The sequence below is a fragment of the Bubalus kerabau genome, chromosome 2, assembly GCF_029407905.1.
Source record: "Bubalus kerabau isolate K-KA32 ecotype Philippines breed swamp buffalo chromosome 2, PCC_UOA_SB_1v2, whole genome shotgun sequence".
In the NCBI taxonomy this organism is placed as follows: Eukaryota; Metazoa; Chordata; class Mammalia; order Artiodactyla; family Bovidae; genus Bubalus; species Bubalus kerabau.
Window position 1 is genome coordinate 116,484,188 of NC_073625.1, and position 525,420 is coordinate 117,009,607.

Here is a 525,420-nt window from a genome sequence, read left to right on the forward strand (position 1 = left end):
ATGAAGAGACGGAGCCAAGGCAAAAACAACACCCAGCTGTGGATGTGACTGGTGATGGAAGCAAGGTCCAGTGCTGTAAAGAACAATATTGCATAGGAACCTGGAATGTTAGGGCCATGAAGCAAGGCAAATTGGAATTGGTCAAACAAGACGGCAAGTGTGAACGTTGAGATTTTAGGAATCAGCTAACTAAAATGGACTGGAATGGGTGAATTTAACTCAGATGACCATCATATCTACTACTGCGGGCAAGAATCCTTTAGAGAAAAGGAGTAACCCTCATAGCCAACAAAAAAGTCCAAAATGCAGTACTTGGATGCAATCTCAAAAACGACAGAATGATCTCTGTTTGTTTCCAAGGCAAACCATTCAATATCATGGCAATCCAAGACTATGCCCCAACCAGTAATGCTGAAGAAGATGAAGTTGAACGGTTCTATGAAGACCTACAAGACCTTTTAGAACTAACACCCAAAAAAGATATCCTTTTCATTATAGGGGACTGGAATGAACAAGTAGGAAGTCAAGAAACAACAGGATTTAACAGGCAAATTTGGCCTTGGAGGACACAATGGAGCAGGGCAAAGGCTAATAGCGTTTTGCCAAGAGAACACACTGGTCATAGCAAACACCCTTTTCCAACAACACAAAAGACGATTCTACACATGGACACCACCAGATAGTCAACACCAAAATCAGACTGATTATTTTCTTTGCAGCCAAAGGTGGAGAAGCTCTATACAGTCAGCAAAAACAAGACCAGGAGCTGACTGTGGCTCAGATCATGAACTCCTTATTGCTAAATTCAAACTTAAATTGAAGTAGGGAAAACCACTAGACCATTCAGTTCAGTTCAGTTGCTCAGTCGTGTCTGACTCTTTGCAACCCCATGAACTGCAGCATGTCAGGCCTCTCTGTGCATCACCAACTCCTGGAGTTTAGTTTGAGTAAACTCATGTCCATTGAGTTGGTGATGGAATCTAAACATCTCATCCTCTGTTGTCCCCTTCTCCTCCTGCCTTCAATCTTTCCCAGCACCAGGGTCTTTTCAAATGAGTCAGCTCTTCGCATCAGGTGGCCAAAATATTGGAGTTTCAGCTTCAACATCAGTCCTTCCAATGAACACCCATGGATTGGTTGAATCTCCTTGTAGTCCAAGGGACTCTCAAGAGTCTTCTCCAACACCACAGTTCAAAAGCATCAATTCTTCTGCACTCAGCTTTCTTTATAGTCCAACTCTTACATCCATACATGACTACTGGAAAAACCATAGCCTTGACTACACGGACTTTTGTTGACAAAGTAATGTCTCTGCTTTTTATTTATTTATTTTTTTCTTAAATCATTTTATTTATTTATTTTACTTTACAATATTGTATTGGTTTTGCCATACATCAACATGTATCCACCACAGGTGTACACGTGTTCCCCAATCCTGAACCCCCCTCCCACCTCCCCCCCCCCACCCCATACCATCCCTCTGGGTCATCCCAGTGCACCAGCCCCAAGCTTCCTGTATCCTCATTTGAACCTGGACTGGCAATTCATTTTTTATATAATATTATACATGTTTTAATGCCATTCTCCCAAATCACACCCCCCCCACACACACACACAGAGTCCAAAAGATTGTTCTATACATCTGTGTCTCTTTTGCTGTCTCGCATACAGGGTTGTCGTTACCATCTTTCTAAATTCCATATATATGCGTTAGTATACTATATTGGTGTTTTTCTTTCTGGCTTACTTCACTCTGTATAATAGGCTCCAGTTTCATCCACCTCATTAGAACTGATTCAAATGTATTTTTTTAATGGCTGAGTAATACTCCATTGTGTATATGTACCACAGCTTTCTTATCCATTCATCTGCTGATGGACGTCTAGGTTGCTTCCATGTCCTGGCTATTATAAACAGTGCTGCGATGAACATTGGGGTACACGTGTCTCTTTCAATTCTGGTTTCCTCAGTGTGTATGCCCAGCAGTGGGATTGCTGGGTCATAAGGCAGTTCTATTTCCAGTTTTTTAAGGAATCTCCACACTGTTCTCCATAGTGGCTGTACTAGTTTGCATTTCCACCAACCGTGTAAGAGGGTTCCCTTTTCTCCACACCCTCTCCAGCATTTATTGCTTGTAGACTTTTGGATCGCAGCCATTCTGACTGGTGTCAAATGGTACCTCATTGTGGTTTTGATTTGCATTTCTCTGATAATGAGTGATGTTGAGCATCTTTTCATGTGTTTGTTAGCCATCTGTATGTCTTCTTTGGAGAAATGTCTGTTTAGTTCTTTGGCCCATTTTTTGAGTGCATCGTTTATTTTTCTGGAATTGAGCTGTAGGAGTTGCTTGTATATTTTTGAGATTAGTTGTTTGTCAGTTGCTTCATTTGCTATTATTTTCTCCCATTCTGAAGGCTGTCTTTTCACCTTGCTTATAGTTTATTTTGTTGTGCAGAAGCTTTTAATTTTAATTACATCCCATTTGTTTATTTTTGCTTTTATTTCCAATATTCTGGGAGGTGGGTCATAGAGGATCCTGCTGTGATGTATGTCGGAGAGTGTTTTGCCTATGTTCTCCTCTAAGAGTTTTATAGTTTCTGGTCTTATGTTTAGATCTTTAATCCATTTTGAGTTTATTTTTGTGTGGCCGGGAGGAGTAACCCCACGCCCGAGGCCAGGGGCAGTGGCTGGGAAGACCAACCCCACGTACGAGGAGCCATGGCTGCACGGGTGCAGGAGAGCCTAGAGGAGCTATCCCATGTTGAAGGTCAGGAAGGGCGGCAGTGAGGAGATACCCCTTGTCCAAGGTAAGGAGCAATGGCTGCACTTTGCTGGAGCAGCCGTGAGAGATACCCCACGCCCAAGGTAAGAGAAACCCAAGTAAGATGGTGGGTGTTGCAAGAGGGCATCAGAGTGCAAACACACTGAAACCATACTCACAGAAAACTAGTCAATCTAATCACACTAGGACCACAGCCTTGTCTAACTCAATGAAACTAAGCCATGCCCGTGGGACAACCCAAGATGGGCGGGTCATGGTGGAGAGATCTGACAGAATGTGGTCCACTGGAGAAGGGAATGGCAAACCGCTTCAGTATTCTTGCCTTGAGAACCCTATGAACACTATGAAAAGGCAAAATGATAGGATACTGAAAGAGAAACTCCCCAGGTCAGTAGGTGCCCAATATACTACTGGAGATCAGTGGAGAAATAACTCCAGAAAGAATGAAGGGATGGAGCCAAAGCAAAAAGAATACCCAGTTGTGGATGTGACTGGTGATAGAAGCAAGGTCTGATGCTGTAAAGAGCAATATTGCATAGGAACCTGGAATGTCAGGTCCATGAATCAAAGCAAATTGGAAGTGGTCAAATAAGAGATGGCACGAGTGAATGTTGACATTCTAGGAATCAGCGAACTGAAATGGACTGGAATGGGTGAATTTAACTCAGATGACCATTATATCTACTACTGCAGGCAGGAATCCCTCAGAAGAAATGGAGTGGCCATCATGGTTAACAAAAGAGTCTGAAATGCAGTACTTGGATGCAATCTCAAAAACGACAGAATGATCTCTGTTCGTTTCCAAGGCAAACCATTCAATATCACAGTAATCCAAGTCTATGCCCCAACCAGTAACGCTGAAGAAGCTGAAGTTGAACGGTTCTATGAAGACCTACAAGACCTTTTAGAGCTAACAACCAAAAAAGATGTCCTTTTCATTATAGGGGACTGGAATGCAAAAGTAGGAAGTCAAGGAACACCTGGAGTAACAGGCAAATTTGGCCTTGGAGTACAGAATGAAGCAGGGCAAAGGCTAATAGAGTTTTGCCAAGAAAATGCACTGGTCATAACAAACACCCTCTTCCAACAACACAAGAGAAGACTCTATACATGGACATCACCAGATGGTCAACACCGAAATCAGATTGATTATATTCTTTGCAGCTAAAGATGGAGAAGCTCTATACAGTCAGCAAAAACAAGACCAGGAGCTGACTGTGGCTCAGACCATGAACTCCTTATTGCCAAATTCAGACTTAAATTGAAGAAAGTGGGGAAAACCACTAGACCATTCAGGTATGACCTAAATCAAATCCCTTATGATTATACAGTGGAAGTGAAAAATAGATTTACGGGCCTAGATCTGATAGATAGAGTGCCTGATGAACTATGGAATGAGATTCGTGACATTGTACAGGAGACAGGGATCAAGACCATCCCCATAGAAAAGAAATGCAAAAAAGCAAAATGGCTGTCTGGGGAGGCCTTACAAATAGCTGTGAAAAGAAGGGAAGTGAATAGCATAGGAGAAAAGGAAAGATATAAACATCTGAATGCAGCATTCCAAAGAATAGCAAGAAGAGATAAGAAAGCCTTCTTCAGCAATCAATGCAAAGAAATAGAGGAAAACAACAGAATGGGTAAGACTAGGGATCTCTTCAAGAAAATCAGAGATACCAAAGGAACATTTCATGCAAAGATGGGCCCGATAAAGGACAGAAATGGTATGGACCTAACAGAAGCAGAAGATATTAAGAAGAGATGGCAAGAATACACAGAAGAACTAAACAAAAAAGATCTTCACGACCCAGATAATCACAATGGTGTGATCACTGACCTAGCGCCAGACATCCTGGAATGTGAAGTCAAGTGGGCCTTAGGAAGCATCACTACGAACAAAGCTAGTGGAGGTGATGGAATTCCAGTTGAGCTATTCCAAATCCTGAAAGCTGATGCTGTGAAAGTGCTGCACTCAATATGCCAGCAAATCTGGAAAACTCAGCAGTGGCCACAGGACTGGAAAAGGTCAGTTTTCATTCCAATCCCAAAGAAAGGCAATGCCAAAGAATGCTCAAACTATTGCACAATTGCACTCAACTCACACGCTAGTAAAGTAATTATCAAAATTCTCCAAGCCAGGCTTCAGCAATACGTGAACCATGAACTTCCTGATGTTCAAGCTGGTTTTAGAAAAGGCAGAGGAACCAGAGATCAAATTGCCAACATCCGCTCGATCATGGAAAAAGCAAGAGAGTTCTAGAAAAACATCTATTTCTGCTTTATTGACTATGCCAAAACCTTTGACTGTGTGGATCACAATAAACTGTGGAAAATTCTTCAAGAGATGGGAATACCAGACCACCTGATCTGCCTCTTGAGAAATTTGTATGCAGGTCAGGAAGCAACAGTTAGAACTGGACATGGAACAACAGACTGGTTCCAAATAGGAAAAGGAGTAAGTCAAGGCTGTATATTGTCACCCTGCTTATTTAACTTATATGCAGAGTACATCATGAGAAACGCTGGACTGGAAGAAACACAAGCTGGAATCAAGATTGCTGGGAGAAATATGAATCACCTCAGATATGCAGATGACACCACCCTTATGGCAGAAAGTGAAGAGGAACTAAAAAGCCTCTTGATGAAAGTGAAAGTGGAGAGTGAAAAAGTTGGCTTAAAGCTCAACATTCAGAAAACAAAGATCATGGCATCCGGTCCCATCACTTCATGGGAAATCGATGGGGAAACAGTGTCAGACTTTATTTTTCTGGGCTCCAAAATCACTGCAGATGGTGACTGCAGCCATGAAATTAAAAGGCGCTTACTCCTTGGAAGGAAAGTTATGACCAACCTAGATAGCATATTCAAAAGCAGAGACATTACTTTGCCAACAAAGTTCCGTCTAGTCAAGGCTATGGTTTTTCCTTTGGTCATGTATGGATGTGAGAGTTGGACTGTGAAGAAAGCTGAGCGCCGAAGAATTGATGCTTTAGAACTGTGGTGTTGGAGAAGACTCTTGAGAGTCCCTTGGACTGCAAGGAGATCCAACCAGTCCATTCTGAAGGAGATCAGACCTGGGTGTTCTTTGGAAGGAAAGATGCTAAAGCTGAAACTCCAGTACTTTGGCCACCTCATGCGAAGAGTTGACTCATTGGAAAAGACCCTGATGCTGGGAGGGATTGGGGGCAAGAGGAGAAGGGGAGGACAGAGGATGAGATGGCTGGATGGCATCACTGACTCGATGGACATGAGTCTGAGTGAACTCCGGGAGTTGGTGATGGACAGGGAGGCCTGGCGTGCTGCGATTCATGGGGTCGCAAAGGGTCGGACACGACTGAGCGACTGATCTGATCTGATCTGATCTGATGGTGTTAGAAAGTGTTGTAGTTTCATTCTTTTACAAGCGGTTGATCAGTTTTCCCAGCACCACTTGTTAAAGAGATTGTTTTTTCTCCATTGTATATCCTTGCCTCCTTTGTCAAAGATAAGGTGTCCATAGGTGCGTGCGTTTATCTCTGGGCTTTCTATTTTGTTCCATTGATCTATATTTCTGTCTTTGTGCCAGTACCATACTGTCTTGATGACTGTGGCTTTGTAGTGGAGCCTGAAGTTAGGCAGGTTGATTCCTCCAGTTCCATTCTTCTTAAGATTGCTTTGGCTTTTCAAGGTTTTTTGTATTTCCATACAAATTGTGAAATTATTTGTTCTAGCTCTGTGAAGAATACCGTTGGTAGCTTGATAGGGATTGCATTGAATCTATAGATTTCTTTGGGTAGTATACTCATTTTCACTCTATTGATACTTCTGATCTATGAATATGGTATATTTCTCCATCTATTAGTGTCCTCTTTGATTTCTTTCATCAGTGTTTTATAGTTTTCTATATATAGGTCTTTAGTTTCTTTATGTATATATATTCCTAAGTATTTTATTCTTTTCGTTGCAATGGTGAATGGAATTGTTTCCTTAATTTCTCTTTCTATTTTCTCATTATTAGTGTATAGGAATGCAAGGGATTTCTGTGTGTTGATTTTATATCCTGCAACTTTACTATATTCATTGATTAGCTCTAGTAATTTTCTGGTGGAGTCCTTAGGGTTTTCTATGTAGAGGATCATGTCATCTGCAAACAGTGAGAGTTTTACTTCTTCTTTTCCAATTTGGATTCCTTTTATTTCTTTTTCTGCTCTGATTGCTGTGGCCAAAACGTCCAAAACTCTGTTGAATAGTAGTGGTGAGAGTGGGCACCCTTGTCTTGTTCCTGACTTTAGGGGAAACGCTTTCAATTTTTCACCATTGAGGATAATGTTTGCTGTGGGTTTGTCATATATATCTTTTACTGTGTTGAGGTATGTTCCTTCTATTCCTGCTTTCTGGAGTGTTTTTATCATAAATGGATGTTGAATTTTATCAAAGGCTTTCTCTGCATCTATTGAGATAATCATATGGCTTTTATTTTTCAATTTGTTAATGTGGTGTATTACACTGATTTGTGGATATTGAAGAATCCTTGCATCCCTGGGATAAAGCCCACTTGGTCATGGTGTATGATCTTTTTAATGTGTTTTTTTGTTTGTTTGTTTTTAAAAAGAACTGTTTATTTACTGAACCTGGGGCAGATCAGATACACAACCAATTTTAAATTTACATCTTTTAACTCAATTTTGAAGTGTTTGCACACACACACACACAAATTGCCATGCAACAGTTGTCCTAAGGTAAAACTCAGTCACCTTAAACTGTTGCTAGTATTTTCATCCAAGGTTGAAAAATTGTTTACCCTGAACATGAAAACGTGTAACAAATTTAATTATACAAAACTCGTTACTTGTAATTTTCCCCTTGTAAAGAACCAAAAAAAAAGTACAAGTAACCAATATACTTCAGTCACAACATAATCCTGGATCATCCCCACAATAAAACCAGATGCTCCTTGATTTTTAAACCCATCATCAGAGACCAAAAGAAAATCATTTTGTTCTATACAAAACAAAATCCTCATGTGCCAAAAAAGAAAGACCCAAGAAAAACAAAAACCCTAGTACTGACAGTGATGTTCAGTACCCCAATTAAACAGTAGCCAAAATGCCACTGATCAAAAATAAAATAGTGGCTGTATATCACTGCAAAGAAATCCAAGAGGCTTTAACCCTTTGGCATCAGAAATCCAGATTTTTCCAGTTACATGAATGCATACCTCCTACATGCCAAGAGTAGAGAAGGTGTATGTGCCATCATAGAAAGAAAAAGAGCTACTGTTTGCTAAAACACCCAAGAGAATTGGCTTTAATAGACTTCTTACAAGGTTAGGCAGAAACCAAAAAATGGTTATTAGCTGCTTGTGTTGATTTTAAGTGGAGGTGATTGAGTTCTAAGGTTCAAAGTGAAACTTTGGAGGGGTGGGTAAAGGTTGTTGGTTTAAGTCGTATCATTAAAGCAAAAATAAGATAGACAAAATATAAAAGTACCAACCTGGTCACATACTCTAGTCACAGAGCTCTACCATCAAGCTGGATAGAAAATGTCAAGATTCAGATTGTTGTTTCTCAACAAAATGAATCTTTCTAGTGACCTGAACTGCAGGATAAGGGATCCCAAGAAGACAGTCATTTTAGTAAAGTACTATCCTGAACAAACTGTATTTTATAATGAAAATAAAAGGAAAGAAACCTAAGGACTCTACACCTATATTTGGCTTACAGTGTTTGAGTTTGGGGAGGGCCTGTATAATGGAGGCAGAATTCAAATATGAATTTATGCCAATCAAATGTCAAATTTTCACTATAGCTTTCCTAAAAAAGTGTTTTCCCCCAATATCTATTAATCACAAATAAACAAGCTGTGAAGATACAGTTCAGAAAATAAAAACATAGAAACTAATGACATTATTATGACCAAGATGTTTGGTAAACAGTGAATTATGAATTTGGGATTATGGGGAAAAGGCTTTTAAACAACCCTCCGGACTTTGAAGAATCTCTTCAGGTAGTAGATCTGTCCCAATGTCATGGCAACTAGAGCAAGAGCTTCAGAGAAGGCCCAAAGGACCACTCTGCTGTTTGTGTTGCCATTGACTGCTCTGTGTATTCTCTCTCGAACTTCCGTGTATTCCTCTCCATGCTTCACAGCTGTCATCGCCACTGCGAGCTCATTAATCATTTCTTCTAGCTTGTTCTGGTGAGCTTCTGTTTCCATGTCTTGTCCTCTGGGGACTTCCCCAGTATCAATGGTGAACATCACTATCTTTGGAGTCATGGTATACATCCTATTGCTAAAACAAAACTTATATGTTCCATCCATGTGAGCAGCAAATGTGTATTTCCCACTGGACTCCCGGTCTCCTTTACAAATTCCTTTATTATCAGGTCCTGTAATCTCCACGTTGATGTCCAGGAAGCCGTCCTCGGCCACCTCGAAGATGAGGCCCATCTTGGTGCCCAAGGTGACCCACTTGAAGCACTCCTCGGCATGCGCGTCAATGCTGATGAAGTAGCCCGAGGCCGTGGCCAGGAGGGCGGCCAGGAGCACCAGCAGCTCAGCGAGCGTCACCATGGTGGGGCTGGGGCCGAAGCCAGGACCGGGACTGCGGCCTCCAGAGCGGCCGTTGTCGTTGCCACCACCGCTGCCTTCTCTCTCTGCTTTTTAATATGCTGTCTAGGTTGATCATAACTTTTCTGCCAAGCAGTAAGCGTCTTTTAATTTCGTGGCTGCAATCACCATCTGCAGTGATTTTGGAGCATCAAAAAATAAAGTCAGCCACTGTTTCCACTGTTTCTTCATCTATTTGCCATGAAGTGATGGGCCTGGATGCCATGATCTCAGTTTTCTGAATGTTGAGCTTTAAGCCAACTTTTTCACTCTCCTCTTTCACTTTCATCACAAGGTTCTTTAGTTCTTCTTCACTTTCTGCCATAAGGGTGGTGTCATCTGCTTATCTGTGGTTATTGGTATTTCTCCCAGCAATCTGGATTCCAGCTTGTGCTTCATCCAGCCCAGCGTTTCTCATGATGTACTCTGCATATAAGTTAAATAAGCAGGGTGACAATACACAGCCTTGACATACTCCTTTTCCTGTTTGGAACCAGTCTGTTATTCCATGTCCAGTTCTAACTGTTGCTTCCTGACCTGCATACAGGTTTCTCAAGAGGCAGGTCAGGTGGTCTGGTATTCCCATCTCTTTCAGAATTTTCCACAGTTTATTGTGATCCACACAGTCAAAGGCTTTGGCATAGTCAAATCCCTTATGATTATACAGTGGAAGTGGGAAATAGATTTAAGGGACTAGATCTGATAGACAGAGTGTCTGAAGAACAATGGGCAGAGCTTCATGACATTGTATAGGAGACAGGGTTCAAGACCATCCGGAAGAAAAAAAAAATGCACAAAAGCAAAATGGCTGTCTGAGGAGGCCTTACAAATAGCTGTGAAAAGAAGAGAAATGAAAAACAAAGGAGAAAAGTAAAGATATACCCATTTGAATGCAGAGTTCCAAAGAATAACAAGGAGAGATAAGAAAGCCTTCCTCAGTGATCAGTGCAAAGAAATAGAGGAAAACAATAGAATGGGAAAGACTAGAGATCTCTTCAGGAAAATTAGAGATACTAAGGGAACATTTCATGCAAAGATGGGCTCAATTAAGGACAGAAATGGAATGGTGCCAGGGTCCAGCCCCGGTGGATCCAGGGAATTCGAAGCGGGGACGGCGTCGGCGAGGATCAGGAAACAACTGCTTAATTAAACTTTAATTAAGGATATAAAGAGTAATAGAATAAGGATAGCTCAGTGAGGAAATTCAGTGGAGAAAAGAGGCTGAATAATTCAGCCAGAAGGTGAGAGAAAGAACGACATGGGGAGACCAAGTTTTGGTGAACAAGGCCCGCACTTTATTTTCCAAAGTAGTTTTTATACCTTAAGTTATTCATAGAAGATAATGGGGGAAGGGGTAGAGTCATGCAGCAAGCCAGGCTTTCTTCCTGCAAACTTATCATATGCAAAAGCTTAGGTGATTTGCATCATCTTCTGGCCCGGAGGCCTGTTAACATTTTAAGACCCTTTCTTCAGAAAACTTATTTTTCTCTAAAGGTGATTGGTCAGGAACCACCCTCCAAAAGCATTAGATAAAGTTGCATTCCAACAGAGCAAAGGTGTGGTGAGCTATAACAAGAAAAAGAATTAACTCAAGGGTCCCAGGTTACAAACATTAAAGCTACTACTTACACCAATTATATTAATCAATACACTGACAGGGACGCAGCAGGTAAGGGATATGGAAACTTAGCAGCAAACATTGGCCCAACAAGTGAAAATCCCTTCACCAATACAATTTCTAATCAATCTTTTAACTGCTCAAAGGAATCTGTATTTAGACAGTTTAGAACATCTCATGCCTCTCACAGTTGGGAGGCTCTGAGCAATCACATGTGGCCAGAAAAACCTATTCAAGCAGGCTAGAGGACTTCCAAAGGAATTTGTAGGTTGAAACACTATCACACCCAGGAACTTTATTAACTGGAGCTGTAAGTTAACTCTTTTTTCAGAAAGAGGTAGTGGGGGACAGCCCCCCGTAAAGTCAGAGGTGTAGGTGAAAGCACAAAGCAGAAAGTAGGCAGACTCTGGTATTGGGGGGTAGATGCTCGAGAATTTCCAGGGGGACTCCTGAGGCTCGATCCCGCCTTTGCGTATGCCGAGCCTCCTTCCTCATGACCTTTGTCATGGGTGGAGCTCCTCACGCTGGCTCCCGGCAGTGATAGAATTCCAGTTGAGCTATTCCAGATCCTGAAAGATGATGCTGTGGAAAGTGCTGCAGTCAATATGCAATATGCACTCAATATGCAATATGCCGGCTCCCAGCAGTATGGGCTTAATAGAAGCAGAAGATATTAAGAAGAGGTGGCAAGAATACATAGAAGAACTGTACAAAAAGATCTTCACAACCCAGATGATCACGATGGTGTGATCATTCACCCGAACCAGGCATCTTGGAATGTGAAGTCAAGAGGACCTTAGGAAGCATCACTACGAACAAAGCTAGTAGAAGTGATGGAATCTGGTTGAGCTATTTCAAGTCCTAAAAGAGGACACTGTGAAAGTGCTGCACTCAATATGCCAGCAAATTTGGAAAACTCAGCAGTGGCCACAGGGCAGGAAAAGGTCAGTTTTCATTCCAATCCCAAAGAAAGGCAATGCCAAAGAATGCTCAAACTACCGCACAATTGCACTCATCTCACACACTGGTAAAGTAACGCTCAAAATTCTCCAAGCCAGGCTTCAACAGTATGTGAACCATGTTCAAGCTGGATTTACAAAAGGCAGAGGAACCAGAAATCAAATTGCCAACATCTGTTGGACCATGGAAAAAGCAAGAGAGTTCCAGAAAAACATCTATTTCTGCTTTATTGACTATGCCTAAGCCTTTGACTGTGTGGATCACAACAAACTGTGGAAAATTCTGAAAGAGATGGGAATACCAAACAATCTGACCTGCCTCTTGAGAAATCTGTATGCAGGTCAAGAAGCAACAGTTAGAACCGGACATGGAACAACAGACTGCTCCAAATAAGAAAAGGAGTTCGTCAAGGCTGTATATTGTCACCCTGCTTATTTAACTTATATGCAGAGTACATCATGAGAAACGCTGGGCTGGATGAAGCACAAGCTGGAATCCAGATTGCTGGGAGAAATACCAATAACCACAGATATGCAGATGACACCACCTTTATGGCAGAAAGTGAAGAGGAACTAAAGAACCTTGTGATGAAAGTGAAAGTGGAGAGTGAAAAAGTTGGCTTAAAGCTCAACACTCAGAAAACTAAGATCATGGCATCTGTCCCATCACTTCATGGCAAATAGATGGGGAAACAGTGGAAACAGTGGCTGACTTTATTTTTCTGGGCTCCAAAATCACTGCAGATGGTGACTGCAGCCATGAAATTAAAAGACGCTTACTCCTTGGAAGGAAAGATATGACCAACCTAGACAGCATATTAAAAAGCAGAGACATTACTTTGTCAACAAAGGTCCGTGTAGTCAAGGCTATGGTTTTTCCAGTGGTCATGTATGGATGTGAGAGTTGGACTATTAAGAAAGCTGAGTGCATAAGAATTGATGCTTTTGAACTGTGGTGTTGGAGAAGACTTTTGAGAGTCCCCTGGACTGCAAGGAGATCCAACCAGTCCATCGTAAAGGAGATCAGTCCTGGGTGTTCATTGGAAGGACTGACATTGAAGCTGAAACTCCAATACTTTGGCCACCTGATGCGAAGAACTGACTCATTTGAAACGACCCTGATGCTGGGAAAGATTGAAGGTGGGAGGAGAAGGATACGACAGAGGATGAGATGGTTGGATGGCATCACTGACTCAATGGACATGAATTTGGGCAAACTCCGGGAGCTGGCGATGGACAGGGCGGCTTGGAGTGCTGCAGTCCATGAAGTCGCAAAGAATCGGACACGACTGAGTGACTGAACTCAACTGAACTGATGTGGTAAACGAGTAATCATTTTATGGAAGGGGCATCCCAGGAGCACAGATGGCAGAACTTAACCAGCATGGGAGTCAGGAGGATCTTAGATGATGAAAAAGCAGGCACTAACCTGGTGAAGGAGGGTTAAAAAAGGGACAGACTGCATCTCAGGGCATTGGGAAGGAGAAGCACTAGCAAAGGCATGAAGATGGGAAACAGCATTGTGTGTGAGATCCACAAAGGTAGGGATTGTTGGAATAGTACTGTTGAGGAGATGGAATTGGTGTGACAGGCAAGGGCTGTGGCAAGGCTATCCTTGTGACTGTGTTTTCCCGTTGAGCTACACGGTCCTGTTTCCCTCAACATGCTGTCAGTCCTCAGAGCCATGAGAGCCTCCTCACCTGATATCCTCACCTTTGATTTGGGCTCCTCTAGGACAGGTACTTGTCATACACGAATCCTCAGTCTCTAAAACCAGGTTTATAGAGGAGAGTGAATAAGTGATGCTGAATAAACAAATTGGCACAAGTTCGATGATAAGCTCCTCTTGACTTGGATAACTTAACTGCAAATTATATATATATAAAAAAAAAGTCCTGGTCTTAGATACAGGACACACAGGGTCTCATCCATTCTACTTCTGATACTTTTGGCTATATCACCTCATAGCTCAGTTGGTAAAGAATCTGCCTGCAATTCAGGAGACCCCAGTTGGATTCCTGGCTTGGGAAAATCTGCTGGAGAAGGGATAGGCTACCCACTCCAGTATTCTTGGGCTTTCCTGATAGCTCAGTTGGTAAAGAATCTGCCTGCAATGTGGGAGACCTGGGTTTGATCCCTGGGTTGGGAAGATGCCCTGGAGAAGGGAAAAGCTACCCACTCCAGTATTCTGGCCTGGAGAATTCCATGGACTGTATAGTCCATGGGGTCACAGAGTCGGACACAACTGAGCAACTTTCACTTCACCATAAAAAAGAGATATAAGGATAGATTTAACTCTAAATTCTTCCTTTTCAAAAAGTGTCTCTTCTCTAAGTTGCAGGTAGCTTCCATTTTAAAATTGTCTGTAGTAGAAAAGGCTATTATAAAACTCAGCCCCACCCAACCCCTTTCTTCTGAAGCCCCACACTCAAGGCTATCTGCTGACAAGGCAGTTTGGAATCTTGGTCTGATCTGAAAGGCCCCTGGCTTTCCTCATGGTCACAGAATGGTTGCTAATTACAGAGTGAGACTGGCCTAATGCCTTCAGTTATCCACAGATGATGTCCAAACACCTCAGCATGTTGCGGAAGGCTATTCATACTCAGGTCCTGGCCAGATACCCCATGATACCGCTCTTCTCACTACTCAATGACCTCACTGCCCCCAAACCCATGTTGTTTCTCTCCTCTTGGCCTGTGTTCAGTTCAGTTCAGTCGCTCAGTCATGTCTGACTCTTTGCAACCCCATGGACTGTGGCACACCAGGCCTCCCTATCCATTACCAGCTCCCAGAGCTTGCTCAAACTCATGGCCATCAAGTTGGTGATGCCATCCAACAATCTCATCCTCTGTCATCCCCTTCTCCTCCTGCCTTCAATCTTTCTCAGCATCAGGGTCTTTTTCAATGAGTCAGTTCTTTGCATCAGGTGGCCAAAGTATTGGAGTTTCAGCCTCAGCATCAGTCCTTCCAATGAATATTCAGGACTGATTTCCTTTAGGATTGACTGGTTTGATCTCCTTGCAGTCCAAGGGACTCTCAAGAGTCTTCTCCAACACCACAGTTCAAAAGCATCAATTCTTTGGCACTCAGTTTTCTTTATGGCCCAACTCTCATATCCATATGTGACTACTGGAAAAACCATAGCTTTTACTAGACAGACTTTTGTTGGCAAAGTAATGTCTCTGCTTTTTAATATGCTGTCTTTTCTCTTCCTCACCCCATTCATCCATCTAGTGAATTCCTACTTGACCTTTAACACCCAGTGGAAAGGACCCCTCTGGGAAGTTGTTCAGTCACCACCCGTGTCTCCAGGCCTACCTTTCACTCTCCCTCCTCAGTACCTTGTACAGTCCCTGTCATTACATTATCACAGTGCTCACTCCTTCATGTGCTGGTTCCCCTACTAGACTGACCTCCTTGAGGGCAAGGATCTAGGACACATCTCAGAAGCACAACCATGCATGCTGAATGGAGGCTGAACAGCCCTAAATCCAATATACTGAACTGACTGTACGTCAAAGAAGAACTGACCATTAGCCCCGGTTCTGCCCATATTCCCCCTCCCCCAACACACACAGTACTGCATTTGGAGATGCAGAGCTCAGGGCTGCTTTAGAATGACAGATGATGTTTGCTATTGGCTGATTATCCTGTGTTTCAGCATCAGCGCTGCATAATGTGGCTTGTAGGGATTATGTGTAAATAATTATTTGGTGTAGCACTTAACAGTAACTGCATGGCTAGGGCAGCATTTCCTCAACTGTTATGAGGAATCCTCTAATCCTCTTTTGTAAATGTAAATAGGAAACTGTATTAAAAAGTAATCCAGTCAAAAAAGTTTGAGAAAGTCTGAAGACTTTATTAGCATATTAAAGGCTCAGATGTCTAGTGCTAAAGAACAAGGCTTAATTTTGTTTCACTCAGGGCTTCCAAAGCACAATGTTGAGGCATGGACACTGAATGAGAAGTCAGAAGACCTGAGTTCTCATTTCCTCTCTGCCAGTAATGCAAATGCATGATCTTGAATCAGACACTTCCACTTTTGGAGCCTCAAATTCCTCATTTGTTTATTGAATGATTGAAAAAACAAAAAACAAAAAAACCCTAAAATGACATGCTGGATTAGATAATTTCTAGGAGCCAGCCCTTCTAATCCCTATTTTCTGTCCTGCTTAGAAGGGATGAACAACTCTGCTGGGCCTTTGCTGGGCTAAAAGGCTTACACAGTGGGTACTTAGCTACACGGTCTCAGCCCAGCTCTGCCTCGCCCCCGGAACAGCTGGGCAGGAGCGAGCATGTTCTCCTAACGCAGCTGTTTCCTGTGGAAGGTTAGATCTGACTAGACATTATCTGGCAGTTCTGAGCTGGTTGTGCCAACTCCAGGACAATCTTTCTATTTTTATTTGTTCCAGGACAATCTTTAACATTGTAAGAATCAGCCATCCACTTTTCTTCTCTTCCCTGAAAGGAAATCCCCATTGCAGGAATCATTGCCCTGAATATCCAAAAGACAGTAAGTCTGACAGTAAAGAGAAACTCTGGGTTAAGGAAGAGCTGGTGGGTAGGAGAGATTTGGTGATAGCAATCACCAAATCAGGACCCTTAAAACACCAAGTACCTGCCAGGAAACCAGGCCCCCCAAGAATGTAGTGAAGAGAGTAAGGACCAAAGTTCCCCTGGTTTTTAGAGAAAACAGCCAGACTGTTTCTCTTTAAAGTGCATTTGTGGAAAGGAAAGTATAGCTGGCTCAAGTCAGGTTTTGTAACCATGGAGTTCATGTGGACAGGGGTCAGTCAGCCCATTGGTATTTCCTGCTGATGGGGGCCCTGTTAGCATGATACCATGTTCAAAACAGAAAGCCCACACTTGCTACTTTGAAGGGTAGCCTCCAAATGGTGACCGTTTAAGACTCACAATACATATAAGCAGAGTGGTGGTTCCCTCTGGATATCATCTCAACAAAGTCAGAAATGCCATTACTCAGAATAATCTGTAGCCAGGATTTTCTTCTTCTGTAAGGTACCACCACTCCAGGATCCTCCCTAGTTTCCTTTCCTCTGTCCTAAAAAATTAAAGCGCATTCATTCCTAGAGTCAAATGACTAAACTAAAACAATTGGGACTTCCCTGGTGGTCCAGTGGCTAAGAGTCTGAGCTCCTAATGTAGGGGGCCAGGGTTCAATCTCTGGTCAGGGAACTGGATCCCACATGCCAAAACTAAGAGTCTGCATACCACAACTAAAGAGCCTGCATGCCTCAAGGAAGATGGAAGATTCTCCACCTGCAACTAAGACCAGCACAATCAAATAAGTAAATATTTTTTTTAAAAAAGCAAAAACAAGTTAGTGTTCTTTCCCTTATTCAGGGGAAAGCAATTCATGGGCTGGGGAAGTACAGGGCCTCACCAGCAGTGGAGGGCTCTTCCCAGGGATTTTTGACAAGAGCAAATTTTGTGTTAGAAGCAGCAATGTGGAAACAAGGCATGACCGGCTCAGTTCAGTTCAGATCAGTCGCTCAGTCGTGTCCGACTCTTTGTGACCCCATGAATCACAGCACGCCAGGCCTCCCTGTCCATCACCAACTCCCAGAGTTCACTCAGAGTCATGTCCATTGAGTCAGTGATGCCATCCAGCCATCCTCTGTTGTCCCCTTCTCCTCCTGCCCCCAGTCCCTCCCAGCATCAGAGTCTTCTCCAATGAGTCAACTCTTCGCATGAGGTGGCCAAAGTACTGGAGTTTCAGCTTAAGCATCATACCCTCCAAAGAAATCCCAGGGCATGAGCGGCTAGTAGGCTCTATTTTCTAGGGTTGGATAAACCAACTAAACCTGAACTGGAGGACTGAAATTGGTATTAGGTTTCCTTGGCAGTGAGGCCTTTCCTGTAAGTGCTGCTGACTTAAGCTTAGATTTGAGGGCTGGGCCACTGGGCAGCCTGCATTTAGTGGGTCCTGATAGAGGAATTCGCTTTATTGCTGTGTTTCAGGTCTGGCACTGGCATCATGGTATGACATGGAGCCTGAAAGAGTGTATATAGTATACCTCTTATACGGATTGGATCCAAAAGTTAATGTCTAAAGCAAAAATCAAGTTTTATCAGAAATAACCTCTGAAGGACTTCCCTGGTGGTCCAGTGGTTGGCAATCCACCTGCCAATGCAGGGGACATGGGTTTGATCCCTGGTCTGGGAAGATTCCACCTGCCTCAGGGCAACTAAGCCCATGCGCCACAACTATCGAGCCCACGCACCCTAGTGTCTGTGCTCTGCAACAGAAGGAGCCCAAGCATCACGGCTGGAGACAGTAGCCCCTGCTCACCGCAACTAGAGAGAGCCCACACACAGCAACCAAGACTCTGTGCAGTCAAAAATAAACAATAACTTTTTAAAAAAGAAATACCCTTGAAAATATTTAAAATCGTCCTCAAGGGTGGTGAAATGGTCACACCAAAAGAAGCACCAGGACAGCTGAGGGATCTGGGTTTAACTGAAGGATTCTGCCATTCATCTCACACTTCTCCAGGCCATTGACTCAGTATGTGGAATGGCACTAGTTAAATTACCATTTCAGAGTCTTGTTTGTTTTGTTCTGTTTTGGCTGAAATTAAATTTGCGTAAGCTAAATATATGTATGACACTCATTTGAAATACATAGAAAAATATCTACATTCATCCTGCTAACTAAGGTTACACCCCAGGAGAAAACTAGGATTGGGGATGAAATAGGAGGGAATGAGGCAGGGCATGACCTTTGAAAGAATGGCATAGCCCAAGGACACAACATAAACTGATTAGAACCAAATGAGTCCAAGATGACAGACAGGTCTACTTCCACTAGACCTTGAGACTCAGTATACACTCATTGTAACACATCAGCAAGCTAAGTGATACCCACAGATGCCATGACAGTTCCAATGCCAACCATCAGAGATCAAAAAATGGGCCATGGCCCAATTCCTGGAACTCTCCACCCTTTCCCCAAAATAGTTGGAATAATCTTCCCACTCATTAACCTGTGAAACTACCCAGACCATAAAAGCTAACCACACCACATTTTAAGGTTGCACTCACCCCCTGCAATGACCCATGCTCCTATCTGTGGGGTGTGTTTCTCTCTAAATAAATCAACTTCTTACCTATCACTTTGTTTCTCAGTGAATTCTTTCTGTGATGAGAAAGCAAGAAGCTGAGATTCATTACGTTCTGAAACCAGGTGTGTGATCTCAGTTGAAAGGAAGACTGTGGGTTTTGGCTGGCTTTGAGTCCTGGTCTCATGGGTTCAAGTTCCAGTACAGGTTTCCTGTGAAACCTGTATGCAGGTCAAGAAGCAACTGTTAGAACTGGACATGGAACAGTGGACTGGTTGAAAGTTGGGAAAAGAGTACATCAAGGCTGTATATTGTCACCCTGCTTATTTAACTTATATGCAGAGTACATCACACAAAATGTCGAGCTGGATGAAGCACAAACTGGAATCAAGATTGCCAGGAGAAATATCAATAACCTCAGATATGCAGATGATACCACCCTTAAGGCAGAAAGCAAAGAACTAAAGAGCCTCTTGATAAAGGTGAAAGAGGAGAGTGAAAAAGTTGGCTTAAAACTCAACATTCAGTAAACTAAGATCATGGCATCTGGTCCCATCACTTCGTGGCAAATGGATGGAGAAACAATGGAAATAGTGACACACTTCATTTTCTTGGCTCCAAAATCACTGCAGATGGTGGCCAAAGCCATGAAATTAAAAGACACTTGCTCCTTGGAAGCCATGAAATTAAAAGACACTTGCTCCTATGACCAACCTAGACAGCATATTAAAAAGCAGAGACTTTGCTAACAAAGGTCTGTCTAGTCAAAGCTATAGTTTTTCCAGTAGTTATGTATGGATGTGAGAGCTGGACCATAAATAAGGCTGAGCACTGAAGAATTGACGCTAATAAACTGTGGTGTTGGAGAAGACTCTTGAGAGTCCCTTGGACTGCAAGGAGATCAAACCAGTCCATCCTAAAGGAAATCAGTCCTGAATATTCATTGGAAGGACTGATGCTGAAGTGGAAACTCTAATACTTTGGCCACCTGATGCAAAGAGTTGACTCATTAGAAAAGACCCTGATGCTGGGGAAGATTGAGGTAGGAGGAGAAGGGGATGACAGAGGACCAGATGGTTGGATGGTACTACCAACACAATGGACATAAGTTTGAGCAAGCTCCGGGAGATGGTGATAGACAGGGAAGCCTGATGTGCTACAGTCCATGGGGTCACGAAGAGTTGGATGCAACTAAGCGGCTGAACAACAACAACAATGGAATGGCATATGGGTTCAAATCAAGTCTGAGGTGAATGGTTTCAGGGATGCTAAACAAAAAGTAGGTCAAAGAGGATCTCAGCCGTCTCTGTAATTTTTTAAAATTTTTATTTAACACAGAAAACATATTCACACTTCTCTTGTGTAACGTGTAATGACCCTGACTACATGTAGTTCACTGTCAGAGGGAGACAGGCATGAAAATAAACAATAAGACAGCAACATAAGTGCTATAATAGCATTTATGGGAGGCCACAGTGTGGGGGGGAGTGCAATTGATTTCTCCATGGTAATCATGTCCCTATTCTTCTGTGCTGTGTTCAGGAAATACGATTGAAGCCTTGATTATCTTGCTTCAGTTCAGTTCAGTTCACTTCAGTCTCTCAGTTGTGTCCGACTCTTTGCAACCCCATGGACTGCAGCACACCAGGCCTCCCTGTCCATCACCAACTCCCAGACTTTACCCAAACTCATATCCATTGAGTAGGTGATGCCATTCAACCATCTCATCCTCTGTTGTCTCCTTCTCCTCCCACCTTCAATCTTTCCCAGCATCAGGGTCGTTTCAAATGAGTCTGTTCTTTGCATCAGGTGGCCAAAGTATTGGAGTTTCAGCTTCAATATCAGTTCTTCCAATGAACACTCAGGACTGATCTCCTTTAGGAAGGACTGGTTGGATCTCCTTGCAGTCCAAGGGACTCACAAAAGTCTTCTCCAACATCACAGTTCAAAAGTATCAATTCTTCTGCACTCAGCTTTCTTTATAGTCCAACTCTCACAAACATACATGACTACTGGAAAAACCATAGCCTTGACTACACGGACCTTTGTTGACAAAGTAATGTCTCTGCTTTTTAATATGCTGTCTAGGTTGGTCATAACTTTCCCGCGAAACAGTAAGTGTCTTTTAATTTCATGGCTGCAATCACCATCTGCAGTGATTTTGGAGCCCAAGAAAATAAAGTCAGCCACTGTTTCCACTGTTTCCCCATCTATTTGCCATGAAGTGATGGGACAGATGCCATGATCTTAGTTTTCTGAATGTTGAGCTTTAAGCCAACTTTTTCACTCTCCTCTTTCTTTCATCACAAGGCTTTTTAGTTCTTCTTCACTTTCTGCCATAAGGGTGGTGTCATCTGCACATCTGTGGTTATTGGTATTTCTCCCAGCAATCTGGATTCCAGCTTGTGCTTCATCCAGCCCAGCGTTTCTCATAATGTACTCTGCATATAAGTTAAATAAGCAGGGTGACAATATACAACCTCATTGACATACTCCTTTTCCTATTTGGAACCAGTCTGTTGTTCCATGTCCAGTTCTAACTGTTGCTTCTTGACCTGCATACAGATTTCTCAAGAGGCAGGTCAGATGGTTGGGTATTCCCATGTCTTTCAGAATTTTCCACAGTTTGTTGTGATCCATACAGTCAAAGGTTCTGGCATAGTCAGTAAAGCAGAAATAGATGTTTTTCTGGAACTCTCTTGCTTTTTCTATGGTCCAATGGATATTGGCCATTTGATCTCTGGTTCCTCTGCCTTTTGTAAATCCAGCCTGAACATCTGGACGTTCTTGGTTCACATACTGTTGAAGCCTGGCTTGGAGAATTTTGAGCATTACTTTACTAGCGTGTGAGATGAGTGCAATTGTGCAGTAGTTTGAGCATTCTTTGGCATTGCCTTTCTTTGGGATTGGAATAAGAACTGACCTTTTCCAGCCCTGTGGCCACTGCTGAGTTTTCCAAATTTGCTGGCATATTGAGTGCAGCACTTCCACAGCATCATCTTTTAGGACTTGAAATAGCTCAACCAGAATTCCATCACCTCCACTACCTTTGTTCATAGTGATGCTTCCTAAGGTCCACTTGACTTCACATTCCTGGATGCCTTGCTCTAGTTGAGTGATCACACCATTGTGATCATCTGGATCGTGAAGATCTTTTTTGTACAGTTCTTTTGTGTATTCTTGCCACCTCTTCTTAATATCTTCTGCTTCTGTTAGGTCCACACCATTTCTGTCCTGTATTGAGCCCATCTTTGCATGAAATATTCCCTTGGTATCTCTTTATTTTCTTGAAGAGATCTCTAGTCTTTCCTGTTCTATTGGTTTCCTCTATTTCTTTGACTGATCACTGAGGAAGGCTTTCTTATCTCTCCTTGTTATTCTTTGGAACTCTGCATTCAAATGGGTATATCTTTCCTTTTCTCCTTTGTTTTTCATTTCTCTTTTTTCCACAGCTATTTGTAAGGCCTCCTCAGACAGCCATTTTGCTTTTTTGCATTTTTTTTTTGGGAATGGTCTTGATTCCTGTTTCCTGTACAATGTTGTGAACCTCCATCCATAGTTCATCAGTTCATGAACTAGTTCATCAGATAGTTCATCATTTAAGGGACAGATCTAGTCCCTTAAATCTATTTCTCACTTCCACTGTATAATCATAAGGGATTTGATTTAGGTCATACCTGATTGGTCTAGTGGTTTTCCCCACTTTCTTCTATTTAAGTCTGAATTTATCAATAAGGAGTTCATGATCTGAGCCACAGTCAGCTCCTGGTCTTGTTTTTGCTGACTGTATAGAGCTTCTCCATCTTTGGCTGCAAAGAATATAATCAATCTGATTTCGGTGTTGACCATCTGGTGATGTTCATGTGTAGAGTCTTCTCTTGTGTTGTTGGAAGAGGGTGTTTGCTATGACCAGTATGTTCTCTTGGCAAAACTCTATTAGCCTTTGCCCTGCTTCATTCTGTACTCCAAGGCCAAATTTGCCTGTTACTCCAGGTGTTTCTTGACTTCCTACTTTTGCATTCCAGTCCCCTATAATGAAAAGGACATCTTTTTTGCGTGTTAGTTCTAAAAGGTCTTGTAGGTCTTCATAGAACCCTTCAACTTCAGCTTCTTCAGCATTACTGGTTGGGGCATAGATTTGGATTACTGTGATATTGAATGGTTTGCCTTGGAAACGAACAGAGATCATTCTGTCGTTTTTGAGATTGCATCCAAGTACTGCATTTCAGACTCTTTTGTCGACCATGATGGCTACTCCATTTCTTCTAAGGGATTCCTGCCCACAGTAGTAGATATAATGGTCATCTGAGTTAAATTCACCCATTCCAGTCCATTTTAGTTCACTGATTCCTAGAATGTTGACATTTGCTCTTGCCATCTCCTGTTTGACCAATTCCAATTTGCCTTGATTCATGGACCTAACATTCCAGGTTCCTATGCAATATTGCTCTTAACAGCATCGGAACTTGCTTCTATCACCAGTTTCATCCACAGCTGGGCATTGTTTTTGCTTTGGCTCCATCCCTTCATTCTTTCTGGAGTTATTTCTCCACTGATCTCCAGTAGCATATTGGGCACCTACCGACCTGGGGAGTTCCTCTTTCAGTATCCTATCATTTTGTCTTTTCATAGTGTTCATAGGGTTCTCAAGACAAGAATACTGAAGTAGTTTGCCATTCCTTTCTCCAGTGGGCCACATTCTGTCAGACCTCTCCACCATGAACCGCCCGTTTTGGGTGGCCCCACAGGGCATGGCTTAGTTTCATTCAGTTAGACAAGGCTGTGGTCAGTGTGATTAGACTGACTAGTATGGATGTGAGAGTTGGACTGTGAAGAAAGCTGAGCTCCGAAGAATTGATGCTTTTGAATTGTGGTGTTGGAGAAGACTCTTGAGAGTCCCTTGGACTGCAAGGAGATCCAAGCAGTTCATTCTGAAGGAGATCAGACCTGGGTGTTCTTTGGAAGGAATGATGCTAAAGCTGAAACTCCAGTACTTTGGCCACCTCATGCGAAGAGTTGACTCATTGGAAAAGACTCTGATGATGGGAGGGATTGGGGGCAGGAGGAGAAGGGGACGACAGAGGATGAGATGGCTGGATGGCATCACTGACTCGATGAACGTGAGTCTGAGTGAACTCCGGGAGCTGGTGATGGACAGGGAGGCCTGGCGTGCTGCGATTCATGGGGTCGCAAAGAGTCGGACATGACTGAGCGACTGAAGTGACTGACAGGAGGTACTGGCTGCAAAACACCTGGTAGCACTGCCTGATTTGGTGAGTTGCCTCGTGGGAACAATAAAATCCAAAAGGTATTTGGAACATTAATGTCTGCATCCATGGAGGGGATCTTTGCTTGAAGTGCCTCTTTTAAGACTAACTTGGGCTTGTAAGAATAGAGAAAGAAATAGAGAAAGAAAGAAAAAAGGAAATATGGAAGGAAGGGAAAGAAGGAATCTTTGATTGCATAATTTTTATTGCTTTTCTTTTCCACACTAAAAGAAATTGAGATGAGTTGCCAGAGCTGGGGACATCCTGAACTTTTCTTCTCTTTGGATACATTTCAAGAAGGGATATGATGCTTTTGTCAGTGTCTGATGTTGGCATGATCACATCGTGTGCTTTTCCAAAGACCTTCTCCTGGATGAAGGCATTTGATGATGTAAGACATTGGCGATTAAAGTTTTTAGGCCTCTGGTTCAGCAATAAAATGAGATGAGGATGTATGGCAGCATTTATATTACATGGTTTTCCTCTAGGAATTCTAGAGCTTGCTGTCCCCAAAGATATTTATGTTTAAATTAGCTGAAACCCTTTGGTTGCCATAACAGAATTCATTTAAAGTTGGCTGAAGGGAAAACTGAGAATTTTATGTATATGCATATTACAGATGATTAAAGGAGACAATTTAGGTGATACAAACAAACATCATTTAATGCTTCACGAAGCAGCCAGTCTCCATTGACAAGGGTCCAGAGAACTGCAAAATGGGGCTGAAGGCAGATAGCTTTCACAGGATAGAGAATAAAGAACAGAAAAAAGAAAAATGGAAGATATCTGGTTAACTGGGGCCACATGGTCAACCTTGTTTGTGGTGAGAGGAAGAAGAAAATAAGCATAGTGCTCAGAGCTGGGTTGTGCATTTGGGGGTGGCTGACTGGATATGCTACATTTCTGGTCAAATGGAGCATTTACAGGGACATGAAAGTTATCTAAATTTTCATTTGCTGACATGGGACCCTGAGCAGGAGTGACCTAGAAATTTATTTCAACATGTATTTGTGTATTTTATATACATGTTTTCATATGCATGCATATTTATGTATCGGTATATACTCTATGTATGTACACCCTGTATAATGTATAAGGATATGAGACTTCCCTGGCAGTCCAGTGGTTAAGACTTCACCTTCCAATACAGGCTGTGCAGGTTCAATCTCTGGTTGGAGAGCCAAGATCCCACATGCCCTGTGGCCAAAAAACCAAAATATAAAACAGAAATAATACTGTAGCAAATTCAATAAAGACTTTAAAAATGGTCCATATAAAGAAATCTTAGCTGTATAAGGATATGCATAGTGCTTTTTCATGGAATCTGAAGACAGAAATACAGTAAAGCTGTAGGAAGGGGCTAGAAAATGGGACTGCAGAGCCACTGAGACGTCTCCTTGCATGTCCGCTGAGCTCTTCTTTCCTCGCCTCCCCCTCCCCCTCCCCTAAGCTTATATAGCTGTTATTACTCTCCTGATTGACTGATTGATGGGTATAGTTCCAATCAGTTCTGAGTCAGGGCTGATTAGGTCACAAATCCCAGTTCCTGGCTTGGGTAAGGTGTCCATCCTGGCCAGTGAGCTATTACAGGCAGAGGAAATGAGATACCCAAAGCAGATCTGGCTGCTGGCGCCTGTTCTTTGTGAGAAGGGAGACATACATTATAATTTATGACCAAGGACTGGAAATCAATCTAGACTGGGTTATCAATGCTGCATCAAGAAAGCAAACATGACCAAATGTGAACAACTAACCAAAATCGCCTTAATCCTGACTGAGAAAGATTAACAAAACAAGGGCCTTTCTTGGGAGTGGGTTTAGATGGAGAAATGGAAGCAGGACTCGATGGCAGTAAAAAAAAAAAAAAAAAGGGATGAAGTGAATCCTTGTGTTTGATACATGGAAGCTGAGCAGCAGGACAGTGTGACTAACAGAAAGGAGAAGGGAGAGAGAAGGGCAACCAGGGCCACTGCCTTGCTCCCTAGAAGAGAATCTCCCCTAATTACTCCCATGGAAGCATTTTGTAATCCCTTCCTCTTCCAACATTCTAATTTTAAATAAGGTCCACATCTTTGATCTCTCACTTTCTTGCCTAATTAAAGGAAAGCATTTAAAAGAAAATAAACAGCGATGGCAATAATAATAGCTTCCACTTACTAAGAGCTACTAAATGCCCACTGTTTATATAATTTATCTCTACTTCTTACAACAATGTTGCAAGGCAGACATTGCTGTCCCCCATTCTACAGACATGGAAAATGAGTCTCGGTGATAAAGAAACTCTGCCCCAAGTCACATGGCTACTGGACTCTGACAGGAGTCTGACTCCGACTCAGCACTGACACTATACCTCAGTGCCCTGTATGGAAGAATGAGGAACTGTTTGAGTTTCCAATTGCTGCCATAATAAATGATCATAAAGTGAGAGTCTAGAATGAGGCTAATCAACCATCTTACAGTTCTATAAGGCAGAAGTCCTAAAGTTATGGGGTTGGCCAGACTGCATCCCTTCCAGAGACTCTGGGGAGAATGTGCTTCCTTGCCTTTTCCAGCTTTTATAAGTCATCTGCATTTCTTGGCTGATGGCCCCTTCTGTCTTCAAAGCTATTTGTTGTCTTCAAATCTCTAACTCTGCTTCCCTCTTCTCTCACTCTAATTCTTCTGTCTCTGTCTTATAAGGACATACGATTACATTGGGCCCACCAGATAATCCAGAATAATCTGTCCACCTCAAAATCCTTAACTGAATCACACCTGCCAAGTCCCTTTTCCCATGTAAGGTAACATTTCACAGGTCCCAGGATTAGGATGTGGACATCTTTGGGGACCATTATTTTGCCTCCCACATGAACCTCATCTGTGTCATTGACCACTATATCCCCAGTATCTAGCCAATGCTTGTCACCTATAAAGTGCTCAAGAAATATTTGTTAAGTTGATGAATGAGGAAAAGTAAACTAGATTAACTTCAAATTCTATCCTCTCCTTCTTTTGTTTTTAATCTTAGTTTTTGGTTCATCTGTCTTATGATATAATATGACCAGAGGGACCTCTATGGCTGAGCAATCAACACAATCAACCCCAGTTCCTCCAATCAACCCCAAATTTAAAAATGGACAGCCCTTGATACCAGAGTCTGTCTTCTAAGGTTGAGCGTAGTTCTAGTTTGTAAAGTGCAGACTGACTGCTGGTGACCTACAGTGGAGAGGGCTTCAAAACTCTGGGTTAAAAAAAAATACAAACAACCCAATTTAAAAATGGGCTAAGGACTTGACATTTCTCCAAAGAAGATAGTCAAATGATCAATAAACATGAAAAGATGCTCAACATCATTAGCCATCAAGAAATACAAAAATCAAAACTACATGATATATCACTTTATACCCATTAGAAGATCTATAATAAAATTTAAAAAATAAAATATTTCATTAAAGATGTGGGAAAATTGGAAATCTCATGCATTTCTGGGAATGTAAAATGATACAGCTGCTGTGGAAAACAATTTGGCAATTCCTTGAAAAGTTAAACATAGAATTACCATATGGCCCAGTAATTCCATTTCTAAGTATAAACCCAAAATAATTTAAATCAAGGACTCAGTGTCAACATTCATAGCAGCACTATTCACAATAGTCAAAAGGTAGAGACAATCCAAATGTTCATTAACAAATGAGTGGATAAACAAAATCTGATATATACGTACAATCAGATATTTTACCATAAAAATAAAGTTTAGACACACCGCACAACACAGATGAACCTTGAAAACATTATGCTAAGTGAAATAAGCCAGACAAAAGAACATATATTGGATGATTTCACTCCCATGAAATAACTAGAATAGGCAAATCCATAGAGACAGAGAGTAGATCAGAAGTTACTAGGGCTGGGGAAGTAGGGAAGGGAAATTATTGTTTAATAGGCACTGAATTTCTTTTTGGGGAGATGAAAAATTTTGGAAACCTTGGCTATGGTTGAACAACATTGTGAATATACTTAATGCCACTGAACTGCACATGTAAAAATAGTTAAAATGACAAAACTGAGGTTATACATATTTTACCACAATTTTTAAATAGAAGTAAAAAGAAGATAAATGAATAAACCATGAACATTTTCTACCAAGGAAAGAAGAGCTTTTAGTGAAATCACACAGTCACAGTATAAAAAACCTAAGCCCTTAGACTTAGAAAACAAACTTATGGTTACCAAAGGGGGAAAGTGGAGGAGGGATAAATTAGGAGGTTAGAATTAACATATACACACTACTATATATACAGTAGATAATCAACAAGGGCCTACTGAATAGCACAGGGAACTCTACTCAATACTCTGTAATAACCGATATAGGAAAAGAATCTGAGAAAGAATCGATCTATGTGTATGTTTGGCTGAGTCACTTTGCTGTACACCTGAAACTAACATAGTATTGTAAATCAACTATAGTCTAATATAAAATAAAAATTAATTTTAAAAAAGCGTAAATCCTATGAATCCCAAGATTCATAAAAGACAAAATGTTTAATTACAGGGGCTTGGGGCAGAAAAATACTCTGAGATCTTTGTAGTGTAACATAGGGAACAGCTAAACTAGTTTTATCAACTCTTATCAGCCTTAGGGGAAGACCTGGGACTAATATATGGTGAAGTTGTTTCACAATCTACTGATTTTAGAGTTTAACAAAACAAACCAGGAAGGATAAGCACTGGCAGGTGCTATGTCTTACGTCTGCCTGAAATTTAAGACAGTGGGAACAGAGTGTACTCTGGACATATTAGAAAGTAAAAACTGAGGAATTTTGATGAGGATGTGGCAAAAAGAATCCCAAAGGTCTTTAAAGCAAACAACAGAACCAATTATATTCAGAAAATTTTAATATATAATCATAAAAAGGGCATCTCTGGTGGCTCAGTAGTCAAGAATCTGCATGCCAATGCAGGAGATGCGGGGTTGAATCCTGGATTAGGAAGACTCCCTGGAGAAGGAAATGGCAATCTATCCCAGTATTCTTGCCTGGAGAATTCATACAAAGATGGGCAGAATAAAGGGTAGAATGGCAAGGACCTAACAGAAGCAGAAGAGATTAAGAGGTGGCAAGAATACACAGAAGAACTATACAAAAAAGGTCTTAATGATCCAGATAACCACGATGGTGTGGTCACTCACCTAGAGCCAGACATCCTGGAGTGTGAAGTCAAGTGGACCGTAGGAAAACTCAGCAGTGGCCACAGGACTGGAAAAGGCCAGTTCTCATTCCAATCCCAAAGAAAGACAATGCCAAAGAATGCTCAAACTACTGCATAATTGCACTCATCTCACACACTAGCAAAGTAATACTCAAAATTCTCCAAGCCAGGCTTCAACAGTACGTGAACCAAGAACTTACAGATGTTCAGGCTGGATTTAGAAAAGGCAGAGGAACCAGAGATCAAATTGCCAAAACCATTGGACCATCAAAAAAGCAAGAGAGTTCCAGAAAGACATCTATTTCTGCCTTATTGACTATGGCAAAACCTTTGACTGTGTGGATCACAACAAACTGTGGAAAATTCTGAAAGAGATGGGAATACCAGACCACCTTACCTGCCTCCTGAAAAATCCATATGCAGGTCAAGAAGCAACAGTTAGAACTGGACATGGAACAACAGACTGGTTCAAAATTGGGAAATGAGTATGTCAAGGCTGAATGCTGTCACTCTGCTTATTTAACTTATATGCAAAGTACATCATGTGAAATGCTAGGCTGGATGAAGCACAAGCTGGAATCAAGATTGATGACAGAAATATCAATAACCTCAGATACGCAGATGACACCACCCTTCTGGCAGAAAGAGAAGAACTAAAAAGCCTTTTGATGAAAGTGAAAGAGGAGAGCGAAAAAGTTGGCTTAAAACTCAACATTCAGAAAACTAAGATCATGGCATCTGGTCCCATCACTTCATGGCAAATAGATAGGGAAACAATGGAAACAGTGAGAGACTTTATTTTCTTGGGCTCCAAAATCACTGCAGATAGTGGCTGCAGCCATGAAATTAAAAGACGCTTGCTCCTTGGAAGAAAAGCTATAACCAACCTAGACAGTGTATTAAAAAGCAGAGCCATTACTTTGCCAACAAAGGTCTGTCTGGTCAAAGCTATGGCTTTTCCAGTAGTCATGTTGGACTATAAAGAAAGCTGAGCACCAAAGAATGATGCTTTTAAGCTGTGGTGTTGGAGGAGACTCTTTAGAGTCCCTTGGACTGCAAAGAGATCCAACCAGTCAATCCTAAAGGAAATCAGTCCTGAATATTCATTGGATGGACTGATGCTGAAGCTGAAACTCCAATACTTTGGCCACCTGATGGGAAGAACTGACTCATTGGAAAAGACCCTGATGCTGGGAAAGATTGAAGGCGGGAGGAGAAGGGGACGACAGAGGGTGAGATGGTTTGATGGCATCACTGACCTGAGGGAAATGAGTTTAAGTAAGCTCTGGGAGTTGGTGATGGACAGGGAAGCCTGGCGTGCTGCAGTCCATGGGGTTGCGAAGAGTTGAGCAACTGAACTGAACTTGCAATGCAGGGGACATGGGTTCAGTCCTTGGTTGGGGAAGTAAGATTCTACACTCCACAGAACAAGTAAGCGCGCATGCCACAGCTGGAGAGGCCATGCACTGCAATGCAAGATTCCACATGATGCAAGAAAGATCCCAAGTGCTCTGGCGCCTGCAGGTCAGCCATCAATTCTACTTTCTCTTGGGTCCAGTGCTCAAGAGCCCTGTGTACTTTTGTTCTCAAGTTGCTCCATTTGTGGACCATGGTCAACACATTCAGAGTCTGGAGGATGGAGCAATATGTTTCTTTTCTGTTGCTGCGCAGTTTCCTTTTGGATGGGTAGGCAGGCACCTCTTCTTGTCCTCTGCCTTTTTTCTCCCTTCCCCCTACGCTAAACCCTCAGAAGCCTGTCCTGCTTCCTCCTACCCACACCTTCTGTCTTCAGGCCAGTGGGATCCATCTGCAAACTATCTTTGCTGTGGTCCTCATACTCTTAAAAGCAGAAGGATCATTTAAAAGAAAAGCCTCTGTCTTGCTGATATTGACTGCCTTGAAAATGAACGTGCTAGATAATTTATTATTAACGGCAATATTATGAGTTGAGGAGTCTGGTTGACTCAGAGGGGGATTATAAACCCTTCATTGCCATGAGCAAACTTTAGCTTTCAGTTCACTGGTGCTAGGAAGCCAGGTTTCAAACAGGCTCAAAATGGGTAGCATATGATTCCAGAAAGTCTTAAATCATTCAACAAAGTATGCATATACTTGAAACTTAGCAAGCTGCTTCCTTAAGATTCTCATAGCAGATGGTGACTATGTCTTTTTAGCTTAAATCCTCCTCCTCCCCGTTGACATGAGAATGGAAGAAGCAAGCAGATGAGACAAAGACAGAGAATCCCAGATGGCTGTACCACATCTCACTGGCAGAGACTCAAGTCCTTAATGTTTGCTTATATCAAGCAGAAATCCACTTCCTATGGATCAGGTCTGTACTTTGAAGCCTACAGAGAAAGAACTTTTTCTTCCCAGTGATAAACCGTAGGTTTTTGTTCTAAAAGAGGAAAATCCCTATTTCCTTGATATACATATATGTTCACTATGCCAGTTTCCAGGCTCTCATCATCCTGATCCTTCTAATTTACTCAAATTTGACAATATACTTTCTTTTTTCCACAGTATGATTTTTCAAATGAGATATAATGGACATATAACATGATATTAGTTTCAGATGATAAAGATTTGATATTTATATATACTGTGAAATGATCACAATAAGCCTAATTAACATCTGTCATCATACATAGTTAAGAAAACATTTTTTTTCTTGTGATGAGAACTTTGAAGATCTACTCTCTTGGCAACTCTCAAACATAGTTTGCTAATATACTTTTTAAAATATGGCACTAGGAGTTGAAATATTTCTCTTGGGAAAGAGGAGTGATGTGTACATATGATATCTGACAAGCAGAAGGAGAGAGAGATGGAGATGATTTTAAGAAAGTGAGCTCAAGGACCAGATACGTACTAAATAAGCTATATTCTATGAATATACAAAAAGGGAGTGTAAACAGGTAATGTATGAGGTGTAGATGGCTTAATCTTCAGTACATTGTGCAAATAATATTGGATTTACTAAACTCTGTGAATAGTTTTTTTATATAATTTACTAAACTCCGTACATCATTTTATATATATATATATATATATACATACAGTAAATATATAATATACTAAACTCCATACATAGTTTTAGTACTTATATGAAATATTTAAAACATTTTTAAAAATCTAAATATTATCATTAAAATTTCCTGATAAGATCTACTCAGCAAGTAGGTTAAACAGGCAACATTCAGTCCATTTCATGGTGCTTAGCTCCAGCCCCCAGGGCAAGATGGCTCTGCGTACACATGAAGGCATGCCCCAGGTACGTTCTCTCAAACTAGTCAGGTTATGATGAAGAATCACATTCCACGATGACAGCCACAAATACAGCGTGGTACTTGAATGCACAGAGTGGTCCTGCAATGAGACTCCTGGCTCACAGCATGAAACTCATAGGGCAGGAATCATCCTCAGCTACAGACAACTGCCCTGAACTGTTTTAGTCCACTCTCTTTCTGCTTATATATTGTTGAAAAGCTGGGAATAATTGTTCAAGTGAAGATAATTTGGCGTTGGCTGTGCTTTCTGGTGAGAAACAAGAAACACAGATCTAGAGGAAGAATCAGAGACTAGAACTGAAGGTATAGATTAAAGGGTCTGCAGCCTAGACATAGGTAGTAGTAGCTAATTCACGGAGAAAGGGGGGGAACTCCTTCACTGAGAAAGGGGGAGATCATCCTCAGGATGATCAGGCTGTGCCAGATATTCTCCTGGTATTAGTCTCATCTACCTTTACAGTTCGTAAGGTGGGAATTACTGCCTTCACCAGGCGAGTAAGGCTGACAAACGTTCTGTAACTCGCCCAAGGCCACTCAGTTACTAAGTGAAAGGTCTCGGAATCCAACTCAGGCAACTTCTCAGGGCGAAGTGTGATGAGGAACTTGTTCCCGAGCTAGTGGTGTCACTGAGTGCTCTTGCCTAAGGGTTTTGCAGGAGGTCTATAGACTGTGTGCAGATTTAGTGCTTATGAAATAACAAAGTCCACAGTTTGTTGGGAGGCTGCATAGCATAGAATTTACTGGTTAGCAACACAGGCTTTAGAGAGACCTTATAGCTCTGCCTCATAGCTCTGCCCCGTGCTTACTGGATGTTCATGGGAATATGTCTCCAACCTTAATTTCTTCATCTATGAAATGATATTAGTAAAACCAATTTTATAGCATTGTTATGAGGACTAAAGGAGATCATGTTTGTAATGTATGTATTTATATATCTATGTAAGTAAAATGTATGTGAAGAGTTTATAGTTGAATCTAAAAAAAAAAAACACACAAATGAATATAACAAACAAAAACAGACTCACAGGTATAGACAATAAACCAGTGGTTACCAGTGGGGAGAGGAGTTGGGGAGGGGCAAAATGAACTAGGGAATTTAGAGGTACAAACTACTAGGTCTAAAATAAATAAGATATAAGGATATATTGTACACACAGGGAATATAGTCAACATGTTATAATGATTTTACAAGGTGTATAATCCATAAAAATAATGAATTACTGTTGTACAACTTTATTGAACAACTATACTTTAATAGAGTATATTATAAGTGCTTAAATAGAAAGGATTCAACAAAATGTAGCTATTTCTTTTCTTTTTTTTGATCTTCTCTTGTCCTTTATGTCTTTTTGTGATTTTTTTTTATATTTTTTTTTTACTGAAGTAACATTGGTTTATAATATTACATGTTAATGCATACAACATTGTATTTCTACTTCTGTATGCACTATATGCCTACCAATCCCAAAGAAGGACAATGCCAAAGAATGTTCAAACTAACATACAATTGTGCTCATTTCACATGCTAGCGAGGTAATGCTCAAACTCTTTCAAGCTAGGCTTCAACAGCACGTGAACCAAGAACTTCCAGAGGTACAAGCTGGATTTAGAAAAGGCAGAGAAACCAGAGATCAAATTGCCAACATCTACTGGATCACAGAAAAAGCAAGAGAATTCCAGAAAAAATCTACTTCTGCTTCATTGACTATGCAAAAGCCTTTGACTGTGTGAATCACAATAAATTGTGAAATATTCTTAAAGAGATGGGAATACCAGACCATCTTAACTGCCTTCTGAGAAACCTGACTGCAGGTCAAGAATCAACAGTTAGAACCCGACATAGAACAATGGATTAGTTCAAAATCAGGAAAGGAGTACATCAAGGCTATATATTGTCACCTTGCTCATTTAACTTATATGCAGAGTACATCATACAAGATGCCAGGCTGGATGACTCACAAGCTGGAATCAAGATTGCTGGAATAAATATCAACAACCTCAGATATGCAGATGATGCCACCCTTATGGCAGAAAGCAAAGAGGAACTAAAGAGCCTCTTGATGAAGGTGAAAGAGGAGAGAGAAAAAGCTGGCTTGAAACTCAATATTCAAAAAATTAAGATCATGGCATCTGGTTCCATCACTTCATGGCAAATAGATGCGGGGGGTGGAATAGGAAACAGTGACAGACTTCATTCTCTTGAGCTCCAAAAATCAGTGCAGATGGTGACTGCAGCTGTGAAGTTAAAAGACCCTTGCTCCTTGGAAGAAAAGCTATGACCAACCTAGACAGCATATTAAAAAGCAGAGACATTACTTTGTTGCCAAAGATCTGTCTAGTCAAAGCTATGGTTTTTCCAGTAGTCATGTATGGATGTGAGAATTGGACCATAAAGAAGGCTGAGTGCTGAAGAATTGATGCTTTTGAACTGTGGTACTGGAGAAGATTTTTGAGAGTCCCTTGGACAGCAAGGAGATCCAACCAGTCAATCCTAAAGGAAATCAGTCAATAATCACTGGAAAGATTGATGCCAAAGCTGAAGCTCCAATACTTTGGCCACCTGATGGGAAGAGCTGACTCATTAGAAAAGACCCTGATGCTGGGGATGATTGAAGGCAGGAGGAGAAGGAGGTAACAGAGGATGAGATGGTTGGATGGAATCATTGACTCAATGGACATGAGTCTGAACAAACTCTGGGATATGGTGAACGAGAGGGAAGCCTGACGTGCTGCTGTTCATGGGTTTGCAAAGAGTCACAAAAAGTTAAATGACTTAGCGACTGAACAACAAATGCACTACAGTATGCTCACCACCAAAATGGAGTTTCCTCCTGTCACTGTACAGTTGATCTCACATATCCATTTTGCCCTCCCCCTGGCCTCTTCCTCTTTAGTAACCACTACTCTGTTCTTTGCATTCTGTGTGTTTGTTTCTGTTCATGTTTTTTTTGGCTGTGGTGGGTCTTTGCTGCGCGAGGGCTTTCTCTAGCTGCGGCGAGCCGGGACTACTCTCTGTTGTGCTGCACAGGCTTCCCATTGCGGTGCCTTCTCTTATTGCAGAGCATAGGTTCTAAGCACACAGGCTTCAGTGGTTTCGGCTTATGGGCTCTAAAGCAGAGTTTCGGCAGTTGTGGTGCATGCGCTTCGTTGCTCCATAGCATGTGGGATCTTCCCGGACCAGGGACTGAACCAGCATCCCTCGTGTTGCAAGCAGACTCTTAACCACTGGACCACCAGGGAAGCCCTGTTGATTTATTTTTTAAATATTCCAAATATGAGTGAAATCATATGATACTTGTCTTTCTCTGTCTGACTTATTTCACTTAGCCTAGTGTTCTCAAGCTCCATCCATGTTGTCACAAATGGAAAGATTTCATCTTTCTTATTCCTAGGCAATATTCCATTTTATATATATCTATATATCACCTCTTCTTTATCCATTCATTCATTCATGGACACTTAGGCTGTTTCCATATTTGGCTATTGTAAATAATGCTTCAGTGAACATAAGGCTGCATGCATTAGTGTTTTCATGTTCTTTGGATAAATACATAGAAGTGCAATAGCTGGGTCATACGGTACTTCTATTCTTCATTTTTTGAGAATCCTCCACTCTGCTGTCCATAGTGGCTGTGCCAGTTTACATTCCTACCAATAGTATTTGTCCCCAGTGTCCTCGGGATATTGATAAGGACTGCATTGAATCTGTAGATTGCCGTAGGTATTATGGACATTTAAACAATGTTAATTCTTTTAATCCATGAGCATGAAATATCTTTCTATTTATATGTAAGTTCCCTTTTCTCCACATACTCAACAATACTTTCCTTTTTGATAATAAGGATTCTAACAGGCATGAGGTGATATCTCATTGTGGTTTTGACTTGCATTTACTTAATGATTAGTGATGTTAAACACCTTTTCATCTGCTTGTTGTTCATCTATATGTGTTCTTTGGGAAAATGTCTACTCAGCACCTCTGCCAACTCATTTGAAACAGGGAACACCTTTCTATTTGATTCTAAGAATTCAACTTAATTAAAAATTAGAGGCCTTTCTTCTACTTCCCAGCAGGTGGCGCTACAGCACAAACTTTTGGTTTCTCTTACCTGAGCTGCCTCAGGTGGAAGACAGCACTTCCCGCTCTCCACTGCTTCCATCAGAGGCGCGGCTCCATGGGGTCCTTATCACTGCCTGTGTCTCTGGGGTTGTTGGAGCCTTTGATGCTGCCAGTGTCACTTCCCCACCTGAAGCACCAGGATGGTGGGTGATTCCTCTGCAAATGGGATCAGGCTCTGTTGCTGTCAGCCAAGGAGGAGGGGAGGCAGAGGAGCCAGGGTCAAGGCACCTCTGCTGTGTCTGGTGTTAGGTTCCTGGGCTCTGCTGCTGCCACTGGGAGGGTCGAGGGCTGGAGTCCTGGGTGCTTTCACAGCTGGAGGGCCAGGGCCCCAGGTCCCACTGTCACTGCTGTCCAGTTCCCTGTGGCCATGAGTGCCACTGTGCCTGAGAGACTGGAGTGGTATGCACTGCCTCTCCTGCAGCTACTGAAACCGAGTGGGCCCTGTGGGGCTCCCAGACAAACAAAAGGCAGATTCAGAACAGTTGCTATGGGAGGAGCAGCCAAGAAAGATCTGAAGCAAGATGAAATGGACCAGAGATTAGATTAGGAGACCCACCTGAGAAGAGATTAAGGGAGTGAAAGCCCTGCACACCCTATCATGTAGACCTCACCTTTGAAAGGGGAGAGTTGTTATAAAACCCTCATCAAATCCTCCCAGGTGAAGACATAATAATTTTTCGAGGCAGAAACCTGATGTGTCTCTCTTTGCCCGGCAAAGCAATAAAGCTATCCTTTTCTATTTCACCCCAAACTCTGTCTCTAGGATTTGATTCAGCACTGTACAGAGAGGCCGGGGTCTCAGTACCACCACTGGATTCTCTGGGGCTGTGGGCTGCCATAGCTAGAGGGCCAGGATTGCAGGCACTGCCTGCTGGTCCCCTAATTCCACTTCCTCTGTGTGTTCCAGTCTACCCTTAGATACACAGATGTGTGGAATTCTCTGTCATCCTGGTGTTTTGGACAGAGGCACCTTGCTGTGTTGTGGATGTTTTACTGGTTGTAGATTGAAGGGGAAAGACAAAGATAGTATCTTACCCTACTATGTTGCTGACGTCATTCTCCCAAAGGGCTGCTATGTAAAGGGCAGCTGTGTGAAATTTTCATCTGTCACTGGCATTTAATATCAAGCCTCTTTTAAGTTGAAGAATGGGTGTGGTGGAGTACAATGCATCACCCTGACTAGGTTGTTACTTATCCCAAAATTCCTTTCCCTGTGTGTTTCCAGTTAGCATGGTTCAGAGACATACCTGGGGGAGATTAAGGACAGAAGTAAAGCAACAATCATTTTGCAAACACATTCTTATTTATTTGCTGGGTCACCCTGCTGGTGTGAGGCATCAGACAGGACTCCAACTGTCCCATTTTCCTTTGAATCCTCCTGGAGCATCTCTGGCATTTGGGCCAGGTGTGTGTGTGTTTAGTTCGTGCTGGAGGGTCCTAGCTTCTCCAGGACATCTGTACAATCAAGGTCAGAGGCAACAAGGACTGACATGGTTTCACTGTTGGCTTCATCCTGTGCTTGCTCGCTTCCCAACTGCCTGCATACTGATTATATATACATCTCCTAGTTAGAGTTGCTAGCTTTAGCAAATAAAAATACAAGTTGCTCAGTGAAATGTGAATTTCAGATAGATCAGATCAGTCACTCAGTCGTGTCCGACTCTTTGTGACCCCATGAATCGCAGCACGCCAGGCCTCCCTGTCATCACCAACTCCCAGAGTTCACTGAGACTCACGTCCATCGAGTCAGTGATGCCATCCAGCCATCTCATCCTCTGTCGTCCCCTTCTCCTCTTGCCCCCAATCCCTCCCAGCATCAGGGTCTTTTCCAATGAATCAACTCTTCGCATGAGGTGGCCAAAGTACTGGAGTTTCAGCTTTAGCATCATTCCTTCCAAAGAAATCCCAGGGCTGATCTCCTTCAGAATGGACTGGTTGGATCTCCTTGCAGTCCAAGGGACTCTCAAGAGTCTTCTCCAACACCACAGTTCAAAAACATCAATTCTTCAGCACTCAGCTTTCTTCACAGTCCAACTCTCACATCCATACATGACCATTGGAAAAACCATAGCCTTGACTAGATGGACCTTTGTTGGCAAATTAATGTCTCTGCTTTTGAATATGCTATCTAGGTTGGTCATAACTTTCCTTCCAAGGAGTAAGTGTTTTAATTTCATGGCTGCAGTGACCATCTGTAGTGATTTTGGAGCCCAGAAAAATAAAGTCTGACACTGTTTCCACTGTTTCCCCATCTATTTCCCATGAAGTGGTGGGACCGGATGCCATGATCTTCATTTTCTGAATGTTGAGCTTTAAGCCAACTTTTTCACTCTCCACTTTCCCTTTCATCAAGAGGCTTTTGAGTTCCTCTTCACTTTCTGCCATAAGGGTGGTGTCATCTGCATATCTGAGGTGATTCATATTTCTCCCAGCAATCTTGATTCCAGCTTGTGTTTCTTCCAGTCCAGTGTTTCTCATGATGTACTCTGCGTAGAAGTTAAATAAGCAGGGTGACAATATACAGCCTTGATGTACTCCTTTTCCTATTTGGAACCAGTCTATTGTTCCATGTCCAGTTCTAACTGTTGCTTCCTGACCTGCATACAAACTTCTCATGAGGCAGATCAGGTGGTCTGGTTTTCCCATCTCTTTCAGAATTTTCCACAGTTTATTGTGATCCACACAGTCAAAGGCTTTGGCATACTCAATAAAGCAGAAATAGAGGTTTTTCTGGAACTCTCTTGCTTTTTCCGTGATCCAGCGGATGTTGGCAATTTGATCTCTGGTTCCTCTGCCTTTTCTAAAACCATCTTGAACATCAGGAAGTTCATGGTTCACATATTGCTGAAGCCTGGCTTGGAGAATTTTGAGCATTACTTTACTAGCATGTGAGATGAGTGCAATTGTGTGGTAGTTTGAGCATTCTTTGGCATTGCCTTTCTTTGGGATTGGAATGAAAACTGACCTTTCCCAGTCCTGTGGCCACTGCTGAGTTTTCCAGATTTGCTGGCATATTGAGTGCAGCACTTTCACAGCATCATCTTTCAGGATTTGGAATAGCTCAACTGGAATTCCATCACCTCCACTAGCTTTGTTCGTAGTGATGCTTTCTAAGGCCCACTTGACTTCACATGCCAGGATGTCTGGCTCTAGGTCAGTGATCACACCATCATGATTATCTGGGTCATGAAGATCTTTTTTGTACAGTTCTTCTTGCCACCTCATCTTAATATCTTCTGCTTCTGTTAGGTCCATACCATTTCTGTCCTTTATCGAGCCCATCTTTGCATGAAATGTTCCTTTGGTATCTCTGATTTTCTTGAAGAGATCCCTAGTCTTACCCATTCTGTTGTTTTCCTCTATTTCTTTGCATTGATCGCTGAAGAAGGCTTTCTTATCTCTTCTTGCTATTCTTTGGAACTCTGCATTCAGATGCTTATATCTTTCCTTTTCTCCTTTGCTTTTCGCTTCTCTTCTTCTCACAGCTATTTGTAAGGCCTCCCCAGACAGCCATTTTGCTTTTTTGCATTTCTTTTCTATGAGGATGGTCTTGATCCCTGTCTCCTGTACAATGTCACGAACCTCATTCCATAGTTCATCAGGCACTCTATCTATCAGATCTAGGCCCTTAAATCTATTTTTCACTTCCACTGTATAATCATAAGGGATTTGATTTAGGTCATACCTGAATGGTCTAGTGGTTTTCCCTACTTTCTTCAATTTAAGTCTGAATTTGGCAATAAGGAGTTTATGGTCTGAGCCACAGTCAGCTCCTGGTCTTGTTTTTGCTGACTGTATAGAGCTTCTCCATATTTGGCTGCAAAGAATATAATCAATCTGATTTTGGTGTTGACCATCTGGTGATGTCCATGTGTACAGTCTTCTCTTGTGTTGTTGGAAGAGGGTGTTTGTTATGACCAGTACATTTTCCTGGCAAAACTCTATTAGTCTTTGCCCTGCTTCATTCCATATTCCAAGGCCAAATTTGCCTGTTACTCCAGGTGTTTCTTGACTTCCTACTTTTGCATTCCAGTCCCCTATAATGAAAAGGACATCTTTTTTGGGTGTTAGTTCTAAAAGGTCTTGTAGGTCTTCATAGAACCCTTCAACTTCATCTTCTTCAGCATTACTGGTTGGGGCATAGACTTGGATTACTGTGATATTGAATGGCTTGCCTTGGAAACAAACAGAGATCATTCTGTCGTTTTTGAGATTGCATCCAAGTATTGCATTTCAGACTCTTTTGTTAACCATGATGGCCACTCCATTTCTTCTGAGGGATTCCTGCCCGCAGTAGTAGATATAATGGTCATCTGAGTTAAATTCACCCATTCCAGTCCATTTTAGTTCGCTGATTCCTAGAATGTCGACATTCACTCATGCCATCTCTTATTTGACCACTTCCAATTTGCCTTGATTCATGGACCTGACATTCCAGGTTCCTATGCAATATTGCTCTTTACAGCATCAGACCTTGCTTCTATCACCAGTCACATCCACAACTGGGTATTCTTTTTGCTTTGGCTCCATCCCTTCATTCTTTCTGGAGTTATTTCTCCACTGATCTCCAGTAGCATATTGGGCACCTACTGACCTGGGGAGTTTCTCTTTCAGTATCCTATCATTTTGCCTTTTCATAGTGTTCATGGGGTTCTCAAGGCAAGAATACTGAAGTGGTTTGCCATTCCCTTCTCCAGTGGACCACATTCTGTCAGATAGAAGTGTCGACTAAAAAAGATGCACAACTTGAGTTGTTAGTTAAGTTTTATTTGGGGCAACACGAGGATTGCAGCCTGGAGGCAGCATCTCAGATAGTTCTGAGAGACTGCTCCAAAGCAGCTTTGGTTAACAGGCAGGGGGGTGGGTTGGCGGTGGGTAGTTCAATACCATTAAGCAGCCCTCATTTTACAAAAGGTTTTTTTGTTAGTCATGAGGATCTGATGTCACCTTGAACGGATTTAGTGCTTCTCTAGATAAGAGGAGATACAAGGATTGAGATCATAAAATCTATTCCTAAAAACATCCAACTATCTAAAGACCTGCCCCACCAGATTCCCTGGAGCACAGAGTGCCTCACTCCACCCTGAACTCAGTCAGGGGTATTTAAAGGTCAACAGCTATAGCAGCACAGGGTTCAGTCTGCATACAGGCAGATGGCAAATGCCTTGGTTGTTCAGTCATTAGCAATGCTCTTGGTAAGTGCCAATTTGTAGTTGACACCTGCAAATAATTTTTTAGTATATGATTATTTGAAATTAAATAATAATTAAATAAAGCAAAGGAGAAAAGGAAAGATATAAACAACTGAATGCAGAGTTCCAAGGAATAGCAAGAGATAAGAAAGCCTTCCTCAGCGATCAATGCAAAGAAATAGAGGAAAACAACAGAATGGGAAAGACTAGGGATCTCTTCAAGAAAATTAGAGATATCAAGGGAACATTTCATGCAAAGATGGGCTCGATAAAGCACAGAAATGGTATGGTCCTAAGAGAAGCAGAGGATATTAAGAAGAGGTGGCAAGAATACACAGAAGAACTGTACAAAAAAGATCTTCACAACCCAGATAATCATGATGGTGTGATCACTGACCTAGAGCCAGACATCCTGGAATGTGAAGTTAAGTGGGCCTTAGAAAGCATCACTACAAACAAAGCTAGTGGAGGTGATGGAATTCCAGTTGAGCTATTCCAAATCCTGAAAGATGATGCTGTGAAAGTGCTGCACTCAATATGCCAGCAAATCTGGAAAACTCAGCAGTGGCCACAGGACTGGGAAAGGTCAGTTTTCATTCCAATCCCAAAGAAAGGCAATGCCAAAGAATGCTCAAACTACCACACAATTGCACTCATCTCACATGCTAGTAAAGTAATGCTCAAAATTCTCCAAGCCAGGCTTCAGCAATATGTGAACCGTGAACTTCCTGATGTTCAAGCTGGCTTTAGAAAAGGCAGAGGAACTGGAGATCAAATTGCCAACATCTGCTGGATCACGGAAAAAGCAAGAGAGTTCCAGAAAAACCTCTATTTCTGCTTTATTGAGTATGCCAAAGCCTTTGACTGTGTGGATCACAATAAACTGTGGAAAATTCTGAAAGAGGGGAATACCAGACTACCTGACCTGCCTCTTGAGAAACCTATATGCAGGTCAGGAAGCAACAGTTAGAACTGGACATGGAATGACAGACTGGTTCAAATAGGAAAAGGAGTTCGTCAAGGCTGTATACTGTCACCCTGTTTATTTAACTTATATGCAGAGTACATCATGAGAAACACTGGGCTGGAAAAAGCACAAGCTGGAATCAAGATTGCCGGGAGATATATCAGTCACCTCAGATATGCAGATGACACCACCCTTAGGGCAGAAAGTGAAGAGGAACTCAAAAGCCTCTTGATGAAAGTGGAGAGTGAAAAAGTTGGCTTAAAACTCAACATTCAGAAAACAACGATCATGGCATCTGGTCCCATCATTTCATGGGAAATAGATGGGGAAACAGTGGAAACAGTGTCAGACTTTATTTTTCTGGGCTCCAAAATCACTGCAGATGGTGACTGCAGCCGTGAAATTAAAAGACGCTTACTCCTTGGAAGGAAAGTTATGACCAACCTAGATAGCATATTCAAAAGCAGAGACATTACTTTGCCAACAAAGGTCCATCTAGTCAAGGCTATGGTTTTTCCTGTGGTCATGTATGGATGTGAGAGTTGGACTGTGAAGAAAGCTGAGCACTGAAGAATTGATGCTTTTGAACTGTGGTGTTGAAGAAGACTCTTGAGAGTCCCTTGGTCTGCAAGGAGATCCAACCAGTCTATTCTGAAGGAGATCAGCCCTGGGATTTCTTTGGAAGGAATGATGCCAAAGCTGAAACTCCAGTACTTTGGCCACCTCATGCGAAGAGTTGACTCATTGGAAAAGACCCTGATGCTGGGAGGGATTGGGGGCAGGAGCAGAAGGGGACGACAGAGGATGAGATGGCTAGATGGCATCACTGACTCGATGGACGTGAGTCTCAGTGAACTCTGGGAGTTGGTGATGGACAGGGAGGCCTGGCATGCTGCAATTCATGGGGTCGCAAAGAGTCAGACACGACTGAGTGACTGAATTGAACTTATGAAATTAAAATTTGTGTGTCCTGGTTTGGGGTTTTTCTTCACTAATTCTGGCAACCTTGAACATGGGAGAGAAAGTGACTAGAGGAAGATAAGATTGTTGGGCATAACCCAGTTGAGTACACATACAATCAGCTTAGTGTTTTTCCCTAGTAGGGCTCCTCTAGTATAAGTAAGGTCAAGGCAGATTATAGGATTCCTCCAAAGTTGGGATTTTACCAAGTGGATTTTGGTAAGAAGCACCAGAGAGTTTAAGGGCAGTAGTTTGCAAATTTGAGTTTTCAACAGCATCAATTAGAGGATTTGTTATGACACAGATTGCAGGGCCCCAATCCTAGAGATTTTGATTCAGCAGATCTGGGATGGGGCCAAAGAATTTGCATTTTATAGGAATTCCCTGGACTGGTTCTATCCTGGTCAGGGAACTAAGATCCTGCAAGCTGCACAGTGCAGCAAAAAAAAAAAAAAAAAAAAAAAAAAAATTGCGTTCTGAGGAATACAGCTGGTCCAGGGGCCACAAAAAGATGTTCTTTTTGGTTTTTTAAAAAATAAGCATAAAAGAACATCATTGCAAAGATGGGCACAATAAAGGACAGAAATGGTATGGACCTAAAAGAAGCAAAAGATATTCAGAAGAGGTGGCAAGAATACACAGAAGAACTATACAAAAAAGATCTTCATGACCCAGATAACAATGATGGTGTGATCACTCACCTAGAGCCAGACATCCTGGAATGCGAAGTCAAGTGGGCCTTAAAAACATCACTATGAACAAAGCTAGCGGAGGTGATGGAATTCCAGCTGAGCTATTCCAAATCCTAAAAGATGAAGCCATGAAAGTACTGCATTCAATATGCCAGCAAATTTTGAAAACTCGGCTGTGGCCACGGGACTGGAAAAGGTCAGTTTTTATTACAATCCCAAAGAAAGGCAATGCCAAAGAATGTCCAAATTACCACAGAATTGCACTGTCTCACACACTAGTAAAGTAATAATCAAAATTCTCCAAGCCAGGCTTCAACGGTACGTGAACCAAGAAGTGCCAGATGTTCAAGCTGGTTTTAGAAAAGGCAGAGGAACCAGAGATCAAATTGCCAACATCCACTGGATCATAGAAAAAGCAAGAGAATTCCAGAAGAACATCTACTTCTGTTTCATTGACTATGCCAAACTGTGGAAAATTCTTAGGGATGGGAATACCAGACCACCTGACCTGCCTCTTGAGAAACCTGTATGCAAATCAAGAAGCAAAAGTTAGAACTGGACATGGAACAACAGACTGGATCAAAATTGGGAAAAGGAGTATGTCAAGGCTGTATATTGTCATCTTGATTATTTAACTTATAATCAGAGTACATCATGTGAAATGTCAGGCTGGATGAAGCACAAAGTTGGAATTGAGACTGCTGGGAGAAATATTAATAACCTCAGAAATGCAGACGACACCATCCTTATGGCAGAAAGTGAAGAAGAACTAAAGAGCCTCTTGATGAAAGTGAAAGAGGAGAGTGAAAAAGTTGGCTGAAAACCCAACATTCAGAAAACTAAGATCATGGCCTCTGGTCCAGTCACTTCATGGCAAATAGATGGAGAAACAATGGAAACAGTGACAGACTTAATTTTTTGGGGCTCCAAAATCACTGCAGATGGTGACTGCAGCCATGAAATTAAAAGATGCTTTCTCTTTGGAAGAAATGCTATAACAAACCTAGACAGTATATTAAAAAGCAGAGACATTACTTTTCCAACAAAGGTTCAGCTAGTCAAAGGTAGGGTTTTTTCTAGTAGTGATGTATGGATGTGAGAGTTGGACCATAAAGAAAGCTGAGTGCTGAAGAATTGATGCTTTTGAACTGTGGTGTTGGAGAAGACTCTTGAGAGTCCCTTGGACTGCAAGGAGATCAAATCAATCAATCCTAAAGGAAATCAGTCCTGAATATTCATTGGAAGGACTGATGCTGAGGCTGAAACTCCAATACTTTGGCCACCTGATAGAAAGAACTGATTCATTGGAAAAGACCCTGATGCTGGGAAAGATTGAAGGCAGGAGGAGAAGGGGACAACAGAGGATGAGATGGTTGGATGGCATCACCAACTTGATGGACATGAGTTTGAGCAAGTTCCAGGAGCTGGTGATGAATAAGGAAGCCTGGTGTGCTGCAGTCCATGGGGTTGCAGAGTCAGATACAACTGAGTGACTGAACTCAAATGAACCGAACTCACAGTTCACACTTTGAGAGCCACTGCAGTAGAGTGAAATGGGGGACCGTGTGATCTAATGTAGGTAAGGGGAGGCAGTAAGGATGGAGGAGGCTGAGGGGCACAGAGGGTATAAGAAAGGTTTATATTCCTTGTCTTCACAGTGAGCAGAGGTCTGCAATGGCTCCCTGCAAAGGATTAGTTGTTCTACTTCAGACTCTTCTCCCATACAGGTTATTACAGAGTATTGAGTAAACAATCATTTAATTGTCCCCCTCCTTCATCACCTCTAGGACAAAGACTATGTCTGTTGGTTTCCTGTGTTCCCAGTAGAGTGCCTGCCAGAGTTGGTGCTAAATATGCGCTGAACATTTTAAGTACCCAACAAATACTTCAATGTTCAATCACTAGATTTAGTACCTCGATAAGCATCAGAAGGTACTCTCAAGTGCGCTTACACCTTGGAGGCAAAAACACAAGGCAGCCCCTCCCCATGTAGCAGTAGTGGCCTGGTCATTCTGCATGCACCCTCTTGCTCCTGTTTCCCTCCTGAGTCATTTCTTAGTACCCAATTCTTAGGCCTTCATTCTCCCTTGAGTTTAGACTTACCTTCACCATCTGTTTCTTCCTCTGTGCTGTGCTCAGTCATTCAGTTGTGTCCGACTCTCTGAGACCCCATGGACTGCAGCCTGCCGGACTCTTCTGTCCATGGGACTCTCTGGGCAAGAATACTGGATTGGATTGCTATTTCCTTCTCCAGGGCACTAATAACTTCTGCATCTATGCTTCTGGCTTGAGTAGCTGCAAGCCACACCCAGATCAGTGCCTGCCCTCTCTGAAGCTGACCTGCTCCGATTCCTGAGCTCAGTACACACTAGTCTGCTCATTTTCACCACCATGGCTCCTGGGCCATGGTGCACGGCAGCCACACCAGGCACTTTCATTCCAGACCTGGAATTAAATGATGGTATGAAAACTATAAAACAGCAGGAGCAAACTGCAGAGGGAGGGGTTTCTGACAAATTAGTGAGAGCTGCTGGTTCCCTCTTTTCAAATCGATCCTTGAAAAAGATGGAGGGGTAAGATTCCCCTCGCCACCACCCCCAGTTAATAATACCACCACATCGGTATGTGTATGTGCCTGAGAAAACCAGGTTGTTTTGAAATGGTAACGGGGAAACAGGAGGAGGAATGATCACAGCCTAGGGTTGGAGGGAAGCTGTGAAAGGGTAAAAACCCATCTGTGGAGACCAGGCATGGGGCACACTGCTGATGTCGGGGTTCTGGGGCAAAATCCCAGAGTGGCGAAGCCACTGACTCACCTCAATTAGACTGAGGACTGATTTGCCTTAGATATTTCACTTCTTCATTTTTCTTTCCATGATGCTTATTCCTAAGGATCATGTAACACCTATAGACTTACTGGCTCTCCCTTTACTCCTTTGTCAAACCTATTGTAAGAAATGCAGATTTTACACATTGCCTTAATAACAAGCATTAAGCTTCACAACTAACGAGTATCATTTTAGAGCAGTGGCATAACCTGTTTCATCTGACTTCTATTAAAGAGTCAAGGCTCTGGCAAGCTGCTGAGGCGTGAGGCATTTGCTCTGTCCTTTGCAGCACCCCACTTACAGTAAATTTTCATCTCAGCCAAATGCGCAGAGCTGTCACTGCGTACACACTAATGAACACCCGCGTGTGCAATCACATGTCAAATTTCTTCCTATCAACCTGTAGCCTTCTTGACTGTGATTTTCAAATAAGACGACGACGTTAGAACATTGAGTCTCTAATGTTTCTGTTGAAATTGAAAAAACTGGCTGTTAGTGGCATTGGATGTGAAAATGGCATTAAATCTAAGATATACCAAGGTCTACAGGCAGAACAAAACATTTCTATACATACAAAATGAGAATGGTATTGGTCATCTACCAGAATATCAGATGGTGTATTTGAACTTCTATCTCCAAATATGTCCAGTTTATTTTAAACATTAAAGAATGAACTTCTGATGGACCACTAACAAGCTGATTTAAATAAACCTCTCCATTTCAGCGTATCTACCAGAGATGTGTGGACAAAAGACTTGTTTATGTAATGATACCTTCTGAAAGTGAAATTTGCTCAGTTGTGTCCAATTCTTTGTGACTCCAAGGACTATACAGTCCATGGAATTCTCCAGGCCAGAATACTGGAGTGCTTAGCCATTCCCTTCTACAGGAAATCTTTCCAACCCAGGGATCGAACCCAGATCTCTTGCATTGCTGGCAGATTCTTTATCAGCTGAGCCACCAGGGAAGCAATGATACGTACTAAATAAGCTATATTCTATGAATATACAAAAAGGGAGTGTAAACAGGTAATGTATGAGGTGTAGATGGCTTAATCTTCAGTACATTGTGCAAATAATATTGGATTTACTAAACTCTGTGAATAGTTTTTTTATATAATTTACTAAACTCCGTACATCGTTTTATATATATATATATATATATATATATATATATACAGTAAATATATAATATACTAAACTCCATACATAGTTTTAGTACTTATATGAAATACTTAAAACATTTTTAAAAATCTAAATATTATCATTAAAATTTCCTGATAAGATCTACTCAGCAAGTAGGTTAAACAGGCAACATTCAGTCCATTTCATGGTGCTTAGCTCCAGCCCCCAGGGCAAGATGGCTCTGTGTACACATGAAGGCATGCCCCAGGTACGTTCTCTCAAACTAGTCAGGTTATGATGAAGAATCACATTCCACGATGACAGCCACAAATACAGCGTGGTACTTGAACGCACAGAGTGGTCTTGCAATGAGACTCCTGGCTCACAGCACGAAACTCATAGGGCAGGAATCATCCTCAGCTACAGACAGCTGCCCTGAACTGTTTTAGTCCACTCTCTTTCTGCTTAACTATTTGAGGAGGGTTATTCCCTATAGGTTTACATAACATTTGTCCCCAGTCTTTAAGTAGGACAATATTACTCCAGTTAAAAGTAAAAATTGAATTATGTTTCACTATAATCACCTCATTGTCCCCATATGAAGTGTATGGATGTGTTTGTACGCCTCAAAGTGTTGGTTGCTCAGTCATGTCTGACTCTTTGCAATCCCAAGGATAGTAGTAACCCACCAGGCTTCTCTGTTCATGGGATTCTCTAGGCAAGAATACTGGAGTGAGTAGCCATTCCCTTCTCCAGGGGATCTTCCCAACCCACGGATCGAACCCAGGCATCTTGCATTGACTGCAGATTCTTTCACCATCTGAGGTTTGTACTCCTGCCACTGCTGCTGCTAAGTCGCTTCAGTCATGTCCGACTCTGTGCGACCCCACAGACGGCAGCCCACCAGGCTCCCTCGTCCCTAGGATCCTCCAGGCAAGAACACTGGAGTGGGTTGCCATTTCATTCTCCAATGCATGAAAGTGAAAAGTGAAAGTGAAATCGCTCAGTCCTGTCCGACTCTAGCGACCCCATAGACTGCAGCCTACCAGGCTTCTCTATCCATGGGATTTTCTAGGTAAAAGTACTGGAGTGGGGTGCCATTGCCTTCTCCTAACCTGGTTTAAAAAACTGACGGCTTTCGTGGCTGCAAGCTGGCTGTTCCTGTGAGTTGTTCTCTGCTGCTAAGAACTGTGGCAGGCAGGACTCCATGGTGGATTTTCATGGCTTCTGGTGGGCAGTTGTGTACCAGAAGAATGACAACTACTGCTGGGGTCTTAAAGTTCAAGCTGGATGCTGTATCTATGAGCAGACAGCTGTTAAGCAGACTTGACTGGAAGTTGAAGAGGTGAACTTGAATCCTTGACCTGTCAAAAGCAGTTGGCCTGACTTTTATGATGGGTACATATTTTTTTCTATGGATAATTTCTTTGGGGTGTGAAGAGAGGTAGTGACTACAATGCAGGGAACCAGGAGTTCTAACCAAAGATGTTTGTTGCCCTGAAGATTTCAAGGGTGTTTATGATACCAGTCAGACATAACAGGCAGCCAGATGGATGCCCATGGGATACAAGAGCAAACAACTACTCACTGGCTGCTGCTCTGCACAGCTTTTGGGATCCTAGCTTCAGCTCAGCCCTAACCATTGGACCCCCAGGAAATTCTCCAGCTTTCTATTTTAATAAATGTTTATAAATCATTCCAAAAAAAAATTGATGGTGTTAAGTAAAGACAAGATGCAAATTAGTTTCCATTTTTATTAAAGCTTTGTTTTTTCTAGGTAATATATTACACTTAAAGTTAAATACCATAAATAAAGATTAGTTCTTAAATCTACTTTATTAAAAATGTAAACAAAAAGAAAATAATTCACCACTCCCTCCCCAACCCTGACTAAATGTATCAAAAAAAGGTCATCCTTTCAGGTAAGTTCTTTCTTCAGAACAAGTAACACAGACTTTATTAAAATACATTAGTCCTCTTGGGCTGCAAGGACCTGGCACGGATGACAGGTGCCAACTATGAAAGAGGTCTGTGGGGCTGTGACTGAAGTCCACCTCATCCTGCCAAGATTACTCAAACACCCTCTTCTCTCTCCATTCAGCGTCCAAGGACAAAGACAGTGCTAAGGCACTGAGCGCGGGACACTGCAACGAACACGACGGGGATGTAAGCTGGCATACTCCAGGAAGCAGGCCAGAGCCAGCAGTGACCAAGCAATTCTGCACGAGTATCAGTCACAGAGTATTAGAGCTGGAGAGATTCTGAGACAGCATATGGTCATTTTACAGATGGTCTCAATCAGTGAGTCTTCTAATATTGAATATTGATAAAATTTTATGGAATACTCCAGAATACTTATTTATGTATCTTCTTAAAACTATTTAAACTTCATTATGTTTCACTTTCAAATATTGATAAATTCTTAGCCAATATATTAGGCTGAAACTAACTTTAAGCATAACTTATAACATTTTTAGGAAAAGATGTTTTTCAGGAGAATACAGAGAGATCTATACTAAGACTACCTAACTGCTTGTCAGTTTCTTTAAAGCTGTCAGCTCAAGTCTAACGACATGGCTTTTGCTTCCTTCCTATAAATTCTGTTCTTGAAAACCTGAGAGATAAATTCACTTGTTAATTTTGACATTGGGACCTTAATACTATCAAAATGAACTTAAGTCTGAAATGAAAACTGAGGTAGTCAGTTTTTATAAGCACTTGGCCCCTTCTGAATCAGAAAGGGACTTCAGTCTGCTATCATCAGATTAGCTACTGCCCCACCTCCCTCCACCAAGGCCGCAGTCTCTCTGTGAACTGGTTTTGCAAACATAAACGGAATCACCTGTCACAGGATACTGACATTTAGGTCATTTCAAGTTCTTCAGTTCAAAGCTGAATTACAGTCCACTAATTCTGCACTGAAATTTCAGACTTAAAAATTTTTGTTTTTAGAATATTGTTTTAGAATTTCATCATCTACTAAGTGACTAAACTATGCCTTTTAAAATTTCTTAAATGTTCAGTGGCTTTCTAAATCTTCATTGAGTATACTATGCACAATCAGTGACAAGCAACCATTTTCAAAACTTGCTGAGGAGGAAGGAAGACACCAGCACAGTTAGTTACCCTCAAAAATTCAAGATTTCTTAACATTATACTGTATCAGATTCTACATTTGTGCAGAGGAAACACTGGGCTACCAGATGCCAAGCTTAACAAATATAGATAGAAAAAATGTCATCTATAATATCTTCTTCAGAAATTCATTAGTGCAAATATAATTATATCAATAAAAATAAAGCAAAAATATATTTCAAGTATAAAAAGCACCATGCTCAGAAACAATACTACCTAAATGGGATTACTGCACAACAGTCAAAATATAACTGAACCTATCACTGTGAGTCTCAAATATATTATTAATCCATATTATTTTTGGTAAAATTATTTATATAACTTTGCAATGATTCATAATCACATTAGGTATATATGCTTAGATTTATAACTTTCTTTAAAAATATACTCTACATTTTTCTGATTTGCATGATTTAAAGTATGCAGGACAAAGGCAGAAACACCATTATTATTAGCTCTTCTTCAGTTGAGGCTGGCTATGCTAGAGACTCCCAGCATTTCACAAAGACAAAAACCTCCAATTTAAAATTGTAGGCAGATAAGTATTTTAAATATATGCACCTAAAAAAAAAAGAGGTGACTTTCCTTTATGCTGGAGTTGCTGTTTGACTCCAGTGCCAAATAGTAGGTTGGAATTATTTCTTAGTAATTATGCTGTTTGTTCACTTAGCACAATTTCTTAAACTGAATACTTGATAACTGTACGCTGAATTACAGGGCCAACCAATTAATGAATTAATGTTTGTTCAAGGGCTACGTTTATAATGCCATAGGACTTCATAGCTTTAGAGCTCATGAAGTTTCTTTTTTCAAGAAAAACTGGACATCATTCATTATTAAAGAATTTCACATTGGGATTACTAAGTAGGGTTGGGCAGCTCTGGTATCATGGCAGAATTGCTTCTGGGAACCAGAATCAATGGGTGACATAAAGAGTGTCAAATACAAGAGGTAAAGGACATTACAAAGGCAATCTTCTGATTTCTATGGACTAAGTCATACGCTGTGTGGTAAAGTGGACCCTACTGGATAGGCTCTACACCAAACCTACACTTTACTGCTGCTGCTGCTGCTAAGTCGCTTCAGCCGTGTCTGACTCTGTGCGACCCCATAGACGGCAGCCCACCAGGCTCCCCCGTCCCTGGGATTCTCCAGGCAAGAACACTGGAGTGGGTTGCCATTTCCTTCTCCAATGCATGAAAGTGAAAAGTGAAAATGAAGTCGCTCAGTAGTGTCCGACTCTTTGCGACCCCATGGACTGCAGCCTACCAGGCTCCTCCAAACCTAACAGTTTCTAAGCCAACCTAAAAATAACTGCATCCCTGTCTATACCAGAATTTCTTTTTATCTTCATTTGTCAAAAAGGAAAGTTCTATTCTTGTTGGATAGCAGTTGTCATAACTATTATCTGAAAAACATATAATTAGGTTTTATTCAATTTGCATGTCTTCAATGATTCACAGGGCAGAATATTTTTCTCCCTCTGCTTCCCAGTTTTTCAAGTCATTATTAAACTAATGGAGAATACAACTGGAAGCTGCTCTCTGAAGATCAGTGAGTATGGATATAGCTAGAAGAGGGCTACCACCACATAATGGTTCAGCAGGAAACTGCCACACAGCTGGTTTGAAAAAGGTTAAATCATAAGATTTAGCAAAACAAAAATTAAAAAAAAAACTCATTAGAACAATGATTTAGGTATACGATGTACAGTCATTAAATTTAAACTAGGTATAATAGTTGATGTAGAAATCAAATTATTTTCTGTAAGTCAAAGGACAATTTATACTTTTGAGGACAGGGTCCACAACTTATAATCTTGCAACAATTAGCTGTTCTTTAAATTATTGCAGCAGAGATGAACTCTCCCATTGTTTTAGGTTAATGGAAATGCTGAGGTATGTAATCACTGAAATCTTCATCTTTTATCCCACTTTCAAAGGAAAATTTCAAGAAGGTTATATATCCTGAAATGTAAAGAGACTTGGAGACTTGGAAATCCTTCTCCTCCAAACTTTGAGGCTGCTGGGTTGCTGATGAGGAGTGACTGCTGTGAAGCTCTGCTTCAGGATCTGATTGTGGTCCACACTTCCAAGCCAAAGTCAGGAATGCCACTTCCACCATCCACACAGGCTGGCACGCGCCAGATTTTGTGCTTTGTTCAGAGGAACATGACACAAAGGAATGTCTTTAGAATTCACTTTTCCATTCCTAATGCCATACGCACAGAAGAAATCCAGCCAGCAGAGGAAATAGATTGCCTAGCAGAAGCCAGAGGGTGACCACCAGGCTAGAGGAACAGGAACAGAGATCTAGGGTTGAAAACAAAAAATTGATTTTCCATAGACATTTTTGGAAAAAACAATATTGACAAAATATTGACAAATGAGTAAAGTTAATTATTAAAAGGTGAAGAACGACAACCTCTGAGAGTAGAATCAAGAGTGACTTCCTGAAATCGAGATAGGCAGTCTTTTATGTTTATAGAAAAAGAACAAAATATTTATGCAGGAGAAAAGATATGCCTACCCTATCAAGGTTCAAAAACAGCACCCAAGAAACAATAAAGGTGTCTCAGGGTAGTGGTATCCTGGTAAAGCTAAAGATACTACACAGGAAAAGTAAATTAAATTCTTGGCTATTTCAACATGGGATGCAGGACTCTCATCTATTCTCCCTTGTCCCTTCTAAGTAGGGTGACCACAAAATTTATCATTCCATATCAGGACATTTTGAAATAAGTGTTGAAATAAATTTTGAGTCTCAAGATGGAAACTAAACTTAGATAACTCATCAAACTAAAACTTAGATAACTTTCATGTTTGTGTAAATGCTCCACTTGACCAGAACCACAGCATATCCAGTCAGCCAATCTCCAACCACCAAGTCAACTCTGGGCTCTATACTTGTTTCCTTGATCTTTCTAAATAAGGTTAGATACTAACGTCAGCCCATCAACCTAAGCTGAGTATTTCTTCCTTATTTCCTGCTTATAGACCTTTTATTTTACAGTTCTCTGGATTCCTTAGAGACTACCTATGTGAAATAAAATTTTCTTTGATCAACTAAATTGTTCTCTTTGATTATTTTAATGCAATCATAAATAATAACAATCATAATGGACCATCCCAGGCAAAACAGGACATATGTTTCCCAATCTCTAAATATCTACCCATCTATCCATATCACCCCAGGCTTAATTTGGAAACAGCAGAAGATTTTACAGGTTTTTGGTAGCAGGAGTATATTTTAATTTATATAAGTTGCTCAGAAAAACGGATGTTTTTCTGAGAACTAAACAATGTGAAATAAGCATTTTAAAAAATTATTTCATTGTATATAATTCAGGTAAACCATGGGGAACTTATATTCTTTCCCAATGGAACAGCTGACAATTAAAAATCAATCCTTCTCAAAGTGCGGCATTTGGATCAACAACATCAGTCTCACATGGGAACTTGTTAAAAACGCAAATTCTCAAGACTCCAACCCAGATCTTCTGAATCAGAAACTCAGCGGTAATTCCTAGCAATCTGTGTTTTAACACGATTTTGATGCATGCTAAAGTTTGCATCTTATGCAAGTTTGAACTTCTGACCTAGAGCTGCTGCTGCTGCTGCTAAGTCGCTTCAGTCGTGTCTGGCTCTGTGCAACCCCATAGACAGCAGCCCACCAGGCTGCCCCGTCCCTGGGATTCTCCAGGCAAGAACACTGGAGTGGGTTGCCATTTCCTTCTCCAATGCATAAAAGTGAAAAGTGAAAGTGAAAGTGAAGTCAAAAGTGAAAGTGAAGTCGCTCAGTCGTGTCCGACTCTTTGTGACCCCATGGACTGCAGCCTACCAGGCTCCTTGTCCATGCGATTTTCCAGGCAAGAGTACTGGAGTGGGTTGCCATTGCCTTCTCCGCACTGTCCAATATGTCTGATAGCTATATGTGCTATTTAAATTTATTTAAAGTAACTTTTACTGTTCTTTCTTCTTTTTGCAATAAACACACTTTTTTTGTGGGGGGGGGGCATGGACTATCATTTGCTGATTTTTTAATATATATATAATTTTATTTATTTATATATATAATTTATTTATATATTGTGCTGAGTCTTCGTTGCTGCATGAGCTTTTCTCTAGCTGCGGTGAGTAGGGGCTACTCTCTATTATAGTTGTGGTGCATGGGCTTCTCATTGCAGTGGTTTCTCTTGTTGTGAAGCACAGGCTCTAGGGTGCAGGCTCAGGAGTTGCGGGACATGGGCTTAGTTGCTCTGCGGCATGTGGGATCTTCCTGGACCTGTGTCCCCTGCAGTTGCAGGCAGATTATTTACCAATGAGCCACTAGGGAAGCCCGCTGATTTTTTTTTTAATTGGCATATAATTGCTTTACAACATTGTGTTAGTCTCTGCTATACAACAATGTGAATTGGCTGTATGTATACATACATTCCCTCCCTCTCAAGCCTCCCTCCCCTCCCCATCCCACCCTTGTAGGCCATCCCTGAGCACCAAGCTGAGCTCCCTGTGTTATACAGCAGCTTCCAAGTAGTATATATGGAAGTATATCTATTTTACACATGGTACGGTATATATGTCAATGCTACTCTCTAAATTATTCCCACCCTCTCTTTCCCCTCCATGTGCACAAATCCATTCTCTACATCTGCATCTCTATTCCTGCCCTGCAATAGGCATTTCTTTTTTAATGACATATTTTAGGTGAAATGCAATAAAAAGTAGCCTCTAAATACCAGCAAATATTCATTAGACTACACAATACACAATAAAGACAACTTTGAGCTATGGCTACAATCGATGAATGTGTTATTTTGCCTCTTTAATGGCAAAATTAGTCAGATAAAGTCAGATTAGAAGGCACTTTGTCAAACCATGTTAAATGTAACCAGTTTGACTTTATTGTTTTAAATCCTACTGATTAAATAGCATTTTTATTTTAGTTTTTTAAATATTCAAATGTCAGGGTGAAAAAAACAGTATAAGAGGACATATAATAAAAACTTGGTCTTACATCATATTCTTCCCATCAACCCCAACCCTGTTTTAATCTTTGATGGTTACTGCAGGATGGGATGGGGAGGGAGGTGGGAGGTGGGGTTCAGGATGCAGAACACATGCACACCCATGGCTGATTCATGTCAAGGTATGGCAAAAACCACTACAATATTGTAAAGTAATTAGCCTCCAATTAAATACATAAGTTAATTTTTTTTTTAAGTGTAAGCTTAAACTACTATTTCCTAATTTAGATAAAACACTCCTGCCATTTAAGGTGATAATTTAACCTATATTATGTTTCACCTTCTTTTCTTCCCTCTCCTTACTTATTTATATAGTTTGTCTGAGGTCCTGTATAAGCAAACCTCTATTCATGTTCCATATACTTTCCACATTATCACTTGGCTTCCTGTTAAGATGGAAATAGTAGCACCCTTATGCTTTTTTATTCATTTTCTAGCTTTCATGAGATGGACCTACTCTTTTTCATTTCCAAAGCATGTGTATATTTATGTGTATGTGTTTATTTAAAATTTTTACCATGCCTATGTTTCTCTTGATCACATTTTTAGAATTTTTACTATATTACTGGTGCTTTAAAAAACTGGATTTTGGAATTGTTGATCATCTCATTGTGTCTTTGTTGGTTTTCATAGCATTCTTCACTTTGATGGTAGCAATTAGGATTTTTTTTTTTGTCTTCTATTTACTATAAAACCTCTCCTTCCTTCCTGATCAAATGTCTTTCTTTGGTTGGCTTACACAAGTGTTTCTCATTCTGCTGGTGACTTAAAAATTTTTTTAAACTAATTTTTATTGGAGTATAGTTGCTTTACAATAATGTTGTGTCACTTTCCACTGTACAACAAAGTGAACCAGTTAGATGTGTATATACACATAGCCATCAAGTATATGTGCTATCTAAATTAACCAAAATACAAATATTTAGTTCCTCAGTCACACTAGCCACATTTCACATATTTAATAGTCACATGTGACTAATGACTGTTGTATGGGGCAGTACAGATTATAGAACAACTCCATCACCCCAGAAACGTGTACCGGATTAGTTCTGGCCTAAAGCATTAGATACGAGTGGTCTTAGTTGGAATAAGGAATAGACCCTGGAGTTTCTAATAACACAGACATATCCTTTTATTTCCTCATTCTCAATTTGAGCCAAAGGAAATAGGAGGAGAGATGAACTAGCTATTGTTTATCTGCTGTTGGTACTAAAATTTAACAAGCTAAAATATTAAAACCATTAAAACATTAATGGTGGCTCTGGAACATTTGTCATCCTTCAAAAACACTGCACTTTCTGTGACAGTACTCTACAAAGGAAAGATACAAAGAGGGTGTTTCAAAATGAATGGAACTACCCGATCTGGGTTTTGATCTGCACCTTATTGGTTGTAACAGTGAATGTATCACTTAATCTCTTTATACCTTAGTTTTCTCACATGTAAAATGATAATTCCTACCTCATTAGGTTTCGTGATGATTAAATACATGGATATAGACATAGAGCACTCAGCAAAGGGTCCAGCATTTAATAAATGGAAACAAAACAACCTCTACAATCTGAAGAGATCAGGAAGAATTTAGAACTAAACTGAGGTTTGACAGAAAACAACAAAATTCTGTAAAGCAATTATCCTTCAATAAAAAATAAATTAAAAAAAAGAATTTAGAACTAAATCTTTCATATTCACTAATGGAAACTACACCTAAAAGGCATCTATTCTTATAATATTTTATACATTTTCCAAAATTGTGGTAGTGATTTATTTAGAGGTAACAATCCTTTTTTGAGCATGCTTCCTTACAGAACCAGTTAACAGGAAGAAATCACAACACAGTCCATAGAAAATACAACACAGCACCATGGGTGCAAGTAGAGTCCTAGAGAGTCACGAAATCTAGGGTGGTCTTGAGCACCCCTAACACAAGTATTCAGATCCCCAAACTCACCCTCTACTTGTAGCCATGTCTTGATAAAGCTCTCAGAATGTGGGAAAGAAAAAAATTAAATTTTAGAGATAAAGCAACTTTGAGCTATAAAGTGAACGTAGCCCTCTATTTAAAACCAAACTACAAAACCAACAAAGGACTATATAATTCCATTTAAAAAATGCCTCCAGCTGAGAAAATGAAACATGGCCTATTTCAAAATGTCAAACTGTCATCAGTTCAGTTCAGTCTCTCAGTCATGTCCGATTCTTGGCAACACCATGAACCGCAGCACGCCAGGCCTCCCTGTCCATCACCAACTCCCAGAGTCCACCCATACCCATGTCCATTGAGTTGATGATGCCATCCAACCATCTCATCCTCTGTCGTCCCCTTCTCCTGCCCTCAATCTTTCCCAGCATCAGGGTCTTTTCCAATGAGTCAGCTCTTTGCATGAGGTGGCCAAAGTATTGGAGTTTCAGCCTCAACATCAGTCCTTCCAATGAACACCCAGGACTGATCTCCTTTAGGATGGACTGGTTGGATTTCCTTGCAGTCCAAGGGACTCTTAAGAGTCTTCCCCAACACCAAAGTCATAAAATTTCATAAATAATTTAATAAAATATCACAGACCATAGGTCAAAGCTTTCGTTGAGAGTTCATGAATTTTGCTTTTATAACTCTTAGAAACAGGTCATCAGCCTCAGTTTGCACATCTTCATTAACAGGGAAGGCACTCTTCTCAAGACAGTCCCTTCTATTCCTCTCCTGGTTCTGAATGATTTTACTGAATCTATCTCCCTACAACTTCATTTTATTAGTCTCAATTCTACTCTCTGGAGTCTCACAGAATGAGTAAAATATCCTTCAATGAAAACCACTGTCTTTGCCAGCCTGTCTTTCTATCTCATTGTGTATCTGCATCTCCTTGCACCTATCTCTTCTTTGTGGACATGTCAATCCCATCTTAGAACATTTTCCAGTGTCTTTCCCATTCTTTCATCTCACCTAGTTATAATACAACTAAAATATATTTAACTGCTTTTTTGTACTCAATGAACAGAATTTTTACTCTTAATTTCAAAATGAATGGCTGAAACATTAACTTTTTATAACTGTCAGGGAATTTTTTGTGCCAGTCAGAGGTTCTCTGCATACAAAGTTTCCTCATTCTCGCTCTTACTGAAGTAACCTGTCAAGTCTGCTGCTGCTGCTAAGTCACTTCAGTCATGTCCAACTCTGTGCGACCCCATAGACGGCAGCCCACCAGGCTCCCCTGTACCTGTGATCCTCCAGGCAAGAACACTGGAGTGGGTTGCCATTTCCTTCTCCAATGCATGAGAGTGAAAAGTGAAAGTGAAGTCGCTCAGTCGTGTCCGACTCTGTGCGACCCCATGGACTGCAGCCTACCGGGCTCCTCCGTCCATGGAATTTGCCAGGCAAGAGTACTGGAGTGAGTTGCCATTGCCTTCTCCCACGTCAGGTCTACCTACCTTTGATTTCTAACAATGAAGGGAAGGAGATCTTCCCATAAAACTGCAATTAGAAGAGAAGATGCACAACCTGTTTTAGAGCTTCCTTGTGGGGAATTTTCAACATCTTCCAAGAAAAGTCCCTCTCTACTCTAACCAAAGAGACTACTCACCCAGGGGTAGTGCTCGAGTCAGGTTAACAGCTGGAGGATCTGTTTCTGGAGGACAGAGCTCGCAGAAGTCCCAACATGATGGGCAGAGCAGGTTTCCATCGTGAATCCACCCATTCATCTGAATACTCACAGGGAGGACCTGCCCGGCCCGACTACACAAATATGAAGTATCCTGAACCCAAACCTTCAGACCTTCTGGAGAACAAGAAACCTTCAAAAGGTTGGAAAAAAAAAAAATCAGATCAGCAAGATTCTAATATGTGAACCTTTTTTAATTGTAGGAAAATGCAGTAGAATTTACTAAAAATGTTGGCTATAAAAGATGGTTTGGGATGTGGGCATATTTTAATCTCGTATAAAGAGGGTTAAGTTATTCATGTCCTAAAAGGATTTCACTCTGTGGTAGCGATTCTTCAACTCTGAGTCTAGTACCTTTTAAAAAATCTAATGAAAGCTATGGACACTTTTCCTGAAAAACACAGGTAACATACAGCTTTACATACAATGCAGATTCACAGACCCTGGAAGCCAAGTCATCAATAATAACATTTCTGTAGATTCTAGTATCCTCCTATAATTCAGTTTAAATCTCTATCAAAGAGCCATGAATCACGTTACTCTTTCTACAAGTTACTAAATTTTGTCAATCAAATTTGTATTAGTTTTTATAAATAATATGCTCACTGTAAAAAAAAAAAGCATACAGTATAGAAATAACATAGTAGAAGTTTGTTATTTTTATCCCTACCCCAGATCCTCTGCTCAGAGATGAAAATGGTCATAGTTATTTAATAAAACTGGTAACATATTTAAAGGCAGGATTCATATCTCAAATACAAGGGGTAACTAACGAAATTAATTTAAAAAGGCAAACATATTAAAACTAACTTAAAAAAATTTTTAAATGACTATTTTCTTCAAAGTTGTTTTCTAAAAAGACTTCACATTATGCTGCTGCTGCTGCTAAGTTGCGTCAGTTATGTCCAACTCTGTGCGACCCCACAGACGGCAGGCCACCAGGCTCCCTCGTCCCTGGGATTCTCCAGGCAAGAACACTGGAAATGGGTTGCCATTTCCTTCTCCAATGCATCAAAGTGAAAAGTGAAAGTGAAGTCGCTCAGTTGAGTCCGACTCCTAGCAACCCCATGGACTGCAGCCTACCAGGCTCCTCCGTCCATGGGATTTTCTAGGCAAGAGTTTTGGAATGGGGTGCCATTGCCTTCTCCACACATTATGCTACTTCATCTTAAATATTTCTGAAATTTCTCTCCTGGAACTATCTTCAAAGCAAGCGCATATTCTGAATATGTTTGATGGTGGCAAATTTTTATTTTTAAGTAGATATAACTTCTGGAAATATCCAAAACTTGCCCAGTCCAAGTCTGGTAAATTGGTAAACAGTTTACTAAACTGTTTGTAAACAGCTGGTAAACAACTGACTAAACTGATTACGACTAGGACAACATAGGTATGATGCAAAATACTGAAACTGACTTCTTAGATGGCTATTAATCTATTTCTAAAAGAAATTTAAAAAGGAGCTCCAAAAGTATATTTCAATGATGGAGTCATTTTAAAATAACTCTGTTCATCAATTAAATTTAAATATAATATTCATTTGGAAATTTAAGTTATAATAAGCTATCAAGAAAATAAACAATAAAGTGTAAACTCTTCTAAGTCTGTCATTCAATGACCCACACCTAGAAAGCATCACCACAGCTACAGTGCAATGTAACCATTCCTTTAAGTGAGAATTGACTAGGCATTAAGCTTGGTGCTAAAAAGGATACCGTAGAAGGCCATGACACAGTGCCTGATCTCAAGCAGCTTTAACTGAGGAAAGAAGGGTAGGATATAAAAATTTCCCCCCAAAATTAACAGTGTCAAACTCTTATTATTAAGAATCAATAAACAATATAAACAAAGAACAACAAAGACTGCAAAGTTTCACAGAAGAAAGAGTGTTTATATTCCAAAGATGTGCACGGGGTTTGGCTCACTGTGAGGGAGATGCTGTGACCTGGCGGGCTGTGTCAGAGTCGAGTGGGTGAGGAGGTGACCGAGGGCAAGTGGAAGAAGATGGCAAGAATGTGGACAGATCAAACAACAAGCACATGAAGGACAATGAGAAACCGATTCCTCACTGTTGGAAAGAAGAGTTACACATATGACAAGGGAGAAAACGAAAATGACTATTTGGTGTTAAACTGGAATCAAAAATACTGGTGCAAACTCATGGTTATATGCACACATATGAACATATATAAAATTACATATATACATATATTTCCTAGCTGTGTTCACCAAGAAGGCCTGCTGCTGCTGCTGCTAAGTCACTTTAGTCGTGTCCGACTCTGTGTGACCCCATAGACGGCAGTCCACCAGGCTCCCCCATCCCTGGGATTCTCCAGGCAAGAACACTGGAGTGGGTTGCCATTTCCTTCTCCAATGCATGAAAGTGAAAAGTGAAAGTGAAGTCTCTCAGTCGTGTCCGACTCTTCGCGACCCCATGGACTACAGCCCACCAGGCTCCTCCATCCATGGGATTTTCCAGGCAAGAGTACTGGAGTGGGGTGCCATTGCCTTCTCCAAGAAGGCCTGAGGAGCAGCTATATCCCAATAGAAAATAACAATACAGCTACCACCCAGAGTAGTTTCTAAATACCTCACTCTACTAAAAGAAATGAGAGCTCCTTGGAGAAACGACTGATTCCAGAGCTGGGGCAAAGCAAGTGAAGATGAACATAAAATATCTTATGCTAGAAAGCAAGGAAATATTTTAAAAAGATAGGACAAGCCAAAAGGACACAGGAACCAATCCAAAGGGCTTCATTTGGCTAAATCTGGGGCAAGCTGAATATCCAAACAATGATACTAATGGTAAAAGCTACTGAATAAAATGCAATCCATGAGTCAATACAGACTTAAATGTATAAATTAATAAAATGAAAGTATAAGAAATATGTTACTGATATAGTACTTTCCCCCCAACCCAAATATTTACTAATTAAAAAGGGAATTAACTAAAAGAGAAAAACAGCTTGACAGTGGAGATGCCTGGTAGATACCAGCAAGTTAACATGACCAGCAGAGACAAATCAAGAGTGCACCACCAAAAGCACACAGCCATCACTTCTGTGATATCACTGCTCAAAACATATTACATGAATTTAAACAGGAGGAAACATCGGACAAACCCAAATTGAGACATACCCTAGATAAGAACTGGTTTGTAATCTTTAAAAGTGTCAAGGTTATGAAAGTCAAGAAGACTGAGGAACTGTTCCACATTGAAGGGAACAGAGATGTGACTACTCAATAGCAGTTAAATTAGTCCAGATCCTATTACTAAAAGGACATCACTTGGACAATAGGCAAAACTTGAATGGGTCCAAGAATTAGATATATCAATGATAATTTCCTAATTTTTTTTTTTTTTTTTTAGTACTGTAGTCACATAGGAGGATGGGATACATTTTAAAGTATTTGGAATGAAGGGGCAGACGTCAGCAATTTACATTTAAATGACTCATATTTTTGTTCCATTCTTGTAACTTCTCTGTCAGTGTAAAAAAAAAAAGAACAAAAAACAAAACAGCTAATTGTTTAGAAATCATACACATTTTCCTACATAACTGGTTAAATTAGCAAAATTAACTGACAACACGAGGTACTACGGGGAAGCCAAGTACATTTAATCTTTGTAGATGATACATAATCCCTTTGTGGTGGTGGTGGTGTAGAGAATACATTGAAATAGGCTGAAAAGGTCATCCTCCTATTAAGGTTCACACCATTCCAGCTTTATCCCCTTTAACCTAATATTCTCACTTATGTGAATTTATTTTAAAAAATTAATTTTAATAAGGTAAAGCATGTAAATATACTTATAAAAGCATTTTTACATAGTGAAAAGTGAAAATTAACTCAATATCTAAAAGGAAAATTACTTCCCTAATTATGATACTTTAAAATGATGCAATGTTCTATAGCTATGAAGAATAGTAAGTATTATTATTGGAAAAAACTTGGCAAAGGTATTTTGGCCTATATAAAAAGTACTAAGTAAAAAAAAAAAAAAAAGTACTAAGTAAAAACACTAAAACAAAACTATGTATTATGATTACAACTAGATAAAAATTATGTATTTAATCAATACATAAATATTTAGTAGAATGAATTTATCAGAAAATGGTTGCTGGATTATAGTTGTCAGATTGTAACTAGAATGTGTTTATTTTAAATTATTTTTTGTAAGGTTTCAAAGATTATTTTACATGAATTATATGTGGTGTGTGAATTATACCTCAATAAAGCAGTTACCAAAAAAGTTAATTTTAAAGAAACTTTAAAAATAAAAAGTTAAATTGCCAGATACATGAGTCCACTTAGCTCTTGTAGGTGAAATGGCACAATGAATTTTTATTTTTCAGTTTTCAGGATCACACTCTGTTCCCTGACATCCATTAGTAGAGTACAGAATATTCATTAGGTTGGATGCTCCTAAATTACAGAATGCCTGCATCTCAGTAAGTTCTATGGTGGTATAGTCATTTAATACTAGACAGGCAGATAATAAATCAAGAAAATAGTAGTTTGCCCTCTTTGGATTTCTAATTTCAAAGAAAAAAAAAATCTACTGAAAACCAGTAGTTGATTTATTAATTCTTAAATACATGCCTTCTTCAGATTTTACAAGATTATAGTCTTTTTCCACTACAAAGTAGTTTTTTAAGAGCAAAATTACATATTCCCTAATATTTCCTTAGGATATATGCCCAAAAGCAAAATTATTATAAAACATGTTGATATACAGTAACTGTGTAACTTAAACAAACAGAAAAAGGCAAATTCTCTCAAAGAAATGACAATATTTTGACAAAACAAAAACATCCAAACTAATAGTTACAATAAATAAGCTAAAGTAGTAAACAGCAGAAATAAAAGATACAAAATATATTTGAAAATATAAAAGCCATATAATGAGATACAATTATATAATATTTGGTATAATTATTAACAATCATATGGTTTACCTGATAGCATCCACTCCCCCAGTCCGGGTAACTCAGCTTCCTTTCACATTTTTCCATGACAAATGCTGATTTCTGAATTAGACAAACTGAATGAGGCCCATACTTTTCAGCACCATAGTTTTTAAAAAGGTCTGAAGCAAACCAGAGTTTTCTTTATTAAAAATTGACTTTGGACTCAAAGAATAAGAAACTGAAGCATTCTACTCTAATGATTAAAAGTTGCTTTTAAAAATCACACGTTTCGTTAGTGTTGGGGTTCCCTGGTAGCTCAATTAGTAAAGAACCCGCCTGCCAATGCAGAAGACTTGGGTTCATCCTGGGTTGGGAAGATTCCCCTGGAGAAGGAAATGGCAACCTACTCCAGCATTCTTGCCTGGAAAATCCTATGGACAGAAAAGCCTGATGGGCTACACTCTTATGATTAAAAGTTGCTTTAAAAATCAAACATGTTTCATGGAAATTGTCAATTAAAAAAATTGAAAGAGGAAATTCCAAACTCAAACTGGATTCTCAATAAAGGAATTAGTAGGAGAAAACTATTTTATCAGAAATAAGAGATAAAACCGGGCCTAGAGCACTGAAGTTAAATATACAGAGGAAATGGCACCAAGAATCACCTTCAGTGGTGGTCTAAATAGGAGTCACTTCCCAAGTGACCCATGATAAGATGAGGCCAATGATTTAAATAATGAAGGTTTTTTGGGGGAGTGCTATTACCTTTGCAATATGTTCCTGTATTTTCAACTTGTGCCATCTCCTTGAAGTCAATAAATGATAGGCTGATCTAGTCTTAGACTAAGCACAAACCCACAAAGTTATGGGGTAGACTAAATGACCTCTAAATGGCTAATGGACAAAGGGGTGGAGTCCTTAAGGCTTAGGAATTTTTAAAAAAAGAGAAAAAAAGCCTAGGAATAATTTTCTCTCTCTACACTTAAAACAAGTTTCATCTTTTGAAAATAGATGGTTCAATTAGTCCATTTTGAAATATTATAGAGATAAAACTTTATTTTATATCAGTTTTTAAAAATCTTAATTGTATAAGCTAAGAAAAAAAATATAAAATAAAACAGAATTTTATATTTATTTTATTTATGAGTATTTTAAAGTCTTCAAAGCACACAGTGACCATTTTCCAAAAAATGCCATACAGTTTACTTCCTTGATGACCTGTTCATTTATATATACTAACAGGGAATAAATAAGATGGCAACACATCTTACTAGTTATGGGACAACAGTATTATTCTGATATCTGAAGAATGACACGTTATGTCTAAGTAACATAAAATGCACACTCCTCAGGAGAGGAAAAAATAGGATACCTAATATGATATAATAAAAAGAGTTCTGCATTGGAAGATCTCGCACTGACATCAATTAGCGATATTACTTAGTATATCTCTTCCCTCATCTGTGAAATTCAATCATAGTATCTTCTCTATGTCTCTTATCAGGTTTTTAGAAGAATAAAATGAAATGATTAAAATCAAAGTGCTTTGCAAATGAAAAATGTCATGCAAATATAAGGTATCACTGCTGCTGCTGCTGCTGCTGCTGCTACTAAGTCGCTTCAGTCGTGTCTGACTCTGTGCGACCCCATAGACAGCAGCCCACCAGGCTCCCCCGTCCCTGGGATTCTCCAGGCAAGAACACTGGAGTGGTTGCCATTTCTTTCTCCAATGCATGAAAGTGAAAAGGGAAAGTGAAGTCGCTCAGTCGTGGCCGACTCTTAGCGACCCCATGGACTGCAGCCTACCAGGCTCCTCCGTCCATGGGATTTTCCAGGCAAGAGTATTGGAGTGAGGTGCCATCGCCTTCTCAAGGTATCACTAAATGGTAGCATATACAAAGATGTGCAAGTGTATCTAATAGCTAACAATTCTTCCTATGTGTCATAATTCTAAGCACTTAACTATATTAATTCATTTAATTCTCACAACTCTATGGGACAAGTATTATCTCCTTTGCACACAGGAGAAAACTAAGGCGCAGAGAATTTACTTCAAACAGGTAGATGGCAGTGGAATCACAAAATAAACTCCGACAATCTGGCTCTGGGGTCTATCTTACATTGTTAATATACACTATTTTATATTGCTTATATATACTTTCAATATGTATACAACATTTAACTTCACTAAACTACTGACCTGGTTGATTTTCCAGTACTCTACAATCTGAGCTGCGCTGATATTCACCACTTAAGTGCCAACTGAATTCCTGACTGAAAGGGCAGTAGTCAGCAATTTCTACTGAACCACCGTAATAAGGCAGATCTTCTGCAGGTACTCCAGTGAGTTCATCAAAGTACTACAAAGAAAAATATATTAGGAAGGCAGGAGAGTAAGAAACATTCTATAAAATCAATATGAAGCCCACAGGCAATTTATAGCAACCCTCTAATGCTATATAATACAAAGGAGATATTAATCTATTTTTTTCATACAGAGTAAACACAAAAAGACTAATTTTTGTGTTATTTGTGGTATTTCAAGGTTGTAGTAGTTTTAGAAATAAGCAAGGTAAGTAAATTAGTCTAAGTTAAGTTTTTATTAGATGACAAATTTGATTAATGTTTTAAAAGGATACATAGAAAGAGTTTTAAGAGCTGACAAAACATAAAACTAATTCATAAAATTAAGATGTTTTAAATACAATGTACTTCAAATGTTTTTAGGAGACTTAATTTATATGTTGTTTTGACAAATTTGAAAAACTCATGAGAAAATCAATGAGATAATATATAATATTTGGAAATACCAAAGGAACAAGGTACCAGAAAAATTTTAAAGATTTCACACTTCATACCAACTCACTGAAGTACAGTACTAAGTGCAGAAATATATATATAGTCACTGCCTTACAGTGTCTAAAGCACTCAATGGGGTTATAAGCATAGGTAGGAAACTCAAAATTTAGAGGCAATCACTTTAAACTCACATCTGAGATAATTTCTGACTTGTGGCTCCTTTGTCAATGGCAGGCAGTGTTAAAGCTTTTTTAGAAATAGCCACTTCAACAAAAAGCTTAAAGCCTACATCAGAGATTCAGACTGAACACGTGGGACCACTGTCTTCACCTTTTAGATACCATTAGGCAAACTCGTCTAGAGCAGAAATTCCAAGCCTTCTAATTAACTGGATTAGAGTACTTTAGTTACTTTTTTCTTTTTAAAAAATATTTTTATTTTATATTGGAGTGTAGTTGATCAACAATGTTGTGTTAGTTTCAGGTGTGCAGCAAAGTGATTCAGTTATACATATAAAGTATCTATTCTTTTTCAAATTCTTTTCCCATGTAGGTTATTACAGAGTACTGAGCAGAGCTCCCTGTCCTATACAGTAGGTCCTTATTGGTTGCTGTTGTTGAGTCACTAAGACGGGTGTGACCCTTTACGACCCCATGGACTGCAGCATGCCAGGCTCCTCTGTTCTCCACTACCTCCCAGAGTTGGCTCAATTCATGTCCACTGAGTCAGTGATGCTATCTAACCTTATTGTTTATCTACTTTAAATATATCAGTGTGTACATGTTAGTTCCAAACTCCCAATCTATCCTTCCTCTCACCCTTCCTCCCTGGTAATCATAAGTTCGTTCTCTAAGTCCGAGTCTGTTTCTGAAAATAAAGTTTAGTTATAAACTTTAAAATAAGTTTAGTTGTATCATTTTTTTTAAAGATCCTGCATATAAGCGATATATTTGTCTTCCCAGTCAGTTCTTTTCTTTAAAGAACCTTGTTTTTTTTAATATAAAGATGAAGACTTTTGAAACAAAAAGAAATAGTTTAAAAATACATTAAAATAAATATTCTAAATGTCTCTTACCACTACTACTAGGCACTGCTAGATATCAGTTAATTGCTATCAATTAACACAGTTTATAAAGAAATGTAAAACTTCAGTTTTTTCTAACTTAGAGAAAACAAATGGAGCCTGACAAATCGAAAACTTAAGAGCTTAATTCACTCTTCCAATTCAAAATGGAGACTTCTTTTTAAAAGGTTTATTCCTGAAACTGTGCCCCAAACAAGTGTTACCTGGTATTCCTGAGGTAAAGGTTTTGGAAACTTCTGCAAATTGCACACTGCAACTGCTCTCTGGTCCTGTCTGCAAGTTAACTGCAATGGATTACTTCTGAGTGTGTTACAGTAAGGGTTCAGTATCTGTCTCCTGCAGACAAAGATAAAAATACCATGGTATCAAACTCTAAAGAAGATATTAGAAGTCGATTTTAGAGTTTGTCTTTTCTGTTACAATTTCAATGCTTTTAACATTATTTTTTAATTAATGGATTTTTAAAAATTTTTGGTTGCACTGGGTCTTCATTACTGCATGCAGACTTTCTCTAATTGCTGTGAACAAGGGCTACCACAGAAGTCCAGCATTTTATGATTAATAGAACTTTCAAATAATATCAGCTCAGTTCAGTTCAGTTGCTCAGTCATGTCTGACTCTTTGCATCCCCATGAACCATAGCACGCCAGGCCTCCCTGTCCAACACCAACTCCCAGAGCCTACCCAAACTCATGTCCATTCAGTCAGTGATGCCATCCAACCATCTCATGCACCATCCCTTCATTCTTTCTGAAGTTATTTCTCCACTGATCTCCAGTATCATATTGGGCACCTACCGACCTGGGGAGTTCATCTTTCAGTGTCCTATCTTTTTGCCTTTTCATACTGTTCATGGGGTTCTCAAGGCAAGAATACTGAAGTGGTTTGCCATTCCCTTCTCCAGTGGACCACATTCTAGTATACAATATCATTATTCCTAAAGAAACCCTCCAAAGTAGAACTAGTATTTTCATTTCACTAATAAATAAATAGTTTGAGACATTTAGCTTGTCCAGGATCATACAGCTGACGAGGGATGGTGATGGGGCTTAAACTTCTCTCTCTAAGGTCAGTGCCTTGCCCATTAGAGAAATACCTGGTAACAAGCACTTCTTCTGTTGAAGATGTTAGTCTTACTCTTCTCATCTGGACTAGGTCTCAAAGCAGTTTTAATCACTCAGAGTTTCTACTAAGGAGTTTGAGGTCTGAGTTAAAAGCCTGCTATGAGGAAAGCTGTTCATAAGCAGTAACATGAAACACGGCAGCTACTTTTGGGACAGTTAGTTAACTCCAGTACAACAACTTGATCTGCTAGTGTTGTTGTTCCCAAATTTTGCTGCACATCAGAATCATCTAGAGAAACTTTTAAAACCTCCATGCCCACCTTGTACCCCATACCAACCTAATCAGAATGTCTGAAGTCAGGAATCAGGCATTGGTATGACTTATAAAAGGACAAACTGATCATTTTAAATTAATCAAAATTAAAAAATTTTGCTTCACAAAAGCCCTATTAGGGCTTCCCTGGTGGCTCAGTAGTAAAGAATCCACCTGCCAATGCAGGAGACATGGGTTCAATCCCTGTTCCAGGAAGATCCCACATGCTGCAGAGCAACTAAGCCCACGCACTACAGCCGTGCTCCGCAACGAGAGAAGCCATTACAATGAGAAGTCCATGCACTGGATCCAAAGAGTAGCCCCTGTCTGCCATAATTAGAGAGTAGCCCCTGCTTGCTGCAACTAGAGAAAGCCCTAGTGCAGCAACAAAGCACCAACACAGCCAAAATTTTTTTTTAAAAAGGAACCATGGATGGTTTCTACACATTTTGAAATTAAACAGTTCAGACCACATTTTGAAAACAGGGACACTGGATACAGAACAAAATCAGAAGTAAACTGTTAGCAAAGACAATAAGAGGAAATGCATCCTTACTTTTGTCTCTGCTGATCAATCCAGAATTTACAGCTCCTCCTGACAAAGTCACAGCCCATTCCTCGGCCCCAGTCTAATTTCTCAGCCATGCTGTAATTAGCTTTATACCAGCTGTGGAAATAACCCAAACAAAGCACTTTATATTACTGTCACTTAAAAAACAACTCCAGTGTATCAATCATAAATCTTAACAATGAGCAAACTAGGACCTCAAAAAGGATTTTAGTGACCATGCCCACAGATGAACATTTACAACCAAAGTCCCAGCTGCACAGGATCGCTGCAGCAGGGACTTGGAACCTTTAGTCTTGAGGGAAACATGAGTACTTGAGGGTGCTTTTATATTTGAAAAACACCAAACCACATCATGTTTCCATTGTAACTTTCAAAGATGATATAAGTCATAGAGGAGAAAATGTTTAAGGTGTGGGACAGGAGAATAAAAGGCAAAGAAACAGAGAGAATGAGAGAAAAACTGGAATTCTGTTGCATCAGAAAACAGAAGAAATGTTTTAAAATTAACCAGTGCCATGATTTCCCTAGTGATTCATACACTCCAAGATGCTTCTGCATCCTACCTGTATCTTAAAGAAACCAGCATTATTTACAGAAGGGCTAGAAAAATAGAGCAGCAGGACCACTTCTGTTGGTCATTGCTTATTAAGGGATAAATGGGAAAGAGTGATAATAGCGCTAAAAGGAATCCAGCATTTTTTTTCTTTTCAAAAATATGAATTGCCCTACTTGGTCCACTGAAAACAGTAAGAAACAAGGACAACCCAGTAGAAATTAACGGAGTCCCTAGATTGTGATTTCCAAAAGCTATTCTTGATCAAAAGGAGCATTCCTGTGCTCCTTGGAAGATTGGCTGATGCCAGATCTAGAATACAGAGCATGGGCAAATCAGTCTGGTACATCTTGCCATACCAAAGAGCAAGGAAGCTATCAAAACTGAGACTCATCAAAATAAACCCAAGAGCCCACAAAGAAAAAGATTCCCATTGGAGTCATTTTAAAACAGTATTCTGTTGCTTTATAAGAAAGTTCTACTGCCTTAAAAACAAGGAATCTCTACATAAATCAATTTCACTTGTAATTAAAAATACTGTTTATATAAGCTTTTCCTTCATATCATCATGCCCTCTATTTATTAAAAAAAAAATCTCATTTATTTATTTATGAGGGATTTAGTTTTATTCTATTACATACCTCAGGGTCTCAAACATTTACTGAATGAATGAATGGAGCTGATATAGGTAATGGATAGCTAACTGAAAAAAATTTTTTAAACAGGTATATTAAAAAAAAAACAAAAGAGGTATATTAAAAAAAAAACAAACACAGGTATATTAAAAAACAAATAAACACAGGTATATTTATCTTCAGTGTAAAATATAGTTGCTTAAGTTAATATTCTTTTCATCTTAATAGTAATCTTAATATTCATTTCATTTTAATAAACAATTCATGTAAAATTCTCACAGCTGTCTTACCCAGTGTCCTCCATTAACGCCAGAGTGATTCGAGAGAGGACTCGGTTCTGGGTATGAGAACCAGTCATTGCTTCATTCTGAAAATCACCAACAGATTTTAATTAGAAGACTGGATTCCTTGCAATTCCCAATAATTTCTGTGATTGCTTTGATGTATAGGTAAAACGTTGAAGGTGTGAGAGACTGACAAAATGTTGATTTAAAATAGTAAAATATATAAGCTTTCTTTAAGATGACAGACTGAAGCTTAAAGCAAAATCTACTCTCTCCTTCAAATATCTATATTGTGTACAATTTCCCTGTAATGGCAGATAACTAGCATTTAGAACTCTATGATGAAAATGAAGATTAAATATATGGAAACAGAAATATTATTTTTTAAAAAAGAAATATTATAAAAACATTACACTATTAAGGCAAAGTAATATTGGTGTTTGAGACAGATGCCCAGATAATGGAGTGGAGAATGGAATACTTGCTTGAATTACAATTGAAAATGCTTTTATAACCAACTTTTTATACTCTGTGATCAGAAAAATATATACTAACACGAAAAACAAGTATCACAAAATCATAGGGTCAAAGGAGTTGCCTGAGGGATACAAAATATCATCAAGGTCTACTATCCACCTAATGTCTTAATTAGTATATAATAAAATTCCTACCAGGAGGTCACCTAATGGTAAGGACTTCACTGTCACTTATGAAAGTACATTGTATCTTTGGGATGCTGATTCTTCTTCTTTTTTGGGTAGGGGGTGTGCTGCATGGCTTGAGGTATCTTAGTTCTCAGATCAGGAATGAACCCATGTTCTTGGCAGCAAAAGCATGGAGTCCTAACTACTGGACTTCCAGGGAATTCCCATATTTTGTTAATCTTTATGTTGAACGTTGGATTGCCATTTCAAGTACTTTAATTTCATCTTTTTAAAACACAGCTCAAGAACATAAAGTTGATTTCAGAGGAAAGGCAGCAGTTAATGAAACTAGTAAAATTACTACTTTCAAGTCTTCTGTTGAAAAGTAAGTGAATTTTCATTTCTGGCCCATCTGTAGCTTTCTAAAGAGAATCACTTGAGAAAAACCACTTAAGGAATATAAATAAACTGAAATTCGCACGTGAGATAAAAGTGTACATGTCTTCCATAAGTTTCTATCACTGTTACTTCATGATCACCCAGATAAGGTCAGTACAAGCACTAATTTCATTCTTTTCATAATTTTGCTAACTAGGATCATGATGTATGTAAACTGCAACCGTTTACTTTTTTAAACAGACCTCTAAAAAATATATATTATTGTCATTCAGTCGCTAAGTTGTGTCTGACTCTTTGCAACTCCATGGACTACAGCATGTCAAGCTTCCCTGTCCCTTCACTATCTCCTAGAGTTTGCTCAAACTTCCTTTGATCCAGAAATTCCATTCTTCTTTCTACATAAACAGATCTGATCTTGCATTAACTTTCTAGTTCTGCTCCCCTGAAAACCTAATAAGGGTGGAATGTCAACTGTGTTACTAGGCAACAGGACTTAAGATATACTTCTGGACTTGGGATTATTGTAGATGAACATGAATACCTGTTGGTTAGCCAGAGTTTGGGACTTCTCTGTGTGCAGTGAGTCTTATGGGTATGTCCCTTACAGGTATCTGGAAGTTAAGTCTATGAAACTGTTAAAAAAACAATGCTGGTCCTTATTTGTAACATGGTACTTCTAAACCAGGCTGGTTCTTGTACACCTGTTATGGTCTTGTGCTTATTGTGTTTGAGCCAGAGAAAGAGGGGAAGAGGCATGGATGATAGCCTAGATTACTGTGCAGAGCACAAGAGAAATGCCTGACTGCCATGCTGGCATACTGTACTTTCTCTCTTGTATCCTTCTAGTACTTTTTGAATGTGACCTGTTTAGGGTTCACAGGTTTGACTGACTGTTTTTTGAACCTAAGAACACACTGGAATGCCACTCCTGTACGGCACTGAAGATATAAATAAATCACTCATTATAACATTTTTAAGATAAAACATTTAAAACATAATTATTCACTGACATAGGATTATTGTCACATTCATATAACACTATGGTGGTTTAGTCACTAAGTCATGTCCGACTCTTGTGACCCCCAGGGACTATAGCCCTCCAGGCTCCTCTGTCCATGGGATTCTTCAGGCAAGAATACTGGAGTGGGTTGCCGTTTCCTTCTCCACATATAACACTATGTAGCTATTTAAAAATAAATAGATCCAAGTATAAAGTATATTCTACTAATGGATGTACTTCTGTAATGTGAATGAGCTCATATGAGACTAGCAAATAGGGGAATCACATCAGTATAAGACGGACTCATGTTGGTTCATAACGATTTCTCCTAGATTTTAATGTTTTATGCAGTGGAGCAACAGCAGCTAAATGAATCACTTTGCTGTGTATCTGAAACTAACACAGCACTGTTAGTCAACTCTGTTCCAATATAAGATAAAAATTAAAAAACAAACAAAAAACCAAAATACACTAAGACACCTGAACACAGCAACAGAGGAATGCTGTGCTGTGCATGAAGCTCCATGCTCTTCCAATTGGCTCAGTAGGGCCAGAGGCTGTCTTAGAAGTACTTGTTGCACTGTTTTTGTACACTTTACTCTTTTTACATTTTACTCTTGTCCCCATTATTTAGATTTATAGTCTCCCATCTATCCCCGATTGCTTTTTGCTGTTGTTTAACGTAAAAGAAATACTCAAGTAAATAAATATAGAAGCTTACTTATTGGAAATACAATGTGTTTTTAGACTGAGCTAGTACTTTTATTATGACTTATTGCTTTTGTTAATGACTTGGTATTTGTGTTTCCCACAAATTGTTATTTTTTATTTTGAAGAAAGAGATTGCTTAGGAAAGCATACACTGTTTTACAGCAGAAGCATCTGTAATTCCTTGGAAAGTATATGCTTAAATGGAAAAAGCTGCATAAATGCATGAACCTATTTTAAAAAAAAAAACAAACTACGTTAGTGTATCTATTTTCTTAAAGAAAAAATATGTCTAGTAACATTTTCAAATAAACTGACCTCTAATAACCGCTTTTCCCAATGGTTGAGCTCAGTGCCCATACCACCTTGATTTTCAAGTTCCATTCCCTCAAGAATTGGACAGTTAAAGTGTTTTCGTGCTTCATCCTAAGAATCAGAAAATAAATAAATAAATAAACCCACAAAAGTACAACATAATGGCAAATTCCTTATCACACTGGATAAGATAAAGTAGCCACTAAGGAATTACTTTGATGAGAAGACAGAATGTCTTTTAAAAATATAGCTTTTAATATAATTAAATATTTTGACACCGTCGCACTTTTCTTTGCTATTGAACTACTATTCTCTTATTATTTTTTCCTCTATTTGAAGATTTTGGCTTTAAGTCATATATTTTAAAAAGTTATAGACTGGTATGATTGCCACTTGTAACTTTTGTGTCAACAATGATTTTAACACAGGTATAAACTGCTCATATTATGGACATAGTCCTTGTTGAGAAAAATAAGTTGTTCATTAGAAAACAATTTTGTTCTTTTGGTTTCATCTGTACATCACAGTTAAGAGTATGAAGTACAGGGATGGGCGGTATTCCGAGAGCAGCGCAAAAGTTCAGAGGTCAGAAAGAGCTGTATGTAGTTAAGAGAGGGGGTAGGGAGAACAGGTTTCTGTCATTAAATAAGTGAGTGAGATGATTAATTTTATGTATCAACCAAGCTGGGGCAAAGTGCCCACATATTTGATCTAACATTATTCTGCATGTTTCTGTGAAGGTGTTTTTAGACAAGATTAACATTTCAATTAGTGGACTTTAAGTAAAGCTGATCACTTTCTGTAACATAAATGGGCCAGTCAGTTGAAGGTCTTCATAAAACAAAGACTAACTTCACCCCTGAGCAAGAAGGAATTTTGCCAGTTGACTGTCTTTGGACTCAAACTGCAACTCTTCCCTATTTCTTCAGCTTGCCAGCCTACCTCATCAGATTTTAGACTCTTAACCTCCATGACTACATCAGCCACTCCTTAAAATAAATCTCTTCATCTCTTTCTCTCTCAACAAACACATCCTGTTGGTTCTGTTCCTCTGGAGACCCTCCTGAATAAAACTGATTCCAAATGAAATGACCAGCAATTATGCAAACAGTACAAGTGATTCTAAGGGGTATCACAACAGAGCACTGGTATAACAACTTAAAGCAGTGGGTAGAATGGAGCCATTAAGTCATTGCCAAATTTTTCTTCCTCAGATATCTCTTGGCCTGCAGCTTTACTGTACTGCCTTTATGTTTCCTACTAAGTTAAGTCGCTCGCTCAGTCGTGTCTGACTCTTTGTGACCCCGTGGACTGTAGCCCACCATTTTCTTTTCTCATGGGATTCTCCAGGCAAGAATACTGGAGTGGGTTGCCATTTCCTTCTCCAGGGGATCTTCCCGATCCAGGGATCAAACCCAGGTCTCCCGCATTGCTGGCAGACCCTTTAACCTCTGAGCCACCAGGGAAGCCCCTGTTTCCTACTACAAGCTTTGAAATTTAATCATTAGTTCTTAAACAATAATGATTAGTAAAGAAAGGACCATAATGAATGAAAAGAGCAGATGGTTCATGAGACATGAAGCTCAGTAATACTCACGACAACACGAGGTGTTACTAGAAGATTAACAGTGTGAGGAACTCTCTTATTATCACGAATGTCCCATAATCTCTCCACTTTTCGAACTACTTTATCACTCCATTGATATAATCCAAGACTGCAATTAAAGAATAAAAATACAGTCCTTCTTGCAAATTTGTCACTTTAAATGTAGAAGTGTTTACGAATATCAATATGAAATTAAAATATCTGACCTTGTATCTGACACCAAGTGCAAGCAAAGACTTGATAGCATTTTTTAATTTAATCTTTTCAGTAACTTTAAGAGATTATCATCACTACTTTGCAGATAGAGAGACAGAAGCTTAGAGAGATGAAGTAACTTGCTCAAATTCAAATAGCTAATACTGGGCTAAGATGACAGTGAATTATTTCCTCTTAATAAATTTACTGGATAAAACAAAAGCATGTCTAGAGAGAGATCTAAGTACTGTATATAACAAGACTTAACAGAAGGTAACATTTTAACTTAATTTTGCTATTGTTGTTAGTTACTAAATTGTATCTGAATCTTTGCAACCCCATGGACTGTAGCCTCTGTCATGAGAGGATAGGTTCCTCTGTCCATGAGATTTCCCAGGCAAGAATACTAGAGTGGGTTGCTATTTCCTTCTCTAGGGGATTTTCCCAACCCAGGCACTGAACCTGTGTCTCCTGCATTGCAAGCAGATTCTTTACTGCTGAGTCACTGGGGAAGCCCTTTAACTTAGTGAGAAAGTATAATTTACTTAACAATTGTGTTGTAAAATAAATTATATTTTTTATAATTGGTTATCCAACAAGAAAAAATTAAATCCCTATTTTAGGGATAAAATCCCTATTTTACTCCATATACAGAAATAAATTTCAGACAAATGTCAGTAAAAATGGCAGAGTAAGGACTACTGAACTTCATGAAAGCAATGAGCAAAGTAGCCAAATGAATTTTTTTCAGAACTCTGGAAATTAACCAAAGGCTTGCAGCAATCCAGGAAGCACTTATTTAAGAAAAATGGATGAATTTCAGTAAAAACAGCAAGCTTTGTGGCGGTTTCCCATGCCCTCTCTCCAGCTCTATAGCAGCCTTGAAAACCAACAACCCATAGTCATGGTGAAAACCAGCAACCTGGCAGCCAGAGGGAGCGGAACAGGGTTAACTGGCAGAATGCATTAAAAAAAAAAAAAAAATGTTTCATCTATGCCTACAAGATACACAGTTCACACTCAAGGATACAAATAGTTGAATATAAAAGGATTAAAAACATGTATCATGCAAATAGTACTCAAAAAAAGAGCTAGAACATTTATACTAATGTCAGACAAAATTGTTACTAGAGACATTTTATAATGAAGAAAGGGTCAGTCCACCAAGAAGACATAATAAACATGTATATACCTTACAAAAGAACCCCAAAATACATGAAGCAAAAATAAATTCTAAATGGATTAAAGCTATGAACATAAAATTTCAAATAATAAATTTACCAGAAAAAACTTTAGAATATCTTTATAATCTTTTAGAGCAGAAGAAACTTTCTTAAGCAAGAAAATAGATAAATTTAATAATATAAAATTTAAAAACTTTTCTGCAAGGCAAAAATATGATAAAAAAATAAGTAAATGGGAGAAAACAATCTCATTTTGGAAAATCTATCTTCCACAAATAAAAGTACTACCACAAAAGTGTTATATTTATTATAGAAAACTATAATGGTCATCAATTTTCATTTTTGCCTATAACCTGCACTGCTATTTTCTGGCTTTTTCCTAGATTACTTCTACCACTGACCCTATGAATCTCTCATTCTCAACAATAAAACAGAGTATAAAGAAATTAGTTTTCCCACCATTATTTTATGAAGATTTTATATATTATTCAAAGAATTATATGGTAAATACTGTATACGCAATAACCGTTACTTATTAATCCTTTGTTTTATTTGCTGTATATCTGTTTGTCTACTCATGCCTTAGAAAGGTTATTCTTAATTCCTTTTCTTTTTCCACAGCAAGGCAATGTTTAAATATAAATAGTGAACAAAGCCAAAAGGAAAAGAAACAGTGTTCACTGTATTAATAATCCCAATATTCTCTTCACCAGTCACATTTCAAGATTAATGGTTTCTCCAAATAAAAAGGTGAGGGCCAAATCCAACTCTTTCTATGTCTACCATCTGAATTTCTTATTACTCTGTTATCTCCATTTATACTGTAAGATTTTCTGCTTTTAAGGAATATCCAAAATGTAAGAAAGCACTGCAATTATCAGCTTAATAATGGTTCTTATGTATGGGTATCTCTCTCCTCCTTATCACTACATAGATGGTCCCACTCTCACTACTTATGTGTTTCCCATAAAGACCACAATTCTTAGGAAAGACCAGACTTCTTCCATCAGTTCAGTTCAGTCGCTCAGTCGTGTCTGACTCTTTGTGACCCCATGAACTGCAGCACGCCAGGCCTCCCTGTCCATCACCAACTCCCGGAGTTCACTCAAACTCATGTCCATCGAGTTGGTGATGCCATCCAGACATCCAAACAAATACAATCTAGGAAGTAAAACATCTATTTCTACATTATAATTTTGTTTCTAACAATTTTGTTGTTTAACATGTAATCTAAAAAAGTACTATGATGAATAAAGTATTATCTGTTTTTAATAATTATGCACTTCCAGCTACCTAGAAGTGAGAAGAGAAGGAGATGACAGAGGAACAGATGGCTGGATGGCATCACTGACTCAATGGACACTGAGTTTGAGCAAACTTAGGAAGACAGTGAAGGACAGAAAAGCCTGGTGTGCTTTTCAGTTCATGGGGTCACAAAGCAGACACAACTGAGCAACTGAACAATAAGCTACCTAAATGGAGATCTTCATATGAGAATTAATTTTTTATTCTATATCTGTTTACCACTCACTACTCTAATTATGGAATAGTGTCAGTACCCTGAGGTTTCCTTATGTGCCTTCTCAATCTATTCAACTTGCATGGCATTTAATAGCCTACGGCTTCAAGTAAAATTACTCATTTGTCTTTTATCATGGACTGTTTTTAAACTCCATACAACTAGACTATGACTTCTTTTGTTCAACCCTATAACTACTATATTCGTTCACGTTATTACATGTAGCAATAATGTGTTCTTTTCAGTGCCTTGTAGTTTTTGATTATAGGAATAAATTACAATTTATTTATCCATTCTTCTATTGATAGACCTTTGGGTGGTTTCCATTTTTTGTTTATTAATAACAAAACTGCCGTTAACATTCATGTATATGTCTTTTTGTGGACATGTGCTCTTAAATTAGATATATAAATCCATGTAAATGGTTATAGTTCTGTGACTGATAGTCTATATAAAATTCTTTATCATTTTTTTTTTTAGTATTTCTTATTATTATTTCTTTTAGGCCCTGAACTTCTAGATCACTGCTAACATGAGAAATAAAATATAGTTTTAAAAAACTGTAAAATACAGTTTACAGTAAACATGTAAACAATATTATGTATAGACAATAATTATTAATAAACCAAAATATAACCAACCCATACTCTCCCATGGCCTGACTCTCCTGTAAAGTAATACAAGCTACTACAGAGTGGTGGAAAAGAGCTCTGCCTGACAAGAAGAGTCTTCACTCTTTGGGTAAGTCACTTAAGTTTTCTCCATCTCAGTTGTTTCATCTGTGAAATGAAAAGGTAAAGCTAAATAACCTCATATCCTATCTTGTTATAATAATATAGGATATACAATCTTAGGCTAGCCATAAAGCCACTATTATTTGTAGAAATTAACATACAAGAATTCTCAGGTTCTAGTCTTAGCATCCTTCTAAAAGAGAATAAGAATAAAAAAACCCAAATACCTATAGTTAAAAGGTGGGAGACCATCTGCAAATCTTGAAGTTAAAGGATTTCCATCTTTATCATGGTAGAATGCAAATAGCCCAGCAGAGAAACCCTGTAAGAAAAAGTTCAAAATGTCTTACAGTGAAAAATATCAAATCTGACTATAGATTATCACAACATGCTACTATCAAAAGAGAACATTGATAGAACCACATAAAAGCATCATGGCAATACTTCTGTAGGAACTTGATGTACTGGAGTAGGACTGAAATTATTTCACATTATGAATTTTAAATTCCAATTACTTGAGATAATTCTAAGTGAAAAAATCAAAAGCAATAGAAAAGACATTCTTTGGTTGGTATAGACAACACATTTATTTCTTTAAAGATGTGTTTATCACAGATGGTCCTCTTTACATGAACTTACTAATAAACTCTTCACCTACAAACCAGGGAATGCTACTATTGAGAATAATTAACAATACAGTTCAGAGCAGGGACATGTACTCGTAAGAATACTCATAAAAATTCAAAGACTTTGATCCCAAAGTCCATACTTAATATATATCTATACCTAAAAAATGACTGTAAATGTATGCATATTTAGGGGGATGTATACTCTGGAAAAAAGACTGGAAACATATATAGAAATGTTAGCTGTAGTTCTTTAGGTGGTAACATGTAAAATCATCTGTATTTCTAAAGATTTTCTTTACAATGTGAATTTGTCTATAATCACATTTTTAGACAATATTTTTAAGAAGTCTTCAATTTTAATAAGATAATAGATACTTTACATAAATGTATTCAAAGTCCCATTTGCTATTCTCCCCCCTCCCAAATAAAATGAGGAAATGGACAAAAAAAGAAAAAACAATTACTGAGATTGGACATCTGTTTCATGAGTAAGATTTCTTTTCTTACTTTCCTTCTTAACCTAAATGACTAAAAAAAAAGCACTTTTGTAACTACTAATTTAAGTATGTTTTAACATTGAAAATATGCTATAGTTTATATTCAAATAACGAAGAATCACAAATGATCATGTAATCAATTTCTTTGGCAAATTTCTTTGCTTACATAACTGTGGTCTCTGTATCATTCAAGGCTTGCCAAAATAATTAATGGAATCCATAGTATTCTTTTATTCCTACATTTCTTCTTTTTTTGCATCTCTGAAGATGCAAAGGATATTTAATGGAGTCAGCTAAGAAAATCTAAATATATAAATATAAAAGGTAATATAAAGGTAATATAAAGCTTAAAATATAAAGGTAATATAAAGCTTAAAATAGTATGATGTGCCTCATCCTTTAGAATATTCTAAATCCACATTTTTTTCTTCCCTATCAAGTTGAAAATTTTTCTAAGCACACACATTTCAGAAGGCATATCTAGTATTGAAAGTACCAGCAATGACTATATTTGATAGTTAGAGCATATATAACTTTATAGAGAATAAGTGTATTTGTTAAACATTTAATTCTTACCATCCTCCAGAATGGTTTTTGAGACAAACTAATATTTTTAATTTCTTAGGTTTTTGCAATTTTTAAAATACGAATATATAAAAAAGTTTAAAAATCTAAAATAAATTTATGTTTACTCTTTTTTTTTTTTTTTTTTTTTAATAGCCCTCATACAAAAACTTTATTGGAAAGCAGGGAAAACTACCAAGATATGAATGAAGACAAAAAATTAAAAAAGTTCAGACATAAAGTGTATGACCTTGGTTTAAGTGGAAATGGAATCGTTTGGTGGTTTGTAGTTAGTGACCTATATTTTTATATGTTTACTCTTTAAGAGGATTTAAGATATAAGTTTTGCTACGTTTTCTTTAGACTTTTTTTTAAAGAAACAAAAGCACTGCAGAATATTGTTGAAGGCCCATTACCTTAACCCTTTCTCCTCTCTCTTTTCCCAGAGGTAACTACTACCTTAAAGTCAATGTACATATTATGACAATATAGTTAGTTGATTTCCTGTCAATATAAATAACTTTCCTGTCAATATAAATAAATATCAGTCAAATTTAGAATCATTTCCATCATAATTAGACATTAGCAAAATTACTGAATTGTTTTTTTGCAGTTTCTATTCACACCATTTGAGTGATGCTGAGTTGTGCTTCATTTATTTCATCTTGTTCCTGAAATAAATTTTTATTATTTTTATTTAAAAAAAAAGTCAATGTACATAGTAACTCTCATGCATGCTTTTACATTCAATGGTGTCTGACTCTGAGACTCCCTAACTGCTAAAATAAATCTCAATATATTCTTATATACTTCTTGACCAACTGGACCTTTTCTTTTGTGACCTGCCTGTTCATAATCCAATTTACATCATGTCTGGGACTTCTGCATTCATGTTTACTTATACATTAGATTTAAAACCTGCTGTTTTTTTTTTTCTGGTTCTCTCAGCATCAACTATCTACAGTTTTTGGAGCTTAAAGCTGAAAATGTTTTTTAAAATGATGTTTGTTTTTCATCACGATAGCAGGTTCGACTTACTTTTTTAGTAAAAGGAAAACATGATTCATTTTAGAATCTCCTTACTTGAAAAACATAAGTGCTATCTGTATACACTAGAGTTTCACTGAATTATTCAGGTATTTGCTGATTTAAACAAATTATACATGATAGCTCATGAAAAAAGACTAATAAATAATAGCCACTAATTTTATTATATCTTACTATGTAGAGCATGGTGCTAAACCATTTATATGCTTTATCTTATTTAACCTTCAAGAAAAAAAATCCACTCTAATATGTACTACCATCTTCATTTTATAGATGAAACAGAGACTTATAAAGGCTAAATAATTTCTAATAGACCCCCAAGATTTTTAGCAGTAAAGCTAAGGAAATTCACACCTACATCTGTGTGATCTATTCTCTCTCTTAATCACTGCATTTTACTCCCATCTATTATATTTTCTAAACACATGAAAGACATCAGGAAGACATTTCCTAGGTCTTAGGCAACTTCATATAATTCCCCAGACATCGTGTAAAAGTTTACTACTTTGGACTGATTGGAGAAAAGCAAAGAGAAGTTCTGAATCAGTTAGTATATATAATATTTAGAAAGCCTAAATAGATGAAGAAGACTTTTAGAAATGAGATCTCTAAAAGGGAGAAGACAGATCTATAACCTGGTATCACTTTTTTTTCCTTAAAGATTTATTACTTTATTTGGCTGAACTGGGTCTTGGTTGCGGCATGTGGAGATCTAGTTCTCTGACAAGGAATTGAACCCATGCCCTCTGCATTGGGAGCGCAGAGTTTAAGCCACTGGACCACTATGGAAGGCCCTAGGTATCACTTTTAATTACTAAGTCTTTTCTTAAGAAGCTTAATCATTTTTTCAAAACTCCTATTTACCCAATGGATTTACTTTAATTATTTTAAGTAGTATAACTCAACCTAGCCACTATCCTAATCACTAAAAATTCTGTTGGCTATTGGCAGAGGTCTAATCAACTAGGTTTTATTGAACACAATCTAAAAAGCCACATAATCTTAAATTTTAATATATAATTAAAATGAGACTATAATCAAAAACTCAAGGCATGAAGGAAAGAATAATAGTTAACAGCAAAATTTACCAGCGCATGAATAATCTCATGTTTCACTGTGGACAGCATCCCAACAAACTCCTGAGGCTGGGTAGAGATCATATTTGGACACAGGTTAGCATATCCTGCTATTGGCCTGTTAAAACAGACATTGAATTTTTAATTATATTCCAGAACAGTGTGTACTATGATATCTATTAACCTATATTTTTCTATCAAAAACTGATTAAGGTCAGAAAAAATCTTTGTTAAATATCAAACGTCATTTTATAACATAATATCTAACTTTAACTATATTTTATTTCTAAGACTTATACCTGTTTTTCCCTATGATACAGCTAATCAACACTTGTTCCCATGAAAGGATAGAGTCAGTTAATTATACTTCAGTGTGAATTTGTAAAATAGGTCAATATGTACCAAAAAAGGGAATGAACTGGAAAACTTAAATTCTAACACTATTTTACTCACAAAATTCATTTCTGACTTCAGCATTTCACTTTATGTACAGGCACAGGGACAGACAAGTAGGTAGAAAGGGAAAACAGTTATATAATAAGACAGACAATAAGCAAATCATTCAGATTGCTGCAAGTTACAGAACCCTCTTATTTCCATTTCACTATCCTCCTCCTTCTGTCCCAACAATGCCTTCATTAACATAGATTTTTTTATCTTCCTATCATCATCTTTCATACAGTATTTTATATCTTCTAGAACCTACAGAATTCTATATCTCTTTATGAGCCTGGAACTTAAGAATCCAAGAGCTGACTGGGACCTAGAGTAATTCAATTTCACCATGCATCTAACTGTCTTTCAAAAACTGCCAAACAGCCATATAAAGAACCCCAAGGTTTTTTCTCCCAACACTACCTTAACATTTTACCACAGAAATATCACAAATCTCCCCAAATACTGATAGCCTATTTACAAAGTAACAGGCTTTTGTAGGTAAAAAAAAAAAAAAAAAAAAAAAAAAAAGCCTTATGTAGGTAAAAAAGAAAAAAAAAAAACCAACAACAACAAACATACAATGCACTTCTTTTTTCATACTTGAAAACAACAGATTTACACTTAGAAAATTATGACTATAAGTTACTCACCGAAATGTTGCCATGGTGACCTCTAAAATATAAAATAAATGTCTCTGTCAGGCTCAAACCCTCAGGGACTTCTTAAGCATTTAGAATAAAACAGCCCTGTCTGCTTCTGCCTACAGTGCATCTCCTGAAGCTCTCATCCTCAACACCAACAGCTTTTTCCTAACATAAGCTCTTATCCGGCTCTTTATGTGGCTGATGCTGATAACTGTCAGCTTATATCTCAAGTTTCACTTCTTCAAAGAGGTCTTCTTTGTCCAGTTCATCTACATTATGTTTGCCTCCTTTTGTTCTCTTTTATCTCGCAGCACCGTTTTCCTACAAAGTATTTATCATATTTGAAGTCACATGTCTCTTTCTAACTGTATTTAACTAGTACCTGACTCCCTCTGTAATCTGTAAATTCCACGAGGCAGGTACATGTGCCTGTTTTGTTCACCTAGTCTGCTGGCAACATATTAAGCACTCAAATATTTATGGAATGAATTAATGCAATATAGCAGTTTTGAAGGAAAGTGCCACTTCTATCATAAAAGATTCAAAAACACCAACTTAAGATATTGCTCTTTCTTTTAACGTCAACATTCTTCTAAGAAACCAGAATCTTCCCCAGGTATGAGAAGACAAACATGAGTAGCTTCAGATTCACTGACACAAGGAACGTTTATTCCTTCAGCTAGTCATTCCTACCTAAAGTGAGCCAAATGTTCAAGTGCCTTAAGGAAACATAACCGCAGGGCTTTGAAAGTGAAACAAATCTCTGGGGTATGGGATTCTCATCTATGTGATAACTCCTATGCTGGATTCTCTCCCTAAAAGACAATTAAATACTTCCAGTACTTTCAGTATTATCAGGTGCTAAAAAGAGAAGAACTAATCTAGACCCATCTCAACATGGGATTTTATATCCCTCTCCCTACTTCCACGGGGAACCCATTCTGTTCTAATACATGAAGCTCACTTTTGTTTTGTTTTTTTAAAGTTCACTTTAACATGTCTTTTGTTTAAAAAAAGTAATAAAAGCTCACTGGAAAGAGTTATATATCCAAATTATAGAAATGTATGAAGAATTAAGTGAAAATTCCTTATTTTACAACCTACCACCACTAAAGTCCACTATCACAAGTAACTGCTATTAACAATAGGGATGTTTTATTTTTAGAGTGACCTTCAATCCCAGTTTGCCCAGAACTGAAGGATTTCCTAGGTTATGGGGCTTTTAGGTCTAACACAAGGGTATTCCTGAGAAAATTAGCATAGCTGGTAATCCTAATTATTTTTGACTTTTACCTTAGCATGTTCAAATCCATAAGTAGCTTTTTTTTTTTTAATTTTATTTTATTTTTAAACTTTACATAACTACATAAGCAGCTTTTTAAAGCAAATATGAAATCATATTATGTACACTGTTCTACAATGTTTGATACTCAACAGTATATTAAAAATGAAATTGTGTATGGGTGTATGCACAATCCATATGGCTTAGGTCAAATTAAGATAAAGAACCATGATTTTGCAACATTGCTATTATGAAGGTATATTTCTCAAAGACATCTACTTTGAGATGTGTCTAATTTTATTAAGTAGCTTATTCATTTAGCACTTCAAATACCATATTTGCTTGATATTGAGACACTATTAATTATAAAATATCATAAATTTAATGATAGCTTCTCAGGAAAAAATTGAACATTCTACTAAATACATATATTCTTTTCTAAGAATACTAAACAATAACATATACATCTGCAAAACCACCTAGTACTTTCTTCTTCAGTAATATATTAAATATTTCACTTGAAGCATTCTCAGCATTCAGAAGCTAAAGAGTTTTGAGTTTAGTTCATGGATCAACAAGTATATGGTATCACGCTAACAGACTGCTTTCATAATCAATGATGTTGATTTTGACCTCAGTACTGACAGTATTACTCTGAAGCATATATTAGTGTTTCCTTTGTACTGTCTACTTGATTCTACTAATAATTTCACTTTTTTCCCTTAAATTAATTAGATATTGATAGAAGTAAAATAGCTCTTTAAAGTCAGTTAGTATTTTGACTGGTAGATGCATGTTCAGGAACTCACCAATGGTCCTTACAAACAATGAACAAGTCACATTAACTCTCTTAGATCTGAGAATGTCACACAATTGATATCGAGACATGTCAGTTTCTACTGCCTTTAATTGATTTGTCTGGTGTGTGACAGGCAATCCTCTGTACACATAACAACTTTATTTCAAGACTACTTCACTGAGAAAAAAATTTTTGAAATATTTTATAAGTAAAAAGGAGGATTCTAAATTTTTAAGAAATAACTAAGTGAAGGACATATCAAGTGATATGAAAATTAGGTGAATAGTTATTTTCAGCATCTTAAAGTTTAGCACAGAAGTGCTTAAATTAAAGTTCAAACTGTTTCCTTAGAGAGGTATTCATCACTTCCAAAGAAAATTCTATCGACAGTAGACTTTTTCTTTATTCACATTACCATATGCATAACAGTCCTAAAGCTTGATTTCCCCACTATACCCGCATCCAAGCACTATGCTGTTTCTTACTACTGGAGGTGGGTAATCTGGCAAATGCAAACTCCCTGTACTAAACACTCAGAGCATGCTTTGAGAGTTCTTTTAAATTTATTTACTTTAATTGGAGGATAATTACAATATTGTCCTGGTTTTTGCCATACCTCAATATGAATCGGTCACAGGTGCACATGTGTCTCCCCATCCTAACCACCACCCACCTCCCTCCACACCCTGGGAGTTTTTTTTTTCTTAATTGGAGGCTAATTACTTTACAATATTGTGCCCTCCCTGAGAGTTCTTATATTAGATCTTGGGAATAAGTCTCGGGGGAAAGCTTACCTGTCCATTTTTGCTTCCTGCTGACAATAGGCTGCATAAGAGATGATGTTTTCATGGCTACACCTCTCAGTGGCCAGAGCACCAACATAAAGAACAAAGTCTGCATCCCGGACTCCCTCTTGGTCTGGCACACCCACTGCTCCACAGGGCCACTTACCGCCACAACAGACTCTGCATTGCTATGCCCACAGGGGACCACAGAAAATCAGACCAGAGATAAGGTTAACTATAAGGGCTTTTACTTACAGTGAATCCAGACTTTAAATATGTATGATTTAATTTTTATTTATTAATTCTTCAATTTTTATCAAAATCCATATCTCTCTCTGGGGCTTCCCAGGTGGCACTAGTGATAAAGAACCTGCCTGCCAATGCAGGAGATACAAGAGACACAGGTTTAATCCCTGGGTTTGGAAGATCCCCTGGAGGAGGGCACGGCAACCCACTCCAGTATTCTTGCCTGGAGAATCCCATGGACAGACGAGCCTTGCAGGCTATAGTCCATAGGGTCACAGAATCAGACATGACTGAAGCGACTTGGTACACACGCACACACACATTCATACCTCTCTCTACTCAGTTCCTATCTCTAATTTTAGATTTATTAAAATTTCTACTTTATATACAATGATCATAAATGTATAATATTAATTAAAACAAACAACTGCTATTTATAAAGGGCATCCCTGCTGCTGCTGCTAAGTCGCTTCAGTCGTGTCCAACTCTGTGCGACCCCACAGACGGCAGCCCACCAGGCTCCCCCGTCCCTGGGATTCTCCAGGCAAGAACACTGGAGTGGGTTGCCATTTCCTTCTCCAATGCATGAAAGTGAAAAGTGAAAGTGAAATCGCTCAGTCATGTCCGACTCCTAGTGACCCCATGGACTGCAGCCCACCAGGCTCCTTCATCCATGGGATGTTCCAGGCAAGAGTACTGGAGTGGGGTGCCATCGCCTTCTCTGAAAGGGCATCCCACCAGGATACAAAAAAAGAAATAAAAAGGTTTTACTAAACCCTGAAACTAGGTGAAAATTACAAGGAACCTTCTTATAAATACATTTTTTAGCAATTTTCTGTGAATCTGTGGTTATTTCAAAATTAATTAATAAAAATCTTCATCCAGTGGAAATACATTCCTATTATAAAGTAATTCATGTATGTTATTAAAAATTCAGATAATAAAAAAGTATATAAGGTAAAAAGTTAAAGTCATCTTTATATTACTACCCTTATTTCTAGTTTTCTAAGCAAACTTTGCCCTTTTAACACCTGCTTTTTAGAGAATTTCTATCAAAGTTCCTAAATAACCATAATCTCCAAATTATAAATAGGAAAATCAGTAAATTTTGGGTTTTTTTCCATACATAAGTAATGTTTGTAGAGAGAGAAAAAACAGAAATTCTCACTTCTGCTTACTGTTGCTTCTCTAACACACATATTTATAATTTTAAAATTCAATTACTTTAATCTGCTAATAGTTGGTGTTATGAAAAGCTGTGATTTAACAGCATTCTTTTCCATGATCTTTCATTTCTTAAAAAAAAAAGTTTAGGAACCTCCCTCCCCCCCACAAGAAGATAAAACAGAATTTGAAACGACAAAATAATTTAAAATAAACAAAAATAGGAAAAAATAAATGTGCCTTAAAATGTCTAGGAAATGTCTCTAAATGTCTTAGGACAAAAGATAAATATGTAATTAACAAGTTGTTTTAATTTTGAAACATGTCCCTAAAACCCTTTATGCTCTTGAGGAATTTGATAAAAGAAATGGAAGCTGAGTAAGTTAGCTGAATTTGTGCCAATATAGGGTTCAAAAAGCCTTTGGTGAGCTTCAGATACCTCAAGAAAAAATTACGAAGTACACTTCAACCATATGCTTGATTTTGCTTATAAAATCAATGTTCAATAACATTTATTTTCTACAAGTAATGAGAGAACATAGTTAAATAGAGAAAGACATCTAAAGCAATAATCATATTTTTCAAAAAGTATGTATAAGTTGGTTTTCTGGTTTATGCATTTAAGTTTTTCTATTTTTTCTGATACAAATAATATATGCTTAATATGAAAAATTGGAAAGTTACAAAAACATATAACTTACCAAATAAAAGTCTCCCACAATCCAACTCAATGAAAATCATTAAAATTTTAATGTCTCCAGATTTTTAATATATGTATATTTCCAATTACTTTATAACTTTTTATATGTGTGTATATACTTATTTTTATTACTTATGCTTTTATTTCAGCTTTATTGAAAGGTGAAGGTGAAAGTGAAAAGCCAAAGTGAAAGTCACTCCGTCGTGTCTCTCTGTGACCCCATGGACTGTATAGTCCATGGAATTCTCCAGGAGTATTCCCTTCTCCAGGAGATCTTCCCAACCCAGGGACTGAACCTAGGTCTCCCACATTGCAGGTGGATTGTATACCAGCTGAGCCACAAGGGAAGCCCAAGAATACTGGAGTAGGTAGCCTATCTCTTCTCCTGCAGATCTTCCCAACCCAGGAATCAAACTGGAGTCTCCTGCATTGCAGGCGGATTCTTAACCAGCTGAGCTATCAGGGAAACCCATAAGTTAAAGTCGCTCAGTTGTGTCTGACTCTTTGCAACCCCATGGACTCTCCAGGTCAGAACACTGGAGTGGGTAGCCTTTCCCTTCTCCAGGGGATCTTCCTAACATAGGAATCAAGCCCAGGTCTCCCTCATTGAAGGTGGATTCTTTAAGAGCTGAGCCACAAGGGAAGACCAAGGGTGAAAAATTGATAACTTTTAATTTTTAAATAAAACAGGCTAACTACCCACACTGATTTACCTTTAAAAAATTTTTTTATTGAAGTATAGTTGATTTACAATGTTGTGCAAATCTGCTGTACAAAGTAACTCAGCTATACACACAATACACATTCTTTTTTTACATTCTCTTCCATTACAGTTTACCACAGGATACTGAATATAGTTCCCTGTGCTATACAGTAGGACCCTGTTGTTTATCCATTCTAAATTTAATGTTTGCTACAATTTATTTAGATCAAGATCGATTTCATTAACAGCTGTATAGTATTCCATTATGTGGTTATGCCATAACGTAACTAGTATAGGTATATTTATAGTTTTACAAAGAATACCCTTGAACATATATTATATAGTTGTAAGTATTTTTATGGAATACATTTCCATGATGGGTTGAACCTTACTTTTATTTGAAGAGATAAGGTTAAATTGCCCTTTAAAAATACTGAGGTATACAGCTGCTAAAAGATATTTTGGAGAGCAAAGATAAAGTTCTAAGCAGAAATGATTTAGCAACCCCAGAGATAAACTGAAAAAAGAAAAGAAATAACTAAATTCATTTGAAAACCAATGAAAGAATAAAATCAGCACACCCAATTGTGATTACTTTGGATAGAGAATGAAGCTTTTGAACTGTAAAACTGCAAAAACTGTAAAACTGTAAAAACTTCTGGAAACAATCACAATTGAAAATCTGTTCTAAGTTTATCCTAAAGAATAAAAATGTTGCAAAGAGCAGGGTGAACTACCTGGAGGTGCTCCTCAGGCACTATAATGGGACCGCATTTTGTATGCTCTGCACATTCCCCAGTACAGCATCTATGGTGATCATTTTCCTTCCGTAGGTATTGGTATTGGTTCGTTGCACATTGTCTTCAGTTCATTTTTACATTAAAGTTTAATTACAAAAAACAAAAAACAAGATTAGTTCACAGCAGTTAAAAACACTGTAAAAAACTAGTAGTTGCTATATTTAGTTCATTAATAGCTACTATTTTAGTTAGAAAAGTAGTCTCAGAAACAATTTTGGTTCCATGGGAAAAGCTCCTAGTGTGGGTTTTCAAACACTTCAAAAGCCTATACTGTACACATAAAGGAGGAAGGAAGGGGAGATGGGGAAAAGGGTACAACTACACCCAAAGAAAAGACGCAGTGGGTCCCGTCATAATGGAAAATCAGGGACAGAATGACTACCCAACATGCTATATCTTACGGTTTGGTCTCTAAGAACCAACATAATAAAATACTCCCAGTATAAATTTCAAAATTTGCCATACTGACAGAATGAAGAGGGCAGACGGCTAAGCAATTGAAGAAAATGACCTGTATGACATGTGACATACCTACTAAGTAATATAGTGCCCGCAGGTCTACGAACCTGGAAAGTCTTCTCTAAATAAGAAACAGCTTGTGGGAAAAGTTTGTTCTAAATAAAAGTTGAAATAAAAAAACAGTCAGAATTAACTAAGAGATAAACCATGTTTAAAACAAGCAAGCACAGGGTATTAATGACTAAAGGGGAAGAAGGAAAAAGCCTTGTAACTCAAATACAATATTTAGTCAAAGGTTGTGTGGCTAGGGGTAGGGGAGAGAGTGAGCGTAGGAGCAAAGGAATTTCTTCACCTTCTAGTTTAGTTTTGGAGGAAAAAGCACCAGAAAGCTCCTTCCATACCCTATTCTATTTAAATAGAATACTATAAAACATAAATCACAACTATTAATCTAACTTACTTTAAATTTGAGACTGCTTTGGATGACTCCAAGACTAATGTAGTTCATGTTAAGAAAATCTTGTATTTAGAAGATCTACTTTAACTTCACCAATTTCTGTTGCCCATAATGAGCTGGCTTAGTGTGTGTGCGTGTGTGTGTGTGTGCGTGTGTGAGCGCGTGCCTCTGTAATAGTTAAAAAGTGTATGAGGCCAGCACCTTTATAAACAACCTTGGCATTTCATACTATCAGGCCAATTATTCTTCAGGAGAATGAGCATTTACACCAAGAAAACTGTTTTTGATATTTTTAAAAAGTCATCTTTTCCATCCTATCCTAAGCATGCTCTGCTCCCCTAAAACCTAAGAGGACAAGTAAAAGAAATGAGAATGACTTAATATCACATTATAAAATGAGAAAACTAACTTAATATCAAATATGAACAAAGTTTTAGTGAGTACATCACAACAACATGTTTGTGAAAATGAGAAATACACTTACCATCTTTTATTTAGTCATTCACAAAATAGTCATGTATATATTTTTCATTATTGAAGTAAAATTAACATATAATAAAACGCACGATTTTAAGTGTTCAAGTCATGAGTATTTATTACATACCTTTACAAGGTGTCTTTTCTCAGGGAGCAACCTGAAAATGATGACATAAAACATAAAGATTGCCATGCTGAGGGCAAACCATCGTCTCATTTGTTCAGAATATATCTGGCAGGAGCCCCAGATCTCAGTGAGCATTTTAGAGTTGATCAAATACGGTCTTGTTCATTTGGGAAGTGAAAGACATCAACTACTCCCAATAGCTCTTCATAAACTACTACAGATTCATAATTTATCTCTTTTCTGAACCTTTCTTTAAAAATCAGGCTATATCATCTCTCTGGTTAATAATTTTGCACGTTCTTATTATTGTATACATTGGTATTTCCTCTTATTTTTCCTTGAAGTACTTATTGTGGCCAGGTCTCTTATTGACCACATCCACGAAGATATATGCTGGTTCTGTTTAAATTATTCAAGATGCATAGGTTTAAATCATATCTCATGGCCTTCATCTTTCTAAATTAAAAAGCATATTTAGTTTAATTCCATTTATGGAACTCCAGGTAACAAATGAAAGTATCTTCAATAGTTTGATTCTTAATAAAAAAGATGACAAAATAATGGTGTACTTACTCTTCAATACTTTTATCGTAGATAATCTTAATTCTTAAATGTTCATTAACATCTCTCTTTACAACATGATTTTTAAGATGGACCTTATTTATGACCTGAGATAAAGAAATAGATTTGAAAAAATATATATAGATTAGCTACTTAGGGATTCAAAATTAACAAACTAAATTTTAAATGTAATACTCAGAAAAAAAAAAATAAGAACTAAATAAATCAAGAGAGAGTTCATGCTCACGGATACAAAAACTCAGTACTACCAAGATGTCAGTTCTTTCCAGTTTCACCTATGCCAATCCCAATAAAAATTTCAGAAAGTTACATTGTGAATATCAACAAACTAATTCCAAAGTTTATATAGATGGCAAAAGACCCAGAATAGCCAACAAAATGTTGAAGAAGAAAACAAAGTTGAAGGAATGACACTACTTGACTTCAAGATTTACTATAAAGTTACAGCATCAAGAGAGTGTGGTACTGGCAAAAGGAGAAACAAAGAGGTCAGTGAAACAGAACAGAGAGCCCAGAAATAGATCCACATAAATGCATTCGCCTGATCTCTGACAAAGGAAAAAGGCAATAAAATGAAACAATGTCTTTTCAACAAATGGTGTTGGAACAACTGGATATTCATATGGAAAAAAGTGAATCTAGAGTCAGACCCCACATCTTTTATAAAAATTAACTCAAAATGGGTTATAAATCTCAATGTAAAATATAAAATACTGAACTATAAAACTCTTAGAGAAGATACTATAGGAGAAAAACTAGATATTCATGGGTATAGTGATGACTTTTTTTTGTTTACTTTTTAATACTTATTTATTATTTATTTTTGGCTGTGTCAAGTCTTAGTAGCGGCACACGGGATCTTCCGTTAAGGCACCAGCTCTGGAGTGCATGGGCTCTGTAGCTGCAGCTCGCAGGCTTAGTTGCCCTACAGCATGTGCGATCTTAGTTCCCTCACCAGGGCTCAAACCCACGTGTCCTGCATTGGAAGGTGGACTTTTAACCACTGGACCAGGGAAGTCCCTGTTTATTATTTTTTTAATCGCAGCATGCAAACTTTTAGTTGTGGCACTTGGGATCTAGTTCTCTGACCAGGGACCAACCTGAGGCCCTCTGCACTGGCCCCCACTAGACCATCAGAGAAGTGCCTAGTGATGACTTTTTAGATACAAAACTAAAGACATAATCCATGAATGAAATAATTGATAATTTCAACTTTATTAATAATAAATACTTCGCTCAATGAAAGTTAACATCAAGAAAAGAAGACAAGCCACACACTGGGAGAATATATTTGCAAAGGACACGTTGGATAAAGGACTATTATCCAAAATATACAAAGAGCTCTTAAAACTCAACAATAAGAAAATGAACAACTCAAGTAAAACACGGGCCAAAAACCTTAACACACACCTCACCAAAGAAGGTATGCAGATGGCAAATAAATATACAAAAAGATGTTTCACATTACATATCATTCAGTTCAGTTCAGTTCAGTCACTCAGTTGTGTCTGACTCTTTGTGACCCTATGAATCGCAGCACACCAGGCCTCCCTGTCCATTACCAACTCCCGGAGTTCACTCAGACTCACGTCCATCGAGTCAGTGATGCCATCCAGCCATCTCATCCTCTGTCGTCCCCTTCTCCTCCTGCCCCCAATCCCTCCCAGCATCAGGAAAACACAAATTAAAACAATGAGATATCTCTATATGGCTATTAGAATGGCCAAAATCTGGAACATATACTATACCAAATGCTGCCAAGGATGTAGAGCAATAGGAATTCTCATTAATTACTGGTGGGGATGTAACATGTACAGCTATTCTGGAAGACAGTTTTGGCAGTTTCTTACAAAACTAAACATACTTCTTGCCATAATCACTCAGCAGTCATGCTCCTTGGCATTTACACAGATGAGTTAAAAATGTAAATTCACACAAAAGCCTGTTCATGGATCTTTATAGCAGCTTTATTCATAATTGCTACAACTCAGAAGCAGCCAAGATGCTTTTCAACAGGTAAACGGATAAATAAATAGTGGTATATCCAGACAATGAAATAGTATTCAGAGTTAAAAGGATGAGCTATTAAGCCATGAGAAGACATGAAGCAAACTTAAATGCATATCACTGACTCAATGGACATGAGTTTGAGCAAGCTCTGGGAGATGACGAAGGACAAGGAAGGCTGGTGCGCTGCTGTCCACACAGTCACAAAGAGTCAGACATGACTGGGAGACGGAACATCAACAGAGTGAAAGAAGTCAATCTGAAAAGGCTACATACTACATGATTCTAACCAGATGACATTTTGGAAAAGGGAAAACTATGGACACAGTACAAAGATTGGTGTTTGCCAAGGATAGAAAGATGGCAGAGGAATAAGCAGAGCACACAGGATTCTGAAAGCAGTGGAACTACCATGTATGATACTGTAATGATGGCTATGTGTCATTATGCATTTGTCCAAACCCATGGAATGTACAACACCAATAGTAAACTCTAATATGGACTTTGGGTGCTTATGATGTGTCAGTGTAGTTTCATCAGTTACAACAAAAGTACCACTCTGATTAGGGATGTTGGTGATAGGGGAGTCTATGCATGTCAAGAGGAATACAGTACTTGGGAAATCTCTGTACCTTCTTCACAATTTTGCAGTGAGTCTAAACCTGTTTTTATTTTTTTAAATAAAGTATTTAATTAAAAAAAAATAAAGATGAGAAGACAATGAAACAAATAGTTAAAGCACTAAAAGAAAGATGTTCAATACTGAAGTTTATCTCTAGTGAGATAAAAGATAAACTTTTACATCTCATAGACAGGTGAGATATAAAATTCTAATCATAAGCAAGCTGGAATGGATATACTAATATCAGCAAAGCAGACAAAGGTAGAGAGTATTACCAGTAATAAAGAATGTTTTATAACAATAAAGGATTGAAAGTGAAAGTGAAAGTGAAGTCGCTTAGTCCTGTCTGAGTCTTTGTGACCCCATGGACTGTAGCTCCTCCCTCCATGGGATTCTCCAGTGTGAATGTACCTAGCAATAGATACAAAATCCATGAAGCAAAAACTGACAGAACTAAAGGAAGAAAAAGAAAAACATTTATAATCATAGAAAATTTTAAGATCCTATCAATTAGACAAAAAATTTTAAGAACATAGAAATCTATAGCTAATATTTTATAATAATTGTAAATGGAATACAACCCTTAAACTTGTATAAAAAATATAGAAATCTGAAGTGTACCATCAGTTACCTTACCTTATTGATGTTTACAGAAAACTATACTCAGTACCTATAGTATACTCTTTACTAGTACACAGAAAAGCTTAGTGGGATAGAGAATATGCTGAAATATATGTAAAACAATTTCAAAGAACTGAAATCTTACAGAAGATATTCTCTAAATTAGAAATTAATAACCATAAGCTATCTAGAAAAGGACCAAATATTTAGAAATTATATTTTAAACATTTTTAATAACCCATGGATCAAAGATAAAATTACTTGGGAAAATAAAAGCATCTGAACTAAGTGACAATTAAAATACAATGTGTCAAAATTTGTGAAGTGTAGCTAAATTTGTACTGAGAGAAATACAGATCTTTAAATGTTTATAGTAGGAAAGAAAAAAGAGCTCAAAAACAATGATGTAAGTCTCTGCCTAACAATATGAGCAAAGTAAATCCACGATAAGGAGAAAGGAGAAATAACAAAGAACAGAAAACAATGAAATAGAAAACAATAATTAAAGAAAATTACCAAAGCTAATGGTTGGCTATTTAAAATTATTAATAAGATTAATAAGCTCCTAGAAAGAATGGACTAAAATAAAATAAACACAAATTACCACATTGGAAATGAAAGTGCGGATATCACTCAGATTCTATAGACATCAAAAGGATAAATATATTATGAACAACTTTATGTCAGTAAGTGTAACAATTCAGATGAAATAAAGTCCTTAAAAAACACATGTTACCAAGACTGACACAAGATCAAATAGATACTATGAACAGACCTGTATCAGAGAAACTGAATTTATCTGTTCCTACCAAGTGGTTTCTTGGGGCCAGAAGTGAAAACATGAGTTTTCTGTAAATGGGCACAAGGGTTCTTTCCAGGTTGATGAAAAAATTCTAAAACTGGACTGTGGTGATAGTTCTATAACTCTGTAAATTTATTAAAAATCACTTATTTGGATACTTAAGTGGGTGAATTTTATGGTATATAAATTATAGCTCAATGAAAGTGTTAAAAAAAACAAACAAACAACTTTTCATAAAGAAAACCTGTAGGCCCTGATAGTTTCAGTTATGGATGGCATCACTGACTCAATGGACATGAGTTTGAGCAGACTCCGGGAGATAGTGAAGGGCAGGGAAGATATTAAGGAAGATATTTTCTACAAACTCTTTTAGAAAATATATAATAGAATTTTCCAACTCATTTTGTACAGTCAGCATAATTCTGATACCAAAAGCTAATAAAAATTTCACTGAAAAGGAAACTATAAACCAATATCACTTATAAACATAGATATAAAAATCCTTCATCTATGAGGAAACTGAATTCAGAAGTGTATTAAAAAGGATAATATATCATACCCAATTAAAATCTATTCCAAAAATACAAGGTTGATTTACTATTGGAAAATTCAATGTGATCTACTATATTATACATTATATAATTCCATTTATTTAAGCTGAATTCTAGAACAGGCAAAACTAATTTGCTGTAAAATCTAAATCTAATACAAAAAAAATAAAAAAAAGAAAAGAGATGGGAGAAACTGATTGGCACAGAACAGGAGAAAATTTTCTGGAGACTTGAAAATGTTCTATTCTGTATTGTGATAGGTTGTTGGTTTTACATGAATGTAAATGATTGTATTTGCTACATTTCAGTATATATAAATTTTACAGGAAAACAAAAAAAACCTGTAAAGGTAACAATAACAGTGGGTGGATAGAGAATGGACAGAAGTATATGAAACAGAATAAGAAAACAGTGGTAAGTGTTGAAGCTGGGTGAAGGGTCATGGGAGTTCATTATACTATTCTGGTTTTGTTTTAATTTACACAATAAAACATTAAACCAAAACTTAAAAGTTTTCAGTTGAGAACAAGTTATATGAGTCAAATGTTTTGTAGTTCCCCGTCATTACCAATATAAAGTTACTGTAATTTCCTGTTGCAATTATCAGAGATGCAGTCACTACTGTTACAATGACTAGCACTTGCCTATTCTTTGTGTCCAAATTAAAGCAAAGAGAATGGCTATGAGGACTTGTTACAACGTATTCTGTGAAGAAACAGGAAAATTTATTAGGAATGAGAACTCTCAAGAATTTAATAGCTTGCTTTTAATATCTGAAGCACCATCACTATTTAGTTTGTTCAGCCAAGAGCCATAAATAAGAATAGAGGGAAGTTTCAGGAAGAGTTTTCAAGCTGTGTACCTTTATTTTTATTTCCACAGCATGTGGAATCTTAGTTCTCTGCTAGGGATTGAACATGTGTCCCCTGCAGTGGAAACTCTTAGCACTCTTAGCACTGTACTGCCTGGGAGTCTGTTTTCAGCTCTACAAAAAGAACAATGATCTCTCCAAAAAGCAAAGGGACTGCCTCTGGAGACAATTTCCCTATTTGTGGAAATGTTCAAATATAAGTAAGAGATTTGTACACTGGCAACAATCACAAGAAGAAAACAGCTATTAAGGTTCCTTCAAGTACAGAGATTTTGCAGTTCTTTGAACTACTTTCTCTTGATCTAAATTCATTAAGAGAGAAATGCAGGGCTTTGTGGAAATGTATTTTAAAAAGAATTCACTAGGTAGGTGGGAGAACTGAGATGTTTAAGGGTACAAATTTGCAACTAGTAGATAAGTCAGTCCTGGAGATCTAATGTACAACACAGTGATTACAGATTACAATACTGTATTATAAACTTACAAGTTGCTAAGAGACTAAAGAATAAATAAAACAATTCAGCCAGAATGCAGTGTCATGATAAAAGCTGTAATATAGCCACAAACACCAAACTTACAATTCTGGCATATATGATTATAACAGCACACAGAGAAATTTGAAAATTATCACAAAAATGAATTTTCTTAGATTTAGATTTCTGGGCTGAACTGAAAATTTCCAAATTAATCTTTTTTGATAAAGTAATAAGACAAAATATTAATATAAAATCAATCACAACATGCAGCCCTGCCCCCAGGTACTGTGTCTCCTTTCCTCAAAGAATACTGATTACTGTGGCCCTTCTCTAAATACTGTACAGAAATCAAAGTACAAGACACAATCCTCATATACCAAGGAAAATTACAATTCAACTACAAAAGCAAGATATGTCTGAAAAATAAGCTGTCACCACATAGCGGGACTCGGTTAAGTGCCAGAAAAGAGTACAGATAAGACATATTGTAAAATGAAAAGAACATTCTGCTGGGGTGGTTTCAGCAGGCTGCCTTGCGATTAAGGAACTAAGAATGAAAGAATTTAGACAGAAAGAAAAATACAATGGGAGGGAGAAAGGTATTTCAAGGGCAGGAGTACAGGGTTAAAGCAAGCAATGTGATGAAGTAACTTGAAAATAAATCTGAATTTTGTCTCCAGAGAACCCCCAATATCTCTGCAACGATTTTGTCTAGCTCTCCAATCAATTCTTTTTCAAACCTTTAAGTCAGTGGTTTCCCAAGTAAGGTCCTTGGACAAGAAGCATCAACGATCTGGGAACTTCAACTGCAAATTCTGAGGCTCCATCCGAGATCTAATGAGTCAGAAGTGGGCAGCGGGAGGGAATGAATGGAGCGGCCAGTTGAATTTTAACAAGTCCTTAGGACACGACTGAGCGATTAAGCACAGCACAGTAGGTAATTCTGATGTACACCCAAGTTGGAAAACCACTGCTCTAGGACAACTTGCTAAGCACAACTCTCCGCACGGGAAAGTGATGATGTTCTTTTCGAGTGCCGAATTGAGCCACTTTGCTGGGTACAAGAAGGGAGCTGATGGCTGGTCCCAACCCTCTCGGAGTCCAGTCTCTGGCCCAATCTCGCTTTCTCCTCTAGTACACCCTGTTCCAACCCTATCCTCTCTACCGTTGCCTCCCATATTACTTTACCCTCACAGGGCCCCTCCGTCGCCCTACCTCAGAGTCAGAGGGGACGTGGTGCCGGCACGGAGGAGAACTGCGCAAGGAGACAGGAATAGATGTGGTGCTTGCCCGGAGCCCGCCCAAAAGAAGTAAAACGCCTCGGACCCATAAAGGACCGCTCCAGTGCCACCGGCTCGGGCCCAGGCCTGAATCCGAGGTGCCCGCTCTTCTACCCGACTCGGCCGCCATCTTCAGGCCGAGCGTCGTTACCATGGAGTACGTGACGCCTCCGCGGCCAGCGCCAGCCCCGCCCCTCGCCTCTCCAGGCAGGTGGAGGGACTTGGCGGCTGAAAGTTGCTTTTTGATTGGCTTGCGTCACCGGTAAGAAGTTCAACGCGGAAGATGAGAGTCGCATCACGATCATCGCGTCTCGTTCGCGTGAAGCCGGCCTAGCAGCCCACGTGAGTTGTGCTGTGAGATTAGTCGGTATTGATGGTAATGAGATGGTGATAAGGACGTGTCCTTACTGAAGGAGTTTTACTTTTTAATTCAGTTATCCAGTGAAAAAATATGGACCCACTAGGTGCCAGGCGGAGAAGGCAATGGCAACCCACTCCAGTACTCTTGCCTGGAAAATCCCATGGGCAGAGGAGCCTGGTAGGCTGCAGTCCATGGGGTCGCTACGAGTCGGACACGACTGAGCGACTTCACTTAAACTTTTCACTTTCACGCATTGGAGAAGGAAATGGCAACCCACTCCAGTGTTCTTGCCTGGAGAATCCCAGGGATGGCAGAGCCTGGTGGGCTGCCGTCTCTGGGGTCGCACAGAATCGGACTCGACTGAAGTGACTTAGCAGCAGCAGCAGCAGCAGGTGCCAGGAGCTTAGACATAAATAGATGAAAAGTCTTAAGATTTAGCTCTCTGTTTAAAAGGTAAGTGGAATGTACTTTTCAATTTTACTTATCCTGAGTCACCGATTTTAGGACCTACCTTTTTTTAAGTTGAAGGTAGTTGAATTATAATATCGTGTTAAATCCACTTAAAATTTTTTTGTCCTCCCCCTTGTGGCTCAGCTGGTAAAGAATCCGCCTGCAATGCGGGAGACCTAAGTTCGATCTGTGGGTTGGGAGGATCCCCTGGAGAAAGGAAAGGCTACCCACTCCAGTATTCTGGCCTGGAGAATTCCATGGACTGTATAGTCCATAGGGTCGCAGAGAGTCGCACACGACTGAGCGACTTTCACTTTCACAGTAGGTGGGATCTTAAGTTTCCTGACCAGGGATCAAACCCTGCCCCCTGCACTGGAAACGTGGCTTTTTAATCACTGGACCGCCAGAGGTCCCAAACCCACTTCTTAACTAAAGTCATTTTCTGTACAATCAATGAATGTTAAGAGTTGCAAATGCGTTAACCCCTGTAGCTTAGATGGCAAACAATCTGCATGCAATGCGGGAGACCCGGGTTTGATCCCTGAGTAGGGAAGATCCCTTGGAGAATGGCTTACCTACTCCAGTATGCTTGCCTGGAGAACTGCATGGACAGAGAGTAACAGTCCATGGAGTTGCAAACAGTTGGACATAACTGAGCAATTAACACTTTTAACCCTGGAGGAAACATGGTAGATCCTTGCTATTAAAAGCTTAAAAGCTAAGCTGTGAGGAACTATAAAAAACTAATCTCCTTGTGGCCCACAAAAGAAACCAAGAAATTGGGAACTGTTACCACTGAGCTTTTAACAGTCACTTCAAGAATTGAATATTATAAATTACTATACTAGGAACTGTAGTAGGTTAAAAAAAATTCCCAAGAATTTATACATTTGATAAGATTATGTACTAAAAAAAAAAAATGGGTGGGGAATCATACATAAGAATAGTGGCATTAGATGTGGCTATCATCCCACAACAAGAGGAAGTTGGGATTTTAAACCAAATTTATCACTTTTAGTATGTGCTCTCTACACAAAACCACAAATTCCGGATTGTGAATAAAGAAAGAATGGTACCAGTTATCAAGTTCCCAGAGATAACAGCAGGGTCACCCTTGTGGAGTGGCAGTTTTAACAGTTTAAAGGACAAGGTGCTAGCCATTTTAGTTCATTTCAGTGAAACAAGCAATTCCTCCAATGTAACTTTGTCTTGAGGAGTCTGCACTAAACCAAACCTCTCTATGGGAGCAGATGAAGCCTAATACAGGCTCTCACAAGTGCTACCATCCCATCAGTTTAAGAGTGTGCATGAATTTGTGTGCAAGGCTTACTTCCAACTGCATTTACTCTGGTTATCCTAGACACTCTCAGCTTGCTTTTTCAAGTGCCTACCACTTCTTGTTTATCCACGCATTACTCTACCATCATCCCTGGATCTATCCACTGAACTCCTACAACAGAGATGATTTCCTCTCTTCTGTACACCTAATCCAGACCCCAATAACTACCTGCCTTCCTAGACACGTTGACAGGTGGGCATTCTCCAGCTTTCTCGAACTCATGAACTCTCCCCTCCCAACCATCCCCTGGTCCCCCAAATTTGTGTAAAGTTACCTGTTCAGCAACCAAAGCTGAGAACATTACTTCTGAAGACTCCTTTCCACAATTGGTTTTAAAATTTGGTTAATGTTTAGTCTATTTCAGTGTGCAAATAGTTAAGACTGCAAAGCCTGCCTGGTTTTCCCTTCGTTTATGCTGGGTTGCACAGGGATCTTTCTAAAATATGAATTTTGTCACCTGTCGCGCAAGCTCTTCAATGACACTCTAATTCGAGAATATTGTTGGGACATCCTTGGTGGTCCGGTGGTTAAGACTGCTTCACACTCACTTTGGAAGCACACAAACTAAAACTGGGATACTACCAAGATTAGCATGGTCCCCACACAAGAATGACACACAAATAGATGAAGCATCCCATATTAAGAAAGACTCATTTCCCCTGCAGGGGGGGCGTGGGTTTGACCCCTTGTTGGAGAACTAAGATCCCATATGCTATGGGTGACACAGTCAAAAACAAAATTAAATACTAATATCCTGGCATCTGGTAGTTTTCTAGACTTTCCAATTACTCCAGATAGGTTTTAGTCACATTACATAACCCAGTTAATTGGTTCCTCAAATGCCTTCTGCTTACACATCAAATCTTTGTGCCATTTCCCTTTTGAAATTGTAGGAAGAGATGCTTGGCAAGTGATATTTCATCTGCTCTTCTTGCCTTAACCCAACTTTCCAAGTTCAATTTCCTTAAGATCCTACGCAAGAAATTTGAAATGTGGTGGCCTTGAAAGGGTGAGGAGAGCATGGTTGCTCAATGACTCCAAACTGCTGCTTCTTACAACCCACATTGTTTCCCTTATGGCCATGCCTCCCAACAGTTGCTGCTGGACAGCTGCTGGACAACAAAAGACTGGCAGTACACAATACCCAATTTCCCTGAGTCTTTTGGCTTCAGGGCCACCATTAAACTAAGTGAAATGTAGAACTGCTATGTTCTACTCATTTTTAAGAGCTCTTAGATAAGCCCACCTAGATAGCATATTCAAAAGCAGACACCACTTTGCCAACAAAGGTCCGTCTAGTCAAGGCTATGATTTTTCCTGTGGTCATGTATGGATGTGAGAGTTGGACTGTGAAGAAGGCTGAGCGCCGAAGAATTGATGCTTTTGAACTGTGGTGTTGGGAGGACTCTTGAGAGTCCCTTGACTGCAACGAGATCCAACCAGTCCATTCTGAAGGAGATCAGCCCTGGGATTTCTTTGGAAGGACTGATGCTAAAGCTAAAACTCCAGTACTTTGGCCACCTCATGTGAAGAGTTGACTCATTGGAAAAGACTCTGATGCTGGGAGGGATTGGGGGCAGGAGGAGAAGGGAACGACAGAGGATGAGATGGCTGGATGGCATCACTGACTCGATGGACATTGAGTCTGAGTGAACTCCGGGAGTTGGTGATGGACAGGGAAGCCTGGCGTGCTGCGATTCATGGGGTCACCAAGAGTGGGACACGACTGAGCGACTGAACTAAGCCCACATACAATTTTAAGTCAAAAGGGGCTCAGTTTGTCAAATTCCCATTATATCATGCCAAAATATTTTAATCCTGCACTTTACTGTATTAAAACATGGAGCCAAAGAAAGCAAGCAACACTGTCCAGGCAATCCTGACCACCCTCTACTAAGATTTTTTTTCTAAGACTTACGGCATTTTGGAGACACTTTCAAGTTACACATTATTCCCAACCAAGTGTTATATAAATACTGGAATGCTTTGTCCAGTCGCAAATCCCAAATATTTCTCACCCATGTTTGTTCAAATAAGCCACCAAATACCATCAATATATTCCGCAAATTCCTCCCATCTACCATTTTTAGTTCCCAGGTTTCCCAACCAATCTATATCAAACAAGTGCATGCTATTACAAGGTACTCTAGATCAAAACAAGGTTCTTTCAGTGTAATGAGGGAGACAGGTACCAATACCACAGTGCCAGAGTTGAAATAAAAGGAAGAATTATAGGTCCATTTGATGTGGAAATCTGGAAAAGTTTTACGTATATATCAATACTGGCTAAAGGGACTTCCCTGGCCGATTAGTGGTTAGGACTCTGCACTCTTAATGCCAAGGGCCTAGGTTTGATCACTGGTTGGGGAACAGAAAAAACCCATAAGCCACACAGTGCTGCCAAGTTAAAAAATGTTTCCATAGGCTAGGTTCCAGTGCGCCATCACTAGAAACCTTCCAAGATACTCCTTTCCACTGTTTCCAACTAAAAATCACTTGTAATCTTCCCCCTACCATTTAAGGTCTTGTATTAAGATACAAGATACATCCATCATCATCAAAACCCTCCTATAGACCTATATTCTCTAGGCTCCTGTGTATTCTGTATATGCCTGATAACCACCACCATTTTAGGACTTAGCAACTGTATTCAGGACAAAGAATTTTTTAAGCCATTTAACAAAAGCACAACAGGACAAATCCACACTTTTATTTATTTTCAAGAAGTTTAAATTCTCGAAGGGTACAGCATCTGGGGGGGAAAAGAACACAAGGTACATGTTATATACAGGAGTTACTGAATACCACAACATAAATACATCTCTCATCCCATTACCTATCTGAGAGGAACCCAGTGACTCATATCCTCATGGGAAGGGAACTAATGTTTATAGCCTTCAGTTTCTGATTATTCACTGACTAAGAATCAGTACTGGGAACACAGAGTCCATTTAATTTTGCCTCCTCTAACAATACGGGGGCTTCCCAGGTGGTGGTGTGGTAAAGAATCCGCCTGCCAGTGCAGGAGACAAGTCAGAAAGATACCCTGGAGAAGGGCACAGCAACCCACTCCAGTATCCTTGTGTGAGAAATCCCATGGACAGAGGACTCTGGAGGGCTTCAGTCCATGAGGTCACGTTTGGACATGACTGAAGCGACTTCACTCACATGCATTAACAGTAAAAACCTGCTCTGATGAAAAATTTCAACTGCTCAGCAGGGTTCAGTAGTGCCCTGTGTCCCCAAAGATGTAGCCATATCTATTAAAAATGCATCCTAACTAAAGAAAACAGGAGCCATCCTGTTAGAAAAACCACAGAATCTGGAGTTGAAGGCTTTGCCTGAAGCCTTGGGATGTGAGCATCTATTGGCCTTAATACCATTTCAAGACTGTCATGATGAAGAGATGGGAAATATTAAGAATTAAGTCCAAAAAAAAATAATTATGCCAGGAAAAGGTATACTGAATTTTCATTTTCTAGCCATTACTTCAGAGCCTAATACATATGCCAGAAAACTGTTTAAATAGCTGACCCTTGAACATTGCAGTTTGAACTGCACGTGTCCACTTATACACAGATTTTTTTTTTAGTAAATACATACTACACAATCTGCAGTTGACTGAATCCACAGATGCAGATGGCAACTGCAAAGTTATAGGTAGATTTCCCACTAGCCCCTAACCTCTGTGTTGTTCAAGGGTCAAATGCTATTCCCCACCACTTCCAGGCAGCTTTAGCAATCACCTGAATCTAGGCACAATCCATTTGAACCCTTTGCCTTCGCTTTTCACATAATGCCAAGAAAATGTTCCATAATATATTTTCACAGTAGCCGCTAATTTTACAGCCTGAACTATTGGTGACATTTTATTATCACAATAGTCCTTAGTGGTCCAAGCCGAACCCCTTGAGCTTAGTTTGATTCCACAAGGTTCCATGCTGTTAACAATGTACTTACCACACGAATTCTGTGTCCAATGGCCTTAGCAGGAAGGTTGCTTCGGAATTTGGCACGAACCATGCCACTGTTTCCATGAGCTCGAGTTATCTTTCCCCAGATTACTCTGGTTTTGTTAGGTTTTCCACCAGGAGTTACTGTGTTGCTGATTTTAAGACGATTAAAAATAATAAAGGCATGAGAACCCACAGACCCAATATAGTGTGGTGCAAAATCAAGATGACTTCTAGATCAGTGGCCCTCAACCCCAGTTAACCACTTAATTCACTTGAGAAATAAATGCTAATAGCTGTAATAGTGGAGAAGGCAGGGGGTAGATGAAAAAGGGGACAAAAAAGCTGAGTATAGGGAGAGGAACAGCCAGGGAAGACATTACTAAAAAGCTAATGCTGGAAAAAAGACTGGAAGGTAAGGGAACAGCTTGTGTTAAAATAAAAATATATAACCAAGATGAATCTTAGCTGGGTTAAGAGAAAAAACGGGGAGCCCTAAATGCATAAAGTCTTAGACACTCCTTAATGACTTCAGCTTTTAACCATATGAGGGGACCAGCTGGAGTTTCAGCACAAGTATAAATGATCTGACTTATAATTAAAAATCTCAAAGGATCTCTCTGGTTGCAGCAGGAAAAGGGGCTGAAGGAGATGAAAGCATTCCCCAAAGATCTTTTTTAAAACAATTAAAAAACAACAGTCCACCCATTTCTTCCACCTCTCCCTCAGCCTCTATCCCAAAAGTTTTAACTGAGTTGGAATGGGTTTAAGAACCAGTACTCTAGAGAGAGACTGTCTTTAAGCATCCATAAAAAATACAACAAGAGATCAAAAAAATGAATTAAGGTACATGAAAAATGCTCTACAAAACCTTAAAATCATTAAGAAGCTGACTCCTCCTTTCAAACAATTAACAGCTGTAATTTTTCTAAGTGCAGTAGACATCTACATCCAACACTACCCTAAAGTTGCTTAAAATCCCAAAGTAAAAACCACAACCGTATCAATTAGTTTACCAACTTAAAATGTGACAAATCAAGTAAAAAGTCCAGAGTATAATACTATACACTTACTTCTTTGCTTTGTACACATAAGCACATCTCTTGCCTAAATAGAATTCAGTTTCATCTCGAGCATATACACCTTCAATTTTCAGGAGAGCAGTGTGTTCCCTTTGGTTCCGCAGACCCCGTTTATAGCCAGCAAAAATGGCCTTGGACCACAGCCTAAGACAAAATACATTGTTAATTCTAAGCTGTTAAAAGATCTCATTTAACTTCAACAAGCAACAGGTATGGTTTGACTTGTGATGACCCCCACCTAAATTTACCTATACCAAACATCTATTTTTTTTTCCCCACCAGACTTAAACTTACATTTATGATCACGCCTAATAAACAAGTACACTGTAAGTACAAAGCAATGCTATTTAAAACACATACCTTCCAGACATATTTGTCGTTTTAGAAGTCCCGTTCCCAGCAGGCCTTAAAACAAAAATAATCAGTTTAAAACCCTGCAATGCCCGTTTGCCACCTACTAGCTTCCTGTGGAACAGCACCCCAAACTCAAAGAATGCTGGATAAGTAAGCAAACGCCAAAATGAAGATAAAAACTAAAGTGGCAAGATTCTACACTACAAGACATAACTCCTAGAAACACCAAAAGAAAGTCTTAAGAAAATTTATGCTACGATCACTACGAAAAAATGAAGGTCAAGAAGCCAGAGAAGAACGCAGAGAACCCTTTTACACACTGAACGGGAAAGAAAAGCTAAGGGAAGACATAGTAAACATGCAAAAAACAGGTTTGAGGTGGTAGTAAGTGGACAAAGAACCCTGCCTCAAGGTGCCGCTGCTGCCAGACAAAATGCATCTATTTTGTATTTTACTTCGCTAGGGCCCGGAAGCAACTGGGGTTACCGGAGCACCCATTCTCGGAGGCCAGGGGACCAGCACCATCAGTCCCATATCTCCTCCATCCTGTCCTCCCTGTTGCTGGAAATCACAGAAATCTTTAGCTGATAGTGCCTCGGAGTCACACCAGTGCCTCGTCCGAGAGATATAGCCGAGCCTACCCCACTTATTTGCCCCCAAAGCTCAGCTGCAGGAAATCCACACACCTTCACAGGGTCCAAGATGGCTGAAAGAGACCAGCGAGGACCCGCCGCGTGGCCTTGTGGGTAAACACATCTCCGCCCCGCCCCCGTTTAGGTAACTTCCGCGACCGCCAAAAAAACCAAGCCTCAGAAATCGCCTTCTGACTGAAATAAACCACGTTCAAAATCACCTGTACAATTCTTTCCCTAAGTCCTTTTATCTTTGTAAGCTGCAAATGTATTATTTTGGAACACAGGGAGGCAAAATGGTAGCCAGCTAAAAGAGAAGAAAAGGTCCTCCGAAGCTGTCCGTTGCCATAGAAACACCTTAGCTTGGTTCAGACGGCATCCGGGGGTGTAGTTGGCAAAGTGAAGCCGGAGGAGAGGACGACCTACTCTTCGAGTACCCTAGAACTGATTCGCCAACAAGGGGGTATTTTTCCTTCTTACTTACTACTTAGGAATAGGGCAAACGGAAGCTCTCGGATCCTAGCCTGGAAGAGAAAGACCGCGAGCAAGAAAGCAGGAGGAGAAAGCTCTTACTTCTCTATATCTTTCCTACCCCTTTGCGTGCATGTGTACTCAGTCGCGTCTATTTGTGACTCTCTGCACCGTCCTCCATCAGGCTCTCTGCCCATGGGATTCTCTAGGCAAGAGTACTGGAGTGGGTTGCCAGGCTCTCCTCCAAGGGATCTTCCCCACCCAAGGAGCTTATCCGCATCTCTTGGATTGGCCGGCGGGTTCTTTACTACCAGCGCCACCTGGGAAGCCCTCTTCTGCCTTTCTGCGTCCTTGTTCAGTCGTGTCCGACTCTTTGCGACCCTATGGACTGTAGCGCGCCAGGCTCCTCTGTCCATGGGAAGAAGAACCTCCTCTTGCCTCCTCTCTCCAGGCAAGAATACTGGAATGGGTTGCCATTCCCTCCTCCAGGGGATCTCTCCAATCCAGGGATCAAACCAGCGTCTCCTTTGGCTCCTGCATTTTAAGCGGATTCTTTACCCATTGAGCCACCTGGAACGCCCGCCCCTCCCCCCCCCTCCCTCCACCACCGCCTCCCGCCTTACCACCCGTTTAATCCTTTCCTCCTTTTACTCCTTTATCTCTTTCGAGAAATGACTTAAGTTCTTACCGCCATTCTTCGTTTTGAGTCCGAGGGTGAAGAGCACAGCCCTGACAAAGCCTTGTTGCCTTTTAAGGAGAACTCAGCTGCCAAAAGACTTTCCTGGTGGCTCACCGGTAAAAAAAAAAAAAAAAAAAAAAAATCCCCCTGCCAATGCAGGAGACGCGGGTTCCATCTCTGGGTTGAGAAGATCCCCTGGAGAAGGAAATGGCAACCCACTCTAGTATTCTTGCCTGGGAAATCCCATGGACAGTGGAGTCTGCCAGGCTAGAGTCCATGGGGTCGCAAAAAAGTTGGACACGACTTAACGACAGGAGTTGCTAAACTCCAAGTGCCCATCACCTAGCCCAAGTGCAGTTGGTCTTCAGTAAATATTTGTGCACTGGAATGGGATAGCTCAGTGGATGCCAGAGATTTACCTTTCCTAATTATTGCACGTTTATTTGTGTTGCCCTATGGATTCATTCATTTTTTCCAACAGTTTGTTGAATGACTGACTACCATGTACAAAATTTTGTTCTTGGCTTGGAGGATGCTGCAGTAAACAGAACAACAGAAATCTGTGCCCTCATGGAGCTTACATCCTAGTAGGAGAGCAAGACAACGAGCGAGTAAAATGTAAAATATATGGCACATTAGAAGGTGGTGTGAGAAAAAAATTGTTCATGGAGCTTGGCTCCAGTTGGGCAAAGTGATAGATACAGAGCAAAATGCCACTGATAGAAGCTGGTACCTGATGGACCAGTAGGACTTTACAAGGTGAAGAGGTTAGGGGAAGAGTGGTTCAAGCTGAAAGAATAGCATATGCAAAAGCCCTGAGTTAGAAGGGAGCATGATTCCTTAGAAGAAAGAAGCCCATTGAAGCTGGAGCCATGAGAGCAATAAAAGGGCAGTGCTAGATGGATCTGGAGAGGAACAGAGGAGCAGGCCCTATGGTCCAAGTTAAGAATTTTAGTTTTTTCCTCAAGTTAATGGGAAACCATTGAAAGGTTCTAAGAAATACAATGAAATTTTCAATTTTATAAGATGAGCCCTTTATTTCAAAAAGATCACTTTTAATTTGGAAGCTGTTAGAGTAGTTCAAGCAAGAAAAAACAGCTAGATTCAGCAGGGTATTGGGTGAAATAGAAATTGAAAGTAAAATCCACAGGACCTGGTGATGATTTGAATTGGGGGAATGCTGATGTCAGGATGAAGGAGGAAGCAGAAATGACTCCTGAGTTTCTAGTGTTGAGGAATGAGCAGCTAGAACTTGAAAGCACTAAGCCTAGGCCTTTATTACTTACGTGAGGCATACTTACTGATGCTGCAGGCCTGAAAAATGGAAAAATAAAGAACAACGCAGCAAAAGAACAAAATCTTAATAGCATATTAACTTGCTTCTAAGACTGCCCTTGTACTGGAAAATTTAGCTAGTTTGGAATATCTTTTTTTTTTTTTTTTTTTTTAACCCAATAAACATGTAGATTTATTTTAGATTGGTTTGGTACATGATACAGATTGGTTTTGCAGTTTTTAATGAACTGAAATAGAAATTTCTAAATACAGCAGTGTCTGCCTGTGCAACAATTATCCGTAAGGTAAGATATGGGATTTTAATAGAACTACAATCTGCATGAACAAATCAGGTGAAAAATCTGAAAATGTTTCTATATACTTTCTGGATTAAAAAAAAAAACAAACCCAAATCATTAATGGCTCAAGATACTAAACTGCTCAACAGGGGAAAAGGCTGTGAGTTCACTGTAAGAGCTCTTCTTGTAAAATCTAATTCCATATTATGATTCTGTTAGAGCAGTATTCAAAACTACAGAAGATGAGAGGCTTCATCAGCTACATTTTCACAGAAATAGCTATAGCGTTAACGTTAATGTGTGGCAAGGTATTCGTATCTAAGTAAATGACAATTACACCATTGTAGCTAATTTTTACCCCCTTGGGAGAATGGAAATTCTGTGTATTTTCAACTGAATTTTGTATCTTAAAGCAATCACTAAAAGCTAACAGCCATGGCACCATAATAAACATTTTTGTGAGGTACCTAGAATATCACTACTGAGGGAAACACAAAAATGTGAGGTAAGCCTACCTTTTCCCAAAAACCTTTGAAGCCAGAGATTTTAAACAATTAAGGCACTTGAAAACATTAGGTATATGTACAAATGTGCAAGTAAAACAAACTTTAGCTGTACCAGCAAGTAACAAAGAAACAGTAAATCTTCACTTTAAGAACCTTTAATTATCTAAATATAAGGAATTCTGGCTTATGAAATGGACCAAAGCAACTTGTCTTGTACTATAAAATATTGAAAACCAGTACTAAAATCGGCCCCTATAGGCTAAAGAAACTAAAACAAAACATCTTAATGACCTAGAAAAGCAAAAGTTGATTTTAAACTGATTTAAGCCCCTGAACTAATCCAATGTGTAAAAGGCAGGGAAGAAATATCCCTCAACCTGAAAAAAACTAGTGCTTCATGAGGAAACTAAAAAATAAAAAGTACACATGCTTTTCCTACAACAGGAATCGAAACTAAGAAGAAAGCCTGGGAGAGGAGAAACAAAAAGTTCAATCTGTTTATCCAGGGCAATTATCAATAAAAATTTAGTCATCTGATCAACTAAATTTTTTCTGAAATTATACTGCTCACATTTTCTATTTCAAAACTTAAAATGACTGTCTCATTTAAAGAGTTATAGTAAGTGATTCTAAAACAACTTATTTCTTCCTTGTCTTATAGAAGTTACTTTTCAAAAAAGCTCGGTGGAAATCTTTTTAAGGTACAACAGTGTTAGGATACTTTTTCGAAGTACAAAGGAAAACACAATTAAATCAACTTTATCTTTATACTTTTTAACAGCCATAAGAAAAATGGTAGGAGGTCCAATAGATGAAGGCTTTCGACTCTGTAGAATATCATTTAAGTTACTCAGGCTTGAAATAAAGTAGGTAAGTTTTCAATTAAATACTAATAGTATGGTATCTAAAAGCAGGTTTACTACTGCTCACATCAACAGTTGCATCCTCAAACCAACTTTTCCCTTCATTAACGTAAAAGAACAAATCACCAACATTTTTTAAGTTACAGTCTACCTTTCAGTCTGTCTTTTAAGGCACTGTTCTTTATTTCTCAATGATATAAGGTGCTTTACAAGTATGAACAATAACCTGCTATACTTTTCATGTTGTGTATCCTCTCATTTCTTTAAATCTGGAATGTAATTCCCTGTGTGGCATCTTTTTTCTAATGTAGAAAAAAATAACTGTTATCAAGCACAAAATTTTACTCTAAGGGTACTAAACTTATAAATTTATTCCACTTTTGAAACGATAGCCAAAAATCCACCTGATTGATGCTCATTTGGCACATTCTTCTCAATTCTGGTCACTAAACTACATCCTGAGTTAGGATGAAAATAATGCAGCTTTCAGGCTTAAAACGACTACATTTAAATTGCCAAAAGAGTCATGAGGTTGTCTGCGCAGGACAGTGTTTTCCATCACTTACAGTTACATTTGGCATGTCAAGCAGAGAGAACACAATCCCACAGCAGCAGCCATGTAAAATGAAAGACAGCCACAAGGACTCATGCAGCGTACTTTAAATAGGCCCGTTGAGCAAAGTGACTGAACTGATTCTTCTTCAAGGGTGATGCTCCTATATGCATCCTTTGAAAAATTAAAGATCCTAGAATAGCGTCTTCCATGTGGGACATCTTGAAAGATAATATTTTGGTTTCAGTGAGTTACACGCCAGTCCTTGTTAATTTAGTGGGTCTCTTTACAGAGTGTGGTAGTTTCGTTCTTTAGATTTGCAGAATTTATACAGAAAGAAAATTACAGCCTGCACACCCAAGACAAGGACAATTCCTCCAATGAAACTGGCTGCATCAAAGGTAGACTTCCGCATAGGTTGTACAGTTGGAGATAAAGTGGTATTAGTTGTACCTGACGTAGTAGCTGTGGTGGAAGTTGTAGTAGTGGAAGGCAGAGTTGTGGTTTTAGCTGTAGAATTGGTTGGCGTTGGTGTGGTAGTGGGCACAGAACAGAATCCTGTGGTGTTCACCACCTTGCAATCACCAGCTGTTGAATTATCTGAACAGTAGCTTTTACCTTTACATTCTATCCAAAAGCAGGTAGCATTACCATCAACACAGGAAACACAACTGTTTCGGCTTCCACAGATATCTGGTGCTGGAGTGGTGACCAGTGGCGGCGGGAGAGTCGTCGGTGACACCGGGACTGTCGTGGTGGTGGGCGGTGGAGACGAGGCTGTAGTCACGTTCGGGGCCACGGTGGTGTTCCCAGCCGCTGTGATTACGCAGAGCGCAGCCAGGCAGCCGACGGCCAAAAGCAGCGGGCGAGACAGCCCAGACATCGCGTCCTCCGCGCTGGCGCTAGAGTGAAAGCTGGGACACCCTAGGCTGCGTCCGTCCCTCTGTCCGGAATATCTTTTTTTTTCCAGTTTATGTAAAGATTCTTTCAGTTCAGTTCAGTCGCTCAGTCTTGTCTGACTCTTTGCAACCCCATGAATTGCAGCACGCCAGTCCTCCCTGTCCATCACCAACTCCCGGAGTCCACCCAAACTCATGTCCATCGAGTCGGTGATGCCATCTAACCATCTCATCCTCTGTTGTTCCCTTCTCCTGCCCTCAATCTTTCCCAGCATCAGGGTCTTTTCAAATGTGTCAGTTCTTCAAATCAGGTGGCCAAAGTATTGGAGTTTCAAGTTCAACATCAGTCCTTCCAATGAACACCCAGGACTGATCTCCTTTAGGATGGACTGGTTGGATCTCTTTGCAGTCCAAGGGACTCTCAAGAGTCTTCTCCAACACCACAGTTCAAAAGCATCAATTCTTCTGTGCTCAGCTTTCTTTATAGTCCAACTATCACATCCATACATGCTGCTACTGCTGCTAAGTCACTTCAGTCGTGTCTGACTCTATGCGACCTCATAGATAGCAGCCCACTAGGCTCCTCTGTCCCTGGGATTCTCCAGGCAAGAATACGGGTGTGGGTTGCCATTTCCTTCTCCAATGCATGAAAGTGAAAAGTGAAAGTGAAGTCGCTCAGTCATGCCCGACTCTTAGCGACCCCATGGACTGCAGCCTACCAGGCTCCTCTGTACATGAGATTTTCCAGGCAAGAGTACTGGAGTGGGTTGCCATTGCCTTCTCCATCCATACATGACCACTGGAAAAACCATAGCCTTGACTAGATGGACCTTTGTTGACAAAGTAATGTCTTGGCTTTTTAATATGCTGTCTAGGTTGGTCATAACTTTCCTTCCAAGGTAAGCGTCTTTTAATTTCATGGCTGCAGTCACCATCTGCAGTGATTTTGGAGCCTGAAAAAATAAAGTCAGCCACTGTTTCCACTGCTTCCCTATATATTTGCCATGAAGTGATGGGACCGGATGCCATGATCTTCGTTTTCTGAATGTTGAGCTTTAAGCTAACTTTTTCACTCTCCTCTTTCACTTTCATCGAGAGGCTTTTTAGTTCCTCTTCACTTTCTGCTGTAAAGGTGGTGTCATCTGCATACCTGAGGTCATTGATATTTCTCCAGGCAATCTTGATTCCAGCTTGTGCTTCCTCCAGCCCAGTGTTTCTCATGATGTACTCTGCATAGAAGTTAAATAAGCAGGGTGACAATATACAGCCTTGACTTATTCCTTTTCCTATTTGGAACCAGTCTGTTGTTCCATGTCCAGTTCTAACTTGCTTCCTGACCTGCATACAGGTTTCTCAAGAGGCAGGTCAGGTGGTCTGGTATTCCCATCTCTTTCATAATTTTCCACAGTTTATTGTGATCCACACAGTCAAAGGCTCTGGCATAGTCAATAAAGCAGAAATAGATGTTTTTCTGGAACTCTCTTGCTTTTTTGATGATCCAGCAGATGTTGGATCTCTGGTTCCTCTGCCTTTTCTAAAACCAGCTTGAACATCTATAATATTCTTTCAGTTTTGCATATAAAATGTTTGTTGCATGGGACATACTTGTACCACCCTCCTAAGGATCACTTTATTGTAGACAAGATCATACTGGAAACTTACTATTCATTGTTTGCTCTGTATATGGCAAAATTCTCCGTAGTCTGTTCTCATTGTAAAGCTTATTTAACCAGAAAGGACTTTCCTTTACTGAGGAAGGATAACATATTGATAGCAGTATTAAACTTATTTTCAGAATAAATAGTTTTTCTAGGTATAATGGCAATTGTTTTTCTGGATGCAATAAATTCTGTTAATCTAGCAGATAGGGGAATGGAACCATCAAATATTTTAGTAATCAGAATAACAGAAAAGTAAATCTGTTGTATATGGAGATTACCAGTTAATACTCAGAATATAATTTAAAAACATACAAAAGACATATTGGACATTGGTGGTGGTGGTTGAGTTGCTAAGTCATGTCCATGTGAACTGTAGCCTACCAGGCTCCTCTGTCCATGGGATATCTCAGGCAAGAATTCTGGAATGTGTTGCCATTTCTTTCTGTAGGGGATCTTTCTGACCCGGAGATCAAACACATATCTCCTGCACTGCAGTCAGATTCTTTACTGCTGAGCCACCAGGGAAGCCCTACATTGGCATTAATTTGCCTTAAGAAACACAAAGATTGCATGTATCTGCCAGTAGTTAAGCTGGATACTAAATAGACCTGTGCCATTTGATGGCAGTGATTCTTCCATCTCTGATACTGCTCTGCAAAGCTAAAGGGGATAAGCCACAGCTCTTGTACTTCTTTTTCTCTTAGTGGGAGGGTATAGAGATAAATGTCATTCAACACTCCCTTAAACTAATCTCAATGTTTTTTCCCACTTTAGGTGATTGCATTTCCGTGAGATTATAATGTACCAAGAAAATTAAAACTAACTAAAGAAGAATGGAAGAGTATGTTCCAAATTCCAGTTTATTATACATATTTATGAAATGACTTATATTAAATTTCTGTGTATTATTTACCCTAGCTGTGTAACAAATTACTCCAAAACTTAGTGACTTAAAAATATAAATGTTTATTATTTCACATAGTTTCTGAAGGTCAGGAATTTGGGAGTAGCTTGGTTATATGGGTCAAGAATTGAGGAGCAGCTTAGTGGGATGGTTCTGTTTTGGGGTTTCTTATAAGCTGAAGTTGGTTAGGGCTGCAGTCATCTGAAGACTTGACTGGGGCTAGGGTATCCACTCCAAGATGGCTCGTTTACAGAGTTGGCAAGTTGATGCTGTCTTTTGTCAAGAGGCCTTAGTTCCTCACTCTCATGAGACTTTTCATAGGGCTTCTGAAGTATCCTCATGACAAGGCATCTGGATTCCCACAGAGTGAGAGATTTGAGAAAATGATAGAGAAACTTTAATGTCTCAAAATCACCTGGCCTTGGAAGCCACTATATCCTTTTGCTTATATAGGTTAGTCCTGTTCAGTGTGGGGAAGACCACAGAAGGGCATGAGTACAAGAAGGTGAGACTCATATGGGCCACCTTGAGAATGGCTACTCCATTCCACTTTTTGCTAACTGAAACAGAGCAGGGCCCTGTAGGGCTCCCAGGCATGGAGGCCTTTCTGTCTCCCATTTCTTATAGGCAAGACTCCAGCATTATAACTTTCCTTGAGTTCCAAAGGGCAGATTTGAACAGTTGCTAATCAAGGGTGTACGTGCTAAGTTGCTTCAGTCATGTCCCATTCGTTGCAACCCCATGGACTGTAGCCCTCCAGGCTCCTCTGTCCACGGGGATTCTCCAGGCAAGAATACTGGAGTAGGGTGCCATTTCCTTTTCCAGGGGATCTTTCCTACCCAGGGATTGAACCAGCACCTCTTATGTCTCCTGCATTGGCAGGTGGGTTCTTTACCACGGGAGCCACCTGGGAAGCTAATCAAGGGAAAGTGAAAATGAAAAGTAGCCCAGTCGTGTCCGACTCTTTACAACCCCCTGGACTATACAGTCCATGGAATTCTCCAGGCCAGAATACTGGAGTGGGTAGCCTTTCCCTTCTCTAGGGGACCTTCCTAAACCAGGGATGGAACCCAGGTCTCCCGCATTGCAGGTGGATTCTTTACCAACTAAGCTATCAGGGAAGCCCAATCAAGGGAGAAGCAGCCAAAAATCACCAGAGGCAAGATGAAAGGGAACAGAGAAGCTCATCAAGATTAGAAGACCCACCACCTAAAATGAGATTAAGAAAGTGCAAATTCTGCCCACACTCTAATCTTGTTAGAGACCCCACATTTGACCCTCATCAAATTCTCTAGGGTTGGGACTCTTGGTTTTTTGAGACTGAACATGGTTTTAGGTTCCTCTTTGCCTGGCAAAGCAATAAAGCTAGCTATCCTTTTCTCCACCCCAAACTCTGTCTCCAGGATTTGATTTGGCACCCAGTGTACAGAGAGTCTCAGCTTTCAGTTAACATAACCATGAGACAATTTTGGTTAGCACCTGAAAATGTTGCTAGGAAAAAAGTTTATTTGGCTCACGTTCAAACTGGTTAAGCATAGTCAAATAGCAGGGGCTCCACATCTTTTATGAACAATAAGTTGCTTTTCTTTGGGAAGTCAGAATGTTACTGGGGGTTATTAAGCAGAATCATCTGCAAAGTACTTCTGTTCATTCTCTTGAGTATATGGCAAAATGGACTTTACAGGAACCCATCTACATGCTGCCTGTGTTTTTGGATTTAAGTCATTTTAAACATTTGATGGCTGACTTTTTTTTTCCTTCCTTCTTTCTTTAGAGGTCAACTGGAAGCCTCAAATCTTCCTCCAGGAGCTTGGCCTTCTGAAGTGACGGTGTCAGTGACAGGAGAACCACCTAATACTTCTGTAGAAGAAAAGGAAGAAACAGCCAAAGAAGCAGTCATAGAAACCAGCCCAGAAATCATGAAGCCGCTATCCATTCTAGACGTGCTGAGGATCTCTGCAGTTTTGGAGGACACCACAGACCAGCTCTCCATTCTAAATTATATCATGCCAGTTCAGTATGAAAAAAGACAAAGCATCAGCATGGTATATACATTCACCATTACTTAATTTTTGCTTTCTCTTTATCTCTCCATCATTTGCAGTACCTACGCCATTCAATTCAACTTGGGGAATAGCACCTTCTAGTCAGGTAAAGGGCTACAGTAATTAAGATATGTACTCTCAGTTAATGGAGTGAAATAGACATGGCTCACGGTACATCTCACAAAATATCATTTTCTCCTGATATATTGGTGTTATTCTAAAAAGTCCATAGATAAGTCAGTATAAATACAATATATATACTGAGGAGATAAATAATTGTGTTGTCTTATTTGTCTTGTATTGGTATTTGTCAGCTGGCAACCCACTCCAGTATTCTTGCCTGGAGAATCCCCATGGACAGAGGAGCCTGGTGGGCTACAGTCCATGGGGTTGCAGAGTTGGACTGAGCGATTAAGCACAACAGCACAAAAGCTAACTGAACACCAGGGGGAGGAAATTCAACTGGACCTTGTCAACACTGCTTTCATCTAAAATGACTTTGTCATTGCTAAATATGTTGCAATCTGCTTTTCTGAATATCCAGCCACATTATTGCATTAGCCATTACATTTTCAATGATGTTATGGATTCCTCCCTCAAAGCACCACTGAGTTACAAAAAACTCAACTTGGTAGTGAGCAAAATCTTTCATAAATTCTTAAGCCCTTAAACCAGAAACAAATTTTTAAGTACAAATTTTATTACATTTTATTTTAGGTACATATTTATTAAGTTTAACAAAATTATATAATTTGTACAGAATATATCTGATTCTGTGATAAATGCAACTTGCTATAAAAATGAGAAGGTAAATTAATTTTCATGTCTGATAGAAAAGAAGTCCATATTTACTGTGACTAGAAAATTAAATTTCCCTTTAATTGCCCCTTACAATTTTATAATTATTATTATTATTACTACTGCTATATTTATAAACTGGATTCACAAAACTTTTATTAGAGTTTTAAAAGTGGATTTGAAGTTACAGGATCATTATGGTTGAATTGTGCAATAAGCAATTCATTTCACTTTCTCAGTCTTAGTTTTCTCATTTATGAATGAATTGTGGTGGAGTTTTAACTAAATGAGCCCTTCTAATACTAACATTCTATGAGTTTTAGGGTGATTTTAAAACATTATTTTATTTTGTATTATAGGAATTTTGCAACAAATTAGTTTCCTTATTAATTTATGAAAAGCAAAGATCTGGAAATCCAAGAACTAAACTTTTCAGTACACTTAAAATTAGTCTAATTCTTAAATTGTTTGTTAACAGATAGTACAGAAGAGACACTAACCTCGCTAATTATCTTCAGTTAACAAGATAAAGTTTTCTCAATGATATTTACTGTCAGGCTTTAAAAACGGTACTTTTCCATCATAGAAACTCAAGAGAGAAAGAAAAATACAAATTTATAAACAACATTCAGTAGTGGTCACCATTCCAGTACATAAAAGAACAAAATTTCTCCAGTTTTATTCTGGTTTATGATCTTCACCCACAAAATTTTCTGACATGACAGAGAGAAGCCCTGCTTATGATTTTATAGAAATATAAATAGTAAAGGTTTGTACTCTTAATCTGATTAATAGAACTTAAAAGCCCCTTTCAGAATATGTTAGTTATATAACTTTTAAAACTGTGACTCTTAAAATAATTTTTCATTTTATAGTATTATAGTTGTTCTAACTCATACATTTTTACAGTACCATTGCCCTGCATAAGATAAATATTTAAAAACCTTAGTACTAATGTGGATGTTTTCTTTCTTTAAAAGCTTCACGTTGTTGAGCTTTACAGTAACAACACTGGGATGAAAGTTTAGTTAGCATCATCCCTCTTTCACAACCATTTTTATAACTAAAGAATCATGAAATGGAATTATGAAAAACATACTAATGCACTAAGTTCTACCAGAAGTGGGAGTAATTGATCTGAACTTTGGAAAGAGCTCCCTTGCAGGGAATACTGTTCTTATTTTTTCCCTTAGGATCTAACACCCTCCCGTACAAGGAGGTGAATGGACCAGAATATTTAGCTAGTTCCTTTAAGTTCTCTTCTAAAAACTCATATTTATTTCTAGTAATCTGTTCATCAGGCCATTTGACACATTTGCTTCCTTTTCCAGATGCCTGAGCACAAAGGTAGAGGAACGATGGTTAGGGCGATCAGAAAGAACAAACTTTCCAGGCCTTACGTTTCCCATTCCCTCCCTAGACTAGAAAATCTAGAGTAATAACCATCCACATACTTAAAGCTTTCTTTATGCATAGGGCATCTGGTCCCATCACTTCGTGGGAAATCGATGGGGAAACAGTGGAAACAGTGTCAGACTTTATTTTGGGGGGCTCAAAAATCACTGCAGATGGTGACTGCAGCCATGAAATTAAAAGACGCTTACTCCTTGGAAGGAAAGTTATGACCAACCTAGATAGCATATTGAAAAGCAGAGACATTACTTTGCCAACCAAGGTCTGTCTAGTCAAGGCTATGGTTTTTCCAGTGGTCATGTATGGATGTGAGAGTTGGACTGTGAAGAAGGCTGAGCGCCAAAGAATTGATGCTTTTGAACTGTGGTGTTGGAGAAGACTCTTAAGAGTCCCTTGGATTGCAAGAAGATCCAACCAGTCCATTCTAAAGGAGATCAGCCTTGGGATTTCTTTGGAAGGAATGATGCTAAAGCTGAAACTCCAGTACTTTGGCCACCTCATGCTAAGAATTGACTCATTGGAAAAGACTCTGATGATGGGAGGGATTGGGGGCAGGAGGAAAAGGGGACAACAGAGGATGAGATGGCTGGATGGCATTACTGACTCGATGGACGTGAGTTTGAGTGAACTCCGGGAGTTGGTGATGGACAGGGAGGCCTGGCGTGCTGCGATTCATGGGGTTGCAGAGTTGGACACGACTGAGTGACTGAACTGACTGAACTGAATTTTCAATTTAATTGTTGGAATTCTATGGTTTCTGTTCTCTTTGTAGTCAGTCATATCAATTTTAATTGAAAGGAGTATTTTAAAATTCAATTCTTATTTAATGTAGCATTTTTTTTGTACTTGCATATGTGTGTTTTCCTCAGATCTGAATCTTTGCTTGCTGTTGATAAAGGAAAAATGCTGTTGAGTGTGTGTTTATTAATCTTTATTGATAGTTTTTTTTTTTTAAAACTAATCTAATTGAAGTTTAGCTAAGGAAGACCTAGGCTTTTATGCAAATAAAACTCTTCTGTGCATAGGATCAGCTCAAGAATTTAAGTAATCATATCAAATGTTGAACTTACATGGTTCTGTGTAGTGTTCTAAATGCCCTTTTTCTTTTTTTCTCTCCTTCCTTCCTTTTTTTCTTTCATCAATAACTGCAAGATGGCAAGTACTATTATTATCCCTATTTTATCAACAGGAAAATGGAGGCATAGAGATATTAAATAGTTGTCTAAAGTCAATGTGGTTTAGTAACAGGGCCAGGATTTAAACAAGGAAGTCTGGTTTCAGAGTCCCATATGTACTGCATAACCACTATATTATATGGTTTCCCATTGGCTCAAGGTTTTAGCCACAGATTAAATAGGAATCATCAACTGAAAGGTGTATCCTGTCCCAGTTGAAAGATGGTAATGCTTAGCTCTTACTATTCAAGTTTGGGTCTGAAAAATATTTTTTTTTGGCTTTTCCCCACATGAACTTCGAAATCTATACCACACCACTAATACACTATTGGCTCCTAGGCTTTGGTATGATTCTCTTTTAATTCTTTATACAGTGGGCCCTCCATATCTGTGGGTTCCACATCTGCAGATTCAAGCAACCATGGATCAAAAATATTCAGAAAAAAATTCCAATAAGTTCCCAAAAGCATAACCTGAATTTGCTGTGTGCTGGCAGCTATATACATAGTATTTACATTGTTTTAGTATTATAGGTCATCTAGAGATTATTTAAAGTATATGAGAGGATGTAAACAGGTTATATACAAATAGTATGCCATTTTACATAAGGGACTTCAGGATCTGTGGATTCTGGTCTCCTTGAGGGCTGGGTCGGGGGGGTGGTGGTGGATCAGACCAATCCTCCACAGTTACCGAGGGATGACTGTATTTCAGATTCATGTGTTTAGCGAACATTTGAGTCTTTGCTGTACCCTGGACATTGTTCTAAACAATGGGATTATAAAGATGGCCACAGTTATTTAATATTATCTTGTTCCAAAAAGAATTTGAGGTGCACCAAGATCTGTAAGACACTGTCCCTCTCCTCATGGAATTTATAATTTAATGGAGATATTTATACAAATAATTATAAATGGTAAATGTCTGCTAATAGAGATGTTTCGCAGAGAACTGTGTCTTTGGTCATAGTCTTTAAAGTTTACCAGTTTGGGGAATGACAGAGAGTGGGAATGTTGTCTAAAGGCAGGAAGACACAAAACAGCAGAGCATACAGTTTGATGTGGCTGAAGAAGAGGATAATTTTCTGGTACTGATATTACAAGAGGTTTAAAATGGAGGAAGAGGCCCTCATATAGCATTATTTCTTTTTGTTTTAAAAATCTGTCTTTAACATGAAACATCATTTATTGTTTTTAGAAGGATAACAAAGAAATGCATTTAGAAGGAAGAAGCTCAGAAAAAGTTCCACTGGCATCAAACCCCTCAAAAATATCCAGTCCATTGGTACATAAAGAAGAACCCAAGTTGCCGGAAATCAGACAAGGAGGCCAGTTTAACAAAGTGCAAGATCTTATCTTCAAAAAACCCACAAGGCAGACCATAATGAATACAGAGACACTGAAGAAAATTCAGATTGATAGGTAAGGAAGGAGAGCACATTTGGAAATGTGATAATGTATTTCTAGATGGATGAAGAGTGAGTACAGGGATGGCTGACTGCTCTCTTCTCTTAATGGATTGGTCATTATATCCAAGTGACTGCGGATAATAGAATTAGCCAAGGGCTTTCTAGGGGAAGTGTGGTACAAGTAAAAGTGTTAATGTGGTGGCTATATGGTTGGGCAAGTTATTGAGCCTTTGTTTACAGTTTTTAAAAATGAGAATAATGATAACTTTGGAGGGAGGCATCAGCCAAGTGCTTGGCAGAGATTGGTGGCTATTGTTATGCTTTATTCTTTAGTAAGAGATAGATACTATCAAAGTAGTCAAATTTTAAACTCTTTTAATCCTGAGGATTTCTTAAGCAGTCTCAATTTCCATTCTTATTACTCAGTTTTTCATTGTCAACTGGCTTGCTGACAAAGAATCCTGTTAAGTTTAAAAGAAAGTATAATTTTATGATAGTAATTTTTGGTAAATAAGGGTTTATAGCAATTACCCAGGGCCACTAGCCAAATCCAGCCTGTAGTCTGTTTTTGAAAATAAATTTTACTGGAATACAGCATCGCCCATTTTATATATTGTCTATGACTGCTTTGATGGGATAACAACAGAGTCGAGTAGTTTCAACAGGGAGTTTATGTCCTGCAAAACCAAAAACATTTACTATTTGTCCAATTACAGAAAAACTCGCTGACCCCTGCTTTAGACCCTCACCAGAGGGTATCATCTCTTGTTAGAAATAATCTGGTTTCACATTTGCATCCCTTAAAGATGGTGTCCTGTTTATAAGCTGCTAGTTAATATCCTTTCATTCTCAGTGTGTGGGATCATAGTTTTTCAACTGACATGACTTCATCGTATTTATTTTCTCAATATAGTTATTGAATTTTTTTGTGTGAACTATTGGTAATAATTATGTAAAACGGTAAGAATACTTCTTGCTGATTCTATATCAAAACATTAAATAACAGTATTTAAAATTCTCTACCTAGGAGAGACTAGTCAATGGAGTAGGAGTCAAGAATCTGAATTAAATAGTTCTAGCTCTTTTTCAAGCTAGTTCTGTGAACTTGGGCAAGGAAGGCATTTATTCTTCCTGAGTCTGAATTCACTCATCTCTAAAATGTGTTGTATTAGCTCTTTATACAAAAATTTTTAAATGATTTAACTTTTTCAAAATTATGAAATATTTCAAGAATGCAGAAAAATATGAAGAATAAAATTATTAACCCTTATGTATATAACCACCAAATCTTAACATTTTACATGATAGCTTTAAGAGTTTTTTTTTCAAATAAAATATGTCAGGTACAATTGACAATTGTACCTCTGATTCTAGTTCCCTCACCCTTCCCCCAGATATTTCTTCTGATTTGTTATTTATTGTTCTCTTGTATATGTTGTGATACTTTTTTTAGGTATGTAAGTATTTTATTTAAATGATACATATAGGTGGCTCAGATAGTAAAGAGTCTGCCTGCAATGCGGGAGACCTGGGTTTGATCCCTGGGTCAGGAAGATCCCCTGGAGAAGGAAATGGCAGCCCACTCCAGTATTCTTGCCTGGAGAATCCCATGGCCGGAGGAACCTGCTGGGCTACAGTCTGTGGGGTCACAAAGAGTCGGACACGACTGCGTGACTAACTTTGACTTTCACGTTCATAGTTTTACATGTTCTTAAATGTTGTATACACAATATCATGCTGTACATTCCAGGACCGTTAGTCCTCAGTATGTAAACTTTTTCTGGTTAAGGAGTTTCTCTGTTTTGCCAAGAGTTGTTTGTTTTTAAATGATGTGATGATCATTTGGCTTTTTCCTCCTTTTGTCCTCATTAATGTGATGATTTCCATTAGTAGATTTTCTAAGACTAAACTATTTCTGCCTTCCAAGAATAATTCAAATTTAGTTATGATGGTCCTTCTGGGTCTTAATTTGTGTGATTTCTGTAGCCCTTTGTGAATGTGGGGAAATATATCTTACTGATTCATCTTTTTCGTTTCTCCTTACAGGCAATTTTTGAGTGATGTAATTACAGAAACTTTGGAGGAGTTGCAAGAAGAAGGCACTTTCACCAATCTCCTGAAAGTTTTGGGCAAAGAGAGGGAAAGCAAAATGCATTTCTATGATATCATTGCCAGGTGAGAGTAACTTTAGGTTTATTTGCTTTGTTGCCTTTTAAAGTGTTATAAAACTCTTACTGGAAGTCTTAGATTTCTAAAGTAAATCAAGTTTTTGCTTTTAAGGGGAGATAACTAGAAGTCAGAAAGTTGGGTTCTATTCAGAGTTCTGCTGGAACAATAGCTCAATTTCTGGGCTTCGGTTATCTGTATCTATAATATATATAGTACAATATATGTACTACACAGATGGGTAGTGCATAATCTATGGTTTGTTTTGGCAATGACAATCTCAAGATTCTAGTTAGCAGGATTTCTCTAGATGCTACTTAATCATAAGGGTTTTTTTTTTGGTTGTTATTGTTGTTGCTATAGACTGAATGTTTGTGCTCCTCTAACCTCAGTTTTTGGAATCCTAACCTCCAGAGTGATGGTTTTAGGAGACTGGACATCTTTGGTCAGTGAGTAGGTCTTAAGGATGGAGCCCTCATCAATGGATTTAGTGCCCTTATAAACAAGACCCAGGAGAGCTGCCTTCCTCTTCTGTCATGTAGATACAAATGAAAATGGGCAATTGTGAACCAGGTGACAGGTTCTCACCAGACACTGAATTGGATGGCACCCGGATCTTGGACTTAATAGCCTCCAGAACTGTGAGCAATGAATTTCTCTGTTTATAAGCCTTCCAATCTATGATATTTTTATTATAGCAGCTCAAGCTAAGATAGGTATTATTTTTTTATTGTATTGTTCGTTATTTTATTTTAAACCTAAATAAAGGGATTGCTGGAGATAAGCAGAATTCTGTTTCTGAGGACAACATAAAATAGTTAAATTCTCATTCAGACAGTACTGAGTTTGAATTCTGCTCTGCCATTTACCACTTGTGTGACTATGACAAGTGTGTGAGTCTGTATCTTCTTAGAGATAGATACCAAGATGAGATTATTAATGTAAAGATGTTTATCAGGGAAACCCTTAAGTGAGAGAAAATGGGGAGGGAGGCTTTGGACTCAATGCTAGACTCACCCTAAGTGAAGGAGAGGGAAGGTTGGGTGGATGAGACCACCCTGCAATCTAAGGATGATTTGGCAAGGTCAGCAGGGAGTCTGTGAGCCAAAGTCAAACATCAGAAAAGTCCAGAGTCTCCTAGGAAGGGATGGCCTTATCCCTGCCACCCTCAAAACTTGGCTGGGAGCAGTCTGTGGGAAGGGTGGCCCCAGAGCACACACAGTGGAGGGATTCAGCTTGGACCCTTATTTGCTCACATTGCCTGTACTTGGAGGTCTGTGGGGCACATTCTCAGATCCTCTGCAGCAAGTCACCTCAACTCTCTATGTGCGTTTTCCTCATCTGTAAAACAGGAGTGATGACAGGGATTATGTCCTTATATTTTAAGAGGTGCTCAGAATAGAAAAGATTCTTCTTTTTCCTCTTCCTGTTCGTCCTCTTCTTAGCTTGTTCTCAGCAGCAGCGATTTTAGATACAACACTGATAAGCCAGAAAATCCTCTTCCAGTTTACTAAAATCACAATCTTTTTTAAAAATTAAGTTATTTTTTTATTGAAGGATAATTGCTTTATAGAATTTTGCTGTTTTCTGTCAAACCTCAACATGAATCAGCCATACGTATACATATATACCCTCCCTTTTGAAACTCCCTCCCATCTCCCTCCCCATCCCACCCCTATAGGTTGATACAGAGCCCCTGTTTGAGTTTCCTGAGCCATACAGCAAATTCCCAGCTATCTATTTTACATATGGTTATGTAAGTTTCCATATTACTCTTTCCATACATCTCACCCTCTCCTCCCCTCTCCCCATGTCCCTAAGTCTATTCTCTATGTCTGTTTCTCCATTGTTGCCCTGTAAATAAATTATTCAGTACCATTTTTCTAGATTCTGTATATATGTGTTAGAAGATGGTATTTATCTTTCTCTTTCTGGTTCACTTCACTCTGCATATGAGTTCTAGGTTCATCCACCTCATTAGAACTGACTCAAATGTGTTCCTTTTTATGGCTGAGTAAATTCCATTGTGTATATGTACCACAACTTCTTTATCCATTCATCTGTCAATGGACATCTAGGTTGCTTTCATGTTCTAGCAATTGTAAATAGTGCTGCAATGAACAATGGGATACACATGTCTCTTTCAATTTTGGTTTCCTCAGGGTATATGCCTAGGAGTAGGATTGCTGGGTCATATGGTGGTTTTATTTGTAGTTATTTAAGGAATCTCCATGCCATCTTCCATAGTGGCTGTATTAATTTACATTCCCACCAACAGTGCCAGAGCATTTCCTTTTCTCCACACGCTCTCCAGCATTTATTGTTTGTAGACTTTTTGATGAAGGCCATTCTGACTGGTGTGAGGTGATATCTTATTGTAGCTTTGATTTGTATTTCTCTAATAATGAATGCTGGAGAAGACTCTTGCGAGTCCCTTGGACTGCAAGGAGATCCAACCAGTCCATCCTAAGGAGACCAGTCCTGGGTATTCATTGGAAGGACTGATGCTGAGGCTGAAACTCCAATACTTTGGCCACCTCATGCAAAGAGTTGACTCATTGGAAAAGACCCTGATGCTGGGAGGGATTGGGTGCAGGAGGAGAAGGGGATGACAGAGGATGAGATGGCTGGATGGCATCACCGACTTGATGCACATGAATTTGGGTGAACTCCAGGAGTTGGTGATGGACTGTGAGGCCTGGCATGCTGCGATTCATGGGGTCACAAAGAGTCAGACATGACTGAATGACTGAACTGAATAAAGAATGATGTTGAGCATCTTTTCATGTGTTAGCCATCTGTATATCTTCTTTGGAGAAATGTCTGTTTAGGTCTTTTTCCCACTTTTTGATTGGGTGGTTTGTTTTTCTGGTATTGAGTTGTATAAGCTGCTTGTATATTTTGGAAGTTAATCCTTTGTCAGTTGTTTCATTTGCTGTTATTTTCTCATATTCTGAGGGTTGTCTCTTCACCTTGCTTATAGCTTCCTTTGCTGTGCAAAAACTTTTAAGTTTAATCGGGTCCCATTTGTTTACTTTTGTTTTTATTTCCATTACTCTAGGAGGTGGGTCATAGAGGATCTTGCTTTGGTTCATGTCATCAAGTGTTCTGCCTATGTTTTCCTCTAAGAGTTTTAGGGAGAAGGCAGTGGCGACCCACTCCAATACTCTTGCCTGGAAAATCCCATGGACGGAGGAGCCTGGTGGGCTGCAGTCCATGGGGTCGCTAAGAGTCGGGTACGACTGAGCGACTTCACTTTCACTTTTCACTTTCATGCACTGGAGAAGGAAATGGCAACCCCCCCTCCCAGTGTTCTTGCCTGGAGAATCCCAGGGACAGGGGTGCCTAGCGGGCTGCCGTCTATGGGGTCGCACAGAGTCGGACACGACTGAAGTGACTTAGCAGCAGTAGCAGTAGCAAGAGTTTTATAGTTTCTGGTCTTACATTTAGGTCCTTAATCCATTTTGAGTTTATCTTTGTGTATGTTGTTAGGAAGTGTTCTAATTTCATTCTTTTACATGTAGCTGGCCAGTTTTCCCAGCACCATTTATTGAAGAGGCTGTCTTTGCCCCATGGTATATTCTTGCCTCTTTTGTCAAAAATAAGGTACCCATAGGTGCATGGGTTTATTTCTGGGCTTTCTATCTTGTTGCATTGGTCTATATTTCTGTTTTTGTGCCAGTACCATACTGTCTTGATGTCTGTAGCTTTGTAGTATTATCTGAAGTCAGGAAGGTTGATTCCTCCACCTCCATTCTTCTTTCTCAAGACTGCTTTGGCTATTCGGGTTCTTCTGTGTTCCCATATGAATTGTGAAATTTTTTGTTCTAATTACGTGAAAAATGCCATTGATAATTTGATAGGGATAGTATTGAATCTGTAGATTGTGTTTGGCAGTATAGTCATTTTTACAATATTGATTCTCCCTACCCAGAAACATGGAATATCTCTCCATCTGTTTATGTCATCTTTGATTTCTTTCATTTGTGTCATAATATTCTGTGTACAGGTCTTTTGTCTCCTTAGGTAGGTTTATTCCTAGATATTTACTTCTTTTTGTTGCAATGGTGAATGGGATTGATTCCTTAATTTCTCTTTCTGATTTTTCATTGTTAGTATATAGAACTGCAAATAATTTCTGTGTATTGATTTTGTATCTTGCAACTTTTCTAAATTCACTGATTAGCTCTAGTAATCTTCTGATACTATCTTTAGGGTTTTCTATGTACAGTATCATATCATCTGCAAACAGTGAGAGCTTTACTTCTTCTTTTCCAATCTGGATTCTTTTTTTTATTTTTCTTCTCTGATTGCTTGTAGCTAGCACTTCCAGAACTATGTTGAATAATAGTGGTGAAAGTGGACAGCTTTGTCTTGTTCCTGATCTTAGGGGGAATGCTTTTAGTTTTTCACCATTGAGGATAATGTTTGCTATAGGCTTATTATTTGTGGCCTTTACTATGTTGAGGTAGGTTCCTTCTGTGTCCATTTTTTGAAGACTTTTAATCATAAATAGGTGCTTAATTTTGTCAATGGCTTTTTCTGCATCTATTGAGATTGTCATATAATTTTTATCTTTCAATTTGTTAATATAGTGTATCACATTGATTGATTTTAGTATATTGGAGAATCCTTGCATCCCTGGAATAAACCCAGCTTGATCATGGTGTATGAGCTTTTTGATGTGTTGTTGAATTCTGTTTGCTAAAATTTTGTTGAGAATTTTTGCATTTATGTTCATCAGTGATATTGGCCTGTAGTTTTCTTTTTTTGGTTTATCTTTGTCTGGTTTTGGTATCAGGGTGATGGTGGCCTCGTAGAATGAGTTTGGAAGTGTTCCTTCCTCTGCAATTTTTTGAAAGCATTTTAGAAGGATAGGCATTATCTCTTCTCTAAGTTTGATAGATTTCACCTGAGAAGCCATCTGGTCCTGGGCTTTTGTTTTTTGGGAGATTTTTGATCACAGCTTCAATTTCAGTGCTTGTAATTGGGTTGTTCATAATTTCTATTTCTTCCTGCTTCAGTCTTGGCAGACTGAACTTTTCTAAGAATCTGTCCATTTCTTCCAGGTTACCCATTTTATTGCCATATAGTTGTTCATACTAGTCTCTTATAATCCTTTGTATTTCTGCATTGTCTGATGTAACCTCTCCTTTTTCATTTCTAATTTTGTTGATTTGAGTCTTCCTTTTTTTCTTGATGAGTCTGGCTAAAGGTTTGTCAATTTTGTTTATCTTCTCAAAGAACCAGCTTTTAGTTTTATTAATCTTTACTATTGTTTCTTTCTTTTTTATTTATTTCTGCTTGGGTGTTTATGATTTCTTTCTTTCTACTAATTTAGGTTTTTTTCTTCTTTTTCCAGTTGTTTTAGGTGTACAGTTAGGTTGTCTATTCAATGTTTTTCTTTTTTCTTGAGGTAGGATTGTATTGCTATAAACTTCCCTCTTAGAACTGCTTTTGCTGCATCCCATAGGTTTTGATTTGTCGTGTTTTAATTATCATTTGTTTCTAGAAATTTTTTGATTTTCCTTTTGATTTCTTCAGTAACCTGTTGATTATTTAGAAGTTTGTTGTTTAGTCTCCATGTTTTTGTGTGTCCTACACTTTTTTTCTTGTAATTGATATCTAGTCTCATAGCATTGTGGTTGGAAAAGATGCTTGATATGATTTCAGTTTTCTTAAATTTGCTGAGGTTTGATTTGTGACCCAAGATGTGGTCTACCCTGGAGAATGTTCCATGTGCACTTGAGAAGAAGGTGTATTCTTCTGCATTTGGATGGAATGTCCTGAAGATATCAATAAGATCCATCTCATCTAATGTATCATTTAAGGCTTGTGTTTCCTCATTCATTTTCTGTTTTGATGATCTGTCCATTGGTGTGAGTGGGGTGTTAAAATTTCCTACTTATTATTGTGTTACTGTCAATTTCTCCTTTTATGTCTGTTAGTGTTTGTCTTATGTATTGAGGTGCTCCTATGTTGGGTACATAGATAGTTAAAATTGTTATGTCTTTCTCTTGGATCGATCCCTTGATCATTATGTAGTGTCCTTTCCTATCTCTTGTAATCTTCTTTATTTTAAGGTCTATTTTGTCTGATATGAGGATTGCTACTTCAGCTTTCTTTTGCTTCCCATTTGCATGAAATACACTTTTTCCATCCTCTCACTTTCAGGGTATATGTGTCTTGAGGTCTGAAGTGGGTTTCTTGTAGACAACATATATATGGGTCTTGTTTTTGTATCCATTCAGCCAGTCTGTGTCTTTTGGTTGGAGTGTTTAACCCATTTACATTTAAGGTAATTATTGATATATATGTTCCTATTGCCATTTTCTAATTGTTTGGGGTTGATTTTGTAGATCTTTTTTCTTCTGTTGTATTTCTTGATTACATAAGTCCCTTTAACATTTGTTGTAAAGCTGGTTTGATGGTACTGAATTCTCTTAACTTTTGCTTGTCGGCAAAGCTTTTTATTTCTCCATCAGTTTTGAATGAGATCTTTGCCAGGTACAGTAATCTTGGTTGTAGATTTTTCCCTTTCAGTACTTTAAATATATCCTACAATTCCCTTCTGGCCTGCAGAGTTTCTGCTGAAAGATCAGCTGTTAAGCATATGGGGTTTCCCTTGTATGTTACGTCTTGCTTCTCCCTTGCTGCTTTTAATATTCTTTGTGTTTAGTCTTTCTTAGTTTGATTAGTATGTGTCTTGGCTTGTTTCTCCTTGGGTTTATCTGTATGGGACTCTTTGTGCCTCTTGGACTTGATTGACTATTTCCTTTTCAATGTTGGGGATATTTTCCAACTATAATGTCTTCAAAAATTTTCTCATACCTTTTCTTTTTCTTTTCTTCTTCTAGGACCCCTATAATTTGAATGTTGGTGCATTTGATATAGTCCCAGAGGTCTCTGAGACTGTCCTCAGCTGTTTCCATTCTTTTTACTTTATTCTGCTCTTCAGAAGTTATTTCCACCATTTTATCTTCCAGCTCACTGATTCATTCTTCTGCTTCAGATATTCTGCTATTGATTCATTTTAGAGTATTTTAAATTTCAGTAATTGTGTTGTTTGTCTCTGTATATTTATTCTTTAATTCTTTTAGGTCTTTGTTAATTGATTCTTGCATTTTCTCCATTTTGTTTTCAAGGTTTTTATCATCTTTACTATCATTATTCTGAATTCTTTTTCAGGTACTTTGCCTATTTCCTCTTCATTTATTTGGATTTCTGTGTTTCTAGTTTGTTCCTTCATTTGTGCAGTATTTCTCTGCCTTTTCATTTTTTTTTTTTTCCTAAGTTATTGTGTTTGAGGTCTCCTTTCCCCAGGCTTCTAGGAAAGTTGGATTCTTTCCTTGAAGAAGGTTCAATTCTTTCTTCCTTTTGGTTTCTGCCCTCCTAAGGTTGGTTCAGTGGTTTGTGTGAGCTTCTTGTAGGGTGAGAGTTGTGCTGAGGTTTTGTTTGTTTGTTTGTTTTTCCTCTGATGGGCAAGGCTGAGTGAGGTGGTAATCCTGTCTGCTGATTATTGGGTTTGTGTTTTTGTTTTGTTTGTCATTTAGATGAGGCATCCTGCACAGGGTGCTACTGGTGGTTGGGTGATGCTGGGTCTTTTATTCAAGTGGTTTCCTTTTTGTGAGTTCTCACTATTTGATACTCCCTAGGGTTAGTTCTCTGGTAGACTGGGGTCTTGGAGTCACTGCTTAGGGCTTGATCACTTGACAAATCCTCCCTCCTGAGCCCATCATGGAACGTGGGGTTCTTCCCTGCTTCAAGGTTCTGAGCCAGAACCTGGTGGGGGTATGGACAGCAGCCTCTGGACTGACCAGCCCCTCAGCCCACTCCAGCACCTTCTGGTGTTAGGAAAGGTGTCTCCGGGTCCTGTCACCCCTGTGCACTGAAGCCAATCTATTGACACTGGAAGGAGGCGAGAAACTTGCATTGGAAGCTTCAGCAATCAGCATTTGAGAAACTTCTCTCCACTTTAGCACCATCTCCAGGACGCAGAGCTGAGAGACCATGCAAACTGCAGCATGGTGAGAGAGCAAAGTGAGAGCAAAATCACAGTCTTTTTAAAAATATTACTGAAATTTTGCTCCATGGACCAGTACCATTAGCATCACCTGGGACCTTGGCACAGTTGCAAATTCCATTGAATGAATTAGAATCTGGGACAGAGCCCAGGAATCTGGTTTTTAGCCTCCAGGTGAACCTGTGTACACTGAATTTTGAGAAGCACTTCTCTAAAATACAAATTATCCTTATTTTCTCTAGGGAGGAAAATGGAAGAAAGAAGATAAAATCTCTTCAAAAACAGTTGCTTAATGTCAAAAAAGAAAGGCAAGCTGAAGTACAGGTAAGACTTATCTGGACAATGCCAAAAGTTACTGGGCTGATAACAGCTAAGTAGAAGTCATCTTTTTCAAGCAAAAAAAGAAGTTATGTATAAGAAATTGTTGTTTTCCCTGAGTTGCCTTTAATATTTATATTAAAAATAAAAGGATAGCAGATATTTGGTGGAATGCACAAACATGTCCAGAATCAAACTTTGAGAGACTCTAACACTCTGGAGCTCTTAGTCTGTTCTTACCCCTCCCAACCAATCCAACCATATCACCCACTCCTTCATTTTAGAAGACCTTGTCTCAGGCAGTCTCTTGTATGCCAAGGTTCCAGATGGGAGATTATGGTCCTAGGTAGTACCTTAAGCACATCACATACTCCTTACAAGGCTTCTCTGGTGGCCCAGATGGTAAAGAATCTGCCTGCAATGCGGGAGACCTGGTTTCAGTCCCTGGGTTGGGAAGATCCCCTGGAGGAGGGCATGGCAACCCACTCCAGTATTCTTGCCTGGAGAATCCCCATGGACAGAGAAGCCTGGTGGGCTACAGTCCATGGGGTCACAAAGGGTCAGACACAACTTAGTGACTAAGCACAACACAAATACTCCTTGCACCTAATGGTTAGTGTTAATAATGTCATTTGTATTATATTTCAACTACAGAGTGGATTTATTGAGCTTTTCTGGTCTTGCTGGAAATTCCCATGGACGGAGGAGCCTGGTAGGCTCCAGTCCATGGGGTCGCTAAGAGTCGGGCCCGACTGAGTGACTTTACTTTCACTTTTCACTTTCATGCATTGGAGAAGGAAATTGCAACCCACTCCAGTATTCTTGCCTGGAGAATCCCAGGGACAGAGGAGCCTAGTGGGCTGCCGTCTATGGGGTCGCAGAGTCGGACATGACTGAAGCAACTTAGCAGCAGCAATAATGTCATTTGTATTATATTTCAACTACAGAGTGGATTTATTGAGCTTTTCTGGTCATTAGGGCCTTACCTTATGTCTAATTTACCTGTATAAGGAAATTCATCCCAAGTTTTAAGCAAGTACTTACAAAACTGTGTTTGGGCAGTTAGAAATTAGTACCATAACTTTTAGAATTAAGAAAGTTACTAAGTATGGCCTGATATATCAGCTTTTCATTGCCTAGCTATTTGGACAAGCTTATACTTCACATATAGGAATCTTCCTTATCTCCTACAAAGAAATTAGAAGAATATTAGGAAAATGTATTTGGAAGAATTGTCTGAAGAAGGTCACTAGCCTTTCTTCTGAGATATTTATTATCTTTAGGTCTTCTGACTTGCTTAGCATCCTCTCTTACTTTCTATTATCAGTTTTAAAGTACCTTTGTTATTGATTTTTACTTCATTATCCCTATTAACCCTCTGTTTATAGCCTACGCTCTTTGAAAACCATTTTTGCACCACCATCACCTCCAAAAACTTTATAAAAACTGGTGTACACTTAGGCTTTCTCTGTAATGAATAGAATTTTTCAGAAGTTTCTTAACTTTTTTCCCCTCAAAAACTCTACCATTATTCTTAGTTCTTCTTGTAGTCCTTGAGTATTAAAAAAAAGATATTTATATTAATGTCCTTTTAAGACTTCAAACCAAATAGTATCAAAAGAGACCTCAGCTTTGGGCTCTGCCAATCAAGTCCCCTATGCTACTATCACAACCCCCTTTTTTCTCTTTTCTTTACATTATATTGTTGATAATATAATTTTTCCAACAAGTAACACTTGCTTGTGAAACTTACCTTCTTGGATTGCAGTCTCAGGTGTAATATTCAGGCTCAGTAAAACTAAAGTAGAATATCACTCAGATATTTTGATCATCAGAAAAGGAGTGAAACCAGGACTAGAAGACTGAAGGCAAACCTTGAACAAAAGACAACTGGCAAGATGAAATCAAGTAAAATCTCTAGAGTTACTAAAGAACCAGTGGTCAAGTCAAGGTTGGAAAACAAGAAAACAGGAAGTACATGCATACGGGATACCTGTGGGTCAGAAAATGATGCCAGCAATTAAGGTGGCAGGCTTGAGTGTGTGAAAGTGTGTGTGGAGATCACTGGAATGTGAGGGAATAATTGAGTTGTGAAGCTTCCTACTGCAAGTGAAGAGGAACTTAAGAGTCTCTTGATAGAGGTGAAAGAGGAGAGTGAAAAAGTTGGCTTAAAACTTAACATTCAAAAAACAAAGATCATGGCATCCAGTCCCATCACTTCATGGCAAATAGATGTGGAAAAATTGGAAACAGTATCAGATTTCATTTTCTTGGCCTCCAAAATCAATGTGGACAGTGACTGCAGCTACGAAATTAAAAGATGCTTGCTCCTTGGAGGAAAAGCTATGACAAACCTAGACAATGTATTAAAAAAAGCAGGGATATTACTTTGCCAACAAAGGTCTGTATAGTCAAAGCTATGGTTTTTCCAGTAGTCATGTATGGATATGACAGTTGGACCATAAAGAAGGCTGAAGCACTGAAGAATTGATGCTTTTGAACTGTGGTGTTGGAGAAGACTCTTGAGAGTCCCTTGGACAGCAAGGAGATCAAACCAGTCAATCCTAAAGAAGTCAATCCTGAATATTCATTGGAAAGACTGAAGCTGAAGTTTTAATACTTTGACTACCTGATGCGAAGAGCTGAATCGTTGGAAAAAAACCCTGTTGCTGAGAAAGATTCAGGGTAAGAGGTGAAAGGGGCGACAGAGGATGAGATGGTTGGATGGAATCACTGATTCAATGGACATGAGTTTGAGCAAACTCAGGAGATAGTGAAGGACAGAGAAGCCTGGTGTGCTATAGTTCATGGGGTCAGAAAGAGTTGGACACAACTTAGAATGGAATAAAAACAACAACCTCTAATGAAACCGTTGAAGACAGTTAGGTCTTTGTAATTCTCAACTTACAAGATTTTTCTAGCCAGAATCAAGACTTTAGTTTCACTTTGCTCCTTCTTAGAGTCAGTATAGTTCAGTTCAATTCAGTCACTCAGCTGTGTCTGACTGTGACACCATGGACTGCAGCATGCCAGGCCTCCCTGTCCATCACCAACTCCCAGAGTTTACTCAAACTCATGTCCATTGAGTCAGTGATGCCATTCAACCATCTCATCCTCTGTTGTCCCCTTCTTCTGCCTTCAATCTTTCCCTCAGGGTTTTTTCAAATGAGTCAGTTCTTCACATCAGGTGGCCAAAGTATTGGAGTTTCACCTTCAGCATCAGTCCTTCCAATGAATATTCAGGACTGATTTCCTTTAGGATGGATTGGTTGGATCTTCTAGCTGTCCAAGGGACTCTCAAGAGTCTCCTCCCCTACCACAGTTCAAAAACATCAGTTCTTCCACTCTCAACTTTCTTTATACTCCAACTCTCATATCCACACATGACTACTGGAAAAACCATGGCTTTGACTAGATGGACCTATCTTGGCAAAGTAATGTCTCTACTTTTTAATATGCTGTCTAGGTTGGTCATAGCTTTTCTTCCAAGGAGCAATCATCTTTTAATTTCATGGTTGCAGTCACCATCTGCAGTGATTTTGGAGCCCAGAAAAATAAAGTCTGTCACTGTTTCCATTGTTTCCCCATCTATTTACCATGAACTGATGGGACCAGATACCATGATCTTACTTTTCTGAAAGTTGAATTTTAAGCCAGCTTTTTCACTCTCCTCTTTCACTTTCATTAAGAGGCTTTTTAGTTCTTCTTCACTTTCTGCCATAAGGGTGGTATCATCTGCATATCTGAGGTTATTGATATTTCTCCTGGAAATCTTGATTCCAGCTTGTGCTTCATTCAGCCTAGTGTTTGTCATGATGTACTCTGCATATAAGTTAAATAAGCAGGGTGACAATATACAGCCTTGATGTACTCCTTTTCCTATTTGGAACCAGTCTGTTGTTCCATGTCCAGTTCTAACTGTTGCTTCCTGACCTGCATACAGGTTTCTTGAGAGGCAGGTCAGGTGGTCTGGTATTCCCCTCTCTTTCAGGATTTTCCACAGTTTGTTGTGATCCATAGAGTCAAAGGCTTTGGCATAGTCAATAAAGCAGAAATAGATATTTTTCTGGAATTTGCTTGCTTTGTTGATGATCCAACGAATGTTGGCAATTTCATCTCTGGTTCCTCTGCCTTTTCTCAATCCAGCTTGAACATCTGGAAATTGACAGTTCACTTGCTGTTAAAGCCTGGCTTGTAGAATTTTGAGCATTACTTTACTAGCATGTGAGATGAGTGCAATTGTGCAGTAGTTTGAGCATTCTTTGGCATTGCCTTTCTTTGGGATTGGAATGAAAACTGACCTTTTCCAGTCCTGTGGCCACTGCCGAGTTTTCCAAATTTGCTGGCATATTGAGTGCAGCACTTCCACAGTATCATCTTTCAGGATTTGAAATAGCTCAACTGGAATTCCATCACCTCCACTAGCTTTGTTTGTAGTGAGGCCCACTTGATTTTGCATTCCAGGTTGCCTGGTTCTAGGTGAGTGATCACACCATCATGATTATCTGGGTCGTGAAGATCTTTCTTGTATAGTTCTGTGTATTCTTGCCACCTCATCTTAATATCTTCTGCTTCTGTTAGGTCCATACAATTTCTGTCCTTTATTGAGCCCATCTTTGCATGAAATGTTCCCTTGGTATCTAATTTTCTTGAAGAGATCTCTAGTCTTTCCCATTCTATTGTTTTCCCCTATTTCTTTGTATTGATCACTGAGGAAGGCTTTCTTATCTCTCCTTGCTATTCTTTGGAACTCTGCGTTCAGATGGGTATATCTTTGCTTTCTCTTGTGCCTTTCACCTCTTCTTTTCACAGCTATTTGTAAGGCCTCCTCAGACAGACATTTTGCCTTTTTGCATTTTTTTTTCTTGGTGATGGTCTTGATCCCTGTCTCCTGTACAATGTCACGAACTTCCGTCCATAGTTCTTCAGGTACTCTGTCTTTCAGATCTAATCCCTTGAATCTATTTCTCATTTCCACTGTATAATCGTAAGGGATTTGATTTAGGTCTAGTGGTTTTTCCCTACTTTCTGCAATTTAAGTCTGAATTTGGCAATGAGGAGTTCATGATCTGAGCCACAGTCAACTCCCTGTCTTGTTTTTGCTGACTGTATAGATCTTCTCCATCTTTGGCTGCAAAGAATATAATCAATCTGATTTCGGTGTTGACCACCTGGTGATGTCCATGTGTAGAGTCTTCTCTTGTGTTGTTGGAAGAAGGTGTTTGCTATGACCAATGCGTTCTCTTGGCAAAACTTTATTAGATTTTGCCCTGCTTCATTCTGTACTCCAAGGCCAAATTTGCCTGTTCTTCCAGGTACTTCTTGACTTCCTGCTTTTGCATTCCAGTCCCTCATAATGAAAAGGACATCTTTTTTGGGTGTTAGTTCTAGAAGATCTTGTAGATCTTCATAGAAGACCGATCAACTTCTGCCTCTTCAGCATTATTGGTCAAGGCATCAACTTGGATTACTGTGATATTGAATGGTTTGCCTTGGAAATGAACAGAGATCATTCTGTTGTTTTTGAGATTGCTTCCAAGTACTGCATTTTGGACTTTTTTTTTTTTTTTAATATGATGTCTACTTCATTTCTTCTAAGGGATTGTTCCCCACAGTAGTAGATGTAATGCTCATCTGAGTTAAATTCACCCATTCCAGTCTGTTTTAGTTCTCTGATTCCTAAAATGTCAGTGTTTACTCTTGCCATCTTGTGTTTGACCACTTCCAATTTGCCTTGATTCATGGACCTAGCATTCCAGGTTCCTATGCAATATTGCTCTTTGCAGCATTGGACTTTACTTCCATCACCAGTCACAGCCACAACTGGGTATTGTTTTTGCTTTGGCTCCATCCCTTCTTTCTTTCTGGAGTTATTTCTCCACTGATCTCCAGTAGCATATTGGGCACCTACCAACCTGGGGAGTTCATCATTCATTATCCTATCTTTTTGCCTTTTCATACTGTTTTTGGGGTTCTCAAGGCAAGAATACTGTAGTGGTTTGCCATTCCCTTCTCCAGTGGACTGTGTTTTGTCAGAACTCCACCATGACCCATCCATCTTGGGTGGCCCTTCATGGCATGTCTCATAGTTTCATTGAGTTAGACAAGGCTGTGTCCATGTGATCAGATTGTTTAGTTTTCTGTGATTGTGGTTTTCAGTCTGTCTGCCCTCTGATGGAGAAGGATAAGAAGCTTATGGAAACTTCCTGATGGAAGAGACTGACTAAGGTGGAGTCAGTATAGTGTTCTAATAATCAACAGAGTTTCAAATTCTTCTAGCTTATGGAAGATATATCTCTATATCTATGTATCTATCTATATTTTCAGTTGTCCAGCATTCAAAATTTAAGGAAAATGAGAATTTCTAGGCCCAGTGGGGAATTAACTCCTCCTTGGAATCCTGTTCTGAGAGTATCTTTCTAGTGCTATATACCTTAGTGGCAGCTCCAGCATTGGAAAACAATATGGATATCCCTCAAAAAATTAAGAATAGAACTACTGTATGATTCTGCTATTCTACTTCTGGGTATTTATCCAAAGAACAGGAAAACACTAATTCAGAAAGGTGTATGTACCCTTGTGTTCATTGCAGCATTGTTCAGAACAGCCATGATAAGGAAACAACCTATATTCACATTGACAGATAAATGGATAAAGAAGGTGTGGTACATGTTTACAACAGTGTATAGACAATGGATACTTCCTAGCGTCAACTATATAGTGACGGATGGAAGCTAAATATTTGGTGGTGAGCACATTGTAATGTATACAGAAGTTGAAATATTAATATAATGTTGCACACATGAAGCTTACATAATGTTATAAACTAATGTTAATGCAATTAAAAAAAGAAAAGAAGTTGCCAAGCACTTTGTAACCTGGGAAGAATTTTCAAACACATTGTCAATTAATCCTTATAATTACTTGCTAAGATATTTCAGGCAGGGTGGATATTAATGTTTCTATTGTAAAGAAGGTGAGACTTGGAGAGTTTAACTGATGTGTCCTAATTCACACAATTGGTGGGGCTTGGGTGGGAAGTTAAGTCTTTTGATCATTTAGTCCAATGCTCTTTCCACTAAAATGAAATAGTAATGGGAAATCTGTATGGATACAGGATACCCAAATAATGTGCCTAGGGAAGAATCTCACAGTCTTAGAACTACTTTTCATTTTCATTTATACTATCCATGATTATTGGGTAAATTTCTCCTAGTGTGATAGCAGAAAAATAGATCCAGTTCCCTGTTGATATGTAAGTACAAAACCTTAAGCTGCTGACTGAGCTGAATGGAGGTAGAATGCATTTTAATTTAGAAATCTGGTCTTAACCTCTACAGAATCGGAATGAATATATTGCTCACCTCAAGGACCAGTTGCAAGAGATGAAGGCAAAAACCAACATGGAGAATCGCTATATGAAGAGAAACACAGAACTGCAGATTTCCCAGACCCAGAAAAAATGTAGCAAAACAGAAGAGCTCTTGCTGGAAGAGATTGAGGTGATCACTGTTAATTAGGAATGAATCTAGTGACTGGCTTTCAAACTGTCGCTCCCGATATTTCAGCCGACAAAGGAGGTGCAAGAGGGAGACTTCCCTGATCTTTGTTCTTGCTCTCCAGCAACCCTAACATTTGAGGTTAAAGACAAAAAAGGGATGAAGACTTGCTTTTTTACAAGCAGAGATTCTGATGGGGTATAGCCTACATCTACTGATTTTTTGTAAGGACTTTGAAATTGGTTGTACTTTCTTCTTTTGGTCACTTTATCCTTATTTTATGAAGCCATTTGCCATTTCTTCTGGTAACTACAGGGAGAGGGCAAAACAAGATACTCAGTAACTGTAGGTTTTTGCTGCTACTTTTCTTACCCAACCAGTATTTTTCATCCCGCCATTAAGAAATACAAAATTTAGAGAGCTGAACTTCATACACACATAAATTTATATTAATAGAAATGAAAAGTCACAGTGAAAAGTATCAGTAGAAAGAAACAAGGGTAGACCCTCATTTTAGAGGAAAAAGGCTATTTTCCCCCCTGCATGGAACACATTCAGTTCATTCAGAGCAGTGTTTAAGAAATTTTGCCCTTAAGTCATAGAAATAACCTACTTCAAATAACATATATTTACATTAAGAAAACGCAAAACTTATTTCCAGATTTCTTTAAATCATACCCTCTCTAAAAGACATTAGTAACATGTTGTATACTTCCTGGAAACTTTTTCTAAAAATAATCATTTGGGGAGGAGACTTAAATGGCTAAAAGAACAAGATGCTGGCAAGAAGGAGCAAACATTATTCAAGCATGTCATCTGCGTGCAGTAGGAGGACTCCTTTCTTTGAGTCCCTGCTTATCGGAAAGCTTATTTCCCAAGTGTGGCTTAGGGCTATGACAGCAAACACTTTTTTGCACTCTGGAATGTCCTTTTGTAGGCCCGAGAACCTTGTGCCCTTGAAGCACTGTTTCTCTCTTTGAATGGACAGCACTTTCCAGGCAACAGGCTTATGGCCCTCTTGCTCTGGGCTGTTGCCTGTGCCTAACACAGTGCCAGACATGACTCAGATACACATGAGTTCAGGGAAACGGCATTGCTGCTCTGGAGGAATACCGTGGAGTTCTTAGGATCCCAGCTGGTAGAGAAAACTTGTCCTGCTCTTACAGCTATACCCTTAATCTTGAGAACTCACTTGCAGCCCTGTTGGGAAGAATTCTGATGTTGGTTTGTTATTCACAGAAGCTACGGCTGAAAACTGAAGAAGAGAACCGGATTCATGCCGAGATTGAACTGTTCCTTAGAAAGGAGCAGCAGGTGGGTCCCCAAACCTTTCTTATCCTCTGAAGTGTTTGTTTCCCACTTATAAAATGCCAAGGACAGCAAAACAATGTTTTTTAAGGAAAGAAAAATTGACTGTAATCGTACCAGCCTAATAAAAGAGCTATATAGCCCATGTTTTCTGTATAAGTTATCCATCTGGATAAATGTTTTATAAAGCTGTAATTTGGGTACAGGTAAAATTCTGTCCTTTACCTTTATCATTTAGTATTATATAAGGCACTGTTTTCCTGTTCTTATATTGCTTCATAGTCATAATTTTAAATTTCTTGATTTTTTAAAATTATAAAAATAACATTCTTAGTTGTGTGAAGATTTTTTAAAAATTGCCAGTTGTTTTTTCACACATTTTTTCATTTTATTATAGTCTCCTTGTAAAATAATTTTAAATCGTTTTATAATGTTCTACAGAGTAGTTATTCTATAATTTATTTGTTACTCTTTGTTCTGGATATTTAGGTTATTTCCAAAGTTTCATTACTGTAAATAATGCAGTAATGAAAGGTTGGCCCAAATGACTGTTTTCTTCACTGCAATTATTTGCTAAAAGTAAATCTCAAGCATGAGATTATTATTTGAGAGACTGGTATTTTGTGACTTTTGATAAATATTGCTAGTAGTCTCTGTTTTACACTGACATCAGCAATGGATACAGGTACTAATTTGAAGGTATCCTCAATGGGACTAACTGCTTTAGATATTTCTTTTAAAGTCTGCTAGTTTAATGAGTTTTATTTTGCTTTTTTTTTCTTTGCTTACTAATGGAATTGACCACTTTTCCCACATATTTATTTACTCTATTTATTACTGTGTGAATTATGAAATTATTCATATAATTATATAAATTATGTGACTGAAATGGTTTGAATTAGTATTTCCAATACTAGTAACAAAACAAGCTGAATGGACGGAACCTTTCAAAATATCTCTGTTGGCTGAATAAGGAAAAAAATTTCCAACTTACTCATGATATAGCCTACCTTTGAGAAAGCTGGTGAAGTTTTAGTAAATAATTCCAAATTTGTGGTTAAAGAAGATGATTTCTAGATGCTGTCTCATAGGGCTTTACTGAAAAACATCACTAGGCTATTAGAACCTGCACCCCTGCAATTTCAGGATTATGAATCATGTTACCTACCTCAAATGTTAGATATAGAGCAAGTATTTGATAACAGTCAGATGAGTTGGTGGATAAATGGATGTTGGATGGATAAAGTTAGTGTTACCCAGTCTTCAGCCTAATAACATAAGCAATACATAGGTAATTTTTAATGAAAAATTTGAAACAGTGCAGAAATACATAGATTTTTAAAAGCGAAAGATCTCTTAATTACTCCCATTTTCAAGTATTTCTTCCAAATCTTTTTCTTTTCATGTATGTTCTTGTGTATATACCTAAATGCTTACTTGTTTTTAGTATTTATTTATTTATATTTGTTTTGACATAAATTGGATCATAGTATATATTTTTTTCCAGACCCAATTTTTTAAAAAATTTGCGTTGTCTTTAATTTTTTCTAAAGCAGTATACTTGGTGTATAATATGCCAAAGAGGGGATATACCAAGGTTTAGGTAACCATCTTTCTCTCAGTGGACATGCCTCTAAATGCAGGCTATATGGAAAGGTTTTTTGTATATTGTTTTTATATTGTTTTGTATATTGCATTTTTGTATATTGTTCTAGATTCCTTATGTCCCCTCATATTAGTTTTTAATGGTTTTCGAGTTGGTTCATTTGGATTTTCTAGGTAGAAAATCTTGCTGTTGTTGTCCAGTTGCTAAGTCGTATCTGACTCTGCAACCCCCTGGACTGCAGCACGCCAGACGTTCTTTCCTGCCCTTCACCATCTCCCTGAGTTTGCTCAAACTCATATCCTTTGAGTCAATGATGCCATCCATCCATCTCATCCTCTGTCACCCCCTTCTCCTATTGACAGTAAATAATAGCAGTTTCCTATTTCCCCTCTCATTATTTATACATCCATTTCCATTTTGTGGCTTATTGTATACATAGAATTGCAAGTGTAATGTTTAGTAGTATTACTAAAGTAATGATGTGGCACTGTTTCTCTACTGTTGGTTTTAATGGTGTTTCAGTCAGTATTACACAGGAATTCATTCATGGTCATGACGAGTTTCTCATGTGCAAGTTAGGGTTCCTTGGGAGAAAATAGGACCCTGCAACTTGGAATGGGAATTCCTGGTATGTAATTTACATTCTTGAACCCCCACGTCACCGTAAGCCTCTCTTGCTGGTGGAAGTCGCCTGCCCTCCTATGTCTGAGGAGATTAGTCTTATTTTCCCTGAAAGCCCTGTGATAATAACTGCATCTGAGGCAGATGCTTTAAAAAGGGATGCTAGTTCTCAAGACCTAGTGCAATCACCCCTTTTGTCCGTGGTTCCATCACTAGAATTAAATCTCAGAGGGTTCCAGGCTCGTAGATAACTTGGATGACTATAACTTAGAAGGACATAACTTACATTCTAAAAGAATTACAAGACTTTACTGATATATATTGGCATAAGCCCCAGAGACAGGTAAGAGAATGGATTCTAAGGTTGTTGGGCCAAGGAAGGTAGAATAGAACACTGGATTAGGTCAAGTTCATTGATGTGGACTCTTTACTAGAGAGTCTGGATTTAATGTGTTAGCTTGTGCAGCTGGAGGTGACTCTTAACAGTTTGATTGGTTAGCTAAAACCTGGACTCATTTAATGAAGTGGGGATGTCAGTGCTTCTTTGCTATAATGGAGGAGAGAATTCAAAAGTCTTAGGGAGATAGGAATACAATGTGACTTTATCATGTGTGGCCTAACACCGACTCAAACACCCACCTCTAACAAGTTTCTGTGAGACACTCCTTCCTAGAAGACAGTTCTTTACTAATGCATTTAGTTCAGTTCAGTCGCTCAGTCGTGTCTGACTCTTTGCGACCCATGGACCATAGCATGCCAGGCCTCCCTGTTTAACCAAACTCATGTCCATTTAGTCAGTGATGCCAACCAACCATCTCATCCTTTGTCATCCCCTTCTCCTCCTGCCTTCAGTCTTTCCCAGCATCAGGGTCTGTTCAAATAAGTCAGCTCTTTGCATCAGGTGGCCAAAGTATTGGAGTTTCAGCTTCAACATCAGTCCTTCCTATGAACACCCAGGACTGATCTCCTTTAGGATGGACTGGTTGGATCTCCTTGCAGTCCAAGGGACTCTCAAGAGTCTTCTCCACACCACACTTCAAAAGCATCAACTCTTCTGCGCTCAGCTTTCTTTATAGTCCAACTCTCACATCCATACATGACTACTAGAAAAACCATAGCCTTGACTAGATGGACCTTTGTTGACAAAGTAATGTCTTTGCTTTTTAATATGCTGTCTAGATTGGTCATAAAATTTCTTTCAAGGAGTAAGCGTCTTTTAATTTCAAGGCTGCAGTCACCATCTGCAGTGATTTTGGAGCCCCCCAAAATAAAGTCTGCCACTGTTTCCCCATCTATTTGCCATGAAGTGATGGGACCGGATGCCATGATCTTAGTTTTCTAAATGTTGAGCTTTAAGCCAACTTTTTTACTCTCCTCTTTCACTTTCATCACAAGGCTTTTTAGTTCTTCTCTTTCTGCCAAAAGGGTGGTGTCATCTGCGTATCTGAGGTTATTGATATTTCTCCTGGAAATCTTGATTCCAGCTTGTGTTTCATCCAGCTCAGTATTTCTCATGATGTACTCTGCATAGAAGTTAAATAAGCAGGGTGACAATATACAGCCTTGACGTACTCCTTTCCTGATTTGGAACCAGTCTGTTGTTCCATGTCCAGTTCTAACTGTTGCTTCCTGACCTGCATGCAGGTTTCTTGAGAGGCAGGTCAGGTGGTCTGGTATTCCCATCTCTCAGAATTTTCCAGTTTGTTGTCATCCGCACAGTCAAAAGCTTTAGCATAGTCAATAAAGCAGAAATAGATATTTTTTTGGAACTCTCTTGCTTTTTCAATGATCCAGTGGATGTTGGCCATTTGATCTCTTGTTCCTCTGCCTTTTCTAAAACCAGCTTGAACATCTGGAAGTTCATGGTTCACGTATTGCTGAAGCCTGACTTGGAGAGTTTTGAGCATTACTTTACAAGCGTTTGAGATGAATGTAATTGTGTGGTAGTTTGAGCATTCTTTGGCATTGCCTTTCTTTGGGATTGGAATGAAAACTGACCTTTTCCAGTCCTGTGGCCACTGCTGAGTCTTTCAAATTTGCTGGCATATTGAGTGCAGCACTTTCACAGCATCATCTTTCAGGATTTGAAATAGCTCAACTGGAATTCCATCACCTCCACTAGCTTTGTTCGCAGTGATGCTTCCTAAGGCCCACTTGACTTTGCATTCCAGGATGCCTGGCTCTAGGTGAGTGATCACACCATCGTGATTATCTGGGTTGTGAAGATCTTTTTTGTACAGTTCTTCTGTGTATTCTTGCCACCCTTCTTAATATCTTCTGCTTCTGTTAGGTCCATACCATTTCTGTCCTTTATCGAGCCCATCTTTGCATGAAATGTTCCTTTGGTATCTCTGATTTTCTTGAAGAGATCCCTAGTCTTACCCATTCTGTTGTTTTCCTCTATTTCTTTGCACTGATCACTGAGGAAGGCTTTCTTATCTCTCCTTGCTATTCTTTAGAACTCTGCATTCAAATAGGTATATCTTTCCTTTTCTCCTTTGCTTTTTGCTTCTCTTCTTTTCAAGGTATTTTTAAGGCCTCCTCAGACAGCCATTTTGCTTTTTTGCATTTCTTTTTCTTGGTGATGGTCTTGATCCCTGTCTCCTGTACAATGTCACGAACCTCCATCCATAGTTCATCAGGCACTCTATCAGATCTAGTCCCTTAAATCTATTTCTCACTTACACTGTATAATCGTAAGGGGTTTGATTTAGGTCATACCTGAATGGTCTAGTGGTTTTCTGTACTTTCTTCAATTTAAGTCTGAATTTGGCAATAAGAAGTTCATGACCTGAGCCACAGTCAGCTCCCTGTCTTGTTTTTGCTGACTGTATAGAGCTTCTCCATGTTTGGCTGCAAAGAATATAATCAGTCTGATTTCGGTGTTGACCATCTGGTGATGTCCTTATGTAGTCTTCTCTTGTGTTGTTGGAAAAGGGTGTTTGCTATGACCAGTGTTTTCTCTTGGCAAAACTCTATTAGCCTTTGTCCTGCTTCATTCTGTACTCCAAGGCCAAATTTGCCTGTTACTCCAGGTGTTTCTTGACTTCTTACTTTTGCATTCCAGTCCTCTATAATGAAAAGGACATCTTTTTTGGGTGTTAGTTCTAAAAAGTCTTGTAGGTCTTCATAGAACTGTTCAACTTCAGCTTCTTAGTTAGGGGAATACCTGCATCCTTGAAAAGCCCTCTGCTTGCTTTCTTTTGTAGGCCAGGTAAGACCATGGGTGATAGCACTCCTGATTTCAGTGGAGTTGGTAGGATCATGGAGTGCCAGAGGACATGTGGCTGCACTTAACTACAGGGAGATACTGGGATAAAGCAGTACTTGAGCTATACAGCAGAGAAAAAGTCCAAATCTAGTAGCCAAAAATTTGATTTGAATCACCACAATGAAGAGTCATGGCCTCTCACCCAGGTTCCAAACTAAGTAAATTCACAGACCCAGAGCCCCTTGATTGAGGGCAGCAGGTCCCCCTGAAGGTGAACTCACTAGCAACTGTTCACTTGTACAAGTAATGCAATTGAATCTTCCTCTAAAGCCTTACCCAAGGGACCTACTTATTAGAGCGACTATGCACTGGAAAAAAGAAAATACCCAGACCTTTTGAAGTTACTAAACATTGGCTCTGAATTGATGCTAATTCCTGGGGATTCAAGACAACACTGTGGACCCTTCTCAAAATGGGTGATTATGATGGTCAGGTGATAGATGGAGACTTAAGTCTGATTACTCTGGGCTCACTTTTCTATGGATCTACCCTGTGGTTATTTTCCCCAGTTACTGAACATATGGTTGGAGTAAGACTTACTTGGTAACAGAATTTTCATCTTGGCTCCTGATTCATGGAGTGAGGGCCATTATGATAGGAAGGGCCTAATAGAAGCCATCCCTACCAAGATAGTGAACATAAGCAGTACTGTAGTCTCAGTGTAACTGCTGAAATTAATGCCAGCATCAACGGCTTCGAAGTGGAGGTAGTGACATTGATCACATTCCCATTCAAGTAAGCAAAGTTTGGCCTGTGTGGTTGAATGATCTTGGAGAGTGACTGTGGACTAATGTAAATATAATCGAATGGTGACTCCAACTGCGGATACTGTTCCAGATGTCATATCTTTACTGGAGAAAATCTTGAACAGCAGCTATTAACTTGACTAAACTCCCTGTCTCCAAACTCATTTCGAAAAAACTGCAGAAACAGTTTACTTTTACCTGGCTGGGCTGGCAGTACACACTCACAGTTGCATCAGGGCTGTGTCTGCTCTCTCTGCCACATTACGGTCGCAGAGATCATTGCCTGCTTTGACTTTCCACAAGACCCCCTAGTAGCTTACTGCGTTATGCCGATTCTATCTGATGAACAGAAGCAAGGATTTTAGATGACTTAGTGAGACACATGAATTAGAAGGTGGGAGACAAACTAGTTTTGATGATAATTCTGTATCATTATCGTTCAGTTAGGGGACAGAAACCACATTGGTAATTTGAGCAGGGAACATATTAAGAAAAGAATCATTAACTGCTAATAAGGGATTGGCTAAAAAGGAAGGATACAAGAGAACTCTAGGGCTGGAGGACAGTATCCAAGGGAGGAATAAATATTTGCTTTGTTGCCTGGGTCAGAGCTGGTTTACAGCTAGTTGGGTAAAGCTGGCAAACAGGGAACTGTAGACTGTGTTTGGCAAGCAAGACTATGTCTGTTGTGTTAGTAAAAGTTGGTGAACAAGTCCCATTGAGTATGCCACGTCCATGACACCATCAGCTGTGCCCAGAAACGAAGGAGGAAGCACATGGGAACCAAGGAAAGAAGCTCTTCCATCATGTCCCTCTAGCACCCTCTACTGACAAAGCTGAATATTGTGCCCGTTTGCAGAAAGAAGTGTTTGCTGCAATCATCCAGTCTTACAAAGCTGGTCAGTGAAGGATGATTTGGAATTGAGAGGCAATAAATTGATAACTGACACAAATGGGGATTTTATGACATTTAGGCTGTAGGTTTATGGTAGGTAAGCCTTATCAAGTTAATAAACTTTCCTTTTAGTCAAATTTGCTAAGTTTTTTTTTTCTTCTTAATCAGGAATAAAGATTGAGTTTTATGAGATGGATTTTTTTTAAAATCCATTGAGAAGATATGATTTCTTTTAATGTGTTAATAAGTTAAAATATATTAGTAGACTTGTTGATGTTGAATCATCTTTAAATTTGGGGGATAAATCTACTCTGTTCATAATTTATGATTCTTTTACTAGACTGTTAGAATTATAGATTTTTATTTTGTATTTATGTATTCCATAAATGAGATTATTCTATAGATTCATTTTTGGTGCTTCTTTGTTGCACTGTGATCAGTTATGCTAGCTAGCTTAATAGAAATAGAATAAAATAGATTATTACCTGTTCCTTGAAACTGGTAAAATTCAGTCATAAACAGTCTGGTTGGGTAAAGGAGAGATGTTTGGCTCCCTTTTCTGTTTTTTAAATGATTATTGATGTCATTGCTTAAAAAAACTCTTTTTGAGTCATTTTTGGTAACTTACGTCTTCCTGGAAATAATCCATTTTATCAAAATATTCATTTTGAATTTATTAGTACAAAGATACGCACTGTAGTCTCTTACAATTTAAATTTTCTTTTATTTCTGAACTTTTTTCCATCCTTTATTTTAAAAAGTTTGTGTCTTCTGTGTTTCTTGCTGCTGCTGCTGCTGCTGCTGCTAAGTCGCTTCAGTCGTGTCCGACTCTGTGCGACCCCATAGACGGCAGCCCACCAGGCTTTCCTGTCCCTGGGATTCTCCAGGCAAGAACACTGGAGTGGGTTGCCATTTCCTTCTCCAATGCATGAAAGTGAAAAGTGAAAATGAAGTCGCTCAGTCATGTCCGACTCTTAGCGACCCCATGGACTGCAGCCTACCAGGCTCCTCCGCCCATGGGATTTTCCAGGCAAGAGTACTGGAGTAGGGTGCCATTGCCTTCTCTGAGGTGTTTCTTGCTAAGACTTGTCAAAGGTTTGACCACATTTTAATGTTTTTTTCTTTTCCAAATAGAAGCTTTAGCATCCCTGAAGTTTCCCTCCCACCCCATTCCCAATCAATAAACCACCATTCCCCCCCAAAGTAACCATTATTCTGAGTTCTTTCCCTATAGAACAGTCATGCTTGTTCTTGAACCTCATATACATGATTTCATACAGTCTATACTGTTTCATGTCTGGCCACATTTTAATGTTTGTTTTTTTTTCTTCCAAATAGAAGCTTGAGGAGAAGCTAGAGTTCTGGATGGAGAAATTTGATAAGGACACAGAAATGAAACAGAATGAACTAAATGCCCTCAAAGCTGCTAAGGCCAGTGACTTAGCACACCTTCAAGAACTTGCAAAGACGGTAAGGAAGGGGGAGTCTCAATAGCATTAAGGCAGAGCTCGCAGGAGTGGGTGGGAGCTAAGCTGCGTAGCTGGGGTACAATTTTTGGTCATGAAGTGGAGGTGTGCCTGTCAACCACTGGGATTCTTTTCCGATGATGATGATGTCCTCATTGATGGGACAATAACAGCAGCAGCCAACACTTGAAAGGGCTTAATCTGGCCCGGGGACTTTTCTAGTATTTTACTTTTTTTTTTTTCAGTCGTTCAAGTCGTGCCCAACTCTTTGTGACCCCATGGACTATACAGAATACCGGAGTGGGTAACCTTTCCCTTCTCCAGGGGATCTTCCCAACCCAGGGATCAAACCCAGATTTACATACATAACTTATTTTAATGCTATCCAAAACCCCTTGAGCTAGATACTATTTTAATTTCTACTTTAAGATCTCTGAAGATAATTTATAAATGATTTATAAAAACCTTCTGATTATGGTTTCATCATTGAATAAGTGTAGAACTTCTCAAACTTCTTTTAAAGGATGGTTATTTGTAGGTGTGCCTTTATTAGCTTTTTATTACATTATTTTGATGTCATTAGCCACATATCAAAGTTGGTATTTCATTTTTATTAGAAAACTTTAAAGCAAATTTATTCAAGCTGAAAAAATTCGGGGGACAATTATAAAGCTAATGTGAATACTGACAATATAGGAATCAAGTAAATCTCTTCTTTTTTGGAGGGTTTAATTTGGTATGATTCATTTTAAAGTTTTTAATTAAAAATGTAGGGCTGGGAGTTCTCTGGTGGCCTAGTAGTTAGAATTCTGGGCTTTCACTGCCTTGACCCTGGGTTCAGTCCCTGGTGGGAGAACTGAGATCCTGCAAGTGATGTGGCATGAACAAAAGAAGCGGGTCTGGGTGGGCCACAGCTTGAATGGGTCCTGTAACACATGATTAATGTCTACTTTTGCAGATAAGGGAATATGAACAAGTCATCATTGAAGATCGTATAGAAAAGGAGAAGACCCGGAAGAAGAGAGAACAGGATGACTTGGAATTGAGGAGCATCATAAAGGTACAAAACCATACTTTGCATCTTGGGGCCTTTTCAATTCTGTAACTGGCCAAACACCGAGGAATGCAAAGCACCTCTCGTTTATTATCACAGAGCAGGAGATCTGTGAGGAAGCATGACCTAATCATTGGAATTTGCCATAGTCCGTGGTGCAGGGAGACAGTTAAGAGGACATGCCCCCCAGTTTTTAATCTGGGACAGAAGAGGTGGTTAACAGTGGAAGCAAAGCCTAGACCTTGTGCCCAGAGGTCAAACTTATGAATACTATTTCTAATCAACAGAGCTCTTAAAAGAATTTTTTAATATCCCACTGCTTCTTAAGATCCTATTTATATTAGCGAGACTATCTGCTAGGTTTTGATAAGAGCTTTTCTCAAAAGGTGAAAGGGTAAGTAGTAGTTTAGAAACAAAAGTTTTATATGAACTTGTATTTATTAGTGATGATGAAACTGACAAGTCAGATTGTGGGAAATATTTTCAAGCAAATATAACCTCAGCTGCACTGAAACTGTACTGTTGAGGACTGCCCTTCTCTCTGAAAGAGCATCTGCTGAGGCCCTGTGGTGTGCAAGCTGTGGCTTGGGATGTGCATAAGGGGGTGAACTAAGGAAGTAAGCTTTAAAGTGTAATACCTTCAGGACCAGGTATTTAAACCCAAACTTGAGCTTCCCATTAGGAGAGAGTCAGATGTATAGTTAGCGTTTATTGAGCTTCTATGGTGTTTTCTATTTGTTGAATTTCCTCAATTTAGAGCAAAACTGTAAGAAGTAGCTGAAGACCATTTTTGTTTTCATTAGTGGATTTGCTCTGTCTTTGGAGTTTAGTCTGATTTTAAAGCAGCCCAGACTGTATTCAGAACAGTTGTATCTAATGACCAAGATATTCAAGGGAGCTAACTAAATCCTTTTTGAAGGTGAGTTTTGATCCTTAAACATCTATTTCTGCTTTATTGACTATGCCAAAGCCTTTGACTCTGTGAATCACAATAAACTGTGGAAAATTCTTAAAGAGATGGGAATACCAGATCACCTGACCTGCCTCTTTGGAAATCTGTATGCAAGTCAGGAAGCAACGGTTAGAACTGGACATGGAACAGACTGGCTCCACATAGGAAAAGGAGTATGTCAAGGCTGTATATTGTCACCCTGCTTATTTAACTTATATGCAGAGTACATCATGAGAAACACTGGAGTGGAAGAAGCACAAGCTGGAATCAAGATTGCCAGAAGTATCAATAACTTCAGATATGCAGATGACACCACCCTCATGGCAGAAAGTGAAGAACTAAAGAGTCTCTTGATGAAAGTGAAATAGGAGAGTGAAAAAGTTGGCTTAAAACTCAACATTCAGAAAACTAAGATCATGGCATCTGGCCCCATCACTTCATGGCAAATAGATGGGAAAACAGTGGAAACAGTGGCTGACTTTATTTTTCTGGGCTCCAAAATCACTGTAGATGGTGACTGCAGCCATGAAATTAAAAGACGCTTACTGCTTGGAAGGAAAGTTATGACCAACCTAGATAGCATATTGAAAAGCAGAGACATTACTTTGCCAACAAAGGCCCGTCTAGTTAAGGCTATGGTTTTTCCTGTGGTCGTGTATGGATGTGAGAGTTGGACTATCAAGAAAGCTGCGTGCTGAAGAATTGATGCTTTTTAACTGTGGTGTTGGAGGACTCTTGAAGAGTCCCTTGGACTGCAAGGAGATCCAACCAGTCCATCCTAAGGGAGACCAGTCCTGGGTGTTCATTGGAAGGACTGATGTTGGAGCTGAAACTCCAATACTTTGGCCACCTGATGTGAAGAGCTGACTCATTTGAAAAGACCCTGATGCTGGGAAAGATTGAGGGCAGAAGGAGAAGGGGATGGCAGAGGATGAGATGGTTGGATGGCATCACCGACTCGGTGGACATGGGTTTGGGTGGACTCTGGGAGTTGGTGATGGACAGGGAGGCCTGGCGTGCTGCAGTTCATGGGATCGTAGAGTCGGACACAACTGAGCGACTGAACTGAATCAATCATTAGAGATTGAAATGCACCAGGAAACCTATTGAATCATCTATAGTTTATCTGCACATTTTTGACTGCGTTACCTATGGTTCAGGTAACTAGCATCCCTTTTGGAGCAAATGGTTTTTAGGTTTGGGGAACTTGAATGTTCATAAAGAGCAGCAGTACAAGGTAATCAGGTTTCTACATGCAAAGGAAAGTCAGGCCTAATCAGATTCCTTTTATTTTTACTCCCTGAGAACTTTAGAGTGTAGGACTTCAAGCTGCAGAACAGACTAGCACTGCTTTAAGGCATGCTTGGCCATTTCTGTGTCTCAGAGACCATCTTCACTGAAGTTAGTTTATGAAAAAACCATCCCCGTGCATAGAAGAAAAATGCAGCTTGTCAGGCATACTACAAAGTATACTCACTTCCCTGTTCTCTTTCAGCTCCAGGCCTGGTGGCGAGGCACTGTGGTACGGAGAGAAATTGGTGGTTTCAAAATGCCTAAGGACAAAGATGACAGCAAGGATGTAAAAGGAAAAGGCAAAGAGAAGGACAAGAGGAGAGGCAAGAAGTGACCGAGTTATCTTTTCTGTTGGTGCTCTGGAGATGGGAAGGAGGACCTGAACGGAGTTAAGAAATATCTTTCACAGATTAACTCATCTATGGGTTGTTTCTTATTTGGATACGCCTAGCTGAGGCTTGGTTACACTAGGTCACTTTGCCTGCTATACTAGTTTTCAAACCCTGAATTAGGATTATACTGTGACTTAGGGCTTCTTCATAACTTGAACCACCCCCCACCCCCCCCCCAAAAAAAAACTGCTGGGAATAAGTATTTTTACAAGTCTTGTGAAGATTCCTTTTGCTCTTGCTCACCAGAAAAAAAAAAAAAAAAGCATACAATCTTAGTTATAGTGATGCACTAAAACATCAGTAATTTCCTGTAACATCTCTGATTCTATTCAATTTGCCTATTGTGAAAAATGATAGTAGTAAAAGCAAAAGTGAGGTGTTCAGTAGGAACTACAAGGTGACGTTTCAATGGCACCCACTCCAGCACTCTTGCCTGGAGAATCCCATGGACGGAGGAGCCTGGGAGGCTGCAGTCCATGGGGTCGCTGAGAGTCGGACACGACTGAACGACTTCACTTTCACTTTTCACTTTCATGCCTTGGAGAAGGAAATGGCAACTCACTCCAGTGTTCTTGCCTGGAGAATCCCAGGGACGGGGGAGCCTGTTGGGTGCCGTCTATGGGGTCACACAGAGTCGGACACGACTTAAGTGACTTAGCAGTAGCAGCATAATACATATACAGTAAAGTTTTAATAAAGGTTGGTGCTTGCCTTTTAAATTTATTATCACTTTACTGTTTTTTTTTAATGGGGAATGTCACATAAGAACATATATCTTATTATAAACTGCTTCAGCTCCTTTTCTGGGAAATAGGTAGGGATATAAATGATAAATGGAAGATAGAAATGCGATGTCAGGATATACAACCCATACATAGGAAAGACAGAAGATACAGGTCAGTGGGGAGATGAGTTTGGAGATATTTTTGATAAGTGAGATACTAGGGCCTATAGCTGCTTTGCTTATTACTCAATGACTGTCATCTTATGGGGTATTAAGACTAAAAAAGGTAACACATGTGAAAATCCTAACCTGTGCCTGGCACAACAAGCTTAGTCATGTTCTTTTAAAAGAACACGAGCCCACTCATGGGGTCACTCCTGGCTTGATTAATCAGAACAGAACTGTCTTGGAACATTAAGACAATTACAGAACAGTTGGAAATTTCTGAGAAAAGCTTTCCAGATATGTAATATTTCAAAATTAAGCCATACCTAACTCCAAATATAAGACAATACTTGTATCTACACTTCCTTTAAAAAGTACGTTTTGATCTCAAGGGGCTATTACGAGTTTCTACCAATGTTCCATCAGAGAATTTACCCTTTTATTTCCCAAGGGAACCATGCTTTAGATATGAACATTTTCACATCAGCCTTTATTTAATTTCATGCTACTGAAGTGTTGTCTTTTATTTTAATGTCAATATGTAAAGTGGCATACAGGCAATTAAAATAACATACATGATACTGACATTATTTATTCTTAGAACTTATGCATTATATTTACACACATACAAATATAGGACAGTGTTTTACAAAAAATTTTTTTTACTAATTACATGTTTATAACATTTTCAGAAATAAAATGAAATCTGCTATAAACCATCTTATTGCAATATGTATATAAAAAGTTTCTAAATATCCATGTTTTCCTTCATTTCTATAACCATTTAAGCACTTAGTTTTAAAAAATTCATCATACTCATCAGCATAGTCATCTATCATTAGTCATTGCTGGACTGTTACCAAGTAGAGAAATCAGACTCCTGATTAGCTGTGAAGCTATATTTTCAAAAGCTATTAAGGAAAGTGACCTACAGCTACTAAGTGTCCTACTCTATTCTAGTCAAGTACAGAGGCCCCTCCTCCCATGAGTTGTTTCCAGAGAAAATTGTTTGGAGTGCTAACCTAGTATGAGTTTGAAAGCCCAGAAACCTGTTGGCTTAAAATCTCCACAGTTGACAGGGGCCCTGGTGGGCGGGCACTCAGCCTTTTCTTCATTCACGCTTCAGTGCTGGGACGCTCGCTGCTTCAGTAGGAAGCTCATAAATGGTCAGGTGGATGTGTTACAAAGTCATCTTCAGCTTATGTTAGAGTCTAGCAAGGCTAAATGTTAAATTTTCTTTCCAGCTTAAAAAAAAGAAAAAAGGTACATACAAAATACTGAGTACAAAAATTTTCCAACATGACTTGTTTTGCATCTTGACATAGAAAAGACATTTAATATATTTTATATTTTTCTTTATTAACCAAAACTATACACAAATATTTTCTAACAATTCAAACATAAATTTGAATTAGTTTGGTAAAATATATGAATAAGGTTTCATGCTAAGTATAAAATTTGAAATAAATTAAAAAGGTCCAATTATTCCCATGGGAAAATTAGTCACAAATGTTCCAAATGTTGCATTGTGTATGTTGATTGGGATTATTCTTGCACAATATGTGACAAATAGTGGCCTTTGCTGAGTTTCATTTCAAATTGTTCTCTATAATCTGGAGATTATACTGAGGTTTAACATTGACTAGAAGTAAAAATACTTAATAGTTAAAATTCTAAACAAGCTGTATGATTGGTGGGTCTGTTTGGAACTGTAAATATAATGGGGTCTGGCTCTAAGCACTTAAAATACATTTTACTTTTGTAAAGACCCTGAAGGATTGGGCTTTTGAGCTCAGATGTTTTGTATTATATAAGGTGAAACCTGTGATGACAAGGAGAAAACATTACTTTGACCAGATACACAACGTGACTTTATCCAAAGTTACTTTCAGATGCTGCTACATGATAAAAGAGAGAGGACATCACGCTTAAATATGCACACTGGTAAAGAAACTCCAGAACAATTAACAACAGGAAAAAACTTAGATAACTAGTATCTTCACTTACTCTATTTACTTGGTTTACAAAGGCAGTGAATACCCGAAGATATCACTGACAACTAAAAGGGGCTCAAAATAGAGGGGGAAAAAGACCCAAGTGGCTTAGATTTGAAATAAAGGTTTCGTGTTGTCTGAGCCTTGGGTCATTTTACTGCACTCACAGTTTAGTAAATAAGGCACTGGTGGGGGAGCTAGATGAAAAGACAGCAGCTGTTTTAAAATGCTGCAAGTGCTTTAATTCAGCTATGGAAACTGGCCCTTAGCTGAAAGAAATGTAAGTAATTTAGCTTTTCCTTTATTTTCATAATCATCCGTTAGTTGGGGAGCTGGAAGTGAATCTGCTGTGTGTGACTGGAAGATGTTCGCAGATCCAGGCATCCTGGTAGCAGCTTGGGGGGAGGGGGGAAGGGGTGCGCTCAGAGAAGTCAATACACAGGATGCAGAGTGCCACGTGCTACCAGCCTGAAGATGTGGAACCTGTGTGTAGAGTGCTTGATTCGAGTAACAGTGGGATGGTATATGGGTCCAACCTCTGAGTGGTGCTAGGGGGAGACCTAGGACACTGGCCTTAAATACCACAGCTTTTGTTTCATTGGTTCACTATACAAAATCTGGAGTGTTTACATTTTTTTGGCCAGAACAGTCCAAGTATAATATATACTTGGACTTCAATGTGGCAGAGAAACAGTGGGGTCATCACTCCCCCAATTATACAAATACCTAGTTTGGAACAATGGTCTTCACCACATGGAACACCTGGAATGGTTGTTGAAATGCAGATACCCAGGCTCACTGTAGACCCACTGGATGGGAATTTGTATTTTAACAAATTCTCCAGGAGATTCTAATGAACAACCACATTTTGAAACCTGTGGATTCCAGAGGGCTTGGAAACAGGTAAAAATAAAAGCATGTCTGTGCCTTCCAGAGAGCCAAATACCCTTCCAAGAAGTCAGTCTTCAGTATTTAAAAGAGCCCACTCTAGAAAAGCACAGCCAGGCTGGGCGTCAGTGTTGGAATGACTCCATTACTTCTCAGTAATGAAGTTTCATTTGTGAAAACCAACCATGTCTTCATAAACAATTCAATGCAAGTTGATATAACCTCCCCTAAAATGGAGAAATGAAGCAAAATATTCCTGTCAGGAATCATGGAAACAGTCCCTTTTGAGAACACGTAAGCGCTTTGTTAAGCAGACGGCGGGCAGCAGCAGTCACGCTGTCCTGTTCCACTTTGGCCAGGCCAATGCCCAAGGTGCTGGGAGTCCTTACACAGCAGATAACTGGTGCTGCTGCTGCTGCTGCTTGGGTGGGGCAAGTTCCAGGAGAGCCTGGACCGTCACGGCAACCTGGCTCAAACCTTTTTCTTCTAAAATGTGGAGAGGCAAACATAATTGCTCCTGAAATGGGACAACGTGACATAAAAACAAAAGAGAAAAGAGGATGAACGTCACAGAAGTGAAAAGAAAAAATAAGCATCTCTTCTCTCCCTCATAATAACGAATTGAGATATGGAAAGTCAGTAGCTGGGAATCTGAGCTCTGTTCATATGAGTTATACAGAAATGGTACCTGACACTCACTGTCACTTTTTTATTATTATTATTAATACAACTAAAAGTACGTACAGATTATTTCGAACATCAGAAAATAAACAAGTCACATACACTTGTACAAACAGAGGATAAACATACTATGATGGAGTAAAAGCAACATCCTTCATTCCATGATGAATAAAAAAGCAATGCAGATCAGATCAGTAAAATGAGACAGGTGAAAACAGAAAAACAGTTCCAAGTTACCAGATGGCTTAAGCCTAAAGATACAATATTGTAGGAGAAGGTGCTTTGGAAATTACAAACCACAGGAATGCAAGATAGTTTCATGGCATAACTCAGACTGCATGAGACAGGAATGGACATTATCTACATTATAGTCCTGACTATGAGAATCAGGGTTCTCATACCAGACAGGCATCATAGGAAGAAACCGAAGTATATTCTTGAGATTTAGATGTATTTGAGAAAATCCCCCCCACCCCCACCACACTGGGTAATTTATGGAAGGTCCAGTTTGAATCACTTAAAAATCTGAATTATAGAATTTAAATACAGTAATCATATCTGAAAAAGTGTTTCATATCCTAGTATTTAATGGATTAAATTATGCTGGAGAATAATGATGTGAGTTTAGTCAAGAACATCTTAATGAACATATATCTGAAAAGTGTTTACATATTTGCTTAAGGAAGTTAAACTGCTTCTTTCTTATTTACCTCATTAATGTGTTTGGTTAATCCTTTCATATAAGAAAAAAAGGCGTATCATAATAACATTTATCACTGATTAGATGAAAGAATGATTACTCTCAAAGGAATGAAAGTGGAATTCTGGCTCTACTGAAGAAGTGACTATACATATTTATTAAAGATTTTCCTCAGCTTTTCACTGGCACTTAATACAGGAAGTTTTACAAAACCAGTTGCAATAAAAAATATAACAAGTATGTATTATGAGCAGTTATTGGTATTCTTGCATTACTTTCTTTTTCTTTAATACTTACCTTGATAAAACAAGATAAATGGAATCTTTTGATCTTATAAAGCTAGCAATGTTGTGTAAATCTTTTGAGAGCAACTGCAAGTACAGATTAACTATACTTAATATGAACCTGCAGAGTGTTCTGCTTTTGGGGGAGACACATATTTCCTCTGAGGCAGATTTCTTGATCTGCACTTTCAGAAGTGCCCAGTGACCTGTGAGCCCGTGGTTTAGACATTCCCTCAGGGCTTATGTGTTCCAGATGCACATTTGCCTTCTAGCTGACTTACGCACCATTACTCCCTCCAAAAAACACACCACACCATGTGTATTATCAGTGGTTTTTTAAAAGGACAAAACTTGACAAAACTGATCTCCGACTCAGAGACACCTTAAAAACGTCTCCCCAAACTCTGAAAGGCACTACTACTGTATAAAACTGAACTTTTCAACACAGTGTTTAATGTTCCAGCATTGACAGTAAACAGTTTTTAATGTATTAAACACTTTTCCCGTTTAATATGAAAGAAACCAAAGCAATCAGATCCTCAGACTGACTTCTACATGATGTTATTATGTTCCTCACAATCTCCCTTCATACCTGAGTTCAGTTGTCCAATTTTGTTAACAGAGTTCAGGAGATTCCTGAATGTTCAGAAACACTGTTTACAAGAACCAGAATCTGAATGCAATATAAAGTAGTTGCAAGCATTAAGGCTAGAGGCTAATATACTAAACATTCTGAAAGAGACAATATTCATTGCCTTGGGTACAAAACAGAGATTGCTGCCTAATACTTTACCTGCTAGTGTTCAGATATAATCTCAACAACCTATCAAATACAAGTTTACCTATTAGCACAGTTCAAATATATTAGAAAATGCATAAATTCCAATTTTAAATTCTAAATAGGATTCCAGAAATGAAGTTTAACAAAACAGTAAATATGCTGACAGGTGCCAACCCCTGAAAGGGCAGCTCCAGATACTTGGCTTGTGTGCTGTTTTCAGTGTGGGCTCAGAATAGCAATCTAGGGAACCAACATTATCTTTGGACTGATCATCCTAATCAAATTAAAATTAAGATTAAATGGCCAGTGCCTTCCAGATATCCAGACAGCAAATAATTATTAGGTGGGCCTGTGCCTACTAATAAAAAAGAGATTTCAGGATTTCAGGGCACAGTTCAATATGGAGATCTAAGTGACCAGGTGCCCTCCCAGAACAGAAAGAGTACAACTGTTTCCTTATGAACAGCTGCTGAAAAATTCAGCAAGTCATAATTAATATTTCTCACAGTTTCAGTACTTAAGTTGTGCTGAGGCATGGAAAAATGGCCAGATGGAAATTTTACTATGCCATTTGGAAACAAACTTATAGGTCATATTTTAACAATGGGCTCAGGATTCTATTAGTAGAACCTGCTCAGCATTCATGATGAGAGAAACATGGCCTCTCAGGCCAGGAGCGGAGAAGGCAATGGCACCTTACTCCTGTACTCTTGCCTGGAAGATCCCATGGACGGAGGAGCCTGGTGGGCTGCAGTCCACGGGGTCGCTAAGAGTCGGACATGACTGAACGACTTCACTTTTACTTTTCACTTTCATGCATTGGAGAAGGAAATGGCAACCCACTCCAGTATTCTTGCTTGGAGAATCCCAGGGACGGGGGAGCTTGGTGGGCTGCCGTCTATGGGGTCGCACAGAATCTGACACAACTGAAGTGACTTAGCAGCAGCAGGCCAGGAAAATGGATGAATGAGCAGAAGAAAAAATGCTGATCTTTTTACTCTGTTAGCATCGAAAATGCTTCCTAATGTCATAAACTGCTCATCTGGGGACAAGAGGACAGGATTTATCTACTTTATTGATTAGCTCTTTGATGGCCAGAAAAAAAAAAGCACGTATGTAAATACTTTTGAATGAGAAACAAACCTCCTTTACCAAGCATGGGAATGAGGTGGAAAAATCACTGGAATGCACTCTTTCAGCTAGAGGGGGAAGATCCAATAATAAAGCATACAGAGAGTTAACATTAAAGTACAATAAAATGCCACAAAACCCAAAAGCTGGATAGATAGAGAGACAAAACTGGATTCTTCTGAATGTGCCCCAAGAGAAAGTAGTGTTTCAACAGTTCTTTTTACGCTGAGGTTTAGCTGAAGGATGTCAGAAGGGGAACAAAGATTGTCCTGTCCAAAGTGTGAGCAGGAAAGGAAAACAGAAAAACAAAGTCAGTGTATCAGAAATACAGATTTGAGTATAGAATTCAATATGATCATCTCAATCATATTCAAAGAAACATGCCCTGTAACATTTTTTACTATGATGAATCAAAATAAAATGCTGAAAAACAAAACCACAAAGAATCCTCTATGTGCTGGGCTTGATTTTACTACTAAATAGCAGAATAAAATTGTTGGTGCCTAGTATGAACATTCAGGATAAAATAAACAGAGGTGGATGCTGACTTAGAGTTATATGAGGCCTGAGGGTGGTGAGTGGGTGAGGCAACCTCTTTCTTGGCTCCTTCTTCCCCATTAACAAAAAAAAGAATAGGCCAGAAAGCAAGGACAAAACCTTGGGGTGAACAGAAGAGGGGGAAGTTTTCAGAGAAAGCCAGGTGAGTCATGAAGGTTCAAAGAATGAAGAAAGTATGATAATCAAGGGAAATTTATTACCTGGAAGTCAGGTTGTACTAAATGACTTGGTGTTTCTCTAAAAATCAAATCAAGTCCAGTTTACGAATTATTAATCTAGAGTTCTAAGGGGCCTTAGAGATCATCCACACCCTCCAGTTTACAGATTAAGCAATTAAAAGCATTACTGGACTTGATAACAGTAAAATATTCTTTCACACGTAACAGATAATAACTCTAGGACATGATATACTGGACTCAGAAGTTTTTACCACTCATTATAGTTTTTTGAATGCATCATATGATAAAAGAGAATATCCATATCCCTAGCCTTATTGGAGGTTTTCAACAGTCACTGGTATTCTTCAGTGTTTCATAATTTAACTTGTAAACATATAAAAAGTTATACTGAAAAGGGAATTCGTTCATCTTTACACGTGTTTTCTGGACAGAGGATCTGACAATTTTTTCAATACTATATGTTATCCGTTTTCAAATGATCATTATTACATTCCTGATTTTATTTACAAGTCAAACATAGCAGGTGGTTGTGTTTAGGTAAAGGTCATAATGCCCAGAAGTAGGAGAGAACAAATGGAGAAGACGTATAGGTTTCTTCTCCTCTTCCATGGCAGAAGGACCTGAGAATGTGAGTTTAAAGCTATGAGTTTGTATTTATTCATTTTCTTCATTTCATTTTAGGTAAACAATTAAGTGTTTTAGCAGAAGTAGCAGCAGAACGGGAACACATCTAAAAGCGGTAGTGATGGCGGTGGTGAGGCTTGGGTGAAAGGCAGAAGTGGAGAAGGACGAGGTGGCCCGTGTGGAATGTCCACTTCCTCTTTCTGGTGGAGAGGGATGGGAGGGGGGATGTGTCAAGAACTCCAGTCTAAAACCACCTTGGAGAAACACCCAGTCTTTTAAATTGCATTTTTTTCCGTCTCCTGCCTTCAAATAAAAACTGTTAACCACTGCTTGGCCAATAGTAGATTAACATGCATGCTTTAAAATGCACACTGTTACACTGTAAAGTGATTATCAGACAATTTAAAATAAATTAAAAAAATAAAAGGCACACTGTTTTTGATTTTGTTGACTGATGGCAGTTACCTTCTGAAAGAATTTCAGTGTATGGACTTTAAATCTCAGACAGATGATGGTTCTGTCAAGTCCAGAGTGAGTGTACACTGTAAGAAGTCCTTTAACAGTCTGACACAGGCTAAGTGTGCCAGTATGTCTAGCTGTGTGGGGCCGTTCTCAGCACCCTTCTCTCTAGGTGTGCACTGCCTCTTTTTAATCACTCCTCGTCTCCCTCTGGGTCCCATTCCCTGCGCCAACCTGTGCCACATTCTCTTATTCAAAGACACTGTGCTAAGAAACTGGGGAAGCTACTGGGCATGCCTGTGATGGTCAGGTAGGAACAAATTAAGTAGGCATAAGGGAAACCCTGAGTGTTAAACTGTACAAGGGAATATTAGAACCTGTCTGTTAATATGGAGAAATGTAGGCTATTTATCTAGAAATCTTATTAATGCTCTCAATATGTTTAAATATGACTTGTTCTAAAAGAGATGATAAGCCTTTAAAAATCAGTACGATGTTCAGATGACCAATTTGCTTTGAATTTGTCCACAGGAACAAAAATGATCCTTGCTGTCACTAAATGTGCATTTCAGTTATTTTATAACTCAGCTTAATAAAACAAAAAAGAAAAAAGTGAAAAGTAAGTAGTAGAATAAAAATCTACTTAATAGAAGAAGAAAAAACACTCATGGGAGTTCACGCTGCCTAATGCAGCTGCTCTGTGTAGCTGGGCTTGCTTCCCCTTTATAAAAACGCTGAAAGGGAAAGGCGCCCATTGGACAAGTGATGCTATGACCTTCTCAATTCATGCTAGTTAAAGAATGGTGCATTGGGTAAAATGAGTCACTGTCAGTGAAAGCCCTTGGGACAAGAGCCTAGCTTCGAGAGAAACAGTGGAGTTGTTGAGTCGAGGCCAATACTGGGTTTCTGACAGCTAATTAAGGTGATAGAAAAGAGTCATGTTTTTCTCTTTGAATACTGGACAAAATATGGTGACAAGAACTGTAATGGTTGTGATGAATGAAGAAAGTATCAAATGGTACCAGTTTTTATTTCTTTAAATTTATCTATATATGTCATTATATATAGTATTTTTTAAGAATACCATACTTAATTGTTTTTTAAAGGGTAAAAGTTTAACTATTTGTACCATTAAAGGGCAATAAAGCTATAACTGAGGAATCTGGAGGCAAAAAAACCCTCAAGAGCGGGACCAGTGCCTAAAAATGGTCTCCTGTGTATTCAATTCCAAAGAGCTTTAGTAGGAAAAGCTGGTAAAATCTGTAGCTTAGTCAACAACGCTGTCTAGGTGTTTATTACTTTGGATGACACACTATGTTTATGCTTATGTTCACAGTCCAGGAACCTGTATATAGTTGAATATACAGGTGAACTGTATATAGTCATCTCTCTGTGCCATTTTTGCAGTATTTCTCAAAGTCTAAAGTTATTTCAAAATGAACATTTTTTAAAAGTATTAAAGCAAGTGTTAAAAAACTGAAGCCAACTGAAGCATTCTTAGTCTAAGAAGCACATATTCTGAAGCATAGCCTCTACTGTGTATGAAGTTGTCTACAAGTTAATGAGCAAGTGGGGATATTTAGAAAATTTCAAAATAACTATTTTTGATTACTTGGCACTAATTACTTACTATAACATTGAAATTAATTAATAATACAATCATGTTAGTAATTATCAGCTTAGCACAGAACTATCCTATAAGATATTAAATACTGGCATTTCTAAAAGATTTTAGGAATGTAATACCCAAATTTATTTATTTCTTATGTAAACATAAGAAATAAAATTTATTACCTGAGGTACACCGATTTTTCTGCAAGCTTCTAGGAAATTCTCCACATTTCGTCTACATTTTGCCATTGTTAATTTAGGCTGCAAAACAAAGAAAACAGTATTATTAGCAAAGTTTAAAAAAATTTGCTAACTAAAAACACTCCTGCCAGTGGCTTCATAAATTCAATGTTCTAGATTGGAGGGTTAGCAAACTTTTTCTTAAAGATCAGATAATAAACATGTTAGGCCTCAGGGCAATATGATCTGTTGCAACCATTCAAATCTGCTAAGAGACTGAAAGCAACCATAGGCAATATATAAACAAGTGAGTGACTGTGTCCTAATAAAACTTTATTTACAAAAATAGGTACTGGCCTATGGCCCATAGTATGCCACTCCCTACTTTATAGACACTGGGCTTTGATTTTTATAAAGCAAGTACTAAACAGAGAAATTTCAGGAGGATGGCTGTCTAATTTTTTTCCACTTTAAAATACACACCAAAGAAAATGTGGAGGAATAGCAAAATCAATTACCTACAGCTCAGTCAATCAAGTATAATCACGGTTCGCACTTTGGTTCATTTCTTTCAGTCTTTTTAAAGAAAATAATAATAATAAAATCAACAGCCTTTGCCCATAAATAAAGAACCATTTTCCAAAAGGTGAAAATTTCCAATAGGAAAATCACTACTAAACTTGTTTTTCTGAAAATATCTCTGATGACTAGAACATAGCTGCACTGCATGACCTCAAGTTGTGATAAATTTTTTTTTGCCAAGTGGGTTATCTTGTGAGAAAGAAATATGAATCCCATTTCCCAAAGTGGTTAACAAACTCAGCTGTTCAAATTCATCTGCTGGTTTAAGCATCAGGCATGGAAGCCAACATCTCACCTAGAGCCAGACATTCTGGAGTCTGAAGCCAAGTGGGCCTTAGGAAGCATCACTATGAACAAAGCTAGTGGAGGTGATGGAATTCCAGTTGAGCTATTTCAGATCCTCAAAGATGATGCTATTAAAGTGCTGCACTCATGCCAGCAAATTTGGAAAACTCAGCAGTGGCTACAGGACTGGAAAAGGTCAGTGTTCATTCCAATCCCAAAGAAGGGCAATGCCAAAGAATGTTCAAACTACCGCACAACTGCACTCATTTCACATGTTAGCAAAGTAATGCTCAAAATTCTCCAAGCCAGGCTTCACAGTACATGAACCAAGAACTTCCAGATGTATGAGCTGGATTTAGAAAAGGAAGACGAACCAGAGATCAATTTGCCAACGTCTGTTGGATCATAGAAAAAGCAGAAGAATTCTGGAAAAACATCTACTTCTGCTTCATTGACTGCACTAAAGCCTTTGACTGTGTGGATCGCAACAAACTGGAAAATTCTTCAAGATATGGAAATACCAGACCACCTTACTTGCCTCCTGCGAAACCTGTATGCAGGTCAAGAGGCAACAGTTAAAACTGTACATGAACAACAGACTCGTTCAAAATTGAGAAAGGAGTAAGGCTGTATATTGTCACCCTGTTTATTTAACTTATATGCAGAGTACATCATGTGAAATGCCAGGATGAAGTACAAGCTGGAATCAAGATTGCTGGGAAAAATATCAATAACCTCAGATAATGCAGATGACACCACCCTTATGGCATAAAGCAAAGAGGAACTAAACAGCCTCCTGATGAAGGTGAAAGAGGACAGTGAAAAAGCTGGCTTAAAACTTAACATTCAAAAAATGAAGATCATGGCAAATAAATGGGGAAACAGTGGAAACAGTGACAGACTTTATTTTCTTCAGCTCCAAAATCACTGCAGATGGTGACTGCAGCCATGAAACTAAAAGATGCTTGCTCCTTGGAAGAAAAGCTATGACCAACCTGGACAGCATATTAAAAAGCAGAGACATTACTTTGCCTACAAAGGTCCGTCTAGTCAAAGCTATGGTTTTTCCAGTAGTCATGTATGATGTGAGAATTGGATCATAAAAAAGGCTGCGTGCCAAAGAATTGATGCTTTTCAACTGTGGTGTTGGAGAAGACTCTTGAGAGTCCTTTGGACTGCAAAGAGATCAAACTAGTCAATCCTAAAGGAAATCAATCCTGAATATTCACTGGAAGGACTGATGCTGAAGCTCCAATACCTTGGCCACCTGATGTGAAGAGCAGACTCATTAGAAAAGACCCTGATGCTGGGAAAGATTGAAGATAGGAGGAGAAGGGGATGACAGAAGACAAGATGGATGGATAGCATCACTGACTCAATGGACATGAGTTTGAACAAGCTCTGGGAGATGGTGAAGGACTGGGAAGTTTGGCGTGCTATAGTCCATCAGGTCGCAAAGAGTTGGACATGACTTAGGGACTGAACAACAACAAAACTTAATGTTATATCCCTGTTTCTTTGATAAACAAGGTCCATGTGTTTAATTTCTCTAAGTGGTTTAACATTTATAAAATACTGTTATTTTTCCTATATGTATTTTACATGCTTAAATGAAAGGTACTCTGAGTGATCAAGATAAAGATCGTTAGTCACCTGTACTCTCAAATTTCACTTTCCACATGAGCTCCTTGCTACTTCCTAAGTATTTCCCTGGAATATATGAAGAATGACAGATTTATTTTATATTATTAAAAAACATTATGTTTCTTAACTCAGTTGACAGAAACTGGGAAGAATGCAAAGTATGAATAAGCCCTTCCCTTTCTGGCGCGGCCAAATAGCATGCCAATTCCTATTCTCTTAATCACCACCTCAGGACCCAAACCAAGTCTTTCAAGTCTTGGAAGCATAGTTGACTTGGCAGGACTGTTACTCCTCTTTGTCTTTTCTACACAAAGCCGAAAGCCTGTTTTCTGAGGTCACTAAATAAAAATTGGCCACCTATTTTCTTTAGAAGCAAATGCATGACTCTATTTTTGGATGTGCTAGAGGGAAAAGGGCTGTATCAGTCTCCTGGGACCTTGGTAACAAAAGCAGCTTTTATAATTAGAATAAAAGGTCCTTGGGAGGCTTAAACGATTTGCATCTGGAGAGGCAGCAAGATGAACGTCCTGAGTGGCAATCCAGAGGCCTGGATACAACTGCATTAAGACTAAAGGATTTGTATCAGGAAGCGTGTGCTAAATAACAACAAATGACCAGAAAATGAGATTCTGAAAAGGTTAGACACTGCTAAGCATGTTACAAATGCACAGTAACCATTCAGACTCATCAAAAGAGATGTCACAACATCAAATAATAATCAATGCAATGTGGAAACTTTGATTATATCCTGCTGTGTGTCTGTGTATTGGTGAGGGGACAGGAGGAAAAACAGCCATGAAAAGATATTCTTGGAATAACTGGGGATATGCAAATATCACCTGTGAATGCTACTGGTGTCTCATCCAGTGTCTCTACTCAGCCTGTGCATCTATCCTCCTTTCCTACCCCCACTCCCTGCTGGCTGCTAAGGGCTCACAGCTGTCTCTTCTCAGTTTCGGGCTGATCCCACAGGGAGCTCTGAATGAATCATATCCCACTGCCACCAACAGGGTCTAGCGCCCACATCCTACAATCCCTGGCTTCAAGCTATGGGTAAGAGCAAAGTGACCTAGGACATTCTCAGAAATATTTAGGGGTAAGGTGTTATTCCTTTAATATGCCATGATCTTCCTTAGCTTTTTCATCTCGGAATACTATGTCCAGGATGACGTTCTCCCTCTCTGTAATGCTGGCAAATTTCTACTCATACTTAAAGAATTAGTTCAAATTTTACCTCCTCCTCTGCTGGCAAGGCTTTCCTGAACTTTCCAGGCAGCACTGAAGTGGTCCCTTTTTTGTATTCCCATAGCACATGTCTGACCCAACTCTTTTATAATAGCACACAGATGTAAGTTACTGTTTACAGGCCTGTTTTTTCTCTAGCAGAAGACCCAGAAGGCAGGGGCTAGACTCTATTCATATTTGTATCCTTAGCACTCGCATAATGCCTGCCTCTTAACAAATGTCTGGTGAAGAACCAACTTTTTTTAAGCATTAAACTTACTACAGCTGGTGAGGGAACGTGAATGCTTGGGACAGATCGAGGCCGCACATGATTGGCTAAATGGCAAAGAACGACACCATCGGTTAGAGCTGCTCCAAGATCACAAGGCAGAGATACCTTCAACCGGTATTCAATATGCTAAAAATCAAGATAAAAAGCAAATAACTTAAGTACCACAATCTCTTATTTTATCTTTCTATCCTAAGACAATAATCTAAGGAGATCCAGTATTACACACACACATGTATATGTGTGTGGTCAACGTATGTATATACGTGCGGCACAGGTGACAGTGCTGCCAAGTCCCACACCAGAATTCATTTACAATTTTCTGATTAAAAACAAAAAACTAGATACAATTTTCAAATAAACCCTACATATGATTAAGTGTGGTATATATATGTGCACATATACATTAATTTTTATTAACTCTAACAAGATTTCTCTACATTGAAGCAGAAAAAAATTTTAAATAAGTAGGGCCAGGGGTTGAGCTTTATGGAGTAACCCATCTCATTTTCCTAGTAAATAGCTGAAAAAATTCATCACACAATGGACAGCTGTTGATTCTATTAAAAATGTGTAAGTTAAATGAAAAAGTAATGCCAGGATCATGGGTTACAGCAATATCACTTAAAAAAGTTTAACTCAAAGGCAATGTATATACTTTCCGTAGTTGATCTATTAATTCTAGCTCTTCTTCTCTCTGTCTTGAATTCTGTCTTGTTACCGGATCTTTCAAATCAGTGGTTGGTACAGAAGATGAAAGGAGGGGTGAAGCATGACCTAAAAAATATTGATAATGTGAGACAGAAAAGCGACTGCTAGTGTTGCAAAAATACTCAGGTCCGCCCGATCAGTTTCCTTGAAAGTACAGCACTTTCTACTTCTGTATTGCCTTTTTAAAAAAAGGATTTTATAATGGAAATTTAAAAATATGCGCAATAATAGGGAGAATAGTATGAAAAACTACCAAATGTCCATTATCCATTGGGCTCAACTATTTTGTGTTTGATCACATCCATTTAAAAGTGTTTTTATTGAATATCACACCCCCCAAAATTACACAAATCATAAGCAAAGAGCTCTCAATAAATTATCATCACAAAGTAGACACAAGCAAGTCAATAAATGGAAAATTACCAACACCCAGGAGACTCTCTCCTGTTCTCTGCCCATTGGTACCCAAGAGTTATTTCTAACACCATGGGTTCTAACTATGTAAACTTCCTCGCTTCTAATACCACAGATTAGTTTTGTCCATTTTTGAACTTTCTATAAATAAAACCATATTATATGTGTGTATGCTTTTGGGTTTGGCATCTTTTTGATCAACATTATAAGATTTATTCACATTGTTGTATGTATTACCTTGTTCATTTTCATTGCCTATTTGGTATCCTATTGTACAAACATACCATAATTATGTATCCATTGTATTGTTGTTGATGGACATTCAGTTTGGGGCTATTATGAATAACATTGCTATGAATATTTTTGTACATATCTTTTGGTATAGATATTACATGTTTCAGAAAGTAAAGTTGCTATTCATAGGATACATCGGATTGGCCAAAAGTTTGTTCAATAAAGTTCTTCATGAAAATGAAAAATTTATTTTATTTTTATCTAAAACCAAGTGAACTACCTGACCAACTCAACAAGTATTCAGCATAAGCAGATAATGTAAACAGTTTTCTATGCTAATTTACAGTCCCACCAGCAGCACACCTCTGGTTTGAGTTTAAATCTCACTATATCTATCAGTTACATTTACAGTGATTTTGGGAGTGAAATGTCTTGTTTCCACATTTAGGTAACTTCTTTGGGGATAAGCAGAGATTTGCCATATTAACTAAAAACCATGAGGCTACGTAGATCTGTTTTTAAATTACTGATTCATTTCTTTAACAATATAGACAGCTTTTACCAATGGAAAAATCTAAGAGGATGTTATAGGGAGAAGAGACATTCATTCCCTGAACCCTAAAAGAGTATTTTTTTTTTGTTCAAACACTATAACCTGCTTTTAGGTGATACTAAGAAACTTTCTGAACAAAAGGAATTTAAGCAAGATTAAGATTCTCTTCCTTTAATGTCAGTGAGATCACAGACAAATGCAGAGCTTAAAACTTTGTCTCAGTGACACCACAGGGTAGAAGTTTATTATTGTGTTTTGTTTTTGTTTGGCCACACCACACAGGTTGCAGGATCTTAGTTCCCTGACCATGGATTGAACCCGGGCCCTGGCAGCAAGAGCACCGAGTCCTAACCATTGGATTGCCAAGGAATTCCCAGGGGAGAAATTCAAAAGCATGTTAACAGTTAATGTCATTGTATAACCACCTCCACCCCTATCCCTCTTTTAGTCACTACCACCTACCTTTGTTTGTTTCTGTCCTGACAGCTCCCCGGAAAAGGAAGCTTTCAGGGCGCTGGGGCTGGTTTCTCTGGATAGCAGCAGGAAAAGAATATGCAGGGGAATGATGAGCTGAATCAGCATGGAAAAGCAAAATAAAATTAAAGGAGATGGAAAAAAATTAAATATAATAATAGACGTGACAAAAGTTCAATAAATGATAAATGAAAAAGAAATGTTAAATGTTGCAATGATATAAAATAATAATTTTATTAATAGAAAAATCTGGTACAGAAAAGTAACCCTGAAAACAGGAGGGCTGTTTGTATGTATTTTTATTTTTTAGGCCACGCCACATGGCTTGTGGAATCTCAGTTCCCCAACCAGGGATTGAACCCAGACCATGGCAGTGAAAGCCTGGAATCCTAACCCCTAGGCCACCAGGGAATTCCCTGTTTGTTTGAATCTTTCACTTTAGTTGTGGTGTGTGGGCTTAGCTGCTCCACGACATGTGGGATCTTAGTTCTCCAACCGGGGATCAAACCTACACTCCCTGCATTGAAAGGTGGATTCTTAACTACTGGACCACCAGCGAAGTTTCATGTATGTATTTTTAATTGTCATGTTATTCTTGGTGTTATCAATAAAGACAGAATGAATGTTAATATATTAAATAGTCTTGTGCCAACCTATAGCCCTGCTAGCAAATACTCATTTTTTTGTATCAAAAGGCTGAGTAGCTGAACAACCAATTGAATTAAAAAATGAAAAATGTGCAGAGTTCCCATATTTGTGCCTGATTTCTCAGAAAAGGAAGCCACTGCCATTTAAGAAGGAATTTATCAGGAAAACGCTGGTAAAGAATTATAATAAGGATGTGGTTAATTGTACTTTTGTGTCTATTACCTGTTTCTGTTGTAGGTGAATTTGATACAGCATTAGATCTGTCATCATTCTGTGGAGAAATAAATACATCAATACTTATTATTCAAGAAGAGGTACTTTCCACATTTGTGGTAACTTAGGGATTATAAAAAAAAATCATGCAACTCTATTCAAAATAAAATTCAGAAATGAGAATTTGGTATAATAAATTAATTTTGAATATTTTTTAATGCCAAATCTTTTACTTGGTTCTAGAGAATATAAGATTTAAGTAACACATTCTCTAAAGATAGTCCTATTATGTAACAGGTCTTTCCTAAGACTGTGAAAAATTAAAATCATCCTAAGGCAGAAAATTTTATTGGGAAATGTATAGGAGAGAATAAAATTTTATTTTACAATAGTGTTTTTCTGGGATACTTTCTAAAGTATTTCTCCTCTACTCCTCAAATAATGTTTTAAGAAAGAGTAATGAAGGTTTCTTCATTTCATGTAGGAAATAAGATGGTGCAAGATGATAGCTGTATTTTGAGACTAGTATTTGAATCCAAGATCTTTTAAATTTATTGACCAAAGGAACTATAAAGGAGAGAGAAGTAGCTCAACTGGTATAAGGTATACCTAAAAAAAGGGACTGAAGTGAAGTTAATTAAAAAAGAAGTATTGGTTAGCTGGGTTAAAGATATTAAAGACATGGCAGAGAAGTAAAATCAACAAAAGCTAGAATTAACCAGTTTTTTAGGACTTGATATCAAGTTATATTCAATGATTAATGAATTGTACTCAATAATTTATGCTAACTGAGACATTTTTGAACAGAATGACTTTAAAACACATACATACACATATATACACTCCCATACACATATACACACTCCCATGCTTTTTTCTCCCTTTTGGGTTTCAGTATTTTCAGAAATCTTTTATCTCAAATTGTAGTTGGGTAGGTGAAATTAATGATGAAAGGAAATTTTAACTGCTATAAATAAATAATAAACAGAAGCCATGCTGTTGAGAAAATTCCTGGACTGACCTGAAAGACAATTCTGAGGTAATGATTCCTTGATTTTATACTCTCAGGCCAAGAATTAAGACTTAAAAAGTAAGCTGCATTCTTGAGTGAAGAACTGTATCACATCTTCATTAGTGAAAAAGACAATATGTTCATCAAGTATAAAGATGCCAGTAAACAAAGTTTAGGATGCTGAGAAGAAATGGGAATTTAAATAACAAGTTTAAAGTAAGAGCAACAGGCACTAGTAAAGGGAATGAACAGGCAAGCGAGGCAAAAGCTGGATATCTTTATAAGGGAACAAAAGACTATCCTTATGTCAAAGAATATGAAACAGGAAGGAGAAAGCTAGTTAGCTAAACAAAGACCTGTTGAAGAACCAATGGTACAAACTGAAAAACATAAGAAGTAGAGATTATTCCAGATACAGAGGGGAAAAAAAAAATTAAAAAGACCTATTACTGTGAGATAGATTAGAAACTTTTAACACATTTAGGAAATAAAATGATAAAGTTAATAGGCAACTCTACTAGATAAGGATCATGGCATCTGGTCCCATCATGGCAAACAGAGGGGGAAACACTGGAAACAGTGACAGACTTTATTTTTGGGGCTCCAAAATCACTGCAGATGGTGACTGCAGTCATGAAATTAAAAGACGCTTGCTCCTAGGAAGAAAAGTTATGACCAACCTGGACAGCATATTAAAAAGCAGAGACATTACTTTGCCAACAAAGGTCCGTCTAGTCAAAGCTATGTTTTTTCCAGAAGTCATGTATGGATGTGAGAGTAGGACCATAAAGAAAGCTGAGCACTGAAGAATTGATGCTGTTGAACTGTGGTGTTGGAGAAGACTCTTGGGAGTCCCTTACACAGCAAGGAGACCCAGCCAGTCCATCCTAAAGGAAATAAGTCCTGAATATTCAGTGGAAGGACTGATGTTAAAGCTGAAACTCCAATACTTTGGCCATTTGATGCAAAGAACTGACTCATGTGAGAAGACCCTGATGCTGGGAAAGACTGAAGGCGGGAGAAGGGGACGACAGAGGATGAGATGGTTGGATGGCATCACCGACTCAATGGACATGAGTTTGAGTAAACTCCAGGAGTTGGTGATGGACAGGGAGGCCCGGTGTGCTACAGTCCATGGGGTTGCAAAGAGTCCGACACGACTGAGCAACTGAACTGAACTAGGTAAGGAAGAGCTAAAACACATTCCACTGAATGGCAGCCAATATTCTCACCTCCAGAAGTACCAAAAGATAACATGCAGTTGGGTATAATGGAAAACAAAGCCAGACTAGACGGGACTTATAAAATGGGGACTTTTTAAAATATATTTTTATTGAAACTGTAAATCTAACTGATTTGCATTCCAGTATATAAAATAATTAGCTCAAACCATGCTGATATCCTGACTGTAACAAATTAACTTTTCTCTTATATACCTTCCTTGAAAGAATTTTGAAAACAGTCCCTCAGATAATTTTCTGTGTTGTTCAAATAAGGAACGTACTGAGAAAGGCTAGCAAAAGGTTAATATAGAAGAGAATTAGAAAGTTTTTTCAGGAGTCATTCAGGTATGAATAGCTTCAATAAGAACCAGAAAGAAGGTTTATCAGGTTTACAGAAGTAAGTTGGGGTTAGCATCTGGAAGGACATGACTCTAGATTCTGAAAGTATTCTGGTAAACTGCTGCTGCTGCTGCTAAGTTGCTTCAGTCGTGTCCGACTCTGTGCGACCCCAAAGATGGCAGCCCACCAGGCTCCCCCATCCCTGGGATTCTCCAGGCAAGAACACTGGAGTGGGTTGCCATTTCCTTCTCCAATGCATGAAAGGGAAAAGTGAAAGGGAAGTCGCTTAGTCGTATCCAACCCTCAGCGACCCCATGGACTGCAGCCCACCAGGCTCCTCTGTCCATGGGATTTTCCAGGCAAGAGTACTGGAGTGGGGTGCCATTGCCTTCTGGTAAGCTAGAAAATTTTAAATGTTCACAAATAAAAATTAAGCAGGAAAACAAGATACAATACTCAGAAATTATTATCATTTAGGAGTATAATTAAAACATTTGAGAATTACAGTGGGTACTGAGTAAAACGAACATTGAAAAGGAAAACCCCAACCTAACACTCAGGTAAAGATGTGAATAACCCTGGTTTCATGCTCAGCACCACGTGGGCTCTAATGAGAGGGACCATGGAGCCAAAATGGAGGGCAGAGAACTTGTGAAAGTCCATAAGGACAAACAGGTTAGGAAAGGTACACAAAAGGGCCAAAGCTTAACTTACAGATAAGACAAGGGAGGCATCAAAATAATTTTCAATTATAAAGATTCTCCCTACATAAGAACTACTAAATAACTAGAAAATCTCTACTCTGAAAAGAAGAAACAGGTGCGGTGTAAATCACAGGAGGACAGATATAAGTTAGACAAGGAGAGGACCTGGTTGACAATGAGGATTATTAATCATTTATGTATCAAATGATAATAAGCATGGAATTATCAACCTTAGAGGGAAGCCTTCAAAAAATAAAACACCACAGGTTTTTCATTTAGACTTACAGGCCATATGATCTCCACTGTAACTTCCTACTTAAGCACAAAAGCAGCCATAGACACATGGGAGTGGCTGTGTGTCAATAAAACAGAAACAGGTGGCCTAGGGACCACAGCTTACTGACCCCTGCTATAAAAGGGTTTTGGCAGCGGACAGTCTCCCAGTTTGGGAGACTGGGACTCAAGTTATTTCGCATGCACTTAGCCAACAGAGTTAATTCAAATAAAAACTCATGATCAAAGTAAAATAGTAACAAAGTTACAAAGTAAACTCATGATCAAAAAATTCTTTGATAATAAAATTAGAATATTTCAAGCAAAATCTCAATATAAAGAATGAATGAAGGCTCTATGTTTCTGGCATAATAAAACTTGCAAAAATTCCTGGTAAATTACAATAACGAGATATACAGATACCTGAAGAGGCCTGAAGGCAGAAGCATGAGGCAGGGGAGCAGCATAACCCACTTGATTCACACCTGACAGCGACTAAATTGCAAAAGAAAATGAGAAGAAACAGAAGGCAGCATTTATGTTAGAAAATGTCAGACAGCCAGGCAGGCAGGCAGGCAGGTCTTCTCAGTAAAAGCAGAAAAGGAAAGGTCACTGACAAATTTTCAAATGGTTCACTAAGACACTGACAGGGCAGAAAGAGAATACCTGGGAGAAAAGGCCTGTAATTTAACACAGTTTCTCCACCTTTAATTCAACTATTTCAATACCCCATACTACATTAATCAAGAAGTGAAAGATAAGATTTAATATAGAAATAAAATAGAACGTAATTTTTTAATAGCAAAACAGCCTTAGAAACAAATGAGTCCTGTGCTATTCCTATAACAAGGGAAACAAATCCAGTCAAAGAGTTCATTTTAACTGACCAGAACTGACATGAATAAGGGCAATATTTTTTTCAATATTAATCCAAATTAGATTTATTATAATTCAGTTTAATGGCTCTGGAGTGAAATGCCAGGATGTAAGCGTTTTGCATCACACCTTAAGGATGAACCAGCATTTCATTTCTGCTTCTGTGAAAGTCCAAATGACCTCTAAAACATACAATTTTCCTTTTGTTTGAATCTTTTATCCTTTCACCAATCTATGAATACATACAACTAGTTAAATATATTAGAGATACTGTTATAATCTATTATACAGAATTTTATAGATAAAAGCTGTTCAAAACATGACAATTTTTTTTTACTGGTGGGGAATGGAAATCAGAGAAGACAAGACTATCACAAAGGGTGCTTTGGTGGGATTTTACCTGTTAAAAATGCCAAAGGCTTAAAGATATTAAAGTCTTTATAAGTTAAATAATTAAAAAAATTAAACTATGATCACAAATACCTGAATCATGGGATAAATGAACAGGAACACAAGTGGTATTTAGAAAAAGGTAAGATGGTCAATAAAATAAATACAACTATAATTTTAATGAATTGATAGATAGCAATGTTTTTTTATGTGTGCAAAAAAAAAAAAAAAAAAAAACATGTAATACTCACAGCAACATTATCTATCTTCAGGCAGAAAAAAGTGAAGAAAGAAATGTACCAAGAACAGACTGTGACAGCAGTCTTACATTTTATATGCTTTTACTTGTTTAGATTTCCTGGGCTTCCTTATAATCAAATGGACTTGAATTACTGTCAATATCAAGTATGTGCTGTGTGCCTAGTCATAGTCATGTCTGACTCTGAGACCCCACAGACTGTAGCCCATTAGCCTCCTCTGTCCATTGGGATTCTCCAGGCAAGACTACTGGAGTGGTTTGCCATGTTCTCCTCCAGGGGAGCTTCCCAACCCAAGAATTGAATGCCAGGGATCAAACGCAGGTCTCCCACATTGCAGGCAGTTTTTTTTTATCATGTGAGCTACCAGGGAAGCCCAATCTCAAGTATAAAAAGGCTAAATGGAACTATGTTGGCAAAGGAGGAAAAAATGAATGGAGAGAAGAGGAAGTGAAATGAGTCAAAATCTTTGCTAGTATCTAGCACTAAGTTGGCAAAGAAGGAAAAAAGGAATGGAGAGAAGAGGAAGTGAAATGAGTCTAGATGCTTGCTAGTATCTAGAAATGGGCTAGACATACATGTAATATATACGAAAGCAACAAAGCCTGAAGGGAATGTTAGTGTAACAGATATTAAACATTTCTAATACTTATACCAAATCCCATATTTCAAGGTCTTTAAATCAAATTCAACATTTACTTGCTGTATCATCAGACCTTCTCATCACAAAACTATTTTTTTTTTTTGACAACTTTTTCTTTTTTTCCTGACTGTGATTTAATTTATTTTAGCCACACCATGCAACTTGCAGGATCTCAGTTCCCTGGATTAAACCTGGGCCACTGCAGTGAAAACACCTAATCCTAACCACTTGACCACCTTAACAAATGAGCAATTATTACATGTAAAGAATACATAAAACTTCCAAATTATTCAGGAATTACTTATTAGTAATTATAAATAATATATCCCAGGAATTATCATAGGGATTGAGTATACATAGGTAAATGCAACAGAGAATATCCCCATGCCCATGAAACTTATAATCTAACAGTCTATTGTTGGGGGAGGGATATAAAAAACAATAAACTCCCACCTAAAAGTACTATGAAGACAAGTAACAGTGGAGAACTGATTTGGGGTAAGCAGTGTTGCAGAAAAGCCATTTTAAGGATGTGACATTTAAGTTGATACCAGATAGATCAGTAGGAGTCAAGGGGTATATGCAGGGAATGAACGACATTGCATGCAGAGGGAACAGCATTTGCAAAGATCCTGAGGTGGAAAAGGGTTTCTCATATCTGTAGAGCAGAAAAAAATGCTGACATAGCATGAGACCAGAGACGAGAGAGAGATAATAGCCAGAGTGCACAGGAACTTATAGGCCATGTTAAGAAGTATATGGACTTTATTCTACCATGTGAAGATGATACTTAAGCTCTTACGTCATTTAAGAGTAGTTTTGATAAGACCAGAGGAGAGGTATGATTTAAAAAATGGCTCTTTGTGTACATGTTGGACACTATTTGGCATGCAAAAATATCTGAGACATGGTTCTTGCTTTTAAAGGCCATCTAATTTAGGCCAGACATGAATACCATTAAGTAAAATATTAGTGTACATGTTTGAAAATGGCTGAAATTTCAAATTTCACGCTAAGGGGGGATTTTGTGGCTGTTTTTCCAAATTCCACTTTTTCCTTGATAAAAACGTTTGGGCATTCAGCACTTACTGTATGTGTTATTAAATCTCATCTTCAGTTCCCTAAAGTGTTTTCAATTATAGTACAGGAGGCAACATAGCACGGTGTTCATGCAGGTTTTAAGTCACCTGGATCTAGATCTGAACCAGCCTTGTACTTATTAGCTATGTGATCTTGGAGAAGTCACATCTGGACAAAACATTCTGTGCCTCAGTAATCATTTGTAAAATAGTGTTAAGTTTACCCTTAGCTCTTTAGGCTGCTGTGAAGATGAATGAAATAATGCTGGTACAGTGTCTGGATCATCACAGGCTCTCAGTATTTTCTACATTAATTTATTATTTGCTTCTCAAGCCAATTAACTTCAACTAAAACTCCAGAAGCTTATTTCTTTATAAGACTGCCCAGTTAAAATGTGCTTTATCCATCATAAAGGAAATGGTGATTGCAGAACACAGAGATTTTGACAGTGAAAGTTTATGTAACAGAAATCTCATGCTGATGTATGTAGTTCATGCAGTAGCATGCACAGAGGCAGCAGTTACCAGCTCCTAAGACAGGAATTGCTACAGACAATAGGCTTTTGAACTGCTGCTTTTCAATACTACAGTGAAAAAAGTAACATAAAACATGATGGGAAAACCAATTGTGTAAATGGTTTGGCTCTTGCAAAGCTGATAAAAATGAGGCTCTCAATGTTCTTGTGTTATACTCATTTTCAGCTAATGAAACAGACAATAAGTAAACCAATGTGTTTTACGGTATCTTCTAAATTTGCATGTGTTCAATAAAATCAAATAAAATTTAAAAAGAAAAGCAAACTAATGTTAACAAAGATCAGTAGACAGCATTCCAAGTTAATGTTTCCCTTAGTTTAAAACATAAAATGGGTATGGAGGGATAATCTTGAGATGGAAGTATTTTTTTTAAAGTTTGGGATTTTCAGTAGCTTAAAATAGATAATAAAATAGGGTGTCAAATACACAGTTGTATAATTAGCATCATGAAGTAATAAGGTAACCATTCATCATACAAGTGACTCACAAAACAAATTAATGATTAACAACGTACATCCGTAATTAGAAATTACATTTTAAAAACTAATATATTATGCCCTCTCCTCCAACACACATACAAAGCCAATATGGTTCTCAATGCAGATGTTTTACTTTTGAGAACACTAACAAAGGTATTTGAATCACATCTGCAGAATACTTGGAATACTGGGTAAATCATGAAAAGTAATGTAGGGAGACATTCTAACTACTTGTAAAGCATTCAGTAATGATGCTCATCATGTTTTATAGTATTTAGATCAATTCAGAAAGAAAAGTACAATAGCTATTCTCCAATCTTACAGCAATGTAAAACTCCATTTTGTGCAAGGTTCTTACCACTAACAAGGCACTATCATCAGTGTGTTGAGACCTTCTGGATGGGAAGGGACACTGGAGAGGTGGAGAAAAATGAAGCAGTGTCAAAACCAAGCTATGCACACACACGACGAATTTCACAAATACACATGCAGAGAGACATATTAACATATACTTGTAAAGACGCCAACATACAGGACCACGTTCACAGTCATTCAGACTTCATGTGTCATAACAGGTAGTAAGTTGTGAGTAATGATTTTCTTCTAAAGAACTTAAACAATTTCAAATATGATTTTATTGCCTAAAAACTTTCTAAAGTGAGAAGGAAATTATTCTCTGTTCTAAGAAGAGAAAGCTGAAGTACAGATGTAGCAATAACATAAAGAATTTCTGCTTATTTAGTGAGCTAGTGATAAATTAAAAACAATAAACCCAAGAGTCATGCTTCCTATTCCAAGCATCTCTTCATTACCTTTCAAGACAAAACAAGGGTACAATTGGAAATTTTAAAGTGTACATGTCATTTTCCTGAAGAGCTTTAGTTTCATATAATGAATTACTCCAGAAGGATCATTAAGAAGGAAATATTTGGGTTTAAAAAGGAAGAGTATATTAACTTATCAAATTCTGACTGTCAGAAGTTTGTACAGTTATTACCATGAGAAGAAAAGACAACTGAAGATGCTTGAGTGAATCTTTCAGGTGTTACACCAATGCCCAAGTTCTCAAATAAATGAACAAAAATAGTTATTATATGTCTAAGATTTAAAAAACTTTATAATGGATAATTTAAAATATTTCCAATTATTTTACCAATCTAGAAACACTTGTGCTATGACAACACTGTGCTGAAAACTGATGCTTATAAAGCCCCATGTGTTAGGTTTTCAAATAACTTATTTTACAAAAAACAAAGTCATCATTCACATGAAAAAACATGTTAATGCATTCTTAAGGAAGTGGTGATCATAAACTCAAAAAATAAAAAGGCAAAGACAAAGGAAAACAGCTAATGAAAAAGCCAACTACAAGAAAAATACTCATTTAGTAAGCATCAGTTTAACAGATCAAAACAGGTGCACAGATTTTTAAAAAGGTTAATAAGCAATTAATCTTACATGTCAATTTGTAATGAAAATGTACAACTTATGATAAAATTAATGTGTACAAAGTATAACCAATAACACACACACTTAGGAAATGAGCTCTGAAGTGGAAATACTATGTAGAGCTTTTGGTTTAATACTGACACCAATCACCTGTGTTAGATACAGATCTCAGGACCATCTCTCATTACACAGTAGCTTTGAAAATGGATGAGGGAGATGATATCTCTGCTGGGGATGCAAGGAGGGTGGATGGATGTGTATAAATTAAAAAAAAAATCCTGATCTATAGATGGTAATAAACTTCCTGGCCCATGTCTTTTTCTCCCTAGTAAGTAGATTTTTGTGAAGGGAAAAAAGAAAATGCCAATAATTTGATCACTAAAAACATATGATAATCACATGCAAACTATTTCATTTTCATTGCAGTAATAAAAAATTTCAAAGAAAGGTGATTATATAAACTTACCTCACCAACTAAGGGAGTGTGTTGTTTTTGTGGACTTTGCGATGCTTTTTGCTATATACCCCACAAGAAAGGGAAGTTGGTTAGAATTTGGAACACTGGAAATGAAAAATTCTGTTCATTAAATAACCACTCACATTAATTTCTGTATCTCTTATGTATGACACTTTTCTAAACTAACTGGTTACAAGATGCCACCCTTTCCTTAAGTAGCTTATATTTTAAATGCGGAAAAGCAGTAAGCGGATATACAGTACTTTTCTGTGTATACAAGCATCTATAAACAGAACATTTAAAAAACTACGCTTTTTTAAATATGTACACAGATAAAAACATATTCACAGAGTAGTGATTTCTCACTAAATTTTCTCAATGAAATCATTCTTTCTCTAATGGCTTCAAATATTACTCCAATGCTAACAGCTTTAGCTCTCTCCCATCAGCCAAATTTCAGGCTTGTATTTTCAAATGTTTGTGGAAACTCTCTACCTGGAAACCCCACTGTCATCTTATGTTCAACATAACCAAAAAAACCCTTCCATTTCCCATAATAACTGGCTCTTTCATTTAACTTGCTAATTTCTGTTATTACGCCAATTAATAATCTCACAATATCTGCACTGAGTGTTTTACAATGTGTTCCTATACACAGTATCTCAAGTGATTCTTCTTATTCTGTGAGATAAACACCATAATCATATTCTGTAAAGATGAAAAAATTGAGGATAGAGAGTTTGTATGGTCTGTGCAAGGTCACAAAGTAAGCATCAGAAGTCAGATTTGTACCAATGTCTTCTGACTCTAAATCTGACCTTCTTTCCACAAAGCTAATTCCCATTAAAACCATTCTTTTAGCCTCAAAATCTTGCTTTCGAACCTTTTTTTCCCCATTCGTTGTCAATAATTTTTCAACATTCACTACACATCTGTGTATAGGACATAATGATGCTTCTTCTAAAAACTCTTATTGTTATTTTATAAAACCCTCTGCGGTAGCAAGGGGTGTAGCACATACCATACTAACAAAAGTACTAGGTGCAGCCACAGTTATTCTGAAGTAGTTGATATTTAACTGTTAAATATTACACAAATAAGGAAAATAAAGGCATAGAACGGCTCAGTAACTTTCCAAAAGTCAAGCATATACCTTGTAGCAAAGCTAGATTCAAATTCAGGTATTTCTGATACTAGGACCTTACCATTGGACAACACGGCTTTTCCTTAGGAAACTTAAGAGATTGTCTAGTTTTATGCCTTCATCTAATTACCGCAATTACTATTTCATTTTCTTGCTTTCCTCATCTTTTAATATATTCTTACATGAGATTAGTTTTTCAGAAGTACCTTCCCTCTAATGTTTTTCTCCTGCTTAAGAACTAAAATTGCTCTTGTCTGCCTAACTGTTCAAGATCAAACTCCAATTTGACCTTTAATCAAGGCTATCTACAATGTAATTAATCTCTTACTAGTTATATGACTTCTACATAAGGCAAGCTAAATGAGTTATTTTATGTAAAATGGATAGAACACTTAGGACATAATATGTTAGCCATTATCATTAACTGAGAGTCAGTACAGCATTCTGGTCATAGACCAGGGATTTGAGCCAGCCTGTCCCCTCTTCTTTTTTCTTTCCAGTTTTATTGAGATGTAAGAATCTGCCTGCAATGCGGGAGACCTGGGTTTGATCACTGGGTTGGGAAGATCCCCTGGAGGAGGGCATGGCAACCCACTCCAATATTCTTGCCTGGAGAATGCCCAAGGACAGAGGAGGTTGGTGTGCTACAGTCCATGGGGTCGCAAAGAGTCAGACACAACTTGAGCAACTAAGCACATAATTCACACATAGCACTGTATCAGTTTAAGGCAGAGAGCACTATGATCTGACTTATAGAAGTCATGAAATGATTACTATAATAAATTTAGTGATATCTACCATCTCATACAGATTCAAAATAAAAGAAAAAAAAAAGATGAAATGATGAACTCTTAGGATTTACTTTCTTAACAACTTTCACATTTAACATATATGCTGTATTAATACATTACATCTCTAATTCTTATTTATCTTATGATTGGAAGTTTGTACCTTTTGGATACCTTCATCAAATTCCCCCTCCCCCATGCCATGCCTCTCTGGTAATCACAATTCTGATCTCTTTTTCTATGAGCTTGTCTGTTTTTGAAGTATAACTGATCAACAACACTATATTAGTTCCTGGTACACAATATAATGATTTCATATTTCTAAATCAAAGTGATCACCATGGTAAGTCTAGTTACCATCAAGATTTTTTTTTTTTAAAGAAACTTTTCCATCCGCTTCATTTCCATTTTCTATTCAGTCTATCTTGATTAGAATCTTTGCTCTGCCACTTACTAGCTGAGTATTTAACCTTAGGAAAACTCTTATCCTCTCTGGGCGTCAAATATCATCATTGCAGGCTTTATACATTTGAAAAAAATATAAGAATTTATCATGTGTATGGCAGTTAAAGAAGATACACTTTGGCTAGAGTTATGAAACAAGAGAAAGCAGTTAGAGGGTGAGTGATTCATCTGTTCAATCATTTAAAAAGTATTTACTGAACTTTACTGTTGGCTAAGGCTTCTGAAGGCTTGGTTAGACCTAGAGAAACATCAGTGAATAAACACGATAGAAAGAACATGTCCCTTTCTTCATGGAGTTTACAGATAAATGAGAGAGACAGATATATATATATGGGCCATGCCACTAGGCTTGTGGGATTTTAGTTCCCTGACCAGGAATCCAACAAGGGCCTGTGGCAGTGAGAGCGTAGAGTCCTAACCACTGGACCACCAGGGAATTCCTGGGAGAGACATATATTAAACATGTGAAAATATAAATAATTATTTAAAAAAAAAAAAAAAAAAAAAAACTAAGGTAATTGCAGAACAAAAAGATGTAAGTAACACAGGCCAAAAAAGTGAACCAGATTTAGAGACAACTATAGAGTCTGTTTAAAACAGAAGTATTAATAAGGATTATTAACTGAGTAGCTGGGGAGAAACAGAAAGGAAAGAATCTAAGATGACTAAAGTATTAAGCCCGTGAGCCTTGCAAATTTTTGAGGTAAGAAAGTGAGTGATAGGTTCGGGTAACGATAGTTTAAATCTTCATGGCACTTTACAGTTTACACAACATTTTCACTTTCATGATGCACTGGAGATTTAGGAAACAGCAGCTGGACAGTAAAGTGATATGTCTAATGACAGACAGCTAATTAAGAGTAAGAGACTACCCTCAAGCCTATCTACCTTTGAGGACAGTTAATCTAATCACAAACAGGAGACAGTTATACTATTTACTCATGAATTCTTATGATTATCAATTTTTTTCCCCCATGAAGACAATAAAACCTGACAGCCTCAATGAAACAAATATGCACTTAATTCTAAGAAACTTTAGGAGTACCATTCAATGAACCCAAAGAACTAACCTTGACAAAATCCAGGACAGCATCTCTCTGAATCTGCTTGGTCCTTATTTTCTCCTCCTCATACTGTAGGGCAGCAAGTTGTGCCTCTCTCCGAGTACGTTCTACTAATTGTTCTCTTCTCCGATTAAGTTCCAGGTCTGTCTGTGAAAACTGGAACAAGAGGATCATTTTGCATATGCAAGCAGGGATAAAGATCAACTTACTAATATTCTTTATCAATTTTGGGAAACTACTGCTGACCCAAGCCATTTTTACTTTGCATTCACTGAGCATTTCTTCGATGTGCTTATTGCTAATTTTTTCCCATTTCTGCACTGTGTTCTGATATGTAGTATAAATTCTTATTTTCTCTCTGGTATTTTCTCTCTAAAACACTGCTACTCGTATTAGGTGCACATATTATGTTAATTGTAGATTGAAGAGACAGGTAATAAAATTTAGAGATGTCTGGGAATTAACTGCAATTTAAGTATTATAAAAGAAGAAAATCATCTTAATTTAAAAAGAAACTCAAACTGGAAAATTTTCTTTTTACCTGATTGTGACTTGGTGATACTGATAAGAGAGAAGATGGCTCAGCTGGAACTCTGATCCAAAAAAGAAAAATAGAAAAGAAAAAACTCTTTGATAAGACAGATAAATAAAAGATAAGTGGAATTTTACTGTTAATGTAGTTTTCTATTAATCAGCAGGCAAACTGTCTGGTCAACATTGAAAGACCAACTGCATTTTATAAACTTGAGCCCAAGTCATTAAATTAAGCTACAGGAACACCTAATGTCTCCAACTCATATTTCACATGATGATATCACCGATCAAGCTATACATAGTGGACAACTGTCTATGTCAGCCAGTGCTGATGATAGTTATTTGAGATCACTTTTCAAACAGTATTGTTTCTTTATAGCTCACAGAACTACATCTTCTTTATTCCTAGGACTGAAACAAGATACATGTACATGGAGATGGTTTATACACAAAGCCACTTTATCAACACAGTTCTGGAATACTACAGAACCTATAACTTTACGTGTAGAGCACATCTACTCCATTTTTAATTGAAGAGCAATTTTAGTAACAAAACTGAAGCTTTTGTTGATTTTTATCTTTAAGAAAAATATGAAACCTGATTTGATGCTTAAAAAAAAACCCAGTAAAACTTGCTTTTCAGTTTTATCAGTGTTAATTCTTATATTTTGGTATTTATTTCTTATATTTCCTAAAGTTTAAAAATATAATATATAAGAAAACAAAAACTTAAGCTAGTCTATTGTTCTTTCATGCTACATTTTTGTCTTATATTGGTTCCAAATCTTTGAAGTATTCACAAAATTTTTTTTTAATTTCTAGGCATTAAAAAAACTTTGACAGAATAAATTGTTTATAATTTTTAAAAGGAACAGAATAAATTACTTAATGCCTACCAAATAAACGACTTAATAACTTCCTATACAAGATTTAAAATAATGTTAAAGGTAGAGATTTAAAACTTCCTTAACTTTCTATTAATTCTCGCCAACCTTTATCCTAGCACGCCTAACCAGAGCATATTCAGTCACAAGTCTTGCAAGAAAAGAGAGGAATGTATTGGTAGGATAAGATTTTTAACTGGGATATAACCAATAAAGAATGAGAGATGAGTGACTCCAGGACCATGTACTAGAATAACTGGCATTAAGTGCAAGTTTGTCCCAAATTATCAACTTCACTGTTAACATTTCTTATAGCTTTTATTGGCCATCTATAGATAAACCATACCAGAAAGGATCATATAAAACCATCTCAAGTGGGTGTATGTACCCTGATTTGAACATTTTTAATAATGCTTTTTAAGCAAAACTTTTTAATATACATCTTTATATCCTCATTTCTTCACCCTCTTTTTTACACCGTATCTCAAAAGTTGGTTGAATTCACCGTTTCCACTTTACCTCATCCCATTTTATTTTGAACCCACTCCAATCTGGATCTGTCCTCACAAGTTCATTGAAACTGCTCTCTTCAATTTGGGGGATTTACATGTCCAAATCCAACAGTTATTGTCAGCCCTCACCTTCCTGAACCTATTAGCAGTATGTGAGATTTGCTTCTCTCTCTCCCCACGTCTTGAGAATGTCTCTTCACTTAGCCTCTGGAACATGACGTTCTTTCTCCTATTTCCATAACCAATCCTGCTTGTCTCTACTACCATACCACTGTGCTCATTTCACACGCTACCAAGGTTATACTCAAAATCCTTTAAGACAGGCTTTAGCAGTATGTGAACTGAGAACTTCCAGATGTACAAGCTGGGTTTTGAAGAGGCAGAGGAACCAGAGATCAAATTGCCAACATCTGCTGGATCAGAGAAAGCAAGGGAATTCCAGAAAAACATTTACTTCTGCTTCACTGACTATACTAAAGCCTTTGACTGTGTGGATCAAAACAAATTGTGGGAAATTCTTAAAAGAAATGGGAGTACCAGACCATCTTACCTGTCTCCTGAGAAACGTGTATGCGGGTCAAGAAGCAACAGTTAGAACTGGACACAGAACAATGGACTGGTTCAAAACTGGGAAAAGCTATATATTGTCAGCCTGCTTACTTAACTTATACACAAAGTACATCACACAAAATGCTGGGCTGGATGAATCACAAACTAGAATCAAGACTGCCAGGAGAAATATCAACAGTCTCAGACATGCAGATGATACCACTCTAATGGCAGAAAGTGAAGAGAAGCTAAAGAGCTTCTTGACGAGCATGAAAGAGAAGAGTAAAAAAGCTGGCTTGAAACTCAACATTTAAAAAACGAAGATCATGGCAACCAGTCCCATTATTTCATTACAAAGAGAAAGGGGAAAAGTAGAAGCAGTAACAGATTTTATTTTCTTGAGCTCCAAAATCACTACAGACGGTGACTGCAGCCATGAAATTAAAAGATGCTTGCTTGTTGGAAGGAAAGCTATGACAAGCCTAGACAGCATACAAGCAGAGACATCACTTTGCCAACAAAGGTCCATATAGCCAAAGTTATGGTTTTTCCAGTAGTCACGTATAGATGTGAGAGTTGGACCATAAAGAAGACTGAGTGCTGAAGAACTGATGCTTTCGAACTGTGACGCTGGAGAACACTCTTGAGAGTCTCTTGGACTGCAAGGAGATCAAACCAATCCATCTTAAAGGAAATAAACTCTGAATATTCACTGAAAGGACAGATGCTGAAGCTGAAGCTCTGATACTTTGGCCACCTGAAGTGAGAGCTGACTCACTGGAAAAGACCCTGGGAAAGACTGAAGGCAACAGGAGAAGGGGGCAGCAGAGGATGAGATGATTAGATAGCATCACCAACTCAATGGGCATGAACTTGAGCAAACTCCAGGAGACAGTGGAGGACAGAGGGGCCTGGTGTGCTGCAGGCTATAGGGTCACAAAGAGATGGACACAACTTAGCGACTGAACAATAACAACAAACAATCCAGTTGTTTAAGCCTTAATTCTCTCCCCTTTACTCTAAATTTATATATCTAGACCTGCTTACCTGGTAACACCACTGAATTTCTAGCAGCATCTCAAGTAGAACATAACCACAACTTAATTTTCATCTTACACTTCAAAACTGTTCTGCCTTATTTACACTCCTTAGTGTTCCTTGAACACACCAAGTATGTTCCTCTGTAATGGCTTCTGCCTAGACTGTTCCTCCCCTAGATAGCCAGAATCCTTGATTCCTCTTTGGGGTTTCAATAAAAATATCATTATATCATAAAATTGCTCTCGCTTTCCCCTCAACCTGACTCAGTATTAACTCTTTCATCCTGCTTTATTTTTCTTTGTAGCACTGAGCAGTACCTGATAAGTATTTGTTACATGTATTTATCTGTTGTGGCATTGTTATCAGGAACCTAGAACATAACCAGACTATTGCAGTGCTCAAGAAATATTGTTTAAACAAATGGCAGTGGTATCTTCCTCTCAAAAATATGGGATATTGACACAAAAATACAGGTTTGTAATTATGCATTTTTAAATCTTGAACTTGCTAGAGCTGGGAAAACCAAAACTGTACCTCTGTATGACAGACTCTGAACTGCCCTTCTGCTTTTCTTTGTTCATCATATCACATTTAATATAGTAGCTTTTCTAGTTTTGTCTATGTAACATGAAACTAAAAATATCCAGGTATTTTTTTAATACTATACTGCTTCCAGTAGAAATTAACAAACTTCACAGGACCTAGCCTGACATTATCACATTATCATCTCTCCTGAACTAAAATGCCTATCAGGTTATAAGTGAGCTCTTAAAAAAAAATTTTTTTTGATATATAAAATAAATGACAGTTTTGTTATTTTAACTAAAAATTTATTTACTCCATCTTAGCAAACAGTTGGAGAAGGCAATGGCAACCCACTCCAGTACTCTTGCCTGGAAAATCCCATGGACGGAGGGGCCTGGTGGGCTGCAGTCCATGGGGTTGCTAGGAGTTGGACACGACTGAGCGACTTCACTTTCACTTTTCACTTTCATGCACTGGAGAAGGAAATGGCAACCCACTCCAGTGTTCTTGCCTGGAGAATCCCATGGACGGGGGAGCCTGGTGGTCCATGGGGTCGCACAGAGTCAGACACGACTGAAGCGACTTAGCAGCAGCAGCAGCAGCAGCAAACAGTTATAAAACACTTACCAATTTATCATAATACTCTTAACATACCTCCTTACCTTTCTTAATCCTCAGGCAGATAGTGTCTGTGTTTGTGTGGGGGAGGGGGAGGTAGGAAGAAATGTACATGGTGGGTGATGGGAGGAGAGGAGAATTGGGAGGAAAAAGCAAACAACTTTTTTTTTCAGCAGTGACTAACAAGCAAGTAGCAATCTATAAACTAACTCAATTCCTTTCGGTCTTTGTAACAGAAGGACTGATCAACACTTTGGAGGTTAACATATTCCTCAGATTGGGAAGCACCAACAGCTCAAGAGGTAAGGATTCTTCCTGCAATGCAAGAGATGCAGGAGCCATAGGTTGGATTCCTGGGTTGGAAAGATCCTCTGAAGAAGGAACTAGCAAACCATTTCAGTATTCTTGCCTGGAAAACTCCATGGACTGAGGAGCCTGGCAGGCTACAGTCCACAGGGTCATTAAGAGTTGGATATGACTGAGCACACACATGAGGCAATGCAACATTACTCAGGTTACAGGCAAGTCTTGTGAGCCTGAGAGTTGCCAGCCATTCTGAGGTGATTTTGTTTTTCTAGGTTCTAATTCATGATTCCATTTGAGGAGGATAGGAACTCTGAAATTCACAGCTATTTCTCAATACCTAAAAAAGTATTAGCACATGAGATATTTAGCAACATGAGGTATGAGGTATGTATTGATCTTAAAGCTCAACTGATGACAGGAATAAAGTACGGGGTTCTTATCCAAAGACTGTATTTATCTAAAGATTTGAAACACCTAGTTAACAGTAATCATTGATTCAGTTTCTAGCACTGTGGCAGGTTACATATTCTGAATGACTCTTCCAATGGAAACAAAAAAACTGTTCAACAAAGCAATCTTTTAAAATGCACTGCTGAAGTACCAAAACAAACAAACAAACAAACAAAAAACACCACAGATTCTAAAAAGAAGTTAAAAAACAGGAACTCTGGATTAAGGTTTGGTAAGCAGATTTTTGGCACTCATGATCTCCTCCCCTGGTATTACTCCAATAAATATGTTACGTATCAGAAAAGGACTCTGCAGATGAAATTAAGGTTACTAATTGGTTGACCTTATCCAGGTGGGCCTAGTATAATCATACAAGTTATTAAAACCAGAAGAGGAAGGCAAGAGAGTTTGAGAAATGTGGCAGAAAGGGAAATCAGATTTATGTGAAGATCTGACCCGTCACTGCTGGCTTGATATGGAGGAAACCATGAACCAAGAAATGTGGGTGGACTCTAGACACAAAAATGACTCCCAGCTAACAGCTAACAAGGTAATGGAGACCGCAATCTACAACTGCATGGAACTGAATTCTGCCAGCAACCTATATGAGCCTGGAAGTGGATTCTCCTCCAGGGTCTCTAGGTAAGACTCTAGGCTAGCCAACACTTTGACTTTGGCCTTGTGAGGCCCTAAGCAGAGAACCAAAACAAGCCTGCCCAGACTTCTATCTCTCAGAACTGTAATGTAATAGGTGTGTTTTAAGCAACTAAATTTGTGGTAATTTGTTATATAAGGGTCAGAGACATTACTTTGCCGACAAATGTCCATCTAGTCAAAGCTATGGTTTTTCCAGTAGTCACGTATGGATGTGAGAGTTGGACTATAAAGAAAGATGAGAGCCGAAGAATTGATGCTTTTGAACTGTGGTGCTGGAGAAGACTCTTGAGAGTCCCTTGGACTGCAAGGAAATCAAACCAGTCAATCCTAAAGGAAATCAGTCCTAACTATGCATTCATTGGAAGGACTGATGCTGAAGCTCCAATACTTTGGCCACCTGATGGGAAGAACTGACTCACTGGAAAAGACCCTGATGCTGGTAAAGACTGAAGGCAGGAGGAGAAGAGGATGACAGAGGATAAGGTGGTTGGATGGCATCACCAACCCGATGGACATAAGAGTTTGAGCAAGCTCCGGGAGTTGGTGATGGACAGGGGAGCCTGGCATGCTGCAGTCCATGGGGTCTCAGAGTTGGACGTGACTGAGCGAAACCTAACTGAACTGAAGTGTCAGAAAACTAAAACTTTAGTAAGGCAACTGAGCAAAAAGCTGGCTTTCACCTTGAGGGTGTATGCCATATCCTGAAAATCCTGAGCTTTACTTATGATGGACACAGAAGGTAGGAGGTGCCAAAAATAAAGCAGAGGTCTATCCAACATGGGGAAATGTAACAAGAAATGCCCGCATGATACTGGAATCTCAAATAACCACATTTTCAGTAAAGGGACACACTGGCAACTAAAAAGTCACTTTGAGATAAATTTCAAAGACATGAAATGTGTCTAAATCTTCATGAACTAATAAGATTAAAAAGACCACGTTATAAGATTTCTTTCTTTCATTATTCTCCCTACAGTTTCTTTATTCATCTATAGCTCATTCTTCTAAACAACTTTAATATCCTGTCAAGTATAAGTAAAGAATGATGTATGACACTTTCTACACAACACATTTAATGTTACTTAAGAACAGATTTATCAAGCCTACTTTTTTAAGATTTCAAAAAAAAAAAAGAAGCAAAAAAAACCAAAGGCTGAGAATCTTTCAACGATTGTGATACAGTTTATGATAAGAAGCTTTTTGGAGTTCAAGAATAAGAAGCAGTACTCTTGAGAAAACAAAAAAGCAGCAGCAGCAGCAGTACTCTAAATGGTCAAGCTAAGTTTAGAAATATCCTGTGAGGCAGTAATTATAGATAAAAGATTACTTCAACTGAGATGGGAATGAAGAATATATTGTTTTCTCTGTTGTTCTGTCATCTAATCAAAAGTTTAAGTAAAATCGCTGGACTCCTGAAATTCATGCAGCTCTATTTATGCATAAATCCAGGTACATCATTATAAACTTTATCGCGCCTGCTGCTGCTAAGTGGCTTCAGTCGTGTCCGACTCTGTGCGACCCCAGAGACGGCAGCCCACCAGGCTCCTCTGTCCCCGAGATTCTCCAGGCAAGAATAGTGGAGTGGGTTGCCATTTCCTTCTCCAATGCATGAAAGTGAAAAGTGAAAGTGAAGTCGCTCAGTCGTGCCGGACTCTTAGAGACCCCATGGACTGCAGCCCACCAGGCTCCTCCGTCCATGGGATTTTCCAGGCAAGAGTACTGGAGTGGGGTGCCACTGCCTTCTCCGATAAACTTTATTACTTATCTTCAAATAATTATACAGATAAAGGTTTAGGTAATCCGAATTTAGAATCAGTAAGTCAGTTTTACTTCTTATTCTAGAGCACAAAGGTACATTCCTCTTAGCTCTAAATACATCATATTTAAAACACGTAGTGGCAAAGGCATCCCACTCCAGTACTCTTGCCTGGAAAATCCCATGGGCGGAGGAGCCTGGGAGGCTGCAGTCCATGGGGTCGCTAAGAGTCGGACACAACTGAGCGACTTCACTTTCACTTTTCACTTTCATGCATTGGAGAAGGAAATGGCAACCCACCTCAGTGTTCTTGCCTGGAGAATCCCAGGGACGAGGGAGCCTGGTGGGCTGCCGTCTGTGGGGTCGCACAGAGTCGGACACGACTGAAGCTACTTAGCAGCAGTAGCAGCAGCAGTATCTAAACACCTTCATTACACATATATATACATAAAACCAAAATTATTTCATGCTCTTACTACCCAGTTTTAAGACAAAATGACTAGCATTGGTTTTTCAAACCTATTTTGATGTGAATATCTTCTCATGTCTTCTGTTTTTTGAAATTCCCTCATGGGTATTGGCTTTATTGGTGAACCCTAGGCCAAAAACAGAAAGACAGATCAATTTAACACATGTATCCAGAAAAGTGTAATTACACAGTTTACATTTCAATGGAATTTAGGGATCAATATATTATATTACACTAAAAATATTTTAACAAAATCTTGGAATGTGAACTTTCACGTTTAGAAGAATTATAGGCTATATTACTGCTTTGATAAACAGAAGACTGTACACAATCCAAAGACATTTATTTTTTAAAAATGTAGATTTTCTTCTCACTGTATTTTATGATTTATAATGACCATACAGTAATATTTACAAAACAATAAGATGTGAAAGTTGGAAAGAATCTTAGAGGTCATTAAGCACAAACTCTCCTCTAGAACAGGAACTCCTACCGATCCTATCCTGACTTTTGCTCAGCCTCTCTTGACTATTCCTGGTAATAGGAAGTTCACTGGGGAGACTACATTTCTTTACTTCATCATCATCATAAATTGTACTTATGTTAGACAAATAGTCCTGGGGATGATAGTAGAATATCAAGACAAAGTAAAAAGTAATTTCTTCCTTTTTCTTTAAAGATTTATTTACTTATTTTTATTATTTATTTATTTATTATCCATTTATTATGATGGGTCTTTGCTGCTGCACACAGGCTTTCTCTACTTGCGGGGAGCATGGGCTACTCTTTGTTCTAGTGTGCAGGCTTCGCACTGAGGTAGCCGCTCTTGTTGCAGAGCACAAGCTCTAGGAGTGCTGGCTTCAGTAGTTTCAGCACATGGGCTCAGCAGTTGTGATGTACCGGCTTAATTGCTCGGCAACACATGGGATCTTCCTGGACCAGGGATGGAACCAGTGTCCCTTGCACAGCATGGTGAATTCTTAATCACTGCACCACCAGGGAAGTTCAAATGTAATTTGTTTATGGCAAAATATGGTATTAATTGGGGCTTCCCTGGTAACTCAGAAGTAAAGAATCTGCCTGTGATGCAAAAGATGCAGGAGACCCAGGTTCAATCCCTGGATGGGGAAGATCCCCTGGAGAAGGGAATGGCAACCCACTCCAGTATTTAGAGTTGGACACGACTGAAGCAAATTGAACACGAGCATGATGGTATTAATTAGGGCTTTCCTGCTGGCTTGTGGTAAAGAATCTGCCTGCAATGTAGGAGACCACCTGCAATGTAGGAGATGTAGGTTTGATCTGTGGGGTGGGGGAGATCCCCTGGAGAAGGAAATGTCAACCCACTCCAGTATTCTTGTCTGGAAAATCCCATGGACAGAGGAGCCTGGCGGGCTACAGTCCATGGGATCACAAAGAGTTGAACATGACTGAACGACTAAAACACACAGGGTAAAGGTCATTTAAAAAAATTATTGATGAAAATGTAACTGCTTTAAGTTATATGGTTTATATACTGAAAAATATAAATCAAAGATAGAGACACCATGTATTTTGTCAAATGAGAATCTATAAAAACAATATAATCCTATTTGAGCACCAAAGAAAATCATCAAAATGGGTATTCTAGAAGGGACAAAAACCCAACTTATCCCCCCTAAAAATCAAAAATCAAATTTTATTTGATTTTACAGTCTATGTCCAAGAAACAGGTACATCACACATAACTAGAAAATCTTAGGTGAATTACTTCAAAGGGCTAAGGCTGATTTCTGTAAAGTCTGGGCATAAGGATCATATTAAATGAGACACAATTCTAGAATCTGGATGAGAGAATATTTATTCTAATTTTAGTTAATTTAAGTCTTTAAGTAAACAGAAATCTCTCTTAGTATGCTACCATCAGTGACTTAGCACCCAGGTTTTACAATGCTGTGATTACCTAAAATTACTGCAAGAGGTACATGAAATTTTCATGACAAAAATGAATGTAACATTAGTTTAATTAAAAAAGTAAATATGTTACAGTCTATAAGTCATACCCTATTTTGTCATAATATTTCTATGCATGTGACAGGTATTATGATAAACCTTAAATAATAGCAGAGTGTTTAAAATCCCAAATACTTTTTAACAACCCATTTTTAGGTAGTATCCAAGAATATAAAAAAATATTTATTCACTGGTTATTAAACCATTTAAAATAATACTGCTTCATTTTATTTTTATATATGGGTGGTGGTTTAGTCACTAAGTTGTGTTCGACTCTTGCGACCCCAAGGACTGTAGGCTGCCAGGCTCCTCTGTCCATGGGATTTTCCAGGCAAGAATACTGGAATGGATTGCATTTCCTTCTCCAGGGGATCTTCCTGACCCAGGAAGTGAACCTGGGTCTCCTGTATTGCAGGCAGATTTTTATATATGCCAAGCTTCAAAAGCCTTATGACATAAAAGTCCTAAAGAGCCTTACAACAGAATCATAAAGACTACTATATGTAATAGGTAGATGGAATCAAAAAACATATTACAAATTAGCCAATATAATGGATTAAAGAAATGATATTACAATTTTTCACCAGCAGTATAACGGGCATTTTCACTTTTAGTAGAAATATCTCATCTACACAGGATAATTAACCATAAAACAGTCAAAGAGAAAGACTACAAGAAAAGAAAAAGGATTCCCCAAGATTATAATGTGGGCGTTGTTAACTTAAATTTTACTGCCAAGTAGATGCCCTTTGCTCTAGCAGAAATGCTTACAGCCTGAACCACAAGTAGTTTCATTAATCAACTGTACACATTGCTATCTGTAGGCTGCAGGACTTTGATTCACAGCAATGGACATTATTGGCTGGTTTCACCTTTTGAGATGTCAGTCACCCATTGTCAACCATTGATCCAAAAATATTATATGGAAAGTTTCAGAAACAAACAATTTGTAAGTTTTATACTACATGCCATTCTAAGCAGTGTGGTAAAATCGCAAGCTGTCCCACTCCATCCCACCTGGGTTATGAATCATCCCTTTCACCAGGGTATCCTGCCTGTTAGTCAGTTAGTAGCTGGCTCAGTTAAGTTTCTCTCAATTATCAGACTGTTGCAGTACAGCAGTGCTTGTGTACAAGTAATCCTATTTTATTAATAATGGACCCAAGTACAAAAGTAGTAATGTTGGTAATTCAGATATGCCTGAGAGAAGTCGTAAAATGCTTCACTGAAGTGAAAAGGTGAAAGTTCTTGAATTAATAAGGAAAGAAAAAAACTGAATTCTAAGGTAAGATCTACAGTAAGAACAAAGCTTCCATCTGTGAAGTTGTGTAGAAGGAAAGAGACATTCATGCTAGTTTTGCTGTTGCACTTCAAACTGCAAACGTTACACACCCACAGTGTGTGTAAATGAATGCTTAGTTAAGATGGGAAAGGCATTAAATTTGTGCAGTGAGATAATAAGAGAGAGCGTGAGTGTGCACACATCCAAATTCACATAATTTTTGTTACAGTATACTGTTGCAACTATTTTTAGTTATTATTCTTAATCTCTTACTGTGCCTGATTTATAAATTAAACTTTATCATAGGTATGTATGTATGTATAGGAAAAAACATAGTACATATAGGGCTCAGTACCATCCATCCACTGGTGTTCTTGGAATGTATTCCCCTCAGATATGGGGTGGGGGGAATAACGTATTTATCAAACTTTAAATACAAGAGTGTCTTTTGAACCAACAAAAAATACTGTGTTCAAAAGTCTTCAGATAGGAAAACCAAGTTTTTTTTTTTTAAAAGAATGATAATAACACTCTATAACATATCCCACTTGAAGTGACTATTCGCTATTTCTAAAAGACTTAAATACATCATTCTTCAAAAAGGCCCCAAGTGTTTCTCAAATAATCCCTGCTCAGAGCCTGGGACCAACTCCAGACATTAATATCACACACACTGAAGTGGAGCCATTTTATTATGCTGACTAGATACACTGAAGAATGCTATTTCTACTTGAGACCCTTGGGGAACTGGCAGAGACTTCGCAGTGGGCTGAATGCTCATTTGTTTTCTAAGGCAACTCAATGCTCCACTATAACAGACACCCAGGAATTTTAATGGCAAACAATTTATATTCTGTGTGACTTAGCATAAAAGCACCAATATAATTAAGCTCATCATGAAAATTCTATGGTTGAGTTTGTATGTTGCTCCAAAAGTCTGCCGTTGGTTCAATTCTTAATTACTGACCAAACTATGATTTATCAGTTAATAAAAAAGCATTAAGAATAACAATAAAAAGCATCATATTCCTTTGCATTTTCTTAGGACTTTTCTTAATTCTGAAATCTGTCTTTTTATTTGAAAAATAAATCTCAACTTTACTTAAGACTACTGTCTGATTTTAAAAATAGTTTGAAAAAGTAATAAAATTGGAACTAAAGATAATAAAACAAATAATTGAGCCTAAACCAACAAATCACTGATATGACAGAAATTTAGACTATCATAAATTGTTTTTACTAGGGGACGGCAACAAATTTAGGTTTAAACGTATATACTACCTCATGAGAGATTCGTCGTTGTTCAATATACGCCATAAACTGTGAACTGAGGCTGTCTGAGTCCAGGCCCTTGTGTGGTCTCACCTCATCCTCATCTTCCTCTGCAGTACAGCTGTCAATATAGTCAATCTGATCCAGTTCATGTTCCACTGTCCATATGACACAAACACACACACACATCAAAAAAAAATTCAAGTTAGACAGCCAACAAAAACCATTAAATTGCATTCTTTCCTTTTCCTTAACATTTTCTATTATGAAAGTGGGAAGAATAAGTTTAAATTACGTAAGTCTTTATCATTTAGTCCATGGTCACTCACAATAACAGGCTAAAGAAAAGCCCTAGTCTTGATTCACTATAAAGAATGCAGTAATTGATGGTAATTACTGGAATTTAGACCTCTAGTATTTCTTTTTTCTTTGGCTAGCTCTTGACTATTTTAAACAAGTTTGACTCTGTGAGACAAAAAGAGGAAGAATAATTTTTTAACGTTGAAGGGTATATCTTCTTTTAGGTTTTGTTTCATTTTTTGGATGTTTTAGGTTTGGGGCTTAATTATATCTCTTTGAAGAATTAGGCAGAAAACCTACCACAATTAACTCTAAATAAAAGTGAAAAGACAGGAGGAAAGACTTGGTGATAAAGAAACAGATACTGATGACTGTTCCCCTTATTGTAACTGCTATCCATTACTAGAAAAAAAAGATTTTTCTGTTTAGAAAAATATTTTTTAGAGGTCAGTATTGCAGGTATGTTGCAGCAGTTTGTGGATGGAAGGGAATCATTTGAGGAATTTTTGCTTCTTAAAATGCTCTGGGGTGAGAAGCACATAAATAAGATTCAGATGCCCTTGAAGAGCACAATTTCAGATGAAAGACAAGGCAGACATCAAGAATACACTGAATTTCTAAAAGAGGTCACACAATGACCACAAAGAGAATCTTTAAAAAGGAGAATACTTCTAAGAAGATCATGGTTAAATCAAGATTAGCAAAGATCAGGCTTCCCCTATGGCTCAGTGGTCAAGAATCTGCCTGTCAATGCAGGAGACACCAGTCCGATCCCTGATCCAGGAATTTCCCACATGCCATGGAGCAACTAAGCCGGTGCACCAGAACTATTGAGCCTGTACTCTATAGTCCAGGAGCCACGATTACTAGCCCACTTGCTGCAACTACTGAAGTCTGAGCATCTTAGAGCCCACACTCTGCTACTGGAGAGGCCAGTGCAACAAGAAGCCCACACATGCAGCTGGTGTAAAATGCAGTCTATGATCACTGCAACTAGAGAAAAAGCCCACGCAGCAACCAAGACTCAGCACAGCCAAAAAAAAAAAAAAAGATTAGCAAAGGTCTATTCCAGATAAACTTATTAGTAAACTTAGTATTCCAGAGAACTTAGTAAAGTTCTCTCCCCAAATAAAGAGAAAAACATATTTTAATTACAAGCCTGAAAACATAGAGAAATTGAAATTTAGTCCTAATAGAAAACATTTTTTTTTTCTAATCATATGAGAAGAGGAGGGAGGTCTCTAAAAAAAGAATGGAAGAAGTTACAGATATACAAATAAAAGGAATGGATGTGAAAAGGCCGTTTAAAAAGTCAGAGATAAAAAAGATTTTGGATGTTGTCAGGAATCATGTTTACCTCCACCATTTGTTACTATTAAACTGCTGTGATTCTCCTGGTATTGATTTTCTCTTCGTAGTCTTTGTTCTTTAGTAATTTCTGCTACTCGAAGAGGCAGATCTGAAAATTCATCTGTAGGCTTAAAAAAATAGCAGAAACACTAAAATAAATCACTTCAAATTTTAGATAAGGCATTTATAGCATAAACTCAGAATTTATATTTTTTAAAAAAGAGCAAAATAATTCCAGAGATGCATCTACAAAGATGTACATATTATTCAACAATATCAATGTACTTAATGGCACTGAAATGCACACTTAAAAATGGTTAAAATGGGGCTTCCCTGGTGGTCTAATGGTTATGAATCTGCCTTGCAATGCAGGGGACACCAGTTCAATTTCTGATCCAGGAAGATCCCGCACGCTGTGAGGCAACTAAGCCTGTGTGCCACAACTACTGACCTTATGCTCTAGAGCCCAGGAGCCACAACTACAGACGCCCATGGGCCCTAAAGCCTGTGCTCCCGCAACAAGAGCAGCCACTGCAATGAGAAGCCTGCACACCACACCTAGAGAGTAGGCCCTGCTTGATACAACTAGAGAAACCCTGAGAACAGCAACACAGACCCAGTGTAGCCCCCCCAAAAAAGTATCTTTTTTGATATTGCCACAATCATGTACACACCCAACCACACACAAATAGCCAAGCAATTTCAAATGACAAATGAGCTGTATTCTAAAACTAATTTGCTTTAGACTCCAAATAAAACAATGTTAAAAATGGTATACTACCAGTCTTGCTAACAAAATCTTTTTATCATTTAACCTAATTTATAGCTAAAATATTATCCCTTAGTAATTTAAAAAGAGAGAAAACATAATACTAATAATTAAAACAAAAGAGAAAAATGATATAATTAGCTGAGAAAGTTACTTATTTATCTTGAGCATGTAGATAACTTCATCAGGTTCCTATCTTAGTACCCATCAGCCTATAGTTCTATTTTCTCACCTTCTAGCAGATCTTCTACCCTTCTCTGCTCAAGATTACCCAGGCACTCAAAATTTTAGGTTTCCCATGTAACTGGCTCAGTTCCCATTAAGATCTTCCAGGATATAAAATGATTTATACGAGACAATGAGGTAACAAACATGTAAAACACAATATGCTAAAAAGACGATGAAGAAACATAATACCATTTCTGAGTGACAGGACTATGTGGGAGTTTTACCCCTCATTTGGCTTTTCTATATTTTACATAACAAGAAATTGAGTCCAATTAAGACACTTTCCATTTTCATCATTTTACTTCCTCTTAATCAGAAGTTGCAACAAGTACAATAAACACTTACTTCATTCCCTGACCATCTCTTATCACCACTGTCCACACTGTTGAAACCTGAATCAAGCGCTCCGTAGGGACGACCTGAGTACAGTTCTTCATGGCTGCCGAAAAGAAACTTTAGTTCTTATTGTGAAGTTTGATACTTTAAAAATTAACATTTGAAATAGATGCAATTTTAGTAATAAATATTTTCATGGCATTTAGGGACTTAATTGCTTAGAATGAAGTGAGTACTCCTTTAACTTTTCAGTATGAAAAACTCCAAATTCAAAGAAAGCAGTTAGAAGAGAATAATGAACTTTCATGTCCTCATTATCCACCTTCAAAAATATCAACACTCTTACTTCATCTGTTCCTCTAGCCATTCCCGATGACCCTCTCCATTATTTTTGTTTTTAATAGCACTCTCTTTCTTAAGGTAAAATTTATATACACTGAAATACACAAACCTTTGACAAATGAATGCATCTTTGTAACATACACCCCTATCATGATACAGGACACTTCTACTTCACCAGAAAATTACCACACATCCCTTTCCAGTCAACTTTCCTCACCTCATCAACTAAGAAGCAACTACCAAATTTTTTTTTTACTTTAAATTAGTATAGAAGGCCAAATAATTGTTCTCAAAGATGTCAAGATATACTCCCTGAAACCTGTAAATATGTTACTTTACATTGGAAACGGGAATTAGGGTTGCAGATAAAAGTAAGGCTGCTAGTAAGAGTACTTTAAAATAAGGAGATTATCTTGAACTGTATGAATGGGCTCAATGTAATCACAAGGTCTCTTGAATGTTTAAGAGGGAAAAAGAAGAGGAGGATACAATGCTGATTTAAAGATGGAGGAAGGGACAAACTAAGGAAAGCACACAACCTCTAGAAGTTGAAAAAGGCAAGGAAACACAGTCTACTCAGAATCTACAGAAAAGAATGGAGCACTGCCAGCATCTTAATTTTAGCTCAGTGAGACCAAAATTTAGATTTCTGACCTATACCATAAAATGATAAATTTGTGTTGTTTAAACCTCTAAGTTTGGGGTAATTTGTTCTGCTTATTCTAGAATGCACAAAAATGGAGTATGTACTTTTTATACTTGGCATCATGTCAGTGAAATTCTTGTCATGTCAGTGAATTCATCCTGGATGAATGAATTTATATGTAAGTGCAGGTTTAACTTAAAAAACTGCCAATCTGTTTTCAAAAGTAGCTGAATCATTTTAAATTCCCAACAACAATATACTGGAGTTCCAGTTGTCAACACTGTACTGCCAGTCATTAATTTTAGTTATTATTCTGATGGGTATAAAGTGTGATGTTAATTTGTATTTCTCTGATGACTAGTGATATTTAATATTTTAATGTGCTTATTGGCTACTTATCTTATTCTGTGAAATGTATGTTCAAATCTTTGGCCCATTTAAAAATACAACATCAATAATCATGAAAACAGTTTGCTAAGTAAAAGCCACAGACAAAACGCTATATATTTTATTTCATTTCTATGAAATTCTAGAAAAGGCAAATGACAGAGAGCTGACCAGTGACTGCCTGGAGCTGAGGGTGATTTTTAAAAAAATACGTATCTTGATTGTGTTGGTAGTTTTGTGACTGTACCCATTTACCATAACTCACCAAATTGGACACTTAAAATGGGTAAATTTTATCTCAATAAAGTTGTTAAAGAAATCGGCCAAACTAACTTTCCAAAATGGATGTTCTGATTTTACTTTTTTACAACTCAAATTACATTACATAAGCAACATGAGAGCACTGGTTGCTCCACATCCTTTCATTTGCTGTTGTCAGTCTTAATTTTATTCTTGTGGATATGCATTGTGACTTAATATGCATTTCAATGATGATTAATGATGTTAAGCACTTTTCTGTGTGCTTACTGATCAATTATGTATCTTTCTTTGTAAAGTTTATTCAAGACTTTTGTCCAGTTTTCAACTGGGTTGTTTGTCTTTTTAACATCAAGTTGCAGGCTTCTATGGTGGCTTAGCTGATAAAGAATCCGCCTGCAATGCAGGAGGACCCTGGTTCGATCCCTGGGTTGGGAAGATCCCCTGGAGAAGGGCATGGCAACCCACTCCAGTATTCTTGCCTAGAGAATCCCCACGGACAGAAGAGCCTGGTGGGGTTGCAAAGAGTCAGACAGGACTGGCACATTCTTTATACACTCTGGATGCAAGTCTATTATTTTAAATGTATTTTGCAAATAATTTCCCTCAGTCTGTGGTTTGCCTATTTTCTTAACAGTTTCTTTTCATAAATAGATGGTTTTAATTTTCATTAAATTGAGTTTATCATTTCTTTTTTAATGGTTACTGCTTTCTGTGTCCTCAGAAATCCTTGCATTCCCCAAGTCACAAAGATTGTTCTACATTTTCTTCTAAAGCTATAAAAGCTTTAGTTTTTGCTTGTTCTTAAACATAGTTTTAAAGTTAGCTTAAAGTCTAAAACATGACAAAACCTATGTTAAAAATTGGTCTGTTAGCATTTTATTTAATAAGATGGCCTAGACTGAAAAATAACTTTCAATGGTACAAATTTAAAGCATGTAGTGTTCTTCTGGTATCAAATTTTGTATTCCATGTATTCTTACAGTTTGTGTACATAACTTTAAAAAAGTTGCTGTGTCACAATGAATCAGAATTTAAGGTACAGGGAAAGAGCAATGCATTTGAGGGACTTGCTTGGTGGTCCACTGGTAAAGTAATTAGCCTCCAATTAAAATAAATAAATTTATATTAAAAATAAATAAATAAATAAAAGTTACGCACAACCATAAAAAAAAAAAGAATCCACCTTGCAATGCAGGGGTTAAAGTTCAATCCCTGATCAGGGATCTAAGATCCCGCGTCTTGGAGCAACTAAGCCCAAAGACCACAACTACTGAGCCCACATGATGCAGTGAAGATCCTATGTGGTTTAGTGGTTAAGAATCTGCCTGCCAATGCAGGGGACAGGAGTTCAATCCGTGGTCTGGGAAGATTTCTCATGCCTTGAGGCAACTAGGCCTATGTACCAAACTACTGAGCTCATGCTCCAGAGCCCACAAGCCGCAACTATTGAGCCCATGCACCTGGAGCCTGTGATCCACAAAAGAAGTCACTGCAATGAGAAGCCTGCACATCACAACTAGAGAGTAGCCCTGTCCGCATGCAGCAACGAAGACCCATCACAGCCAAAAATAAATAGAAAACTGCCCAATAGTACAAAGTTTCAGAGCTAGAACAAAGGCCTTCTAACTCTATGACTGCATTCTGAATAAATGCACTGATAACTACAATGCAATCTTATTAATCTGTACCTTAATAAGAAAGGACATGAAAGTACAACGTCTCATTTGTTGGTGCAAGAGGAGCTGAAGGAAATATTTTTCTTTTATATACATATATATATACACATGCACAACATATATATTGATATATATATATATAAACTTATAGGATATTCTGAAATAATCACAAATACAGTAACATAACTCTGGAAAAATAGAATATGCAGAGGATAATCTATTTGAGCATAATTAGGGATTATATAGGGATTGGAATATATTAGATCTGTAATTATGAATTCCTTTGAGAAACATGATATGTTTATGCTATCTAGACCTCCCATTTAGGAAAACTTTCTCTATCGACTCAAGCCTTCTTATATCTTTTAGCAAACACAAATCTCTTCCCAGGAATTTTTTGTATCTGTTTTTTAAAAGGAAAGTAATAAAGACCGCAATATTCAAAGAAATAAGGCGAAGACTTCTTAGTCCTCAAAACTAAGGACAGAATCAGAGAGAAAAAGATTCTGTAACCAGCACTGCAGCCCTCAATCAAAGCTCACTGCTCAAAGAGGTAATGATGTTTCCTCCTTGGTTTCTTCAGGTGTGCCCTGTAATCATTACACATACACACACCCAGTAATCACTATTCATCTTCTCACACTCAAACCTCAAGGCAACAGCAGCAGTTTAATATTCCTACTCTGCTACTTCAGGAAAGAAAAACTTTTCCTTTGCAAGGGTTACTAACTCCTTGAGAAAATAAGTTAGTGTATATATAAAATAAAAACTACTTAAAAAAAAAAAGATTAGTGTTATTTATTTACTTTTTTGCCCGTACCTCATGGCATGTGGCATATGGGATCTCGGTTCCCAGAAGAGGGATCAAACCCAAACCCTAGCAGTGGAAGAGCTGAGTCTTAACTCCTGGACTACCATTAAAGTCCTCTAAAAGCTGCTTTTTTTGTTGCTGTACATTTTTTTTTAAACTGTACAGGAGTAGAAACTTTTAGAAATATTTAAATAGGGAAAACAAAACTTTCTTCTAGAGATAAGACGTAAGAGTTCCATATGTTAAGCAATGAAGTGAGGTAAGAGGAAAAAGAAATGAAAAGGAAATAATGGAGAAAATTTAAAAATTCTTGGTATTAGTGGTCTGGCTTTCCTCATATCTTCCCCACTGCCAAAATTCTTCCTCTAAGACAGACCTAGATCAGCACACTGTAAGACCTAATCTCCACCTCCCCCACCATCTTTTCGAAATCATTTTGTCTTCCTTAACACCACATACCTGCTTTTAGTCTTCTCAGAGTTAAAAGTGCTAGTACTGAGGATGTTCTGGTAGGAATATTTTATGCATATGCATAATTTCTCCCTGTACTTGTTTAAGTATACTAAATCAAAACAACTAGATTAAAGCTGGTGTTCCCAATGTCCTTCAGTCTATACAAATCTGCAGTCTAAAAGCCAGACCAAAAAACTCCGAATATCATTACAAAGCTGCTTCTGAAGACTTTAGGCAGAGAAAGCTAAAAATACAGTTTAAAAAATTTTAATTATATGTATTTCCCTTTACTGGGAAAATCTTAGCAGTATCTTAAATAGCATTTTAGCATTTTCTTATCTTAGCATTTTCTTAAGTAGCACCAATTACTGTACAGTGCTAAAATATAGTAATAACTTAAAATATTACTAAAATATGAAGGGTACTTTACATATATGTCTGGTGATGTCAAACTGCTACGTTTCTAGAGCTTCATTGTTTTTAAAAACCTTATTAAAATTATGAAATACCATATAAAATAAAAGAATACTTATAACTGACATAGCTTTTAAGGTATGGTGAGACACAAATACCTTTAAAGCCCCCTTATGTCTTCACTTGGAATCTTTCTTTCAGAATTTATCAGTAATTTGAATTTTGTTAATATGCATCTGCTTTTTATGGTTTTATTTTTTCCTTTGAATTATTTTTGTATTTTTAATATGTCTGCTTTTAGAAACTCTAATAAAATAGAAGTTTGTTCATCTGTTTTAAGTTAGGACACTAAGAAGGTTAGGACTGTGCTTTTACGTAAAATGTGACAAATTCTAAGAGAATGCCTAAAGGGTTCTCTTGAGTAAAGTTTATTAATATTATTACACCTTCACTGAGATACCTATTTTGCCTGTTTAAAGACTTTATGAATTTAATTCCTGTTACTTAAGACTGCTGTAATGGTTGGGAATGCCAAGAAAATGCCTTTGTAAAAGTCCGATGCTATATGCAGCTGAGGGATTCACAGACTTAAAAGATCCTAAAATGACATTCAGTCAGTCAGTCAGTCAGTTCAGTCGCTCAGTCGTGTTCGACTCTGCAACCCCATGAATCGCAGCATACCAGGCCTCCCTGTCCATCACCAACTCCCGGAGTTCACTGAAACTCATGTGCATTGAGTCGGTGATGCCATCCAGCCATCTCATCCTCAGTCGTCCCCTTTCCCTCCTGCCCCCAATCCCTCCCAGCATCAGAGTCTTTTCCAATGAGTCAACTCTTCGCACGAGGTGATCAAAGTACTGGAGTTTCAGCTTTAGCATCATTCCTTCCAAAGAAATCCCAGGGCTGATCTCCTTCAGAATGGACTGGTTGGATCTCCTTGCAGTCCAAGGGACTCTGAAGAGTCTTCTCCAACACCACAGTTCATGGCCATCAAATCCAACACCTTTACTCCCTTTGTGAAAAATGCAGCCCAGAAAGTTTGAATGAGTTGCCTTAAGTTATAGAGTTAGTTAAAAGGAGAGCCAAGGTTAGTTAATATTAAAGTCACTTAGACCAGCAGTTTTCAACTGAGGACCTCTCAGAGGATATTTGGTAATAACTGGAGACACCTTTGTTTGTTACGTTGGGAAGGTGCTACAGAAGCCAGGGAAGCTGTTGAGTATCTTCCAGTGTACGGGACAGGTCCTCACCACAAATAATTATCTATTTCGAAATATCCACAGTGCTGAGGTTAAGAAACCCTGACTTAGAACTATACTTGGTCACATCTATGTAATCAATTTTTACTTAATATAAGCATTCTGAGAAAAATAACATTAAAATAGGTTATTTTGCTTTGGTCAAACAAACCATCAGGCAAATTTAAGGGTCCCATTTATTTGATTCTCCGTGAGATGGAAAATAATAAATGAAAGAATACAATATACTCACCAGGAGCCAAAACCCATGGGTCTCCTATCATAATCTGGCAGATCTGGAGCAATCTTACAAGCCTGCATGTTCAGGTACTTAAATATGTGGATTTTGCCTTTTATACATATCTAAGTAAAGTAACATATAGAAACAAATTATTATTCATCTGAAATATATGTGTACCCAAACCTTTTTTCCTTCTGCTGCTTTTATTTTTTTTAATTTTAAATTTACTTATTTTTTTAACTGAAGGAGCCCCTGCCTTTTAAATCACAGTCAGCTTTTTATTTAATGTATATTGGAAATAGAAGGTATTTCTATTAAGTATGTATGGTAATATTAAAAATTAACTCATTATAACACATTATATCATTTGTTACCTTAGGTGTTTAAGTGACATAAATGTAGGTTTTTGTTTTCTAGTCACTAATAAGTTTTAGTAACATACATAATTCATGATTATAAACACTGTTAGAATACCAAGTAAACTTATATTGACTAGTTAGGCACAGTCAGAGATTTAAAGCATTGCTCCCCATGGATTCTACTGGCAACTTTTGTTTTTAGAAATCCAACAATCATGCACAATTATGTTTTCAATCCTACTTCCTGTAAGAAAGAAAAGCCGGAAATGATTAAATATTAAAGTCATATATAGTTCTGTTGCCACCTATTTATTTCTGTCCTACAAATCAACATATAAACTCTTTAGGGATATGAGACCTTTCTGTAGTTAATGAAGTTTACTCAAACACTTTAACAGCTGCCATACAGACACTTGTACAAGGGTGAATCAACTGCAGAGTAAGGAAAGCTACGGTGAAAAATATAAGACAAAAAGCTTTTTAAATTGTGGAATCTAAAATCTGTATGTAAAGCTACCTTATAACAACTTCATTAAGTAGTTTCATTTCAGTCCAAACTGACTCAATGAGGAACTTAAGATTTTAGAAAACAGGAAGGTACAAAGACAACAGTCATGAGAAATACGCTGATGATCTTTAATTCTGTAAACTGAGTATTTTGTCTGTAGCATTTACATTGTCTTCATTTAAGTTTTACTAGAAAGAAATAACTCAAACTTAATTGGAAAAAAAAAAAAACTTTAAGGAAGAACCCTTCAAATGTGAAAAAGTCAATTTAGTGAAAGGAAAAACATTTTTGGAATATTACCTATCTCCCATCTCATTTACTTCAAGGCTTTTAAAGAATACATATGAGTGTGAATTTATTTTAAAAGAACTTAATCTCTGACAAAAAGTAAATACATATAATTTACAACTTTTAAACTTCATCCTTTGTCCAAAAAGTTTATAACATACTTCAAATCAACTGTGGTTTACCTGTGCAGGAGGAGATTGTAGTGGATTGTTATCTAGGGTGATCATCTGCAGGTGCCTGAGATTCCGATAACAGACAGGAATTGTTGTAATTTTGTTGCAGGAAAAGTCTAACCTTATCAAAGGCAACTCTGCTAGTTCTGCAGGGAAGTAAGGTGGAAATAAACAATGATATTTCAAAGCTAGACATTTTTTTCTTCATGAGCTTCTATCTAAATATAATTGATTTAACCTAAGTATTTTACGTCCATCCTTTCTTAGTGATTAACCGATATATAGCAAAGTGTCATAAAATGAAATCTAGGTGCTTAGGGATGTTAATATTAATGAAAAGCAAACTATTTGACCCCTTATGTTGTTGCTGCTGTTCAGCTGCTCACTCGTGTCTGACTCTTTGCAACCCCATGGACTACAGCATGCCAGGCTTCCCTGTCCATCACCAACTCCCGGAGTTTGCTCAAACTCATGTCCATTGAGTTGGTGATGCCATCCCATCATCTCATCTTTTGACACCCCCTTCTCCTCCTGCCCTCAATCTTTCCTAGGATCAGGGTTTTTTCCAATGAATTGGCTCTTCGATCAGGTGGCTGAAGTATTGGTACTTCAGCATTAGTCCTTCCAGTGAATATTCTGGTTTGATTTCCACTCTGTTCAAGGGACTCTCAAGAGTCTTCTCCAGCATTACAGTTCGAAAGCATCAATTCTTTGGCGCTCACCTTTCTTTATGGTCCAACTCTCACTTCTGTACATGACTACTGGAAAAACCATAGCTTTGACTAGACCAACCTTTGTCAGCCAAGTGATGTCTCTGCTTTTGAATATGTTGTCTAGGTTTATCATAGATTTTCTTCCAAGGAACAAGTTTCTTTTAATTTCATGGCTGCATTCACTGTTTGCAGTGATTTTGGAGTCCAAGAAAATAAAGTCTGTCACTGTTTCCACTTGTTCCCCTTCTATTTGTCATGAAGTGATGGGACTGGATGCCATGATCTTCATTTTTTGAATGTTGAGTCTTAAGCCAGCTTTTTTCACTCTCCTCTTTCACCTTCATCAAGAGGCTCTTTAGTTCCTCTTCCCTTTCTGCCATTAGGGTGGTGTCATCTGCATATCTGAGGTTATTGATATTTCTCCTGGCAATCTTGATTCCAGCTTGTGATTCTCCCAGCCCAGCATTTCACATGATGGACTCTGCATATAAGTTAAATAAGCAGGGTGACAATATACAGCCTTGACGTACTCCCTTCCCAATTTTGAACCAATCCGCTGTTCCATGTCCAGTTCTAACTGTAGCTTCTTGACCTGCATACAGATTTCTCAGGAGGCAGGTAAGGTGGTCTGGTATTCCCATCTCTTTAAGAATTTTCTACAGTTTGTTATGATCCACACAAAGGCTTTAGCCTTTAGTGAAGCAGAAATAGATTTTTTAATTCCCTTGCCTTTCCTATGACCCAACAGATGTTTTCAATTTGATCTCTGGCTCCTCTGCTTTTTCTAAATCCAGTTTGAACATCTGGAAGTTCTTGGTTCACACAGTGATGAAGCCTAGCTGCAAGGATTTTGAGCATTACCTTGCTAATATTTTAAATGAGTGCAACTGTGCAGTAGTTTGAACATTCTTTGGCATTATCTTTCTTTGGAATTAGAATGAAAACTGACCTTTTCTAATCCTGTGGCCACTGCTGAGTTTTCCAAATTTGCTGGCATATTGAGTATAGCACTTTAACAGTATCATCTCTTAGGATTTGAAATAGCTCAGCTGGAATTCCACCACCTCCACTAGTTTTGTTTGTAGTAATGCTTCCTAAGGCCCATGTGACTTCACACTCCACGATATCTGTCTCTAGGTAAGTGATCACACCATCATGGTTATCCAGGTCATTAAGATCTTTTTCGTACAGTTCTTCTGTATATTCTTGCCACCTCTTCTTAATATATTCTGCTTCTGTTAGGTCCATATCGTTTCTGTCCTTTACTGTGCACAATTTTGCATGAAATGGTGACCCCTTATAGAACAACAGAAAGTCTTAGAAACTAGGTCTGATACCACAGAAAGGTGGGAATAACAAAAGGATCAGATGACAATCTGTATAAAAACAAGTTAGATGCATAGGTTTTCAATCCCAACTATACATGCTGCTTTCCATTCACAACAGGAATCAACAAGTTATCCTTTAGTGAAACTGAATTGAAAGCCTCTAAACTCAAGGACTGCACAATGGAAAGTTAGGATGAGTTGCCTGCTAAAAATGGAGGATTTAAGTGAAAGTCTACACACTTAGTGACAAGACCTCAGCACTTTGCTACCCAATCTTACCCCATTAGTTAGTTAGGAAGATACACAATGTAGAAGAAAAAAACATCTTTCTCTGGACAAACTATATAGTCCCATACAAAAGGCCTTTAGATGCTGATATAGAGTTTCCTCCAGTAAAATATCCAGCTTACTGCTTAATACAATTTCTGCCCAGTATACTTGAAATTTCTAATTAGCTTTGTATAAATGGCATATGACCCACAAACATTTAGAAGCGCTTTCAACATATAAGAGAGAAATTGAAATATGCAAAACAAAGGAAAAAAATGAGTGCAGGAAAAAACAGGTTAACATACAGGAAACAGAAGAAAACTCTGAAAACTAGAACTAATGTCTCCAATTTCAGAAAAATAAAATACTAAATTACTGAAAAAGGAAAAGATTTTGTTTTTAAATCAGCAAAAAGTAAGGGTTCTTAGAGATGAAAAATTAGATGGCAGAAATTACAAATTCAGAAGAATGGTAAGACTATAAATAGTTGAACTGTTACCACCTGGTTAAACAAAATGACAAAGAAACGAACAATAAAAAAGATAAGAAAACCATAAGATCAATTAAGAGTCCACTATCCAATTAACAAAAATTCTCGAAAGAGAAAACAGAAATCAGAAGATAGGAAATTATCAAACAGATATAAAACAATTTCTCAGAATGAATGATGTGAATCTCTGGTGCAGGAAGAATCACTGCAGATGGTGCCTGCAGCCATGAAATTAAAAGATGCTTGCTTTTTGGAAGAAAAGCTATGACAAACCTAGACAGCGTATTAAAAAACAGACATCACTTTGCCAACAAAGGTCTGTCTAGTCAAAGCTATGTTTTTCCAGTAATCATGTATATGATTTATCAAAAATATGTGAAATTTCTCTTAAGTAGTTATACCAAATGAAACTTCCAGAGACCCTACATTATCAGTTAACAGGATCTAAAATTACCATCACTACTCAATTATTGGAGCTTTTCAATGAAAAGTCTAGCTTTTAAAATCTATAACAGAACAGATAACATGTATTAAATAAATCATTACATCTCAAACACTTGCTGTAACTTTTATACATTTTTGATGTGCACATCAGTCTGAGAGATAAAATAAAAAGGCAAAAAACAAAACAACTGTTTCACAGTTTCTTACCTTCAGGCAAACGTACTAAGTGATTTCTTCTTACATTAAGGTCTCTCAAGGCCTCCAAATTACCAATTTGGGAAGGTATTGTTTGAATTTCATTGCAGCTCACATCCTATTTCAAAACGATACAAAGTAAAGAACTGTACTGATATTACAAACTTGCCAGCTTTAAACTATCTGCAAAACAAGGTTTGGACAACATAATACCCACCGGTTGTAAAAAATACTATGATTCTTTGTCCAGGAATAATTCCACAGTTTGTACTAGAATTTGATTTTTAAAATGTATAGGCTTTTGACTGACGGAAGCAGTGACAGATTTTATTTTCTTGGGCTCCAAAATTACCGCTGACAGTAACTGCAGCCATGAAATTAAAAGATGCTTGCTCCTTGGAAGGAAAGCTATTATAAACCTAGACAGCATATTAAAAACTAAAGACATCACTGTATCGACAAAGGTCCATATAGTCAAAGCTATGGTTTTTGTCGGCAAAGTGATATTTCTGCTTTTTAATATACATACATATATACATAAAACAATCAAAAAATGAAATATTCACTTACAAGTTCCGTTAAATGTCTGAGATGTCCAATTTCTTCTGGAAGTGAGACCAATTTGTTATTACTAGCAATTAAGACTTTCAATGGTAACTCACACAAGTGTACCGGCAATGTTGACAGTTGGTTCCGACTAAATGTGTAAGCAGAAAAAGAACTAAGTCAGAGCCCAACACTCAGGGAGAAAAATTGCCATCCTTCTCATTCTACACTCAGTATAATAACAAATGTAAATCTTACAAGAAAGAAACAGGATATTAGATTTGAGTTTGAAAAAACAGATTTGAGTTCAAGTTTGTCACTTGTCAGCTTTGTTTTTTAGGCAAAGCATTTATCTGCATCTTACACAGATTCCTCATCTGTAAATCACAGGGTTTACAGGACTCTTGCACCATAAAACTCCAGTCTCATAAACAAATCATATTATTGTATTACAGTTAAATTTATACAGGAAAAAATTATTTTAAAATAGGGTAGATAACTAGCATCCTCTCCTCTTCTTTCCAAAGAGTTATAAACATTAAGAGTATTTATAATTTACTTGCCTCATCATTACAGCATTATAACCAAATGTATATAAACAAACCAAATATAGTTCTATGGGAAAAAAGGGACAAATTGTGATTTTAGACATATCATACTAACTGAAGTATAGATAAGAAATCTTTAATCTAAACAAAAGTATACAAATCAGAACTGGAAGTAAAAAATACATCATAAGGATAAAAATAAGTTAAAATTTTCCTTATGCATATTTAACATCTTAATCCTTAGTAACAATTGCCCCCATTTGTAAGATCTTTTGATGATTTTATTAACAGATCATGAGCCATTAAAACTTCTAATATCTAATAATTAGACATTCACATACAAAGCTGTCTACTAGTTCTACTTTTATAGGAAAAAACTGAAATAAGTAAATATCTGAGAGCAAAAATGAGTTTTAGAAATATATAAACTATACATTAAAATGATTACATATAAAAAAATATTTCCAAAGGATATTTCTTGACAAGGGGAAAAATTTATTTAAAAATTCGACTAAAGGCCTAGAAAAAAAAGGAAAAATTCATCTATTAATTCAGACACATTTAGATGGATTTCCTTTACTTTTCTAAATTTATTTTCTCCAGTCAACATTTATAACTTTTTATAATGAAATAACAAAAGAAGTCTTGTAAGATGTGAAACAATGGAGTAGATGAGTTAAATAAATGCATTTATATGTTCAGAACTTAGTATACAAAAATACATAATCAGAAAAATCAAAATAATTTCAGATCTACCATTCTTATTTGATGAAATTTATTTGAAAATGTAATTGGAGAACCACTGCTACAAGACAATTAGCGTAACAGCTCTTATTAGAGTTTGTTAACTATTGCAAAGGCAAAGACAAAGGGAGAAACTAGAGGGACCCAGAAAATACTGTTAATTTAACCTAAAAACATGAAGAGATATTGCTAATATAAACAGATGATGTAATTTTTTAAAAAAGTATCATTTCTATTTTTTGGCTGCAAAGAATGCAAGATTTTAGTTTCCTGACCAGGCATGAAACCTGCGCCCCCTGAAATGGAAGCATGGGGTTCTAGCCACCGGATCACCACAGGGAATTCCTCAGATAACGGTAACTTAAGTGAAAGGGAAGAGGAAAATTGAAAACACCACACAAAACTAAATTTTAAAAAAAAGTTCTTACCTAATATTTAAGAAAGTTAGTGCTTGTAGGTTTAGAATTGCCTCTGGCACATATCGAATACAATTTTGGTATAAATTGAGATTCTCAAGAGAAACGAAGTGACATGCTTCTATGGGAATTTCTGAGAGGCGATTTCGTGACAGATCTGAAACAAGCAATTTTAAAATCAATCCCTGGAACTTATTTTATAAAAATTTTAAACAAAAAGTAGGTTTCATAATTGTTAGAATTTCCCAGAGTTCCTATTGTGGAGTTTGTTCCAGAGTAAACATTCAAATATTAACTGATTGAATAAACCAGCTTAACATATGCCTCTACATCTGTTGTTGGAAAATGCTGGTTCCTTTTGGGTGTCACTCAGTTGGGTCTGACTCTTTGCGACCCCATAGACATGTAGCCCACCAGGTTCCTCTGTCCATCGAATTCTCCAGGCAAGAATATTCGAGTGGGTTGTCATGCCCTTCTCCAGGGGATCTTCCCGACCACGGAATTCAATCCAGGTCTCCCATATTGCAGGCAGATTATTTATAGTCTGAGCCACCAGGGAAGCTCTGTTGGTTACTTTTGAGTCTCCTTAAATACTAAATGGGCTTCCCAGGTGGCCTGAATGGTAAAGAGCCTCCTGCCAATGCAGGAGATGTAACAGATGGGGGTTCGAATCCTGAGACAGGAAGATCCCCTGGAGGAGGGCATGGCAACCCACTTTAATATTCCTGCCTGGAGAATCCCATGGATAGAGAAGCCTGTTGGGCGACAGTCCATGGGGTCTCAAAGAGTTCAGATATGTGCCAGTCAGAAGCGACCTGGCACACACATACAAATACTAAAAAGATAAAACCATTATTCTTTGCAAGTAACATAAATTCCAAGGAATATCAGCCTACAAATCACATCACACATCATGCTAAATATCAAATATCCTAGAAAACAAATGGATCCCTAAAATCCACATTCCCAAAAGCACAGACAACATCCTGAAGTTTTCTGAAAAATGAAGAAAAACAAAACAAAATAAAATACTGTCTCTTTATCAGTCAAAAAGTATCAGGGTCATATCAAAAGGACTCAGGAAACATCTCTGCTCCCACTGGCCAAAGATGAGACAATTTGAGATTCAGTAAATAAATGCAGCAGACTGCAATCTATAACATGCTACTGAATTACAGGAGTTTAAAATAAAACACTCCCCCAAAGATGATAAAGAACCAATTCATTATCTTGTAAGCTGACAAAGGGGAAAAAACCAAACATTTACCTTATCTTCTTTTGTAAACCAGTAGTACACTTTGCACTATTTTCCATGTGTGTGTGCGCGTACGTGCGCTGTGCTGTGCTAGTGGGTCAGTCCTGCCCGACTCTTTGTGACCCCAGGCTCCGTCTATGGGGATTCTCCAGGTAAGAAGACTGGATTGGGTTGCCATGCCCTCCTCCAGGGGATCTTCCCAATCCAGGGATCAAATCCAGGTCTCCACATTGCAGGCGGATTCTTTACCATCCGAGCCACCAGGGAAGCCCATAAATATATATATATATATATATATATACACACACACACACACATACATATATACATATGTATATATACATACATACACACACACACACATGCCCATATATATATATGTAACTTGACATATATCTCCTTTTTCAGATTCTTTTCCACTAGAGTTTATTACAGGATATTGAACATACTTCCCTGTGCTGTTACAGTAAGACCTTGTTTATTTTGTATATAGTAGTCTTTATCTGCCAATTCCAAACTCCTAATTTATCCCCACCTCCTTCCTGTCCTTTGCTCTTGGTAGTCATAAATCTGTCCTCTACGTCTTAAGTCTGTTTCTGTTTTGTAAACAAGTTCATCTGTATCACTTTTTACAATTCCACAAATAAGTGATATCATATGATATTTGTCTTTCTCTGTCTGACTTCCTTTACTTAGTATGATAATCACTAGATCCATCTATGTTGCTGCAGATGGCATTATTTCCTTCTTTTTTACAGCTGAGTAATATTTCATTGTATACGTATGTACCACATCTTTATCCATTCATCTGTCAAGAGACATTTATGTTGCTTCCATGTCTTGGCTATTGTAAATAGTGCTGCTATGAACACTAAAGTGCATGTATCTTTTCAAATTAGAATATTCTCCAGATACATGCCCAGGAGTGGAATTATTGGATCATTCTGTTTTGTTCTGTTTCTTAAACTTGTCATGTATCTCTTCAAATAGCTCTATTTCATTGAAGTTGCTTTTTTCTAGATGTAATCCTTATTCCTCCTTTCTCTTGCTGCTAGAGTTCCTTTAAGTGAATTATTTTCCTTTGCCAATTCATGGTTTGCCTCATCCTTGGAGCTCAGATCAAGCTGCTGGAGGACCCTCAATGGCATTTTACACCAAAATAGTGAAACAACCTCTACGGTGCACTGGAACTAAGCTTCCCATCTGGGGCAGTTCTTTGTGACCCCATGGCTCCTCTGACTATGGAATTCTTCAGGTAAGAATACTGGAGTGGGTAGCCATTCCCTTTTCCAGGGGATCTTCCCAACCCAGGGATTGAACCCACGTCTCCTGTATTGGCAGGCAGATTCTTTACCACTGAATTATCTGGGAAGCCCATGTGAGTTTGACAAGAATGTTTATTCTACAATTGGAACAATGTTTTGGTTATATCTATTAGGTCATATTTATTTAACTGCATTGTTTAAGGTGCATCCTTACTGATTTATTTTTTGGTCAGTTTTTTGTATCAACTGCTGAGAGAAATGGGTATATTACAGTGTTTCATTTTTATTGCTATCTTGTCTATTTCTCATATAATTATTTAATCCTTTCCTTATGTATTTTGGAGTTTTGGGTTTAGGTACCCCCCAAATTTTAAATTACTATCTTCTGACTCATTGGAAAGACCCTGATGCTGGGAAAGATTGAAGGCAGGAGGAGAAGAGGACGAAAGAGGATGAGATGGTTGGATGGCATCACTGACTCGATGGACATGGGTTTGGGTGGATTCCGGGAGTTGGTGATGGACAGGGAGGCCTGGTGTGCTGTGGTTCATCGGGTTGCAGAGTCGGACATGACTGAGCGACTGAACTGAACTGAAAAACCAAACTTTTTATAACTCTTAAGTTACTACTCCTTTTATTCCTAGTACAGTTATTTGCTTTGAAATCTCTTCTTTTGGTTGGTTTGTTGGACTGACTTTAATGTGACTCCCATGATCCCTATAACACCCTGTATAATATCCCTTTTTCCACTTGAGTGTAGGTTGGCCTTCAAAAGTAACCAACTTGCTCCTAACCAATAGAATATTGCAAACATGATGTGATGCCACTCCTGTGGTTATGACTCTCTTATCCAATCTGTTCTATCTCTGTTGCCAACTTTGAAAAAGTAAGTTGCTGCAAACTCTATAGTTTCAAGGAAGTAAATTCTGCCAACAACCTGAGGGAGCGTGGAAGCAGATTCTTCCTTACTTATACCTCAAGATGAGAACTCAATCTAGATCAACACCTTGCAGTAGACCAGGCTAAGGTGTGCCTAGACTCCTGATCCAAAGAAACCATGAAGAGCTGCTAAATTTGTGATAATTTGTTATATAGCACAGAAAACTAACAATCAATATTTCTACAGAGTACTTTTTTCTGTTTTTTAGTTTCGAACTTTTTGTTTTATTACACTTTGAACATGTTTCTTATAAACAACCTACAGGTAGATTTTCTTTCTTTTTATTGTCTGACAATCTTAATATTTTAACTGAAACACTCTATATTTAACATTATCACCTAATCAATACACTTCCCTGGTATCTTAGATGGTAAAGAATCTGCCTGCAATGCGGGAGACCTGGTTCGATCCCTAGGTCAGGAAGACTCCCTGGAGAAGGAAATGGCAACCCATTCCAATATTCTTGCCTGGAAAATTCCATGGACAGAGGAGCCTGGTGGACTATGGTCCACAGGGACACAAAGAGTTGGACAAGACTGAGGAACTAACAAGGAGACCCAATCAATATATTTGAACTTTTTAAAGGGCCATGTTATTTATGAAAGATGTAGTTCATTGCCCTTTGAGTATCTATGTTCTTTCCTTCTTTCTTACTATAAGAATCTCAATTGTATTCAAAACAGCAAAGTCTACTCAGCTAGACTACTGACTAATATTTCCAATTTTATTAATCATTAAAGTTCAAAAGAAGGAAATAAAGGCTGAAATAAAAATTTAACCATATTTGACTTGGTAACTAAATTGATATAAGAAATTCTCATGTTATAGGCAGTGTCCTGAGTTTGTATGTAAACTGAATGCTCTGAAACTACCTCATGTGTTTCCACAGAGGTAAAAAAGACTTCTGAGCTCCTGAGGACTAACTTCACATACAATGCCACTGAAATGTTACATATGTGCAAATATACTCTTTTTGCAGTATTTCCTTTCTCAGTACATGATGCTTTTATCTATCCAATTGCTTAAGTCAGGATTCTGGAAGCATCTTGACACCTTTCTCTGTCCCCCTGCCCCCAAATATAATCTTATCAATAAACACTCAATTTCTTGGTTCAAATAAATTGTGAGCCCAACCATTTTTCTTCATCTCTTCTGTCACTGCCTCTTAGGATTGTTCTAAGAATCAAATCAAATAATGCATAGAAAATTATTTCATATACTTCAAAATTATTTCATTATTTTCATATAAAATGCAAAGAGGCAAACACATAAAGCTATCTTCATAAGGTTGACGGCAATACAGCGAAAATATCAGCATCTCACCAATTACAGGGTATTATAAATATAAATATAGCAGATAAATATAAATTAGGAATAAAATATATTTCATATATATTTTCAAATATATATGAAATTCAAATAAAGTATATTTCATATACTTCAAAATTATTTCATTATTTTCATATAAAATGCAAAGAGGCACACACATAAAGCTATCTTCATAAGGTTGACGGCAATACGGTGAAAATACCACCACCTCACCAATTACAAGGTATTGTAAATTATAAATATAGCAGATAAATGTAAATATAAATAGAGTAATAAAATATAGCAGAGTACAATAAAATAATTTATGATCTTTGGTCACCAAAAAGAATACTGCTTTCAGTATACTTAATTTAAAAAGCATAAAGGTAGAAAACACTTATTTGAAGATTTACATTAAAATGCTTAACAGTTTCCTTATCTTTCAGTGAGGTTAAATAAAAAGAGGTTGCTATATTTTTGTATCACTAGAGTAAATTTGATTTCACACATATAGATAAGACTAGTTATTGCCACATGAGCCCTCTAAATTTCCATCTCTGTGTCAATGTAGTCAGTTGTAGGCTGTTTTCCAGACTGCAAGCTCAACTGAGATTTGCCAAGTATTGTAAAAAGCCATAAACTGGATAATAAGCAACTCTGCAAATTAAGCTATTAAGTTACTTCTACATATCATATCCTGAATGTGGCCTTGGTCTTAATATGAGCTGACAACTATACCACCCTGGCACAGCTCTTGGATGTATTATTCAGTTGAACAAAGCAGAAAAAGCCTATTTTGGCCTGATAAAAAATATGAGAAAACTTTTAGCTAAAAAAATGTATTATGGCAGCTTCAGATAAGTAAAAGAAATATTTCAGTGGAAAAAGTTTTAAGACATTTTGCTTGCAATGAAATGCTGATTTTCCTTATTTATAAAAAAAGGTTACCCTCAAAGTTAAACTCATCTCAAATATACAAGTTTAAAAATACTATGTTAAAGAAAAAAGTCTAAAACAATGTAAAGAGAATCCTCAATATTATAGAGGGGTGCAAGAGAATGATCACTCTAGATTCACATGGTGAATGTTTAAAGAGTAGGGAAAAGGCCTGCTTTGTTCAACTCTGTATAAGTTGGCACTTAGTAGTGCCACAGTACATAGCATATAATAGCACTCAATAGTTATTCAAAAAAGACCAAATAAATGAATGAAACAAAAACTGTGGAATAAGAAGAATCCTGTCTTCCATCTATAGAGCTTCACCTATGGTAAGGCATAATTAATATACTGAAAAAGGACAAAATTACAATTTTATCTTTATTTTTTTAAGAAACACTACATAACCTGGATTGAAAATAATTTCTAAAGAAGTACGTTTTAGATAAAATGAATCAATTCCAACCCTTGAGGGAAACACTATTATGTGTATCAATCCATAAATAGGTATTTATAATTTTTAAAAAGTTAAGATAGGTTATAACCATAAAAAAGAATGGCTTAGGAAGCTGGATGGAAGGGGCACACAGAGGGAGCCTGAGACAGCCCTGGAAGCACACTGGGGCCAGGACTTAAGAAGATGTCTTGGTTCGATGCACGATACTGGATGCTTGGGGCTGGTGCACTGGGACGACCCAGAGGGATAGTACGGGGAGGGAGGAGGGAGGAGGGTTCAGGATGGGGAACACGTGTATACCTGTGGCAGGTGCATGTTGATATATGGCAAAACCAATACAATATTGTAAAGTTAAAAAATAAAATTAAATTAAAAAAAATATATATATATAAAGATGTCTTCGTTGGTCAGATTTCATAACGACAATATGGAAGACCTCCGGTAGCTAAAAAAGTAAGCCATATAAACCTTTTCCGTCAACTTCTTATTCTCCCCAAGGGGCCTACTTAAAGGAGGGTGAAGACATGCTAAGCACTGAAGAATTATAGTGGAAGATGGCTGATTATAAGGGAATGAAGGTAGGCATGCACAGTGCCAGTATTCTCAGTTAGATGATGCCAGCAGCAGGGACGCTCGGAAAGAGTGGCTTTTCCAGCACTTTTTTCAAGTGATTCAGAAAGTGTATGATTGAGAAAGCCCTTCAGATTGCATTATTGTTTCTATCAACACAGAACAGAAACTTGGGCAGATGCACACATCCCGGACCATCTGCAGCCTCTCTCTCCTGGTCAGAGATGCTGCCTCAAGATAGGAGGGTGGACTTCCCAGGTGGCATAGTGGATAGCAACATGCCTGACAATGCAGGGGACATGTGTTCAAACCATGGTCAGGAAGATTCCATATGCATGGAGCAACTAAACCTGTGTGTCACAACTACTGAGCCTGTACTCTAGAGCCCATGAGCTGCCACTACTGAAGCCCATGTGTCTAGAACCTGTGCCCCACAACAAAAGAAGCCACTGCTATGAGAACAGAGTGTACCACAACGGTGAGTAGCTCTTGTTCCCTGCAACTAGAAAAAGCCTGCATGCAGTAACAAAGACCCAGTGCAACCAAAAAAATAAATAGATTATAAAACAAACAAACAAAAGAATGGCTTAGGCATATAAAAACTGACGTTAGGACTTTTTTCCATTTTGAAGTATAAAATGTTTTTAATTTATGATACCTTCCTATTTTTTAAAAAAGATGTACATTTACTGACCTATTTGCTGCCTAAACTCATGGATTTTCATTTTATTCAATGTTATAACCCATTTTGACCCAGACCTGATATGGCCACCTGATGCGAAGAGCTGACTCATTTGAAAAGACCCTGATGCTGGGAAAGATTGAGGGCAGGAGGAGAAGGAGACGACAGAGGAAGAGATGGTTGGATGGCATCACTGACTCAATGGACATGGGTTTGGGTGGACTCCAGGAGTTGGTGATGGACAGGGAGGCCTGGTGTGCTGCGGTTCATGGGGTCGCAAAGAATTGGACACAACTGAGCGACTGAACTGAACTGATTATGAAAACTCCCCTTTAAACTAGCTTCTGTATCTTTTAGTTTGTTTGCTTATTTATTTGTTTTTGGTTGCACTGGGTCTTCGCTGCTGCCTGTGGGCTTTCTCTAGTTGTGGTGAGTGGGGGCTATCTTCATTGTGGTGCACAGACCTCTCACTGTGGTGGCTTCGCTTGATCTAGGCACATGGGCTCAGTAGTTGTGGCACACAGGTTTTAGTTGTTCCGCAGCATGTGGAATCTTCTGAGACCAGAGATGGAACCCATGCCCCCTGTATTGATAGGCGGAATTCTAAATACCATACCACCAGAGAAGTCCTCCTGTATCTTTTTGATATGTCATTTTTTTTTTTAGCATTTCCTTTTATTCTGACACAGCAAGATGTTCCAGGCTTATTTTGCAACTTCTGTGCCCCAGCTATAGAATCAGCTATTTTTCACCCTCGTTTAACAGAAACTTGTGGCAAGTTAGTTTGCAGAGCAGGGAACCAAAGGGAAAACCACCAATTCCGAGGGAAGTTTCAGGATTAATGACTGTTGCTGGGTTGTTTTTGTAAGCCACCCAGCTTTATAGTGATCTGTTATACGGCAATAGAAAAACAAAAGAGAAATTGGTACCTGAAGTGGAGTGCTGCTGTAACAAAACACTAAAACTGGCTTAAAATTAGGCAGCAGGTAGTGGCCCTAAGGGGCCTCCTAGTGCCTGTTAGTGGAAGCTTGAGGGCAGGGGAAAAAAACTACAACTGAAGGCTGGAGAAAACGGCACTCTAGTTCTGCTCTGACAGAACGATTAAAGAAACTACAAGCTACTGGTTCATGACAGGTAGAAAGGGTATCTAAAAGATTTAAATCATCATAAATACATGTGGCTATCTGGTAGTGAAACATGTTAGCTGAAGTTAAGAGATATATGACAATAAGGATTACTTAAGTATTGATCTTAAATCTTAATGATGAGAAAGGGTGTATATATAAATATACTTACATACATACTTACATGTATATACTCCTGCAATTTTCTAATTAAATTTTTCTCCCCTCATTTATTTTTAAATATCATTCAAATACATTACAAATTTTTCCTTTTCAGGTAATGCAACCAATTTAAAAGACTCTCTGCTCACACAGGAAAGAACATGAACTTCTGCCTAGAATGGATTCTGGTTTTATACAATATTGGAAAATGAACTCAACTTTAGAGTTTATAAAGATCATCCTTAAAACTGTGATTGAATTCTCATAATATTTTCATCTTGAAATATGGTTCATTACATACCTTGCCAATAAACTGTTTCCAAAGCCATAGCCCAAAACAAAGCAATTTAGAGTAAAACTATTATCTTAAATGAGGGCTTCACTGGTGGCTTAGATGGTAAAGAATCTGCCTGCAATGCAGGAGACCTGGGTTTGGTCCCTGGGTTGGGAAGATCTCCTGGAGAAGGGAATGGCTACACACTACAGTATTCTGGCCTGGAGAATTCCATGGACAGAAGAGCCTGCCAGGCTATACAGTCCATGGGGTCACAAACAGCCAGAGATGACTGAGCAACTTTCACTTTTACAAAGCCTGCCAATGAAGTTTTCAAAGCCATGCTCCAAAACAATGAAATTTAGAGTAAACTATTATCTTAAATGAGACATATGACATAGCCAGACTTCAGCCCTAGCTCTACCATTTATTACCATCTAGGAGCCTGGCAGGCTACAATCCATAGGGTCACAAAAAGAGCTGGACATGACTTAGCGACTAAACAACAGATTTCTAGAACACTTCAGAATCTTCCTAACACTTTCACTGATATTTTCCATTATTTTGCCTTTTTTTTTTTCCAGGCAAGAAACACGTTAAAAAGTACTTTTTTCCTAAGTCTATCTCTCCAATTAACTATTCAATAACTTTATGATTTTATGAGTGAAGAGTAGTTGACTCTTGCTTTCAGGGGACAAACCTGGAGTCCACAGACAATAGTAACATGGCTTCTTAAACCTAAAAAAGTTTTTGGGAAACATTTTTTTAACTGACATGGCATTTTCCTTCCAGGTAACTTTATGACTTCTTATTTCTGTTTGAGACTCTGAAGGTCACAAGGTTCAAAAAAAAAAAAAGTATAATTATTTTACTAACATGATATTGCTTCTCATAAGTTAGTTAAAAAGAAAAGGAAAAACCCTAATTCTTTATAACATAAAAACTTGTTTATAACAAATAAATCTATGAATTAAATATTTTGAAATAATTATAAATAAACTAAGCAGTTTCAATGTTTAGTTCAACAAACTCCTTCTTTGCTCTTAAAGAAGTCTGCTCAATTTTGCCCCTTCTTTCAGGACAAACTTAACAATCACTATTCTTGATTCCTCCTAGTGCTGCAAGAAGCGCTTTCCTTTTCTGCGCAGATCAGTGTCTGACTTCTATAATAAGGCGCCTGAGATCATTTCCTTTGAACCACTAGATCTGATATTGTGCTTGCCTCTGTCCATCTATTCTTCTCCCTATTCTCACGTAAGCTATTGGAAGAAATAATGTGGTGACATTGCCGTTAAAAAGGAACGATTTATCTGGATGACACTCAAAATAATTTAAATTCAGTTGAACCAATTAATATAAATATTTTAAATTTAAACTTAAATAACTTGTATTTATTCATTTCTATATAGTGTTCTTGAGAATGTTTCCAGCTCTTATACATGAGCAGTTTGTCTAAAGCACACAAGAGAAAGGGACCAAATCTCACTTAAAAAAACAGATGCTTTAAGCTATTGTGTACTGCTTATTATCATAAATGTAAATATATAGTGAGACATTTTTTAGGGTGTTTACTCAGCTCACAATGTTCTTAATTTCTCCCTTTTATTCACAAAGGTTGCCTCTCCTTCCCTCCCAGCTTTTCAGAGTCATATATACCAAGTCATATATACCAGTGATGTTTTAACCTTGGGAACCCTCCCAAAGGAAGTTAACACTGAACTCCATAGCTCACCTCATTCTTGATACCCTGGCAAACTCCTGCTCCTCCTTTAAGAGCCATCTCAAACATTATCTCATTTTACTTCCCTTTATTTGTCTAGGCACTCAAAAAACTCTCCCGCTATGTTTCCATTACTCTAGTGTAGCAATGATCACACTGTACTGTAATTCTTCATTAGATTTTAACTTCCTTGAGACCAAGAGCTTTGTGTCTTTTGCATCTAATACAATATCTGACTTATTAAAAGGTCAAGTTTATTTGCTAGAATTAAGCTAATTCAGTGTGCCAACACTGGATATTTCATGCTGATCAACTCTCTAGCTATTTTTAAATTAAAAATTAGAAAATTGTTTCTGAATACACAAAGTTTATTTGGTAGGTAATTAATTAATCTTTAAATGTGGGCATAAGAAAAGATCCTTAATAGCAGCAGTGGAAATGTAGAAGAGATACTCATAGACCAGGTCAGATTATACCCACACTACCACCATCCCTCTTCAACAAGAATTAAAAATAAAATGCGTAAAATCAATGATAGGTTAACATCTAGAATGAATACATATACCCACACACACATACATCCACTCCTAATACTCAACAACAAAACCAAACAACCCAATTAAGAAATGGTTGTTGTGTTGTTCTGTCGCTAAGTCGTGTCCAACTCTTTGCAACCCCATGGACTGCAGCATTCCAGGCTTCTCTGTCCTTCACTATCTCCCAGAGTTTGCTCAAATTAATTTCAATTGAGACAGGGATCCAGTCAATCCTAAAGGAAATCAACCTTGAATATTCACTGAAAGGACGGATGCTGAAGCTGAAGCACCAATACTTTGGCTACATGATGCAAAGAGCTGACTTTGCATCATGTAGCAATGATGTATTCAGCAGCTGATCCTGAGGCTGCGAAAGACTGAAGGCAAAAGGAGAAGGGGATGACAGAGAATGAGATGGTTAGATAGTATCACCGACTCAAAAATGGGCACGGAATTGAATACATATTTTTCCAAATGGCCAAAAAGCTCATGGAAAAACACTCAACATCACTAATGATAAAGGAAATGTAAATCAAAACCACAATGAGGTACCACTTTATATCAATAAGGATAACCATTATTAAAAACAAAAGCCAGAAAATAACAAGAGTTGGTGAGAATATGTAATAATGGAATCCTTGAGCATTGCTGGTGAGAATGTAAAATGGTATAACTGCTGTAGAAAATATTAAAGCGGTTCTTCAAAAAAATTAAACATGAAATTATGTTTATGATCCAACAATTAATTTCTGAGTACATACCCAAAAGAACTAAAAGCAGGGACTCGAACAGGTATTTGTCTACCAATATTATGGCTGCATTATTCACAACAGAAAAAAAGATGCAAACAACCCAAATGAACAATCCAAATGTCTACCAACAAATGAATGGATAAATAAAATGTGATATATGTTTACAACAAAATATTATTCAGCCTTAAAAGGTTCTGATACATGCTACAACATGAATGAACCTTGAAAACATTGTGCTAAGTGAAACAAGCCAGCTGCTGCTGCAGCTAAGTCACTTCAGTCGTGTCCAACTCTGTGTGACCCCATAGACGGCAGCCCACCAGGCTCCTCTGTCCCCGGGATTCTCCAGGAGTGGGTTGCCATTTCCTTCTCCAAAAACAAGCCACAGACAAAGGATAACTACTGTATGATTCCATACATAACTAGAATACTCAAATTCATAGAGATAGAAAATAGAATGATTACCAGGGGGTAAGGGGAAGAGGTAATGGAGAGATACTGTTTAATAAATATAATTGCAGTCTTAGATGATGAAAAAGTTATGGAGATGTCATATGTAAAATAGATAGCCAACGGGAATTTGCTGTATGGCTCAGGAAACTCAAAACAGGGGCTTTGTATCAACCTAGAGGGGTGGGGAGGGAGATTCAAAAGAGAGGGGATATATGTATATCTATGGCTGATTTATGTTGAGGTTTGACAGAAAACTACAAAATTCTGTAAAACAATTATCCTTCAATAAAAAAGTAAATTAAAAAAAAAGTTATAGAGATGGATATAGTGGTGATGGTTGTACAACAATGTGAATATACTCAGTGCCACTGAACAATACACTTAAAAATGATTTAATGGTAAATTGTGTTACATATATTTTATTACAATAAAAATGCATAGTACTTAAAGTAGATAATAAATGTAATCTGTCTCTTTTTAGTGATATGTATCTTAAAAATTTTCCTTCAAAATTACAGACTTTTCTAAAAACCCTATCTTACACCTCAGCAATAAACTAAATAATGCAGGAATTAAAGAAACAAAAATTTAAAGTATTCTGTAATGCCAAATCTCAGAAAGTTAGTTTTACAACTGTGTAACAAAAAATGTAAATTGTTTATTAGCTTTTTCCTTCCTAACACCATTTTTCTTTCCTTCCTAACTTCATTTCTCCATCCCAGGGGGAAAAAAGGATTTAATATTTCATTCTATTCAGCTTTGTAATTAGGACTTATTTCTTTAAATCTCAAAAAGTAACCCAGGAAAACCTAGCTTCATTCTGATCCAAACACAAATTAATGTTTTTAACTGTATGGTATTTATTAAGAAATGCTAATAGTCAAAAGTCTTATGTTCTTATAGTAACTCCTTCAGCCCATCCCATGCAATGACATCATCCTTACCAAATAAAGCCTATTATGCAATATTCACATAGACAGTACTATCACTTTTTGTGAGAACTGTCACTGCTGCAAATGTTAAAAGGGGCTGCTGCGGCTGCTAAATCGCTTCAGTCGTGTCCGACGCTGTGCGACCCCATAGACAGCAGCCCACCAGGCTCCCCCATCCCTGGGATTCTCCAGGCAAGAACACTGGAGTGGGTTGCCATTTCCTTCTCCAATGCACGAAAGTGAAAAGTGAAAGTGAAGTCACTCAGACGTGTCGGACTCTTAGCAACTCCATGGACTGTAGCCCACCAGGCTCCTCCATCCATGGGATTTTCCAGGCAAGAGTACTGGAGTGGGGTGCCATTGCCTTCTCTGAAAAGGGGCTGAGACTATGACAAATACTCAGTATAAGAGAATTTTAACACTAAGCTATATAAATTCCAGAAGAATAATATAGAGATAATATCCTTTAACAATAAAAGATAAAACAAATTATTACAAATTTCTAAAATATACATTCAATATGAAATTATTATTTATAAAATATAAACTAAAATTCTTAAGGAAGATCAAGACCCTAAAGAATTATGTAAAAGTGATAACTTAGAATATGATTTATTTGGTAACTATTTAACAAGCCACAATGATACTGTTTGGGGTGCTTCCCACAGGCTAACAAATACCAAGGAGAAAGAATAAACAGTTGACCATTAAATGAAGATACTGTGATGACTGACAAGTTTGTTACACTTTTAAAACATTCTCTTTAAATTTGTTCTAAAATTTTAAATCTAAAAAATACTCTATATATAGTTATTTCCTCTATGCTTTCAACTACTATGAGATTGACATGAAAATTTTGTTCAGAATGCAATAAAAATAATTTTATTTTAGGTATTAATAAAATCATACAACCGAGAGAAGTTGAAATAAGAGTATTTTCTAGTCTTTTCATTCTTAAGTCTTATTTATATATGTATGAATATTCTTTAAAAATTGTTTTTGATTTTAATTTTTTATTAAATTTATATAATTTTAAATGCCAATTAGTGACTTCTGCTTCCTGTAAGAAAGAGTAGATGCATTTTTCTCTCTTCCTAAACTACAAACTGGTCATTACATCTAAAACAAACATTAAGACTCAAAAGGGTTAAAACAAGACAACTAAGGGTTTCGAGATCCAAGGAATGAAATGGTGATCAGTTCCCCGGGTTTTCTTTTTGCCCCATATATCCTTGGAGATGACATCTCCAACTTGGCAATCCAGAAACACCAATGGACAGAGACAAAACAAAACAGCTAAAACAAAAGCCTGCTTTCTCTAGCCAAAGGAGCAGGAAAGGGGCAACTTAACAGGACAGAAAACTTTCAGACAGTAACTATTCTACTCCAGCCAAACACCTCAGAAAAAACTGGCCTCACATATCATGCAAGGAGCAAAGGTTAAACAGGGAGCCTAAACTTCCACCCTTGCAGGACTGTAACTTAGCACTTCATTGGCTCCCCCAACCAGTCCCCACTGGCATGGTATCAAAGACAGTCAAGAAAGAAGCTGAGACTTTTACGCCCACTAGAAGGTAACAGGGCTCCATTCCCCACCATGTGGGATCAGTGGAGACATTTATGGTGGAGCCTGGTGGGCTACAATCCATGGGGTCGCAAAGAGTCGGACACGACTGAGCGACTTCTGTGTGTGTGTGTGTGTGTGTGTGTGTGTGTGTGTGTGTGTGTGTGTGGACTTCCACCTGTTATCAGCAGTAATGAGGTACCCGCCACCTTCCTGCTAGTGTGATGTCAGAGGACTAGTAGAGTCAGGACTTTGACCACTGCCCAAGCGCTGCAGAGGCAGAAAGGAAAGACAAATGGTCTGTCATAAGATTACTATTCCCTTTCAGAAAGCAAGGACCTTGCAGAAATCTCTTGATTGCTTAGAGGAAGAAAATAATGGGAAGTGTATAGGGTATATAGCAACAACTTCAAGGACTGAAAAAATTTTAAAATCTCAACCTGATGCTAAGTTTAATTTCTGCATTAGAGTACTGTATAAAAATTCAGACCACCATGACTGGTGTCATAGTGAAATGGGAAAAAAATTTAGAGAGGTAGGCTTCCCTGGTGGCTCAGATGGTAAAGAACATGCCTGCAATGTGGGAGACCCGGGTTCGATCCCTGGGTTGGGAAGATCCCCTGGAGAAGGAAATGGCAACCCACTCCAGTATTCTCGCCTGGAGAATCCCATGGACAGAGGAGCCTGGCGGGTCGCAAAGAGTCGGACACAACTGAGGGATTAACACACATAACTTTAAGAGGGATTGCCATTGACTATCTCATCTCCAAGGCAAACCATTCAATATCACAGTAATCCAAGTCTATGCCTCAACCAGTAACGTCGAAGAAGCTGAAGTTGAACGGTTCTATGAAGACCTACAAGACCTTTTAGAACTAACACCCAAAAAAGATGTCCTTTTCATTATAGGGGACTGGAATGCAAAAGTAGGAAGTCAAGAAACCCCTGGAGTAACAGGCAAATTTGGCCTTGGAATACGGAATGAAGCAGGGCAAAGACTAATAGAGTTTTGCCAAGAAAATGCACTGGTCATAACAAACACCCTCTTCCAACAATACAAAAGAAGACTCTACACATGGACATCACCAGATGGTCAACACCGAAATCAGATTGATTATATTCTTTGCAGCCAAAGATGGAGAAGCTCTATACAGTCAGCAAAAACAAGACCAGGAGCTGATTGTGGCTCAGACCATGAACTCCTTATTGCCAAATTCAGACTTAAATTGAAGAAAGTAGGGAAACCCACTAGACCATTCAGGTATGACCTAAATCAAATCCCTTATGATTATACAGTGGAAGTGAGAAATAGATTTAAGGGCCTAGAACTGATAGATAGAGTGCCTGATGAACTATGGAATGAGGTTTGTGACGCTGTACAGGACACAGGGATCAAGACCATTCCCATAGAAAAGAAATGAAAAAAAGCAAAATGGCTGTCTGGGGGGCCTTACAAATAGCTGTGAAAAGAAGAGAAGCGAAAAGCAAAGGAGAAAAGGAAAGATATAAACATCTGAATGCAGAGTTCCAAAGAATAGCAAGAAGAGATAAGAAAGCCTTCTTCAGTGATCAGTGCAAAGAAATAGAGGAAAACAACAGAATGGGAAAGACTAGGGATCTCTTCAAGAAAATCAGAGATACCAAAGGAACATTTCATGCGATAAGCTCGATAAAGGACAGAAATAGTATGGACCTAACAGAAGCAGAAGATATTAAGAAGAGATGGCAAGAATACACAGAAGAACTGTACAAAAAAGATCTTCACGACCCAGATAATCACGATGGTGTGATCACTCACCTAGAGCCAGACATCCTGGAATGTGAAGTCAAGTGGGCCTTAGAAAGCATCACTACGAACAAAGCTAGTGGAGGTGATGGAATTCCAGTTGAACTATTCCAAATCCTGAAAGATGATGCTGTGAAAGTGCTGCACTCAATATGCCAGCAAATTTGGAAAACTCAGCAGTGGCCACAGGACTGGAAAAGGTCAGTTTTCATTCCAATCCCAAAGAAAGGCAATGCCAAAGAAGGCTCAAACTACCGCACAATTGCACTCATCTCACACGCTACTAAAGTAATGCTCAAAATTCTCCAAGACAGGATTCAGCAATATGTGAGCTGTGAACTTCCTGATGTTCAAGCTGGTTTTAGAAAAGGCAGAGGAACCAGAGATCAAATTGCCAACATCCGCTGGATCATGGAAAAAGCAAGAGAGTTCCAGAAAAACATCTACTTCTGCTTTATTGACTATGCCAAAGCCTTTGACTGTGTGGATCACAATAAACTGTGGAAAATTCTGAAAGAGATGGGAATACCAGACCACCTGATCTGCCTCTTGAGAAATTTGTATGCAGGTCAGGAAGCAACAGTTAGAACTGGCCATGGAACAACAGACTGGTTCCAAATAGGAAAGGGGTTCGTCAAGGCTGTATATTGTCACCCTGTTTATTTAACTTATATGCAGAGTACATCATGAGAAACGCTGGACTGGAAGAAACACAAGCTGGAATCAAGATTGCTGGGAGAAATATCAATAACCTCAGATATGCAGATGACACCACCCTTATGGCAGAAAGTGAAGAGGAACTCAAAAGCCTCTTGATGAAAGTGAAAGTGGAGAGTGAAAAAGTTGGCTTAAAGCTCAACATTCAGAAAACAACAATCACGGCATCCGGTCCCTCCACTTCATGGGAAATAGATGGGGAAACAGTGGAAACAGTGTCAGACTTTATTTCTCTGGGCTCCAAAATCACTGCAGATAGTGACTGCAGCCATGAAATTAAAAGACGCTTACTCCTTGGAAGGAAGGTTATGACCAACCTAGATAGCATATTCAAAAGCAGAGACATTACTTTGCCAACAAAGGTTCGTCTAGTCAAGGCTATGGTTTTTCCTGTGGTCATGTATGGATGTGAGAGTTGGACTGTGAAGAAGGCTGAGCGCTGAAGAATTGATGCTTTTGAACTGTGGTGTTGGAGAAGACTCTTCAGAGTCCCTTGGACTGCAAGGAGATCCAACCAGTCCATTCTGAAGGAGATCAGCCCTGGGATTTCTTTGGAAGGAATGATGCTGAAGCTGAAACTCTAGTACTTGGGCCACCTCATGCGAAGAGCTGACTCACTGGAAAAGACTCTGATGCTGGGAGGGATTGGGGGCAGGAGGAGAAGGGGAGGACAGAGGACGAGATGGCTGGATGGCATCACTGACTCGATGAACGTGAGTTTCAGTGAACTCCGGGAGTTGGTGATGGACAGGAAGGCCAGGCGTGCTGCGATCCATGGGGTTGCAAAGAGTCGGACACGACTGAGCAACTGATCTGATCTGATCTAATTTCTGAGTGAAGCAAATACTTTAATAAGATCCAGTCTCTGTAACTCACAATCCCCAAAGTCAAAAACAATGTGAACTAGAAGGGCCTAGCAATTTGACCATAGGTATGTTGATAATCAATAATGATGAAGTAGATTGTTAGAAATAAGTGGAGAAAATCCATTAACATCTTACTTTCATGTATAATGCTGGAATTCATACGGAATGATGACCACTTGATATGACTAATTCAGGAAATACATAATTTTCTTTGAAAGTTGCAAATGTGACTATCACAACTTACTTTCCCTATTTTTACTTTCACATAGCAGCATTTACAGAGATGCCTAAATGTGCTTCATTATGAGGCAGATGTTGGTTTGATCAGTTAGAAAATTAAAAGCATAGACTATGATCAAAATTTTTAGATGATACAATGACATCTTTTTATATTTCTCTTTAGTACCTTCAAAGTTAAAACTTCATGAACTTTTTGAACAAATTTATTACAATCTTGTCACAACAATTTTTAACTGTAACGTGTCTGGTCAATTTACTGTGGCCTTCCCTGAAATTAGGAAATCTGGTCATGACACTATAAAGAATTTCTTTACAATAAGGTTTAATTTGTTACTAATAGATATTTATTAAAATTAAAATCATCATTTAAATGAATGCACTGTCGAATCTTTTTAACACAGAAACATGTCATTAGAAAAGTAAATTGTTAAAAGTAACTTGTTTTCCTACCATATAGCACAAGGACTATACTCAATGTCTTGTAATAACTTATAATGGAAAAGAACTAAAAAAGAATATATGTATATGTATGTATAATGGATTCACTTTGCTCTATACTTGAAACTAATACACTACTGTAAATTATCCATACTTCACCTAAAATTTTTTTAAGTTAAAAAAAAAAGATTAATGCTTTTTTTTTTTTTGTCATTGCTGATATACAGACTGACCAAGTATCCAGGTTACAATACTGATATCAGTATCTTGTTACTAGTACAGGTGAGAAAGGGAAGAATTTCTAATAAACTAATATTTTTTAAGTGTATGGGCTTTGTTTTTTAATCTCTAATGAAATGTTTAAACCTATTTCTAGTCTCATCTTTATACTTAATTTCACATAAATGTCTTATTAGGTATATCACATCCTCAACAAATACCATAAAATGAAAATATTCAGCTGACCGTTTATGCAAAAAATTTTGACAATTTCAGTGTAAGGAAAGGATTTCAACTTTGAATTTATAATTTGTTATAGTGGGGTTAATTTCTGTCAGTATTTGAAATTATATCATCAGCCTTCTTTCATAATGGAATTCCTTTACTGGCTTGGTATTTAATTTGAACATGTATTTGACTTTTTTTTAAGTGCGTGGTCTAAATTTATATTTAAAAGCACAAATAAGGACTTGTTTAAAATTTACCATTCTTATAAAATTCTCTCTAAAATGTATGCAGAATTATGACCAAATGTATTATCATTACCCTATTTAAATTTTTAATCAGTTTTCCAGAAATGATTTCTTCATAGTATAATTGTTAAATCAAATTGAGGATTTACTGGTGAAAAAAAAAAAAGGTTATTTTATTCAGCAAAAGGACGAAGACAAAGTGACCCTCAAACAACCTTTTTATTCTACAATTCAGTCATTCTATAAAAGCAATTAACTGAGGAATCCCAATGTAGTTGTTAAATATCATATTGGTAATCTTGTATATTCTAGCTCACTAATGATGACCAAAGTTTCCTAGGCTCCTACTGGTGGCAATTTGGTTTCATTGTTTATAATAAAATGTTCAGATTTTGTTCAAAACCCAAACTCTTATTTTATAGGATGTGTAAAATTGCTAGATACTCATTTGATGTAAATGCTTTTGTTGATCATTATTCCTTCACAACTTAACACAAGATGTTTCTAGCAACTTTGAGATTTTTTTTTACTACCTCAAGAGGTTCTAAACAGTACTTTGTGACTAGTTTTTACAAGATTTGAAAATGTAAGCAATGCCATCTATCTTCCACACAGCTAAACCTAGGTAAATGGATTTTTTTCATTGCATTTCATTTCATTTAAGCTATGCTACAGCTGTCCCCTTTTTTTCCTCCAGCTTAGAATGCTGTCTCCCAACACATCTTAAAGAAGAGAACTAACTCAAAAATAATCAGTTATATGCTTTCCTTATTGATATGGAAGGCTATTTAGAGAAAAAACAAATTTTGTTTTAGAAAGGGCCAAGTTTTAAAAAAGCAGCCACTATTTTGGCATTCTCATAAAGTTTTTTAGATCAGCTTGACAATCATCAACTTTTGAAATGTGAATTCCTATTGCCAGAGTAAAGGTCTCATTTCTGTAACATCATGAAACCCCGCATTTTTTCCAGCCCTTCTTTCCACCCTCTGTCCACTGTGTGGAGGACGCGCCAGGCCCCAGAGCAATCAACGTTTGGAACTGAGTGTGTAATAAACCAAAGGAAAAAAAAAGTCTTATGGAAAAGCTATCAAGGACGCTAGAGTCTAAGAAGGCCCATATTCCATGTTTTATCACTTTACACATATTTAACCCAGGAAAAGCAATAATGTATACAGAACGATTTTGAAAAATAACTCCCCCTCCCAAATTATGTTTTCTACATATCCTAGGAGTGTAGGATGCTGAAAAATGCATGTAGGCTGACAAACTGTTGGTACATGTTTGTAAAGCTGGGCTATGATAAAAATATTAAAGAAATTTAACAAGAGGAGTGAAAAATTAAATCAAATGTAGAAGTCTTAATTTACTTTAGCTAAGAGAATTATCTTTGTAGTCTGGACACCTGGGTTCTAATCTTGTTTCGTTGGTGACATATGCAGAACTAGGATAAGTGAAATGTAAAAACTGTGTAATGAAAAAGCAGGAGAACTCTGTTCTTTGAAAAAGGTTTAAAAATGTAAGGCATTAAAAAAAAAATGTAAGGCATTATTAATGATGAAACTCTGCAGTCAAAAATATTTTTATTTGACAGCTTCTTACTCTAAGTAATATAAAATGTAAAGACAACTAAAGAATTTCTCCAAAATTTTAAAAGAAATCCTTAAAAGTGATAATCCAAAAATTCAAAGTAAAATGAAACTTTTAAAGTACAAACAGAAGGAAACTAAATCATACATTACAAAAAATGACTTCAACAAAAAACTCTGGGAAAACATACCAATTACCAGTAGTAATCAATCAACTATCTTTATCTTCTATCAGTACAATGGAGGTATGCTGTTGCTGCTGCTAAGTCGCTTCAGTCGTGTCTGACTCTGTGCGACCCCATAGAGGGCAGCCCACCAGGCTCCCCCGTCCCTGGGATTCTCCAGGCAAGAACACTGGAGTGGGTTGCCAGTTCCTTCTCCAATGCATGAAAGTGAAAAGTGAAAGTGAAGTTGCTCAGTCCTGCCCGGCTCTTAGCGACCCCATGGACTGCAGCCCACCAGGCTCCTCCGTCCATGGGATTTTCCAGCCAAGAGTACTGGAGTGGGGTGCCATTGCCTTCTCCACAATGGAGGTATATGTCCATTTAAAACCATGGCAGTACAATGTATCAATTTAATCCTGTTACATATATTTTATGACTCCATATTCTTCAGCAGCTAAGTCATGTCTGACTCTTTTGTGACCCCATGGACTGTAGCCCACCAGGCTCCTCTGTCCATGGGACTTCCCATGCAAGAATACTAGAGTGGCTAGCCATTTCTTTCTCAGGTGATCTTCCTGACCCAGGGATGGAACCCACATCTCCTGCACTGGCAGGTGGATTCTTTACCACTGAGCCACCAAGGAAGCCCTTAAATGACTCCATAATGAAATGGAAAATATGACTGAAAAATAGAAAACATTTTGTAACAAACTGGAGTTAGTTTATTTTAGATTCAAAAACCATGCTTCAAAAAGCTCTCCCAATTTATTTAAAAAAAAGAAAAAAACTATGTCTATGCCTGAACAGTGCCTGAGACACAGGCACAAAATACATTTTTACTAAATAGATATGGCACTCAATTAAGCAGGGGAAATAAAGGAAAAGAGAAAAGAAGGGAAGCTATCTTTTGCTGAGCACATATAAGCACTAGAACATTTGTTGTTTCATATAGCCACAATCTTATTTAATCCAAAAAATGTCCTTGAGGCAAATGAGGAAACCGCCATTAGGAAGGTTAAGAAACATTGCCTATAGGTCACACAAAGTTAGGAAGTGACTGAATCAAAATTCAAACCTAGATTTCTTCAAATTAAAAGCCCATGCATAAATACACTCACATCAAACCCTATTATAGTAAAAATTATTTTAAAATGCTGAAAAACAGGTATATGATTAATATAGTCAATGCCATTATTCCAGTGAAAAATCAGGATTTTTAAAGAGATATCATTTAATACAGATATCATACAGCATTATCAAATTGCTTCTTCAGAGACTCTCACTAAATATTACCTTTAAGATCCACAGGGATTATAGGTTAAATAACTACAATATACTTATACTCTCTTATGTCACTGGACTGGATTTTCTTTCACATCTTAAAACAGGAAGGCTGAAAATTATAATGGGAAGAGATAGGAGCTACTTTTCTTACTCATGCTCCCTGGCCTGCTTTTCCAGTATCTACTGGAATTTCTATTCCTTTATGTTGAGGGGAAGGGGATTATTATCATTTTAAGAAGTATTTAATAAAACTTTTAATAAAATGTTTTATACTATTATCAAACGTTTACTCTCCCTCCACTACTCAATGGTTCCTAAAAAGTAAAAGGCAGTTTTCCAGTTTTTAAAAACAAAGTATGGTGGAGGGAGGGCTTCCCCAACAGCTCAATGGGAAAGAATCCACCTGCCGATGCAGGAGATGCAGGTATGATCCCCGGGTTGGGAAGATTATCGTTGGAGGAGAAAATGGCAACCTACTCCACTATTCTTGCCAGAGTAAACCCACAGACAGAGAAGCCTGGTAGGCTAAAGTCCATGAGGTAGCAAAGGACTGGACAAGTATGAAACGACTGAGCACACACGCATGGTGGAGGGAATGATAAAGGTTTTATTAGCAGCAAGCAATGTACTAGGGCTTGCATTGCAAAGTTGTAACCATGAAGATTTTAAAGTACTGGCGCCTCAAAATTGGAGCTTTTTGTGCTATTAAAAATAACGGATGCTCTGAATTTAATGGAGAAATTATAAAAATAATTATATAATTACGTTGAGATTTTCTATATTCCATGGCAAGGACTATCAAACTTTAGCATGCATTAGATGGACCTGGAGGGCAAGACCTGGTCCCCAGAATTTCAGATACCACAGGCCTGAGGTGAGACTGAGTAATATTTATTTCTGGAGTTACCTGGTGGACCTGTGGTTGGGAATCCACCTGTCAATGAAGGGACATGGGTTTGATCCCTGGTCTGGGAAGATTCCACATGCTGCAGGTAAATAAGCCCGTACGACACAACTACTGAAGCCCATGTACCCCAGAGTCCATGCTCTGCAACAAAAGAAGGCACCACAACGGGAAGCCCACACACCCGCAACTAGAGAAAGCCTTAGGCACAGCAATGAAGAGCAAGTGCAGCCAAAAATAAAATAAATAAAAACTTAAAAAACAGTAATACATATTTCAAACAATTTCCCATGTGATGCTGTTGCTGCTAGTCTAGGTTACCACACTTTGACAATCAGTGCCCTATGGTAAACTATGCTATTTTGTGTATTGGCATATACATATACTACAGTATATTGTGTATTGGCAGAGCAGGCCTAGGATTTCTAGTCCAAGACAATAACTTCAATGTTTGCAACCAAGAGCAATATGTTTTTTTTTTTCTTACTGTTTTCTCAAACAAGCTAAATGACTGGTGTTGTGTAATTATCTCTGTGTTTCTGTTTGTCCACATTTGAAAAACAGACTAAGAAATTTGAATAGTGCATTACTATGAACAGGAAGCAACAGTTAGAACTGGACATGGAACAACAGACTGATTCCAAATAGGAAAAGGAGTACATCAAGGCTGTATATTGTCACCCTGCTTATTTAACTTATATGCAGAGTACATCATGAGAAACGCTGGACTGGAAGAAACACAAGCTGGAATCAAGATTGCTGGGAGAAATATCAATAACCTCAGATATGCAGATGACACCACCCTTATGGCAGAAAGTGAAGAGGAACTCAAAAGCCTCTTGATGAAAGTGAAAGTGGAGAGTGAAAAAGTTGGCTTAAAGCTCAACATTCAGAAAACAACAATCACGGCATCCGGTCCCACCACTTCATGGGAAATAGATGGGGAAACAGTGGAAACAGTGTCAGACTTTATTTCTCTGGGCTCCAAAATCACTGCAGATGGTGACTGCAGCCATGAAATTAAAAGACGCTTACTCCTTGGAAGGAAAGTTATGACCAACCTAGATAGCATATTCAAAAGCAGAGACATTACTTTGCCAACAAAGGTTTGTCTAGTCAAGGCTATGGTTTTTTCTGTGGTCATGTATGGATGTGAGAGCTGGACTGTGAAGAAGGCTGAGAGCCAAAGAATTGATGCTTTTGAACCGTGGTATTGGAGAGGACTCTTGAGAGTCCCTTGGACTGCAAGGAGATCCAACCAGTCCATTCTGAAGGAGATCAGCCCTGGGATTTCTTTGGAAGGAATGATGCTAAAGCTGAAACTCCAGTACTTTGGCCACCTCATGCGAAGAGTTGACTCATTGGAAAAGACTCTGATGCTGGGAGGGATTGGGGGCAGGAGGAGAAGGGGAGGACAGAGGACGAGATGGCTGGATGGCATCTCTGACTCGATGGACGTGAGTCTCAGTGAACTCCGGGAGTTGGTGATGGACAGGGAGGCCTGGCGTGCTGCGATTCATGGGGTCGCAAAGAGTCGGACATGACTGAGCGACTGATCTGATCTGATCTGATGAAGCTTCAACTGTGTATGTTGCAGTAAGGTTTCTTCCTCCAGAAAACAGATGAAAATAAAAATAACAACTTTTAATACATACTCTAATGATAATAGTAACACAACTTAAAGAAAAATATAAAGTTTTGAGTCATAACCCTGGCAAAGTAAAAAAGTACCTTTTGACAAGGCAGCATAATGTAAGACAGCAAAGAACATATTGTATTGTGCAAAAACCGTCACATGCTGAGGCAGAGAGTACATGAAATAATTCAATACTATTTATTCTTGACAATTATATTATTTTACATTGAGTTTAATAGCTGTTACATTACTTAGTATGTTAGTTTAAATACATTTTGCCAGAAAGTCATTATGCATATGAAACACTCATTTTTTAAAGAAAGAAGATAAATCTTTGGTGAAATTGGTCCTGATTAACCAACTGGATATACCTACGAAATCAGACCAACTATCAGTATACTGAGGAAACTAAGGAAGTTAAACTTAGGAACCTTCAAAAATACAGTTCAGTGGCATCATATATATAAGAGTTATTGAAAATGAACAGTCACAAGGTGGCATTTAAATGTAATATTTCTGAACCTTTTAACAGTACTTTAATTGAAAATACAGTTTGATATAATAAAATATAGTAACAGTGCATAAAATATGACTATACTGGGTATGAAGGAAAGGAAAAATTGGTAACTCAGATTAGAATATAAATGAGAATCAACTGCAGAGCTTTAACATTAGAGTGAGAAAAGAATTCAGTCAAATAGTTAAAATTGTCCACATTAATGACTTCGAAAGGCTCCTACTCCTTCACATAAATTATCTAAGTGGTCCCTGATGCCATCCTGTCTGGTATCAGTTGTCACGTGAAATACAATAAAAGGAGGCTGCAGCAGACAGACTGTAATCCTGTATCCTATCGCTCACAACAAGGAACAAAGACTGCTTAAAGATAACAGATGTTTTATTTGAGGGAAGGGGAAATAAGACGGAGTTACAAAATCTTTTTGTTCTTGGAATGCAATTTTAAGTTCCCAGCAGCAACGCCAGTATGGGGAAAGGCTTACTCAAGAGAAGGGCTCCCACATATGAAGGGTTTAGGCAGTGATATGTGAGTAATGGAACACTCTTAAATCTCTTAAGAGATCCTTAAGTCCAGAAGGATCCGAAAAAGCAAAGATAACATGAAGGATGCTGTGAGGAAATCAATACCTACCATGAAAAATTCTCTTTCTTTTGTGACAAAAGAAAAGGATAATCAAGATACAGATTCTATAGAAAGTAAGTCTAAGTTGTGTTTATCATTATAGTATGTTGGAAAATGAAGTGTTTACAAATTGCAAGTACTATGATGCATGCATGCGTGCTAAGTTGTGTCCAACTCTTCGCAACCCTATGGACTGTAGCCCACATGGCCCCTCTGTCCATGGAATTTCCTAGGCAAGAATACTGGAGTGAGTTGCCATTTCCTACTCTAGGGATCTTCCCAAGCCAGGGATTGAACCGGCATATCATGCATCTCTTGGGGTTCTTTACCACTAGTGCCATCTGAGAAGCTCTAAGTACTATGATAGGAGAGCAAAATTAATAAACCTTAGTTGGTCACTGTTGATTCGACCTCAAGAATATTTAACTTGTACTGTTACTAAACAGTGTCTTTATAAGCAAGATAAACAACTGAACCAGTAACAATTAGACTTTTTAAAGCAAATATGAGAAACAAATATACCAATGAGAAATAAAAACCTGCTTATGACATAGTAATTTTGGGTAGAAAGCTCCCATCCTCGTAAGAGAAGTGGAGATCAAAAAAACACAAGAAGACTGAGCTGTGGACATAGGTTAGGGTTTCTGTACAAGCTGGCATCCTTACTACACCTACAGGACGACACACCAAGACCTTTTTTTTTAACCTATTGAACATAACTTTGGCAGTGGCTCGGCTGAGCCAAGGCACAGTCTAAAGGACTTGATAGAGGCATATTTAACTCTAGCTTATACATATCCACGATATGCCCAGATCATGAGCATCAGTTCAGTTCAGTTGCTCAGTCATGTCCGACTCTTTGAGACTCCATGGAGTGCAGCATGCCAGGCTTCCCTGTCCATCCTCAACTCCTGGAGCTTGCTCAAATTCATGTCCATGGAGTTGGACATGGCATGGAGTGATGCCATCCAACCATCTCATCCTGTGTCCCCTTCTCTTCCCGCTTTCAACTTTTCCCAGCATCAGGGTCTTTTCAAATGAGTCAGTTCTTTGCATCAGGTGGCCCAAGTATTGGGAGTTTCAGCTTCAGCATCAGTCCTTCCAATGAATATTCAGGACTGATTTCCTTTAGGATGGACTGGTTGGATCTCCTTGCTCTCCAAGGGACTCTCAAGAGTCTTCTCCAACACCACAGTTCAAAAGCATCAATTCTTTGGCACTCAGCTTTCCTTATAGTCCAACTCTCACATCTATACATGACTACTGGGAAAAACCATAGCTTTGACTAGATGGACCTTTGTTGGAAAAGTGATGTCTCTGTTTTTTAATATGTTGTCTAGGTTGGTCATAGTTTTTCTTCCAAGGAGCAAGCGTCTTTTAATTTCATGGCTACAGTCATCATCCACAGTGATTTTGGAGCCCAAAAAATCACATGAGCATATCATATCACATGAGCAGAACAAAGTAACTGTTGGCATAACTTTCTTCTTTGCCTACTGAACCTCTCCCCATCCTTTTTAAGAGATTGGTGTTGAGAGTGCTCAATTTGGCTGACTTCTGTGGCATGGGGTTAGAATAACTGGGGTCATCTATATACTTATCTCAGAGACCCTTTCGATAAAAAGAGCAACCTCAGTTACCTGGATTAGCTATAGAGGAGCACTTCTCAAACTGCAATGTTCTCATAAGCACTTGGGGATCTTGTTAAGATGCAGATTCTAATTCTGGGATGGAGCCTGAATTTCTGCATTTCTCATAAAATCCTAAGTGATGCCATATTGCTGGTCCATAAGCCACAGTTTGACTAGCAAAACTTTAGACCTATAGATCACACTTGAAAATTTCAAAAGAAGATGTTATATAATAGTAATACCCTAGGAAAAGCAAATCAAAACAAAAAAGAAAAATTATAACTTTGAATAGTATCTGTCAACCAAGAAAATAGAAAAACTCACTGCTGAAACCAAATAACCAAGAATTTTTCAATTCATAGAATCAAGAGGCTCTGTACACCTAAGAGCAGGATGCATATAAAGAAAGCTTCATCATAATCAAGCTGCAGAAAATAAAAGACATAGGGAAAAAAGTATTAAAAGCAGAGAAGAAACATCCAAATCTTCTTACTCCCAAAGTAACACTGCTCCTACCCTACTTAACCCCATCTCTTCAAATCCATGGGAGAAGAGCAGCACACTTCACACAGACACCGGTTTGTTTTGCACATGCTATAAAAGGAATACCTCCTCATCTATAGCACTGCTTCAAGAAAGTCCTAAGTCTTTGTCTTCTAAAACCCCTTCCTTTTCAACAGGTCACAGCTCTCTATCCTTGGATTCCATACCTCAGTCTCTCACTTCCCATACTGCCTCAAAGTAGGGTCTAGAGTGCTTTCAGATACTTAACATTAAATTCCCTTTCTTCTACTTATATTTTTAAGAGGCTAATTACTGTTCTAAATCAACATTATTCAAGGGAGGAATGTGGGCCTGCTATCCACAGGATGCAAAGTAATGATCCACTGGAGTGTAGAATAATGATCCACTGGAGTATAGAACAAAAACATTGGAACTTCTATTTGTCTTTAATTTCTCCTTTAAATTTTGTATTTTATGCCTATTTTATAATACATGTAATTTAGTACATACACACAATAAACAAACACATTTGTTGTCAATAATTTCTTACTATGGGGACCACTGGCTAAAATGACAGAATACTGTCCGTAGGTACTGGGATTTGGCACATGCAAACTTGAAAGGATAGGAAGTAGGCAACACTGTTGATCCTTCTTCTCAAATTAATGCAGACTTCAGATCTTAAACAGAAATTAAGGGTATGCTCAGAGTTTAGGGGAAAAAAGAAAAAAAAAGGAAAACTGAAGGTACCCCTTGAAAAGAAAAATCTTTTCCTCCTTTCCCAACTGAACCAGGCAATGGAATGTTTAGTTGTAAAAAAGTTATACTAATTACAATAAACTGCTTACCACTGCATCATACATACTGCTTCTTGTTCATTTTGATAATTATAAAGGCCTAATTGATTACCTGGTTTTAGTATCAAATACCACTTGTAGTTAGACACATGCCATTTTTTTAGGCTGCCCAGGATCTAAACACTATTACTATTTGGAGAATCCAATGCTTTTTGAAACAGTTCTTTCCTCAACAGAAGCTGAAAAGTGCCACACCATATGTTAGCTTTCCCAGACTGTCACAGCTAGGGGCATCGGCATATGATCTGGTTCTCCCAGGCACATCCTCCCCTAACCTTGAACTAAAACCAGTGTAACGATACATTCCAATTTCCACAGGTAGTGGTTGCAAACGCTCCAGTGCTAGTAAAGAGCGTACATTATCTTTGGTGATAGTGGTGCAATTTGAGGTGTCTATCCCCAGGTGGCAATGCTAGTGGTGTCTTCACTGGATAAGTTCTGCCACATGATTTGGGCCACATTCCTGGTTACTTAATTATAAGTAAGTAACCTTTTACTAGCCTGGTTCTCCAGTCCTCCCAGAGATCATGGGGGCTACTCATAACCACAGCCAGTGTCTGCTGCTTGTAATTAAGATCCTAACTAATTATTTATGCTCAATTTCCATAGTTTATTTGGTTATCTGTTTGTATAGATAAATTGGATACCCATATCCACTGGATAATCATATTAAATTGGTTATCTATTTGTATCTAGTTAACAACACAGCTCTTCAGTGACACTACCTTTAAAACAAATAAACCAACCTTTCAAAGGTTTATTCTGTATCAAAGTGCCCAATTTTGCAAAATGAAGTCTGTATTTTATACTTAATATTTTTTTTTCAATTGAATAAAATCTTTGGCTTACCTAATCAACATAGTTTTAGGACGTGAACAGATACCACTTTCCTAAACAAATTTTAGAGTAAAGTAATAAAGTCTATGAACGATTTCCTCAAGTAGTGGTTCTTAGGCCACATACACCTAGAACTATCCGACTGCTTGTTAAAAATGGAACTTAATGGACCCCACCCAGATCTGCTGAATCAGACTCTCTAGGGTCTGGACCCAGGAATGTATGTATATTTTAAGTGCCATAGGGGATTTTATGGAGAAGGCAATGGCACCCCACTCCAGTACTCTTGCCTGGAAAATTCCATGGAAAGAGGAGCCTGGAAGGCTGCAGTCCATGGGGTCGCTGAGGGTCGGACATGACTGAGCGACTTCACTTTCACTTTTCACTTTCATGCATTGGAGAAGGAAATGGCAACCCACTCCAGTGTTCTTGCCTGGAGAATCCCAGGGACGGGGGAGCCTGGTGGGCTGCCGTCTATAGGGTTGCACAGAGTTGGACACGACTGAAGTGACTTAGCAGCAGTAGTAGCAGGGGATTTTATGCACACTAAAGTTTGAGAACCAACAGGTTATGGTCTGTCACTTGATAACAGATGATCAGATATCACAATGTTACTGAGATAGAAAAAGGATCACATATTTATCAGGCTTAGAGTCTCCTTGGATAACTGAGCCTTGCCTAATTATTAAAGTTATAAATACTGAATATACATGGAAAGCCTGCTTTACTGTAAGGAGTTTAAAATTTGTTTTACTTCTTTTATTAGCAAATCAAAGTCCTATTCTAAAATTTTTCAAACATCTAAAAATTCTCAATTGTTACTTATTATTTTGAGGTGCTGACTCCTAGCACATGTAACATGATCACTCTTATCCTCTATGACACCAATTAAAGAGGGTCTGAATGCCTGACTTTTGACATAAAAGGGAAGTATATTCACTGGAATTATACTTGAGAATATTTTGATTGAATTCTACTATATCATTGAAACCCCAAGGCTCCTCATTAAACCCAGTCACACAGAAGTCAATTGTCACTATTTTTAAAGCTAAGAAAGAGAATAGGCTTTTCATTTCCTGTTTTTGCCTTCTCATTCACCCACTTTTCCCTCCCATCCCTACCATCCATATCCCATCCATGCATCCATCCATCCAACAAACAAAGGATATTTGGTATTGTACTAAGTGATATACAAAATAAAGTTAAGACAGAACCCTCTATGTAAGGCAGAATCCTAAAATGCCTTCCACAGATCTCCACCCTAATCCCTGGGACTGTGAATATGAAATATCACTGATCATATTTCTCATGAGGCAGAAGGGATTTTGTGGATATAATTAAGTAACTGCTAATCAACTGACTCGGAGAAGGCAATGGCAACTCACTCCAGTACTCCTGCCTGGAAAATCCCATGGACGGAGGAGCCTGGTAGGCTGCAGTCCATGGGGTCGCTAAGAGTCGGACACGACTGAGCAACTTCACTTTCACTTTTCACTTTCATGCACTGGAGGAGGAAACTGCAACCCACTCCAGTGTTCTTGCTTGGAGAATCCTAGGGACGGCAGGGCCTGGTGGGCTGCCGTCTATGGGGTCGCACAGAGTCAGACAGGACTGAAGCGACTTAGCAGCAGCAGCAGCAATCAACTGACTGGAATCAAAATTGCTGGGAGAAATATCAATAACCTCAGATATGCAGATGACACCACCCTTATGGCAGAAAGTGAAGAGGAACTCAAAAGCCTCTTGATGAAAGTGAAAGTGGAGAGTGAAAAAGTTGGCCTAAAGCTCAACATTCAGAAAACGAAGATCATGGCATCTGGTCTTATCACTTCATGGGAAATAGATGAGGAAACAGTGGAAACAGTGTCAGACTTTATTTCTCTGGGCTCCAAAATCACTGCAGATGGTGACTGCAGCCATGAAATTAAAAGACACTTACTCCTTGGAAGGAAAGTTATGACCAACCTAGATAGCATATTCAAAAGCAGAGACATTACTTTGCCAACAAAGGTCCATCTAGTCAAAGCTATGTTTTTTCCAGTAGTCATGTATGGATGTGAGAGTAGGACCATAAAGAAAGCTGAGTGCTGAAGAATTGATGCTTTTGAACTGTGGTGTTGGAGAAGACTCTTCAGAGTCCCTTGGACTGCAAGGAGATCCAACCAGTCCATTCTGAAGGAGATCAGCCCTGGGATTTCTTTGGAAGGAATGATGCTGAAGCTGAAACTCCAGTACTTTGGCCACCTCATGCGAAGAGTTGACTCATTGGAAAAGACTCTGATGCTGGGAGGGATTGGGGGCAGGAGAAGAAGGGGACGACAGAGGATGAGATGGCTGGATGGCATCACTGGCTCAATGGACGTGAGTCTGGGTGAACTCAGGGAGCTGGTGATGGACAGGGAGACCTGGCATGCTGCAATTCATGGGGTCGCAAAGAGTGGGATACGACTGAGCGACTGAACTGAACTGAATATACCTTCTTTAAGTTAATATGGAAAAAAGACACCTGTTCATGGTGACAGTAAAAAAAAAAGTGTGAACAAGTATTAGGGAAGCAAGAAAAGTGACTAGTGAAGGCGGATGGTAAAGAGATAGAAAAGGCAAAGGGGAAGGCAAAAAAGAAGAGGTGATATGAGTAATAATCAAGTTAAGAATGAATAAGTAAGCCTCAACAAAGAAGCACATTAAAAAAGTAATAAATTATAAATGCAGATGTACAATTTTTAAAAAATAGTATAAAGTGAATAACCATATAGGTGAAGAATCCAGGTTAAAGAACAGAATATTTTCAGTACTTCAGAAATGCACCCACCCTTAACCCACTGCCCCTTTCCTTTAATATTTTCCCCTCTCACTTACAAGTAGAGTGAGTGAGTGAGTGAAGTCGCTCAGTCGTGTCCGACTCTTTGCGAACCCATGGACTGTAGCCTACAAGGCTCCTCTGTCCATGGAATTTTCCAGGCAAGCGTACTGGAGTGCGTTGCCATTTACTTCTCCAGGGGATCTTCCTGACCCGGGGATAGAACCCAAATCTCCTGCACTGCAGGCAGACGCTTTAGCATTTGAGCCACCAGGGAAGTCCCCACTTAACAAGTAACCATAATTCTAACTTTTACGGTAATTACTTTCTTGCCTCTTAAAAGTTTTAGCATTTATGAATGATTATGTTTGTTTTTGACCTTCATTTAAGCATATTTGTACTGCAAATACAGTGTCATATACTTCATTTGCTTAACATGCTTCCAAGGTTCATCTATGTAATTGCGTGCAGTTGTAACTTATTCATTTTCACTGCTGTGAAATCACATAAATATCCAAAATTGATTTACCCATTCTATTGATGGAGAAGGAAATGGCAACCCATTCCATTATTCTTGCTTGGGAAATCCCATGGACAGAGGAGCCTGGCAGGTACAGTCCATGGGGTCACAAAAGAGTCTGACATGACTTTGCAACTAAACAACATTATATTGATGATCGTTTCTTTTTTTGTTTTGTCAAATATGAATGTGATGAACATTCTTGGGCTTCCCTGGTGGCTCAGACAGTAAAGAATCCACCTGCAATGCAGGAGATGTGGGTTCAATCCCTGGTTTGGGAAGATTCCCTGGAAGAGGGCATGGCAACCCACTCCAGTATTCTTGCCTGGAGAATCCCCATGGACAGAGGAGCCTGGTGGGCCACAGTCCATGGGGTCGCAAAGAGTCGAACACGACTGAGCGACTAAGCACAGCACATGAACATTCTTATACATATGTCCTGGCGCACTTATACACAAGTTTCTTTGGGGTATGTACCTCAGAGCCTGGAATTTCTGGTTCATAAAATATGTGTATTTTCAACTTTACTAGGTATTTTTCAACTCCCATTGGCACTGTATAAATGTCCCAATGCTCCACAGTCAGTACCCTTGTATTTGTGGGATCTGACATCTGCATATTCCACTAACCTTGGATTGAAAATATTTGGGGAAAATATTACAGAAAGTTCCAAAAAGCAAAACTTGAATTTGCTACGCACCAGTGACTATTTATACAACATTTAGATTGTATTAAATCTTATAAGTAATCTGGAGAGGAATTAAAGTTCAGGGAAAATTGCATGGATTATATGCAAATAGTGCCATTTTTATGTAAGGGACTTAAGCAACCACAGATTTTAGTGCCTTTGTGTGTGTGTGTCTGGGGGGTGGGCATGGGGGGTGGTCCGGAACCATTTCCCTGAGGGCACTGAGGGAGAACATTACTTTCTAGTACTCCGTACTGTCTGTCAATGAGAAGTACCTCAGTTTGGTTTTCTTTTTCGTGCCCTTGATTACTAATGAGATTGAGCACCTTTTCACACATTTATCAGTTATTTGGAATTCCTCTTTAGTGAAGTACCAGTTCAAGAGTTTTCTCAGTTTTCTATTGTGCTATCTTGTTTGTAGAAATTCTTTATATATTTTGAATATCATTTGTTTGTTGTATTTATCGCCAATCTGTTACTCTGTGGCTTATCTTTTCACTCTATGATTATAGGTCATTTCTAAAAACCCGTTTTTAATGAAAAAAATCGGTTACCTAGTTCTTATAAGAAATATGTTTAATAAATTAGTTAAAGTTCTTGGTTTGAGATTTCTTTCAAATAATAAAAAATCTACAAATTTAGAGGAGCAAGGGAGAAATTGTTAAAAGCAAGGAAATTCCTTAAATTTTTAGTACTAGTTTATGATTCTATAATTAGTAGCAGCACTGCATTTGATATTGCTGGCTACTTCAGGAACTCAAAACAGTGTTCCTTTTGTGAATTACCATATTAACAATATATTTTCTTCCAAACTTCAGTGGAGTAACTGCTTCATAAATGAATTAAAAAAAAAAAAATGAACATGCATGTTCCTACTTAAAAAGTCCTATTTCATGTACTAGGACTTTTATTAATATTAATAAATTAATATTAATTTATTAATATTAAGCATCTAGACCCCAAATACAGCCACAGGAAAAGGAAATGAACCCTAGGAAATCCTTGGTCCCAACCTTGTTGCCATTCTTTTAGTCTCAACACTGATTTTTGTGATGATCTATGACTCATCTTCTCACCCCTCCTAAAGGCACCATCCTACTATTTACCCTTCCTATTTAAAAAACAATGCCAGTACAGCGGAGTCTAGATTTTTCCCCTGAAAACTAAATTTAAATCTTATTAAATAAGCCTTTATACTCAACAGCCATGATCTTCCCCATGGTCTCTGCTTCTCTTTATAAAATATGTATCTGTTGCAGGAGGGGAGCAGGGAGGAGGTGGCTAAGGACATAAGTAACAGGATATTTTTAAGTCTTTTGTATTGTGTCAATACAATATAAGAATTTGTTAGAACAATTCCACTTCTAGGAATTTATCTAGTAAGAAATAATAATAAGAGATGTGAGCAAAGAGTTATATTTATATAAGAGTTCACTTGCTATGCTCAGTCTTGTCCAACTCTTTATGGCCCCATGGCCTATAGTCCACCAGGCTCCTCTGCCCATGGAATTTTCCAGGCAATATTGGAGATGCCATTTTATACTCTAGTATTATTTATAAAAATAAAAAATTAGAAATAGTCTAAATGCTCAATAAAAGGGATTTGGTTAAGTGTAAAGATATAATGAAAGTGAAAGAGGAGAGTGAAAAAGTTGGCCTAAAGCTCAACATTCAGAAAACGAAGATCATGACATCTGGTCCCATCTCTTCATGGGAAATCGATGGGGAAACAGTGGAAACAGTGTCAGACTTTATTTTTGGGGGCTCCAAAATCACTGCAGATGGTGATTGCAGCCATGAAATTAAAAGACTCTTACTCCTTGGAAGGAAAGTTATGACCAACCTAGATAGCATATTGAAAAGCAGAGACATTACTTTGCCAACAAAGGTCCATCTAGTCAAGGCTATGGTTTTTCCTGTGGTCATATATGGATGTGAGAGTTGGACTGGGAAGAAGGCTGAGTGCCGAAGAATTGATGCTTTTGAACTGTGGTGTTGGAGAAGACTCTTGAGAGTCCCTTGGACTGCAAGGAGATCCAACCAGTCCATTCTAGAGGAGATCAGCCCTGGGTGTTCTTTGGAAGGAATGATGCTGAAGCTGAAACTCCAGTACTTTGGCCACCTCATGCGAAGAATTGACTCATTGGAAAAGACTCTGATGCTGGGAGGATTGGGGGCAAGAGGACAAGGGGACGACAGAGGATGAGATGGCCGGATGGCATCCCCAACTCGATGGACGTGAGTTTCAGTGAACTCCGGGAGATGGTGATGGACAGGGAGGCCTGGCGTGCTGCAATTCATAGGGTCACAAAGAGTCAGACATGACTGAGCGACTGAACTGAACTGAAAGATATGACACAATATTTCTAATATACTCTACAGTGGAAAAAAGCAAACTACAAAAAGCTAATACCATGTTTTTCAATATACATGTACACAGATTAAAAAAAAACACTTGGAAGAATATGTGAAAATGTTCACAGTGGTTTATTGATGCAGTAGTATTCCTTTTTTCTTTCTCTACTTTATTTTTTCCCAAATTTTCTGTAATAAACATGTGTTACTTTTATAATCATAGAAAAATTTGAATATACAGGAGTTTATATATAGGCACAAACAGTTTCTGAGTCTTTGTCATCAATTTATTCTGACAAAAGGACACAGAAAAAAACAGAAAAAATAAATATTTTCTCTTTGTATTTATATACTTTTTCTTATGGTAGTAAAAATTATACTTCTTAAGATGAACTGAATACAGAAGGAGATATAATCTCTCAGCTATCAGACTGACACAGATCACAAAGAATAAAATCAGCAAAGTGAAGACAACTCATGAGCTGCTGATACAAACCTAAGCTAAAAAACCCTTTAGGAATAACAGTTTTACAATCTGTATTTAAAAACCCCTAAAACTGTACATTCTTTTACCCAATCAATTATATTTCTAGGGATTTACCCTAAGGAAATTAAACAAGTCTGCAAAGAGATACACATGAAGTTATTTTCAGCAATATCATTTGTAACAGTGAAAGATGAAGACAATTCCAAAGTGTATCAATAGGGTAAATGAGAAGACAGTATACCTACAGCAGACTACTATTAAAAAGTATGCTACATATCTTTCTGTAGCAGATATTTTCTGATACTATATATCATATAGTGAAAAAATGATAAAACAGCCTTTACAAGATCTCATTTTAAGATGTTTTTTTAAAGTGAGAATGTATATTCATGAAGAAAATGTTTAAAGATTTCAAACCAAGGTTCACTACCAGTTTTCTGTGGTAAGTGGAATTACAAAAGATTTTTAATGTCTTATTTATAACTTTTTTGTACTACAATGAGCATGTACAACTCTTAATATCAGAAGGAATGATTTTGAAACAGTCTGATTAGTCAAATAAAATTAGCTTTGGTTTTTTCCTACTCTTTTCTCATTCCTAAGGCTCTTAGAAGGTTCCTGATTTGAGTGCATGATACTCACAGATGAAAAATGGGTCAACTATACAGTTAATAATGGATATACAAAGCTAGTGAAGGTGATAGAATTCCAGTTGAGCTCTTTCAAATCCTGAAAGATGATGCTGTGAAAGTGCTGCACTCAATATGCCAGCAAATCTGGAAAACTCAGCAGTGGCCACAGGACTGGAAAAGGTCAGTTTTCATTCCAATCCCAAAGAAAGGCAATGCCAAAGAAGGCTCAAACTACCGCACAATTGCACTCATCTCACACGCTACTAAAGTAATGCTCAAAATTCTCCAAGACAGGATCCAGCAATATGTGAACCGTGAACTTCCTGATGTTCAAGCTGGTTTTAGAAAAGGCAGAGGAACCAGAGATCAAATTGCCAACATCCGCTGGATCATGGAAAAAGCAAGAGAGTTCCAGAAAAACATCTATTTCTGCTTTATTGACTATGCCAAAACCTTTGACTGTGTGGATCACAATAAACTGTGGAAAATTCTGAAAGAGATGGGAATACCAGACCACCTGATCTGCCTCTTGAGAAATTTGTATGCAGGTCAGGAAGCAACAGTTAGAACTGGCCATGGAACAACAGACTGGTTCCAAATAGGAAAAGGAGTACATCAAGGCTGTATATTGTCACCCTGCTTATTTAACTTATATGCAGAGTACATCATGAGAAACGCTGGACTGGAAGAAACACAAGCTGGAATCAAGATTGCTGGGAGAAATATCAATAACCTCAGATATGCAGATGACACCACCCTTATGGCAGAAAGTGAAGAGGAACTCAAAAGCCTCTTGATGAAAGTGAAAGTGGAGAGTGAAAAAGTTGGCTTAAAGCTCAACATTCAGAAAACGAAGATCATGGCATCCGGTCCCATCACTTCATGGGAAATAGATGGGGAAACAGTGGAAACAGTGTCAGACTTTATTTCTCTGGGCTCCAAAATCACTACAGATGGTGACTGCAGCCATGAAATTAAAAGACGCTTACTGCTTGGAAGGAAAGTTATGACCAACCTAGATAGCATATTCAAAAGCAGAGACATTACTTTGCCAACAAAGGTTCGTCTAGTCAAGGCTATGGTTTTTCCTGTGGTCATGTATGGATGTGAGAGTTGGACTGTGAAGAAGGCTGAGCGCCAAAGAATTGATGCTTTTGAACTGTGGTGTTGGAGAAGACTCTTGAGAGTCCCTTGGACTGCAAGGAGATCCAACCAGTCCATTCTGAAGGAGATCAGCCCTGGGTGTTCTTTGGAAGGAATGATGCTGAAGCTGAAACTCCAGTACTTTGGCCACCCCATGCGAAGAGCTGACTCATTGGAAAAGACTCTGATGCTGGGAGGGATTGGGGGCAAGAGGAGAAGGGGACGACAGAGGATGAGATGGCTGGATGGCATCACTGACTCGATGGACATGAGTCTCAGTGAACTCCAGGAGTTGGTGATGGACAGGGAGGCCTGGCGTGCTGCGATTCATGGGGTCGCAAAGAGTCAGACACGACTGAGTGACTGATCTGATCTGATACAGTTAATGCCTCTATTAACAAAGATGGCATGCTTAAATGGCAGTTTTTATTAAGAAGATATATTTCTAGGACTTGCCTAATGGTCCAGCAGCTAAGACTCTGTGCTCCTAATGTAGGGGGCCCAGGTTCAATCCGTGGTCAGGGAACTAGATCCCACATGGCACAACTAAGAGTTCGCAAGCAACAACTAAAGATCCCACGTGCTGCAACAAAGATCCTGTGTGCTTCAGCGAAGACCTGTTGCAGGCAACAAAAGTAAAAAGTCAACACCCTTTAAAAAAAAAACCAAGATATTATTTCTAGAAGAAAAAATGATATATCCCCTTTCAGACCTGAGTTATTATCAAAGATCTAGTAATTATGACTGAGCCCCCATTTGCTGCTGTCTTCTAAACAATTATTTAAGTGTTCTCATCTCTAGTGATGATGGTGGCTTATTGTATTCATGGATATAGAAAGGCATTGCAGTATACCCCAACATCACTGTCAAATATAACTTTCTGTGATGGGAAGATTCTATTACCTGTGCTGTCCAATATAATGGACAGTAGGTCTATCTAATGTGCTGACCAATATGACACATGTGGCCACTGAGCATTTGAAATGTGGCTAGTACAATGAAGGAACCAAATTTAAAATTTTTAACTTATTTTAATAACCACTTATGGCTAGTAGCTACTATACTGGACAGCACTGTTGTAGAAAATTCACAGTACACACACTGCAACTGATATAAAATATACATAAATAAGTATCCAAGAGAAATATGGTTTCCACTTAAGACCTGGCATTTCAGTGCATATTTCCAAGACTAATGAAACCATGACTGTGTGAGTTACAGAATGTTTTTTGAAAAATTAAACGGTCTTTTATGCAATCCTCATTCTTCTTTATGTAGGAAATAAGCACACAATTCTTGAAAGCCTTATTCTCATGGCTTCAATAAGACTGTGTTACTTAGGCTCAACCATTACATCTCCATTTCTTTCTTTTTTTTGTATCATTAGTCTCTTCCATCTGCCATCAACCACAGGCTTGTCCCAAAAGATGAATCCTTGGTTTCCTGTTTTCGATTTTCCATTCAGAAAAGACTTCTTACACCTTCAACTATGATCCTATTTGTCTTCTGCAAAACAGCACTTCACTACACAACCTTAAACAAAGTCTTAATCTTTAAGACAGCTTCTCATTTGTAAAATAACTTAGAGGGTTACTACAGTTCCTTTGGTTTTAGGAGTCTCTAAATTCTAGTAGAAGCCTAGTTATAAAACTTTGTTTCTGGTTTTTTCTCAGACTGATTCTTCTTGCCCTTTAAGTGCTATGGTACCCCATGGTTGTCAGTGACCAACTTTTCCACTCTCTACATTATCTCTCCAAGAACTGCATAAACCCTTCATTATGACTGTCTCAAATTTATGCTGCAGTTCTAACTTCACTCTTACAAGTTCCAGATTTACACTTCTATTTGCTGCACAGTTTCTTTAGTTGGCCTGACACATTTAAGACTCCAGTAGAACATGTATCCACCCCACTCCAGTACTCTTGCCTGGAAAATCCCATGGATGAAGGAGCCTGGTGGGCTGCAGTCCATGGGGTCGCTAAGAGTCGGACACGACTGAGCGACTTCACTTTCACTTTTCCCTTTCATGCACTGGTGAAGGAAATGTCAACCCACTCCAGTGTTCTTGCCTGGAGAATCCCAGGGACAGGGGAGCCTGGTGGGCTGCCGTCTATGGGGTCGCACAGAGTCGGACACGACTGAAGTGACTTAACAGCAACAGAACATGTATCAGGCCAACTAAAGAAACTGAACCAAACTTTCTTTGTCAGTACGGCTTAGTGATCAAAAACAGAAGTTTTAGGATCAGATGTATCTGAAGTTGACTCCTAGTGCTGTCATTTATTACCTGTGTAACAATGATCAGATTAACCTCAAGTCTCCATTTTTACATGTAAAATGGGGTTAAAACTAGTACTTACAACTCAGGTGGTTGTTATATGTGCATTTTATATATATAGCTTAGTACAATATCTGAAATATGCTAACAGATCAAAAAATGTTAGCTACTATTATTATCACTATTATATTACCACCTTCCTAGTCCTACAGGTTTAATAACTCAGGCAACTTGATGCATTCTGTCTCTTTAAAAAAAAAAAAAAAAACAGTCAACATTTGTACATTTATTTTCCAGTATGATCTCAGACTGTTTTTCATTCCTTGACTGTTACTGCAGCCGGCCAAACAGATTACTAGATTTTTAATGCTTACAGGGTAGAGTCTTTTCTTATTTTTATTCTCACTATATTACCTAGCATAATGCCTTACACATAAAAGTTTTGCTATTATTAGACAATTCAAATAATCTTTATATTTATTTATTCTATTCACTAGAGTTCTTTGAAAACAGGGAGTGTCTTGGTCCTCTCTGTGTATCTACACCTGAAAATCCTTTAGTCAACAAACATCTGTTAAATGAACAATCTCCCTGTTTCCAAACCTATCATCAGTCAGCTGCCTCAAATGCAAAGGGCAGCGCTCATATTCTCTAATCCCACCGATTTATTCTGACCAAACTGACCTCCCCACAACTTCAAGAGCAGACTTACTGTCATTACTCAGGACTCTTATTTTGTATCAAAAAGTCTACTCAGATTAAGTAGGAAAGGGAATTCATTAGCTTGTATAATTAGACAGTCCAAGGATACCACTAATTTAAAGCCTGGCTATTGATCCAAAGATTACCATCGAACTTGGCCTCATTCTTTCCATCTTTTGGCTCTGCTTTCAATTTATTGGCAAGCACCAGGTTCACACTCTATTCTCTCAGCAACTCCAGGGTTCAAAGCACGCCTCTTTCTCAACAGAATTAACACTTCTGCATGCTGATAGGAAACTGTGTCCATCTCTCAACTATCATTGTTGACAGAGGGATGGACTACTTGACTAGCTAGCCCTGAGTTATGTGCACACCTTTGTGGCAGGGTGGGATCCATTCTACTGCCTGGAATGGCTTTCCTTCCCATTTCTGCCTCCCCAAATTAAAGCTACAACTTTTCAGCCCCCAAAAGTCTTTTGTGATTTAAGATTTTCCCTGTCCATTGGATCAAGTAACTCATTTCTAAACAGACACTTCTTTTTCTTCATAAAAATCTACCATTTAAAACAAACAGGAGGGGAAAAATTCCAAGAAAATGTTGCATGATGAATTCTAATTATGTCAAGTTATAAACAGTACTGGTAATATGTACTATTTCTTAAAATGTAAGGATAGCAGTTCTATGTATCTACAGATACATTCTATATATTAGGAAACAATAGATAACCTGGCAACTTTTAATATAGTGTTCAAGTAATGTTTTCTATAGGGTCTAAATAAAACATTTCAGCTAACTAAAGTTGGGTCTGAATTCAAAGGACACTGTGTAACAGTCTATGGATTTGGAGTTACCTCAAACAGGATTTGAGTTAGGCTCAAATCATGGCTAACAACACCTTCCTTGGCTTTAGCTACAGGTCTTTAAGCAAATTATTTTTCTCTCCAAACCTGGGTTTCACTACCTCTAAAAACAGGAATGATAATATCTATCTGTATGTAAAGAGGCTGTGTGGCACAGTGAAGAAAAAAAGAGTAAGATGGACCCAGGCTGAAATTCTACCGCTATTATTATTTATATGATTCTGAGTGGCTTTTTGTAAATCCTGTGTGATTCCTCATATGTAAATTTGGGATAATAATATTTTAAGCATTTATTTTTATTTATTTGGCTGTGCTGGGTCTTAGTTGTGGCATGAGGGATCTAGTTACCTGCCGGGATTAAACCCAGGTCCCCTACACTGGAAGTGCGGTGTCTTAGCTACTGGATCACCAGGGAAATCCTTGGGACAATAATATTTAATCCATTGGTTGTTAAGCATTTAACAAGGCAATGCACTTTAAACATCTACCACAATGAACAGTAAACAGTGAAAACTCAATCAATGATGTTATCCACATCAAATTATCTGTTTAAAATAATTTAGAGAATTAAGTATTTTTGTACTCACCAAGGTCTGCCAAAGACTTCTTATACTTAATAAGTGATATTTCTGACATTTTAGAAATTAATCTAGTCTAACAGGTTGTAAGGTACTTTGCAATCTTTTTCTCCTCTTTTAGACTTTTTGACTAAATAAAATGTCAATGAACAAAAAATCTGGTTTATAAATAAACTATTAAATTAATAAAAATAAGTGTGGATAATTATGAATTAAAAGTTCACAGCATAGTAAGGGAAAAATCCATTGGCATTACTTATTCTTCATAAATGCCTTTGCATTTTCTTTGTTAGCTAATATTTCTTAAAGGAAAAAGACACTGGCCCTAGAGCTATTTAAAAGACAGTAAGATAATGAGCTAGATAAACTCCTACAATCAACTTATCCCTTAACTTGAGGCTTAATGTAGTAATACTGAAATGACTCATGCCAATATGAAGTCACTATGCTATCCATCTCCTGAACAGTCAGTCATATGCCATATAGCCACCTCCTGAACAGAATCACAAAATTTGGGGTATGAACGACAAGTTTAGATGCTGTCTATCAGAACACATGCAAAAGGCAAGTGGCCACTCATTTACATAAACAAAAAAATTTAATTTTAAGGTCATTCACTAAAAAACACAAACCATATTCTATATAACTGTTTTCAAAAAGATTAAACAGACATTTGATTCCTTCCATTTTACACAAGAGGCAAAGTTTCTTTGGAAAACAGTTTCTTGAAGTAGTGTTAACAGTTTTGCTTATCTTTCCAAAATGAGTGAATCATATGTAATACTCGGCAATCTTTAATGAGTGCACAAACATAGGAAAAGTTAACAGCTTAAGAAAGGTTGTATGAAAATAATTACATCATACTATATACTATACGTAAGAGATGTTTTCCTCCTTTGTACTGACTGTTTTTAATCTACTCCTTGAGGAAGCTGTATTTTAAACACAAAGGAAACATGTTGAACACCTCAGTCACCAGATATTGTTCTCTACATCTAAGAAAATCAAAGAGTATCTAATTTATTTTATTTTCTGTTAAAAAATATGTATAAGGCAAAGTAATTTTTTTTTTAAAGAATTAAACATAGATACAGTAGGCAATCTTTTGTGCCTTTTCTAAATAGTTTTCTTCCTGCAACTGTTTTTTGAGGGGGCATGAGGAAAGAGGAAAAGTAGTGGAAGTCTTAAAGTTGCCCCTAGTTATTTTTACAAGTAAGTACATTTGGTAAGTCAACTAGACGAAGGGGAGAAAGAAAAAGCGTTCGGGCTCACTCTGAAAACAACAGTTTTTAAAAAACGCCAGTGCTGAGAGTCATGCTTTCCTGACAATGCAGGGACCAATATTATTCCGATTAAAAGCGCGCTACAAACCTAAATCTGTAAAGTCAATTTGGCATCCTAAATTCGAATTGGCCTGCAGCAATCAGGCGGAGCAAGGGTCTACCTCAGCTTCCGCAGAAGTTAATTTTCTAGGAAAGTAAAACAGTACCCATCAGTTTCCTACGGCCTTCTTCCCCGAGAGATGCTGCTGTCCGCCTCGCCCCAGGCTCGGGGTCTGACCCGCAGGCCTGGGTGGGTTGGGGCAGTCGGCTTCTCCCCGTTAACCTGGTCCCGACCAGGAGTAACAGGACCAGTTACTGTAACTACCCGCGATTCCCCCGAACGGCCACGGCGGCCTCCAACCGCGCCCGGGGCCTCCTGTCCCCTGGGATGTCCCCCACCCCACTCACCCGCCCGAGTGGTGTCCGTCAGGTCGTGGTTGGCCGCTCCCCGGGGAAACTCCCTCAGTTTCCGGCCGCTCAGGCTCAGCACCCCGGTTACCGCCGCCTCCTCCAGCGCTCGGTCGAGGGAGCGGCTCCACGAGCCCGGGCCAGGACCAGGGCCTGCCCCGGAGTTTGGGCCGCAGTTAACAGCCGAGAGGTTACCTCCCGACGCTCCTGGGCAAGAGTATTCTGCAGCCGCGGCCACAGCGACCAAGCCCGCGGCCGCCATTTCCCAGCCGACAACTCTCCGGCCCTTCAGCTCAGCGCATGCGCGACCAGATGATAGGTGGGCGGGGAAAGGGGCTTACAGACCCCGGCCGGATCCCTTGATGGACAGGGCTGCGGTGCCGCTCTGCACTTCCAGGCGCTGGCCTCCGCCCACAGGAGGTTTCCAAGAGAAATTTAAAACGGAACTCACAAATCTGGAGCAGCTCCCTACGGTAGGCTCCCAGTGGCCTTGCTAACATACCCCTACAAAAATGTCTTTCAGACACGCTCCTCACCAAAACTACCTTCCTCCCTTAGGAGGATTAGAGTAAACATTAAGTTTTAACACTGTTGCTGCCACAAAAGAGGGGTAAGGTCCCTTGTCATTCTATAAGCCAAGTGATTTACGTGGAGATTGTGAATTTATTAACCATTATTGCCTGAGGGAAAAAGAAGTGTTAACCTGGCTCCCAAACTTCATCATTTTCATTGAAAGGGTTATATAAATATTTTAGGCCCTTCCTACAAAATAGCTTCTTAAGGAAAATAAACACTTTAAATAGTACCTCTTCTTTGGGCAAGATTTTATTGTTGAACAAAACTGGGTGAACCTCACTGAAGTCTAAAATTTGGGTCTAGAAGCAAAACCGAGGAAGAGAAAATGATCTTACCGTAATCTACATGTGGGAATTAAAGACAGAACTGAAGTGAGTTAAAAATGAAACCAGTTACTGGAAAATTAGAAAATATTTCATTTTATTAAAAATATTTTGTAATTTTTTACCACACCACGGGACTTGCAGGATTTTAGCTTCCTGATCCATGGACAGAGGAGCCTGGTGGGCTGCAGTTCAGAGGTTTGGTTGCAGAGTTGGCAAGACTGGGTGACTTGCACAGCAGCATGACTTCCTGAATGAGGGATTGAACCTATGCCCTCCAGAATGAAAGCTGGGAGTTCTGACCACTGGACCACCAGGTAATTCCCACCACTTCATTTTAAACCAATTAGGCCTCACATATATTACAACCAGTCTTCAGCTTATTCTTGACATTACTGAATGACACTTAAGTCATTCCTGCTAAATGATGTAAATTTCCCCTACAATCAATCAACTAGTATTTTCTGTGGGAAATAAGACTGTCAGATACAGTCCTTTTCCTAGATTGTAATTATGGAATCCAAGTAAGCCAAATAGAGATTCAGTTCAGTTCAGTTCAGTCGCTCAGTCGTGTCCGACTCTTTGCGACCCCAATAGAGATTAAAACCACAAAAAAAGGGCTGAGTGGGGGTGGTGGGAATTAACCATCAAGAGTTCAAAGAAAAGGAATCTAGTATGTCAAATTCTGAAACAAATCTGAAGGATTCTGAAGTGCAATAGGCTGGAAGGGGAAAGTAACATCCCAAATTGAAAGGAATATCAGCATGAACACATCCAGGTACGATTTATAATGGTTCATGTGGAGAACATTGCCACAGGCCAAAAAGTTCATGTCAGAGAGCAAAAGAAAGTAAGGTTGGAGAGATGCTGTCCATCACTCAAGGTGAAAGGTCCAGCTTTACAATGAAACCTTGATTAGCATTTCCCCAACTCCTAAATAGAAGAGACTGTGAAAATGTTTAATCTCAGTGCCAAAGTTCATTAGTATCAATTGCTCAGAGTTGTTCTGTAAATTGTGTTCTAGGTTCTTCAGCGATAGGTTCCATGATTAATGTCTCTAATGAACATGGGTCACCCAAATAGCAAGTGATCTGTTATCCCTGGCAGGTATCATCTATCCAATGTATGAATTGGTTTTTGTTACTCTAGACTTCTAAAATTGTTACTTAGAAAGACTTTAAGCTATACAAAAAGCAGGTCCTCATTTTAATTTTTTTAGAGCTATTTCAACCACAAAAGCAGAACCATATATTCCATATTAATGCTACAATGCTATAGACTTTTTTAAATGCACAGATATCATCTATATTTGATTACCAATTACCTTCCACATTTGAATTCCTGACAAATTCTCCTTATATGGCCTCATTCTTCTTATCCACCTGCACGTATCATTATAATTACAACATACAACAGAGAAGGCAATGGCAACCCACTCCAGTGCTCTTGCCTGGAAAATCCTATGGATGGAAGAGCCTGGTAGGCTGCAGTCCATGGGGTCACGAAGAGTCGGACACGACCGGGAGACTTCACTTTCACTTTTCACTTTCATGCATTGGAGAAGGAAATGGCAACCCACTCCAGTGTTCTTGCCTGGAGAATACCAGGGACGGGAGAGCCTGGTGGGCTGCCATCTATGGCATCGTAGAGAGTCGGACATGACTGAAGTGACTTAGCAGTAGCAGCATGCTAATTCCGGCCTTTGAAGTTCTGACAAAGTTTATAAATTGATTATACTTTGTCTAGTCAACTAGATTTTAAGGTCCTTAATATGTTAAACTGTATAGTTATCTTCAAGATCCTGGCTGAGTATATCAATAGTTTAAAAACAGATTAAGTGGAAAGAAACAAAGATGCTGTTAAGTACTAACACAGTAGAGGTTATGAGCTAATACATCAGAGGTTAGGAGAAAAAAGAATTACAATATTTGAGAACAGGGTCTCATTAAGTCCAAAATATCTGTAGATATTAAGTCTACCACGGTCAAAACAGAAGCCTGTGGATACAGGAAAAATTAAGATGCTATATATACACTATAAGAACTAGTCCTACATAAAGAAAGGCTGGAAGAAAAGATAAATAAGAAGTTAATTTTGAGACCTCTAAGGATTTGAAGTTTTATCTATAAAGTAAAGGTAGAATGAGGGAATTCTCATCCTTCTCCCTCAGTCTTCTCCATAAAGGGACAAAATCATCTTGAGAAAATAAGGTATGGGAAATGGGAGTCATTGTAGGGAATTCACCAGAGTCTAGTGATGAACAAAAGAAGTGATGAGAAACAGTTGCAAAAGGGCTGAGTAAAAGGGCTTCAGCGATCTCTAACTTGTTCCACTACTGACTGCTCTATGGTCTGGAAGCAGGTGAAAAGTCAATGCGGGTTTACCAAATGTTAGGAATTAACACAAAGAACCTCCCTGCTTCTCCCTGTGTATTTTATAGGCTGAAAGGTTACTCACTGAACACTAGTGGCAAAAGTTTCACTCCAACCTTAGTAACTCTCTCCACCTCTGCATCTCATATCACGCAGAAATAAAGTTCTTTCCCTACTTTTACTCATTAGAAATATATTATGGCTACTCCTTTAATATTCTACTTTATAAACTCAGAGCAGTAGGATTAAAATCTTGGCCAATCCCCTTTTCTAAAAATACAAAAAACAGAAGCTGGTTTGTTGGGTATGTTCAACAAATGTTTGGTTCTACCCTTTCTGACTTCTTTAGTGGGGAAAAAAAAAAAAAGAATTGACTTTTTAAAAAATTTTACAAGAAAATTTAGACTGTGATTTTCTTCTCAGGAAAAGTGGAAATAGAAATTAAACATACAGGCTAGGGAAATAATTTCCTATTTATCTGTTTTTAATTTTTTTTGATGTGGACCTTTTAAGAGTCTTTATTGAACTTGTTAAAATATTGCTTCTATTTTATGTTTTGGGTTTTTGCCTGCAAGGCATGTGAGTTCTTAGTTCCCCAACCAGAGATAGAACTGCACCCCCTGCATTGGAAGGTGAAGTTTTAACCACTGGGCCACCAGCGAAGTCCCTCTTATTTTTCTTTAAACATTGATAAACCTCATAAGAATATATTGAGAAAAAGGAATTTCAGTTCCAGAATGGTATCACATTTCTTTGTTTTATCAAGCTTTTAGTTGAATAGATTTTAGGTAGAAAGTAAACTGTAAGGGCAGGGAAAAAAAGAGACATTCAAAGTCAACAATTTATAAACAAATCTTTAAATCCCTCTTAGAAAGTGAAATCGCTCAGTTGTGTCCAACTCTGCAACCCCATGGACTGTAGCCCAGCCTCCTCCGTCCATGGAATTTTCCAGGCACGAGTACTGGAATGGGTTGCCATTTCCTTCTCTAGGGGATCTTCTCGACCCAGGGATCAAACCCGGGTCTCCCGCATTGCGGGTAGGCACTTTACCATCTGAGCCACATGGAAAATCCCTCTTAATGGTTCACAGTAGTCCAAAATTCTTGTAAATGCCTGGTGTTTATTGGTGTCATTTTTAAACAGGGGTTAACTCCAAACTGATCTATGCAAAAATAACTTGCTTTTAACTTAAGGAAAGCTTAAATCTCATGCTTCCTTTTTTTTTTTGTGGCAAAAAACAAGTAATCATATAATTCTGATGAGACTTCAAAGAATTAGTGAACAGAAATGAAGAAATCATTTTCTGCCCTAATGTTACCTGCATTTAGAATGTATGGCATTCATTCTCTGCAGTGTATTCATTCTCTGTCCGCTATTTCTTTTCACTCTTACCTCCTTAGAGTAACAGAAATCAAAACAAAAGGTACCCCAACACTGTTTATGTTACACTGTGAATTACAAAGCTATTGACAGCAAAATATGATATATCTATCTATTATAACAAAAAATAACCACTGGGCAATAAATTCAAAGTTTCTTCATACTTATAGTATTTTATGATTTGCTTATAATTAAAATTGTGGTGAAGTTTATACCTATTAGAAAAAAATACATAATGTTTGACTAGGAACACTGGCCTTTTCTAATAGGTCTACCTAACTGGAATGAAAAGTGATGAAATCTCGTAATTATTACTGGCAGAGTGTATTTCCTTACCATGTTAACAAATGCTAGAGCATGGTATTACCATTTCTTAGATATCTGACAAGCCACACACCATTCCACTACTTTCTGTGGGTGTTCCATTCATGGAGAATTAAAGATCTAAGCTTAAAAAGTAACTGGATCACACACAGGTCTTGAAAAGCTGAGTATCACTGAACCAAGATGTAAAAAAAAAAAAACAAAAAACGGATGATCTCTAAAGGTTCATTCAGTCTAATATATTGCATTCTAAGAAAATTCTATTCTAACTCCCCCTGACTAGTTCTTGTTGGAGCTATAAATGAAGCAGTCAAAAGATAGTGGGATGTCAATATGAGTCTAAATTGATTTACCAATTTAATTGTTCGGCAGCTTTTCAAATCCTAAATGTTATAGTCACTACAAAGTTCTTTGTAACACAGAACAATCTAAAAACCACAACTCAATCTTTTTAGCTAAGAATAAATCATGAGAGACCTGTAATATTTTATTTGTTAAAAATGAACAGCTTCAGATCTAAAGGTAACTTTTCCAAAAAACACCAAAAAGTACAGTGTAAAGCATCTCCTCATTAAATACAAACGTTCATTTTGTGATGCACTGCATCAATGTTTTTTACACACCTTGATGCAAAGGGAAATTTAAGTTGCATCTTGTTTAAAAAAAAAAAAAAAACTTTTAATAACTGAAAAAGGATGACTACAACCACATTCTAAGAAAGGAAAAATTTCCTCCAAAAGAGCATATTCCTTTGTTTTTATACAACATGTTAGCACTCAAGAATTATAATTTGGCTGTAACAAAGGCAAGATTTTATATTTAAAAAGAAAATGAAATTACAGATGCATGAAGAGCAAAAGTTTAATATACCAAAGACATTTTGTTTGATGCACTTAATATCAATATTTGGAGGGATTTTTAAGATTTAAAAAGAAGGCATTAATAATAGCTCTGTACAATAATATTTAAAAGAACAAGAAAATGAAAACATCTTTATACCGTATTTTCACAAACTGCTCTAAAGACAGCAAACTCGTGCTCAGTTGTTTTTCCTTTGTTTGAAAATAAGTTATCAATAATTCTAAACCAGTCTAAAATGTATTGTTCATGAATCAAATCTAAGCATTCATACTTGCAAAAATGTTTTGCAGTGAGTCCTTGGCCTACAGAGAGACTGGAGTTTACTTTCAAATTGTATGACTGGCTTCCAATAATCCCTTATCAGTAGACTTACAAGCAAAATACCAGATATTAAGGATCAGATTTAATTCTTTGGTATAAGCATGAAACTGTTATTGATAGCTTTCCGTGGCTAGCATAAACCAAGTAACCAAAGGACCATGAGAAACAACAATGAAATCTAGTATACCCTGCAACGCAGGCAGGAGCCATAACAATGTTTTGTGTTTTAACAGGGAAAATCAACACATATAATACACTGAAGGGAAAACTAACACCTACTTGGAGGTTTTAACATTACAGCAAATCAAAAATTTAAGCTTCAAAATGACCAAACTCGTAACCTGTAGTTTGAATATTTTGCTGCATTTTGCTATTATATCATAACTTAAAATTTACAACCATCTGAGGACTTTCAGCACTAGCTTGGCACAACAACTTAACTCCTCCTAACCCTCCAGAGTATGAGGGGGGGAAATCCTTTTCTCACCACAAATGCCTGAACTTTACACAAGAAATCAGAAGCAAAGGTACAGAACAAGGTCATAATAATGTTAACTCTATTATAATTTTGCACCTTTTACCTTGTGACATATACATTTTTTTAAGAGCTGTATGTATACTGTTCAACTTAGTAAACTTAAAATTTAACATTTTCAAATAAGAAGTCCAGGACTTTATGGCTAATTTTCCTATCAAAATATCTACAGAACTCAATCCATTTTAATTATAATTATTCCAAATATCATCTGAAGAATACTTTGTGCACACTAGACTCAAAACTACACTAAATTCAAACAGTATACCTATGACCTAGCTTTTAAAGTCTTCATCTCAGTTACCATCTTCCACCTGCTACTTTCTCTCCACACAAATTACCAGATTTTTACTCTGGACTTTCCTCCAGTTAGGCTCTATCAGATAACTTTGTAAACACCCATTTACAGCCTTTAAACACCAACATTTTAAACAGAAGCTAATGCCCGGAGTCACATTTCTTATTAAAAAAAAAGTTCAGCATTAAAGATTTACAACTCTGGAGGATTAACCTAATGTTATTTGAAAAATGAACCAAGTTCCAGATATCCCCATAAATCTTAAACCCCCAAACTGAAATTCTAATAATTTTTTATATCCCTAATGCAGAAAAGTCAACTGCACTTATTACACCAACACTATTAAAGTATAAGTGACAGCAACAAAGGGACCTATTTCAAATCTTGAAGACCAAGATTTACAATGGCAAGGTGTAAAAAATGGGCAAAGGTGATGAGATCCTAAATACCACTATCATAAAATAATCAATTTCTATCTTTCCACATTCTTTCTGCTGCATGAGGAATCAAAAAAGTCAAATAGAGAATTGTTCTGTCTGGGCCAACCATGAAATCTTTAAGAACACATAGGCATATTCCCTGTTATTCTTTCAGGGCATTATTTATACATGTTTAAAAAAAACTTCAAAAATAAAAATAAGAGTTATTTAGCCTTGTGAATATTTTGAAATAAAGTTTCTTGAATTTCTGTGATGAACTCTTCAAGCAATTAAATTTTTAAGAGTCATCACTGAAAAGTTCCTGTGACATGGGATCTATCCCACGGTTACAAAGCGGCTTCCTCCTTTGTTGAAAGTGAGAGTGGCTCTTTGTTCCTTCAGGATCCCAAATCGCTCATTCAAAGTCATCCCTGTCTGGAGAAAACAAAACAAAACAAAAATTAACAACTTGACTGTAAGCTACATTTGCTTTGGAACAACAATGTGATCATAATGGTAATTCACAGTAACAATACCTAACATTCATATACATATACATATATATATATGTGTGTGTATATATATATATATATATCTCTGAGCCACCTTTCCTGGTGGCTCAGACGGTAAAGCGTCTGCCTGCAATGCAGGAGACCCGGGTTCGATTCCTGGGTCGGAAAGATCCCCTGGAGATTTGCTTTGGAATAATAATGTGATCATAATGGTAATTCACAGTAATAATACCTAACATTCATATATAAATAAATATATATGTGTATATATATATATGAGGGAAACACCCATATGAAATAGGTGAATTTAGTGAAGTTTAGGGAAGTCAGCTGTCTACTTGGAGGTCTAGAATTGAAACCTAGAGTCAGAATCCCTAAAAGGGCAATGAAAGAATGTTCAAACTACCACAGAACTAAGCTCATCTCACATGCTAGCAAAGGAATGCTCAAAATCCTTCAAGCCAGGCTTCAATAGTATATGAATTGAGAACCTCCAGATGTTCAAGCTGGATTTGAAAAGGCAGAGGAACCAGAGGTCAAACTGCCAACATCCACTGGATCATAGAAAAAAAACAGGGAATTCCAGAAAAAACATCTACTTCTGCTTCATTGACTACACTAAAGCCTTTGTGTGGATCACAACTAATTTAGAAAATTCTTAAAGAGATGGAAATACCAGGCTGAAAGGAAAGTAACAACAGACAAAAGAAGCAAAATAAATTTGGTCAAATTTCTGTCTATACAGAAGATTTTATCTTCATGCCACAGTTGACATTTTAAAATGTAACACTCATTCATGATAAAAATTCTCAGCAAATTACAAATAGAAGGGAACTTCCTCAATCTGATAAACACAGCCTACTGCTAACATCAAACTTAATGGTGAAAAACAATGCCTTCTCAAGTCTGGAGACAAAGCAAGCAAACATGCTCTCAACATAGAACTGAATGTCCTAGCCATCATAATGAAGAAAACGAAAAGATTTAAAGATTGGAAAAAAATTCAAAGAATGACATGATTGCTTACAAAGAAAATCCTAAGTAATCTATAGAATTATTAAAAGCAGAAAGTGTATTTTAGCAAGATTACAAGGTTAATACAAAAACTGCCAAAACCATGGTGAGATATACCACTTGACATGCATCAGAATGTCTAAAATCAAATGATAGATAATAACAAATGCTAGCAAGGCCATGGAAAAATTAAGAACTCTCTTACACGTTGGAAGGAATGGTACCGCAGCTACTTCTCTGGAAAACAATTTCATACTCCCCCAAAAGTTAAACCCAGAATTATAATATGATCTAGCAATTCCATTCTTAGGTATTTACCGAGGAGAAATAAAATATATGCACACAAAAACATGAACGTACAGGTTTTTGTGTGAGCATATGTACATGAATGTTCAGAGGAGCATTATTCACAATAGCCAAAGAATGGAAATAATCCAAATGTCCATCAACTGACAAATAAAATACAGTATATCCATATGGTGGAATATTATTCAGGAATAAAAAGAAATAAAATATTGATATACACAATGGATAAACCATGAAAAAATTATGCTAAGTGAAAAAAGGTTCACACATTATATGATCCCATTCACATGAAATGTCCAAAATAAGCAAATCCAGAGACAGAAAACAGGTAGACCAGTTGTTTCCTAGGGTTAAAGATAGTTAGGACATCCTATTTATTATACAACATTAGTTTTGTAAATTAAAATATTTTCAGTCAATGGCCAGAGAAATATAGGGGGGGAAATTTACCTGTTTTCCAACACTGTTTATGTCAAATTGTAGGGGGACACCTTTAGGAACTTTCTTTATATCAGATTGATCCCGTTTTGTCAAGAATGAGGGCACAGCAGTACGCGTTAATCGTGGTTTCTGAGTTCTATTAGAAAAAAGTTAAAATAAGATCAGTTAAACAATCAAAAGGAGAAATAAATCACTTGGTTCATAAGACATCTTGACTTGTACACATGTTCAACTGTATGAAGGCTACTTTATTTACATTCTCAATAACCCCGCCAACCCAGTTTTTTTTAATTTTTTGAAGAATAGTTAATTTACAATATTGTGTGTTTCAGGTATACAGCATAGTGATTCAGTATTTTTGCAGATATTTCATTATAGGTTGTTATATGATAATGGGTCTAATTCCCTATGCTATACAGTAAATCCTTGTTGCTTATCTATTTTATATATAGTAATTTGTATGTTAATTCCATACAGCTGATTTTTTCCTTCTGCCTTCTCTCCCCTCTGTGTAACCACAAGTTTGTTTTCTATGTCTGCAAGTCTGTTTCTGCTTTCTATATACATTCATTTGTATTATTTTTTTAGATTCCATATATAAGTAATATATAGTATTTGTCTTTCTCTGACTTATTTAACTAAGTATAACATTCTCTCGGTCCATCCATGTTGCTGCAAATAACAGTATTTCATTCTTTTTATAGCTGAGTAACATTCCATTGTAATATATACACATATATGCATATATATATATGCCACATCTTATTTATCCATTCATCTCTTGATGTATACTTAGGTTGCTTCCATGTCTTGACTATTGTAAACAGTGCTGTTATGAAAAACACTGGGGTGCACATATCTTTTTGATTTAGTGTTTTCATTTTTTTCTAGATATATACCCAGGAGTGGAATTGGTAGTTCTATTTTTAAGAAACCTCTATACTGTTTTCCACAGTGGATGAACCAATTTACATTCTCACCACCAGTGTACATGGGTTCCCTTTTCTCCACATCCTCTCTGACATTTATTATTTGTAGACTTTTTGATGAGAGCTATTCTGACAGGTGAAGTGATACCTCATTGGGGTTCTGATTTGCATTTCTTTAACAATTAGTGGTGCTAAGTATCTTTTCATGTGCCTGCTAGCCATCTGTATGTCTTCTTTGAAAAAAATGTCTGTTTAGGTCTTCTTCCCACCTTTTGACTGAACTGTTTTCATACTGACTTGTATAAACTGTTTGTATATTTTGGATTTTAACCCATTGTTGGTTGCATCATTTGCAAATACTTTCTTGCATTCTGTAGGCTGTCTTCTGATTTTGTTGATGGTTTCCTTGGCTGTGTAAAAGCTTTAAAGTTTAATTAAGTCCCACTTGTTTACTTTTGTTCTTATTTCTTTTGCCTTTGGAGACTGATCCAAGAAAATACTGCTATGATTTATGTCAGGGTGTGACCTCCCACCTTCGTTTTTGTTTTGTTTTCAGAATTGCTTTGGTAATTTGGGGGTCACCTGGGGTTCCATGTAAATTTTATCTGCTCTAGTTCTGTGAAAAATGTCCTGGGTATTTTGATAGGGATTGCGTTAACTCTATCGAGTACTCAGTTATATGGTCATTTTAATGATACTAATTCTCCCAATCCAAGAGCATGGGATTATCTTTCCATTTCTTTGATCATCTAAAATTTCCTTCATCAATATCTTGCAGTTTTCAACATACAGGTCCTTCACCTCCTTGGTTAAGTTTATTCATAGGCATTTTGTAAATACAATTTTAAATCAGTTTTCTTTTTTACTTTCTCTTTCTGATATTTCTTTATTAGTATATAAAACAGGTATTAATCTTGTATCCTGCAATCTTGCTGAATCAAAAAAAAAAAAAACTTGGTTCTTGACAGACTAATCTAGAGACTAAAATTTATAAATTGCTCACAGAATACCTCTGTAAGTAGAACTACAAACTTTTCAACAATTTGGAATAATTGGTCATTTCCAAGTCTTAATCTTCTACTAAAATAAAGCAACCTCTAAAACCTCGAGACTCATCTGATGTTTTCATCTCAATTATTAAAATGGATGTATAGGCAAAACAAAAACTCTGTAAACCTAGGAATTTTTTAAAAAATTTTATTATTTTAAAAATATGTTCATCACAACTCACATAATTGACTTCATAACCTACTAATGGGTCACACACATTGACACAGACATTTTCCTCTGCTGTGTTAGCTTGAGTACGTCTGCATGAAGTTCCAAGAAATTAGCCAATCTGCTAGACCACTGGCTGATACGGGACTTTCTTTCAATTCTAAGTACACAACGTAGATTTTCATTCCTGATACTTTTTGATGGGAAAAATTTAAGAGTGAGAGTTACAGTGTGGTGTAGTGAGGATCCAATGAGGCTTTTCCACAGCTAGGTCAATTATCAGGTTGAATTTGATAATATGGTTTTAGAACTTTCTTGAAATGGATCCTTTACCTCCAGCCCAGTGCTACAAGTCTCACATCTTGCCTGTGAACTCAGGGTTCAGCTCAACCCCCACCCCAGGCAATATCACTTCCAGCTTCAACCTAGAAAGTTTATAATGCAATAAATATAATGGAATGGTGAAGTTAATTAAGGTCATTTAAATTAAAGAATGGGCTTCCCTGGTGGCTCAGTGGTAAAGAATCCACCTGCCGATGCTGGAGACTTGAGTTTGATCCCTGGGTCAAGAAGATCCATGGAGAAGGAAATAGCAACCCACTCCAGTATTCCTGCCTGGGAAATTCCATGGACAGAGAAGCCTGGAGGCTATAGTTCATAGGGTCACAGACATGAATTAGCAACTAAACAACGACAAAAATAAAGGAATATACTATGAAGTCTTTAAAAAGAAGGCGGATGTGTATGTAATGAAGTCCAAAACATGTAACTTTTTTAGTTGTTTTGGCTTTTTTGTTTGTTTGCTTTGGCATGCTGTGTGGCTTGTGGAATCCTAGTGCCCTGTCCAATCAGGGATTGAATCTGGGCCATAGCACTCAAAGTACTGAGTCCTAACCACTGAAAGTGAAAGTGAAAGTGAAGTCGCAAAGTCGTGTCTGACTCTTCGCCACCCCATGGACTGCAGCCCACCAGGGTCCTCCGTCCATGGGATTTTCCAGGCTAGAGTACTGGAGTGGGGTGCCATTGCCTTCTCCACCAAACCAATGAACCACCAAGGAATTCTCTACTTTTAACTTACACTTTGTATTGTTTCCTTGTCTCAGTTTATCCTAGCTTGGACATCATACTCCTGAGCAGAGTCAAATATTTTTCTATTATCTTACATAATGAGAGGTTATAATTTTTTCCAAAAAGAAAAAAAAAGACTTACACTGGGCACTGCACTGCTCCTGGATTATCAATGGATACAGTCAAAATTCCTCCATTTGTGGTGGAAGTTCGCCATCTAGTTTCAAAAAACCAAAAATTTCATTAAAACGAAAATTTATAAATCCTACTGTGTGTTCTACATAAAACATACATTTTAAAGTAGCCATTACTTTTTCTAAGTTTTCAGAAATTCTAGATATCTGAGCCCCGACATGATATAATTAATCAGCATATTGGTTCTAAGAACTGGACACATGAATTTATAAATATTTTTCCATGTAACAGATATATGCACATAAAAAAATCAAATAATTCAGAAAAGCTTCTAATAAAAAGCAACAATCCTTTACTCCACTGTTCTCCCTTCCTGCTCCCCAGAGACAGCACTTTTAACTTCCTGATTTTCTGCTTGTTAGTTATCTCCAGTTCACTAAACAAGACACTTAGGTAATAATATCTTGCTATCATAAGGATTCAGCTCATCACACTATCCTCTAGTTTCTCTTCCTAGTTTGAAACATTTTGATGGCTGTATCACTATTTTATTTTCATTAATTTTATAAATACACTTGAATTTCTTTTTCCAGTAGTATCTCTTGACATTTTCCCCTACCTCCTTTATAAGAAAGGACAATAGTATTTCTAATTCCTTCCCTCCACCTCTTCACCCACTTTTTATCAGCTTTACTTTTATATTTATATAGGTCAAAGTCTGACATTTACATTACATTGTTACCAAATTAAGTATCTTGTGCTTTGTTCTATACATTGATCCTCAAACTCCAGTGCAAAAGAATACTATGAGCATGAAGTTCAAATAGTTGCCATTCTTATACTCCAACTGCTCAAAATCATGCCCATTCTAGAAGGTATATCTGAACCATGATCATGTGATATATGCTTTGTTTTCTAAGAAGTAGCCATAATTTTAAATGATTTAGTTTTAAACTCTGGTCATACTGATGGAATGTTACAACTCACACTTGCAGTGCAATTCTAAGAGACAAAAATATATTCTTAAAATACCTTCATAGGGTAAGGAGGAAAAAAGCAATATAAGAAGAAAACACTGTATTGTTTTTAAAAATTTATAAATATTCTAAAAGCTCTACTGGATTTTCTTCTACTTATTCCCTGAACTGGTTCATTTGTATAAAGTGATTATAAAAAAATAAAGAGCTATTTCATTAAAATGGAATAAACAGGAAAAAAAATACAGAGTAATGCATTTGCTGCTAAAACATGTAACACTGACATGTGAAAAACCAAATGTTTTGGGGGAAAATCAGCAAAAACAAAACAGGATTTACTTATTTCAGGCTCAATGGTTAATTCACTCTGGGTCTCATTTAATTTCTTTTAAACTGCAGCACAAAGTAATTTAGGTCACTACTATTCTGGGAGTTTTGAAATGACATCTTGAAAAACAAATTGAAACTTACTGACGAGTTCTCTTTGCTACTACATCGTCTAGCAGTTGTTCTGAGTTCAACTGGGCCTGAACCTGAAGGGGAAAAAAAAAGCAGTAGATGCCATAGAAAGCAGAGGATTTGAATCCAAAGAGCTATCCTGCTCTGTAACTTTATAACCCTGTGTGGTGGGTTTGAATGCAGGAGAGGAGCATGTGCCTATTCTGACAACACCTCTTTCTTGGGGTTCCTGTATCAGAATAAGTAGTAAAAACAAATTTATTCCTAAATAACATGTTGAATTCTTATAGGACACTGCCACTGATGACAACAAAAGAGAAAAGAGGGAAAAAAATTAATCTAATGTCATGTTCTCCATATCCTAAACCCAAACCCTACCTTGATCATGGGTCATGTCTATAATTGATGATTACTAAAGGTGGATGGTCAGGATCCTTTGTGTAAAAAGAAAACACTGTCAAGGGTTTTTTATACCTTCAGGCCTCTTCTGAAAAGAAAAGTTGCCTGACGAGTGTCTTTCTGATGACTTAATTTATTTCCACTCCTGGTAAAATTATTTGGAATGTTATTTCTGCAACAACAAAAAAAAACACATGTACCATGAAAAGTCTGGACCACTTAACAACTCTGAAACATCTTGAAAAAATAAGCAAAAATAGTTAAATGCAGAGGTGAAAATACTGAGGTATACTAAACACAAAGATTCAATTATGTTCTTGTTTACATGAAGCTATTGAGATCTGATTTACAGATATCATATAACAATCTGGTTAATTCTGGAGCAAATTTATCTTACAAATATTCAACTGTCTAAAAGAATTAGTACAAAGAAAATCACACCTAGGTACATCACTGTCAAACTGCTAAAAACCAACAATAAAGAGAAAATATTGAAATATAACATATTCTCCAAATCTCTCTCCTTCACTCATAATACGTATTATATTAATATAAATCACACAAAAATTCATACTGTTCCACTGTTTGCTCTCTCCTGCATAGAATATTGTAACCTTAATTATGTTTGACTTTACTTTCACCAATTTCTAATTTCTATAGAAAGTTGGTAGAAGACAAATTTTCATACTTATCTGCTTATTTCTATAAATAAATGTTTAACATGTCACCTCATCTTACCTCCAACCTTATAGAGGCTCAAATGCATAATTTCCCTAGCCATCTCAATTAACAAGGACTCATTAATGGCTCAGGTAATTGACAAATTTTTGAGAAGTTCCTCTTTTCCAAAAAAAAGTACTCCCAATTGATTCTCAAAACAAAGAGATGACAGTTGAGTAAAGTTACAATTATAGCCATTCCACATATACAAAAACTTCATTTCAGGGTTTTTTGTGGTTTTTTTTTTTGCTTTGAATTATCTTTTATAAGAGATGAATAAATGGTATTTGAAACTGAAATAATAAAACTTCACAGCTTGTCAACTTCTACTTTATCCTGACAGAGAACAGAGTACCATAATCAGTTCAGTTCAGTTCAGTCGCTCAGTCATGTCTAACTCTTTGTGACCCCATGGACTGCAGAACACCAGGCTTCCCTGTCCATCACCAACTCCCGGAGTTTACTCAAAATCATGTCCATCAAGTTGGTGATGCCATCCAACCATCTCATCCTCTGTCAATCCCTTCTCCTCCTGCCGTCAATCTTTCCCAACATCAGGGTCTTTTCAAATGAATCAGTTCTTCCCATCAGGTGGCCAAAGTATTGGAGTTTCAGCCTCAGCATCAGTCCTTCCAATGAATATTCAGGACTGATTTCCTTTAGGATGGACTGGTTGGATCTCCTTGCAGTCCAAGGGACTCTTAAGAGTCTTCTCCAACACCACACTTCAAAAGCATCAATTCTTTTGCACTCAGCTTTCTTTATAGTCCAACTCTCACATCCATACATGACTACTGGAAAAACCACAGCTTTGACTAGACGCAACTTTGTTGGCAAAGTAATGTCTCTGCTTTTGAATATGTTGTCTAGGTTGGTCATAACTTTTCTTCCAAGGAGCAAGTGTCTTTTAATTTCACAGTTACAGTCACAATCTCCAGTGATTTTGGAGCCCCCCAAAATAAAGTCTGTCACTGTTTCCATTGTTTCCTTGTCTATTTGCCATGAAGTGATGGGACCAGATGCCATGATCTTAGTTTTCTGAATGTTGAGTTTTAAGCCAACTTTTTCACTTTCCTTGCACTTTCATCAAGAGGCTCTTTAGTTCTTCGCTTTCTGCCATAAGGGTGGTGTCATCTGCATATCTGAGGTTATTGATATTTCTCCCAGCAATCTTGATTCCAGCTTGTGCTTCATCCAGCCTGGCATTTTGCATGATGTACTCGGCATATAAGTTAAACAGGGTGACAATACACAGCCTTGACATACTCCTTTCCCGATTTGGAACCAGTTTGCCGTTCCATGTCCAGTTCTAACTGTTGCTCCTTGACCTGCATGTAGACTTCTCAGGAGGCAGGTCACGTGATGTGGTATTCCCATCTATTTAAGAATTTTCCACAGTTTGTTGTGATCCACACAGTCAAAGGCTTTGGCATAGTCAATAAAGCAGAAGTACTATAATAATAGGTCACATTTTAAACAACGGTCTTTTTAACATTTTAAATATCCTTAATTGGTAAAATACATGTGAAGTTTACCACTTTGGCCAGTGCAGTGGCATTCAGTGCATTCACGTGGTCATACCACCACCACCACCATTTCCAGAAACATTCACCTTCACAGACTAAACCTGTTCCCCTTCCAACTCACTGCCCACCTCCGCCCAGCCCCCAGCCCCCACCCCTCCGCTGCCTGTCTCTCTGAATCTGATTGCTCTGGGGACCTCGCAAGAGTGGAATCACAGGACATACCCTTTTTAATTTAATATCAAAATAATTTCAGCTAGGGACTTCCCTGGTGGTCCAGTGGTTGAGAATCCACCTTTCAATGCAGGGGACACAGGTTCAATCCCTGATCAGGGAACTAAGATCCACATACTCCAGGGTAACTAAGCCTGTGCACCACAACTATTGAACCCACATGCCACAACTAGAGAGAAGCCCACGCACCACAATCAATGAATGATCCTGCATGCTACAACTAAGACTGGACATAGACAAATAAATAATTTAAGCTTAAGAAGTATTCATGAAAAATCCTTTCAGGTTTGTTTTTCCCACAAATAACATACACTATTCTGTTAAGAGCCACTGAGAGTATGTAACAAATTCAGCTTTCAGAATTTTGAATAATTCTGGCTGAGGTGTTTTTATCAAAACAATCACCTTTTGCAGTCTTTTTCTATATGTCAAGAGAAACAAAGAAAACAGAGTGATGTTTTTCTTAAGAAGTCTATAATTAAATTCATCAACAACACTGGTTCTAAGAAATAAGGAAGCTGTAACTAAATGCTTCCATACTGAGTGTTCAAACAGACATCCCAAATACCTGTCTCGAAAATGACCAGACAACTACAACATCACTGCAAATTCATTGATTTGAACTCTCAGTATAAGAAGTCCATCTTTATTTATGAAGGATAACATAATACTGTCTTATATTTGAGTACTTACTTTCTATTTAACTGGTTAGGTCTCTTGAGAGCTGCAACTGGTTTTCTCTGCACTTCATTTTGTCTCAGAAGGTTTGCCTTCCTTTTTAATGCTGGAAAATATCGTTCTATATTCTTTTAGAAAGCAAGAAACTATGTTAATTAGATTGCTTCATGCTCTATAACCTACCATATAAACATTTCTGAAGCAGAATGGACAGGGACTGACCACTACTTAGATGTACAGATTAGAGAGACAGAGAAGCTAAAACAACTTGAATATTTCCAGTCTAAGTGACCAAAAAGATAACCACATTATACTTAAAATACTTGCAACTAAAGAAGAATTCAAACAGAAGGAGGAATTTTTTCTATTTTGGTTATGTTCAGTTTGAGATACTCTGAGGGATACACAGGTGATGAGGAAACATGGCTTTGGAGCTCAAGAGAAGAATCAAGAGAGCCTGAAATGAAAATTTGGGAATCTTTCATATAAATATGATTTTGATGTCAAGTGAAGGTGTAAGAGAGCCAAATTCCTGAGGCAGGTGCAGCACCATCGTGCTAGCCAAGCAATCTCTGATGGTTTCCTTGACCTTGACTGGACTAAAAGTTGACCTTTAGGTCAGAGGAGAAGTAGAAGAGATATGTTATCTCTCCTTTGTCTCCTGTTCTCTTAGAGGGTCCTAAGCAGTGTGGCTTGTGCTTCTATGATTCTAGTGTTTTTAGTGAATTTGTGTTTTAAGCTTTGTTTGGTGTCTATTTGTTTCTATGAGATGTCTAAAGACTTTTGTGGAAACAAAGTGTATTACAGTGTGCTCACAATCACTCTTTCCCTCCAGCATATAGAGTCAGTCTTCCTTTTAATTAGCTCCTTCCCAGGACCCCTGCAAACAGTCACCTGTCAGGGCATCCACCAAGTTTGAAAAGACTGGTTAATTTCCAGACATGTCTCAGACTCAGCGGTGGCATTACTTGAGCTGTTTCACAAGAGGCTCTTAGACCCCTTGCAAATAGGCTTCTCTGAAATCTATCTTAACAACTAAAGACTGAAATCCTGAAATGGGCACAGCTTAAACTCAAGTTGAGAATTCCATTATATAAAGAATTTGACATGTTACAAAATGTTTAGAGCAGCTCTGTCTCTTGAGGGCATTCAACAAATATCTATCAGGTATCTATAATGGGACAGGTATATTATTAGTCAGATATACAAAGATATCTAAGTATAGTCCTCATCTTCAAGTAATCCAGTCTAACAGACAGATGCATATTAATGGGTAATTATAATATACTGTGGTAAGTTATGTAATAGGATATGTGAAGTACAGTAATAACATTATAACACAGAGAGAGATTTGCATATGCACAAAGAGAAAGAGATATGAAAGAAGAAACTATAACTTTAGATTCTTGGAATGTTGAGGTATGTTTATGGCGGAGAGGAGGCAGTGAAGGTAATGGTGTGGAATGTAGGTTTAAAGATGGACATAGGCCAAATACAAATACTGCATTCCATGCTAAATAAAATCAACAATTTAGAATCCTTGAAAGATTTAAAACATATTATGTGATATAAATCAGAGAAAGACAAATATATGGTATCATTTATATGTGGAATATAAAAAAATGATATATATGAACTTATTTACAAAACAGAAATGGGCTCACAGACATAGAAAACAAACTTATGATTATCAAATGGATAGCAAGTAAGGGGAAGAGAGATAAATGAAGAGTTTGGGATTAATATATATACACTATGATATATAAAAAAGATAAGAAACATGGATCTACTGTATGGCACAGGGAATTATAGTCAATATCTTGTAATAACCTATAATGAAAAATAATCTGAAAACATATATCTGAATCACTTGCTACACCTGAAATTAATACATTATAAATTAACTATACATCAATACAAATAGTTTTTAAAAAGAAGAGAGCTAATTTCCAAAACAAATGTGTGAGAAGAAAAAAAGGGAGGTTGTGATAGCAAAGAAACCTGAGTAGAAAAATAGAAATTAAAAAAATTCAATGTCATAGAATATTAGCACATGAAATGTCCACTTTTTCTCTCTCCACATAAATTCAGTCCATCATTAAAGCCTAATTCAGGTTTCCATATTTTCCATGAAGGCTTTTCCAAAGTCTTTGACAATATGAACTGTATCTTTTATTTAATGTAGATTCCCTTGTATTTTAAAAATATGAGAAGTATCCCAAAGATACAGATTAAAAAACACAAAAATTATAATAGTCTTCATTTTCATGAACATTTAGAGAAGAAGTAAATGTAAAAGCAGGAATAAAGAATATCAACCATACAGAAGAAACGCTATGAAATCAGACTAATGATAGCCCATTCTGAGCTTAATATTTTGTCTTTAATAAAAATACCAAAGACCATTTTATAGGTAAATGTAAAAGTTCCTTCTATAATGTTACTGTCACATGTCATTTTCCTTCAAAATACCAGCCATATGATAATCATTTAGTTATTTGTGTGATAAATTATTTAATATTTATTTGAGTTCTCCATGAGGACAGGGATTTTAATACAGAATCCCTTGCATCTAGGACATACTGAGTATTCAGTCAACATGAATTAAATGATGATACATGGTCAAGAACTGTCAATAGTCCAATAATGTATCGGGAAATTTGTGTTCATGAATCTAAGGTTTGTATATGTGTACAAAAGTGTTTACAAAGAATATCTAGCAGTAAGTTTTCCCTACAGAATTTTGATATCAAAAATTATTCCTTGAGGGAAAGAAATTAAGGTAGTCTATTTGAATGTTTTTCTATTAAAGTTTTTATTACTTAAGTATTAAAGTAATAAAATTTTAAGTGTACAGTTTGATGAATTTGGGTAACTACATGTAGTCATGTAACACATCATAACCAAGATATAAAACAGTACCTTTAACCTTAAATGTTTCCTTATGCCCCCTGCAATTTCCTTCCCTCCCATGACTCTAACCCCAGGCAATGACTGATCTGTCACTATAGTTAGTTCAGCCTTTTATACAATTTCAAAGAAACAGGATCATAGTACATAGTATTTTGTGTTTGAATTCTTCTGCTCGGCATGATGTTTTGAGATGTATCCACACTGTCTTGCACATTAACATTTATTCCTATTTTACTGTTGAATTCCACAGTATGAAGATAAGGTATTACTAAACTATCAAAATCACACAAATGATCAAAACTACCCATTAGCAGAAAATAACTGCTATTTATGCAGTTATTTTTTTAAGTTTACAGAAGTAGTAAATAGTTTAGTACTATTATAGTCCAGTTAAAAGTTCTACAAAACATAACATACCCTCAGTTTTAGGAAATTGTGAATCTAAAAGGAAAATGTTATAGAACTGACACTGACAAGGTAATATATTCCAGTCAAAAAATTCCTTAAGAACTTTCACTTGGCAGATACTTAAAGCTTTCTCTAAACAAAAGAAAAAAATTCATTCTTAGAGATGTTCATTCCCCTCCTAGCACAGTCATTTGCTAGTCATAGCACATCCCACTTAGTAATTCACTTCATCTGTAAGAAAATGCACATTTTTATTGAAATAAAATCTTACTATTTCATATAAACTGTGGAAAGGAAGAGATAAAGTAACAAAATGTCTAATTATGGTCAGGAATTTTTTTTAAGGTATAAAATTTCTAAGTATATTAAAGTATTTGCGTAATTCATTTAATGAATATAAAAGGATGGTATAAGTTATTTATATGTAAAAAGAAATTTCGTAAATTGCTAGAAAATGATCTGCTTCACAAGTACCATAGTCATGCCTGTTCAGATATTAATCTACATTCCGGTTGAGAGAAAGGTTCTTAAGTAACAGAAAACTTCAAACCATACCTTTTCTAAAATCATTCAGTCTTTGAATAAAAACATCTTACCATTCAGTACATTATTCTATAATTTATAGAGCTTGTAAGTACTCTATAATTTAACACTTTCAATTGTCACTATTTTTAAACAACTCAAAAGACTATACCACATGTTGTAATCTAAAATTTTTACTGGAGCAAGTTCTGTGATAAAGTTTTAGAGATAGCTGTTGGTGATAGCAGAACTGAAAAGTTAAGGTGTAAAGAGAGCTGTGGTTAACCAGAATACATTCTTAAAGATATTTTAAGAAATGATTCATGTCCTGAATTTTTCAACTAAAATATGTATTACTTTCATAATCAGAGAAACCAAACAGGTTAAAAAATAGAAGAGTAGAACGTTACATTCCTTGGTGATTCAGACTTACTAAACATAAGAAATTAAAGAAAAACCATGTGTGAAACTATTTTAAGTAGTGCTTTATTTAGCCAATTAGAAATTTACTCCATTGAGATGTAAATAAAAAGTCAATTAAGATTTGAAAAGTAGTTAATTTACAGTGGGTAAATAAATATAACTCTAATTAAAAATATAAACTAGAGGAAACAGTTATCCACCCAAGAGAAATGAAAACCTGTGTCCCTACAGACTTACAGGGATGTAAGCAACAGTATTTACAATACCCAAAAAAGTGAAAACAATGAAAATGTTGTCCATCAACTGGTGAATGGATACACAAAATATAGTATATCCATATAATGGAATATTATTCAATAATAAAAAGAGATGAAGTACTGAGACTTGCTACAACATGATAAACCTCAAAAGTATACAGCTAACTGCCAGCCCATATACTACTGTATGATTCCATTTACAGGGATACCTTGGAGTTACTGGGGATTTGGTTCCAGACCACTGCAGTAAAATAAATACCACAAAAAACTGAGTCACAAGAATTTTTGGTTTCCCAGTACATATAAAAAATTATATTTACACTATAATGTAGTCTTTAAGTGTGCCACAGTATTATGCCTAAAAAAAGAATGTACATACCTTACTTTAAAAATACTTTATTGCTAAAAAAAATGCTAACCATCATCTCAGTCTTCTGAGTTTTGATCTTTTTTCAATAGTACCATCAAAGATTATGGATCACCATAACAAATACAATGATGAAAGAGTTTAAAATATTGTGAGGATTACCAAAATGTAACACAGAGAAACTGAGCAAAGGCTGTTGAAAATAAGGCACCAACAGACATGCTCAATGCAGGGTTGCCACAAATCTTCAATTTGTAAAAAACGCAGTATCTGTGAAGCATAATAAAGTGAAGTGTAATAAAACAAGGTATGCCTGTATATGAAATGTGTGGGAAAGACAAATTTATAATATATTTACAGCAAGTAGATTAGTGGTTGCTTGGGGGCATATGATGGGGTATGACTGTGAATGGACATGAGATTTCTCTTTAGAGTGATAGAAATGTTTTTCTAAAATTAATTATTGTGATGATTGTTCAACTCTAAATTTTCTAAAATTCACTGAACTGTACACTTAAATGCATTTTATAGTATAAAATTATACATCAATAACCTATTAAAAACTGCAGACACACATCTGTTAAAAACTGTATACACACACACGGGGGCACGTGTACAAGGAAAGTTAAGAACCTATTAAAAAAAAAGTTTATATTTGATAATGTGGAAGTTTAGGTATTCTTCATGAATGACAATCATTTTTATTTAATTATTAAATTTTTTATATAAGCCCCAAAGTACTACATTAAAAAACCAAAATATTCAAATAAAATGTTCTCTCAAGCTCATTCACAAAAATATTAGTACAAATAAAATTTTATTTTTTTTCCTTAGTTGAAATATAGTTGATTTACATATTGCATTAGTTTCAGGTGTACAGCAAAGTAATTCAGTTGTAAATATATATATTTTTCAGATTATTTTTTATTATAGGTTATTATAAGATACTGAATATAGTTTCCTGTGATATACAGTAAATCCTTGTTGCTTATCCATTTTATGTATAGTAGCTTGTATCTGTTAATCCCATACTCCTAATTCATCCCTCCTCCCCTCATTCCCTTTGGTAACTGAAAGTTTGTTTTCTACGTCTGTGAGTCTTATTTCTGTTTTGAATACAGATTCATTTGTCCCAGAGTTTCTGATTCAGGATTAACTATCATCCTACCTTGTCACTTAGAGGTGGTCGATTCATAGGACTAATTCCTTTTCGAATTCCAGTTGCTTTCCTAGCTGCAAGGCCAGTGATAACTCCATAAGGACGTCTCTTCCCAGGCATCACTCTTCCTCTACGGCTCAGACTATTCTTACCAAAACCTGTAGGAGAAGAGGAAAAAACAATCTCAGAATCAATAGGATACTGTCTTTCTTAAGCAGGGTGGAGGACATGAGAGTTTTTCATTTATTATTATATAATACTTCTTTTATTATATTTTATAAGCTGCACTGAAAAGGGTTCTGCTACTGGTAATGGACCGCAAAGGACTAGAGGATTCTCACATTTCCTCCTAACTATCTTCTCTTCAGAATTACTCTCAACAAAGAGAACAGTCTCAATTTTCCCTGTGCAGCTGCTAATCACATATGCTTATTGAGTACTTGAAATATGACTAATCTGAATTGAGATGTAACAAAAGAAAATATAATATTTCATTAATAATTTCATATTAATCATACATTATAAAGATATCTCAGATGTATTGGATTAGATAAAATACATTATTAACAGGTGCCTCACACTTTATTTGTTTGGTGGCAACTGATTTAGAGTGGAATCATTATCTCCTATTTACTTACTATGCTGCAATTTGGGTTCTTTGTTTTCAGTCTTACTGTATTCCAGCTGGTTTTGCTAAAGTCTGCAGTAAACTCCAATGAATATTTTAATCTCTGTGGCACATGACATTATTTACTTCACTCTTCCATTATATGTCTTATCTATTTAAACACTCATTTTCTAATTATGGAAAAGTAAACATGTTCAACTGCAGAAATCTTAAAAATATATAAAGTATAAATAAGAATATAAAAGTCACCACCATTATTAGGTCACCACTTAGAGATAACAACTACTAACATTTTACATTTTTCTAGTATTTTACTTATACACATATATTTCAAGTTAACACTTTTAGAATCAACTGTTTTTAAGCAACACAAAAGACTGTATCGCATGAGGTAATTTACAATTTTGTAGTACTGTTGGCCCAGAAAGCAGGCCAAGTCAATCTTCCAGCAAGCATATTTCACACTCAAAATACTACTTTGTAGTCTATGTTACCACTGTATTGTGAATATTGTGAACTACACTAGGTAACAACTGTGATATTGGCCATTCTTAATTCTAATGTCTTTAATATTCACACTAAACCATTTCAGTTACTTCTAGCATTACTCTACCATAAAGATTACAATAACACTATAAATAACACATTTTTATACACAGCCATGATAATTTCTTCAATATATAAATTTCCAAAGGTCAAAATGCTGTATCAAAGAGTAAAGCAAATTCTTAAGGATTTTGATTCTTTTGGTAAAAAATCTCCTCCAGAATGACCGTATTTATGTATATTTCCAGGAACATAAGGGTGCCCATTTTTCCACATCATTCACTACTTTGACAATTATTCTTTTTAATCTTTATCACTTCATGTTTGAAATTTAAAAAAAAATCTCATCACATTTGGTAGTTTACTAGCAATAATGAACACTTTCCATGTGTGTTTTTTTTTTTTTTTTTTATCTTTCATTCCCAAACTGCCATGTTCATAATCAGTCTTTCAGGATCAAGTTCTAATTTTCTTTGATGCTCTGATATAAGAATTACTTTAAATTTATAATTAATTTTTCAAGGATTGATATCTTTACAATATCCAGGAATGTGCTGTCTTTCCACTCATTCAAGTCTTCTTTGGTCACTAAATTGGCACAGTAAAGTTTCAAGCTTTTTCCCCCATAGGTCCTGTACAGTTCTTATTAAATTTATTAAAGGTATTTCATATGTTATTATCTAAAAAAAATCCCTATTAATAATTTTCATATTGTCATTCCTGGGATTATAGAAAGCTACTGCGCTTTCAATAGCTTCTAATCAGCTATCTCACTGAATTCACTTATTAGTTCTAATAGTTTTTCAAATTATTTTCTTGGGATTTCTGAGTGACAATCATATTACTCACAAATAATACTATCTTCTTCCTTCCAATAATTACACCTCGAATTCTTTTACTTCTTAATGCAATGGCCAGAAATTCCAGAGGACTATGCTAAGTAACAATTGTGATACTGGCTATTCTTAATTTTAATTTGTGGGGGAATGTCTTTAGAATGGAATCCTGTGTAATACTATACACCTTGAATGTGGTAACAGGTCTAACAACTTGCTTCACAGTCAAACTAAATAAAATAGTTTACTGTAGGATTTCTCAGGACTAATGTGTGTGATGAATCTCTTAAGTCATAATCATGTATATGTCATTCTCAAATATATAATTCCATAATGCTTTTTTGTGGTGTACCAATTTTGAGACCAGAATTCAACAAGGCAGTTAGAAAAACCTGTTATGATGGTTGAACCATTTATGAATTCATTGCCTTTACTGCCCCACTTCTGTTACTGGAACATGTCTCTTACCAGTTGGCTTAATATTAGGCTTTGTCAGCAGAGGGAGCTGCAGGGACTCTAGAAGCTTTTCTTTCAAGTTCTAGTGTGCAACTCAAGGTTTGTTTCTGTGGCATAGGACAGTCAATGGCAATCATTATCCCTTCCCCTCAAGCTAAGACTTTGGTGAGGTAAGAGAGGCGCCTAAGGCACAAAATTTGAGAATGAATGACACCTTAAATTTTAGGCCCAAGGTATCTATCTAGATCTAGTCCTAGGTATCACTCTAATTCTGACCCTGCTCATCCTCCAGTAAATTAAAGCCCCCTCATCCCTACAGGGGGAGAAGGCAATGGCACCCCACTCCAGTACTCTTGCCTGGAAACTCCCATGGACTGAGGAGCCTGGTAGGCTGCAGTCCATGGGGTTGCTAAGAGTTGGACACGACTGAGTGACTTCACTTTCACTTTTCACTTTCATGCACTGGAGAAGGAAATGGCAAGCCACTCCAGTCTTCTTGCCTGGAGAATCCCAGGGACGGGGGAGCCTGGTGGGCTGCCGTCTATGGGGTCGTACAGAGTCGGACATGACTGAAGCGACTTAGCAGCAGCAGCAGCATCCCTACAGATCACTTCCCAGTGAATTCTATCTGCATGGCAACTCTGTATGGTAGGGAATTCATGTAGATTTGTTCCTTTTTTGGGTGTTTATAATCATCAAAAAAAACAACAGAGGTATAACTTTTTAAAATATTAGGATCAAATTGTTGCTACTCTATGTGTGATTTCCTTCTAGAATTGCAACCAAATGAAAATCAAGCATGATGGGAAAGCCTCTAGTTCAAATTAAATCTGTAACAACTTGCTATTTTTATTTGTATTAAATAATGAAGGATCTACTACTGTGCTAGGCACTGTTCTGAGTACTTTAAATGAGAACTTGATGAAGCTGATGCTAACATCTCAATTTTGCAAGTAAAATGAGGCAAAGAATAGTGACTACCCAGAGGTCATAGTTAGAAAATGGCAGAGCCATGATCTAAGTGCAAGTTTCTGTGGCTCGAAAAATTGAACACTTTTCCAAACAATTAAAGGATAATAAAAGGCAGAATATAATCTGGTACATTTCCAAAGAGAAAACAAACAGCTATGACAGAAAAGGCAGGCTCTGAGCTAGCTACAAAACACAAAGGATGTGAATAAGGAATAAGGCAAACAGTGACAAGTACAATTCAAAGACAAGCACAGTGTACTGAGAGTCTAGAGAAAAGGACAGGAAGTGAATGGATGTGGTAGGCACAAATAAGAGAGCTCCAAGTGGGGATAAAGACTATACTTGAATAGGAATTGAGGGGGTCATGGAATTCATGATTAGATTATATCAGTTTTGAAGCAGTATCTTATACTGAATGGAAGACAGAAGACAGTGAAACCATTCTAGATGCTACTGCAACACTAAAACATAACATGATAAGGACTGGGAGAGGAACAAGGAAATCTGAATGTATTCCAAAAGAATGAGTGAATTAGTAGAACAAAGAGAAAGTTTAAAGAGAGCAGGAATCCATTATTACACCAAAGTTTGAGGCTTAGATGAGAAAGACTCATGAAAAAAAATCTCATCAACAAGAATAAAAAGAGGTGGAAAGGGAAGGATTGGGAATTTGGGATTAGTAGATACAAACTAGTACATATAGGATGGATAAACAACAAGGTACACTACTATATAGCACAGGGAACTATATTCAATATCCTGGGATAAGCCATAATAGAAAAGAATATGAAAAACCATATATATATATATATATATATATATATATATATATATATATCACTGAGTCACTTTGCTGTACAGAAGAAATTAACACAATATTGTAAATCAACTATACTTCAATAAAATTTTAAAAAACACACAAATAAAAGGAAATTCTATTCCTAGGTGCTTTCTATTATAGTCACTGTTCCCATTCTCATCACCCTTTCTTTCTACAATCTCTTATTTATCAACAGCTTCTCCTTTACCTTCTAAAAAGCCTAGATCAGCCCTTTCTTCTCCTTCCTTTTCTGCCTTTGAACAAACTTCACTAGCTCTATCTCAGTTTTAGCAACAGTTCTATTTTTCACCCTTTCATTGTCACGTTTCATGCAATAGTCTTTTCTCAGTTTTCACTCATTTAGCCCCTTTAGAAAGTTCTCTTGTCTTTCCAGAGTACCTTCATTCTCATTAGTTCAACTACTACTTCTATGAAGATCCTTCCACATTTTAAGCTTCACCAGAGCAGCAGTTGAACACTAGTCATGTATTAGAGGGACATATGGAACTTTAAAAAATACCCAGATCATACTTCTGCAGATTCTGGTTCAGTAGCAATGGAGTGCAGCCAGACTATCAGTCTAATTTATAAAGCTCCACAGGTTCAACTAATATTGAGAACTAAAACTAGACATAGGAATTTTCATCTTTCTTTTGAATCTACAGCCCAATTCCTTCATGAATTTCTTTCACAGACACATCCAATTGCTTAATTTCTGCAGTCAGATCACTTACACGAAGACTTGAGGGATTTTCTAGAAAATATCATATCACAAAGTGTATGAAATTGTATTACTGGCTCCTTTTCAAATCAGCGCACAAACTTCTCCCTGCCTCTTCTGCATCTAAAAGAGACAGCATTCTCAACCTTTTTGGTCTCAGGACCTCTTCATACTCTTAAAAAATTACTGAGGACCCCAAAGAGCTTTTCTTTTCATGAGTTTATGTTTACTGATATTTAGCATACTATAAGGGTGGTATGCTGTTGGCTCAGTGGTAAAGAATCCGCCAGCCAATGCAGGAGATAAGGGCTCAATCCGTGGGTCTGGAAGATAGCCTGGAAAAGGAAATGGCAAACGGCTCTAGTATTCTCGCCTGGGAACTCCCATGGACAGAGGAGCTTGGTGGGATACAGTCCATGGAGTTGCAAAACTCTTAGGGACTAAAAATAACAACAAGCCATACTACAAATGAAAACTAAAACATTTAATAACGATGCTATTTTAAAGTTCACTAAATGTAGGGCAAAAAACATTTTTTAATGAAAAACAACTATTATTTTCCTAAACAAAAATATTTAATAAGAAGAGAAGCACTGATTTGCATTTTTGCAAATCTTTTTACTGAATGGCTTAATAGGAAATTTTCTGTTTCTGCATCCAATCTGTTTGATCACATGCTGTGTAGATTTTGGAAAAGTCCACTGTACATTCATGAGAGAATAAGACTGAAACAATTAATGTCTTACTACTATTATAGAAATAACTTTGACTGTTTACACCCCTTGAGTTCTGGGGATTCCCTAGGATCTCTGGACAACACTTTGATAATCGCTGTTGTATAGTATTCCATCCCTGAAGAACATTTAGGTTGTTTGTACAAATACGCATTGAGTGACTGAATTAAATTTCAGGAATAGAATTGGGAAAACTTTATTCTCTTATGTGTTCAGTCATCAAAAATAAATGATTATTTGCTAAGGGCTCTCTACTTATTCTGTTACCTCAAGCTAACATTCTCACTGACATTACAATGTGGAAATCTGAACTTATCCAAACCAATCAGAGCTTAAGAAAATCCCATCTCTCTCTGAACATTCAGTGACAGGAGCAGCTGTTCTATTTTAGGCCCTGTCACATGGAAGTGAAGAACATACAAGCACAAATTCAATCTTAAAAGATCCTAAGGCACTTGTAGATCTTTAGCTCAACGCTGAGATCATAATCTCTGTAAAAGGAAAGCTTTTCTGATCCTTCATGAACAAGATCCTATTTCACCTTATTGATCAAATTACCACCGATTATCTTAGCACAAAATGCCTATCTAAAATCCTATAGTACTATCAGAATTTCTCTTATGATATTTCTCAATTCAAATGTTTTTCACCTTATCTGTCACCTGAAGTTCCTTGAAGTAAAAGACTGCATCTTTACAAACCCCAACAAGCTGGTCAGTTCAGAGCATTTATCAGGTATTTAACAAATGATTAGCATAAACAAATGTATTTCTGGCTTCTATGAACTCTAAAATTATTTTAATATAAATCATATTTAAATATGGTATGTTGAGTAACATAAGAAATCTTGAAATATAAATCACTGGAATTAAATATTAATTTTCTATAGCTAAATACCTGTCACAAGATTTATTCTCTCGAGTCCAGCTATCCAAGAAAATTATTAGGGAAGAATGAATTTTTCTGTACAGTCTAATTTTAGTTATAGGTATATGTTGAGGATATGTTGGCATATCAGCTGTTAAACGTAGGATTAATTATGTTCAATCTATTGGAGATTACTTGTTATGTTTTTTAACATATAGGACAAAAATCAATTTAGGAATTAGTTTATCAAACATTTTTTCACGTGTAAAAAAGATCTTGAGTTTTAAAAATCTGAACAAATGTTTATTCTAAAATGCTGATGTAACTGCTAAAAAAGTTAATGAGTCACATATAATTAATAGTATTCCCTTACGACCTTAAGTCCATTTTGGAACAAGATGTTATAAATAAATAAGCTTCTAGATTACTAAAAATAACTGTATATGTAGAGTTCCAAAATAATAGACCACATCTAAAGCATTCAATTCTGTGTTACCTTTGGAGAATTTAACAAATCTTAAAGATCCTGCATAAGATAAGTAACGTAGAAATAATTTTCTATGCAAAACAGCAGTCTCCATGTATTTAAAAGGTTTTCATATAAGAAAGATAATTTGTTCCCTATAACTCTATAGAATTAACAGGAAGGCATGATTTAATTCAAATTAAGAGAATCTTCTAGTAAACAGTGTGTCTCCAATAATGGAATAAGTTATCTTGTGAGGTGGTATGTTCTCCCACTGAATGTATTTAAGCTAGAGTTACACAGTCATCCATCAGACAGACTAACATCTAACTGCAAAGGAGACTGAGACTTTATGATATGTAAGATCCTTTACAAATCTATATCCCTAAAAATAACAAAGACTGTATATACTGAGGTTACTTTAAAATGACTTAATGTTTTTAAGACACACGGTTAATCACCTATTTAAGGAAACCTGAATTGCTACCAGATTGTAAGATTAAACAAAACCCTGAGAGAAGGAAAAACATAAATCACTGATGTATTTAAGTATGTATCAAAGATAGTATACTATGAACCCATAAATAATTGGCATTTTATTAAAGCTTACTTGCAAAACTTACCAGAATTCTGTTGAATACCCCATCTTACTCTCATCCTGAATTGCCTGGCACTACTTTGCTGAAGTCTTCTATTTAATCTCGGGAAATTCTGCTTCTTTCCTTCCTTTCGATTCAACTTGATGATATCATCTGTGATAGACAAAATGTGATGATTATCTTCATTTTAACTTAATGACTCAATTACTCAGTCTCATTTTCTAGTTGACAGATTTCCTATGTCCCTAACTTCTTTTCTACTTTGGAAGCACTTCCTTAAAAGGATAATAATGCTAAGAACATAAAAGCTCAAATCAGCCAATATGTTTGGAGCAGTGAAGAAAAGTTTCATAGGAAAAGCTGAAGTCAAATTTCTATTATTCATAGTATTTCTTTTCCTAATGAATGTAAATAAGCAAAACCTGTTTACAAAAATTATCTGTATTTATCTTCTATAAACACAGAAGTCTTCAGTTTTAAAGATGACCAACTTTCAATAAAACCATTGGCAGTCAAATAATAAATCATTTATAAACCAAATTTCTAAGTTCATCTCAAGTTAGCAAATCTTTACTGAGTATATATTATGGTGCGATGAATATATGTGGCAGGCTGTGCCGTAATAGAAACAAACAAAAGTAAAATATGACTACTCTCAATAAATTTAAAATTAGTGAAGGAAACAGACATGTAAATAATGAACACAAAAGACACATAAGTAAACAAGTACCATAATAAAGGTACAGTACAAAAAGAAAACACTACTGGTTCTTTGCTTGTTTAGCACAGAAATTCAGGGTTACCTATTTTTCTTTCTACACAGTTCTCTCTCTTTTTTTTTTTTTGGTCATGCCAAGGGGCACATGGGATTGTGGGATCTAATTCCTGGACTAGGGATGGAAACCGTGCCCCAAGTGGAAGCTTGGAATCCTAACCACTGAACTCTAGGGAATTCCCTCTGCACTGTTCTAAGTCTCATTATCTCCAAAAACAGTTTCAAATTGTCCCAAGGTAATTCACAAACAACACACTGCTCTAATATCAAAAAGAACAATGTGAAGATCAGGAAACTAAATGTACTCCAGATCCTATTTACATATGTTAAAAGGAGATTACTAGCAGACAAAAAATACGTATTTAAAAATATTCAAACAATTTCTCTGAAGTTCCAACTCCAATTCTGAATTGAAACTACAGCAAATAAACCAAATAAACTGAACACTGTCAACACTTCTAAATAAAATTAATGAAACAAACAAACCTCAGTTATTTTTTTCCAAACTGCTCTTAATACAAATAATTTAACAACTGAATCAATATGACCATAGTCTTTTCTAAAGTCAAAGAAAGATATACAGGGATCTTTTCTCATATAGCACTACTCTATCTCACCCGTCTTTCACATTTAAGACTTTAAATCACATTCAAACAAATAGTCATATAAAATAATTCAAATCTCCTCAAGAAGAGATAAATCTTTCAGCTACAAAAAAATTCATCAAAGTTAAAGGGACTCAAAAACAGTTTTTATAAAATACAAAGATTTCACAAATCTCAGAGGCATGAACATGTTAAATTCTCAGTAAGCAGAAAGAAAATATAGTTAGAAAGCCACTACTTTCGAAGCACTACATTCCTTTAAGGTGCTACTTATTCTTCACCAAAAGTCTGAAATCTCAGAGTCATGAGAGTATTCCCCCTCCAAAATTAATTTGTTCTGGGAACCATAAAACAAGAAACAGTAGAGTATAAACCTGCCTAATTAGGTTGATTTAAAAATAGGGCATTACAGAGTATAAACTAAAAATTAAAAGTAGCAAAGCGTATCAAATATAAAATTATGTTTTATATTTAAGCATTTTATTATCTAAATCCTCAAGTTAAATGGAGCTACAATAACACAAAAGAGTCTCCCAATCTAAAGAAGAAAATGGCTTTCTCCTAATCAAGGAGAGATAGTAACTGAGTACTAATAAGATGGTTCTTAAAGCATGTATTCATTCAATTCTCACAATAATTCCATGAAGTAACTATTTTAATCCCCATTTTCAAATTAAGAAACTGAGTCACAATGAGGTCAACTACTGATAACCTTGGTAGATAATTCTATATGAATAGTCATATAAACCCGACAGAGCCACAGTTAGAAATAAAACAAAAAATTAAATTCTAAAACCTATGCAAGCCTGATAAAATGGGATATTCATTTTATCAGGGATAAAGTGGGATATTCACAAAACATAATAATTACTTAAAATATCTGTCTCTTCATCACATCTACATGAAATTCACTTAAAAAAAAAAAAAGGCACCTGACAGAATGCTGTATGTTCTTAAGGGAATAGAGAGACCAAGTTCTAATTTAGCTATCCACTGCACTTCATCTCTACCTTCCAAGAGAATTATCCCTCAGTTTTCTTCACTTGAACACCCTAATTACCAAAGGAAAATGCATACAAAAAAACTTAGAAACTTAAAAAATGTATTGGTTATGAAAACACACGTTTAACACTTTCTACATCTACAGCATGGTGCTCTGAAATACTGATTCCATCATTAACTTGCTGTACAACTTGGGCAAAGTTACTTAATTTCTCTATGCCTCAGATTTTGTAAAACAGAAATAACAATGGCTTATACAGTGTGTGTGTGTTTGTAAATATGGTGCTTACGGTGTACCAGGTACAGTTCTGAGCAGTTTATCCATGCCTATTGATTCTTTTAACACTTACAGCAACCCTCTGAGGTAGGGCCTCACCTTTTTACAGATGAGGCACTAAGAAGCAATTTGCCCAAGATCAAATGGCTAATAAGCGGCAGAGACAGGATTTGAACTGAGACAGTTTGGGATTCCAGATTCCATGCTCTTTACAAGCAGTTATATACCTTATAGGGTTATCACTGGGATAATTTAACACATATAAAAATGCTTAGTCCAGTGCCTGGCAGGTAGTAAGCACTCAATAAATATTTACTCTACTTTTTCTTGGCCTTAGTTCAAAAGATGCCTAATGTCTTTGCAAAAATATGATCTTCTGATGATCTGCTTAATTCATGTCTTGGGTTCTAACTTTTGGCAACAACAGAAAGCAAGAGAGTTCTTAATGACTAAAAATCTTGCAAAAAAAAGAAACACAACAAAAATGAAAAATATCATCCTTGGAAAAGTTACACTTCTATATGCCCTGTGCTGTGCTTATTAGTCAGCTACTAAGTCGTGTCCAACTCTTTGCAACCCCATGGACAGTATCCCACCAAGCTCCTCTGTCCATGAGGATTCTCCAGGCAAGAATACTGGAATGGGTTGCCATGCCCTCCTCCAGGGGAATCTTCCCAACCCAGGGATCAAACCCAGGAAGCCCAATGATACTGAAGTGGGTAGCCTATCCCTTCTCCAGGGGATCTTTCCGACCCAGGAATCGAACCGGGGTCTCCTGCATTGCAGGTGGATTCTTTACCAGTTCAGGTACCAGGGAAGCTCCTCTATATGTCCCCAGAACTTTTTAATATCCGAAAACTTGTAGGCCTCAGGCAGAGCTAACCATATCTAATGTCATAACCTAAATCCCGATAAAAACAGCATTACTTTTAAACCAACCAAGCCAAACAGACTAGTGCCTCCGTGGTACTGGGTCTGAATTTTTAACTGAATCGCCCATCTTCCTGCTTTTTACCTAGTTGTCACCAAACCACTCCAACTCTTCTAGGTCCTATGCTTTTACTTGTCTTCCCATCAATCCACATAAACCATCCTTCGCTTTTCGCTTCGTTTTGTTCTAATTTGCTAACTTGAAGGACTGGATGAGGAGAAAGTGCTTTTCTGGTCAGCGCCTAATACATCACCATTCCATGAAGTCCTTTCTAAGTATCTTTTCTGTCAAGCGCCCCGCGGTGGCCTTGCCGTCTGCTGCCCGTCAGAAATGGCCAACTCTAGGGGCTTCTTGACGCTTCTGCGCGACGCCGTACACAGGCCCAAACGCGCAAAACGTCCAACTAGCCCTTCCCTGGAACCACGGATTTAACCGAACCAGCCCGGCTCTCGAAGAGCTTTCCTTAGAAAGGTTGGCTCCGTCCGATCCGTGCCCTAGCTCCCTCGATAACGCCCACACCGAACACGCCTGAGGTGAAACGCGCGGAGTTTTCCTCACAAAGAGCCGGGGTCACCCGTGTGGTGGCGCCCTTCGAGGGGAAAGAGGGTCCGCACTCCTAGATCCCCCCCAAAGTCCCAACCCAAAGCGCCCTCCGCCCCCTCAGACACAGTCCGGCCGAGGGGATCCCCGAGGCCCTCCGACTTGACCCCGACACCTGCGAGCTCTCCCCCGCCCCCACGTCCCCACCGGCCCTCGCTTGGTTCCGCCCACCCGCAAGAAAACTCCAGCACCCAACCGCCCCTTCCCCCACAAACCACGGTATTTGGTTCCACCCACACCTCCTCCCACTCCAACTCGGTCCGACTCGGCTCCTCACCCAAAGACATATCAATTTTGTCCAGGTTTTCATTGCTGCGGGCTTTCGGCGGCGCAGGCGGCGGGGTTGCGGTGGCTCCCATTAACCGGGTACTAAACCGGTTCATGGCTGGAGACGTCGAGCTGAAACAGTCAGACGAGAAGGCCAGAGGCTGAGGCCTGCCACCTCCCACTCACGCACGCAGACTATCCGCACCGCGAGAGCGCGCACGCGTGCTGACGGAGTCCGCGCCCCCCCACGCGCGTCTGACGGCGGGGGAGGTGGGGACCATAGAGACGAGCGGCCTGCGAGAGTGGCCCCACCCCCTTTCAGGGACTAGGTCCTAGCGCCCCTTGCTGGACAGGAGAAAACATTTCACCCGCTGCTCTGGCTGCTAGTGAGAGCCACCGTTTTAGCAGTTCGCCTTTCTGCCGGAATCATGCTGGACCGTGAACACCTCAGAATCACATGCCTTAAGTGAGATCATGTTCCTCCGTGCCCTTCGAGTCCCCTCTGCTACAGAAAGGCCCCGTAAGCTTTGGTACACACGAACCTTTCATAGCCCACTGCAATGCAGCCGCAGAGGCAGGGCCGACCCTACGAGCGTGGATTGCAGAAATGTGCCTCAGCTCCCCTCTCCCTGGTCAGCTCCTCCACCTGCAGCATGCGGAATCGCCACGTCTGGACGCAAAGCAAAGCCTGCACTGATAATCCTTGCGTCACCATACTAATAAAAGTATATGCTAACGTTCCCCGTCTCTGTACCACTTCTCAGCCGGCACACTCAAAACATTTTTCACGGTACTAGCTACCTTAAAACCTCACCTTCCCTTGGAAGAGGGGTAAGTACCTCTGCTTATTTGGCTGCATTTTTCTCTAATTCACTTGCGTTGGAAATTGATAGGGGGATTCGATTTCTTTCTAATCATCCCTATGGGAAAACTTCTTAATATTTGATTAACTTCTGCATAAGAACTTTTTTTTTTCCTATTTACAAACCGTGATATTCCCTCTCTTCTTACCTCTTTCTCCTCCTCCAAAGTAACTGCGCTTGTGTGGAAGCATTTAAGTTATATCATCTTCATAGCAGCTTAAACTATGTAACACATTTGCATGTAAGAAAAAAATCAGGGACAGGTATTCTGTTCATTTAGAAATCTCTGCCACCTTCCCCCTCTGCACTTCCTAAAATTTCTCTTTGCATAGAAACCAACCAGTGATCTAAAGTGTCTCAAACCCACAATAGCCTGTACTTATTTTTTCCCCAAGACAAAAAATACAACCATAAGAGTAGAGTGAATCAGGTGAAGACACACCTATGAAGGGATACAAGAAACTTAAATGGTGGAGGAAGGTTTGGACTCAAAAAGATCCAAGAACAATATTAGGCACGTCAAGGAGAATAACATGTATGCTCCTAGCACAATGTGCTTGATATTACTACTCTTCCACTCTGCAGCTACCACCTCTTTCCCAACTGCTAAGAACTAGGCAACTGTATTGTAGAGAAGTACAAGAGAGCCTAGGTTTTATTGAATGTTTTCACTCACTTCAGTCATTCACCTTGTGAACTTGGGAGAGTGTCTGGGCTTCATAATCATCTTCAAAACAAGAAGTAGTTATACTTAATATATGTTAATCTTTATTATCTCTAAGATTCCTTACAGTTCTAAAATATTCTAAACACAAGACATTTTTCTACATACTATCCTTCTCTCACTAGAAATAACTTCTGCAATCACTACTTATTGGTAGGAGCAAACTACAGGGAGGAACACTGGATTGAGTTCTTAATTTTATGGAAGAAAATTAATGTATTTGGAGTATGGATACATTTTGTATTTCAGGCAATACAGGACAGAAAATAAAAGTCTCAAATGTGTAAAATTCTTCCCACACCAATTTATAAAGATTCCCTTTTATCCTGGTCTTCTCCTCCAAAGTGAAGCCCCATACCAAATCTCTTTAGTTCTAAAAGGGAACATGCTCTGGGGTTTCATGAAGCAATTCTAGCTGTTGTGTTTCTCCAAGGGCTGAGGGTTTCAGAGTCTCAGAGCAATCACCCTGATTCCAAAGGGAAAAACAAGGAAACAAGAGGCATTGTAGTTAAGGGTAGATCAGCCACACACAAAGCCATACAAAACAAAAGAGCAACCTGAGACATACACAGCAACAGTGAGGAGGAAAAAAAGCCAAGAAATCAAAACCGGTGCACATCCAAGAAGTTGACCAGCCAGTTACAGGGCTGGAGATAAAAGGTCAACCCTGCAATTTGCTGGGGCACAAGGGGCAGATGTTCATTTAATCATATATTCATTGAGCAGTGGCATTATAATAGGCCCGAGGGTAAAATGCTGAGCAAGACAGATGTTGTCCCTATCTTCATGTAGCTTGCAAAGAAAAAAACATTTTCTGAGCGTGTACTGTGAACGTTTTCTGAGCATGTGCTGGACACTGAGCAGACAGCATTTGTCTTCAGTTCAGCAGTTAAGTCTTCAGACCTGAGTCAAAATAAACAGAATTCAAGCAACTGCCCCTTTTGGAGGCTTAATTTCATACAGTGTAGATAAGACAATGTCTAGGCTTGCCAGACAAAATACAGAACCAGTGAAATCTGATTTTCAGGTAAACAATCAATAATTGTTTAGTATCAGTTTTGTCCCAGGTTTCAGATAAACAGCAATTTTTTTTTACCACAAAATATTGCAGTAATATTTAGGATATATTTATATTAAGCAATTATTTGTTGTTTATCTGAAATTAAAATTTAACAAGGAGTCTTATATTTTTATTTGCTAATCTGGCAACCTTAACAACACCATACCTATTAACATGTGCTAGCTTTCTTTTCACAATGTGCATAGAGATCTATATTCTCTTCAAAGGTAAGCACAACTCATATATTTAACTCAGTTTTATTAGTTTGATATATATTTTAAGTCCCTTCCTTTTTTCAACTTTATTGAGGTATAACTGACAGACAATAAAAGACATATTTAAAGTGTGCAGTTTGTAGACGTGTGAAATACATACCTGTGAAAATACCACCATAATCAGGATAATAAATTTATCTATCATCTCCCAAAGATTTCCTGTGCTCCTTTGTAATGCCTCGCCCAAACCTCTACCTAAGCAACCACTGATATGTTTTCTGTCACTAAAGATTAATTTGCATTTTTAGAATTTTATATAAGTGGAATCACAGTATAAAACTTTTTTATATTGAGATCATTCACTCGGCATAATTGTTTCCAATCTGTATGCTTTTTATTATCTTTCTTGCATTATTACACTGACTGGGGACTCTAGTACCATGTTAAATAACAATGGAAAAAGTGGACATCTTTGACTCGTTCCCAACACCAAGGGGAAAGCATTCATTCTTTCACCATTAAGTATGATGTTAGGTTTTGTTGTTGTTGTTGATGCCCTTTATCAGGTTGAGGAAGTTCCCTTCTACTCCTGGTTTGCTGAGAGTTTTAGTTATGAGTGAATGGTGAATTTTATCTAGTGCTTTTTCTGCATCTGAGATGACCAAATGGTTTTTCTTTCTAAGTTTATTAATATGGTAAATTATATTGGCTGCTTTTCAAATGTTAAACCATCCTTGCATTTCTAGGATAAACCTACATGGTCATGGTGTATTATCCTTTTAAAAAAAAAAAAATCTATTTTGGCTGCACTGAGTCTTCAGTGCTGCATGTGGGCTTTCTCTAGTTGCTGCAAGTGGAGGCTACTCTTAATGGTGGGGCACTGGCTTCTCATTGTGGTGGCTTCTCTTCTTGTGGAACACAGGCTCTAGGTGTGGGGCTCAATAGCTGTGGTGCTTGGGCTTAGTTGCTCCATGGCACGTGGGATCTCAGACCAGAGATTGAACCTATGTCCCCTGCCTTCGCAGGCAGCTTCTTAACCACTGGACTACCAGGAAAGTGAAAGTGAAGTCGCTCAGTTGTGTCTGACTCTTTTCGACCCCATGAATTGTAGCCTACCACGCTCCTCCATACATGGGATTTTCTAGGCAAGAATACTGGAGTGGGTTGCCATTTCCTTCTCTAGAGGATCTTCCCTACCCAGGGATCGAATCCGGGTTTCCTGCATTGCAGGCAGATGCTTTACCGTCTGAGCCACAACTTCATATCAGGGAAGTCCCTGTAACTCTGTGCAACCCTATAGACAGCAGCCCTCTAGGCGCCTCTGTCCATAAGATTCTCCAGGCAAGAATACTGGAGTGGGTTGCCATTTCCTTCTCCAATGCATGCATGCATGCTAAGTCGCTTCAGTCGTGTCCGACTCTGTGCGACCCTATGGACAGCAGCCCTCTTGGCTCCTCTGTCCACAAGATTCTCCAGGCAAGAATACTGGAGTGGGTTACCATTTCCTTCTCTTTAGAATTCATATGTTGATGTAATTTGTATTATACTGAAATAAGGGAACTGTTAATAGATATAGTTTGTATTCTGTGTAGATATAGTATGTATTAAGTATGTATCAGTTAGGTATGACTATTATTATTATACCTAACTCCTTGGGGCTTCCCAGGTGGTGCTAGTGGTAAAGAACCTACCTGCCAATGCAGGAGACACAAGAGACATGGATTCGATCCCTGGATGGGGAAGATCCCCTGGAGGAGGGCATGGCAACCATGGTATTTTGCCTAGAGAATCCCACGGACAGAGGAGCCTGACAAGTTACAGTCCACAGGGTGGCAAAGAGTCAGACATGATGAAGCAACTTAGCATGCACACAACTCCCTTAAGCTCTTGTATGTACAGTATGGTTTTCCTTCTCTTTTCCGCTGCAGTACCTTTTCTTTGCCACCTTGGCACAGCTTCCTTTTTCTCTTTTGTATTGCCCTTTTCTTTTGTTCTAAGTGTTTCTAGCTGTTCTAGTCTTCTGCCTTTTAATCTCAGATTTATTCATTCATTTATTCAGAATTTGAGTCCCTACTCTGGGCAAGACACTCTGCTACACAGTACAGGACAGGCAGGATAGCAGGGTGGCTGGAGAAATTACTAGTCTCCAGTTCCCTGGTCATCAGTTTTCTCTGACTAGGTAACCTGCTTGGATAGATAGGGGAACTTGAAGGGGAATTCTTCCTGCACTCAGGGGTTGGAGCTCTAGCCTTCTCCTTATTAGGCCTTGTCTTCTCTGGGCAGGACAGGGGTTCTTTCAACCAAAGATTCTAGGTCAGTTCACTGAATGACTAATTGTGGAACTTTCTAAAGCTACACAAATTTACATAAATCACACAATTCCCCCTTAGTTACGTAAAGATTGTTTATTTTAAAAAATATTTCTTCAGTTTCCTCAATAGATAAATTGGTAGTCTAAGACATCTCAGTAAGCTGTAGACAACACGACGCTACAGAATGTATATCTAAGGATATTCTTTTATAAAACCATGCCAAAATGATCAAATTCAGGAAACTTAACATTGATGCAATTCTATTCTCTGACTATAGTCCATATTCTAAATTTTGCCAATTATCCTAATAATTATCCTTTATAACAAGGATAATTCTATCTTCTATCTCCTTCCATCAGAAAAAGTTTGTCAGCCTTTCTTAGTCTTTTATGATATTTACGTTTTTGAAAGTTGAAGGCAATCAGTGCAAAGATTTTCCTTCAGTTTCATTTTCTTATTGCCACCGTATGATTAGATTTGGTTATTCACTTTTGTAAGAAATACTATTACTACATAAATGATGTTGGGTCCTTCTCAGTACTTAACATCAGGAGACACATGATGTTATTTTATCTTATTGGTGATCTTTGGTCACTTGGTTAAGGTGATATCTGCCACATTTCTTCATTGTGAAGATACTCTTTTCCCCCTATATACAATGAATAAGTAATCTTTGAGGAGATGGTTTGCGACTGTGTAAATAATCTGTTTCAGAACAAATTTTACTAACAGCTTTAGCATCCATTGATGATTCTTGCCTGAATCAATTATTATGATGGTGGCTACAAAACAGTAATGTTCTCACTCTGTCATTCCTCCACATTCATAAGCTGACAATAAATGGTGAGAAGAGCTTTTACATCCCTTTCTTCCTTCCTTCTTCTATTTATTCATCTATTTGCATACTTACTTATATATACATATAAGTTCCAAAGAAGTTCACAGGCTCATCTCATGTTCAGTAACTCTTTTGAAAAGGAAAGGGGTGCAGAGTGTAAGGGTTCTGCTTACCTTTGAAAAGAATGTAGATATGTACACATATCATGAATTAACTCATTTTGATGCTCAAATTGCTTTAGACTTGGCAAGTAGACAACATCCCTTAGCTTTTAAACTTTGAATATTTAAAAAAATGCTAAGAATAATTTTAGTGAATACAATAAAAATAAAACATTCATGACTTTGATATTTGTTGAATATATTCAAGAAGACTATTTCTTAAAACCAATTTTTTTGGCAAATATGTAACTGTAATAAGCTTTAAAAACCTGTTATTTGAATAAATGATTCTTGAGTGAATTTTGCTTTCTTCCAGTGGAGACGTGTTCAATCCTTGGGTCAGGAAGATCCCCTGGAGAAGGAAATGGCAACTAACTCTGGTATTTCTGCCTAGGACATCCCATGGACAGAGAAGCCTGGCAGGCTATATAGCCTATGGGAGTGCAAAAGAGTCGGACACAATTTAGTGACCAAACAACAACAAATGGTACCCTACGGCCAACTACCATTCTATAAAAATTGCATCCTCAGTTCAGTTCAGTTCAGTCCAGTTGCTCAGTCGTGTCTGACTCTTTGCGACGCCATGAATTGCAGCACGCCAGGCCTCCCTGTCCATCACTAACTGCCAGAGTTCACCCAAACCCATGTCCATTGAGTCAGTGATGCCATCCAGCCATCTCATCCTCTGTCGTCCCCTTCTCCTCCTGCCCCCAATCCCTCCCAGCATCAGGGTCTTTTCCAATGAGTCAGCTCTTCACATGAGGTGGCCAAAGTATTGAAGTTTCAGCTTCAGCATCAGTCCTTCCAAAGAAATCCCAGGGCTGATCTCCTTCAGAATGGACTGGTTGGATCTCCTTGCAGTCCAAGGGACTCTCAAGAGTCTTCTCCAACGCCACAGTTCAAAAGCATCAATTCTTCAGCGCTCAGCTTTCTTCACAGTCCAACTCTCACATCCATACATGACCACTGGAAAAACCATAGCCTTGACTAGACGGATCTTTGTTGGCAAAGTAATGTCTCTGCTTTTGAATATGCTATCTAGGTTGGTCATAACTTTCCTTCCAAGGAGTAAGCGTCTTTTAATTTCATGGCTGCAGTCACCATCTGCAGCGATTTCGGAGCCCAAATAAATAAAGTTTGACACTGTTTCCACTGTTTCCCCATCTATTTGCCATGAAGTGATGGGGCCAGATGCCATGATCTTCGTTTTCTGAATGTTGAGCCTTAAGCCAACTTTTTCACTCTCCTCTTTCACTTTCATCAAGAGGCTTTTTAGTTCCTCTTCACTTTCTGCCATAAGGGTGGTGTCATCTGCATATCTGAGGTTATTGCCTAGTAATCTTTAAAACAGATTAATCAGGATCAATATAGTTCTTCAGATTTTTTGAACTTTAAAATATTAACCCAGCAAGCAGTTGCTAAGTAAGGTGTAAGTTGCTCAGTCGTGTCCTAATCTTTGTGACTCCATGAACTGTAGCCCACCAGGCTCCTCTTTCCATGGGACTCTCCAGGCAAGAGTACTGGAGTGGGTTGCCATTCCCTTCTCCAGGAAATAAGGCCATTACATTTATGTGACAGTTACTGAACCCTAATGCTAGATATTCTTGCATATTTGACTTTTTGCATTTGGGTCTCAGATGCGATGCATAAAGTTTTGTTAATCAAAATCCTTGGTTCATGGTATACGCTCATCATTTTCCATGCATGGCCCATTTTCATTTGGTTAGTTAATTATTTTAAATAATTTATTATAATTAGTTATGGCTTCATAACTAATTAGATATTTTTGAAATTGTGTACCTACAAACCTATCACTCAAAACAAAAGCTAGTACAGACAATATCTCTATGACTTTGCAATTTCACTTCTAGGTATATACCCATGAGAAACCCTTGCTTATGTATAAGAGGTGACATGTAAAAGAATATTCATAGCAGCACTGTTTACAATAGCAAAAACTTTGAAACAATCCAAATGCCTATCAGTGGAAGAAAACATGAATAAACCAGTGCATTCACACAATGAACTCTTATATTGCAGTCAAAATCAATGAGCTATAGCGATACATGTTATAAACAAATCATCAATGTAATATTAAGCAGAAAAGGCCCTCAAAGAATAAATACAGCTTAATATCATTTTTATAAAGTTAGAACACAAAAATGTTATGGATAGATTCAAAGAAACTATTTAAAAAGAGAAGCAGTGGAATTATAAACAAGGAATTCAGAATATGGCTACCTGGGGTGAGGGAAAGCAAAAGGATGGGATTGGGCAGTGGGCACATGGCTAAAGGTTGTCACGTTTATTAACTGACTGCTTTAAAGAACATAAGTGTAGGGAATTCCCCAGCGGTCCAGTGGATGGGTCTCCCCGCTATCACCATCACTGCACTATCACCGTCACTTCACTGTCACCATCACTGCACTACACCGTCACTGCACTGTCACCGTCACTGCACTACACCATCACTGCACTGTCACCGTCACTGCACTGTCACCGTCACTGCACTACACCGTCACTGCACTACACCATCACTGCACTTTCACCGTCACTGCTCTGTCACCATCACTGCTCTGTCACCGTCACTGCACTACACCATCACTGCACTGTCACCATCACTGCACTACACCATCACTGCACTGTCACCACCACTGCACTACACCATCACTGCACTGTCACCGTCACTGCTCTGTCATCGTCACTGCTCTGTCACCGTCTCTTCACTATCACCATCACTGCACTGTCACCATTACTGCACTACACATCACTGCACTGTCACCATCACTGCACTACACCGTCACTGCACTGTCACCGTCACTGCTGTCACTGTCACTGCACTGTCACCGTCACTGCTCTGTCACCGTCACTGCACTGTCACCGTCACTGCTCTGTCACCGTCACTGCACTGTCACCGTTACTGCACTACACCATCACTGCACTGTCACCATCACTGCACTACACTGTCACTGCACTGTAACTGTCACTGCTGTCACCGTCACTGCACTGCCACCGTCACTGCACTGTCATCATCACTGCACTGTCACCATCACTGCACTACACCGTCACTGCTCTGTCACCGTCACTGCTCTGTCACCGTCACTGCACTACACCATCACTGCACTGCCACCGTCACTGCACTGCCACCGTCACTGCACTGTCATCGTCACTGCACTATCACCATCACTGCACTGTCACCGTCACTGCACTACACCGTCACTGCACTACACCGTCAACGCACTATCACCGTCACTGCACTGTCACCATCACTGCACTTGCACCATCACTATCACTGCACTATCACCATCACTGCACTATCACCATCACTGCACTACACCGTCACTGCACTGTCACCATCACTGCACTGTCACCAGCACTGCACTACACTATCACCAGCACTGCACTGCACCAGCACTGCAGTATCACTATCACTGCACTGTCACCATCACTGCACTGTCACCATCACTGCTCTATCACCGTCACTGCACTACACCGTCACTGCACTGTCACCATCACTGCACTTGCACCATCACTATCACTGCACTATCACCATCACTGCATTGTCACCATCACTGCACTTGCACCATCACTATCACTGCACTATCACCACCACTGCACTGTCACCATCACTGCACTACACCGTCACTGCACTGTCACCATCACTGCACTGTCACCAGCACTGCACTACACTATCACCAGCACTGCACTGCACCAGCACTGCAGTATCACTATCACTGCACTGTCACCATCACTGCACTGTCACCATCACTGCTCTATCACCGTCACTGCACTACACCGTCACTGCACTATCACCATCACTGCCCTATCACCGTCACTGCCCTATCACTATCACTGCACTATCACTGTGACTAGCGCTATCACTGCAAGGTGCCCAGGCTCAACCCCTGGTTCCTGCGAGTTGTTCAGTGTGGACCAAAAAAAAAGGGTAAACCCAGTTTGGGACATATGAGGAAATTCCTATTTTCTAGAACTTTTAATACAATTTTAGCTCTAGAATTTCTTGATAAAGCTGACTTTCATGTAAATATATGTTAAAATCAGGTGGCATTAATTTGGGATTATACCATATGCCAAGAAATGAAGTTCATACATTTGTAGACATAGAAGGTTCTGAAACCCCAATGACTAACACTGCCCCTTTCTTAAAAAGTATAACCCTTTATAAGGAAGATATGAGAAAGTTTGAACAAATAGTATTTTTTATATAAATGGAAGTTGGAAAGCACATTTTGCATTAAAATTCTCTTCCCCTTTTAATTCACAAAAGTTTTCTCAAGTTTGAAAATTCCTAAAAGTCATGTATGATTTTTAATAGAGCAACTAGTCTTAATGTAGTTAAATTAGATCCCTCCCTAGCAGAGTAATGCTGATTCTGTTGCCTTTCCATGGCTCTAATCCCAGCCTCCTTGTTTGCTACAGCTACTGCCCAAGTTTAGGCCTGGATTTGCAAACTAGTAACACAAAGGGTACATTTATCCTATGGGCTTTTTTTTTTTCTTGGCCTGTGTATTATTTACATTGGCTTCCTTGGTGGCATAGAGGTAAAGACTCCACCTGCAACGCTGAAGACCCAGGTTCCATCCTTGGGTTGGGAAGATCCCCTGCAGAACAAAATGGCAACCCACTCCGGTATTCTTGCCTGAGAAATCTCATGAACAGAGGACCCTTGCAGGCTATATAGTCCATGGGGTCACAAGAATAAGATATGACTTAGCCGACAAACAACTTTCACACTTAAAAAAAAAAATGTGGCCAATATTTTAAAAATCGGAAATTTTACTTAAAAGGCGGATTCCAGTTTTGCTAAAAACTCAGAATATTTTCAAACATTCAACCATAGCTGAGACTTTCCTTCTTGAAGGAAGTATGGACAGTCCATACTTCAGAGTTTCAGCCATTCTCCTACAACTGGCTCACTTCACTCACAGGCATTACCTGCTTGGCCTCTATAGGGATGTCCAACCTCTTCTCATATCCCTTCTTTTGCCCTTCCCTCCAACATAGTACTCTTGCTTGGAAAATCCCATGGACGGAAGAGCCTGTTAGGCTGCAATCCATGAGGTCGCTAAGAGTCGGACACGACTGAGCGACTTCACTTTCACTTTTCACTTTCATGCATTGGAGAAGGAAATGGCAGCCCACTCCAGTGTTCTTGCTTGGAGAATCCCAGGGACAGGGGAGCCTGGTGGGCTGCTGTCTACGGGGTCGCACAGAGTCGGACACGACTGAAGTGACTTAGCATAGCATTAGCCAACATAGTACATACCCATTACTTCTCCACATTGTCAAAAAATAGAAAGTGAAGAGGAACTAAAAAGCCTCTTGATGAAAGTGAAAGTGGAGAGTGAAAAAGTTGGCTTAAAGCTCAACATTCAGAAAACGAAGATCATGGCATCCGGTCCCACCACTTCATGGGAAATAGATGGGGAAACAGTGGAAACAGTGTCAGACTTTATTTTTGGGGGCTCCAAAATCACTGCAGATGGTGACTGCAGCCATGAAATTAAAAGACGCTTACTCCTTGGAAGGAAAGTTATGACCAACCTAGATAGCATATTCAAAAGCAGAGACATTACTTTGCCAACAAAGGTTCGTCTAGTCAAGGCTATGGTTTTTCCAGTGGTCATGTATGGATGTGAGAGTTGGACTGTGAAGAAGGCTGAGCGCTGAAGAATTCATGCTTTTGAACTGTGGTGTTGGAGAAGACTCTTGAGAGTCCCTTGGACTGCAAGGAGATCCAACCAGTCCATTCTGAAGGAGATCAGCCCTGGGATTTCTTTGGAAGGAATGATGCTGAAGCTGAAACTCCAGTACTTTGGCCACCTCATGCGAAGAGTTGACTCATTGGAAAAGACTCTGATGCTGGGAGGGATTGGGGGCAGGAGGAGAAGGGGACGACAGAGGATGAGATGGCTGGATGGCATCACTGACTCGATGGACGTGAGTCTGGGGGAACTCCGGGAGTTGGTGATGGACAGGGAGGCCTGGCGTGCTGCAATTCATGGGGTCGCAAAGAGTCGGACACGACTGAGAGACTGAACTGAACTGAACTGAACTGAAGCCGGTTTGATCGAATCACTTCTTGATTTGCTCATTGTTCTCAGGATAAAATCCAAACTCAGAATGGCTTCATGATCTTGTCTGCCTGCTCACTCACACCATTCTGTTCCTCACCTCGTCCCACCTCTGATTACTACTCAGAATCAGCTGTTCCCAAACCAACTTCCTCATGTCTGTGCTTCCTCTCACCTTTTCTTCCTTTCTCTAGGTTGTCATACTCATCATAAAAAACTGTTCTGACATCAGTGCTCCAGGAAATCTTTCCCCAAAGCCTTTCCCTCCTGCTCTTCCTTTGTGACACCAAAGCAACCTGAGATCTTCTGAGTTCTTTATTAAAATTGTTGAGGACCCCAAACACCACCAACAGATGTTAAACCTGGGTAGGCTGAAGTGGGGTTAACCGTTCTTGGATTAAGACCAGCGTTATTTTCGAGTCTAGACCTCTGACCGAGTTTGGCCCCAAGGGTGAAGTGTGACAGGCGTGTGTAAGGGTCCACTCCAGTAGGAACTCTGGAGACTACCGCAGCTTTACTTTTCAGGCCCCTAGGGCCCGTGAGGTGCACTAGGGAAAGCTAGCAGCCAGGGTCTGAAGTCCGCGGCGAGCGCAGCTTCGGATTGGATAGGGCGGTGCATGCCGGTAGCGGCTGGGCCTTCGAAGTGCTTGCTGGGAGTTGTAGTTCTCAGAGCCGGAAGTAGGGGGTGGCAGGGAAAGAATCCGCCGCTGAGGCAGCAATCAATGCTGCTGCCGTCACCCGGCCGTAGTGCATCACTCTGAGCCCACCCGCCGTGGGTGCCTCCTTGATTCCCGAGGGGCTCTGGGAGCCCTGAGGGGCGAAGCGACAGGGACGCCTCTCAAGAGGCGACGTCGCAGTCCCGGATGCGGCCAGAGGGCGCGGGAATGGAGCTTGGCGGCTGCGAGGAGGGCTTGCCGGAGGAGAGCAGGTGAGCTGGGAAAAGTCGCGCGCGGATGGATGCGCTGAAGCCGGGAGAGGCTTGGGAAGGCTCCCAGAGCACGAGGAGACGGACAGGAGGACTGCTGTTGTGGGCGACTTGTTTGGGAACAAATTCTGAAAGGAGAGACGGGGAGGTTAGATCGGGCGGACGAGGGAACGGGCTTAGGGAGAGAGAAGGAGGGAGGGTAGGCTATGCTGAGGGCGGGAGGCGGTGGAGGGCGTGCAGTAGTGGGTAAAATTCAGACCCAGGGCTGCTGCTGGAGAGGAGGTGGACATTGAGAGGCGCTGTGGTGAGATTTCATAGGCCAGAGTCTATAGATAACAGTAGGGGACAAGGTGGGTGCCCCGACTGAAACTTGCGGTGACAGCAGTTCAGGCCAGTATTAAGAAGGCTGAAGTAAGGATTTCTGGGAGCAAAGGTTAGGCATTGTGAGTGGCCTAGACAGAGGCTTAGGCAAAATGAGTGTGAGGAAGAAGGCGTGAAGGAGGGCCTGTGGGTGAAAGTGGGCGATTGTAAAGGCAGTGGAATGGGAGTGCGGGCTTGCTAATGAGACTAGCAATTGCGTGCGTGCCCTTTGTCAATGCTGGATCCCTGTCAGACAGTGACAGGAACCCCCTGTATTTAAACCCGTCACTCCTTACCCACATTGCAGCTGAGCGATTTCCCATTTATTTATATGAAACTGCTATCGAGTTCTTACCTTCTAGAAATTAGAAAAGCTGAATGTTGGCTTGGACTCCAGCTGTACTTCTGTGTAGGTGTTGCTTCATTAATAACTCTGGTCTTAACCTCTTAAGAATCTGGAATGGACAGGATAGAGCAGGAATGTGGCTTAAGGAAGTCCTTCTTGACTTTTAAAAACATTCAGATGTAGTTAGAGTCTCCGGAGCAGCTAGAATCCAAAGACTGGAATATTTACCTCTGAAAAAATATCAACAGGGGAAAATTAATGAGATTTTGTACATGAGTGAAGACCTGGCTATTTTAAAGAGTGGCTCCTCTTTTATGTGCACGGTTAGCCTGTGGCTTGCTGTACAAAACCAAGGATGACAGGACTTGGGGTTACTGCATGAGATCTGTGAATGATGTGTTCAGTGAAACTGAAGAGCCTAGTTCCCTTTTCCATGTTTCAGTTTCTGCTTATATATATTTGGCTCTTTATTCTTCCTCCAGATGTCTGTGAAATGCTTCCTGTAAAAAGTCCTATATACTTTATAAACAAATTTTAGGATTATTTTTATTTTCCACTACCAGTTCATGTGGGAGAGGCTAGGTTGGAAATTCAGATTTCCTCCCAGCTGAGTTATTTATTTATTTAATGTATTTAACAAATACTTATTTACTACATGCCAGGCATTGCTTAAGAGCCTTACGAGTGTTATTAAATCCTCATAACAGCTGGGTGAGATAGGTACTATATTATCACCATTTGACAGGTGAGGAAGCTAAGACATAGACAGGATAAATAATTTGCCAAGGTCATACAGTAAATCCTTGGTGGAACTGGGATTCAGGCAGGCTCTACTTCTAATATCTATGCTATACTACCTCTCACTGTGCTAATATGCTGGGACAAAGAAATGTATGAGGTAATAAATTTATAGCCTTCTTTGCCTGTCATTAACGTTACTAAGGCTTCTCCTTTGCAGATATCTTTTTCTATTATTCTTTCCATGCTTGCTCCTTTACCAAGGAACTTTAGTCAAAACTTAATTTCAGCAGTGGGATTATCCCCACGAAATCACTCTTAATGTTAACATAGTCTACTCTCTGTTGGTGACTAGTTAACTTAGAATAATTTATTTAATGGGACTTTGTGACGCCGATGGCCTCTTTAGTTCTGGGTAGTCAAATGGTAAATAAAATACATGACTTGTGCCTGAGAATTGAGGCATTGTGGCTGGATCACTGCAAACCTAACCTTTCTTTGGCCAATAAAACACCCAATTCAGAAGACATCTTTTTGATGAGATGGCATCATTTTTTTTTAATATATGAAAGATAAAATAAAATTATATTCTGAAAGCAGTTGATGGAGTGAAATGTGCATAAGCTTTATAGCCAGGTAGAGCTGCATTTGAATTCTAGCTCTACTACTTAACTTGACTTATCCAGCCTGAATGGGAAGAGTGATACCTTCCTGACTGGTGAGGATTCAGTAAGATAATGTGCAAAAAGCTCCTCAGAGAGTGCTGATATGTACTGAGTGCAGAAAATGTCTACTTCCTTCCCCTCCCCAGTTTTCTTGAAATAAGATGAGTGTGTGTTCTTCCACTTGCTGTTTGCAATGATATTGTTGCTTGTGCTTCCTCCTTCCGTGGTTTCTCTATCCAAATTGAACAAACTGGGGACTGGGGTGTTGGCCTAGAATTTTTTTTTTTTAATATTTATTTATTTGACTGCATCCAGTCTTAGTTGCGGCATGTGGGATCTTTCATTGTGATGCACAGACTCTCTAGTTGTGGCACCTGGGCTCAGTAGTTGCAGCGCCCAAGCTTAGTTGCTTGGTGGCATGTGGGATCTTAGTTCCCCGACCAGGAATAGAACTCAAGTCCCCTGCATTGCAAGGTGAATTCTTAACCACTGGACCACCAGGGAAGTCACTTGGCCCAGCTTTTAACTTCATCCTTGGAGTGGAATGTCATAGATTCCCCTATTGCTTTCCATCTAGCTAGTAATCACTAGAAAAATGCTCTAGTGCTTAGGGATGATACTTCACTTTTCCTAGACTTTCCTAAATACCGATTGTTTGGAGGGTGTCTGATGAAACTACTGAACCGTAATAGGAATGGTTCTTCTAGCACTGTTGTGTTACCCTCAGCTGACTTGGACTTTGCCATCTCCATCTGATCTTGGAATGCAACTACTTACAAAGTTTTCCTGGTTTAGTGATTCAGATAGTCAGAATTCAAATAGTAAGATACTTTTTAGTATCTCCAAACTGAGCTCATTTCATTGACCAAAACCTGTTCCTCCTCTGTCTTCTGTCTCTGTTAATAGGGTTTTCCATTCAGTCAGCCAAGCCAGAAACTTAAGTGAAATTTGATACTTCTTCTCCTTCATTTCCCATATCCAAGTGGTTGAGTGAGTTCTGTTTCTGATTTTTCTCCTGAAGCTTTTTCCCCCTCCATTTCCAAATATATTGGCTTATATTGTTTTAGGAATGGCCAAATGTAGGTGCTTAAACAAAAAATTTTCCCTGTCTCAGTGTGGTTTTTTTCTGATGTGTTGGCTTCATTCTCAGCAGTTTTTTCTACAGGATAACCCTTGGCAACTTCAAGTTTAACAATCCGTCCAAAAAAGGAAAAGAGCAATGCCAATAGGTATAGCAAAAGTGAAAATTTTTGAACTGACTTATGTTACTGTTTTTTTTTTTTAATGTTACTGTTCTTGTAATCAGGGTATGAAATATGTTGTTCCATCAGGCCTCAGTTATATGCCCAACCTTGGATCCTGGCATAGGGTTATCCTTTTGTGGTACTTCATGGGCTGGATCAAGTGCCAGAGGGGTAATTTCCCTGTGAAAAATCAGTATTCTGATACCAAAAGAAAGAGGCATGAATTCTGGGCAGATGTAAACAAAATAAGGCCTTTATTATTTCTCATTGTGGATTCTCCCAGTAGCCTCCTGACTAAGCTCCCAGTCTGAACCCAGTCCCTCAATTCCAGATGGCCTCCACATTGCTACCAACATAATTTTTCCAGAAGCAAAGTTACTATAGTATTTTGCTCAGAAATGTTAAGTGATTCCTCACTGAAAATAGAAAGTCAAAACTTTTTCTGGTATTCAATATGAAGTTTCCAGTTACAAAACTGTGACATTCACTCACTCTTACATCTCCTCTCTCACCATTCTGATTCCTGCTCCTCTACATTCCCTGCATTACCTCCTCTGCTTGGAGAGCTCTTAGTCGTCCTTTAAATAATGCTCCTTTAGAAGGCATCGTTGACCTGACCTTTTCCATTTCTCTTATTACAGTACTTCTCACTCTATAGCATTATTTTTTAAATGAGTGCCCATTTCCCCCATTGCACTCTGAATACCCTGAGAGCTGAGGACTGTTCTTTTTTAACTATCATAAGCCTGGTGCCTAGCACAGTGCCTGGCATATAATTGGTATTCATTGAATATTTGCACAAGGAATGAAAACAGTAACAATTCGGCCAGGCTTCTTATGGTCGGGCAGGTGTTATTGGTACTGTTGCTATTGAAAGGGCCTCTTTCTTTTCCCCCTTCTCTTTATTCATTTTTCACATTTTCACGTTAGTTTCCGTTTTCTATTTATTCCCTTTCTTTCCATTTTTCCTTTGACCATGCTCTGAAAGTTTATATAGCACCGATGGTAAAGCAAGTGGATCACATGATTCGGGGGTGATCCATACTGCTAGTCCAGTTATTTGTACATGCCTCTACCCCACAGAAACATAACTCTGAAGCTTCGGGGAGAAATTCTATTGTCAGAACCCAGGAGCAGGAGGAGTGTCAGCTGACAGCACGGACCATAAGCTGAAGCTTTTCTCAGTATCTACCATCCCCACAGCTGTTTCTGCTTTTTACAGCTACTTTATCACTTCTTCCATAAATGGAGTTTTTTTCTGTTTTTTATTTTGTTTTGTAATCTTTCCTCCATAAACAACCTACCTTGGTGTTTATAGACCAGCTCTGCCCAACATGATAGCCACTGAGGTGATTTATGTCTAAATTAGTTAAAATTAAATAAAATTTTAAAATTTTGGTTTTTTAGTTGTACTGCACAGACTTCAAGTGCTTAATGGCCACAGTGGCTAGTGGCTGCCATACTGGACAGCATAGATAGAGAACATTTTCAGCATCACAGAAAGTTCAGTTGAACAATGCTGCTGTGGATTTAAATCTGTGTTTTTTTTTCAGGAATGAACTGCAGCATGCTTACATGTTTTTAGTTCCTCTGGATCAGGCTCACTTGTAGTATAACCTACAGTTGATTAGGAGGAGAAAAATTTTTTTCATAAGATACTTTTGAGAAGAAAGCAGTAAGAGTCATAATGCCATTCCTCTTCACCACCTTCACCTCTTTAATCACTTCAAGATTATTTTATTTTTGCCTCCTAACCTCCTAGAGAGTCCTTTGAGAGTTTTAAATTTTCCGAGGGTTCTCCACCCCCCCGTTTGTTCTATTTTTGTTATTTGTTCAATGTTTTATTGTTTTCTAGTCAAATAATATATTTATACTACGTCTACTTTTGCGAATCTGTTGACTTTTTTGTGTGTGCCTTAGTACAAGGCTAGTTTCTGTGACTGTTCTGTATGTTCTTTAAAAAAGTGTTCCTAAGGATGTAGTTTTCCAGATGTAATGGAACAACTTTATTAATCGTAGATTATTCAGCTCTTCTAATCACTTTTTTACTTTTAGTTTTCATGATCTGCCATTACCGTTGTTTTTTCTTTTCTGTTTCCATTTTTCTTTTTCCTTTCTGCAGTTTTTGTGTTTTGTGTGTGTGTGTTTTGCTTGATATGCTTTGAGGCCATATTATTAGATACATAAGAACTAATGAGAGCTGTATCTTTGTTATTCCTTCTTTGTCTTTTTAAATATTCTTGCCTTGAATTCAACCTAGATATTAATATAATTTTGCTCTACTTTTTTGATTGGCTGTTTTATTTGAAATAGTTGAGTTTATTCCATTGACAGTTATTTTTATCTCATCTCAAGTCTTAATTCTGTCATTTTTTAAAACTGATTTTTATAATGTTCTCCTGCTGTTTTATTTCCTTAGCAATTTTTGAAATAGTTTAGTTTTAGTTCTCATGCTCATGCTCAGTCGTGTTTACTCTTTGCAACCCCATGAACTGTAGCCCACCAGGCTCCTCTGCCCATGGAATTTTTCAGGCAAGAATACTGGAGTAGAGTGCCATTTCCTACTCCAGGGGATCTTCCTGATCCAGGGGTCAAGAGAGACAAAAGAGAGACTCTCCAAGACTCTTGGCAGGTGGATTCTTTACCACTAATGCCACCTTGGAAGCACCAGTTTTAGTTCTAATGATGGTTATCTTTTACTTTGAGTTCATTTCAGTTCAGTTCAGTCACTCAGTCGTGTCTGACTCTTTGCGACCCCATGAATCGCAGCACGCCAGGCCTCCCTGTCCATCACCAACTCCTGGAGTTCACCCAGACTCACATCCATTGAGTCAGTGATGCCATCCAGCCATCTCATCCTCTGTCGTCCCCTTCTCCTACTGCGCCCAACCCCTCCCAGCATCAGAGTCTTTTCCAATGAGTCAACTCTTCGCATGAGGTGGCCAAAGTACTGGAGTTTCAGCTTTAGCATCATTCCTTCCAAAGAACACCCAGGGCTGATCTCCTTCAGAATGGACTGGTTGGATCTCCTTGCAGTCCAAGGGACTCTCAAGAGTCTTCTCCAACACCACAGTTCAAAAGCATCAATTCTTTGGCGCTCAGCTTTCTTCACAGTCCAACTCTCACATCCATACATGACCACTGGAAAAACCATAGCCTTGACTAGACGAACCTTTGTTGGCAAAGTAATGTCTCTGCTTTTCAATATACTTTAAAACTCCCTAAAACTGAGGTGACTGAAGCAGTATCTTTCCTCCTTTGCCTTTGCTATTGGAGTGCTGGTGTATGCACTGGTGTATCTTACTTGTAAAGCACTCTTCTACTCAGACAACCTAAGATGTAACTGTAGGGTAATGAGTTTGGCTTTCTTATGTGACTCACAAAATGAACTCTGTTGTCTTTCATTCTATTCAGTAAGCAGATTTGAGTCTCTTGTATACAAGATCATCCAATATTGAGGAAGTCTTTCTGGCTATCCTGATTCAGTGAGAGCTCCATGAACATAAACAGGGCTTTGGAATCTGTGCTAAGAAGAGATTTGGCCCTGGTTTAAATGCAGTTAAGATATTCATTGGACATTGAGCACTGTAACTGGTCCTAATTATCACAAACTGTCCAATCCCAGAATTTTCTCTGAAGCAGAATGGGTAAGAAAGCTTTGTACTAGGTACCCCTTCTGATTTAAAAAATTGGGTTTATTAGATTTATGCTAAGAAGGCTTATTGTGGCAAATAGATGAAGGAACAATGGAAACAGCAAGAGACTTTATTTTGGGGGGCTCCAAAATCACTGCATGAAATTAAAAGATGCTTGCTCCTTGGAAGAAAAGCTAAGACAAACATAGACAGCATATTAAAAAGCAGAGACATTACCTTGCCAACAAAGGTCCATCTCGTCAAAGCTATGGATTTTTCCAGTAGTCACGTATGAATGTGAGGGTTGGACCATTAAGAAAGCTGAGCACCAAAGAATTGATGCTTTTGAACTGTGGTGTTGGAGCAGACTCTTGAATCTCTTGGACTGCAAGGAGATCCAACCAGTCAATCCTAAAGGAAATCAGTCCTGAATATTTATTGGAAGGACTGATACTGAAGCTGAAACTCCAATACTTTGGCCACCTGATGCAAAGAACTGACTCATTGGAAAAGACCCTGATGCTGGGAAAGATTGAAGGCAGGAGGAGAAGGGGACAACAGAGGATGAGATGGTTGGATGGCATCACCAACTCAATGGACATGAGTTTGAGCAAACTCTGGGAGATAGTGAAGGGCAGAGAAGCCTGGCATGCTTCAGTCCATGGGGGTTGCAAAAAGTTGGACACCACTTAGCAGCTGAACATTAACATTAGATTTATGCAATGGAAGTTCAAAGGAAAAGGTAAGTAATTCTACTATTATCTGCTTGATGGTAGTACTTTCTGTAGGTTATTCTTTATTAATCAGCTATTCTATCTGTTTTACAGATAAGGGAACTGAAACTTAAGGAGTTTAGTGACTTGCACACTGAGCTGGTTTGTGCAGAGCTATGCTATGCTATGCTATGCTAAGTCACTTCAGTCGTGTCCGACTCTGTGATCCCATAAATGGCAGCCCACTAGGCTCCCCCGTCCCTGGGATTCTCCAGGCAAGAACACTGGAGTGGGTTGCCATTGCCTTCTCCAATACATCAAAGTGAAAAGTGAAAGTGAAGTCGCTCAGTCCTGTCTGACTCTTAGCAACCCCATGGACTGCAGCCCACCAGGCTCTTCCGTCCATGGGATTTTCCAGGCAAGAGTACTGGAGTGGGGTGCCATTTCCTTCTCCATCCTTAGAGCTGAGAGGTGTATAATAAAGTCAAATGTGTTTTTTCTATAAGCATATTATTTATTTAAAAAGCATCATATAAATATTTAACTACATACTCTACAAGTTAAATACTATATAATTAAAAACAGAAAATATAGAGCCAAATAAGAAAGTTAACTGCAAATTAAACATTGTAGTTTCTTGCTACCTCAGTGTTATGATACTTATTTCCCTAATTATGTTTTTCCTTGCTTTAAGAATGAATCCATTACTTCTTTCCAGGAAATGCTTTCTGGCATTAAAGGTCCTAGGTGCTTGCCTGACCACAGTCTGTCAGCATAAGATACCTTTGATACTTAAGTATTTAAAAAACCCTTTCTGGTACTTTCCAGCTTCTTGTTTGCAAACTTGGTACATATTATTGACCTTTCATTAATTGCTATCCTGACGGAAGGCAGAAATAGCTCCTCTCTTCTCTATGTTCCCTTATGAAACCAAAAGTAAACACTATTAACATATCACTATTTCTCTTAGTATATGTATGTTGAGATCACAAATATAATTTTACATTCTGCTTTTTATACTTTTACATACTTTCACTAGCTTTGGAAACTCTTCCTAATAAAACGTTTTACTGGTTTCATGATGTTCCACACATGGATGTCACATACCTCTCCTCACATTTCAGGGATCAGATCATTAACTAACTTGGGACAGCCTGACCTTCAACTCTGGTCTCAGGTAGATACCACATGCCAATCCAGACAACTGGCATGCTGTAGATGGGATATGCTGATAAGTTGAAGCTGTTTCTTTTTACCACTAAAAAGAGCACTGAATGTAGAAGATATACCAACATATATTTCTTGCATTGAATCTCATTTTACAGTTGCACAGTACTCACTATTTACTATTGATTTCACTTATTTTTAGTGATTAGTTTTATATTGGTATATGGTATAACACTTCTTTAAAAAATAGCATTTACTTACAGCTTTACTGTTTTAACCTGAGTGTCACTTTTAATTGTTATTTGGCATGCTTAAGACTGAGTTGGCATTTAGGGAAACTGTTTTTCTTGGGTATCCTTATTTGAGTTGCTTAAGTAATTCCTGTTCCTTTTCAAAGAATGTAGTCAACATCCTCTGAAAAGAAAATAGATAGAATTTTATTCTGCAATTGGCTTTGCTGTTTGTTGATAAAAATAATTCAAGTAGAGATGGATTATACTGTCCCTTGCCACTTGGGCCTAGTTCTTCCTTGACATAGGGTGAGATGCTTAGAAAGACTTGCTTTTAATTTATGGTGATTAAAGAAGAGCACTTTGTGGGACTTTCCTGGTGATCCAGTGGTTAAGAATCTCCCTTGCAATGCAGGAGACTCAGGGAACTAAGATCCCTCATGCCTTGGGGCAACTAAGCTCTGCACACTGCAACTGAGACCCGATGCAGCCAAATAAATAAATATAAAAAAAAAAAGAAGAAGAACACTCAGTATACTTGCAGAAGTGGCTCTACAAAGGACTGCTTTGAGCCTAATCTAGTCCTTGCCTGTGCCCAGATGAGGTTACATATGAATGCAGGATACCATTCAAATAATTATTACCAAACAGGTTTAGCTTAGGAAAGACTGACCTCAGTTGCTAACAATCTGGGTCAACGATGAGGAGGAATAGTTTACTTCCTATGGTGATCTATTGACATCTAAGATTCAAATATGAATGGATTAATCCAGCCACTATGTATGGGCTTCAGTTGAGTTTAATATTTTAACTCTCTGAAAATGAAAACAATATTATTAGGAAAAAGGATCATAAAAAAGGCAAAGACACTGAAGAGACTGATTATATAAATAAAAAAAATTTTTTAAGTTTACTTTTACCTCTACATGAGTATGTACCAAATATAGATGATTTGGTACATCTTAGAGTAAGAGCCACATTCTTCTGTAGCTTTGGTATCTCAGGGACAATTCATGTTGGGGAAGAAAAGTTCTTTAGTTCATCCAGAAGTTGTTAATAAATCTGAATGCTCAAGGTTTCTAGAGTTTCAGTGCTCTTTGTAAAATTTTGGGATCAAAGCCCTAGGATTTAGGGTACTTAGTGTCTACATGCAGGATTTATGATGATGTTCTTTGATGGTTAAACTAGTAAGATCAATATAGAATGAATCAGAACACAGATATGCAGAGTCACTTGAGGAACCAGACTGGCTCTCAGGACTGCACAACTTGATTGTAACCTATTGGAATTGTGTCAGTCAGAACAGGCCAGATTAACCCTGAGGAAGCATAGGAGACGGAGAATCACTGAAGCAAAAGTTGGCAGTCAGTTGGCCCCTGTGATGGCAGTTTCTTACAGTACAACAGTAAATGGCCTTTTACTGACCGCCTCAGTCCTGTGTGCATCTTGGTTACCTTGAAATATCTTTCAGGACTGGTTTAGAAATAGAACAGGGGAATGGCCAACAGGTACATGAGAAAGTGCTCCACAAGACCAGTCATGAGGGAAATGCAAATCAAAACCAGAGTGTCATCTCACACCTGTTAGAAGGGCTAGCATTTAAAATGCAAGAGACAACAAGTGTTGGTGAGGATGTGGAGAAAAAGGGACTTAGGGCATTGTTGGTGGGATTGTAGACTGGGGCAACCACTTTGAAAAACAGTATGGAGATCCCTCAGGATATTAAAGACAGAATTGGCATATGATCCAGCAGTTCTCCTTCTGAGTATATATATCCCAAGGAAACAAAATCACCATTTCTTAAAGATATCTGTACCCCCATTTTCATTGCAGTATTATTTAAAATAGCCAAGACATGGAAGCAACCTAAGTGTCCACTGATAGATGAATTGATAAAGAAAATGCCACACACACAGACACACACATGGGAATATTATTCAGAAGGAAATCTAGCCATTTTTAACAGCATGAGTGGTGGGCATTATGCTAAGTGAAATAAATCAGACAGAGAATGGCAAATAAGTATTATCTCACTTATATGTGAAATCCCCCAAACCCAAAACCCATAGAAACAGAGAACAGATTGATTACCAGAGGCAAGGGATGAGGGGGTGGGGGAAACGGGTGAAATGGTCCAAAGGTACAAAGTTATAAGTCAGTATTAGGGGCATAATATACAGCATGGTGACTATAGTTAACAGTTTTGTATTGTGGTAATATATTTGAAAGTTGCTAAAAGAGTAGATCTTGAATGTTCTCATCACAAGGAACAAAGTTATAACTGTGTGAGGCGATAGATGTTCACTGAACTTATTGTGTTAATCATTTCACAGTATATACATAAATCATTATGTTGTATGCCTTAAACTAATATAATGTTATATGTCAGTTATATCTTAGTAAAACTCGGTGGGGGGAGAAATAGAACAGGGGAGTCTGGTGACTCAAATGTTTAATGACATAAGGGTAAAAAAAACCCTGGTGTCTCCCCATTTGAATAAATTCTTGATCTCAAGGGCTCTAGAGTAGAAGATCAGAGTGGCAGCCATCTGGCTTTTCCTTTTTAGATAATACTCCTGTACCAGACCTAGCTTCATTCATTTTATTTTATTTGTCTGCCATTACTCTATTCATCCACTTTTCAAAAATGGCTTAGAAAGTGTACAAAATGTAGGAGAGGTTAGTTTTGAGCACTGATGGAGTTAGAAAGGATTTCAATTCAGAACCCTCCTACCCTTGTAGCTATTTAAATGTTGCTAAACTGGTTATGGTAAAAGTCTCTTGAAGAAATTATAACCATTCCCAGGACTGTCCTTGAAGAGGAAAGAGCAGCGTTCTAACAAGATATGAAAAAGCTAGGCAAAGTGTACAGCATAGCAGTCGGGGGCCCAAGAGGAGGAGTTTGATACTGCATCTCCTCATGTTTTCCTTATCCATTTGATTCTGTGCATCCAATTCTTTTTATTCAATTGCAGCTGGTTTTGAATTTTTATTGGGTAGGAACCTGTATTGAGAAAATGCTGGGAATTTGGGAGGAACCTTGAATATCATCTAGGGCAGCAATTTTTAGACTTTTCCACTGAAGTACTTCAGATGATCCAGGAGAATAAGCCAATAGTTGATTGACTTGGGAACGTGTCCTAAGTGGCTTAGTGCAAGCTTAGGACATTTTTGCCTCAATTTTAGCTTAGAAAATCATGGGAGAAAATCATGGGCAATTTTTATTCTTATCTATAATATTTGTGTACAGATATATATACTTAGTACTGGAAATACAGTTAATAAAAAGTTGGTTTTTGACTTTTTTGTTCAGGCAAAGGTTTCTGGTTTTCAGCAAATGTCCTTCATCTCTTTATATAGTGCTCACATAATGTCATTGCCCAGAAATGGATCTTTACCAACTGAGCCACTGGGGAAGCCCAGAAATGGATCTTAATGGCTCACAAGCCAAGAAACACAGGGTTATGGGCTACTGGTATGAGGATAAAATGATAGTAGGTGAAGATCACCTTACAAAGAACAATATGCTATGTAAATATAAGGGCTTTTTTTTTTTTTTTAAATTTTAAAAACTTAGTGTTCTTTGCAGCTTCAGCCCTCTCAGAATTGGGTCTTCAGTTCAGTTCAGTTCAGTCGCTCAGTCGTGTCCGACTCTTTGTGACCCCATAAATCACAGCACACCAGGCCTCCCTGTCCATCACCAACTCCTGGAGTTCACTCAGACTCACGTCCATCGAGTCAGTGATGCCATCCAGCCATCTCATCCTCTGTTGTCCCCTTCTCCTCCTGCCCCCAATCCCTCCCAGCATCAGAGTCTTTTCCAATGAGTCAACTCTTCACACGAGGTGGCCAAAGTACTAGAGTTTCAGCTTCAGCATCATTCCTTCCAAAGAAACCCCAGGGCTGATCTCCTTCAGAATGGACTGGTTGGATCTCCTTGCAGTCCAAGAGACTCTCAAGAGTCTTCTCCAACACCACAGTTCAAAAGCATCAATTCTTCGGCGCTCAGCCTTCTTCACAGTCCAACTCTCACATCCATACATGACCACAGGAAAAACCATAGCCTTGACTAGATGGACCTTTGTTGGCAAAGTAATGTCTCTGCTTTTCAATATGCTGTCTAGGTTGGTCATAACTTTTCTTCCAAGGAGTAAGCGTCTTTTAATTTCATGGCTGCAGTCACCATCTGCAGTGATTTTGGAGCCCCCAAAAATAAAGTCTGTCACTGTTTCCCCATCTATTTCCCATGAAGTGATGGGACCAGATGCCATGATCTTTGTTTTCTGAATGTTGAGCCTTAAGCCAACTTTTTCACTCTCCTCTTTCACTTTCATCAAGACGCTTTTTAGTTCCTCTTCACTTTCTGCCAAGTAAAAAATTAATAGGGAGAGAATGTTAGGATGTGGGACAGGAGGCTTCTTGTCTTAGACTTTCTTTGGCATGGTATGATCAAGTACAACAAAGAAACTAACCATTGGTATAATTGGTGGCCTTGCAGGAGGGAGCATTGGCAGCTGCTGGGTAATTTGAAGACTACTGTGGAGGGTTTAGTGTCAGCCAACAGCCCCAATGTCTGGTCCAAGTATGGTGGCCTGGAGCGGCTGTGCAGAGACATGCAGAGTATCCTCCATCATGGGCTCATCCATGACCAGGTATGTATACTGCTTCTTTTCTTGTTTTGCCAGATTGGCCAGATCACTTGTTGGAAAGAAACATTTGCATTAAGTTGTTGGCAGAGAGAAGATGAAGGCAACTGCATGTGTGAGCCCTTGAGAGCAGGACTGTAATATGATGATAATGAGGAGGAGAAGGACAATGTCGTGATGAATCATTAAGGTTTTCCTCTTTAGAGTATCCTAGGATATATCAGAAATATTTACAGGATATTGTCCTTTTTAGACTATCCTTTGAACATCATTTTGTAGATAACTGGTTGATGCTTATGAGTGATGGTTTTTAGTTATAGCTTACTTTTTTTCTGTATAAACTTTGTTGATGTTGAACTTCTTTTCCTTATATCCTCAAACACTAGCTTTGAGTATTAAAAATGAGTTAAATCTCAGTGGTTTCTACTTCAATTCTCAATAGCAGTTACTCCGTTTGCAGTGTTTTAAATAAGGTTTGGTTCTGGGTAGAACGGTCAAGTGGGTCATTGGATCTGATCCTCCACTTTTAAAAAATCAAACCTCATATATATATATGTGTGCATAATTTGTGTTCCCAAACACTCAAATACTTCCCTAGTCAGGGCCTAGTCTTCTTTCCTGAAAACTTTTTCTGAGCCCGGCTTGTCTTTCTTTTTTAATCAGAGTTTATTCTCAACTAGCAGTCACATTGGGAAAAAATGAATTGGTATTAATATATTCATAGTTGATAGGATTTAATGTGCTACCTTCCCTTCCAAAATAGTGTGTATTACCTCTAAACAAACTCTTTAAGCCAGTTTTCTTGTTTTTTCAGAATTCACTGGAAAAGTTGGCTTAGGTTAGATTCTCTTTATTCAGAGTAAGTTCTGAAAGTGAGGCCCTCTTTCTAAAGAATTTTGAAGATCTGAGGACAATTTTTATCCTTTAAAGAACTGAATTCTTCTCAGTGGTCATCATTATTAAACTCTCACTCAAGGAGTTTGGATGCAACATTGTATAGTAGACTGATAGACATCTTCAGAATCAGACAGAACCTGGATTGAAATTGCTCAGGTCCTTGGGGAAAAAATAACAGTAGTAATAATTATGGATCTCTGAGTCAGACTGCTCTTATTTCAATCTCAGTTTCACCACTGTGTGGTAGTGAGTAAGTTACATGACTGTTAGTACTTCTGTTTCCTCATTTGTAAAATGAGGCGGTTACACTGGTATGTATCTCATAGGATTGTTGTGAGAATTAAATGAGATAATACCTGAAAAAGCTTTAGAAAGTGTAATAAGTTGTCTGGCAGTCTTAACTATTAGGTGATGTTATCTTTTTTGAGCTTTTTCTCATCAGTCGAAATGATGATAATATTATTTATGTCATAATGTTTGATAGAAAGATTAAATGAAACAGCATACAAATTGGCCTAACACAGTTCATGGTACATAGGAAGTAATTAATAAATATTCCTTTCATTTTTTTTTTAAGTTTCAAGTTACATATTGTCCTGTGACAAAAAATATGAACATCGGAATTTATAGAACAAATAATTTAACCCACCACAATCTTGATTCTGCCCTTACCATTGTTTTTCTTGCTACTGGAGTTTAAGTAAGTAAGTGTTACCAAATCCAGTGCCCATCTTCCCTCTGAACACTGTCTTGTGTTCTTCACTGTTGAACATCATCAGACCTTGACTCATGTTGCATTATTATCTTCCAGTCTCATAGAGACCTCCTTCTACCCCTACGACCACTCTTTCTTAGTTTCTTTCCCTGGAATTTCTTCCTCTCAGATTTTCAGTTCAGTTCAGTTGCTCAGTCGTGTCCAACTTTTTGCGACCCCATGGACTGCAGCATGCCAGGCTTCCCTGTCCATCATCAACTCCCAGAGCTTAGTCAGATTCATGTCCATCGAGTCAGTGATGCCATCCAACCATCTCATTCTCTGTCCCCTTCTCCTCCTGCCTTCAATCTTTCCCAGCATCAGGGTCTTTTTCAGTGAGTCAGTTCTTTGCATCAGGTGGCCTAAATACTGGAGTTTCAGCTTCAGCATCAGTCCTACCAGTGAATATTCAGGACTGATTTCCTTTAGGATTGACTGGTTGGATCTCCTTGCAGTCCAAGAGATTCAAGAGTCTTCTCCAACACCACAGTTCAAAAGCATCAATTCTCTGGCACTCAGCTTTATTTTTAGTCTAACTCTCACATCCATACATGACTACTGGGAAAACCATAGCTTTGACTGGATGGACCTTTGTTGGCAAAGTAATGTCTCTGCTTTTGAATATGCTGTCTAGGTTTGTCACAACTTTCCTTCCAAGGAGCAAGCATCTTTTAATTTCATGGCTGCAGTCACCATCTTCAGTAATTTTGGAGCCCTCCAAAATAAAAGTGTGTCATTGTTTCCATTGTTTTCCCATCTATTTGCCGTGAACTGATGGGACTGGATGCCATAATCTTAGTTTTCTGAATGTTGAGTCTTAAGCCAACTTTTTCACTCTCCTCTTTCACTTTTATCAAGAGGCTCTTTAGTTCTTTGCTTTCTGCCATAAGGGTAGTGTTATCTGCATATCTGAGGTTATTGATATTTCTCCCAGCAATCCTGATTCCAGCTTTGCTTCATCCACCCTGGCATTTCACATGATATACTCTGCATAGAAGTTAAATAATCAGGGTGACAGTATACAGCCTTGACGTACTCCTTTCCCTATTTGGAACCAGTCTGTTGTTCCATGTCCAGTTCTAACTGTTGCTTCTTGACAACAACAGTCTCATTCAACAAACAGTCTCATTCACTTGCATTGTTTTAACCATCACCTGTACACTAACAATCCCCAGCTCAGACCTCTGTGCTGAATTTTAGATCCGTAAGACTACCTATCTGCATACAGATTTCTCAGGAGGTAGGTCAGGTGGTCTGATATTCCCATCTCTTTAAGAATTTTCACAGTTTATTGTGATCCACACAGTCAAAGGCTTTGGCATAGTTAATAAAGTGGAAGTAGATGTTTTTCTGGAACTCTCTTGCTTTTTTGATGATCCAGTGGATGTTGGCAATTTGATCTCTGGTTCCTCTGCCTTTTCTAAATCCAGCTTGAACATCTGGAAGTTCACAGTTCATGTGCTGTTGAAGCCTGGCTTGGAGAATTTTGAGCATTACTTTAGTTTTTCATAGAGTCCAGTCCTATGTCCTTATCTCCTCTTACTTTGTACATTTCCCTGAAACAGTCTCATTCACTTGCATTGTTTTAACCATCACGTATACACTAACAATCCCCAGCTCAAACCTCTGTGCTGAATTTTAGATCTGCAAGACTACCTATCTGCTATACATTATCATCTGGCTGGCTGTCCTACAGGCCAAGCACAGCATGACCCCAAACAAACTTATCTTCTCTTATAAGATTGCCCTTCCTCCTGATGTTTAAAATACTATTCTGTGGCATTGCCAGCTCCTTAGTCTCCCAAAGCCAGAGTTGGGAACTGTACCAAAAGGTTTTATAGAAACCCAATACAGATTTCCCAAACTGAGGACCTACCAGATTAGAGGCACCATTATTTAGTGGTTCACATACTTGCATCTTGATAGTAAAAAAGTTCTTTTCTTGGCTCTGTTACTAATTTTACATCATCATCTGGAGTAATCATTTTACTGTAATCACAAGACAGTTTTACCATCTGTGCCAGAAAGAGAAAATGTGTCATGATGAAACAGTGAAGTGAAATTCCTGAGTGAAAGATGCTTGGTAAATGCAACACAATATTATTGTTATGAATAAGTAATAAGATCTGTGAAGGCACTTGGTCACCAGAATGAACACTATTAACGTATATGGTCACCTACAAAATAGCATTAGTGTTAGTCGGTGGAAGCAGAGCAGACCAGACAAATCTATCATCCACATACAAATTAGCAACTACAGGCTCAAGTGAGAAGAATTAAATACAAAAGATCCATACCACCTTCACTGCTGCTCTGTTATGCCTTGTAAAGATCTAAAAATTAAAGTCTGTGTCAAGGACTTGTTTTTTCCCTCTCATTTCCTCTCTAAAGATTAAGGCTTTCAAAGGCTTCTAGCTGCTGTGTCATCAGGAAGCTATTCTGGGTGTTGTGCCCTTGGAGGGGGAAGGGATACAATGATTCATGCTGGGCATATCTCTTTTGTGCTTTTCTAGGGATGTGTTATGGAATGTGAACTATGTTTTTTTTTAATCACCCAGGGCCTTAGGAAGCTATAACATCATAACCCTGTTCTTAAAGGAATCTCATTTTCCTTGACGTCCTGCATCTGGACTACTTTTAGTCTTTCCACAAGGCACGGTGTATTTGATAATCCCTTTTCTGGTGCTTGGAAATGTGGAGATGCTTAACCCCCAAGATTTCTGAGCTGACTATAAGTACAGAGATCCCCCCTTTTCCACCACTAAGAAGAAACCTGTAGTTGACATATAGATGTTCCAATTTAAAAATAACAATAATAACAAAAAAGACCTCTTGTGTATGTGTATGTATATATTTAGCTGTACTCTGTGGCATGTGGAATCTTAGTTCTCTGACCAGGGATCAAACACATGCCCCCTCTTTGGGATCATGGAGTCTTAACCATTGAACCACCAGGGAAGTCCCTGTTTATTTCTTTTCTGAATATGTAAATAACATATGTGTTTTTATTTGCTGAAAATTTAAAAATTATCGAAGCATTTAGAAGAAAGTAGGTTATTACCCTGTAAATAAGGGCAGCCCTGATCATAAATCTGACTGCATTTGTGCAGAACAGAGGAGTAAGCCTGTCCCTTTCTGTCCTAAATCCTCATGCTCGCTTTTCTTCCTTACCAGTAAATGTCCTTTGTGTCATTTCCTCCCCTCTCCCCAGAATAGGGTACTTTCATCTTCATTAAAAACCTGTAGCAGATATCCTTTCTCCTCAATTCTTTTCTTTTTTTTCTTTCCTCCTCAATTATTTTCTTAACAGTGTCTGTGAATTTGTCTGCTGCTTCTTGGTCAGCAGAAGCCGCTTCTCCAAACCTCTTTCTAAACATTTTAAACCATCCTTCGTTGGCATTAAATTCTCCAGCTTTAGATCCTCCACCTTTTTTGCTTTCAGTTGTCACATAATGACTTTGCTTTTTCTTGAATCATATTAGAGTCTTTAGGGATGTCTTCCCTATAGCAATCCTGTACCCACATAAAAGCTGAGTTTTCAATATGTGATTAAAGTTATATCTCAAATAGTACAAGATTTTTGTGCCTGCTGGAGTAGCTACAGCAACAGCTTCACAAATTTCCTTTTCTTTTTTTTACCATAGTCCTTATACTGGATTCATTTATCTTGAAATGGTGGACCTAACTGCACCTGCAGGCCTCAATCTATGGTGTAGATTCGACTTTTTCTTATAATGCCATGACTTTTCTCTGCTTCTTGGAAGCACTCCCGACATTGCTAGCGGCACTTCGTCTGGGTCCCAGAGTGTTATTCAGAATTTTTGCTATTACATTAAACACAATGGAAAATACATGAGAACTGGGAGAGGTCACTTTTTACCACAAAGTGTATTTTACTGAAGAGCCGAACAGCTCATACAGAGATGATTAGAGTCACATGGCATTTTGAGTGGACACTTGCAACATTTGAGCTCAAACAATAACAGGAGGTGGCTGCAAAATTATTATAGTAGTACATAATTGCATAAAATTAACTGTGCAATTATGATTTGATGTTCTTCTGTATGTTTGTTTATATTTCTCGTGACTGCAAATGGCACCGTCTATGGCCCCTAAGTGTTTGTGTGTAAGTTTTCATACACTTTAACTTTTCATAATAGGTGTGTATATATTTTATGGTAGTAAATGATAAAATAGGCTAGCATCTACATCTATTTTATGCATTCATGAGATATCTAACTTTCCTAATATTTTTTCAGTATTTCCAAGCTATGCAGTTTATCTATGGGTTATTTTCAAATTGTTACAAACCTTGAAAATTTTTTTCCAATATATTTATTGAAAAAATTCCACGTAGAAGAGCACCCACACAGTTCAAACCTATGTTTTTCAAGGGTCAGCTGTATAACCTTCTATATCATATGCATATATTACCTCCTTTAAAGAACAATTAGAATAGTTTTTAACAATTGATCTTCAAAAGGGTGACTGACTGTATGTGTTCCTTTGATTGCTGTTGAGAACCTTTATTGTGGCAAGGGAAGGTTAGGCTTTTCTTTTTCCTCTCTTGGAATATGGCTATGAGAACCAGATGTGGTTCACAATGGTAATGATTTGTTTACCTTATGTGTTCCTGAAACAGGTGTGTTGCCGCCAGACTGATTACTGGCAGTTTGTGAAAGACATTCGGTGGCTCAGTCCCCACTCAGCCCTTCATGTGGAGAAGGTAAGAAGGCAACCACAAGGCTTCATTGTTTGATGTTCTGTATGCAGAGTCTCCTAGGCTAGAGGGATGGCATATGGCAAGGAGAGGAAATTATCCCTGTCAGACTGATTTGGAGAGGAGGATGCTTTAAAAAAAAAAAAGTAAGCCTTACACACTCCTTGCTCTAGGCCACTTTCCCTCCTCTAGGGAAGGGGTATAAAGTTTCGTTATTTTCAAAAGATTTGCAAATACGGAACCAGAATGAAGCTTTTCAGAATCCAGAGCAAATGGCAAGAAGTTTTCTGAATGGTTAGGGGTAAGTAGGACTGATATGTGGTAACTACTTAAGAAGAAAAGGATACACCAAATACAAAAAAATGTGAGGTTCCTGGAGGCCAGTGTCAAATGGAACCTAATACATCCCCAACAACTTTAGCTTCCGTTGTAGCCCTCTACTCTCCTGTTCTCTCAGCTCAGTATAGTAGCCCTGATTCCCAGCCAGGGACAGAGCTAGAGCTCCAGGAAATTAGGTAACTTGGCCAGAGTTACAAAACTAGTGGCCACAGCAATCACTGCCAAATATATATGTTTATTTATTTAACCCTTGGTTGTGGAAATTTTCAAGCATAGTCAAAATTAGATTAGTGAAATGAACCCAAAATATCCATCACCCATCTCCAATACTTACTGATTCATGGCCAGTCTTGTTTCATGTATATTACACTTAGGTTCATTGTTGAGGTGATGTCTGGAAAAGTAACTTATTTTTAAATGATCAGGGAACCAAATAACAGGGTGGTCACTCTGGCCATTTTTCTGAGAAAAGACCAGAGCACAGTGATTTTCTTACATGGATTTTTTTTTTTTTTTTTTTGGTCCTTATCACTTTATTTTCCCCACCAAACCCCCCTCTCTAACTTCCTTTTCTAAAATGTGTTGCTATAATCATTTCCTCTTAGAAGCTACCTGAAAGTGCCATCCATACTTTTTTTTCTTTTGCACTGATTGTGGGCTATGAAACCTTGCTTTTAGAAATAGCCAATAGAAGTACGTTTCAAATAGAGAATGCTGTGGTGAGAGCCAGAAAGAGGTGCTCAGGTGGTTTCTCTTTGGTAAAGAATCTTTGGGGGCATTTTTCCTAGATTTCTTACCCCAGGTTTTTCTTGCCTTCTTTTCTGGTTGTTGTTCAGTCACTAAGTCGTGTCTGACTCTTTGTGACCCTATGGACTACAGCACACAGGCTTCCCTGTCCTTCACCATCTCCTGGAGCTTGCTCAAACTCATGTCCATTGAGTCAGTGATGCCGTCCAACCATCTCATCCTCTGTTGTCCCCTTCTCCTCCCGCCTTCAATCTTTTCCAGCATCAGGGTCTTTTCCAATGAGTCAGTTCTTTGCATCAGGTGGCCAAAGTATTGGAGTTTCAGTTTCAGCATCAGTCCTTTCAAAGAATATTCAGGACTGATTTCCTTTAGGATTGACTGTTTGGATCTCCTTGCAGTCCAAGAGACTCTCAAGAGTCTTCTCCAACACCACAGTTCAAAAGCATCAAATCTTTGGCGCCCAGCTTTCTTTATAGTCCATCTCACATCTGTACATGACTACTGGAAAAACCATAGCTTTGACTAGATGGACCTTTGTTGCAAAGTAATGTCTCTGCTTTTTAATATGATGTCTAGGTTGGTCATAACTTTTCTTCCAAGGAGCAAGCATCTTTTAATTTCATGGCTGCAGTCACCATCTACAGTGATTTTGGAGCCCAAGAAAATAAGTCTGTTACTGTTTCCATTTTTTCCCCCATCTATTTGCCATGAAGTGATGGGACCAAATGCCATGGTATTCATTTTTTGAATGTTGAGTTTTAAGTCAGCTTTCTTCTTCTCCTCTTTCACCTTCATCAAGAGGCTCTTTAGTTCTTCTTCACTTTCTGCCATAAGGGTGATGTCATCTGCATATCTAAGGTTATTGATATTTTTCCCAGCAATCTTGATTCCAGCTTGTACTTCATCCAGCCTGGCATCATTCTGCATATAAGTTAAATAAGCAGGGTGACAGTGTGCAGCCTTGATGTCTTCCTTTCCTAATTTGGAACCAGTCCATTGTTCCATGTCCAGTTCTAAGTGTTGCTTGTTGACCTGGATACCTGAAATAGAAGACTCTATGAGAGAACCCTGGGGGTCAAGTTCGTTTTTCCTCTGAATATCCCAGAATAGATGCCTCTTTGGAGTTAGAACATAAAGAGACAGATGTAGCAGCTTTGTCCTCTCCTGGAGCTGCATATTATGTCTTAACTGCTTAGTCCCTTTCCAGTGGTCCACACCAGCAGCAGGGCCATTAATCTCTTCCCTCCTTCTCCTTCCTCTACAATATCTAGATGCTAGCTGGAGGGTAAACACCTCTGATTAACTCCTCTGACCTTGCTCAGTTTAGTTTTCATGCCGTTAGGCCTCACCTTTGCTGGATTGATCAGGATGTATATTTTGACTCATGCTTCTTTGCTCTCAGTTTATCAACTTGCACGAGAATGGCCAGAGCAGCACGGATGGTGTGAGTGAGCATGCCGTGGCTGAGCTGTGGCTGCAGCACAGCCTGCAATGCCACTGCCTCTCAGCCCAGCTCCGACCTCTGCTGGGGGACAGGCAGTACATCAGAAAATTCTACACAGGTAGGTAGAGGTCACCTCTCCAGGATTGCTGCATGGACTTCCTCATTCTCCTCCACTATACTATTCTTTATAGACCCAGTCTTACCCTGGGGTCTCATACTTTTACTTGATATCACAGAGATTCTAATCAGTAATATGTATCTAGTCTTCTCTCTAACATCTTATGTAAAACACAGTCACGCTTTATGCTAAGGTATTTCCCCACTCTTATACACACAGATCAATAAGAATAACTACTATGGCGGGTAGGAAGGGAGAATGGGGACTTAGAGTGTCTTAATGTGGACAGAGTTTCAATTTAGGAAAGTGATAGGGGAGAGAGATGATGGTGAGAGTTGCACAACAATGTAAATGTACTTAGTGCCCCTGGCCTGGATAGTTAAATATGGTTAAATAGTAAGTTTTATATTATGTGGCTTTTACCACAATAAAAAGCATTAATAAAAGAATTTATACTATTTACTGAGAGTTTTCTATGTTCTAGTCAGTGCTATCTATTTTTTTTATACATATGCACTTAACAGTAACCCTGAGAGTTGGGTATTAATACCCCTGTTTTCTAATCAGAGAAGCAGAGCTCAAAGGAGGTCAGGTGATTGGCCAGAATCACCCAAAGCCAGAGATCATATCTGGGTCTTTCTGATTTTGTAGCCTCTTGTCATGGCCCCTTTGCTATACTGCACATGACTTAGCTGCTCCTGTACTTTATTTGTCCCTGGTTCCCTCTATCCACAGTGATATGATTCTCCTTATCTTTGCCTTTTCCCTCTCCCCTTCCCTGACCCTCTCCCAGAGCCATATAGGGAGGCTGAAGTTCTCCCTAAGGGGCTCTGTCACTGCAGTAGTTTTCTCTCCCCAGATACTGCTTTCCTGCTGAGCGATGCCCACGTCACGGCCATGCTCCAGTGCCTGGAAGCAGTGGAACAGAACAACCCTCGCCTGCTGGCTCAGATCGATGCCTCTATGGTAAGGGGGGCAAGGAATTATCTGTGTCTGTCTTCTGGCCTCCTAGACCTCACCATGATATAACCCTGTGTAGCAAACTACTTCACTTAGGCAATTATGAGCTGCAAGGCTCTCATTAAAAACAAACAGAAAACTTAGAAAAGAAGAGGAGGTACCATTAAGTATATGTTGACGTGAAAAGCCTATTTGTAAGTAAGCTTAGGTCTATTTGAGGAGGGAGTTGTCTGTTGTTGTTTTTTTTTTTTTTCATCCTTAAAAAATCTTTAGTTTGAGTAAGCACCTCCTGAAGGGCAGGCTTGAGAAAACGGCAGAGGGATGATTGTGAATCAAGCTGACTGTAGATAGAGCATCAGATGCAGTGCAGCCTAATGTTACGTAGAATCATTTTTTCCAAGGAAATTTTGTTATTTTGTGTTGCTTATTTTTCACTCTCCAGGTCACTCATCCCATCACTAATATCAGTGCCTCTACTAGAATGGAGTCACAAGCCCTCTTTCTTTTGTGGAGGGATCCCCTATCTCTCCTGGTTTTAAAATTTTGATTCTTGCTTGCCACCTATTGAATATTCTCTACATGCCAGTCATGGTGCTATGCACAATACATGTGTCATCTCATTTAATCCTCACAACTCTGTAAAGTAGACATTAATCTCATTTTATAAAGGAGGCCGCTGAGGGACAGAGTAGGTAAATCATTTGCCCAAAGTTTGGACTAAATAATTTGTGATAGGGCCTGGCTTTGAGCCCAGTGTGTCTGACTTCTGACTCCTCGTTCATAGACTTAAGCCCTTTACTGTATTGCCTTCATGATAAAGCACTCCTGGTCTGATCACCTAGGATTCCAGCTGCAGAAGCCGTGATGTTTGCCAAGACTTTGAGCTTTCAAAGTTGTGTGCTATGGTAGAGGATACCTATGCTGTCTCTACAGGTCCTGGCTGCAGTTCAAACCTGCTGCCAAAGGCCAGTTTCTGCCAGTGTTTCTATAATACTGTGCTCTTCCTCTGAGGGCCACTATCCTTGATTCTGACACTTTTTTTTTTTTTTTCCCATAGTTTGCCAGAAAGCATGAGAGCCCACTCCTGGTGACAAAGAGCCAGAGCCTGACAGCTCTACCTGGTTCCGCGTATACTCCTTCAACCAACAATGCTCAGCATTCCTACTTTGGGTCCTTCTCCAGTCTCCACCAAATCCCCCACCACAGCTTAGGTATGGGGGCAGTGAGGGATTGTGAAGACATGTATCTCCAGCCTTGGAAAACAGAGGACATAGTGGTTGCTCACCCACTGGCTATAATAGAGCCTCTGGTCAGTGTAGTTTGTCACACTTCATGTCTCAGTATGGAAGTCTTAAAGAGGATATAGCAACTAGCCTAAGGTAATGCAGTAGAATCATTAAAGTAACAGAGGAAAGAGATGTTTTTAGTTTCCCCTGGGTTTCTAATCCACATCACCAAGAAGGCATTTCAATAATAATAGCTAACATTTCTTCAGTACCTGCCACATGTCAGGCTCTGTTGCCAACAGTTTGTGTATATTATCTCATTTAATCCTCAAAACAGTCCTATGAGGTAGATGTTATTATTATTGCTCATTTTATAGATGGGGAATGCATACTGGTAAGCAAAGAAGCCACTGTCTCAAGAGCTCATGCTTTTGGCTTAGCTGCTTCTCAGTAAATTTTTACTTACTTTGAATGACTTAACCTTTTTTGAGGTGACATCATATGTCCTGGGCACCCCAATTTAGGGAGTTCAGTCCTTAGCTGTGGAGAAGCCCTTCATACATACCAGCTCAAAAGCTCCCAGCTCACCTTTCCCTTCTCTTTCTTTTCATATCCTAGAAAGAAGATCTTCCTTTTCACTCTCTGGCCCGCCCCGAAAACCTCAAGAAAGCAGAGGGCATGTCTCAGCAGCGGAGGATCAAACTGTCCTAGACCGTCTCCTTCCAATCACTGCATTAGCCAAGGACTCCCCCTCGACCCCCAATGAGATGAGCTCCAGCACTCTGACCAGCCCCTTGGAAGCATCCTGGGTCAGCAGCCAAAATGACTCCCCAAGTGATGCCAGCGAGGGGCCTGAGTACCTGGCCATTGGCAACCAGGACCCCCGGGGCCGGACCGCCAGCTGTCAGAGTCACAGCAGCAATACCGAGAGCAGCAGCTCCAATTTGTTCTCCTCCAGCAGCTCTCAGAAGCCAGACTCTGCTGCTTCTTCTCTAGGGGACCAGGAGGGAGGTAGGCAGAGCCAGTTGTCCAGTGTCCTTCGCAGATCTAGCTTCTCAGAGGGGCAAACGCTCACTGTCACCGGAGGAACAAAGAAGAGCCATACTCGCTCCCATTCGGACACCAACATTGCCTCCAGAGGAGCCCCAGGTAATGAGAACCACCAACCGCATGGCAGTAAGGTGGCCTCCGGAATTTCCGGTGGAAGGGAGATTTGTTCTTAAGGGTCTTCAAATGGCAGGAAGAGAAGTTATGTTTCTGAAGATATGAAGAGTATCCTGCTTATAGTGCAAAAGAGAAGTTTGTAATATAATGTGGATATCTAAATCCAGAATCTCTCTGAGGATACTTAGGTTTGTTCGTTTATACATTGCTAAATAGTAAGTGTTTTCTTGGATTCTTTCATAATTCTTTAGCATCAGAGGATAATGTGACTAATCATAGTCTAAGTTTTAAATGTATCTCTCAGACAGAGGGGAAGTACTAATGAGCTTTAAAAATAATCCTGTTAAATTCCTTCCCTGAGAAGTTTGGTCAGAATATAATAACAATAAGAGAGAGGCAAACTGATGCTAGGGTTCCCTGATTAACACTAGAGATGTAGTGAGTGTCCGGTGACGGGACCTAGTAAACAAGTAGGTGGGCTGACCGCTGCATCAGTAATTCAGGCTGAAAGGCAGTTGGATAAGGAGGCCTTGGCTACTGGGACCACCCTCACACAAACACCAGCTGCTAGCAGAGAGCACCCCAGGCACGGCCAAGGTGGGTGTCACTGCTTTTAGTGTTTCCCTGCTATCATCTTTCCTAGGTTGTTGGTATCTGGCAGTCTTTGGTTGGGTTTCATTTGTAAGAACATCTCCATAAAAGCAAGTGGAACATGGACCTTTGTGCTGAAATCCAGTTCTGGGTGGAAAAGCTTTGGATATAAAATATCAAAATAAAGCAGAAAAAATTAAGAGCATAAAAGGAAGATATTCTTTACAACTAGAGCTGCTGTTGATTTCTGTTTATAATTTCTAAAAGGTGAGAGCTAAGGCCCTCATCTGAAACTTCTGAAATGCAAACTTTTGTCTCTGTTTTCCCCTCAAGAATGTGGGTTGGCTCATTGGAACTGGTTCAGAAACCAAGAAACCTCCAATTCAAAGTCTGTCTTCCCATGAGCCTTCTTAGATGTGAAGAGTGCATAGGTTAGACCCTTACTTCACATCTCCTGGAGCAGATGCAGTGTCTGCTGTACTGCAGGCTGCTGGCCTTTGAGCATGTAAAACTCCCCTCTCCCCATTCTTGAATCCATGTGGATTCCAGAAACCACAGTAACCTGCATTGGAAAAGGGAGCCAGAGAAAACCTAAGCAGGAGGGTCTGAGGGAGTATGGGTCCTGTGCAGCTTCTCATACGTGCCATCCCTCTGTCTGTACTAGGGTTCCCTCTCAGGAGTTACACCCCCACCTTTGCTGGATAAAAAGACACTCTTTTTCTCACTCTCTGTTCTCGTTTTCTGGACTCTCCTCTGCACCTGTCTGTCTACATACAGGAGGCCCCAGGAATATCACCATTATAGTTGAAGATCCCATTGCAGGTTTGGGAGCCAGTCCTCCTCCTCTCTGTCCACCACCCCCTGCCTCCTTTTGCTCCTCTGTGACCATCTTGCCTGGTGCAGAGCTTCCTTTTCCATTCTGGTGTCAATCAAGCCTGGCTAGTGTGGTCCTGCTGTGATGCTTGGACCTGGTCGTAAAATGATACCAATATTTTTATGTGATACGTTTTCTGCTTATGACTTCCAAATGCCTTGTTCCTTCTCTCAGCAGCTTTTGGGAGGTAGAATTCATACTTGTCAATACTGTATTGCCTAGAGGTGAAACTGAGGCCTGCTATTTGTTAAGACATCATGATGAATCAATGGCAGAATTTTTCTTATAACTGAATACTTATTATGAATTACTTTATTTTCCTTGAATTAACACCAGAATATGTTTTCTCCTCTTTCTGTGGTCTTGGATATGAGTGCATGTTTTTGCCTCGCCTGGAATCCCCTGTTTCCTTTTTCTTTTATCTGTCTTCCTTCCCCTGTAAATTCCACCTCCCCCAGCCCTACCCCTTCATTCCAGCCATTGCACAAGATTTTTCTAGTGACTTAAGTCTATGTCTTTGGTTTTCACAGTGGTATTCAAACTGCATGTGTGTTCCATTCTGGGTACATAATGCATGGAGATACTGATGCTGGAATGTGTCTTCAAGGCAGAGTGGTGAGGGTGAACTGAAAATGATGAATGGCTGAAGACACTGGCAAAGAGGGTAAAGAGAGACAAGCCTGGAAGACTTTTGTTTAGAAGAACATTGCCCTTAAGGAGATGAGAAACTGTGAGATGACAGATTTCAAGTCAGTATGAGGAAGTTCTGAGAATTAGAGCTGATCAGTTGAATGGGCAGCATCAGGAGGTAGTGAGGTCAGTGAGCAAAGCTGGACAGCCTTTTCATATGCAGCTTCTCACATACATCATCCTTCCCTCTGTACTAGGGTTTTCCTGGTAAATGAACAGGGTGCTGGTATTGGAGTGTGTGTTGTGCACTGATTTTGACTAGGGACCTCAGAGGTTGTCTCTGTCATGATTTCTCACCATGACATCACGGTGACTGCTGGTGTGTAGTGAGGAGCAGAGCCCACTGCCAGGGCCACCAGGGGAACACGGAGTTATTGCTTACCATGTAGGAGCATTTTTTGTGAGAGGAGCAGTTGACAAATTGGCACCATCTGTCAGGGAAATGGGTTGGATGCTGCTCAGTCATTCATTCTCCCAGCACGTTCCTGCTCATTTCTCAGGCACCCACCTGCTTTTCTGCCTGCTCATCCTTCTGTGGCGCTGGGAAATTCTGTGTTTCCCTTTGGAGAAGATCAGTTTCCATTTCCTGCAAACCGTGCCTGCTGCTGTTCCTCCCCTTTCAGTTCTCAACATTCCTTGAAAACTTCTACCCAGACACTTCGTACCTTGTAACCTTCTTTTGAAACCCCTCCCTTCCTTTTCCAGGAAGGCTGAGTCCACAGCCCTGGGGCTGAGCCCCTTGGTTACAGGGCCATCATCCTTGGCTTCTCTACCATTGTTTTGATGCTTCTTTTAAGGGTATTGCTGGGTGTTATTTTGTTGTTCTGCCAGTTCAAAAATAGGTTCAATTTGTAAGTATGACAAATTTATATTTCAGGCTCAAGAGAGGCCATATCCTAGTATTTTTTTTAGAGACTTTAACCCTTTGATATTGTTCTAAAGTCTAGTGTCAAGGGATCAGAAAAGCTGCACTGTGTTTGTGAGGACTGTTTTCTAAACTGGTTTATCAAGAGGGCAGAAATTGGCTGATATTCCTGAAACACTTGGTAAGAAGATGAAAGAGGAGAGAACCGATCATGAATCCATGTTGATTTCTTTTTCGCCTGTGTTGCTGCCTTCTGGGTCTCGTTTTCTCTCTTTTCTCCTTAGAATACACTGACTTCCCACCTCCCTTCCTCCATGTGTTCCTGCATTCTTGGATTGTGTCCTGTTGGTGTGCCCCCTCTCTCCTGTCCGGGAGGGCGTGGGGAATGGGAGCTGTTAGATGTTGAAACTCCAAGGTTGGGAATATATGTGTTGCTCACCTCGTATGTGTGTTTTTACTCCCTGGTGGCCACTGACACTAGAATCCTGCAGTGATAAGTCGAAGTTGAGAGGCCCCTTGTCCTACTCTGATCAAAGCAGTGAAGTCAGCACACCCAGCTGTCTGTACATGGAGTATGGTAAGTGAGCACTAGGAAGGCCAGGCTGCAGTCGTTGTCTTTGCTCTGCTCCCCCCGTGCCTGCCACACTCTGAGCTGTGTGGCTCATCTTAGCTCTGTGGAGGGTGCACACCATACAGTCTCACCCTCCCCTTCATCATTTTCAACCCCTGTGCTAGAAATCACACGGCCCCACCATTTTTTCTTGCTCCTCTCTGCTGTAGGAGTCCCACTGTCTCATGCTGTGGGTGCTACCACCGTGAATGTCTGGTGAGCCAGCTACAGTGGCTCTCTGAGTGGGTGAGAGAGACCTTGAAAAGGGGCCTTTGAGTGTCTGAGCCTAATGACCAGAAGATAAACTCCACATTGAAATTATCCATAGGAAGAAGACATGTGTTTCCTTGTCTGATTCACAGCACAGGTTTTTTTTTTTTTTTTTGTGGGTAGGAGGATGTGTAAGTCATCTTTAAATTTAGGTGGTCAAAGGGTGGTCTCCAGGCTCTCTCCATTTATTCTACCATTCTCTAACCTAGGCACTTAGTGCTTTGGGATTCTGAGATTCAGAGAAACTGCTTTAGAAGGTAGACATCTTTCTAACCTATTATTGGGAAAGACTTGTGAGCATCTTTAGCATTAAAATCATCAAATTTCTCAAAGCAGCTTGGCTGTAAAGAAGATTTGCTTTTCAGAGCCAGAGCTTCTGACATCCACATTCCATTTTCCCACAGAGGGCAGTCAGTACCTGTGTTCAGGAGAAGGCATGTTCCGAAGACCATCAGAAGGACAGTCCCTTATCAGCTACCTATCTGAGCAGGACTTCGGCAGCTGTGCAGACCTGGAAAAGGTGAGGACACTAAGGAGCCACTGAAAAGCCCATGAAGACAATGGCACCCCACTCCAGTACTCTTGCCTGGAAAATCCCATGGACGGAGGAGCCTGGTAGTCTGCAGTCCATGGGGTCGCGAAGAGTCAGACACGACTGAGCGACTTCACTTTCACTTTTCACTTACATGCATTGGAGAAGGAAATGGCAACCCATTCTAGTGTTCTTGCCTGGAAAATCCCAAGGACAGGGAAGCCTGGTGGGCTGCCATCTGTGGGGTCGCACAGAGTCAGATATGACTGAAGCGACTTAGCAGCAGCAGCAGCAGGGAGATCTGGCCAGAGGGGTATGGTGTCATTTGTCCTAAACAGGTTTTGGGCGCACAGCAATAACATGCATGTAGACTACGATACAGAGAAGTCACCATAAAGATAAGCTCAACAAGTTCTATCCTTGGATAACTCTTCAGGGAGCTTATGCTCCTCACTGAGTCCAAAAATACTACTGATCTTGCCTTAAAAACTCCCTTGGGCAAAGAAACCTTGAATTTTAGTCACATGACCTTGACCCTGGAACCTTAGATAAAGACTGTCCCTGAAATCAGCTTCTCTATTTTGTTCTAAGGCTCAGATATGTAATAAAGAAAATGTCCCTGTAGCATTTTATGGGCTTCCCAGGTGATACTATTGGTAAAGAGCCTGCCTGCCAGTTTAGGAAAAACTTGACTTCTCTGTCATGTTTTTATGCAAAAAGTGGGACAGGAAGGCTGGGCATGGCCAGATACAAGAGCAAAGAGAACCCGGAACAGATTTTCCGGCCATCAGCTTTCTTTCCGGTGGCAGTGTGCATTTCCCCTGGGTGTTTGGAATGAAAGCAGCACACATCTTGGAAGTTCCTTTCCAAGAGACCAGTTACTGAGGTGTCCCCTTGTTGGCGCTCTCCTTCCCCAGGAGAATGCGCACTTCAGTATATCAGAGTCCTTGATCGCTGCCATCGAGCTGATGAAGTGCAACATGATGAGCCAGTGCCTAGAAGAGGAGGAAGGGGAGGAAGACAGTGACAGGGAGATCCAGGAACTGAAGCAGAAGATCCGCCTTCGTCGCCAGCAGATCCGCACCAAGAACCTGCTCCCCGGGTACCAGGAGATGGAGCATGGAAGTGAGTGAGGCTGTGAATGCCTGTTCCTGCGCCTTGAGGGCTTCTGGATAAGACATGGTACCTCGTGGGCTTCCTTTTCTGTCTTTATATGTTCATATGAGATGTTATACCCAAGCCAAGGGTTCCTCTGCTGTCAGAAAGATTTTCTGTGTTGTTCTGATTTTTTTTTCTACTAGACCAGAGTCCTGGAGTTCATCTATGTTCTACCTCAGACATAGCTTCCAAAAAATAGGTTTCTGATACGAGGAGAACTGAGGCCACTGGTTGCAGATTCCCTTCCCAGAGAGCAGTACTTCCTGCTTACGTGAAACTTTTAAGGAGATGAAACAAGAAAGGGAAACGAGAGCTGGTTTCCATTTCCCCAGCATAACTGCCAGTCAAGCTTCTGTTTACTTTTCTATTGAAGTCCTACCAGTTTGCTTTTCCTGTGACCCTAGAAAGTGTCGGACACCTCTTTCTGTCCTGTTCATTACTGTTTTGTTTGTTTTTTTTTTTAACGTTAACAGGCTTTCGGCTCACTTCCAGCAGCTCCCAGTTCAGTTCACGTGATTCAGCACAGTTCTCTGACTCTGGCTCTGCTGATGATGAGGTTGATGAATTTGAAATCCAAGGTATGATTTAACACTTTTCAAGGGAGCTTTCATTAACTCTTTCTTTCAGTTTGGAATCATAGACCAAGAAGCTTTCCCTAAATAGGGAGTCTTCAGTATAGTTCATTATGGAATGTTGTCAGCTGTTGTAAGGGATAACTTCTCTTATTAAAAAAACAAAACCTATTTAACATTTAAGCAGAAAAGAACACTGAAAGGAAGTGTTCCAGTGGAGTGGGCTGGCTGTTGATGTCTCCCTGGAGTTTCTTCCTCAATTGCAGCTTTCTGTCAGACTCTTGCTCTAATTCCTCCTCCTAGCAGTCCAAAGCTGGCCCACACCTACGTGAAATTAGATTCCTATTCTCTTGTGCCCCATAATACAAATGAAATTGTTTCAAAGTGTTTAAAAGGAGCTTTATTATAATCATAAGAGAAAAGGAAAAAAAGAGTCCATGGCAGGGAAAAAGCAAAATGGAGGGAAAATGTCAAGTTTTTTTTTTCAAAGTAGAGCTTTATTTTCTGTCCTGGCCACGCTAATTTGCATAGCAGAATCACAGATTCTTATGAGCTTCTGCTTAGAGAAGAGGAGGGGCTCTTATCTGGAAAGGCAGTTGTGTTAAATCAGGTTGACCCATGATTAGTGGGTTCATCCATACCTGAAAATCATAAATTTCTTCATCTTCCTATCAGTGCAACCAACAAATGAACAAACAGAAAACCAAACAGTTCAGGGACATAAGCTCTCACCCTATGACTGGAACCAAGAGTAATTTTCTTATAGAGGTGAATTGTGTCTATAGATCTCCATTGTAACATGATGATGAATAGATCTTTTATTGCATGAGGCTCCAACTTCCTGTTTATACCAATTTTGAGAACCCATTCAGCTCCAGGTGTGGTAGCTGGGTTTCTCCCCCATTCAGAAATACAGTTTTTACGTATATTTTTCCAGGTCTTTGGAAAGTCTTCCTTCTTTGTTCTCCTTAATGCCTCTGATTTCTCTTTATAACAATAATAGATAGTCACTTAAAACTTTTTTTTTTTGGTATGTGGTTTTCCAACAATTCTCCAGTTTTCTGTACGCCAACTGAATGGCCTACATTTCAGTTCTGACACTAATTCCTGGAGTTAGCACAGAGCCCACAGATCTAGGGTTCAATCCCACGGGACGGCTCCATCTTTAGATGCTAGCTGCCAGTGGGGTCACCAGGCTGCCTGTACTTCTCTGTGACCAACTGCACCCCCCAGGGTTCCTACAACTGCAAACTCCAACTGCAAACTCCTAGGGGAGTTCCTACAACTCCCCACTCAGTTTTGATAATTCAGTAGAATGACTCATAGAACTCAGGGAAGCACTCTATGATTATAGTTTATTATAAAGGATATAAATGAGTTGTCACGTGAAGGGGAAGTTCATAGGGCAAGGTCCCAAAGTGTCCTCAGCTCCTCAGTGTCTCAGACACTGAGACACTGTCCTCAGTGTCTCCATGGAGACAGGAACCTCTGTCTCCATGGAGTCAGGGTATGCCACTCTCCCAGTACATCGACCTGTTCACCAACCAGGAAGCTCTCCCAAACCTAATCATTATCAAGGTTCATTAAGTAAGCATGGGTGATTAAATCATTGGCCATTGGTGACTGAGTTCCTGAGGTGGGGCTAAAAATTCTAATTTATAATTACTTTTTTCTTCTGGCAACCAGCCCCTTTCTGAAGTTGTCTATGTGGCCCCACGAGTCATCTGATTAACTTAAACTCAGATTTAATGGAAAGGGCTCATTATGAATAATAGACATTCCTATCACTTAGGAAATTTCAAAGTTTCTAAGAGCTCTATGCCAGAAACTGAACAGAGACCAATGTGTATATATATATATTTAAATATATATATTTATAATATATAACAATAATAACAATATAATATATAACAATTTATATATATATATAAAACTTAACTGTGGATGTAGATTTCTAAAAACAGTGTCAGCTAGCATTTGGAGCAAAAGTCAAGTCCTAATTCCAGGAACATGTGGTATAGAACTGTCATTCTCATCAATTTACTTCCTGTCTGAATACTAAAAGGCCCCCTTTTATGATCATTATTACACAGATGGTAGTGAAGGATCTAACCTGACTCACATGTCAAAGAATGGACTCTCAGTGTCAGTGGCCTCGCTGTTTTCAGGTAGCCTGTGTTAGAAGCGTGGGTATGCTCATACATGCATGTATGTGAATGTTTGCACCAGCTTTTGTACATACCTGTGACTTGTCAGTGTTATGAGAACCAAAAGGTATAGAGAACTGTCTGGGGAAAACTGAACTTAAGCCAACCAGGAATGATTCACTTCTTTTCTTTTTCTTTAATTTTTATTGGAGTATAGTTGATTTAAAAGCATTGTGTTAGTTTCTGCTGTACAGCAGAGGGAATCAGCTATACGTATACAATAGCCACTCTTTTTTAGATTGTTTTCCCATATAGGTTATTACAGAATACTGAGTTCCCTGTGCTGTACAATAGGGCCTTATTAGTTATATATTTTATATATAGTATTGTATATATGTCAGTCTCAACCTCCCAGGTAATCCCTCTACCCCTTTCCTCCCAGTTACCATAAGTTTGTTTTCTACATCTGTGACTCTGTTTCTGTTTTATAAATAAGTTCATTTGTCCCATTTTTTCAGATACTCCTTTTCTTCTTCCTCATATGACTCCAACAGTCCTCCTCTCTGAGATTGTCCTTGTTGATCCTTCTCTATAGAGATTCTTTTAGATTAATGGTCATTGTGGCTGATGGAGGTAATGGACAGTGTAGAAAGAAGTGGTCAGGTGAAGAAATTATAATTCAAACCTATAGCTAAGTTACTGACACATTTAGACAGCAAAAGTCAGATAGAATGGTATAGAAGAAGCTTCGAGTCTTCAGAGTTTTGAATTTGCAGAGCCAACTTTCAGAAAGCTACCTCTTCTCCTACTTTGTTTACAATTAGGACTTACTGCTGCAAATGTTTGGTCTTAGTAACTGCCTTATGATTCAGACAAGTAGACTTTCTGTAGATGGGGTTAACTGAAAACAAGTAGCAGTTGTCTATTCAAAGTGGCTTTAAAACACACAAACAACAAAATTCAGGCTTTTATTAACTTAATTAATAGTTAATTATTTTATTAATTTAAAATTTTAATTAGCAGTTTAATATTGTCAGCCACTTGCATTTGAAATAATTATATGTATAAGATTAAATTAAGATTTAGAGAAATAAAAGGAATTAGGTACCTTTTACTTCTAAACTGTTATAATTTATCCTAATACAGTCTTACTTGAGAAGTAACAATCCTAAGCCACATTTTTTCTTTTTTTGGCCACGCCAGTGGCTTGTGGCCTTTTAAGGTTACCTGACAGGGATGGCACTTAAGCCCCAGCAGTGAAAATTCTGAGTCCTAACCACTGGACTGCCAGGGAATTCCCCTAACTCACTTTTAAACTGGTTTCTGGGACTTCCCTGGCGGTCAAGTGGTTAAGATTTCACATGGTTTCAATCCCTGGTTGGGGACAGTTGGGGAACTAGGACCCCACATGCCGGGTGACAAAAAGAACCAAAAATCAAACAAAAAAAGTGGTTTCTGATATGTTTACAACCAAAGTCCATTGCATGTGCATTTACTGACTGTCAGCCACTTCTTAATTAGAGCATATTCAATCTGCTTTAGCCATAAAGCATGCTTTTATTTGGTCTTCCTAGCATCCTTTCTTCCCCCATTTTGGGTGCTTTAAAGTATTTTTTATAAACCAAGAATATGAACTATTTTTCAACTAAAATACTACTTTTTCTTGTGACCCACTATCCCACACATTTTGAGGGCTTGGTGGGAAAGCAAGTGTCTCCAAAGTAGTGATTTAACTTTCTACACACAGATTCCCAATTATGAAAGCGTAATTTGCAGTTCATTTTTCTCTGCTCTAGGTTTCCTTATTGCTTTCTGTTCTTTCTTATTTGTTTCTGATCTTTAAGCAAGTTTATCACTAGTACAAAAGTCTTTCTAAAAAGTGTCAGTATAGTTCTCATTAGCAGTCTTTCTGATCACGTCTAGAGGTTTCTTTTTGATCACCTTGGGTAATATATGCTATTGAAGGGTCTCTTTGGATTCTATCAAACGAAGGTTACTTAAGCATCATACTGTAGACATCATCTATGATAAATACTCTGCATAATTATAATAATAATACTTTGATTAAAATGATCACTTTCTTAGATCCTATTTCAGCAAGTAGACCTTATGGAGCCAGAAGTGTTTGTGAAGGAAATAGATTTGAAAGTTACTTCTTCCTTGCAGTAAAGTGGATATAAACTTGTAATCATAGAAAGCTTATTCATAGAAAGCTTTGTATTCATTAACATCTATTCCATTTTTAAAAAACAGTCTTACTAAGGAATAATTACATATCAAAATCCACTTACTTTAAGTGTACAATTCACTGAGTTTTAGTAAATGTACCAAGTTGTCAGCCACAACCATATTCTAGTTTTAGAACATTTCCATCATCCTCAGTAACATCCCTCTCATGCCCATTTATAGTTAATTTACCATTTATAGTTAATTTACATTCACACCCCAAGCCCCAGTCCACCACTAATCTATCTCTATAGAGTTGCCTTTTCTGGACATTTTATATAAATGCAGTCATACAGTATGTGATCTTTTGTGTCTGGCTTCTTTAACTTCATCTGTTTCTTCTGATGGTATCTGCCAAATTGATACAATATCTTTCACAGGCTCCTGATCCCAGGCAATTTTCTCAATTTCTTTGGTTTTTCAGGTTTTGTAGTTCCGTTTTTTCCTTCCTTCTTCCTTTTCCACTGCAATTTCATCAGTTCTTCTTTAATCTTCCTTTTTCTAGAATTTCAGTCTTCCACATAGATGTACCTAGTCAGGGTCCATTCAGGAGACAGACACCACATGACAATTTGAATAGGGAAAATTTAATATAAAGAATCATTAACTCTAGTGGGGGATTGAAGTAGTGGGAGACTGGCTCAAAAGGAGTAAAGAGAACTCTAAAGAATACAGGAATAGCATATATAAGCAGCAGTCACCATCTCTAGGGCCAAAGTAGAGGCCACAGGGAGGGAATGTAGAAGAGGGCCATACCCCCAAGGCTGAGGTCCAGGCCTTCTTGCTCACTGGATGGTGGAGAAGTTCTCTGAAGCTGCAGAGCTGCCCTGAGAGTGTCAGGTGATGTTGTTCATGAAAGCTGCCATGCCAACAACCCTCACCAGGAAACCATTCTCTCGGGTGCTGGGGGAGGCTGCCCCCAGGGAGTGTTGTTCCTCAGAACTCAAGGGGTGTTGGGGGAAGGGGAAGTGGTTCATGGGAGGTACCAGGCCTGCAGCACCAGCTCTGAAGCTTTCCCAGGAGGTGCAAGGGAAGCCATTTATGAAAAATACCACCAGTGGCACTCTGCTGCACAGCCTTCTGAAGCCATGCTTACCCTGGGGAGTCACTTGCACTATAGGAGTCTGCTTAGGGGAGCACACCAGAAGCAGCGGGAGAATCCCTTTCCTCCTCCAGTGTTTCTCCAGTGCCCTCTGCTGGCAAAGCTTAACAGTGTGCCAGCTGGCAAAAGATGAGTGTTTTCAAGTCCAACTCCATTATCACAGAGCAGACAAAAAGAAGGGCAGGTTTGGAGCCGAAAGGCAATAAATTGATAATTGTTACAATATATAATGAAGAAAGTTCATGAACTATATTTTTGGCAAGTTTAAAAATTATATCCAATTCAAGGTAATCAGTTGCTCCTCCCCACCCTCCCTCTTTTATAATAATTTTTTTTTCTCCTTCTAAGACAAGAGTAATTGTGGTTCTCCATTTTAAAGTGTTTCCTCTTGAATCAGCAGTTGCAGAAAATTCAGTAGAGTTGGATTTCTGAATGTTGGGTATCCCCTTATCTGCTGAAGGGAAAACAGGTTGAAACCCACCATCAGATTGGCCAGTAAATTCTGAAGTTGACTCTCTTCTTGTGCCTTGCTTGTTTTATTTAAAAATGTGCAGATTTTGCTAGGGTACAGGATTTTAACCAGTTCTTCCCTGATCATTCCAATGCCCATGTCTGGACATACAAAAATTCTTCTTATAACATGTCATTATTTTGTTGTTGTTTGTTTTTATATCGTTTAACTTACCCAGTCCATAATAATAGCTTTATCCTATCTAAAGCATCAGAAACTCTTGAAATCATTAAAGAATTGATCAATTATCCTTAAAGAATTGATAAAATATTTCATAATTATGTTAACTTCCATTTGGAAGGAGAGCTTCTCAGACTTCTTTCTAAAGTGCTCTCATTTGGTGTACGTTTAACTCATTCAGTTGAGTAGCTTTCTTCTCTCTCTTTACTCCTTAATTATCTTAGACCCTGATCTACTTTTACCCAGATCTTCAGCTAGTGTTCCAACCACACTAAGCTATCATCTGCTTGAATTGACTGGAGAGTGAGCAGGATGCAGCAGAGGCCTAGTATCCACAAGGCTTTCATGGCACTGACCAGTGACAGGTGTGATGTCCCTCTGGTATCAGGCACTGCCTCTCTCTCTCCACTCTTGGGGTAAGATCCTCACTTCCAAACTTGTATAACCTTCTGCACTCTTGGAAATATTCATGATTAGCTAGGACGTTACTGTACCTCTGGTAAAAATGAAGAAACAGGATAAAGTATGACTTCACTTTATTTTCCAAAGACTTTTTTTCTCTCAAAGAACATGGGATGAAGAACTGCTAACTAGCTTTTATGAAGACAGTGGTTTTCAGCCACCTTGGACTGTCCACCACCTCTCCTCTCTGGCATGCCATGTTTTCCTTAGTAGCCTGGCCCTCAGCAATAACTGTTAGCTCTTTACTCAAGGATATCTAAGATTTTCTCTTCTTTTTCCTTTTCTATCCTAAACAGGCTGAAATTTGCTTTTTGCTTTGAGCCAATTATTTAGGAAATATTTTTTGAAAACCTGTCATGTACAAAGCTCTTTGAGGGTTTTAAGGACAAGGCAAGACTTACGTACAATCCAAGGCAGTTTAGTGTTACTCAGATCAGCATTGCAAACCCAGTGGTCTATCGAGATCTGCTATTACCTAGAATTTTTTTCCCTCCAATAGCACTATTTAGAGGGCATCCTTGATAGCTCAATTGGTAAAGAATTTGCCTGCAATGCAGGAGACCCTGGTTCAATTCCTGGGTCAAGAAGATCTGCTGGAGAAGGGATAGGCTACCCACTCCAGTATTCTTGGGCTTTATTTAGAATGAAATACAGCACTATTTAGAATGGAATACAGACTAGCAGTATCTTGGGAACTGGATTTTGGTGGTGCAAATTCAGAGCATATGATATACATGAACTTACTTGTTAAATAGGATTTATTATTTACTAGTCAAAGATTTTGTTGCTGTCTTAAGTTTTTCTATGCTTAAAGAGCATATGAAAGCTGAGAGGTTTCAGTTTTCCTCTCTTGTACTTATAGCTTTGAAGCCTGGCCCTCAAGGCCAGGAATATTATTTGAGTATATGCTTGTATACAGAGCACTGTATTAAGTATTTGGGGGCTAAACAGAAGAATTAGACATGATCTCATTTCCTCACAAAGAGATATTATAGTCTAGTGATCCATACAAATATATATGTGTACAGAGGAAACATGAGAACAATTGAGAAACTCATGGCCAAGTGCAGAGTGATGTCATTTAAGCCTGGTGCTCTATTTAGGGGCTTAAATGCAGTAGATTGGTCACTGTGTAGGTTTAATTAGGAAAAGGTCTTTTCATGAGGCGTCAAAGGAAGTGAGGGATGAGACTTATCAGAATAGTCCTATTTCCATGACTTGAACAGGCTCTGTCTGCCTTTCTGGAACATGAATGCTATATTTCCTTCTCTCTATTAAAATTATTTGGGTAGATGAGATCTCTAGAGATTTAATCATATCATTATTAGAAACCCTCTTCAAATTCTTTATTGTAAACAGGCTTTGGAAAGTCTGCCATAGTTTCCCATGACTGTGTTTGCAAGTTCTCTAGTAAAGATCATGTTGAATAGCTCCATGAAAATGTGTTGTTTCCCAGGCATGTCCAGGGAGTTGCCAAGCCATAGGGAAGTTCTTTTCTTCCCTGTGCCACCAGACAGGAAGGGAGTCTTTCCATGAAACTTTGTTAAGGACATGGAAGACTTCTCACATTCAAGGCTGATACCACTAGCAGTCAGATATTAGAAGCAAAGTTTCAATTCCATGTATGTTTAATGAGTAACCTCTATGATCTAAATTCTGTGCTGGGTACTGATTCTGAAATTAAAAAAGAGCCCGATAGAGTTCTTACATCTGAGAGTTTATCATTTAAGAGGGCTTGAGGTTTAGACGATGAAAGAGAAATTGGAGTAGTTTGTCGCTGCTTGACACAGAGTATGTCCCTGCTTGCCTTTAGGATGCTTCGTTTTTTCATTCACTGCTTTAAACCAAATCAGAGTTTGTGTTTCCACCTGGATTTGTAGCCACTTTGACCTTCTCAATGCTGTGTGTAATGTCACTAATTCAGCCTGGTGTGACCTGAACAGAGCCAAACTATAAATCGTATATAGACCTTCACCTGGACTCTGCTCCTTATCCTGCATAGAATGTGGCACCTTGCTGCCGCCCTGAGTACATAGCTGGCAGTAGCTTGGACTGGTGTCCATTATTATCCTTACCTCCTCCCTTTGTATTTCCTGTCCCCCTTAACTGTTGTTTCCATTTAGATGCTGACATCAGAAGGAGCACGCCCTCCAACAGCAAATCCTTCATTTCCTCTCAGTCCTTGTAAGTAGTTTTTTTTTTTTTTTTTTTTAAATAGAACTTTGGGATGTGTGGAGAAATAAACCCAGTTCTTGGCATATGGATGGGGTGGCACCATCTGAATCCACAAAGAAGCAAAGTTAATGTGACCAGCCTGCCTGGTGGTGGTGAGCCAGGGAAAGAGAGAAAAGATTATGGGTTCAAACAGGGTGGACTCTGGTGGAAGTGAAGCTTTCAATGTGGATTATTCCTTCTCTGATAAGTCTGATTATATCAGAGACCCCTAGAAGATGAGGTCTCGAAAGAGAGAACAGTGATCATGATTTCTGACTATGAAATCAAATTGAACAGATTCCCCATAGTAGACTCAGCTAGAGGAGACAGAAGCTCACATGGGAGCAGCAATAGTCTTGAGAGTCCACAGAGCAGTTTGACTCGCTCAACTTTGTAAACAGGTGTTGTCATTCCCATTTTGCAGTTAAAGAAATTGAAGTTTAGGACTTCCTTGGAGGTCCAGTGGTTAAGACTCCACGCTTCCAATGCAGAGGGCATGGGTTTGATCCCTGGTCAGGAAACTAAGATCCCAAGGCCGTGTGGTGTGGCCTCCAAAAAAGAAAAGTTTAGAGAAAGGATTTGACACAGAATTCTTAACCAGCATTGTCATGAATGCTAGGAAATGGCACCTGAGCCTAAGTCTTAGAACCTGTGTGGACCACTGTGTTTTCCACTGTGCACACAAGTCTGAAAATGATGAGAAAGAAAGCTTTGGGGCCTGGGGTGGCTGTGAGTGTTCTCTCAGCCTGGAAATCACTGTGTAAGTTGTCGGGTCCTAAAGGGAGGGCTCCTGTCCCCCTGTCTTCCCTGTTCAGCCTTCCTTGACTCTCTCCACTTCAGCTCCCACTGCTTCCTGCACTCCACATCTGCTGAGGCAGTGGCCATGGGGCTCCTGAAGCAATTTGAGGGGATGCAGCTGCCTGCCGCCTCGGAGCTGGAGTGGCTCGTTCCAGAGCACGATGCCCCTCAGAAGGTAGGTTCTTCAGCTCTACTTCTGTACCCACCGCCCAGCCCCAGGAGGCTGTGAGCCTTCCTGATGTTGTTCTTCTTTGTCATACATCCACTGTTTAGCATGAATGTACGTGTTTCCTTCCTGACTTGTAGAAGCCCTTCACTGCAAATGTGTGGAATGAATAAATGAAGGCATGTGTGCATGCTTGTCTTGGGCTTCCCAGGGTGGCACTAGTGGTAAAGAAGCCACCTGCCAATACAGAAGACATAGGAGACACAGGTTTGATCCCTGGGTCAGGAAGATCCCCTGGAGGAGGGCACGGCAGCCCACTCCAGTATTCTTACCTGGAGATTTCCATGGACAGAGGAGCCTGGCGGGCTGCAGTCCCTAGGGTCTTAAAGACCCAAGACATGACTGAAGAGACTTAACTCATGTGCATGCCTGCCTACATGCCTGTGCATATAGATGGCAGCTCCTTCCCTGTCGTTACCCCACATGACTGCTCACTAGACCTGGGGGCAGCACACCTGAGCTGTGACCACCTTGAGACCCTGGAAGAGTATCTGAAAGAACTGAAAAAAGGTTCTTCTTTGCTCTACAGTTGAATAAGGTACGATGTACCCTGGCGCACCAAGAGGCCCAGGGTGGGCTCAGGGACAGTGTTAGCGAGAGGCGCCACCAACTGGGGTGCTGTTTCCATTCCTTTTGATTCTTGAAACCCAAGGCCCTCACTTCTAATAGCTTGGTCCCTTATTTATTTTGAGGCCAAGGTTCCATGAAGCCTTTGCTTAGGTGTTTCTGAGAAGTCTTTGATCAATTATGTTTCTGTTGTGGTCAGAAGGGTCAAGTGTATGTATTCCCCAGTCTGTCCATGGAATATCACCCTGTGCTTTTCTCCTGCAGCTCCTGCCCATCCCTGACTCACTGCCCATCTCCCCAGATGATGGGCAGCATGCTGACATCTACAAGCTGCGTATCCGCGTTCGCGGAAACCTGGAGTGGGCGCCACCCCGGCCACAGATAATTTTTAATGTTCATCCAGCCCCAACGTGAGTAGTCAGGGGCTGTGCCCTTTGGAAAACAGATACTTTCTCTGTGGATTGTCAGAACTGTCTCCTTACCCTCTTCTCTCTATCTGCAGCTGTACCTCCCACACAGTTCTAAAAGGCCAAGGGAGAGGATTATCCTTCTTGTCTGCAAGTTTTACTCTTAGACCTCCCATTCTTTCCCAGAGCTAACTGGAAAAGAGGTCGTTTATCACTGGTCTCCCAACCTGTTGCCTTCCTCCCAATAGTTTTATGAGCTGTTTTCTTCCCCTTCCTCTTAAGAGGGATGGATGCTTTTCTTTCCTTTTCTCTCCTCTTTATTTGTCATCTTTTATATTTGTTCAGAAACTGTGGCTCATTATTGGGGAGAGTCACTGCCTGGGCCTAAATTCTAACCTTGCCATCCTTGCTTTGAATTGGCTCTCCCAATAGGCTTGTTTTGTCCAACTCTTAAAAAAAAAATAGGTGAATTCCCCTCGCTTCCCAGCTTCCGGGAGCCCTGTGTTTGTGTCCTCACCCTGTACATCTCAGAGCCCTCATAAAGCTGGTATCTGCCAACCCCTTTCCTTCCCCTTCCTTCAGGAGGAAAATCGCCGTGGCCAAGCAGAATTACCGCTGCGCAGGTTGCGGCATCCGGACTGATCCTGGTGAGTGTCTTCTCTGACCCTCATGCCGCCTCCAGGGGCTTCCCCCTCTCATACACATGGGCAAGGGAGCTGGTCAGAGAGGCAGTAAGAGGAGCTAACAGCACAGAACTGGGGAAAGGAAAAGAAGGGGCCTGGAAGAGGGAAGGGGTAGGACCAGGCAAGAACACTGGTAATCAGAGGAAAATGGTTTCTAGAAGCCCATTACCAGAGAAAATTGTGTACAGTAAGTCCCCTACATAGAAGCCTTTGAGCTGTGAACTTTCAAAGGTGTGAACACATGTTCACATGTCCAGGCACAGAAGTTCATGTGTCTGGTGTACACTGTCACATGCGTGCATCCTGTGCAAGTGGCTGTGCTTTTGGGTGCTCTACTGCTCAGTACTGTATAGAGTGAGTTTCCCTGGTGCCTCAGCAGTAAAGAATCCGACTGCCAATGCAGGAGACGCGACCTTGATCCTTGGGTTGGGAAGATCCCTTGGAGAAGGGAATGGCAGCTCACTCCAGTATTCTTGCCTGGGAAATCCCAGGGACAGAGGAGCCTGGTGGGCTAAGTGAGTGGGGTCACAAAGAGTTGGATGTGACTGAGTGACTCAACAACAAGAACCTATAGAGTACAGCAGTACAGTGTCTTTACTTCAAGCCCAGGATGTCCAGAAGCAAGCGTAAAAGCAGCAGTATATAGCTGATTGTGTTAGTTGGATACCTTGGCTAACTTTGTTGAGCTTATGCACAAGCTGGACTTAACAAACAGGCTCTCAGAATGGAACTCATTTGTATGTAGGGGACTTACTGTACTCTCAGCCAGGTTCTTGGAGACTGGATCTTCCCAACTTGGCAGCGTTTGTTTCCTCAGTGGCCTCCAGTCTGGGACACAGAAACCACAGGCCTCACTGTATGGGTTTCTGCTGGCTTTGGGAACTCAGACAGAGGTGGTTGGAGTCCACTGACCAGCCCTCCTTCTAATTCAAAAGGAACAGCAAGGCCACCTCACCAGCTTATAGTTGGGAAAGCCGCCTCTGACCTGTTGACCTTCTGTTTTTTCAGATTACATCAAGCGGCTGCGGTACTGTGAGTACTTGGGCAAGTACTTCTGTCAGTGCTGCCACGAGAATGCCCAGATGGTTATCCCCAGCCGCATTCTGCGCAAGTGGGATTTCAGCAAGTACTACGTCAGCAATTTCTCCAAGGACCTGCTCATTAAGATCTGGAACGACCCTCTCTTCAACGTGCAGGACATCAACAGTGCCCTCTATAGGAAGGTCAAGCTGCTCAATCACGTCCGGGTGAGACCCTCGGAAGGGTTACAGCATAGATTACCCTCTGTTCTTGGCGGTTTCCCAAGAGCACCACAATCCTCTCTGTTGCCATGCAGAGCTGTAACCATCTTATCATTCTCGCTCTCTCTATGCATTTTCTCTTGCCATTTCCAAAGCGTCTAGTTAGTCTCAAACCTGGCAAGGCAGCTCTAGAGTTAAAGATAGCACTTGATGGCAAAAGCAGGATTTCTCCCCTTCACTGAAAATATTAAGTGAACAGAGAAGAGGGTATCAGGCCAAAAGTTTGGATTCTGGATTTTTTAGCGGCTCCCAGCTGTGTATGTGATTTGGGCAGACCTAGCAAAGGGCCTTCCCTGACTAGGGGTCACTTTTAAGCGTATTGTTGAGTTAAAGGTATGGAGAAAGGCCTGGCTCTGGTTACTGCATGCAAGCTTTCTAGACCTGCATGGTTTAAAGGCACTTTCTTTCTAATGGTTGTTTCCCTCTCCTTCATATCCACTCCAACCCCTCCACCCATCCCCACAATGCCCTTCTCTTCAGCTGCTGCGGATCCAGCTCTATCACATGAAGAACATGTTCAAGACCTGCCGACTGGCCAAAGAGTAAGTCTTGATGGAGGCCACAGACCTATGGCTCAGTCAGTGCCTCTGGAAGAAACATATCCCAGCAGTTGGCCCTTGCTATGTAAAGCAGGAAAGTAGGGGGATCATGCAGAAAATTCTAGAAATAGTAAACAAGAAGCCTACAGCAGTAACTATGTATCCTTCTCTCTGGTTATTCCATCCAGGGTCAGCCCACCACTCTTGGCAAGCTGACCCAAGTCACTCTGCAGAAGGGTGTAGAAGTCACTTCACTCTCCAGATGCCTGGTTGTGGGGAGGGTTGGGGTAGCCTGGGTGGGCTGGGTGTTACCCACCCTAATTATCTCTAGGACCCTTCTCATCCCTAACCAGCTTCTGGATAGAAATTCTTCTTCTCTCATGGGCCACACAAAGGATTCATTCTCTGCTTCTACCCACTTCCCCTCATTTCCTGCAGGCTTCTGGATGCCTTTGACACCGTTCCAGGCCACCTGACGGAGGATCTCCACCTGTACTCGCTGAATGACCTGACTGCCACCAGGAAGGGGGAGCTAGGGCCCCGGCTTGCTGAGCTCACCAGGGCGGGGGCTGCCCATGTAGAGCGATGTGTGGTAAGAAAGTCTCGCTCTAGCATGATGCAGGGCCCTTACTTAGGGTTGTGAAGAGGAGCGTGGGTCCAGGGTTCATGCTGTTGAGTTCCAGGAAGTTGAATTGGCCTGTTAACACTGTGAGAGAAACTGCACAGGCTTGCTCTCCCCAGGGTTGATGAACAGCTAAATCATCCAGATCTAAGGAATCTAGAATTAGAAGAAGATATGGTGTTGGCATTTCTCCTGGGAAACGGACAGGACTAAGTGGGTCTTCACTAAAGAGTTGCCATGATGTGGGAAGAGGACCCTGGATTAGATTAGACTCAGAGAAGGACAGGGTCTTGTCTTAGCATTTTCAGTCACTGTGACCACAGGAAATACCACAGGAAGATCCCCTGGAGAAGGGAATTCACTCCAGTATTCTTGCTTGGAGCATGCCATGGGCAGAGGAGCCTGGTGGGCTACAGTCCATGGGGTGGCAAGAATTGGACACAACTTAGCTACTAAACCACCACTACCACTGTGTAAACTTAAATATTCTGTAGATGCAAGTTATTATTGTTCCTGATCTATCCAACATGCCAGAAATTCCATTTTTAGAATTCCCCGTCTTAGAATATGTCCAGGCTGTGTTGCTGTAACAGTCCCAGAATTAGAGCTTAAAATGGGGCACATGTAGAGCTCCTGTGTAGCAGGGGGAATTGGAAAGATTTCACTGTAACCTGGCCTGAGGCTGGATATTATTTTGGAAAACTGTCCTTGCTTTTACATTTCATCTTAATTGGTTGTGGTTCCCATTTCAAAATAAAATCATTACCCACACTGGAATTTTTACTTTAGGAAGCCCTTTGTGGCCCCATTCCTTCCTTCTTGTCATCTCTCCTTTGAGAACCACTCTTGTGGCTGGAGTTTCTCAAACTCATGCCTTTCTTGGTCTCCATCTTAAGACTGTGTCTGACACTGCCCAGCCTGGGCCCAGTTTGGCTGTCATGCTAAGTCCAGCTCCAGTCTCTTTCCTGAAGGTTGGAGAACACTTTGGAGCTCCTCGTGCGTGTGTGCTCAGTTGCTCCAGTCGTATCCAACTCTTTGATACCCCATGGGATTTTCCCAGCAAGAAGACTGGAGTGGGTTGCCATGCCCTCCTCCAGGGGACCTTCCCGACCCAGGGATTGAACCCGTTTCTCCTGTGTCTCCTGCACTGCAGATGGATTCTCTACCACTGAGCCACCAGGGAAGCCCTTGGAGCCCCTCAAGTCTTATTTATATTTTTCTCCTTGCCCCGCTTGTATTCACCCTCTTGGCCAGTTCCTGGTGAACTTTGCCTCCCTTTTCTGCCTGTCTGTTTCCTCCCCAGCTCTGCCAAGCCAAGGGCTTCATCTGTGAGTTCTGCCAGAATGAAGATGATATCATCTTCCCCTTTGAGCTCCACAAGTGCCGGATCTGTGAAGGTGAGAGCTGGTGCCCAGCATGGGGTCGGCCATAAGGACAGAGCACAAGGGCTTATTAATTTCCCATCAGTTGCCCCTGTTAACAGAAGCTGGGTTTGGTTCAGCAGCTCCCTGTGTCTCACCACAGGTATACTAAGCCACGGCTGTAAGAAGGGTCCTGGCAGTGACTTGCTTCCAGCCTGAGATGACACAGATTGTTCTCTTCTCTCTCCCCTTCCCAACCTGAACAGAGTGTAAAGCATGCTACCATAAAACTTGTTTCAAGTCTGGGAGCTGTCCCCGCTGTGAGCGGCTGCAGGCCCGGAGGGAGCTGCTGGCCAAGCAGAGCCTGGAGTCCTACATGTCAGACTACGAGGAGGAACCCACCGAGGCCTTGGCCCTGGAGGCCACTGACCTGGAGACCACCTGAGAAAGCACGGAAAGCGCTCTTTCTAGGGGCGAGGGTCACATATAGTGCGGAACTGAGCCACCCTCCTAAGGACTTTCCCCACTTGGTTTTATCTTTTTTTTTTTAACTGTTATCATAATTATTAATTTTTATTATCTGTCTAATGTCATGTGTATTCAACCTTATATAGGTTGGTGGGGTCCAGTCTGTTGTGACAATTTGCAGGTACCAAGCATTTCCATCAGAGCTGACATATGGGTCCCTAAGTGAAGCTTCCAGTGCCTCTGTTAGGGGAGTGGACAGTGAGACCCAGTTCTTCCAATATCCATGGCCTTCTCCACTTGGACCAGATCTGGTTTCAGCTGCATCTCAAGAATCATTTCCAGTTTTATTTTGTTTTAATTCTGGAGCTTCTGAGCCAGGCCTTTCTCAGCGAACTCACTTCTCCTTTGCTGCTGAAACAGGAGTGTGGAGTTTTCTCTCTCCCAGTCCTGGAACAGGGTCAGACCCTGAGGAGAAGCATCAGAGAATGGGACTGAGTAATGGGCATTCTTATGTAGGTGCTTCTGAGGCCATAAAAACAGTGTTACTGCTACCTTGGACTCTTCAGACACCTCGAAGAGGCAGTAATAACTTTCTTGTATTTTAGGCATAGATGATACCACAGGCTGACTTTCTTTATCTACCCTGGGGGACTTGACACAAAGACCAGAATTGATACTTAGACCAGGACTATTTCAAGCATAAGTGAGGCCACAACTCTTGTTTAAGGAGCATTTGTTCAGTCAGAGGAGCTGTTGGCCTCCTCTTGGGTGATAAGGTCCCTTTTAGTCAACATAGCTCTGGTGCAGGTTTGACCTTTTAAGCTCAGACAAATCCCTGGTGCCATCTTAAACTGAGGACAGAAGCCCCATCCAGCATCTCATCCGTGAGTCTCTTGCCACTCTGTCCTCTGTTAGGAGGTCACTGCAGTTCTGAGTAGAAACCTGGCCCAACTCCATGCTCTCCCTTCCCTCCTGCAGTAGGGCTGGGACCCTCCCCAGTGGCTGAGCTCCTGGCTTAGTTTCTTTTGTCAAATTTGAGGTGAAAGCTTCCTGCTATTAGTGGTGTTAAAAGACTTGATAGTTTGTGGCTGTGAGCATGAATGTTCCTGTGTTCTTATGATAACAAGAACCTTTATGCCAATTATGCACTTAACTCTTTAGCCTGGTGACAGTAGTATATGCAGTCATCCTTATTACTAATTTTAACACACACCCGCACCCTTTGTTAATGTGTGTTTTGATGGGAAAAGTTTTTGAAGGGACTGTGTATATGTTTGTGGCATTCTTTAAGTTGCTGTAGCTCCTGACCTGTATGTAAAGCACTGGTCAGGGTCACAGCTCCAAGGGCTGGCAGCTCTGTGAACTAAAGCCCACAGCATTTTAGTTCTGGGGCTGACTTCTTCCTGGGTGCCTTCCATAGTTGGTTGCTAGTAGGGAAAAACCTGCTGTGGGCGCTGCCCCGGGAAGCTGAACAGAAAGTTGCACATGGTTGGTGGAAGCTGCTGAGTGTCTGAGTCGGAGGCAACCAGGAGTGTCACTGGAAGTAGTAGGGGCGGTAAAGTAACAGCTGAGGCTCCCCCAGGACAGGAGGGAGTGGGAAGAAGGTGATGTCTGGCATTGGTCCCTTGGCCTCAGACTTGGGATCTGAAGGCCACGTCAGGCTGGAAGACCCTGAGGCTGTTCTCCCTTCAGTTCATGGCAGGGGCAGAGGGGCTGTGAAAGCGCTCCAGCCCAGCCCAGTGTTGAAGGGCAGACTAGAAACTCCCTGGTCCATCAAGGAGCTTCGGAATGACATTGTGAAACTCTAGCCTCGCTGAGAATTAGGCCTCAGATTCAGACTGAGATATTTGTGAAAATGGTGAGCTCTACTTCCAGTCCTGGTTTAAACTGAAAATCCAGCTCCTTACTCCAGGTCACTACACTGGAGGAGAGTGTCCTCTCGTTACTGTCGTGCGTGTTTCATGTAGCACAGGATGAAAGGATGGAAGACGCTGACACTTTCTAAAGCTGAGCTCAGCAATGTGCTCCTGGGTTTTCACTTTTTTTTTTTTTTCCTCCAGCTCCCCAACCCCGTCCCTCTAGGCTGCATATCTGTTTTAGTGACTTTGACGTTGCTCTTCTCACTGTCCAGATACCATTTATTTATTTATTTGAGAGTAGGGGGAGAGTGGAAAGAGGATGGGGTGTTTTGAAAGCACTTTGCAACTTATCAGTATCTGAAAATCCCCACTGTTGTGGGGAGAAGCTTTGAATGCACTGAAGAGAGTTCCTTCTGAGAGAAATAGGAGGGAAGATGTGTTCTTTTCTATAAATAAAGGGAAAAAAGAGTTTGCTTGCAAGGTGGAGACAAGATTCAAGACATAGCAGAAGAGTGGAAGGCAGATATTTTCCACTTAAATGAGGCTGTTATTAACTCTCTCTACCAAGACTTTAGAGCTTTTGTTGAATTCACATAAAAGGAGCAAGAGTCTAAATAGAGATGTTCTCATGTGTGTACAACTCGTGTTCCAAACTGAGTTTCTACTTGCTGTAATTCATACATAGCATAACATATCATTGTCACCTTTAATAAACTAAGGAAATGAAATTCTGCTTTTTATTTGCCTATTTGACTATCAGGAAGTGGTATTGAGTATCCACTGTAAAGTGGACATGTTGGAAAATTCAGGAAATGTCTGTTATGATGCAAAGAAAATTGGACCTTACAAGTCAGGAGAAGTGGGTTGGAATGCTTTGTCACTGACTTGCCACCTGACCTTGAGCAGATCAGTTCACCATTCTAGATGTCTGTGTCTTTGTGTATAAAGTACTTTGTAGCACTTTACAATGCATGGGGTGTGCCCACTAGTGGTCCCCTTGGTGTAATGGCCCCCTGAAGCGAGGCAAATCTTCCTCTCCACAGAGTCTGAGTTGTCTTAGATGCTTCAGTCCCCACTTCTGTGCACAACCCTGTCCAAGTTTCTCTTTCATGCTTCTGGCCTGCTGGAGCTCCAGTTACACCCTGCAGCTTTCTGAACATTTCCCCTTCAGTGTCCTTGGGTCAGCTCCAGCCAGTATGTCTAAAGCCAACATAAATATCATATTTCCTCAAACCTAACCATTAGTCACCCTGGTTTGAGAATTCATTTCCTCCTCTGAGTCAGGTGGCATTTCTGACTAGGAAAGCAGTGTCTCCTCACCACCTGTTGTCACGTGGTGATTTTTCTCTTTAAATCTCATTCCTTTTCTACCACTAGCACACAAATTTAGGTTCTTATCTTAAATCTCGACCTTCTCCAGCCATGCCAGTCTCTCCCTATTTAATCATCCATCAAATATGTGGGTACCTACTGTTTGCTGGTTTCTGTACTGGGTTCAGGGGTTGTCACAGGGACTGAAACAGACATAGGCCCTCCCTCCTCAGGGAATTCGAGTCTTGTGGGGGAGACAGACATTGCTCAGAGTTACCAAAATGAATGTGTAATTATGATCTGTAATAAATAAGAGCTGTGAAGGAAAAGGGTAGATGCTGTTAAAAAATAACAAGGGTGCCCCTGAGAAGGTGATGCTTTAACCAAGACCCCCAAAATGAGACTCAAGAGTAGGGAGAAAAGGGCTCCAGACTGGGACTAGCATATACGATGGTCCTAAGATAGAAGGAGTTTGGGCAAGGAACTGCAAAAAGGACTTACTAAGAATTTCAGGTTTTATTGTATTGGGCACCAAAGATTTTAAATTTTATTCTAAGAACATTGGGAAGTTACTGAAGAGTTTTAATCAGAGGAGTGACTGATCTGGTTAAAAATATCAGCATCCATTTTTGCAGAAAATAGAGCAAAACAAGAGTAGAAGCTGTGGATATCCCAGGTAGATGGGAGAGAAAGAAATTATGTTCATCCAGACTAGAATATGATGTACCATTGTCACTGTCATCTCACCAAACCCTCTAAAAAAGAAGACAAATTCTAAATGCTTTGTTCTAACTCTGACATTTTAAAATAGGGAGTTAAAAATGGGGGTGGGTGAGGTGGGTAGGGCAAGATAATAGAAAAATGTTTGTATACATTACAGAATCCAAGGAAAATTAGCAACCAGGAATAGAAAGGGTAAAGACAGGAGCAGCTCTGGAACCTCAAATGCAGGATTTGCAGACCTCCTGAGCCTCTGTTGGGGACTCCCTCCTGAGGACTGGGGGTACACCACAAAGGGGAACTGTGAGCCAGTTGGGGACTCCCTCTCGAGGACTGGGGCCACCACAAAGGCGGCTGTGAGCCAGCTGGGGACTCCCTCCTGAGGACTGGGGCCACCACAAAGGGGACTGTGAGCCAGGCAGTCATCCTTTGGGGCACTATGTTAGTCATCATTTTCTGTGGCCCCAAATGTGTGTAGGTTTACTTTACCCTCTAATGGTATAAAGAGAGGGCTTAATTTTTATAGCACCCTGGTTAAAGCGAGGCCCAGCCCAACTTCCTTTTTCCTTGGAACGTTTGACTTAGAGGATGGGAGCAAGGGATCACCATGCCCACCATATCCTGCTGGCTCTTCTGCCAGTCAGAGTCCTCTCCCACTTCTAATCTCCAGGGTTTCTTTTTTTTTTTTTTGAGATCATTGAAGGTTATTCTTTTATTTTTTTTTTTTTTTTTTTTTTTATTTTATTTTATTTTATTTTTTTTTTTTTTAATTTTATTTTATTTTTAAACTTTACATAACTGTATTAGATTTGCCAAATATCAAAATGAATCCGCCACAGGTATACATGTGTTCCCCATCCTGAACCCTCCTCCCTCCTCCCTCCCCATTCCATCCCTCTGGGTCGTCCCAGTGCACCAGCCCCAAGCATCCAGTATCGTGCATCGAACCTGGACTTAGGTGAAGCAGCTGCCAGATGGCCCAGGCATTCCCACTGTGAGCTTGATGTTCCTGGGATCAAAGATGAATGTGATTAAAAAGGAAAGAGAATCTACTTAAAGCTACTATTCTAGGAGCGTGGAGAACACGAGGGTGTGCTTGGCATACACACTTGCCTTCCTCAGTTCTGTGAACTGCTTCTGGGGGAGGAACAGAAAGCAGAGAGCTGCGCTCTGGTTTTGGAGGTAAACAACACCAGACCAGCGAGATGAGAGTTCCTGGGTTAAAAGAAGCCTTGCGTGGTTGGGAGTTTCTTAGGATGTTGGGAGTACTAGTGACTGTCCCCTGCCAAGAAAGCGGCTACAGCAGACCTCTAAGACTCAAGTCTGAAACAGCGCAGCACAGGTGACCTGTAATCATTAGGCAACAAACCCAAGGGAAGTCCTGTCCTTTTCTCAGCCCCTGCAATTTCTCACCTGTTTTCTAGTGATGCCCGTGGTTCCTGAATGGCTTTATTTCCCCATTCCCCCTGGCCCACTGCAGGAACAGACAGACTCCTGGCCTCTCCAGCAAACTCCTGTTTCCACAGCAAGCACAAAACTGCTTCAGCACTAGCAGCGGTGAGGGAAAGAGGAAAGTAAAAGGTACCTTTCTCTTCTCTCCCCCTCACCTCCCTGCCTTTCTCTATTTAGCACTGAAAGAAAGAAATTCAGCCCAGATGCCAACCATAGATCTCTCTACACCAAGCTTTGAAAGAAAAGTTGTGTGTTTCCCTTAACCACTGGAAGCCCTTAGCCACTGAGCTCACCGAAAGAAAATTCTGGCAACGCGAAAGCAGAAATGAAGCCTGCAGAGGGGAAAGGGAATGATAGAGCCCCCCACCCCTACCTTTCTTTCCCTCTCTCACTCTCTCTTTCTTGGTTACTTAATAATATTTAAATGTACTTTTCTAATACATTCACATGATTAAAATCCACAGAAAAGAATACAGTGAAGTCTCTCCCATTTTTGTAGCCATGTGTCCAGTTTCTGCCTTATCCCCTTTGATAATCACTTGTAACTTTTCTTTTTATCCATATAGAGTTTCTTTATGCAAATACAAGCAAATTATATATATATATATATATAAAATTCTTCACAATTCTTTAAAAACTAGCATACTGTATACATATTTCTGTGCTTTGCTTTTTTTCCCCCTAACAGTGTATCTCAGAGAATTTCCTACATCACTCAATAAAAGTTTCTTTTATTCTTTTTTTAGAATCCATGGGGGTCACGACTGAGCAACTTTCACTCACTCACTCACTCATACATTTTCCATTGTATGGATGGAATATAATTGATTCAACCATTTATCTATTAAGAGACATTGAAGTTGTTTCCAATCTTTTATTAATACAAATGATGCTGCCATGAAAAACCTAGTCCTGTGTCATTCACATGGGTGCAGGCATATCTGTCAGGTAAATTCTCCAAAGAGGAATGACTGGCACAAAAGATTTTTGCGTTTGTAATTTTGATAAATATTGCCAGTTGCCCTCCATGGTGGGAATAAGGAGATTGGAGCAGTGGGGAGGAAGAAAGCATTACGGTGGGGTCTTACTCCCCTACCTAAAACTCACCAACAGTTCTCTCCCCACAAGGTAAAGTTTGGTTTCTTCTGCTGGCACATAAAGGACCTTTAATCCATGACCACACTTCAGGTTCATAGCCTGAGCTCCTGCCAGTCCCTGAACTATTGGCTGTTTCCAAACTATACTTTCATCTGTCCTCTATTGAGAGCTCGCTCAGCTACATCACAGTGTCCCCTGCCTGCATTCTACGCTACCCGCCCACTGTGAGCCCTTGGCACTGTCTCTCAACCTCCTGTTAGAGCACTTGTCACACAGTGTTGTTATTTAGTATTTTCCCAAATAGAACAAACAAACAAGTAACTGAATGAAATGAATGAATGTAAGGAATCGCCTGTTCTGTGTTGAGGCAAGCAGACATGAAGTACCGCTTCAAGGATCTTTCCTGACAAGGATCACCTTTGCTGCAGCAATGTTCTTTCCTGTCCTCTTTAATCACCCTGAGCTCAGCAGCATTTCCTCTGCAAAATCCCAGTGATATCCCCAAGACGCCACACATGGTCTTCCAAATTAAGCCAGAAGAACCTATGCTGAGGTCTTAGAGGAGACCCTAACAGGGTCAGCCCACGTTTGGGTCCTATAGTCAGATGAATGTGATCAGTTTTCCCCTTTGCCACATGGATCTCTGTAATGACTGTTCTCTGTCTACCTCTTTACTACCAGCAGGAGCAGGTCTGATTTCTTCCAACCAAAGAGCCCAAATTCGTCCAAATCTGAGATGACTATAAAGCCAGCTGACCCTGGGGTTCTCTAGTCTCTCTGCACTATTTGTCTTTAAGGTGGTTAAACACACCTTAAACCTGCTGGTTTTCCCCAGATCAGAGATCCCCAGGGGACTCTCCTACAGACAAGTTTTGTGGGTGCCCACCCGTCAGAGTCTATGTGGGTTCAACTACTCCTAATAGTTGGGTTCGCACAAATAGACACGACTCTTCCTGGAGAGTGAGCGAACCACTGGGCAAACGGTCTGTCTTTGAATGTTTTCCCTCTCTGCCTGTCAGTGGGAACAAGAACCAACAAGAAGGACATTGTAAGACAGGGGATGGGATTGTTCCGACCTTGTGTCTGATTACCTCCCCTCTCAGTTCTCTTGTCTTTTCTCATGCCAGCAAATATCTGCAGTGATTGCTTTCCCAAATCTTGAAGTGATGAAAATGTTGTCATCTCCCTTCTCCTCCCTCAACTTTGTCTGCAACTGTTTCTGTTTTGTTTTGTTCAACAGTCATTATCAGAGTGGATAACATTCCATATGTCCTTCACTCACTTTATTATTAAACTGCCAGCTTTTTCTTGCCAGGAGATGCAATGATATTTACATGCCCTAAAAATATACTAGGTATTTAAAAATTGTTATGTCTATAAGGTAAGCTGAGAGAAGACTGCTGAAGTTGATAGAATATCCAAATGTTTTCCAACCAGAGATAGAAGCTACAGTACAAAATTTTTACTTGTTCTGAGGTTCTTTGTTTATTGTTACAAACTAGATGTGATTCACAGGAAGCTAAAACATGAATTTCAGCAAGTTCTCAAGCTTCTCTTTATGTGCTTAGTTGCTCAATCGTGTTTGACTCTCTGTGACCCTATGGACTGTAGCTCTCCAGGATCCTTTGTCCGTGGAATTCTCCAGGCAAGAATACTGGAGTGGGTTGCCATGCCCTCCTCCAGGGGATCTTCCTAACCCAAGGATCAAACCCACATCTCCTGCATTGCAGGTGGATTCTTTACCACTGAGCCACTTGGGAAGCCCTAAGCTTCTCTTCCCAATATTTAACTTAGACGTGAGATCTTCATAGGCCAAGAGTGAGAAGACTATTCAACAGGGGAGGGAAAAGGGGCCACTGCAGCCCAGCAATCATTCATTTATGTATTCATTCATCTATCCATCCATTCCCTTGCTTTCTCCATGATTCAGTGAATGCTGGCACTTTGATCTCTGATTTCTCAGCCTTTTCTAAACCCAGCTTGTACATCCGGAAGTTCTCGGTTCACATACTGCTGAAGCCTAGCTTAAAGGATTTTGGAGTCACCTTACTTTTCACATTTTCCTATAGTAGACAGTCTCCTCAAATCTCTATGTCTCAACCTCCTCCTGTTCTATCAGCGTTCCTGTGGTGTAGACAACTTATACCAGCTAGGGGGTAATAGAGCTGCCCTGCTGATTTTCCAGGCTGATGGGCCCTTCCAGGGGCATTTCTGATTCCTCTACTACATTTGGTTTAAAGAACACTGGTGTGAGCCAGGAGACCAAGCTCTACACCTCAGCTCTATAACAACTGAGCTGTGTGAACTTGGGTTACCTCTTGTCTTCTCTGGGCCTTATAAAATAAGATAGAACCTTATCTATATAGAATGGGATGGTCGGACCAGATGATCTCCATAGTCCCTGGCAGCAGTCACTCTGGTTTCTCTGATTCTGCTCTTCCCAAAGGCCTGGAAACACCAGGAGATAGGAAATTTCTTCTTGCCACATTACCTCTGTTTGACCAAGCTATTCCAAGCAGCTGGAACACCTGTGCCCCTGTCTTGGTGCCACACCCCTGCCCTCTGCCAGTGACGGCCCAGGTGTCAGCGGGCTCCTCCCTGTGAGGTTACCAAATGACCTGATTGGAAAGAGTAGGTATTAAAAGTCCTGTTCTTGGTCCCTGAAACACTGTCTCTGCCTGATGCCTGCAGCCATGGGACTGATTCTCCTCCTCCTACTGTGGCTGAGCCCTGTGGCCCCAAACCAGGAGACAGGTGAGGAGCCAGGCTAGCAGGTCAAAGGGACCCAGCCTCTCGTCTCTTTCTTATTCATTCATTCATTTACTCAACCATTTTTGTCCCTGGCATGATCCTTCTATGTTTGCTAATTTATTAATGAAATAATTCATTTGTTCAGACATTTACTAAGCATCTACCAGTGCTTAAAGTGGCTTCTCTATATACCACATCCATATTTATAAGATGTCTTTGGGTGGTTCACTTGGAAAGGTCTATTTTGGTTGGAGGGTCCAGAGGAATGTCTAGAAGAAGTTCTTATGAGTGGAGGCAGCACAAAGCTCTAGAATGTGCCCTGTCAGAGGGCTAGGAGTGAAGGTGGTGTGACAAGCCCAGATCTGGATTCAGAGGCAGACTCACTGGGTACCAACCCATGTGGTTTGCTAAAATATTCCTGGAAATGCAGTGGGATGGAGAAAGCTATATCTGCTAGAATATCTTTTGGGAGAAAACTGGGTATCATTGGTAGGAATACTTTTTGCAAGGATGGGAGCCTTAAGATGTGCTTAAGCAGCAAAAGATGTCTTAATACGTTGCTTGTAAAAACTGTAAAGGGAGGAGGAGTCTGCCTCATGCCCCCTTTCCACACCTTTCCCTGGCCATGCTTACCCTCTTCTCTATAAAACTGTCAAACATATTTAAAGAATATTATTCTGAAGGGCTGCAAACTATTAGCAATGGGTTCTTCACCTCACCTTGCTTGGGGCTCTTCCTGGCCTCTCAGCTTGTCACTGCTATAAGCCTCTTCATCTGAAGCCAATGGGATGGTCACAGAGGTGTCCCTGAGCGTCGCCTCCCCACCAGAAAGCTGTTTCCTGATGGGTGCACTGCCTCTCCGCCAACCCCGCAGCGCTCTCCTCTTACCTGTGGTGCAGCACTTACCATGCAGTATGGCGATGCTCTGGTTACCTGTAGTGGGATGCCTCTCCTTTCACTAGACTGAGCTCCTGGAAGGTGTTTCTCTGGACTGTCGGGTGGGGCAGGGCAGTGGAATGTACCTCCATGGTCCACCACAGTACCCGGCTCAGAGAGTCACTGAATAGAATAAAAGGAATACATGAGTGAATGAATGAGTGCTTGCTCACCATGGGGTGGACTTCCTCTCCCTTATTGTGCTGTCATTTTTCTGATGGGACTGGTCAGCGCTGTTAGGAAATGTAAATCTGTCCTGACATTTGGATGCCCCTGGGAGCGCAAGTGTGAGCCCAAGTTCAATTCAGATCTTTTAAACTAAATATAAATTACTTGATAATGAAACTACAGAGATGCATTTTCTGCCTTTGATGAGCTGGTAGGACGACAGATACACACTTCTGGAAAGAAGATGGTAACAATGATTGAGACAGGGATTAATGCTATGTTAATGTTAACATAATGAAATCAATAGGTTTTAAGGGTAAAAGGAAAAACTTAAACCCTACATCCCAGCTAGGGGATGTAGGAAGTCCTCTCAGGATAGATCATATTTATTTAAAAAAATTTTTATTATGAAAATTTATTCATTAAATTTGATAGTTTAACGAACCCAGTGGACCTATTGGCTAGCTTGAAAATTATCAACACTTTGCCCAAATTCTTATCTACCATATTAAAATAATATAACCACAATACCTTATCAGAGCTGAAATAATGAAAATAACTACTACCACTTAATACCTATCAGTGTGCATATTTCTCCAACTATCAAAAAGGCCTTTTTGCAATTGGCTTATTTGAATCAGGATCTAAACAAGGTCTATACATTACATTTAGTTGTTATATTCTTAAGTCTCTTTAAATCTATACCAGCCCTTTTTCTTTTTTATGCTGTTTATTTGTTGAAGAAACCATGCCATTTGTCTTGTAGATAGCCCTGCATTCTGGATTTGTCTGATCTGATCTTTGTGGGTGCTCCTCTGTCCATTGCATTACCTGAAATCTGGTAGTTAAGGCTCATATCTTTTGGTAAGAATGTTCTCTAGGTGACGCTGTGTGCTTCCTACTGTTTCATGAAGGAGACAAGCAATGTCTGGTCATCTCACTTTTACTGGTGTTAAACTTCATCAGCCAGGTGCTTTCATACGTGGGTCCGTTAAAAAAAGGTCCCCTCGATCTTTCTCTAATGATTTTAACTTCCAGTGATGATTGTCACCTAGATCCATTTTTTCATTAGTGAGAGGGGCTTGGGAATTGACAAATGGTGGTTTTCTACTTCTGTCATTCCTTCTGCATTTGTTAGCTGGAGTTCTTCTATAAAGAAGACCTTTCCCTCTTCAACTATTTGGTTTGTGTGGAAAAACTGGATAAATGAGTCTTCATTTATCACTCTCAAAATAATGAGCTAGTTCCTTAGCAACCCTGGGAAGACTGAATTTAATCATGACCTTGAAGGATAAGAATGTTTTCTTCTAGTGGTTGTGAGAGGGAAGGGCCTTCCAAGCAGAGGAAGCAGCTTGAACAAAGGCTTAAAAGCAGGAGTATGCGGTGTGTTTAGAGAGTGCCAGAGGGCAGTGGCCAGTGCATCCGGAGGCTTTTTGAAGGAGAACCTTGTGCCTGGATGTTGTGGGGAAAACGGAAAAAGTCAGGATTGCTAGTTCCTCTCTCAGCTCTATCACCCACTCAAGCATGACCTTAATAACATGGCTTTTCCATTTTTAGATCAGTGTCTTTCAAACTTCTCTGGCCATAATCCACATTAAGAAATATATTTCATCCTTTGATCCAGTACTTAAATACATGTATACAAGAGCAAACAAAATTTTCAAAAAGAACCCCAAGAAACTTACACTTACATATACAATATATGTGGATGTTTCCTATTCTATTCCACTCCACTCCACTCCATTCCATTCCATCCCATCCCAAACTGTTAAAATAAATGCTGATATCACTAGGCCACTGACTTGATCTCTGACTCCCACGTGGGCTATGGTCCTCATTTGTATGGTCCCTGGGACTGCTCCTATCTTTGAAATGAGTGATTTTTTTTAAATTTTATTTTATTTTTAAACTTTACATAATTGTATTAGTTTTGCCAAATATCAAAATGAATCCGCCGCAGGTATACATGTGCTCCCCATCCTGAACCCTCCTCCCTCCTCCCTCCCCATACCATCCCTCTGGGTCGTCCCAGTGCACCAGCCCCAAGCATCCAGTATCGTGAATCGAACCTGGACTGGCAACTCGTTTCATACATGATATTTTACATGTTTCAATGCCATTCTCCCAAATCCTGCCACCCTCTCCCTCTCCCACAGAGTCCATAAGACTGTTCTATACATCAGTGTCTCTTTTGCTGTCTCGTACACAGGGTTATTGTTACCATCTTTCTAAATTCCATATATATGCGTTAGTATACTGTATTGGTGTTTTTCTTTCTGGCTTACTTCACTCTGTATAATAGGCTCCAGTTTCATCCACCTCATTAGAACTGATTCAAATGTATTCTTTTTAATGGCTGAGTAATACTCCATTGTGTATATGTACCATAGCTTTCTTATCCATTCATCTGCTGATGGACATCTAGGTTGCTTCCATGTCCTGGCTATTATAAACAGTGCTGCGATGAACATTGGGGTACACGTGTCTCTTTCCCTTCTGGTTTCCTCAGTGTGTATGCCCAGCAGTGGAAATGAGTGATTTTTTTAAAAAAATTTTGTTTAGGTGGCTCTGGGTCTTCATTGCGGCACATGGGCTTCTCTAGTTGTGGTGTATGAGCCTTATAGTGTGTGGGCTCAGTTGTTAAGGCACTTGGGCTTCGTTGTAGCATGTGAGATCTTAGTTCCCCAACCAGGGATCGAACCTGGGCCCCCTGCATGGGAGCATGGAGTTTTATCCACTGGACCACCACGGAAGTCCCTCCTGGGACAACCTTTTGATTGATTCCTGATCTTGGTGACAACCTGACCCTGAACCAGGCACTTGGGAAGGGGGCTGGTGTGAGAAGGGAAATTGATCATTAGCAGGAGGCTCCTGACCAGAACATGAGGCAGAAGCCAGACCAAATTCAGAGGTCACCACTCCAGCCCCTCCCACCATCACCTTGAGAGTGGGTTGGTCTTTGGCTCCCTTTTCACCAGACACCTATCTGCTGGCCTCTGTTTCCACAACAGGGTGGGTTAGCCACACCTGGCCCCACATCCTCTCTGTGGCTTGCTCCCTGTTGATCTTGTCAGCTCTGGAATGTCCTTCAGCTTATCCCTAAACAAAGCCCCAGGCAAGTGCGAACCTAATGAGAAGGTCAAAGTGGAAAATGGAGTTGCTCAGTCGTGTCTGACTCTTTGCGACCCCATGTAGCCTACCACGCTACTCCATGCATGGGATTTTCCAGGCAATAGTGCTGGAGTGGGCTGCCATTTCCTTCTCCAAGGATCTTCCCAACCCAGGGATCAAACCCGGGTCTCCCCCATTGTAGACAGACGCTTTACCATCTGAGCCACCAGGGAAGTCATGAGAAGGTCAAGGGAAAGGGAAAACAACATTGAGAGTTCTGGGCATGAGAGCACCTGGGGCACCTTTCGACCTGAGCCACAGACTCACCAGGTTGCTTGGGCCATGGTCCCCACCTGCCAGCGCCTTGTCTTCCTTGTCTTACAGAAGATAACCCCGTCATCTTGTAGTGGATGAGCATGTGTCCATGTGCTCAGTCACTCAGTCGTATCTGACTCTGAGATTCCAAGGACTGTAGCCCACCAGGCTCCTCTGTCCATGCAATTTTCCAGGCTAGAATATGGGAGTGAGTTGCCATTCCTTCTCCAGTGGATCTTCCCATCCCAGCAATTGAAACAGCATCTCCTGTGTGAATTCTTTACCACTGTGATAATAATTGCATTGAATGCCTTGGGGAATTAGTAGGAACTGGGGTTGGTGAAATAGATGGGGAAACAGTGGAAACAGTATCAAACTTTATTTTTGGGGGCTCAGAAATCACTACAGATGGTGACTGCAGCCATGAAATTAAAAGACGCTTACTCCTTGGAAGGAAAGTTATGACCAACCTAGATAGCATATAAAAAGCAGAGACATTACTTTGCCAACAAAGGTCTGTCTAGTCAAGGCTATGGTTTTTCCTGTGGTCATGTATGGATGTGAGAGTTGGACTGTGAAGAAAGCTGAGCGCCGAAGAATTGATGCTTTTGAACTGTGGTGTTGGGGAAGACTCTTGAGAGTCCCTTGGACTGCAAGGAGATCCAACCAGTCCATTCTGAAGGAGATCAGCCCTGGGATTACTTTGGAAGGAATGATGCTAAAGCTGAAACTCCAGTACTTTGGCCACCTCATGCGAAGAGTTGACTCATTGGAAAAGACCCTGATGCTGGGAGGGATTGGGGGTAGGAGGAAAAGGGGATGCCAGAGGATGAGATGGTTGGATGGCATCACTGAGTCGATGGACATGAGTCTGAGTGAACTCCGGGAGTTGGTGATGGACAGGGAGGCCTGCGTGCTGCGATTCATGGGGTCGCAAAGAGTCGGACACGACTGAGCAACTGAACTGAACTGAACTGGGGTTGGTGAACTGTTTTGTGAACAGGGACCTTGGAGACCACCTTCTAACTGTGCGGGTTTTCTCTCTGCCCCCTTGTCACAACTCTTCTGTTGTTCTCTCTATTGCCTCTCTTTTTTCCTTGCTGTCACTCTTGTCGCTCTTGTTTTGTCACTCTTCTCTCTGAGTCTCTTTTTAGTAACAACTTTATTGAGATATAATTCACATAATGTGAAAGACATCCTTTTAAAATATACAATTCAATGGTTTTTAGCGTATTCACAGAGTGGTGCAACCAACACTGGTACCTAAGTTTAGAACATTTCATCACCTTCCAAAGAAACGCTGTATCATTGACAATCACCCATCTATTACCTACACCTTCCCACTCCTAGCTACGATTAATCTACTTTCTGTCTCTGTGGATTTGCCTATTCCAGACATTTCACATAAACAGACTCATACATGTGACATTTCACGGCTGACTTCTTTCATTTAGTATCATATTTTCAAGGTACCTCCATCTGTAGCATGTATCAGCATTTCATTCATTTTTGTGGCTGAATAGCATTCCATTGTGTAGAAATACCATGTTTTATCTGCTCATCAGTTGAACATTTGAATTAGTTCCACTTTTTGGCCATTATGAATAATGCTTCTCTGATCATTTTTGGACAGGTTTTTATGTGAACATATATTTTCAGTTCTTTTCAGTATATACCCAGAAGTAGATTTGCTGGGTCATTTGGTAACTCTACATTTAACATTCCGAAAAACTGCCAAACAGTTTTGCAAACTAGCTGCACCCTTTTACATTTCCACTAGCAATGTAAGCGGTTCCAATTTCTCCACATCCTTACCAATACTTGTTTTCTGTCTTTTTCATTTGAACCTAATGGTGGTGAAGTGGTAACTCATTGTGACTCAAATTTTCATTTTCCTGATAATTATGTGCTTATAGGTCATTTGTGTATCCGCTTTGGATAAATCTTTTGTTCATTTAAAAAAAATTTATTTATTTTTAATTGAAGTTCAGTTTAGTTCAGTCACTCAGTTTTGTCCGACTCTTTGAGAACCCATGGACTGCAGCACACCAGGCTTTCCTGTCCATCACCAACTCCGGGAGCTTGCTCAAACTCATGTTCATCTAGTTGGTGATGCCATCTAGCCATCTCATCCTCTGTTGTCCCCTTCTCCTCCTGCCTTCACTCTTTCCCAGCATCGGGGGCTTTTCCAGTGAGTTGGCTCTTCCCATCAGGTGGCTAAAGTATTAGAGCTTCAGCTTCAGCATCAGTCCATCCAATGAATATTCAGGACTGATTTCCTTTAAGATTGACTGATTTGATCTCCTTGGAGTCCAAGGGAATCTCAAGAGCCTTCAACACCACAGCTCAAAAGCATCAATTCTTTGGTGCTCAGCTTTCTTTATGGTCCAACTCTCACATCCATACATGACTACTGGACTATAGCTTTGACTAGACAGGCCTTTGTTGGTAATGTCTCTGCTTTTTAATATGCTGTCTAGGTTTGTCATAGCTTTTCTTCCAAGGAGAAAGCATCTTTTAATTTCATGGCTTGCAGTCACCATCTGCAGTGATTTTGGAGCCCCCAAAAATAAAGAATATCATTGTTTTGATTGTTTCCCCATCTACTTGCTATGAAGTGATGGAACCAGATGCCATGATTTTTGTTTTTTGAATGTTGAGCTTTAAGCCAGCTTTTTTCACTCTCCTCTTTCACCTTCATCAAGAGGCTCTTTAGTTTCTTGTCACTTTCTGCCATAAGGATGGTATAATCTGCATATCTGAGGTTATTGATAGTTCTCCTGGAAATCTTGATTCCAGCTTGTGATTCATCAAGCCAGGCATTTCTCATGATGTAATCTGCATGTAAGTTAAATAAGCAGGATGACAATATACAGCCTTGACATACTCCTTTCCCAATTTGGAACCAGTCTGTTGTTCCATGTCTGGTTTTAACTGTTGCTTCCGGACCTGCATACAGATTTCTCAGGAGGCAGGTCAGGTGGTCTGGTATTCCCATCTCTTTAAGAATTTTCCACATTTTGTTGTCATCTACACAGTCAAAGGCTTTAGCGTAGTCAATGGAGTAGAAGTAGATGTTTTTCTGCAGTTCTCTTGCTTTTTCTATGATCCAGTGGAATTTGGCAATTTGATCTCTGGTTCCTCTTCCTTTTCTAAATCCAGCTTGGACATCTGGACGTTCTTGGCTCACATACTGTTGAAGCATAATTCAAGTACATAATTCACGTACTGTTGAAGGATAATTGCTTTATAATATTGTGTTGGTTTCTGCCATACATCAATATGAATCAGCCACAGGCATACATGTATCCCCTCCCTCTTGAGCCTCTATCCTTTTTTCATTTTTAAATTGGGTTATTTGTCTTTGTTGTTATAGAGTTTGTGAGAGTTATTACATACTCTGAATAAAATTCTCTTATCACCTATGATTTGCAGATGTTTTCTCATCCCATGGGTTGTCTTTTCACTTTTTTGATAGTATCTCTAGAAGCACAAAGCTTCTAAATTTTGATCAAGTCTACTTTATTCTTTCTTTTGTCATTGTGGTTTTGGTGGAAATCTCCAGGCAAGAATACTGGAGTGGATTGCCATTGCCTTCTCCAGGGGATCTTCCCGACCCAGGGTCAAACCTGGCTGGGTCTCTTGCATTGCAGGCACATTCTTTACCATCTGAGCCACCAGTGAAGTCCACATCTGAGAAACTACTGCTTAATCCAAGGTCATGACAACATGCAGAGTTTTATAGTTTTAACTCTTACATTTAGGTCTGTGATCCATGTTGAGTTAACATTTGTATATGGTATGAGGTAGAGGTCCAAATTCATTCTTTTGCATATGAATATCCAGTGTCCCAGCATTATGTGTTAAATCTATTTCTTTAAAATATGTTTTTATTGATTGATTTTTGGCTGGGCTGGGTCTTCATTGCTACACTGGATTTTCACTCATGGTGAGTGGTGGCTGCCCTCTAGTCTCGTGGTGCACAGGTTTCTCATTGTGGCAGCTTCTCTTGTTGTGGAGCACAGGCCCTAGGGTGCACTGGCTTCAGTAGTTGTGATTCCCCAGCTCTGGAGCACAGACTCAATAGTTGTGGCACACGGGCTTAGTTGTTCCACTGCACGTGGGATCTTCCCAGACCAGGGATCGACTTTGTGTCTCCTGCAGTGGCAGGTGGATTCTTTACCACTGAGCCACCAGGGAAGCCCAATCTGTCTCTTTTTAACATCCCTTTTTCTCCAGGCAGCTGCTTCCAATCCCAGCCCCTCTGCTGCGTTGGAATGGATCACCACTGCAGGAGAGGAAGCTGCTACTGTGATGAATTTTGCCATGTGGTACCAGACTGCTGCCCAGACCACCATGCCCTCTGCAAGCCCAGGAATGCACATGCAGGCTCCTTTCCACCCCCAGGAGAGCTAGAGGCTGTAACTGACAGAGGCAAGCCCTTGCCTATACTTCAGGCCAAGGCCAGAGTGTGGACTGGGTGATTCCTAAGGTCCCTGACATTCCCAAGATCCTGACATTTTGTCCATTTCATGTCAAAAGGGCCTATACATTCCTCCCAGCTTTCTTTGCCCACTGTTCCTCGCTACCTGCTGCTCTTCCCTGAGCTACTTTTCTGGGTCCCACAAGGAGAGGTTCAGCTGTTGGTGGTTGGGGAACAGGGTGGGGAAATAAGGGTGGCTGGGCTCCCCTTAACGGTCCCTGCTTCTCCTACAGTATAGATGCCTCTTGACCCTTCCTGGGTAGACTTCTGAGGGCAGACAGGAGGGGGTGGGAGGCAGGGATGAGGACAGGAGCTTTCACCGTGTTTTCTCAGCTCCTCAAACTACCAGCATGATGCTGCAAATGGTGCTGAGGATGGAGAACCCGTCCAAGGCTGTCAGAAGCAATGTAGACTGGATGCAGGGCATGGTGAGTGCCCTGGAGATGCCCTTAGAAGGGGTGGCCAGCAAGCTGCTCCTGCCTCCCTGGCCTCTAGAACCCAAAATTAAGGAGCAATTACCAAAGAGGGCAAAGGGCCTGAGGTGGGTGGGGCACCATGGCAACCACGGATTTATGGTAGAAGCCAGGGTTCCTGCCCATGAACACTGACACTTAATTTCATATGATTCTCATGTGTCATGAAATGCCATTCTTATTTTGACTTTTTTCAACCATTTAAAAATGTAAAAAAAAAATTCTTAACTTGTGATTTATACAAAAAAACAGGCAGAAAGACAGATTTGGTCCACAGATTGTGGTTTGCTGTTCTCTGCCTTAAATCATCCTCTGTCCTTTATTTTCCTTTTGAGTCTTGGCTTCAGCCCTGATCTGTCCAGCTGTGCCCAGCATTCGAGGGAAGCTCTTGGCCCCCACCCTGGCATGTTACAGCATTGGGCAGAAAGAAAGGCATCCAGGACAATGGAAAGAGCTCGGACAGGTCCATCTGAATCCAGATAGACCTGGGTTCAGATCCTGGCTAACTTTAAGCCTTCAGCCTTCTTAACTTTTCTGAGCCTTCCTTTCCTCATCTGTATCCTAGAGCTTGCCTTGTAGGGTTCTTGTGCAAAGGTCTGCTTCTTGGCAGATGAACAAGACAGCGCTGTTATTTGGGGAAACGTAATGGAACAGGCCTTCACTTACTGCTCACTCAGGTCCGGCAGCTTCTCCAAACCAACCTCCGGGGCTGCCCCTCTTGATCACCGTGAAGGGACTCAAGAAGAGAGCCTGATGCCTGCCTGGAACTCCTCCCCTGCCCTCTACCAGCAGGGCCCCTGGAGCAGAGCTCAGCCTCCCGCCCTGGGCCCGCCAGGATTGCAACACCGGGCCCAGCGGTGCTGCAGCTCTCCCCGCTGCCTCCCCCTGTCTGCTTCCCCGTTGGTTCAACCAGAGGAAGACAGAAACCTGCTGTTGTCCTAAACATGTTCAAATGTGCATAAAATCAGTACAACAAGTTATAAAACAGAAATTTGGCTCATGATATTTATTGTTTTGTGATGGTTACAGTAAATATAGTAAATGTGTATCTTGAAAGCAGGAAGTAAAAACCTAGCGGCGCTGTGACTGAATAATTCTTGCCTCTCTCCTCAGTATCCCTTCCCGGGCTCTGTAGTACTGCCTGTGAGTCCTGACATAGCCTGGCCTGAGGCCTGTGACCTCTTACCCACCCCCTTCTCTTCCCACAGGGCCAAAAGTGGCAGGGGACCTTCCTCTGGTGTGCTGGGAGCAGCCTCCTTGGGGTCTCCTTGAGCAGGATTTCAAAGCACTAGAAAAAATGATGCCGCTGGCTTTGGGGTCCACTGAAGCCGTCTTTTCCTCCTGGATCTGCTTTTCCTCCTGCTCTGTGCCCGGTGCCCTTCCTGCCAGCCTCCTGGACTCCAAAGCTCAGGAGCATTTTTCACATCTCTATGCCCTGGTTTTCTTCTGCAAGGTGCCAAGTATTTTGAATTCTACCTCACAACACAGTTCACATCTGCCCCCTTCATATGCCATTGCCCAAGTCCTACGTCACAGCCCCTTACTGGTCCTCTTGCCCTTACTGGTCCCAGCCCACATTGTACCACATCATACCCCGCAAAGCAGAGCTCTGGTGTTGTCAGTTCCCCTCACTCAGAAACCACCACTGGCCTCCCACTGTCTCCAGAATAAGGCTAACCGCCCGTGTGTGGCCTGCTGAGTCCTCCACTCTATGGACCCAAGGCACGCTTCTGGCCTTATCTCCTGCTGGTCCCTCTCCCACACCTTGGTTCCAGCTAGACAGAATGACTGGTCATCCCCATCCAAGGCTCGCTCTAGACCTTTGCTAATCTGAACACTGGCTTCTAGAAAATGATAATAGCATAGGATGCCCTGTCAGCACAGAGCCTAGTTATTGGGTAGTGGGTCTGTTTTAGTTTAGTTTCTCTGAAAGCAGAGCCTGAATGAGTTATTTAGGGACATGATCCAGAGGAGTGGGGAAAGGAGAAATGGCACAGAGCAGAAGGGAGAGCCAGTCAAAAGGTGTTAGCCAGTTGGCCCCTGCTATGGCTGATGGCTGCTCCATCCTTGGGACCTTCCAAGAAGCGTGTCTGAGAGCCATCTGTCCCAGCAATGAAACAGGGAGCATCTGTCTGTGGGCCCCCATTCCCCTTGGCTTGTGGGTTGCTCCCCAGGGCCCAATTCTCCCAGTTCTTCACTGCTGTGTGAGGGCTTAATAGCCCCCAGAAGCATCCCAAGCCTTAGTATCAGGGAGGTCCTGGAACAGAGGCCAGATGGCACATGGCAAGGCTCTGCCTGCTCACTGGTAGGAAGCTGGTCCCTGCAGCAGTGGCTGAAATAGGCAGCAAGGCAAAGAGGACTTGAAATGGTGCATGAAAGCTGTCCCACCTCCTGGCTCTATGGAGCACATGCTTTATGCCTCAGCTCTTCCAGCCACAGATGTCTTTTCCTGCCCAGGGATGTAGGAACCTGAGGGAGAGACAGCCCTGGACCCTGTTTGGGAGAGCCCCACCCACACCTCCAGAGCCTGAGATGTCCTTTCCTTGCCAGGAAGAGTTTTTCAGGGCAATGTGGAATGTGACCTCTCCAGTGGGGATCAGTCTGTGGGCCTCATAGACAGCTCAACAGTGCTGATTTGCAGGCCCTTTCTCCTTTCTTGAGTCAGTGCTCATTCCTTCCAAATGCCTAAAAACTCCATCCCATTCTTTCCTGTCTCTCCTTCATTATCCCCCACCCCAACCAGGGTCCCCACAGATGTTCCAGTACCAACACAGGCTCCTCGTTAGTTGAGTGTACAGATGGTGCATGTGTGCATGCAAATTTGATTTCTACCCAGCCCTCCATCATTCCTCCCTGTGTCCCTCTAGTATCTTTCCCATGAAAGTCATTTCCCTGGCAGTGGCATACAACCTGGGCAAAGCCCTGAGAAAGCAGAGGGCTCCCTGTAATGTAAGTCAAAATCACAATGAGAAATTCAGGTCCACAAAAATGTCTAAAATTAAAAGGACCAGTGATACCAGTGTTGATGAGAATATGGAGACTGGAACTCTCATATGTTGCTGGTGTAGTATAAGTGGGCACAATTAATTTAGAAAACTGTTTGATGCTGTATACTAAAGCTAGACACGTGACCCAGCAATTTCATTCCTGGGTGTATGTATACATACCTGAGATATATACAAGATTGTTGATAGTGGTATTATTCAGAATAGCGAAAGACTAGAAATAACCCAGAATCCATCAATAGGAAAATAGAAAAAATTAATTGTGGTATATTTCTACAATGGATACTACCTTAAAACAAAAAAAGAATGAACCACTGTTATATACAACAACATGGGTGAATTTCCCAGGCATAAAGTTAAGAAGTCAGATGCAAGAAATTATGTATGCATAGTCCCATTTATTTGAAGTTCAAAAATAGGCAGAAATACTTTATGGTGATAGAGGTGAGAATGGTGGTCCTTGGAGGGATATTGACTGGAAATGGACACAAGGGAGCCTACTGAGATGCTGACAACATCCTATATCCTGATCTGAGTAGTGAATGCACCCTGGGTGTTCAGTTCAGTTCAGTCACTCATGTCCAACTCTTTGCAACCCCATGGTTTGGAGCACACCAGGCTTCCCTGTCCTTCACTATCTCCCGAAGTTTGCTCAAATTCATATCCATTGAGTTGGTGATGCCATCCAACCATCTCATACTCTGTCACTCCCTTCTCCTCCTACCCTTAATCTTTCCCAACATCAAGGTCTTTTCCAATGAGTCGGCTCTTCACATTAGGTGGCCAAAGTTATTGGAGCTTCAGCATAACTCCTTGCAAAGAATATTCAGGATTGATTTCCTTTAGGATTGAGTGGTTTGATCTCCTTGCTTTTCAAGGGATTCTCAAGAGTCTTCTCCAGCACTGCAGTTTGAAAGCATCAGTTGTTTGGCACTCAGCCTTCTTTATGGTCCAACTCTTACATCTGTACTTGACTACTGGAAAAACCATAGCTTTGACTATATGGACCTTTGTTGGCAAAGGAATGTCTCTGCCTTTTAATACAATGTCTAGGTTTGTCATAGCTTTCCTTCCATGGAGAAAGTGTGTTTTAATTTCATGGCTGCAGTCACTGTCCACAGTGATTTTGGAGCCCAAGAAAATAGTCTGTCATTGTTTCCATTTTTTTCCCTCATCTATTTGCTATGAAGTGACGGGACTGAATGACATGATCTTAGTTTTTTTAATGCTGAGTTTTAAGAATTCACCAAGCTGTATACTACTTGAGATTGGCGGAGCTAACTCTATGTGGACTGTACCCTAATAAAAGAAATGAAGGAAGAGAGGGCTCCCTGGAAACAGGTTTCCGTGCTATAACCCAAGGAAATAGGGGTTAGGGTATGGAGGGATCTATTCTCAGGGCTTTGCAAACTTAGATGCTTCCTCCCACCTCTCTTTATCTACACATTTGGTACCTGCAGGGATTCACTCAGACCTGCAGAGTTGGTATAAAGATTAATATTTTAAAAATTCATTTATTTGGCTGCACTGAATCAGGATCTTAAGTTTTGGTATTGGAACTCATAGTTGCAGGGATTTACTCCCCTGACCAAGGGTCGATCCTTGGGCCCCTGCTTTGGGTACTTGGAGTGTTAGCCACTAGACCACCAGAGAAGTATAAAGATTATTTGAAAGAGGAAACATTTGACCTACAAAAGATGCAGAAAGAAATGTTATCTGAACTTCTCTTGTCTGACTAAACCAGAGCCTTCTAAAAATACAGCTGCCATTAATCCCTGTCCAAGGGACTTTCCAGCCAATTTCAGCTGCCATGGAGACAGACTGCCAATGGTACCTTCCATGTTTTCCCACAGAAGTGCTAAGTTCTGTGCCTTTGTTAAGGGCAGTGTAGAAACCTTTATCTCTGGTTATTCAGTGAGAACAGCTTCATGGTGCACGTGTAAGTAAACTTTGTCTCTTCTTCTGTTCATCTGTCTTTTCTCAGTTAGCTGGCCTCCAGTCACTGCACCCAGGTTGGAAGAGGAAAAAGGTTTGCCTCCCAACAAACACAGAACTTGTTTGCTGTGGCCTGTGGGGCTATACTATAGCTCAGTGGCCTAGCAGATCTAGAACCTTATATTTCAAGGACATTTTACTGGGTTAACTCTTTTGTCAGACCCTTTGCAGGCCAGTGCTTAGGCTTTACTGGATATCCTTGTCTTGAGTCGAATTCATCCCTAAAATGTGCACTGGCTTATTGAGGGTGAGGGAGTTCTGAATATTCTTGATGAGAAAGCCAGACCCAAATGACAGCTGCATTCTTCCATTGGTTCAGGTTGAGAAATCTGTAGTTTTCTTGACTTCTCTCTTCCTTTGATAGCCCACATCAATCTAGCAGGAAATCATGTCAGCTCTACTTTCAAAATATATCCAGAATCTGACTGACTCTCACTACCTCCTCTGATACCATCATGGTCAGAGCCACCCTCCTCTTTCACCTGGACTAGGGCAAAACCTAACTCCCAGTTTCTGTTTCAGCACAGGGCTGCCAGAGTGGTCCTTCCAAATCCCAAGTCAGATTTCATCACTCCACAGCTCAAAACTCCCCAGGGATTGCTCCCAGCTCACTCATAGAGAGCAGCCCCCAAGGCTGGCAAGGCCCTTTATCACCCATGCCTTATCACCTACTCCCCTGACCCCCAACTCTGCTCTCTCATGAGGCTCCAGTCACATGGGCTCTTTGCTGTTTCTTGATCTAGGTCCTGCCTTAGTCTCTGGATCTTTCTCTATGAGTTCTGCTGTCTGGAGTGTTCTTCCCCATGTATCCACTTGACTAACTTTCTCACCAACTTGGAGTCATGGCTCAGATCCCATAGTGTTATTTAATACTGCAACCTGCCCCTCATCTCTGCATGCCACACACACCAGGTTCTTCTTACCTATCTTTCCCCCTCTTTTTTTCATAATATTCATCCCTATACCATTCACTTACTTCTTATGTTTATTGTTTGAACTATCTTGGTTCACCAGGGAGTTAGTTCCACAAGGGCAGGGATCTGTTTTACTCAGTGATGTATCCTGGGTGCCGAGAACAGTGTCTGACATCTAGTAAGGTGTTCCACACATGTTTGCTAAACTAATAAAACTAGCCTCCTATGTTCATTCAGGGTGAGACCTGAATTGGGCTGAACAAAATGTTCAGGAGCTTTCTGGTTAAGACTATTATGGCCTCAAGGTCAACAGTCATGTGTCCAGCCTTGGAAATTCCCGCAGGTACAGTGGAAGATGGACTGACAAAATTCAGCAAAACCCAGGAAAGCATTCAGTCAGGCTTCCCTTCTAGTAGATTCCTGGTTAGATCCCATGATAGGCAACTGGGCTGGAGCTGAGCTGTTGATTACTAGATGATGAAAAGCAAAAGGAAATAGAGAAGGAAATCCCATGGTGGGGGGTGAAAAGGGTACCTGGAGTACCTCGGTCTGTAGTTTAAGCCACCAGCTGCTGGAATGAGGAAGTCTCTCTCCTCGCTGGGGTGGGGCAGACAGGTGGGTCAGGAGGAGAGGGAGGTGGCAGAAAGTAGCACATTCTTGCTGAATTTCTCCTGTTTTCTCAAGGGTGAAACTTCATACTAAATCACTCACTCATTACTGTGTGCATGCTCAGTCACTCAGTCGAGTCTGACTCTGAGACACCATGGACTGCAGACCGCTAGACTCATTACTAGATCTGATCAAATAGAATTCAGGTCTTTGCTGTGGCCCCAGGGTCTCCTAAACTCCCCCAAAGGGAAATTCATTTCTCCCATTTTATAAAGTGAAGGACTGAGGTTGAGCAGGATGGTGGAAGGGCTCAGCCTGGCAGGAAGACTCTACAGATTAGCAGTGTGGTTGGAACTGGGGTCCAGGATCCCTGATCCCAAGTGCTGGGCTGAGTCCCAGACAGACTCCCTCTCCTCTCGTTGAGTCTTCTTGCCCACCCCCCTCACCCCCACCCCGTGCCCTAGAATGACTTCCTTCTCCTTCCAGGCCACAGAGCCCTTTATCCCAACACAGGGGAGGTTCTGTTTTTAGTTTACTTTTAAAAATCTTTTGGCCATCCTTTGTGGCATGTGGGGTGTTATTCCCCAGTCACGGATCCAACCCAAACGCTCTGCATTGTAACTGCGGAGTCTTAACCACTGGACTTCGAGGGAAGTCCCCAGGGTGAAATTCTAGAAGCCAGTGTCTTACAGGAAGCAGATCCTCAGCTGTCAGGGCCAAGATGACCTCAGAGGCCATGACAGAGGCCCATAGAAACCAAATAACTTGTGCAAGATCACATAGCCTCTAGGCCATAATTAAGGAAGGAGCTGGAAACAGAGCCTAGACCTTCTGGATTCCACTTTAAAGTTCCTTCCCGCCATGAGATTTTTGTGGTTTCTTGATGCTTGTCCAACAAGCTTTCCTCTGCTGTAGAACTGCTTTCTCCACAAAACTCTGGCCCTAAGACCCCCAAGGTACCTTGTCTGGCCTCTGGCTATGGCCATAACAGCCTACGTCCTGGGCCCTTTGAGGGGATAAGATTCTTCACTGGGGCATTTGGAAATATATTCTGCAGCCTCATTCTCCTTCTTGTGGCCAAATCCCTAAACTTCCCTCAGTCATTACCCTCAGCATCCCCCTTCCCAGGCCTGGGGACTCAGACCAGCACACTTACCCTTTCCCTTCTTCGAGGAGCGCGCTCCCTGCCCTGCACCTACAGGCTGGCCCAGGACAGGATCCTGCCTCTGGCTGGCATGGAGGATCCCAGAATGTAAAGACAGAAGGATGTTAGGGATCAGAGTCCTTCCCCACACTAGAGAGTTGTCTCCTGCAAACCTCAGGGGGCTGTTCCTTATATGACTTGAGGATCCGAGTGGACATCAGGGTTCGTTTATTGAGCACTTAAAATGTATATGTTTTCAATAAGCACCAAGTATGTAGGCACTATATTAGAGCCTTTTTATTGCTCTAATCCTCAAAAAACAGCCCGGTAAGGTAAGGATTAGGCCCATTTTACAGATCAGGAGGTTGAGGTTCAGAAAGCTCTTTAGTTTGCCCTTGACCATAGTGGTAATAGAGCTTCCCTGAGGCTCAGCTGGTAAAGAATCCGCCTGCAATGTGGGAAGATCCCCTGGAGAAGGGAAAGGCTACCCACTCCAGTATTCTGGCTTGGAGAATTTCATGGACTGTCCATGGGGTCTCAAAGAGTCGGACACTATTGAGCGAGTATTGAGCGAGACTTTCACTTTCATGTTCATAGAGGTAATAAGTCCAGAATTAGGAATAAAACCCATGTCTCTCTAACTAGAAGTCAAAATCCCATGCACAGGGGGGTGGGGTGGCGGGGGAAGCTTGTGGGAAGGGGAAGCATGTATGAAACATTTTCTGCCATGGTTTCCCTGGTTGCAGGAACCAGGGGGTGAATGTCACTGTAGAAAGGATTCCATATCTTCAAACTTTAGGGAGGAGGAGTCAGTGGGCAAGGGGGGCAGGAGGGTTGGCTCCTTGTCAGTCCTGACACACAGCCTGCCAGCTCTCAGCCTGTGCACTTGTGATCACTTGGTTGCATCCTGGAAACTAGCTAGTCACACCTAAGCAGGTGGCCCGCCCATCCTCCGCGGGTTGAGGAAGCAGGAAAAGGCGGCAGTGAGAGGAGTGGGCAGAGCTGCTGGCAATGGTGGCCGGAATCCCAGCTACGATGAGCTTTCTCTGGTGCCTGGCTCTGCCCCTTTTCTTCTGCTGCTGGGAGGCTGGGGCCCACAGGAGCTCTGCAGGTAAGGAGGTGAGAGGGTGTCTGTGGGCTTCTCTCCTGACTCTGGGTGGGAGTTTCTATACTACAGCTCTTTGTGGGTGAAAGTAGCTCTCTTGGGTTAGTTACAATCAATCAAAAAGCTATACAGCCTTCCCAGGTGGTTCTAGTGGTAAAGAACCTGCCTGCCAATGCAGGAGACATAAGAGATGTGGGTTTGATCCCTGAGTCAGAAAGATCCCCTGGAGGAGGACATGGCAACCCACTCCAGTATTCTTGTCTGGAGAATCCCATGGACAGAGGAGCTTGGTGGGCTTCAATCCCTAGGGTGGCAAAGAGTTGGACATGACTGAAGCAACTGAGCACGCATAAAACTATACTTGAAGTATTGCGTGCGTGTGTTCTCAGTCATATCTGGTTTTTTGTGACCCCATGGACTCCTCTGTCCATAGGATTATCCTGGCAAGAATACCAGGGTGGGTTGCCATTTCCTTCTCCAGAGCATCTTCTCAACCTAGGGATCGAACCCACATCTCCTTCGGCTTCTACCTTGGCAGATGGATTCTTAAGACTGAGTCACCTGGGCTGCCCCACTTGAAGTATGACTATCATTGATAAAGAGTACACAGTGGCAAAGGGTCAGCTTAAGTGCGTGTGAGGCTGCAGTCCATGCACATGTGAGGTTGCTTTGGGTTTGTCTTTATGCCTGTGGGGTGTGAGTATGTGTGGAGGGAAGAATAGGGAGTCAGTGGGTGCAGGCTGGCGATAAATCTGATTAAAGCCAAAGAATGTGGCTTGACAACATTCTTTCTCCTTCAAGTTAATGTTTTAGCACTGCTGCTGCTGCTGCTGCTAAGTCGCTTCAGTCGTGTCCGACTCTGTGTGACCCCATAGACGGCAGCCCACCAGGCTCCCCCATCCCTGGGATTCTCCAGGCAAGAACACTGGAGTGGGTTGCCATTTCCTTCTCCAATGCATGAAAGTGAAAAGTGAAAGGGAAGTCGCTCAGTCGTGTCCGACTCTTCGCGACCCCATGGACTGCAGCCCACCAGGCTTCTCCGTCCATGGGATTTTCCAGGCAAGAGTGCTGGAGTGGGGTGCCATTGCCTTCTCCGAATGTTTTAGCACAGATTTCCTTTAAAAGTCCATTAAATTTTTAAAAATTGTATATTGGAGTATAGCTGATTGAGAATGTTGTGATAGCTTCAGGTGCACAGCAAAATGACTCAGCCACACACATACATGTACCCATTCTCCCCAAACTCCCCTCCCATCCAAGCTGTCACATGATGTTTGTTCATCAGAGTTCCCTGTGTTATACAGTAGGTGCTTGTTGTAAAAACGTGTTTTTGTTTGAAAAGTCTGACTGTCACAGACGGCTTGTGGAGGGTGGATTCCGAGAGAGGCAGGGCTTTTATGAAAGAAAAGAACGAACATTGACCTGTAACAGAAATGGTGCCAAGCTTGTCACATGCTTTATCTTTTGTAAAAATAGACTGTGTTTTTTAGAGAAGTTTTAGGTTCACAACAAAACTGAGCAGAAACTGCAAGGGTTCCTAAAGAAGCTTTGTCTCCCACCTTCTCACCACCCCCTCCATTATCAACATGTCTCACCAGAAGTATTCATGTGTTACAACTGAGAAATCTACAGTGACACATCATTATCACACATTGTCTTTCAAAACTTAATTTTTTTAGAGCAGTTTTAGTTTCACAGCAAAATGGAAAGGAAGGTACAGAGATTTCGCATATACCCCTGTCACTAGCTTTTTAATCCTCACAATAACCCTGTGAGAGATACATTCTTACCCTCATCTACCCCCTGCCCCCCAAGCGAGGAGACTGAGGCTTCTTACCAGCATGAAGTAACTTTGCAGAGCCAGGATTTTATTCCACACATCATGCCTAAACTGGACCACACTGCCTCCTGCACTCATTATCTCCCAGGCGTGTGCTACACATTTAATATAGTGTTCCCAACCAAGTGAATTAGGTACCTCAAGCTCCATTCTACAGATGGGACAATGCAGGCGTGGAGCCAGTAGACCTGGGCAGGTCACAAGTTTGGGAAGCGGCAAGCAAACAGAGGAGAGGGGACTCGAATTCCGGGTCCAAGGTCTACATGCTTTCCTCTCCCCAAGTTTGATTTGAGGAAATGGTTCAGGAGAGCTGCAGCACTCTAGGGCTATCAAGGGCCAGGATGGGCTTTGCTCTATTTGAGAAGACCCTGGGCAGGTAAGAGAGTTGGGTTGGGGGTCATAAGAGCCCCGAAGACGAACAGGCGATGGGTTTGGGAAGCCTGAGGAGGTTCCACAGCAGGATAACACCACGGGGCTCCCAAGAAAGGAAGAAAATGTGTCAGGGGAGGTCAGCATCAGACCCCATGGTTGGGTTTCGGGCTGTGTGGGCTGCCGCAGAGAAGCTCTGCCTCCAGCTGTGGGGACTGAGGAGCCTCAGAGAAACTGAAGTGAGGAGAAGCAAGTATATCCCTGCAAAAGTGTGATTTGTGTGTGTAGGTAGACAACACCGAATGGGCAGTGAGAACGAGGGCCATGACCGCATATGCAGCACGTGGGCACAGCCTGGAACTCTCGCTGTATGAAAGTAGGTTGTGAGCTCTCAGGTGACTCCTTGAGAGGACATGCTCGGGGAGGGATGCTTAACGACCCCCGGAAGGCTTAGCAATGGAAGCACTTCCGTATTCCCCTTCCTCTCTGGTGCTCACCCCCATGACAAGGCAGGTAGGAGACGCTCACTGGTAGGAGACAGAGTCAGGATTTGCACCAGTAAATCATCAGACTCCAGCTAGCAGGCAACACAGCTATGACTAGAACGCAGTCTCTTGCCTCTTAGCCCAGTGTTCCTTCATCATCCAGGGGGAGACACAAGAGGACAAGCCAAGGGCCTGTTCTGATATCCTGGGTAGAGATGACCAAATGGCACTGGCCATCCTGAGAGTCCTTGGGTACTTCTGGGACAGTAGGTCTCATAAAAGGCCATCTTAAACCATCAGAACCCCCCAAAAGTGTGCATATGCTTTTGTCTTTTTCCTTCTGAGAATAGGGTTACTAGATAAAACACTTGGTAAATTTGAATTTCAGGTAATGACTTTTTCAGTATGTCTTAAATATTACATGTACAGGAGGCGGTGATCAAAACCATCCCCAAGAAAAAGAAATGGAAAAAGGTAAAATGGTTCTCTGACGAGGCCTTACAAATAGCTGAGAAAAGAATAGAAGCAAAAGGCAAAGGAGAAAAGGAAAGATATACCATCTGAATGCAGAGTTCCAAAGAATAGCAAGGAGAGATAAGAAAGCCTTCCTGAGTGAACAATGCAAAGAAATAGAGGAAAACAATAGAATGGGAAAGACTAGAGATCTCTTTAAGAAAATTAGAGATACCATGGAAACATTTCATGCAAAGATGGGCACAATAAAGGACAGAAATGGTATGGACCTAACAGAAGCAGAAAATATTAAAAAGAGTTGGCAAGAATACACAGAAGAACTATACAAAAAAGATCTTAATGACCCAGATAACCACAATGGTGTGATCACAGACCTAGAGCCAGACATCTTGGAGTGCAAAATCAAGTGGCTTTAGGAAGCATCACTACAAACAAAGCTAGTGGAGATGATGGAATTTCAGCTGGGCTATTTCAAATCTTTAAAGATGATGCTGTGAAAGTGCTGCACTCACTATGCCAGCAAATTTGGAAAACTCGGCAGTGGCCACACAACTGGAAAAGGTCAGTTTTCATTCCAGTCCCAAAGAAGGGCAATACCAAAGAATGTTCAAACTACCACACAATTGCACTCATTTCACACGCTAGCAAAATAATGCTCAAAATTCTCCAAGCTAGGCTTCAACAGTAAGTGAACCATGAACTCCCAGATGTTCAAGCTGGAGTCAGAAAAGGCAAAGGAACAAGAGATCAAATTGCCAACATCCGTTGGAGCATAGAAAAAGCAACAGAATTCCAGAAAAACATCTACTTCTGCTCCATTGATTACGCTAAAGCCTTTGACTGTGTGGATCACAACAAACTGTGGAAAATTCTTAAAGAGATAGGAATACCAGACCACCTTACTGGCCTCCTGAGAAACCTGTATGCAGGTAAGGAAGCAACAGTTAGTACCAGACATGGAACAATAGACTGGTTCAAAATTAAGAAAGGAGTACATCAAGGCTGTATATTGTCATCCTGCTTATTTAACTTTTATGCAGAGTACATCATGCGACATGCCAGGCTGAATGAAGTACAAGCTGGAATCAAGATTCCCAGGAGGACTATCAATAACCTCAGATACGCAGATCACACCACCCTTATGGCAGAAAGCAAAGAGGAATTAAAGAGTCTCTTGATGAAGGTGAAAGAGGAGAGTGAAAAATCTGATTTAAAACTCAACATTCAAAAAATGAAGATCATGGCATCCAGTCCCATCGCTTTATGGCAAATAGATAGGGAAACAATGGAAACAATGACAGAATTTATTTTTAGGGGCTCCAAAATCACTGCAGATGGTGACTGCAGCCATGAAATTAAAAGGTGCTTGCTCCTTGAAAGAAAAGCTGTGACAAACCTAGACAACATATTAAAGAGCAGAGACATTGTTTTGCCTATCAAGGTCTGTATAGTCAAAGCTTTGGTTTTTCCAGTAGTCACGTATGGATGTGAGAGACCATAAAGGAGGCCGAGTGCCAAAGAACTGATGCTTTTGAACTGTGGTGTTGGAGAAGACTCTTGAGAGTCCTTTGGACAGCAAGGAGATCCAACCAGTCAATCATAAAGGAAATCAACCCTGAATATTCATTGGAAGGACTGATGCTGAAGCTGAAGCTCCAAAACTTTGGCCACCTGATGCAAAGAGCCAACTCATTAGAAAGGACCCCAATGCTGGGAAAGATTGAAGGCAGGAGGAGAAGGGGACACCAAAAGACAAGATGGTTGGATGTCATCACTGACTCAATGGATGTAAGTTTGAATGAGCTCTGGGAGATGGTTAAGGACAGGGAAGCCTGGCGTGCTGCAGTCCACGGGGTTGAAAAGAGTCAGACACAACTGAGGGACTGAACAACAACAAATATTACCTGAGAAATGCACATACTAAAAAATATTTATCATTAGCACTATTCTTTATTTATCTGACAAATTTAACTGGGCAGCCTGTATTTTTATTTGCTAAATTTGGCAACTCTCCTCAAGAGATCAGGGAAGGAAATGGCAACCCACTCCAATATTCTTGCCTAGAAAATCCTGTGGACAGAGGAGCCTGGTGGGCTGCTGTCTGTAGGGTCGCATAGAGTCGGACATGACTGAAGCAACTTAACATGCATGCAAGCTTTGGAGAAGGAAATGGCAACCCACTCCAGTATTCTTGCCTGGAGAATCCCAGGGTCGGAGGAGCCTGGTGGGCTGCCGTCTATGGGGTCGCACAGAGTCAGACATGACTGAAGCGACTTAGCAGCAGCAGCAGCAGCCTCACGAGATACCTCGGCCCCTCCCCCTCAACAGACAGGAGAGGCATCTATCAGCTCATAAATAATTCTGCTGCAGCCTCCCCTGGGGAACAAACGGCTGCTGGCCCTCCACTCACATGACCTCAGAGGGTCATTCAAGCAAGCAGAGACGTTCTGCCCTATGGAGTTGTTGTTCAGTCACTAAATCGTGTCTGACTCTTTGTGACCCCATGGACTACAACTTGCCAGGTGTCTCTGTCCTCCACTACTCCTGAAGTTTGCTAAAAAAATTCTATAGGAAGGTGACAAGGATTCTTTCAGAAAGTTCTGAGAGTTTTGGTTCCTGTTCCACAGTTCTTGGCTCACTTGGATCTTCTGCTTTTCTTTGCTCCCCCTTGAATTGGGATCCTGGCCACACATTCACTTTGATGGCTTCAGACCAATAAGCGTCTCGATTTGGGGCTGGCTTGCCTCAAGTGCTTCCCTAAAGGGCTTCCCTAGTGTCTCAGACGGTAAAGCGTCTGTCTGCAATGCAGGAGACCCGGGTTCAATCCCCTGGAGAAGGAAATGGCAGCCCACTCCAGTATTCTTCCCTGGAAAATTCCATGGATCACAGAGCCTGGTAGGCTACCCTCCATGGGGTCACAAAGAGTCTGACATGACTGAGCGACTTCACTTCATACTTTGCCTCAAGTGGGCCATCAGAGGACCTCAGCCAGGGCAATCCCAGTTCCATGGCTGCTACATGGGGCTGTCTTCCCAATATCGCTTCCTCTTCCTTGAAAATACAGTTGAAAAATAAGGTCAAATGATCCCTCCTCCCTGCTTCCTCCCAGCAGTGCCCAGGGATAAATCTAAGAGCCTGTGTCAAGTTAGTGCCTTGGGATTCACAGCTCACAGAGTTGCTCTTACCCAACACAGGCCCCAGTGGATCAGGCCACACAGAACTGCCTGCTGTGACTCCGGAGGTCTGGACAAGCTCAGAGGAAGACTTTCAGGCTACTGTCACTCCGGAGGTCTGGACAAGCTCAGAGGAAGTCTTTCAGGCTACTGACCTCATTGAGCCCTCTGCGTCAAACTACATCTCTTGGGAAACTCAAACCCTGAGCACCCAGACCTCTGATAAGACCTTCATCAGAGGCGGCACCATTTCAGAAGCAGAGACCAGGGAAGACAAGACCATGGCTCTCATGACAAGAAAGCCTTCCAAGTTCACGGCTGTGATCACTACTCCCACGGCGACATCATCCACAGGTGGCAGCCCCACAGGACGTGTAAGGACCACAGTTGACACTGTCACAGGCAGTGAGCTCTGGAAAGTTGTCTTTGAGAACCTTTGCACTTTTGACAGCTCTGAAGAAGCAAAGAGAATCTTGAAATTCACTCACATTTCTGCAGAAACCGAGGCCCTATCCTCAGAGAGCAGCGCCTCCCCTGACAGCTCAGTTCCAGCCATCACCACCTCACAAGCCCTGTCAGCAGACATCACTGCTCTGACGAAAGCCTTGGTTACCTACATCACCAACATCAAGGTGATCAACTGCAGAGTTATGGAAACAGAACCAACTGCTGCCATCCCTGGGACCTCACACATAGATCACAGCTCTGCAGGAGGACAGGCCCTGTCCCCCACTGAGAGGTCAGCCTTGCCTGACTCCACTGAAGCAAAATCACACCTTACTAGGAACACAACCTCTGCTGAGACCTGGACAATAGCCCACGCCACGGAATCAGTCACACCTGCGGTCACAGTCATCCTCAGTAGCACCCCAGAAAAGGAAACGACAGCAGCCAAGGCCAGCACCCCAAGTGGAACCTTGGTGACAGTCAGCAAGAACCTCTTGGAAGAAAGCTCAGCCCTCTCTGTTGAGACAACAAGCGACATCAGTATCTCAGGGATAATTACAGTCTTCACAGAGGATGCGACAATAGTAAGCAAAGTGACTTCCCCTGCTGGGTTCTCAGCTATGGTCTACAGCTTCTCCGAAGAAACCTCCACCACGAGTTCCACCTCCTCAGAGACTTCTGCCACACATACCACATTCAGTGGGCCCATTCCCTCTATCAGCAGGAGCTCTCTTTCTTCTTTCCATCTGCCTATGGTTGACAGCATCCCAGAAACAAGCATCACCTCAGCCAAGACCACAGCCTCAGCCAAGAGCAGCCCCACAGCCTCAGCCGACAGCACCCCAGAAACAAGTGTCTCCTCAACCGAGATCACAGCCTCAGCCAACAGCAGCCCCACAGCCTCAGCCGACAGCACCCCAGAAACAAGTGTCTCCTCAACCGAGATCACAGCCTCAGCCAACAGCAGCCCCACAGCCTCAGCCAAGAGCAGCCCAGAAACAAGTGTCTCCTCAAGCGAGATCACAGCCTCGACCAACAGTAGCTCAGAAACAAGCGTCACCTCAGCCAAGGCCACAGACTCAGCGAAGACCTTGAAAACAGCCAGCTCAGGTGGAGGGAAGCCCTCAACAACCTCGGCCAGCACTGCTCGGACAAGGTGGACAGATATTACCCCAGGTGAGTGGCTCCCCCATGTGTAATCTTTGGGAATTTGGAGTTTGGCATCTGTGTGTTTAAGGAGATGGGAAAAAGGAAAAATGAATCTGGAGGCTTCCTCTGAGCCCTGTCTCAGATGTCACCTCTTCATGATGTTCTAGTAACAAAACCAGTAAGAAGCAGAATTAAGGTAGGGTATGGAGAAAGTTCAGCGCTGGAAGTATGGAGAAATGGTTTGGGATCCTGTCTTTGCCCTGAGTGATGTAGGACAGGTCCCAGCCCGGCCCTTCCCCTCTGAGCCTCAGTTTCACTGCCAGGAGCTGGAGGGGGTTGCAGTGAGGTCCTTTCCAGTTCTGCCATTCTATGAGGTTAACTGTTGAGTAACTACTGTGCACCAGGAAGGGGCCAAATTTTATTTAAAAGACATAGCCTTCATGCTCTGAAAGCCTCTGGTTCAGCCAGAGATACTCCAAGTGGAAATAAGGCCCAAGGGGCTGCCCTCTGAGCAGCTGGGACCCCATGAGAGTTTAGCTCGCAGGATGCACTTTATGGGATTGGTAACATAAACGGTGGGGGCTTCCCAGGTGTCAAGCAGGAGAAGCAGGTTTAGCCCCTGGGTCAGGAAGATCCCCTGGAGAAGGAAATGCAACCCACTCCAGTATTCTTGCCTGGGAAATCCCACAGACAGAGGAGGCTGTCGGGCTACAGTCTATGGGGTTGCAAAGAGTCGGACCTGACAGCAATTAAATAGCACTTGCAAGTGTAAATGGTGGCTTAAAAATCAATCAATAAATTGGACAAAGATTTGGGAGTTGAAAGCTATACCTTGAAACAACTTCTTTAGGGAAGAAGTCCCTTGTCAGCAGTCAGCCCAGCTTCTGGTCAGCATGGAGACTTCACCTTCACTTCCCATCATCTTTCCTCATGCCTCATCCCAGCAGTATCTTCTGCTTGCCAGGCCTTTTGGGGAAGGTGAAATAAAAATATTAATCACAACCACTTTACTGAATATCTTTTGAATTTCAGGCAGAGGTGATATAAAAACATTTCACAGCCAGTAAGCATGGCAGCAGCTGAAGGTTGTCTCTGATGGCAGGCTTTGCATGTTATCTCCTCTAACTAAACCTTCAAAACCATTTTATGAAGTGGGTGTTCTTACTCTACCTGACAAGTGAGGAAATACATTTAAAGACGGTTAAAAAAGTAGCAGTGGAATTCCAAATGAAAGTCTGTTTGATTCCAAAACTGAGAGTCTCCTGTTGTGTTTTTATTTTTAAAGCTTAATGTATTAATATTTTTCTTTTAAAAAGATTTCATTTATTATGTGTTGATTAGATGATACATTGACATGATTTAAATTTCAATAAGTACATAGATTACATCTTAAAATGTCTTTCTTCTATTGCTGTCCCCTCATTACCCAATTTGCCTTTCACATATATCTGATGGTATCACTTTGTTGTGAATCCTCTTCTGGACATGCCATATGCACATGGAAGCATAAAAAGGAAGAGGGAAGATATCTTTTTATTATAGCAATATAATATAGATATTGATACTATATCATATAGCTATAGACAATATCTATCTTCTTCTTTTTTATGCAAATGGGACATGTGATAAACACAGATCTCTTGATACAAAGCTATCTTTTGGCATGGCTTCTCAGTATTTTGTTTTACCATAGTTTTTTAACCAATGTTTTCTGGATGGACATTTAGGTCATTTCCAGTATTTTTGTTATCATGAACAGTGTTGCAGTAAATAATACATTTTTCAGTTGTGTTATTTTCTGTAGGATAAACTTCTAGAAGTGCAATTGCTGGATTAATTCCAATTGTATTCTGATAGGAAGAATTGACTAAAAGGTGGCAGGTAAAGCTTAAGGCTCAAGGAAAGAATGAAGTTGTCTACAAAGCCTCTAAGTCAGGAAGGCTGGATTGAAAGACAGCTGCCACCTTAGAGCTGGAAGAACTGGCCAAGCACATCCCCTCAGAGACCAGCTTCTCTGCGGCCTTTCTCTGGCTGGCCCCGTTTCCAACAGCTTCATCCAAGGGCCCCAGGCCTTCAGAATATTCTAGATCCACTTTCATTTCTCCTTCCTTATACTACTCTTTTGACTTCTCCACATGTGGAGGGGGCCTTTACTGCTCATTTTCTTCCCTCTTGCTGGGAGGACATTATGATGGGTCCAGTTACCGGAGAGAAGGCATCTTTTCTCTGCAGTGAAGAGAGGGAACACTCTGTGTGAACATAGACACACTTATACATGAGCGTAGGCGCACATCTACAGAGCAGGGACAGAAGCTGGGGCCCACAGCTCACATCCTGATTCAGGAAATGACTTACCCATGCTTTTGGCTTCTCACGGTTCTCTACTTGCAGGCGCAGACGGAGGCTTCCTCCTCCTGAGGCTGAACGTGGCTTCCCCTGAAGACCTCACTGACCCCAGTGTGGCAGAGAGGCTGATGCATCAGGTGAGCAGGCACTCTTTGTGCCGGGGAGTGGAGAAGAGCGAGAGGGTCTTGGAGATGCTGGGGAAGATCTGCAGGATACAGAAGAGCTGCTGCTACATTAGGGAGGGTCTAGTTTTCTGTGGTAGAGAAGGCAATGGCACCCCACTCCAGTACTCTTGCCTGGAAAATCCCATGGGCGGAGGAGCCTGGTAGGCTGCAGTCCATGGGGTCGCTAGAGTCAGACACGACTGAGCGACTTCACTTTCCCTTTTCACTTTCATGCACTGGAGAAGGAAATGTCAACCCACTCCAGTGTTCTTGCCTGGAGAATCCCAGGGTGGGACAGCCTGGCTGCCGCCTATGGGGTCGCACAGAGTCGGACACGACTGAAGCGACTTAGCAGCAGCAGCAGCAGCAGTTTCTTGTGGAGTATTAGGAATGAAATCTAAGAATCTCTCCCTGGCTTTGTTTCTGCCTGTTTTTTTCTGAGTATTAAATTCCCCTCTCTGCTATATAAAAAAAATTCTTTCCCTCATCCCAATTTCCTTAGGCCCTAGGAAGATCAGGCTTTCTGGCCCCTGGGAGAAGGTTAAGGTTATTAATGGACAGATAGTCAGGACTTTAGTTGCACGTAGCAGCAACCCAATGCATCGGAGCTTATTTAAAAGGCAGGGAACTGGCTAAAAAACCTAGAAGTGGCTGTCCAGCTTCAGCTCTGGCTGGATCCAGAAGCTCAAACAGGATCATCAGGATTTTCCTTTTCTTTTCCCCTCTTAGCTCTTCCCCCTTCATTCCTCAGAGTCTTTCATGTGTAAGGAAAGGCAGCTGTGACAGCGCCAGATTCACAAGGCCCTTGTCTTTGCCAAGTGCCTCCTAAGGAAGGCCCGAGCTCATGGACATGGAAGGGCTACCACAACCGACAGCCTGACCTGAACCACATGGAATGGAATGAGAGACTGCAAAGGAAGTAGGGATGCTAGACAGAAGGGGAAAAAAATCAGAGATGTATGCTCTAGATGGACATCAAGATTGTATTTGTAGAAGCTGGGAAAATTCTCCTAAAACCCAGATCCCTGGACAAAGCTTCTAGTGCTGGAATTCTGGGATTGTATTTTGGGGGGATGGTGTGAGTCACTGGAAGGTTAGAATGAGTCAGCTCAGCCTAACTCTTATGTCCACATCTTGCTGCCAAGGAATGATGGGAAGAGGGAATATTTGGGCCCAATAGTTGGAGAAGGCAATGGCACCCCACTCCAGTACTCTTGCATGGAAAATCCCATGGGTGGAGGAGCCTGGTAGGCTGCAGTCCATGGGGTCGCTAAGAGTTGGACATGACTGAGTGACTTCACTTTCACTTTTCACTTTCATGCATCGGAGAAGGAAATGGACAACCCACTCCAGTGTTCTTGCCTGGAGAATCCCAGGGATGGGGAAGCCTGGTGGGCTGCCATCTGTGGGGTCGCACAGAGTCGGACATGACTGAAGTGACTTAGCAGCAGGTCTGTTAGTGGAACGGGGGCCGTAGGACTACCATAAGAAAGTCTCTGAACATAGCTTCCCTCGTGGTCTGTGGTGAAAAATCTGCCTGCCAATGCAGGAGATGCAGGTTCGAACCCTGGGTGGGGAAGATCCCCTGGAGAAGGAAACAGCAACCCACTCCAGTGTAGCCTGGCAGGCTACAGTCCATGGGGTCCATGGGGTCTCAGAAGAGTCAAACATGACTTAGCAACTAAACAACGAACACAACATGGAGTTTTGAAGAGGGACAGCCAAATAAATGACAGATTCCCAGGGCACATCCAAGTAGCAAGTGTGAATCAGCTAAAGCTATGTCAGATTTGAACCCCTCAAACTGGAAACTATTTCAGAGGTCAGAAAGAAGGTGTGGAGATAGGAGCAGATCAGTTGAGGTGTAGGAACCAGGCCATGCAGGTGTTGGGTATCAGTTCCTGTTGTGAGCTGGTTACTGGTGAAAGCTCAGAGGTCAAACAAGAAGCTTTGCAGTTAGGTAGATCTGAGTATGAGCTCCAGTTCCTAACTGTGTGAACTTCTGTAAGTTACTCCGTATTACTTTCCTCCCTTGTAAAATGAGGCTAGTATTACCTGCTTTATGGGGCTTCCCTGATGACTCAGCAGTAAAGAATCCCCCTGCAATGTAGCAGACACAAGGGACGCAAGTTCAATCCCTGGGATGGGAAAATCCCCTGGAGGAGGAAATGGCAACCCACTCCAGTATTCTTGTCTGAAATATTGTATGGAAACAGGAGCCTGGTGGGCTACAGTCCAAAGGTTTGCACAGAGCTGGACATTACTGAGCACACACACATGTGTGTGTACACACACCCACACACACACATAACTTGCTTTATAAGGTTTTTTGTTGTTCAATCTCTAAATCATGTCCAACTTTCTTGCAACCCCCTGGACTATAGCCCACCAGGCTTCTCTGTCCATAGGATTTTCCCAGGCAAGAATCCTGGAGTGGGTTGCCATTCCCTTCTCCAAGGTTTCTTCCTGAGCTAGGGATGGAACCGCGTCTCCTGCATTGACAGGCAGGAGCTCCCAGAGAAGTCCCTGCTTTATAAATGTTACTGTGGGATTTAAATGGTAGGAATGACAGAGCCTGTGTCCAGCCTGCAGGAGGCTCAGGAAGTGCTACTGGCCTCTTCATATGTCCTCTGTCCCTTCCTGTCCTTGGCCTGTGGTGAGCTCACGGGCCACAAGGGCTGGAAGTACCACCTTTTCCTTCTGCCTACCAGCTCAGCCATAAACTGGACATGCTTACGTTTCCTGTCCAAGTCTCCCTGCTGCGTGTCAGGAGTGGCTGAAGAACACCAGCCGCAACCAGGCACGGCTGCGTGCGGAAGGGAGCAGTGCTGCCTGTGACCTGGGCCCCACCACATCTGGAACCATGTGACTGTGCAGAGATGTACCTGGAAGGTTCCCATGTAGGTCAGCAGATCACGGCCTTACCCAGACCCCGTAGTGGGACTCGGGCTCACATATGCCTGGGGGTAGTGTGTAGGGAGGGGGTGGGGTCTGCCCCTTGCTGCAGAGATGACCTTGGGCTTCCGCGGGCATGTGTGTTGTACTTCAGTAAAGAGTGAGCTGATCCCCCATCTTTCACCTGTTGTGTGCTTGCATCCGGCATTAAAAGTATACTCAGTGTGGCTCAGGGATAACTTTATATGGTACAGGAATTTTGTGCACCTTCACCGCTACCTCCCTCCTTCATGCTTGCCTGGTTCTTGGGTTGAAATTTGATTAGAGCACTGGTCCTGAGGCCTGCTGAACTGTGAGCTCCTTCAGATCAGGACTCACATCTATTTATCTCAGGACTCCTTGAACCCGGAAGAACACCTGGGCTGGAGTAGGATCAGCACTGAGAGGATGCTTGGTAAATTGACTTGAATTTCAAGTTCTTGACACAAGCAGTGCTCAATCATTCCTTCCCCACAACTCACAAGTCATATTGTCTTTTAAAAATTAAATGTGGACTTTTTTTCTATTAAAGAAGTAAAACTTGCTTTTAAAGCTTAGAGAAATTCAAAAGGACCGAGGAAGGAGAAAAAAGAATTGAGAAGAGGAGGGGAGGAGAAAGACATGTCTAAAATCCTACCTCTGGTTGTCTGGAGTTGTCTAGTTGTATCTAACAAAACCATTGTTAATGTATATGTTCAGCCTCTCCTCGTGCGTGGTTCTGAGTGGATCTCCACCAAGGGGCACCTTATATTCAATATTTCCAAGATCGAAGTACTCAGCTTACCCCTAAACCTGCTCTGCCTACATCTTCCTCATCTCAGTTAATGTCAATTGCAAGGAACTCTTTTTTATTTCTCTGGGCTTTTTTTTTCTTTCACATTATAAATCCAGCTCATGAAGAAATTCTGTTGGCTCTAGTGTCATTAAAATATGCTCAGCATGTGATCCCATCTTCACTGCTCTCACCCTGGTCCAAGTTGCCATCATCTCTCACCTGGGTGACTAGTATCTTCCTAACAGGTCTCCCTGTCTCTACCTTTACCCTTCACCCCTTGTCTAGTCCTGGAACATCAGCCAGAGCTGTCCTTCTATAGTGTATGGCAGACTCTGCCACTCCTTTGCTCTAAACCCTCACGTTATTCACAGAGGAAGCCACACTCTTACAGTGGCCTGCAAAACTGTACATGAGCCGCACACCTCCTCCAGCCTCTTGAACTTGCTCACTGCACATGAGCCCCACTGACTTACCTGCTGTTTCTCAAATGTGTCAGGTCCTGAATGCATGCTCAGTCTGCTTAGAACGCTTCTCCTCCAGACATCCACGTGGTTAACGCCTCCACCTCTTCCACCTTCTCAGTGGGTCTAACTGAGCACTCTCCTCTGCTTTTTCTCTGTAACACTGATCACAACCTGACATAACACATACTTTATTTGTCTTGTTTATTATGTCTTCTTCAACTAGAATGAAGAGTTTATACATTGCAGTATCCTTGTGTCTAGGACAGTGCCTGGCACATAAAAGGGTCTCAGTAAATATTTGTTAAGTAAAAGAAGGAAATAACAACTAGGATATGACTCTGAATAAGGGGAGTATGTGTATTTAATTGACCCACTTCCTTTTGCAGAGTGGAGTTTTACAAAGTAGATTGGACAAAAATAATGTAAACTTTCATTTCAGTGTATTTGTTCAACACCAACAACAGAAGAAAGACCGTGTTGTGTGCCTTGGGGAATTCAAAGATGTCTCTTCCCACATGGATTAAAGTTAGCAGAGAGAGGAAAACTCCTATTCATGCTTAGAAGCCCAGTCCATCCAGCACCTTCTCATGGTGGCAATTCTCAAATTCCCTAAAGAGGAGTTAATTTCTTAGTCTCTTCATTTCTTCTTAACGCTTAACATACTATGTCTTGATTTATTTATTTACAGTTTTGTTAAATCAGGACAAAGCACCATATAATACCCATCTCTGTAGCCACAGAACCTAGCACAGAGACATGGAAAGCACTTAGATATTTGCTGAATGACTTAGGTGATGGGCCATGTGAGCAGATGACCTTGAAATATGAGCACTGGGCTTTAAAAGGTAAGAAAATGGCATTCAGTGCTGAAGTAATAGAATGTATATTTAATTTCTTAAATTTGATAAATTTAATGATATATTTGAAAAAAATGATATAATTAAGCTGCACTATAGTTAGGCATGAATGGAGAGCAGCTTATATAACACTGCTGTTGTATAAATCCAATTTTAAAATCGTTTTTCTTCCTTTCTTTGATACCTTTCTTTGAAACAGATGATACCTATTAAACTGGATAATTTAATCTTAGTTACATACATATAAGGACATACATGTACATACAGTGGTGATTTCTAATATCAGAAGCTAAAAAAAATCTGTAAAATATGGGCTACACCAACTATTGATAGAAGTATTTAGGAATTAAGGTGTAAGAGTTTAATTATGCTTCTGTGTGTGTGTGAAAGAGAGAGAAAGAGGGAAGGAGAGAGAATTACTGGAAATGACCAAAGTTAGCAGATGTTACCAAACCAGCAAGAGCCATCAGCGCTTGGAGAAAATTCTCCAATTATTTAAGATTCAAAGGTGTGTATATGTGAGATGAAGACACCACATATTTCATGAAGACAAAGGTGGGTGGGGACTAAACAAGACAGTCTGTCTAAAGTTGCCTGTGACTCAGTGCAGGCTCAGAAGGCAAAAATGCAAGGCCATGATGAGGACAATAGCAGGTGGAACTTTTCAGATGATAGACTTTAACTGAAGCCTCTGCCTCGGCCTGTGCTTCCTTCCTTTATCCCTTGTGAGGGGGACCAGCCACCAGTCCCATGGATGCACCCCGAATTCCAATGAGTGGGCATGTTTTTGGTATCAATAAATAAGTACATTGGTATATCCTGTCAGTGATCAATTATGCGTCACCCTGGTCATTAAAAGCTGCTTTTCTCAGGCCCACAGGGAATTTTTGGAAGGTTCCTGAGAGCAGGGAAGGCTGGGCAGGGGTATCTGTGTCCAAACCTTTCCCCAAACAGCTTCCTTTGACCCCCAGTGCCCACTGAGAGTGCCTCGCTGCCTGCCACCAACCAGAGGTGGGGATGAATGATCTGCTCCTTCTTCTCTGCCTGTAGCCCTGAAGAAGAGCCCATCAGTTCTTTATTTCAGGTGTATAAGTGACAGAATCACAGAGCCAGGGAGTTGATGGAAACTCCCTGTGCAGCTGTGTCCTTGATTTAAGCCTGTTCTTCCCAGGCGCCATCCTCCTTTGCCATGACACCCTCTCTCTACATGCACAGCATCCCAGCCGTTTTGACCAGGTTGCCAGATAAAATATAAGACAACCAGTTAAAGTAAAATTTCAGATAAACAATGAATTTTTTTTAAAATATATGGATGTCCCAAATAGGTCACAGGAATTTTATGCTGAAATTTCATTTGTAAATAATTCAAATTTAACTGGGCTTCCTGTAATTTTATTGCTAAATCTGGCAACCCTACTTTTAATGCCTCCTCTCCTACCAGTGTCCCCACTTCTTCTCTTTTCCCAGTCTGTGAGTTTCCTTCTGCTGTGGCAAACCCCCAACCTTCTCTTAGGCTTTGGACAGCACTGCTGCTTCTGATAGGATCGTCCATCATGCACATTCTGTCTTTCTGCTCCTTCTTCATCTCTCAATGGGAGAAGAAGTTTGGTATCTGAACATGAATTTTTACTGTTTTTTAGTTAATAAATTTTATTTTTTAGAGTAGTTTTATGTTCATAGTAAAAATGAGCCAAAAGTACAGAGAATTCCCATATAGCCCCTTTCCCCAACACCTTACAATCTCCCCCACCATTGACATCCCCCATCAGAGTGCATTTGTTACAATTGATGAACCTATGATGACATATTATTAGCACCCAAAGTCCATTGTTTATGTTAACGTTACTCTTGGTGTTGTATATTTTATGGGTTTTGACAAATGTATTATAACATGCATTTGCCATCACAGTGATGTACAGAGTAATTTTCCTGCCCTAAATATCCTCTGTGCTCTGCTGATTCATCCTTCCCTCCCTCTTAAGTCCCTGGACACCACTGATTTTTTTTTTTTTTTTTTTTTTTTAACCAACGCCATAGTTTTGCCTTATCCAGAACATCATATATTTGGAATCATAAGGTACGTAAACTTTCCTTCTTGTCTTCTCATGGCTTAGTAGCTTATATCTTTTTAGTGCTGAATAGTATTTCACTGTCTCAAGTATCATACCATTTTGTAGACTTCAGCCATGAAATTAAAAGATGCTTCCTCCTTGGAAGAAAAGCTATGACCAACCTAGACAGCATATTAAAAAGCAGAGACATTACTTTACCAACAAAGGTCTGTCTAGTCAAAACTATGGCTTTTTTCAGTAGTCATGTATGGATGTGAGAGTTGGACTATAAAGCAAGCTGAGTGCCAAAGAACTGATGCTTTTGAACTGTGGTGTTGGAGAGAGTCCCTTGGACTGCAAGGAGATCCAACCAGTCTATCCTAAAGGAGATCAGTCCTGGGTGTTCATTGGTAGGACTGATGTTGAAGCTGAAACTCCAAAACTTTGGCCACCTCATGCGAAGAGCTGACTCATTTGAAAAGACCCTGATGCTGGGAAAGATTGAAGGCAGGAGGAGAAGGGGACGACAGAGGATGAGATGGTTGGATGGCATCACTGACTCGATGGACATGAGTTTGAGCAAACTCCAGGAGTTGGTGATGGACAGGGAAGCATTGTGTGTTGCAGGCCATGGGGTTGCAAAGAGTCAGACACGACTGAGTGACTGAACTGAACTGAACTGATACCAAAAGACAATTTTGTGGCTTCCAAATTTTGTAATTATGAATAAAGTTACCATAAATGTATATGTATATGTTTTTGTAGTGGATGTAAGTTTTCAGTTCATTTGGGTAAATACCAAGGAGTGCAGCTGCTGGATCATATGGTGAGAGTATGTTTGGTTCTGTAAGAAACTGTCAAACTGTCTTCCACGGTGGCTGCACAATTTTGCAATTCCCCAAAGCAGTGAATGAGAATCCCTTTTGCTCCACATCCTCATGGCATTTGGTGTTGTCGGTGTTCTGGATCTTGGCCATTCTCATGGGTGTGTGTTGTTTAGTCGCTCAGCCATGTCTGACTCTTTTGTGACCTCATGGACTATAGCCTGCCAGGCTCCTCTGTCCATGGGATTTCCCAGGTGAGAATACTGGAATGGGTTGCCATTTCCTTCTCCAGGGGATCTTCCCAACCCAGGGATCAAACCCACATCTCCTGCATTGGCAGTAGGATTCTTTACCACTGAGCCACCAGGGAAGCCTCTCATGTGGAGTGGAATCTTATTGTCTTAATTTACAGTTTTCTAATGATGTGTGACGGAGAAGGCGATGGCACCCCACTCCAGGACTCTTGCCTGGAAAATCCCATGGATGGAGGAGCCTGGTAGGCTGCAGTCCATGGGGTCGCTAAGAGTCGGACACGACTGAGCGACTTCACTTTCACTTTTCCCTTTCATGCATTGGAGAAGGAAATGGCAACCCACTCCAGTGTTCTTGCCTGGAGAATCCCAGGGACGGGACAGCCTGGTGGGCTGCCGTCTATGGGGTCGCAAAGAGTCGGACACAACTGAAGCGACTTAGCTGCAGCAGCAGCAGCAGCAGCAGCAGCAGCAATGATGTGTGATGTTGAACATCTTTTCATAGCTTACTTGCCATCCATGTATTTTATTCAGTGAGGTCTATGCTCAGGTCTTTTGCCTATTTTTTAATCAGATTGTTTTCTTGTTCCTGAGTTTTAAGAGTTCTTTGTATATTTTGGATGACAGTTATTTATCAGATGTTATCTTTTGAAATATTTTGCCCAGTCTGTGGCTTGCCTTCTCATTTTTTTGATATTGTCACAGAAGTTTTTAATTTTAATGAAGTCCAGCTTATCAATTCTTTCTTTCATAGATCATGCCTTTGGTGTTGTACCTGAAAAGTCATTACCATACTCAAAGTCATCTAGGTTTTCTCCTATGTTAACGTCCAGTTTTATAGCTCTGTGTTTTACATTATATCTTAACCCATTTTGAGTTAATTTTTGTCAAGGGTGTAAAGTCTGTGTCTAGATTCATATTTTTGCATGTGAATGTTCAGTTGTTCCAGCTATCTTGTTATCTTAAAAAGCTATCTTGTTTCATTGTGTTGCCTTTGCTCCTTAGTCAAAGATCAGTTAACTATATTCATGTGAGTCTATTTGTAAGGTTCTTTATTCCGTTCCATTGACTTGTTTGTCTGTTCCTTAATAATAGCACACTGTCTTGATTACTGTAGTTTATAAAGTACTTAGCTTAAAAGTCTCAAAGTTGAGTAATATAGGTCCTCTGTTCTTGTCCTTCAGTATTGAATGGGCTATTCTAGGTCTTTTGCCTCTCCACAGAAACTTTAGAATCAGCTTGTCATTATCTACAGAAAATCTTGCTGGGGTTTTGATTGGAATTGCATTGAATCTATAGATTGAGCTGGGAAGAGCTATTAAGAACTTCTTGACAATATTGAGTCTTCCAATCCATGGACATGGAATATCTCTCCATTTATTTAGTTCTATGATATCTTTCATCAGTTTTTATAGTTTTCCATATATAGATGTTGTACTTATTTTATTGGGCTTCCCTAGTGGCTCAGGGATAAAGAATCTGCCTGTCAATGCAGGAGATGCTGGTTCCATCCCTGGGTTGGGAGGATTCACTGGAGAAGGAAATGACAACCCACTCCAGTATTCTCGCCTGGGACATCCCATGGACAGAGGAGCCTGGTGAGCTACAGACTATGGGGTCACAAAAGAGTCAGACACGACTCAATGACTAAAACAACAACAGCAACATATTTAGTTAGATTTATACCTAAGTATTTAATTCTATTGGTTGCTAATGTACATAGTAATGTGCTTTTAATTTCAAATTTTGTTTGTTCATTGTTGTTATATAGGAAAATAATTGACTTTTGTGCATCTTGTATCCTACAATCTTGTTATAGTTAATAGTTTTAGAAGATTAAAAAAAATTCTTTCAAATTTTCTACATAAACAATCATGTCATTTATGAACAACGATAGTTTCATTTCTTCCTTTCCAATCTGTATACCTTAAAATTTTTTTGTGTGTGTCTTACTGAATTAGGACTTCCAGTACAATGTTGAAAAGTAATGGTAAGAGGGGGACAGTTCAGTTCAGTCACTCAGTCATGTCCGACTCTTTGCGACCCCACGGACAGCAGCACACCAGGCTTCCCTGTCCATCACCAACTCCGGGGGCTTGCTCAAACTCATGTTTGGTGATGCCATCCAACCATCTCATCCTCTATTGTCCCCTTTACCTCCTGCCCTCAATCTTTCCCAGCATCAGGGTCTTTTCAAATGAGTCAGTTCTTCTCATTAGGTGACCAAAGTATTGGGGTTTCAGCTTCATCATCAGTCCTTCCAATGAATATTCAGGACTGATTTCTTTTAGGATGGACAGGCTGGATCTCCTTGGAATCTAGGGGACTCTCAAGAGTCTTCTCCAACACCACAGTTCAAACACATCAGTTCTTCGGCACTCAGCTTTCTTTATAGTCCAACTCTCACATCCACACATGACTAATGGAAAAATTATGGCTTTGACTAGATGGACCTTTGTTGGCAAAGTAATGTCTCTGCTTTTTAATATGCTGTCTAGGTTGGTCATAGCTTTTCTTCCAAGGAGCAAGCATCTTTTAATTTCATGGCCGCAGTCACCATCTGCAGTGATTTTGGACATTCTTGCCTTAGAGGCAAGAGAAGCTAGAGGGGGACATCTTTGTCTTATTTCAGATCTTAGCTGAAAAGTTTTGAGTTTCTCAGCATTAAGCTTGACGTTAGCTATAGGGTTTTTTGGAGAGAAAGAGAAAGAAGGTTTTATCAAGCTAAGGAAGTTCCCCTCTATTCCTAGTCTGCTGAGAGTTTTGGTCATAAAATGGTGTTATGCTGTGTGCTGCGCTGTGCTAAGTCACTTCAGTTGTGTCCGACTCTGTGAGACCCCATGGACTGTAGCCCTCTAGGTTCCTCTGTCCATGGGATTCTCCAGGCAAGAATACTGGAGTGGGTTGCCCTGCCCTTCTCCAGGTGATCTTCCCGACCCAGGGATGGATCCCACACCTCTTATGCCTGCCATGTTGGCAGGCAGGTTCTTTACCTCTTGAGCCACCTGGGAAGTCCATAAAAAGGTGATGAATTTTGTTGAATGCTTTTTATGCATCTATGGATATGATCAGAGAAGGCAATGGCAACCCACTCCAGTACTCTTGCCTGGAAAATCCCATGGACGGAGGAGCCTGGAAGGCTGCAGTCCATGGGGTCACTAGGAGTCGAACACGACTGAGCGACTTCACTTTCACTCTTCACTTTCATGCATTGGAGAAGGAAATGGCAACCCACTCCAGTATGCTGGAGAATCCCAGGGATGGGGGAGCCTAGTGGGCTGCCATCTATGGGGTCGCACAGACTCAGACACGACTGAAGCGACTTAGCAGCAGCAGCAGCATGGATATGATCATATGATTTCTTTCTCAGTCTTTTGACATGATAAATTACATTAATTTATTTAAAAATGTTGAACCAACCTTGCAGATCTGGGATAAATGCCACTCAGTTGTGGTGTATAATACTTTTATTCATAGTTGGATTTGATTTGCTACTATTTTGTTGAAAATTTTACATCTATGTTTATGAGAGATTGATGTATAGCTTTATTTTCTTCTGATGTGTTTTTCTGGTTTTATTGTTAAGAAAATGCTGATCTTACAGAATGAGTTAGGAAAACTTCCTCTGGTTCAATCTTCTGAAAGAGATTTTAGAGTTGGTAGAATTTCTTCCTGAAAAGTTAAATAGATTTCACCAGTGAACCCATTTGAGCTATGTGCTTAATTCTTTTTTTCTTTTGTTGACTGCACCATGCAACATAAAGGATCTTAGTTCCCCAATCAAGGATTGAATCCATGCCCCTTCTAGTGGAGGTAGCAGAAGTGCAGAGTCCTAACCACTGGACTACTAGGAAATTCCAGTGTGCTTAATTCTTGACACATGAATGCTGTGATTAAATGAATGTGATTCTATATGGAAATTTGATTACACTATGGGGCATTTGAAGGTAAAACAACAGCCTTGTACATATTGGCAGGAGCTTCATTTGCTGGCAGAAGTCATTCTCTAATGAAAAGCAGTTTGGAGGCTCTGCTTAGGTCAGAGATCTAGCTTCTCTGGGAACTTCCTTCAACATCACTCACACACATCTACAAGTCTGAGCTTGAACATCAAGTTTGTATCATGTGATCACCTTTTATACCCTATGGCTACACTTGCTTGGATCAGGGATGGACAATTGACATAAGCTGGACCAATCAGATTCTCTCTCTCTTTATGGGTTTGGGATAAGACCAAAAGGCAACTATCTAGTTTCTTCATAGAGTTGGAACTGAGGTGCTCTAGACACAGGAGGTGTGGACCAGTTGTTGCTGGAGTTGTTCTATCAGATATGGATAAAATTTTGCCTGCTAAGAGAGAAGGATGGGGTGGAAATTGATCAGGTTCCTGGGAACAAGCAGAATGAAGCTAAGGAACTATGGGATGGAGCAGCTCAAAAGCTCTGACTGGGGCCCAGGAAAGGAAAGAGAAATGGGTATCATGGGTTGGGGACCCTAGATCTAAGGATGGAGTGGCTTCTGGAAAGGGAGCTGTCATGATTCAATCCTTCCTCCAGGGAACACAGTCAGCAGCAGACCAGAAAGGCAGGGAGGGGTCCTTGGAGAGAGTTGGGGATACTCCTTGTTGGGGTATCTTCACCATCCTCCTCAGAGGGCCAGGCCTTGGCTTGTGTTGTGGGGAGGGGAAGAAAGTGATGTGGAAGCTGAAGAAAATATCCAAGTCTGGACTGGAGCAACCCAACTTCCCAACATGGAGTAACTGAGGGCTGAAGCAGGACTGAGTCCAGTTGACCTCTGCTCCCTCCACCGTCTGTGCCAAGGCCTTCAGCCATCAGAGGAAAATCATGAATGAAATCCATGACTTTGGAAACACAAAAAGCCAGAGGGATTTTATTTAAATAGACTTTAATTAGAAGTGAACTGGAGAGTTTTGTATGCAAATGTATTTTGGTTTTAAATTTCGAGCCATCACCTCATCAACTCTGATATGTGACTGCTGTGTTTCTGTAGGTCGGTGTCCTCTCTGTGGATAGGTCTGCGTGAGAACCCATCTATTTTTATAATAGATCTTTATGACCTCTTCCTGTCAGCCTCTGTGTCTTCTGTACTGACAAGGTGTGCTCTTGACTTTATTATTCATTCCCATTAATCATTCTTGAAGAATAATGAATCGTCATCAGTCATCATCCTTTTTCCAGTATCCCAAAAGCACGATGCCTGAAAGTGTGTGCAGGTGAAGCTGGGGTGGGTCCGGAGGTATCCTAGGCCACAGCTGCCTAGGCTGTGTTCGTGTTCGGAGCGAGGCCTCAGCTCTAGGAGTCCAGCCGGTAGGAAAAACGGGCCCAGGAGCACCAGAAACGCAGGATCACAAACACCGCGACCCCCAGCAGCAAGATGGCGCCCAGGGTCCCGAAGAGGATCCCAAAGAAGGCTCCGAGTTTCAAGCTCAGTTGCTCACAGCGCTTGCCCCAGGGTGTGTAGATGGAGGAGTGCACACAGCTGGGGATAGAGGAGGGGACGCGGTCAGCAGGGGAGGAGGCTAGCGCTGATACTCCCCATCCCTCCTCTCCTGCAAAGGTTGGCCGCAGGTGAGCATGCGCAGACACAAACCCAGCCCTGCCCCTAGCCCTCCATGGACCAGATGCGGAGCGGGCTGGGTGTATCTGCAAGTGGGGACAAGCGAAGAGGGAGGGCACTCTTGTGATAAGAGGGCCCGGGTGGCGCTGCCCTTCTCCTTAGTAGGCCTTTGGCTCAGTGCGCTCCCCTCACTACTGGTGATGAAGTAACGGGGCAAAGGGCGCCAGTTTGAGAGGACCACCCTTGAGTGGTAATCTTAAGGAGGGCCGGGTCTAGACCCAAGACAGAGGGTTCCATTTCTACCAGGAGATAGCAGGCTGTCCACCCAAGAAGTAAAATCATGTGTAAGGGTTTGGCTTTGGAGCCCAGATCCTGCTACTTAACTTACTGGGTTTCTTATCCTCCCTAAGCTGCAGTTTTCTCATCTTTAAAATGGGCATAATACCCCCCTGCCCCCAAGTAGCTGGTCTGAATTGCGGAGGTAATATACTATCTTTATTCTCAACCCAGCATGGGCACTCACACATTATTTTCCATCTCCCCTTTTCTCTGATCCCCGTTCTCTCAGTGGCAAAGGGAATCATCCTAATTTTCAGACACCATGAGGTACCTGCAGCGGGGCCCATCCGGCAGGTGCTGGCACTGGCCTCCGTGCTTACAGTAGCCCTGACTGCAGGGGGACACGCAGGTGAAGCCACCCTGGGGGCTGTAGACCAGGTGGTAGTCCTTGTAGCCATTGCATTGCAAGTAAGTTGCCAGCATGCTCACATTCACTGTCGGGTAGGACACAAGTGAACATGGAAAACAACCGATTAACAGCAAGCCCATACCTTTTCGATGAAAATTGCATGTTCAGGCCCTTATCCTGAGACATGATTAGAAACCACAGGAAAACTACATATGTTCATGAAGGTTCAGAGCAGCAAGGTTTATAAGAGCAGCAATGTTTCATGAGAGTGGTTTTGTTAAACAAAGCATATTGTGCAACGGATAAGCTCCAGATATGCATCGGTTAAGAGTGTATGCTTTGAAGTCAGCCAGACTGAACTGAAACTCTACTGCTAACTAGTTGTGTGATTTAGGAGAAATTTCTTAACTCTTTCAACCTCAGTTTCCTTATTTTTAAAAGGAAACTACCTTGCTTAGATGTTTAAATGAGATAATATATGCAGAGTACTCAGTAGGTGCCTGACACAGTAACCCTCAATAAATGGTCACTATTAGTATAACATTCTGTTTAAAATATAGCACGTATGTTATAAAATATCAAATGGAATGTGTATACAATAGACAAGGCATTCAGTTCAGTTCAGTCACTCAGTCGTGTCCAACTCTTTGCGACCCCACGAACCGCAGCACGCCAGGCCTCCCTGTCCATCACCAACTCCTGGAGTCTACCCAAACCCATGTCCATACAGTCAGTGAAGTCATCCAACCATTATGTTCACAATTATTTGAGTAACGAGGAGGTTATCAAACATTAGGCATGACTTGATCCTTTTATCGTAAAAAAAAAAATAAATTGATATGTGTGAAGGTTCCTATGCATATAAGAAAGTTCAAAAGAATATGCACAAAATGGGTTTGTCTCTGGGTTTGGGATTATAGGTGAGTTTTTTTTCTTTTTGTTAATCTGTGTTTCCTGAAGTTTCTATAATAAACATATTGTACTTGTATCGTAAAAATTGTGGGGGTTTTGTTTTTGCTACTAAAAGTCAATCAGGTCTGGAGTAGTTATTGCCTTATCCCCAACCCTACTTCTCCCTATCCCCAAACACACACACACACACACAGTAGTTTGGAGGATTTCAAATTTTTGCTGCTGGGAGGGAAGAGGCTTAGCCTGGATTTTAAAAGAAGCTCTTGTTTGATCCAAGTAACAGCAGCTTCTGTTGGGTTTGGCATAGTCCCTGCCAGTTCTCTGCCTGACTTCAAAAAATAGGGTGAGCTATTTCTTTCCTTCTCTGGCAAGTTTGCCAACCTATCTTATTCCTGTTCCAGCATAATTAGGGGCTGTCAGAGTTGAAAGGGACCTCGGAAATCCCATCTCATTTTCCAGGTGGGGGTACTGAGACCTGGATTGGGGATGGCTTTTGCAGAGGGTCACACTTTTTCAGAAAGGGAGTCTCTGCCCATGGGCCAGGTCTCCAGCTTTCAACTTACTATCTCCAGTTGGGGGGCAAAGGCAGAAGGAATGTCTTTGTTTATGTGTATGAAGTGCAATGGCCTTTTAACCAAATCATTAACAGTTTTAGAGAGAGAAAAACCTGGGCAGCGATGGAAAGCAGCAGCTGGGGATTATACACATGGGGACTCACCAAGTAGTACTTTGTGCTCCTGTTCTTGAATCTAGAAGGCTAGTGGGTAAAATGTTCACAATTTCTCTCAAAAATTACAAACAACAACAAAAAAAACTAAATTGACTTGCTTCTTATCTGTGGCCCACTGTAGAATACATTTCAGCTATGGGTTTGTGTGGGCTGCAGACCTGTGACAGGCTCTCACTGCCTATCTCCCCCCTCACGTATCCCAGGAGTCCCTATCCCCCAGATAGTGACTCACGAGCCATCAAACTGTTCACGTCCTTCCTGGAGATGGAATGGAAGGCCACGTTGTTCCTGGGCCCCCCACTTCTCTTCGCCCTCATCTGGGGAGCCGGGGGTAAGAACGCCTTCACCACTGCGTCCAGCAGCCGGTTGTTCAGGAAGTCAATGACAGGGCCCTCAGGGCGGTACTGGAACTCAGAGATGATGTTCCAGTGGTGAAGGGAGCTTCCTGAGGCTGGTGCTGTTGAGGGTTTACTGTATGGGAGGGGCACAGTGAGGGGCCAAGGGGAGAGGAGTTTGGGGGAGGACCCAGGGACCAGGCAGGGACAGTCCCGCTTACGTTTGATCCACTTGTCTGTTCCAGAGAAAGGCCCACAATTCCAGGTTCTTCAGTCTATAGGCCACCTAGAGCAGAGATGGGGGTTGGGTGGGGAGTGGAAGCAAGGGTGAGGCCCGGTCCACAGAGGAGACCCTTCCCACTTCAATGAACTTATTCATCCCTGTCTCTCTCTCTCTATCTCTTTTTTTTGCAGAGCCCCTCGGCTTGCAGGAACTCAGTTCCCTGACCAGGGATTGAACCCAGGTCACAGGTGTGAAAACTCGGAATCCTAACCACTAGGCCACCAGGGAACTTCCTATTTCCTTCTTTGAATATGAGGACACTGGACCGCCAGAATGTTTCTTATCATTTCTTCATCCCCACACTCCAGCTTAGTCGGTGACTGGCACACAATCCCTGCTTAATAGAAGTTTGTTGGTGAGTGACGGACTTTCAGTGAATAGCTCCTAACTTGCCTCTAATTCCTGACTTACCCATTCATTCTCTCCCCATGTGTATAATGAACATCAATTATATTTAGCCAGACCTAGGGGACAGTCAGGTGCAGGGGATATCAGTATGACTTAGGAACAGTCCATTCTCAAAGGCCATAGTGTGGCTCAGTATACAAATGTCAACAGATTTTACCAAACAGAGTGTAGAGAGCTGTAGTAGTAATAGCAGCAGTAATAATTATTTGGACAATCTTTTTTAACACATTGTGTTCTAGGCACTGAACCGAGCACTTTACATAATCATTTAAACCTTCATACAAACCATTGACCTAAGTACTACCATCATTTCTATTTTTACAGATGGAAGATCAAATAATTTGTCTAATCATTATACCTGCTCTAGTGAGTGGTAGTACCAGGATTTGAGCCCAGCTAGGATTCTATGTGGGCTTCCCTGGTGGCTTAGTGGTAAAGAATCCATCTGCCAATGCAGGAGACCCAGATTCGATCTCTGGGTTGGGAAGATCCTCTGGAGAAGGGAATGGCAACCCATTCCAGCACTCTTGCCTGGAGAATCCCATGGACAGAGGAGCCTGGCGGGCTGCAGTCCACGGGGTCGCACAGAGTCGGACACGACAGAAGTGACTGAGCAGCAGTAGCAGCAGGACTCGAGAGCCTCAGTAACAACTACTGTGCTACTGTGCCTGCGAGGCAATGGACTAGGGCATGGGAGCCAGGAAGAGGACGTCCCTCGGGGAAGTCAAGGAAGGTTTCCTGGATGTGAAATACCCTCTCTGTTTCTTCCATATAATATCCAAGTGCAGGTCCCAAGGGATGCTCAGGAGGAGAGGCTGTGTTGACCCAGTCACCTCGGACTCTATTTGTTGAGAGTTGGCCATTCCACCCCCACTTGGAAATCTTCATCCTGGGCCTTCCTGCCTTCCTCATCCTCAGCCTTCCCTGGAGCAAGAGGCTCCTGCCTCCTCTGGCAGTAGAATCCAGATGGATGTTGAAACTCAGAAGGCAGAAGCCAGGGCTAAAACCTTGCCTAAACCTGCCAAGGCCCGCCCCCCACCCAGAGCTGGCCTGCAGCACTGACCGAGGCATTGACATCTGCTTGGGAGGCATTTTCGTCTTCGGTGAGCGAGAGCTGGATGATCCTTAAAGGAAGCTCTGGAGATGGGAAAAGCAGATTCATAATCACCTCACAGGTTTACCCAGCTCAGAGACACCACACTATCCTACGCTGACATAAGGTCACAGAAGTGGCCAAGTCTGCTGACCCTCACCCTAGTGCACGCTGGACTACGGTCAAGGTTCCCCTGACTTGTGCTGAGCTGTGAGGTCACCTTCAATCTTTTCTCAGCAGACGGCTCAGGCCAGCAATTTCCGCTGTGACAGTTGCCGCCCACTCGCTCCCATAGCCTACAATCTACCACCACCTGATGGAAATCTGGAGCTCTGTCCTGTGGGTTTGAGGGATTTAGCCTGGCCCCTGGAGTCCCCCAACTTCACCCAAGACGAGAGAAGTGGGGATGGCAGAGGATCTGGTCTTAACCTTGATGGACAGTTGGAGTGAAATTGTTCCCAGCCAGGAAGCAGCGGGCGTCGGTGAAGGCGGAGGGGCAGGTGCAGACGGGCTGGCAGCCCAGAGTGTGGGAGACAGAGCAGAAGCCGTTGTTGTAGCAGTAGTCCTCAGGGCAGGCCTTATTCTGACAGAGGAAGGGTTTCTCCAGAGCTGCAGGGGGAGCCAAGAGGTCAGCAGCACCACACTAGGCACCAGCGGGCATGCCCCAGCCCAGGGAAAGCTGCTCCCAGGACAGGCTAGGTTTCTTTCTCGCAAAGCCCGCTTAAACTATGTACCGTTTGTGGGCCACTCTGAACCCCAAACTATCCTTCTTCTTTTTCCAGACATTTCTTTGCCAGGCGACCCTTTTTTTCTCTGCTAGGTAAGGGTTCTCTCACTTCCGCTGAGGGAATGGAGTGTTTATCAGACCCTCCCCATCAGGAAAGGACCCTCTTCCAGGAAAGCCCACCAGCCCGTTTTCTTCACTTCCGTCCCCTTTTCTGCATTTATGAGGCTGTGGTTTTACCCTCTCTGGTCTCTGCTCTGAAGATGTAGTGGTCTCTAGATTTCACTGGGGCGCTTCAGGGGCTTAGTGGACGCCTCACCGTGATGTCCCCAGTGACTCTGGTGGCTCAGAGGTCAAGGAACAGATGGTGGGAGGAGGACTCAAAGGGAAGATGAGGCACCCATGCTGCCAGATGCCCACAGCAGCCCCTGACCCCAAATGTCCTGACTGGGGAAATGCAGAGACCCTGGGCCCGGCATATCTGAAAATCCCCAGGAGCCTGAGGGCCCACCGCCACTGGCTTATGGTTCCCCAGATGCTGCTGGAAGTCTCCTCCCCTCTCCAGGCCGTCTTCAGTCTCTTGCCCTGGGTTTCTCCCAACAGCGCCTCAGGGCTGCTCTGCTCTGACCCCTCCCCCAGGCTTGTACAACCTCTTCTTCAGCTTCACACCTACGATACCCACCTCACCTCCTTATCATACCTACCTGCACTGAACATTCTAAAGACTCACTGGAAAGTGGGGAGAAATGGTTAGGCCCTCCCTGGAGACGTCACCTGTCCCCAGAACCTCCTCCTGTCAAGGCCTTGTTCCCAGCTCACATGCACAGTGACGTCCATCCCCAGTAAGGTGCGGGGGGCAGGCTTCGCAGCCCTTTCCGGAAATGCACTTCACATTCGGGAAGCACTGCTCGTCACAGGGGTCCTTGGAGTAGTTGCAGTAGCGGCCGAAGGTATTCCCATCGCACTTGCAGTCCGCTGCCTAGAATGGGTTGCTCATCACCGGGCGGCCAAGGAGCTGGACCATTAAGGGTTTCTGGGGTGTTGCTGTAACCCACCCTGTTGGTCTTAAAACCCATGGATCCCAAGTCCTTGTCTTAATTATGTTGGTATCCACTGACCACCTTCTCCAACAGGCCCTGGGCCCACCCGACCCTGTCAAGGGCAGGCTGTCCTCCAGGCCATGTGGCCTCCCTGGGCCATCCTGAGCTTTGTGCCCAGCCCCTGCCCCGGGGTCCCAGCCTCTTCCCTCTCACAGCAAATCCCCTTGCCTGAAATCCTTTCTAGGGTAAGATGGTGGCTAAAAAAATATTCTCCCATCTCTGGAATACTGGATCCCACATAAGCCCCAGTTTGCTGCTCTCCCTTCCCTTGCTGACTCCCACCCAAGAAGGAGACTTGCTGCTGAGCACGGTGAGAGCAAGCGGTAACTAGAACAAGGGCACAGGGAGGGGAACCAACCAGATTCTCAGCAAGTTCACGTCTCTCTTTCTATCTCCCCTACTAGATGATGCTCGAAAGCTCCCTGAAATGGAACTTTTCAATACTTTCTACTGTCAAGACTAGGTATCTTGGAATATCTAAAATACTGTATGGATTTCAATCTCTCCCCCTTCCCACCCCCCTCCCCCAATCTGTATTTTCTTCATTTTCTGCCTTCTGGACTCCTCTACCTCCATCCCTTCAAGTGGGGATTCTCTGCTCATGCCTCTGGAGGAGGGTGTGTATGTGTAAGACGTGAAAGAGGTGGTGGGTGGTGGAGTATTGCCAGCCAAACACTTTCCTTTCTGGCTCCCCTCAAAAGTGACAAGAAAAAACAAAAGAGATGGGGCCAAATTCGTGACTTAGGCCAGGTATCTTGGCTAGAAACTTGAATGGAGAAGGATTTTCTCCAAACTGCTAAAGAGATGCTTCTTTCAGTTGGAGGAAGAGGGGGAAAAAAAGGGTTTGGAGGGGGATTAAGATCAGAGGGGATCTGTACTTCTCCTCCCAATACCGTGAAAATGACCCACCCCCCAAAAAACAGTGGCTATGCAGTGTTTCTATGCAGATGGGACCCTAAGCCAACTTACAGGAGATTTCTTTTGTCTGAACAAAGCACAGAAGCCACGGAGCCTGAGGGGAGGGCCCTTGGAGCTGGGACCTGTGTAGACTCAGGCCCAGGGACTGCATAGGCACCTTCCTACCCCACGCTTCTCTGTCTTATTCCAGAACCATGGAGCTGGAAACAACTGGGAAACTCCAAGAAAGCCTGAGGTGGAAGTTTCCTACCAACCTGGCTGAATGGGAGCTGGGAGATAAAAATTCAGTTGAGCTACAAGCATTAAAGAAAGTTCTTTCGTATACTTCCGTACGTTTGTGACCCGAGATTGGTATCTGCTCCGCTCACTACCCCGCTCCCAACACACACCTGATGCAAAGGGGCTGAAGGACAACATCCTTTCAATTCCTACTTCCTTCCCCTCCACAGGGAAACCGCCCCTACTCCGTTGTCTAACACTCACCTCCAGGGAGGAGTTGCTCACCCAGCTGGTCTGGTTGTACAAACGCTGGCTCTCTGCCTTGCACTCACAGACCACTGTCCTTGGCTTGAGTACAGATGACAAGCTTCCCTGGTCACTGCTTGCTAGAATCTCCAGAGTAAATGGTTCCAGCAGCTTCGGTGTCCATAGCAATGTCCCATTCTCTGTCCCGAGGAAGACGAGATTGTTGAGAGTTGGGAGCCCCATCTGCTCTGCTGTCTGATACCTCAGGTGTGGATGCTGAGGTATCACCCCTCTCAGACCACCCTTCTGATCTTCTCTGGCGTTTCCTTGAGCAAGGTCAGTTTCCTGGGGTGGTCCTGATTACACTCCAAACTGGAGGTGGCACCAGCCCAACTCAGTGGTTGTGGGGCAGCACGCCACAAGCAGAAGGCAATCGCCCCGCCCCTTGAAGAGACCTCTGGGCTTGCGCCAGAATGGTTCATCAGGAGGGGGACGGAGGATAAAAGCCAGGATCCTCCCAACGCTTGCTCCCAACCTCCCAACACTTCCCCAGGCTAAACTCAGGCCAAACTGACTTCAGCTTCACAACAGCCCCACCCTCGCCCTGATTTCACTGCCCTCATCTCCTAGAATTTTGGCCAGCCAGCTTCAGACAGCAGACTACAGTGAAACACTGCTACTTATCAATAAGGACTCTTCTGATCCAGCCTGTCTTGTGTTTTTAAGAATGTCTCCTGAAAACAGCAGATTGAGAAGAGCTGATAGTAGGGAACAGACGAGTGTAACTTCCAGGCCGTCACTCTTCAGGATAGGAGCCAAGTGGACATGAAAATTTCCTGGTGCCATTAGTTTGACACCTGGGAGGATGCCATATAGAGCAACAGGGTGCAGCCAAAGCAGTCCCTTCTTATGCACAGAGAAAGAAAATGAGTCAGAGAGGTGTTCAAAGTTCAGAATAAGGTCCCTAAGGGCTTTGGTTTGGCAAAGAACAGTCACCAGCTTAACTAGTGCTGGCAACAGAAGGCAAGCTACTTGCTGTGGGCTTTGACTCTTTTTTTTTTCCTTTGGCCACGCTGCACAACTTGTGGGATCTTAGTTCCCCACCCAGGTTTGAACCCAGCCCCATGGCAGTGAAAGTGTAAGAGCTGAGTCTTAAACACTGGACTGCCAGGGAGTTCTCTGGGCTTTGACTCTTGAGCCGGATCATGGTTACCGGCCTGAACTGGAGTCTTCACACCATTCCTGCGAAAGAAAGATGAAGCTTTCCTTGGCCCAAGCACAGAAAAGCAGACAAGGAGAGACAAAGTGAGGTAAACACGGTTGACAAACAGAAAAATAGTGAGAAATGGAGCAAATAAAGGTTTTGTATTTCCTTAAATCTTGTTCCATGTGATATCCTTCTTTTAATAGATAGACAATGTTTTAAATTTAGTACCTGTTAATTGATATATTTATTCTAATAATTTGTCAATTACATGAAGATGATAACATATTTCAAGACTGAGATGAAATGAATCTTTGACTAAGTTGTATATGCCCAGAGGCAATCTAGCTAGCTGGCCAAATCTCCATAAGCCCATCACTGCTATTCACTGGCGATGGGGGGCGGGGCACCTATTTGTTTGTTCTTTTTCCCCAAACTTGAAGTCTTTTTTTTTTTTTTTTTTATTTTAATTGGAGGCTAATTACTTTACAATATTGTATTGGTTTTGCCATACATCAACATGAATCCGCCACGAGTGTACACTTGAATTATAGTGATCATTCCTAAGAAATGCTGGTCCTGGATATTCCAGTAAAGAAGTGACATGAAGTTGCACAGGATATAATAATGCAAAATTACCCAAAGTTTGACTCTGACTATCCGCTAACCCCCAGCCAAGTGTTCTTACCAAAGAGCTTGAAGTCCGTGCAGTTTTCTCTGAGGGTGAATGTGATGCCCTTAGCATCGCTGGTGTAATTAACCACTGTGGTCTGTCCCATGTAGGCTTTTATCACATCAGGACCCTTGATAGAGGGTGGGTACTGATCTGAGACACAAAGAAGGGATGTGGGGTTTAAGGCAGGATACTCCCTTTACCTTCTGGGCCATCTCTTTTCAGTCCTCTAGCTTGCGGGAGGCGTGCCTCGGGCTGGGACCTGTCTCCAGAAACAGGAGTTAGTCTGTGCACCAGCTCACAAACCCATGAAGATCAGGCTGCGGTTTTATTGCCCAACCTTCTCCCCAGACAGGATTTATTTCAAGTTCTTTCCTGATCAGAATGCTATGCTGGGTGTAATGTGAAGTGAATCAGAGGACAGCGTTGTTCAGACTACTGAGGAGTTTTACATTTGGAAGAGGACTGAAAACCACGAGGGTAACGTCATCGGCATTGTGTTTGTCAGGAATAGAGAGGGAGTGTAACCTTTTCACTGGTCTCTGTGTTTTGGAGCCCTGCTATTTCCATTTCATTGTTCATTCATTCATTCAGCCAGTCACTTAACAAATATTTATTGAGCACCTACTCTATGGTTGGCACTGTTCTACGTAGTAAGGATGCTGCAACAGACAAATAATAAAAAAAGATACCTACGAAAATTAGAAAATATGTTGTTAACTAATAGATAGTTATAGATGCTAAGGAGGAAAAACAAAACAGGGAAGGCAAATAGGAAGTGTGGGTGAATGTGAAATTTTAGACAGGTTAGCCAAGAAAGGCCCTGCTGAGAAGGTGACATTTGAATAGAAACTGGAAGGAGGTGAGGGGCACCAGGCACCTGGGGTAGCCTGCCAGGCAGCCTCGGGCAAAGCGTAGCAGGCAAAAAGAACTGCATGTGCAGTCTGAGTTGGGAGGGAGCCAGGCATGTCTGAGGAATACAAAGAAGCCAGTGGGGCTGGTGTGGAGGGAGTGGGGCTGGGAGTCCTAGGAGAAGAGTTTGGAGAGGCAATGGGGTCAGACTGGATAGGGCTTTGAAGGTCATCATTAAGAACAGAGTGAGCTGGGAAGTCATGGGAAGGTTTGAGTAGAGCAATAGCTTGAGCAAAACAATCTGTTAAATTTTACAAATGTGTAGCTCAAAGGAGTGTCATGGAAGGCCGTCCCCTTATCTGGGCCCTAACTCTGCACACGCCTCCCCAGGCCTCACACCACTTACTCAGGGTAGTGTTCATCTGCTGGTAGATTCTAAATATCGCCCTAGTGTCATTTCCGAGCTTTTCGCTTCCTGTAGCCAGGACATCAAAGATGCATTGATCATCTCCATGACAAGAAGAGGTCAAATTTTTGTTCAGGGATGTGTTTCGCAGCAGTTGTGAAAGGAAGACAGGGGTGAAGCTGGAAAGCAAATGGTCGTCCCTCTTGCCAAAAAGGCTTGTTCCGTTGATTTTCCCTAAAACACATTATGTGATGCAATGATGGTGGCACCAGGGTGGGGCTCCAGCTATATTCCGTTGTGTCTGCCCCTTGTGCGTGCTGTGTGCTAAGTCACTTCAGTCACGTCTGACTCTTTGTGGCCCTATGGACTATAGCTCACCAGGCTCCTCTGTCCATGGGATTCTCCAGGCAAGAATACTGAAATGGGTTGCCATGCCCTCCTCCAGGGGATCCTCCCAACCCAGGGATGGAACCCCTGTATCTTAAGTCTTCTGAATTGGCAGGCAGATTCTTTATCACCAGTGCCACCTGTGCCCACCCCTTACCCTCGCTTTATATAGTTTGGGATTGGGGAGACAGAGTGACTTCCAGATTCTACATCTGGAAATCCCCGCTCTAGGGAGTGAGGGCCACCCACCTCCCTCATCTTCTTTTCCAGGTTGAAGGACTGTGGGTGGGATGGGAATGGAGGGGACAAAGCTGAGGTGGCACCAGCATCCCCAGGTCTCTTCCTTTCTACTCCTCTCTCATGAAGGACAGAGGTCTTGCTCCCATAGGCCTGAGGGGGACAGTACAGCAGCTTCCTTCACCCGGGACCTGCCCCATCTGCTCAAAGACCCTGAGGCCCAGACTCACAGGTCATTCCATAGTGAAAAAGCATCTCCTCGGAGCTCTTTTTAGGTATGGTGGAGCCATTGGGCATCCTGAAGTCGTCATCTGGGTTGCCGTTCCAGAAGCCTGGGGGACAAAGCAGGACTCAGCCACCCTGGGAGGTGGCCCTCCCTTCCCCAGGGAGCATCCAACAGGGCACAGGGAGATGTGGGGAGGAGTAGGGGGCCTGGGAAGCCTCTTTCAGTGGCATCTGCTCTCTGCTCAGGAGGAGGGGAGAGGACTATAACCTCAGAGCCTACCCTCTGCTTCAGGGAAAGGAGGAAGTGGAGAAAGAAGGGAGGGAATGTGGGGGATGAAAGGAGGGTGTGAAGCCCAAGGGAGGGAGGGAGGTGGGGGAAGGGCGGCTGCTGGGCCCCATGCTCTCCAGAGCCCATCCTCAGTGGCCCCTCGGCTGCCCCAGGCCTGCAGCTTAGGGAGGCTGGGAAGTGAGCCTCAAAGGCTGCTAAAGAGGTCCCACTTCCTCCTCCGCTGAGAAAAGAAAACTCTACTCGGGATGTCCGCAGGTGCACTGGATGGGAAGCTGCCTGTGGGCTGGGGATCTGAGCTCTGCTCCAGAGGCAGAGTGCTGCCCGCTCCTTACCCATGAGGCCCTCAGTGTGGTTCTGATACCCCTTCGAAAGGCTGCAGGAGATGTGGAGGATGTTGGAGATAGCGAGCACGGAGATGGCCACAGCACCATCGAAACTGGCTGATATCGTGGAGCCGTAGTGGGTCATTATGACTCCAGAGCTGTTGAAGATTTCCTGGTCTAGAATGTTGGGAGACAAATGAGGAAAAAGCCAGCGTTGGAGCCCTGGAGGCCCAGGACTTGTCAGCAGTAAAGTTCAAAGATGCAGAGAGGAGACTGAAAGCAGCTGGGAGATGCCTGGCACGGTCCTTCTCCAGTGACCACAAAGCACACTCACAGGACATGCTCGTGGCCCATCCCACCCTCTTCTCCCTGGGGACTAAGGAGGAGGCCCCAGAGGAAGGAGAGATGTGAAGAGGGAAGTTTAAGGCCTGGCTCCAGTGAAGAAGTTGCTCCCGCACGGCTGCTGGAGGGACCATGGGGTGACGACCATGGTGCTCCGCCCCAAGACCACTGCCTCTCCACCCCAGCACCCTGCTCCCCAATGCTGGGCACCCCGCTGACCCTGACCCAGGGAGGCAGGAGAGGCCCAGCCTACCTTTTGTATCTTCACCGTTAGTCTCAAATGCTATGGTCTGGTTATTGAGCTGAACATGGATTGTGTTATTGGGCTTAAGGAGCCATTGAACCTGGAAGGGAGTTGGCAGAGACCTCAGCCCAACCTGCACAGGGCTGGAAACAGAGGAAGGAGCCTGGGGCTTGGACGATGGTGAAAGTGATGGGGAGTGTGACCATGAGGTGATGCTAGCTACCATGCATGAGGGTGCTTGGCCCAGGCTCTGAGCAAGGTACATTTCAGAGATCAGCTTTTAAATCTCACAACAGCCCTGTGAGGTAGGTAATATTATTATCCCTATTTTACTCTAAGGAATACAAGGTGCTGGATGTTGTTTCTTCAGTCTCACAGGACCTTAAGCCAGTGTCTCCAGGGTTGACTCTTTATTTATATTTAAATACAGTTGATTTACAAAATCATGTTAGTTTCAGGTGTATAGCACAGCAATTCAAACATACATACATATATAGAATATATATATATGTAATTCTTCAGATTCTCTTCTCTTATAGGTTATTACAAAATACTGAGTAGAGTTCCCTGTACTATACAGTAGGTCCTTGTTGGTTATCTATGTTGCTTCAGTTGTGTCTGACTTTTTGTAGCCCCGCCAGGCTCCTCTGTCCATGGAATTCTCCAGGCAAGAATACTGGAGTAGGTTGCCATGCCTTCCTGCAGGGGATCTTCCCAACCCTGGGATTGAACCCACGTCTCCTATGGCTCTTGCATTGCAGGCGGATTCTTTACCACTGAGCCACCTGGGGAAGGCCTATGTTATTTATAGTAGTGTGAATTTGTTAATCCCAAACTCCTGATTTGAACCACTGCTCTGGCAGGATGCTTCCTCACTGCCTCTAGCCCCTTTCCTTCCTCCTTCTCTTTTTCCACCTGGGCCTTAGTCTCCAGCTGAAGGTCCCTGAGCTAAAGGCTCCGTGTGAGGGGAGTGCCCCCACCTCCAACTCACCGTGATAGGGTGCAGGCTGCTGGAGCGGTATTCAGCAGCAAAGCCAATGAAGTTGGTGGCATTTGCTGAGTGTGTCTGTGCAGTGCGGCCCTGCAGCAGGAAGGAGGAGTTTCTGTCCTGGGTCCGGACCAGCAGGAAGTCTCCCAGCCCATTGAAGGTGTAATTGACACCATCCAAGGTGGTGATGTGAGGGTCCCCGACCATCCAGGCTGGAAAAAAGGAGGTACCACATTGGCAGGGCGATAAACAATCTGCCTGCCACTCAGGAGACCTGGGTTCGATCCCTGGGTCAGGAAGATCCCCCTGGAGAAGGGATTGGCTACCCACTCCAGTATTCTTGCCTGAAGAATCCCATGGACAGAGGAGCCTAGCAGGCTACAGTCCGTGGGGTCACAAAGAGTCAGACACGACTGAGCAACTAACACATTGGCAGGGCAGACCAGGGAAAGAAGGGCCTGGGAGACTTCAGCCTGGGGAGGTGCTCAGGGAGCATTTAACTCTCCCCAAAATTCCTCTTGCACTTGTGTGCCCCCACCCCATCCACTTCCTCATTAGCCCCTGATCCACCACACCTTCCCCTCCCCCAAGGCCATGGGTGAAGTCCCTCCTCTGCCACACTCTGCACACACCTCCATCTTCCCTGTGACTACAGTCCTGCCCCAGGAAGCTTGTGCTGTCCCCGTTCAAACCCCAAGAGTGTATCGCTCCCTTGGTCTTCCACTTGGGCTCTGGAAGTGGAAGGGCCAGGTCCCAGCAGCCTCACCAAGACTTGAGGGCTGGTACCCGGCGCAGCTGACTGGGGGCCGCCTTAGCTGGTACAGGGCGCAGAAGGAGGGCTTGCTGTTGAAATGGCAACACCAGTTTTGCAGCTCCAGTTCTTGGTCTGTGCAGAAGAGCAGCATGTTAGTGGAGATGGCGGACCTGCAGGATGCAGCTGGGAGGTTTGGGCAGGATGATAAGGGCAACAAGGATGTGGTTTGGAAGTCAGACCCACATGAGTTCAGATCCCACTCTGCTCAATGACCTTAGACCATGGACCAGTTACTGTCTCCCTTGTGGGCTTGGTGGAGACATGGGCAGCAAAGCCCCTGGTGGGCAGGCACAGGGTTCTTCCTTTCTTGAAGGCTGAGGGCTGAGACCCACCACTCTCAAAGTGCTGGGAGCAAGAGGCTGTGGCTGGTGGTCTGGGGACTAGGAGGCTGCTGCCTTTACAGGGAACAGATGTTCCCCTGGGCCCATCCCCATCCCAGCTCCATCCCCTCTAGCTCCTTTGGAGGGTCTCTGCAAGAGATGACTCTATGTCTTCCCCCAGACAGCCTGCTAATCTGGGTCCAGGTTGACGAGGTCAGACCAGGCCTCTGCCACTTCGCTAGAAAGATGCCCCTATCAGCTGGGGCTATGGGCCAAGTGGAGACGGGGCAAGAGGAGCTCAATCAGGAATCCCTAGGATGCCAGCTGAAAGGGATGCTGGAAACTTCCTGTTTTTACAAGGTCAGGAAATGGAGGGGAGGCAGCTGGGAGAAAACAGGGACGAGAGGCTTCATGCTGCTGGTCCCACTGCTGGTGTGGAGCCCAAGCTGGTCCCTGACAGAGAAGGACAGAGAGCTCCAGAAAACGCGGGCTCAAGTTGTCTGCCAACACACTTACCAAGTTGCCAAGGACTCTGCACTCTCCAGCCTTGGAGTAGCTCTCCCCAGGGTCCGTAGCGGCAGCACACACCCCCACGCCAGGAGGAGAAGCTGCACAGCTGCCTGCTGCCTGCAACAAGCCCAGACACTCTCAGGCCTGGGCTGTCAGTGGTGGCGGCAGCCATGGCACGGGGGTGTTTCTGGGGAGGGATGGAGGGAGCCCCAAAAGGGAAAGGTCAGGCACGGCCAGAGGGAGAGTGAGTGGGCTTATAGGGACGGTGGGAGTGCTGCCAGAGACCAGAAGGATCTGTTACCTCTGCTGATGGACTGGAATCTTAAATCCAATACTCCCTGGTTCCAGGAGCAAGGGCAGGAGATCTGGTTCCAGCCCCAGCTGGGCCACTGAGGCTGTCTCTTCAACCACTGCAGACACCGGAGACGGTAACTGGGCTTTTCCTCTCTGTGCAGCTTGTAGATCTGTAGCCCCCGGAGGCCTGGGGCAGCAAAGGAAGAAGGGGATATCCCAGGACGTGGGGCCACAGACTCTTATTTAGCTTTAGGGACAAGCAAAACTCAGCAGTGCATCCTCTGCGTGCCACTTCCTGCACCCTGGACAGTCTTCGAGGGATGAGCCCAATGCAGATTGGCTGTGATTCCCCGCAAAGGTCCCTCTGATGTGAGCTTCAGAACCCTAAACTTGGATCTTAGGGTGAGATCCTGGGACAAGTGCTGGGCAGGGAGACCTCATCTGTACCCAACTCAGAGCCAAACCCTGGCCCAAGCTTCAGTGTACTCCATTCTCCGCCCTCCTGCCTGCTACTCTAATCTCCAGTTCTTCCAGTCCCCCAAGACCAGCTCTTCCTTATGTACCCTGTATCTCAGTGAGGGATGCCACCAGCCACACGCTCAGACACTTGCACAGACATACCAGTGGCTAAAGCAGCCAGGACAGAGGCTGATGTTCAGAGGCCAGCTGAGGAGCCACAGGGAAGGTGGCATGTGAAACAGACACCTGCTCCAACAATATGAAACTGGGGGAGCTTCCCCTGTGCCCAGATGCCATCCTTGGAAAGGGGAGGTAACTGGGAGAAGAATCCCTGAAGAGCATTTGAAATTTAAATAGACCTTTAATTGTGGGCATGAGTGCTAAGTCACTTTAGTTGTGCCCAACTCTTTGCGACCCTAAGGGCTGTAGCCCGCCAGGCTCCTTTGTCCATGGGACTCTCCAGGCAAGAATACTGGAGTGGGTTGCCATGTCCTCCTCCAGGGGATCTTTCCAACCCAGGGATCGAACTCAAGTCTCTTACGTCTCCTGCATTGAAGGCAGGCTCTTTACCACTAGCGCTACATGGGAAGCCCAGACATTTAATTAACTGTTAAGTTATTTACTGCCCCCCTAGCTGCCATGAGTGAGAAACAGGGCTCCAGAATACAGCAGAATTCAATAGGACATAATGTATTAGATTTTGGTCCTATTCCCACACAAAAGAAGAAATCATCAAGATGACTATAGTTTGATAAGGTTTTGAAAAGGATAGTCATTTTATGATATCTGTTTGTGTATTTTCTCTGCAATCAGGAGAAACACACTAGATACTATCCAACACACACACACACACACACACACAATCACACTACACCCCTTATATCACAAGCAGAGGCATCTGGATAGAAGGGCCTTATATCTGATAGGATGGAGCTTCCCTCATAGCTCAGTCAGTAAAGAATCCTCCTGCAATGCAGGAAACCCAGGTTCAATCCCTGGGTCAGGAAGATCCCCTGGAGAAGGAAATGGCAACCCGCTCCAGTATTCTTGCCTGAAGAATCCCATGGACAGAGGAGCCTGGCGGCTACAGTCCATGGGATCTCAAAGAGTCGGACACCAAGAGACTAAATCACCACCAAGCTGATAGAACAGCTTTCTCCACCAGGTGGCACCAATGATCTGACTTGGCTTACGTTTACCAGACTTTCTTGCCACAGAACAAACAGAACTGGATTTATGCTTCATGGTCCACATGGCTAATTTCTAATGCTAAAATATCTTTTGTTCTATCACACTTTGGAAACTGTCATTTCTTTCCCTTTGGCGCCCCCAGGCAGTACAAGTCATGGAGGAGGCCCTTGGAGCCTAAAGTACTGGCCTTCTTACCAAAGTGAGAGCTCTTTGAGAGCAAACAGAGCTGCTCTCTTTAAAAATGTTTTCATACTTCTGGCTCTTAGCACACGTAGCACAGTGTTCAGCACACAGCAGGTACTCGATAAATGGTGACTGAATGGATGTCAGACCCCCTGGAATTCCTCTCGGTAGATCCATTAAGGAATCTCATGTGGGTTCTCATCCAGCTCTGGGACAGGACACTTGGAGACTTGTCCTAACTGCCCATTCATGTCCCCGCCTCCTGCCATACTCACGTCCTTACTTCCAGGATCTGGGCCCCCACTCAGTCCTGCTGGCTTTGGGCTGATTCCAGGGAGGACACTCTGCACTGCAAGAGGGTGCAGAAGGCATGCTGCTCCCTGGGCGGTGCCCAGGCCAGATCCCAGCTGTGGGAGGTCAGATGGTATGGAAACACCCTTTTGTGGACATGCACGGGAGCTGCCCTTTGAGGACTGTCACAGCATATGGAGTGGGAGACAGAAGAGGACTTGAGTCTCTCCAGTCTAATAAGTGGTGCTTTTACCTGAGTTGGAATCCAGGAATTGGTCTGGACGATACTTCTCCCATACTGGATGGAATGTCAACTGGCTGTTTTTGAAATACCCATCTCCACTGTGGGCAAAGAAAAGAATGCCTGGCCTTCATCACACACAGAGTCCTTCCTCTTAGTCGGCAAGTTGCTCATTCATCCAGCGAGTCAATCAGCCAGCCACCCACTCTGTCCAGCCAGTCATTAGTTATCAGTTGGCCCATCAGCTATCGAGCCAGCTGGTCAGGCAGCCAGCCAGAATCACTGATCCCCTGTGCTAAGCAGGACTGGGGAGGAGGCAGATGGGGGAGGGGTGGGAGGACCTAATTTATCTCACATCTGAGCACAAACTGCAGTGAACTGGTCCTGAGACAGGGGTTGAAAGCAACATCTCAGGCCTCTTTCCTGTTAGTTTCCCTTCAACTAGGTGTTGGAGAGGCGGTGCTATAGGGGATGGTTGGTGGTGCAGGTTAAGAGCTAGTCTTCGAGTTAGGAGGATCCAGACAATGTGTGTGCCACCCCACCCCCACCCCACCCCACCCCCCTGCCCAGGGTACGGTGTTTAAACCCTGCTCCAGGAAGGAGGAAACCCCAGAGTGGGGCCTGCAGACTCTGGGTCATGCCTCAGAGCAGCCACTAGGATCCTTTCTCCTCTTTGACATAGGACAGATGACGCACATGGGCATGACACCTTCCATGGGTGCCCTCAGAATGGTGGGAAATTCCTAGCTAGTTAGATAATTCCAGTCCTTTCTCCTTCAGGGCATGTTCAAAAGCAAGTGAAAGCAATGTAATTATAGGGACAATCCCGAACACATTCTAGGAGAAAGGCATTTACAGCAATTACCAATAACAGTTTACATGGGACCTTCACAACCGACTGCACATACATCATGGTTGAAAACTATTGTGTTAGAGAATGAGCCATTCCCACACTTGGGAACCCACGTCCGCAACCACAGCTCATCCATCTCTCTGCTTTCCCTCTTTGCCACTGACCCACACAAGCTGTTGGTGCCGTTGGGTGAGAGGTTAATTCTCAGCCCATCAGAAACTAGAAATTGTCATACTGAGTGAAATAATTCAGAGAAAGAAAAATATTGTGTGATATCACTTGTACGTGGAATCTAAAAAGAAATGATACAAATGAACTTATTTACAAAACAGAAACAGACTCACAGACTTATAGAAAACAAACTTATGGTTACTAGGGAGGAAGGATGGGGAGAAGGGATCGTTAGGGAGTTTGGGATCGACATGTACACATTGGTATATTTAAGATGGATAACCAATGAGGACCTACTGTATAGCACAGGGAACTCTAGATGGGAGTTCCTGGATGGGAAGGGAGTTTAGGGGAGAATGGATACATGTATATGTATGGCTGAGTCCCTTTGCTGTCTACCTGAAACTATCACAATATTGTTAATTGGCTATATTCCAATATAAAATAAAAAGTTTTAATAAAGTCAGAAAGGCAGATTTCAGCCTTGTATTTTTGTATTCAACTTTCTGCTTTGCCACTTACTTTCCAGCTCTTTGGGCAATGACTCATCCATTTGTACCTCAGTTTCCTGACCTGCAGAATGGATAATAAATAGTATCTCCTTCATGGGGGGGTTGTGATTGTCAAATGAAATAATGCCTGTTAAGTACTTGGTATTGGTGATGGACAGGGAAGCCTGGCGTGCTGCAATCCATGGGGTCGCAAACAGTCAGACACGACTGAGCGACTGAACTGAACTGAACTGAAGTACTTGGTGTAATAAATGTTGACAAGTCAAGAGCAGTCAGCTAATGTCAATGGAAATCCTAGAAGTCAAAGCTCTGGGATTTATTATCACCATGCACGGAACTGGGATAGGAAAGAGAATGGCAGGGTGAAGCGGGATCTTTGCATTTGAAACAGAAAGAAGTGGAAACCAGAATCAGCGTGAGTCAGAAGCATTGGCGAGGAAGAGTCCTGCCCAGTTCTGGGGGACAGAGTGTGTGCAGTGCAAGCCCTGCTCTGCACCACCTCCCATTATCTACTCACGGCTGCCAGCCCATCCCTGTCCTACCTGGCAAAGCCCATCAGGACAGAGTTGCCAGGTCGCCCGGTCACATTCCACTGCATACCACCACTTTGGTAGAGAAACAGGGCATAGGACCTGCTCCCGTCCGTGGAAAGGATGGCCTGGTAGGTGTTGGTCTGGGGGTTGGTTGGAGACAAACAGGGATGCCTGTGAGAGATCTGGGGTGTCCCATCACCCATCCCACACCCCCACTCTGACACCCACATCACCTTTTCCTGACCTCTGAGAACAAAGGCATGGGCTTAAATACAGGCAATTTTGGAATTTTGCAGAGATTCCACCCTGACTGTCAAAGCACCTGCTGTGGTGTATTTCCCTTCTTTGTGACTTCTTTCCAGCGAGGAAAGGTAAAGGATTCTGAGTTGGAATCCTGTTAGAAGAGGGTCTGTCTGAGAAAGCTTCAGCAACCAGAGAGATTAGCCAAGACCTCAGAGAGCTGAGAGAGGCCTGCGGAGCTTCCTTTGGGATATTTAAGGATATCGTCCAAATGTCCCCTCCCCAAATAGCACAGAGGAACCATGCAGGTGAGACTGGAGATTCTCTGAAGGCAGATTTCGAGCACTGTGCTTCTACACAGTGAGTAAGCAATGAATTTGTTGAGCCAATAAAGAAATGGGTGACTTCAGACCAGACACAAGGAAGAACTCTGTGACTGTCAGAGTGGTGAGGCCCCAGAGGGAAGGCTAGGGGGAGCACGAGGCATGGCCCCTCTCCACTGGATGCTTTTCTGTCATGAGCCAGAGTCTGGAGACAGAAAAACCTTGGTTCCAGGCCTGGCTTTGTCATCTGCTAGCTGGATGACCTTGAGCAGTTGCTTAACCTCTCTAACCATCATCTTTCTCATCTCTAATATGTGGATAATTACATTAGATTGAGCCATATAATATTGCCAATATCCAGCCATTTGGGGGGCTTCCCAGGCGGCTCTAGTGGTAAAGAACCTGCCTGCCAATACTGAAACCATAAGAAACATGGGTTCCATCCCTGTATCAGGAAGATTCCCTGGAGGAGAGCATGGTAACCCAGTCCAGCATTCTTGCCTGGAGACTCCCATGGACAGAGGAACCTGGCAGGCTACAGTCCATAGGGTCGCAAATAGTCGGACATTACTGAAGTGACTTGGCACAGCCAACTTTTACTTATTGCATGCTCCATGTTTCAGTCTTCTAATACCCAGTGCTTTGGCTGCTGTGAGGCATGTAAGCAAAGCCCCGAGGCAACCCTGCCATGTGGTAAGTGCTCAGGAGACAGAGCAGGGGGTTTTGGAGGTGGTGGGGATGGGGGATAGGGAGGCAAAAAGGTGGGCTGGGAGGGAAGTGCTCTAATCAGCCATCTGTCCTTGACTCAGAGAGGAGTTTAGACAAGTGGTCCCTGCTTAGGATTCTAGGATGCCTGACTTCCAGGTGGTTCACAGGACATTGCCCACTGGTCCACTCACCCCAATGGTCACCCGGGCAGGATAGGCGGGGACATGAACCCACGTGATCTTTAGCGTCCACCTGGCTTTGTAGTTTCCGGTTTTTGTTAACATTTTAATTGAAGACTCCACCTTCTGCACTAGTGTGTTGTAGTCATCATAGAGAGTCTCATATTCCTAGGAAAAGAAGGCAGATATGGAAAAGGAAATAAGGATCCCATCTCAATACTCCTGAGGGACCCCCATTTTCTGCTCACTTTAGTCCACCCATATGTTCCATCCTTCCCACTCCCAGGCTTATGTTTTCAGTTAATGACCTGAAGATCAATCTGCAGGGAAACATGGGGTGTTATGAAGTGGATAGTCAAGACCCAGAAACCCAAGTCTTCTAACTTGAACTTGTGCATCTCTTAGCATAAACTGGCTCTGATGGTGCAACCACCTGCATCCATTTGTACTTCTCTGGGTCCAACAAGAGGCTCTTTAAGACATGTGTGTGCTTCTCCACCTTTGGACCTTCTACAGCGTCTTGTCCATGGCCAGGGCATGATCAGTATTTGCTGCAGTAGCTTTCACTACACTGAGAGCTCTCTCTGAGTGGAATCATTAACCCAACCCAGGAGCACACGCAGGGGCCGTGCTTGACTCGGCCTTATTAGGAGGAAGCCCCTGCAACCTCATTCTAAAATCCAACAGCGGATGGCCAACCCACACCCACCACTGCAGTCTTCCCATGGCTGCGTCCTAATCTGTTTCCTCCCCACCCTCATATAAGCTTCAGTTCCCACCCACTGACAGGAGGGTTCTGACAGCAAGAGCACTTGCAAGGCCCTCCACACAGGCCTTTGTCTCTCCTTGCTGGCTGCTGGAGAACTCTGTGTGCTGAGCTTTGAAAGGCCCACCTGGTAAAATATGGTTCCCCGGCTGCTGGAGAAATCAGCATCATCCCAGAATGGAGCCACCATGGCCACAGAGTCCCAGTCTGAAAAGCCTCTAAGGGGAGGGTTGGGGTAGGAGAAAATCTCGTAGTCTGACTTCGGGAAAATGATTTGGCCATTATCTGTGAACTGAGCACAAAGGTTCCTCCGGTTAGCATTCAGGGAGGGAGCATCCCAGACTTGGGCCAGCTCCTGGGATTCGTGAGGGTGGAACTTGGAGATGTCAACAACCCCTGGAAATGGATGGTCTCATCCATCTCCCTGCCTGCTGGGAGAGCCCGGGTACATAGTTTGCCCAGAAAAACTTCATTCATAGGCCAGTCCTCTCATCTTAAGAGCTTCCTAAGGTGGTAGGTTTTGTCCTGCTTCAGTGGCAGACCCATCCATAAACCAGCCCACCAAAGAGCAGAGGCCTCTGGGTAAATCCCCTTGGCCCCCACCCCTGAAGCTTGTGCCATATCAGTTAGAGCTGAAAGAATTTATACTCTCACTCCATCACTGTGTGGCTCTCTCAGTGTGTCCTGGCTCAGCCCCCTCGTCGAGGGCCAAAACTGCCCTTCAGCCCTCTTCTATGAGACATGAAGTACTTGGACCAAGGAACCAGGAAAATAATTACAGAAAATTTGAACAGCATCAGTCGAGTTTCCCCAAGTAGGGCTTCCTACTCAAAAAAAAAAAAAAGGGCGGGGGTGGGGAGCCACAAAAACTGTGGAGAGATTACTGGGCCCTAGGACCTCTCTACTCAGGTGACAACACTCTGTCCACATATGTGTGTGTGGCAGGGGCACGGGGCAGGGTATAGCCTCACTCCTTGTTTTCCTCAGCTGGTGCCTTGTCATTAAAGACAGTGTATGTAAACAGAGCCAGCGGCAGAGACATAGGAGGGTCCTGACAAGCCTCATAGTCATAGCTGCTCATGGGCACAGGGCCATCTTTGAGCCCTGGAGGGGAAGCAGGGCCTGGGGAATGCAGGTCGTGAGTCCTGTCCTTTGGGTTGCAGTTGGGGACTCACGTAGAGGGAATCCCAGAGCAAGGAGCCAAGGGGGAAGCCGATCTGGGGCTTGAAGAGTGGTGAGGTGAAGTCCACGGTCCTCCTGACAAACTCCCAGTCTCCAGCACTTGGCCCGTAGGGGAAGAGGAGAACACCTGGGCCGGTACAAAGAGGAGCAGGAAGTTCTCAAGGGCCCCAAAGTCATTAAGGCTGGTAGGGCATTTCACCTCCAAGAAGCCTTCCCTGATGACCCCATGGACTGTAGCCTGCCAGGCTCCTCTGTCCATGGGATTTTCCGGGCAAGAACCTTAGAGTGGGTTGCCATTTCCTACTCTAGGAGATGTCCCCGACTCAGGGATTGAACCAGAGTCTCTTGCATCTCCTGCATTGGCAGGCAGATTCTTTACCACTGAGCCACCTGGGAAGCCCTACACTGCTCTCCTGGCCTCCTGCAAATTTCTTCCTGACCCCAGCTGTGATGGCATCTACACGATCTGTTATCTACAAGATTCCCTCACACATCAGCCTTGCTTCTCGGCACTTTTCACCTTATTTCTGGTAACCCCAAATTCTTTGGGGACCTCCTCCCCAGGTGACACCAGGACTGCTTTTCCTGTCCATACCTTTATTCCAGCTGTTTAGGCCCTCCTGCCTGCATGGGGCACTTCCTCTCCCCAGTTCCTATTTACTCTTTCCAGGAAGCCTCCTCTTCACCTTGAATCCACCCCTGACATTCCCTCAGGGCCTTCCAATAAGTGCACCTAATATCCTGGGTTTGTTCCTCTAATGGCATCTACTGAGGCAGAAGATATGTCTCTCTCTAAACAGCCCCTTGGTCATTTCTGTATTTCTAGCTCCTAGCCCAGCACCATGTGCAAAGCCAGCCCTCAGCACCCAACTCATGCTCTTGCATTGTCCCCTGTAGGGCTCTTCTGATTTGAAACAACATAGTCTGTGAGCAAGCAGGATGAGACTAAACACTCAGTTACCCATCCCTATCAAGGGGATAGGGAGAGCAGCTGGACTTCCCATGACCCTGATGGAGCAGTGGAGAGATCCACAGAACCCCCAACAACTCACAAGGGCTGTCATTGGTAGATACAATCCAGCTGCCACAACTACCACCACGTCTAGCTCCATCCTCTCCCTCCCAGGGCGGAGAGGCTCTAGCTCCATGGAATCACTTGCCTTTCCCAGGGTTAACAGGGACTGATGCAGCTGTGGAGTGGGTACCTGTAGAAGTCCCAGGAGTGGAGGTGGTAAGGGTCTGGGAGGTTGTTGAGGGTAGTGATGCTGTGCTTCCCCCATGGTCTGCCCTCTGTGAGGTTGTGATTTTTCCTGGGCAGGCAAGGAAAGAAGACTGGAGTCGGTCTGACAGTCAGAGAGTAGTAGAATTTAAGAGAGTCACAGACTTTAGGAGCTGGGAGAGACAGCTAGAAACCTGTGTTCTGGTCATCCCCAAACCACCCCCTGCAGAAAAGCAGTTATCTCCTGGGGTAGAGTGGATGGTGAGCCTGTGACCCACCATACCTGCCACTGACTTCATCTTCTCATGGACCTGACTTCCAGCTGGGAGTGCTAGCTCACGTCCTTTCTCAGGCACTCCTGTGAGCTGAATTGAGCTAACTGGGCTACTGTAAGAGACCAAGACCCCAGAGTCCCCCTACCTGATGTCTCAGCCTTCATGGTGGAGCCTGTGACTGTTGGAGAAGTGCTGGTAACAGACAGGGGAGTGGGGTGACTTGTGAATCGGGTGGTGGAGCTCCAGGTGACTGCAGGGCCAGGGGCTGATTGAGAGAATAAAGAATTAGTGGTGCTTGTTATGGAAAGTGAGGTGCCAACTGAGGTTCCCAGGGCGGTGTTGTGGTGGGTTGGTGCTGTCCACAGTCCTGTGATAGTGGAGGTGGACTGAGTTGTGTGACTGTCCCTGGAGGGTGCTGGGGTGAAGGTTGTCACTTCATCTGTGGTGGATGTAACCTGAAGAATACTTTCGGAGGTTGAGTGTCCACTTGGTTTGAATGAAGTTGCAGATGAGGCTATTTTGATTGTGCTCATCATGGGGGAGAATAAATTCATTTTTGGGGTTCTTGTGTGGTCTGTATGCCTTGTGTGGAAACTATTTGAGAAATAGCTGATGCTTCTCGAGGAGAGATGCTGGTAGACAGTGGGGTTGACTGCCTTGTTGGGACTATTACAGTTTGGATGAAGGAGATACAGACATGACTGTTTTGAAGGTTTGAGTCATACTGGAGCTCGTGCTGCTGATAAGAGTACCCGCAGTGGTCTCTGTCCCTGGTGTCCAGTGAGTCTGGGAAAATGCTAACTGAGATATTCTCAGATAGCAGTATGTGGTTAGTTCTTCCTGTTTTCTACTGTTGAGACTTTAGATGTAACTCAAGAAATACTAGCAGGGGAGGTGGATGCTCTTTCTGTGATCAATGTACTGGCAACCACTGGTGTTGACAATGGTTCTTTTTCTGACTGAGTTGTGTGGCTGTCACTGAAGGATACAGAAGTGAGTGTTATTGTTTTATCTGGAGTAAATATCTCATGAGAAACATCTGTAGAGATTGAACTTTTAGTATAGGGCCATCTTGTGGTCTTTGTGTCTTTGCTTTAGTGAGGATGGAAAACCATAGATGTCTGTGGAGTTGAAGAACTGGTGGAAAGGAGTAGATTGTACTGATGACTGCCATGGTGTAGAAGCTTTAGGAGTGAATGGAGAAGAACTTCCAGTTACAAAAGGGGATTTGTCTATTGTGTTTCTTATAGTGTTGTCTGTTGACCTTTTTGTTCTAATATTTTTGATGTTACTGTAGGTGTATACCTCATATGGGGTGGGAATGAAGTGGTTGTTGTACCTGAAGGAGATGTCCTCTGGGAAGTGCCTTCTGTAGATCTGTGTGCATGTGTCGATGATGAGACAGTTGATGTTCTCACAGCTGTGATGGTGGTCGTTTGTGTTCCCCTGGTGGTTTTCATGCTCGGAGTCTGGTGGTTCTGAGGAGACATTGATGTTTTCCCAGCCGAAGTGGTGAAAGAGGGTAAGATTGATTGTTTCTCTGGTCCAGTTGTCATTGACACTGTGGAGACTGGATGCATGTGTCTCGGTAGAGTTGGTGATGTGTTCCTCGGGTTTCCTACAGTGGTGTCTGCTGAGGTTTTTGTTCTCCATATTTTTGATGTTACTGTAGGTGTATGCCTCACATAGGGTGGGAATGAAGTGGTTGTTGTACCTGAAGGAGATGTCCTCTGGGAAGTGTCTTCTGTAGATTTGAGTGCACGTGTCGATGATGAGAGAGTTGTTGTTCTCACAGCTGTGATGGTGGTGGTTTGTGTTCCTCTGGTGGTTTTCATGTTCGGAGTCTGGTGGTTCTGAGAAGATGCTGATGTTTTCCCAGTAGAAGTGGTGGAAGGGGGTAAGGTTGATTGTTTCTCTGGTCCATTTGTCACTGACACTGGATGGATATGTCTCGGTAGAGTTGGTGATGTGTTCCTTGGGTTTCCTACAGTGGTGTCTGCTGAGGACTTTGTTCTCCATATTTTTGATGTTACCGTAGGTGTATACCTCATATGGGGTGGGAATGAAGTGGTTATTGTACCTGAAGGAGATGTCCTCTGGGAAGTGCCTTCTGTAGATCTGTGTGCACGTGTCGATGATGAGACAGTTGATGTTCTCACAGCTGTGATGGTGGTGGTTTGTGTTCCTCTGGTGGTTTTCATGCTCGGAGTCTGGTGGTTCTGAGAAGATGCTGATGTCATTGGAGATGTATTGCTTACATTTGATGGGGAGAATGTTCTGTCTGTTGAGGTTGGTGCTGTCAACATTTTTGATTTTGTTACAAGCATGTGACTCACACCAGATGAGACTGAAGAGATTGTTTTGCCTGAAAGGAATGTCTCATGGGTAGTTTTCAATTGTGTTGCATGTCCACTTGAAGAGGATGAAGGTAATGACTGCCTCACTTCTGTGATGGTGGTGGTTTGGGATTCTTCCATGGTCTTTCTGAGCTCAGCCTGATAGTTTTGAGAAGATGCTGATGTATCCCGAGTAGTGGAACTGGAAGAAAATGCCTTTGATTGTCTCTTTCCTCCAGCTGCTATTGAGACTGCTGAGGTGACTGGATCAAAATTGCTAGTAACAGAGGGTGATATTTCCTTTGCTTGACCTACAGTGATGTTGGCTGAGGTTGTTCCTGTCATCAGTTCTGATGATGTGGGAGGTGTGTGGCTGATGCTGGAAGGGGACAGGTCCTCAGTAACACTGCTTGTCAGACAGTGTCTGCTTGTCAACGATGCCCCCTGGGTTTGGGCAGTGCCTGTAAATATAAGATACAAGGACTCATGAGACAAGAGAGTTTCCTTCTGTGAGGTTGGAGTTTATAACACAATTATTTTTCACATGTAGCACTCTATATCACAGTGCTTCATAATGAATGGCTGCAGAATTAATTATTAAACCATGTCTAAGATTTCTTTTCTTGTGCTCCAAAATCACAGATTTTATTTTCTTGGGATCCAAAATTATTGGCAGCAGTGACTGCAGCCATGAAATTAAAAGACTCTTGCTTCTTAGAAGGAAAGCTATGACAAACCTAGACAATATATTAAAAAGCAGAGATATCGCTTTGCAGACAAAGGGCCATAGAGTCAAAGCTATGGTCCTTCCAGTAGTCATATATGGATGTGAGAGTTGGTCCATAAAGAATGCTGAGTGACAAAGAACTGATGTTCTCGAATTGTGGTGTTGGAGAAGACTCTTAAGACTCCCTTGGACTGCAAGGAGATCAAACCAGTCAGTCCTAAAGGAAATCAATCCTGAATACTCATTAGAAGTACCATTGCTGAAGCTGGGGCTCCAAAATTTTGGTCACCTGATGAAAAGAGGTGACTCATTAGAAAAGACTTGGATATGGGGAAGTTTGAGGGCAGGGGAGAAGGAGGCAACAAAGGATGAGATGGTTGGATGGCATCGCCGACTCAATGGATATGAGTTTGAGCAAACTTCGGGAGATAATGAAGGACAGGGAGGCCTGGTGGACTGCAGTCCACAAGGTCATAAAGAGTTTGACATGATTTAGCAACTAAACAACAAACAACAAGATTTCTACCAATACTGTGCCACCTAGTCATAAATAATACTGCAATGAATGTCTTTGTGCTAACATTTTCTCCATTATCATAAATTTTCTGGGTTTGCTCATTGAAATTGGCTCAATACACTCCTACTTTCTCCATATAAGGCTTATATGGAAGCCAAGCTACATGAGCTTCCATCCTAGAACAGTGTTTTAATTAAAATACACACACTGTTTATTCAATCACAAAATTTCAAAATTTTGCATATCTTATACAAATATTGTTCAAACATGATAAAGGAAATGAGTAGCCTTCTGTATTTTTCATAGCCTCTTTTTCTTTTCCTTAACCTAGTGTTCATCTCTCAGTTTTCCTTCCCACCTGTCTCCTAATCCCATCTCTAAAAAGTTTTCACTCCCCGCCTCCACCCCGACCCCCAGCGACAATCTTAAGATCTTTTCTTTCTCTCTCGTTGTTGTTGTTTAGTTGCTAAGTCATGTCCAGCTCTTTGGGATCCCTTTGACAGTAGCCTGCCAGGATCCTCCATCCATGGGCTTTCCTAGGCAAGAATACTGGAGTGGGTTGTCATTTCCTTCTCCTGGATATCTTCCCAACTCAGGAATCGAACCCATGTCTCCTGCATTGGCAGGAGGATTCTTTGCCATTGAGCCACCAGGGAAGCCTTTCTCTCTTGTATCTCATCTCAAACACCTAAGTATTTTGCTGACCCATAAGGACCTTCTTCAAAAAGCAAGAAAAGGGAAATAATATGAACTTGTGTATTTGAATACCTGACATGACTAGATATATGTACTGCTGACAGTACATGTCAATTACTTGTACTGTCTCACATGACTTTGTTTATCAGTATAAAGCATTTGGGAAGCCACCAGGGAAGCCCAAGAATACTGGAGTGGGTAGCCTATCCCTTCTCCAGAGGATCGTCCTGACCCAGGAATCGAATCAGGGTCTCCTGCATTGCAGGCGGATTCTTTACCAACTGAGCTACCAGGGAAGCCCAAACCATTTGGGAGTGCACCTAATAATACAAGAGAATTTATGAGGACTCAAGTGTATAAGTGACTCCCTCTTCTCTGGAATAATTTTTTTTTGGGGGGAGGACTCTCTTATATTCAGATATATATTTTTTATTTCATTTTACTGTCATCTTTTTGGGTGGTCCCTCTACCTACAATCCAGAACTTTGCCTATTTTTATTTTTAACTGGGAGTAATATGAAGTCAGGAAGCAACAGTTAGAACTGGACATGAAACAACAGACTGGTTCCAAATAGGAAAAGGAGTATGTCAAGGCTGTATATTGTCACCCCGCTTATTTAACTTCTATGCAGAGTACATCATGAGAAACGCTGGGCTGGAAGAAGCACAAGCTGGAATCAAGATTGCCTGGAGAAATATCAATAACCTCAGATATGCAGATGACACCACCCTTATGGCAGGAAGTGAAGAGGAACTAAAAAGCCTCTTGATGAAAGTGAAAGAGGAGAGTGAAAACGTTGGCTTACAGCTCAACATTCAGAAAACAAAGATCATGGTCCCATCACTTCATGGGAAATAGATGGGGAAACAGTGGAAACAGTGTCAGACTTTATTTTTGGGGGCTCCAAAATCACTGCAGATGGTGACTGCAGCCATGAAATTAAAAGACGCTTACTCCTTGGAAGGAAAGTTATGACCAACCTAGATAGCATATTCAAAAGCAGAGACATTACTTTGCCAACAAAGGTCCGTCTAATCAAGGCTATGGTTTTTCCAGTGGTCATATATGGATGTGAGAGTTGGACTGTGAAGAAAGCTGAGCGCTGAAGAATTGATGCTTTTGAACTGTGGCGTTGGAGAAGACTCTTGAGAGTCCCTTGGACTGCAAGGAGATCCAACCAGTCCATTCTAAAGGAGGTCAGTCCTGGGTATTCTTTGGAAGGACTGATGCTAAAGCTGAAACCCCAGTACTTTGGCCACTTCATGCGAAGAGTTGACTCGTTGGAAAAGACTGATGCTGGGAAGAATTGGGGGCAGGAGGAGAAGGGGACGACAGAGGATGAGATGGCTGGATGGCATCACTGAGTCGATGGACATGAGTTTGAGTGAACTCCGGGAGTTGGTGATGGACAGGGAGGCCTGGCGTGCTGCGACTCATGGGGTCGCAAAGAGTCGGACACGACTGAGCAACTGAACTGTACTGAACTGAATATGAGTTCTGGTTATTTGTAAAATCATGTGGGAGGTCCTGAAAACAGACCAACCTCAGCAAGCTGTTTCTCAAGGCACCATTGCCTTACAATTGCCAGCAGGTGGGCAAGTAGGTGAGGCACAGAGCCGGGCCTAAGCTACTTTTGGATACATTCTTGTTATTTTCTTTTTCAATCAGAAGGGAGAAAAAAGTCAGTGTAATAATAATGAATATGTAATAATGAATCCACCTTTGATTGCATTAGTCCAACACAGTCATAAAATATAGCTTTTAATTTTTTTTTTTTTTAATCAGAGGAAGAAGCCCAGGAAGACAAAAGTGCCTAGGGCCCATAAAAGTCATTGGATGGCCCTTTTTATAGATGCTCTCAACAAAAGTCTATACCCAGTGTTAAAGAGAGAGGTATAATAGTAGCAGTTTATTGATGACAATCTAACTTCATTTTATATTTTACATTAGTTCAGGTACATTATCTGATTTTTTCCCCTAAACTACCTTTAACTTAAAAAAAAAATTTCCTTAAAAAAACACAGAGCTAACATCTTTTTGATACAACCCTTAGGTTGACAATAAATTTTTTCCAATACAATTTGTTGTATAGAACAATGAATCCAGTTTTAGTAAATTTGCAGTATTTAGTTCTTTACAGAAATACCTTTCCCATATATCAGGAGATGTTCTCTTAAGTAACATGAACATTAAGGCTAAGACACTACTCTTTCTTTGAAAAGAGCTCTTTTCTCCGAGGGGAAAATAGCCAGTTGTTGTTTTTTTTTAATTAATTAATTTTTTCATTGAAGGATAATTGCTTTACAGAATTTTGTTGTTTTCTGTCAAACATCAACATGAATCAGCCATAGATATCTATATATCTCCTCTCCCTTTTGAATAGCTGGTTTTTTAAAATACTTACGAGAAGGGGGCGGATTTTTCATGATTAGCCAGATTCAAAACACTCCTCTAGACGCTCCCTGGTGGTCTAGTGGTTAGGATTCGGTGCTCTCAAAACACTCCTCCAGGTACTGAGTGCTCTGACATTCATTCAAGGTCTCAAAAGTAATTTTGTCAACTGTGAATGTGTGTTTGTGCTCAGTCACTCAGTTGTGTTTGACTCTCGCAACACCATGGTGGTAGCCTGAAAGGCTCCTCTGTCCATGGGATTCTCCAGGCAAGAATACTGGAATGGGTTGCCACCCCCTTCTCCAGGGGATCTTCCCCACTTTCTCTTCTTAAAAAAGCAATTTGATGGATAAACAAGTTCCTACTGTGTAGTAAATGGAAGTATATTCAATATCCTGTGATAACCGTAATGGCAAAGGATATATAGGTATAGCTGAGGCACTTTGCTGTACAGCAGAAGTTAATACAACATCATTAAGCCCACTATACTTCAATAAAACTTTGACTTTCAAGTGAGTGAGAGTGACTATGTATCAGCTCTAATTAAAAAGTGACTCACCCTGTAGCTCTAATTTGTTGAAAGTGACTCACCTACTATTTATTAATAGTAACTAATTACAGGTGACAGGCTTCTAAGCTGGTATGGATAAATGCACAGATTGAGCTGCAGACCTGTGTTAGAAAGTCCTTGGGTTTCTACTTCACCCAAAAAGACTCTGCTTCAATTTTATTTTTTTTTCAGTTCCACAAGTATTTATTAGGCACTTATCTGAGCAATCTGCTTCAACTTTAAAAGGGGACTTCCTTTATTCAGAATAATGAGTAGACTTGTTTATAGGACTCCATATTCTATACTTGCTCTCTCCTCAGTAAATTTGCAAAACTCGGTTTCTCTAGTTCGGATTGGAAGACATATCTCTGCAATTATCATCAGACATTATATTTCCCTAAGAACATAAACCAAAGCAATACTCTGTCATCTGGCATTGAGTCACCAGACAGAAGCTATTTACATACCAAACTTACCAAACTTATTATAGATTCTCAGCAATTAAGAGAAAGCAATGGCACCCCACTCCAGTACTCTTGCCTGGAAAATCCCATGGATGGAGGAGCCTAGTAGGCTGCAGTCCATGGGGTCGCTACGAGTCGGACATGACTGAGCAACTTCACTTTCACTTTTCATGCATTGGAGAAGGAAATGGCAACCCACTCCATTGTTCTTGCCTGGAGAATCCCAGTGACAGGGAAGCCTGGTGGGCTGCTGTCTATGGGGTCACACAGAGTCGTACACAACTGAAGCAACTTAGCAGCAATTAAACCCCTGCATCACCTCTGTTAAAATCAATATCAGTAGCAAAAGTTTTATGATTGCACAGCCCAAATTCTTAAGTAACGGTTTTTGTTTGTTCATTGATGAAAGTAGTGCAGCTCCATTTCCAGCAAAATGACAGAAGAGATAAGCCTTTACAAAACCTGCAAATGCCAGATAATGTATAAGAAATGTTTTCTATAAATTGAGTATCTTCTGCATAACCTGGAATCCTCAGTGAAAAGATGGCCTAGAAAAACCAGAAAGAAAAAAAAGAAAAAGAAAGCTGAATGAACAATATAATTAAAACAGAGTTTAGTGATAGAAAAACAGTTGAAAACAGAATTAATAAGGTCAAAACTTGGTTTTTTGGAAGATAAAATAAGCACACTGCTAGCAGAAGGAAAGATATAATAAAGATCAGAGCAAACATAAATGAGATAGAGAATAGAAAAACAATAAAGAGAATTAATTAAAATAAAAGTTGGTTCTTTGGAAAGATCCAATATTGATAAACTTTTACCTAGACTGACTAAAGGAAAAAAAAGAAAGAAAACTCAAATTACTAAAACTAGAAATAAGAATGGGGGCATTATTACCAATTCTACAGAAATTTGAAGGATTATAGGAGATTACTATGAACAATTATATACCAACAAACTGGATAACCTAGATAAAATGATCAATGTGTCTCCTAGAAACACAGAATCTATCAAGACTAAATTATGGACAAATAGAAAATCTAAATAGACATATAACTTGTAAGGAGATTGAACCAACAAAGAAAAGCACTGGACCTGATGGCTTCACTAGTGAATTCGACCAAACACTTGAAGAAGAACTAACACCAATCCTTCTCAAACTTTTCCAATAAATTGAAGAGGAAGGAGTACTTTCTAACTCATTCTTTTAACCCAGCATTACCTTGATACTAAACCCAGGCAAAGACACTATAGGAAAAGAAAATGATATCCCTTATGACAATATTCCTTATGAACATTGATGCAAAAACTCTCAACAAAACGATAGCAAGCTGAATTCAGCAGTATATTAAAAGGATTATACATCATGACAAATGAGATTTATATCTGAAATGCAATACTGATTCAACATAAGAAACTTGATCAATGTGATATATCATATGAACAAAATGAAGGTGGGAAATGACATGATCACCTAAACTGATGCAGAAAAAGCATTTGATAAAATTTGACACTCTTTCATGATAAAAAGCCTCAACAAACTAGAAGTAGAGGGAAACTATATCAATATAATGAAGATCATATATGAAAATGCCATAGCAAATATCATCCTCAATGGTGAAACACTGCAGTGTTTCTAAGATCAAGAACAAGGCAAGGGTGCCTGTTTTCGCCACTTCTAATCAACACAGTACTGGATATTAGTATTAGTCATTCAGTCGTGTCTGATTCTTTCAACCCCATGGACTATAGCCCTCCAGACTCCTCTGTTCATGGGATTGTTCAGGCAAGAATACTGGAGCGGATTGCCATTCCCTTCTCCAGGGGATCTTCCTGACCCTGAGATCGAATCTGGGTCTCCTATATTGCAGGTGGATTCTTTACCATTTGAACCAGCAAGGAAGCTGTATAATACAAAAAATTATAGCCCAAAGGTCAAGCAATACAAAATTTAATAAATATTGAGAAGAATCCAACAGTTAATAGAATAAAATTCTAGCCAGTATCTACTTTTGTGTAAGTAAAAGATTATCATATAGAAAACTTGTTCTATTAAAAGTATCTTCTAGAAAGGGAAAAAATTATAAAGAAACAGGCTATGTTACAGATGTAGTTAAGTGCCCTCCTTTTACAAATTAGAGACTGAGACTCAATAAGTAACTTGTCCAAGATAAGTACTGGGAGTTCTAGCCAAATCAATTACACAAGAAAAATAAAATAAAATAAAAGTCATCCAAATTGGAATGAGAAATAAGTAAAAGTATCCCTGTTTGCAGATGAAGATGTGGGATGATTGGAATCCTTGTTCTCTGTTGGTGGGAACATAAAATGATATAGTCAGTATGGCAGGAACAGTATGGTAGTTCCTTAAAAATAATAAAAATAAAATTACCATATGATCCAGTAAGTAAGTCCTATACATCAGCAAAAAAAAAAAGAGTTTTTTGGTGGTAGTGTTTTTTTAGTGACAAATATAAAGTACCGAAGAATAAATCTAACAAATGATGTGGCTAATCTTTATGAACAAAGTTAAATGATATTGAAATATATTAAAGAAGACATACTCATTATATAAAAATTATAAAATACAAATCTTTGAAAGACCAAACCCCATAATCTTTGGACAATCACATTGTTATGTGTCCTTCTATAATTATTCTTATGCTTTAAAAAATACATAGTTACCTAGTATATATAACTTTGCATTCTTTAAAAAATTTTATCTGATATAATAAGCATTTCTTCATGCTTTTATTCTTTGTGCAGATACCCTGAAGAACGACAGACCTTTTCTATCTTGGATGGCAGTTCTTTGTCTTCCTCTGTTTGTAGGCCTGGAAAAGCTGGCTCAGGGGGATTGGGCCAGCTAAGGTCAACAGCAAGATCTTGGATGTCATAGGTAAACACCACTGACTAGGCTCTGGAGGCTTCCCTTTACTAACAAAGCCACTCCATCAACCTGAATACCTGCATTATTACCATTCCCATCTCCCTACAAACAGCAGTAACACCGGGGCAGGTCTCTCTCCTAGAGCACTTCCTCCATTGTGTCCTGCAATAACAACCTCTCTGTGAAATAATGGGAGCTCAAAGATCACGTACCCTTTGCTTGTAAGTTTTTCCTTAATAAACCTTACTTTATGTTCTTTCCATGTGTTACTAGTGTGTTGGGAGTGGAGGGGGAGGGAAGAGAGAGAGAGAGTCTGTGTCCCTTGTGGAACACTGGACATCATTTTTACATCAAATAATATTCCCATATTAACTTATTGTTGGACACTTAGCCTGTTTCCAGTATATTGCTATTATAAACAAAGTTTTGATGACTATCTTTCTGAATGATATTTTGTTTTGTTTTCTTTGTTCAGCTCATTTCCTCAACATAAATTTCTGTAAGTAGAATGACTGGTTAATGCTTATAAAAGTCTTCATGTCATTAATGAAAGCTGAAAGAGTTAGTCACTCAATCGTGTCAACCCTGCCAGGCTCCTCTGTCCGTGGAATTCTCCAGGCATGAATACTGGAGTGGGTAATCATTTCCTTCTCCAGGGGATCTTCCAGACTCAGGAATTGAACCTGGGGTCTCCTGCGTTGCAGGCAGATTCTTTACCATCTGAGCCACCATGGAAGCCCCATGTCATTAATACATACTGCCAAATTTCTTTGCAGAGAAGTCATGCCAAAGTATAGTCCCGTTGGCAGTGGATGAGCGAGAACAGCCCAATATCTTCTTCCTTTGAGAAAAATCTTGTCAAACAGGGCTGTGTCCTTTTGAACCTTTAGAGAACTTGCTAACTATGAGGTGAGTTGATTAGAGTCTCCTGCTCCAGCGTGTCACCCACAAAGTTTCAGTTTTCTGCTCTTGTTTCCTGATTTGTGGGGATCTTCGCCAGCTGTGCCTAGGGCAGTGGAGAGCCAAGGAAATCACCCAATGGCAAGATTCACCCTGAAGAGAAAATTGACTCACCGATGGGCAGCAGTGCCCTGAAAGGTGTGTAGAAGCTGGAGGAAAGAGACAGAACCATTCGCCTTGCTGTCCTGTGCAGGGAGCCCGGGCCATCTGTGCGTGTGCCAGTCTCAGAATGGGCATGGCCCCTGTGCTCATGCGGACACAGCCGCAGTCCCTCTCACAGAGGAGGAACAAGGATGTATCACTTGTTGCTCACAGAGAGCTGGGTCTGCACTTCCCAGGTCAAGGATGAGGATGTGGTCCTCTCAAACATTCTTGGCAACTAAAGGCTGAAATTTCTGAGAGCTTTCTTTGTTGGGGGTGATTTCAGGCTTCTGCCCCTCTGTGGTCAGGATTTGATAGCTGAAGACTTTCCAAAGCTGTCCCTCAGAGGTGATGGGTTGGTGTTAGATGAAGGATGTGAAGGCCACTGGAGTCCCTGCTCTAGGAACTGGCCATGGAACTGGTGGCTGTGGTTCGTGTTCTTGCTGTTATCTTAGAGGAAACAGAAACTGTGGCCACTATTGTGTCTGCTGGGTATTTTTCCTCCATTGTTCCTAGAATTCAAAATGAGGAAAGATGCTAATTCCAAATGCCCTTAGGATGACTGATCTCATGATAGAGCCAGTGCCTGGAATGATGGCTGGCATACAGGAATTACTTCACAGACTTCTGTTGAATGGATGAACTCAAGGTATCCTCATCCCCTGGTTGGTTCCTTCAGCTGAGGTTGGAGAGAGGGTTAAACGGCACCTATTTCTCCTGTGGCTGTCACAGTGGTCCAGGAGCCAGGAGGAGAACAATACAACGGCCACAGTCTGGGAAGTGTGAACACGGCTGTGGCAAAAGGTAGCCAGACTCCTGAGGCTTCCGTAGGCTAGGAAGCTGTGCCTGCCTTAGTGGGGGTCAGGGAGAGATGAGCTCCAAGACCAAGATGGTGGCAGCTGGAGATGGGGGCATTGGGGAAAAGGAAAGCTGGAGTGGTGCTGGTAAGCTGATGGTCAAAGCTGGATTGTGACAATTTTTGACTTGGTTCCAGAGCTTCTGGGATTATCATCAGGGTAACCTTGGTATTGCCACACCAGATGCTGGGAGACATTAGATTAAATAACTTGTGGTGATATCCAAGGTGAAGAAATGGTGGTCAATAGGCATTGTTTGGGATATGACTTCAGTGAGTATAGTTGGAAAGGAGAGACAAAGTTCTTGCTTTGAAGCCAGCTATAAAGATGAATTCTAAATGATTTTATTTGATGTTATTGACATAATTTTTTTTCAGTCAGCTCTAAGAAGGTGGCTCCATTTACTGATGAGGAAAGGGAAGAAAGGCTTAAGAAATCTGTAACAACATCAGTGATTTTTCCATTGTCCTGGTTCCCTCAGAACACAGGTCAGCTGGTCTTTGACTTGAAGGAATAGAGAATGAAGTGGGAAAATGATATAGTAGTAGCTATTATGATTCAGTGTTTGATTGGTTGTTTTAGCTGTGATTCCAGACAAACACGGTACCTCTGATGCCCCCTAACAAGGTCCTTTCTGAGGCTGACAGGGACAATTCAATGGAGACAAGGCCACAGAGTACTTAAGAGTGTGGGTTCCACAGATTCACAGACATAGGAAACAAACTTATGGTCTCCAAAGGGGAAGAGGGGAGGGATAAATTAGGAATCCAGGATGAACAGATATACACTGGTGGTGGTTTAGTGGCTAAGTTGTGTCCGACTCTTGTGACCCCATGGACTGTAGCCCCTGAGGCTCTTCTGTCCATGAGATTTTTCAGGCAAGAATACTGGAGTGGGTTGCCATTTCCTTCTCCAGGGGATCTTCTGGACCCAGGAATCGAACCTGGTTCTCTTGCATTGCAGGCAAATTACTGCATTGTAGGCAGATTCTTTACTGACTGCAAAGACTGAGAGAAGCCTAACAGATACACCCTCAGTTCAGTTCAGTTCAGTTGCTCAGTCATGTCCAACTCTTTGAGACCTCATGGACTCCATCATGTCAGGCCTCCCTCCATCACCAACTCCTGGAGTTTACTCAAACTCATGTCCATTGAGTTGGTGATGCCATCCAATCATCTCATCCTCTGTTGTCCCCTTTTCCTCCCACCTTCAATCTTTCCCAGCATCAGGGTCTTTTCAAGTGAGTCAGTTCTTTGCATCAGGTGGCCAAAGTATTGGAGTTTCAGCTTCAACATCAGTCCTTCCAATGAACACCCAGGACTGATCTCCTTTAGGATGGACAGGTTGGATCTCCTTGTAGTTCAAGGGACTCTCAAGAGTCTTCTCCAACGCCACAGTTCAAAAGCATCAACTCTTCGGTGCTCAGCTTTTTTACAGTCCAACTGTCACATCCATACATGACCAATGGAAAAACCATAGCTTTAACTGGACGAACAGATACACACTACTACATACAAAATAGATAAACAACTAGATCCTACTGAATAGCACAGGAAATTATGGTCAATGATCTTTCAATTAACCATAATAAAAAAGAGCATGAATATAAATATACATATATATGTATGTATATTCTTTATATAACGGAATCACTTTTTTGTATACCAGAAACTAACACAACATTGCAGATCACCTATACTTCAAATTTTTTTTTTAAGTGTCAGTTTCAGAGTCAAACTGACCAACATTCACAATGTGACTTGGGCAAGTTACTTGACCTCTCTGAGTCTTGAGGTCCTTATCTTTAAAAGTGGGATGAGGGTAGATGCTAGTAATACCAAGGGGTACTGTATGTAAAATAGTTAGCCCAGTATCTAAACTCAATAAAAGGCACTCTGCACTGCCTGCTGTCTTGGTCTCTACAAAGTCCCGCATGCATGCTCAGTCGCTTCAGTCATGTCTGACTCTTTTAAACCCCATGGACTATAGCCCATGGGGCTCCTCTGTCCATGGGATTTTCTAGGCAAGCATACTGGGATGGGTTGCCATGCCCTCCTCCAGAAAGTCTTTCTGACCCAGGGATCAAACCCAATCTCTTGCATCTCCTGCAATGGCAGGAGGGTTCTTTACCACTGGTGCCACCTGGGAAGCCCTGAGAGCCTGGCAAAGGCAGCAGTCCTTGTGACCGTGTCCTTATTAGGGCAGAAGTTCAGCTTGCTGATGATTTTATAATTACCCACTCCCTTCCCAGATCTTTGCTGCTACCAGCAGGCCAAGCCATAGCACTTTCTGCTGGGACTCCTACAGCCAGTTCCTAACTGGTTTCCAATTCACCCTTGCCCTCTTCCAATCCATTTCCCTCCAGGAATCCAGAGCAGCCATTCCAAAGTTCAAACCTGATCATATCACTGCTTTACCTGTAACCCTGTACTGTCTGCCCATCTTGTGCTAAGTGCTAAGTCACCTCAGTCATGTCCAACTCTTTGCAACCCTATGAACTGTAGCCTGCCGGGCTCCACTGTCCGTGGGATTCTGCAGGCAAGAATACTGGAGTGGGTTGCCATGCCCTCCCCCAGGGTATCTTCCCAACACAGGAATCGAACCCGAATCTCTTATGTCTCCTGCATTGGCAGGCAGGATCTTTCCCACTAGCACCACCTGGGAATCCCATGTCTGCCCATCTTAGTTCCTTAAAATCCACACTCCATTTCACTGCTTACAAGGTCTTACCTCTTCCGGATCTGCCTACCTCTTTCAAGTACTCCTAAGGGCCAAGGTCTCTCCTTACTCTGCACGTCTTCCCCTGCCTGGCTCATGCTCCCTTTCCCTCCTCCTCCCCTCTCCCCTCCCACAATTTCCACCTCATTTTATTACTTAGACTTGGGTCTCAGCTCATACGCACAGCACTTCCTCAGAGAGGCCTTCATGGACTTATTAATCTAAATGAAGTTTCCCTACTTTGCTCTCATCATAATACTTGTTCAACATAATACCACATTTGAGGAATTTTTCTGTAATTATTTTGTAACTCTCTGCACACTAGATCTTAGCTCCAGGAGGCTGGGCCTTGGCTGTTTCGTTCTTCTCTGTGTTCACACAGCGCTGCCCTAGAACAATGTCAGGCACAACTTCTTAAATAGTTGTTTAACTAACAAATGTATGAATGAATGAATGAATGAATATCTCAGCACGAGGTGTGGGTGCTTCTGTTCATCCTCCATTGATGAGCAGGGCTGGTTTACAGAGCTTGTGTGTCACAGTGCTAATGCAGTGGCCCGTCTTCTAGGCCCAGCTCCCCGATTTATGGCTGCATGACGTCACACAAGCTTTGGAGGTAGAAACCATGACTTCATTATCCTTGTGTCTAGAATATTTGGCACGAGTCAAAATTCAGCAAATGAATGAGTAACTCCTCACTCTTTTCTGTTCTGAATTCCCCCAAACCCACTATCAAATTCAAGCAATTTTAGTTGGGGGCTTCTATACAGATCAGAGATGTCTATGCAGACCTTAAAAGTGCACACGTGGAGAATCTGGCTTCCTGTTGCACAAGCCAGTGCCCTCCATTAGGAGCATGACCATGACTCTGGAGGCTGCATGTGCAAACACAGACACCTAGTTTCCAGGCCCACTTTGGAATCTCAAGGAAAATGTTGAGTATTTAAAGCTCTATAAAATGCCAAAAATGGAGTTCATTTCAACTCCACTCTTTAGTGCTGTGCTGGGAATGAGGACACAACGGTGAGCAAGTGTCTGCTTGCCATGAATCAGCCTAGTAGAATGTGAAAGGTGGGAACCTGGAAAGTCTTCAGTCCTGTCCTTGGGAGAGATGGCTTGGCGGGCTCCGTCAGCGCCTCTCTGAAGCATTCAGAGATGCCAGAAAACCAGAGAACAGACACGGTAGCAAACCACATGTTTGAGCACATAAAAGACCAACCATTTCTTGGCCTCTCCTGACAAGGGAGACATAGTGTCATTTGGGTTTTGTTTGTTCATTTGTTTTTTTAAGTTTTTATTTTGTATTGGGGTATATGCTGCTGCTGCGCTTCTGCTGCTAAGTCGCTTCAGTCGTGTCCGACTCTGTGCGACCCCATAGACGGCAGTTCACCAGGCTCTCCAGTCCCTGGGATTCTCCAGGCAAGAACACTGGAGTGGGTTGCCATTTCCTTCTCCAATCATGAAAGTGAAAAGTGAAAGTGAAGTCGCTTAGTCATGTCCGACTCTTAGGGACCCCATGGACTACAGCCTACCAGGCTCCTCCGTCCATGGGATTTTCCAGGCAAGAGTACTGGAGTGGGGTGCCATTGCCTTCTCCAATTGGGGTATATAGCCAATGAGAACTGACTCATTGGAAAAGACCTTGATGCTGGGAAAGATTGAAGGCAGGAGGAGAAGGGGACGACAGAGGATGAGATGGTTGGATGGATCACCAATTCAATGGACATGAGTTTGAGCAAGCTCTGTGAGTTGGTGATGGACAGGGAAGCCTGGTGTGCTTCAGTCCATGGGATTGTAAAGAATCAGACACAACTGAGCAACTGAACTGATATAGCCAATTAACAGTGTTGTGATAGTTTCAGGAGAACCATGAAGGGACTCAGCCATACATATACATGTATTCATTTTCCCCCAAATTCTGCTCCCATCCAAGTTGGCACGTAACGTTGAGCAGAGTTCCATGTGCTATACAATAGGTCCTTGTTAGTTAACGATTTAAAATATAGCAGTGTTTTTAAGCAGTGTTCCCTAACTATCCCTTCCCCTCTGGCAATTTTAAGTTCATTTTCTGTATCTTTCTGTTTTGGAAGTTCACTTGTATCATTTCTTTTTAGATTCTATATCTGAGGGATGTCATACGTTATCTCTCATTCTCTGACTTACTTCACTCCATATGACACTTTCTAGGTCCATCCATGTTACTGCAAATGGCATTATATCATTCTTTTAATGGCCAAGTAATATTCCATTGTATATAAGTATCACATCTTCTTTATCCATTCCTCTGTTGATGGACATTTAGGTTGCTTCCATGTCTTGGCTATTGTAAACAGTGCTGCAATGAACATTGGGGTGCATGTATCTTTTCAGACCATGTTTTTTCTCTGGATATATGTCCAGGAGTAGGATTGTAGGGTCGTATGTTAGCTCTATTTTTAGTTTTTTAAGGTGCTTTCACGCTGTTCTCCATAGCGGCTGTACCAATTTACATTCTCACCAATAGCGTAGGAGGATTCCCTTCTCTCCACACTCTCTCCAGCATTCATTGTTTGTGGATTTTTTGATGATAGCCAATCTGGCTGGTGTAAGGTGATATCTCATTGTATTTTGATTTGCATTTCTCTGATAATTAGCGGTGTTGAGCATCTTTTCATGTGTCTATTGGCCATCTTTACAGAAATATCTATTTAGGTCTTCTGGCCATTTTTTGAGTGGGTTGTTTCTTATTATTATGTTAAGTGTCATGAACTGTTTGTAAATTTTGGAGACTAATCCTTTATCAGTCACATCATTTGCAAATATTTTCTCCCAATCTGTGGGTTGTCTTTTTGCTTTGTTTATTGTTTCCATTGCTGTGAAAAAGCTTTTGAGTTTAAATAGATCCCATTTGTTTATTTTTTATTTTTATTTCTGTTATTCTAGGAGGTCGATCGAAAAAGATGTTGCTGTGATTTATGTCAGAGAGTGTTTCTCCAATTTTTTTTTTCCTCTAGGAGTTTTATAATGCCCAGTCTCACATTTAGGTCTTTAACATTTTTTGAGCTTATTTTTGTGTATGGTGTTAAAAAATGGTCTATTTCCTTTTTTTTTTTACATGTAAGAAGCCACATTCTGAATAAACCAAGTGGACACTTGCAAAGCTACAGGAAAAAGGGAGGTGTTTTTCAAAGAGATCAAAGATCTTTTAGATGAATGGGAATGTCTCCAAGCCAACAGAAATGTCCTTTCCATTCTGCCTCTATCACCCTCCTGCCCTAGTCTCCCAGCTCTAAAATACAGTGGTCCCGAAATAATGCTTTTTGCAGCAACATGAATGGACCTAGAGATTATCATACTAAATGAAATAAATCAGACAAAGACAAATATCACATGATATCAGTTACATGTGGAATCTAAATAATAATACAAATGAACCTGTATACAAGACAAAAATAGCTGCACAGACATAGAAAACAAACTTACAGTTACCAAAAGGGAAAAGAGGGGCAATGATAAATTAGGAGTATGGGATTAATAAATATGGACCACTATATACAAAATAGATGAACAAGGACCTACTGTAAAGCACATAGAACTATATTCAATGTCTTATAATAACCTATAATGGAAAAGAATCTGAAGCTGTACACTTGAAACTAACACAGTATTGTAACCAACTATAGTTTAATACATTTTAAAATAAAATAAAAATGCAGTGGTCCCTCTCTCTCTTCTGCTGTGTACTGTGTCTGTGTGTGCTGAGTCACTTCAGTCATATCTAGCTTTTTACAACTCTATGGACTGTAGCCCACCAGGATCCTCTGTCCAGGGGATTCTGCAGGTAAGAATACTGGAGTGGGTTGCCATGCCCTCCTTCAGGGGATCTTTCAGACCCAGGGATCGAACCTGTGTCTTATGTCTCCTGCACTGGGAGGTGGGTTCTTTACCTCTAGCACCACCTGGGAAGCCCCTGCTTTGCACTAGATACAACCTTATTTTATCTTCACCACTACCCTGAGTAATAGCGCCTTTTCATTTCACTAACTTTGCCAATGAAGTCTGTGAGCTAAATATTCTATTCTCCTACCTGGGCTGGTAAGTGGCAAACTTGACATGGGGTCTTTTGGTTTGAACTTCCTGCTTTTTGCTCTACATTTTGCTGAGCTATTGACCTGAATTTGATGGATTTTCCTATCAGGACCTCTTGTTCAGGGACTTTCTCCTTTTGAATGTGCCCAAGCACAGGGAGGGTTTCCCAAGGTGGGGCAGACCCCAGTGGAGGGTTCAGATTCCCCTGGTGGCAAGTTGGGTGGGCCTCTCCTAGATAGATTAGTGGTTCTTAGAGAGAAGGGGACAGGAGAGCCCTTCTCTGGGGCCCTTGGTGACTGTGGATCTCCCTTGTCCTGCACTTGCTACAGGACCTCATCACCTCCCAATGGCTGTGGAGGGCGGTGGCCCTTCGGTTACTAGGCCACTGAGAGTATGGGAGACTGAGGCTTATTTTGACTTAGTTTTCTTGCCAGAGGGTGTGGAATTAGGGTTCCCAGGCTTCCTTCTGAGCCATTCCTACCAGAAGCCAGCAGTAGACACCAAGTCTCTGCTGGCTCCCTGTCCAGCCCGCCTCTGTCCACCTTTGTCTTCTCCTTTCCCCTTCAAGAGCCAAGGCTTTTTCCTACAGAAGCCCTTACACTGTAACAGTTTCAATGGAAACCCCAGCGTTTCTCCTTCCAACCTGGGGTGGAGGCTCAGACACCTGCTCCAGAGAGGACTCTGGCCTGGATGAGGGTGCTGGCACCATATGGAAGCAGACCCTAGGCTCAGACATAGGCAGGTCACCTGTAGGCACCCCCTCAGGGAGCCAAGAAAATGGGACTGACCAGTTCCCTTCCCCAGAGGCCCCCCTCCCCAGCAGATGTGGGGGGCTCACTGCCCGACCCATGGAGACTACTTTTCCCTCCAAGGTCCTCTGGATACGCCACCACATGCCTGGGAGGCCAACTCCCAGCCCACTCCCCCTCTTTTCCTGGCCCTCTTCCATCCTGTGCCCTTTCCCAATGCACGGGACTCAGATCCAGGGCACCTGTGTGCAGCTTCAGGACAACCTTCCTCCTTCAAGGTCCACCCCTCACTCACATCCCATCACTCCCCACTCGTCTTCTCTCTCCCACTCCCACCCCACTTCTTGCCCTTTCAGGCTCCTCTCCACACACTTCCTGGCTCCTCTTGAGCTTGATGACCCTAATGCAAGGCCGAGCGCAGAGCTGGTACTAAACATCTTTGTGTGTTGATTTTAAATCACAGAATGCTAAAACTTAAGGACTTAGCAATCCAGAGGTCATGCCATCCACCACCCTGCTTTTTGCATGGGGAAGTGAGGCCTGGAAAGACATACAATGGGAACTGGTCACAGGACCAGATCACTCACTGGCAAAGCCAAGACCACATCCAAGGTCCCTAAATCCAATCCATCTTCTCCCCATTGCCCATGGCCATGACTTCTACAGACACCCCTCAGTCTACCCCCAGGAACACACCCTGAATGGCTGGTAGCTGCAGGCTCTGCAGGCTCCTCCTGGCCTCCGTTTCCTCACTGTGATGAGCAGTGAGGATGAGGGGGTGGGTGGGAGGGTGGTAGAGATTGGGGTTCCATTTGCTTTTAGCCAAGCCCTTAAATGTGGCAAGAAAGATGGAATCTTCCACATCCCTGGCATTGCACCTCTCATTATCTCTAAGACAGTGTGTTCCTCTGACCCACCTTATGAGGAATGAGTACTTGGGTGAGGTGAAGTCTTTTTCAGGCCTCCTGAGGAGGCAAGGGAGCTGTGATTATATCTTTGCTATGGGCTATTGACCACTTCCCCAGTGGCTCAACTGGTAAAGAATCTGCCTGCAATGCAGGAGACCCCAGTTCAATCCCTGGATTGGGAAGATCCCCTGGAGAAGGAAATGGCAACCCACTCCAGTATCCTTGCCTGGAAAATCTCATGGATAGAGGAGCCTGGTGGGCTGCAGTCCATGGGGTCACAAAGAGTCGGTAGCAACTGAGCGACTAACACTTCCTTCCTTGTCTCCTCCTCCTCCCTCTGTATGTACCTTGTTTTGATTCATCTGTTTGTTTCTCCCTTGTCTTTCCCACTGACCTTTCATCTTTCTATAAGTTTTTCTTCCAGCTTGGTCATGGAGCTTTCCTGTTTTTCTGTGTCATTCCCTTTCCTCAACTTTCTCTCTCTTTCCACAGTTCTGCTTACCTGATTCTCCCTGTGGGTTTTCCCCAACCCAGGCTGTTCCTCCCAATGTCTCCCTGCTTTTCTCTGACTCTCTTTCCTCCTTCCTCTATCTGTCTAGCATTCTCTTTCTCTCTCCCTCATCTTGTGCCATCTCTGCCCACTCACTTCTCTCTGCCTCTCTCTTTGTACCCCCATGAAAGACCGCAGCTCCTCGGAGGCTCAGTAAACTCAGCCACCCCCAGCCCCATATGCTGCCCCAAGTACATCACTTACCCAGGACCGCTGGCCCAAGGATGTAGGAACACAAGCAGCTCAGGAACACGCAGGGGAGCCTCCTCCAGTGGGTACCCCTCAAGGCTCTGGAAAGAGTCCCTCACTCTCCTTCAGGAAGGTCCTCGGCACAGAAGCGATGGTGTGAGGAGCAGAGGTGAATCTGTCCCCACTGGCTGCTGGCCTTAAATAGGTGTGTTTCACTGAGGGGCCAGAGTACCAGAAGAGGACAAAAGAAGGTGTGGCCCCCATGCCAATCATCCTTGCCTTGTCTTTTCTTTCCTCAGTCCCCACCCCCTTCCCCAACCAGGGAAGAATAAAAACACCAATACACCCATTTCTGCATTCCTAGGCAGCCTGAGCCAGGTAGGGGGAGGGGTGGGAGGAGCATGTAGGGGAATAGAAACCTGGACACCCTGAAAATGAGGGGCCCACAGAGGAGCCCACCCTCCTGCCTGGTGTTCTGCCTGGGCTGCCCATGTCTTGCCAGCACTTTGGACTGCCACAGTGGGAGCAGCTAAGTCATTTCAGAAGACAGAGCAGGTCAGAACAGGGAAGAGAGGGGCCAAGAGGCAGTGAGTTTGGGGCTGTACTAGGAAAAGAAATGAAATTTGAGAAGATCCTAAGAAACATAGAAAGTGGGAGGAAAGATGTGGGGTGAGAGGCAGGAATTAGAGGTACCCCATATGCAACTTGTGGGGTGGAGCGTTGGGCTCAGAGTATCTGCTCAGTCAGGCGATCCCTGGCAATCCTATGGTTGAGACTTCATGTTCCAAAGCAGAAGATGTGGGAGCTAAGATCCCACATGCTCATGGCCAAAAAACCAAAACATAAAACAGAGGCAATATTACAGCAAATTCAATAAAGACTTTAAAGTGGCCCACATTAAAAAAAAAAAAATCTTAATATCTGCTCCATGTCAGGAAAAGGGTCCACCCTCATCGTATGGTGGATTTCCTCTTTCCACTAGGGGGTGTAACAGAGTCAGGGTCTTTAAAGTCTGAGGCAGCCTGGGGAAGCAAGCTTGAGGAATCTGAGGTGGGTAGTGGGGTTGAGAGTAGAAACTAGGGAGAAGGAATTTTGACCCCACGAGGAAGTAGGGGCTGCTTCTGGAGACCTTGGCACTCCAGTCACCTATTTTGACTTCTTGGGACTCGCAGGCATAACTAAGAAGGAAGAGAAAGCCTCAGCTGGGTGTGCCAGGCAGAATCTGAAGGTGAGAGAAGGTAGCTAGTTAGTTCTGCAAAGGACAGCAATGGTGATCTTCCCCTGCTCTTTGCCGCATCTAGAACCTTTGCTTCTGGTTCCTCCAGACTTGATTCCCTGAGCGTGGAATCTGTGGAGTGATTGGTCCCTGAGCAGGAAGCTCGGGCTTCCACTGCACAGCCCAGGATGAGGAATCGGCATGTCCACATTCCCAGGCAGAACTTGGAGTCATCCAGAGACGAGTGGAGGGCTGCACTGTGATGCCATCTCATAGGACCAGGAAGGCTCCACCGCCCTGCTGGCTACTTGCTTTCTGAAGCTGGAATTCCAGTTACAGCCAAAGTCAAAAGCCTGGACCATCCAGGCATAATGTAAATACTACAGAGAAGTAGTATGATCCCCCTAACAGTCCCCCCACCTCCATATGGACCAGTTGATCCCTTTCTTTCCCAGGAGAAGGAAATTCACAAAGGTAAAGAGGAATTTTAAGCATAGAACAGTGGGACAGGATATGAGGAAGATATCACTGAAACAAATTTACAGACACCAAAGTTAACTTGGCCTTCGTGATCATTTTGCTGTGTCAGTTCTTGCTCGTGAGTTCTTTCTATTTACTCATAACATGTTTGGTTTGGTGACGTTTTTCTGGACTACAGTTTCCAATTTACAGAGGAGAAAAAAGCATTCAGGTTAGACCAAAGTAAGAGCTGGATATGTTGTCAACCTAACACAGCAAACCTCCCACTTCTCAATGCAGGGAGCACTGGAGGTGCAGAGAGTTCTCCAGAAGCCACTGTGGTGGTGAAGACTTCTACTGGGCTCAGGATACCTGAACCTGAACCCCAGCTCTGCCACCCAAGGCAAATCATGTCCTCTTTGAGGCTTATTTTCCTCATCTGTGAAATAGGGATATTATGTCAAAAAAAAAAAAAAAAAGTAGAACTGAAATATAGTTAAAGCATAAAAAAATAGATTTTATTCAGAACTCTTGCAATATGAGAAAAGGGACCTCAGTATAGACCTGGGCTTAACTCCAAATGATCATGGACAAGTGGAAAGCTATAGCCAAGAAGCAGGGAGTTGGGGGGTCAGTGGATAGAAAATTACTAAGGAAAAACAGGGGTGAGTGGATTCTGGCTAAACCAACTTAACAGAATTTTTGGCGAAAGACAGACCAGGGTGATTAAATATCACCTGAGGGGATGGTGGAGGATAAGGAAGCTGATCAGACATTGAGAGTACCAGATATTGAAGATGGGCCTTTTTTGCTAAACTGACTGGGCAGGGCTCTCGCTAAATCTAAATTTTATAGAAAAGTGCACAGATGGCTCTATAAGGAGGTTTAGGAGGCTGAATAAAGTTCAGTCAAGCAAAAGTCTTTGTCAAATAACACCTATGCAAAAGGTTGTGGGGGCTTCCCAGCTGGCACTAGTGGTAAAGAATCCGCCTGCCAAACTGCCAGTGTTGGAGACACAAGAGACGTGAATTCAATCCTTGGGTCAGGAAGATCCCCTGGAGGATGGCATAGCAACTTACTCCAGTATTCTTGTCTGGAGAATCCCATGGACAGAGGAGTCTGGTGGGCTACAGTCCATAGGGTCGCAAAGAGTCAGACATGACTGAAGCAACTTGGCACGCAAAAGGTTGTGAGGATAAAATAAGCCCAAACATGGAAATGGCTTTATAAATGTGAAGACACCCAGAGAGGGCACTTGCGCCCTCATTTCATCCTGACGTCATCCCTGAAGGTAGAAACAAGTGAGGGAAGCAGGGCATGAGGGGGACACTGGAATAGAATTTCCAGGCTCATCTGCCTACTGAGGTCTTTCCAGTGCTCCCTTTGGGTTTTAGGATATTGGCACGTATGAATCTAATTCATCTTCTCCCTGCCTGCCTCCAGTTCCTGTCTCATCTCCCTGTGAGCCCAGCTACCTGTCAGCTGGGCCTCCCAGGTGGCACCAGTGGTAAAGAACCAGCCTGCCAATGAGGAGACCCACAAGAGACGTGCGTTCGATCCCTGGGTTGGGAAGATCCCCTGAAGGAGGGCATAGCAACCCACTCCAGTATTCTTGCCTGGAGAATCCCATTAGCAGAGGAACCTGGAGGGCTACAAGTCCCATGGGGTTGCAAAGAGTCAGACATGACTAAAGCGACTTAGCATGGCAAGGCACCTGTCAGCTCACCCCTTTTCCAGAGTTGGGACACTTTTAGATTTCCATAACAAATGCCTTTCTTGATCTGCTTGTCCTTCCTTCTCCCCTCCCAAGGTGTCTGATGGGGACAAAGAGAGGTGGGTGAAAAGGGAGGAGGCGAGTAGATGCCCTGAGGTCTTTCTGGTGGAGACCTCCTGGACCAGGAGACTGCCGGACGTTACTGGGGGCAGGAATCTGAAACCAAGATTAGGTTGATAGTCTATGGATTTAGGGTATAAGTGAGTTGGAGCAAGGATAAGATTATGATGTTTTCACAGAGAAGGAAGACACAGATGTGGCTTGAACAGACTTAGCCTGGGTTATGGGTAGCCCTGTCAAGAACTTTAAAGGTGATTTTTCTCCTAAGCTACCCAAAATGGGAGACTCTCATCTGGGGGTGGGGTTAAAATTGCTTCCCTCCATATAAGTGATTCCCCGATAGACTCTCATGCTATTAAAGCTGTGCTTAGTCGCTCAGTTGTGTCTGATTCTCTGCAGTCCCATGGACTGTAGCCCATCAGGCTCCTCTGTCCATGGAATTTTCCAGGCAAGAATACTGGAGGGGGTTGCCATTTCCCACTACTGATAAAGTTACTCTTACGAATAAAGTTGCTCTGGGTCAGCCTTAAGGCACCTAGGCTGAGATGGAGAAGGAAGTGAGATATTTATTAAACCTGATTTATTAAGTCTTAAGACTTGAACTAGAGTGCCAGGCCCTGTGTATGTCCCTATAACCCTGCAAGGTACATGTCATCATCCCCATCTCACATCTGAGAACACTGAGGTTCAGGAGATGAATATGTGCCCTTGTCACTACTGAGTCACGATTCAGGCTGTGTGGTCAAGTGGAACTGCAGAATGCCAGCTGCCCTGAATCACACCTGCCCAGGTCACACAGGAAGTCCCAAAGCTGAAATTCAAGCCTAGGTCTGTCTGGCTCCAAAGCTAAAAAAACATGAGCTGAGAGTTTATCCTCTGCCTGGTGGGCACCTGTATACTGAACTGTTATTCCTCAAAGGCACAGAGATGCGCCTTTAAGAATGGATTCACTGTTGGCTGCAGGGAGAGTGTTTGGTTGGTAACACCAGCTGTTAGCTCTTTCAGATGCACCTCAGCATTCATGCCAAGACCACATACTTCTCATGGCGACCCCCAGGTCAAAGACTGGGCAGTGCTGCAAGGCAGTGGCACAAGGAATTGGATAGTTCCAGTCCCACAAGATTCCTTTATTTTATTTTATGGTTATGAGGCTTAATAAAAATTCTTACACATACTTCCAATTTATCATTAAATATTGAGAACATAGTTCCCATTGAAAAAACTCTTCTTTAAAATTAATTTTTATTGGAGTTGCTTTAGTATTGTGCTAGCTTCTACTGCGGGAGAAGGCAATGGCACCCCACTCCAGTACTCTTGCCTGGAGAATCCCATGGACAGAGGAGCCTGGTAGGCTGCAGTCCATGGGGTCACTAAGAGTCGGACATGACTGAGCGACTTCACTTTCACTTTTCACTTTCATCCATCGGAGAAGAAATGGCAGCCCACTCCAGTGTTCTTGCCTGGAGAATCCCAGGGACAGAAGAGCCTGGTGGGCTGCCGTCTATGGGGTCGCACAGAGTCGGACACAACCGAATCGACTTAGTAGCAGCAGCAGCAGCTTCTACCGCACAGCAAAAATGAATCAGCTATGCATGTACATAGATCCCCTCCCCTTTGGACTTGCTTCCTGTTCAGGTCACCACAGTGCATTAAACAGAGTTCCCTGTACTACAGGGTAGCTCAGCTGGTAAAGAATCTGGCTGCAAAGCAGGAGACCTGGATTCGAACCCTGGGTTGGGAAGACCCCTGGAGAAGGGATAGGCCACCCACTCCAGTATTCTGGCCTACATAGTATATTCTCATTAGTCATCTATTTTATACCCAGTATCAATAGTGTATATGTGCCAATCCCAATCTCCCAGTTCCTCCCATTCCCTTTCCCCCTTGGTATCTATACATCTGTTCTCTTTGTGTCTCTATTTCTGCTTTGCAAATAGGATCATCTATATCATTTTTCTAGATTCCACACACATGTGAGTTAATATATGATATTTGTTTTTCTCTTTCTGACTTACTTTAGTCTGTACGACAGTCTCGAGGTCCATCCACATCTCTAAAAATGACCCAATTTCATTCCTTTTTACAGCTGAATAATGTTCCGTTGTATACATGTACTACATCTTTATGCATTCCTCTGCTGATGGACATTTAGGTTGCTTCCTTTAATAGGCAGTCTGAACCCGGAGCATCCCACATAACCCACAGGGACTGTGTGGTTTTGTCAGCTGTGCTGACTCCCTCACCCAATCCTGCCTCCTCCCTTTTCCTTTCACAGTTGTTATTCCTCAGTAAACTTTTTCATTTCAGTCCATCTCAGCATTTGCTTCCAGAAGGACCCAACCTGAGACACTCACTTGAGAGAGGATGGCCCGTTTACAGGTATAGACACTGACCATCTCAGCTGGGTTTCAAACCCAGACCTGCACAACTCAAAGTTAGTCCAGGGCTCTGTACTCAACAGTTCAGTGAGGGGGTTGTGGGCTTAGTGGGTCTGGCTCCTGCTCCAGAGGAAGGCAAAACCTGTTTGTAAGGAAAAGATTCTTACACCGCAAAAGATACAGACCAAGAGGACTGATGCCGTTGTGGGGCAGAGGTGCGGGGAGGAGTTCTCTTCTGCACCTGGACCCGCACAGGGAGTATGTTATGTGCCAGCGTCAGTCCACTGCAGAGGAGTGATGCAAAGTGAGGAAAGGGGAGCTCTGCTCATGAGGTCGTGGCTCCCAGGCCGTGATGAAAGCAGGGGCCCTGGTGTTTGAGCCACACAAAGGCCCCTCTCATTCTCCCAGGATTGGGTTTCAAGTCCCTTTTTCTAAAAGTGTCCTGCATTTTCATGCTAATTAGCTCCTTTCTCATATTCCCTCTGAGGCAGAGGGGGACTAATGCCTCCCCAAGTAATGTCTTCCGGACCTGGGTTTCCCAAGCAGGAGGGGCCATGCTGAGTGCACAGGCAGGGGTGAAGGGGCAGGAGTGACATGAGGCTCAAGAATCTAAATTTATCCATTCACTCACCTTTAAGGAGAAGAAAACTCAGCCTGGAAACTAGCAACAGTGCTCAAAAAGCCAGAACCCAAGGGTCCAGATTTGCTATCTGAGACCTATGTGTAGGCTCCCCCTTTCAACTTCTGAAAGAAAAAGAGAATCTCAGCATAATTTTAGAACTGGAAGAACCTTGGCAAACATGGGGTCCACACTCCTTCTATCACGGAAGAGATGCCGGCCTAGGGAGAAGGGAGTGCCCCAGGTCACCAGTTGGTCAGTGGTGGATGTGGGCCTTGTCCCCATGGCTCCATTGCTCCTCTGCTCTGCGCTTTGCCTTCCATGGTTATTAGATTGTCCTGTGCAATCCTAGCACCCCAGTCAGAACCACTACCTCTCACCTAAACCTCTGTCCACAGGCAGCACTAAGTGCTGTCATTATGGGGATTGAATGATGGAGGCCTGGCCTCTCAGACAGGGTGGTCCGCAGAGACCTCCAACACATGGTTCTCACAGACACCAGGCCTTAAAGACTTCTAAAATAAAGTTTACCATTGCTGGGTTTTTTTCCCCCATTATGAAAGTAATATATGCTCATGATACCAGATAAGGAGAATATTTTTTAAATAGAGAGAAGAAAAACATCATCAGTATGTTTGAAAAACTCGTCTTAATCACTGATAGATTTCTGGATGCTTCTCCAGGAATAGCTCATATACATAGTTTTAATCTATCACATCATCGATGATTGTGGATTCTATTTGACCATGCAACTTTCAGTTCAGTTCAGTTCAGTCACTCAGTCATGTCCAACTCTTTGCGAACCCATGAATTGCAGCACACCAGGCCTCCCTGTCCATCACAAATTCCCGGAGTTCACTCAAACTCACGTCCATCGAGTCGGTGATGCCATCCAGCCATCTCATCCTCTGTCGTCCTCTTCTCCTCCTGCCCCCAATCCCTCCCAGCATCAGAGTCTTTTCCAATGAATCAACTCTTCCCATGAGGTGACCAAAGTACTGGACTTTCAGCTTTAGCATCATTCCCTCCAAAGAAATCCCAGGGCTGATCTCCTTCAGAATGGACTGGTTGGATCTCCTTGCAGACCAAGGGACTCTCAAGAGTCTTCTCCAACACCACAGTTCAAAAGCATCAATTCTTCAGCGCTCAGCCTTCTTCACAGTCCAACTCTCACATCCATATATGACCACAGGAAAAACCATAGCCTTGACTAGACGAACCTTTGTTGGCAAAGTAATGTCTCTGCTTTTCAATTTGCTATCTAGGTTGGTCATAACTTTCCTTCCAAGGAGTAAGCGTCTTTTAATTTCATGGCTGAAGTCACCATCTGCGGTGATTTTGGAGCCCAAAAAAATAAAGTCTGACACTGTTTCCACTGTTTCCCCATCTATTTCCCATGAAGTGATGGGACCAGATGCCATGATCTTCGTTTTCTGAATGTTGAGCTTTAAGCCAACTTTTTCACTCTCTCTTTCACTTTCATCAAGAGGCTTTTTAGTTCCTCTTCACTTTCTGCCACAAGGGTGGTGTCATCTGCATATCTGAGGTCATTGATATTTCTCCCAGCAATCTTGATTCCAGCTTGTGTTTCTTCCAGTCCAGCGTTTCTCATGATGTACTCTGTATATAAGTTAAATAAGCAGGGTGACAATATACAGCCTTGACGAACTCCTTTTCCTATTTGGAACCAGTCTGTTGTTCCATGTCCAGTTCTAACTGTTGTTTCCTGACCTGCATACAAATTTCTCAAGAGGCAAATCAGGTGGTCTGGTATTCCCATCTCTTTCAGAATTTTCCACAGTTTATTGTGATCCACACAGTCAAAGGCTTTGGCATAGTCAATAAAGCAGAAGTAGATGTTTTTCTGGAACTCTCTTGCTTTTTCCATGATCCAGCGGATGTTGGCAATTTGATCTCTGGTTCCTCTGCCTTTTCTAAAACCGGCTTGAACATCAGGAAGTTCACGGTTCACATATTGCTGAAGCCTGGCTTGGAGAATTTTGAGCAGTACTTTACTAGCATGTGAGATGAGTGCAATTGTGCGGTAGTTTGAGCATTCTTTGGCATTGCCTTTCTTTGGGATTGGAATGAAAACTGCCCTTTCCCAGTCCTGTGGCCACTGCTGAGTTTTCCAAATTTGCTGGCATATTGAGTGCAGCACTTTCACAGCATCATCTTTCAGGATTTGAAAGAGCTCCACTGGAATTCCATCACCTCCACTAGCTTTGTTCATAGTGATGCTTTCTAAGGCCCACTTGACTTCACATTCCAGGATGTCTGGCTCTAGGTCAGTGATCACACCATCGTGATTATCTGGGTCATGAAGATCTTTTTTGTACAGTTCTTTTGTGTATTCTTGCCACCTCTTCTTAATATCTTCTGCTTCTGTTAGGTCCATACCATTTCTGTCCTTTATCGAGCCCATCTTTGCATGAAATGTTCCCTTGGTATCTCTAATTTTCTTGAAGAGATCTCTAGTCTTTCCCATTCTGTTGTTTTCCTCTATTTCTTTGCATTGATTGCTGAGGAAGGCTTTCTTATCTCTTCTTGCTATTCTTTGGAACTCTGCATTCAGATGCTTATATCTTTCCTTTTCTCCTTTGCTTTTTGCTTCTCTTCTTTTCACAGCTATTTGTAAGGCCTCCCCAGACAGCCATTTTGCTTTTTCGCATTTCTTTTCCATAGGGATGGTCTTGATCCCTGTCTCCTGTACAATGTCATGCACCTCATTCCATAGTTCATCAGGCACTCTATCTATCAGATCTAGGCCCTTAAATCTATTTCTCACTTCCACTGTCTAATCATAAGGGATTTGATTTAGGTCATACCTGAATGGTCTAGTGGTTTTCCCTACTTTCTTCAATTTCAGTCTGAATTTGGCAATAAGGAGTTCATGATCTGAGCCACAGTCAGCTCCTGGTCTTGTTTAAACCTAAGCATTTCCTCTTGTTGTTATGAAACACTTTGAACACATGTTTATGTCTGCATAATACTTCATTGGGTGGACTGCCATATAATTTATTTAATTATGTTGGACACTTGGGCCATTTACTTGTCTCTATTACAAGAAACGCAGATGATCTAATTGTTGTCGGTCAGTCACCAAGTCGTGTCCAACTCTTTGTGACCCCATGGACTGCAGCACACCAGGCTTCTCTGTCCCCCTTCTTCTCCTGTCCTCTCTCTTTCCAAGCATCAGGGTCTTTTCCAGTGAGTCAGCTCTTCGCATCAGGTGGCCAAAGTGTTTGGGCTTCAGCTTCAACATCAGTCCTTCCAGTGAGTATTCAGGACTGATCTCCTGTGAGATTGACTGGTTTGATTTCATACTTAAGCTCATTTCCTTAAACTAGAATCAGGACTGGTATATTTATATACTCTGCTCTGACCTTCCTTTTCCTATAGCAGGAATTCAATTAGTGTGAATTAGTTACGTCTACACGGTGTGAGTGTATTCTTGGACACCTGCTGCTGCTGCTGCTGCTGCTAAGTCACTTCAGTCGTGTCTGACTCTCTGTGACCCCATAGACAGCAGCCCACCAGGCTGCGCTACCCCTGGGATTCTCCAGGCAAGAACACTGGAGTGGGTTGCCATTTCCTTCTCCAATACATGAAAGTGAAAAGTGAAAGGGAAGTCACTCAGTCGTGTCCGACTCTTCAGGGCCCATTAAATTTCTAATGCTGAGGGTTTAATGGTAGAGGCAAAACCAACCATAAAATAAGATCATTACTCAGGTGAGCTAAAACCATGGGTGGATTAAAGACTCTGCTGGTGGATTGGGAAACAGGTCAAGTCCCTCAGGCTTCCCCAGTCGCTCAGTGGTAAAGAATTGCCTGCAATACAGGAGTTGCAGGTTCAATCCCTGAGTCGGGAAGATCCCCTAGAGGAGGGCATGACAGCCCACTCCAGTATTCTTGCCTGAAGAATCCCAGGGACAGAGGAGCCTGGTGGGCTACAGTCCATGGGGTCGCAAGGAATCAGACACAACTGAAGCGACTTAGCACTCACACACACAAAGTCCCTCAAGGATGCCTTCCTGGAGTGAGCTCCCAGCCCTGATCCAGGGCCAGCTGCCAGGCCTCTCATGAATACCTGAGCCTTGATACAGAGGTGATATTCTAGAGAAAGTAATCCAGAAGAAATTTGAAAAAGCAGGGGATGGGGTAGGGGAAATTAACCCAAGGGTCAAAGCAGAAGAAAATGGAAGTAGTCCTGCAGCAAAATCTAGCTGGGAAGTGTTGTCCTCTCCTCCCTGGCTCCGTGGGGAGAGGAGCTAACTGAAGCTCAAGGGATAGGTCAAAGGGAGGGAAGGGGAGCAGAGCCTGGGAACCCCAGCAAGCCCTGCTCCCCTGGGCACAGTGGAGACAACAAAACTCAGGATCAGCCTGGCACTCCAACAGCCCTGTTACCCTGTGAACCTGTGTGGAGGGCGCTGAACCTGTGACAGGGGATGCTGAGATGAACAAGATACAGCCCTGTCTCACGGGGTCACAGTCTAGAGGGTTTAGACACGGGGGAGGGGCATTTACTGGCAGGCCTTCTGAGTTTGCGGCCCTGAGATCTGGGAGTCTGTTGGGCAATTCCAGGGACAGAGGAGCCTAGTGGGCTACAGTCCATGGGGTCACAAGGAATCAGACACAACTGAAGTGACTTAGCACCCACCCACACAAAGATCCAAGAGGATCTCTTTCTTGCAGTAGTTTCCCAGGGCTGCCGTGACAAAGGACCATATACTTGGTGGATTGAAACAACAGAAATGTATTCTCTCCTGCCTCTGGAGTCCAGAAAGCCTGAATCAAGTTGTTGGCCAGAGCACACACCCTCCAAAGTCTCTGGGGAAGAATCCTTCCTTGCCTGCTGGTGGTTGAGGGCATCCTTGGCATTTCTTGGTTTGCAGCTGCATCACCCCAATCTCTGCCTCCGCAATTACATGGCCGTCTCCATCTGTGTGTCTCTGTTTTCTCTTCTCATAAGAACAAAAGTCACTGGAGTGCTGTCCATGCTAATCCAGTATGACCACAGTGTAATTTAGCTGATTACATCTGCGAAGACTGTTTCCCAACCAAGTACTAACCAGGCCCGACCCTGCTTAGCTTCTGAGATCAGATGAGATCCAGTGCTATAAGGGTGGTATGGTCATAGACGAAGACTATTTCCAAGTACAGTCACATTGTGAGGTGACCTGAGTTTGGGAGGGGACACTCATCCAGTCCAGTAACAACCTATTTGAAGAAAGTTTGTCCAGGGTAAATGTGAAAGTGAAAGTGTTAGTCGCTCAGTCATGTCTGACTCTTTGCAATCCCATGGATTCAAAGAATCCAGATCCATAGGCTGCCAGGCTCCTCTGTCCAGGGGATTTCCAGGCAAGAATACTGGAGTGGGTAGCCATTCCCTTCTCTGGGAGATCTTTCCAACCCAGGGATCAAACCCGGGTCTCCTGCATTGCAGGCAGATTCTTTACTGTCTGAGCCACCAGGGAAGCCCTTAGGTAAGTGTGGGACATTTTAACAGATCATGGCCTCTGCAGGGAAGCCTGGTAGGTGAACCCACTTCCCCTGGGCTGGCTCAGGAAATCCTCAAATGCCTGTTCTTGTCGCCACTGAGCCATGGCTGAGTGACCCAGGGAAATGGGCAGGCCAGGACTAATTGCCAGATCAAATTTCCCAGGGGAGGGGGTGGGCAGACAGTAGTCCCAGGAGCTCCCAGTCTGGCCGCCTCCTGCTATGCCCAGACCACCCTCCACTGCCCAGGAAAGTGGTGCAAGCAGGAGAGCAGGGCCTCCTGGAGCTGACCACACCCTCCTCCATACCTCAATTTCAGCCTTGTCCTCACTCTCAAAAGTGGGCTTGGTACAGCTGAGTGAAGGTGTCACACTTCCTGAACGTGAAGAAGAAAATAAGGTTGGACAAGGAACAGGATAATATATATTAAAAAAACAACTCCACCCTGTCCTTGGGCATTCCACAACTGGGCTAGTCAGCCAACTCCCTATCCCCGAGGGTAACCCCCACACACACGCCTCAACACAGAGACACTGCTCACCAAGGGTGGGGAAGAGTTAGACTCAGACACTTTCTCTTTCATCTACACAAACCCAGACTCTCCCCTAATGGGGAACAATAACTTCCCACTTTGCCCGGCTCCCTTGAAATTACTTCTTTAGGTGTGATTAGAATGTTCTCTCTCCCCAGCCCTCAGTTCCCACACATACTCCCTGGAGCCCTGAAACCCTGGGACAAAGGAGGAAGAGAGGCAAGAGGATTGCAATTGATAAGTCTGCTCCCCTCCTGGCTGCAAGGCCTGCAAAAACCCAAAGTCCAAGAGAAAAGCCTGAGGAAGAGTTACTCACCAGCTTGCTCTCCTTTCAGGAAGGAGGGTGTGAGCCCCCCAAGGCAGAGTGAGTGCTCCAGGGGAAAGGGCAAGGACTCTGGAGTTGCAAGCTGCTTCCCAGCTGAACCTCAGTCTCCCCATCTGCACAGTGGGAATAATAATAATCATTCCTATGAGCTCAGCACATAGAAGATTCTCAGCAAATGTTACTGTCTCCCACAGGGCAGGTAGACGTAGAAACGGAGTCAAAAAGTTGTTTCTAGCGAGAGTCTGGGGTTGTTCTGGGTGGAGAGGCCAGCTCATGGAAGTGAAAGGGCTATAGTATGATTCTTTCTGTATGAATCGCTCTGGAAGGGAGATGGGGCATGGAGGTGGGCAAGCCCAGCCACAGGGCTTATAAGCCTGTGGTTATCATCCCCACCAGGGTCCTGGTAAACTGAGAGATGGTCACCTGGGCTAGATCAAGTGAGTTGGTGTTCATCATATGCACTTAAGGTCATTTTATGCAGTGATTATGCTTAAGTCAGTAAGTGCTTCAAGGACTATGGTTTAGAGGCTGAGAGAGGGGCCTGTTTGAGAGAATGAGGTTCTGAGAATCAGAAGCAATCATATTGAATCCAGCTATTAAGAAGCATAATATGCAAGGGCATGGAAGAGGCGAGTCCTGGAAGAATATTTTTGAGAGTTATTTTCTTATTCTGACACTAGGCCATCTCACAGAGGAGTGAAACGTTGCAGGTCCTGGACGCAACGTGTATGTTGGGACTTCAAATGTAGGCTCCAATGTCTTCTGATAAATAAAATATATTGTCAATCATTAAATTATTATGATATGTGATGTAATGGTGTATATTATTTATACTTATTTTATTAGCCTAATTTAAGTGTGAGATTGGCTTTCTAAAAATGCTTTAAAAGGTTTCATGGCTGTTATTGCCTGGACAGCCCCTGACTGTCTGACTGCTTTTAACGTGTCTGGGCAGCCAAACCCTAACCACTGGTCCCTTTGGACAATTAGGCCCCCTTGGTTACTTTGCCCCTCTGCCAAGAGCAGGCACTCAAGGATTTGGCTCTCAGAGGACCCACGGCACCCCTCACCCTGTGTCATCAAAGTAAAGATCACCATAGTTCGCCTAAAGGATTAAATACTTGAAACTCACGGTTCACTGGGCTCATCACCCTAACCCTCTGTCTGCTTCTTTTGGCACTCCTCGTCTAAGGGCAATGAGAGGCCGTTGCAGGGGTTTAGGCAGGGATGACATGATCAGACTTTTGACTCAAACAGTATGGAAACCAAGTTTTGAAGCAGCGAGACTAGATGAGAGAGGAGGCTTCATGGTAGAACCCAGGCAAGAGATGATGGTGTATGGAGAGAGACAGTGGCAGGGAGGTGGGAAGTGCTTCGTTGGGGAAAGGTTTCAGAGATAGAATCCACAAGACTTGTTGGGACAGGGTCATTCTTGTCCTCCAGTTTGAGCCACAGGAAGGAGGGTGGTGCCAGTAACTGAGAACTGGAACATCTATGGAGTAGTAAGTTGGAGGCATGGAGGAAGGTTGTAAGAGGGGAGAACATGAGTTTTTTTGTAGGATGACCATATTATAATTGTTCAGACGAGCACACATTTGAAAATACATGGGCATCATTGGAGCAACTGAATTGCTGTTCAGTCGCTCAGTCATGTCCAACTCTTTGAAACTCCATGGACTACAGCACGCCAGTCTCCTCTATCCTCCACTGTCTCCCAGAATTTGGTCAAATTCAAGTCCATTGAGTTGGTGATGCTGTCTAACCATCTTCTTCTCTGCTGCCCCCTTCTATTACCTTCAATCTTTCCAGCATCAGGATCTTTTCCAGTGAGTCAGTTCTTTGCAGCGTGTGGTCCAAGTACTGGAGCTTCAATTTCAGGATCAGTCCTTCCAATGAGTATTCAGGGTTGATTGCCTTTAAGATTGACTGATTTAATCTCCTTGCAGTCCAAGGGACTCTCAAGAGTCTTCTCCAGCAGTTGGGACAACAACATAAATTGAGCCTGTACCTGGCAAATCAGCCCTCCAGTCATTCTAGTTTGGGCCTATATTGAGGTGGGAGGTACCGATACTCAAGTGAAGAAATCAAGCAGACAACAAACATATGTGTCTGAGTTTAGGTGTGATTTTGATCAAAGCATTTTCTACCAGTAAAACAAGCGAGTTGTTTCTTTCCAATTGCTTTATAGTATTTAATTAAAACACATTTTATAACTGTTGTCACTATAGATGCCAAAATAAACAGGAAGCAAAGGGGTAAAAAAAAGGAACATGAAACCCAAATCCTTATTCTTGGTTTAGAGCTTCTCCTTCCTTCGCCACCAGCCCTGGGCAGGAATGAGAGGCAAAATTAAAATTCACTTGTGTTTTATCCATATTTGTGAGTGTGTGTTTCCGTATAAATGACCAATGCCTTAAAAACAAACTCAGGACCTAAAGGACAGCCCTTCATCAGATGAGTACAGCAGTGGGGAAAGTAAGGAGACAATGGAGAGGACAAAGCAGGAGTACTTCTTAAGCGCGTCCCTGATGGCTCAGTTGGTAAAGAATCCGCCTGCAATGCAGGAGACCCTGGTTCTGTTGCAGGAAGGGTGACCCCTTCCAGGGCCCGAAACTGGGCTCTTGTCTATCACTCGGAAATGAATTGTCTGAGGAGACACATGTGCTGACAAAGCAAGAGATTTTATTGAGAAAGGGCACCCAGGTGGAGAGCAGTAGGGTAAGGGAACCCAGGAGAACAGATCTGCCACATGGCTCGGGTTTTATGGTGATGGGATTAGTTTCTGGGTTGTCTTTAGCCAATTATTCTGACTCAGAGTCCTTCCTGGTGGTTCACACCTTGTTCAGCCAAGATGGATGCCAGAGAGAAGGATTCTGGGAGGTGGTCGGACAGGTGGTGTCTCCTTTTGACCTTTCCTGAACTCTTCTGGTTGGTGGTGGTTTATTAGTTCCGTGTTCCTTACCAGAACCTCCTGTCACAAAACAACTCATGCAAATGGTTACTATGGTGCCTGGTCAGGGTGGGCGGTTTCAGTCAGTGTGCTTCCCCTAACAGTTCGATTCCTGGGTCGGCAAGATCCACTGGAGAAGGGATAGGATACCCACTCCAGTATTTCTGGGCTTCCCTTGTGGCTCAGCTGGTAAAGAATCTGCCTTCAATGCGGGAGGCCTGGGTTCAATCCCTGGGTTGGGAAGACCCCCTGGAGAAGGGAAAGGCTACCTACTCCAGAAGGCCTGGAGAATTCCAGGGACTGTATAGTCCATGGGGTCACAAAGAGTCAGACATGACTGAGTGACTTTCACTTCACTCAGAGCAGGAGAGCTGAGCAAATGGACAAGTTGGATGCATCTGGCATTGAGGCCAGACCTTGAAGTACTGAACCACAGGGAAGGGCCACTGTGGGGAGAGACCCCAGCACACAAGAAGATGGTCCTCTGACAGAGGCAGATCAGGAGTCCAGCCCCTGTGGGTGCAGCCCAGGTGTGCAGGTGAAAAGAGTGGTAATAAGAACAAATAAGGCAATGAAACCAGAGCTCCTACAAGATGTTGGCAGTTGGTGCCACCAGCCTGCATGGTCCTACGAGAAACATAAGAAGTACTCGAGCTGACTCACCCACATTTCCTAGAACGTAGGTGAAGTCCTTTGGGTACCTGGCTGGAACCCGGAATAACTGCCCTGAATCAGAGGAGGTTCAGAAAGAAGGGGGATTGCTGAGAAGCCCTGAGGAGCCTCCCAGCAGCCAGCTTTGCGAGGAGCACCATCTTCCATGTTGGGAGCTGGGGTGGCGAGGGGGGTTTGTGCAGAAGGTGCTTGTGTTTGGGGGTTTCCTTGTTTTCTTCCTGGGATGGAGGACTTTGAGTTCGTGAAGAGGAGGGAGAGAGAGAGGGTGGGTGGGGACCAGGCTGTGAAAGTCATCATCTCTAGGAGGAGGCGCTTTCTGTGGGAACAGACTTGGCCCCGACTCCCTCCCAACTTCCCTCCGATGCCCAAAGATTCTTTGAGACCTCAGACCCTTCCTCACTGGCTTTGCTGCCATCTCCAACCCCCAATCAGGAAGCTCTGACTGCACCTCCAGGCAGCCCATGCCTGCCTGCTGAGGACGAAGCCCTCCTCAAGTTGCCCCAGGGGTCCCGCCTGCTCCCCTCGTCCTGCAGCCACTTCTCCGGTTTCCCTCTCCCCTTGGCTGGTCCTCATAGTGCCTCAGGGTTCAGCTGAAGCTTATTCATCAGATCTTTGCTGAGGTTGTTTTCCAGGCAAACCTTAGCTCCCTTACATGCCCTCCTGCTCAGGTATTTCCCAGGAGTCCATGTCCCAGCCTGGTCTCTCCTCTTGGTCCCTCCTGGACTGGTCTGCACAGTCTCATGGATTTAGGCAGAAGACAGGAGACTCCTGGGTCAGAGACAAAGGACTCTATGACTCAAGGTGCAGGAGGAAGCCTGAACTTCCTGTTCGCATTTGCTTCCCTTGTGCTCACAGTCCCACAGGGCAATGCAGAGGCAGGCCTGAGTGGGTGCTGAGGACTCTGATCTTAGGAAATCCCAGTCTCTTTAGGGGTTTCAAGAAAACCTGCTCAACCTTTCCCCCGTGGCAGACCTTCTCATGATTATACTGGACAGCAAGCAAAGTAGCCTTCTGTCCCAGAAGAGTCTCCCAGAGGGAGACGTTACCTCTGCCTTCTAACCCTGTTCACACTTTGTAAACATCCTTGAAAAGATAGTGTAGAACAGGGGTCCCCAGCCTCCAAGATCTAATGCCTGATGATCAGAGGTGGAGCTGATATAATAACAAAAACAACGTGCACAATAAATGTAATGCTCTTGAAACCACCCACCCCATCTGGTCTGAGGAAGAATTATCTTCCATGAAACCCGTCCCTGATGCCAAAAAGTTGGGGTCCGCTGGTGTAGGACAAAAGACTGTCAACGCCTCTGCTCCTCCTGAGACCTGCAGAAACAGGAGAGACCGATGGAGAATTGTCTACCAACACCCAACACCAGGGGAAGCCCAAGTCCAACTGGCCCAGCTTGTTGGCTCTTTCCCCTTCATTGGGTTTAGTGAGGTGACACATTCAAGTTCCCCCAGGTCTCAGTGCCTGACATCTACTGATTCTCAATAAATGTTTGTCAAATGGATGAATAAATGACTGGGTCTTTATAGCATTTCTACTTCAGAGTGTGAAAATAGCTTACACATTAAAGAAACCACGATAGGAATGACAACATTAATCAAGTACTTACCACTTTTTAGTGGAGGTGATGGAATTCCAGCTGAGCTATTTACAGTCTTAAAAGATGATGCTATTAAAGTGCTACACTCTATATGTCAACAAATTTAGAAAACTCAGCAGTGGTCACAGGACTGAAAACGTCAGTTTTCACTCCAATCCCAAAGAAGGGCAGTGCCAAAGAATGTTTGAATTACTGCACAATTGCACTCTTTCTAATTCTAGTAAGGTTATGTTCAAAATCCTTCAAGCTAGGCTTCAGCTGTACATGAACTGAGAACTTGCGAATGTACAAGCTTGGTTTCTAAGAGGCAGAGGAACCAGAGAGCAAATTGCCAACATTCGTTGGATCACAAAGAAAGCAAGGGAATTCCAGAAAAACATCTACTTCTGCTTCACTGACTATGTGAAAGCCTTTGACTGTATGGATCACAACAAACTGTGGAAAATTCTTAAAGAGATGAAAATACCAGATTACCTTGCCTGCCTCCTGAGAAATCTGTATGCAGGTCAAGAAGCAACTGTTAGAACTCGACATGGAACAATGGACTGGCTCCAAATTGGGAAAGGAGTACATCAAGGCTGTATATTGTCACCTTGCTTATTTAACTTATATGCAGAATGCATTGTGAGAAATTCTGGGCTGGATGAATCACAAGCTGGAATTAAGATTGCCAGGAGAAATATCAACCTCAGATATGCAGATGATACTACTCTAATGGCAGAAAGTGAAGAGGAACTAAAGAGCCTCTTGATAAGCGTGAAAGAAAAGAGTGAAAACGTTGGCTTAAAACTCAACATTGAAAAAACTAAGATCATGGCATCGCGTCCCATCATTTCATGGGGAATAGAAAGGGGAAAATTGGAAGCAGTGACAGATTTTCATTTCTTGGGTTCCAAAACCACTGCAGTCAGTGACTGCAGCCATGAAATTAAAAGACTCTTGCTCCTTGGAAGGAAAGCTATGACAAACCTAGACAGCATATTAAAAAGCAGAGACATCACTTTGCCAACAAAGGTCCATATAGTCAAAGCTATGGTTTCTCCAGTAGTCATGTATGGATGTGAGAGTTGGACCATAAAGAAAGCTAAGTGCCAAAGAATTGATGCTTTCGAACAGTGGTCCTGGAGAAGACTCTTGAGAGTCCCTTGGATTGCAAGGAGATCAAACCAGTCAGTCCTAAAGGAAAGCAACCCTGAATACTCTTTGGAAGGACTGATGCTGAAGCTGAAGCTCCAATACTTTGGCCACCTAATGCAAAGAGCTAACTCATTGGAAAAGACCCTGTTGCTGGGAAAGATTGAGGGCAAAAGGAGAAGAGGGTGGCAGAGGATGAGATAGCATCACTGACTCAAATTCATGAGTCAGTGCAAATTCCGGGAGACAGTGGAAGACAGGGAAGCCTGGTGTGCTGCAATCCATTGGGTCGCAAAAGTCAGGCACAACTTAGCAACTGAACAACAGCCACATGCTGGCAAAGTCAGTTCTATTACACCCAGAGCTGGCTTCATGGATACTTCCCTGTGTAGGCTGACAGGACCTCAGGCTTAGGAGGGCGCTAAGCTTGGCTGAATGCTCTGCTGCCATCATGTTGAAATTCTTAGTTTTTTACAAAGGGCCCTACATTTTCATTTTGCAATGAGCTCCACAAATTATGTAGTCAGTCCTGGCTATACTAAAAATCACAGTGCTCTGCAAAATCACGGAATAAAACTCACAGGGCTTATGGAGGAAATGGGGTTGGGGCACAACACTCAAAAAGTTTGTCAATGACACACAAAAATACACCTAGTAAAAATGATAGCACAGTTTTGCACATTGAATGGTTAAGAAATTCACTGTGCTCAGTCACTCAGTCGTGTGTGACTCTGTGACCCCGTGGACTGTAGACAGCCAGGGTCTTCTGCCTATGGAATTTTCTAGGCAAGACTCCCAGTGCGGGTTGCCATTTCCTTCTCCCTGACCTAGGGATCAAACCAGCATCTCTTGCATCTCCTGCATTGGGCGGCAGATTCTTTACCACTGTGCCGCCTGGAAAGCTCAAGGAATTCATTACTACTACAATAAGAACAGCCCTTTTCGTCGAGAAAGATGTGAAGTTGGCTTCCGGGTGTAGGTGTTGGAAGGGATGCTGACTCCTGGACATGGCGCTGTGTGTTATAGTGAATGGTAGAGGGTGTCAGTTATCTGATACAAGATGGGGAAGGATGTGGTAACCTGAGGGAGCTGGAGGTGTCTGCGGTGTGGCCATGTGTGTGTTTTATAATCCTAGGTGGCTTGGTTCATCTGGGTGTGATTTTCTGCTTTCTCCTAGTGTTTCCCAAAGATGAAATAATCCCTCTGCAAATGTGAAGTTTGCAGTAGGTTCAGTTTGTTCCCTCATATATCAATGCATTGGAACAAATGAGTATTTCTGAGACAAACATTATAGCTGCACTGTTCTAATGTTTAAGGTAATAACTCATAAAACCTTCACAGTTCTAACTGGGAGGTGGTTCCTAGGAGAGACTCCCATGAGTAAGTAGTGAGGACCTGGCCTACCTGAGGGGCATGGTGGACCTCCCAGAGTCTGCCGTCCTGTACCTCACATGGTAAACTCTTAAGTGTCCCAGAGAATCTAAACAACAAAAACTTCTCCCTTCTAAGGCCCAGCCAGGGCTTCCCTGGTGGCTCATCAGAGAAGAATTTACCTGCAATGCAGGAGCCACAGGAGATACAGGTTCAGTCCCTGGGTCTGGAAGATCCCCTGGAGGAGGGCATGGCAACCCACTCCAGTATTCTTGCCTGGAGAATCCCATGGACAGAGGAACCTGGTAGGCTACAGTCCATGGGGTCACAAAAAGTCTGAGTGACTAAACAATAACACACTACCTAAGTGACTCTGGGTAGGGAGATTAAGCAACTTGTCCAAGATTTTGCAGCTAACAGAGACCAGAGTCAGATTTAGAATGCAGGTCTGTCTCTCTCCATAGCTTTTCACTTTTGCTACCTAACCTCCTCCAATGGCAAAAGCACCTATAGCTTCTTCTTGGAGTGGAAGAAACCGTGCGGTGGAGAGGTCAAGGCTGGCATGGCAGGTGCGTATTGGCAGCTTGAGAGAGGCCAGATTCCAGACACGAGTGGCTGTGCCTGGCCCAAGACGTACCCTGGAATCTTCTCGACGAGCCCCTGGGGGTAGCCCCTGGAGGACACCAGGGGAAATGCAGGCCAATGCTCCTCGATCCCTTGGTTCCTCGGTCCCACGTGGGCAGAGTCAGGATGCCAGGCTTTGTGCCCAGGAAGGGAATTGTGCCAGAATTGCCAGCATGGGTGAGTTTGAGATTATAGGGACAAGTAATTCAGAACATAGAGTATCCACAGTTGCCTTTTTTCCCATGACCCTTCTGTTTAACTGTATGGTCATAATCTGACTATGACCTGAAGAGTGGCAGAAAAAAATGAGATTAAGCTCACCAACCATGAGGAGTTCTCATTTATTTTCTTCTTCAGTGTGCATGGTGGGAGGGAGGAGGCAGAGGGGGCAGCGAGGACGGAAGAATAACATGCAAAACCCAAATATCATCATTTTGGATTTCAAATACATTTTGCAATATTTTAACAGAAGGCTAACCCTGTATGTAAAATGAAAAGCATAAGTCAACTTGCAAAGCAATTATAAATAACTAAAGAAAAATATTTGCACATTTTGAAAGATATCCTTAAAATATAAGCATAATATTTGTATATTTAAAATGTGTATGTGTGTGTGTTCGAGTCTTTGCGTGTCTGACTCTTTATGACCCTTTGGACTGTAGCCCTCCAGACTCCTCTGTCCATGGAATTTTCCAGATAAGAATACTGGAGTGGGTTGCCATTTCCTTCTTCGGGGGATCTTCCTGACCCAGTGATCAAACCCGCATCTCTGAGTCTCCTACACTGGCAGGTGGATTCTTTACCACTGCACCATCTGGGAAGCCCCAAACTGTAATCTCTTGACCTATACGTGGGTTGTAAAATATATGTTAATAAAAATGTGTATTTACTATTTATATATTAAATATTATTTATAATATATTTATTACAAAGTAAAGATACTTAAAAATAAAATAAAGATGGAACAAAGTTCATGAATAAACTAAGAAATACACAGAGGTTTTCAATCCCACTAGTATTTGAAGAAATGCAAAATCAAAATAAGATACCACTTTAAAAAAAATCACATTCATAAAGATTTGAAATAAATGACAATAGCCAGGATTGATGCACTTATGCGGAAACACACATTCATAATGCTCTTGGGATTATAAATTAATATATTTCTGAAAAGTAATTTGTTATTACATAATGAAACTCTTAAGACTTTACTTCTCTTCTTCAAAATTCACTTCTAGGAATTGATCCAAATGAAATCACAGGCCAAAGATACTAAGACATACGTACATAGCAAAAACTGGAAACTGCCTAATGGATGACCATGAAAACTTTGTTAAGTTCCTACGACTCAGTAGTACAGTGGAATATAATGCAGTCATTAAAAATAATCTGGTGAAAGAATATACAACAATCAGGGAAAAAGATGGTTTATGCCACGTTATTGCAAAAGTTTCTTAAAAGAACTATCTACAGTGAAGAAAAAAAGCCTGAAATGAAATACATCCAAATACTAACATTGGCATTCTCTGAGAAGTGGGTTACTTTTACTCTTTTTGCTTATTGGTATAGTCAACAGTTAAGCTGGCTTTCTTTTATAAGAAAAGAGTAAATGTTTTGTGAGTTTTTGTTTTGTTTCTTTAATTTATTGATTGACTGATTTTGGGCTGAACTGTGTCTTCGTTGCTATGAGGCTTTCTCTAGTTGTGGCTAGAGGGGCTACTCCTTGTTGTGGAGCACAGGCTCTAGGGCGCGTAGTCTTCAGCATTTTCAGCACGTGGGCTCAATAGTTGTGGCACATGGATGGCTTAGTTGCTCCGGGGCATGTGGCATCTTCTCAGATTAGGGATTGAACCTGTGTCCCCTGCATTGGCAGGCTGATTCTTATCTACTGTGCTACCAGGGAAACCCAGTGTTTTGTGAGTTTTTAAAATGAAGATTTATCTTCTTAAATGAGTTCTTCTCTGATGATATTAACAAGGAGTTAGAACTCCTTGAGAAGACAGCCACGGAGTCCCAGACCTGACGTGACCCTGCAACCAAAAAGTGTGATGTTTTCCCAAGGCTTGTGCTGAGCACTGGGCCTCACGCCAGTGGAGTGGGTCGAGACTAGCATTTTAAAAAACTGTGGGTGCTTGTGCTGAGGACTACAACATGAACTACACTTTTATACGGGTTGTTGTTTGGAAAGAAAAAGCTTTGAGACACTACTCTCCAGTAGCCCCACCAAGCCCTGCCCAGCCCTGGCTGAGCCCTTCCAGTGACCGGGAACTCACTACCTCTGTGCTGGTGATTGACAGTACAAAGTCTAGACAGTTTTCCTTATGTTAATGAACTTTGGCTTCTCATCCTGCTCCATCACCCTGCTAGCTCCCTCCTCCCCGGCAGTACTTCAGACGTTTGAAGGCAGCCAAGTCATCCGGAGTCCAGGCCTGCCTCCCCTTACTCAACTCCTTAACAAACCCCACTCCCAGTTTTGAGGCCCTTGCCTTCCCTCCCTCTTAAGTCATCCTTTCTCTACCCCCTGGTCCATTAAAATGTCACACACACACACATACACACTCTCCTTTCCCAGGACTGAGGCCACCATGCCAGGCCATTTTCCTCATTAATGAATCCATGGATTCATTCAATATCATTAAGGGAACACCTACTGTGTGCCCAGCTCTGTGCTGGGTGCATGGGAGACCCCCAGAGAATAAAACCCGGCAGATCCCTGGTGTCTAGTCCCTCGGTCACAGCTCCAACTGCAGCCTCTGAGCTGCTGCCTTCACCTCAGTTGCTTGCTTCATGGGTTGTGAGGGGGTCCCCCTGGCACACGGGCTCCAGCTGCCCTCCGAGCACTTCAGGCCACCCAGGTCTCCTCTCTCCACCTGATCCAACCCGTGAAGACCATGGACCCTGAGCAAGTGGTGCAGAAGCCAGGCTGGTGGAGCCCACCATCCACCAAGTCTCAGCCAGAGCACCTGCACTCTTACCTATTTCCGAAAGTGATGCTGAGGCAGGTGGCCAGAGGCGGACACGACCAGGACAGAGTGATACAGAGCGATAGGACAACAGGGCAGCAGCCGTGAAGAGGACAGAGCTGGATAAGCCAGAGTCCAGGGGAGAGGGAACCTCTGTGTGGCCTACAAGAATGTAGTTGGGGCACACCCTTCTTCCTGGAGGGGCACTAGTAGCATTGAGCCGAAGACATCTGCAGATGGTAACCAGCTCTTTTGTGCTGGTTATCTAATTTTTCTGATCATTTTTACCTATTTTTTTAAGATATGATTTATTGAGTATCCACTGTGTTTGGCATTTTGATGTATTATCTCTAATCACTGAAACTTCTTGAAGTAGGCGTTCTTGTCCTGTTTTACAGATGGGAAAATTAAAGACCAATGACAGTGTTTTGTACAAAGAATGTCTAGGGACATACAGCAGGAGCACTTACTTTAGCTGGTTTGGAGGGTGCAAGCAGAAGCTAAAAGAGGAACAGGAGTTAGCCAGAGAGGAGGGGTGGGGCAAGACAGCTGTGAGCAGAGCAATGGCATGTGCTAAGGCCCTGGGGTATATAGAAACTTGGCCTAATCAAGGATCTGAAAGAAGGCCAGAGGGATTGGGGCCAAGGCAGGAAGATGAGTGGAATGAGGCTAGATAACTGATAGGAATCAGATTCTTCAGGTTTTCAAACTTTACAGGCATAAGGATTTCCTGGGGGAGCTGATTTCAAGGTCGGCTCTGGAGCCCACCATCCACCAAGTCTCAGCCAAAGCACCTGCACTTTTACCTATTTCCAAAAGTGATGCTGAGGCAGGTGGCCAGAGGCGGACACTTCTAGGAGTACAAATGTAGATCCTATCACCATCTGAAGGATGTGGGGCTTCTAAGAGGAGGGGAAGCTGTTGAGACCAAGACCAAGACCATGCAGCAGGCTGGCTGGCACAGATTTGAACCCAGTTCCATCTGATTTCCAAACCAAGGGACATTCAGTTCAGTTCAGTCACTCAGTCGTGTCCGACTCTTTGCAATCCCACGAATTGCAACACGCCAGGCCTCCCTGTCCATCACCAACTCCGGGAGTTCACTCAAACTTACATCCATCGAGTCGGTGATGCCATCCAGCCATCTCATCCTCTGTCGTCCCCTTCTCCTCCTGCCCCCAATCCCTCCCAGCATCAGAGTCTTTTCCAATGAGTCAACTCTTCGCATGAGGTGGCCAAAGTACTGGAGTTTCAGCTTTAGCATCATTCCTTCCAAAGAACACCCAGGACTGACCTCCTTCAGAATGGACTGGTTGGATCTCCTTGCAGTCCAAGGGACTCTCAAGAGTCTTCTCCAACACCACACTTCAAAAGCATCAATTCTTCGGTGCTCAGCTTTCTTCACAGTCCAACTCTCACATTCATACATGACCACTGGAAAAACCATAGCCTTGACTAGACAGACCTTTGTTGGCAAAGTAATGTCTCTGCTCTTGAATATGCTATCTAGGTTGGTCATAACTTTCCTTCCAAGGAGTAAGCGTCTTTTAATTTCATGGCTGCAATCACCATCTGCAGTGATTTTGGAGCCCCAAAAAATAAAGTCTGACACTGTTTCCACTGTTTCCCCATCTATTTCCCATGAAGTGATGGGACCAGATGCCATGATCTTCATTTTCTAAATGTTGAGCTTTAAGCCAACTTTTTCACTCTCCTCTTTCATTTTCATCAAGAGGCTTTTTAGTTCCTCTTCACTTTCTGCCATAAGGGTGGTATCATCTGCATATCTGAGGTTATTGATATTTCTCCCGGCAATCATGATTCCAGCTTGTGCTTCTTCCAGTCCAGCGTTTCTCATGATGTACTCTGCATATAAGTTAAATAAGAAGGGTGACAGTATACAGCCTTGATGTTACGTCTTCCTGAAAGGAAGGTGGTGTCCAGCGGGCTCACTGAGGGCTGAAGGAAGAACTCCCCAGATGAGGGAATGGGTCAGCCATAATCTGTGGGTTGGAGGTGGATGGGGCCAGGCAGCCACAGAGCCTGAGCAGAGCCACAGTGCAGATCTCCTTTCCCCATCATCTTATGGGGGCCTCACATGTTCCTTCCCCAAGTACTTTTGCATCTGAATTTCATTTTGACTTTACAAATACTGAACCACTGTGAAGAGGAAGAGTCAAGACTATTCTCCTTTCTCAGTGCATACACTGAGGCTCGCCAAGGTGAACCTATTGTGAAAATTTCAATCTATCAATGTAATGGAACCTGAAGCTATAACAGGGAAAATCTCATGCAAGTGCCCTCAGAAAAATAAAGCTTAAAGACCAAGAAACTGATTTTTCATAAGTGCCTGATTAACAGAAGACTGGTAATATTGGATTTTTCTTAAATGATAGGGAATTGACCAGGAGTTGCCTCATAGCAACCTTGGGAAATTTTGCTTATGGTTTCCTGAGGCCCGAAGAAGAAATGACCCACGTCAGGCTGGTCTCACAAAATGAGCTGAATTGAGCTTTGAATGACTAGACTGGCTTTGTCTGCTCAAGGAATTTTCAAAGCTGGTCTCTGTTTTTATTTTAGCTAACTCTAACTGAATATTCCCCTCTCTGCATCCCCTACCCATAAATACAGACTACTCCAAACCCTCAGCAGACTGCAGCTTGCTACAGTTTACATGTCCTGAACTGCAACACTTCTGCTATTCTGGAATAAACTCGTCCTTTTGACAATTTTGTACTCTTACCTGGAAAATCCCATGGATGGAGGAGCCTGGAAGGCTGCAGTCCATGGGGTCGCTGAGGGTCAGACACGACTGAGCGACTTCACTTTCACTTTTCACTTTCATGCATTGGAGAGGGAAATGGCAACCCACTCCAGTGTTCTTGCCTGGAGAATCCCAGGGACGGGGGAGCCTGGTGGGCTGCCATCTATGGGGTCACATAGAGTCAGACATGACTGAAGTGACTTAGCAGTAGCAGTAGCAGTTTGACAATTTTGAGCTTCCTCGTTTTACCTTTTTATTTAAGTCAACATTCCTTGGCATCAGAAATAAGACCCAAAGGGTACAACCTGTGAAGGATGATGACCTCAAAATCTAGAAGCGTGTCTGAGCTGAGCCCTTTGTATTCATCATTTCCACGAGTTGCCAGTGACTTCAAGTTTGATGAGTCTCCCCTCCTTCTGATTGAGCGCTCCAACTTTATGATCTTATTTGGGATCTATTTAAACACTTTGCCCTTTTTTGGTGAGTACGCTCTGGTTTCTTACTAGAAGCACACTAGAATTTTGGTATAATCCTTTGGAATTCTTGAGAGCAAAAATGAATGAATAAATGAATGAATAAATGAATGAATAAGTAAATAAATAATCAGGAGGAACAGGTCAAGCAAATAAACTGCTAGAGCATTCCTGCCCCTTGTTATGAGATCTATTTTGAAGCAAGACTTCCATGAGGGGCTAAGTTGGTCATGAGCAGGTCACATTGACATTGGGTGGCCTGCCAATTGCAAGACATTTTCCATGCAACAAGGGACACCTGGTCACTGGTCAAACAACTGGGACAAAAGCTGTCTGCCAGGCATGAAAAAAGAGAGAGAGAGAAAACCCCACGAAAGTCACTCTGTGAAACGAAATACAACTCCCAGCGCTGAAACCACCCCCTCCCGGCTATTTAGAAATTTTTTTTTGCTCTTTTGCTCTGAAGAAAACCTCTGAGATATGCAATCCCATTCACCTGAGCGCTCTGAAGGTGGCCCTCCTTCAAGAACCATTTTTGACTAAATAGACCAAACTTACTAAAGATAATTTAAAACTTCAATGGCTATTATGGGGAACCTTAGATCTACCCAGACTTGTTTTTCCATGGACTAAATTAGAAGACTGACTCTGTCAATAGAACTGAACAATATGAATGGAAAAGCTATTTTAATTGATAATTAAAGGCTTCTAAAGTATTCAGAATTCTAAAATTGCTTCTTTACAAAATAGTATTTCTAAGTTAATGGAAGCAAATAACTGAACAGAGATTTTAAAACTTTTTTAGATTTATGTTTCTGAGATAATTGATGTACAATATTATGTAAGTTATAGGTATATAACATAGTGATTCACAATTTTTAAAGGTATACTACATTTACTTTGTCAGCAAAGGTCTGTCTAGTCAAGGCTATGGTTTTTCCAGTAGTCATGTACGAATGTGAGAGTTGGACTATAAAGAAAGCTGAGCGCAGAAGAATTGATGCTTTTGAACTGTGGTGTTGGAGAAGACTCTTGAGAGTCCCTTGGACTGCAAGGAGATCCAACCAGTCCATTCTAAAGGAGATCAGTCCTGGGTGTTCATTGGAAGGACTGATTTTGAAGCTGAAACTCCAATATTTTGGCTACCTGATGTGAAGAGCTGACTCATTTGAAAAGACTCTGATGTTGGGAAAGATTGAAGGCAGGAGAAGGGGACGACAGAGGATGAGATGGTTAGATGGCATCACCAACTCAATGGACATGAGTTTGGGTAAACTCTGGGAGTTGGTGATGGACAGGGAGGCCTGGGGTGCTGCGGTTCATGGGGTCACAAAGAGTCAGACACGACCGAGCAACTGAACTGAACTGAATGTCATTTATAGTTATTATAAAATATTGGCTACATTCCCTGTGTTGCACAATATATCTTTGTAGCTTATTTATTTTATACATAATAGTTTGTACCTCTTAATCTTCTATCCCTATTTTGGCCCTCCCTCCACTTGTATCCCCCTGGTAACCACTAGTTTGTCATTCTCTTTAACTGTGAGTCCGTTTCTTTTTTTTTTTTATTCACTAGTTTGTTGTGTTTTTTGCATTCCATATAAGAGTGATGTTATACAGTATTTCTCTTTTTCTGTCTGACTTATTTCACTTAGCACAGATTTTTTAAAAGCATCTGAGGCCTCTTTCTCAGCAGCACCAGCCAGTGTCTCCCCTAATGCCATTGCTCTACCTCCTCAGCATCTGTCTTTGCCGTCTTCTAACCTCCTGCCTTTATCCGAGCTCCCTTTCTTCTCTAGTGCTAAAACTAACCAGCTGAGCTTGTTACAACTCTCCCTTTTAAATTAGGCTTCCTTATGGGATTAACAGATAAAAACTACTATACATACATTAGATAAGCAACAAAGATTTACTGTATAACAGAGAGGACAATATTCAGTATCTTGTAAAAACCTATAATGGAAAATTATAGGACCAACCCCACGACCAAGGAGCCGTGGCTGTGCGGGCGCAGGAGGGCCTAGAGGAGCTATCCCACGTTGAAGGTCAGGAAGGGCGGCGGTGAGGAGATACCCCTCGTCCAAGGTTAGGAGCAATGGCTGCGCTTTGCTGGACTAGCCGTGAAGAGATACCCAACACCCAAGGTAAGAGAAACCCAAGTAAGATGGTAGGTGTTGCAAGAGGGCATCAGAGGGCAAACACACTGAAACCATACTCACAGAAAACTAGTCAATCTAATCACACTAGGACCACAGCCTTGTCTAACTCAATGAAACTAAGCCATGCCTGTGGGGCAACCAAAGATGGGTGGGTCATGATGGAGAGATCTGACAGAATGTGGTCCACTGGAGAAGGGAATGGCAAACCACTTCAGTATTCTTGCCTTGAGAACCCCATGAACACTATGAAAAGGCAAAATGATAGGATACTGAAAGAGAAACTCCCCAGGTCAGTAGGTGCCCAATATGCTACTGGAGATCAGTGGAGAAATAACTCCAGAAAGAATGAAGGGATGGAGCCAAAGCAAAAACAATACCCAGCTGTGGATGTGACTGGTGACAGAAGCAAGGTCCGATGCTGCAAAGAGCAACATTGCATAGGAACCTGGAATGTCAGGTCCATGAATCAAGGCAAATTGGAAGTGGTCAAACAAGAGATGGCAAGAGTGAATGTCGACATTCTAGGAATCAGCGAACTGAAATGGACTGGAATGGGTGAATTTAACTCAGATGACCATTATATCTACTACTGCGGGCAGGAATTCCTCAGAAGAAATGGAGTGGCCATCATGGTCAACAAAAGAGTCCAAAATGCAGTACTTGGATGCAAACTCAAAAACGACAGAATGATCTCTGTTTGTTTCCAAGGCAAACCATTCAATATCACAGTAATCCAAGTCTATGCCCCAACCAGTAACACTGAAGAAGCTGAAATTGAACAGTTCTATGAAGACCTACAAGACCTTTTAGAACTAACCCCCAAAAAGATGTCCTTTTCATTATAGGGGACTGGAATGCAAAAGTAGGAAGTCAAGAAACACCTGGAGTAACAGGCAAATTTGGCCTTGGAATACGGAATGAAGCAGGGCAAAGACTAATAGAGTTTTGCCAAGAAAATGCACTGGTCATAACAAACACCCTCTTCCAACAACACAAGAGAAGACTCTACACATGGACATCACCAGATGGTCAACACCGAAATCAGATTGATAATATTCTTTGCAGCCAAAGATGGAGAAGCTCTATAAAGTCAGCAAAAACAAGACCAGGAGCTGACTGTGGCTCAGATCATGAACTCCTTATTGCCAAATTCAGACTTAAATTGAAGAAAGTAGGGAAAACCACTAGACCATTCAGGTATGACCTAAATCAAATCCCTTATGATTAGACAGTGGAAGTGAAAAATAGATTTAAGGGCCTAGTTCTGATAGATAGAGTGCCTGATGAACTATGGAATGAGGTGCGTGACATTGTACAGGCGACAGGAATCAAGACCATCCCCATGGAAAAGAAATGCAAAAAAGCAAAATGGCTGTCTGGGGAGGCCTTACAAATATCTGTGAAAAGAAGAGAAGTGAAAAGCAAAGGAGAAAAGGAAAGATATAAGCATCTGAATGCAGAGTTCCAAAGAATAGCAAGAAGAGATAAGAAAGCCTTCCTCAGCGATCAATGCAAAGAAATAGAGGAAAACAACAGAATGGGTAAGACTAGGGATCTCTTCAAGAAAATCAGAGATACCAAGGGAACATTTCATGCAAAAATGGGCTCGATAAAGGGCAGAAATGGTATGGACCTAACAGAAGCAGAAGATACTAAGAAGAGGTGGCAAGAATACACAGAAGAACTGTACAAAAAAGATCTTCACGACCCAGATAATCACGATGGTGTGATCACTGACCTAGAGCCAGACATCCTGCAATGTGAAGTCAAGTGGGCCTTAGAAAGCATCACTATGAACAAAGCTAGTGGAGGTGATGGAATTCCAGCGGAGCTATTCCAAATCCTGAAAGATGATGCTGTGAAAGTGCTGCATTCAATATGCCAGCAAATTTGGAAAACTCAGCAGTGGCCACAGGACTGGGAAAGGGCAGTTTTCATTCCAATCCCAAAGAAAGGCAATGCCAAAGAATGCTCAAACTACCGCACAATTGCACTCATCTCACATGCTAGTAAAGTAATGCTCAAAATTCTCCAAGCCAGGCTTCAGCAATATGTGAACCGTGAACTTCCTGATGTTCAAGCTGGTTTTAGAAAAGGCAGAGGAACCAGAGATCAAATTGCCAACATCCGCTGGATCATGAAAAAAGCAAAAGAGTTCCAGAAAAGCATCTATTTCTGCTTTATTGACTATGCCAAAGCCTTTGACTGTGTGGTTCACAATAAACTGTGGAAAATTCTGAAAGAGATGGGAATACCAGACCACCTGACCTGCCTCTTGAGAAATCTGTATGCAGGTCAGGAAACAACAGTTAGAACTGGACATGGAACAACAGACTGGTTCCAAATAGGAAAAGGAGTTCGTCAAGGCTGTATATCTTCACCCTGTTTATTTAACTTATACGCAGAGTACATCATGAGAAATGCTGGACTGGAAGAAACACAAGCTGGAATCAAGATTGCTGGGAGAAATATCAATAACCTCAGACATGCAGATGACATCATGCTTATGGCAGAAAGTGAAGAGGAACTAAAAAGCCTCTTGAAGAAAGTGAAAGAGGAGAGTGAAAAAGTTGGCTTAAAGCTCAACATTCAGAAAACGAAGATCATGGCATCCGGTCCCATCACTTCATGGGAAATAGATGGGGAAACAGTGGAAACAGTGTCAGACTTTATTTTTGGGGGCTCCAAAATCACTGCAGATGGTGACTTCAGCCATGAAATTAAAAGACGCTTACTCCTTGGAAGGAAAGTTATGACCAACCTAGATAGCATATTCAAAAGCAGAAACATTACTTGGCCAACAAAGGTCTGTCTAGTCAAGGCTATGGTTTTTCCTGTGGTCATGTATGGATGTGAGTTGGACTGTGAAGAAGGCTGAACGCTGAAGAATTGATGCTTTTGAACTGTGGTGTTGGAGAAGACTCTTGAGAGTCCCTTGGACTGCAAGGAGATCCAACCAGTCCATTCTGAAGGCGATCAGCCCTGGGATTTCTTTGGAAGGAATGATGCTAAAGCTGAAACTCCAGTACTTTGGCCACCTCATGCGAAGAGTTGACTCATTGGAAAAGACTCTGATGCTGGGAGGGATTGGGGGCAGGGGAAGAAGGGGACAACAGAGGATGAGATTGTTGGATGGCATCACTGACTCGATGGACGTGAGTCTGAGTGAACTCCGGGAGTTGGTGATGGACAGGGAGGCCTGGTATGCTGCAATTCATGGGGTCGCAAAGAGTCGGACACGACTGAGTGACTGATCTTATCTGATCTGATCTGATAATTGAAAATAATCTGAAGAAAGTATGTATATATAAATGAATCACTTTGCTGCACACCTGAAACTAGCACAACATTGTCAATCAAACATAAGTGAAGTAAATGAAAGTCCATCAGTCGTGTCTAACTCTTTGTGACCCCATGGACTATACAGTCCATGGAATTCTCCAGGCCAGAATAATGGAGCGGGTTGCCTTTCCCTTCTCCAGGGGATCTTCCCAACCCAGGGACCTAACCCAGGTCTCCTGCATTGCAGGCAGATTCTTTACTAGCTGAGCCATAAGGGAAGCCCTGTAAATCAATCATACTTCAATTAAAATACTCAGAAGGTCTAATTTTATGTATTTAATTTATCCTTCTGAGGATTTCTCAAGTCCCACAGATCAAAGTTGAATTTAGGGCTATAGTAAAAGATTTTCCCAAGATAACTGAGGATTCTCATAGATTTGGTGAGGAATTCAGTATTTCAATTCAAATTTATTAGCTTAGCTTCTCTGATCTTTGTCAATTAGTCCACATCCTTGATGGAGAAGGTCAAGTCCAGAATTGCATGAAAATTGCTAATTGGGAAAGCCCTGAAAAAGCTCTAGAATTCCAATTAAGTCAACCACCAACTCTTCTATATGACCAAGCTTGTACCATAGCCAAAAGGTTACATCTTGACACTCTGAGGGCTTTTTTCTAAATTTGAACAAAATTCAGGTATGCATCCAAAAGCCGGCTAAATATGTTCAGGATTACTACAGCAGACTCCATATTGTTTTTAAACAATATCTGGACTCCCTATAGACACCGAATCCACCAAAGTGGCCTTTAATTTAATGCTTACAAATCATTTAAACATCTTAGTCAAAAGAACCCAATAGAATGGGAAGCAAGATTTACCTCTGACCTTGTCAATCTAAGCTGACTTGAACTTTGTTTATATGACTGTACTGGTTTTGTCTGCTCAGACAAATACAAATTGCTGCTCCAGTTTTCAAAGTTGGTCTCCATTTGTTTTTTAACAGATGCTAACCGAATTCTCCCTTCTTTATGTTCTTGCCCATGAATGTCCTGAATTGAAATTCATCTGCTTGAAAAAACTCATGATTGAAAAAAACTCACCTTTTTGATCATTTTTATCCTACCTTATTTTACCTTTTTATTTAGATTAACACCATTTACTCAGTGGCCTACGTTAAGTCAGTGCTACGGCCTGAGGAGGGAGCGTCGGGACTGGATCTGTCAATGAGCAGCCAGGGTCATCCTTGCACATACCAGAGGTTATGAGACAGTAGCAACCCCTGTTGTCATCAACGCCTTAGAGGCAGGAGGCTAGACAAAATAAGCCCTGGATTTCGATGACAGGAGCTCTCTGTGGTGGTGCTGTTTTGGTTCGGGGAGGTCGTGGAGATACCGAAACCTGGACAGTCTCACCACTGTGTCACCTTGGGCAGCTGCTACCACCTTGTACCTCAGGTTGCTGGCTGTGAAGCGAGGTTGGACTAGTCAGTTGCTATAGCTCCTTTCAGCTCTGATGCTGTGGGACTCCGAGTCTGCTCCCTGACCCCGGAGCGTGCTGGCATCACAAATGTTTGGAGCTCGGACAGCAGTGACCCCTGTGCCAAGAGGAACAAGGAAGTAAAGGAGTGTTTCCAATTCAGTTTTAATCTGGGCTATTTTGAGAACTGGGTGGGGAATGGGGTGCAGGGTGGGAATGTCACAAGCAGAGAGGAGGTGGCTGTGGGCACAGGCCCCTGGGCCAGGCAGAGGAAATGGAATTGGCAGCATGGTATCCTGGCAGCGGTGGGGGCAAAAGTGGGGGGTTCCCTGGAGAGGGGTCCTGCCAATCTCCACAGGCCCATAAGAAGCTCCCTCTCCTCTGATAATCAGGTTGGGTCAGAAGAACAGGACCAGGGCCATGGCCTATGAAAGGGAAGATGGAACGTGGGAGTCTTTGACTGCTCAGTTCTGTTTTTTGGCCATCTCTCAGCACTCCAGTCAGGCCCTCACATGCCCCTTCTCCCTGGTGAGGCTCAGAGCAGGTGCCTCCCTGCAAGAAGGGCCTCTGCACTCTATCCACCCCTGGAGAATGCCATGTGACTGTGCAGACCCACAGCCATCCCTCAGCCTTCCTGGGCTAGGACACACGTCTCCTCCTGGCTTGTTCTCCTGGCTTGAAACTGAAACTGTTCTGAATCCCAGTTCACAGCAGTCTGACTCTTCTGCCCTCCTGTTTCCCACACCTCTCCTCTCCCCACTGCCCTGCTGTGTTGAGCACCTACCAAATTTTCTGTGTCTGATCGTGCACCTCCCTGACTCATATCTCCTCTTCTTTGCCATCCTTCCCCTTTTTCTCACTTTTCTCCTTCATTGTCTCAAGTCACTAGCTGGCCTTTTGCCCACTGCTAAGATGGCCCACCCATGTTGATCCCTAGGTCCTCAGCAAATTTAACAGTTATGAAAGATCCACAGTTTCCAAAGTCCATAGCTCTAGAGTGGGAAGGTGCTCCATGGGAGGCTACAAGGAGCCTGCTGGTCACTTTGGCCCGGCCTATCCTCCCAGCCCAGTAGCCAAGGGTGAAGTCTTGTCAGTGTCCCAGCCTCTGGGGAAATGATTCCTGCTAACCACATCCGTTGGAGGACACCTGATATTTAAACCAAAATATCAGTTAGTTAACTGAAAATATAAAACTCCCAATGTGGCTAAATGCTTGATACCTATCGATTTATTCTCCCTGTTCTGATCTGCTCATCTTCAATGGGGGCTGTCCCTTTGCAAGGATTAGAACACTTGGGTCTTATGACAGGGTGTTTCCTTCATAACTTGTGGGTATCTGAAGACTCAAATTAAGTACCTTGGTGAGCCTAGAATCAAAATTAGGGGAGAGGGGAGTGTAAGGTTGCATTTCCCAAAGTAGAACACTCTCACAAAAAAGGACTTGTAAAGAAACTGCATTTGGAGAAAACTGAATACTTCACACCCTTCCTGGAAACTCACAGTGTGTGTTGGCCTATTCAAGGCTGTGAAAAGAACAAGTTTACAATAAATTTTCCAAATTTATTTGACCATGAAACTGTTTCCCCCATACTCCCTATTACTATTTGATGGCTAATGCTGGTGATGGTTTCTAGGAAGTAGAGAACTGTGTTCCTGCCCATAGGGCCTTTCCCTTCCCATCAGGCTGCCCCACCCCAATCAGCTTCTTGAGGTATTTATGGGGGTGCTTCCTTGTTCTCCTTATTGACCAGTTTCTGCTGGTAAATTCTTTCTTTATCTGTGTGGTTTGCATTGTCAAGGCTCTGACAGCCCTTTTATACCCTGATGACAGCTTGGGAAGCCTTTTTGTGTTTAAGGTGACTTCTATATCAGACACAAGGGGTGAAAGTGCTGTTTAGAAGAACCAGATTGAAAGAATTCAAGAAAAAAAAACAACCATAAACGGCACTGAGTTAATAAGGGAGCAGATGTCCTCGAGGGATTTAGAAACACAGATATGGACCTGGGCTGAGTCTGAGGATGGGGATGCCAAAATCGCCCTGACTTACATAGTGAATAGAATCTGGAGTGTCAGGAGTGATCTTAGAGAGAGGGGTGAAGAGAAGCCTTGGAAAAGGAGAGGAAGCCAGATTTCCCAAATAGAAATACAGAATGTTCAGTAAAATTTGAATTTCACATGAACAACAGATAACTTTTGCTATACCCCACGCGGTACTGGGGACATACTTCTACTGCAGATTATTTGTCATTCATGTGAAATTCAAATTGAACTGAGCAACGTGTATTTTATCTGACAACTCTGTGGAGCAAGAAGGGGAGACCTGGATGGTTGTGGGGGGCTGCAGGTCTGCAGCGGGTGACAGGAAGCTGCCTACCTCTCTGTGACAGGCAGCTGTCTGCTGCGCAGTGAGCCCAGCGGCCTGGAGACCACAGTCCGTGTTCCAGGGTCGGGGTGGGGGTGGCTCATGGAGAGTGGGGCACGAGGCCAGGATCAAGGAGAGGAAGGCTTTGTCTCACATTTGGGTTGGCACAGGAACAGAGGAAAAAGCAGAACTGCTTGGGCAGAGTAGAGCCCCAACAGCCACAAGGCAGGAAATTGGAGCAGGGGTCAGAGGGTGGCAGGGCTGGCACAAGAGCATATGCCCTGACCCCCCGCCGCTGAAGGGTTCTCAGTGTCTGGGTGGAACGCCGAACTCGATGCAGGAGGCGTATGTGACGTGATCCAACCTCATCTCTAGACTCCAAGGAGAGGATGGCTCTAGCTGACATTCGGGCACATTTATTCGTATATGTACACATATATTTGTAACTGTATGATATTACCTATTACACGTACTTGTTATTAGTCTAACTCTCAGAATTCCAGAGATACCTTATTGTTATCCTTAAAAGGGACCTCAAAGACCAGGTATTTCTGCACCCTTGTGGTTGACATGAAGAAACTGAGGCCCAGAGTGTGACCTGGCTTGTCCAGAGTCACACAGCCGACCTAGAGCTAGTGGCCCCTGCAGTAACCACAGCTCTTTCTGCTCTTCTAGGTTCTCTCTCCACATTCATAAGAGTTAACATCACGGTGCCTCGGTTTCCTCATCTATAAATTGGGGACAGTGATAGTATCTCATGGGATTGTTGTGAGGATTAACTAAAATGATACATAATTAGACGTATCCACCACCGTTACCTGCTTTTATTGTCAACACCACCTATGTTGCTTTAGTCCTGTGAAAAGCTAATGCCATGGCAGGATTAGACATGCAAAAGGCCAATTGGAGGAAACACCTCTGAAGGAAGGGGAGTGTAATAGTTCTCTATTACAGCAGATCAGATTATTCTAATCTTCAGTGGCTTAAAACAATGAACATGTTGTATTTCACACCATTTCTGAGGGTCAGGAATCTGGAGAGACTTAGCTGGGTGGTTCTGGCTCAGAGCCTCTTGGAAGGTTGAACTTGAACTATCAGCCCTGGCCATAGTCCACTGAAGGCTTCCAGGTTTACTCAGGTGGCTATTGCCTGGAAGCCTCAACTCCTCACTGCTCAGGCTAGAGCTGCTCAACGACATGGCAGCCGGCATACCCCAGAGTGAGTGATGTGAGAGAGATATAGGGAGAGAACAACCAAGACAGAAACTTCAGAGCCTTTTATTGCCTTATCTCAGGAATGACCTACTTGTGCCATATTCTGCTGGTCACACAGCCCGACCCTGGTACAGTGTGGGAAGGGGCTGTGTTTCCGACAGTCCTGGGAGGTGGGGATCATTGGGTGCTATCTTGGTGACTGGCTACCACAGGCAGGGAACCAGAGAGGGTGAGAATAGCCTTCAGACCATAAGGCAGGGAAAGAGGGAAGGAAAGAGGACTGAGTAGGAAGAGTCCTAGGCCATAGAAGGTTCCCATCAGGCCAATAGGGTGTCCTCCAGTCAGAGTCCCCCATTGGAGAAGCCCCATGTTTGCTGAAATGTGCCTGTGTTATACCCTCAAGGTGCTCAGGCATTGGCTGGGAGCAGCCTAGGGTTGGGGGTAGGGGAAGGAATGGCCTCTGGGCAAAGGTGGTGGTGGGCACAGAGGGGCAGAAGCTGGGTTGTGAGTCAGTTATGCTCTTGTAGCAGGAGAGCTGAGCAATGCATTTTCATGGCTATCACAAAACCAAAGTGTCCCCATCCTGCCCCACAGACCACCAATGTAATCAAAGAAGCTGTTCTTCAAAAGATAATCTGAGTGATGGGCCCAGACAGATGTGAGGCCAAGGGCTATGTAAATGACAGGCAAGTGATTTTCTTTCCAGCGGACAAATATTTTCTAAGTTTTGGCTCCGCTTTAGCTTGGAAAGACATAATCTCTGTCCTCCTGGCATTCCCAGCAGAGCCAGCCTGACAGGAAAGCACATATCTGGGAGGGCTTCCTGTAGGAAGTGATGCCTTAGCTGAAACTTTTAAGACTATAGAGATTAGCCAGGCAAAGAAAGGAGAGGGCTCCCTGGCAGAGAAAGAACAAGGTGAGGCCTGTGCAGCCCTGACAACCAAGACAGTCTGCAAATCCCCTCACCAGGGGCACACACTTGTCATGTCCTAGAGGAACAAAAAGTCTCAGGCCAGTTTGGGTAGTGTTCCTGACCATAGCACAGCCCAGAGGATAATGTGACACAGATGCTCATAGCTAGTAAGGCAGAGCCAAGAGTGGGGTCTGAGGGGCGAGTTGAGGCTGGCTCAAGAGCAGAAGCTGGAAAGATGCACAACAGACTGGGAAGTTAAGTGAAGGTGGCTCAAGGCAGGCTGCAAGTGATGGGAAGTCTGGGAGGTCCATTGAGCTCTGGTGCCAGGGGCCAGGGATACACATGAGCACCAGTCCACAAAGCACCCAGGTCCAGGGAGTCACCAAGTAAGAGAAATGGAGGAGACGTGCGAGGTGGTGAGTGGGGGCTGAGGCTGCGGAGCAGCAGAGGCTGGCAGGAGCGTTCACCTGTCTCCCCCTGGGAGGGACCACACATGGGAGCAGGTATGCAGAAAACAAGTGTTGACTTGTCCTGGATGCCCAGAGTGACAACCAGCAATTAAAGAAAGCTTGAGAGTAGGCAGGAGGTAGGGAAAGAAAGATGGCTTCGAGGCTGTACCAGAGGAGGAAACTATGGAGATGGCAGAGTCTTTGAAATGGGGTGGAAGAGGCAGAAACAGGTAGAAAGAAGGGAGAAATGACACAGCAAAGACATAGAGTGAGAGCAGGGTGGCAACGAGTATTGGAAATGGGCTGGTTGTCAAGGCGCTTCTGTGTTCCGGTTCTTGTACCTTGGAGTCACATCACATCCAGGAGGGTGCGTCCCTTCCCTAACCTCCCTCTTGGATCTGGGAAGGGGGAACTGGAGGGTGGGAGGTGTGGGAGCAGCTACAGGGCTTGGAGGATGTAGGCAGAGAATGGATGCCTCCTCGAGGGCCCTGCAGAACACATGAGGAAGCTGCCCTTGGGTCCTCCCTGGTGGTCCAGCAGTTAAGACTGCTACATCTCACATACCCCAACTAAAGACCCAGCACAGCCAAATTTATAGATAAATATTTTTAAGAGAGAAAGAGAGACAGCCTCCCTTAGTTAGGGGTCTGCTTTATGCTCTCCAGGAGAACCTGCTTAACCCTCCCTCATGACAATCCTTGGAAAGGGAATTACTGTCCTATGTCACCCAAGAGGAGACTGAGGCTCAGAGAGGTCTACATGGGCGCTTCCCAAAATGTAGTCCACAAGCTCTTCCTTCTCACCGTGAGGTAAAAACAGGAATTGAGAGGAGGCGTTTGGGAACTTCTATAAGCCTCCCAAAAAAGATGTCCTTTTCATTATAGGGGATTGGAATGCAAAAGTAGGAAGTCAAGAAACACCTGGAGTAACAGGCAAATTTGGCCTTGGAATACGGAATGAAGCAGGGCAAAGGCTAATAGAGTTTTGCCAAGAAAACTCACTGGTCATAGCAAACACCCTCTTCCAACAACACAAGAGAAGACTCTACACACGGACATCGCCAGATAGCCAACACCAAAATCAGATTGATTATATTCTTTGCAGCCAAAGATGGAGAAGCTCTATACAGTAAGCAAAAACAAGACCGGGAGCTGACTGTGGCTCAGATCATGAACTCCTTATTGCCAAATTCAGACTTAAATTGAAGAAAGTAGGGAAAACCACTAGACCATTCAGGTATGACCTAAATCAAATCCCTTATGATTAGACAGTGGAAGTGAGAAATAGATTTAAGGGACCAAATCTGATAGACAGAGTGCCTGATGAACTGTGGATGGAGGTTCGTGACATTGTACTGGAGACAGGAATCAAGACCATCCCCATGGAAAAGAAATGCAAAAAAGCAAAATGGCTGTCTGGGGAGGCCTTACAAATAGCTGTGAAAAGAAAAGAAGTGAAAAGCAAAGGCAAAAAGTAAAGATATAAGCATCTGAATGCAGAGTTCCAAAGAATAGCAAGGAGAGATAAGAAAGCCTTCCTCAGTGATCAATGCAAAGAAATAGAGGAAAACAACAGAATAGGAAAGACTAGGGATCTCTTCAAGAAAATTAGAGATACCAAGGGAATATTTCATGCAAAAATGGGCTCGATAAAGGACAGAAATGGTATGGACCTAACAGAAGCAGAAGATATTAAGAAGAGGTGGCAAGAATACACAGAAGAACTGTACAAAAAAGATCTTCATGACCCAGATAATCACGATGGTGTGATCACTGACCTAGAGCCAGACATCCTGGAATGTGAAGTCAAACAGGCCTTAGGAAGCATCACTACGAACAAAGCTAGTGGAGGTGATGGAATTCCAGTTGCACTATTTCAAATCCTGAAAGATGATGCTGTGAAAGTGCTGCATTCAATATGCCAGCAAATTTGGAAAACTCAGCAGTGGCGACAGGACTGGAAAAGGTCAGTTTTCATTCCAATCCCAAAGAAAGGCAATGCCAAAGAATGCTCAAACTATAGCACAATTGCACTCATCTCACATGCTAGTAAAGTAATGCTCAAAATTCTCCAAGCCAGGCTTTAGCAATATGTGAACCGTGAACTTCCAGATGTTCAAGTTGGTTTTAGAAAAGGCAGAGGAACCAGAGATCAAACTGCCAACATCTGCTGGATCATCGAAAAAGCAAGACAGTTCAGAAAAACATCTATTTCTGCTTTATCAACTATGCCAAAGCCTTTGACTGTGTGGATCACAATAAACTGTGGAAAATTCTGAAAGAGATGGGAATACCAGATCACCTGACCTGCCTCTTGAGAAACCTGCATGCAGGTCAGGAAGCAACAGTTAGAACTGGACATGGAACAACAGACTGGTTCCAAATAGGAAAAGGAGTACGTCAAGGCTGTATATTGTCACCCTGCTTATTTAACTTATATGCAGAGTACATCATGAGAAACGCTGGGCTGGAAGAAGCACAAGCTGGAATCAAGATTGCCAGGAGAAATATCAATAACCTCAGACATGCAGATGACACCACCCTTATGGCAGAAAGTGAAGAGGAACTAAAAAGCCTCTTGATGAAAGTGGAAAAGGAGAGTGAAAAAGTTGGCTTAAGCTCAACATTCAGAAAACGAAGATCATGGCATCTGGTTCCATCACTTCATGGGAAATAGATGGGGAAAAAGTGGAAACAGTGTCAGACTTTATTTTTTTGGGCTCCAAAATCACTGCAGATGGTGATTGCAGCCATGAAATTAAAAGACGCTAACTCCTTGGAAGGAAAGTTATGACCAACCTAGATAGTATATTGAAAAGCAGAGATATTACTTTGCCAGCAAAGTTCCGTCTAGTCAAGGCTATGGTTTTTCCAGTGGTCATGTATGAATGTGAAAGTTGGACTGTGAAGAAGGCTGAGTGCCGAAGAATTGATGCCTTTGAACTGTGGTGTTGGAGAAGACTCTTGAGAGTCCCTTGGACTGCAAGGAGATCCAACCAGTCCATTCTAAAGGAGATCAGTCCTTGGTGTTCATTGTAAGGACTGATGCTGAAGCTGAAACTCTAATACTTTGGCCACCTCATGCAAAGAGTTGACTCATTGGAAAAGACTCTGATGCTGGGAGGGATTGGGGGCAGGAGGAGAAGGGGACGACAGAGGATGAGATGGCTGGATGGCATCACCGACTCAATGGACGTGAGTTTGAGTGAACTCCGGGAGTTGGTGATGGACAGAGAGGCCTGGCATGCTGTGATTCATGGGATCGCAAAGAGTCGGACATGACTGAGCGACTGAACTGAACTGATAGGCTTCCCTGGTGGCTCAGATAGTAAAGAATCTGCCTGCAATGCAGGAGACTCAGATTCAATCCTTAGGTTGGGAAGATCCCCTGGAGAAGGGAATGGCTACCCATCCAGTATCCTTGCCTGGAGAACTCCATGGACAAAGGAGACTGGATGGCTACAGTCCATGGGGTCGCAAAGAGTCACCCACGACTCAGCGACTAACACTTTCACTTTTTTCACAGCATTTTGACAAAGAAGCTGTTTGTTTTTAGATTTTTGCTGAGATATTGTTGATTTACAATGCTGTGTTAGTTTCCAATATACAGCAAAGTGATTCAGTTATACATATATATAAATATTTCTTTTCTTTTCTTTTTTTTAACATTCTCTTCCTTTATAGATTATTACAAGGTGGTGAGTATCTTGTAATTTGTTCCCTGTGCTATACAGTAGGTCCTTGTTGGTTGTCTACTTTATATATAGTAAATGGCTTCCCAGGTGGCACCAATGGTAAAGAACCCACCTGCCAATGCAGGAGACATAAGAGATGTGGGTTCAAGCCCTGGGTTGGGAAGATCCTCTGGAGGAGAGCATGGCAACCCATTCCAGTATTCTTGCCTGGAGAATCCCCATGGACAGATAAGCCTGGCAGACTGCAGTCCATAGGGTTGCAAAGAGTCAGACACAACTGAAGTGACTTAGCATGCAATGCATACTATACCCCTAGTACTTATTTATATTATAACTGGAAGTTTGTGTCTTTCGGCTACCTTCATTCAATTCCCCTTTTCTCCATCCCTACCCCCACCTCTGGTAAACATAAATCTGATCTTTTTTCTATGAGTTTGTTTCTGAAGTATAGTTGACCCACAACACTATGTCAGTTCCTGGTGGGCATGCAGCTCAATATTACCTTAAAATAATCATCACTGTAAATCTAGTTGCCATCTGTCAGCATACAAAGATGCTACATTATTATTGATTATAGTCCCCATACTTCACATTTTCATCCCTGTGACTCACTTATTTTGTAACTAGAAATGTGTGCCCCTTAATCTCCCACACCTATTTCTCTTATCCCCTCTCCACCACCCTCTCCTCTGGCAGCCACCCGTTTGTTCTCTGTATTTATGACTCTGATTCTGTTTAGTTAAGCTCATTTGTTTTGTTTTTAAGAGTCCACATACAAGTGAAATCATAAAATATTTGTCTTTCTCTTTCTGACTTATTTCACTTAGTATATGATACCTTCTAGGTCCATCCATGTTGTCACAAATGACAAGATTTCATTCTTTTTTATGGCAGAGTAACATTCCACCTTGTGTGTGTGTTTGTATTCACCACATCTTCTTTATTGATCCGTCTGTTGAGGGGCACTTCCTCACTTTCTGCATTTCTACAAGATGCTCTAGTTCATCTTTTGTATTTCTTCCCTGACTCCTAGAAGTAGTCATTTCTCCAAAGAGCCCAAGCTCCTTTTTGTTGGAAAATGGCATTAGAAACCAAGATCTTGATGCTAGATTTGCCCATTGCTACCACAGCATTTCTCAGCTGAAAGAACAAGGAAATACAGGTATATACTGACCCACATACATACACATATACAAATATTTTGTATAGAATCATTTGTATCTATATGAAGCTAAACATGAACTCATGCTGACGTCTCCGATGCCAATCCATTTCCAGATCAATCTAGCTTCTCCCTCTGCTTACCTGTAACCTCCCATTCCTACCTCTCACCTGGTTGCTGTCATCACTGTTTACTTTATTGCTCAATGCCAGTATGCATCAGAGTTGTTAACCTGTACCCTCATGGGAAACAATTTGGTATACAATTTTTTTTTTTTTAATGTGCTAAACTCGTCTGCAGAGTTCCTCATGCCAGCACCGCTTCCTCCACCTCCTTTAGTGAGACTGTCTCACACATTTGTAATACAGTTAGATTGTTTTGTCACATTCTGCATTCTGCCCTGGGATTCCTAACCTCCTAAATGGCTACTTTTTCATTTGCACACATTACGGTTCACTCTTTGTGCTACAAAATGTGTTCCCATGTGCTGGTGTCATGTAACCAAACCATATCATATGAAACAGTCTCACTGCCCTAAAAAACACCAGGGTTTCAACTTCTCAACTCCTGCCCCTCCTTTCCATTCCCCTTAGCAGTCACTGGTCTTTTCACCACCACTCTAATTGTGCCTTTTGCAGAAAGTATTGTATAAAAATATTGATGATGGGGACTTCCCTGGTGGCCCAGTGGTTAAGAATTCACCTCCCGATGCAGGGGATATATCATTTTGTGCGTGCACATGGCCTCGTGTGAAAATAAGAAATCTACATCAAAAGAAGACTAGTGATTAACATGAAAGGTAACCTGACCTTTGTCTCCGTGGGCATAGACTGAGGACCATGAGCAGGGTCCCTAGGATGGGCCAGAAGAAGAGCATCTTGAGGCTGAAATGGCTTCTCTGTGGCTCTATGTGTGGGTAATTCCACCTGAGACCTCTTTCCTGAGTTGAACGCTGCAACTGTCTCCTGGGCATTTCCCCCGGATATCTTTCAGACACTCCAAATTCACCTCTCCCAAACCAAGCATTGTATCCCAAACCTGCTCTTTTTCTTTTTCTTATTGAGGTAAAATTAATCATTTTAACCATTTTAAAGTGTGCAATTTGGTGGTTTTAGTAGATTTACCATGTTGTGCAACCATCACCACTAATTCCAAAACATTTTATCAGCTCCCCAAACAACCCTGTACCCCTTAAGAACTTGCTCCCCATTCCTCTCTCCCCCAACCCCAAACAATCATTCATTTCTATGGATTTGCCTATTCTCTGGCCATCTCACATAAATGGAACCACTCAATATGTGGTCTTCTGTATCTGGCTTCTTTCACTTAGCATAAATTTTCAAGGTTCATTCACACTGTAGCATGTATCAGTGCTTCATTTCTTTCTATTGTTGTTCAGTCACTCAGTTGTATCTGACTCTTTGTGACCCCACGGACTGCAGCACGCCAGGCTTCCCTGTTCTTCACTATGTCCTGGTGTTTGCTCAAATGCATGTCTATTGAGTCGATGATGCCATCCAACTGTCTCATTCGCTGTCGTCCCCTTCTCCTCCTGCCCTCAGTCTTTCCCAGCATCAGAGTCTTTTACAATGAGTTGGCTCTTCACATCAGGTGGTTAAAGTATTGGAGCTTCAGCTTAAACATTAGTCCTTCCAATAAATATTCAGGGTTGATTTTCTTTAGGATTGACTGGTTTGAACTCCTTGGTGTCCAAGGGACTCTCAAGAGTCTTCTTCAGCACCACACGTCAAAAGCATCAGTTCTTCATCATTCAGCCTTCTTTATGGTCCAACTCTCACATCCGTACACGTTGTTCAGTCGTTCAGTCATGTCCTATTCTTTGTTACCTCATGGACTGCAGCAGGCCAGGTTTCCTCATTTTTCACCATTTCCCCGAGTTTGCTCAAACTCATACCCATTGAGTTGGTGATGCCATCCAACCATCTCGTCCTCTGTCATCCCCTTCTCCTTCTGCCTTCAATCTTGCCTGGAATCAGGGTCTTTTCTAATAAGTTCTTTGCATCAGGTGGCCAAAGAATTGGAGCTGCAGCATCAGTTCATCCAATGAATATTGAGGGTTGATTTCCTTTAGGATTTACTGGTTTGATCTCCTTGCAGTCCAAGGGACTCTCAAGAGTCTTCTCCAACACTACTGTTCAAAAGCATCAATTCTTCAGCACTCAGATTTCTTTATAGTCCAACTCTCACATCCATATATGACTACTGGAAAAACCATAGCCTTGACTAGATGGACCTTTATTGGCAAAGTAATGTCTCTGCTTTTTAAATCACTGTTTAGGTTTGTTATAGCTTTTCTTCCAAGGAGCAAGCATCTTTCAATTTCATGGCTGCAGTCATTAACTGCAGTGATTTTGGAGCCTAAGAAAATACAGTCTGTCACTGTTTCCATTGTTTCCCCATCTATTTGCCATGAAGTGATGGACCGGATGCCATGATCTTCATTTTTTGAATGTTGAGTTTTAAGCCAGCTCTTTCATTCTCCTCTTTTACTTTCATCAAGAGGCTCTTTAGTTCTTCTTCAATTTCTGCTGTAAGAGTGGTGTCGTCTGAATATCTGAGGTTATTGATATTTCTCCCAGCAATCTTGATTCCATCTTGTGCTTCATCCAGCCTGGCATTTCGCATGATGTACTCTGCATGTAAGTTAAATAAGCAGGGTAACAATGTACAGCCTTGATAGACTCCTTTCCCAATTTTCAACCAGTCTGTTGTTCCATGTCTGGTTCTAACTGTTGCTTCTTGATGTACAAACAGGTTTCTCAGGAGAAAGGTAAGGTGGTGAGGTATCCCCATCTCGTTGAGAATTTTCCACAGTTTGTTGTGATCCACATAGTCAAAGGCTTTAGCGTAGTCAATGAAGCAAAAGAAGATGTTTTTCTGGAATTCTCTTGCTTTTTCTATGATCCAATGGAATTTGGCAATTTGATGTCAGTTTCTCTGCCTTTTCTAAATCCAGCTTGTACATCTGGAAGTTCTCAATTCACATACTGCTGAAGCCCAGCTTGAAGAATTTTGAGTATTATCTTGCTAGCCTGTAAAATGAATGAGTGTAATTGTGTGGTAGTTTGAACACTCTTTAGCATTGCCCTTCTTTGGGATCGAAATGAAAATTGACCTTTTCCAGTGTGGCCACTGCTGCGTTTTCCAAATTTGCTGATCTATTTAGTGCAGCACTTTAATAGCATCCTCTTTTAGAATTTGAAATGGCTCAGCTGGAATTCCAATTCCATCACCTCAACTAACTTTGTTCATAGTAATGCTTCCTAAGGCCCACTTGACTTCACAATCCAGGATGTCTGACTCTAGATGAGTTACCACACCATTGTAGTTATCCAGGTCATTAAGACCTTTTTTGTATGGTTCTTCTGTGCATTCTTGCCACTTCTTCTTAATCTTTTCTGCTTCTGTTAGGTCTTTGCTCTTCCTGTCCTTTATTGTGCCCATCTTTGTATGAAATGTTCCCTTGGTATCTCCAATTTTCTTGAAGAGATCTCTAGTCTTTCCCATTCTATTGTTTGCTCTATTTCTTTGCTTTGATCACTGAGGAAGGCTTTCTTATCTCTCCTTGCTATTCTTTGGAACTCTGCATTCAGTTGTATATGATGCAATTATATACGATGAGACCATTAGAAAGAATGAGATAGCTTCATATGTATTGACTTGGGACAATTTCCACAACGTGGGAAAAAAGTAAGATGTGAAGCAGTGTGCTGGGCGATGCTGTCCAGGAGAAATATAACACAAGCCACACACATAATTTTAATTTCTAATAGCCACATTAAAAGTAAAAAGAAACAGGTGAAATTAATTTTAACAACATAATTTATTTAACCCAATATATATCTAAAGTAATATCATTTCAACATAATGTGAAAAAGTATTAACCAGACAGTTAATGTTTTTTCTCAGACCACCACTCAGTGAAATTCAGGTGTGGGTGCATGCTTAGTCGTTAAATCGTATCCAACTCTTTGTGACCCCATGAACTATAGCCTATCATGCTCCTCTGTCCATGGGATTCTCCAGGCAAGAATACTGGAGTGGGTTGCCATGCCCTCCTCCAGGGGCTCTTCCTGACCCAGGAACTTGCATCTATTTCTCCTGCATTGGCAGGCGAGTTCTTTACCACCAGAGCCACCTGGAAGGCCCAAAATCCAGGTGTACTTTATAGTTATTGTATTGATACCTCTCAGTTGTGTCCAGCCAGGCTTCAAGTCTAGTGGCTGCCATATTGGACCATGTGGTGTCCCCTGTGAAGAGTATGTGCATGGCAAGCACACAGCAGGAAATGACTACACAGCACATCCCAGAGAAGCATCCTTCACGTCCTGTCATCTTTCCTCCTTCACTGCTGTGTGGGACACTAGTGACTGATTGACTGGGTTGCCAGATTGGCTGGAGGTCCCTCCTGGCAGTGCCCACTCTAGATCCCTCCCACGCCACTGCTTAGATTTCTCAAAAGAACAGCCATTCTACAAAGATTCTCCTGTCATTTTCAACCAGAGACCATGTCTCTCCTGAGAAGAAAACTAGCTCTTCTCATTCCAACCTCATTCTCACCATCCTTTGCACAGCCCCTCTAGATGAACTTGTCCAAAAATCAATCAAGTGATTGATTGATCAATCAATCAACATTCAAGCAAGTGCTTTCTACATGCCAGCTGCTTGCCAGGGGGACATGAGGCAAAACTGGTTCCTGCCCTCCTGGATCTCCCAGTCTACTGAGAAATCTCTCCCCATCTCTCCTCACCCACTCCTTCCTGCTTCTCCCTGGACCTCAGCTCTCTCTCCTGGCACCCACGGGCAGTGACAAGGGGCTGCCCAAATTGCAAACCACATGCCTTTGGCTTAGCTTCCATTTCGGAGTCCACCTGGCCTTGCTCTTCCTGGGGAGGTTTCTGTGCATTAGTCACTGGGTTCAGAGAGCACAGGATGACAGAGAGGCTGAAGTCATAAGGAGGACAGGAGGAAGTTTGGCACAGCGAGGACTCAGCTCCGGGTCTCACAGCCCCTGGGCTGCTCTGGAATGATCAAGGCCAGGCTGTCCTAGGGTGAACACAGAGGCCCCAGCAGGCCTAGTTGAGGCCAGAGCTGCATGTGGGGTCCCATCGTGCACACAGCCAGAGGAGAGAAGGGCTGGCTGCCCTGGGGGGTTCCATCCTGGCTGATGCTCTCCTCCCCTTCAAATCTGTCACAAATCAGCACACTTCCTGCTCAGCAAGATGGCTAAGCCCTCAGACCTGCTTCCTGGGGCCATGCAGGGGCCTCCTCCCTAATCACTTCCCCGCCCCCCTGGCTCCCTAACTCCAGTTTGCCCACCACCAGGCACCCAGTTCTGCTGAGCAGCCCTGCACAGCGCACTACCCCAGCCTCCGGAGTGACCACAGTCACACCTGCCCAGACGTTTCTCCTAAACCCACAAACAGTGGGCAAGACCACCATTCTCACTGCACGCCGAACTCAAAGTACACCAAAGTGGGAGGCCGCCACCGCTAACAAGGGAAAGGGTTGCTGGTTTGTGGATGTGCTTTTCTTGCTGGACAGGGGGGCTGTTTCCCTTCATTTCTTCCTCCTCCTCCTACTCACTCCTGTCATCTCCTTACCAACACCGGGAAAAGGAAAATCTGCCAGAGCCAAGACACTGAGTTGATGGAAACTGAAACTGTTAGTCATGTCCAATTCCTTGCCACCCCATGGGCTGTAGCCCACCAGCCCCACTGTGAGATTCTCCAGGCAAGAATACTGGAGTGGATTGCCATGCCCTTCTTCAAAAGGATCTTCCCAACCCAGGGATTGAACCCAGGTCTCCTGCATTGCAGGCAGTTTCTTTACCATCTGAGGCTTGATGGAAGAGCCTAGAAAACCCAATGGATTATGTGTGTGTGTGTGTGTGTGTGTGTGTGTGTTGTAGGAGGGGTCCTTGGGGGTCAGAGCAGAAAGCCCCCAATGCCCCCAACTCCGAAACAATGACTGAATGTGGTAGGGATGTTAACCCACTCCTGAGAGACACAGGCTGCAGGATTCCTCAATGGCTTTGTCGAACTTTCCAAGGACAACTTGACAGGTGGTAGGTGGGACGGGGTGGGGGGTTGTCCAGGACGCCCCATTTCACACTCTCCCTCTCTCCTTCACTCAGGTTCAGACTTGCACGGTGGCCTGGAGACACTCTCAGAGTCTCCAGCTCCTTCATTATTTTCTCTCACACGATCACTTCCCCAAATAAAGACCTTGGGCATTTGATCCCAACCCTTGGTGATGGCTTCTTGGGGGATCTGGGACTAACGCAACGGGGCTGTGCATTTTCTCATACAACCCCAGGTGCAGCTGAACCCAACTCCCTGAAGAAGTCCACCGCGATTCCACCAGCAGGGGGCATAGGCGCACACAGAGCCAGTGTCCCTCCGCCCTCCTCTTCCACCAAGCCCAGGGAGCTCCAGGTTGAGAACTTGATCCCATGCTGGCCCCTCCGTGACTTGTCAGCTCCCACTTGTACCTGCCGAACGGTTGTTCTTCAAAGTCTCACTCAAGGTCAAGTGAATTCAAAGTGAAGGGCATGGCATCCCAGCTGGATACTGCAGCGCTCTCTGCTCCTCTGGGACGAAGGCATGGAGGGAGGAGGGACCGGCAGAGACGCTCTGGCACCTCCTGGATCTGGACCTGCTGGTATCTCTGGGGGTCTGTTTGTGGTGTGTGGGGCAGACAGCCTCATGGGGTGTTACTTGAGGAAGAGGGTCTGGGTCTTGGTTCTGTCTGCACACCCAAGCTTTGAAGGTGCAGAGCAGTTCAAGGGGTCCCCTGGGGAACATGGGCTTTGGCGACAAGCAGACTTGGGTTCAATCTTGCCTTCTCCCCCAGTTACCAGTTGTGTAAACATGGACAAACTGCTTAACGTCTCTGAGCTTGATTTTCTTAGTTTAGGAGAGGGAATAACAACACTGACTTCCTAAGCTTACTGGGAGGGGTGGATGAGTAACACATACATGGCCAAGTCGGGGTTTTCTCTAGGGGACCAGGGGTTCTCAGTAGGGATCGTAATGACCCCTACAGGACAGTTTGGGAAGTGCTGAGGTGTTTTCAGTGGTCACTGTACCAGAGGCCCCTGATGTAGAAGGTAAGGGCCAGGGATCTACCCTACATGGGGCAGTAACACACAGTGAGGAAATGCCCCTGTTCTGTATGTGGCGAAAGAGGGGTTTTTGCATGATATTAAGACATACTGAATTTTCCAGGAATGCAACCACTGGATGAATTGGGGGAATATTATTTCTTTTGTTTGACACTTTACCAAGAATTGCTCACTGATTTAGAAAACCTCACCACTGACAGCACTGCCAATTGGGGTTTTTGAGCAGGCATGAGATATTAATACCCATGTGTTAGTGCCCGTTTGTAATCACATCACATGTCTCAATGAGGTATTCTGACTCTGTGCACATACATGCCCTGTGGACCGTGCTCAGCTACAGATTGGGATTCCAGCGGGTCTGAGGCCAGCGTGTCTCATAAGCCCCCAAGAGAGGCCAGCGCTGCAAGGTCCTGGCGCAGTCATGCCTGAACAGTGACATGCTTCATTATAAATCATAAATTCCACTTCCTCCTTTGTATGATGGTCAGGGCATTCATTGTCTTAGGTTAAGGTCCACAGGAAACACCCTGAAAGGAATAGTTCCATGCAGGTGGTTACCTGAGACGTGTTCTTGGAACCCCTGTGAGGGGTGGGAAAGGCAGGCTTGGGAGGAGGGACCTGAGCTGGGAAGACGATCATAGCAGAGGGCTCAGTTGGTCCCTCGGGAAGTTCAAGGTCTGGATGGCCCTTCAGAGAGGTCTCAAATTGACGGAGGGAGCCCAGCTTTCACTCTGACTCTGAAGGATTTGAGCCATTGTCTGTGCATCCTTGCATTCATTCACCCATTCAGGTAGTCATTAAATTCTGAAGTCCCTGAATTCACTCTGGGTAGGGTTCTTTCCCTCTGAGACACCGCCTCTACCAGATCTCCCAGCATCCAGACCCTCACTGACTCGTTCTTGGAAGAGATGGGTAGAGACTGTGTCCAAGGAATCTGCGGGTCAAGGAGGGGAGGGGAGGGGTGGGTCTCAAGCAGGAGGCCCTATGGTCCCTCCACAGTAGCTTTGTCCTAGCCTCCAAGTAGGAGAGAGCGTCCCTCCCAATCCAGCAATCTCTTTTGCACCTGATTCTCCAGTTTATCCAGCATGAAAAATGAGACACAGCCATTTGCGCCAAAGTGCTTTACATTCTTTTTCTCATCAAGTCCTTACAACCACCTTAACCTTTATGTTTTATGATGCCCATTTTATAGATGAAGAAACAGAGGTTCAGACAGTCTAAATATTTCACCGGAGGTGGCCAGTAGAGGACGGGACTCCGGGTTCCAGAGCTCGTGCCCTTTGCACAGCAGCATGCAGCCTGCCAGAAGCCCCCTAGGAGAGCCAGAAGGACTCTCCAGACTGGAGAAGAAGAGCTCAAGAGAAGACATAGGAAATATCTTCTGGCCCACGTGGAGATTTATCGGAGGATCTAGTACCTGTCCTGTTCTGAGAACAAAGCTGAGCAGACTCAGAGGCATGGCTGAGCATCCCCCAGTGGCAGGGTGACGCTACTGTAATCTAGGGTCCGCACTGGCACACCTCTGAGAGGAAAAAGGTATGCCACTACCAATACACAGAGGCAATGGGTATAAACGGGGATGTGCCAGAGACCCTGGGATGGCCACCCTGCTCAGTGCAGGCGGAGGGTGGCAGAAGTACTCTCTGAGAGGATTGCCCAGAGTGGCCAGGATGTACAGACTCTCCCCATCAGGTGGGCTGTGGACATCAGGCAAATTTCTGAGCAGTCACATGGTTTATTCAGGTGACTCTGACTCTCATCTTGGCTGCATTCTCAGGACCCAGGTTGGCAGCCAAGGCGGGTATTTATGTAACAGGAAGCTATGTGGGTGCTGGGATCACCAGATCTGAACCTGGATTCCAGTGCCCTTGCTTTCCTGTGGCTTTAGGAAAATTACCTAACCTTTCTGAGACTCAGTTTCCTTGTCTGTAAAATGGGACTAAGAAATTCCAGTTTATGGGGTAACTGTATTATATAAGCTAAGGCCGATGAAAGTGCTTAGTAGGTGCTCGATAAAGATAGTGTTTGCCTTTGAGGTGGGGTTGATATGTGGTGGGACTGGGGTCATCAAGGTCACATTAATTAAGTGTCAGAGCCAAGTTTTCTTGGCCGGGGTAAATGCCTGATTGGCTGGTGGCTTTCTCCTGTGAGCATACACCCAGGAACACTAGCTTGGGAGGCAGATCCCCGCCCTAGGCTGAGGTCTGCTTTTGGAGACTCTGGGAAACAAAGGGTGGCAGGTGGATGGGAAGAAAGCCAGAACCTGAAGTTCCATCAAACCAGCACGGAATTTTCCTTTGGTTTCCCTTTGGCATCTCCAGGCTTGGAGTATGACAGCTGACCGGGAGCTGTGATCAGAAAGAGCTCCCAAGAAGCTCTCTACTACTGGTCGAAGGAGAAGGGGACTCCTGTGGGTTAGAGTGAGTGGAGGACGTGTACGTTTTCTGTGGTTTTTTCACTCTCTTCCACCCCAGTTCCCCAGCAAACCTATAGCAGCAGTGGCAACAGCTGGATAGGTACCTAAAGCTCCAGGGGAGAGAACGCTTCTCTCTGACCAGAGACTCTGGCCTCCAGAGTATGGGGGAACCACACTGCTTTCTCCAGTCCTTCTATATTCTCTGTTTGCACGGTCAGAGGTGGTTGCCATCATGTGAAGTGTTGGGTAGGGCAGGGAAATTAAAGCCCTGGCTTTCTAGCCAGAGAACCTGGAAGGAAGGCCCCTGGGAACCAGAAAGTGCTGAGGAGTTGATGAGGAGGGGAGGCTCCAGAAATCAACCCTATAAAATTGTAGAGGAACTCCTGGGCTCATATTCAAACTACATATGCCTGGATCTTTCCCTAAACAGCACACCAAAGGAAATAAACAGCCTGCCACCCAGGTCCCAAATTGCCCCCGAGGTGATGCTCACATGGTCAGATCTGAGTAGCATTACAAAGCATGAGCAAAGTCTTGAAAATTGAAGTGATGTCGGAACTGCAGCTCACAAGGCAAGTAGGAATTTGTTATTGTATATCAGTTGCCTGCTCAAACAAAACCAACATCCTCCATAAGCATTAAACAAAACTAGAGTCTCACAACATAATATTCAATCAAAACAAAAAGTTCACTGGATGGCCCCAACATGATGAATGGGCTACAGGCAGCCCAAGGGCTCCTTGGTTTAAGAGACTAGGGATGGGTGGAGCAGTAAGACCAGCACCAAACAAGTGACTTTGGCCCCAGAGCCCTCAGTTCTGTTGCCCTGAGGTCTACATGTGTCTAAATCTGCCCAGTTCTTCCTAGACCAGCCACCCTAGCTCCCCACTCAGAACCTGGCTCTGCTTGCCCTCCCCCTCACTATCATATTTGCTTAACCAACTCCTCAATGAGCCCCCTCCAGTATAAGCTGCCTGTGGGAAGGGACTGGTGGTTTCTCTCTCTCTTTGCAGTGTTCTGCACGCAGCAGGAGGCACAGAAGGAGGACTCACCTCCAACTAAGGCTGGAGAGATGGGGAAGCAAAAGTGGACAAGTAATCAGATCGCACAGCTCGAAGCCCTGAGGTGTGACTCCCTCACAGTAGCTCACTTCCATTTCAAGAGGGGGAAATGGATGCTCTTGAGAGATTAAAAGACAGGGATGAGGCTGCGTGTGAGAAGCAGAGCTGGGATTCAAATTAGGGCTTCTGCTTATAACCTGGGGCCCTTTAGATGGAGAAGATAAGACAGACAAGGGAGAGGAGCACAGACGGCAGCTGTTGGCAGAATTAAAGCATCTGTCTTCTCCTACCAGGATTGGAACACTGTCTTAACAGAGGCAGGGATAAGGACCCTCTTCCAACCCCTCCTCTACAGACTGTGAAACTCAGGACCAGGGAAGGACTGGGACTTGCCTACGATCATACAACCAGTGGCAGAAACACTTGCTGTCCTGAACTCTCTATATTTCTGGAGAATTCAGTACTATAAGGCTTCTATAAATTTCATTAATGAGTACAGGCCAAGAAAAGAAAGGTGCCTATATTTAGAAAGCGGAGAGTGAAAAAGTTGGCTTAAAGCTCAACATTCAGAAAACGAAGATCATGGCATCTGGTCCCATCACTTCATGGGAAATAGATGGGGAAACAGTGGAAACAGTGTCAGACTTTATTTTTGGGGGCTCCAAAATCACTGCAGATGGTGATTGCAGCCATGAAATTAAAAGACGCTTACTCCTTGGAAGGAAAGTTATGACCAACCTAGACAGCATATTCAAAAGCAGAGACATTACTTTGCCAACAAAGGTCCGTCTAGTCAAGGCTATGGTTTTTCCTGTGGTCGTGTATGGATGTGAGAGTTGGACTGGGAAGAAGGCTGAATGCCGAAGAATTGATGCTTTTGAACTGTGGTGTTGGAGAAGTCCCTTGGACTGCAAGGAGATCCAACCAGTCCATTCTGAAGGAGCTCAGCCCTGGGATTTCTTTGGAAGGAATGATGCTAAAGCTGAAAGTCCAGTACTTTGGCCACCTCATGCAAAGAGTTGACTCATTGGAAAAGACTCTGATGCTGGGAGGGATTGGGGGCAGGAGGAGAAGGGGAGGATAGAGGATGAGATGGCTGGATGGCATCACTGACTCGATGGACATGAGTTTGAGCAAACTCCGGGAGTTGGTGATGGACAGGGAGGCCTGGCGTGCTGCGATTCATGGTGTCGCAGAGTCGGACACGACTGAGCGACTGAACTGAACTGAATAAATAATTTGCTGAAATAACATAATAGGTAATTATTACTTTTTTCTTCATTTTAACTTTATTTTATTTTTAAACTTCACAATATTGTATTGGTTCTGCCATATATCGAAATGAATCTGCCACAGGCATACATGTGTTCCCCATCCTGAACCCTTCTCCCTCCTCCCTCCCCATACCATCTCTCTGGGTTGTCCCAGTGCACCAGCCCCAAGCATCCAGTATCGTGCATCGAATCTGGACTGGCAACTCGTTTTATATATGATATTATACATATTTCAATGCCATTCTCCCAAATCTTCCCACCCTCTCCCTCTCGCACAGAATCCAAAAGACTGTTCTATACATCAGTGTCTCTTTTGCTGTCTCATATACAGGGTTATCGTTACCATCTTTCTAAATTCCATATATATGCGTTAGTATACTGTATTGGTGTTTTTCTTTCTGGCTTACTTCACTCTGTATAATAGGCTCCAGTTTCATCCACCTCATTAGAACTGATTCAAATGTATTCTTTTTAATGGCTGAGTAATACTCCATTGTGTATATGTACCACAGCTTTCTTATCCATTCATCTGCTGAAGGACATCTAGGTTGCTTCCATGTCCTGGCTATTATAAACAGTGCTGCGATGAACATTGGGGTACATGTGTCTCTTTCCCTTCTGGTTTCCTCAGTGTATATGCCCAGCAGTGGGATTGCTGGATCATAAGGCAGTTCTATTTCCAGTTTTTTAAGGAATCTCCACACTGTTCTCCATAGTGGCTGTACTAGTTTGCATTCCCACCAACAGTGTAAGAGGGTTCCCTTTTCTCCACATCCTCTCCAGCATTTATTACTTGTAGACTTTTGGATCGCAGCCATTCTGACTGGCAATTATTACTTTTTAAAGGAAGGCATCAGATGAAATGCAAAGCACTGGGAGGAGTTGGTTAAATAGTAATAGATTTAGCACAATTAGCTTTGACAGTAATAATTATAGAAGAAAAGTGGGAATTACTTCTATACTCAACCAAAGGGAAATGATTTAAAATATTTGGCACATGTACTCAGTGAAATATGTTTATGAATCTATGATGAAGTGAAGTGAATACAGTAAAAGCCAAAAAAACAAAAACAACACCAAGATGTTTAGTACTGGTTGTATTCAAGTGTCAGGCTACAAATGAGCAGAAGATTCTATTTTCCTAGGTTCCAGAAATTCTGTAAAGAAAGCATTCTTTTAGCAAAGGAAGAAAATGTTTTATTTAGGTGAGGAGGAAGCCATTGTTTTTTTTTAGCAGGAGGACAATAGCTGGAACAATAGCTTATCTGACTTTGAGCAACTTCCATGCCTGGTAATCCATTTCTGCTTTGCTCATAATCAGTATCTCTAGCTCCTAGTACAGTGCCTGTTACACAAGAGGAATGCAGGAAATATTAGTTGGTGAGGAAATGACTGGATGGATGGATAGATGGATGAAGGACATATTTGGAAATATTTAACACTTGAAATTTAACACAATGAAAGCAAATAGGAAATCCAGTTGACAAGCTCTCCTGGAGCACAGAAGGAAGAACAAGATACAGGTCTGCTCTCTGGAACTTAAAACCAAATCACTGAGGGACTTCCCTGGTTGTCCCATGGCTAAGACTATACACTCCCATCACAGGTAGCCTGGTCAGGGAACAATCCTGCAGGCCATAACTAAAGATCATCCAACAGCTAAGACCTGGCACAGTCAAATAAAAATATCAATGATAATAATTTTTTTTTAATTTAAAACCTAATCATAGAGACAAAACCATCCCTTGAGGCCCCTTGTCCAGAGTTTCCTCTGGTCTCTCCCCTGCCTCCCCACACCCCTGTCCAGCCACCATTTTCTACCATGAGTGCTTCTGTGATTTCACGTCTTTATTTCTCCTAACTTTCCTCTCCTGTGCTTGGCAACTGCTCATCCTTCAAAGTCCACACATTTCTTCAATTGTTCGATTGTGGTACTAGGGCTCCTGGTCTCTGCCACATCAGAACTCTGGGCTCCATCTCCCCTCATTTACTGTGAGCCCTTAAGAGCCTGGTAACCATTCCAGAGGGCAGCTCACACACAGGTGGGACCCCTGCGAATGAACCATAGGGGTGGGGCTGCAGACATGGGCGTGCAGAAGAGGCAGCCTGGGCTGGAGGAGCGTGGAAGGACCTGGGGGAGGCAGCACGTCTGGAGGGGTGGCTGCCGTCAGCCGGACTACAAGACGTCTGCACACAGGGGCAGTGCCAGCCTTTCAGGGATGGCAAGAGTAACAGGCAAGGGGCTGGCTGCTCCTCCAGAAAGGGAGGATAAAGACCCCCGAGAACAGGAACTGTCAGGACAGAAGGTGCTGGTGTGTGTGTGTGTGTAGGGAGAGCCAGGCCCACCTCATATGCTTGGAGACAGGAGAAAGGCAGAAGGCAGGATTCCTAAGGCCAGTGAAACTAAACGGTGGGAGAGGAAGTCAAGCAACAGGGCAGGTCAGACAGCAGAAAACCAACAAACCAGTTAAAAAATGGATCAGCAAGAAGCACATGAAAAGATGCTCAGTGTCACTGATGCAAATCAAAATCACCTAGTCCTCATCAATATGGCTACTATTTTAATAAATAAATAAATTTTGTTATGTGTATTTTACTGCAGTAAAAAAATTGGGGGGCATTCCTTGGCTGTCCAGTGGTTAGGACTCTGCTTTCACTGCCAAGGGCCGGGTTCAATCCCTGGTCAGGGAACTAAGATCCCACAGCCTTGTGGCATGGACAAAAAAAAAAAAAAAACCTGGGAAAAACAGTATAACAGAAAGCCATTTTCCAATAGAACAGAAGAAAAAAAAAAAAAAAAGAAAGCCAGCTACAATCCTATCCCTAAGAAATAATCAATTTTAATATTAATTGAATATCAATTGCACATTCTTTTAAGGATGGTTTGATATGCTGTGTTGTATCCTATTCTTTGGAGGAAATAAAATATGATCAACCAATCCCTTATTATTGAATATTTTGATGGTTTCCAATTGTTAACTATTATAAATGATGTTATGATTAAATTCCTTGTATATATTTTTTAAATGAATGGTTTATTCAGAGAAGGGAGGCATTCGAATGGGTGATGGGTCATGCGGAGAGCAGGGCAGGGAGCACAGTCTATGCTGGGAGAGGACCAAGGGCTGGGGAGCCAGCAGGGCCACCCAGCTCTTTGGAGTGAGAGTGGAGCTTGCCTTACTTCAAGCCTTCACACAGCTGAGCATGTCCAAGGATCCCTTGGAAACGTTGCTAGAATGGAGATTTCAATTTAGTAGGTCAGGGTGGGCCCAGGCTCTGCGTTTCTCGCAGGCTCCCAGGTGATGCTGACACTGCTGGACCTCCCTTGTCCCACCCTTGAAGTAGCAAGGATAAGGATACCCTTAGGATAAAGGGCGAACACACAGGGTACAGCCTGTAGTAATGGAGATATTTCCCTCAGCATTCAGTCCAGCAGTTTGTAAAAACACCTGATCTCCATTTCATAAAGACCTGCAAGAGAAGAGGATTCTGGGCACCTGATGCCAGAGCCCAAAAGGGGGAAGCCATGCATCCCAGCGGAGAAGGCAATGGCACCCCACTCCAGTACTCTTGCTCAGAAAATCCCATGGACGGAGGAGACTGTTAGGCTGCAGTCCATGGGGTCGCTAAGAGTCGGACACGACTGAGCGACTTCACTTTCACTTTTCACTTTCACTTTTCACTTTCATGCATTGGAGAAGGAAATGGCAGCCCACTCCAGTGTTCTTGCCTGGAGAATCCCAGGGATGGGGAGCCTGGTGGGCTGCCGTCTATGGGGTCGCACAGAGTTGGACACGACTGAAGTGACTTAGCATAGCATAGCATGCATCCCAGAGGTGGCTGCAGGGACAAAGTCAGAAACCTCCAAGGGGCAGCTGCAGAAAGCTGGACCCATGGGACTGTCCCCACCTGGAAAGTGCATGGATTTCTGTTTAGCTTTTAATCGTGGAACGGTTCATTCACTCTCTTAAGTAGACGAGCCCTCTTATTCCAACACTAAGTTATACAATTATCAAGTCATGGCCCATTTCCTCCAACCATCTGGACCATTCTCAACAGATTACCTCATTCAGAAGTATTTTAAAACAAAGTTCCAAAATAGAAATCCTTTCTTTTAAAGCATATAGGCTTCATTTCTATAATTCAAAAAGATATATGCACTCCTCTGTTCATAGCAGCACTAATAGCCATAGCTAAGACATGGAAACAAACTAAATGTCCATCTACAGATGAATGGATAAAGATGTGATATATATATACACAGTGGAATAAGAAAAGACACACAAAAAAGAGTGAAAATGCCATTTGTAGAAACGTGGAGGCAAGTAGAGGCTATCATACTTAAGTAAGTCAGAAAAAGAAAGACAACCATATGATATCACTTATATGTGGAATCTAAAATCGGACACAAATGAACCTCTCTATGAAACAGAAATAGACTCACAGACTCACAGACTCAGAGAACAGACTTGAGGAGAGGGTCAGGGGAGGAATCAAATGGGAGTTTGAGGTTAGCAGATGCAAACTATTATGTATAAAATGGATAAACAGCAAGGTTCTACTAAACAGCGCAGGAAACTATGTTCAATATCCTGGGATAAACCATACTGAAAAGAATAGGAAAAAGAATGTATATATATATATATACACACACACACACACACACACACACACGTACATATAGCTGAATCACTTTGCTGTACAGCAGAAATTAAGACAACACTGTAAATCAACTATACTTCAATTTAATAAGAAATGAAAAAACATACATTTTGTTTTAATAAGGGGAACAAATCTTTCTGAAAAGCCATTTAACAATGTCTGTTAAAATAATTTGTTACAAAATAAAAATGTTAGCAAAATAATGTGTTAATAGAGAACTTCTATTTTCCACTTCCACAGAATGCAAAACATGCAGTGTTTAAATATCCTGTGAGAAGATGCATTTAAAGATACAGAAAACTGGTGGTGTCAAATGGCAGGTAAAAAACGTCAGGTACATAAGAATATAAGCCAAATAACCTTATTTTTATAAAACCACAATGCAGACATATATGTGCACAGGAAAAAATATATCAAAATTTCAAGTGGTTCTGGGTAATTTTAATTTTCTCATTGTGCTTTTCGGAATGTTTCAATTCAACCGTAAGTACATATGGCAATCATAAAAACAGTGTTAAAAAATACAATGATGGAAGAGATCATAGGCAAAATATTCTCTGATATAAATCATACCAGTGTTTTCTTAGATCATTCTTCCAGGGCAATAGAAGTAAAACAAAAATAAACAAATGGGACCTAATCAAATCTTCAAGCTTTTGCAAAGGAAAAAGGAAATCATAAACAAACAAAAGGACAACCTACAGAATGGAAGAAAACATTTGCTATCTAACAAGAGCTTAATTTCCAAAATATACAAGCAACTCATTTAACTCAACAACAACAAAAAAACCCAGTTGAAAAATGGGCAGTAGATCTAAATAGACTTTCTCCAAAGGCACATGAAAAGATGCTCATAATCACTATTATTAGGGAAATGCAAATCAAAACTACAGTGAGGTATCACCTCACATCCATAGGAATGGTCATCATTAAGAAGTTTACATATAACTAAATGCAAGAGAGGGTGTAAAGAAAAGCGAACCGTCTTACATGGTCGGTGGGAATTTAAGTTGGTATAGTCACTATGGAGAACAGAATGGCGGTTTCTTAGAAAACTAAAAATAGAATTACCATATGATCCAACAGTACCACTTCTGGGCATATATCTGAGCAAAACTATAATTCAAAAAGATACTTGTACCCTTGTGTTCATAGCAACACTATTCTCAATAGCCAAGACATGGAAACAAGCTAATGTCCATCAACAGAAGATTGGATAATGAAGATGTGGTACATATATACAATGGAATACTGCTCGGCCACAAAAATAGAATGAAATAATGCCATTTGCAGCAACATGGATGCAACTAGAGATTATTATACTAAATGAAATATGTCAGAAAGAGAAAGACAGATACCATATGATATCACTTATATGTGGAATCTAAAATATGACACAAATGAACCTTTCTACAAAACAGAAACAGATTCACAGACATAGAGAAGAGACTTGTGGCTGCCAAGGTGGGGTGGAGGATGGGGGAAGGATGAACTGGGAGTTTGGGGTTAGCAGGTACACACTATTATGATAAACAACAAGGTCCTACTTAACACAGGGAACTCTATTCAATATCCTGCTGCTGCTGCTGCTGCTAAGTCGCTTCAGTCGTGTCCGATTCTGTGCGACCCCATAGACGGCAGCCCACCAGGCTCCCCCATCCCTGGGATTCCCCAGGCAAGAACACTGGAGTGGGTTGCCATTTCCTTCTCCAATGCATGAAAGTAAAAAGTGAAAGTGAAGTCGCTCAGTCATGTCCGACTCCTAGCAACCCCATGGACTGCAGCCCACCAGGCTCTTCCATCCATGGGATTTTCCAGGCAAGAGTACTGGAGTGAGGTGCCATTGCCTTCTCCTATTCAATATCCTGGGATAAATAATAATGGAAAAAATATTTTAAAATATAAATAAAAAAGAATGGATGTACGTGTAAAACTAAGACACTTTGCTGTACAGCAGAAATTAATACAACATTGTAAATCAACTATACTTCAATAAAAAATAAACACAGTGGTGTTGTGGGCTTCCCAAAGGGCACCTGTGTCCTCCCAGGACTTTTTCCTCAGCCCACAGCTTCCTTCCAGTTAGTCCAGAGTTTCCTAGGTTAGGGGTGGGCTCCTTCAAAGCCTCCCACTCAGTTCCTCTGCTTGGCATTAAATCCTAGCCGGCCCCCATTTGGCTCCAGATGATTGGCGAACCTGTTTCTTCCCCAGTATCTTCCCTGGAATGTCCCTTTAAGCACCCATGGGCCTGGGCCTGGAGTTTCTGGACTTGATTTACTGGGCAATGACTTCACACAATCTTATCCCTTCATCTGACATTTGGCCCAAGAGACTGCAGTGTCACATGTTGCCAATAGGTGGTGCTGCCTAACACAAAAGCACTCGTCCAGGCGTTCTGAAGGCGGATTTCAGAGATCATGATGTAAAACTAATAACTGCTTGCGAGGTTGTGCAGACACAGCATTGCTATGTAAAGGCACGAGGACAAATCTACCACTTACCACGACCACTACCATCACTGCACAAGAACAGCCACTTCAATACCAATGCAGGAAGACAAAAATCTCAGGATAAAGACAATCATTGTAATGGAGTACATTTTGAGAAAAAGTTGTTTGGTTCTTATTCTTAACATTGCACCTCAGGCCAGTGAAAACTTGACCCTAGACCAGCACAGGCCCTGCACTGGCCTTCAGAACCCCTGTTCTAGCCAAGGATTTAAGGAATTGGTGGCCTCTTCATTTTCCAGGTTCAATTTTCTGTAAAAATCCATTTGCTTCAAGAACACTTTTGTTCTCCCAGTGTGCATGGTGTCTCACTGCACACTGTGCTCACATGTGCTCCACCCATGGCCGCAGTGAAGCGGCAAGTCACTTTAAAGCAGAGCCATCTCTCTCTTTTTAAAAAATTGTATTGAAATAAAGTACATTTACAATGCTGTATTTAATTTCTGCTGTAGAGCAAAATGACTCAATTATACATACATATATATATAATTTTTAAGCATTTTTGACGTGGACTATTTTTAAAGTTTTTATTGAATTTGTTGCAATATTTTTTCTATTGTCTGTTTTGGTTTTATTTCATTTTATTTTTTGGCTTTGAGGCATGTGGGATCTTAGTTCCCCAGACAGGGATCAAGTCCATACCCCCTGCATGGGAAGGTGACATCCTAACCACTGAACCAACAGAGAAGTCCCCATATACATATTCTTTTTCATATTCTTTTCCATTATGGTTTATCATAGGTTATTACAGTTCCCTATAATAACAGGGAACATATACAGTAGGACCTTGTTGGTTATCCCATCTCTCTTAAAGACACAGGCCTGACCACATTATTCCTCTATGCTATGCTAAGTCACTTCAGTCATGTCCGACTCTGTGCGACCCCATAGACAGCAGCCCACCAGGCTCCCCCGTCCCTGGGATTCTCCAGGCAAGAACACTGGAGTGGGTTGCCATTTCCTTCTCCAATGCATGAAAGGGAAAAGTGAAAGTGAAGTCGCTCAGTCGTGTCCGACTCTTAGCGACCCCATGGATTGCAGCCTAACAGGCTCCTCCGTTCATGGGATTTTCCAAGCAAGAGTACTGGAGTGGGGTGCCATTGCCTTCTCCGCATTATTCCTCTGCCACCTCCCTTTGTCTGTTAAGTTAGAGGACTCAGCATTTCACACCAGTGTCTTCATGTTCCAGCCCTAGGATCCACTCACTAGGATCACATAATGAAAGTCACTTCCAACCCACCCCAGAAACTTAACAAAAGGAGGAGTGCTAGCCTTGCCACCTGTTGTCCTCAGGACAAGCCAGTTTGCATCCCCATAGGGTATGAGTGCAGTTTCCCACACCTACAATGCTGTCATGTCCCCTCGCCTATCTGGCATTTATCTATTCTTCCCCATCAAGTCAGCACAATGTCTCTTCCTCCAGGGAGCCACCTCCTCTCTCATTCCAAGGCATCAAGCATGTAAGAGTACGCATCATCTTGCTGCAATGTCACAGGCCCCGTGGGCACAGACTATGTCTCTTCAACTTGTATCCCCTCTTCAAGGCTTGACACAAAGAAGGTGTCCAGTGAATCCTCACTGATTTACTGATGCTCAGTATTGGCAAAAAAAACTTGGGTCAGCTCTTTCAGTATCTTTCCTTAAGATCTTTTCAATAAACCCAAGAGATGCTGGCAGAAGCTGGCAGCCTGACCAGAAACAAGAAAAATGGCAGGAAAACCTAGAATTCAGGGAGCTGTGTCTCTGGCAAGACAAGTACATTGGTTCTCCTGACCCCCTGAGGAAACTCCAGATGCTTTGGTATCCCCCTTACAAAATATAATTCTGAAATGTATTAGCTCTGCCATCATTCACCAAAAAACATTTTTTTTTTAGAAGTTGCTCAGTTGCGTGTAACTCTTTGCAATCCCATGGACTGTAGTTTACCAGGCTCCTCCGTCCATGGAATTTTCCAGGGAAGAGTTACTGGAGTGGGTTGCCATTTCCTTCTCCAAAAAATGACATTTTTTAATGGAGCTAAAAGTGCCCATGATCTGTAACTAGAAGTGACTTGCTAGCAAAAAACAAATTGTTTCCAAATAAGAGGGTAGGTGAAAGAAGAGATTTGTACACTTAAGAGTTGTTCAGTGTATAATGCAAGCTATCAATAGGCAGGAACATGAAGAAACAAAATGTGTTATGATTATAGTTTACTGGGTACTTCTCATGGCCAGTCACCTAGCAAAATGTTTCACCTACATGACCTCATTTAATCCTCACAACTGTTCTATAAAGTGGGAATTACACTCTTCCCCAGTTTACAGACTCAGAAAAGTTGTCATTTTTCCAAGATTCAACAACTGAGAATGAAACCCAGGTCTAGCAGCAAGGCCCAAATACTTTTTCCTTTCCTATGACAACATGCTTTTTCCTGGTGTGCTGCAGTCCGTGGGGTCACAGAGTCGGACATGACTGAGCAACTGAACTGACCTGATAATATATTTGATTAATTTCTTTAAATTGCAGCTAAATATAATTTAATTCCTGCCTTTGTGAATCGCATACTCAGAATATATTTGCATCCGAAGGCTACAGATCTCCTAGGGGGCCTACCCCACAGCCAACCTGGAGCCCCAGACACTAAGGAGAACAACTCAGGCACATCTTGAATTGCCTTTGTTTTTAATAAACCCAAGCCATCAACTTACTTTATGACTTACCTCTTTTCCTTAAGTTCAGATGATAATATGATAAAGCTCAAAAGGCTAAATTTCTTCTTTCACCAAATTCCTTAAAACCAGTAAGAAAGAGATTAATAATCTAATTTTTAATGGGTCAAAGCCATTACTAAGTAGCTCATAGAAAAGAGATATAAATGGCCCAACTTAGAGGAGTGCATTGTAAAACACCATTTTCCATGTGTCAGACTGTCTAAATGTCAGAAAGCTCTGCAGCACAAGGAAAGCTCTCACACGCTGGTGATGGTGGCGCTGGGAGACCCTCCTCTGTGGGAGAAGCTGGCAGGGTCCCTCAGGAGCTGCGCACACGCTGGCTCAGGAACACCACTTCTGGGAACTCATCCTTCAGATTGCCTTGCAAGTGACGAATACCCCACACTCGCCATTTATTGCTGCAATGGCTGTAACTGAAGAGGACTGGGAACGACCAAATAACTCACCATCCAAAGGGGCCTGGTTAAACAGAGAAGGGTTCAGCCATATCCACGCAACTCTAGACAAGACTGGGGAAGCTCTCTCAGTATGGCTAAGGAGCTCTTCACAACACTTTAAGCGAAAAAAAACAAGAAACACACAGAAAACTGAGGATAAACGCAGCCTCTGAAGAGGGGAGGTGGAAGCTGGGGTGGGAAATCTCACTGTATACTCCTTAGTAGCTTCTGCATTTTGAACCAAGTGATTATTAGCTATCCAGAAAAAGAAAATTAAAATGCTTATACATATTGAGGCCTTCCATGTTAAAACAAACAAACAAAAGGGCTTCCCAGATAGTGCTGGTGGTAAAGAACCCGCCTGCCAATGTAGGAGATACAAGAGACACGAGTTTGATCCCTGGCTCAGGAAGATCCCCTGGAGAAAAGGACATGGCAACCCACTCCAATATTCTTTTTTTTTTTTCAGTATTCTTGTCCAGAGAATCCCACGGATAGAGGAGCTTGGTGGGCTATAGTCCATAGGGTTGCAAAGAGTCAGACATGACTGAAGTGACTTCAGTCAGTTCAGTCGCTCAGTTGTGTCCGACTCTTTGCAACCCCATGAATCGCAGCACACCAGGCCTCCCTGTCCATCACCATCTCCCGGAGTTCACTCAAACTCATGTCCATCGACTCAGAGATGCCATCCAGCCATCTCATCCTCTGTCGTCCCCTTCTCCTCCTACCCCCAATCCCTCCCAGCATCAGAGTCTTTTCCAATGAGTCAACTCTTCGCGTGAGGTGGCCAAAGTACTGGAGTTTCAGCTTTAGCATCAGTCCTTCCAAAGAACACCCAGGGCTGATCTCCTTTAGAATGGACTGGTTAGATCTCCTTGCAGTCCAAGGGACTCTCAAGAGTCTTCTCCAACACCACAGTTCAAAAGCATCAATTCTTCAGCACTCAGCTTTCTTCACAGTCCAACTCTCACATCCATACATGACCACTGGAAAAACCATAGCCTTGACTAGACGGAACTTTGTTGGCAAAGTAATGTCTCTGT

General features: G+C 40.9%; 10 protein-coding genes and 2 long non-coding RNA genes across 39 annotated transcripts; 4 read left to right on the plus strand and 8 right to left on the minus strand.

Moving 5' to 3' along the window:
* Nucleotides 1-8,722: 8,722 nt before the first annotated feature.
* On the minus strand, nucleotides 8,723-9,404 carry LOC129644859 (transmembrane emp24 domain-containing protein 2-like). Its single transcript, XM_055570296.1, has one exon. The coding sequence runs from the start codon at nucleotides 9,332-9,334 to the stop codon at nucleotides 8,732-8,734; it is 603 nt and encodes a 200-aa protein (XP_055426271.1). The 5' UTR covers nucleotides 9,335-9,404; the 3' UTR covers nucleotides 8,723-8,731.
* Nucleotides 9,405-53,203: 43,799 nt separating this feature from the next.
* LMLN (leishmanolysin like peptidase) lies at nucleotides 53,204-101,887 on the minus strand. Of its 3 annotated transcripts, XM_055568492.1 has the most exons (18): nucleotides 101,632-101,887; nucleotides 94,458-94,552; nucleotides 93,885-93,915; nucleotides 92,896-92,978; nucleotides 92,302-92,425; nucleotides 88,761-88,939; nucleotides 85,892-85,913; nucleotides 84,816-84,872; nucleotides 81,218-81,312; nucleotides 77,350-77,467; nucleotides 75,756-75,863; nucleotides 72,693-72,769; nucleotides 71,200-71,310; nucleotides 69,470-69,602; nucleotides 67,584-67,743; nucleotides 65,432-65,562; nucleotides 60,393-60,603; nucleotides 53,204-54,103 (listed from the first exon to the last, which is right to left on the minus strand). In XM_055568492.1, the coding sequence occupies exons 1-18, from the start codon at nucleotides 101,848-101,850 to the stop codon at nucleotides 54,003-54,005; spliced, it is 2,055 nt and encodes a 684-aa protein (XP_055424467.1). In that variant the 5' UTR covers nucleotides 101,851-101,887; the 3' UTR covers nucleotides 53,204-54,002. The 3 variants fall into 3 exon arrangements, with proteins under 3 accessions (XP_055424467.1, XP_055424465.1, XP_055424468.1); XM_055568490.1 differs by lacking the exon at nucleotides 85,892-85,913 and having other exon boundaries at nucleotides 84,816-84,921; XM_055568493.1 differs by lacking the exons at nucleotides 60,393-60,603; nucleotides 85,892-85,913 and having other exon boundaries at nucleotides 84,816-84,921.
* Nucleotides 101,888-101,978: 91 nt separating this feature from the next.
* On the plus strand, nucleotides 101,979-156,453 carry IQCG (IQ motif containing G). Of its 5 annotated transcripts, XR_008710417.1 has the most exons (12): nucleotides 109,951-110,330; nucleotides 117,848-117,914; nucleotides 119,752-120,022; nucleotides 124,606-124,829; nucleotides 126,863-126,991; nucleotides 135,248-135,329; nucleotides 142,664-142,825; nucleotides 144,062-144,136; nucleotides 152,608-152,739; nucleotides 152,981-153,035; nucleotides 153,694-153,795; nucleotides 156,237-156,453. XR_008710417.1 is itself a non-coding variant. In XM_055568513.1 (11 exons), exons 2-11 carry the CDS (start codon nucleotides 117,907-117,909, stop codon nucleotides 156,366-156,368), a joined length of 1,317 nt encoding a protein of 438 aa, XP_055424488.1. In that variant the 5' UTR covers nucleotides 109,990-110,330; nucleotides 117,848-117,906; the 3' UTR covers nucleotides 156,369-156,453. The 5 variants fall into 5 exon arrangements, 4 of the variants coding, with proteins under 4 accessions (XP_055424491.1, XP_055424490.1, XP_055424488.1 ...); XM_055568513.1 differs by lacking the exon at nucleotides 152,981-153,035 and having other exon boundaries at nucleotides 109,990-110,330; XM_055568516.1 differs by lacking the exons at nucleotides 109,951-110,330; nucleotides 117,848-117,914; nucleotides 152,981-153,035 and adding an exon at nucleotides 101,979-102,038.
* On the minus strand, nucleotides 106,536-110,650 carry RPL35A (ribosomal protein L35a). 7 transcript variants are annotated; one of them, XM_055568519.1, is made up of 5 exons: nucleotides 110,460-110,650; nucleotides 109,242-109,286; nucleotides 108,873-109,025; nucleotides 107,807-107,951; nucleotides 106,536-106,598 (listed from the first exon to the last, which is right to left on the minus strand). In XM_055568519.1, the coding sequence occupies exons 1-5, from the start codon at nucleotides 110,471-110,473 to the stop codon at nucleotides 106,575-106,577; spliced, it is 381 nt and encodes a 126-aa protein (XP_055424494.1). In that variant the 5' UTR covers nucleotides 110,474-110,650; the 3' UTR covers nucleotides 106,536-106,574. The 7 variants fall into 7 exon arrangements, with proteins under 7 accessions (XP_055424494.1, XP_055424493.1, XP_055424499.1 ...); XM_055568518.1 differs by having other exon boundaries at nucleotides 110,441-110,552; XM_055568524.1 differs by lacking the exon at nucleotides 110,460-110,650 and adding an exon at nucleotides 110,352-110,409.
* LOC129643657 (sialomucin core protein 24-like) lies at nucleotides 112,477-115,463 on the minus strand. Its single transcript, XM_055568526.1, has one exon. The coding sequence runs from the start codon at nucleotides 115,394-115,396 to the stop codon at nucleotides 114,800-114,802; it is 597 nt and encodes a 198-aa protein (XP_055424501.1). The 5' UTR covers nucleotides 115,397-115,463; the 3' UTR covers nucleotides 112,477-114,799.
* Nucleotides 156,454-157,800: 1,347 nt separating the features above from the next.
* On the minus strand, nucleotides 157,801-262,694 carry LRCH3 (leucine rich repeats and calponin homology domain containing 3). 11 transcript variants are annotated; one of them, XM_055568503.1, is made up of 21 exons: nucleotides 262,144-262,482; nucleotides 217,169-217,313; nucleotides 215,473-215,599; nucleotides 214,915-215,020; nucleotides 211,472-211,608; nucleotides 210,147-210,256; nucleotides 203,675-203,768; nucleotides 202,340-202,460; nucleotides 200,692-200,840; nucleotides 196,187-196,263; nucleotides 188,377-188,428; nucleotides 187,842-187,991; nucleotides 184,384-184,434; nucleotides 182,827-182,880; nucleotides 178,631-178,702; nucleotides 174,666-174,714; nucleotides 173,784-173,891; nucleotides 172,068-172,186; nucleotides 171,401-171,538; nucleotides 167,389-167,466; nucleotides 157,801-160,714 (listed from the first exon to the last, which is right to left on the minus strand). In XM_055568503.1, exons 1-21 carry the CDS (start codon nucleotides 262,403-262,405, stop codon nucleotides 160,583-160,585), a joined length of 2,331 nt encoding a protein of 776 aa, XP_055424478.1. In that variant the 5' UTR covers nucleotides 262,406-262,482; the 3' UTR covers nucleotides 157,801-160,582. The 11 variants fall into 11 exon arrangements, with proteins under 11 accessions (XP_055424478.1, XP_055424486.1, XP_055424484.1 ...); XM_055568500.1 differs by lacking the exon at nucleotides 157,801-160,714 and adding an exon at nucleotides 160,730-164,043 and having other exon boundaries at nucleotides 262,144-262,496; XM_055568505.1 differs by lacking the exon at nucleotides 157,801-160,714 and adding an exon at nucleotides 164,067-165,335 and having other exon boundaries at nucleotides 262,144-262,493.
* Nucleotides 262,695-263,203: 509 nt separating this feature from the next.
* Nucleotides 263,204-360,285, plus strand: RUBCN (rubicon autophagy regulator). 6 transcript variants are annotated; one of them, XM_055568495.1, is made up of 22 exons: nucleotides 263,204-263,359; nucleotides 325,106-325,259; nucleotides 331,547-331,630; nucleotides 334,113-334,272; nucleotides 335,132-335,238; nucleotides 336,290-336,443; nucleotides 337,077-337,607; nucleotides 338,991-339,035; nucleotides 341,124-341,219; nucleotides 341,927-342,042; nucleotides 342,972-343,179; nucleotides 343,686-343,790; nucleotides 345,878-345,952; nucleotides 352,536-352,596; nucleotides 353,467-353,599; nucleotides 354,482-354,627; nucleotides 355,207-355,271; nucleotides 356,316-356,554; nucleotides 357,089-357,150; nucleotides 357,586-357,739; nucleotides 359,073-359,166; nucleotides 359,397-360,285. In XM_055568495.1, the coding sequence occupies exons 1-22, from the start codon at nucleotides 263,313-263,315 to the stop codon at nucleotides 359,573-359,575; spliced, it is 3,015 nt and encodes a 1,004-aa protein (XP_055424470.1). In that variant the 5' UTR covers nucleotides 263,204-263,312; the 3' UTR covers nucleotides 359,576-360,285. The 6 variants fall into 6 exon arrangements, with proteins under 6 accessions (XP_055424470.1, XP_055424469.1, XP_055424472.1 ...); XM_055568494.1 differs by lacking the exon at nucleotides 263,204-263,359 and adding an exon at nucleotides 309,819-311,512; XM_055568497.1 differs by lacking the exons at nucleotides 263,204-263,359; nucleotides 345,878-345,952 and adding an exon at nucleotides 309,820-311,512.
* FYTTD1 (forty-two-three domain containing 1) lies at nucleotides 267,593-298,589 on the minus strand. The gene is made up of 9 exons (XM_055568517.1): nucleotides 298,327-298,589; nucleotides 293,884-294,012; nucleotides 286,224-286,372; nucleotides 280,181-280,293; nucleotides 277,086-277,182; nucleotides 276,624-276,685; nucleotides 275,183-275,257; nucleotides 271,835-271,961; nucleotides 267,593-269,987 (listed from the first exon to the last, which is right to left on the minus strand). The coding sequence occupies exons 1-9, from the start codon at nucleotides 298,430-298,432 to the stop codon at nucleotides 269,889-269,891; spliced, it is 957 nt and encodes a 318-aa protein (XP_055424492.1). The 5' UTR covers nucleotides 298,433-298,589; the 3' UTR covers nucleotides 267,593-269,888.
* On the minus strand, nucleotides 359,944-371,660 carry LOC129643658 (uncharacterized). Its single transcript, XR_008710418.1, has 3 exons — nucleotides 371,585-371,660; nucleotides 369,696-369,848; nucleotides 359,944-360,063 (listed from the first exon to the last, which is right to left on the minus strand). It is a non-coding gene; the product is annotated as an uncharacterized LOC129643658 (long non-coding RNA).
* Nucleotides 371,661-377,578: 5,918 nt separating this feature from the next.
* On the plus strand, nucleotides 377,579-379,260 carry LOC129644860 (uncharacterized). The gene is made up of 3 exons (XR_008711020.1): nucleotides 377,579-377,811; nucleotides 378,136-378,230; nucleotides 378,841-379,260. It is a non-coding gene; the product is annotated as an uncharacterized LOC129644860 (long non-coding RNA).
* Nucleotides 379,261-386,977: 7,717 nt separating this feature from the next.
* Nucleotides 386,978-400,363, plus strand: MUC20 (mucin 20, cell surface associated). The gene is made up of 4 exons (XM_055570091.1): nucleotides 386,978-387,053; nucleotides 393,410-395,011; nucleotides 397,376-397,467; nucleotides 400,265-400,363. Exons 1-4 carry the CDS (start codon nucleotides 386,978-386,980, stop codon nucleotides 400,361-400,363), a joined length of 1,869 nt encoding a protein of 622 aa, XP_055426066.1.
* Nucleotides 400,364-409,536: 9,173 nt separating this feature from the next.
* MUC4 (mucin 4, cell surface associated) lies at nucleotides 409,537-451,663 on the minus strand. The gene is made up of 26 exons (XM_055570092.1): nucleotides 451,578-451,663; nucleotides 437,610-438,682; nucleotides 436,463-436,582; nucleotides 435,984-436,133; nucleotides 434,817-434,950; nucleotides 433,769-433,933; nucleotides 432,888-433,043; nucleotides 431,435-431,565; nucleotides 429,369-429,457; nucleotides 427,005-427,178; nucleotides 426,704-426,841; nucleotides 425,820-425,939; nucleotides 425,057-425,265; nucleotides 424,075-424,165; nucleotides 423,489-423,656; nucleotides 422,873-422,974; nucleotides 422,019-422,252; nucleotides 420,776-420,913; nucleotides 418,902-419,083; nucleotides 417,220-417,379; nucleotides 416,106-416,285; nucleotides 415,647-415,720; nucleotides 414,114-414,178; nucleotides 413,790-414,028; nucleotides 411,838-412,000; nucleotides 409,537-411,149 (listed from the first exon to the last, which is right to left on the minus strand). The coding sequence occupies exons 1-26, from the start codon at nucleotides 451,661-451,663 to the stop codon at nucleotides 410,963-410,965; spliced, it is 4,728 nt and encodes a 1,575-aa protein (XP_055426067.1). The 3' UTR covers nucleotides 409,537-410,962.
* Nucleotides 451,664-525,420: the final 73,757 nt, after the last annotated feature.

What these genes read in the sequence shown, in the direction of transcription:
- LOC129644859 (XM_055570296.1), bottom strand. Translation starts at nt 9,334, where the DNA reads ATGGTGACGCTCGCTGAGCTGCTGGTGCTCCTGGCCGCCCTCCTGGCC.
- LMLN (XM_055568490.1), bottom strand. Translation starts at nt 101,850, where the DNA reads ATGGTAACGACGCTCGGCCTGAAGATGGCGGCCGAGTCGGGTAGAAGA. An exon ending in ATGAGATTATTCATGCGCTG is followed by an intron (nt 81,313 to 84,815) that starts GTAAATTTTGCT and finishes TTTTTCTTACAG; the next exon opens with GGTTTCTCTGCTGGGCTATT. An exon ending in GGGGGAGTGGATGCTATCAG is followed by an intron (nt 60,604 to 65,431) that starts GTAAACCATATG and finishes AACCTTTTGAAG; the next exon opens with GTTTCTTGTTCTCCAGAAGG.
- RPL35A (XM_055568518.1), bottom strand. Translation starts at nt 110,535, where the DNA reads ATGGGCAGAGAGCCTGATGGAGGACGGTGCAGAGAGTCACAAATAGAC. An exon ending in ACGACAAATATGTCTGGAAG is followed by an intron (nt 109,026 to 109,241) that starts GTATGTGTTTTA and finishes ATTTTGTCTTAG; the next exon opens with GCTGTGGTCCAAGGCCATTT. An exon ending in TATGTGTACAAAGCAAAGAA is followed by an intron (nt 107,952 to 108,872) that starts GTAAGTGTATAG and finishes TCTTAAAATCAG; the next exon opens with CAACACAGTAACTCCTGGTG.
- LOC129643657 (XM_055568526.1), bottom strand. Translation starts at nt 115,396, where the DNA reads ATGTCTGGGCTGTCTCGCCCGCTGCTTTTGGCCGTCGGCTGCCTGGCT.
- IQCG (XM_055568513.1), top strand. An exon ending in AAGAAAATTCAGATTGATAG is followed by an intron (nt 124,830 to 126,862) that starts GTAAGGAAGGAG and finishes TTCTCCTTACAG; the next exon opens with GCAATTTTTGAGTGATGTAA. An exon ending in TCTTGCTGGAAGAGATTGAG is followed by an intron (nt 142,826 to 144,061) that starts GTGATCACTGTT and finishes TGTTATTCACAG; the next exon opens with AAGCTACGGCTGAAAACTGA.
- LRCH3 (XM_055568500.1), bottom strand. Translation starts at nt 262,405, where the DNA reads ATGGCGGCCGCGGGCTTGGTCGCTGTGGCCGCGGCTGCAGAATACTCT. An exon ending in CTTAGTACGTTTGCCTGAAG is followed by an intron (nt 211,609 to 214,914) that starts GTAAGAAACTGT and finishes ACTTCCCTGCAG; the next exon opens with AACTAGCAGAGTTGCCTTTG. An exon ending in CCCATGGGTTTTGGCTCCTG is followed by an intron (nt 203,769 to 210,146) that starts GTGAGTATATTG and finishes TCTTTTCGGCAG; the next exon opens with CCATGAAGAACTGTACTCAG.
- FYTTD1 (XM_055568517.1), bottom strand. Translation starts at nt 298,432, where the DNA reads ATGAACCGGTTTAGTACCCGGTTAATGGGAGCCACCGCAACCCCGCCG. An exon ending in GGGTATTCAACAGAATTCTG is followed by an intron (nt 286,373 to 293,883) that starts GTAAGTTTTGCA and finishes CTTCTCCTACAG; the next exon opens with GTTTTGGTAAGAATAGTCTG. An exon ending in GACCACCTCTAAGTGACAAG is followed by an intron (nt 280,294 to 286,223) that starts GTAGGATGATAG and finishes GCTTTCTAAAAG; the next exon opens with AATATAGAACGATATTTTCC.
- RUBCN (XM_055568494.1), top strand. Translation starts at nt 311,448, where the DNA reads ATGCGGCCAGAGGGCGCGGGAATGGAGCTTGGCGGCTGCGAGGAGGGC. An exon ending in CCAGGAGATGGAGCATGGAA is followed by an intron (nt 343,180 to 343,685) that starts GTGAGTGAGGCT and finishes TAACGTTAACAG; the next exon opens with GCTTTCGGCTCACTTCCAGC. An exon ending in TTCATTTCCTCTCAGTCCTT is followed by an intron (nt 352,597 to 353,466) that starts GTAAGTAGTTTT and finishes TCTCCACTTCAG; the next exon opens with CTCCCACTGCTTCCTGCACT.
- MUC20 (XM_055570091.1), top strand. Translation starts at nt 386,978, where the DNA reads ATGAGCTTTCTCTGGTGCCTGGCTCTGCCCCTTTTCTTCTGCTGCTGG. An exon ending in GGCCCACAGGAGCTCTGCAG is followed by an intron (nt 387,054 to 393,409) that starts GTAAGGAGGTGA and finishes TACCCAACACAG; the next exon opens with GCCCCAGTGGATCAGGCCAC. An exon ending in GTGGACAGATATTACCCCAG is followed by an intron (nt 395,012 to 397,375) that starts GTGAGTGGCTCC and finishes CTCTACTTGCAG; the next exon opens with GCGCAGACGGAGGCTTCCTC.
- MUC4 (XM_055570092.1), bottom strand. Translation starts at nt 451,663, where the DNA reads ATGAGCCAGGCAGGGGAAGACGTGCAGAGTAAGGAGAGACCTTGGCCC. An exon ending in TAACGGTGAAGATACAAAAG is followed by an intron (nt 423,657 to 424,074) that starts GTAGGCTGGGCC and finishes CCAACATTCTAG; the next exon opens with ACCAGGAAATCTTCAACAGC. An exon ending in CACTCCAACTGTCCATCAAG is followed by an intron (nt 415,721 to 416,105) that starts GTTAAGACCAGA and finishes TCCCATCTCCAG; the next exon opens with AGCTTCCTTTAAGGATCATC.